At 39.8% G+C, this 567,448-nt stretch overlaps 6 protein-coding genes and 1 long non-coding RNA gene across 9 annotated transcripts; 4 read left to right on the top strand and 3 right to left on the bottom strand.

Annotated features, from left to right (window-relative positions):
- Window positions 1-27,651: 27,651 nt before the first annotated feature.
- Window positions 27,652-204,541, bottom strand: DISC1 (DISC1 scaffold protein). Of its 3 annotated transcripts, XM_067465294.1 has the most exons (13): window positions 204,417-204,536; window positions 184,892-185,029; window positions 180,495-181,489; window positions 177,302-177,371; window positions 153,381-153,528; window positions 149,829-149,958; window positions 146,855-147,090; window positions 144,636-144,690; window positions 137,393-137,495; window positions 132,436-132,624; window positions 72,068-72,128; window positions 51,507-51,777; window positions 27,652-28,122 (listed from the first exon to the last, which is right to left on the bottom strand). In XM_067465294.1, exons 2-13 carry the CDS (start codon window positions 184,893-184,895, stop codon window positions 27,955-27,957), a joined length of 2,430 nt encoding a protein of 809 aa, XP_067321395.1. In that variant the 5' UTR covers window positions 184,896-185,029; window positions 204,417-204,536; the 3' UTR covers window positions 27,652-27,954. The 3 variants fall into 3 exon arrangements, with proteins under 3 accessions (XP_067321395.1, XP_060609802.2, XP_067321400.1); XM_060753819.2 differs by lacking the exon at window positions 184,892-185,029 and having other exon boundaries at window positions 204,417-204,541; XM_067465299.1 differs by lacking the exons at window positions 27,652-28,122; window positions 72,068-72,128; window positions 184,892-185,029 and having other exon boundaries at window positions 51,636-51,777; window positions 204,417-204,541.
- A 14,521-nt stretch (window positions 204,542-219,062) lies between these two features.
- Window positions 219,063-241,032, bottom strand: TSNAX (translin associated factor X). Its single transcript, XM_060753818.2, has 6 exons — window positions 240,888-241,032; window positions 238,037-238,144; window positions 237,367-237,481; window positions 234,009-234,139; window positions 224,180-224,301; window positions 219,063-221,603 (listed from the first exon to the last, which is right to left on the bottom strand). Exons 1-6 carry the CDS (start codon window positions 240,901-240,903, stop codon window positions 221,223-221,225), a joined length of 873 nt encoding a protein of 290 aa, XP_060609801.1. The 5' UTR covers window positions 240,904-241,032; the 3' UTR covers window positions 219,063-221,222.
- Window positions 241,033-241,613: 581 nt separating this feature from the next.
- LOC137096275 (uncharacterized) lies at window positions 241,614-250,394 on the top strand. The gene is made up of 3 exons (XR_010909383.1): window positions 241,614-242,637; window positions 243,988-244,368; window positions 247,491-250,394. It is a non-coding gene; the product is annotated as an uncharacterized lncRNA (long non-coding RNA).
- Window positions 250,395-255,567: 5,173 nt separating this feature from the next.
- On the top strand, window positions 255,568-281,054 carry EGLN1 (egl-9 family hypoxia inducible factor 1). Its single transcript, XM_060753817.2, has 5 exons — window positions 255,568-256,975; window positions 272,369-272,488; window positions 273,618-273,754; window positions 275,977-276,044; window positions 278,477-281,054. Exons 1-5 carry the CDS (start codon window positions 256,049-256,051, stop codon window positions 278,539-278,541), a joined length of 1,317 nt encoding a protein of 438 aa, XP_060609800.2. The 5' UTR covers window positions 255,568-256,048; the 3' UTR covers window positions 278,542-281,054.
- Window positions 281,055-286,660: 5,606 nt separating this feature from the next.
- Window positions 286,661-295,348, bottom strand: SPRTN (SprT-like N-terminal domain). Its single transcript, XM_060753816.2, has 5 exons — window positions 295,002-295,348; window positions 293,744-293,843; window positions 291,627-291,755; window positions 290,744-291,014; window positions 286,661-288,773 (listed from the first exon to the last, which is right to left on the bottom strand). Exons 1-5 carry the CDS (start codon window positions 295,301-295,303, stop codon window positions 288,079-288,081), a joined length of 1,497 nt encoding a protein of 498 aa, XP_060609799.2. The 5' UTR covers window positions 295,304-295,348; the 3' UTR covers window positions 286,661-288,078.
- A 65-nt stretch (window positions 295,349-295,413) lies between these two features.
- On the top strand, window positions 295,414-302,299 carry EXOC8 (exocyst complex component 8). Its single transcript, XM_060753815.2, has 2 exons — window positions 295,414-297,071; window positions 299,288-302,299. Exons 1-2 carry the CDS (start codon window positions 295,512-295,514, stop codon window positions 299,894-299,896), a joined length of 2,169 nt encoding a protein of 722 aa, XP_060609798.2. The 5' UTR covers window positions 295,414-295,511; the 3' UTR covers window positions 299,897-302,299.
- Window positions 302,300-332,982: 30,683 nt separating this feature from the next.
- Window positions 332,983-351,777, top strand: RHOU (ras homolog family member U). Its single transcript, XM_067465340.1, has 3 exons — window positions 332,983-333,511; window positions 340,740-340,798; window positions 347,256-351,777. The coding sequence occupies exons 1-3, from the start codon at window positions 333,142-333,144 to the stop codon at window positions 347,709-347,711; spliced, it is 885 nt and encodes a 294-aa protein (XP_067321441.1). The 5' UTR covers window positions 332,983-333,141; the 3' UTR covers window positions 347,712-351,777.
- Window positions 351,778-567,448: the final 215,671 nt, after the last annotated feature.

Here is a 567,448-nt window from a genome sequence, read left to right on the forward strand (position 1 = left end):
GATATTTGCAGTCTGATAACTCCCAATAGCCACCACCAGATTGACAAGCAGTAGCATGCAAGCAGTAATATCCCCTTATTCCCTGCATTCATTTTCCACAATTTCAGTTATCTATCATTGTCTCTACTGGAAGTGTTTGTGGTTATCTTTTGGTTCTCCAGTATGATTATATGGGTTGTTTCATGGACATTGACTTACAACCTTCATAACAACAACAACAACAACAACAACTTTTTTTACCTTCTCTCCTTATGGCTCGATGCAGGATACAACATGGTTGAAACAGATAGACAAATACAGCACCACTAAAATGCATATATCAAAACACACACACACTTTTTATGCAATGGTCTATGAGGAAAGTTGGGAGCAGATCCATGGGACAACAGGTAAACAGGAAGGGACACATACCAGTTAGGGGAAGCACAAATACAAAGGTTCAGTACTATTCCTGTATGAGGGCCTTTGACAAGGGGATCTTACTGTACTAGGCAGCCCAACTTTTAAAGCCTTTTCTTTTTTAGGTTAATATTTCCATATTCCTTTCCTTATAAAAGTTACATTAAACCTTTGTTGTAAAAAGAAAGATGACATTTTTGAGATAAGTGCTATCTACAGCATATATTGAATTTTAATAAAATATTCTATAGTACATAGTATTCCAACTAGGTAACAACTCCTAGAACCTTCCACAAAATGTGGCCAACTCTCATGGTGTTTTGGCAAACTGCAATCCCAAAATTAGTACGTTGAAGCATTGGAGGCCTCAGCTCTTGACTTGGTCTTCTATCCAGATTCTTGCCCTTATTCTGCTCTCGCATTCAGCGCCCCTTCCCATGTTTTCCTGTTTCTAGCAGAGGACAAAGAAGAAAGAGCGGAGGTTGTGGTGCTCATACTGTTGTGAAAGAACTGCAGTGCCAGAGGTTTCCCTTGTGGTAATGTGAGTATATTTATCATTTTGAAAAAAGAGGCTGTTTCTGATGAGGATGGCAGTGGCAGGATGTACTTGCTGGATGACGGGTGAGAAATCACTGTAAGGAGAATAGAAGGATAAAATAGATGCTGATGGACACACAGATAAATAGCTGTAGACATAATAACAGAGAAGCAAAAAAATGCTTGTCAGTTGATGCCCCTCTTACACAAGGCCAAGTATAAGTTTGCACTAGGAAACATTTCCTGGAACCAATTATTTTCAGGAGCTTTCCTCTTGAGATTTGTGGCATTTTAGTTTGAAATATTTATTCTAGGATTTCATGGCATCATACCACTGTAGACTTAGAAAGGCTCTTAAGCATAAACTAATCCAGGGTGGAGTGTGGTCCATAGGCGGAATGCGCCCCCTGAATCTGACTTTTGCAGTTTCTGAATTTTCCTCCAGTCTCCCAAAGCTCCCAAAATTTATTTGTGTTTGTTATTTTCTAGTAATTTATTGGAAAATCCACCCCAACACATGAAAGTTTGCAAATAAAATCCCCCATAGCTCCCCTGGACTTGTTTTTATCCATAGTCCCTCCCAAAATGGCAACAGAAGAGTTTTTATATTTTATGTGGTTTCACCTCTGAAGAACCGTGGGTTCAGGCTCCTGGTGTGCCTAGTCTCTCAAGGATCAAATTCAGATACAAACAGAATGAAGGCACGGATCACACTCTCCTTTGGCTATTTAGTGGCTGGGGTGGATGCAGAGCAACCAAAGAGTATCTGGCTGCAGCTGAAATAAAACATCAGCTACTGCTCTCCTTAGTTAGAAGAGCAGAGTAGATCTGATGCTGAACCACTCCTTCATTATATTTACAGAAAAGTTGTCAAAGGCTTTCATGGACGGAATCACTTAGTTGCTGTGAGTTTTCCGGTCTGTATGGCCATGTTCCAGAAGCATTCTCTCCTAATATTTCATCCACGTCTATGGCAGGCATCCTCAGAGGTTGTGAGTTTCCAATAAACATCACAACCTCTGAGGATGCCTGCCATAGATGTGGGCGAAATGTCAGGAAAAAATGCTTTTGGAACATGGCCATACAGCCCGGAAAACTCACAGCAACACATGTATGGAAACCATCATAACTCCAATGTAATGAAAAATTAAAATGAGAGGATTAGGAACATGACCTGGGAGGGGGCAAAGGCAATCTATGGCAGCATCAATGCTCCCCCAAGTCCCTGATCCTACTTTCAACATGGTGGTTATACAGTGGAATGTTAAATCAGTTAATTACCTAACTGATATTAAATTGATTGTGTTCCTGTTGCGCAATGATCAGTACCTCCAACATTAAGGAACACAATGTATGCACATGAACAATGCATTAGAAGACACAAAAATGGTAAAACAATAACAGTGGAGGAATGCCATCTGTGTAGACATAATCAGGGTACAACTGTGGTTAGAATCCAACAAGTAAAAGCGACACGATTCTACTCCTAGATGTTCTGCGGAACATTGGGAGAAATAGGTAGATAGCATGATAGATAGTGATGTGATGGTCAAGCATCACTTCCTTGGCAGGAGCCCAGCAAACCTTTGACTGGATATCTCAAAGTGTTGCAGTTTCACAGCCATCTGCCTTAATTGTGGATTTGCCCTGGAGGCCACCATTCCCTTTAAATCATTCACATATAGATTTTGACCACAATAATGGATTTTCATGAAAACAATATCATTTTAATATAAGAATTCTCTATTCAACAGAGTGTTAAGTTGTACAGAGTACAAGAAAAGCAACTGAAACGGTAATAAAGAATATATATTTTTATTACTTTTGTTGTTTGGGGTGTTAGAAAAGGAAAAAAAAACTTCTGATTTAGTTAACTTCTTACAATAAAGAGAACAGTAGACAGGAAGAGACACAGAAGTTCTCAATTGCATAGATAATTTCCTTAGAAAACACTAACATTAAATAGGAACGTTATACAGGCTGAATATCTGTTATCCAAAATGCTTGAGACCAGTAGTGTTTTGGATTCTTTGAATTTTGGAAAATCTGCATTTGCATATACATACATAATGAGATACCTTACATATGGTACCAAATCTAAATGCAAAATTAATTTGATGTGTTCTCAAAGGCTTTCATGGCCAGAATCACTGGGTTGCTATGGGTCTTTTGGGCTGTATGGCCATGTTCCAGTAGCATTCTCTTCTGACATTTTGCCTGCATCTGTGGCTGGCATCATTTCATAAACACCTAACCTGGAGATAATTTTACATAGCATATTAAATAATATTGTGGGAATGAAACAAAGTTTGTATATACTAAACCATCGAAAAACAAGTGTCACCACCTCAGCCATCTGTGTCAACAATTTAAGATGTTGGCATTTTAGATAAGGGATGTTCAACCTGTATCAATCTTAACAGGCTTTCATTACTATAAATCAGTAAAGTGGTTTAATACATTTAACCCTGAAACAATAAATAGCAATACAATCAATAATATTTCCATGAGTTTAATCCTAGCCATCAGCCTAATCCCAATTTTTTAGCAACCTTGAATCAAAATACCTGTATGTCACTGTGGTTACTTAGGGAAAATTCCACAAACCTCTACTTAAGTACATAGATTTGTTTCAAGAGCTCTCTTATATTCATTAAGCCATATTCACATGGTAGCTTTCTGGATTCCCTCTCCTAGAACCTCCCAGTCTAGGCTGGAGGTTTAGCACAGCTGGTAAATCATCAGCAACTATAAGATCTATCAACCGAAAGGTTGCAAGTTCAAAGCCCCAGGTTGGCGTGAGCGGCTGATCGTCAGCCCTGCTCACTGTTTACGTAAGCAGTTTAAAAACAGCTTTAGTGGTAATCAGAGAAATTAGGTATCACTAAAAGCAGGGGATGTGTTTTACATCGCTATAAAGAAAAAGAAGATCAGAAAATGCTGGAATGAGGAAGTCCGGACAGCTCTTTGTCATAGAGGATGGAGCGACAGCACCCCCTGTGCACTCGTGCCTAACCGTCCATGGCATCGAAACAACACCTCCTTCTGCACTGTCTGTATACTGTCTATGCAAACGGCATTGAATGTTTGCCAGGTATGAGTCCCCTTTGGGGTGAGAAGGGCGGAATATAAATAAAGTGTTGTTGTTGTTGTTGTTGTTGTTGTTGTTGTTGTTATTTCATAACAGGAGTCCCCAGTAGCATGATGGGTTAAACCAGGCATTGGCAAACTTCAGCCCTTCAGGTGTTTTGGACTTCAACTCCCACCATTCCTAACAGCCTCGGGTCCCTTCCTTTTCCTTTCCCTTTCTGTTTAAGCATCTCAAGGAAAAAAGGAAAGGGCCTGAGGCTGTTAGGAATTATGAAAGTTGAAGTCCAAAACACCTGGAGACTCCATGCTTGGGTGAAAATCTTGTGTCGGCACCAAAAGTTCAGTGTTTTGATTCCAGGGAGCAGGGGTGAGCTCCTTCCTGTCAGCTCCAGTTTCTCATGAGATAAGTCTCTCACAGGATGGTAAAACATTCAGGCATCCCCTGGGCAACATCCTTGCAGATGGCCAATTATCACACATCAGAAGCATCTTGCAGTTTCTCAAATCACTCCTGACATGAAAAAAACAACCCAAAAAACCTTCATAACATGTTAGCATAGCTTTAGAGGCTTAGCCATGCTCTTGCAATCATTCCAGAATCATCATGTGCTTGTATAGCCCCGTGCCTGATAGCTGTCTCAGAGGAACAACTTTTTGGCATGTGAGGAAAGGATAGATGTCCTCTCTGTGACCATGCTTAGCCTGGAATTTTAGAAACTATAGTCTAATAATCAGGAGCTAGTTTTAAAAATAGAAACATATTTTGATAGATGTGTCCACACATCTCCTACATCAGATTTACTTTTATCTTTGGCCTCGAAAGCAAATTTGCATTCATTTATTTTTGAGCCACTATGATACTAATAACTTTGTGGATCAGATTTGTCCATTGCATGGGCAGAACAGGATGCCTGATGTTAAAAGGCTGAAGTCCTATTATGAATACACTCTAATTCGTAGCAATTTGCTTGAGGAAAATATCCATGGGGACCATCTGATATCAGCTCAGTGTGTGCCTTTTAAGCCATTTTGAGTTCAAATTTTAGGGATAAGGTAAAGACATTAACAGTCATTAATGGAAAACTACAGGTTCTATAATGGAGTTTACTACACTTGGTTTTCAATTTCCAAATTGCTCCTGGCCTGTGATTGAATTTTTCAGGTCTTCTTCACGTTTGTTTATTAGCATGCCAGCCATAGTCTACTTTTCTGAATAGGATTTAATTTCAGCAGCATACTTATTTTCTGAACTAATTTAGAAAATGTATTACAAGACCAGGCAGTTGCTGCTGTGCCATGCTCTGATTATATAATGTTTGAACAAAATTGAAACCCAAAATAGGTTTGGACAAAATTGAAACCCATCTCCAAGCTTTTTCTCATGTAAAAGCACTTGCAAACAGGCAATGATTCTTATCAAAGAAACTCAATTTCATATTATGTTGTTGTTCCATTCTGACGTAGAATGATTTTTTTTCTGAGAATTCCTCTCAGTCTAGGCTGGAGGTTTAGCCCAGTCTAGGCTGGAATACACATCTTTTAGATGACAGCATATTCTTTGTTGGGTTTCTCCACAGCTTCCAGGTCAGTCAGGTATCAAGCTAGCACCACCTAAGATGGACCTAGACATCCCTCGTTCTCAGAATATCCTTATAGAACTTTACATAGCATTGGAGCGAACATCAATAAGTGAAATTGCTGCAGAGTTAGCTTCTATAAACCAGAGTTAGCTTGATGGTTCTAAAGAATGGAGCACCTGATCAACAACATGCATGTTATTGGTACTAAGTACCATATATACTCATGTATCACTTAAAAAAACAGTGCGCTTTGCTACTCTGCTGCTGAAGACATATGCCCAGTATGAAATACATCTTACCACATTTAAACAGTGGGTGTGGCTCTTAATAAGACATGCCACATTCTCACAGGGTGTCTACACCTTACACTGCCAGAGAAACTAAACTGTTTAGTCAGTATTGCACCACCTGACATCCGCCAGGAAGTAGCAGCCAATAATGAAAGGACCAAGGCAGTGACATCTCTGGCCCATCCCGTGTTCGGATATCAGCCAGCATGCCAATGCTTTCTAACATATACAGATATACTAGCACGAACACCTCAGCAAGTACAAGTCCAAAAGTGGCAGGTGAAAACCCAAAACCTCAATCCATGACTCCTACTGGATATGAGACTCCTTCCTGGGCACACAGAAGGCTAGGCGACTTGGGAGTTGCTGAACAGACTGCACTCTGGCACCACAAGGTGCAGAGCTAATCTTAAGAGAGTCTGCAACATGTGAGTGTGGAGAAAAGCAAACTACAGACCACTTACTACAATGCAGCCTGAGCCCTGCCACATGCTCAGTGGAGGATCTCCTTACAGCAACACCAGAGGCACTCCAAGTGGCCAGCTTCTGGTCGAAGAACATTTAGTATAATGCCAAGTTTTTAATATTTGTGTTTTAAAATACGTTATAACTGTTCCCTCAATTCACTTCTGACATGATAAATAAATAAATCAAATAAATACCTTAGAAGCCTGAGTCAGTCTATCCATGAGTCAGTGTGAGTACTGTAGCTTAACTCTGTGTGTGTGTGTGTGTGTGTGTAATCCTTGTCTGAGTAGAGTGGCAAAAGGCAAGTGTGCCCTAGGAGATCTTTTTAAAAGCACCAATCCTCCATTATGGTGCCTCTTCTGATCTTTTTGAATGCCTGGGTGAGAGAATATTCAGGGGAAGTTGGTCCTCTAAGCTGGCATTGGTGTCTTGCCCTCTGTATCGGAGAGCCTTTGTCTTATCCATGGATCATATTAAAATTCATAATGTCACCCCCAAAACAAGGTCTATCTATACATGAACATATGCAGAGTAAGTTCCTAAAAAGCATTTCTGCAAGAGCAGAGCTGTAATGTTCACTTTCTGCACAACGTCCAGAATCTGCCAAGTTTAATTTATTTATTTATAATATTTATTAATTTATAATGTTAAATAAATCTGCCAACTAAGGGTTGGATTCCATTGTAGAACAGTAACTTTTCCAAATTTAACAAAACACAAATAAAATCAAGGGATGCAGAATGGAGAACGTGAAATGTAAGGAGGAATTCAGCAGCGGGCGCATAAACAGGCCTCTTAAGGAAATTCTCCTAGATACTTTGGAAGGAGAAGTGAAGAGGATGGGATATGGGCCCCTGCAAGGCTCTAAGCCAAGTTTCTCATCTCAGCCAGAACATAAATTTTGCAGAGATAAAAGTCAGTCACATTACAAGGCTTTAATTCCACCCAGAGGAATGGATGACTTCACAAACCACTTGAGCTTTGCCCTTCTAAGTGGGCATCCCAGGGTGGAACAGTAACTCTCCCACAATACCGCTTCCTGGCATCTATTCCCAATCAATGCTTTGAGGTAGAAAATTTAGTGCTAGATTTAAACTACAGCTAAGGGGGAAAGAGCAAATCTTTGTCACCTCTGTGACTCACAGAGAAACAGTTAGTACTATGGGAACATGTGTCCCATGTTTGTGAAGCCAGCTTTGACAGGATAATAAAAATAATTGATTGCAACCCTTTCCTCTGAATAAGATTAAATGTAAAGGACAAGGGATTCAAATGAATTATACACTACCATTATAAATGATCTGTTTCAACTAATGATTTAAAGAGTAAGCTGGTTTGAGAACTCTTTCAATTTTTGGATGCTTTCCACATATATTCAAAATCTAGAGCTAAATTGTGAGCTCATTAAAAATTGTATATATCCCATTAAAATGATATATAAAGAAATGTTGCGTGCAAGTGGGAATATTTCCAAGTCGGAGTGAATCAGCCACTGAGCAGCAGTCCATTTTTCAAAGTGTCTCAGCAGTGGGAGCACCTTTATGAGATCTGGCTTTTGAAAAGAATTCTGAGGCTCATCATGACAGCAATTCACACTGGTCTATTTCTCAGCATTTTTTATCATTGGGACAAGGATTAATCTGGGTTCAGGGCTCTAGCTCCATGGGAACAAAAGGGGGGATTGCCCTCAAATATGTATTCTTCCCCCTGCCATGGGATTTCCCTTCAGTCCCCAAATTTCTAGCATTGCAGAGAGTTAGGCACTGAAAAACATTCACAGCTAGACATTTTATATTTGCTGTGTTCACATTCCCCTGGCAACTCTGCCTGCTCTTTTCCTTTGGGTGCCTTTTCTGTTTCTAAGTGCTCAAGTGAAGCTTTAAATTGCTGCAATGCAAGAAATTTCAGGAATTAAAGAAAATCTCAGTTGGTGAGGTGAAATTCTCATTTGGAGGGTGCCATGTCTCATTTTGGCCTTCACATAGCAATACCCCAATTAGATTTTGGTGCAGCTTTTTTGAAATTGTTGGGCTGGTGCCATTTCAGTTTAAATTGACTGCAACAAATCTTGCTTCCTCGTGTGCTTTGGCCTTTTCACTTTAATTATGGAGGATTTACGCCCCACTCTGCCCTTGCATGCACTGTAATGCCTAGACTCTTAAAAAGAGAAGCTGTTGAGGGCTCAATTCGACTGTGCGGTAGGATTTTTTTTTATGGATGAGAATTATGAGGCTCATCCAATTTTGTTGAACTGCAACTCTACTTCCAAAAACTGATGGGGATAATTCATGCTATACCAATATATTGGTATAGTTCCAACTTAACTGCTGTGGCTGCATCCTGTGAAGGTCTGCAGTTCAGGGGAAGGTATTTAGAATTCTTAGAGAGTTCTGCTGCTTCACCAAACTACAAATGCCAAGATTCCATAGGATTCAACAACAGCAATTAACATGGAATACGACAGTGTTCCCTCACTTATTGCAGGGGTTCCATTCCAGGACCACCCACAATAAGTGAAAATCCGCAAAGTAGGGACACCATATTAATTTTAATATTTATACATTATTTTATATACTTTATATATTATTTTCTTGCCCGCGTGCTTCCTTACCCACCTCTCGGCCCATCCTAAGGGCGCCTGCTTGCCTCCCTGGCCTCCGCAGACCCCAGCAGAGCCTCCAGAGCCACGCAGGCAGCAGCAGGCCAGGGAGGCAGGCCTTCCCTGCTGCACCTCCCTGGCCTGCTGAACTTCCGGAGTCCCTGGCCTCCACTGGCCTCCAGAAGTGCAGCACTGTTTCACGGGTTTTTGAAAATATTAATATAAAATATAAAATATTTATATTTTATATTAATATTTTCAAAAACCCGTGAAACAGTGAGTCCGCTAGAAGTGAATCATGAAGTAGCAAGGAAACATTGTACTGCCATAATTGTGTTGTGCTAATGAGCTACATGATTCCCACTTCTGGTCAAAAAACTATATATATTCCCTATTCCTCAGGCTTTTATATAATAAGATCCAAAAAAATGCAAACAAAATGTGTCAAACCGTTAGTGGACAGCTGTGGCAGTGGGAGGTGACATCGGCCGAGGATCTTTCAGAGACAACAGCAGTGGCACCCTAGCTAGAACTGACTAGTACTGTGGAGAGGTGGACATGACAAACATAGAATTAACAAGCATTTTCTCCCACTTTGCAACACCTAATGAAAATAAGTGAATATCAAATAATTTGAATATCAAATTGAATTCAAAATAATTTGAATATCAAAATGAAACAAGATTAATCTCTCAAATGGCTAGGCATTCAATGAGCTACTGAGGAAGAACAGGGAACAAGGGGATGCAGCTGGACTTGAACTGACATGATATTTACTAATTGACATGTTCGGAGGTAAAAGTCCAAAGCTCCACAACATATAGGAACATGGAATGCAAGAAGCATGAAGCTAGACATAAAACACTGCGATACTTGGGGGGAATGAGCCAAAATGGACAGGAGATTCTAAGTCATGCTGGATCTACACTGCCCAATATCCTAGGATCTGATCCCAGATTATCTGCTTTGAGCTGGATTATATGAGTCTACACTGCCAGATAATCTGGGAGAATCAGATAATCTGGGATCAGATCCTGGGATGTAGGGCAGTGTAGATCTAGTCTCAGGTAATGTTATAGTATTTTTCTCAGTAAATGGAAGTCTAAGAAGAAATGGCATAAATAGTGAGGAGAGATGTAGCAATAATATTAATAGGATATAATGCAAAGTCTGACCAAATAATGATATTAATACTTAAGGGAAAACCCATCAATATAAACATAATTCATGTTTCCACTCCAACTGCTGAGATAGAAAAAGGAGAAAAGGAAAGATTCTCTGCTGGAGTCCAGGAAAGAGGTGGATCATACACCAAAACAGTATGTTTTGTTAATCAAAGACAATGGGAATGTAAAAGTAGTAAACAGAGTAGAATCAAAATTATAGGAAAATTTGGTCTTGGATGAAGAAAGGCCAAAAGTTTGTTCATCACAAACCCATTCCTTATGCAATGCAAAAAATGACTGCATATATGGACAAAAATGACTGCATATATGGACATCACCTGATGGCTAGTATAGAAATCAAATAAACAACATACTCTTAAATAGGAAATGGAGAAGCTCCATTTCTCCTTGCAAAAACTAGACCAAGATTAGGTTGTTGCACAGACAATAAACTATCAATATAAAAAATTACAGTGACGCTAATGAAGAACACTAAACCAATAATCATGTCAAAATATAACCTGAAGAACATGACTGTAAAATTTAACAATAATGGAAGAATAGATTTGAACTACTATATATATTGACTAGGCACCAGAAGAAATCTGTACTGAAGCCAGAAATATTATTAGAGAGGAATCTATAAAGACACTATCTACAGTAAAAATAATAATAAACATAAACAATTAATAGATGACAAGTGGAACTCTTCAAGCAGTTACCAACAGAAGAGAAACAAATATAAAAGGTGACAGAAATAGAGTCAGAATCCTGAATGCTGTCAACAGATATGAAAAACAAAACAATGACCCATACTCCAATCGCCAAGAAAGGGGATACCAGGGACTGCACTAACCATAGCAAGCAAAATGTTGACCAAAATTCTACCACAAGGACTTTTATCATATATGGAGTAAGAAATGCCAGAAGTCAAAATTGGTTTTAGGAAAGGAAGAGGCACCCAGGGATCACATTACAAGCATACATTAGATAGTGAAGTTCATACAATAATTTCAAAACAAAATTAACCTGTGCTTTATGGATTCTATTAAAGCTGTTGATTATGTAGATCATGAAAACATATGTATCACTGGCTTGCTGTGGGTTTTCCAGGCTATGTGGCCATGTCCCAGTGATTCCAGCCATTAAAGCCTCCGACAACACATATGTATTGCTCTGAAAGAAATGGCTTTGTCACAGCATTTGATTGTCAATGATCAGGAATGCTGGGAACCCAAGCTTCAGCCAAAGGACCAGATGTTCCTCAGTCCTCATTTAAAAACTGATTGGAGATTGGTGGGAAATAGTTGAAATGTGTAACACCCTAGCTATGTCTTTATAGCTTTTTTCAAGGCTAGGTGGTATTTTAGTCACTCCCTGCTCATTGGTCCCCTGATTTAAAGGCACTCTTTCTATACTGCAAAACAAGCAGATCACAGATAAATAAATATTGGAATGAATCATATTTTAAAATACATTCAATATTATCATTTCCATTTTTCAAAATATTATCAATGTCTAAACCTCAGAAGAATAGTACTATTATTATTGAATGCCTGTTCTTTTTTTTAAGCACATATGTAATTTACAGTATTTACACGTTTACATAATTACACTAAGCATCATCAAGCGTTTCAAGTGTTTTTTGAAAAACAAAATCATTGGTAATTACTTTAAATAATTTTGCCCTTAGAATTAACAAGCATTTTCTCCCACTTTGCAACACCTAATGAAAATAAGTGAAAAGCGATTAAGCAATGCTTTGATGTTAATTATCACAGTTATATAGAATGCCAGTGGGTATGTGCAGCCCTCATTTCATTTAGCAAAATTTGGTTATTAGCTTCAGCTTTAAATTCCTGGGTTCCTTCTCTCTCCCTTTTCTTTCTTAAATATAATTTGATAGAAGAATTGAACTTTGTTCACTTTTTAAGGATTTTTCCAGTTGGTATATATAGGGAGAACGTGGTAGCATCTTGTTAACCAGAGTGGTTTACATATGTCCTTCCTTGGGAAGAGCCTTCTGAAGAATACATAGTGTTGGTTACAACCTTTAAAACCCTTACACAGCTAAGGTCCAATCTGTCTGAAAGAAATACCAGTATCTCCTGGTATGAAACTGTTCAAGATCTTGGGAGGAAGGCTATATCTCAGTCCCACCACATTTGTTGAGGGTGTGGGTGGAAACCTTCTTGGTGGTTGCCTTTACATTGTGGAATCCCCTCCCACGGAAGATTCATTGGGTCTCTTCTTTGCTCTCTTTCGACTATAACTTCTTAATTTAGGCACACCTTTCATTTTTAAATCATGTGTCATGAATGTGTCTCCATTGTGGTATGCTGCCCTTTTGTACTCTTAGTTATGTTTTAAATGTGCTTAAATTGTTTCAACTATATGTTTAATTGAATCTTAAATACTTGTAAAGTAAGATTTTCATTGAATTGTTGGCCCCTTCCACATAGTTGAATAAAATCTCAATTATCTGCTTTGAACTGGAATATACGGAATATAAGATAACCCAGTTCAAAGCAGATATTGTGGGATGTTCTGCCTTGATATTCTGGGTTATATGGCTGTGTAGTGGGGCCCTATGTTTTAAATTGTTTTAAGGCACTTTCAGTATCCATGCTTGGAGAAAGGCAGAATGTAAATTGATAGATGAATCTTTACCTATCTGTTTGGAAGTTGAACATACTCTGAAGATACCAGATCCCATCTGATCTTAGAATCTTAGATCAGAAATTGCCAAGGAATACCAAATGCTGTGGGCTATATTTCAGAGGAAGGAATATATCCTTATGGTTTCCTTGGCAAGATATATTCAGATGGACTTCCCCTTATTTTCACCTTCCTCAGGGGCTGAGAGTATGTAACTTTCACAAGATCAGCCATGGCTTCCCATGGTTGAGCAGAAATTCAAACCCTGGTCTGACTAGTGTCTTAGTCCAATACCCAAACTATTATGTCATGCTAGCTCTAGAAGGCACATATACATACTTAGCTGTATTTGTTCCGTCTTCCCTTTTCCTAAGTTCATGATGCACTAAAGCTGGATCTGGCAATGCATGGGGTCCATATATTTTTAAACCTATGGAGTCCATATATTTTTTAATTTCTCTATTCCCAAACTGGACTCAAAACCCTGAGATTTTCATTCCCTGGAAGTGAGGTTGTGTAGGCCACTTTATCTACTTTTTAAGGGCTTTCCCAGATAGTATAGCATCCTGTTAACTAGAGTGTTTACACAAGTCCTTGCTTAGGAACAGCAAGATGACCCTCAGACCTCTGACCCCATCCTATTTTCATAAATAGGTGAAAAATTGAACTTCCTCCTTGATTTCTCCCTCAATTACAATCCTTCACCAGATTCCTTATTTAAACTGACAAGCTCTCTAAAGTAAACACATCCAGGTTCCTGTTGATTTAATTTCACATACTTTGAGCCTGCTATCTGCTCTGATAAATAATCAGAACAAAGAAAGCAATTTCCTGGGACAGTCTGAAAATGTTGATAAACCACATGTACTTTTAATTAGCTTTGAATATTTTCCTGGATGCTTACATGAGGAAAACGACCTATAAAACTATTTAAGATAGATTCTGAATTCCTCTGTTCTGAATTAATTCATCCAAGCCTACACAGTAGCACAATTGTGCGACTGCACCAAAAAAAAAAGTATGGAAAAACCTAGTCGTTTTTCCAAACTTTTAAAGATTAGTGTGCTTTCTCCTACAAACAGTGATGTCCTCCTTGCTCATGTATCCGAAGTGGTGTGACTGTACCCTCCTCGGGCATAGGAAAAGATAGTCCATATAGGACCAACTGTCCAGATAATAGCAGTAGAATGAGACATTTGTACCAGAAGCAATAGTTGGACTCCATGTTATCAAAGAATAAACTGATTTTTTTTTCAACAAGGAAACATTTTTGATTCCACAGTGGTCCGACTACAGTACAATGAGAAGAGAGCCACAAAATACAGACAGAATATCTCTATCTGTTTAGAGGGTATAAATATCCTGACAGCATCATCTGATCTTGGAATCTAAGTATGGCCAGACCTGTTTTATCACCTTTACATCAGGAATGCCAAGGAATTTTCACTTTCTAAAAAATTCATAATGTTACCTTAAGTTAACAGATGATGTGTTAGAGACCTATAGTGTGATATTCTTGACTTGCTTTGGGATACTATACATGTTGACCTGAGCAGGAGGTACCAACTTCAGGCAGCAAAACACTGTAGGCCTCTGTGGCTATTTGAGAGTCACTACTATGGCATCTAGGCAAGAAATACTTTTGCACAAGCACAGTTCTGCAGCTTGATTGGAATGGCTTCCTAAGGCACAAATATCCATATCATGTTATGTCAGTTATGGAGAAATCCAAACCAGGGAGTTCCCAAGAAGATTGTCTTGACTTTGTGGCAAATATTGCATTTTGATGCATCATTTCAAATGAATCAGGTTGCAACAAACACACAAGAGTTGGGGGGATACTTTGCTCTTGAAGGCTTTCTAGATTTGAGCCCTTAAACGGACAAGACACAATATTTGTAAGGCAAGACCTCCACTCTACAGCCCGCCCACCCACATACTTTGTTATTTATTTAGATGTTATCAGTTATGCAGAGATGGGAGGGAATCTCGTTGCCTGCTAAAGCAGTTCCTGAGATCCACTCCAGCAAATTAATCTTCTCCCCTCCACCTTCCTCTTCATTACTTGTCCAAGCTTTGCTTTCCCAGGCACCAGCTGTCACTGAGGAAGTCTGCACCAGCATCTTCTTTTGCTTCCTTAGGTGCCTGGAGTTGCACCAACATGGCCTGGAGAGTTTCCTTCACCATCTGGATCTCCCTCTGTAGAGACTGTAGATGCTTTATTAAGGAATAAATTGAAAGGTAATTGGCAGCTCCTTTCCCCTCTTCAAGTTATTTAATAAGTCATCATTGTGCTCTGCACAACAGATGGGTATCGCTAACTAATTGCAGCATCAAGTTCATGCAAATTGCTTGGATTAAATATTAATACATATTTCACACTTACTCTCCCCCCCCCCACCCCTCCTGTCTTCTTTGGGCCTGTAGGCAACAAATAGCTTTATATAGGATTTTGTCTTCAAAGGTATGAAATGAACAATGTGTGTATGTGAATATGTGACTGGCTGTTGTAAATCCCAACACTAGACACTAAGAGAATAGTGCTGTCACCTCTTGAGAGGGTATGATCTCAAATTTCATCTTGAAAGAGATAAAAATGGGGGGAAAGTGTTTTTTCATTCACTATGCCAGACCTTTAGGTCATAGATAAGACCACCCACTAACATAAGAAAAGGTCTCCTTTCTGTGTTCGCATACAGTGCAGTCACATCTATCTGGGGCCATAATAATCTTTCATACACCTCACCCTGCTCATCCCTCATCAAATGAAAAGGAGGGACTTTCCTTTTATGCACAGAATGGGAAAAGAGCTTACCTTCAGATACCAAATACATTTATGGTGGGCCCTGATGGGGTTTGATTCCACAATATCAAAGTCCATGGATGCTCAAGTCCCATTGTATACATTAGCATAATAAAAAGGCAAAATCAAGGTTTTGTTTTTTGGATCCCCTGCCCCCAATTTTAAAAAATACAATCCACCCTCCACAATAGCTGAGGCTATAGGAGCAGGATTCCTGCAAGAGGGAAAGCCGTGAGTTAAAAAAACATTATTATTTTTTTAAAAAAACTATGGGGATATCTCTCTAGGTATCTCTTGCTCTTCCAATATGACTCTATGGTCAACTTACTCTGAAATCATTTGGTCACCCAGCATGACTTCCAGTGAAAGTTGACCATAGGATACAACTAGAGGACTTGGAGATCATGGACGTGTTCACACGGGACATTTTTGCCCTGTTTTGCTGCTTTTATTTACGGCAAGGATGGGGCCGGTTGTGTGCCATTACATGACGCACAGCAGGCCCCATCCACAGCCCTACCAAAGTGGAGGGGAGGCACCAAAAGGTGCTTTCTCTGCCACTATGGGGAAGAAAGTGTAGTTTGATTAGCTCTGCATTTTCCTCCCTTTTTTGCTATATGATGGCAGAAAGGGTGGCGGGGCAACACGTAATTCTGCCTTTTCTGCCATCTGATGGGGACAGGGACAGTGTGCTAACGCACCTTGTCCCATCCCCACCGTGTGATGAAGGAGGGAGGTTGCGCGGGGCATCACAAGCAGCCCTGCACACCTTCCCTATTGCAGCATGTGCCAGATAAAACCATGTGAAGAGGTCACAAATCTCAACAAGTAACATGTGGAATGCAACTGTAGTTTCAAATTGTAGATGGTTGAATCCATGGATGCAAAATTTATGGATATGGCCAGCCAATTGTAGTTGAAGATAAATTAATTTCAATAGAATTAACCTCAAATGGGCTCCTTCCTTAGAAAACTAAATTTCTGCAGGTAAATCAATACATGCAAAATAACTCCCCTGAATCCCAGGAAATTTCACTGTGGAATGAAATGCAAAATGGACCCATAAGCTCCCCACTTAGTTCAAACTGGGAGCAGTCAAACAATCATTATTTTGTACTTCAAACATTCATGATGATGATAATAATGTGAGACTCTAATTCAAGGGAAATTAACACTCTCTTGATTTGGAACGAAATATTTTAAAAGCCACTACACACAGCGAGGGCAAAGCAAGAGAGTCACTGATGCTGTTTTCAGTTTTTATCTTTCTTCCAGCTCCACATTCATTAGGAAATGCTGCCTTACCCAAGAACAATGTCAAGATGAAAAGACATCCTTCACTTATGAAGGGGATACATTATTTTTTTTAAAAAAAAAATCCTTTTCTTGCAGGGGAAACAGTAACAATAAAGAGTCATGTGAAAGTTATGCAAATATCTTCAGTGCCAGACTGTCACACGTACCAATGTGAAAAGCCTTTTGGCAGCTTCTATTAAAGATTCCTCAAGTTTTTTCCTCCCCATCATTTGCATACATTTGCTATGATGTTTTGTTCTTTCTCTCTTTTTAGTTTAAGGGAAAGTAATGTTTGTGTGTACATTTCATAAATTATTCTCATATTTAGGCAGCAGTTTCAATTTGAAAACAAGGTGCAGAGAAAACGCTGAATGAATGTTTGTGCTAAACCCCTAAAAACACCAAAGTACAAATAACTGAACCTTCCATGACACCTCAGAGATAGCAAAATGAGTCTGGCACTGATCTGGAGATCCCCAGATGCACACAGCTGCAGTTTAATCATGACATTTGTCTGAAATCGCACATGGTGAAGAAGAGACCTTTATGCAGTCGTTGAACACGGAGTACCTCCTGAGGTCTAATTAATGTTTATATACATTCTGAGATTACATGCTACATCTCTTGGGCCCATGTTATCAGAAAAATGATTACAGGCAAGGGAAACATGGAGGGGAAAGGAGATCTGATACAAAGAAACAAAAGAAAAAAATAGTTATAACATACAGCAACATTTCACAGATGAAAACCAAAACACATAATAATCTGATCAAGGTCAAGATGGCAAAAGTGGTTAACAAGGAAGAACGCGCAAGCTAGAAAACTTGCAACGGTTTGCTTCTGCCTGCACCTAATGGAGGGGACAAGGCTCTGATCCTTCCTCTCCCGTTCCCACTGCTGAGTAAACTGAGTACTGTATGAATTTGGAACTTTTTTTAAAGTAACTATTGAAGTAACTAAGGATAAACTGGGATAGTGAGAGTGAAAAGGATGGAAATCAGGACAATTTAAAAAGTAGCTTTAAAAGCAGGACAATTAAGACTGTCCTAACAAAATGGAACAGTTGGAATGGATTGCTGGGAGTTTTCTGGGTTGTATGGCCATGTTCCAGAAGCATTCTCTATTGACGTTTTGCCCACATCTATGGCCGGCATCCTCAGAGGTTGCAAGATCTTGTGAGATCTGTTGGAAACTAGGCAAGTGAGGTTTATATATCGGTGGAATGTCCAGGGTGAGAGAAAGAACTCTTGTCTGTTTGAGGCAAGTGTGGATGTTGCAGTTGGCCACCTTGATTAGCATTGAATGGTCTTGCAGCTTCAAATCTGCAAGGCCATGGTTGCTTTATATTGTGTTATGCCGTCGTTGTTTTATTTTGCTTGTTGTTGTTTTTATTAATTTTAATGTGTTATTTTAACTATGCTGCTTGGGCTTGTCCCCATGTAAGTTGCCCTGAGTCCCTTCGGGGAGATGGAGGCAGGTTCCAAAAATAAAGTTATTATTATTAAAGCCTGGCTGGTTCCTGCCTGGGGGATTCCTTTGTTGGGAGGTGTTAGCTGACCCTTATTGATTCTTGTCTGGAATTCCCTTGGGGCTTTTTGTTTTTGTTTTTTTAGTGTTGCTCTTTATTTACTGTCCTGATTTTAGAGTTTTTTAAAAGCCCTATTTTGTTCATTTTCATGGTTTCCTTCTTTCTATTGAAATTGTCGACATGCTTGTGGATTTCTATGACTTCTCTGCATAGCTGTTAGAGTGGTTCAGTATTTCTGTGCTCTCAAATAATGTGCTGTGTTCAGGTTGGTCCATCAGGTGCTCTGCTATGGTTGACTTCTCAGGTTGAATTAGTCTGCAGTGCCTTTCATATTCCTTGATTAGTGTTTGGGCAATGCTGCATTTGGTGGTTCCTATGTAGATTTGTTCACAGCTGCATGGTATATGATAGGCTCCTGCAGAGGTGAGAGGATCCCTATTGTCCATTGCTGAATGTAGCAGTTGTTGGATTTTCTTAGTGGGTCTGTAGATAATTTGTAGGTTATGTTTCTTCACCAGCTTCCCTATGCAGTTAGTGGTTCCCTTGATAGATGGTTAGGACACTTTTCTTCTGCCTAGATCTTTATCTTTACTCTCATGGCTTGTTCTTGGTCTTCAAGCTCTTCTGGTATCTGTGGAATCTGTGGTGGAGTATTCATTGGCCTGTAGAGTCATGTTTAGGTGGTTCAGTTCACCTTGGAGGAGGTGGGGTTCACATATTCTTTTTTATTCTTCTGTCAGGGCTTCAATTGTGCTTCTTTTTGATTTGGGTGATGGTTGGAGTTTTTATGTAGGTATCTATCCATGTGTGTAGGTTTTCTGTAAACTGTGTGGCCCAATTGTTGATTGGATTTGTGGATGACTAGGACATCTAGAAATGGCAGTTTTGCTTCATTTTCTTTTCCCATGCTGAATGTTTGGGTGGATGCTGTTGAGGTGGTCCAGGAACTTGTTTAGTTCTTCTTCTCCATGGCTCCAAATGGTGGGGTCATCCACATATCTGAACCATATAGTGGGCTTTTTAGTTGCTGTTTCCAGGGCTTGTTTTTCGAAGTGTTCCAGGTAGAAATTTGCTATGACCGGGCTGAGAGGTCTCCCCATGGCTGGAATGTATGCATTCCACAGTTGGAATGTATGTAACCAATGAATTTCATGCTTAGACTTGGATCCCCATCATATCTCATTCTTCATATATATGCAAATACAAATCTTCCATTTTTAAAAAATAAAATCTAAATTCCAAAACACTTCTTTTCTGAAGCATTTTGGATAAGAAATTCTCAACCTGTATTACTGAAAGCTTCAAAATTAATCATGGCGGCTTGTTTTTAGCACAGTGTAGAAAAGGATGAAGTATGTTAGCCATGGAGATAGCCAGCTCATTTTTCTGCAACGATCTTTTTTTTAATCACAGGCAAACTAATACAGGCACTCTAGATTATCTATCAGAATCATAACTGCTAATTAAGGTCCCCAAATGGCTGTGAAATTGCAATATATAAAATCCATTTATTTCATCAGGAATGCTCTGGCTTCCCTGTCAGTAAAGTAACACCTTTCATCAACTCCACAGACACCAGCAATGTGTCACCTCTTGCCTCTGGTTCTTCCAATTAACAATTCAGATTATTTTCGTTTGCTTGCGACTTGATTATCAGAAACTGGCTCTTTTGTGGGTTTGCTCCAATATGATACCTTCTGTTCAACAAATTCATCAGATGCAGAGAGACACCTAGGTTTCACCATTATAGCACAATCCTTTACATATCTGCTTAGAAGCCAGTCCTATTGAGTTCGCTGCGTCTTAGACCTAGGTAAGTGGGTATAGGATTGAAGCTTTAATTTGGTTGTTTGATTTCCCATCCATCCGCCAAATGCAAAACCTGCTGCTTAATATTTGCTTTGAGAAGCTACAATATTAAATAAGAATCCCAAGCGGGCCTGTGTAAATATTCAGTGCTAAGCATTAGTGCTGGCTTCTGGCTTCATTTGTGTTGTGTGTTATTCGTCTCCTCCTCACAGGCTGGTTCCTTCTAGTATCTTGTGCCATCAAAAAGTATAATGAAAAACAATGGCATATGGGATTTATTTTTTCTAATAGAACTTTAATTATTAATCAGAGTCACAATGTGTGTTTAAATATTGGCAGAAATGCTTGCTTGACAGCACCAGAAAGTTAGAGCTCTCAGAAAGAACCTTTTAATGTCAGTCACTCTTTTACTTTTTCTATGGAAGACAATGGCTGGAGTCTTCAACACATTACATCAATGTAGTCATAGCTATGTTTAACATATTTTTGAAAGTCAATCCTTCTGGTCACTATGGAACTCCCTCCCTAGCAACGTTAGATCAGCCTCCTAGCTTTCAGAAGGAGAGTAAAAACCTGGCTCTAGGACCAGGCCTTCGGAGAATCAGTGCAATCATATAATATAATTGGAATATGTGCAATGACTACAAAATGGCCTCAGACTACAATTTTTAGATGGTGTGATTTTAATAGTGAAAAAATTAATATGTGTTAATTTTAATTCAAAGGATTTAAAGCTTAATGTTGTGTTTGTGTTTAAGGCAATTAATAATAGCCGTATGTAAGCCACCTTGAGTCCCTTTTGGGGTAGAGAAAGGCAGGGTATAAATAGGGTAAATAAATAAGTAAATAAAATTTTGCTATTCTCTTTTTCTTCTGGTAACTTACTTTGTCTCTATTTATGTTATCTATTATCCCTTTTTAGTTGCATTTATATCCCACCTTTGCTATGATGAGCTCAGCGCAATATACATGGCTCTCCTCCCCACATTATCCGTATAACAGATCTGTGAGACAAGTCAGCTTGAGAGAAAGAGACAGATCCAAGGTGAGTAAATGAGATGTGCAGCCCAGAAGATATTTGACCATAGATCTTCAAAGTCTTCGTTCAAAACATCAGTCAGTAAACCACACTGGTTTCACAAGACAGAGTTTTGGTATATTAAAGGCTGACTGAGAAATGAAAATACTTGGGAATAAATTTAGGTGCTCCCAGACATATTGTTTGAAAGAACAAGCAACTACTCTTGTTGCAAGCCAATTCTGACATTATTTTGGCCAGATGTTCTGCACATATAACTGTTCCTGCAAGTCATGGTGTGAACAATGTACAACTGGCAGATGGCACTTTACAGATCAGTTTCCGAGGCCTGGATGTGCTCTGAAACAGTAAACCATCATGGAAGCTGATCTCTGGAATTTTGCATTCCCTCCTTCTATGTTACACTGCACAGTTAAAGAGTTCAAGTGACAATAACATCTGAACCACTTCTAAGATTTACATAACATAAACAGATGTGGAACAGACTTTGTTTATCCATAGTAACTAACCTATACAAACCAGTGCCTCTCCTGCATTTGTTCATTTCACCAGGAACAAAGGGAAATCATGCTTAAACAAAACTATTTGGCCCATAGTTCGAAGGTGCTGTGCTTTGGCTACTCCTTGCTGAACGATGCAAATCCAATCTGTTTGGCTAAGAATGGCAGGAGCAAGAAAATGATATTATGTAATCATGATGCCTGGATGGAAACTGGCTTAAGGCCTAAATCAGCTGCTCTGCACTTCTCAAAGAATGTGTGTGTGTGTGTGTGTGTGTGTGTGTGTAATGAAATCATTTCAATCAACTGTATTGTTTCAGCACTAAAACAGTATAAATGGGGATTTCATTCTGTTGTGACCAGCTGGAGATGTTACCAATAACTACCAATTCCAGTTATAGATCAAATTTTAAAGGAGTTCGCCAGAATGCTGGGTCCTATTGAGAAGAAAGGCTTACTGACTTGAAGAGCCCCTTTAAAGTTCAGACTAAAAACTGGAGCAGATAAACTGCCCTTCTTACATGGAAGCCGGTGGTGCCAAATTCTACTAGACATAACAAGAACATGGAGCTACTGTTTCTCCCTTTCCTTTTGGACTCAGTGCATCTAATGCAGTGTTTCCCAACCTGTGGTCTGCAAGAACTAAAATATGGTCACCACTGCAACGAGAGTGACTAGAATCACAGAAACATAGAGTTGGATGAGACCGCATAGGCGATCCAGTCCAACCCCCTGCCAAGAAACAGGAAAATTGCATTCAAAGCACCCTCAACAGATGGCCATCTAGCCTCTGCTTAAAAGCCTCCAAAGAAGGAACCTCCACTAGCCTCGCAAAACCCTCTTATAGTGCCGATGCTTATTAAATATGGATTTCTGTGAGCGGACAGATGGTGACTACTGGATGGCATATGTTTTCTATCAGAAACTAGAGCTGATGTGATCTATTCAATGCACTTTTCTGAATCAGCATCCCAGATAACCAAACCTAATCTAAAGTTGACCAAAAACTGATTCGTAACCCTTTTGGTACTAATGTTGGAGAGTAGTTCCTGGTCTGGCACCACTGATCTAATGTAATGCCAATGCTTTGGGATTGTACATGATGTGACAATGTCACATCACATGCTGTGTAACAAAGTTGTTTCTGTGCTGCTGATTTATTAAAGTTTGCAGTCTACCCAAGACTTGAGTGCGATATCTTAATATTAGTAATCTTACTTATAAATTGTTTTCATTAACTGCCATCAAACACAGTAGCTTTATTAGTAATTTTGGTTTTTTGGTTTTTTACAAGAATGAAATAAAATGTTAATATCTTTTGAAGATTGATGAAAAACATGCAGGAAATTTATTTTCTGTGCCATTTAAAAATTATTCTTGGATTTTCAAAATTTAAAATAGCATTAAGGTGAAGACATTAATTATTATGTTACTTGACTTGTTACTCATGAGTAATAAATTGACATTAACAAGCAATAAATTACTCGTGGAAACAAGCCAGATACAATTTTTTAAAGTAACCTTTTTAAGCTCTGAGTATTTCAAATACGATTTGAGTAGAATTAGAATTATATTTCATTGCTCCCTTTTCTGACATTCGTCTCCATTTTCTGTTTCCCCTTCTCATCTTTTCTTTCAGAACTAGCTTTACATTTTTGTATGCATTTAATTTAAGTCCTCCCTGAGGGGGGTGGGGGGCATCAATTACTTGCCAAACAATTTTGGAAGGAAGGGATAACAGTGATTCCTTTCCCCATTTTACTTCCCATTTTCCATTTATGTAGGCCTGACAAGTAGATACATGAAGATTCAGCAAGCCTTGCTCCGGTTCCAGTTGGCTTCAGGAGTATTTTGCTGATTTCCATTTCTCCATTCAAGGGATTTCAGCTGGAACACAACCAAATGGCCATTCTGCCAAGGCTGTTTGCACTACACAGCCTCCACAGTAAAACTGCAGGGCAATATGCCATGAGAAGTAATCGCTGAATATTTTAAAGAGAAAACATGTTGCCAAGGTATGCTTCATCTGATATGGCTGCAGAAGAAAATTCGCTAGCAGCACCCTCCTCTGTATGCTTGCCTAGATGTAAGCAACACTGAATTCAATAAGACAATGACTCCTGTGTATCTGTTAATGGAAAGAGGAGAGAAAATGCAGGCTCCACACAGCCTTTCCAAGGCTATTTGTAGATCCACAAGACCCCCATCATTTTTACTTTATTCAAAATAAAGGTATGGGGGGCAATTCTGATGTGTCCTGTCCCAACTCAACTGTTTCAGATTTTAAAGAAGAAGAAGAAGAAGAAAGCAAAGTGAAAGTGACACATGGTTTATTTTCTGCTTTAAAATGTTTTCTCTTTTTAAACAATTGGACTTTGGGTAGCTGCTCACTGTCTATAAAAATTGTAATATAATATAATAATATGATATTATTGGGAAGTGGGACTTGGCCACAGTGGTCCACACTCTCGTTACATCCAGGATAGACTACTGCAATGTGCTCTATGTGGCGTTGCCTCTGAAGACTGTTCAGAAGCTTCAAATAGTCCAATGAGAGGCAGCCAGGTTAATAACTGGGGAGGCATACAGGAAGCACACAACTCCCATGTTACGTCAGCTCCACTGGTTGTCTGTTTGCTACCAGACACAATTCAAAGTGCTGGCTTTTGCCTACAAAGCCCTAAAAGATCCTAGACCAGTTTACCTGTCCAAACGCATCTCCCCTTATGAACCACCGCAAAGACTAAGATCTTCTGGGAAGGCTCTGCTCTTGGTCCCGCCACTGACACAGGCACATTTGGCAGGGATGAGAGACAGGGCCTTTTCAATGATTGCTCCCTGGCTATGGAACTCCCTTCCTGGTGAGATTAGATCACAGGATGTCTACTCCTCACACCACTAGAGAAATTATACTGTTTCACCAATATTGCACCACGTGACATCCACCAGGAAGTAGCAGCCAATAATGAAAGGACCAAGGCCCATCCCCTGTTCGGAAATCAGCCAGCACACCAACCAAAATAGTTTTCTAAGATCTACAGAGATACTCACAAAAACACCTCAGCAAGCAAGAATCCAAAAGTGGCAGGCTAAAACCTGGAACCTCAAGCCATGGCTGACACCGAATGACAGATTCCCCCCCTGGGCACACAGAAGACTGGGTGACTTGGAAGACGTTGAATAGACTGCACTCTGGCACCACGAGATGCACGGCCAACCTTAAGAAATGGGGCCACAAAGTCGAGTCCATGACATGCAAGTGTGGAGAAGAGCAAACCACAGACCACCTACTACAATGCAATCTGAGCCCTTCACAATGGAAGACCTTCTTATAGCAACACCAGAGGCACTCCAAGTGTCCAGCTACTGGTCAACAGACATTTAGTATAATGCCAAGTTTTTAAACTTGGTGTTTTTAAAATACAGTGCAACTGTACCCTTGGTTCACTTCTGAGACGATAAAAATAGATGCCTTCTGTAGTAGAGATATTATTGAAATTACAGCACAGATCAGAAAAATCCCATTGGAGGGTTTGTTTTCTTGTTCCCAAGCTTCTGTGAGCCAAAAGTGAATGTAATGTTTACATTACCAAGAATGTACCTTCGGTATCTATTCTGCATATTATCCTGTCTTAGCATGTGGCACAAATAGCAGTCAAGAGGATCAGATGTACTTTTTCATGGCACATTTAAAAAAATCTTAGACAACATCTGTTTAGTCTGACCTAATTTTGGATCAAGTCAAAGAAAAGACTCTTCTCCCTTTCTGCAAATGCTAGATAAATAGTTCACTGGCTATTCGCCAGGGAGTTGTCTGCCTATGAATATACTGTGATGATCACTTAGCACTAAATTAGATGCTTGGCAAAAAACAAACTGCTACAATAGGGACATTTTGTGGCAGCCTGTACTCATCCAACTAGTGTCCCAACTCATGTCAAAGTTACTTTTGGGGGCTGTAACTCCCAGAGTCCCCTAATGAACACAGGCAGTGACCATGACAAATGGAGTATTCCAGGGATCACAACCCCCAAAGTAATCATGCCAAGATTTGATCTATGTAGCACAGGCCTGTAGAGTATATCTGTATCTCAGGGAACATAACATATGCTGCACTAAAAACAGCCATCTTAAAGGGGAACTTTTATTTTTAAAATCTTTATTTCTTCTCTCTTTTTCTGTCTGTCTTTGCTCATAAAATGGCAACTTGGGGCATTGTTAAAACTTTGAGTCTTCAGCCTTGATGCACAATCAGAGCACAAAAAACTTCATGGGTCTCCTTATCTGTCTGTGTGTATATTATAGAAGCCTGAGTATTTGGCAGAGCTGCCTAGCAACATAGTGGAGGCAAGCTGGATCATCTAGCAGGCTGTCTGATTGCTGACTAGTCTGAAGAAACTCCTTATTTGCTTTCTAAGGATCACACAGCTGGAGAGGGGAGACTTACACTGGAGTACAATTGTGTCCTCTGTTTGCATTTCAGGAAAGCTGTGGACAGGCAGGCTGAAACAAAGAGGAGGGCTTCCCAACATACTTTTTGAATGTCCAAAAGAGTTGAATATTTGAGCTACATATTAAGTGAAGGGAAATGACTGGGTTGAGTCACTTTTTCTCTGCCTTCTAGTGAAGTTTGCCTTTGGGAAAGTCTTTTTTTAAGGATACTAAAGAAGCAATAGGACTCAGGCTTCTGCCTTGTACAACATTGTAGGGCATTACAAACTTAAGTAAATCATTTTTCTGTTTCTAAACAGTGCCCACATGTACCTGAGAAACTTACAACAAAGGTACAAATGCAGCAGCATCACACACTTGTTATTTACATTTTCTCTCAATATATTTCACTTTGTTACTATGGTTATTAGGCACTTTTAGATGGGATGCAAATAGAAGTGGTTGTAGGCAAGACAAAGTGGGATTGGAATGGTTAATTAAAGTGAATGGGACACAGAGCTCACATGTGCTTTTTTGACACCACCTCTTACAGGATGATGCAGTATTGAATTCAGGACATTGCACAATTTGCTTGGATCCGATGCTCTGCATGACGTGATCTGATCTTGTAGGACAAGTATGCTCTGGTGCATCCATAGAGAGCATACCTGTGACACCAATCTTTCTTCAAGTTCCAAGTTTTTGTTTTGTGTTTTGTGTTTGTTTTGTTTTGTTTTGTTTTTTTGCCACAGCACAAATCCTAACCTGAAATTTATTACCATGACAGCAACACTGAAAGCCCTGCTGGTGTTTTGGACTATAAATTCTACAATTTCTATATCTGCAAGATATCTATATCTGTGGTATGTAAGTCTAGTTATAAAACTTTGGCAGACCTTTCAAAAAGTTCTCATGAAAGAACTGGCTATTTCTGATTCATTTTTTCTTGAATTATTACTCTTTCACTAGTGTAGGTTTCTACAGGACAATGCCCTACTACAGGAGTGAGGAAGGTAATCTAACTCTCATAACCCTTCATAATTCGTTTTGCTGGCTAGAACATTTGGGAGCTATAGTCTACCTCACTTTTGGAAAGAAGGCAAAAATGTGGCTGTAGGGCCAGGCCTTCGGGTAATTAGGTGGAAATGACAATGACAATGTTGTTAATTGGCTTGGAAATTGTTTATGGATAAGTTAAATGGCGTACTCAATCATAGAATTTGGCTAGATAATGGCCACCAGACTGGTAATAGCTTAGTAAATTGTAAGTATATTGTTTTGATGTTTTTATGTGGTATTTATTATAATTACTAGTGATTTGCATTTTTATTATGTGGCATCAAATTATTGCCAATTGGAAGGCGCCCTGATCCCCCTTCCCCCCCCCCCCCCCGGATTGAAAAGGGCAGGGTACAAGTGTTTGAAATAAATAAATAAACAAACAAACAAACAAACATATGGAGGACTATACATTCTTTACTCATACAGTATTATACTCTCACAAATTAAGACATTTTAATGACCTTCCTAATACTTTAGATATTAACTCTCATAGGTCCCAGATAAGAGGTGCCAGAGTGAAAACTTTAAAAAAAACAACCTCTCATATATTGAATAGTTGTATAGAAGTTTTCAATCCAGCAGCCCCAGACAACACAGCCAATAATGGGTGGTTACAGGAATTGCAGTGCAAAACATCTGGAAACCAAATGTTCTACACCACAATCCTTCAACAGTATTCCCACAATGGTAGAATCAGAATTAGGTCAGTAAAAGGTATAGTATCAAACACAATGGCTCAAAAAGGATATCAACAAGACCTTCGTCACAGCTGCAGATTGTTCTCTGAAGTTGATCTTCCAGGTGTTTCAGCCTCTCACTTATTTTTTCACATTTCTCTTTAACCTCTGTGGAAAGCATATGGCAGTCCTACAAGTAGATTAAAACAAAAATAAAAACAAAGAAAATCAATACATGATTAACATAATTGAAAACCATGCAAAATTTGGACACAGTTTAAGAATATTTCATGAAGAAGCATTTTTTTGAACTACAACAGGCAGAAATTCATAGCCAACATGACAAAAAATAACTTTTCCAAGTTCTTATCATGTTGGAAGTAAAATAAACAATGCCATGATACCTTTTAATTGCATGACTGCATAAATATTTAATATAGTCAGGTATTTTAAAAATAATGTCTTACACAAGGAATCTCACAATTTACATACTGTGGGATAGACTCGTAGTTTTCTCTGAGTTTACTGCCAATATTATGTGCCTAAATTAGAAAACATGTCTGGGGAAACTACTGAAGGGTCAACAACTTCATATTGTTAAATCAGACCTGCCTTCACATTTCATATCTAATTGACTGAATGAGCCTGTGGCATTCATAAACACATTTTAAGGGTTAGCTTTCATGAATAAGGGAAACACATATCTGGACTGTTGTTGTCTGCCTTCAAGTTATTCCCAACATATGATGACATTAACATGAGGTTTCCTTGACAGGATTTGTCAAAAAACGGGTTTGCAATTGCTTCCTCTTAAATTGGGGGAGTTTGATTTGCCCAATGTCACCTAGTTGTCTTCCATAGCCAAGTGGGGATTTGAACGCTAAACCCCCTAAGACTTAGTTCAGTAGTCAGAACTACCATTGGCTCTCATGTTTGGACTAAAATGTTCCTTTTTAGACTAGACCACAATCCTAGAATTCTCATGCTAGCTGGAGGTTTACTGTAGTTATAGCTGTAGACACTCACAAGCAGAGTCCCCTTTTCAAGATCCATTCGTGTTAATTCTGAAGTAGATGGCCCATTCAATCTCTTCCAACTCTATGACTATATGATGTTAAAATGTGAAAATAATCTATAGGGATTCCTAACTCCAGCATATCTGCAAATATCCCAACATCTCTATGGAAGGTACACTGGGTCTGTCCACAGCAGATGATCTCAGAGTTTTATGGAAGAGCCCTCATAGATCATTCCTTCCTTTATGGAAGGAATGATCTAGCTACATCCAGGAAATGTCCAGGTACGAACATGCAGCCATTGGCAATTACCTGTCAGTAATGCATGCATCTTAAGCCCTAGATAAGCCATGTTTCCTGGGAGCAGGGGAATCTCAGAAGTAAGGAGTCCTTCATGAATAAAAGTCCTCAGAAGTGCATAGCCAAATTCAGATAGGCCTGGAAACCAGGCTAATGAATATTCCAGGTGATCTCTGTTGCTGGAACAAGTTTTGCATGCAGTCTACCTCCTTAAAGTTACTTTTTAGTATGGACCTGTGGATCCAAGTTAACACCTAACTCATATCATGCCTACCTTTTGCTCCCAAATGTCTGAATCTGACATTACTCTAACAATAGCTATTAGATTGTATCCACTTTCACACTAGTGTTTGGCTATAGCTTCCCCTTGAAAACCTACGAGATATTCACCAGCCACTATGACTCTTCTGATCTTGGGCTGCACCTTTCCTTCCAGATCAGAAACCAAGTTAGCAGTAGGCCTAAGCAGGGCAGACATACTATGGTAACAGAGAACCCAGTGCTGTGTCTCACCCTTAGATTTACATGGCAAAAAGTATTACTGCAATTTCAATTCCATGCTTGTCAAACAAGATTACATCAATAGTTCTGCTTGATGTCACTGTTGTCAGTTACAGCTAGTCTTACACCACATGTATTGCAGACACAAGTTAACTTGAGATTCGAGAAAAGATTTCAAGAAAAATATTAGCCCTGTAGAAAATGCAACATTAATTATAATTTGTTTCCTTGGTGCTTGGTACCTCTTGAGCTCCAAATAAGATACTTTTCTGACTAGGTCACAACATCCCTCCTTGGCTTTGGAAATCCATTTTGGGTTTGCAAATCCCTGACACTGATGCATCAGAACCTTTGAAGGCGGCATCTTGACAGACAAAGAATAACTTACCCAAGTCTAATGACAGATGGGATGCCTTTCTAAAATGCTTTGGCTGTAGCTTTTTCCCAAAATAGCTGTAACTATTGTGCTAATCTACCTCTTTACCCAGATGATACAAAGATGCCCTTGGGGGGGAGGGGGGGTATTAAAAAGTTGTTGTTGTTATTCTGACACAAAAATACAGTAGGTCACAGCAAACAAGATATATATGCTGGATTTTGTATCACAAAATCACAGGTCGAACACTTCCCAAGCGTCTAGGACTGTGTAATGTATTTTTGAATGATGCGCACAGATCCAAGTAAGGTGGTTTTTTACAGTTGACAGATCGTGATTTTGTCAATGTTTACTGTTTCCAAATGCCGGCTGAGATCTTTGGCACGGTACCCAGTGTACTGATTACCACTGGGACCACCTGTACTGGTTTATGCCACAGCCTTTGCAGTTTGATTTTGAGGTCCTCATAACGACTTTCCCTATTGTTTTTCCTCAATGTGACTGTCACCTAGTATGGCGACATCAATAATCCAAACTTTTTTCTTTTCCACTATCATGATGTCTGGATTCAAACGTCCCTCAGTATTTTTGCTTGTTCATTTTCCACTACCTTTGCAGGTTTATGATCCCACCAGTTCTTTACTACTGGCAGGTAGTACTTGTGACATAAGTTCCAATGAATCATTTGGGCCACATCGTTGTACCTCTGTTTGTAGTCTGTCTGCAACTTTCTTGCAGCAGCTGAGGATATGATCAATGGTTTCATCAGTTTCCTTGCACAGTCTGCATTTTGGGTCATCTGCTGATTTTTCAATCCTGGCTTTAATTGTGTTTGTTCTGATGGCTTGCTCCTGGGCTGCAAGAATCAGGCCTTCTGTCTCCTTCTTCAGTGTTCCATTCATGAGCCATAATCAGGTCTTCTCCTTATCAACTTTCCTTCAATGTTGTCAATTTTGCCCATGCAATGCTTTGTATTATTATTATTATTATTATTATTATTATTATTATTTGAAACACAACAAGATGAGTCCACAGCAAACAAGATCATTCTGCTGGCTGTTGTATTGGATTACACGTTGGATACTTCCCAAGTTTCTAGGACTGTGTGATGTATCGGCGAATAATGTGTGCAGATCCCAGTAAGGTGGCCTTTTGCAGATGGAAGATGGTAATTTTGTCAGCGCCGATTGTGTTTAAGTGCAGGCCAAGGTCTTTAGGCACTGCATCCAGTGTGCCGATCACCACTGGGACCACCTTTATTGGCTTGTGTCAGAGTCTTTGCAGTTTGATCTTCAAATCCTCATATAGTGTCAGCTTTTCCAGTTGTTTCTCTATTATTACCTTCCTTCCCTGGCTTTCTTCATGCTTTTATCTCTCTATGTCTTGTTCTGCTCTTCCTCCTTGTATCATTGTAAATAGACTGAATTTTCAATAATACTGTAGAAGTCCAAACAGTAAGATCAGGGTCATAATGTAATTTTCTGAGCTCAATAGTTTTGTACCATCTCTGCTTGCACTATACCTGTTTTTCATTCTACAGTTAATTCCAACTCATCCCTTTTATTTCAATTTCCTCCATACTCAAGGATCCTCCAAACAGGGTTGATGTGTCAGAAGGTTGCATTCCTGCTCTTCAGTGCAACTTTTTTATTCCAAGAGATAGCTGAACAAAAAAAGTCATTATGAAGCACTAAAATAGGAGTTTTGTACTGCGCCATTGTAACTAATGTGGAAAAAATAAAATTCAAAGAGAGAATATTTGCCCTTCAAAATATAGGTTCACCTCAGTAAACTACATTCCAGGTTTTTAAAAAAATGTAATCCAGACAGATCCAAGAAATTGCTAAAGCAACCTGCCAGAAGAACGTATGTGGTGACAGCAACAACCAGCAAAAGCTGGTAAACCCCAAGGAGCTACAGTATATCACAAGAACTTGCACTTCTGGTACTAGTTTGGAAGAATCCCAAGTGTTGAAATTTCCTTGTGCTGATTCTTAACTGTTCATTATCAGTAGCTGAAATTGTTTTAATTATTTATTACATTTGTAGGCAACAATGATTAAGAATTGGTAAAGTGGGAAGGGGATCTATTAAGAAACACACAATAGAAAGAAGGACTTTTTAAAAATATTCCGCAGGAAGCAAAAGTGAAAAAGTAAAATTGTGACCATACTGGATCCCCAAAATATCTTCTGTTGAATTTTAAAAGACTCACGTTTGACTGAATACCTCATTGCAAATCTCTACTGAAAATGATAAGTTTAGACTAGGGATCAATATAGCAAAAGCTTTTAAAACTAGAGATAGTCAGACTGAAGAGGTGAGGAAAGGCTGCAAATGTCCTTGTGCCTGCAGAAGGTGAAAGAGAACAATGAAGAACAACTCATCCATCAAGTTGTTAAATTGTTATTCAATACTCAGCAGGATCCTGCATATTTTAGGGAGAAAATAAACACCTGAACAATTTACAAGATTGGAAAGCTATTAGAAAGCACCTTTGTGACTGGCATACACAAGGAGATGGCAGCATTGTAAGCAAACTTTGTTACTTTACAGGCTTGCAAGGTGATCGGTCCTGAAATCATTTTATTTTCTTTGCTCTGAAAACACTTGATTACCATCAGAGCATCCATCTCAGAATAGCAATTTTCTTCAAGATGCTCATGATGTCATTTTTAAAAGAAATTGATAGACTTGAGAGCTGTGCTCAGTGTTTGCCACAAAATAAGAAAGGGTACTGAGCCAATCAGAGGTCCTCTTGGTCAGTCGCAAAGCTGAACAGGGCATGGGGTTACAGCCTGTGCTGGATGGGGTCACACTCCCCCTGAAGACACAGATTTACAGCTTGGGAAAGACCCTTAACTCAGCCTGGTGGCCCCTCGCCTGTGGAATTCTCTGTACAGTGACATTACATTGGCCTCCTCCCTCTTATCCTTTAGAATGAAACTCAAAACCTGGTTATGGGACAAAGCGTTCAGACAGTAGAGACTGCAATTTAGAATGAGACCCAATTTGTGTGAGTGACCTGGACTATGATTTCAAATCTGCGTGATTTAAACAAGGTTTCAGTAATTTTAAAGCATTAACTAATTGTTTTAATTGCTTTTATCATTTATTACTGTTGTTGGCATTGAATGAATGCCTGTTGTGAAGCCGCCCCCTCCAGAGTAAGAAGGATGGGATACAAATATGCAAAATCATTAATTAAATCACTCACATGACTCTATTTAAATCATGACTGAGAATTATAAAGATGTTATAGAACTGTATCTTCCAGTATTACTCAACTTTAGTGACGTTGAATAAAGGATGCCTGGAGCTGAAGTCCAACCTTCTAGAACAAGTTCTTTTAAAATTATTTGAAGTTCATAGGGAAATATTCCAACTACACCAAAGAAACAAAAACTGTGAAAACAAACATGCCCAGGTCCCAACCATCATTCTGCAATCATCAGCAAAGTAGCACAAATACAGTTCAAACAGGTGAAGGCTGGAGCAGGAGAGAAGCTTTAATGCCAAAAGCCTTAATGCCAAAGTGTTGATTTATTGAGTAGTTTAGTGGAATTTGGCAACACTTCAGTACTCTAATTAAAGGCCATTAATATATTAGATTGTAGGTCAGACTCTGACTGTGGCTGCTGAAGAGACTTACAGAGCTTTTTTTAAAAAAAACCATGTATTTGCATAAATACAATTTACTGTGAGTATTGTTCCAAATTGTTGTGAAAACCCTTCCAAATTGCACTGTTGTGAAAACTAAAGCAATTATTAAATCTTCTGCTGTCCTCAACAACATAAAAAAACACCAAACAAAACAACCATCTGCCAGCACTTAAACCTGAGACTAATATTTCTTTTTTATGTTATTTGCATAAAAGTGTACATTCAAGCTTTTCACCAATATGAGACCTAAGGCAGCTCAAAGTATTGGTTAAAACAAAATGACAACAGCAACAACAGAAACCCAGTGGATAACTAAAATATAGATTTTTTAAAAAGAATAATACAAATGAACCTTCTATTAAAACATCACAAAACTTCAAAAAGTAGTTTTAAAAGTTATAAAGCTAACAATACAGTACACCCCAATATAAAAAAAACCTTCTGCCATAGGTATGGGCTAAGAAAAGAAAAATGTCTTTGCCCCTCAGTGGATGCTGGTCCAGACACCGCCTCCAGGATCAGAGGTAAAATGCTTCTGTGTATCAGCTCTAAGCATAAAAAGCCAAAGGACCAAGTTGCCTTTATATCCTGTTGGCAGGCTTCTCTTTGGAAGAACTGACTGGCCACTGTGTGTTGGACAAGAGAGAGGCTTTTGGTCTGATCCAACATGGCTCGTCTTACATCCTATCAGTGTTCTACAGCAGTTATTCTGTCCTCCCAATTTGGCCAAATCCATTTCCCTGTGGCTACTATCCTGTCTCCTACTGGCTACTTCTTACAAAGTAGTTTTGTAAACACAATCCTTCTGTATTTGTATTTAGGAAAACAAACCCATAATCCAAATCTCTATAATGCAGAACCAGTCTAAGATGTGTGGGGCAGTGAGGTCCTCTGATTTCTTTTACACCGAGGGGGGGGGGGGGAGAGAGAAATGGTGACATTGATGCTTCTGTTCTATGTTTGATGTTTTGTCTTATGTCTTATATAAAAGGCGGTGTTTTTATTTAATTGTAGTAGTTAAGTAGTAACTTGTGTTTAGATGCTGAGTTGCTAAATTTTGTTATTATGGATGTATTGTAGTTGTATTCGGGCCTTTTATGTTTGGAATCCACTCTGAGTCCCTCAGGGGAGATAGGGTGGAATATAAATAAATTATTATTATTATTATTATTATTATTATTATTATTAGAACCACAACAAGATTAGTACATAGCAAATAAGATCACTGTGCTTGCTGTTGTATTGGATCACATGTCGGACACTTCCCAAGCATCTAGGACTGTGTGATGTATCTGTGAATAATGCGTGCAGATCCCAGTAAGGTGGCCGTTTGCAGCTGGCAGATGGTAATTTTATCAGTGCCGATTGTGTTTAAGTGCAAGCCAAGGTCTTTAGGTACTGCAACCAATGTGCCGATCATCACTGGGACCACCTTCACTGGCTTGTGCCAGAGTCTTTGCAGTTTGATCTTCAAATCCTCATATTTTGTCAGCTTTTCCAGTTGTTTCTCTTCAACCCTGCTGTCGCCTGGGATAGCAACATCGACAACCCATACTTGGTATTATATTATATTATTATTATTATTATTAGTAGTAGTAGTAGTAGTAATATTGGTATTATTATTATTATTATTATTATTATTATTATTATTATCCTGACCTCTAAGACTCCTATAGGTTCCCCAGTTGTTGTTTCAAAAAACTCCTTCTTAAAGATGGTGCTTGCTATAGTGGCACACAAGTGCTCTTCATTTCAACAGCAAGAGAATGCTTTTGTTTGTATTTTTACTGCAGAACTACTGTTTTATTCATTTATCAATTTACACTGATTTAATGAAGAATGGGTAGCTCTCATTCGCCCTCTTACAATTAATTGGGTAAACAGCTCTAATTAAAAGGTGTTTCGTTCATATTTTGGACTACCCTATGATTTATTCCCTTTTTCTGATAAATAAATGAATGCTGGGCTCCTTCAACCTTTTTTAAAGGGAGGCAGAAAATGCCTCTCAGCATCTTCTATGCCTATTAATGTCACCACTAATATTTTTATCTGACATATATATGGAAGCAGGCAAAACCCTGCCAGTGACACAGAAACTATTTTAAACACTTTCTGGTTGTAGTGCTACTCAGCAGGCAGTGAGAAATTCAGTGAGTGTGTAGCTGAAGACAGAAGAAGAATAAGATGGGAGGGAGAAACAATAGTCCCTGCCTCCAGCTCAGTATGTTAACTAGACTGCCATCCTCAAGCTGGCAGTTTGACCCAGTGCTACAAGCAACTATCTGTCGCCTGGAAGAATTTGCAGTCTTGTTTGGTTCATTAAAAAGAATGTTTTTGTACTGACAGCAGTTTAGGGAAGCTTGTTGCTGTAGGGAGCTTGATATGTCATGAGAAAGCCGAACATTGGCTTTTTATGGGGAGCCAAGCTTTCAAAAGCCTAAATTACACAAAGGATTTTCCCACAACAGTCTGAACTGCAGACAACCAGTGCTACTGGTGGCTACAGAAAGAGACTCTCTCAGCAATAGGCCTCCCCATCTTTTTTCTTCACCAACAACATACTGTAGAAACAATTCTTAACAATCTTAATCATGCTTTCAACTATTTTCAATTGATGCTAGTACGGGTCAAAATGCCAATTTGTGTGCATATTTTTAAAAAAGATTATCCATTGCCAACTTTCCTCTCTTGCGCTCAATTTTCCTTACTTGGTTTTCTATTCACAAACTTATCTTTAAAATATGATTCTAAGACACAATCATGTTAGTCTGTATCAGTACAGACTGATATAGATGGTGGCTCCTTTGAAACTGAGAGAAAAAAATATGTAGTGCAAGAAATTAAATACTTCTGTGCAGTTTTTACTTAATATTTGCATATTCTTGCCTGGTTTGGAGAAATTATCGTTCAAATAAAATGCTCAGAAATAAATAAAATGTACTTTTACACAAAATTTGTGCGTGCATGTACATGTATGCTAAAAATACTTTTGTGCAAAAATAGTTCTTTTGAGCAAAAAACATTGTTTCCAGATAGCCTCGCTTTTTGCGCAAGATTTTTTTTTCACAGAAAATCTAACGATCTTGCGTACTCATACTACACAATTTGCCTATTTGGATGAAGTGTTTTCCACAAATGCACATCCGCACACAAATAATCTGAAGAACTCATATATAGTTCTGCACAGAATAATTTACAAAAACTCAGGCTGAAAATTTCACAAAATACTCTCAATTGTGTTATTTTTCCCAACCAAGTGTTCTTAAGTTGGGAATAAATATAAACAAATAAATAATTTTTATTTATTAATACACACACACACACACACACATTTTTCAGCCCAGAAATGAATAAAGGCAAATATTGGGTTGTTGTAGGTTTTTTCAGGCTATGTGGCCATGTTCTAGAGGCATTCTCTCCTGACGTTTTGCCTGCATCTATGGCAAGCATCCTCAGAGGTAGTGAGGATGCATCTATGGCAAGCTTCCTCAGAGGTAGACCTCACAACCTCTGAGGATGCTTGCCATAGATGCAGGCAAAACGTCAGGAGAGAATGCCTCTAGAACATGGCCATATAGCCCAAAAAAACCAACCCAGTGATTCTGGCCATGAAAGCCTTCAGCAATACAAAGGCAAATATTCTTTCCATTCTTACTTTTCAGTGCAGGACTTGGAACAAGGAGGGCTACATTCAAATCCTTGCATAGAATTAAAAGTTGACCTTGGGCAATACATGCCTCTAAAGCACACTTACTCATAGGGTTCTAATAAGAAAAGGAGGAACATGTAAAAGGTCCATATACATTCCCAGTGCAGTACAAGTAACGATAACAATAAAAACAATAGGATTTGTATCTCCTAGGCATAAATCCCACCTATATCATCATTTCCATACAGACTGTCCTGTTTCCCTGTTATAGCTTACACTGCAGAAGGAAACATCCTCCCAATGGTATGGTATTTTAATGAGTAATTGCTTGCAGCAAGCCTTTTTCACGGGGCATGTGTTCACCCTATTTTAAACTTTTGCATGGTTTTATACTCTCAATAAACTATAGTTTTAATGGAATATTTAAATTGTATTCTACATTTTATTGTCAGGTTTTTGCTGATTATGCTCCGACCTTTTGTGAACCACCAAGGGTCCATCATTTGAAGAAAAGTGACATATAAATGAATAAATAAGAAAATATCCCAAATAAATACAAATACCCAAATATCCTATATACATATTTTAGCTGTAAAAATCATTTCTCATAGTATGCCTTGTGTGTAAATATACAGTGATATTCTGACCCCAAGACAAATAAAATTGGAGTTAAACCTTCCAAACGAACATTGTCTTTTTCATCATCACTGCTTCCATTACTATCCAAAAATGTAAGATTCACATCAAACACCTATCTGTTCCTGCTTTTATTCACAAAGGCTCAATTGCTTTCTGTGCAATCTTTGTGGGGAGTTTTGCAAAACATTTCTCATCTCACTTTGCAATTACATATTTTTTAAAAATGTCAATTATATATGTGAGACTTCATTCATTAGCTAAACAATGACTACTAGAATGTAGTAATTATTATTAGTAGTAGTAGTAGTAGAACACACTCCCCAGCGGAATTAGGGTGACTCCCTCACTCCTCTCCTTTAGAATAAAGGTCAAAACATGGCTCTGGGACCAAGCATTTGGCCTGCTGACTGAGCAATAACAGCAACTGACCGATGAAAATTAACCATGAATAGACATCGGACTGGAACTCTGGACTTTAATTTGGATTTGGGCTTGGCACTGTTTCAATGTTTCAATTTTTAATGTTTTATTTTTAATATTTTAATGTCTATTTGTAATCCTGTTGTTCACCTAATTGTCAATGTGTTTTGTAATATTATTTATGTTATTGTTGGCTCTAATGGCTGCCATTTCTAAGCCGCCCTGAGTCCCCCCTCGGGGGTTGAGAAGGACAGAATAGAAATGTTTGAAATAAATAAATAAATAAATAAATAAATAGTAACAGTACTATTTGAATTATTTATATTATTTATTTATCATTTATTTATTGGATTTATGTTTTCTGCCAGTATGAGACTCACTTCTCACACAAAAATGCTCTTTAATAGTGAGCACATATTTTTCCACATATCTCAACTTTAACAAGAGGTATGGATTTGCTTTTTTTTAAAAAAAAAAAAAAAACTAAAGTGCAGAATCCAGTCATCAGCATCCACATCATCTATAGATACTGGGTGAACATGCCTAGATTCCAGGTAAAAGGCAAGCTAACTAGGTAAGCCCTTCATAGTTTATTTTTATTCTATTGAGAGCTAAGGAAGTAGAAAGGTCAAAGCAAATGGAAGCCTAGACAAGATTGCTACATATGTAGATGTTATACAAATAACTAACTTAATAGCAAAGTTGTATTAGAACAGGTATTGAAAGGGCTACTCCAGACAAAGTTGAATAGGGAAACTGTGGCAGCTCATGGACCAAGTGGAGAAGTAGCTTCTCCTATTAAATATTCAAGGAGCCATTTCCTTGCTGATCTCATAAACTGCTCATAAAAGCAGGGAGCATTGCTCTCTAGAGCACACCATGAGGGGAATGATAGGGCATGCTGAGAGAGCCCATACACCCAACAATAAAAAACAATGCTGACATGCCACTCCGCTTGAGAAGTGTCTCCCTCATCCTTCCACTCTCTCACAAACCCAAACATCGCAGATCAATTCTTTTGGAGTTCTTCTCTCCATCTCCCCTTTAGATTGCTGATTGATTGGATGGCCTTAGACTTTGATCTCTGGATGGTGTGTTTTTAACCTTGAATGTATTTTAATCATGTTTATTATGTTGTAATTTTAAACTAAACCATTTTAAGTGACTATTGTACAAGGGTTGAATGAAAAGTAATGCCTCCACCTTCGTTACTTGGGTTTGGATGGGAATATTTTAATAAATCAAATGCAGAAATAATCCTTAGAATGTGCTCTTTAACTACTATGATTCATTTTTTGACATAATCACCAGACAATTGGATACATTTCTGCCAATGATGAACAAGTTTTCTGAAGCTGCCATGGAAGAAGTTGACACTCTCTTTCCGCAACCCATCGTGCACAGATCTTCCAATAGCCAAGCAATGCAATAATGTGACCCACATGTTCTTGTGAAATGCCGATTATGCTTCAAATTTCTCTCTGAGTAATACGACAATAGTCCTGAATCAATCTGTGAACCTTTTGCTTGTGAAACTCAGTGGTTGCTGTCACAGGACGTCCTACTCTTTGTTTGTCACGCAAGTCAGACGTTCCCTTCTCAACTTCTTTAAACTTACTTGCCCAACAACGCACAGTACTCACATCAACACAATCACCATAAACAGCTTGCATTCTCTGATTAATCTCCTTTGGGGTGACACCTTCTGCTGTCGAGAATTCAATGACTACACGTTGCTTAAGTCGCATTGACCGACAGTCTGCCCAGGGTTGCATGCTTCGCACTCTAACAACACAATTGTTCAATGCTAAGGCTTTCCACCAAAATTGAACTGTAGAGGAGAGTCTACTGAACAAGCCAGTACCTGCCGCATACCAGTACTGCCATCTGTTGAGGAATTATGAAGGTGAAGGCATTACTTTTCATTCAACCCTCGTATGTTTTGAGGCACTATGTAGGTGCCAATTGTAAGCCACCTTTAGTTCCCCTCGGGGCAGAGAAAGATATAAAAAAGGTAAATAAAATAAATAAAAATTGCTATAAGGCTGAGCAGTAAACCAGGAAACTGATTGTTCAAAAACCATCATCTGCCATGAACACATTCAATAATGGAAGGCAAGCAACAGGGTGCATCTACTCTGTAGGATTAATACTGTTTTGATCCCACTTTAACTGCTATTCCCACTTTAACTGCTATTCCAATGTTGTGGAATACTGGGAGTTGTAGATTTACAAAGTTTTTCACCTTTTCTGCCGACAAGTGCTGGCGCCTCACCAAACTATAAATCCCATGATTCTATAGAATTGAGTTAAAATGGTTTCAAACTGCATTATTTTTACAGTATAGAATAGATGCACCACAGTCAACTATACTTGCTGTCTTGAATGTGGAGATGAACCTATGTGAGGTTTAAAAATTAATAATGTAACGTAATATATTCAGGAGTCTACATTTACATACATCTACATACTATGGAAATACATGCTATTACCATAGTTTAGCTTTGCCTGCATACTCATTATATTACTTACTAATTAGTATCATTGTCTAGTTTTGCTAATTTTACGATCTCATTACTTTTAACAACGTTCACATTTCAAATATACCAGTGTTAATTGGGTTCTATGCTGCATAGTAATCATGCAGTCTTTCAATACACCTATTCCACAGCCATTGCGAACAATTCTGTTTTGAGATTAATCAGTTCTAAAAGTTATACATATTTTGGATGTATTTGGAAATTCACAGGACATGTGATTTTTTTGCTGTCATTTCACCTCACTTTATGCCATAACCTACATTTTGTTCTGGCTTGCAGCTAGGACAGCAATGTATATTGATCTTGGCAAAAGTCATCTAACTCTATATGAAGGTCATCTCACAGACATTGCTATCTGTGTGAAATCACACACTGGTTTCATTTGACACCAAAATAATTTTTACCTAGCAAGGTTTCCCTGTCTTCTTCAGACTCAAACATATTTTGCTTTGCAAAAAAATACAGCTTGGTTTATCAAACACAATCAGCTCATAACGCTGAGAAGCCTGTGTACTTGCTGGGTTCATTTTGCTAGGTAAATTGTGAGAGAGGAAATGCAGTTTCCCCCCACCATTCGCAAGAACGCACAATAATATTGTTATCAGCTTCGGCTGATTTTGTTCAGAGTTGTGAGTTGCCTTGGTCCCATACCAGGAGAAAGGCAACATATAAATTAAATAGATAAGATAAAATCATGAACAATGCATGTTTGCATTGTCAAATAGCTTTTTGACAAAGTCTATCCCTGAAGAGTAAACTTAAAAGAGAACAGACCTGTAATCAGATGATTTCTGGGTCCCCTGATGGTGCAATGGGTTAAAACCTTGTGGCAGCAGGATTGTTGACCAAAAGGTCGGTGGTTCGAATCCAGAGAGTGGGGTGAGCTCCCATCTGTCAGCTCCAGCTTCTCATGCAGGGACATGAGAGAAGCCTCCCACAGGATGGTAAAACATCTGGGCATCCCCTGGGCAACATCCTTGCAGATGGCCAATTCTCTCACACCAGAAGCGACTTGCAGTTTCTCAAGTCACTCCTGACATGAAAAAAAATGATTTCTGGGTTACAAAAAAAGGACAAGGGGTAGGAAATAATGGCCGTCTCATAAGGAGGAGATGATAGCATTGCTGCACCCTTTTTAATTATCATTTTAATTATTATTATTATATATGAACAACAGTTCAAGATAGAAAACACGTGGAAAATATTTCCCCAATGTGTATTGTGTATGTGTGTGACGGCCTGTTGTCAAGATGCCTGCTAACTTATGGGGACCCAATAAATTGCATGGGTTTTCCTAGATAAAGAATACCCAAAAGTTGTTTTATCAGTGCTTTCCTCTTAAATATAGTCTACAGGACTTGGTATTTCTTGGCAGTCTCCCACCCAAGTACTAACCACTTGGGTGCCTTTGCGGTATTTAGGCCCCTTCAGTGAGTATTAGCAGTGAAAAAGGAATTCCATGGTAAGAAACATTCCATTAGGAATGAGATTTTAAAAACATTTTTAAAAATTATCATATGCTTTTATTCAAATTGACAGTTTGGAATTAGACATAGTTGATAGCTCTGTCACTTCAAAGTGCAGAATTCATGCTAGGCTTTATGGGATCTATTGCTAGTCATATGAAAGCTGCCCCAGATGCTGGTCTGAACTGTCCAAATTGATTAGAACTTTTGTCTCTTTGGGGAAAGAAATAGTGGGCACTGGGACCGTCATGAGTTCGAAGCCAGCCCGCGTCGGAGTTTGCTTTCAACCATTGTGTAGCTTTCTGTCGACCTTTGCAGCCCGAAAGATAGTTGCATCTGTCAAGAAGGAAATTTAGGTACCGCTTATGCGGGGAAGCTAATTTAACTAATTTACGACACCATAAAATCTTCAGCAAGCATGCAAAGAATGAGGAAGTACTCCATCAATGTCACAAATAGACAGTGAAGCAACAGCTCCTCTGGTGGCCAGAATACCCTCATGAAGCTGGATGTTAAATATCCTCTGTATGTCTGTCTATATATGTTGTGTGTCTATGGCATTGAATGTTTGCCATGTATATGTACATTGTAATCCACCCTGAGTCCTCTGCGGGGTGAGAAGGGCTGAATATAAATACTGTAGATTAATAATAAATAAATAAACAAACATCATCATAATCACTATGCATACAGCCCACCAAAACTAACACAAACACCAGCTTCTTGGAATATTTATTTTATCATACCATATGGTTGCCATGTCTCTGAAAGGATACTATGGTATATAGCTGTAGAAATCACAGAGAAAAGACCTACCAAAATTATTAAAGAGTCACTTACAAAGAAAAATTACAATGTCTGAAGCTTCTTATTTTGAAAAAAAAATAAGTAAAGACTTCCTAGAACAAGCTAGTTCATAATGTCTTGGGTCTCATTCTATTTCAGTGTACATTTTCCACAGCAATTAAAAACCTCCTATTCTTGGAGAGAAGAGAGGGGTTCTTCATGCCCTATTACTTTATGTATGTGAGTGAGTGATCTTTGATGAGACCAGAGCATGGGAAAAAAAATATTAATCTTATGTAATACCAGTGCAGCAGGCTCAGTCTTGGTCTCAGTTGGGATTGTTCCTCCCTGTGTGGCAATTAGGCTTGAAATAAGCCTCTCGGTGGCTTCCTTTTTTTAACCTGTAGTTAGTCATAAGGATGAATTAAAGAGGACTCTAGCAGCATATGAACTGACTGAGCTATGCCTGTTTTTATGGCAATGGTTAAGACTGCAAGAAGTCTTACCTTGCTAAGAGAGAGCTCAGGAAATAAGACACTTCTGAAGAATCTTTGGACATTTGCAGAAGATGCTCACAAGAAGGTATCTATTGGAGGTGGCCTTACTCTCCCACCCTGCTTGCTTGTAACTGTCAGTTCAGTGCCTTATGTGCTTCAGTCTGACAGCATGGTTTGATCTGTGGTGAAGGTGACGTGATTGATCCCTCCTGTGAGCATCTGTGAGCATCGCAGATGGGTACTAGCCTGTTGGATGGATTTGACATGTTTGTCTTGGAGACCATATGGTGCTTCCCCTGTTACTCTACTGATCCCATGCTCCCTTGGCAACTGACAGTGGCTGATTGCTGGACACCATCCGTGAACAGTTCTCATTCTTTTCTGAAAACAGGTGTTTCCATTATTTTGGTGCTCATGGGACCGTGGTACCTACTCCCTTGTGTTTCAGCACTGTTCATGAGCTGTCTTCACAGGAGCAAGGCAGCTTTTTGCTCCTTTTCCATTTATTTCCTGATTTCACTGAACTCCTGTTATCTCAGAAACATTACTGTTAATACACCAGTAGGGGAAAAGGTGAGTTTCTATCCTGCCAGTAACCTAAAATTTGTACTCGTCACCAAGGAAGAGTTATTATGCATTAATGGTCCTGCCAGTACATGATTCCAGAAACCCCTGTGACTAGAATATAATGCATATGGATAAGTTAGAAATACAATCTAGAGCTTTGGAGCTTTGGACATGTGGTAATTTGTGTAAGAGCTATTTAGACAATAGGAAGTGTTCGTTGAAGACATATTTCAACAAGAAAATAAATAAATATAATGTTTAAATATGCCTTTCTCTGGTCCAAGAACGGATTTATAGCATACAATGGAAATTTAATGTACTATACTGATAATAATTTAACAAGACCTATAAACAACCATAGCAAATCAATATAATTTTAGATATTCTCAAGTATAGTTAAGTAATTTATCTTGATGTAGCAAGAGAAATGTATGGTACAATGGATATAAAATACCACACATATGTACTCTTCAACTTCAAATCAATGTCAATTAGCCATAGGTCAATCTTTGATCTACTGCATCTAATGTCACTCAAATTCTGTATTATTCTTAAATTAATTACCTAATAATCCAAATCATTCAACAAAATACATTTCACTTATTTAAGTAAAATATGTCTCAGTTTATGTTTTTATTCCAGACCTTTTTCAGATCTGTTTTCCTTAGCCAGTGTTGATGCTTCCGAAGCACTTATTCCAAATTAATATCAATGTCAACAAGACAGTGCTGGAATAAGCAATGATTGAACTATAGCTACAGTTTGCACAAATCTGATCTGTTTATAAAAACTTCTTATATTAAAAATAGACCTCAAATTACTCAAAAGAAGAACATCATGTGCCCAACTAAATTTCATGAGAATGCAACAAAAATGATCAAGAAATGCCAACATAAACCATTTTTACAGTATTACTATTGAGATGGGAAAGGAGAATTATCAACATACTTGGACATTCTCTGCATTTTTAAAGTGACAATTCCAACAGCAATATTGGCACCAAACTGGACTTGATGGTGATGGGAAATAACAAGGGCATGTGTTTTGCTTCAATAATTGTGGTGTCACCTGCTAACCTACCCTGACCATCTTGGTATAAAAATGAGGTTGGTGCAGTCTGGTATGTTTATATATTATTTCTTAAAGTTTAGATGATGTTACTATATTCTTCTAGTCTAAGAGGAAAACACAGGGTTCTCCAAATGGGGATAATGTACTGGGTGGCGGGAGTATTTGTTGCTGTGATTCTCAGCATTTTTCAAACATCCATGTGATGTTCTGCTGACCTGTTCTGGCAATCCTAGGTAACAGATGCAATATTTTCCACCTTGAGTGAGTTTATTTTTATTTCTACTTGACCCCAGTAGATATGCAAGATTCCAGTGAAGTTCTCCAATGACCAAGTGGGCCATGGTTATTACAGCAATGCTGGGGAAACTAAAGGTCCCCAGATGTTGTTGTGCTTCAGCTGTCAACACTCCAGACTGGAGTTGACTTGAACTGGGCTGCTGCAATCAAAGAAGGCTGTAAGTTCACCATCTTTGTTTCAAAGTGTGTACATCATGACAAGAGTCAGTATGGTATAATGGTTTGAGCAGTGTAGCAGTCTAATATAGATCCTCACTCAGTCATAGAAACCAACTGGACAACTCTTGAGTGATCCCAAGGAAAAGTTACATTCTCTCAAACTCAGAGAAAGACAAAGGCAAAAACACTTCTGAAAAATGTTTGCTAAGAAACCTTCATGATATATTTGTCATGAATTAGAAATGATTTAAAGAAAGCCTTTGACAACAAATGTAAAGACACACAACAAAAATATGATATTTGGACCTTCTGATAGAATATTCTATGAACAACAGTAATGGTTTCTTTCTCAACATTCACAGTTGGGCAACACATTGTTTACAATGTTGCATTAGCATGCTTCAGAACTCACCAGAGTTGATGGTGCAAAAAAAATTACAGCATGAATGGGCAAAGAAATAGAACAAAGACCTTGGGTCGGATATTTTCACAACTTGCTATTACTAACGTGCTTAACTTTTTGCTAATATGCTTGCTCTTCAAATGTTTATACTAGACTTAATTTTAAAAGACTTTTATTGGTTCTTGTATTTAACATACACAGCAGATATGAATCAAGAAATCTCCACCCCAAACTTCAAATACACTCTAAAATCCCTAGGGAGAACAAGTGATGAAGGTAGCATTTTTAATATAACTGTGAAATAACTGAGTGTCTGGCTTCTTGGGGCTCACAGATCACTGGACATAAGCCAAATGTCTGTTCACCAAATCCCTTTTCAATACAGGATTATGGGTGCTGAAATCATATTTAGATACTGACCTTCACTGATGCTCAATGCTGACATTTAAGAAAGCAATAAATGCTGAGTCTCAACACAATTATTTTATGTCCTATAAATATAAAATTTAATTAAACTAAAAAAGAAGAACATGGATTCCTTAAATGCTTTGCCCTTTCTACCCAGTGTAACAAGTCATTGGTCTAAGGCCTATTTTAATCTATGGGAATGCGATGTAGTCTGCTGACAAAAGCACTACAGCTAGCTAATAACCACTAAGTACTACAAGAGAGCACTACCGTTTTCTCTGCAGGGTGGAATGAAAGTCAAGTCAAAACCTTCACAGACTTCAGACTTGTTTGATCCACTTATTTTTTTCAAAGGATGAAAATGCATTTCCTACGATGAAATGAATTCTCCACTACACATCTGTCTGGAATTTCTTTGCACCTCCTTCGCTTAAGTTGTGAGATTTGTTTTTGCTAAAATACACGTTGGAGCAGTAGAAATACTGCTGTAAGAAGTAATATTAAAGGATAATCTGAAAAAAAAATCCCACAAATGATGTGAGACATACACTGGAAGAGGGCAATCAGACAATCTAAAAAAGACAATATAAGAAAATAACAAACTCTGAACAAGCAGGTGAAGATTAGGGAGACACAATGATAATACTTTTGGAAGGGCATTATTGTTTATAATTGTTATCTCAATGTTTAAATTACATAGGCAAATCTCAGCAAATGATAGGGTTTTTTTCCTGTATCTTCCACTATTTCTTATGAGATTCATATGTTTCCAATTTTCCCCATGAACCCTTGCACTTCTATAAACTTTTTATTCCTATATTCCAAGTGGGTTTATTTTTATTCCAGTACTTAAAAAAAATTGATTAGTTATTCACCAATGTGTTTCTACTGTCTGCAAGCTTTCTATTCCACTTTGGGCATCCACTCCATTGACATTACCAACAACATATCTAAAGAGGGGGATCCTTTACACAGAAGCTTTCCAAGCTGTTGTCCCTTGCAATGAATTACATCCCTCCTCTCTGTATTTCTTGTTCTGTATTCTTGGATAAACAGCCTGTTCTGTATGAGATTGCACTGAAGCAGCAAGCGCATACTTTGGAGAATTACTGGATCCATACATTTCACAGGAAGTGGACTTGGTGACGCATCATCTTCAATGTGTGCTTCAGCTATGACTTTTACTGGACAGAGATAAAATAGCTACAGTAATTCACTGATTAGACTACAGTCAGTCCTCTGTATCAATGGATTCTGTACCCATGGATTTAATCTTCCACAGCTTGAAAACACACCTCTCCGACACCCCCACCTCCCCCAAAAATATGCAAGCAGCAAACTTTGCTTTTGTTATTTTATATAATGGACTACTCCATTGTATATAATGGAACTTAAGTATCCTTGGATTTGTGGCTGGGGGCTGGAACCAAACCACAGCAGACACCAAGAGCCCTCTGTACTGTAATGCACTTTGCACGGGTTGCCTTTGAAGATGACTCAGAAACTGCAGCTAATGCAAAATGCAGTGGATAAACTGCAGACTGGAATGTCATATAGACGTTTATATTATGCCAATCTTAAAAGAATTGCACTGGCTCTCATTATGCTTCCACTCTTAATTCAAGGTATAAGGAATGCCTTTCCCTATATGTGTCTGCCAAAGGATTGAGTTCTACTTGAATGGTCTTCCACAGTGAAGTTAATACAGTGCGAAGAGGCAGCCTATCTGTTTGAGGCATCTCAGTGGAGGTATGCCCTTCCTTAATAATACTTAATAGGTTTATCATTTATTTGAGTTAGTTTTATAGCCCTACACTGATTTGACATGTTTTCATTTGCTTATATATATCTCTGAGATCTTTTTAGATAGGACAAGACACAAATAGTTACATACTTTATAGAAGCATGCTTCCATTTCAAATCTAAACATGTTCAAACCCAGCCTCAATTGTATGTTTTCTCCTTCCTCATCCTGTAGCACACTGGCTTTGTGGTTGGACATTCAGTAACTTGGGCATCCTGACAAAACCTTTGCTATAAACAAGAGGTTGGAGTGAAACACTGACCTGCAGCAGAGGGAACTGAGCTCAGAGATTCATGTCTTTTGGCACACAACACCCAAGCCAATTTCCCCCTGAGTTACACCATCAGATTCAAGGGGGAAACTCTTTCTTCCCTAATCTGGTTTTGGTGGTACACTAGGACATTCACTGGTAAATAGTGAATTTTTACATTTTACAGCTAAGTAACTAATCAACAACCCTTCACCAAATCAATAAAGAGTCCAATACAAGGGGAATACAGCAATAAAAACAAATCGGCTCCCTCTTCAACTGCCCCAAATGGCCAAAAATATGATAAGAAGTGACCCAAAACCACTTGCAGTGTGTGCCTAATTATATAGATGAGGTTTGTTCATAAGAGGTCTATAGGGAGAAACTGCCCCTAAGTTTCACACAGTTACCCATACCTAGTATAACAGTAACTAACGGTTTTTGTTATATTGGAAAAGGAGTAAAGTTACCTGCCACTGAATGATATTGTGTTCTAGTTATACTTTTATTATAACCACAATATAATTCATCTTTAATGGCTAGTTACTTCCAAACTTTGGAAGCCACTAGACCAGTTTACAGGCCTGGCATTTGTACTTACAACGATTCTGTGGAGTGGTTCATTCTTTTACACTTTCTAGTTTCTGAAATTTAGTGTAATTTGCCATCTTTCATAGATTTGTAGATATTATATCCAGAGAGAATTGCATCTCATAGATTTTCCGTTTTGCCCAAAGTTTCATGGAAAGTGTCTTTAGTAAATATTTAAAATAGCAAGAAAAGATCAACTGCATGTAATCATGGTTTATGTAATCATTTTCCCACGATCTGTTTCAGAAGTCAGTTCTGACTGCATCAAAATTGACTCACGCAGACATTTCTTGGAATGCGTTTCTTGGGACTGATGGCAGTGAGGATAAGTCAAAGCGGCCTCTCTGTATTCAGTATGCATTCAGTCAAAAAAAAAAACTGGGATACACACTGATAGAAATGGATTATTTCATGTGATGAGGTCCTAACATTTTCATCATTTTTTGCCTTTGTTATGGACAGATGTTGTTATTGTTCACAGAAAGCTTCTAGGCGAAGTGCTTTTCAAGTATTCCTTCTACAGCACTATTAGATATTTAGCCCTGTCTTTCGTGTTTGCTCTCCCCTTGCTGACTTACAGGGCCAATTTTCTGAACTTTTCTATCTGTTTGAAAGCCATTCTCCCGCAGCTGCCAACTCTGCCACTGTCATGACACAGAATGTTTCTAAGTGCCAAAAGGGATCTCGTGGAATGACTGAATGACTGGGGTTAGCATTTAGGGCTCACCCTGAGCTGGTGTAGCCTGCTAGAGGTTATTAAAATTGTTCCTATGGCAAAGAGTAAGAGTTCAGGCCATCCATGCATGCATCTAAGCAACTGGAAAGCATAAATGGGCCCTGGCCATTGACATTTTCTGCAGATTTCCTAGCTATATCATTTCAGATATACACACAAACAAATAGCTACAGAGACTGAAAATTATGCTGCTTCTAATATAGGATCATATGCATCAGAAATAATTATTTTCTCTCCAGATCCATCCTGGACTTTTAATTAGGCTTACATGCCCTTAGAACACTTGTTCCATGTTTAGGATCAAGACATCAAGCAATATTATTACTCTCTCCATCTTTCTAGGTTCAAGAGAATGGCAGGCAGAATCAAAAGCCAGAACCAACCACAAAAGATTAAAATATCCTCTGTGCGATGAACAACTTGTGCATCCAAATGCTTTGTTTGCTGAAAGGTTGAAATTAGCATTTACCATTTAATTCTGAACTACATGTATTAGACAGGTCAGATTCAAAGTATTTTTGTGACATGCCTTCCAGTAAAATCTAAATCAGTATTTAATGCACAATTAAGCACGATTAGACAATCTTGAGTTCATCTGTATTAACCCTGTATAAAATTGAATTAATCAATTTAATTTCTATGAATAAGATACAAAGGTATTAGAAACACTGGAAACCAGCTTTTGTAAAATAAATGGGATGCTTACAAAAAAATCAGATCCTTACAATTCTGCAAAATCATTAATATTGAAACAATACTGAAACAAAGATTTCGTGGATACAGAGAGGGTTTTTTTTATTAAGTCTCAGATTCACTTCATAAGCCATTCTTGTGATGATCCTTCCTAATTTGCCCCCCTCCAGATTGGCTGTGAGCTGACAATGTTCCAATGTCATAAATGAATAATACTCTAATGTACTACAAGGATATCTAAGTCAAATGCATTTCTCAACTGCAGAACTAACCATGCCTGCCAGGAAAACTATTTGTGTGTGTGTGTGTGTGTGTGTGTGTGTGTGTGTGTGTGTGTGTGTCAGGAGCAATAGTAAACGTTCTTTGACCCAATCTTACAAGAAAATCCTAAGGTTGCCACAAGTTATGAGTTGACAAGAAGGCACATAGTAACAACATCCATGCATGCATCTAAGCAACTGGAAAGCATAAATGGGCCCTGGTCATTGACATTTTCTACAGATTTCCCAGCTATGGTGTTTATGGACACCTTGTTATTTGTAACATGCATGTGAGTAATTTCTTTGTATCAATTTGTCCATGTGTGATGCAGCTGTCTTTGGCTCTTCCTCTCATCCCAATAGTAAATGTCACTCTACCAGAGCTGGTAACCTTTGAGCCCAAGGAGTACTCTTTCTGCAACAGAAAGACATCAGTGGAAAACAGAGCAAAATAAAGCAAAGCAAAACAAAAGCCTTGATACCTCTTCCAGTTCCCAGTGTCTCCTTCTATGTTTGTTTTGGATAACATGGCACTGGAGAGCACTCTGCTTGGAGTCCTTAACTGGAAAGTGTTTTGATTGTTCCTGCTTGGTACTTAAAGAAGCGACAGCAGCATCCTCCACTTCATCTGTTTGGTTCTCTTCTCCCTCAGAAACACAACCACCACTTTCTTTCAGTTGAAAGCCTTGGATCAACAGCTGACAGGCCTCTATGTCAACTTCCCACACTCTTTCAAGAAGCTGGCTCCCACAGCTGAAATCAAGCCAAAAGAAAACAAAAACACAATTTAGAGGCAAGGGTTCACATTCTCTGTAATGCTTTAGACCTCTTCCCTTGTTGTTTTTAAAACTGAAAAATAGTAGTTCTCATATAGAATTCAGGAGATCCCCCTCTAAAATAATTAATGAATTATTGCTTCCTGAACAAATTACATGGCTTTTTTTGGTTGGTTTTTTTTTTTGTTTCTTTGCAGACTCTATGTCTTGTTCATTTATCATTCTCAAGACTTATTTCTTCCTGACCACAGAATGGCCATGAGTCAATCAATGCCTTATGACTTTGGATGAGTACTCAAAATTCCACAGAATCATGGGTCAGGCCCTCCTTGTAAGAAGCTCTATATATACACATCAGTTCCTCTGTGCATGCTGCATGAACAGGTTGTTTACATGTAAGTATGGTTCTTTGAATGGCCATCTAGTGTCTCTCATGCAAATGGGTTTTTAAACCTATGCGGAGACCTCTTTGGAATGTTCTAGAGCTGAGTAGCTTGGTGGGGACCCCACTCCTTGCACATCCTAGCCCACTAAGCTACTATTCCCTCAATTTTGAAGGTTGTTGAAAAGAACACAGAGGATCTTGGAAAGATTGCATAAAAATAACCACTCAAAGAACCACAGTTATAGGTATGTGGCCTGTTCTCTTTCTTCATGGTCTTTCTGTCTTTCACAATGGGTAATTGTGAAGCTTACTAAAGGATAATGAGTCAGGTTATTGTGTAATGGAAGGAAGAACAGTCCAACCAAATACGGTATTTTCTCTCACCCTGCCCTTCAATTTCCCATGTTGCATGAATACTAAAATACTCTGCAGTCCAGGCAGCAGAGTCCTCATAAGCACCACCATAACAGACACAAAGTTGATTGGATGTGAAAGGAAGGTGTACACTGTTTGTAGAAGGCTAAAGTGCAATATATAGCCAACTTTTCAACCAGTGTTGCAGATTTTGGGTGAAATGTAGACAAAACTGTGTTCTAATTAAGATGAAATTGGGACACTAATGAAATGAAAATCAGGGCACAGCACTAATTGGTCATCATAAAAGACCAAAAAGAGTTAATCATACTTAAGAGCCACCAAGTTTCTTGCACAACATGGTGAAGTCATTGCGACCAGGAATATGACTTTCAAAATCATGAATTGCTTGCGTTTTGAAACAAGAAACTTGGAATGGTCCATCCATCAGTTGTGAGAAGATCAGTGAATGACCACAGAGATGTTGAGTGAAAGAATGGCAGATATAGGTGGGATGACACTTCATGACCTTCTTTACAATAGGATCAGAGAAGAAGGTACCAGTTAACTGATTAAATGTTTGATTAGCCACAATGACAACAATGTAAAATTTCAGCGATGAAAATGATAGGCCTTGTTCCTTAGGATTTATCAAGAAATGCAGAGCAGTGAAAGTATTTTTTCCAGAACATTCAGAACAAGAAGCACCTCTGTTTTTATGAATAAAATATGTTATTAGAATCCTTAAAAGAAACTTGCAAGACAGCTGCCAATCTAAGATTGTTTATTCTCCAAGTTGATAACCTCAACATCTGGATGTGTGGATGACATATCTGACTGTTGGCAGAGAGAATGACAGGAATCGATACATTGGCACCCCAAACAGGCAAGGAGGAAGGCATCTCCCACTGATTCTTCTGACTGCTACCTTAGAACAGAAGAGACTGCAATTCTTGTTGATTGTCAGAGCTCACAGATCAACCTGGGAAAGTACTGTTATTATTATCCCACTTTTATCTTGATTGAGACTTAAAGTGTAACTATTGAGATGAATACCCCAAATGACAGTTATCGTCGAAAACACTCAATGAAAACAGGACCACTTGTAATAGAGGGTATGAGACTGATCAAGTGAATCTGCCAAAACATTGTTTGTGCTAGCTAAGTGAACAACAATAAGATGAATACCTCTCACCAGCTTCAACAGCATCTCAACAGTCCAAAAAAGTATTGATGGCAGCTAATAATTCCAAAACATTGATGAAATGTGCCAACCTGGCCACATTGTCCAAATGTCTGATCACCGTCTCCCAAAGCAGTTATTCTACTCTCAACTCAAGAAAGGGAATTGTAATGTTGGTGGACAGTAAAAGAGATTTAAAGATGGGCTTAAAGCTAACCTTAAAAACTGGCATAGACACTGAGAACTGGGAAGCCCTGGCCCTTGAGCACTGTAGTTGGAGGTCAGCTGTGACCAGCAGTTCTATGGAATTAGAAGAGGCAAAAATGGAGGGCGAAGGGGAAAAACGTGCCAAGAGGAAGGCATTTCAAGCCAACCCTGACTGGGACCACCTTCCACCTGGAAACCAATGTCCTCACAGTGGAAGAACATGTGGGTCAAGAATAGGGCTCTTACAGCCACCTATGTATCCACCACCATGACACTACACTTGGAAGGCCATCATGCTCGGACAACGAGGGATCACTTAAGGGGGAGGGAATTAATATATTAGAATGTATTATTCACTGTTTAAACCTGGTTTGAAACATGGGTTTTCCAAATTGCTGACTGAATTTTTTGAGGGCTACATTAGTGCTGCAAAGAAATGGGTACACACTTGAGAAAATTATTGGTCTGTATTCCAGTCAGTCAGTAATTTATCCATATTGAAATGGCTGAAGATAATCCATTGTTTCTGTACTATTAGTCTAACAAAAATGCATGCAGTAGAGTATACTTTACATTTCTCTCTCTCATCTATATTTGGGGTCAGAAAGATTTCCTTTTTACAGGCCAAACTGTCCAGGTCAGCATGTTTTGATACCTATGATAAGTGTTAAGTGAATATTCAAGCATTCTTGCTTGAGTTGTCTGCTGTGAACTGAAATTCAAGATATTGGGACAGACAAAGGTTCTCCACCCACAGTCTATAGCTATTCATCCTGCTTCTACATTCCACTTTCTTTCTGTTTGGGCATGCTGTGCTCTAAATTGCACAACTCCTTCCAACTCTCTGCAATAGCTCAATACTTCCTGGTGAAGGCTCAGTTGAGTTCAGAGTAATCTGAACCACATGCGTGAATCATTAGAAAGCAGAATCCCCCCTCCCCCATTCTTTACTTCTCCTGCAACACCAGGCAGAAAATCTAGAGGATTTATCATATCATTTCTTGTGTAGTGAAGAGTAGTAAAATCAGGGGAGTTAAGGTCTAAGGAAGTTACATACAATTAGGACATGGTACCAGGGCTGTCAAAGGTGGAATCATGTCCAATTAAACATTGCAGGGGATGGGGGGGGGTGCAGCATGTGTGGACCAGCTAAATGAAACATATATTTGTTATAAATTACATAAATATATAATTATATTTTTTGTTAACATATAATATATTATAATATATAATATACAATAGAATCTCACTTATCCAACCTTCGCTCATCCAACATTCTGTACTATCCAATACAGTCTGCCTCCCACCCGGATCCACAACTCTTTCAATACATTGTGATGTTTTGGTGCTAAATTCGTAAATATAGTAATTACTATATAACGTTACCATTATGCTTTTTCTGTTGATTTGTTGTAAAACATGTTTTGGTGCTTGATTTGTAAAATCATAACATAATTTTACATTTAATAGGCTTTTCTTTAATCCCTCCTTATTATCCAACATTTTCGCTTATCCAATGTTTATGCTGGATAAGCGAGACTCTACTGTATACATTTTTGGTCGATTAGGGTCTTTAGTGGTTGATAGCTGACATAATTTTGTACGTAATTACTCTTTGCTTTGAAATTTACTTATTTTATTTTGGATGTTAGAAGCAATCAACACATAATGATACCACTGAGAAAGACAAAAATATATGGAATAATCAGGCCCCAGGGATACTATGCCAGGCCCCAATAATTTGTACCAGTTTCCTTCTTCACATTGACTCTGCTCAGTGGGTAGGTTTTGCTTTCAAATTTGCAACATAACTAAAGACAGTATCTAGAATCAGGAGGTTTCCCAGGATAGGTTGGCCTGAGAATAGAGGGATAACATTTTTCCTTGAAACTTGGGACATAGTTGTGTACATATTTTGAGAGGTTGATAAACGGCTTTTTATAATGAAGGTCTCTGTAAATCACTTTCTTTTACTCAAGTTGTACATTGTTGGTTGACATGCTTATCACATTAGTTGATGGAAGTTAATTTACAAGAACAGGTGTTTCTGAGGGGTATAAGGAGGGAGAAATTGGGAGGAGAGAAAATCATGCAGTTAATGGGCAAGTGAACTACATGTAGAAAATTCTGTCATAACATATGAAGTTAGATTTGTTGTGATATGATTGTTCATGCTCTTTCTATTATGTGATTTATGACTCAAAGAAAAATACTTCCCAAAGCATTTTTTCTCATCCAATATACATTAGACATTAAATATCTCCCTGCCACAAATAAAAAGAAAAACCCTGAAATTATTTTTGAATTACAGGTGGTGCAGAAAATGCTTTTATTGTGCTTCTTGATTAGATCTAAATTATACAATGCGCATTCATCTTTTAAAATGCTTTATTTGTCAGAACATTTAATTGGATTCTTTTATCATCTTATAAGAAGCTTTGTGATATCAATGTATATGAAGGGAGACATACATAAATGGTGGCAGAAAAGTAGGGAGTAATAGGAAAAATAGATTAACCTAGGTCATTCTTTCATATAATGAGATTAGTTTCCATAGTCAAACAATTTGCACAGTGCTATTGTTATAAATGTATTTCATAGCTACTGTACAATTAACTATTGATTTTTCAAAGTTATGTTCTAAATTGCTAGAACACACTGTATACATGGTAAAGAGAACACACACTTACTTGCCTGTGTCTTTCAGATTCAGAGTTGGGGTGAATCTATTTGAGTGGATGTGGATGACAAAGCAAAGTCCAAGCCTGCATCATGCCCAAGATCTCTTAGCCCAGTGGTTCTCAACCTTCGTAATGCTGCAACCCCTTCATACAGTTCGTCATGTTGTGGTGACCCACAACCATAAAATTATTTTCATTGCTACTTCATAATTGTAATGTTGCTCCTGTTATGAATCGTAATATTAATATCTGATATGCAGGTTTTCATTCATTGAACCAAATTTGGCACAGATGCCTGATAGGCCCAAATTTGAATACTGCTGGGATTGGGGGAGGGGGGAGAGATTTTGTCATTTGGGAGTTGTAGTTGATGGGATTTATAGTTCACCTACAATCAAACAGCATTCTGAACTCCACTAATGATGAAATTAAACAAAACTTGGCATACAGGAACTCCCATTACTAATAGAAAATACTGGAAGGATTTGATGGGCATTGAGTTTTGGAGTTGTAGTTCACCTACATCCAGAGAGCTCTGTGGACTCAAACAATCGTCAATCTGGACCAAACTTGGCATGAATGTTCAATATGGCCAAACGTGAACGTTTGGTGAAAATAGACCTTGACATTTGGGAGCTATAGTTGCTGGAATTTACAGTTCAACTGCAAAGAGCATTCCGAAGCCCACCAATGATAAAATTGAGCCAAACTTACCACACAGAAGCCCTATGGTCAGCAGATGGTCTTTGGTGACCCGTCTGACACCCCCCTTGTGACCTGCTCAGGGGTCTCGCCGAACAGCAAAAGCGCGAGGTGGGCGAGGGGGCTTTGCGTGAAGCTAGGCCTCGCACCAAGTTCCCCTCGCCCGCCTCGCTCCCTCGCCAGATGGCGAGAGTATGCGGCAGGGGAGGAGGTCCAGGCCTCGCGCAAAAGAGCCCACACCCTTGGGTGGGGCCAACAGAGGCGGCCTCACAACCCCTCCGAAATGGCCAGGCAACCCCCCTGGGGTTCGCAACCCCCAGGTTGAGAACCGCTGGCTTAGCCTCTCCATATCCCACATCACATTTCTGACCAAAACAAAGTGAATTATATCTTCTGGAAGTCGCTGGGAGTGACAATTCACCCCTTCAACTATTGAATAATAAGAAATGTATTTTTTGAAAACTAGAAATGGACTTACTGCTCTCTGTACCTCCCAAAAAGTGACAGAGGCAAAAAAAAAAAAGCTGTCCTTCAGACCTGCTACCATTACCCAAGAAACAAAGTCATAATTTTAGCAATTGTCTTCAAAATAATGTTTTGAAAATTGAAGTTTTTGAAGATTGTTTGCAATTTAGGAGGCATTCACTACATTCACACAAAACCATTTTTTGCATAGAAAATGACAGCCTAGAACAGTGGTTCTCAACCTTTCTAATGCTACAACCCCTTAACACAGTTCCTCATGTTGTGGTGACCCCCAACCAGCAAATTATTTTCATGACAACTTCACAACTGTAATTTTGCTACTGTTATGAAGCATAATGTAAATATCTGATATGCAGGACGTATTTTCATTCACTGGACCAAATTTGGTAAAAATACCCAATACACCCAAATTTGAATACTGGTGGCATTGGGTGGGGGATTGATTTTGTCACTTGGGAGTTGTAGTTGCTGGGATTTATAGTTCACCTACAATCAAAGAGATTCTGAACTCCACCAATGATGGAATTGAACCATCATTGGTGGAGTTGGTCATGGGAATTCTGGCACATAGAATTCCCATGACCAACAGAAAATACTGTAAGGGTTTGATGGGCATTGACTTTGAGTTTTGGGAGTTGTAGTTTACCTACATCCAGAGAGCACTGTGGACTCAAACAATGATGGATCTGGGCCAAATTTGGCACAAATACTCAGTATACCCAAATGTGAACACTGGTGGAGTTTGGGGAAAATAGATCTTGACATTTGTAGTTGTTGGGATTTATAGTTCACCTACAATCAAAGAGCATTTTGAACCCTACCAACAATTAAATTGGGCCAAACTTCCCACACAGAACCTCAATGACCAATAGAAAATACTGTGTTTTCTGGTGGTCTTTGGTGACCCCTCTGACACCCCCTTGTGACCCCTCCAGGGGTCCCAACCCCCAGGTTGAGAACCACTAGCCTAGAAGTTATTTTGTGTAAAATTAATATGTGATATTTTTGCACAGAAAATGTTTTGTGTTGTGTACAGATTTTGTGCAGGATAAATCCTGGACTGTGAAGATTTTCCTAAATGCAAAATTCTTTCTTTGGGGCTTTTCAACACTTGAAAAATATGTTTTTCAATCATTTTTAGATATTTTAAGATATGCTTTCCATTCATTGACTAATGTCAGGAATAATCCAGAGAAATATTTATTTGATAGGCAACACAGTGAAGAGTTGTGAAGTAAATTCTATGTTGCACTTCAGACCTGGAAACACCTATGACCACCACACCACACAAGAGTCCAGGAATATAAGGAAACAGTTTTTTGTAAAACACATAAAAACATATCAAAAAGCAGGAATAAAAAAGGAAGATTATATAACCAATTAATGTTTAGTAACAGGTGATAACCAAACAATAATCCAAATGTCTCATAAAGTTCCAGAGGTGACAAAGTCCAGGAACAGCCAGAAATCACAGGTACAGCATAAGTCAACAAGCAAGAAGGTATAACTAGTTAAAACTTGAACAGAAGTACATGAACAGGAACATAGAAAACTTCCAGGATATATTAAATCCAAAACCAAGACTTGACTTGACACCAGAAACGAGAGAACTCAGGGCTTAGCTTCTAGCTCTAACACAGCATTGCCTGAACTGCTCTTAAGGTAAACAACTTGCTGTTTTATAGACACCCATGAAATCATTATGTCTCCCATGAATTTTCTCCACAACTTTCCCATGTAATTTCTCTGAATGATGCAATCTATTTTCAGCTCTGATTTGTAAACAAAGACTTTTGTTGATCTCCATAACTACAGGTGGTTTCTCCTGGGAACCCTCCTTATCACTCAGGTTTTCACTTGATTCCTTATCAGTTGTTGCTTCTTCTGGTTCCCCTGACTGTCTTTGAGGCCCTGCACTTTCCAAGCCAGTTTCCTCACAGAGAGAACCATTATTTTCCAGACCTGAGAGCCTATCACTTTGTGGCACAGGAAAGCTCACAGTCCTCTCTAAATCATCAGCTAAACCATCAGCCTTTGACTGATCTGCAGCATTCCACTTTCTTGGATACATGAAGTGATTCTTAAGAGTCCCAGGCATTACATACATGAAGTCTCATCCTGATTTGTCTGTCTGTGACAGCATCTTCGCCCTTGACTAAATAATAAACTTACCCACCATCATCCTCAGTTTAGTAGTCCATAATAAAATTGTCACTTTTTTATTCTCAAACAGTACAAATAGGCTGAAATCTAAACATATCTAAAAATAGCAAAATTCTTTCTCTTGCCCTCAAAAGAATGAAAAAAAACACCCCTCAACTAACATCAGTATCTGCAGGGCAGAGCAGACTCCTTGGATTTTACGTGAGAGTACAGATTATGTAACTAGCCTTTATGCTCGGTAAGGGCATTTGAGAAAATAAAGGGGGAAGAGCAATTTTTCTATTGCTGAAAACCAATAATGGATGTTTGATTATGGTTATTAAAAACAACACAACACATAATACTGGGCAATAACAGTCATAAAAAGCATTTGAGCAAGAGTCAGGGATAGGAATTAGGTTTTTTTATTATTCTTTTCATCTGCCAGACATTCATTTCATCTAGGACAAAACTTTAATCACTGCCTGTCATTTTCCTATCAATGTTCAATGTCACTGTGTTACAGTTAAATTATCTCCACGGGAAACACAAAATGACAGACTGCTGTAGTTGATTGTTTTTCCTTTGATTTCTTTCTAAGGTGACAAAGATAAGCTTGCAGAGCTGACTTGTCAAAGGCAGGAAATTAACTAATTTACAAGGAACTCAGCAAGGCATCTTGTAAGATCTTACTTTCTATTTAGTTTATTTTATATAGTGTTTCTTTTTAAGGATATTGCCTAATTATATTGTATCTTATTATTGTACTGACAGCTATTCTAAACCACCCATAAATATCAAAATACAGAAAAATGGATATCCAAGGGGGGAAAAAACAGCTTGAAATGTCATCTTTCTTCAAGAGATCTCTTGTGACCAGTCGAAACAGTTCCAAAAGTCCTTTTCTAACAGCTGCAAACCATCTTACCACCTTTTACTATGCTGCTGTATCTTGGTTAAAGTACATTTAGTATTTGAACAATATAAATTCCCCTTCATACTTTAAAGCACCATAACACATTGCCTATATAGCCTCTGGAGTGACTTAAATGGGTCAGCTATCCTCACCTGACTTTATTTCTTCTTTATCTCACAAATATGCCCTCTAACCCATAATTTTTTTCTGTTGGGGAAGCAAGAATGATCATTTCTCATATAAGAAGGGGTTATGTCAACGGCTGCTCCACAGTTCTTTGGAATTTGAAATGACATTCAGGGGGAAAAACCCGACTTGGATTACACAAATGAGAATAACCCACATGCCAAAGCGTTCTCTTTCTCTGGAGGAATCAGTATTTCTTAGGAGATCAAAAAACAAAGATAAAAGAAAGCAAAGCTCAGTTCAGTAGCCTGAATAAAGCTAACCTTGGACCAATTTTGAATAATGCAGAGTTAAGTAAGAACTGGGTGGCAGTGCTCTGCTACTTCACAAACTTCAAAGGGCACTGTCAAGGGCAACGAGTCCAAAAATCTGACCCACTTCTTGCATTGATAAAAAGATCTGTACTGTTGGCAAGAATGTATAAGCAGTATAGATTTTCTAGTGCAGAGATGCTTGATGCTCTTTTTTCTTTATTTGCAGATAATCAATGATGCCAGAGCAGTAGTCGTGAAACAAAACACTGGGGAAATAAAAACCAATGTTTTTTTAATGTGAATTTTGTAGAGAGCAAAAGCTGCCAAAGAGCAAGAAAACTGCAAGAGCCGTGGAGAAGTAGCAACATCTATTTGATTCCTTTGGAAATAAGAGCCATCAAGACTCATATGTGAAAAGCTTTGTAGATACTTTGACTGTCAACTAAGTCATCCACTCCAGTATTCTGCATACCAGATGTCAAAATATGGGACTAAGAGTCCTGCTGGCATGGGATGAGAGTTTAAACATGCCAATCTGAACCTACTGATTGAGATCCTCTTCATCACCAGTGGAGTGGGGAGAATGGATCATCTGCTACTGAATAATCTAAAATGCCTGGGACTTTGGAACAATGAAAAATGGGTGTCTGTACCTAGAAAGACTATAATAACACTACAATATTCTTTTTTAACTCCCTCACCAGATTTTGGGCTGGTAAAACATTTCTAGATCTAATATAGCTCATGGCTGGTGTTCAGCTAAACTCCGTCCCATATATTGCTGTCCATATTTTCAGGGAGCTAGGAACTCTAGATGTAATCCCTTACCCTTTATTTTTTTTCAAATATTTTATTGGTTTTCTTAAAATACATCAATGCATCAATACCTTCGATTCTCTTACATTCCATCCTCAATTTGTTACAACAACCATAAATGTATATATATCTTACATACTTTTTCCCACCTCTGTGCCCCCCGACCCCTTCTACACTACCATATAATCCAGATTATCAAAGCAGATAAACCACATTATTTGCTTTGAACTGGATTATATGAGTCTACACTGACATAAAATCCAGTTCAGAGCTGATCATCTGGATTTTATATGGCAGAGTAAAAGGACTGAAGTTGAAAATGAGTTCAGTTTATGTTCCTCTCCTAATGAAAACACACTTCAAGATAACACCAGAGTACAACTGTGTCCTCCTTCACAGGTTCTAACCTAAAATACAGTGGTCAGAGAAAGATTTTGGAAATAGCAAATATGTTCCTCAAGTGAAGTATCCTACAGGGAAATATTTGTGGTTTGGGATATACTGACTTAAAGGGAGGGAACAACCTTTAGCTCAGTGAATCTCAACCTGTGGGTCCCAGGTGTTTTGGTGTACAACTCCCAGAAATCCCAGCCAGTTTACCAGCTGTCAGGATTTTTGGGAGTTGAAGGCCAAAATATCAAGGGACTCACAGGTTGAGAACCACTGAGCTAGATGATGTTGTGAATCTTCCTAATAGTTTTGCCTGAGGTCCCTTCTACACTGCCATACAAAATCCAGATTATCTTATTTGAACTGGATTATATGGCAGTGTAGATTTATATAATCCAGTTCAAAGCAAGTAATGTGGAATATCTGATTTTATAATCTGGATTATATGGCAGTGTAGAAGGGGTCTAAGTCTCTCCATGGGGTTTCCTCAAAAAGAAACTGCTGAACTTTTTGAAGCTAAAGTTAAAAGCGTTTTATAGGCAGTCCCCAAGTTACAAACATCCAACTTACATCTAACTCCTAGTTACAAACATGTACGGGACAACAGGAAGTGAGAGGAAATTCACCCCTAGGAAGGAAACTTCTCTCCTGAAAGAGTTATCATGGGGAAAAATGTCTCTACTGAAGCTTGATCACCAAGACTTGTTTCCAGGACAACCCAAAATTTTCAAAATCCAACTATCACAGTGACAGAAGGTGAAGTGAAATCTTCTGAACAGGGACACATGCAGCAAAACAAACATAACAGGGGTATTAACCCTTATCTATGCTATCCAAAACTTTTAAAAAGTTGACTGGAGTTGTACCTGGTCTGATTTATTTACAACTTCAGCTTAAGAACAAACCTGCAGTACCTATCTTGTTCATAACCCAATTTTTTCGTGTCAGGAGCAACCTGAGAAACTAAAAGTCACTTCTAGTCTGAGAGAATTGGCTGTCTACAAGGATGTTGCCCAGGGATGCCCGAATATTTTGATGTTTTACCATCCTTGTGGGAGGATTCTCTTGTGTACCTGCATGGGGAGCTGGAGCTGACAGAGGGAGTTTATCTATGCTCTCCATGGATTCAAACCTTTGACTTGTCGGTATTCAGTCCTGCTGGCACAAGGGTTTAACCCATTGCGCCACTGGGGGCTCTTTCATAACCCGATATTTGCCTATAATTAATTAAAAGAGAATGGCTTAAAACAGTGTACTGCAAGGATTGTGGTCAAGAAATTTGTGTTGAAGAAGAGCTACAGCAGAGCGGGAAGCTCTGAAGAAAGGACTTGGCAAAAAAAAAAAAAACATTGGAGAGTCCTGGTTTAGTGAAATTTATTCAAGACTAATTAAATTACAAGTGCTTCTTAAATCCCTAGCAATACAAGGAACTACCATATGCTGATGTACTTCAACTGACAATCCAGCCCACTACTGTCAACTTTGATGGAGTTCTCTGGGGGCTGAGGCAGATGTCCTTCTCCAGCTCTGCTACCTTGGATTCATTAACAGCAGATGCCAGGCATCCAATCCAAGGTCACATATGTTCAAACAGCCCAGCCATTTAACCAGGGCCCTTTAATCATACAAAGATATGCCAGACTGAGTGGACAAGATGCTCTGCCATCAAAATTAGTGCTTATTTAGTAAATCTGAATGTATGCCCTCTGGAAAAGAGGGAAACAACTATTATGCTTTGCAAAGTATGCATCCAGGCACTGGCTTGTTCCAAGACTGAAACATTAGGTTATTCAGTGCAGAACTGACAAGTGCTCCAGCTAAATTAAATACAGATAAAACTGAATAAAAAAATAATGAAGACAAATAGTGAGGAAATCAGTTAAAGGAGGGAGTATTCATATTCATTTGCAAAGCTAAAGGGTACTGCATTATTGTCACCCTCCAACAGGAAAGCTGCCATTTCTCACAGTGCTATAGCACATACCCATTTATGGACCCAATGCCTGCATTTAAAAATAGAATACTGAGGTAAGGCTCTTTTCCGAATTGTCAATAGCTATCATCCTTCAAAGTATGTCACTCCCCCTAAAAATTGCATGATTTTTATCTGGGAATTAAAAAAAGCAACTGAATACCCACCCCTTGCTTTTTGCTTTTTCTAATGAATAGATGCAGTATTATAATCTCGTTGAGATGTGGGCTACGGCATAATCACATTTTACATTTCTTCAGCTCAAAAAACAGGATATTTATTTTGACTGACACAAATAAAAAGTAGTTTGAAGCCTGAGGCAACTGTGATAAGGGATTTAGAACCAAGCACCATGTGGCTCATGAGATACAAGAGAATGCTGCTACAGCAGATCAAGTGGATACTGATCTGTTTTGTCTGATGCTCTCAATTCTAATAATCTGCTTTCTGTTTTCCAGTTAGGAAAGACGGAGAAGCAACCATTATGACTACATTGTTTCTTCACTATTGGTTCTGACCAGCTTTAAGATGTGGGGAGAGGAACTATTTTAAAATAAAGGAGATGTCTGTTTCTTCTTTATTATTTAGTAATATTTACTTATTTATATTTATCATGTCAGAAGCAGTAGAGATATTTTATATTTAAAAAGACTCAAACAAAGTTAAAAAGTTGGCATTATGCTAGATTTCCTTTGACCAGAAGCTGGCCACTTGGAATGCCTCTGGTGTGGCTGTGAAAATGTCCTCAATTGTGCATGTGGTAGGGCTCAGCAGCATTGTAGTAGGTGGTCTGTAGTTTACTCTTCTCCACACCCACATGTTGTGAATTCCACTTTGTAGCCCCATTTCTTAAGGTTGGCTCTGCATCTCATGGTGCCATATCGTAGTCTGTTTGACACCTTACAAGTCGCCCAGTCTTCTGTGTGCCTATCTGGTATCAGCCCCTGTTTTAGGTTCTGGATTTTAGCCTGCCAGTTTTGGACTCTCACTTGCTGAGATGTTCCTGCAAGTATCTCTGTAGATCTTAGGAAGCTATTTCTTGATTTAAGGCATTGGCATGCTGTCTGATAACGGAACAGGGGATGAGCTGGAGATGTCAATGCCTTGGTCCTTTCATTACTGGTGGCTACTTCCCAACAGATGTCAGGTGGTGCAATACCGGCTAAACAGTATAGTTTCCCCAATGGTGTAGGGCGTAGGCATCCTGGGATAATGCAGCATGTCTCATTAAGAGCCACATCCACTGTTTTAACATGGTGAGATGTATGCCACACTGGGTATGTGTATTCAACTTTAGTAATAATAACATTATTGTTAATTCTTATTAAGAGTTTTCATTAATTGACTTTGAGTTGACTTATGCTTTCAAGTCAATTCCAACTTATACTGGCTCTTTTCTAGCGTTATCTTATTAAGATTTCTTCAGTGGAGGTTTCCATGCCTTCCACTGACACAAAGGATGCATCTATACTCTAGTATTAATGCAGCTGGAATCCACTTTAATTATTATGGTTGAAGGGCATAGAATCATGGGAGTTGCAGTTTTACTAGGATTATTCACATGTGAACTTTATGAGCTAATTCCAATCTTTATCCTTCTGAGAACAGACAAAAGAATAGAATTTGTGAGTCACAAATAACTTGCTTTTAATTAGACCAAGGATTCACAAACTTTTTCAGCTGTAGAGCTGTAGAGAATGTTTCTGGTGGAGCCTCAATAAATGGTGTGTGTGTGTGTGTGTGTGTGTGTGTGTGTGTTGTTCATTCATTCCGAAGTTTCTGACTCTTTGTGACCTCTTGGACCAGCCGACGCCAGAGCTCCCTGTCGGCCGTCACCACCCCCAGCTCCTTCAAGGTCAATCCAGTCACTTCAAGGATGCCATCCATCCATCTTGCCCTTGGTCGGCCCCTCTTCCTTTTTCTTTCCATTTTCCCCAGCATCAATGTCTTCTTTAAGATTTCATTTTTTCTCATGATGTGGCCAAAGTACTTCATCTTTGCCTCTACTATCCTTCCCTCCAATGAGCAGTCGGGGTTTATTTCCTGAAGTATGGACTGGTTGGATCTTCTCGTGGTCCAAGGCACTCTCAGAACTTTCCTCCAACACCACAATTCAAAAGCATCTACCTTCCTTCGCTCAGCCTTCCCTATGGTCCAGCTCTCACATCCGTAGGTGACTTTGGGGAATACCATTGCTTTAACTATGCGGATCTTTGTTGCCAGTGTGATGTCTCTACTCTTCACTATTTTATAGAGATCGGTCATTGCTATATAAAGATATCTGTGTGTGTGTGTGTATCAGACATGGACAAACTTTTGGAGAACAATTTTAACCAACGCAAACTTAACAGCATTTCAGTAGAATACCCCAGGGGTCAACCATTCCAACCCCCTTCTGCCATGCAGGAAAAGCACAATCAAAGCACCCCCAACAGATTGCCATTCAGACTTTGCATTAGTAGTAGTAGTAGTAGTTGTTGTTGTTGTTGTTATAATAGGAGCAATCCCAGAGGCCATTCAATCCAGCCCCCTTCTGCCATGCAGGAAAGCACAATCAGAGCACCCCCAACAAATGGCCATCCAGCTTTTGTAGTAGTAATTAGTATAAGAATAATAGGAGCAACCCCAGGGGCCATCCTTCCAACTTTTGGAGAACAATTTTAACCAACGCAAACTTAACAGCATTTCAGTGGAATACCACAGAGGTCAACCATTCCAACCCCCTTCTGTCATGTAGGAAAAGTACAATCAAAGCACCCCTCAGAAGTGGGAGGGAAATGGGTTTTTGGAAGCAAACAAAGCAAGAGCAAAAGGCTAAATCTGCCTGGCTGTCATTCTAGGAACTTTACATACAAAGTGTGGAAAGGAGAGGAGCAAGATGATGATTTTCTTTTAACAATGGGGAAAGACTGGTAACAAAAGATTTTTCAAAGCTGAATTTTGGTGAAATGTTTTTCTTGATTCCCAATTTGACGAGAGCTATGCCACTAAATCAAACAATTCTTAATATATAATAGATATGGCATCCATGTATGTTTCAGTATTAAGAGTTATTCAGACTTTAAAACATGGCACCAAGAGCAACATAATTCTTGATAATCAAGTCCAACAGAATTAGGGACTCTACCCCATTATTTGTTTCATGTCATTGCAGAAAGCCCTTCTAAAAAAAAACCTGCTGCCAAAAAGCTAGCCTTAGAGTGGATTCAGACACAGTGTAAGCATTTCAGGTAGTTTAACAACTCTTGAGATATGTATCTGCTTCATGCATTTATACTTTAACCTTCAGAAAAATCTTTCAGGAGGCAGTTTCCAGCAAATATAAAGGCAATGTACCAAAAACAAAGCAAGTAAGAAAGTAACACTGCAAACAGTTTTAAAACACCACGTACTAAAATTTCAACAATGACATCTCCAGCAGTTTGTAATATTCATCGTTAGATGACATGGAAAACCTCAATTCTACTTTCTCTACAGACATCTTGCCAATCAAATAATTCCTAGGTCAAACTGAATGTGTACTGTTACTCAGCAAAATTACCATTGTCCCATTTTAATGAAACATCAGAAAAACACAAGCACCTTCTAATGATATGTAAGTGATGGGGGCACTGATGCAAGCATACTGTGAATAGTTATTAAAGTGCCCAGTCTTCATTGAAGAATGCCAGTGTGAAGACTACTGAAAACATTAATATTCAAACACATTTTCAAGGTGAACTTCACTTCCCTTCCAGCCACTGCAGTTCTTCTCCCGTCTCATAGTAAAAGAAAGAGCTTAGAAAAAATCCTTGCTGAAATGACTACCACAAATCTCCCAGCTGATATGATTGGTTGCCCTGCTGGCAGAGAGATTCTGGGAACTGTAGTACAAAAGAGTAACTCTTCCTCATTCTGATACACTCCAAGATATGCAATATCAGCCATGCAGAAAGCACCAGCCATGTTTCCTTCAATTGCCCTTGATCAACAGTAACATTTAGCATACAAACGCAGAGATATTTTAGCAGACTCAAAGATGTCTGAGCAATTATCCATTTACTGTTAAAGATATGTGTTTTGTGACCGAGTCTAGACCCTTCCAAACAAAAACTCTGGCACCCAAGGAATAATTTTAAAATGTAAATACTTTAGAAATCCTGTTATAAAGCAACACAATCCTAAGTGATAAGCCTTTCTAAGAGGCAACCAAAGCCTTGAGGGAAGCAACAGAGCCCTTCAAAGCTGGAAGATTAACGTTAATCTTGGCAGCAGCTCAAAAAAGACTGTCAAATTAAACAACAGCATTGTTTTCTCGCTTTCTGTTTACTGGCTGAAATGTAAAGATGAGACATCTCCAAAGCTCTTCAGAACTGAAGGGAGAATTGCCTAATGACTTTATACAAACAATGGCCCATAGAATATTTTGCTGAAAGGTGATAAATGTCAAAACCAGTAAGGAGTATGAGTATCATCATCATCATCACCACCACCACCACCACCACCACTACTACCACCTCTCTCTAAGAATCAAGAGTGGGGAACAACATATCATTTATTTATTTGTTTGTTTATTTCAAATATTTGTAGCCTGTCCTTCTCAACCCCCGGCGGGGGGGGGGGGGGGGGACAGAGACAACTCAGGGCAGCTTCCAGCCAGCAACAATTTGCATACATTTCAAAACATTAAGTCAATTAAATTAAAAACAAATTAAATATAGAATACACTACATAACTTCAGTTAAAAACACATTTCACTACAGAGGTCATTTCTAACCAGAGTTGCTGATGTCTTCACACCTGGCCCTGGTGAGTCCTTGAAGCTATGTGGTGCAGACCCAAAATTAATAACAACATCATCCCTGGCCTTGTCTTACTCAACTGCTGAGTATGCCTGCCTCATCTAGCATAAATCTGCCCACGCAAAACAGGTGAATATAGCACTGAATGAGACATGTAGAATAATCACAGGATGTCTTAAACCTACACCTGTTGATAGACTCTATAAGCTAGCTGGCATTGCTCCCCCCCCCCCCCCCGCCCCAATGTGCAATGGGAAGTTGCTTCCAATTGCAAGAGAAATAAGATTGAGCACTGTGAAAGCCACCCACTGTATGACTATCAGCCTCCTCCCAGTAGACTTAAATCAAGGAAAAGTTTCGTGAGAACCATCACTCCTCTAAATGTTCCTCCAGCAACAGCAAGAATATCTCTGTGGGCAACAAAATCCTCCAGGGACAAACCAAGAATGGGCAACTTGGAAGTCCCTGAACAGACTCAGAAGTGGACTTGGCAGATCAAAAGACAACCTGGCAAAATGGAACTACCTAGAAGAATCCTCCACCTTGTGTGATTGTGGAGCAAAACAAACACTCAGCATCTTAATGCTTGCTCTATCCATGATGCCCTGCCTCATGGATAGAGGAAGAACTGTTTAAAGCTACAGACAATGCAGTAGCTGTTGCTGTTGTATGTCAGCCTGTGATTGTGTCTGATGATCAGGTTGCTTTGGATGATGGGAATGAGAATGATGTTCATGTTCAAGCTGATGTTTGCCTACGAAATAAAGTATCTAGTTTCATGGAATTCTTTGGACTATTTCTCTTTGGACTATTTGTTCCTGTTTCTTTTTAATCAATTGGATTAGCCTTTACTGTGGATTACTTTTTATTGCTTTGGCTTTTGTTATCCTCAATAAACTGCTTGCTATTTTAACCCATCTGTGTCGTGTTTAGCCAAAGGTGAGTACTCCTGCTCTGGAGTACAACAGTTGCCTGTTTTTGGTCTAAAACTATTTAGCTGCTTGTGATCCCTTCATTTGATCATTTTTAAACTTATTTATTTATGCAATACTTTTTAAAACAAAGTAAAAAATAAATAAATGGGGATAACAATTTGAGAAACTACTTGGGACTTTTTAACAGGTTTTTCTCGTCACCTCTACTGTTGTGCCTTGAATAAGTTGACCCTTCCACCAGGAACTGAGGGGACAGTCTGGTCTTGGATACAGTTGGCCTATCAGGAGATACAACCTGGATGACCCCTTCTTCCTTTAGCAATGTTCTGGCCCTGAGGGCTCCTTATACTAGAAACCTACATATTTTAGAAACCAGCTATTTCAAAACTGATAGTGCTCTCAAAGCATTAACAACAGTACCAGCTGTCTTGGGCATTCCCTAAATGCCTATCACTAGGAATAGGCTGCAAAGTTGCAGCAGCAGAAAGGCTAAATAGGTAGTCCAGGATCATGATTCGAGTCAGAGATTTTCTTCTCATGCAGCAATTGAATAAGGTGCCTCATTTCCTGCCCAGCAGTCCAGAATGTTGCTTGAGATTGCTTTAACGCTATTTCCAATTGCCTCCAGCAAATTTCTGGGCAATACATAGATAGATATGAGGAAATACGTTTCTATAAATACACCCAGACATGATCTAATATAATAGCCACATATTTTTCCCACATAGTACTAGAGATTGCAGTGTGAAGCCAGCCCTCTTAAATTTCTGTGGGTGAGAGAATGTGAGATGTGTCTTAAATATATTGAATTATAATTCTGTTTTGTTCTGTTCAGCTTCTGTAAATAAAGTGCTGTTCTTTGTGTTATGTGTTTTTCATTATTGTTGGGTGCCCTCGGGTCCTTTCAGACTTAATGCAACTCTAAGGTGAATCTATCACGAGGTTACCTAGATCTAGGAGTGTGGGGCCCATCTACACTGCTATATAATGCACTACAAAATTTATATAATGCAGTTTAACTGCATCAAACTACAATATATAGAATTATACAATCATAGACTCATAGAATCACAGAGTTGTAAGAGACCTCATGGGCCATACAGTCCAACCCCTGTCAAGAAGCAGGAAAATCACTTTCAAAGAAAGTTTAACTGCATTATATGAGTCTACAGTAAACATATAATGCAGTTCCAAACTGCATTATATGGCAGTATAGATGGGGCCTGTGTGACTCACTCAAGGCCAATTGGTGGGTTTCCATAGCCAAGTGGGAAACTGAACCCTGGTCTACAGGGTCGTAGCACACATTCAAACCACTATACCATGCTTTTGGTCTTCACTATATATAAAAATGCTATATATAAAGATTGCATTCAGGTATGGCATCTGTGGCGGCAGTAGAGAAGAGAGAGTTGGTGTCCAGTGGGAATATTACTTGTATAATTTCCTACAGAGGATGCTTGAAGGCATCTCATAGGTCTCTACGGTTGGCAGCCACGTGGCAGAATAGGAGGAGAGGACTGCAGTGAGGTTTGAGGAAATTCTCACTATTGGTGGCAGTTGATGTCCAGTGGGTTTAGGGAGAATCTCACAACTGGTAGAAAAGTAATGGGGTGGCACTCACCCACACATTAGCTTACTTAATTTCAGGACAATTTGTAAAAATGCAATTTTGTTTTTATCATATTTAAAAACAGCATTTATTTAAAAAAATCGTGAAGCATGTTATCCCAAAACTCCCTATTAGATCCAAACGATTAATAAAAGTAATAAAAATAAATAGCAAAGTATAACTAAGTTCAAAGAATCTCATACACAGCAGCACACTTAACATTACATATTCCCTAAATATTTTTGAAATTGTGTTTTGCCTTTACCTTTGTAATTTTGCTTCCAGAATTTCCATATATTTGACAGCATTCTCCTTTAATGCCTTCTCTGTAAGACAAAAACCAAAGATCTTTTTCACTAAGAAATAACACTGGAGAAGAGAGTAAGAGAGATCTAACAGAAATTACTTTTGAAGAAAGGTTTTTTTGAATAATAGGAAATCAAACTTTTCTTGTGTTTTCTCCCTTTGGGATTTGAGATTTGAAGTTAAACAAAATTATATAATTTAAGAAAGTTATGCTTCTAACAACACTGTTCAATATTGCAGGAGAAATAGAGAAGTAAGTAGGGAAGGCATCCCTTTGGTTAGAAAAATAGAGAACATAAGTCAAGATCTTTAGATTTAAGCACCTGTGCAACAGGCAGAAAGGCGTGAAAAGGACAGGCTATGGGTCTGTTAAAACTAATTTTTTGAAAGAGCTTGCTCACTACAGAATGGCTTCAAGTTGCACGTTATCACCTACAAAGCCCTAAACGGTTCAGGACCTGCCTATCTTTGCGACCACATTTTCCCCTACGAACCTGAGCCAGGGAGGCCCTTCTCTCGCTCCCATGGTTGGTGGGGATGAGGGAGAGGGCTTCCTCGGTGGTGGCCCCCAAGCTCTGTAACTCTCTCCCCAGGGAGATTAAACTGGTACCCACCCTGTCCACTTTTCACTAGGACCTTAAAACGTGGATGTTCCACTGTGCCTATGATTAAACCATCAGAAAATTCCCCCCCCCCCAACTATAATATACGATCAGCTTCTGTACTTTATCACTGTCTCCTGCCCTATAGATCTGCCGTTCTAAATGACATTGCCCTTCTAGCCTTACTTTATTATCGACTCTTGCACTTTTCCACCAGCCCATCTTGAAACTATATTGCACAAGCTCCTACCCTCTGAGTTCAGTATATATTACTGTTCAGGCTATTGGTTGTTTTATGATGTTGTTTTATTTTATTGTATTGTGTTTTTAATCTATGTCTGTTCGGGCTTGTCCCCATGTAAGCCACCCCGAGTCCCTTCGGGGAGATGGAGGCAGGGTACAAAAATAAAGTTGTTGTTGTTGTTGTTGTTGTTGTTAAAAGGTGACCTATTCTGGTATTAAGAAAAGGGGAGTGCATGTTGGGTAGGCAATGTTATAGCCAATTAGAGATATTTTCTGTGTCTTTGATAACATTTAATTGGAGACTTGGATGAGCATAGCTTCTTTTTAAAATATCCAAAAATGTTACTATTCTAGCACAAAAACACTTTGTTCCCCTTCCACCCAGAACAGAAAATGGAAATACTCTTAATTTAAACCAGCAACCCATGCTTCCTGGAAAAAATATGGAAGATTAATATTGCAATTTATCCTGAATTAAAAAGAACAGCCTTTAGGAAGAGGCAGTTTTGTGCTGGGAACTGGTCTGGACATTCTGTGAAAAAAGGGAATGTCATCTGGGTGTTTAATATAAACTTGAGAATGTTAGCAAGATTTCCTCCATCTGTTTCCCCCTTCAATCTGTGTGAGTTTAGCACAATCTTTAACAGAACTAAAATACTCCAGATAGTCAATTAATTTAGATAATGTCCTTTAGCAAACAGGCATTGATTTGTTGTTGCAGGATTGCTATAGACATTTCAGCTCAACTACACACATACAACCAAACATTTGTAAGTGTTTTTCAGTGACTGAAGTATGGCAAAACAAAATTAAAAATATTTGTAAAATTTACTGAAGAAACAGAACTTTTAGTTGTTGCTTTTTACAGGGATCTGAAATCAGGAAAACAACCCCTTCTATTAACACTGATTAGCTAACCTTGCATGGTGAATGACCTTTGCTGGTCTATGTGCAATCCACTACAAAACCTTTGCAAATCAACCATTTTCTGTTGCAAGTTCCCTGGTATTACTATGGCTGCCTAAGCAATTATCCCATACTGGACAAGTAAGTGTTTTTCAGTGTCTGAATTTCTGAAACAGATGCTACACTTTGCAGGCTGATTCTCACGTAGGGTGCATATGTACTTTAGAATTAATTTATTCTGACACTACTTCACTTGGTATGGCTCAATGCTATGGTAATATGGGAGCTGCGGTTTTCTAAGATCATTAGCCTTCACTGTGACATAGTGCTGATGCCTCACCAAACTACAAATCCCAGAATTCCACAGCACTGAGACATAACAGCTAAAGTGGCGTCAAACTGCATTCATTCTACAGTATAAATGCACCTAGAGGATGCTTGCAGGATGCACAGTGAGAATTGATATTTCCTTGCAACACAGTAATACACACTGGAACCTAAAATATGCGCATTCTTACACAAGTAAGTTCCTCCTACATGAATCCTTTAGCCATGTCAAAGGTGTAAATAAAGTATGTAAGGTAGGCTATTTCCATGGCCATTGACACATGTACAGAAAGGCTCAGATCACACATTCAAGCTCCTACAGAAAGTGTAGGTCCCAAATCCAAAACTGACTCTTATGCACTGCTTACAGATTGCTATTATATGGGGGCCATGTATAACCTGTCCTCCATTCTTTTCAATCAGTAGCTTTTTTCTTCTACGGTTTCTCACAGCACTGTGAATCAACAGGGCAAGAGTATAATCACAGCCTTGAACCACATGCCATTGCTCCATAGAAGTAAAAAACCAATTTGTCAGGCTATACTTATGTGTCACTTGCAAAAGCTTTCACTTAAACATGTGATACGTTCTTTGATAATGGGTAGCTTTAATGTTTCCGCCTTTATTGCTCTTCAACCTGATCCCATCATTATATGGCCTTGGAACATGACACATTCCAACTCAATCGTCTCTCTCATCCTAATATAAAATATCGATATTAATAATTAGATGGGATGGGAGCGGATCCGTTTCGCACTTATTTTGTTTCCAACTAATGCCACAATGTATTATGTTACATGAACAATATACCCTAGTTCCAGTTTCTCTTGCTGTGTTGGCTATATTTTAATTGGATATTATCTGATACAGTATTTCTTACTTTTCACAATTGTGTTCTGTTCCCTACATCCAATTTTCCAATGCCCTTGAAGCACAGAGATTAATAAATCAGCAATCTTCAATGACAAAAAGTAAGGGATAAGAGATTACCACTAGCCAAAAGTAGGTCAGCTATAAAATGTCTGGAAAACAGGGGTAAGATACTCATGTATTATCTTCATCACACATTTTAACTAAAAAGCTAAGGGCATCACATGATTCTTTTTACTCATAGGGAATATGAGTTCCTGCCTTTGATTTCCAATATATCCAAGTAGACATTCTCATTTAAAACTCTATTAAATTTCTAATAACTGGATTCCTGGATCTCTCTCATCTTCAGGCTATGTACTCACAAACTTCTTGCCAAAATCTCTTGAAACCAGGCAAGAAAGAATCCCATAAAGGTGGCAGGAGTTGAGCTATAGAGAATTGTAAAATTGCATTCTGTAAACATGACAAAAAGCTTATTTTCAAATGCAAGCAATACCTCTATTATTTCTGTCCTCGGTCTCCCCAGGACTCAACTATTTTTGGTAGAGAAGGAACATTTTGAAATAATGTATATTTGATGCCATCCAAAAGAGATCCCACCCTCTTCCATGACATCATAATATCTGTTTGCTTTTGTTTTCTCCCTTCCTTGCATTTGCTTTTCGTTCCTATATGAGGCAAAGCCTGGCATCAGAGGCCACAGAGAGATAATATTATGAGACAGAAGGTCAACTAATAAATTTGCTAAATATAGGTTGCTTACCTGTAAACGTAGTTTCCCAAGTGGTCACCTGCGAATTTACACATATGGTATAATCCGGCGCTCGCGCCGGCAGCAACGGAAGGTTCACGAGACTATTTTGACCGTTGGAGCAGCCCCTCCCGCCCCTCTCCCCTCTATAAATAGCCCTCAAGAGGGGCTGCGGCCAGTTCTTCCGTCGCTAAATAGCTATATAGAAGAGCTGGGCATGACGGCTAAATGTAGAGGGGAGGATGGGCGGGTTGTGTAAATTCGCAGGTGACCACTTGGGAAACTACGTTTACAGGTAAGCAACCTATATTTTCCCCACGTGGTCACTGCGATTTACACATATGGTAGACTAGCGAGCTGCTAACCTTGGACGGAGGGCGTCATGCCACAGCTGAAAAAAGCACCGCCCTGCCAAAGGCTGCATCTGCCTTCGACGTCACGTCCAACTTGTAATGCTTCACAAAGGTAGTCGGTCTAGACCAGGTGGCTGCTCTGCAAATTATTTCAAGTGGAACACCACGAAGAAACGCCGTCGAGGTAGCTACTGCTCTTGTGGAGTGTGCTTTAACCTGTAGGGGTAAGTCTTTCCCACACATCTGATATGCAAGTCTTATAGTAGAAACAATCCAAGCTGCAAACCTCTGCGAGGATACAGGAAAACCCATTGAATCCTCCCTATATTTCAGGAATAACCTCGTGGATTTCCGGTAGGCCTTAGTTCTATCAATATAATATACTAAAGCTCGACGTACATCTAACAAATGTAACTTCCTCTCTAAGGAAGTGGTTGGATTCTGGAAAAAGGCTGGTAATATAATTTCTTGCGACGTATGGAATTTACTCGTCGCTTTTGGAAGGAAGGATATATCAGTTCTAAGAACTACTTTGTCCTTATGAATCCTCATGTAAGGTTCGTCACACCTCAGAGCACACAATTCCCCAGCTCTACGGGCTGAGGTAATAGCAACTAAAAATGCTGTTTTCCAAGATAAGTATGCTATGTCCACCGTTGCTAACGGTTCAAATGGAGGCTTAGATAAAGCCGTAAGCACTAGATCTAAACTCCAAGATGGGGCAATTGGCGCTACCGGAGGTTTAAGATTTTTCAAACCTTTCATAAACAAGGACACCATTGGGTCACTAAAACACGATGGCATACCCACTTTCCGTCTAAACCAAGAGAGGGCTGCCAAATAACATTTTAACGAGGACCAGGATAAACCCAAATCTACTAAATGTGCCAAGAAGTCTAATATTAGTGAAGTTGGCGCTTCCAAGGGATCTACCCCTTTATCCAGCACAAATTTCGAGAACCTAGACCATTTGTAAATATAGGATCTTTTTGTTGATTGTCTCTGGGCAGCTTCTATAATAAGCCTGACAGGACTGGAAATATGCGCCATGCCGTTAATCTCAGCTTCTGGACATCCGGGTATAGAACCCGCTCGTCCCGCTCCGTCAGCAAGTCCTCCCTCTGAGGCAACGGCTTGAATATTCTTTTGGACATTTCCAGAGCTAGGGAAAACCATGGCTGTCTCGGCCACCATGGGGTAACTAGTATCCCCTGTGCCCGGTCCTGAAGTAGCTTCGACACTACCCGATGAATGAGAGGAAATGGGGGAAACGCATACACACTCCGTTCTCCCCAATGCAAAAGAAACGCGTCGCCTAGACAATTGGTCATCGAATTTCTGTAGTCCCGGGCGCAAAACAGTCGACACTGAGTGTTCTGTGCCGAGGCAAAAAGATCTATCTCTGGTTCTCCCCAGGCCTGAAAAAGTAGGGCTGCAACTTGTCTGTTCAAAGTCCACTCGTGGTGAGTGAGAGGATTCCTGCTCAAGAAATCCGCTAGTACATTTTGCTCTCCTGGTAGATGTATTGCCATGAGGAAAATGCCCTTGTTTATGCACCAATTCCACAGTCTGAGTGTTATTTCTAGTAATCCTCTTGAGTGAGTTCCTCCCTGCTTGTTTATATAATACATTACTGTTGTGTTGTCCGTCACCAATTGGACCACCTGATTTTTTAGGATCGGTTCGAATGACTTCAGTGCCTTCTCTACTGCTAGTAACTCTAACAGGTTTATATGATATGTCGTCTCTACAGACGTCCATGACCCTTGGGCTGTCAATCCGTCTACATGCGCTCCCCAACCCATAAGAGAGGAGTCCGTTGTTAGAATTTTGGAAGGCCTGGGCTGATGAAAGGGAAGGCCAGTACAGACATTGTGGCGTTCCGCCCACCACAACAGGTGTTTGCGTTGTTGCAAAGGCAAAGACAGGCGCATATTGGAACTGTGTAACAACGGGTCGAAGACCGACAGGAACCAAGACTGTAGGGGTCTGAACTGCAGTCTCGCATGAGGAGTCACCGCAGTTGTTGACGCCATGTGACCTAATAGTACTTGTATCTCTCTGGCCCTTACGACGTCTCTTCTTGACGCCTGTAGTACAAGGTCCTGCAACTTCTTGAAGCGCTCCTCGGGCAGGTACGCCTTTTGATTCTCCGAATCCAAAAGTGCTCCAATGAACTGCATCCTTCTTGAAGGGATGAGATTGGACTTTTCCCAGTTCACTATTAGACCTAGGGACTGGAGAAGAAATAAAGTTTTGTCGATATGCGTTAATAATAGTTGTCTTGAATGTGCTACAAGCAACCAATCATCAATATACGGATACACCGTTATACCAGCTGTGCGGAGGTAAGCCGCCACTGTGGACATACATTTAGTAAAGACCCTTGGTGCTGTCGCTAAACCAAATGGCAAAACGTTGAAATGGAAGGCCTGATTTCCGACCATAAAGGCTAGGAATCTACGATGGTGTAAATGAATGGAAACGTGGAAATAAGCGTCTTTCAAATCTATCGATGCAAACCAAACATTTTTATTTAACAATGGAAGAATAGTTTTAAGTGAAACCATGCGAAATTTCTTAGTAATTATGAATTTGTTTACCCCTCGTAAATCTAGTATAGGCCGTAGGCCACCTCCTTTTTTAGAAATCAAAAAGTATCTCGAGAAAAAACATTGTCCATATGATGATGGTGGTATCGGACATATTGCTCCCTTAGAGAGCAATATCTTAATCTCATCTAAAAGTACAGGAGAAGGAGATGTGGTTCTAACATGTCCCACTGGTGGCAAACTATCGAACTCAATCAAATAACCATTTTTAACAATTTGAAGTACCCATGTGTCAGTAGTAATACTTGACCATGCATCATAAAAAGGAGCCAAACGTGCTCCAAAAAAAGGTAACTCCGAATTAACACTGTTTAAATTTCTATAAACATGAAGAGTACAATTTTGTAATGAATTGGGAGAAACTGGATCAGGCAAGTTAGATGTTCCATCGCCTGTAGAGGAAATGTCAAAAACGCTGTTTGTTCCCTCCTGGGCGACTGGGTTTACCCTGATACGGCTGAAACCTATTCCTCGGCCCATAAGACTGCTTTCGTGGGAGGTATGACTTGTTATTTTGAGGCGCACGTTGACGTTGTTGGCCTCCATAAAAATTACCAGCACTTCTTCTGAAATACGAAGGAGATGTTTGCCATCGAGGTTTTTGCTGGGAATATCCCTGTCGAGGAAAACCATAAATCTGCATGGTTTTTTTCATCTCCTGATTATGCTTCAGCTTTTCATCTGTCGTGGGATGAAAAAGGCCTTCCACGTGCAAAGGTAAGTGCTCGGCGAGAGAGCGACCTTCTTCTGATAGTGCTGATGCACGAAGCCATGCATGTCGTCTTATCGATGTTGCATTGCTGAAGATCTTTCCTGCTGTTTCTGCCATATGCTTAGCAAAGTCTTTTTGGAACTTTGCTAGCAGTATAGCCTCAGTGTAAAATGCCCTTGGTAAGCGTTGTTCGTTTTCAGGGATATAATCCATATATGGATGCACTTTATTCCAAAGGAAAGTCTGGTATGCGCTCATATACGTGGCGTAATGAGCCATCCTAGTAAAGAGTCCAGCAGCCATGTGGGCCTTCTTTCCCATAGCATCCAATTTCTTTCCTTCTTTGTCTGAAGGAGTAGGGTTTAATTTTTTGCCTTTTTGCCCATGTGCAACCTCAGCTATGACAGTATTTGGTACAGGAGGTCTTGCTATCCAATTCGCAGAGGACATATCAATCCTATAAAGATTATCCACTCTCCTTGGAATTGCAGGGGTCAAAGAAGGAGAGCCTTCAATTGTCTTAGCTAGTTTCAGCAAATAGGGCAGTGCTGGAAGAGCGGTTGAGATAATAGATTCCTGTTGTTCTGCAGGAAACATAGGGTCTTCCACAGACTCTGGCTGTTTAGGAGTTGGAAGGTCAAGCGCACGGATCATTCTAGTTATTAATGATGCAAACTTAGAGTAGTCTTCATTATTAGGATCCTGCTCTGCTTCTCTATAATTCTCTTGAGCAATCATTTCCTCATCAGATGTTTGGGATTCATCTATGAGTGGTATCTCAGTGTGCAGGACTGGTGATAACTGGTCCTGTGAATCTATTGGTTCATGGACTTGAGTATGTGTTCTCTTCCTTTTTTCTGAACGCGTTTTCTTTCCCTGTACAGAGTCGCTATTGGGTGCATTACTGGTATTGGTACTGGTAGAGGGCCATTGCATAGGCATTGGCGCCCCATAGTAAAACATCTGTCCATTTGGGGCCATTTGCCAGAAACCTCCTTGGTTCATAAATGGGAGGGGGGGTGGGCATTGCCCTCCTTGGTTCATGCCTCCTTGAGTCATAAATATAGGAGGGAATTGGCCTTGTCCTCCTTGGGCCATACCTCCTTGGTTCATGTATTGAAAAGGAGGAGGTTGGCATTGTACTCCTTGATTCATGCCTCCATAAGGCATAAAAGGAAGAGGTTGGTATTGGTTCCCTTGACTAGTGCCTCCCTGGCGCTGGCTATCTTGACTTTTAGAAGGAGACGGAGGCAAACGCTGATGATCCTGCCTTCTCGACATATGAGAAGCGCTCCTTTTGCTCCCTTGAGCTTTCCCTTCCCCGCTTCGCTTCCTCAAAGGGGAGGAGTTAGGGGTGGAGTCCGAGGCGGAGCTTGCGAGCCTCGACGCCGAGCGGCTTCGACGCCGGCGTCCTCCTCCCTCCGCCATCTTTCTTGAAGGCGCTCGATCCCGAGCGCGTCCTGGGCTCCCTTCTAAGAGCCCTACTGGTGAGGAAGGCGCTCCCGATACCGACCCCACGGTATCGTGAACTAGGAGTGGTGGAGATACTGAGGCTTCTGCAGAATCCTCCATAACTGCCAGATTTCTGGAGGACACCTCCGCAGGTAAATGAGGAGCCGACCCTTCAGCTTTAGACATAGTTTCTTCATTGCTAGCCGAAGACGCCATTTTATTTGGCGTTTGGCTCTGCAAGCCATTATCTCCCTCCTTAGAGGGGTTTTGCGGCTTGATTTTCTTTAGAGTATTTTGAGCCGCTTCACCTCTCTCTGAGGGCTTAATTGGCTTTATCTTCTTAATTTTGATTACTTTCTTTTTAACAAGTAGTGGGTTCTCAGGTGTTTCCTCCATTACATTTGGAGGAAGAAGAGCTTGCTCGTAAAGCGCCGCCTTTAAACGTAGTTCCCTATTTTTTCTAGTTTGCGGCGTGAAAGCTTTACAAATCTCACATGCCTGGGAGAGATGTTCCTCTCCCAGGCAAACAAGACAATTAATATGTGCATCGTTATCCGGATATTTATTCGGACACGATACACATTTCTTGAAGGAAGTAGTCATTATTAAAGTTTAACGTCTCTTCCCTTTTCCGTTACTGCTTTTTAGCGCGGATTTAAAGAACTGGCCGCAGCCCCTCTTGAGGGCTATTTATAGAGGGGAGAGGGGCGGGAGGGGCTGCTCCAACGGTCAAAATAGTCTCGTGAACCTTCCGTTGCTGCCGGCGCGAGCGCCGGATTATACCATATGTGTAAATCGCAGTGACCACGTGGGGAAAACAAAAATATACATTTATGCATGAAAAGGATTCCTTTAGCAGTGACTTTCATCATGTCTGTTTTTTTAAAACAGTAATGAAAAACTGAGAGCATAGGGAAGAAAGACAAACAACTAGCATCTTACGGGGCAAAATCCCTTGTATTTTATCCGCATCTTATCATTAATTCCATAAAATATAAGACCTACTGAAAGTAAAATGCCCAAACTCCATCAATCAAATATAGAGTCAGAGACAAAATTAGGCTTGTTTAACTTACTAAGACCAATTGCAGTCCTAAGCAGAGGTGAAATGAATGTCATGATCATAATGTGACCCACTGGGATTTCTATTTAATCGTAACTTTGTTTCTGACATAATATGTTAGTGCAGAGAAGATCAGTGAAGATCATCATCTTTACTGCACGACAGCTTGAAGAAAAATGCAGGGAACAAAATCAACCTCTGTGCATGACATTCAGGCTCTCTGGACCATCCTCCAAAAAATTGGGTGACCTGACAAATTTGTGAACATCCTGTGATTCCTCCAAGATGACATGGCAACAGTCTTGGACAGCAATGGCTCCCAAAGTGACCCATTTAAGGTGGAATCAGGTGTCAAACAGGGATATGTTATTGTCCCAACCTTATTTCCATAATCATCGCTATGATACTACTTCATCTTGTTATAAGAAGCTTCCCACCGGAGTGGAAATCATCTATCTGACAGATGGCAAGCTGTTTAACTTCTACGTCCCGCCTCGGAGTTTAAGATCTTCTGGGGAGGCACTGCTCTCAGGCCCACCTCTCACAAGTGAGATTGGTGGGGATGAGGAGCAGGGCCTTCTCGGTGGTGGCCCCTCACCTGTGGAACTCACTCTCCGGGGAAATTAGGTCATCGACATCCCTCCTCTCCTTTAGAAGGAAATTAAAAACCTGGATTTGGGACCAGGCCTTCGGGTAATCTGGCGGATAGATAAGGCACAAGCGACAACCAGAATTGTTGGATTGAACAATGTGGAAATTGAATTTACGGACTCTGAGATGATAAACGTTGAGCACTAGATTGTTTTTAGGGACTGTGATATATAATGGATTGTTTTAATTGTTTTAATTGTCTACTTACTGTTTATATGTTTTATTTTTTATTTTCTACCTTGTTGTTGTGCCGGCATCAAATTGTGCCTTTTTGTAAGCCGCCCTGAGTCCCCCCTCGGGGGTTGAGGAGGGTGGGGTAGAAGTGCGAGAAATAAATAAATAAATAAAATTAACTTCAGCAGACTGAAAGCCAAAACCGAGGTTACAACAATATCTGTTATAGAACATCTGTTATAGAACTCAAATATGCTGATGATAACAATCTGTGCGCATTCAGAATAAGACCTACAAGCCACTCTAAACATCTTTGCAGAAGCACATGAGAAGCTTGTCCTGTCATTGAACACCGAGAAAACCAAAGTGCTCTTCCAGCAGTCGCCAACCAACCCATCTGCAATGCCAGAAATACAGCTTAATAGTGTAACATTAAATGTTGACCATTTCCGCTACCTTGGCAGCCACCTCACCACAAAAGTCAATATTGACACTGAAATACAACGCCACCTGTGATTCACTGTGTCTAAAGCCTTTGCAATGTCAATGAATGCCATGTACAGAGTTGATTTTGTTCCCTGCATTTTTCTTGAAGCTGTCGTGCAGTGAAGATCATAATCTTCACTATAGATGTGTATACTGTAATCCGCTCTAAGTCCCCTCAGGGAGATAGAGCAAAATATAAATAAATTGCATTATTATTATTATTATTATTATTACTATTATTAATTGCTGGGTTAGATAAAATGAAATAAATGATAAAGAAATTTCCAGATGATGATAGTCATCCTCAGTGTTTATCTCCTTTCTTCTTATGGAGTTTAGATTTGAACTACAAACAGAGAGAGATGTCCAGAAAGATCAAGGCAATTTCAATACTACTAGACCCGGCACAGTCTGGCTTTAGGCCGGGACATGGTACCGAGACAGCCTTGGTCGCCTTAGTGGATGATCTGCGCCGGGAGCTCGACAGGGGGAGTGTGTCCCTGTTGGTGCTGCTGGACCTCTCAGCGGCCTTCGATACCGTCGACCACGGTATCCTTCTGGGACGCCTCGCAAGGATGGGTCTTGGAGGTACTGTTTTGCAGTGGCTCCGGTCATTCCTAGAGGGTCGATCTCAGAAGGTGTTGTTGGGGGACACCTGTTCAACCCCACAACCATTGTCTTGTGGGGTTCCTCAGGGCTCAATATTGTCTCCCATGTTGTTTAACATCTACATGAAGCTGCTGGGGGAGATCATCCGGAGTTTCGGGGTACGGTGTCATCTGTACGCGGATGATGTCCAACTCTGTCACTCCTTTCCACCTGCTACTAAGGAGGCTGTCCAGGTCCTGAACCGGTGCTTGGCCGCTGTGATGGTCTGGATGAGGGCGAACAAATTGAAATTGAATCCAGACAAGACAGAGGTACTCCTGGTCAGTCGCAAGGCCGAACAAGGCATAGGGTTACAGCCTGTGTTGGATGGGGCTGCACTCCCCCTGAAGACGCAGGTTCGCAGCTTGGGTGTGACCCTGGACTCATCGCTGAGCCTGGAACCCCAGGTTTTGGCGGTGACCAGGGGAGCATTTGCACAGCTAAAGCTTGTGCGCCAGGTGCGCCCGTACCTTGAGAAGTCTGACTTGGCCACGGTAGTCCACGCTCTGGTTACATCCCGTTTAGACTACTGCAATGCTCTCTACATGGGGTTGCCTTTGAAGACAGCTCGGAAACTCCAACTAGTCCAACGCTTGGCAGCCATGATTTTAACAGGAGCGGAGCGCAGGGAGCATACAACCCCCCTGTTGCGCCAACTCCACTGGCTACCGATCTGCTACTGGGCTGAATTCAAAGTGCTGGCGTTGGCCTTTAAAGCCCTAAATGGTTCGGGCCCAAGCTACCTATCCGACCGCATCTCTGCCTATGAACCCACCAGGACTTTGAGATCTTCCGGGGAGACCCTGCTCTCGATCCCGCCTGCTTCTCAAGCTCGGCTGGCGGGGACGAGAGATAGGGCCTTCTCGGTGGTGGCTCCTCGGCTGTGGAACGCCCTTCCTACAGACATTAGACTAGCACCATCTCTAATGGTATTCCGCAAAAAAGTGAAGACCTGGCTGTTTGAGCAGGCGTTCCAATAATTAGTGCAATGATTGGTTAATGAACATTGGAATGGAACAATGGATGACGAATCTGGAACATGTTTTTGATGATGAGACGACAGTGAATGGGTATTGTAGTAACTGTTTATTAATTGTGTAATGTGTTAGGTTGTTAACTGTTTCTATACTGTAGCACTGAATTTTTGCTGTTCGTATTTGTTGTGAACTGCTGTGAGTCGCCTTCGGGCTGAGCACAGCGGTATATAAGTAAGGTAAATAAATAAATAAATAAATACTGCAGACAAAAGCCAAGACAAACAAATACTTATTCAGGAATTACCAATCAGAGGGGAAAAAACAAGAAAACCTAACATTGCATAGGGAAATCCAAGGCAGACAAATACTCAAACAATCAGGAATACATCAAAATTAATCAATCAAGCAGAAAATATTGGATTCTTTCACCAGTCAACAGTTCTACAATAATAGTAAGACAAGAACAGATATTGTCTTGAAGTTCCCTTTCAAGATGAGCAAAACTTTAACTACCTAATAATAAAATGACTATAAGACAAACAAGATGATTAGATGTGTGTGTGAGAAATACATGCCAAGGAACATCATTTTTTAAAGCATGTAAATGCTCGCACTGCAAAAAACACACTCCACTCACTGTAACACTGTGGCTTGTCTGTTTACTGATCACAATTGGAATATACAATGTTGTATGTAAACAATGTCCACCTCAGGATTTTCCCAGATTTTGAAGCACCTTACCTGTCTACTAAGTACCATTTTGGCTTAAATCCAGGACTACACCATTATATTTGAATGAGTGCATAACAGTCTGTCTGGTAAACATATCACAGTTAGAAACATCCCCCACAGACATTCACTCAAATGAAAAAGTCAACTGGCAAAATCAATTGCCAAGTTCACTTTTCTCCCTTGATATTAGAATACTACTGTTCAGTGGGCTGGTGGCACTTGCTTATTCATTTGGGGAAGGTTCCAAACACTCAAAGGCTGCTTTTCATCCCAGAGAACAACACGCAATTTTGTGCAGCAACATCACTCATCCAGAAGATCTTAATTCATTACTGAACCATGTCAGGATGATGACACCACCAAGAAATATGTGAAGGAAACTGATCTGTCCCTGCTTCTGAAATCCTAACTGTTCAGGCAGACATTGAGGAACATGAGAACAATTGATGCACACAAGAAACTGAAAAAGGCAAGGCTGTCACTGTCAGCTGACAAAAGAAACTGACACATACTTGTCCTTGCCCAAGGACAGAAAATGGTGAGAAAAACACTGTGCCTTGGAGTTATTTTAAATAAGGAACAAGTAGCTGAAATTTGCAAAATTTGCAAAAAGGTACATCTCTAAAAAGCCATAAGGAAAATAGCATTAAAGTCTGCTAATTACTCAATGCTGGGAGGGGAAAATTAAGGTAATAGCAAAGCAGAGCTGAATTTATGATGTGGCAGAAGAAGCCCAGCACCACTGAGATGGCCAACGAGGGGATCATTTTAGCTTCAGAGCAGCTTCAATGGGGAGACAGCTGGGGAAAATTCAAATCTAAAATTTGTAACCCAGGAATTGTGAAACCCTACAAACAGCATGGTGAGCTATCATTTCTAGGCAACAATGGCCTGGGGAGGCTAATGTATGCCGCAAAAATGTGGCTTGCAAGACAGTAAATAATGAAGTCTGGCATGCCTTGCTAATGGTCTGGGGATATTATTTTTTTTTACAATGCTCAACCCAAGATTACTTACAAACATTCCAAACTGTTGCGGCCCAATGGTATTCAACTTTCAGAGACTGGTCTATGGGTTGTGTCTTGGGGATTTGCAACATGCCCTAAAATTGTGCTATTTGGTTTATTGGGGAATAGGAGGCAGAGTAGACACTGGTCCCCTATTTGTGACCAGTGGCAAAATTGATGTTGGGATGTCCATGAGAGCACAGCTGACCAGTTTCCAGTATTAACATCATTCTCCCTTACATAAGACAGTGACAATGGATATTGGATGAGATTAAGCACATCTGGATTTTCTTGTGCTTTTCTGAATCAATCTGTATTTAATAGGAACTCAGCACAGAACCTGTCCTTAGAAACAAGAATGAACATGGACCTGAATCTTAGGGAGGTGGCAAGGGAAGTCTTGGGTGTGTGTGTGTGTATGTGTATGTGTATGTGTGTGTGTGTATATATATATGTGTGTGTGTGTGTGTGTGTGTGTGTGTGTGTGTATGTATGTATGTGTATGTATATATATATATATATATATATATATATATATATATTTCTCTGGATACCTTTGGTCTCCTTTATTTATATGAGCTAAAATATCTGAGTGGCTGGGTCACCTTTCTGGCACATATGCAGGAAGAAGGGTGCAAATAATATTTAGGTTTAAAGAAATAATAAAAGAAGCAATCTATTATTTTTAAAAATCTCTATTTGCATTGTAATAAACAATTTCAATACTAGCTAAAATCATTTTTGAAAAACACCACAGTAGCTCTTATATGGTAATACCCAAGAGCTGAAGAAATTTAAGAAAGAAAAAAGGAATTGGAAAATGAAATCTTGCCCTTAACATGGTGTCAAGGACAGATACTGTACGCAGTAAAATTACTTGCTATAATGAATCCTCACCACAAGTTAGCACACTATTTTGTTCCTTCTGCACAAAAGATAGGTACCTCCAACATTTCTTAAACTGTTGATCTTAGTAAAGGAACTCAACTGTAAGGACAGATATTTGTGTTTCTCTTTTCCTACACAGGGCTTTAACATCTTTTTTTTTGTTTGAAGTAATGCTTCACTTTATCATTTAAATTTCTTTATAACTATTTGAAGTGTGCTTCTTAGGAAAACTTTAACTCTGTTAACCTTTAACTATCAGAGTATTCACATTCTGTATTCTTTCTTGAATTTGGTCCTTTGATTTGGGATACTATAAATTCATGCCTAAATCAAAAGGAAATATCTTTTTTTCTGGTTTAATCAACAATAGATTTATGTATATTGTGCTAGGAATCTGTTATGCTTTTACCAATATAACAACACAGCAATACAAAGGAGGAAAGTATCAGGAACAATGATAGGAATATTCAGAGTGCAGGCAGTCTCCAAGTTATGAACGGGAATTTGCATATAATTCGGAACACGTACATTTTTTAAGTTGAATCCCAGCCACACACACATACACACACACATACATGTGTGTGTGTCTGTATGTGTTTAAGCTTTGGATAGCATAGGGAAGGGTATAACATCTCTGTGATATTTCTGACTTTCTGTCCCTGTGATCATTGGACTTTGAAAAAAATGGACTTGTGGAAACAAAGATTGTTGATAAAGTTTCAGTGGAGACCCCTTTTCCCTGTGATAACTCTTTCAGAAGTTGATTTCCCTTTCTAGGGATAGATTTCTCCCACTTCCTGTTATCTCATTCCCATTCTTAACTATGAACTGTATGTAAGTCGGATGTTTGTAACTCGGGGACTGCCTGTATTTAGTTAGATTAGTGTATTTAGTTAATCATTAAGAAGGTAGAAAATCTAACTCAATTATATTTATGTTGGAAGTTAAAGAAACCAGGGAAATGAACTATGACATTTATGTAACATGACAATGATATTATACTGTATTATCATTTCATTTAATTTAAAATCATAAATAAAACAGAATCAAGCTGGGAAATGCCTCCATTGGTGTTTATTTCCTCAACTATTTATATCCATGCTCTGATCTTGAGAAAGGAGGAAATACATTCTTCCCATATATTACGCAAGTGTTTCATTCGGTGGTTTTTTGCATAATACAATTTTCAGTGACATTTGGAGAGTTCATTGGCTGGGTCTACCCTCAGCTGATATGCCGCTTAAATCTGAAAGTTGTATTAATCAAAATACTCTATCCAGGGGGAGAGTAGCTGAAGACTCCAAGTTGGGGTTGCAAGGTATCTGTGCTGAGCTCCTGAAAGCAGCTCCCTCTCCAGGTACCAAATCCAGCAGAAAGCCTAGCTATCTCAGCCAAGAAAGCAGGTTGTCTCCTTCCTCTGATAGCTGAGCACCTGTCACTTATTTCCTCTAAGAAAGGATTTTGTTTCCTTCCTTTGCCAAGAGAAGTGCAGCTGGACTTCTGTTGCTTCTCTCTGCCAAGAATGAAGTTTGTCTCTGCTGAGAGAGGTGTATGACTCTGCATTGCGGATTTGGCACCCAAAGAAATACCTGCTTTTTGGGATCTCAGCATAGACATCTTGGTCCGTCCCTGGACTCGCCTTATAGCTGCATGAATTTTTGAAAATGTCATTCCTGTCCAGGCTAATCCTAATCTATCATTATTTTTTGCTTCTGCTTTCTCTATTCTTTATACCCTCATGGCTTTGGCTTTCCCCTTCCTTTAGCTTACTCATTCCCACGTAATCTCAAGAAAACATGCCAGGGAGCACTTAAAGATGCCTACTCTTGGGACTGATGAGGAAGTTCAATGCAGTCTCCAGCATAAAGTCACCAGAATCACCTGGATGCAAAGCTCACCACCCCTTCCAAGATGCCCTTACCACTTGTTGGCTCAAAATCCTTTAATCTTTACATTAATTATGTTTAAATGAATTAATCAATCACATTGCAATCATGACAAATATAAACAAATATTACTATCATCATTCACATCTATAGTGATCTTAATCTTGTAACCAAACATGGTAATATTCCAAACCCAACAAATGCAAAGATCATCGTTCTCTAGACCTCACTCCTTATTGGTTTAAAAATTTTAAGCTTTAAATTAACCAATCAATTATATAGTAATAATGAAAAATAAAAAACAAACATTACTAAAAGTATTTGCCTTTGAGGTATTTTGAATCTTGTAACATAATTTTGTAACTTCCCAATTTACGAAAAGCAAGGAGCTTTCAAAGGTCCATGAAAACTAGATGAAGAACCAGCTGGAAAATGTGAAATGTGTTGGCTTTTTAGCATGGTCCCTTGTTTAACCAATTAAGAACAAAACTTAACTAATAATTTAATTCTGGAATTGAGTTAACTCTGAATTGCTAAACTAAATTAAACAATTACATTTAAAATAAATGTAATTAACTTGCCCCTTGTCATTAACAAACCATTGACTTAATTGATTTTAATTTGTAAGTTCCTATTATTGATTGTGAAACATTATGGTAAGCATTACTTTAGAGGGATGGAAATGAGAAGAAACAAACAACAACAAGTCCTAAGTTTTCTGCACATTTCTGTTCCCGTATTCCTTTCTTAGATAGTTAGGCGGAATAAGCTGAAATCTTTTTAAGTTGAGCTTTTTGTTTAATTATACTAATTATTTGGAAAAAAATAGAGGCAAACTCATTTTCAGGTAAATTTAAAAAGAAAGTATATAGTTTTATTTGGACCAAGGAGATCAAAATTCATTAATTAATTAGGGATAAACCATTGTTAAGTTCATATCATATGAAAGATTTCCTTACTTATAGCATTAGAATTCTCAGTAATGAATAATGAATCGATATTCCCAAATTAGCGGACAAGAAAATCTTATGAATTGATAGCCTGTACCAAAACCTATTATCCCATTCTGTTTAGATGAGTCCTTCCATTTTATTTATTTATTTATTTATTTATTTGTATCAACTTACAAACTAAAAGAAATACATCTACAATATTTATTTATCATGTCAGAAGTGAACCAAGGGTACAGTTGTAATGCATTTAAAAACACAAACAAAGTTTTAAAATTTTGGCATTATACTAAATGTCCTTTGACCAGTAGCTGGCCACTTGGAGTGCCTCTGGTGTTGCTATAAGAAGGTCCTCCATTGTGCCTATGGCAGGGTTCAGGTTGCATAGTGGTAGGTGATCTGTGGTTTGCTATTCACCACACTTGCATGTCATGGCCTCCTCTTTGTAGCCCCATTTCCTAGGATTGGCTCTGCATCTCATGGTCCCAGAGGCGTTCCTGTCAGTATCTCTGTAGATCTTAGGAAGCAGTTTCTTGATTTAAGACATTGGCATGCTGGCTGATATCCCAACAGACTGGAGATGCCAATGCCTTAGTCCTTTCATTATTGACGGCTATTTTCTGACAGATATCAGGTGGTGCAATACTGGCTAAACAGTATGACTTCTCCAGTGGTGTAGGGCATAGACATCCTGTGATGCAACATGCCTCATTAAGAGCCACATCCACTGTTTTAACATGGTGAGATGTATTCCACATTAGACATGCGTATTCAGCAGCAGAGTAGCAAAACGCAAGGGCAGATGTCTTCACTGTATTGTGAATGGTGTGGTTTTTAACAGTTGATGTAATGTTTAAATGTTTTAATTTATGGTTTTAATTTAAATGTCTATTTTAATTGTTTGTTGTTTTGTGGCATTGAATTGTTGACTATATGTAAAGCCACCTTGAGTCCCTTCGGGATGAGAAGGGTGGGGAACAAATATAGTAAATAAATTAAATAAATATCTGGTTGTGATCCCCAGGTTGTGTCAGTCAGCTTTCATGTGATATTATTTCTAGCATCCACTTTTTGTTTGATAGGCAAGCAGTGCTTCTTGTAAGTCGAAGCATGGTCCAGGGTAACTCCTGGGTATTTTGGTGTGGTGCAATGCTCTAGTGGGATTCCTTCCCAGGGAGTCCTCAGAGATGTTTGTCTGTTCTTAAGATGAAAAGTACATGTCTGCATTTTAGATGGATTAGGAATCAGCTGGTTTTCCCTGTAACAGGCAGAAGGAGCACCTAAAGCTTCGGAGAGCTTCTGTTCAATCATTTCAAAACTCCCTGCTTGAGTGGTGATGGCATGATCATAGATATAATAATGCCATCATTACATCTACAATAATCATTTGGTATTATAAACTAGCAATCTATAGTAGAGTTTTGCTTATCCAACCTTCACTCATCCAACATTCTGTATTATCCAATGCAGTCAGGCTCCCAGGCGGACACAGCTGTTTCAATACATTGCAATGTTTTGGTTGCTAAATTTGTAAATACAGTACTTACTACATAACGTTACCGTGTATTGAACTACTTTTTCTGTCGATTTGTTGCAAAGGGCCTGAGGCTATTCGGATTTGTGGAAGTTGGAGTCCAAAACACCTGGATGGAAGGCCAAGGTTTGTCCATTCATAGGTAATTTATATTCCATTGTAAATAACTTTAGACTACATATATTTTATATCTAAAAATATAAAAACAGGTTCTTGATGTTCCCACATGCCTCAGTGGTCACGTTGTAGTGTTTGATATGTAAAGTTAAATACTGTATATAACATATATTCACTGTCTTAATAAAATGAAAATATTATTTTCCAAAAACATCTCAAATAAGTGCATTCTGAGTAGTGTTACTTTCTGTTAAGTGCTTAGAAATAGCGATGAATCCACAAACATCCCAAAGGATCTGTTAAATGACTATTCCATAATATAGATTTTGTGTCATTGTGGAAAGAAAACTGAGTAAATAAGAAAATGACAAGTTTAATACTCCTTATGCCGAAAATAATCAAAGAAATGCTATCAAAATTTTATTTTTAACACAGTAACTGACACTTTTAATCCTAATTTGTGCACATTGAAAATTACTTTAGAAAATTGATCTACATACTCTATTTTTTACACTACGCTATTAAGATAAAATACTCATCGAACATCCAGGAGTATTCAAGTGCGTAGTGCATAGAACTATAATCTCAATACTACCTCTCACCAAGGTAACTACTAGAAAGGTTTGGAGAAATACCTAAAGAAAACTCCCAAATAAGGATGCCGGTGAAATAAACTCAGATGAAGGGTTGAGATGAAAAACCAAACAATCATGAACAGAAACACAGGCCGACAGAATGATGAAAGGAAAAAGGAACCTTTTGAAAATGACTAATTCAGGTTGTAGTCCTCTAATTTCATTGTGTAAAGTTATTTTTGGTGCTTTTTATTTTATTTTTAAAATACTCACTCACTTTTGCCTTAGTCACCAGCAAGAACTGCTATCATTTTAATATTCTGATTTCTTACTTCATTTTTGAGTGAGCCTGTCTAGAATCTGGATATGCACCTTGAAAATTTGTCAAACAAGCCTGGAAATAAGTATCTTTAAAAAATAATTTACCAGTGTTGATTCATAGCCGACAGATGTGCTCCGTTTAACAAAATCCTATTACACTCAATCAACCTCCAAAGGCCCATCTACACCACCATATAATACAGTTTCAGACAGCATTATATGGCCAGTATATACTTATATAATGCCCAAACCTCTGTCTGATTAGAAGGATAGGAATTTTTTTAGCAGTATTAACATTGGGAGGATGGTGGAAGATGGCTGGAGAAACACATTTGATGTTTGCTTGCAGCAACATGTCTGTAGCAAACAATGGAATAAAGCTTGAGCCAAATCTATTGTCACTGTGTGTGTCTACCTACAACAGGCAGACTAAACAGCAACCACCTTCAAAATTCCTTATGAGCATGTATGAATAGCAAAAAAATGAGAAAGGGGGAAACCCTATTAAAACTCTCCGTATCGATGTTTGGTGTTTTGTCTTATGTGCGATATAACAGGCTGTGTTTAAAATTAAATTTTATTGTTAAGTCATTTACTTCTTGGGAGGACAGGAATGACCAATCTCGATAAAATAGTGAAGAGTAGAGATATCACACTGGCAATGAAGATCTGCATAGTTAAGCAATAGTATTCCCCGTAGTAACCTATGGATGTGAGAGCTGGACCTTAAAGAAGGTTGAGTGAAGGAAGATAGATGCTTTTGAACTGTGGTGTTGGAGGAAAATTCTGAGAGTGCCTTGGACCGCAAGAAGATCAAACCAGTCCATACTCCAGAAAATAAAGCCTGACTGCTCATTTCAGGGAAGGATTTTAGAGGCAAAGATGAAGTACTTTGGCCACATAATGAGAAGACAGGAAAGCTTAGAGAAGACAATGATGTTGGGGGAAATGGAAGAAAAAAGGAAGAGGGGCCGACCAAGGGCAAGATGGATGGATGGTATCCTTGAAGTGACTGGCTTGACTCTGAAGGAGCTGGGGGTGGTGATGGCCAACAGGGAGCTCTGGCATGGGCTGGTCCATGAGGTCACGAAGAGTCTGAAGTGACTGAACGAGTAAACAACAACAAGTCGTAATTTGTGTTTTTATGTTGGGTTGCTAAATTTCGTTACTATGGATGTATTGTTGTTGTATTTGGGCATTGCATGTTTGCCTTTTATGTCTGGAATCCGCCCTGAGTTCCTCCGGGGAAATAGGGTAGAATATAAATAATGTTTTATTTTATTATTATCTCTAATTTTCATGATATTTCTACCTCTGGTAACTATCTCAGTATTTCTTGAACAAGCATTCCCATCAAGTTCATAAAGCTTCAAAAACATAATTGGTTTGCAAGTAAAGTGGCTTGATTGCCAGAAACCTTGGTTCGACAGCCTACTTTTCATTTTGCATTATAGAATTACATTTGCTTGTAATTCAGGAAACAATCATAAAATTAATGGGTTCCCATTTTGACTCTTTCAGGACAAATGTACAGGCACTCAGCAAGCCATTTACCCGAAGGGCAGCCTGGAACCAAATTAATGTTCTTCATTGGCAGCTCTATATTGTGTAAACTGTTTTGAAATTCAAGAGCAATTCAAAAAATTGCTTGCTGTATAACATGAAGGCCAAATGTTCAAAGATTTGTTTAAAAAAACAAATAAACCAAAAATTCCATTAGGTTGGAGCATGCCTGTTAGAATTCTATAATCATTGAATTGGAAGAGACATTATGGAAACTGGAGTTATGCAACCGTAATGATCACAAATGGGTTGATAATTACTGGAAAACCCTGCTTTTCAATGAAAGAGGAGATAACAGGTCCAGAAAGCTTGGATGGTACAATCACAAATAGTCATTTAATGATACTTTCTTTGTGTTTTTAAGTACATTACAATGGTATCCACGGTTTGCTTCTGACATGATAAATAAATAAATTTAATGATACTTAAAATTAACTATCATAACTTGCCATATAATAATGTAATATTTTAGAATGATTCCTGGGTTTTCTTGTTTTCTTCTTTGAGACCTCTTAAAATTAAAAACAAAACCAAGCAGCAGCCATAGCTATGGAATTTCATCTAGGTTTTCACTGCTGGTTTGCCAAAGAGGGAGCTGAACGCAATCAAAGAAATACTGAATGGCTCCCAATTTAGTAGGAAAGGTGGAGTATAAAAACATAAATGGAAATGATTATAGTAATAGTACTGTTGACTGGTCCATGAGGTCCATGTTGGCTGGTCCATGAGGTCACGAAGAGTCGGAGACGACTGAACGAATGAACAACAACAACTGTTGACTGGGGAACATATATGAGCATACTGTTACTAACTGATAAGCCAGAGTTACTATGCATCCCTATCTTACTGTGACATCCAAAAGAGATTACACTGTTTTCTTGTGCTATACACAAAAGAGCAAATTAAAGTGCAGTCTTGGACCAGTTTATTGCCTTCAGAATGAGCTATGTGTTGGCCTTTTCCCTAATTGATGTTTCCATTCTACTGTTATATTTCTAGTTTAATCCATAACTGGATTAAATGTAATCCATGACTGTAGTTTACTCTCTTTCTCTCCCCCCACCCCCTCTCTCTATATATATAACACACACACACAATTCACTTATGGACCTCATGTTACACACAGCTATCCCATTTGAAATGTATGCATTTTTCTATCCTAATTTGTGAATTACACCTATGAAGATCTTAATATATTCAAACGTCTTAATGTGTCTAGTCCCCAACGAGCTGTTCGAATACGTAACTTATATTTCAGGAGCTAATATCAGGGAATGTTTTACAACCATTTTCACTGTAACATTTCACATTTGATTTATGCCAATGAAAAATAGTTATGGAGAAATTACTCTATAACTAGCACATTTGTATCCAGTTAAATTGGCAGCTATATTTTGTATGGACATATATTTTATATGTCCTCATTCCTAAAAGATTATATACATTAAACACAAGTTAAGCCTGTAAGGGTTTAATCTATGTTGATCTGATGTTCCTTATGGGATTTGCTCTGCTATATTGTTTAATTATTCTTCTCCTTTGCTCATCAGCTATATTGAATAGCAGTAATAATGAACTCAAATCATTGTACAAACCCCAACAGTAACTATTCATCGTTTGTTAATAGGACATTATATTTACATTAGAATTTCTGTTCAACGCACAGAGTATAAATTAGTTCAGAGGGTTACGACTACAAATGTGAAACTTGAACCTCAGGTCAATTAGCAGCTAGGACAAAAGAACTGAATGGAAATGTATATATACAGCAATTAAAGTAGAACATTTTATGTTTAAAATTGTCCTGTCATATTGTCATAGACAATGGGTCTGGTCAATGAGAGGCTCAGCAGCAAAGATTCATTTTTATAGGGGGGAAAAACAGGAATAAAACTTTATCTGAGAGCCAGGTGCTTAGAAAGATGGATTACCTTTCCCATGTAGTATTGAAGCTCATTGGGAGACCAAGGGCCAGTCACTATTTTCAGACTTATCTACTTACATAATTGTTGGCCCAAGACAAATTATAATTTTTAAGGTTCAATACAATCCTTAAGAGTTCCTTGTACACACAACGCACAAATTTCTTGTCTGTTATAAACATCATAAAGGTTCATTGGGCATTAGATCTTTCTGTTTCCTTTGTTTAACCTCCTAATATTTCTCGCTGCCAGATTTCTATTTGAAGATATTAAAAAAAGGCATTTGGTTTGATACTGCAGGTTATAAACAGAACTATTGGCACCCATTTGTGATGTCACAACCTCCAACGTTTCAAAGGTGAAAACAACACATGTCAACAAACTACATCAGAGAGGGTTCAAGATGGCAAAATTTATTCATGAAGGAGAACACATAAGCAAGGCGGGACTGGAGAAGTTTGCTTTTGTCTGAACCAAATGCAGTGGTTCCCAACCTTGTTTTTTTTTACCAGGGACCACTTAACCAGGGACCACTCGACCAGGGACCACTCCAACATTAGTGCGAAAAGGGTTATGAATCAGTTTTTGGCCAACTTTAGATTCGGTTTGGTTATTTGGGTTGCTGATTCAGAAAATTGCATTGGATAGACCACATCATCTCTAGTTTCTGATACAGAACATATGCCATCCAGTAGTCGCCATATGCTTGCCCACAGAAAACCATATTTAATAATCTAGAGCTGATGTTGTCTATTGCAATGCAATTTTCTGAATCAGCACCCCAAATAGCCCCAGGAACAGACCTAAAAATGAAGAAACCAAGGCGCCCTTTCTTCCAGGTGCCACAGGTGGCACAGTTCCGCTCAGGGGGAAGGAGGGGGAGGTGAAGCAGCAGTCAGGAGACTTGTTGTCACACCTTTCATGGGTAGTCAGCCTCTCCTCTCCCAACTTCCCTGTTGCCTCAGCACTATAAGAGGGTTTCGAGAGATCAGTCGCTCTCATTGCAATGGTGTAGTAAGGGTGAGGCTGCGGACCATATTTTAGTTCTTGGTGATCACTGGTGGTCCATGGAACCACTGACATAATAGGAAGGGGAAGAGTCCAATTTTCATCTCTCTCCCCTGCTAATTGATTGTAAACTCCATTTGCAGCAACAGAAGTAAGATGAGAACAAAGTGGAAAAAATAGAGAAACAGAACATTTTAAAAGCAGGTAAAGAGATTAGGTGATAGGGGACTTTGCCTTCCAAATCATGGAGGCTGGAGCATATGTTGGGATCTATGCCATAAACAAAATAATGCTTTAATCCTTCCTCCTTCTTGTGCACAGAGATTTCTAGAACTGATAGCTTTTGAGACAACAATGAACCACTGAACAATGATGTCGTAACTGATAATGTAAAATCCATATCGTTCACACCTGAAACACCTGGAAATTTTGATTATATGCAACACAAATCTTATGTTAGCTTCCCATGCTTGTTCTATCATCAGGGTTACTAATATTAGCTGTGGAAATCCCATATGATCAGATAAACACAAGCAAAGTTGATAATTAGTTGATTACACAGAATTATGAAGACTACAAACACTCCAGGAAGGATGTGTCAGAACGTATGGTAGTTAAGGATATTGCTTTAATTTATTTGTCACTTTCTTTCACATTTCCCTTCTACTTCTCACTTCTTTTTTCTTTTGTCACCACTGACACTTCCTATTACCTTTCTCACCAATTTTCACACCTATTGTGCAATGAATAATAAAATGAAAAGCAAAAGCCACAGTAATGATGTTTAAATGCAATCACTTTTTATGCAACCAATGTGTGCCACAATATAATAATAATAATGATGTTGAGCTCCCCAGTTCCCCACAAAGTATTCTTCACTTCACTGCAGATAGCCTGTCATTACACTCAGTGTTTTTTGGCCATATATCACCACGGGTTACTGCTTTCTTCAAATAATGTTTGGATCTGCCCTTCACAATTATAATTTAACGAAGCATATTTTTCTGCTTGAAACATGCACATTTAAGCTCTTGTTCTTGTATTGCCATTAGGGCAATACACATTATGGCCTTAAGCAGAATAATGTATATTGCTATTTCACACATTCGCTATAGCAGAGAAGATGTAGTGAGGCAATTATCTTTTCAAGTACAAGTTACACCAAATCATAAATAAAATGAATTCAAAGTAAAAATAAAAGACAGAGAACTCGAGTGAAGTGAGGAAAGCTCTACTGTACGTTTCAAGTTAATAAACAAGATTTAACACTGCTTCTCTCAGAACAACATAGATGTGTTTTGTGTAGCCAACATCAATAGCTTTTATAAATGAATCTGGAGAAAAATCATCCTTGCCTAATCATGTGCTATATTTTAATTAGATGTATAACAAGAAAGCTGAAAGAAAGAAAATTTTAAGTTGTTAAACACACCTTTCTGTGTATGAGTCAGAAATTAAACAGGAATAATTTGGTTTTTTTTAAAAAAAGAACACTAGTTAAATCAAATGTGAGATTTTTTTTTCTTGTATACAAAAATTTTTAACAGTCAGGTAAAGGTTTCCCCTAGATATTAAGTCTAGTTGAGTGCAAGTGGTGCTCATCTCCATTTCTAAGCCAAAGCCAGCGTTGTCCATAGATACCTCCAAGTTCATGTGGCCAGCATGATTGCATGGAGCGCCACTACCTTCCCACTGTAGGTCTACCTATTGGCATGTTTGGAATTGCTAGGCTGGCAGAAGCTCACCCCATCCTGCGAATTCAAACCACCGACCTTCCAGTCAGCAAGTTCTGCAGCTTAGCGGTTTAAACTGCTGATCCATCAGTAAGTATGGGAAAATGCTGCAGAAAACCTTAAGGAAGGTGCAGGTGCTGGAGGACAATTATACGGAGGACAAGATATTGAGGGGGGGAAATTTGTAACACCCATCTTAATATTACTGCTAGTGAACATTACTGCTAGAAAACAAGTGATGTTAGTAGGAACTGAATTGCCTTCAAGCACCAGACTGTCTCATTTTGAGCAATACACTCAAAAGTACTCTCATGATCTCATCATAATACAGCACCTTTGGAACAGATTTAAACAGTTCGGGGCCCACCTATCTCCGTGACCACATCTCCCTCTATGAACCGGTGTGTACCCTAAGATCGACTGGTGAGGCCCTCTTCTCACTCCCACCACCGTCACATGCTCGGTTGGTGAGGACGAGGGAGAGAGCCTTCTTGATGGTAACCCCCCATCTCTGGAATGACCTCTCCAGGGAGCTTAGACAGGCCCCATCACTTTCCTTGTTTCGCAAAAACTGGTGGTTTCATCAGGCCTTTGAGAATGACTAGTTACTAGCCCCAGTTCCCAGACCTTTAGCCTGATTTCGGTCATGCTCTTTATTTTTCCCTGTCCCCATCATTCTCAGAGTACTTGTCCTGCCCAGTACCTCTCATAGTCCATTAATTAGGCCCAGAGAAGGTTGCCTTTGGCCCCACTATGGTCACTGCTAGGATCGACTTTTCCTTTCCCTCCATCTTCCTAGCCCAATATTGTTTGGCAGTATCCTGGGCATTGCCCCCTTAGATGGTTTAGACCAATTTTGACTAACTCGACCCTTAGTAATTCATTCCAGATTATGGAACAGTGTTTGAACTTGGTTTTATTCTGTATTTGCTTTGTGTTCATAATTTTGTTTTTTATTTGAATACTCTGTATATTCTTTTATGTCTCTGCATGTATGGAAATGCTCCTGAGTCCCCTAGGGGAGATAGGGTGGTATATAAATAAAGTATTATTATTATTATTATTATTATTATTATTATTATTATATTGCAGATCCTCATTAGAAATTAAGTACTTATTAATTATATTAGAAAAATGCAATACAGCTGCTTTTATAGGTTTCACATTTTATAAATCAAAAATTGAGAGAAATCATAAGATTTGCATTTCCATGTGGAAATTTATATACCTCCCAGGACTACCAATGGAATAGAATCCATTTTGCCATTGAAAACTACATTTGGGAGGCTTCTAAAACATTATGGAGAAATGGGGTGGGGTTGGGATACTCAAGACCCATAGGGATTTTTAAAATATGTGCATGATTAAAAGTGCCTATATTTTAATATGTTGTACAAATATATTAAAACAACATAAAAACAAAATCGCCACAAAATATACCTATTATAATAATATGTCTCTTTTGGAAGGAAATGCAAACAAGTATGGTCTTGAATACCCAAGCAAGTGCAAAATTGCTCACAAACCTGTATAGGAGAAGTGGATGAGAATATTAATTGGAAACAAAGAGATTCAGCAAGAACACAACAGATAGAATTTCACATCCCTAGAAGGAAGAAGCAAGTGAACAAACAAAACACCAGCAATAGAATTAGAACAAGGATTTTATCCCCTTTTCAAAATTCATTTTATCCAATATGTTTCTTTTCTACTGACATTTTTATTAAAAGGCACAGACTCTACTGACTGACTAGGCCATGATTTTTATCTTAACCAAGGAACAAGTTGTGGAATTATTTCACAGTTAATATACATTAGCAGTCAACAATTAACAGACACTCAGTAAAATTTAATACCTTCACTAACGTTAGAAATGTTTCTGACAACAGGACTTTGACAGTAAAGCCTTCTCTGCCATCCACTCTTATTATGAAAATCTCTCCCCTTGGAAGCTCAAGCGGTACCAACACTCATTTCTCTCTAGTAACACATAAGTAATGATAGGGTATTCCTCTCCTTTAATACAATTACAAAGAGGAAAGCAGAAAGATCTGTTCTCTTTATAACTGCATATTGTTAACATTGGGAATTGTAGTCAGTGCTAAACTATGCTAAATATGAACAATAATCTAGCTGTAATTGCCAATCAACCGTCGTGCTGGAGAAAAATTCTGAGAGTGCCTTGGACCGCAAGAAGATCAAACCAGTCCATACTCCAGGAAATAATGTCTGACTGCTCACTGGAAGGAAGGATATATTAGAGGCAAAGATGAAGTACTTTGGCCACATAATGAAAAGACAGGAAAGCTTGGAGAAGACAACGATGCTGAGGAAAATGGAAGAAAAAAGGAAGAGGGGCCGACCAAGAGCAAGATGGGTGGATGGGATCCTTTAAGTGAATGGCTTGGCCTTGAAGGAGTCTGGGGTGGCCATGGCTGACAGGGAGCTCTGGCTGGGATGGTCCATGAGGTCACAAAGTGTCAGAAGCGACTGAACAAATGAACAACAACAATTGCAAATCATGTACTTAAAAATGGAAGTAAGTACTACCAGTAACTTGTGAACATGCAGAAAGAAAAGGATAATTTACAAAGCCCCAATTTTGGCATGCAATGCTATAGTTTTCTATACTATGTGGTCTATATATACTTTGTAATCTAGGAATTAATGTAGTCCATATCCTGGAACTCAATTCTTCTGTATCTGTACAGCAGTTTGCTGGACTTTTTACATGGACATGTGTCCCTGTTTCTTTTATCTTGGAAGGGAAGTCCTAAAAATCAGAGTTGAGCACTGCCAGCAAAGCTATCCATCTTTATTAAATCTTAGGATGAATCCAGATGGTAGGTTTTGGATGGGAGAGATACACATCTATCATCTATTGTGGGCACAAAACTTTAAAGTTCTAAAGTAGTGTGTGAAAACATATGGTATCAATAAGATTATTGTCATGCTATATGTCTTACTTTACTCCAAAGGAAATTTGCTTCAGCAAACGCAACACAAAGACATGTGCTATAGATATTTTCTTAAATAAATATTTTCATCCAATGGATAGCCTATCCCATTGTTTCTCACTAAGTCAGAGATATTTTCTATAAGGAAAAGAAGAGTCATAAATAAATCTAAGGAGGAATTTAGGGAGTGGGATGATTTAACAGCTTGTATTTTATAGCTCTTTGCAGCCATTCTGGGTGGTTTGAAACCCATGTGAAGTTTTAATCCCCACAAAAGGGAATAATTAAAATATCTAATTCTCTTCTTGTTCCACTTGACTTAAGACAATATCACAAATAAAAGAATTGGAACTCTCTAAAACAACACATAGAATTCACTATAAAAGATGAAAACATTGGGTGCAAAAGGCTGAAACCAGTCCAAATGTGGTGATTACATAATAAAGAAAGGAAAAGAGAATTCATTTCAAGAAGTATGTTCTTCCCCCAGACATTACAAACTTGCTGAAGGCTGGAGAAAAAAAATATTAAGGAGGGTTGAATATAGATGAGAAGACTCAGCACATTGGAATAATGACCATAACTCAGTCCAAACTCCTTTTTTTTTCATCAAAAAGGAAACACATTTCCACTTTGTACAGGATAGCAACTTTAAGACTTAAAATCTCACAATAGGTTTCAGGCAGTGCCTCTAAAGATTGAGTTTGGGTTTGTTTCCCATTTGGTTAATTCCATTACACAGTACAATTATTTAGGATACAGAAGTTTTGCCTCTTTGTTGTGACTAAGGATGCATTCATCCAGTCCTTGTGAAGGAACTTAAAATTATCCATTATAACATTACCTCTGCCTCCCTGATTTCATTTTCTGTCTAATGATCTTCTTGAGCATTTCGATCAAACTGTGTGCCTGGTTACTGCAGAAGCAATGCTACCAAATATTTCTCAAAATTTACCATGATTTACTAAAGGTGAGGGGGAGACAGAGATGCTGAAATTGCTACATACAGCACATAGCCTAATAGGATGAGTCACTGGGCAACAAAGAAAAATTGCCAAGAGAACTACAATGGAGACATAAAAATGCTGAGCATAGCATCCACAGGAAATACAGGATAATCCATGAGTGAGAGAGAGAGGGAGTGAAGGAGAAAAATGAAAATGTCAGAAACTGCAGCTCAGTAGAAAGACATCAGTAAATCAACACAATACACATCCAAACATCTGTTTGTTCCAAAAATAAAAATATGTAAAATATTTCCCACTTTGAATTTTCAGCCAATCTTTTTTTCTGCTTCGTCACAATACTGTCAAATATGAGACTTAACATCTCTGCAATACAAGTAACATCTTTAATAGGGAATGAAATTCAGTGCAGGTGTTCGTATTCAAAATAATCTGGCAGGAACTCATTCTAGGTGACTCACATAGATGGCTTTGCAAGATGTACTATATTATATATTCAGATGCATTTTGGTATGTTTTCATTTCATATAGTTTCCCAAATACCATGTGCAATAAACTAGACTGAAAAATAATAGCCTGCTCAAAACAACTACTGAGAACTATAACTCAAAAACAATAATATGCTGCTCCCCATATATGTAATGGTTTTTGTTCTCTTATTACATTGGTATTCTGTTTATTTCCTAGTGTTGCGGGGGTATCCCCGATTTCCAGGATTCCAAGAGATCAGTGAAGAAGGAAGAGACAGAGACAGCTTTTGCAAGTTCACAGAATTTAATGCTTACCCCGGGTAAGGGCGCCCCAGCTTCTCAAAATGGCTGATGTGGCACAGAGCACTACCCCAAAAGCATCCAGTATTTATAGGCAGAATTTCCTAGTTCGCACATGCGCATAACTCTCTTGACATTTACACAATCTAATCAATATCAGTTTGTCCTCGAGGAATCGCGGCCAAGAACACTTGTTGGCAAGATACTATAATTTCCACTGCTCCCCTTTCATCAGCTGACCAGCCACGTTCCTAGATGAATTACGTAATCTTTAGAATGAATCATAACTTCATATATATCTCTTTATACATATGTCTTCATATATCTTCATATATGTATCTTTAACTTATTCAAAGCAAGCATTTCCCTTATTAATTCTTCTGTAATTACTTTCACATTATTTTCCTATATTCTTACTTATGTAGGATTATTCATAGGACTGAATTACCTGCTATTTACATCAGATGGAGGATAGATGGCGCTGTTGTACCATATCTTCAGATGTTCGTTTTGGATCAATAATTATTGATTTACTTTTAGAGCCAATTCTCTGACCTTCCGCATTTAGCACATAGCCGTCCTTCTATTTGTTTACTTAAGATATGGCTTCTCCTGCCTTGTCCCAGTCCTGTTCCATCTGTTAGTTTCCCTTCCACCAGAATTCTACCCCCGAACCTTAAGAAAGCCTTTAAGGTAAGACTTCCTCATTAATTTCATTAGTTTCTAATTACTTTTCTTCCTAATGACTGCCACACTAGATCCAAATATTATTTATGATTTACATAAGTAAACAATTCAAAAATAATGATGATTTAAACATATATATCAAAATGTAAGGAAACTCCATATATTTTATTCCATGAAGTGGTTTCCATGGTGTCAACTGTAAGTGCAAAAGCTGGGGACCAATGAACCCCTTTGGCCCTATTCCATGTCTTCTGGGAGTCCTGTTTAAGTTCACAAAGTACCCTCTGGCTTAGACCACACATTGCTGCCAAATAAAGTTCACATCTTTGCAACTCAGATGGAACCATTTCAGTCCCTTCTCCTTATAAAGTGTTCCCAAACCACTATTCCACATTCTACACATTGTTGTACTCAGATGCAAATTTAAACTGTGAATTCCCTTAGTAGTTGTTTCCATACGTGTATTCAGAGGAGTGCATTTCAGGCCCTGCCCCTATAAGGCAAGGATGTGCACTGTTGAGAGTTGCCACTTCACTGTGCCATACTGTTGTTCTGTGAGAGATGTGAGTTATGTTGGAGAATGTAAAAATCAGTTGGTAAGTGTGTTAGCTGAAAAATGCAAAGCATGAAGCTGATTGGTTAGGCCATGCCCAGAGGCTAGCTGAGCCTGGGAGTTTTGGAAACAGTTGCATGTTTAAGTTTTCTGTGCAGGAGCTTGCCAAGACAGTTTTATATTTTTGCTTCTTGGCTGCTGGAAGAAGATCCTTCACATGGACACCTAAGGAGCATTTGAATCTCTCTCAAAGGACATTGTGTGAGTCAAAGCAACTGTTCTCATGACTATATATATATATATATGTTGCTCTGCATAACAAGGAGCAAATCCTTATTTTTGTAGTGACCATCTGCATGGCATATCCTTTCTCTAACAAGACAGTGTGTGGATTGGTAAAGACATGAGCTACGCGTGATTTTCATTCCGCCACAAGTTATACTGTTTGATGAAAGCAACATTTTGCTTGTGTGAATATGTATCTTCCTAGAAATAACATAGGGAATTTTAAATTGAAATATTATTAAATTAGGGTTTGAAACTTAAAAGTCCAACATGGTATCCAAATAGTAAATAATATTTCATAATACCATAATACAAATATGAAGTTATCATTCATAAAACAGATGTACAACACCACTAACACATAATGATTTTTAACCAAGATTTTTGTTCGAATTCTGCAGCTCATGAATGTCATTGTTCTCACCTGCTTAGAGTGTTGGTATCTTTTTGTGTCTCGGCAAAAGAAAAGGAATAGCATTAACTCAGTTGGACTGGATACATTTTGCATTTTCGGGTACAAAGTTCAATCTCTGGTCTCTCAGGCTACCCTAGAAATATTTATTTATTGTTTCAGGAGCAAACCTGATATGATAAATAAATATTAGAATGATGAAGTTTAAACCTTTCCTCTGCCCACTGAGATATGAAGACGGCACAGATGGGAGTTCTTTCAGGTTGGTATTTCTTTGCTGCTGTAAGCAGAAAGGAGAATGCAATCTGTAACAGGGCTACTGTTAGGATGAATATAATAAAACACCTTCTTGCTCCCACAGATCCTCAACTAGATTGCTGTTTCCTAACTGTAGTGGAGGAGACTACAGGGAGGGGAACAAACTAGCAAATCACACAAATGTCTCTATCTTGCCTTATTTGAGAAGCTTCCAGGGCCCTTCCGCACAGCCCTATATCCCAGAATATCAAGGCAGAAAATCCCACATCATCTGAGTATGGACTCTGATAACTCAATTCAAACCAGATATTGTGGGATTTTCTGCCTTGATATTCTGGGATATAGGGCTGTGTGGAAGAGTCCCCAGTCATCCCTGGATCTGCCATGAACAGAAGGGGATAGGCTTGCACCATTTGGCTGAACCTCGATCCATTTCTGCTGGTTAGATTCTGGTAGACCCCCATATGCATTTTCACACACCTCCAGAAAATGGGCGAGTAGCTGGATAGCTGTTTTTGGCCCGCAGCCAGAAAATGCGGCTAGATGCTGCTCACTGGCTGCAATGGGGAACTTATGAGGCTCCCCTCTCCGTTCCTAGGATCCTTTCTTTTCTTTTTTTTTCATTCAAGGGAGCCTGAGTTTCAGCAACAGGGTTAAGGAAGCAGACACAGGTTGAGTAAAACACATCACGGCATTCTTTTATTCTGATTGGTCCAACAAGTAGGACTCACAGGGAAACCCCATGCAAGCAGGGAGCCCCGTGATACCAAATAGGGGAGGAGGAGCCCTGATCAACTGTCACATGCTCCCATAATGGATGAAAAAACATGACAGCTGGGCCCTTGCCATTATGGCCATTTGACCAAGCCAAACAAGCTGGATTGGCCAAAGGGAACTAACCACTTTGAATCCGTGGACAAGCCTAGAGGGGGACATTCAATTCACAGGGAAATTCTGGTTTGAAATAGTTGTGGGGAAAATGTCACTCCATGTGGTTAATGTAATCCCCTAATGACCCAACACACACACACCTGTTCTAATACATAATGAGACAAACGGAAGATTAGTGGTGGGCTAATGTATCCCTAAAAAGAAGACTGAAACAAGGTAATTCAAATTAAACAGCTACCTGCAGTCACAGACAGTGACATCTACCCATGCTACATTCTCAGCCAAATCAATGCTATATATACTTTCAAAAATATGTGTTGGAAGGAATAATTTCTTACGAATAACAATGCATTGGAGGTGCTTTTAGAGGAAAGGGCTAAAGCAAGTAATGTATAATGGTAAAAGGGGGAAATTGGTTTTTAAACATTTTAGAAAGAGATTTTAGTGGATATATAAAACATTACACTCCTATCTCACACCCCACCCCCCCCCACAAAGAAAAAGTTATTTCAGAACAGCATAGTCATAACTTTTAATTTACATATGGCCCTAAATCTCAGTGTCTAGAATACAGACTATACCTGACGATAATTGCTTAGTTTTCACAAGACTAAGGGTTGGGCACTCCTTAAATTTCTTGCAATAAATATATGTCGTGAACCCTTTCACAAGAGAAAGTTAATTACGTTTCAAATTCCAGAGGTCTCTGCAAATAGTTTCAGGACTTTAATCTCATCTTTGACAGGACAGCAATAACAAAAGAGAATTTCTCCTAAGAACCTGAAAGAAGAAAAGAACAGCCAGTAAAAGTAGACAATCATAGGGAAAGTCTTTGTGTCTTTTTAGATTGTGAATGTTAATCTGCATTTCATTAGTGGATTTTAACTTTTATTTTAACTCTGTGTATCTTGTTGTATTGTTGGTGTTAACGGCCGACAGGGAGCTCTGGCGTAGGCTGGTCCATGAGGTCACGAAGAGTCGGAGACGACTGAACGAATGAACAAATCTTGTTGTATGTTTTAATGGTGTTTTATCTCTTGTTTTAATGATGTTGTATCCTGCCTCCAGCCACAGGGGGAGGCAGCTAATAAATTCATCATCATCATCATCATCATCATCATCATCTTTAACTTTACTGAGCCTACTGATTATTAACTTTATTAAGAAAATTCCAGGAATATCAGCTTATTTATGGAAAGGAGGGTATGTACTGCATTATCAGGTAGAAAACACACAGGAAAAAAATTAGCACTCTTGGCAGTTAGCTTTTGCTATGAACACATCTTTTGTGTGTATTTGGTAATTTTAAGAAAGTGCTCTTTGGCTTTAAAAAAAAAAAAAGAATCCAGATCTAGTTGACTGCAAATTGTTCTGCAAGCCTTTATGGATTCTAGCTCTCAACTGATTCTGCTCTTCCTCAATTGCAATCTACTGAATTTTTCTTCCGTATTGTCAACGTTGGAGACATTTTTATTTCTTGTGAGAGGAGAATAATTGCTTTACCAAATCAAGCCAGAGGCTTATATATCTTCAACAAGACCTGTATTCTTGTATCTGTAAGGAAAACATTACGGAAGATCTTTGTATATTGAGGACATAGGGTTGGTGTGTCACAATTGTTCAGTCCATGACCCTAAACCCTTAAGGTTTAAGCTTCTTTGAGGCCTATTTTGAGGTCAAACTCAGAACTAATTAGAAGAGCATGGCCTTCGAGTGCAGGAGGAAACTTCCAATTATTAAGTTTGGCTGCTTGTGAAATATCTATCATGTTTTAACAAATTGGATATTGCAAAATTGTTTGCACACCTGTGTGCACATGAGGAAAGCTAGAGAAGAGATCTATCCATACTAAGTACTGCTAAAATAAAACTAAGTGGTTTCAAGGTTAAACTGTCTCTAGAAGTCAAGATGATGAGTCTTCAATTGTCATACTTTACAGCCATATCATGAGAAGACATGGCAAAGCAGAAAGCAGTAGGAAAAGAGGAAGATTGCATTCCAGATGGATGAACTCAATCAAGGAAGCCACAGCCCTGAACCTGCAAAACTTGAGCAATGCTTTTGTGCATAGGGAAACTTGGAGCTTTCTCGTTCATATGACCACCATAAGTTGGTGTCAGCAACACTGTATGAACACACCAAGCACAAAGTAGCTGCACACAATAAAATCCTGCAGAAACTTATTGGCAGCGCATGGGGTGCTGACCCAAAATGAATAAGAACATCAGCCCTGGCCTTGTCTTATTCAACTGCTGAGTATGACTGCCCTGTTTGGCACAAGTCTGTCCATGTGAAGCAGGTGAATATAGCATTGAACAAAACATGTAGAATAATCGCAGGATGTTGCAAATTTACACCTGTTGATAAGCTCTATAAACTAGCTGGCATTGCCACCCCCACCCCACCCCACACCCCAGATGAGCAGTAGGAAGTTGCTGCTAACTGTGAGAGAAATAAGGTTGAACACTGTGAAAACCACTCACTGCATAGCTATCAGCCTCATCCCAATAGACTTAAATCAAGGGAAAGCTTCATGAGAACCACCACTCCTCTTAATGTTCCCACAGCAACAGCAAGAGTATCCCTCTGGGCAGCTAAGCCAGGAAATCCCAAATTGATAGTTCCAGAGGCAAACCAAGAATGGGCAACGTGGAAGTCCCTGAACAGACTCAGAAACGGAGTGAGCAGATGAAAAAACAACCTGGCAAAAAAATGAGAAAATTCCTCCATCTTGCGTGACTGTGGATCAGAACAAACTACTCTGCATCTGTATGCCTGCCCACAATGCCCTGCCTCATGCACAGAGGATGAACTGTTTAAAGCTATAGTCAATGGGGTCAGTTTTGCCCGTTTTTGACCTGAAATTATTTAGCTGCTTGTGCTCCCTCTATTTTATCAGTTTTATACTTATTTCTGCAATACTTTTGACATGAAATAATAAAAAAAACAACAGTATCTACCAAGAGAAATATTCATTAGAATCTGACTAGATTTTTTCCAAAAACCTTGAAACTTTGGCTCAACACAGGGGCGGCTCAATCCATTACGCAAAGTAAGCATTTGCAGTATAGTTGATTTTGCCCAGGGGCGTTCTTGAGGCGCTCTTGGGGGAAAATAGACCTTGACATATGCGAGTTGTAGTTACTGGGATGTATAGTTCACCTACAATCAAAGAGCATTCTGAACTCCACCAATGATGGAATTGAACCAAATATGGCACACAGAACTCCCACGACAAACAGAAAATATATATCAGTGATTGCTTTGGGGGAGAGGGGCGGGGCACCAAAATACTGTTTGCTTACAGTGGAAATTCACCACCTCTGGCTGAACACTATAATTTTTTGTTATGTATGGCATATGTTAACTCTGCATTATTGAAATAAATAGTTCAGCAGGGGATAAAGTTCTACTATTTTAATAGAGGGTAATTTTTATTTTATTTTTCTCCACTTTGTTTATAATTTCATAAGACTTCCTCAGAGAAATGCAGAAACATTACTGCAGACCTCACAACCTCTAAGGATGCCTGCCATAGATGCAGGCGAAAAGTCAGGAGAGAATGCTTCTAGAACATGGCCATATAGCCTGAAAAACCTACAACAACCCAGTTTATAGGAGGTTTGCAAATGAAAGTTTTTTTTTTTTAAAAAAAGAGCACCTTAAGATCACTTCAAAATATCTATTGAAACTCTAGTATTAGGAGGGGTCATTCATTTATCAACAGATTCCTCTACTTCATTTTCTGTTGGTGGCAGAGAGCTCTTTCTCTCATGAATCGAAGTCGACAAAGAATAATATAAGAATCAGATTGACCTTGGCTTGCAAGACAAGACTGTAATACATAACAGGGAATCAATGACCAGCCTTTGCAGAGCTCTGATACAGTAAAATCAATATATAGTGGATTTGGAACTATATGAAAGAATGGCTCTGCAATCAGGACTGATATGACACTTTTTTCATAGTAATAAACAAAATGAAGAGTCATACTGTGAGGACAAATAGATGTATAATTCAACACATTATTCAATTTTTTCAAAAACAAATTGTAGTATTGATTCTTACAGACAACAATACTTCACCTAAAACATATTTCATGTCATCAGTCTCTGACTTGGTTGGTTGGTGGGGGGGGGGGGGGGGAATGAAACAGTGTGCAAGGTTGTGAGCTAAATGCTCCAAGTGTAGAACTGTCTTCAGTTCAGCGACTAGATGACCACACAGATCAGGGAGATAGAATCTAAATTAATTCCAACAGCATTATTTTTTCTCTTTGGGCTGACATGACGCCTGGAACAATTTGAATGAATTTTAAATTGAAGTAATGCCAGGACAAAACTTTCCTCAATGTCCTTATGGGGAGATTTCCGGACATTATTGAAATTTTTAATATTGTCATTCTTCTCCCTTTTATGTTTAATCGTAATGCTATGGAACAGATTATAGGAGTAAACATGAGGATAACATAAGTATGTCTGGACTTGCTGATTACAGATACTACATTTCACACATAACAAGTTACAGCTGGTGAGAGAATTGAAGAAAATTGATAAACCATACAATGTGGTCTAAAAGTATCACAAGTGTACATTTCAAACATGCACATACATATCATATCATGTGCCTACATATCATATATCAAAGATATTATTGAAATCTAAAGAGTCATTTGAAGTTTTTTTTAATTGCCCATCTTTAGAGTTGAGTTATTATCATAATGTGCATACATCTCAAGTGAACAAATGTATATGCATACACATATATACACATATGTCATATGGTGAGTCCTGTCCTTGCTCCATTACAAGCAGCACACTGATTGCGATGGTGGCATTTTTTCTAGCCCAATGACTCATGCGCTTTTTAAGAGGAATTGTCACTGGATCACCCATGGCTATCTGTATGTACAGTCTATGTTTTACAATTGAGCTGTGTGGTGTTTTGCTGCCATATATATAAAAATATAGTCTTTAACAGTGATTTCCATCTCAGGGTCTTTCCAAACAGGCCCTATATCCCAGGATATGATCCCAGCTTTTCTGTTTATCCCAGATTATCTAGCAGTGCGGACTCATATAATCCAGTTTAAAGCAGGAAAACCTGGGATCAGATCCTGGGATATAGGGCCTGTCTGGAAGGGCCTACAGTGAAGCAGTGAATTAAATCAGGTTTTAATCTGATATCCAAATGCTGTAACGATTTTGTGTCCAGTTCACACTAAAGCCCACAACTGATTCACCCATTGACAATTATCATTAATTGAATACTAATAGAGGCATGAATTGTAACTTTTCAATTTTCATTTGTTTCGCAAGCACAATTTAACGTTGAGGACCCATACATACTAGACAACTATAGCACTATTATTCCGCTTTAACTGTCATGACTTTTCCTAGGGAAGCCTAGGGTTGTACTTTTGTGAAGCACTAGAGCTCTTTGGCTAAAATTTCAGAATGCTCCTTCCTCTACTCCCAATCTCAGGATTCCTCGAGGTAGAACTGTGACAGTCAAAGTGGAATGTTAGTGTTGTAATTCTATATAATTCACTATCATGGGCCCGAGAAGCAAAGTACAGACAATTAGTAGAATCCATTTACGTTGGGAATGTGATTTCCTATATTGGATTGTTCACAAGTTTAAAGATTCTTGTATGCATGACATTGAAGTAGTTATTTTGGGAAGCTGGTATTAAAAGGGCAAAATCATATCATGACTGTGCTGTGGTGAATACCATTGGGAGACTTAGGTCAATGTTGAAACCAGAACTACACTTGCTCTGAATTGCAGCCCAAGCTGATTTTGCTCATATAATTTCCACGGCAGATTTAAAGTGATAGAACAGGAGTTGTTTCACTATTTTGATAATACAGCCTTGAAGTTATAGATGAATCTGTGGCTAGTCATTACCATTCACTGTTACAAAATGAAGCCGTTCAAATGTATTCTTGTGCATTTGAACAGTGTATTAAGAAAGATGAAATATACATTTAGAAAACATAGGTGATACTGTAGTTGCCTATAACAAGTGACCTATTTAAGTATTTTATCTATGTATGTTCAGAATTTCTCTTCTTCCTTCCTCCTTAACTCCTTCCCAAGAAATGCAGGGATCCTCTGTCTTTAAGCTTCATATAGAAGACAGAGCATCACATCATGTCAGGTAGGAATAGGGAAAAAGACACCTCCTAATGTATTATCCTCTAAATCAATGCTTCCTAACCTGTGGTCCGTGGACCACCAGTGATCCTCAAGAACTAAAATATGGTCCACTGTCTCGCTGTTACTAGATCATTGCAACAAGAGTGATTGGTCTCATGAACTCCTCTTATAGTGCTGAGGCAACGGGGATGTCGGGAGGGAAGAGGCTGACTACCCACAAAAGGCATGACGACAAGCCTCCTGACTGCTGCTTCTCCTCCTTGTCCCTCCCCTTGAGTGGAACCATTCCATGTGGTGCCTGGAAGCAGGGGCACCTTCGTGTTACTTTTAGGCTTGTTTCTGGGGCTATTTGGGGTGCTGATTCAGAAAATTGCATTGGAGAGACCACATCAGCTCTAGATTATTTTCTGTGGGTGACCAGATGGCAACTACTGATGGCATACGTTATACTGGAAACTAGAGCTATGTGATCTATCGAATGCACTTTTCTAAATCAGCACCCAGATAACCAAACTGAATCTAAATTTGACCAAAAACTGAATCATAACCCTTTTGGTACTAATGTTGGAGAGTAGTCCCTGGTCAAAGTGGTCCCTGCTCAAAGGTAAGGAACCACTGCTCTATGTATCTGTTAAAAGGCCCATGGGATCTTTGGGTTCTTTGTATTTGTCTTTCTCCCACTCTTCTTTTAATTTGAATTATCTAAAAACAATACCAGCAAAACCAAAACTGTGGTAGAGACCCCGACATAATTCTCCCTTCCCTTTGGTTGGGCCATAATCCTCACCTGAGATACACCACAGTGGCATATTTCTCCTAACTGACCCAGCTTCACATCATTCAAGTCAGCACAATAAGATTATGCATCAACTTTTTTGAATTGCTAGATGCTTCCTTACCTTCACTATCTCAGATTTTTAACACTTCACTGGTTCCTGAAATGTCATTCAATTATAAAATCCTGATTTAAAATGGCCAACTTCTCCCTGAAATTATGAAACCCTTATGCATGGATTTGCCGAGAGGCAGCCTATGAATTTCAAAGATTAAACATAATATTTAATATTTAAATGCATAGGAAGTTATCATTTCGATTCTTATTCATTACTGTTCATATGGAAGTCTAACAGCATGGCAAAGACGGAATCAACACAGAAATACAATGTCATCTGTAACAGAAGATGATTGTTCTGAAAGCAGACCTTAAAAGGGAGAAATGGTTTTACTATCAAAGAGGAATGTAACTGTGAAGATGTATCTGTTATTTCTCTTCCTCCATCCCACCTCTCCCCCATGTTCTGCAAGAATCAAAGCTAGCTATGTGAACTTAATAAATGAGCTGCTACTTTGAAGTTTCGTATGATAAGCTCACATCTAACCTACTAATAAGTTGGCATCTATAGTGCTACAACAGTGCCCTCTGCTGTAAGAAGCATAGCAATGGCATTTCTCTCTTCTGCTCAGAAAACCCATTATTACCTTAATTATGGATTCATTACTACCTTCCAGCAAGGTCATGCAGTGTGCTTCCAGAGTCCAGAAAGGTTATGAATGAGATGAAAGCAATACAGTTCAAAACTGTCTACAAACCTTTGAAAATGCAAATCCTAATATTTTTCGCTTTTTGGAACAAAAGAAATAAATGTACGTATATACTATTCCACATTATGCTGTACTGAAAGCCAATTAATAAAAGTTAAAACAGCAGGAAAATCACTGATCATTGCCAGGCTGCAATTAATAAATTATTACTTCAAAAACATTTATGCCAAAACATATTAGCAAAAGGGGGGAAATGCATGAATTTTGTGGAATGATATCACACTTTAAATTTGTCATTGACTTGCATGAATTTCAAGTCATCAGCATGGTTATCATTATCCATAATTGCTGTTGTTAAAATATTTATATCATCCCCATTTGAATATCCTTAATGTTCAAATATAGAAACCTACAAATATTCCCAATTTTCAACTCAGAGCAGGTTCTTCTCTTCCATTGCTAGAAACAGTTTCTGACCCATATAATTAAATAAAAATGCTTTGAACAATATGCTATTTAGATTATTTTCTTTTTACTAACCATCCCATTTATAATCAGCCAAAAACATATTTTAAAATATACCTTCCAAAATATAATACAATAATTACTTTATTATTAGGCAACAAAAGTAAAGCAAAAAAAGATATTATTATATATTTAGTATTAAAAAGGCATTGCATCAGCATTAAAATTAACCACAACTGGGTTAAAATTAAATAGGAAGAATGAGATCATGGTTTTTCTTATATGTCATTACTGTAACCTATAGCTTTAACCATATAGCACCCCAAGTTGCTGAACACAGTCACACCAAAGAAGCAACAAACATTTTCATAGACCAATATCTGTAAAATAAAAGATCAGATATAACTAATCAGGGACCATCAGCTTCCGCACTAGCAAAAGAAAAGAAACAGCGACAACAGGAAAGAAAGAGCAGGGGCAATGGATGGAAGACCAATCTGAAAGCAGGGATTGAAAGAGGCATGGATCCCCATCCCGACTGCATCTGAATGAGGGACTGAGAGCTCGGTTGCTGTGGGTTTTCCAGATCTGAGGATGCCCGCCATAGATGCAGGCAAAACATCAGGAGCGAATGCTTCTGGAACATGGCCATACAGCCTGGAAAACCCACAGCAACCCAGTGATTCTGGCCATGACAGCATTTGACAACAGATTGAGCTCTTTGCTATTTGTCAGAAAACCTGCAACTATTAGTAGATCCCACACTTCACAGATAGAAGGGAAGGCTGTAGACTTTAAGCAGCTTCTTTTTCTTCTGTAGAGGTGTTCTTTTGGGAAAACTTGTTATCTTCTCTATTTTGGTTCCACAAACATACATAGGCTATCACTCATGGCCAAGTATGATTGTCTTCCAAGCATAGAGTCTTGGGGTGGGCCCACAAATGACTGCAGAGACCGATTCTGGATCTGCATGGTCTTTCATAATAAGGACATAGATTTCTAGATGGAAAACATTTCCAACAAGGGTTTGCTTGATGCGCCTTCTTCATGTCACATTTCTCCCTTTCACTCTCTATTCATGCCTCTTCAAAATCTACAGCACTGGCCTCAAAGCAAACATACCATTTACAGCAGTTTGGAAAATTTTCACAGCAACAATACCCATCAGAGAAATAAATTAGACATGTTGTAGCCACTTATTCCACAGCAGTCATTAAAACCATGACGAGAAATTACAAAGAAAGCACCAAGCAAAACCTTTTCATGTTAAATTCACCTTCCATTTCAGATTGTTATCATTAATAGCAGTTAGTTAGTGGGGGTCTAAATCAGGCATGGGCAAACTTCAGCCCCCCCCCCAGGTGTTTTGGACTCCAACTCCCACAATTCCTAACAGCCTACTGGCTGTTGGGAATTATGGGAGTTGAAGTCCAAAACACCTGGAGGGCCGAAGTGTGCCCATGCCTGATCTAAATGTTCCAAAATGCTTGATTCCTAACCATTTAATATTTCTACAGTTTCTAAAAATTACCTGAAGGTACTTTCTTTTTGATGTTTCCTCATTCCTCAAAATCAAGAGAGAGTATGGGAGAGATACGTAAGATAATAGTCTGTCCCAGGGTGAAGGGATTATTCAAGGGACGTCTCTCAGGGTGCCTCATCTCTGAAGACTCTCAAGTCCTTTATCAAAACATAGGAATTGTATAAATACGCTACATGGATCTGACTACCTTCCCTTCCACTTCTGTTCATTCCTGGAAAAAAATACTGTAGCTGCTCTCAGGTAACAGGCTGTTACATGAGCAGATTCAAACATAAGTGTGTTTCCAAAGCAGTTAAGATTACCATACTTTTTAAAAACACATAAAAGGGTATTGTTTGAAAAGCATATAAACTTAACTAAACACAGAAGATCAACTCCAGGTTTTTACATGAAGGTCTTAAAACAACCGTGAAACCATACACGAGGTTTATATTCCAGAGTATAAACTGGTGACTGGTATCCCAATTAGAGATGCTCTACAGAAAAAGAAGTCACTAATGCAATGCATTCAAATACCCTGAAGCAACAATCCAGCACCCAGAAACACATTTTTAATTCCACTGACTTCAAAAGGAACAGGAACACATCACTGGGTGGAAAACTTGCAACCCCACAATGCAATCCATTAAGTTCTCTTGCAACCATGAGAAGGAACAGTCTGATAGTACTGCAGATCGTATGTGCCAAATTTTGAAAACACAATGTTGTCGAAGAAGATTCGAGAAGCAGCCAAATCCTTAGAAGAGAAAATTGGCAGAGAAAAAAAGACACACTGTGCCTTGACTTAGAAAAGGTGTGAAGACTCTTTGTACATGACTACTTTTAATGCTCTAAGCGAGGGGTTTTTTTTTTACTGTGAGTTGTGTTCATCAAAAATGTTTCTTGCATCTTAAGGTACAAAAGCAGTTGAGTTATGAAGAAAGAAGGTGGGGGAAAACCATACCAATAATGGAAATTAACCTAGAAAGTTGGAATAGAAAAAACATAAAGGGAAAGGAGGTATTCCTTTTGAAACTCCATTTGAAAATAATGGAAGAAGCAGGAATCAAAGAAGAGATCCTAGGGTGTTTGCAGATAGAAGCTTATCCTCCAAAACCAAAGCCTGAACAGTGCCTCATTTCCTCTCATGGTGGGTTGGTGCTTAGAACCACCACACCTATTTGTAGCAGAAGTGTTTGTCACAGGAACAAATAAAAATTAAGAAGTTAACTTTCATTTAGACAAGGCATTGGTTTAGCTGAATCAGACCCTTATGCCCCAGTTTGTAGAAATACTACAGGCTTCCAGACAGAATACTTTCCCTACCCTTCCTAGAGTTGATGACAACTGAACTGGGAGCTTTTGCCTGTAAAGCATGTGCTCTACAGCCAAACTATAGTCCTTGATTGTTTGCATTGATTGTTTGCCTATCTGTGTTTGTTGTAATCTGCTCTGAGTCCCCTTGGGGAGATAGAGTGGAATATAAATAAAGTGTTATTGTATTATTATTATTATTATTATTATTATTATTATTAAAAATCAACTTTTCAGACTATCTCACTTGCATGTCATGGGAGATCCAAAAGAACAATTTCTTATATTCCAAGTGGACAGAAAATGGGAATTTAGCCCCATCTACACTGAAATATAATGCATTATGTGAGCCTACAATGGCCAAATAATGCTGTTTCAAACTGCATTATATGGCTGTGTAGTTGGTGCCTTTGGGGTATAATCTTAACATTCACTTTTCTAGTTAACACAATGGGTTAACCAGACTCTGAAACTCCCTTCTTCCCAGAGAAGCCAAAATGGCCCTGCTGTCCTTCCTGCATCAGTTTAAGACCTTTTCATTCAGGCAGGCTTTTAAAGAAGGAGGTTCTGTGAGACCATTAGTATTTAATCTTATTTTAATGTTTGTATATTTTAGGTTTTAAATTATATCACATTGGTTTTACCGTAAGCTGCTTTGAGTCTCTTTTATAGAGAAAGAAAGTGGAGTATAAATAAACTATTGTTATCATCATCATCATCATCATCATCATTCCAAGACTCCTGAAGATCTCACATGTTTTATGTCATTGGTTTTGCTATATCAGACTAAAACAATTAACTCCTTCCCTTGACATTAACATAATGAAGTGTATTCAAAGGCAAGACAAATATTATCAGTGAGAAATAACTGCGCACTTGTGAACAACTTTTAATTGTTTTTGTAACTTCCCTGTTTTGGAGTCTACCTAATGTATCTTGAACTAGGATTCTGTTAATTGCCAGGTAGGATTCCTTCTACCACTCCATCAAGCAGCAGACAAAAGAAATACCATTAAATGTAGAGAGATCATCTCCGTTCAGATAAGGAAACATTCTTACACTTACATTCCAGAGTGAGACAAGTGCTATTCTTTGATCCCAGAAGGCTTTGTAGTGAGACTTTTACAGGATTTTGTTCACTACAAACCACTTCTTCCTATTCCTCTACACTCCTCTTTCTCAGCCTCTTCTTTTATCTCCTAGAGAGGTTTGGCACCTAAGAAACTGATTTTACTACTCTTTTATTTTTAGGGAGTGTCAAATTGGTGTGTTACTGATCTGTGTGGCCAACAAATGTTCATTCATTATTGCATTCCAATTCTACTTCTGCAGCGGCTTATGAAACACATGAACATTGCCACTTAAACCCAAGTTTGTAAATGTTCACTAATACAAACACACATTTTAAAAATAGGCTTTAAATCAGAACAGAGCTTTAAAGCAACATTTTAAGATTATTTTTGGAACCTAAAATTCATCAGAAAATGATACAAAGTCTACACTCTGTTCTGGGAAGAACAGATTAGCCACATCGTATTAGAATTAATAGAAAATTGAGATGTTTAAGAAATCCAATTTAATGCTGGTGGCTATGTCAGACTGATCAGGAGCACATTCTTAAATTAATACATTCCTCATATTATGTCCAGCCCTGGATAGCTATCATCAGCATGACAAGACTATTTAGGCTTTCTCAAGCAAACAATTAATTCAGGAGGGCAGCAAAATATAGTTACTTTAGGTACTTCCAACTCTTCTAGCTTTTTGCTATGTATATAGCTTTGTTGAAGGACAACATAAGCTCAACAATGTATGGACACTTTACTGTTACTTATGAAATATCAGTAATTGCTCACAGGAAACATTTCCATAAAAAGGTAATTAATATACATTTTAGCTGCACACATGGTTACACTTTGTTGGGTTGCAATCTAAATCTAACCATCAGGTAGTAATAATCCAATTATATATTTTTAATGTGTGCCTTTCCATAGCAGAAACCTAAAGCACACATACGATATAGTTCAAATGGCTAGTTTCAAGTTTTACAGATCAGCAGGGAAAACCAGACCTTGGATACAAAAGAGCCCGTCTCTACCAGTTGAGGATAACAAATTCATTCATTCATTTGTTTAATGTATTGTCGAAAGCTTTCATGGCTGGAATCACAGGGTTGTTGTAGGTTTTTCGGGCTGTATGGCCAAGTTCTAGAAGCATTCTCTCCTGATGTTTCGCCTGCATCTATGGCAGACATCCTCAGAGGTTGTGAGGTCTGTTGGAAACTAGGAAAATTGAGTTTATATATCTGTGGAAAGTCCAGGGTGGGAGAAAGAACTCTTGTCTGTTGGAGCTAGGTGTTTATGTCTCAATTCGCCACCTTGATTAGCATTTGATGGCCTGACAGTAGAGTTCTTTCTCCCACCCTGGACTTTCCAGAGATATATAAACCCAATTTTCCTAGTTTCCAACAGACCTCACAACCTCTGAGGATGCTTGTTATAGATGCAGGCGAAATGTCAGGAAAGAATGCTTTTAGAACGTGGACATACAGCCTGAAAAACCTACAAGAACCCTATTTGTTTATTTGTTTCCTTGCCCGTCCTCCCAAAACTGTGCACCAAATTAAATTACCTCTTGGTTACAAAAGTTTTTTACAAGAATAAAAATTACTCTCAAAAAATACTCTCAAAAAGTGTGACCACTTACTTTACTACAACTATGTAATAAGATTTAAAGAGAGAGAGAGAGAGAGAGAGAGAGAGAAATTGTGTGCAAAATTTCATGATTTTTCTGCATTGGAATAACTGTACACTGGATTGTACCAAAATAAATTATTATAATCACAGCAGAAACTTTTTCCTGTTCACAACTCTGTGAAACAAAAACATGTCATTCATTTAATGCAGACAGGCCTCCTTAGATTGTGCCCAGTGGGCTGTGTGTATTTAACTTAATGTGTTAGTTGTGTCATGTATCTTTAAATCGTTCACAAATATCACCGGTTCTTTTCTCCATGACACACACAGCTCAGAGGACAGGCGTGTTTGGAAAGCCACATCTTTTATATTAATACTGCAACCTTTTATACAGAGCAGTTGGAAATATGAGAAGGAAACTCATTAACATGTTAATGATGTGTCAAATTTAAAATTCCTGCCCTGATTATTATGTGATTAAATCTTTATTCCTGACTTCTGCTTCTATCTATCAGAGTAGCAGTAAGGCATCAAGAAGATAAAAACAGAAAGATCAGCACACACACTCCTGGGTAGATGGTGAGGGATAATTCCTTTCCTTAAAAAAAAAAATAATCTGGAATGTTTCCTCAATATCTAAAATGAATTGTTATATCATTATAGTGCTGATATTGCTGGTCTATAATTCACAACAGCCTAGACCAGCCTTGACAATGTTGAGAAATGCTGGAAGTTACAATTCAGCATCTAATTAAAAGAATAATTTGCACCCATTTAAAAAAAAGGTTCCAGATAAGTTACATTTTCTACTCTGATTTGCTCCCCACAATGCTGTGAAAGTATAACAGAGCCTAAATCTGCAAAGACCCACCACTTTTCTACCTCCTACAGTGCCTCCTAGAAGTATCCGGTGTCATGTAGAAATCACCAGAAATATAGTATGATCTCTAACATTCCTAGAGAGCGCAATGAGAGTAAATGGCAAATGCTAGGTACCACAGGAAATTATTCTTGTATATTTGATCTTTGGAGGAAAAAAACCCCGGGATACTTTTTTTCTCTCTCTCCTTATAACATGTTAGGCTTTCTCTCTCTCCTTATGATGCATGTTAGGCTTAGAGAGTGACTCACTATACATTTTTGTTAACTAATAATCCCAGGACTAAATACGACTTTGAACTCAGTTATTCCCCATTTAAGTTAACATTCAGTTCTAATCCTGGTTCTACATATAGTACTTGGTATGTGGTTTGTTCCAGGATATACAATGAATACCAAAATAAATGGCTGCTCAAGTACTGTTACATGCAATGTCATAGTAAAATGGTATCCCTTATATAAATTGGCAAAATCAAGGTTTGCCTTTTAGAACTTGACGGGAGGGGAGAATATTTCCGAATTGTGGCTGGTTGAATCCATAGATGCAGAGGGGCAGCAGTACTTTAGTACACGGATGAAGCATGCCCTCCAGATATTTTGTCAGAGCACTGACAATAAGCCCTAGCAAACACATCCAATGGTAAGAGATTGCAGGCAGTCCCTGAGTTACAAACATCTGACTTACAAACAACTCATAGTTACAAACAGGGGTGAGACAACAGGAAGTGAGAGAAATTTACCTCTAGGATGGGAAATTCACTCCTGAAAGAATTATCATGGGGAAAAGGTGGCTCCACTGAAGCTTTATCACCAATCCTTGTTTCCACAACAAGTCAGATTTTTCAAAATCCAATTCTCACATAAAGTGCAGATAAACTTTTTGAACAAGGACACAGGCAGCAAAACAAACACCATAGTGGTGTTAACCCTTCCCTATGCTATCCAAGGCTTTTATATATATCTATATAGATATGATCTTCAAGATTTGTTGGACTGCAATCCCATAAAGACAGCCACCAAGTTATGAACAATATAGGTTCTGTAGGTTTGTCCTTAAGTTAAATGTGTAAGTTGGAACGGGTACATTTTCAAATTGTTCATAACTTGGGGAACTGCCTTTATGGGACTGCAGTCCAACAAATCTGGAAGGTCATATCACCACTCTCTATTTTTAGTAATCTACTGAAGTCTACAAATTACAAGTGTAGACATTATTTACCGTAAGTCCTTTTGTTTAGTGCTTTTAAGGGAACTGGTGAATAGGCTGTGAAAATGACACAAAATGCAAAACTTTATTTTAAAAAACTTTTGTAGAAATTAAGATGCACTACATAATATGTACTCTGCTGTCTACCACATATGGAAAGTTTGATCTTACTGCTGAAATATTGTGTAAGTTTTTACTACTTTGGAGATTGTTTGATCCATGTGAATCTATTAAAGCACTGATGAGCACATGGTAGAAGACAGACTGATATGTGATGAAGAGTGTGGTTGTCACTGTTGTATGCCTTCAAGACATTTGTAATTTATTATATCCTCAAGGTGGAGATATCATGGGATGGGTTTTGGAAAGTTTTTTTTCAGATGAGGTTTGATTTTGCCTTCCTCCTGAGGCTGAGTGTGACTTACCCAAGGTCACCCATAGAGTTTTTGTGGCTGAGAAGGGATTCAAACCCTCATCTTTAGTGCTTAAGCCATTACATTACACTGACTTGCACAGTATAGTAAAAAGTAAATGTAAAGGCAAAGGTAAAGGTTTCCCCCTGACATTAAGTCTAGTCATGTCTGACTCTGGGGGGTGGTGCTCATCTCCATTTCTAAGCTGAAGAACTGGCATTGTCCGTAGACACCTCTAAGGACATGTGGTCAGCATGACTGCATGGCACAGTACTATACCACAATTACTTCTAGTGTGGAATTAAGACCAAATATTCAAGGAGAGTGGGGCATAGATGTACATAATATGAAACATGTAAAATTCTCCTGAAGTCTGGTAATGGAAACACAAAATCTCTCAAAATCTGGTGAATGGATCAAGTTTTAGAGTCATGCAATTCCTGCTTTTTTCAACCTAATAATTACAGTTCTAATGATATAATTAGACACTAAAACCCTTAAAATTATGGTCTTTTTGTATAATATCTCTAATGCTAATATTTATTGCCATATGCCCAATCTGTAAAGTAAACATCTTTAGTTTATTTCAGTACACATTTATCTCAGTTTTTTGTTTTATTTATTCAAGAAAGCTGTAAAGTGTACTAACATCAAAATGACGTAACACAGAGTGAAGACTGGGCTTGCTGGCATCTTACATAACAAGAGAAAGCTGCATATCTTCCAGTGTACAGGTATAACGTGTAATCCTATGAATTGGTTACCTGGACCTGAGTGGAAGGGACACATTTTCTTCTTGTTAGAACTAGCTATAAAGTGTTGTCATTTAAGCTGTGACTCAAATGTGCCTTGGCTCAGAAGGCCCTCCTTCCATCCCAACTGTCACTTTTCTTCTCTCTACCTGGCCTCAGGGTAGACAGAAGAAAATGCAGACTTAGCTGCACAATGCCTAGATACAGAAGCAGATGAAAACACACACACACCTTCCATCACAACTGCCCTTGCTCTGGACTCAGAGGTAAAGAAGAGTCAATTGTGCCTGTGCCCAGAAGCAAATAAAACTGTCACTACCCTGACCTCAAGATGTTTCAGCAAGTGCTTCGTAATGACTAGTCCCTAGTTATAAATGCCCCATCCCTAGGTTGCCAGATAGTCCTCTGTTCTCTGCGCTTCATCAAATTCCCTGGCCTTATGATACATGGTTTTGCACTATCCCATTCCTGGCCCTTTTTCTATCATGATCACACCCATTCTAGTATATCTGATTATTGGGCTTTGTTGAGCATTGTTTTCATAGAGCTGAATGCTGCTGTTTTATACTCTTGCCTTTTATTTAACTGTGTTTTTATCTGGAATGTTATAATTCATTATATTTTTATCTTAACTGTATTTTATTTTATTTTATTTTATTTTATTTTATTGCTTTTGTGTTTTGTGGACATTCTGTCCCATATGTAAGCTGCCCGAGTCCCTTCAGGGAAATGGTGGCGGGGTATAAGAATGACATTATTATTATTATTATTATTATTATTATTATTATTATTATTATTATGCAGCTTCATTATGCCTCAGCCCACAAACAGATGAAAAACCTTCCATCCATCCAAATTGTCACTGCCCTAACTCAGAGAAAGAGAAGAATAGTTTTATTTTTTTACGTATAAAGTGCCATGTATAGTAATGCTGCAATACAGAATAATAAGATTAAGGATTACAGTAACAAGAGCAACAAAATATATACTGGTGCTAAAGTCCTGTTAATTCTTTTGAAGAATTCTTCCCTTAGTTATCCATTCAGATCAATCCGAGCTCATTACAAATAGCAAGAGCTTGGGAAGGTGTCAATTACTAATTCCTGTCTTGCTGCATTGTTTTTTAATCTGATAGGTTTAATAAATGAACTTATTAAATGAAAACATTGAATATCCAAAATAGGGGTAAATGGGAACTTTTTCTTGTTTGGTTCAGCCTTGATTTTTCTTACCCCTGTTGTAATGGATCCTTTACTTTGCATCCTTAAAGACAACAAAAGTCGAGGATTTAGGAACAAGAACATAAAATATTTCTTTAAAAAGTAAGATTTCATTGTGTTTCTTTTCCTATTCTAATATATTTGATAAAAATGATTTTCAGAATTCTCTCATACTAGAATCAAGTAAAGTGAAATGCATCCACTGAAACGAAAAGCCTCACGGCTGTTGGAAATTGATTTCTTCTCGTCTCACATTTTGACCTATCAATGTCCTGAGACCTCAATGAAACAGTTAAATGAAATGCAGAGTACTGTCCAGTGCAAATGTCATCTGATTAAGTGGAGTTTCTCCAAAAGACCAAAAGGCAAAGGACTACGTCAACCATGTTTGTGTCCCTATGTTGAGTAACCAAATGCAAGATTCATCTTTCAGGTTTTTGCAATATTTTCTTACAATAATTGCAGGGAAACAGAACTTAGAGGAGAATTCAAGGATACCCAGATCTGAAAATTTAAAATAATCACAATGATTTGTAAAATATCAGTGGTCACATGCAAGTGCATTAAATTCAAATATCCAAAATATATCTAACCTTAACAAATACCAACAGTAAGGAAACTTCAGCAATCAAATATCCCATCTCCTCTGAGTTTTTTAAAAAAATTCACCCAAGTTCATCTCAACTAAGAAAACATGCAGAGATCTAAATAAGCCACAGGCAAATCCGTTGCAAGAATTTGAAAGAGGGTGTGTTCAAATGCTATCACATTTAATTGGCCTTCATAATCAGCATAATTATTTGATGAGTTGTAGAGATTTTATCACTGTCTCAATCTGTTGAAAGTCAATTTTTCTGGCCAGGCCACAGTTTATCAGTGAGATTTTAATCAGTAATCAAGATTTAGGAGCCACAACTTTTTCCATTCAAACACTGTTTAGACCAGAGCTTTAAAAGTTACTTTCTGGGAGTAGAAAGCTTCCAATTTCCAGTTTAGTGTCTGAATCAAACCTAGACCATCAAACAATCCTAAATCATTCAGACTCGAAATCAGACCTTGATTTTATTCAAATGCTATGTTTTTGAAACACTACTGAATAAGTTTCCGGAAATGACAAAATAAATATTCTTTAATTAACTATTTTTTCAATGTTTGAATAAATGTTTATTTGAAAGCAAATCTGACAGCAGTGTCCACACCTTTATGCAGAACATACTGGTATATTTCATCACAGGTTATATTTAATTTGATTGACTGATTTCATTTGTATGCCATCTTCCTCCAGGGTAGGACCGAAGGTGGCTTCTGAGATAATCAAAAATGTTTACAATAAAATTTCAAAACAATTAAAATTACCACATAAAACAATTGGTATATTGGGTTGTTGTAGGTTTTCGGGTTGTATGGCCAGGTTCTAGAAGCATTCTCTCCTGACATTTCGCCTGCATCTATGGCAAGCATCCTCAGAGGTTGTGAGGTACTTCACAACCTCTGAGGATGCTTGCCACAGATGCAGGTGAAACATCAGGAGGGAATGCTTCTAGAACATGGCCATACAACCCAAAAAAACTGCAACAACCCAGTGTTTCTGGCCATGAAAGCCTTTGACAATAAATTGGTATATTCTCCTGAGGGCAAAAATTACTTTCAGTCATAATTTACTCATGGGGGGGGGGGGGTTAGAAAATAAAGTTACATGCAGTCCCCGAGTTACAAACATCCAACTCAGAAATGAAATATAGTCATGAATGGAGGTGAGACAACAGAAAGTGAGAAAAATCTAGCCTCAGGAAGGGAAATTAACTTCTGAAAGAGTTATTATGGAGAAAAGATGCTCCAATGTAGCTTTCTCGCCAATCCTTGTTTCCACAAGCCAATTTTTTCTAAATCCAATGATCACAGGGAATTTTCTGAACAAGGGCACAGACAGCAAAACAAACATCACAGGGTGTTAACCCTTCCCTATGCTACCCCAAGATAGAGAGGGAGAAGGAGGGAAAGGGAGAGGGAGAGAAAGCAAGAGAGATACACTTAAAATGTACCTGTTCCAACTTACATACAAATCCATCTTAAGAACAAGCTTACAGAACCTATCTTGTTCATAACTTGGGGACTACCTGTATTTGTTTACCGAAAGGCTTGATCGCTGTTGTCATCCCTTCAGAAGGAGGCTTTCTAGGGCTGCTTTACTTTTAGAGAACTGCATATTACACAAACAGTGGATAAAGTTAAACCTGCCGCTGATTTATTGCTTGAACAGTATAGATCATGGTTACATTTTTAACTTATTCATTGGTAACTGTTCATTGTCACTTTCACCTTTAAACAGCAACTGAAAGTCTTCCAACTTGTTCGTAACCTGGGTTCTGCCTGTACATTCTAAACATTCTAGTAACCTTCTTAAGGATATAGTTAATATCTCTAAAGCAGGAGGACTTCCATTCAAATTTCATCATAAAATCATTTGTATTAGGCAAGCCAAAATTACTATATAATCTATCAATTATTCAGAAGAGAATAATTCCACATAGGAAAAAAAACACAGTCCTATAATATGGGATTATTTCATAGATTAAAGATTACTTAAATGAATCACTCTGAGCAGTGAGTAACTGAGAAACAATATACGTATGACAACTGGTGCACCAGCTGCGCCCATACCTTGGGAAGTCTGGCTTGGCCATGGTGGTCCACACTCTGATTACATACCATATAGACTACTGCAGTGTGCTCTACGTGGGGTTGCCTTTGAAAACTGTTTGGAAGCTCCAACTGGTCCAGAAAGTAGCAGCCAGGTTGCTCACTGGAGTAGCGCTCAGGGAGCATACAACTCCCTTGTTGCATCAGCTCCACTGGCTGCCAGTCTGCTACCGAGCACAATTCGGAGTGCTGGCTTTAGCCTATAAAGCTCTAAACGGTTCCGGCCCAGGATACTTTCTGAACGTATCTTCCCCTACGAACCAGCCTTCAGGAAGAGAGTCAAAACCTGGCAATGGGAGCAGGCTTTCAAAAATTAGGGCAATGCAGTATTCGAAATATAGAACAATGTGCAATTTGACCCAGAAATGGCTTTAGACCTTGAACTCTGGATGGCATATTTTTAACTTTGAATGTATTTAATCATGTCTAATATGTTGTAATTTTAAATTATTTTTAGGTGAATTTGTTGCTTTGAGGCACTGTGTATGTGCCATTGTAAGCTGCCTTGAGTCCCTCTGCTGGGGTAGAGAAAGGCGGTGCATTAAAAAAAAAATTACAGTTCTTATATTCCGCCCTTCTCACCCCGCAGGGGACTCAGGGCGGATTACAGTAAACACATATATGGCAAACATTCAATGCCAGTTTGACAAATAACATTTAACAGACAAATACATTTAACAGACAAATACACCGAGGCTATTTAACTTCTTTTTTTTTTTCTGGCCGCCAGGGGAGTTGCTGCTTTTCATCGTCCATCAACGACACCTATGAAGTTCTTCCGCATTCCACATTCCCCGGAGTCTTTTTTCTTTATGGCCTCATAAATTAGTTAAATTTAGCCTCCCACACAAGGTGGTACCTTATTTTCCTACTTGACAGATGCAACTGTCTTTCGGGTTGCAAAGGTCGACAATGGGCTACACAATGGCTGGACACCCACTCCAGCCCGGGCTGGCTTCGAACTCATGACCTTTTGGTCAGAGTGATCTTAATGCAGCTGACACTCAGCCAGCTGCGCCACAATCCCGGTGGCAAATAAATAAATAAATACATTCTTAACCACGCAAGCCAATGAATAGCCACAAATGATTAACATCACAACCGCACATTGATGTGAAGGAAACCCCAATCAACACAACAAAGAAATATAAATTATACCATTCATTTATATTTTTGGCAAAATTGTTTTTTAAAAAATATTACAAATTATACAAATGAAAAAACAGAAACAAGATAAAAGTTACAATATTGCAAATGACTTCATTTTAAAGTAAATCCTCATATGACCCCAAAAGTTCATTTTCAATTAAATTCAATCCAGCCACCATATGCTTGATATGATCATACATAAACAAGAGTTTAAAGAGAAACGTGCTGAAGATGACAGAGGAAATAAAAGGAGGAGGAGGAAATCACACATTTTAATTATTTATACTGCTAGAAGCAAGATGTGCTCTACTGAGCATTATTATACAGGAGAACATACTTTCTGCAGTTCTTTGAGAATCAAAGAAATTTAAGGTTCATCTTAAATCCTCCCACAGAAAATAACAGATATTGTGGTGTGTTCCGTAAATTGTTTATATCATAAGCAATGAAAGATGAAGGAATGGCAATAAAAGCCATTTTGGATATGATCCAAATTGGCATCTACAGAACCAATTACATCTGATGCATGTTTTTCTCTCAGAAAATGGACCCCTGAAACAAGGTTATAAATTCCTATGAATTCAAAAACCACTTTGGAAATATAATGCTACAGCAATTACAGGGGAAACCTGTACTCATGTGCACTTGTGCTTCCACTGGAAAAAAAAAACCCTTCTTGCCAAATCCCCAAATGGTATTTTTTTAACTTGAGAGCGATTCATGAGCCATTCTAAGGTTCAGTTGGAGGTAAACTTCTGGAAAATAAATAGAACAGATCTATGGAGAATACAATCTTGAAAATTACACACACACACACACACACACACATATTCCTTCCACAAAGAAAAGGAAAAAGTTGTTTTCTTTCAAGAGTGCTGTTGAAAGAGTGGCTCTAGTTTCTGCATCTTTACTTTTTTCATCCACATTCAGGCATGCTAAAGTACGTTGGAAACAGAGAACATTTTAGTTACTCTATTTCCATTTAATTTCATATACTGAAAGAACATTGGTGTTTCTGTATGTGTGTGTATACATGCCTCTAAAGGTAAAGGTTTCCCCTGACATTAAGTCTAGTCGTGTCTGACTCTAGGGGATGGTATTCCTCTTCATTTCTAAGCTGAAGAGACACCTCCAAGGTCATGTGGCCAGCATGATTGACTGGAGTGCTGATACCTTCCCGTCAAGAAGGTACCTATTGATCTACTCCCATTTGCATGTTTTCGAACTGCTGGGTTGCAAGGAGCTTGGCCTAACAGTGGGAGCTCATCCTGTTCCTTAGATTCGAACTGCCAACCTTTTGGTCAGCAAGTCCAGCAACTCAGTGGTTTAACCTACTGTGCCACCAGGGGGCCCTACGTGCCTCTACTTACATATTTATATGTAGACAAAGAACATAGGAGGAAACTGTGTACACTTGCTGGCCAAAGGGCCAGGCATTTCCCATCTTTCTACTGGATGGAAACATAGAATCCTAGAGTTGGAAGAGATCCCAAGAGCCATTAAGTCCAACCCCTTGTCATGCAGGAAAACACAACCAAAGCACCCCTGACAGATGGCCATCCAAGCCTCTGTTAAAAACCTCCAGAGAAGAAACCTCACCACACTTTGAGGCAGTGAGTTCCACCGTTGAACAGCTCTTATTATTCAGGAAGTTCTTCCAATGTTTAGGTGGAATTTTTTTCCCCGCAATATGAATCCATTGCTCTATATCCTAGTCTCCAGAAGAGCAGAAAATAAGCTTGCCTCTTGTGACATCCTTCCAAGTATTTAAACAATGTTATCATGTCTCTTCTTAGTGTTCTTTTTCTCCAAGCTAAACATACCAAGCTCTCTCAGCTTTTCATCATCTTTTTAAATGTATTATTAATGTTGAAATGTTAGGTTTTGACCTAAGACAGTTGCATGGGGCATAGCCTAGGTGTTTTTCATCCATTAAACCTTAAATCATTTTGGTTGCTCTTCTCTGGACAAGTTCCAGTTTGTCAATATCTTTCTTGAATTAGCATCCATTCTTCAAAGAAAACCATCCCTTCTCTATTCAACCTACCATCTAAAACAGTGGTTCTCAACCTGTGGGTCCCAAGGGGTTTTGGCCTTCAACTCCCAGAAATCACAGCCAGTTAGGATTTCTGGAAGTTGAAGGCTAAAACATTTGGGGACCCACAAGTTGAGAACCACTGATCTAAAAGGTTGAAGGGACTTGAAAAATATGAACCAGTTCTTTCTTTGAAAGGAAATCCATGGTTCCATCACATTTAGCAGCACCAGTGACATAAGCAAGCTATATTTTGAGAAGTCAAAGATTGATTCAAATGATGTCAGGTTGAAACTTTCTGGAAATATCAATTGGTTTCTTTGGACTTGGTTATTTAACAAGTCATATAGTTTAAATCCTGGGTGGTGATCTCTGGTCCTCCAAATGTTTTTGGCCTGACTACCCCAGCCAGCATAACCGGTACTAACGGATTATAGAAGTTACATTCCACAGTCATTTGGAGGGCTATAGTTTACCACCATGAGTTTTAAAAGAGAAAGGAGCCATAACAGTACCATTTCTTCTGCTCACCAGAACATGAGATGGTTTCATACAAATTAAACAAATAAGCCCAAAGCACACAAAACTTTACTAAATAGGGTTTTTATCCTGATTCCCTTTACCTCCACTTTTATCCTTTGATTCTCTTTACTTCCACCTGTAAAAGACTGATTTCCTTACCTTTTTCAATCACATTCCAGAGGCCTATTCTAGTATGGAAGTCTTGATAACGTCCTAGACAAAGCATTCTGTAGCCAAAAGTTCCTCTAACCCAAGTTAAAAAAATATACAAAGGATTTTCTACTGCATACCTCAACCTGTGATTACAGATTATAAGAAATCTCCTAAACACATTTCCAGGACAGTTCTGTTTCCTAAACTGATTAAATACACCTTAATCTTTCATGTAAATAAAGACTTAGTGCTTTCAAAACATTACATTTGCTGTGGATTACATTCTTACACAATCTGCTCAGAGAACTAGAGCCCAACTCTGCCAAAAGTTCCTTGTTTTGCTTGCTATCATTGAAGGCATATTATACATTATATGGATTAAAGTTTGTGAAATCGAATGTAAATATTCTTATATTATGCAAGAGCTCTGATTTTGTAGAACACTTGCAGTGTCAGACAGCAGGCTTCATCAAAGGGGACTCTAAGACAATGAGCCAAAGGGGATAAAGCATGCTAGATCATCAATGTATACAAAGCTAGGGAAAATGCCACTCAAGTATGGCAAAACTAGGGCTGACAGCACGTTCAATATAGTATGCATCAGAGGGTCTGCCAGAATTGCCCATCAAATAACTAGTTTTATATGCCATATAAATTAAATGGCTGCTCATCAAAACAGACAAAATACTGCATGGCACATATCACAGAAAATGCCAGCCTTCTATCACAACAACAGCTGACAAATGGCTTACCAAAGGTGGACTCCTGATGCTCCACTTCTTCCTTCACTCTCCTGTAACCTTCTTTCATTCTATCTAATTTGTGGACATTTTTGGCACTCAGGGTCAACCATTCTTTGAGAAGTTCCTCCAGCCGTTCTCTTTCAGCTGTTAATGATTTAATCTCTTCTGTAAGTTCTTTAGCAATACAGAAATTACCTCCTGTGGAATCATGAAAAGAAGAGAAGAAGAAAACACTGAATCTGCAAAAGGAGATTACTACAATTAAATAACTTAGCATTAGTAATAACCCGAGCGATGAAAATGAAGAAAAGTTCATTACAAGATGTAGACCCATATAATCAACTCTTTGTAACACAGTTTACATTTTAAATTGAGCCGCCCTTATCTGAAATTCCAAAATCTAAACTACTCCAAAATTCAAATTGTCCACATGGGTGGCTGCCTGAGACAGTGACACTTCTGCTTTCTGAGGGTTCAATATACACATTTTTTTCCATGCACAACATTATTTAAAATATTGTGTATACAATTAGGCTATGTATTTAAGGCATTGATGAAACATTTTTCAAGTTTGTCTGAAAATTTCCATATACACATCAAAAAACAAGAAAAATATATTATTTTCCTCTAGGCTCCAAAAAGGCAACATATTCAAATCACTCCAAGTCTAGTTGAAGTCATAATATGTCTGAACCTTGCAATAGACATCCCTCTATACCAATCCTTAAAAAAAAAACTTATCTGCCAGAAGGTAGGTAATGGCACAGTTTGGTAGCAGAAGACAACCACTTCCAGGCTTTATCATTCATCATTCACTTGAATTGACATTCCCAGACATTTCTGGCAAAGAGTGACAGTTTTCTAGAAGTCAGGTTGGCATTATACCCTCAATGCTCTTATAATTCAGCAATAATTTAGGTGGAAAAGATATTCTAATGGAACATTAGGAAAAACTCCCTGATGGTAAGAGCTGTCGAACAGAAGAATATCCTACCTTAGAGAGTGGCAGGGCCTCCTTTTCTGGAGATTTTTAACCAGAGTATGGATGGCCTTCTGTCGGGAGTACTTTTATCATATTTTCTTGCATCGTGGAATGGGGTTGGACTGGATGGAGCTTTGCAGGTCACTCCTAAAACAGTAGTTCTCAACCTCTGGGTCTCTAGGTGTTTTGGTCTACAACTCCCAGAAATCCCAGCCAGTTTACCAGCTGTTAGGATTTCTGGGAGTTCAAGGCTAAAACATCTGGGGACCCACAGGTTGAGAACCAGGCCTGTAGCGAGGGGGTGGTTTTAGGGGTTCAACCCCCCCCCCCGAAATGTTTCAGATTTTTTACAAAAAAACCTGGTTTACTCACGAATTTTAACTGGTTAACCCAATCCCTATGCTAAGTCTATGAGATGCAAAAAAATTAAGTTTCCCTCCAGAACTGTAAGCACTATCTCAAGCAAATATTGACAATTTATTCACACTGTCATTACTTGCAGCAATAGCCGATGTAGTGAAGCAACCAAGTTGTGTGTGTGTGTGTTGAATGCTCTCATTAAGGAGGTCAGACTTGGTGGAGGTGGTTGACAGGGGCGGAGCTGTGGGCTATTGAAGGTTGCTCTGCCTCTTTGCTTCAGCGTTAGCTAGGAGGCAGGTTTCAACCCCCCCCCCCCGAAATTTTCAAAAACCCCCCTGAAATTTTTACCCCCTCTCCCCCGCCGAAATTGTCAACCCTCCCCGAAATTTTTTTCTGGCTACGGCCCTGTTGAGAACCACTGTCCTAAAGTGTCCTATCCAACCTCCATGACTGCTGCCTTAGAAAACTATGCCTTGAGTTTCCCAAAACCAAAAAAAAAAAAATTGCACAGCAAACCTGAGTATTTCACCTTACCAGATAAGGTTCTTTCGCCATTCAGAAATTAAAGTTCTCTTAATGAGATTCTGAAGCCTAATATTTATCATTCGCTTAAAAGTTAGGAAGAAGATACAACCTTGTCTATTAAATTTTTATGCTTTCCAAATGATTAGAAATTCCCAGAGGGAAGGTTAATATCAAAATGTGAAACTTTGATGAAATAAGCACCATCTCACAGTTAATAATGCATAAGCATTTTTGCTTCTAATATATGCCTATGAGGCAAATCTGCTCTATGTGTCTTTTTTCCTTTCCTTGCAGAGGAAATGTGCCTTCAAGCCCAATACAAAACATCAAGAACTCATCATGGGAGCGGCACACTACTCTATAAAGTGCCAACTATGAACTCCTGACCTCAATCATGGTAACTAAAATTGGCACTTCGTAATGCCACATGAAGGTTGTTTCTCAACATACATATAAATCTGCCTTTGTTAAACCTCACAAGGTAATCATAGTGTCCTGAAGTTTTTTAAAGAAATAGACAAAGATTATTGTTTTTGATGGCTGAAAATAAATTCTTTATGGAAAACATCTAGTTAATAAACTTTAATTGCTTCAAGTCTTTACTTCCATGACAGATTTATGTTTTTAAAAAACTCCACATTATTCATTTCATGACTTTCTTGTTTCAACATCCCCACCCTGTATCACTTGTTAGATCTTGCTAGGTAAGTTCCTTTCCCAAATAAAATCATTTCCACAAAAACTGAGGATGTCAAAGAAATGATCCGCAAATTATTTTCTGAAGAGACATTATAATTTAGGGGAGGGATAGCAGCACATTCCTGTCTTATCACTCCTTTGGTCTTTGTATGAGAATGGATAATAACTATAAGCATTCCTTATCTATTTCAGTTAAGTATCTATACAAGAGATGTACTGTTGTAGAACAACCATAGTGTTATAGTAGCTTGAGCATTGGACTATGACTCTGGAGATCAGTGAATCCCTGCTCAACCATGAAAAACCATTGGGTGACCTGACACAATTCAACCTGGTCAGCCACAGGGAAGGTAATTCCCTTCTGAACAAATCTTGCAAGAAAAATGATAGAGTCATGAGTTACTTCCGATCTTCTAAGTCAGAAGTAACTTGAAAGCACAGAACACCAATGAATCTGCACAAAAGATGGTTTCACTCCACTGTTCTTCATACTTTAAGAAACAATTCTCCATTTGCCTATCAGAGATTGTTGACCAAAACAGACAGTCACTAAATTTATCTGAACATTATACGGGTTCATCTCTAAGAATAATGGCATCATTTACCATGAATATCTTTATTTAGAGGCATTTACACCCAGGCCCTTGATCATGTAATTTTCTTTTTTCATGTTAGAAGCGATTTGAGAAATTGCAAGTTGCTTCTGGTGTGAGAGAATTGGCTGTCTACAAGGACATTACCCAAGGGATGCCCGGATGTTTACCATCCTATGGGAGGCTTCTCTCATGTCCCCGCATGAGAAGCTGGAGCCGACAGACGGGAGCTCACCCCGCTCCCCGGATTCAAACTGCTGACCTTTTGGTCATCAGTCCTGCCAGCACAAGGGCTGAACTCATTGTGCCACCAGGGGCTTAATGTAATAAAAACAATCCTGTCCACATCCAAAAAATTCTGTTACAACAGGGGTCTATGTTTGCATAGAACCATTTTGCTACTAAAGACTATACATTGTTCCCTCGCTACTTCGCGGTTTGCTTTTCACTGACTCGCTGTTTCGCGGGTTTTTGCCTCTCAGTTTATGAATGGTTGCCATTGCCCAGAACGGCATTCTAATCCCGCCTCCTGGCAATGATGGAGTGTGGAAGGAGGTTTCACCCTCCCCCTCAGGAGAGAAGAAGCCAATCATGTGAGATTGCAAAGTAAAGCAGAGATAGCTAACAAAAATAGGTGTGCGGTGCCTTTAAATCTCTCCGTGCTTCTGCCTCATCCTCGGAACTCGATATACATATATGGCGTCCCTTCTTCGAGGATGTTCACTTTTCACAAGTGGTCCTGGAACGTAAGTGAGGGAGCACTGTACAATAATCTGGGACCAAGGTGTATCAGCAATATGCTACCAAATTAACCTATTCTATTAGAATGCATGCAGAGTGTAGACACATAGCAGCAAAAAGAAGGCATTGCCTCGCCCAAAAATAAGAATCCCCGCATGAAATTTTCTTGTCATCAATACATTGTATAGCACTGTAGAGTGAGACACTGAAGATTGTTCACATGAAGAATTTTAATATTTATGTTCTCATTGTCTTTGTCTCACCCTTTTTTCTGAATGCCTAAACTCCTGATGCAATCTTCCAGTACTGTATTGCTTTTGTTTTAATGCTTGCTCTTACATGTGGCTTGTTATGGAAGAAAGGATTGGCGACAAAGCTACAGGAAATACACATTCTCCCAATGTTAACTCTTCCAGGAGTGAATTTCTCTTCTAGGGATGGATTTCTCTCACTACCCATTGTCTCATCCCATTCTTAACTATTAGTCTTTTGTAAGTCAAATATTTGTAATTTGGGGACTGCCTATCTGTGTGTTGCTTATGCAACCTGTCCTCATAAAATGTGGGATTTTAGGATAGCAAGACTGTTAAAAAGAGCAATACATGAATACTAAGAGGGGAGAAGTAAGTGGTGAGACTGTAGGTGGAGAGAGGTTGTAGGTGAAGGTAATACCCATCTAGCCAGCCGGATTTTCTGAATCAAACCTGGAGATCAATGGGTTGATAGATGTCGCAGCTAGATCCTCTTTATGTCTTAGCCTTTGGCTAAGATCAAGCGTATGTTATGTTTTGGAATAAAGCATTCAGCTCTTTTGCTGCCAACAATAAACATGAGCTGCTTATTGATCTGAATAAGTAAAAGCTGCCAACACTTGTATTCCACTGAGAAGTGCCATTTACACCAGATACAAGTTAATTCTCATATATCTTAGCATTCATCTGTTTATGGGGAACATGCTAATTCTAAGATGAAAAATTCACTTGATTGCTTTACCCATTTAGTTTAGGATAAAAAAAAAACCACAATCATGAAATCATATTGCATCTCCCTATTCCATAAAAAATACCTGATACAGCAAGCATTTTGGCTTCAAGGAGAACTGGTAGTTGAGTCTCGATATCGCTCATTTTGCTTCTAAAAGTGCTACAGAGCTTCTGACTGGTACATACCTAGATTGAAGCAGACAGCCATGATTTATAATTCATTCGTGTAAAACTATAAGGAAATATAAAAGGCACTTCAAATTGTCTTGGTGTACAGACATGACACATCATTACACAATGAGACAACAAAGGGTAATAAAATGTGATGCTTGATGTTGCTGCAAAATATTTGTCCCTCAATCCATAGAAATAACAACTTTGTTAGAAATTGCCTAAATAGGGAAAATAAAACAATCGCAACAGAGGAACAGATAATGCAGGACTACATTTCAGGCAAAAGGCCAAAGCTATGAAAAAGATTTCCAATGTCAGAACATAGTAAATATCTTGTTGACAGTTAGTAACTAATAAAGATCAAAATATAAGAAAATCATTGTTTCATGATAGAATTGATTCAGATTAACAACCTAGACGTAGCTGCCAAATGGAACTAAAATAGCATACTACTGCAAAACATGTTAGGCAGAGCTAGGAACTCAATACATACGATATGTCCATTTCATTTTCTCCTACAGTCATTTTAAAATGATACATTCAGAAACAAAATTGCCATCTATACTAAAGAATTTGGCAAATCTGTTAGTTTTCCTTTCTACCTCAGGCTGCATCTCTACACTGTAGAATTAATGACGTTTGACCATGGGTCACTTCTATGGAATCAGTGTTGTTACAAGGTCTTTAGTCTACTCTGCCAAAGAGTGCTGATTTTGCCATTTTATATAAGAGACATAATTTTACTATACCATTTTAACTAATGGGACTTGACCATCCAAGGATTTTGGAACCCTTAGATGGTCAAGCATTCTTTGACTGTTTCCTTTAAAACAGTGGTTCCCAACCTTTTTTTGACCAGGGACCACTTGACCAAGGGCCACTCTCCAACATTAGTACCAGAGGGTTATAAATCAATGTTGGTCAACTTTAGATTTGGTTTGGTTATTTGAGGTGCTGATTCAGAAAACTGCATTAGATAGACCACATCAGTTCTAGTTTCCGATACAGAACATATGCCACCCAGTAGTTGCCATCTGCTCACCCACCAAAATCTAGAGCTGATGTGGTAGTAGAAATCAGCCTCTCCCCTTCCAACATTCCCATTGCCTCAGCACTATAAGAGGGTTTCACAAAGCCAGTTGTTCTCATTACTGCATGGTTTCAAGGCAACAGTGTAGTAATGGTGAGGCTGCAGACCCTTTTTTTGTTCTTGTGGACCATTGGTGGTCTGTGGACCACAGGTTGGGAACCACCATTGTACCTCAGCAGGAGTTCACTTTGCTCACAGTATTTATCAAGAAACCGAAAGTGGCAGGCTAAAACCCAGAACTTCAACCAATGGCTAATACCAAATGAGAGACTCCCTCCTGGGCACATAGAAAGCCGGGCGACTTGGAAGGCACTGAACAGACTGTGCTCTGGCACCACGAGATGCAGAGCCAACCTTAAGAAATGGGGCTACAAAGTGGAATCCACGACATGCGAGTGTGGAGAAGAGCAAACCACAGACCACCTGTTACAATGCAGTCGGAGCCCTGTCACATGCACAATGGAGGACCTTCTTGCAGCAACACCAGAGGCACTCCAAGTGGCCACTACTGGTCAAAGGACACTTAATACAATACCAAGTCTGCAAACTTTGTATTTTGTTTGTTTGTTTGTCTTTAATGCAATCCACCTGTTTTGGTTCGCTCCTGACACGATAAATAGTAATCAAGAAACCAAACATAGCAATAAACAGTTTATTGATAAAAACACATATTAAAGGAGCCAAAAGCACCTTAAGCAAATGGAAAGGTAAAAATCCAAGAGTTAATCAATGAAGCAAGTCCCAAAGGCAATAAGTAAATCCAGAAAACAATGGTTAAAACTTGAACATGAACCCAGGAAACAAGGAGCAAAACATGAGCATGAATCCAAAGATAAATCCATAAAGCAAGGAGACAGGAGTTCCTCGCTCCAGTAGCGACATTGCTTATCTAAAATCCTAACAGCTCTCTCACTAATTTAAGGACTGCAAAACATGAACACATTCCTTTGACCTTGAGAGGCCTGCTTTTGCATCTCTTTCTCGTGGATTTTCCCGCACCTGAATCTCTGACCCCTCAGAAGCAGCCTGGTATCTCTGTCTAAGGCAGCTGCTCTTTCAGATGAGCTAATGTTGTCCTCCTCTCCCTTCCTGTTGGATTCCAAAACAGTTCCACTTTCACACTCTGTCTCAGCAACAGCATATTGCTCCGAAACCCCCTCGGCTCCCTCATCTACAGAACCATTTTGCTCTAAAACCCCTTCTGTTTGCTTACCTACAGAACTATCAGGCTCTGAGCCCCCAAAACTTTCATCTTCTGGCTGAACCACAACAACTACTGGTTTAAAATATCAGTCCTAGCCATGAAGAAAACCAACAGCTCCTTTGAAAAGCAATGTCTGGATGGTGTCTTTATAGATCTATAGCACTGGAACACTCTGGTAGATTAAACCTTCCAGGGGGACCCTTGGAAATTGATCTTCATTTTGAAAAGAATCTGGGAAAGATAAAGGAAGATCAGTTTTTATGAGCAGTTCCAGGGTGTGCCCTGGAGGCCATCTAAAAGAGAGGAGCTGTTCTAGTAAGACATCTAAAAGAGGTGTGCTGATATTAACAAATAATAATAACTAACACAATAATTTGAAATGTCAACAACCTGCCCAGTGGCTGTACAGTCTTTTGCTGAATGAATATTCTAAATTGTTTCCTGTCCCTCTCTCCTTATAAGGCACCACAAATCTCCTGCATATGTTCCAAACATCATGGAACAAAAGCATCTCAGTTATTGCAAGCGTTTGTTGGCTGCCTACTTGTTCTTAGAGATTATTATAATCTAATATGATAGCAAAGGCCTGGAGCAGTAAGACTGTTGTCTACAGAAATTACTAAATTAGCAAAATAAACATCATGTAAAATATACTAAAGAGCACTCATGTGCAGCTGCTAAAAGTCAGAACTCATGAAATTCTTTGATATTGCCACTGCTACTGCTACTATTATTACTAGATTTTATTTTACATTGTTGTTGTTTTTGACAGAGAAAGGGATAAAAGAGTCTATAAAAGCCCTATAGCAATTTGCATCCCACAACCTCAGAAAAAGAAAGAGAAAGATACTCATGACTAAAAGGAAGGTTCCTTCTTTTAGGTTGGAATTAAACATGAATCTCAAGGAGGGGTGTGTGTGAAAATTACTACAGGAATACCAATTAGATTTGCAGGAGAAGAAAAACATTGCAAATAAACAAAGCTATGGAGAAAAAAATACTTGCGGTCAATAAATTATGAGAAGTAAAACAAATATATTAAAAACATGGAACATATATAGGCCAAATTTTTATGTTAAACCAAATTGGTAGAGTTCCAGATGACTGAAATAATCCATTCGAATTTTAAAACACACAATAATCTATCTTCTTCTCTACTGCAGCTATCAAAAATAGCGAGAGTTCGAGGGAATCCATCTCCAAAAAAAATCAGACTAGTATATGATGGCTTGATTTAGATGGAAATTAATTATATAGTGCTCTTGGATCAAGGCATTGACATCTCCGACCCATCCTCTGTTTGGATATCAGCCAACATGCCAGTGCCTTAAATCAAAAAATAGCTTTCTAAGATCTACAGAAACACCTCAGCAAGCAAGAATCCAAAAGTGGCATGTTAAAACCCGGAACCTCTGAGATCAGATGAGAAACTCCCTCTTGAGCACACAAAAGACTGGGCAACTTGGAAGGCACTGAATTGATTGTGCTCTGATACCAAGAGATGAAGAGCCAATCTTAAGAAATGGGGCTACAAAGTGGAGTCCACGACATGCGAGTAAGGAGAAAAGCAAACCACTGCATTGTAGTAAGACCACTTACTACAATGCAGTCTGAGCCCTGCCACATACACAATGGAGGATCTCCTTACAGTGACACTAGAGGCACTCAAAGTGGCCAGCTTCTGGTCAAAGGAGATTTAGTAAAATGCCACGTTTTCAACTTTGTTTGTGGTTTTTTAGAAATACATTATAACTGTATTCTCAATTCACTTCTGACACGATAAATAAAATAAATAAATCTAGTGCTCTTAAAAATATAAATACCAAAACAGGTCATTTCTGAACACTAAATCCATAATAAAATTTCAAATGAAAATTTCCATTTTCTTATTCTTTTATGCAAATCCATGCTTCAAGATATTATTAACTATACAGCTAGACCTTGTCCTCTGACTGCCTTGTGATAGCATTTGTTATTGAATTATTTTCAGTTTCTTGGTTTTATTTTCAACTTTTTTGTTGAGAAGGTCTCTACCTACATGTCCCAATGATTGTTCTATATCCGCTACAAGGAAATAAAATGTGCATGACTAAGTTTAAGAAAGTTAATGTACTGTGCTATTCCTCTTGAAATCTCAAGTAATATACATTTTCCTTTAAAAAGAGATATACTGAACTCTGGTATAATACAGTTACATAAATGTTATAGCCCCTTGGGCTGCAGCCTGTGTCATTTTGGAAAGGAACACATCCATTTGGAAGGACTGAGAGGTTTAAACTCCCCATTCCTGCCTGTTGCAACCTAATGATTTCATGGGAATGAGAGACAGGGATGGATTCTCTACTGTCCTTCAACAATCTGCACTAAGTCTCTATTTTGCTAATAATTCAGAAGCAAAAGAAGTGTAGTTTTACATTACTGACAAGCTGGACTGTGGAAAGTAAGGTGCTTCAAGATTTGTATGCATTGAAGCAATGCACAAAGCACTGAAGCAATGCTCCTCCGCCATCAACTCTGCTGGACTGGCTACATTGTCTGAATGCCTGATCACCGTCTCCCAAAGCAGTTACGCTACTCCGAACTCAAGAATGGGAAATGGAATTTTGGTGGACAGGAAAAGAGATTTAAAGATGGGATTAAAGCCAATCTCAAAAACTGTGGCATAGACACAGAGAACTGGGAAGCCCTGGCCCCTGAGCACTCTAACTGGAGGTCAGCTGTGACCAGCAGTGCTGCAGAATTCAAAAAGGCACGAATGAAGGGAGAAAAGGTGAAACGTGCCAAGAGGAAGGTGCATCAAGCCATCCCTGACCGGGACCACCTTCCACCTGGAAACTGATGTCCTCACTGTGGAATAACATGCAGATCAAAAATAGGGTTCCCCAGCCACCTATGAACCCATTGCCAAGACACCATATCTGGAAGACCATCAACCCTGAGCTACGAGGGATCACCTAAGTAAGTTAGCAAGGTCATCAAAGTCTCTATGTGGCTTCAGACCTGTATGTTGTTCACATTTGATCTGGAGAAGGATGAGCAAACTGCAGCCTATGGGTTACTTGTGGACCTTGAGGCCATTCTGGGGACATTGAAAGACCACTGATTCCTCAAAAGGTTTTGCATGTGTGCACACATACACAGAGCTCTTGATTTTTATGGACTTTTTAATCTCTCTAAGTTCTGAAAACCACACCACTCTCCCACGATGTATACCTTTTCAGCCACATCCAAAACAGCTGAAAATTGGTCCAACACAAAGATGAATGTGATATGACGTCATTTCTAACTAAGATGGTATTGATTACTGACACTGAGCTGAAAAGAACCAAACTTAGTGCTCAAAGCCAACCTTAAAACTGTGGCATAGACGCCGGATTTGGAAACATTCAGGTCTTATTTACTCTGGCCAGTATCAAACTTTGCCTTGATTTGGACCCACAATCTAAGAGCTGTCTTTTTAAATATAAAAAGATACTAAGCAGACTGCTCTTCATTCTAGACTTTAACCAAAATTTTCTTTTTATTTATTATTTATTTATATCTGGTATTTCTACCCCGTCACTTCTCTACCTCCGAGGGGGGACTCAGGATGCCGATACACTTTTTTTTTAAATTGCTGTTCCAATTGTCTTTCTGAGTATGTGAATTACTCATCATTTCATATTTAAATAAAAAACTTTCTTGTTTTCTAAAGTTTTAGAATTTTAATTTAATCTGATTTCATAAGTGTGTGTTTGTGTGTGTGTTTATTGATTATATTGATTATATGTATCTGTTAGCTTGTATTGTGTTTGTTTATGTATTTGTATAGTTGGTTTTACAATTTTTCAATTGTATTGCATAGGTTTTGTATTGTATTTATGTGTGTGGGATGTACTAATGAAGAATTAATACCATTATATACATATATGGGAATGAAAGACTAACACATATTGCACATATTCGGGCAGAGCCAGCAGTCTTTTTTTATTCTGTTCTCTGAAGTATTATGCACATTGATTGCACCATATAATAAAATCATCATCTTCATTGTCATCTGGAAAAAAATGTTTGTCATGTCAGGAGTGACCTGAGAAACTGCAATGTGCGTGTGAGAGAATTGGCCGTCTGCAAGGACGTTGCCCAGGGGACGCCCGGATGACTTGATGTTTTTATCATCCCTGTGGGAGGCTTCTCTCATGTCTCCGCATGAGGAGCTGGAGCTGATAGAGGGAGCTCATCCGCCTCTCCCCAGATTCGAACCTGCGACCTGTCGGTCTTCAGTCCTGCCAGCACAGGGGTTTAACCCACTGCGCCACCGGGGGCTCCGATCATCTGGATTAATACAGTGTAATATCCATGTTCCCATAATCACAGAATACTACTGTATTTCTTAGGGAGCCCCTGGTAGCACAATGGGTTAAACCCTTGTGCCGGCGGAACAGCTGACTTAAAGGTCGGCAGTTCAAATACAGAGAATGGGGTGAGCTCCCATCTGTCAGCTCCAGCTTTCCATGTGGGGACATAAGAGAAGCCTCCCACAGGATGGTAAAACATATGGGCATCCCCTGGGCAATGTCCTTGCAGACAGCCGGTTCTCTCACACCAGAAGTGACTTGCATTTTCTCAAGACGGTCCTGACATGAAAAAAACACTGCATTTCTTCAGTTCTAATATGCACTTTTTGCCTATATGAACATGTCTAAAATGGGTGCAGTTTACAATTAATGGAGTCTTACAACTTAATTAATACGGGCATAATAAACAACAAGATATCTACCGGCCATTCACAAGAAAGTTTCCTTACAGTGATACAACAAATATCTCACTGTTGCTTTCAATATATAGCAAGAAAAGTAAGTAATTAAGGCACACTTACTTTGGCAGCAATATCTTTAACAGACATATTGAGCAATGCTTCTTTTTCTTGAAGCCTAAAAAGATTAAAGTAATATTTAAACATTTGCATGATCTGATCAGCAAAGTCTGTGAAGCAACACAGAAACCAAAATAGATCTTCACAGAATCTCAGAAACATAATGTTGGAAGAAACCGTTTAAGCTTTAAAAACCCAAATGGGTGGAGGCTCACTTCCTTCAAGAAGGATGTGTGTTCATTCTGGAGTTTAAAAACTCCTTCAGTCATTATAATGATTGCTTTACTCTTTTTAGTGATATTGGTAGCTACCCTGACTCCTATTTTAATAGAAAGGCACAATAAAATACAAAAGAAGAAAGGAAATGAAAAGACACCTCTGCAAATCATGGGACTATTCATTTCCATCCCTCTCACCAGACTTGTTCTTGGAAGAAGGGGGCAACAGAAACTGTAGCATCCCATTTCAATTTAAAATGGCAGGGAAAGAAGCTTTATTGACCAGGGAATGGTCATTGAAGAAGGATATGAGAAACAACAAACAAACTTGGAGATGAAGAAACAGCTACGTCCCTATGCTACAGTAGGAGAATGCCATTATGGAGAAAACTATCTTCCAACTTAACAGCATTTTGAGTTAAGATCCATTGCTTGGCCTGGTTTCGCTTTGACATATGAGCAGCTTTTTAGTTAAGCGCTAGTGCCAGAGGGGCCGATAGCACCAGAGGGAGGGCTAGCACAAGAGTAGAGGGCTTTAGGGCTTCGAGGGAGCAGCCTCCGTGCTTCACGTCTCTGTGCTTCGGGCTCTTGGGAGATAGTTGTCCATTTTGCTCCTGTCCACTTTGAGGAACTTTGGGTTAGTTGATTTTGTGTGGTTTTTGTTCCTGGTATGTTTAGCTTCATGAAGAGACAAAAGGGGAGAAAAAGAGAGAAAGAGAGGGGGGAAGTTGATTTTTCTTTTTTTACTGTTCCATGCGAATGTGCAGGTTTTGCCTTGCTGTTACACTGGCCAAAACATATTTTGTTGCCTTGAATGTGTTTCTTTGCCACAACTTTGTGCTTCTACCATTTTAAAGTTTATCTTTCTATTTTTATAGTTCCATGTGAATGTGCATTTATACATTGTTTGCTATTTATAAAGTACATTTTCTTATTTTAAAACACATAACAAAAATGGGTGAGGGGAGGCTCGGAGGGCGGAATGAATTAATAGCATTTCAATGGGAAGATCTGCTTTGAAATAAGAGCAATTCAGTCACAGAATGAATTAAACTCTTAACTCTAGGTATTACTGTAAAGCAGTGGTTCTCAACCCGGGGTCCCCAGATGTTTTTGGCCTACAACTCCCAGAAATCCCAGCCAGTTTACCAGCTGTTAGGATTTCTGGGAGTTGAAGGCCAAAAACATCTGGGGACCCCAGGCTGAGAACTATTGCTGTAAAGCAAAAGCTGGACAATGACAAGAATCTGCCATCTGTCCAATAGTTCCCAACCTGTGTGTTCCCAGGTGTTTTGGCTACAACTCCCAGAAATCCCAGCCAGTTTACCAGCTGTTAGGATTTCTGGGAGTTGAAGGCCAAAACATCTGGGGACCCACAGGTTGAGAACCACTGCACTAGAAGAATTGCAAGCAGAACATAGGCCAGGGGTAAATAACGATGGCAGAGGGATTATATTTCTGTTGTTTCAGAAACTCCAAAACATGACAGCATAAAATTGCTTCCAAACACTTTCCAGAAGTGTTATTTGAAAAACTATGACCTTCAAAACAGATCTAATCAAACTGGTTACAAAAAGGAGAAATACAATACTCCAGGGGATTCTATCTGTCGAAGCTTAGATCAATGTAAGACTCTATTAAATTCTGTTAAAAGTTTGATTTTCTTGCCCTTCAAACAAAGTCAGCACAATAGAAATCAATCAACCGATCAATAATTCCTCAGCACTCTTACAGGTTATATTCTTGAGTCTTTCCACATGTTTTTAACAAGCAGATAACCAGGTGCTGACTACTATGAAACTAAAGCAAAGATCTGACAGAACAATGATGGGACTTTACTGTCTTAGCTAAATCAGCCAGGCAACACCCAAACCAAAGTGCATTTGAGGTGCTATAGCTTAGGGCTGGATGTTTGCTGTGCTTTTCCATAATAAATAAATTGGAAACGAAGCAAATTAATCAGAGTTTATTATATATTTCAAACTGCCATCCAGTAATAAGTACCTTTTTATAGATTCTGGAAAATCCAAGCTATGTGGAATTTTACATGATGCCTTTGAAATATCAGCCAAGTCTTTACATATTGCTTGTAGTTCTCTTGGGGACACCCAGCTGAGCAAGGCAGACAGCTCACAATCCTGTGCCTGGAGGAAGTGATCTTGCAAGTGAATTTCTCTCCTTAATTGTTGGTCTTTAGCTTCTAGCAGAACCAGTCTTCCTCTAAGAACTTCAATTTCCTTCTGCCAAAGTGGAGCAGAATGTATTGTTTAAACATGATTTTAAAAAACAGAAAACAATGACTGATACAAAACTACCAAGATCCAGAGAAATATCTGCTTTGAACTGGATTATCTGTCCACAGTGCCATATAATCCAGTTCAATATGGATTTTATACAGCTGTGTGGAAGGGGCCTGAGAAAATTGGGGGGAGGGGTGGACGGATTGATGGCAACAGTGAGAGAGATGGCTTATCACAGGGGTCCTCAAACTAAGGCCCATGGGTCAGATGCAGCCCTCCAAGGTCATTTACCTGGCCCCTGCCCTAAACTTTAGATTTAGGTTTGCCCTAAGTCTGAAATTACTTGAAGGCGCACAACAACAATCCTAATTAACTTGACTATTTCATCATCCAAAAGTAGGCCCACACTTCCCATTGAAAGATGGGTAAGTTTATGTTGGTGAAAATTGTTCTTCATTTAAAATATTGTTTTGTCTTTATTTATTTATTTTTATGGTTTTTTGTTTTTTTGTGTGTTTTTTTCTTTTTTTTTCCAAACTATAGTTCACCCCCCAAAAGTCTGAGGAATTGTGAACCGGCCACCCACTTAAAAAGTTTGAGGACTTCTGGCTTTTCACCTTGAACTTCCTTATTCCAAATGCCTCGCTGCTAAGATAGATCAGGTCAGAGCCATAACCTCTGCCCTAGAAATGAAGCATTCTCTTCTTGGCACTGCTGTTACTACCACCACTGTGTGCAGTTAAGCATGGGGAAAGTGGAACTGGCAACATTATCATCTCTTCTAACTGTGTAGTAGCCCACAAATTTCTGAACATTTGCCAAAGATGAATTGCTAATTTAGACAAACATTTTTCTGAAATAACTGATTCAAGGAATTCCATTTGCAGTGGTGTTGCCTCAAAGATGTGTTAATTGTTGTACAGTTCCTCCTGCCTTAAAATTCAGTAGCGAGAGAACAGAGTGCCCAAAGGGATAACAAAGGTAATCAGGACAACATACGGTTTGATAGTTTGAGTATAAAATCAGGCTTGTCATACAAAAATGTGTTCTTTGTATTATCAATTTAGGAACACTATTAGAAATTCAGTAGTTTCAGTTAACAAAGGATACATCTCCAAACTGTGCTGTATTCATTAAAGAAAGAATGAGAGGCAAAGAAAAAAGTGATTGCATGTCACTTTTTTCATATCAAACTCTAATGCAATTGAAAAGCACAATTTAAATGTGCTTTTCATTTCCACTGTAAAATAATTTTACAGCAATTACATTTCAGCTGTGGAAAAAATCCAACAGTTTGAACCTTTAGGAGGGGGCAGGGATGGGGAATCTTCAATCCTCCATATGTTTTGAGCTTTGCGTGCTACTGTCCCTCATCATTAGACACAGTGGATAGCTATTGAGAGTTTCAGGAAGTATTGGAAGTTAAGAGGCAGTGTACCACAACTTCTTATTCCTATTTTAGATAGGAATTCAGCTTCATATCCTGGTTAATGGTAAACTCTGGTTATTGTTAATCAAGGTAAAGGCTGACCCCATTGGTTCAATAATGATTAAGGGGGTAATCATTATCTTTCCCCTAATGGCAAAGGCAGCCATTGGCCTTTTGAATCCATTCTATGGAACACTGGGAATTCATGTTAGAAATGAGAAAGAGTACATAATTCCCAATCCTTTATCCATGGCAGAGCAACAGAGCACAATACATCTACACTGGCCCATGGACAGTCTGTTTTGGTGATTTCATGCAGCTTGGTTATCTTTCATCAAAAACTAAATAAAAACAATTTAATTTCCAATCAAAAACATGTATCTTAAAAAAAAACATTTACTGCAACATTAACTACACCATGAATCAATGCTTGCAGTTTACTTTTAGAAATTATTATTGACAATGTACTTGAAGGAAAAATAACTGAAGTTGTTAAATCCTTAGTAAACATAGTGCTGGCAACACTGACAATAAACACTATGTGTGTTGGACATTTACATAATGAACTTGCAAGAACTTTTTAAAAAATCTTTGCCTATTTCTGTTTGAATTTAGAAAATAAAACAATCAACTTTTGCCAGCCCAGAGATCAAATATGAAAAATAGTCAGGAAAAGTAACACTTTGTTCACAGAAACCTAAACCTTTAATCCTTTCATCTCTGTCCTGAGATCGACATAACTCCTGTGTGGTCTCTATTAATTTTATAGGGTATCAGTTGATCTACAGTCAAAAGTCTAATTATTATATAGCAGTAAATCCTCTGGACTCAACCAAACATTTGTTTACCTCAACGTAAGTGTCTACAGCAGCGAGACTTACAATTGCAAGGAATTGGAAGATAGTAGCCAGTCTTACACTGGAAGCATGGTAAGGGGAGGTATGGAACGTCATCTTAAATTAGAAACTATAAATGGAAATCAGGTTGTTCAGGGGAGGAAATTAAAAGATAAGAATTTGATTCATATTGGTCAGATTTCATCAAATATATTTTAGAGAGTGATAAGGGAAAACAATACAACCTTGTCGGTCAGGAATTTGTTAATGGTTGACTCTTAAATTTATGCCAAAGGAAATTATACTTGTTCAGGCCTTGGTGGTAGGGTTCTGTGTTGGTAAAATGTTCATTGTTTTGTGTTCTGTTTACACTGTAAGCTGTTAGTGTGTGTGTGTGTGTGTGTGTGTGTACACACACACACACATAAGTGTCTACACAACATTATTGCCCATTGATGTATTATGTTTCCTACCTGTATCCTCTCCTTTTCTTCAAGCAACTGATCTCGTTTTGTGACTGAAGCCAATGTTTTTTCATGGTAAGGAAGATTTAAAACCTTCTGTTGATTTTGCAGGAAAAGCTGGTTTTCTTCTTCCCTACACCTTTCAAAAACACCAAACAATGTTTACATTGAAATTTTGTTACCTTAACAAAGTATTTCCTAAGCATTTCCTTGTACTCATACAGTCTTCGCCACCTAAACATATTTGTTACTGTAGCTGGAGGAAAATCAATAAAAATAACTTATAACTATTGAGAATTAGAGTCCCTTTCCACAGTGTCTGTGCTTATCCACCTCTCTGCATGCAATGTAACATAGCAGAATGCTATAATGGAAGGCATGGAAGGTTAGTTTGCCTTGCAATAAAGACCCTTGAAACAGTAAGTGTGCAAAGCTTCTACTCTGGTGGCTCAGTTGAAATCTGTGGTTCTTATGAGTTGGGGATTGATATATGTGCTGCACACTGAAGCGTACTCACCTTTTTAATGGAAAAACAGCCACCTTGCCAATATTTAAGAATACAGGAGAAAACATGCTGGATTAGAATTAAAGCCCAGCCACTCTGGCATTTCCCATGGCACTCTCCTTCTTTTGTTCAGAAGCTAAAGACAAATTCATTATAATGTGTGTGCTGCATGTTAACAAGGCTAACACAGGGTCTATCAGAAAATACAGGGCAGCTAATGATTTCCCCCCATGTTTGCCTTAGCATACAACACACACATTGTGATGAGATTTTTTTTTTCAGGTATAGACAAGCCTCAATAGTGATTGTGTTGTTGTTGCTGTTGCTTTAGTTCTTATGTAGAGCCCAAATGTTTGAGGGGGATTTAAAAGATTTGGCAGTGGTTTCAGGAAGTACAAAGATCCATCAAGGTCACTTTCAGTCTGTGGGCCACAATTATCCCATTCCTGATTTAATACATAGAGCATCTTGTAGAGCAGGCCTGCAAACCTACAATCAATACTCCAGTTGTTTTGGACTTCAGCTCCCAGAATTCCTGGACATTGGAACATCTGGCTACAGTTTCTGGGACTTGAAGATCCAAATACCTGACAGGAGGGGGCAAAGACCTGTTCTAGATGATGGTATGTCATTTGCACCTGGGTTTCTTTAATTTCTCTTATAATAAAGCTAGAATTAATTCCAGTTATTGTATCAAAGTTCAGTCTTATGCCTACCAAAGTCACTTATGAAAGCCATATGGAACTTGACTGGTTTGGGAAAAAAGCCTTGAAATCACAGTTTCCAAGAATATGAATGCTTGCCAGACAGAGAATATGAAAATGTGAAGAATCAAGCAGGGACATGGGCAAAATTGTTATTCCTTTCCTTTCTTGTTGAAACTATTAATCTTACTAAATGAGCATGGAAAAACTCTAGCTGTCATGCAGAGCTGGAAGGCAAGGGAATCAAACACATACACACAGAGAAAAAAATCCAGTTTAGTTTTTTTTTCCATCTCAAGAGTGACTTGAGAAACTGCAAGTTGCTTCTGGTGTGAGAGAATTGGCTGCAAAGACCTTGTTTTACCATCCTGTGGGATGCTTCTCTCATCCAGTCTAGTGATATACATTGTATTCATTTCACATAGGGCCCGTCCAGACAGTACCTTTATTGCGGTACCTACCACAATAATGGAGGGGCTGTCCAGACAACATTCTGGACAGCCACAAATTAATTCGCCACAAATCAGGAAAACCCTGGTTTGTGGCAAATTAATTAGATGGTGGATTTATTCCACGGCTTCTTGGAAGGCGCAGGATAAACCCACTATTTCTGGTGCCTGAACTACAGTCTGAGCAGCTCTCCCAGCACATAGAAATGACGTGCCGGGGGGGGGGGAGAAAAATCGCTCACCACCACCCCCACCCCCCCGGCTCTCCTGGCACTTCATTTCTACATGCCGGGAGAGCTGCTCAAAGCCTGTAATGGAGGCCGGGTAAGTTTTCATAACTTTTCAAAGGGGTCTGGGGGCTTCGGGGGAGGGGAGTAAGTTCTCCTGAGCTAGTCCAAGGAGAACATCTGGACACCCATCCCATCTGGGATGGGTGTTGACAGGCTCCCAGGAAGATCCACATTTTAAAAATGCAAATGATCCTGGGATAAAGGGCTGTCTGCAACCATCCAAAGTAGAAAATCATTAAGAAGGCACAGCAAAGAAAGAAAGAAAAATCTTGAGAGATTTGTCTATGGTTAAGGCAATTGTATTTGGCGCCCCCAAATATGCTAACCAGTTACAGGATAGGACAATTGGGCAATGGCAAGGCAAGATGGATGCCCTGGAAATGGAGCACAAGTAACATTTTCTAGTCTGTGGCAGTTGGAACCATGTGGGTTTCCCGCATCCACCCTGCCCTACCATTGCCTGATTGGCCAGGCAGCCAGACCTTTACAACATTGCCATGGAAGCCAGATACTCTTGAACTTCCCCTCCACTGTTGAATAAGTCCAGTAGTAGCCAGAGTCCTCCCACATTTTCTTTTCACCATCAAATCTCAGATTATGGTGGAGCAGCAGCTATTTGAGAAAAACTAGGGCTGTATATTGTAACTAGCCTAATTTCCTCAAAGGCTAAAGTGGAGGCAGCCAAGAAAAAGGTTTTGGGATTCTTTCCTATTTTGTATTTCAGGAAAAAGGAGAGTCGGGCTGTATCTTTATTGCCAAATTGCAATTGGCGGCTAAGAGGATAAGCAACCAGCTTGAGCTGGCACAAAAAGCTAAGGGTCTATAGGACTCTGGTTCTTCAGTTATAAGTAGTGCACTTGGCGCAGAAGCAGCTAAAGGAATCATAGAGTTTTCCTGTCGAGTTGCCTATAGTGCCGATCAAACATAGCCACGACTTTTCTGGTTTCTCTACCAACAAACTAGAGAAAGAATCCAGATTTTAGTTTTTTTTTATTTGTGTCTCTGGTTTGTTCTAAGTGAAACAACCCAGAATAGGAACTGCATTGGTGTTTAGCCAACACACTGAGCAAACTATAGATTGTATTGTCGAAGGCTTTCATGGCTGGAATCACTCAGTTCTTGTGGGTTTTTTCGGGCTATATGGCCATGTTCTAGAGGCATTTCTCCTGACGTTTCGCCTGCATCTATGGCAAGCATCCTCAGAGGACCTCACCTCTGAGGATGCTTGCCATAGATGCAGGTGAAACGTCAGGAGAAATGCCTCTAGAACATGGCCATATAGCCCGAAAAAACCCACAAGAACTGAGAAACTATAGATTGTTGTATTTCAAGGCCTCTATTCCAAGCAAAAACCAACCCAAAACTCATAAAGGACATGGCAGGATTCCCAAGGGCCTTTGGGTTGCTCTGTTATCTAAACCAGCTCTGCAGCCTCCATTAAGGCTATCTGAACTACAGGGTTTCTAGTTCACAGTTCAACCTATTAACCATCCATTGCATTACACTCATCCCTTGATTTATTGGGAAGGTGGTAACAATGTAAGGCAGGGTGTCTTGATTTCAGTTCGGTTACATTCCACACCCATAAATTCAGCAGTTTCCAACACACTTACCTAGGAACATCTCCATTCAATGTTAATTGAACTTGTGTTTTGAATCTGTCCATAAAGCTGCTAATTGAAGGATGTCGAGAAGGAAGCTGAAATTTTAATGAACATTTCTCTTTTTGCAACTCTTCAATTTTTCTTCTAAATTTATCAGCTATAGGGGAAAAAAGGAGAAACCCATTATTAAATAATCCAATGATGTACTTTGTCTAGAAATAAAGTTTTATTTTCAAATATTTTAGTTGATTGTTGAATGTAACCCAAAATGCATCAAAGTGAAGCTATTTAATCCTGAAAATATATGTATAAAATATATAAAATATATAAAATATATGTATAAAACCAACAGCTAGCTGTTCTTTGAAACTCTTGTTTACTGAAAGCTGCAATACTAATTTTGAAACATGGGATGTAACAAGAAGTCTTATTTTCACAGATTTCAATAAACAAACCTATGGCCAAATTAGACATGTCATTAAAGATGTAAGTGGCTCTTCCCAACAGGGGAGGCGGTAGCCAGGACCAGAAGTTAATTGTGGAGTAATACAGATCTTGAAAAACTAACTCTTTTCTGGGCTATGAATCCCCCAGATCTTGGGAGTTGTTCTTGTTGTGTGTCTTCAAGTCATTTGTGACTTTGAGCAGCTCTAAAGCAAAGCTAATGTAGGGTTTTCCAGGGCTTAGAGTGTGTGACCCAACCTAAGCCTCTAGTCTCCAGAGTCATAGCCAATGCTCAAACCCCTTCACAGATTACACTGAATAATAATTATTTTTTGCGGCTCTTGAACATAGCCTTAACACTTTGCCTCTGCCATAGTTGTGATCACAAGCAATAAAACCCACAACTGCTATGTGTTTGAGAAAGGAAAGCTGCCAGTAACACTCAAGCAAACCTCCATCCTGTCTCCCACCACTCAAAAAAATATATATACAGGCAGCCCTCCACCTTTGTGGGACTAAGGGACACAGGCCCCTTGAAAATGAAAAACCATGTATAAAGACATTGCATTGTTTTTATCTGAGAGAACACCTCTCTGGGAATTTCTAGGACTTCCAGCATGACTGCATGGTCAACTACCACTGGAAGCTTACTACAAAATTGTAGTGGAGGATCCAGAGATTCCTAGAGAGATGTTCTCTACAGAAATCTCTAGGTCAGTGGTTCTCAACTTGTGGGTCCCCAGATAGTTTGGCCTTCAGCTCCCAGAAATCCTAACAGCTGGTAAACTGGCAGGGATTTCTAGGAGTTGCAGGCCAAAACACCTGGGGACCCTCAGGTTGAGAACCACTGCTCTAGGTCCTCAAGCATGACCAAAAGAAATTAACCATACTCAAAAATTTAGAAATTGCTGCTATGTTAACCAAATCCATGAATAATCAAATCCACAACATGAAAACTATAAATGTGGAGGGACAACTGTAACAGTAATGTTAACCTAATCTGTTCTAAAGAGTGACACAAGGACAAGGACTACCTTTAACTTCCCTTTTGTCTCGTAAAGATCCAAATGAGCGCGAGGGGATTTAATTTACACAATCTGCCCCTCCAGATCTCATTGATATTGTTTTGCCCGGTGGATTCCCAAACCCTAGGGCCAGCGCTGGTAATGTGAGACTCTTATTCCATCAAACAAAGATTGTGTAGCAATCACTAACTTTATAATTTCCCCTTGGCAGCTCTCACTCTGGCTGAAAACCCCATGGCTTTTAATAATGCAGTTTGTGGCTGTAGTAGAAAGTTTTAAGAGTTTGGTAGTTTGTACAACTGAACTCAACTATTCCATCAATTTGTCCTCTATAGTTATATCTCATGTGATCTGTTCTCTCTCCCCCGATCCTCTTCTAACTATGTCATCTCACTCAACTCTAAATTTCCCCTTTGAATACTTAGTATTCAAGCCTTTATCTCTTAGAGTAAATTAACATTGAGAACTTAGATAAAAAAGCACACTTGAAAATGATATTCATGTTCTATTTCATAAAGAAAGTGCCTATTTTTCTTAGTAACTGACACTTGAAAAAAGTTAGTGCCCTTTTTGTTCTTTTATGGAAGCTTTGTAATTTCATAGAGTGCATTTTAATATATTCCTTTCAAACAAAAGTAAAACTAGTTTCTCTTTTACTTTTCCCAGCAACAAAAGACCCTCCAATTCTTTTATCATTTATAACCACTATAACTCTCCTTTTTTCATTTCGATAATATGCTTATCAGCTCAGCTTTGCAGCTATGCTTGGAACAATTGTTACATTCTTTGGGGAAAATCTGGCCAGGTGCTTAAGGGAAAAAGAAAAGCCATCTGAACTACAGCTGATCTGAATAGAGAGGCATGGATTCAGACAGCACTTTCATCAGAAGCAAGAAGTGACCCTAATTTTGAGAAGGGCACTGCAAAGGAAGAAAAAAAAATCCATCCAAAATGAGAGGACCGAAATTGAGAAAGCATGAGTGATTCTTTTGAAAAGCCGATATACAGCTGTGAGGACTAGCAAATTTGATGCATCAGGACAACAGCCTTAGTTTAATCATCTCAGCTTTTAGAGAGCGTTCAGGCCTGATTTGTTCTAGGATCCCTTTTTTTTTTAGCCATGTCTCATGGTATCTGCAGAACTTTTCTCAAGCACTTACACAAAACCCAGCTCCTTCTTCCTCTCCACATCACAACACCTTTGTGTTTCTCTTATGGGGCCATTTTGAAGATCTCTGGATTGGTCAGAAGTGAAGTCAGCCTTTCACATTCTCTGAGGCAAGGGATGCAGGGCCCTCTTGAAAGGGGAAAATCTCAAATAAAGATCATTTGGCAAAAATATGATAGCTGGGACCCAATGCTGGTTGCGCGACACGAGTCACAATTACACTAGCGCAGCAAGAGACGCTGGTGTGTGTTATAAACTTAACTATTGGTAACTGCCATTTTTTTTACCATTCTTACTTTCACTCAAACTTAACTTAATTACATGTGGATGAAGCATGCTATAAACTTAATGCTGTCTTGCACACATCTTCGCTTCTCTAATTCTGACCCGTGTTTCGCAGCCAGCATTGGGTACCAGCTATCACACTTTTGTGGATCATTTTTTTTTTACCTGAGTGAACACCTCTCTAGGAATCATTAGGTGCTCCAACATATCCTATGGTCAACCTGTGGTGTAAGTTGAGCATAGGGTTCTGCTAGAAGACCTAAATATTCCTAGAGAGACCATATTAAGTGAATCCGCAAATGATCAAATCTGCAAATGTCAATCCCGCAATTGTGGAGGGCTGGACTTCAAACTACTTTATACTACTCCAGAATAACATAGGGTCAATCTGGATTGGAACTACTGCTGCTATAAATCAGAATGAATTTGGTCAATTCCTTTTTTTATTCAGTGCTCAGCTGAATCGTTTGTGCTGTCCTAGGACCAATATCTTTCCCCCATGAATTAGGAAAGCATTAACAGGGAAGACTTATATATGCCTGTTCTCATCCAATTGCCCTGAGCAGTTGAAGCACCACTTCTTTTTAAAAAAATTAAAAATGGTTATGTGTGTCCTACATGTTACCTAGTTTAGTCAAAGGAAAAATGTTGTAATGAGACATCTGCTTCAGCTGTATTGTCGTTACAGTTTGAGGGAGGCATGCTAAAGCTGATCCACAGTACAATAAACTCTCTCTACAAAGTCCTTGCAAACCTAGTTTAACAAGGAAACAGTCGGAAATATAAAACATAGCGTTGAATCTTCCACTCTCTTCAAAATGGAAAGACTGCCAAAGAGGATGAAGCAATTTAACTCTCACAATCATGGCACCACTGAACATAGCTAGTCTTCCTACCTGTCTTACTTCAGATACTAACAGTGCATCCATAGAGTAAGAAGGCTAAACCCATAAGAGAGAAAGTTGTGTCTAAGGTATCCCCGCTTTTAAAAATCAAACCCAGCACCTTCTATCATGTATGTAAACAAAGTGTGGGAGGCATGCAGGCCTTCAGAGTGTGTTGAGCTGCAACCCCCATAGCCAATAGTGAGACATGTTGGAAATTTCAGTCCAACCATTTTTGTAGGACATGATTCCTACCTTTGATATAAATCACTTGAGCATCCACAGATTTTGCCAGCGAATATGAGTAATTTGTTGTGCATGATTCACAACTTATGACTCTGGATAGAACATACATGCCTGCGTTAGCCTGATGACCTACACTGTGTCAAACGACAACTCTCACTATTATTATTATTATTATTATTATTATTATTATTATTATTTTCTTACCCACCTCTCCTCATGGTGCAAGGCACGTTACAGAATAATTAAAACACATAAACACTGCAAAAACACCACAAATACACATATTAAAACATAACTCTGTAAAACCTACATATTAAAATACACAAAACAGAAACTAAACAAAGGACACACATTTAAAATTCATGCTTAAAGACAGTCTGGATAGGCCTGCCGGAAGAGATAGGTCTTTACATGATTTTTAGCTGTCAGAGTTCTTTGGGCAAGACATTTCACAGTCTTGGGGCAGCCGATGATAAGATCCTCTGGGTAGTGGTTGTCAGTCAGATTCCGGCTGGTTGGAGCAAATGCCCCTCAGAGGACCTCATGTTTGAGGAGGTATAACCATTATAACCAAACTACGTGGCATGTTTTGTCTCAACACATCTGGTGGGCACTAAGTTAAGGAAGGCTGGGACAAGACACTGTCAAATATATTGTGAGAAGCTGGTGTTCAATTAAAAAGAGAACTGCTAATTAAAATAAAACGTCTTGAAATAGCAGATTGAACAGCCATTTCTGTGCTATCATTTCATTCCCTTGTAGTGACTGCTACATGGAAAGCTTGCCAAGTTAGTGCTGCAGGGTCCACATTTCAACACATATATGCTTTCAAACAATAAGCTTCTGTCAGGTTAGCATTCCATCAAATCTGTCAATTGCATCTTGTTTTTCGTGCTACAGGACAAGATGACACATCGTGTAAAGGTCAAGTGGAAAAATGTCCCTTCCACTACATCATCATCCTCAGTTGATAAAGGTCATTCCGCCCAGTAGTTGTTGCTACAAAGAACAAAAAGCCTACATGATGAGGAAAGTCCTCAGTACCTTTTGTCTCACCCAAATGTTTGTTCAGGACCCGGTCAATACTTCCACTTCTTTTTCAAATAGATAATGACATCACTACATTAGAATAGCAGTAACTGCATCTAAGGAGTGTAACACTTCAACAAGCCCAATTTATACAATGCCAAAGGTTATGTCTATTTAATGATATCACACATACAAACTCAGACTTATTTCTAGAGACTAAGCGGACAATCTAATCCCAAGACATGATAATATTCACACAGAGTTCTGAGTAAGTACATGAGTGAACAACATAGAGACCGGGGTCACTAACTCAGTAATTTCTGCATGTGCCACAAAGACTAATGTCTGATAAAGTATAGCAGTAGGGGGTGTTTAATTTCCTTTCAACAACAGACCTTTCTTTTCCAGCGAGATGATAGAAAATTGATTTCAACCAGAAATGACATTTGTGGTGCTGTAATGTTTCTAATCTGATCCAAGTAAGATTTACACTTATTATAATTCAGTCATTATTTAATACCTTTAATCTTGATTGTGCAAGATTTTAATTATACAATATATGTTTTAGTGCATTCTCTTGTCTTTTTGTAAGCTGTTTTGAGTCTGGGAGAAAGATGGGATACAAATACAGTGACTGACAGACGACTAGCACATTTATATTCATTTATTTCATATCCTTCCCTTTTCTTCAACCAGAACTCAAAGTAGCCTGCAAAACTGAAACAGCACTTTAAAAAGCTACAGATATACCAAAAATAATAACAAAAACACCATTAAAGGATGTAGTCTTGAGATATGTGTAGCCTCAAGGACATTATTACAACCTCCAAGAACCTCCAAGCCTTCAGATACTCTGCCCCCATCCTATGGAAAAAATAATTTGTCATCTTAGAAGCTCCCAAGTAGCTCCTGATTTTGCCCTGGCTGGAAGGATCTAGGGAATTTTAAAACCAAAAGTGAAATACCTGTCTTCTCTAATGTGAACATGCATATTTTAAAAACTAGGCGCACAATTCACATCTGGTCCCTAGAAGATAAAACCAACACGCACCTTTATACAAGAGTTTACCATCTCTGTCTTACAAAATTGCAAAGATTATAGATTCAGTTCTGATGCTAGAGAAAGGTACGGCTTGTTGAAAAGTTTGGGCTTGCTCAATTCCTTTTCCTCTTTTCTTCTTCTTTTTTACATGTGAAGGAAACCCAGTGTTTTCCTTTTGCAATTTAGAATAAAGCATAGCTTCCCATTTTGCCTAAATATATGAAAATCCAGTTAACTGCTGTATAATAAAAGGCAGGATCACATTTTGGTTTGAGATCTAATTTTATTAACTGAAGCCAATCACAGTTTCCCATACATACAACATTCAAAGAACTATACATTGTTCTGCCCAACAAAAGGGAGCATTGTATGTCCTCCTCTTGAATGAAGAGGAAAGTGCAAGGAAGCGTGCACACCTGAGGCTCACTATGATAGACTCTTGGGGTAAGAAACCTCAGTTTCAGAATGGCTTCAAACTACAGGAAAGGCTATGGCTATGGGATTGAATAACATAGAATCATAGAGTTGGAAGAGACCCCATGGGTCATCTAGTCCAACCCCCTGCCAAGAAGCAGGAAAATTGCATTCAAAACAGACCTGAGAGATGGCCATCCAGCCTCTGTTTAAAAGCCTCCAAAGAAGGAGCCTCCACCACACTCCGGAGCAGAGAGTTCCTCTGCTGAACAGGTCTCACAGTCAGGAAGTTCTTCCTAATGTTCAGGTGGAATCTCCTTTCCTGTAGTTCAAAGCCATTGCTCTGCATCCTAGTCTCTCCTCCCTATGACTTGGCCTCACATATTTATACATGGCCATCATGTCTCCTTTCAGCCTTCTCTTCTTCAGGCTAAACATTCCCAGCTCTTTAAGATGATCCTCATAGGGCTTGGTCTCCAAACCCTTGATCATTTTAGTCATCCTCCTCTGGACACATTCCAGCTTGTCCACATGCGTATGATTAGGATGAAAACATTGATTCTAGGCATTTACTGCTCCTTTTAACTACTGCACCAAATGGAAAAATGTCCTTTATTTTTACAGTGTCATAGTAAGTAGCCGTGAATCTGTTTTGCTCAGAAAGTTTGTATTAGATTACTACACACTCAGACATAGCAATATGAACTTAATATGATTCAAATCCATGGCAGATATCTCAGGCCCCATCCATTTAACTGCATCAACCTGCATCATATGGCAGTATAGACACATATAAACCAGTTTAATGCAGTTATATGGCACTGTAGATAGGGTCTCATCTGACTGTAACAGGGGGGACTAGAAAAACACTGCAGTTAAATTTGGCAGTAGACTTTAAATTATGGTTGCAAATACAAACTGTCTAGAAAGAAGAGCAAGAATGCAATCCTCAGAATCCTCCAGTCAACCAGTGTGGTTGCTGGCCAATGAAACTCCAAAGAATATGTCCCAGGATCAAGTCCCTCAGAAATGACTAATTAAATTACAACAGATCTTCATTTCCCAATCCTAATCTCACTATTCTGTAAAATATGTTATTTCTTTCCACAATACATGAAATGCTATGGGTCTACATGCTTGTGGTCCTGTTCACATCAGATCTCCCAAACGATAGGAAGAAATTGCCTGCTACCTCAGGACCACTTGTTATGGGCTTTATAAGGGAAAAAAGAGCCACAAATCTGAACTGATGCCTGTGAAGAGAACACTTCACAGGCATCAGTCCAGGATAGCTATTAGTTGTTTATTACTCTGACAACTCTGTTTATCACCAGATCTAGTCAATTAAGCGCCCAAAGGTTCTCATTCATGACAATACAGATGTCAGCCTAGAAACTATTAAAAGTAGCTGTCATTTGCTGTCTTCTCCGACAGCCCTGTGGATTGATTCACTTGATTTGGCAGAAGGAAAGCACTGTATCATCATTGCATTTCTATCGGCAAGATTAAAACATTTTTTCTGCCTCTACTTTATAGGTGAAAATGGAATTTTCATAAGAAACACTCAATTTTTAGGAAGTTTTATTATTGCATTTGTAAACATTTCCCTAGCAATATGGTAGTGGGAGAGGAGGGAGTTATATTAGGAGTATCACCTTTACAGAAAACTACTATTTCTTATTCTAGCTTCATATTCTTATGACATAATTAAATAAAATACTTCTTCAAATAAAGAAAATTTCCCCTGAGGCAGCATTTTCCAATTTAGATATTCCAAGCTGGCAACTATAATACCTAATTAAACATTTCACTGTAACATTTCATAGTTGCTGAGAACAAAAGATTCCCAGTGAATGCAACAGTATTTCAGGTGCCCATGCCTGTTAAGATCTAGAAATCCAAATTGACAAGGGCATTTTATATACCCTTTTCAAAAAGAGAATGGCATGTGTGTACATATTACAGACACAAAAATGAATGGTAGGTTTGTTTAAAAGTGCCATTGGAAACCATTCAGGAGATATTTGTGGAAATTAAAAACTACAGTTGTTATTGTTGTTGTTGCTAAAAGCCTATCAAAATGTAAGATCTGCCACAATTCAATACATGCCAATGTGTATAGTATTTGGACAAGCATGTAAAAATAAACAAAGAAGTGTACAAGTGTTTGCACAAGGACAGTATCAAAACATCTTAGTCTCGAAAGAATTGAAGTGTCATTCCAAATCAGATTACAGGTAAATCTAATTCAGTATTCTGCCTAAAGCAGCAGCCATGTGTTCTGAATGTTCAATACCTCACAAGACAAGGAAGAGAAACAAGGACAGCTATTGAACTGCACTGTTCATGGGCTATTCCACATAATAGAAGTTGGGGACTTCATTGTATTCCCCCTTTTGGAGATGGTATCCTAAATTACATACTATGAATACAACAATTCACATCACTTGATCAACCAAATCTTGGCAAATCTAGGCTTGACAAATCCAAGGCAGAGTTAAAATTGCTGGAAGAAACATTAATCACCTTATACATGTGGATGATACCACGTTGATGACTGAAAGTGAGGAGGAGCTGAGGAACCTTATAACCAAGGTGAAAGAAAAAAGTGCAAAAACTGGGTTGCAGTTAAACATCAAAAAACCAAGTTGATGGCAACCAGACTGATTAATAACTGGTAAATAAAGGGAGAAAATGTAGAGACAGTGACAGACTTCGTATTTCTAGGTATGAAGATTACTGCAGATGCAAACTGAAGCCAGAAAATCAGAAGACGTTTAATTCTTGGGAGGACAGCAACAGCCAATCTCAATAAAATAGTGAAGAGTAGAGACATCACAGCGGCAATGAAGATCCGCATAGTTAAAGCAAAGGTATTCCCCATAGTAACCTATGGATGTGAGAGCTGGACAATAAGGAAGGCTGAGCAAAGGAAGATAGACGCTTTTGAATGGTGGTGTTGGAGGAAAATTCTGAGAGTGCCTTGGACTGCAAGAAGATCCATACTTCAGGAAATAATGCCCGACTGCTCATTGGAGGGAAGGATATTAGAGGCCAAGATGAAGTATTTTGGCCACATCATGAGAAGACAGGAAAGCTTAGAGAAGACAATGATGCTGGGGAAAATGGAAGGAAAAAGGAAAAGGGGCCGACCAAGGGCAAGATGGATGAATGGTATACTTGAAGTGACTGGCTTGACTTTGAAAGAGCTGGCGGTGGCGATGTCCAACATGGAACTCTAGTGTGAACTGGTCCATGAGGTCACGAAGAGTTGGAAACAACTGAATGAATAAACAACAAAGGTCAACCAAAAGATAAAAAGGACACCACACTGCTTTTTGAAGCCCACTGGCTTTTTATCAAGTCAAATAATGGGAAAAGTGAGTGAAAAGATCACAAAATCACATTTTGTGATGTTTGCTTAAGATGGTGTCTAAGCACCAAAGGAGGATAGAACAGAATAACTTTATTGTCATTGTACATCATACAACAAAATTAAATGACATCCCCTACAAAACAAAACACTATTGCACAGCCCCTAATACTACATCAGTGTGAAACCATAGAGTTCAATATAGTTATTTATAATTTAAGCCAATGCTGACACCCATCTGATACCAGCTTCAGGAAACACATCAAATACATCTGGAGCCAATACTGCCTGCATGATTCCAATCAATGATACAGACAGAAGCAATATTCCTTCTCAGCCAAGCAAGGACTGGAAACAAAAAGCTGAAAACTAGTGAATCTGCCCTGGCTTGGATTTTAATAATGTTAAAGCTACATTCTCTCAGCCTCAAGGGAAGACAAAGACAAAATGTCCTCTGAACAAATCTTGCAAAGAAAACTCCAGGATAGAATCAACCTTGGGTCACTGTAGGGCAGGAATCTCTGGAAGGTACACAGCAACAATAGACAAAAACAGTACCATCTACAATGTTTTAAATACATAGAGGAATGTGTCAGAGACATATCAGTGTTATTATTAGATGAAGGGTTTTCCAGTGGAATTATACAAATCCCCCAAGATTCTTTGAAAGAAAGGAAAAGTGATTAGACCTTAAATTTCCAAGATTTGATTCTAACAATGCATAAGTGACAGACTCAATTTTTGCCTGTCAGTATTCCTCACTACATCGGCTCCTTAAGTCTTTATCTTTACACCAGAGTGCTTCAAGTAATCCTTTCTTTACCTTGTAAAAGAATGTAATCCAAATCTTCATTCATTACCCCTTTGAGTAACAATTTACAAAGTTCATTTATTTTCATTCATATAAAAACAAAGGCCCTGCTCTGCAAAGTGAGGCCCTCTCATTAAAACTGAGGGATGGTGGAGAGGTTAGTTCAAACATCAGTCCAAATGCAAATTATAGTATAAACACATTAATGTGAATTCTAGAAGAAAAGGTGAGGAAAAGAATGAGATTCTTGTAAAACTGACAGTAAATTTATAGGTAAATGTACATATTTTGGCAAAAAATATATAGATGAGCTTGAAGTCCTTATACAGGAAGGCATGATGGAGACCTGGCAAGATGGATCCCATAACTGGAATATTACAATTTTAAAAGAAAAAATATATGTGATAGGAGCAAGATACATTCAAGGCAAGAGTACTGCCAAAGTGGAAAATAAAGTGATGGGATTATGATGTTGGCAGGACTGGAGACAGGGAGGAGGAATGAGAGTGGAGCAAGTAGTTGGATTGGCTACTGGTTGCTAAAATCAGCTTCAGGCAGAAGAGCTTCAAAATCTGACCAAGCACTTCTTCTCACATATCTGATTTTGGCGGTGACAACGGTATTTTTGTACTTTAGCCACAGAACCCAATGGCTCCCATCACACCCCGGAGAACTATTCCTGGGGCAGCTCTGTAGATGAAGTATTGCTGTCACCAAAAAAAATTGGTGGCGGTGGACAATGGTATGCTCCCTGTCTTTCCATAAGGAAAGATGGGCTGAGCCATTAAAAACAGGAAGCATGTTTTCAGCAGCTCAGCCCATCTTTCCTCACATATATGGGGAATGGACTGTAAATAAACAAGGGAGGAATAAAAATGCATTGACATCAGAATGAACATAACAAAATAAAGTTAACAGAATTAAGATAGTTTTATTTTTAAAAATGCATATTAAAAGTCTGATTAAATAGCATCTCCATATTCACATAAGGTAAGCTTCAAACACTAAAGTTATAATTTTCTTGGGGAAAGGAACTGCATAATGTATTACTGTACAAAGTTGTTGTTTATTCATCCAGTCGCTTCCAACCCCTTGTGACCTCATGGACCAGTCCATGCCAGAGCTCCCTGACGGCCGCGGCCACCTCCGCTCCTTCAAGGTCAAACCAGCCACTTCAAGGATACTATCCATCCATCTCGCCCTTGGTCGGCCCTTCTTCCCTTTTCCTTCCATTTTCCCTAGCATCATTATCTTCTCCAAGCTTTCCAGTCTTCTTAATATGTGGCCAAAGTGCTTCATTTTTGCCTCTAATATTCTTCCCTCCAGTGAGCAGTCAGGCATTATTTCCTGGAGTATGGACTGGTTTGATCTTCTTGCAGTCCAAGGCACTCTCAAAATATTCCTCCAGCACCATAGTTTAAAAGCTATGCAAAGTTACCTGTAGCTACAAAAGCCTCTAAGTGTTTCTATTAGGAATCAAGTTAGAATGCTTCTTTCATATTCTCTTTCCCAGTTCAAACCACTGCTATCCTCAACAGCAGAAATGTCTTCCCTTGAAGCCGGCCTACATACACATATGTATTTCCAGGGAAAAAGTGTCTCTGCCTGTTGACTAGTCAAAATTAAGTCAAAGCATCTAATGCAACTTTGCAATAGCTTCCTGTAGGTCATGTCATGTCTAGCCATTCTGTAACAATCAATACAATATATCTAAAAGATAGCTTCTCTTTGTATCAACCTGTCGCTATATTTTCAATTTCAGGGAATGCTTTTCTGAAAGTACCCTTGGGTCCATTATATGAGAACAAAGGAGAGTTCTTTCTGTTATGAAACAAAGCCATATATAGAATAGCTTTCAGGGTGGGTATATTTAGTTTGAAAACATAGCAAAGTGAAATTATAGCCATTTTCAAATACCCAAAGAGCTATCATGTCCTGTGTTTTAACCCAATAAGCTGTGGTGGTGTAATGGGTTAAACCCTTGTGCCGGCAGTACTGCTGACCTGAAGTTTGGTTGCTGACCTGAAGGTTGCCAGTTCAAATCCGCAAGACGGGGTGAGCTCCCATATATCCGCTCTAGCTTGGAGGGACATGCCAAAAAATAACTATTAACAGGTTCCTATCCAAAACTTTGGAACCTATATTTCACAAGTAGTACATGCAACAATATCACATCTTTCCAAACAATGAAAAACAGCTTCAGGAGACTGTGATTTTGTGAGGAATGGAGGAGCACTAAATTATTTCCCTGCCAGTTGATTTTCTAATCAAAATATCCCCAAAACCTAGCCTTGCTTGCCCCATCTTGAGTTCCAGATGCATGTTTCCCAGCAGGAAGAAGGCAACATACAAGAGGAATTCAGAACAGAAAAACAAACAGTGGGAAAATAATTCAACAAACCTCCATATTCCTGGGACTCCAGGAGGGGAAAGCAACTTGGGGGAGCAATTTTGAACAGAGGAAATCAGCTAGCACGGAAGTGATTAAATACTTCTTTCTCACCTCCCCTTTTGTCTCTGCTCAAAAATCACAGCATCTGGTCCCAGGTGATTTTTGTTTCAAAACCACAGGGGCTTCATCATGCATATTTGCTTGAATAGGCAAATTAGAGAGCTCTAAATAAAGGTTTGTTAGATGGAGAAAGAAATAATTAAGAGAACTGTGTATGCCTTCAAGGTTTTTAAGGGGTTTTTTTGCATTCAGTTAATTTCTCAAGTTAATAGCTTTGTTCAAGGAGAAGTATTCTTGGCCAAAGGTTTCATGAATCTTGTTTAAGACAGATCAAATTCCATTACAAGAAAGAGCTTCAGATTCTGCAAAATCTGCTAAATATTTTCTGTAATAGTTGAAAAAAATGCATCAGACACTTGGAAAAGTCAATAAAGAAACAAAGGATCAAGCAATATTCATCAGACCACCTGCCTTCTTTTGGAATTAATAAGTTATATATTTTAATAAATTATTTATTTTACAATGTGGTCTTTATAAGTATATGTTCTTTATAATTGAGTTCATAAATATTAACTGGATCAGCAGACAATAGAAAATCTTAATTTTAATGAATTATCCTGGAAGCTATAGATGATCCATCTTTGAAGCATATGATCAAAAGGGACTAACTTAAAGAAATCTGAAAAACAGAAATGATTTCCCCAAAACCTTGCATCAGAGACGCTGAAATATTTTTATTTAAATATGTTTTATCTATTTCCCACGTTTCTAGCAGCACAGTAGTCAAGGTGGCTATGAGATGAAATGGTCGTATATCTGAAGCAGCGATGGAGTAAAGGTAGAGATACTACACAATGTTGGAGCTATGCAAGAAAAGCAAAACTGGGGTAGCATTCATCGCTTCAGCTTAAGATGTTGTTTTGTTTCATTGCTTCTTGGGGGCACTTTGAGTTTTTTTCAATCCTGTTTCATTGGATAATTTTGATTTGTAAAGTTACAATGTCCACCTCTATCTATTATCTTCTCATGTAAAATGGGTGGGTGAATTTTCAATGAAATTGGATAATACATATGAGATCACTTGCATCAAAACATAAACTATGTAAAATACACAACCTTATCTGGGGAGGGGCTTTGGAGGGGTACCTCAATTTTCATTAGATTTTCACCAAATTTGGAAAGTAATGTGGTCTGAATTAAACTAAAATATACAAATCAAACTTACTGCCTGTTAGTAACCACATCACATGTAAACTGAATGGATTTTGACAACATTTGGAGAAAATGTTTGGGATGGTTCAACCTAACATATAGGCTATAGGATTCATTTAGGATGTCCTGGAAGCAAATACTAATTTTCATTCAGACACTGTTCAAGGGTTTGATGGTTATTTGGGAGAATTATGTTGTCTTAAGGTCAACTGATTATGATTCCCAACCTGACAAAGATTTGAGCACCCAAAAGGTGACATTCATCTTGCAGAGTAAATAAAACTTAACAATAATTAATGATAGTCATTTCTCTCAAGCAATGCAGCAGCCTAGATGTAGAAATAAACAATTTTGGGCTATAATTCCTACATGTTTGATATAGTCTTTGCTTTCTACTATACATCCTTTCACATCCACATATTGCAAGAAACCATAATATAAAGGGAAGGATATTAGAGACAAAGATGAATTACTTTGGCCACATAATGAGAAGACAGGAAATCTTGGAGAAGATAATGACACTGGGGAAAATGGAAAGAAAAAGGAAGAGGGGCAAACCAAGGGCAAGATGGATGGATGTTATCCTTGAAGTGACTGACTTGACTTTGAAGGGACTGGGGGTGGTCACAGCTGACAGGGAGCTCTGGCGTGGGTTGGTCCATGAGGTCAGGAAGAGTCGGAAGCGACTGAACGAATAAACAACAAAAATAATTTTAAAGCAGCACTTAGTATGTTTGTGACTTCCAAAAATCCTCCAAAAATTGTATAGAAACTTTCAAGTTGTCACAAAAATAGAAACTATGCTTTCCAACTATTTCTCAAACATAGCCTACTTAAATAATAAAGGGGGAATGGAATCTTAGCAGTGAGTTTCACCTGAGAGCTGTCAAAATCTGTCATGAATAATGAGCCATGACAACACTCCAATATCCTTGGACAAGAGAAGATTTCACCCTTCTATGCGGTAAATTTTTTTATCACTTTCCCATATCATTTCGACCTGCTACAGAAACATATGGTAATGTGGCCATCAAGAGGATATAGTGAGTAAATACAAATGAGATGTTTCATTACATTTCATCATACTATCTATAAATTGGATAATACATCCTAACACCTAATATATGATACATTTAAAATTAAAGTAAGCAGCAGAAAAAATTCTTCTAATATGAACTTGACCATGTATGCCACAGGGTAAAAACGTTTGCATCTTTAAAATGTCTGATATGCAGAAAAATATGTGTCACATTCACATTATGCAAAACCTGGGAAAAGATTTGGAGTGGTTGTGCAAATTAGCTATAATGACATCCTGAACATGTGATGTTTGTTTTGCTGTCTGTACCCCTGTTCAGAAGATTTCACCTCACTTTATGTCCCTGTGATAACTGGACTGTGAACATTTTGGCTTGTTGTGGAAACAAAGATTAAAATTAAACAAGCTTCAGTGGAGACACCTTTTCCCCATGATAACTCTTCCAAGAGTGAATTTCCCTTCCAAAGGGTTAATTTCTCTCACTTCCTGTGATCGCACCCCTATTCCTAACTATGAATCTTTTGTAAGTTGGATGTTTGTAACTCCGGGACTAACTGAGCTAAACTGGAAATCTCAGGATTCCATGGGATGTTGCCATAGCAATTAAAGTGGAATCATAGTGCTATAATTGCATAGCATGAATGCGCTCCTGGATTGAAGTTATTTCATGACCAATTAATATATATCACAGCAACACAAGCCTGGACAATCTTTATCAACATTTTTAGCCTGGAAGAAGATAGCTATATAGATATATTTTGTAGATAGATAGATAGATAGATAGATAGATAGATAGATACGTAGATAGATACGTAGATAGACAGATAAAACTCTACTGTTACACAGGAACATGTAAACTCACTGGATGACCTTGGGCAAGTCACATTCTCTCTCTCATATTCTTTCTCTCTCTCTCTCTCTCTCTCTCTCTCTATATATATATATATATATATATATATATATATATATATGGCAGTGAAAATTCTGGAGCACTGCTGTTTTTTTTAGGCACTGACAAAATCTATGTTTTCCCAACTTATCAGAGATAACAGGTTACTCTAACAACTGAAAAAATTGCCTAGCATGGTTGTATACCACAAGAGGAGATTGTACTCTAAAGGGTTTTTGGCTCTTCTCTGAAAGGTCATGCTTTTCTAAAAAGTTATGATCTCCAAAAGGTGTTTTTCCAAGAGGTTATGAATGTAATTCCCACCCCACCCCCACCCCCAAAAAAAGTTGGAGAAGCAATCCTTTGAGATTGTTGGAAATTGTGAGAGATAGTGGTGGAACTGTCAAGCAGAGTAATCTATTGATAAGACAGAAGCTACATAAGAACCAGCTCTCCCCCCCCCCCCCGCACATGCATGTACACACACACACACACACATGGTCTAACAGAGAAAAGAAATTGTATTCTTGGCAAAACATAACATTACTTAAGATATTTGTCTATAACAGCTAATAAGTAATCTTCATGTTGGCAAGCTTCCTCTTTGCTTGATTTTGCTACATTCACTTTCTTCCTGCATTATTCTAACCAGTAGCCATTTTCCTCATCACTCTTTCTTTAAGGACCTCATCATAAAGCCGTGGTGAAGCATCCTACTTTGCCAGGCTTCTGGGGAGGAAAGAAGGAGCAGCGGGGTGAACCTGTCACTCTGCATGCAGCTCCCTCTTGGCAACACTTTCTCTATCACAGGAGTCCTCAAACTAAGACCCGAGGGCCGAATATGGCCCTCCAAGGTCATTTACCCAGCCCTCACTCAGAATCAACCTAAGCCTGAAATGACTTGAAAGCACCACCAACAACAACAACAAACATCTTATCTCATCAGCCAAAAGCAGGCCCACACTTCCCATTGAAATACTAATAAGTTTATATTTGTTAAAATCGTTCTTCATTTTAGTTATTGTATTGTTTTTAAGTGGGGTTGTTTGTGTTTTTTTTTTATTTTGTTTTTTTTTTTTTTGCACTACAAATAATATACGTGCAGTGTGCATAGGAATTCATTCATGTTTTTTTTCAAATTATAATCTGGCCCTCCAACAGTTTGAGGGGTTGTGACCTGGCCCTCTGTTTAAAAAGTTTGAGGACCCCTGCTCTATCACATAGGGAAAGTGTTGCCATTACGGGAAGGCCCCGTGCTGGCTCCATTGGATGTAGCACAACACAGGAAGCCTCCTGTTTTGCCAGGGAAGTGTCCAACAATGATTTCACTATGGTTAGGGGGCAATGGCCTATGCTGGAAGTCACACAATGTTGTGTGATGTCTGGCGTTGGCCCCTGTCCCCCAGATTGGGTGAAAGCGCTCTAGGGATGAGGCTGTTAAACACATTTCTGCAATAGCAAAAGAGCTTGCCAACAAGGTAGATGTTTTTGTGGCAGTAGGATATATTGCTCCCTGTCATATTCAAATAGAGGAAGCCTTTGTAGATTTTTGCAATGCAATGCATTCCAGAACTTTGGCCAAACAGAATCAATATCAGTCCATAGTTCAATCAATACATAGTAGTAGTACAAATCTAGCTAGGCTGCCGAAAAAGCTTTCCTAAGCAGGATATGTCATAATATCATTCTTATATAGCTCAAGCAATTGATGTCACCAAACAAATCTGCCCCATGGTGCACATAAATTTATCAGAAGTTTATCTACATTTCTGAGGAGCTAGCCCAAAACACATCAGTTACAATTAATTAATTAATCATTCATCACCTTGCGTTCATATTTCCAGTATATGTTAGTAATAGCAAATGGTCAGAATATAAATATCTGGGGTGTTGTGTGGTTTCTGGGCTGTATGGCCATGTTCTAGCCGCCTTTTCACCTGACATTTCGCCTGCATCTGTGGCTGGCATCTTCAGAGGATCTCTATTTACTTTGCCAAGTGTAATAGAGACAAGAATGGGAGCGAGGGAGAAAAGAAATTAAACACATTACCTTTGCTACAGAATAAATTTGCTAGATATGCCATCATAAACCCAAGAATAAATATAACCTTGCCTAGAGGGAAATATCACCTCAGATCCATAATAATGAAAGAGTACCTTTATTTGTCCAGGGAAATAGATATGATGCCACTGAGATCCCCATCTACTAATTAGAACAGTGGATGCGGGTCCATCAAAATACCTGTTTTTATGAATCAGAAATTCTAAGCATACTATCTACTATCTCACATACATATGATTCTGCAAAAACCTTTCTTAGAAAGGTAAATGATTGTTCAGCCTCTTCAAACACAAATACAAGCATCTTTAGCAGTCAGGCAATAACGAAAGGGTTTTGCTGGTGTCAGTCTTGTTAACGCCATTTTAATTGTTCAATTTTAATTCGTTCATCTTCCTTGCTCAAGAAAGTCATACTAAGATAAGTGACCTTGTACCTTTGGGAGACAATGAATGTGTGCATTCTGATTAGAGAAGTATCCAAATGCAAGAAAGTTCAATATTCAATCTGACGGGATTATCTGGGGAATGGAGACCAGATAACTGGGGGGAAAGAGAGTTTGACTACCTGATGTACATCACATACAAGAAATTAGCACCTATATCTAGGCAAGAATTACTCTCCATAATATCACTAAAATAAATAGAGCTTAACTTAAGGCACCATAAATCCTAACTATTCAATTCTTGTAGAAATTACTTCTCATACAGAGAATAAAAAAGAACTCAGGCTTATTATTAAGAGGAGCTCTGGAATCATTTCAAAAATGACATTGGATTCATCAGACTGATAGAGTAATAATAATTATAGCAAAACAACTAATTATCCTAATTCAGGAAATCATAAAATATTCCACTAATACATTCATCTTTTCATTCGGCATGAACCTCATTCCCTAACCAAATATTGAAACAGCAGTCTCTAGTTTCTGTAATTAATTACACTAAGGCAGCAATCATGTCCACTCAAACCTAGGAGTAAATTTCATTTAACTCCGTGGAACTCACTTTTGAATAGATAAATTTCTCTATAAATTAGCAGAATGCTCTTGCATAATATACTTACATAACCCATTGATCAAACAGAACCTTTTTTTGCTAATTACATGCTGTCAGGTATTTTGCTGAAAGTGTGGCAAGGACAAGGACAACACAACAGGTCTGATCGCATTGCCTTACTTATGTCACTAGGCACATCCACAAGACAGATGATGATGGGCTTCCAAACACACAAATTGTTTATCTGCAAATGTGAACATTTTGTGTTACAAGTAACAAATTCCTCTAAAATGTTTTCCTCTGGGAGGTTATGAGACATAGCAGTATTACTTTTGCAAAATAACTGCCAGTAACAATGTAATTTTAGTGCAACAAGTAACGTCTACACATTATACCTAAAATCTTGCTCTCTGAGGATTTTGCCTGTGTGTATTTGGGTGTATGTGCATGTGTGTGTGTGTGTGTGTGTGTGTGTGTGTGTGTGTGTTTAAGCAACATGCCAGTAATATGTTATTAATGCAATCCTCTTCAAATGTCAAGTTATGGAAATGAGCAAAAAATGGAGGTTTAAAATACATACAGACACACTCTTCAAAGGCAACATTCCAAGCTCTGGAGTCTTTATAAAATCTATATAATTCTAAATAAATGAAAAGGGTGAAATTGTTTCAATCCACGATGGAGCAAGTCTCCAAAAATGCAAGTCATCTATCAGATAAGCCTGTGCTCTGAAAGGTCAGCCACTGAATTTGTTCCTGAGATTGGAAACATCTTTATTGGCCTATAGTTAGCTTATGTTTCCTCTGGGAACACATTTTGGGACCAAGTATCAATATAACCACATTAGTGTCAACTACATCTTGCTTCCTTCAGCTGTGGCTAAGCATAGGACCACTTCACCCTAAGCATAAGAGAAGCCTTGCACAGGGTGACAACATATCCGGGTATCCCCTGGGCATCATCTCTGCAGACAGCCAATTTCCTCACATCAAAAGAGACTTGCAGTTATCTCAAGTTGCTTCTGACACAATAAAAAAAATCTAGACAGGGTAATAATTCAGAAAAATTGATTGAGGTTTTTCATAAGGAGAAAGGTGGAGGGACAGAACACATAAACTCTGCCAGATAGTTACAAGCTGCCTGTTCCCCATGCCCAGTCTATGGTCTGTCCTTCAGCATTTCATAGCATGGAAGACATCCTACTCCATAAAAGCCCCTCCTTTAACAGAGCCACATACTATTCCATCCACAGTTGTAAGCACAAAGGGAGATGAAGAAACTAAATAGAATAACTTAATTAGATGCATACACATTATGTCTTACATGTAAGATGTTACACAACAGACCAAGTGCTTCAGGGCAGATCTAGACAGCCCCTTTATTGTGGAAACTTCCGCAATAGAAAGGGGGCTGTCCAGACAATGTTCTGGACAATCTCAAATTAATTCACCACAAACCAAGAAAATCCTGGTTTGTGGCAAATTAATTTGATAGTCGGTTTATTCCGGACCTTCTTAGAAGGCACGGAATAAAACTACTACTTCTGGTGTCTGGACTGCAGTCCAGACACCATTCCTAGATCGGCAGCCAGATTACTAACTGGAGCAAGTTACAGGGAGCAGTCAATCCCCCTGTTTAAACAGCTCCACTGGTTGCCAACAAGTCTCCAGTCCCAATTCAAGGTGCAGGTGATTACCTACAAAGCCCTAAACGGTTCGAGACCTGCCTATGTTCGCAATCGCATCTTCCCCTATGAGTCAACATGAGCCCCAAGATCATCTGGGGAGGCCCTCCTCTCACTTCCACCCCCGTCTCAGGCACGGTTGGTGGGGACAAGGGAGAGGGCCTTCTCAGTGGTGCCCCCCCCCCCCTGGCTCTGGAACGCTCTTCCTAAAGAGATCAGACTGTCACCTACCCTGTCCTCCTTCCGCAAGAAAGCATGTGTGCCATTGTGCCTTCGATTAGGCAATTCCAAAGAATTGGCCCTTTAATACGCTTTAGCATGGCCCTCCGCTCTACAATCCAGACATTATAAAGCCCAAGGACATTACTCACCCATTACTGCCACTGAATTTTGCACTTGTTGTTGTTGTTGTTGTTGTTGTTATTATTATTATTATTATTTTCCGAGCTAAATTTGCCCGGAAAACTGTGGTAATCCCAACCCTCTCCCCAAAAGCCCCAAACCCCCTCTTTTAAAAATAAAAGTACTTACCAGTGTCTATTGGAGAGCTGCCGCAGCTCTCCTGGCAAGTAAAAATGTCACGCTAGGAGAAAGGAGGGAGAGGGGGATAGAGTCAATTTTGGGGAGGGGGATAGAGTATCCAGGTGTTCTCTCAGGCCAGTCCCAGAAGAACATCTAGATGCCCATCCCAAAAAGTGTGTGTTTTCGGGGGGGGGGCGGTGGACAGGGCCCCCTGAACATTTTTCAAACATGGATACTCCTGAGATAAAGCCCTGTCTGGAAGGGCCCTCAGCCATATGCAGTGGAATCATGTAATAACATCAGGGCTGGTGCTTTGCAAGGAACATTAGTAAAGAAAAAACAGGATGTTCATTCTCTATTGTATAATATACTCACCTAGGCTCATAATGATGGTGAGCGCTTTTATGTCTCTCCATTTAAAGGCCTTCCTAAATATGCTTCAATTTGTTCCCTTTGTTGTTGAGAGACCTGCTAGTTCCATTTCCTCCCTGACCCAACACATGACCTGTTCTTCACACCTACTGTCTTTAAAGTTAAGTAGGTATTTTACAAAGAAGTCAGGAAACAAGTAGTCTTTCCATACTTCACCTAGTTTAGAAACTTAACTTCCCACCAGGTGTAATTTTTCTATTTTCACCTAAACTACAAAGTAGTTTCTGCAAAGAGAACTGAAACTGATATGACAGCAAAGGGAAAGGAAGGTCAGGATTTTAATTCTTCTTGCTGTTTTTAGCTTTCAACATCATAAGCTTTCCCTTGAGATGAACACTGTGGGTTTCATAAAAGTTCTTGGGAAGACTGTTCATATGACAAAAAATAATAAAAAGCAGTCCCACAAACTTGTCTTAGAGATGGGAAGTGAGACCGAGAAGTAGGTCACACAGTAAAAAGTTAGGATGAAATAACTGGGGAATGTGAGTTTATTTAGATGTTTGATTATAACTCCCATCAACTTTTGCCAGCATAGCCAATGGCAGAGAATGAAGGCATCCACTAACATTGAAAGGATCACATTTCCGCCACTGAATTAAATTTTTTATATGAGATCTTGAAACGTAACAGCAGAACATGAACATACTTATCACTCTTGAAGACCCAGATGAAAGTGCAAAGAGAGATCTGGAAATTGCATAGTTTCCACTAAAACTGACATGTTTAATAGGTATACAGTTGAAGTGATCTTTAGAAACAGGACAGGCTCCTTAGCACAAGGATCAACAGAACAGATGAATGAGTAAAGATGCTAGAGAAAGCACAGCACGAGAATGACTTCAGACAAGCCTTTGGCCCTGCACTGTGTGGCATTGCAGTTTGAGCATTGGACTGTGACTCTGGAGACTAGAGTTTGAATGTATACTTGGCTATGAAAACACACTGGGTAACCTTGGGCATGGCACACACTCTCAGCCACAGAGGACAGCAAATGCAAACCCCCTTTGAACAAATCTTGTCAAGAAACTACATGATAGGTTCAACTTAGAGTCATCCTAAATTGGAAATTACTTGAAATACACAACAAAAATAAAACCACATTTTATTCCTGTCTTAGAGTAATATCCCAGTTTCACCCACAAGGATACAATGAAAAATCTGGGAAGCAAAAGAAAGGATGGGAAATCTATTTTTTTTAACTTCCCACCCTTCGGCTGTCTGAATGATGTGTTTTGATGAAAGATCCTGATGAGAAACTAGTCAAAATCCATGTTATCCCCAGTGTGTGCCCTTAAAGATCTGCAAATGAACAGATTTCAGATTAGCACTGCTTTCACAAATCCCTTAATCCTGTATCAGACTTTAGTTCTGATTGCAACTTTACATAGTGACTGCAAAAAGAAGAGAAAAGAAAAGCTTGCCTTTTGCTGCATTGCTTATCTAATTTACTTAATGGAGATTGGTTGTTCCCAAACCATGTAGGGGTCAACTATATGTTATATACATGTAGTTCCAAAGCTACTTTAAAATAAAGAACAGCCGTTTCAGAAGAGCAGAATCTAGAGTACAGAAGTGACAAGCAAAAGAAGGATAAATCTCCTCTCTCCAAATGGATTTTCTTCCATTAAAAAAGGAAAAGGTCAAGGCTCCACTCCATATTTGCATGTCATGTGTGATTAGCCTTATGTAGCAAGGCATAACATGGTTTTTCCAAATATTATTATTTTTCTTTTGGATTCAAATGGCTCAGCAAGGGAGGCCTCAGAAAAGCCATTCCCACTCTCTCTGTAATCTACCTCATAAGATTTCGAAGAGGTGAAAGTTTATTATACTCTCACCCTGAGACCCCATGTAGAGGCACAAGTGGTAACTGAGAGTTATAGGAGCAAGCAAAAATACTTCTGTAGTGAAAAAAGACTCACCTTTCTCATAATCATCCTCAGCTACTGCTTTCTCCTGAAGTGTTTGGAGTTTTCTTATTGAGGATTTTACCTGCATTGATTAAAAGAATTATGTGCATCTATCTGTAGTTTTGAATATTTACAATATATTTTTTCATATATGCGAATATGTCAATTTCAACATGCTTTACTCAGGCTATTCATGTCATTGACAATGCTTGAGTGACAAAGTTATGTGTGACAAAGTATAATCATATGAAAATGTGAAATCATCAAGACAACGCAACCTTTTTCTTCTGAGTTTTTCATTCATCAACCAATCAAAATGCTGAATAGCAAAGGTATGATTAGGGAAGGCGTATGGACAAAACTACAAAGAAAGGCATGAGGAAAAGTCTACCATAGGGTCAGGAATAGGCATGCAGAAAGTGTGACCTGCAGTCTATATGCAGCTCCTGGGAACTCCACTTGTGCTTCCTCCACTAAGTTTTCAAAATCAACCAAAATCCTCAGACTCCCCTGCAAATTATTTATTGCCAAAACACTGTGAAAAAGCTCAACACAAAATATAGCTTTTGGGCTCTGCTGCAAGAGGGACCCTGGCGTCTGAGTGTTGCCATCCAGCTTTGCTGCCAGCTCAGCCCTGGGCTTACCCACAAGGAGACCTGCAGCCACACCCTCATTCCAGCCAGCTGACCCAGCAGCCTCCAAGGAGAGAACATAAAAGGTCTGACCTAGAGGCCTGGAAGAGCTTTGTTGGGCTCTGCTGCAAAAAGGGACCCTGGGGCCTAAGCATTGCCATCCAGCTTTGCTGCCAGCTCAGCCCTGGGCTTACCCATGAGAAGACCTGCAGTCACACCCTCATTCCAGCCAGCTGACCCAGCAGGGAGAGAACATGGCCCCTGCAACCTTGCTGCGCTGCTACTTTAATGGCCGTGCCACCCATTACCCGGCTGCCGGAACACCTGTGAGGGGGGGAGCCTCCATGGCCACGCTGTCCATCATTTCGACATTGGAACACCTGTGCGGGTGCTCGTTTTCGGGGTTCCCTTGCCTCTCCTGTTGCTTCTGACCACTTATTCCATCAGCCCACCTTGGCTGGGATTGAATGTTTACTTTTAAGCTTTTTTTGTATTTATATTTGAATTATTATGTCATGTTTATTATTGTATGCTTGAATAGATATGTTAATTGTTTAAATTGATATGTTATGTTTATTATTATATGTGTAATGCGGCATTGTATGCCATGGATTGTAAGCCGCCCTGAGTCCCCCACTGGGGTGAGAATCATAGAATCATAGAATCATAGAATCAAAGAGTTGGAAGAGACCTCATGGGCCATCCAGTCCAACCCCCTGCCAAGAAGCAGGAATATTGCATTCAAATCACCCCTGTCAAATGGCCATCCAGCCTCTGCTTAAAAGCTTCCAAAGAAGGAGCCTCCACCACACTCCGGGGCAGAGAGTTCCACTGCTGAACGGCTCTCACAGTCAGGAAGTTCTTCCTAATGTTCAGATGGAATCTCCTCTCTTGTAGTTTGAAGCCATTGTTCCGCATCCTAGTCTCCAAGGAAGCAGAAAACAAGCTTGCTCCCTCCTCCCTGTGGCTTCCTCTCACATATTTATACATGGCTATCATATCTCCTCTCAGCCTTCTCTTCTTCAGGCTAAACATGCCCAGTTCCCTAAGCCGCTCCTCATAGGGCTTGTTCTCCAGACCCTTGATCATTTTAGTCGCCCTCCTCTGGACACATTCCAGCTTGTCAATATCTCTCTTGAATTGTGGTGCCCAGAATTGGACACAATATTCCAGATGTGGTCTAACCAAAGCAGAATAGAGGGGTAGCATTACTTCCTTAGATCTAGACACTATGCTCCTATTGATGCATGCCAAAATCCCATTGGCTTTTTTTGCCGCCACATCACATTGTTGGCTCATGTTTAACTTGTTGTCCACGAGGACTCCAAGATCTTTTTCACACGTACTGCTCTCGAGCCAGGCGTCCCCCATTCTGTATCTTTGCATTTCATTTTTTCTGCCAAAGTGGAGTATCTTGCATTTGTCACTGTTGAACTTCATTTTGTTAGTTTTGGCCCATCTCTCTAATCTGTCAAGATCGTTTTGAATTCTGCTCCTGTCCTCTGGACTATTGGCTATCCCTCCCAATTTGGTGTCGTCTGCAAACTTGATGATCATGCCTTCTAGCCCTTCATCTAAGTCATTAATAAAGATGTTGAACAGGACCAGGCCCAGGACGGAACCCTGCGGCACTCCGCTCGTCACTTCTTTCCAAGATGAAGAGGAAGCATTAGTGAGCACTCTCTGGGTATAAATGTAGAATAATAATAATAATGATGATGATGATGATGGTTGGTTGGATCCCCTTGGCTCCCACTACTGCTGAATACACACCAAAAGGTACCCAAATACAGGACCTCGTCACATCAAAATCCTAATCTGTGGGGCAGCAGGAGAAACCATTGCCCCACATCCCGCATCACCTGCATTGCCCCTTACCTCATCCCATGGGGATAAACATTGCAGCCCAGCTTCCTCCTGTTCTTCTCTATGGAACATGGAAAGCCTCCTGTGTTCCCAGGGAAGTGTCTAAAACATGCTGCCAGGGCACTTCCTCTATGCAGCCCACCAGTAATTGCCTTTTGTTGTGTGATAGCATCCAGCTGGCTCCGTGGAGGAAGCATCCTGGCAGCGTGCTAGGACGTGAAATTCTCTCCATGTGATGAGGTGGACAGTGGCATTTCAGACACTACTGAGAACCACAGTGATGTGATAGCACTTTCATATACTATGGCAGTGGCAATCTGGTTGACGGCAGGGTAGAACAACCTTTGGTCCATTTTCGATTGCTCCACTTGACCTGGAGTCCATGTTCTAGTTGCAGAAAGGGAGTGCTAACAACAGAAAACTAGATCTTAAATCCAATTGCTCATTCCACATAATCAACAGAACCTTGGTACAGCAACTTTTCTGTAAGTTTCATAGGTTCAATGGGCATGCTCTTGTTGGGATAAACAACTGGATTCAGGCTGAATCTGAGATGGCTAAGGAAGTAATAGTGAGTAGCTATTTATTAGTTACAAAGAGAAATGCCATAAAATGTGCTACCACAATTATTTATTATCGTGCCCTACAATCAATGAGTTGATTCATTACATTTAACAACATAAAATAGTTCTGAAGAAAGCACCAACCTTTAATATATTACGGTTGCCCACTAAGCACTCTTGCAGCACTGGTTCATATTTCTTCATTAGAGCATCCCAGCAATGATCACTTCCAGTGTTACTACTTTCATAGCCTGAGGTCACAGAAGAACCAGCAGATGCTTCACCCAAGGAATCGGTAGAACAGCAAAATCCCACATTTGCATGCAAAAGCGAGGGGCTCTCACAATTCTGCAATGTATTCTCTGCAGTCTCTTCCAGACCCTTGTAGTTTTCACCACACATATTATTTGACAAAGTGCTCCGTTCTTTTTCTGGAGTTTTTTTACCCTTTTCAAGAACATGCAAATTAACATGTTCAGCTTTTTCTGCTCCACATGTTTGTTGAACCTCTTTAGATTCACCACAGTGTGATGGGTATCCAATGCCATTTGTTTCAGAAGACAAGTTTAATAATGACAGTTGTATGAAGCTAAAATTTGAATTAAAATGATCTCGAGAACTGGAAGAGTTACAGATGATGTCCTTGTTTTCAGAAGCCTTGTAATGGTCCACTTCTTTATGACCTAATGCATGCATTATTTCTTGCTCTTGTAATCCACCATGATGAGTCACCTCTAGCAAATTGGTTTGCTGTACACATGAGCTGTATGAAGGGAAGGTGTCTCCTTGACAAATAGCAAATGCAGGGCAAACAGATATGGTTTGCTTATTAGTCTGTTGAACTTCAAGGTCAGCTACTATATTTCTAGACACTCCTGTTGCCACACTAAGGGAAACTGGGACCCTATTCATGCATTCATTGCAATGGAACAATCTCAACTCTGTGTTGCATTGCCCCTGCTGAGAGCAGTTCTTAGGACTTCTGCAGTGTTTTCTGTCTTGATGTTGAAGTTCCTTCAGGCTCAATGGCTCACAGTCACAAGAAGGCTGGAGTTCTGCCTGTGTTTCTGTTCTTGTGTGTCCCTCTAGCCTCTTTGCCACCTTCTTTTTCTTGAAAGAGCCAACAGGCATTGAACAATCTAAAATACAGAAAGACAACATGATCACAAAAAGATTTTACACAAGAAGAGAGCAGCCTGTGGAACAAATGAGTGACTCTTGAGTAACAGACTCCTGTTGAAAAGCAGAAACAAAGGGCCCTTCTATACTACATTGGGCCCCTTTCGCACAGCTGAATAAAATCCCACATTATCTGCTTTGAACTGGAATATAGGGCAGTATGGAATCAGATAACCCAGGTCAAAGCAGATATTGTGGGATTTTCTGCCTTGATATTCTGGGTTATATGACTGTGTGGAAGGACCCATGTATTTGCTTTGAATTGGATTATCTGATTCTGCACTGTCATATAATCAACTTCAAAGCAGATAATCTGATTTTATACAACCATGTAGAAGGGACCTAAGGCCCCTTCTACACTGCCAGATACTCCAGATTATCAAAGCGAAAAATCCACATTATCTCATTTAAACTGGATTATCTTAGTCTACACTGCCATATAATCCAGTTCAACGCAGATAATGTGGATTTCATAAACTGTGTAGAAGGGCCCTAAGTTAATAGCTATTGGAACAAGTTCATAAGGCCCATGTACTGTCCTGTTGCATTCAACAAAAACTTTATGTGTGTTCCCCTGATGGACTGCACCATATCATGGATTCTTCTACCTTTCCTTTCTGTTTACACTTTATTTATCAAGTGTAAATGGATTTGAATATATGCATATTAAAACTTTTTTTTCTTTAAGCAAAAGCTGGAATTTAAATAGAACACAGTAGCTACCAAACAGTTCGGTTTGAGTTTTGTGCTAAGATCAGCGAGACCAGGGATTGAATCTCCATAAAGCCACAGAATTTGCCTGAGTGATCTTGAGCAAGTCAGATTCCTTGACCTTCAAAAGGAGGCAAAGGCAAACAACTTATTCACAAATCTTGCCAAGAAAACCCTGTGATAAAGGTGCCTTGGGACTGCCATAACTCAAAAATGTCTTGAAGGCACACAATAACAACAAATCTAGCTAGCAGACAAAGAACCATATCATTTTTCAATAGGCTGTCTTATGCTGATGGCATTTTTTTCTGGCAAGAAACAGCAGAAGCTGTTATGGAAGTTATATATCTGAAATCTTTATTGAAAGTACATATTTAAAAAGGCATTCAGAACAATCAGTATAATGCACTTTAGAATCATAAGTCTCAGGATTATCAACGTTATCTCTTCCCTTGTACAGGATTTGTATCAGCACAACAGGAGGTGCATAAGCTTCATCAAAAACTGTCTGAGACTAAGTCAATTTCCAAACATCCAGGGACCTTAAAATAAAATATATATTTGAACATGTACAGCATACTATGCTGAGGTCACTGTTGGTATTTAAGATGTTAATTTCCTGATTGCGTGGAAACCAAAACACCCAGCAGAACTTTACATATAATGGTTTTATCTTTGTTCAATAACTAGGTTTAAAAGGTGTGTCTTCCTGTCCTGACTTCCCGGACAAGTCATGAACTGAAAGAAATTTGGCTTCAAAGAATCAGGTAAGAAGACCAATGAATTAAGTTGGTAATTTATAAACAGTTTGCGTCTGAGATAAGCACTTTGTTTCTGAATTAATATAGGAAGTTACACTTCCCGCAATGGACAATAGTTTTTGCTTTCAGAGGATTACATGCTCTCAAGTGAGCCAATCCCATGTGTTTTTGCATGCATCATGGATTCAAAATAGCTCCTGAAGAAGAAGTCATCCAGAGTATTTGTTCAGAAATTAGGTTATTCCACTGTGTCTCTGCATAGGAAAAGGTTTGAATGTCTGCCACAGAAAACAGATCATAGAATCATAGAGTTGAAAGAGACCACATGGGCCATTCAGTCCAACCTCCTACACTACAGAAAAAGACAATCAAAGCACTCCTGACAGATGGCCATCCAGCCTCTGTTTAAAAGCCTTCAAAGAAGGAGCTTCCACCACACTTCAATGCAGTAAGTTCCAGTATTAATCAGCTCTCACAATCAGGATGTTTTTTCGAGGTGGAATCTCCTTTCCTGTAATTTGAACCCATTGCTCCAAGTCCTAGTCTCCAGGACAGAAGAAAACAAGCTTGCACCCTCTTCCTTATAAGGAACGGAGATGAGGAATTGGTGCTGAATAATTTCCCAGCTCCGGTAGAGATGAAATACAAAAAAAGGAATAGAATCATACAGAGGAGAAGCAAGCAGCTTTCTCCTCTGTGAGTTGATACTCTGGTTTCCATTTTATTTTCCATGACACACTATGGACTGTCTAATAGTGCACTGGTATGCTCCAGCACAGGTCTCATCTATACTGACAATGTAATGCTGTTCAAAGCTAGCTTCAAACTGTGATGGTCAGGCAACAAATTTCCACAAAATTGTGTATAAGAAAGCTCTTAATGTGCATCAGCGCTCTGTGGTTTGTGTAATCACCATACAGGCCTCAAACTGGTTCCAGGATTTCCAACACATCTACATAGTGAAATCACTTTCTTCAGTATCGATGTGAAACTGCATTGAATTGTAGATGGGGCCACAGAGAGATAAAATAAGGTTGCGGACAACAGCAATTCCACAAAGGGGCAGCAACCAAAGCCACATAAAATACCAACTTGCGTTGGGCTCAAGGCCATCTACATCAGTCTAAAATAAATTCTATGTGAATAGTTATCTGAGTAGAGAAGCAGGTGCTTAACATATGAAGAGGTCCTGGATTTCATCACATCCCTAGCTACAACTTCTCTGATGAAAGGAAAGGAGAAAGAGTAATGGGTACCCCCGCCCCCAAAAAAATCCCCTGTAACCTTGTAAAGCCTCCTTCACTTCACCTGTGCACACTCCCCATGTTCAGTGGAATTGTTGTTATTTATTTTCCTATCCCTGCTCAATTTACCTTCACACGTTCTAACACTCTACTAACAAGGCCATGATTATGATAGCAGACCTCTATCCTTGTTTGGCACTGCAGTGGTGAACTGCTTTCTTGCTCATCACTCCAGTGCTCCACTCCCTCTGCCCCACATTGTTTATGCTGTTTCAAGAATTCTGGATATATGAACTTCAACCCGCCTGAAAACAACCTGCCTTTTGGCTCATCCACCTCAATCTCTCAATGTGTCATCCCAGGATTCTAGACAATTGCTTTGCCAACCATTCTGAGCTCATTCTGAGCATGGACTTTACCCCTATCTGACCACTATCCAGGGCCAAAAAGAAGTGGGCCTCAAAACCCATTCAAACTGCCAAATATCATTTGTTCAGACAACCCCAGTGCCTTCACAAAACTCTAAGGACTATCCCACGGGAAGGAGTAATGGGGGGGGGGGAGTAAGGGAAAGCATCCCTAAGAGTGGGGACCTACTCTGGCAAAATCTGTCTTTTGGGATGGCCAATCATCCCACAACATTTACCCATCTTCTTCCAGCTGTTGTCCACTTCCCACCACTTTCTTCAACCAGGAGTCGGGGAACACCCAAGTCCTGAAAATGGACTCCTCTCTCTGTCTTCGCACGTTGGTAAGACAGATTTCCACAGGCAGCCACTACAATCTGTTTTGCCAGCATACAAAGAAAAGAAAATGAGGAAAATTAGAGTGGGATAAGATCCTTAATCTGCTATTACTTCTATTTGCCCCTCTCCTCCACGACTCCAACGAAAGCTATGCCCCCTATGTAAGTCCTGTTCTAACTGCTGGTTTATCACTACAGCCTTGCTTACTTCTAGCCAGTTGGAGTAAACAGAGAACAGATGACAAACAGATGCTATCGTCTTCTTTCTCTTTCCTCCAACTGTGACTGTGACAGCAATGTAATTGTCTATGTCCTTGGGCTTCGTGTTGTTTCTAAAAAAAGAATATACAACTTTGCAAAGTCTTCCCTGAGTCTCAACTATTATATACCAGACAAGAAGTTTAGACTTCCTAAATGCAAGCTTTTCCTGTCATAAGAAGCCATTACAAGGTATGCAGTAGAAATCATTAACTGGTAGAGAGGATGTTCCCCCTTAAGGCAAAGAAAAGGTTGAATTTAGAGTTTTTTCTTCTTCAAATATATTTTGGCAAGCAGTATCCAACAAAACATCCAACATTCTGAGTGCACTGAACTTCGCCAAATAAAAACACAGAATAAAGTGAGTAATTTTATTCATTTTTCAAATCCATATGCCCTTTGGTGACAGCTCAGTAAATAGGCAATGGAGTAATACCTGTTCGATTAAAATAAGACAAGATAGAAATTAAAACAATGCTTTTCTGAATGGCTGTGAAATATAAGATGCTACTGTTTTGTGACAGACTGAAAAATCCTTTGCTCCTGTTGTTTAGGTTACCTCAAACCATGTCCTTATGGCTTACTTGCAGTAATGAAGTGCACATTCAGACTGCGATGACACTGGACACTTCTGAAAACAAGAGGAATACCAGCTGGCAAGTGGCTTCCTGTTATTCATATTACTCTAACTAGCAAAAAGATTCTTCTCATAGGTTTCCTATTCCCAGCAGATACCATCTGCTGTAATTAGCTATGGCTTATGCAAGCCAATTAAACAGTTTTTTGTGTTATCATTTTAAGTGGTGAGCTCATTTTGTTTTGCTGAACCCTCAATACCTAAAGAGACTGAAGTTTCAAGATGCAATTTCAAGAGATGCAGAGGGGGTGTGTTTGACTTTGAGAGGTATTAATCAATAATGATTTTTTTTTCTCTATACATTTCTCTGTTGCTAATGTCGGTGTTAAACACAAGCACAACACTTTGATTTCAAAAACTCTAGAATCTGAGACAGGACTGCCAGAAGTCTTCTTGGAGACAATAGCCCTCCTATATTTGTTGGTTTGTATAACATCCAGTGTAGGAAATAAACTGAAAGTGGCAAAAGTATGATAGCTGGGACCCTACACTGGTTGGGGTCAGAATTCATGAAGGGAAGACGTGCGCGAGACAGCACAGTGAGTGAGAGACGAAGCTGCAAGGGAGGGAGGAGGAGCGGGTCTACGGCTCACACATCCTGTCCTCCCGGAGCCCCGGCTCCTCCACTGTTAGAAAGCAGCCAGGGAAAGCAGAAGAAGAGGGGAAGGGGGAGGGGAATCTGGTTCCTGCCACTCTGTTCGCACTAGGGCCTTGTAAAAACCTTTCCAGGCTGCTAGCACACTTTCCACCCTTCAAAGAACGCAGCCCCAGCAGCTGGGAGCAGTCCAAGTGACTTCCCTTCATTTATTCTGACGCGCATTGAGCAGCTAGCGTAGGGTGTGCAGAGTCCCAGCTATCATACTTTTGCCCTGAAAGCAATATAGCAAGAGACATGAGTCTACTCAATGTTTGGATGGTACATCACTTTAAAATACTAGGGATGTTGTATTTGGATACCAAGTAGAATTCATCCATACACATGTGTCTTAAGGTTTCTCCTTAAGTGTATTCTAAGGTTTCTCCTTAAATGCACCATAATTGTTGGGATGGAATCGATGGAACACTAATTTCTTTTGAGGCTTTTAAGCAGAGGTTGGATGGCCATCTGTCAGGGGTTCCTTGAATGTGATTTCCCTGCTTCTTTGCAAGAGGGTTAGACTGGATGGCCCACGAGGTCTCTTCCAACTCTATGACTCTAATTGTTGTACCTTTAAAAAAAATCTATGCTAGCATAAGACCTATATGAGAAAGGGATGTCCTTTATTCTGGACCCCTGTAAAATAGGTTGACCAACCATCCTCTAGCATCGTCCATTTTATATACTAGAATCCAAATTTCCTTTATAATTTAGAAAGCAAAAGAGCAAGATCAAAATCTCTTAAAATTAAGACATAAGTATTTTGCTTTGAATAAATAACAAAGAACTCATGGTTTGTTCATTTTAAAATATTTTGACTACCTGGAAGATCCACACTGTTATCAATGCAGGTAGTCCATGCACCAATGCAGTTCACACATACTCTGTGCATGATGGTCAGTTTGGCCCCTAATGGTCTTGTGTGGATGAGCTTCTTTGAACCAAGCTGGGTTGGTTATTGAAATGAAGATACACAATCTACCTTTGGGGCCATCCTTTACTAGCTTGTCGGATTTTCCCAGAGCTTACTCTCCACTAACATAGCCTTTAAAGACACAAACCCACTTCTGAAGCATGGCGAGATGGTAGGATAGGCCATTGTGGAAAATGGTCTTAAATACATAAACAAAGTTATAATATTGTCCTGCCTTCCATCCACCACAATCAGTAGCAAAATATCTATCTCCTGATGATCTGTTCTATATACATCAGTTAGGGAAGAAGCTGAGCAGGGAAGCTTTAGTAGCTGGGAGGAATTAAAGCAAGGATTTCAAGTTATGGGCTGAAATATCTTCCTCCAGAGTAATATGTCATGGGTAAGAAACAGTTCAGTTAAAATCAACACTGTACAATTCCTATTAATAGACAGCCTTTTGTATTCTTTTTTAAATATAATGTATATTTCTCTGAGGTGACGTACGTCCCATTTTTGGGAAAAAGACTGAATTTAAATACAATAAATTAACAGTTTGAAGTAGATACAATTTGTGGCTACAACATACATTTCCAAGCACAATTGCAATTGTCCCTCTAATTTTCTCACAGCATTATTTATCCTCCAAAAAGAAACTTATGAGCCCAAAGAATATTCTTACCTGAAAAATCAGATAAGAATATGCAATAATAATAATACTTGATTTATAACCCGCCACCATCTCCCATCAGGCTCACAAACTAGCACACAAATATGCCATACATAAAATGCATAATACATAAAATAAAATAAATCAACATGAAAACAATAATAACATTACATAAACCAGATATATAAATTGTATAAAACCTCTATTTAAAGTATAATATAGTAAGTTAAACGATCCATATAATAATATAGCAGCCCAGGTGAATGCACATAGAATGTAAATATAAAGTGTGCTAGTATGTCTGTACCAGAAGCTCCAACTTTATTTTCTTTCTATTAAGTGTTTGCATGCATTCCAAAGTTTCAGGGATTCAGCAAAAAGGTGGCTTCCTTTGGTTTGCAGTCATGGGGCAAGCCACCTGTCTATCATTGTTAAGTTTGGATCCGCCCCTTCTCCCAGGGAGATAGGAAGGGAAGAGGGGGCCATTTTTAGTTAGTCTTAGTGAGGAAAGCTAAGTTAAAGGACATGGACAAGCTTCACCTGCAGAAAAGCTTAATTTCCGAAGACATTCCGGAGGGAAATTCCCAAAGCTCTGGCTGGGAGCTTGCAGCCTCTCAGCCTTACAGCATCTGAGGGAAACAGCCCTAAAGTCTTAAAGAAATTCAGGAGGGAAAACAGCTTTACAGACCCAAAGAACTCTAGCTGGAGAATCTGCAAGCTTTGTCTGGTAGGTTTACTCAGTACCAAGATGCAGTTTGGAATCGGTAGTAGATCCCACACCAACAAAACTTAGATAACAGACAGCCTGGGAGAGGTTAAAAAAGGGTTTTCCTCTCAAAGCATAAGAACAATTAATGAAGACAGTTGCCTGTCCCTTGTGGACAAGATTAAGGAAGCCACCAGTTGATTTAAAGCCTTGAAGCATTTGTTTGACTCATTGAAGATTTGAGAAATATCTGTTTAATTTGTTCAATAATAAAGGACTTTGTTTAACCTTTCAAGCCATCTAAAGACCATTTTTTCAGGAAAATCCTTGAGGGCCTCTTTTGTGGCGCCTTGGCTTCCCGCTGGGCACAAGGTGCACGTCCTATTTCAAAAGACAATTATTACAGGTCCAGTGCGTGACAGAACAAAAGTGCTAAGTGATTGGCAGTCAGTTACTGTCTAGACATTAACTACTGGGGGGAAAAAAAGTTTTTAACTCGTTCCTAAAGTGTTGTAGTGTAAAGGCTTGTCTAAATTCCCCAGGGAAGGCATTCCAGAGCTGGGGGGCCACCTCCGAGAATGCTCTCTCCCTCGTCCTCATCAACTGCACTAGAGATTGAGGCAGGACCAAGAAGAGGGCCTCCTGACAGATCTTAGAGCCTGCACCAGTTCATTGGGGGAGATGCAGTCACAAAGATGGGCTGGACCCAAACTATGCATTGGCAAACTGAATATGCAAACTGAGTATGCAATGGGAAACTGATTGTTCCTCATAAACAGAAGAACAAAAATTGGCAGGGAGGAAAGGAGCTGTGTGTTTGTGCATAGCCACTCAGAAGCTCTGGTCCTTTCCCAGAAGAGCGAAAAGTTATAAAGTATACATGCAATAAAAATACATAAAAATCATACAGTCAAAAGTTGCAGGTGCTCCTTTCAGTGACTGGGTCCATTCTATTTCCCCTTTAATGCACAGAAAGTGTGTTTCAGCTCCTGCTTTAATATCGTCAGGACCCCAAAAGCCCTGTCAATATTACAATGTTGACAACATCTTTAGCCAGTTCACTGTTTCCACGTCCTGGATTCACCCCATTCAAAACAAGCTAAATACTGGGCCCTCATTGTTTTGTGTTTCAATCATTTTCTGGGCAGCAATAGTATTCCTGACTCTGTTGTGTTCTGGTTTGATTACTTGGCTCTGATTCTTGGTGTGAATCCTGGCTCTCAGCTCCACCTTGACAGCTGCCTGTGTTTTGCCTTCAGATTTCATATTTGTGCATGGCCTCCTACATTTAGAAGATCAACCATAAGACATATTTTACATCACATTGCTGTGTGTGTGCGTGCACGTGTAAGTGTATGCCATCCTGCTAGTAAAAACAAAGAAAGTTATTCCAACCTTTACATAGCCAGAGCTCAGTAATTTAAACTCTGTGCCAATAACAGCCCTAGTCAGAAAAGTGGATGACCTATAAAATGTGGGTGTCTAATGTATTTCAAAGATAGTTTTATTAAGCTAATTCAAATTTCAGATTATATATATGCCTGAATAAAAAAATTTGTTGCGACACAAAATGGACTTTTAGCAATATTAAAAGAATCTTTTTGATGCCTTGTAATGGCATGTATGTTTGCCCCATCTAAGGGCTATTTAATAAGACCCATATTCTTATTCTATCTGTTGAATGATAAATCTTTGGCCTTGGCCCTATCCCCCTGTTCCTGTCAAGGCACCTGCTGAGAGCTTCAGTCTAAGACTCATCAGGCAGATAAAGGGCAGCATGACGGCTCACTGACAGCAGCCAATTTAAGAAGCAAGCACAGTTTGAGTATTCCAGCTCAACTATTTGAATTTTTAATTTCACCAAGGGAATACATTGCAAATTAAGTGTCTGACACACAGTCCATTTGGAAGGATGATTGCATTTACTGAAATAGAAAGTAATTTGCTCACAGCACCTCAGTAAAGATTGCACTTAATGAGAATAAAACAAACACAGCCATCACTGTTGATGAAAGCCTGAAAGTCAGAAAGGTCCAAAGTCCATGGAGTAAAAATCCAAATATTGATACTCTTGCTATGATGGATCACTAGCAATTCAAAACATGGCACCCAGGTTTTTAAGAGTATTCATTTCATATTCAGGACTGCTCCATAAGAATCAGAACGAAAGAAATGAAGGAAGGTAAGGGGGCCAGGGGAGATACAAATGTTATAACCAATTTATTCCAATACATTAATTACGCTTCTTTTTACACATATTGCATGATACATAGAAGAAGAAATATGTGATAGTTTTCCCCACGAAAACAGTCTGACTCCTCCAGTCCCATATGAACTGGCTATTATTAAAGAGAAATCAGTGACATGACATCAAGCTTTGTGGGAAAATGTCTTCTTTTAGTTAAAAGATCTCAAGATTTATTTTCAGCTAAAGATTTAGTTTTCAACTAAAGACTAATTTTATCTGAAACATAGATCACCACACAGATCTTTCAACTCAAAAAAGACATTTGTTGAAAGATTTCCTAAAAGGGTCTCAAAAAGATTTTGAGATACAGAAACAGTTGGCTTGGTACCACTTTCATATTACCGTATTTACGCGATTCTAATGCACACCTTTTTTTACCTAAATAGCCCTGCCAAAATCGGGGTGGGCATTAAAATCACGTAATATGCCCCTCTGCTTGCCAAGGCCAGCTGTCTTGAGGGGGAGGCTCCAACAAGACAGGGCATAGGAGGCTGTCGAGGATGCCTTCACTAGTGCTGCCGCTGCTGGCACCTCCTCCTATTCCTCCGCTTCGGGGCCTGGGGTTGGCAAGGGAGCTCGCCCTGACAATGCAGCAACCCAGGCAAGAAGGAAGATGCAAAGGCGGCCACTCACCCCAGGTCCCAGGAGCCGCCATTGCCTCTTCCTCCTAGGCTCCTGGAGCCACTTGCTTTGTGCCAGCTCACCGCATTTCTGGCCACTTTGCTGGCCTTCTGCAAGCCCCAGAAACCAAGGAGGCTGCTGCTCTTCCTCCTCCTCGTGCCTTCACCTCTTCGTCTTTGGCTCCTGGGACTTGCAGCAAGCAACCAGCAAAGGCACCTGCGGCACAAGTGGGGCTTTCAGCATAAGTGGGGCCTTCGGCACGACTGGGACTTGAAGCGCAAGCAGCGTCTTTGGCACAAGCAGAGCCTTTGACATGACCAGGGCTTGCGACACAAGCAGGGCCTTTGGCAAGAGTGGGGCCAGCGAAGAGCATGCCAAGCAGCAAGTGGACAGCAAAGGTGCCAAAGCGGAGGAGGTGACAGTGGCAAAGACAGCGAAGGCAGCCTCCAACTCCCTGGCTTGCTGGGGCCACTGCAGAGCTCCTTTCCTTTTTCTCTTTCTCCCTTCCACCTTTCCTTTCTTTTGCCTTTCTTCTCTGTCCCTCTCTCTGCCTATTTTTCCAAGGCTCCTTTCTTCCCTTCCTTCTTGCACATTCTTTCTATTCTCTTTCCAATGTGCATTACATTCACCAGCAAATCCTTTTTTGTTGTTGTTGTTTCAGGGTCTTGAAAATTGAGGTGCACATTGGATTCGATGGCACACTAAATTTGAGTAAATACAGTGTTCTATAAATCTGTTTCTAGTAAGCCTAGGCTGTCAATCACATTTATCTCTGAAATATTCTATATGGTTAGGAAACATTCCATTATAGGCATGTAATGATACTAGTCATCTTCTCTGGCAATCCAGAACAGCTTTGAAGTCATGCTTCCAAAATAACATGCTTCCAGAATAACATAGCAGTTCAATTTTATTTATTTAAGAAACGTGCAATCTGCTTTTCAATCAAACTGATCCTCGGGAAAGTAGAACAGTAATGAAAAAACACAATCACAATGAGAAACAGCAAAATTGAAATGGCAACACAGACAGCGAAATTCTTTTCCAGGCTAATTGGTTGCTTTAAAAAATCCTTGATTGCATGTTTAAGTGGACTAATTTATTTGAATGACTGGATCTTAGATCAAAAAAAGCTATACAGGCAGAAGTCAACCACTGAGAAGAACTTGCCTTCAACAGACAGAACTGACTTATAAAAATCTTGAAAACATTTTTCTTGTTCTATATTAGGAATTTTTCATCTTAGCTCAATATGTGATAATTATTTCTAATAGTCAGCCCAATCCAGTGGATGAAGTAATGAATCTCAATCCAATTCCTTGCTCAACTGGGCCTTGTGACATTATTATAATCTCCTACACAGATGAGTATGTGAAAGACAAGAATGACACTTATTCATAGTATGATATAGTTATCTCCTTTCACTATATATACATATTTGGAAGCCATGCATCAAAACAGAAACTGATATAATATTCTCACATGGTTATATGAATAGATCCCACCCCCCCCCACCCCCGAAGTGGCCCTAGGTAATTTTCAATGGTAAGCAAACAGTATTTTGCGCCCCCCCCCCCCCCAACCACTCACTGATATATGTCTTCTGTTCGTTGTGGGAGTTTTGTGTGCCATATTTGGTTCAATTCTATCATTGGTGGAGTTCAGAATGCTCTTTGATTGTAGGTGAACTATACATCCCTGTAACTACAACTCGCATATATCAAGGTCTATTTCCCCCCAAGAGCGCCTCAAGAGCACCCCTGGGCAAAATCAACTATACTGAAAATGCTTACTTTGCGTAATGGGTTGAGCCGCCCCTGCCCCCCCCCCCCCCCTTATACTAAGGAAATAAATATTTTTCTGTGGGAAATGATAATAATGTAGGTCGGCACTGAAGCATAAGAATAATAGTGCTGTAAGAGTGAGAGGTGCCCCCCCTGGCCAATGCATGCTCTGGAATGATGAGAACTCTAGTCCATCTGAAGGCTAGATGGTCATCTGTTAGGAGTGCTTTGACTGTATGTTTCTGCATGAATAATAGAATAATAGAGTTGGAAGAGTCCACACGGGCCATCTATTCCAACTCCTTGTCATGCAAGAAAAATACAAAGTACTCCCCACAGATAGCCATTCATCCTCTGTTTAAAAGCCTCCATGGAAGGAGTTTCCACCACACTTTGAGGCAGAGAGTTCCACTGTTCAACAGCTCTTATGGTCAGGAAATTCTTCCTAATGTTCAGATGGAATCTCCTTTCTTGTAATTGAAACCCATTGCTCCGTTGAGGGTGCTTCCACACATAGATAAGACCCACACCAAAATGGGTGAAAGTCATGAAGCCACTCTGAAGCTCCCCATTAGGGTCCCCAAACTTAACGGAGAGACTTGTGCTGCTGGCAGGCCTGCTGGTAAGTTAGGGGATCCAAATGAGGGGCTGGAGAGAAGGAGGGTGGACGCAGTTCCAGTAGTCAGTCCCCACAAGCCCAGCACCTCAATAAACCCGGAGCTTTCAGTAAGGCCCAGAATTGTTGAGGTATTTAATCAATGTGGAGTAAACCATCGTTTGGACGCCTCCAGTAAAAGCAAGACAGATCCCGTGTTTTGGGCCTGTCTGGAAGGGCTCTGAGTCCTAGTTTCCAGGGCAGCAAAAAACAAGGCTGCTCCCTCTTCTTTATGACAGCCTTTCAAATATTTAAACATGGCTATGTTGCTTCTCAACCTTCTCTTCTGCAAGATAAACATACTCAGTTCTTTAAAACACTCCTCATAGGGCATGGTCTCGAGACATGAGAAAAACATGGCAGAGGGTTGGAATAGATGACTCTTGGGATCTCTTTCAACTCTATGATTCGATGAAGGGCAAAGTGCCTAAATCTTATTACAGATCCCACAATGGGATTTATATCAATGGATGCTTTACCATCATCATCATCATAGGCAATCCCTTGTGGCCAAGTATGATTGCGATGCTTTACCATTCAGCAATTGATTCAGTTGTCTTACTCTAGTTGGGACCTGCAATTGGCATTGGTATCCATCTTAGTTAATGAGACAGAACAAATTAGAGGTTTTAATATTGCCATTTGATTTGCAATTGATTCTTCCTTATTAACAACTTCCTGAAAGCTGACTTGGGGCCCTTCTACACTGACCATTTAATGCAATTTCAAACTGGTATTGAAGGAAGTGGTTTCATTGTGCAGATGATTACATTGGAAATCCTTGACCTAGTTTGAGGCCTGCATCAAGGGCTTTCTTTCAGGTGCTTTTGTTTTATGGCCACCGCAGTTGGAAGTGAGCTTTGAACTTTCTTAAATGTTCATTATACATGAGGCCTAAGATATTAATTTTTGGATGACATTTAATATGCCTCCTTAATCTTGTCAGCTGTTGTAGTTTTATGATTTACTATTTTTAATGTGTCAATATTTAATGGTTTAATTTTAGATATTATGGTTTATTTGAGATAGCAATCATCATTCAAATTCTAGGTTTGGTTTCTGCTACCAAGAGGAAACATTGGGGATAAAGAGTTAAAAATAAACAAAAAAACATAGCCTTACTTTATGTTTTTTCTGCTTGGTGAACAAACATTTCTAAGTGGTATTTCAGTGGTGCAAACGCATTCATGTTACAATATTATGGGCACTTGGTAGTGGTGGTAATGTTGTTATTGTTGTGTTGTGTGCCTTCAAGTCATGTCTGACTTATAATAAGCCTAAGGCACGTCATCGTGGAGTTTACTTGGCAAGATCTGTTCAGAGGGGGACTGCCTTTGCCTTCCTCTAAAGGTGGCAGATTGTGGCTTGCCCAAAGTTACCCAGTGAGTTTCCTTAAGCAAGTGGGACTTTAAGCCTTGGTCTTCAGAATCATCGTTCAGTACAGGCCACTACACTGTGTTGGCTCTTTTATAGTCAGCCACTTATTTAAACAAGATTCTTCAGCCATGCAATATTTTGCTACTAAACTATCCACAGAAACAAAGCACAATTGCATTTATTGGGTAAGATAGTAGATATCGTGGTAGATATTTAATGAAGTGCCTGAAAAACATCCTGGGGCTTCTTCTACAGAAAAGACAAAGAAATCTATTGAAAGAGGTTTCCTATTCCGGTAGAACAGTGTAGGCTTTATCTTGAAATTGAAAGCCTTTTGACTCTTTGGGGAACTATGAATGGAACTGAAAAGGGAACACCCGAAGGAGTTTGAAATGGGTTGCAAAGACTCCACTATTTAAAGAATTCTTCCTTTGGCAAGCACAGCTCACATGACTACACAAACAGGAAGAAGTGTAACATTCTAGCAGTTTCTTGATGTGTTTTGAAAATATGAGCTAAGATTTGTTCTAACTGCCTTCTTGGATAGGAATTTCATTATGCTTTTCCCCTCTCCTCTGCACTCAGATACTGCATAAACCTCCAAGCTGCCTTAAAAAAGAATAACTGCAGGGTTAGAATGCCCTCTGTAGGACTGAAGCAAGGCAACTCACAAAGATGGCAAATTTCTGCAGATGAAGCACATGCTGCTGCTCCTATTGTTATTATTATTATTCCCATCAATCGTCTTTATTTATGCCCCAACCTTTTTAGCAAGACTAGGACTCAAGATTGGTTTCAGATTAAAATTATTCCAATATAGTTAAAAGCGAGAGAGAGAGAGAGAGAGAGGTTTTCCCTTTGACATTAAGTCTAGTTGTGTCTGACTGAAAAGCCAGCGTTGTCCGTAGACAGCGACACCTCCAAAGTCATGCGGTCAGCATGACTACATGGAGCACCGTTACCTTTCCGCGTGCCAGAGCAGTACCTATTGATCTACTCACATTTGGAAGTTGTTGAACTGCTAAGTTGTCAGAAGATATATATATACACACACATACGTATACACGCACACACACTATTACGAATATATATATATATATATATAGAGAGAGAGAGAGAGAGAGAGAGAGAGAAAATTAAAGTTAAAGTTCATAAGCTTGTCATAATTTGACAAGTGATTAAAAGGCATACACACATGCACATGAATTATTTTAAAGTGTGTACTTATCAGTTTAAGTGAATGATGTAATTCCTTTTATTATTTATAATAGCTCATATATATATATACACACACACATATACACACACACTATTACGAATATATATATATATATACATATATGAGAGCTATTATGAATAATAAAAGGAATTACATCATTCACTTAAACTGATACGTACACACTTTAAAATAATTCATGTGTGTGTGTGCCTTTTAATCACTTGTCATATTATGACAAGCTTATGAACTTTAACTTTAATTTTCTAGGCAACATTCAAAGATGACTTTACCAGTATACACCTGCCTCAGATGAGCCCTTATTCACTCTCTGAATAAAAAAGACTTTTCCGGCTAAAGTAAGAGCGTCAAGGAAGGAGCCATTCCAGCCTCCTTAGGGATGGAGTTCTAGAGCCTAGGGGCTGCCATTGAGAAGGCCCTCTCTTGGGTAGCCACCAACTCACCCAGGACTGAAGGAGCAACCTCTCCTGGAGATTTTTGGGTCTGAGGAGGCATGTACAGAATCTGTTGGATAATCAGCTAAATAATAATAATAATAATAACAACAACAACAACAACAACAACAACTTTATTTATATTTCATTCTATCTCCCCGAAGGGACTCAGGACAGATTCCAAACATAGAAGGCAAACATCCAATGCCCGAAAACAACAACAATGCATCCATATTAACAAAATGTAAACAACCCAACATATAAACATGAATTATGACTTAACAAATAAAATTAAATAAAGAAACACAGCCTGTTATAACAGACATAAGACAAAACATCAATAATTTCCCAGTTCCTTGGGACAAATCGATTAATCATTGTTCAAGATATCTATTGAGCTGGTGGTGTGAGCAGGGCACGGATATGGATGGCAATTATAAATCAGAGGTATAATGGTAGAATTACCAACTACTGTTCCTCCTCCTCGTAAGCTAGTGAGCAAAGGTATGTCTTCAACTTTTTCTTGAAAGCAGGGAGGGAAGGGGCCATCTTTAACTCCTTAGGAAGGGAGTTCCAGAGGTCGGGGGCAGCCATGGAAAAGGCCCTTTCTCTCGTTCCCACCAGCCATGCTTGGGACAGGGGTGGGACTGAGAGGAGGACCTCCTCCGATGACCGTAGTGGTTCTCAATGTTGGTACTTCAGATATTTTGCTTCCGGGCCCAATTTAAAGTGCAGGTTATTACCTATAAAGCTCTGCATGGTTCAGGTCCTGCATTTCCCCTTATGAATCAGTTCAGGCTGGGGAGGCCCTCCTCTCCCCCATCGCAAGCAAGTCTGGTGAGGACAGGGGAGAGGGCCTTCTCAGTAGTGCCCCCCCCCCCGACTCTGGAACGCCCTCCCCAGGGAGATTACACAAGCAACCACCCTTACGGCATTTAATAGGGATTTGAAGATATAGCTGTTTCAACAATTATTAGCCAACACTGTAATTGTGGGCAAGACCCCTGTTTACATGGAGACACCTGACTCGAGTAATAAGCCCCTTTTAATTCATAGGAACGGCAGTGTTTTAACTAATGTTTATAATTTTTATTGTTAATGCCGTTTACTTGTATTTTAGCTTATCTTCTTTGCTTTTATATTGCTTGATGTGTTATTATTTGTCTATTCTATTCTACATATGTTACTGTATTTATGTTCTGAGCCGCCCAAGTCTCTTGGGGAGATGGGGCAGGGTATAAATAAAGATGATGATGATGATGATGATGATGATGATGATGATAAAGATTATTATTATTATGGACTTCAACTCCCAGAAATCCTGGATACCTCTGAAAAATCTTATGTATTATCACAACTTTCAGAACTTCTGACCTTCTTCCATTTCTCAGATCAATGAATTTAAGCGGAATAGTTACATAATAAAACCTGTTTTTAACTATTGAAATGTCATCTGTTGCCTTGGCACTATAAGAGAGTTTCACGAGACCAGTCGCTCTTGTTGCCATGTGGTTTCGAGGCAACAGTGTAGTAATAATTAGGCCATGGACCATATTTTCGTTCAGTGGGAGCCACTGCTTTAGTTCAATGTTGGGGTCACCAAAATTTGGAAACAGTAAAATGTTTCTGAATGCTACTCATTTACACAAATCTTTTAGCAATGACATAGACTTCTAGAATTGTTACAACAGGATTTGTGTCAATGTTGAAACCTTAACATTTGACTATAAAAGCAACAGTAACCAATTCCGTTCTGATGTGATCACACACAGTCTTTCTGTATCACAGAATTCACACAATGACATATCTATGTAATTTGGTGTGTGAATTTCAAACATCTAAATTATCACACAAAGTAGTCGGATTATAGTAGTTGTTCTAAGCAGGCAACTTTGAGCAAGAGCTAATTACAATTGACCCTCGCATTAGCATGTTTCACTTTTGCGGATTCGTTTATTTATGAATTTGCTCTCTGGGAATCTCTAGGTCCTGCAGTATATGCAAGAGGACCATTCCTAGGGATAATATATCTTTAAGTATCTGTAGGTTCCTCCAGTGCAATTCTATAGTTAACTTCTAACATAAGTTGACCATAAAGTCACACTGAAGGACCTAGAGATTCTTAGAGAGGTCTTTACTCAGGTAAAATGTGGAGGTTTTTTTTAATGTTGCAGTTCTTCCATTTTCACAGGAGTCTTAACTCCAGTGAATGTGGAGGGACATGTTAATTTTATAATACCTTCAAACAACCCAACAACTAAATTCCTCTGACAACCAATCTATTTTAGAAATAGGAACACCAAAACCTAATTGACATATACAGAACATTTTCAGTAAAATCTACTTGAGTTTGGTGAGATTACACTCTCTTATGACATGAGCTTGCAGTTTTGGACATATACCACATATACTCAAGTATAAGCCAAGTTTTTCAGCCCTTTTTTAGGCTGAAAAAAGCCCCCTTGGATTTATACTTGAGTAAAGGTTATGTATTATTTTACTCTGTTGTTGTTATTGTTGTTGTTATTGTTGTTGTTATTGTTGTTGTTACATTTATTATTTTACTCTATTTATTATTATTATATTTGCATTATTTTACTCTTATTAATATTACATCTATTATGTTACTCTATTATTATTACATTTAATATTTCACTCTATTTATTTTACTCTTAAATGACAGTTTTATGTAAATATTAAAAAACGTTTAACCTACTGATGCTTCACTTAATGTAATTTTATTGGTATCTATTTTTATTTTGAAATTTACCAGTAACTGCTTACCATTTCCCACCCTCAGCTTATACTCGAGTCGATATGTTTCCCAGTTTTTTGTGGTAAAATTAGGTGCCTTGTCTTATATTTGGGTTGGCTTATACTCTAGTTTATATGATACTTTACCATTTCTAATATACCCTATCAACAGATGATTTTGTACATTGATTTTATGGCTTTGGAAATAATACCAAGAGAATTGGCCTGCTATATTTTAAGCAAATATCTGGACTAGCTACATTTTTTTTTTAAAAAAAGGGACAACCCAAAGAACAATCCAAACTACTCTGTCTTTCTTGATGATCTCAAGAAAGGAATATGTCAAGGTCAGCAGAGTCTGTTTTTGCAAGATTCAAATACATATTCAAAGTTTTGTACACTTTATCAGTCAAATATTTTTGCAACTCAAGAGTGGAGTCAAATAGGGTTATATCCTTTTCTAGTTTTTCAGTTCACCTCTTTTTCTGGGTTCTATAATCATAACTTTGATCACTTGGATAAGGACAAAGCAGCAAGACCCTATTTGCATCCCCCAGCCAGATGTGATGTAGAAATTCAGACACTTCCTTCTCTTTTCTGAACAAACATCCCTATTCGCTATTTTGAAGAATGAGGAAATAGTCTTGGCAGACAGGATACCCATCCCCCTTCCCATATGCCAGTCCTAAATCCGTTCTAAATCACCTCTTTCCCAAAACAGAAATTAGCTTTAAAAGGAAAACACAGGGGTGCCGTAATACTGTACTTTTTCCTATGTCCTTGTATGACAGCTTTGAGGGGCCTTGTTGCTGACGCCAACTTATGGCAAGTCTATCACAGGGTTTGATTGGAAAGTTTCAGTTAGAAGGGTTTTCCCATAACTTTCTCTAAGACTGAAGGAATATGATTTGCTCAAGGGCAGCCATTAGATTTCCACAGCTGATCTCCAAGAGTCCTAGAGTGCAAACTTGGGCCCTCCAGGTGCTTTGGACTTCAACTCCCACAATTCCTAACAGCCTCAGGCCCCTTCCTTTTCCCCCTCAGCCACTTAAGGACCTGAGGCTGTTAGGAATTGTGGGAGTTGAAGTCCAAAATACCTGGAGAGCCAAAGTTTGTCCATGACTGATCTAAATTAATGCAGTTTGACACCACCTTAACTGCCATGGCTCATTGCTATGGAATCATGAGAGTTGCCATTTAGTGGGGCACCAGCCCCCTTTGACAGAAACAGCTAAAGATGTTGTAAAACTATAACTTCCATGAGTCCATAGCATTGAGCCATGGCAGTTCAAGTGACATCAAGCTACACTAACTCTGCAGTGTAGATGCAACCATAATCAAGCACTCAGACTGCAATCCCACACTTATGAATATTCTGCTGAATGACACTAGAAATGCTTCTACACTGTAGAATAAATGAACTGACATGTGAGTGTTGCTTAACCTGTAGTAATGAATGAGGATTGTGATCTAGATTCCACTATTAGGCCCAACTATTATAAACCTATTGAATCACTGGTGTTAACTAAGGGCAATTCCACACAGCCATATAACCCAGAATATCAAGGCAGAATAACCCACAATATCTGCTTTGAACTGGAATATCTGAGTCCACACTGCCATATAGCCCAGTCAGAGGCGGCCCTAGGTAATTTTCAATGGTAAGCAAACAGTATTTTGGTGCCCCCCCCCCCAACCATTGATATATATTTTCTGTTTGTCGTGGGAGTTCTGTGTGCCATATTTGGTTCAATTCCATCATTGGTGGAGTTCAGAATGCTCTTTGATTGTAGGTGAGCTATACATCCCAGTAACTACACTTGCCGCACTTGCTCCCTTGCCTGGCCCGCTTTGGGTCCGGAGGCGTGCCTGAAGACCCCGGCGTGTGCACCAAAAGTCACCTCTTCTCCTGACTTTCTCCTCAGCCATTGGGACCGAGAGAGAGAAAGAGAGAGAGAGAGAGAGAGAGGTGGAGATGCCCACCTTTCCTGAAGGTAGGCACAAAAACAAAGGAGGGAGCGGAGGTAGGAGATACCTCCAGCTGGAGGGGCTCTCTCTCTCTCTCTCTTGGTCCCAATGGCTGAAGAGAAAGTCAGGAGAAGAGGTGACTTTTGGTGCGCACGCTGGGGTCTTCAGACACGCCTCCGGACCCGAAGCGGGCCAGGCGCGACGGCTCCGCCCCTTGGACCACCCGTGGATTGGGGAGAGGAGAGGAGGCAGGTGAAGCGCCGGGGGATCGGGAAAGGGAGCCGGTCATGGGGAAGGGATCGAGTGCGGAGAATGATTGAGCGCTGGCTCTGCTCGTGCACCCGGTGGCCAGGTGGAGCAGGAACGAGAGGGGCTAGGCGAGGTTCAAGGGCCCAGCCCCTTTGGGAAGAGGATCGCCCAGCAGCGAGGCAAGAAAGCCGAGGCTCCCCCCGGACTGCTAGGGCTGTTGTGAGCTGAGGGGGCACTCTTCAAGTGGCAGTCGAGGGGCATTTACAGAGGTGCCTCTGTGCCCCTGGCAAAAAAAAGTGTTCTGTGACCGCTTACTTTGCGTAGTGGACGGGCCGCCCCTGAGCCCAGTTCAAAACAGATAATGTGGGATGGAAGGGAGCCATAGAGTGTTTGCATTATTTCTGCTCAAACTGGGACTAGCAGCTGAATGTAGACCAATACAGACACTTCCCAAGTTGCAAACAACATGGGTTCTGTAGATTTGTTCTTAAGTTGAATTTGCATGTAAATCAAAACAGGTACATTTGTAAGTGTAGCTCCAACCAAAAATATATATGGGTTGCTCTGAGGTTTCCTGGCTGTATGTCTATGTTCCATAAGCATTGTCTCCTGATGTTTTGTCCACATCTATGGCATGGCATCCTCAGAGGTTGTGAGATCTGTTGGAAATAGGCAAGTGAGGTTTATACATCTGTGGAATGTCCAGGGTGGGAGAAAGAACTCTTGTCTGTTTGAGGCAAGTGTGAATATTGCAATAGACCACGTTTGTTAGCACTGAATGGACTTGCTGCTTCAAAGCCAGGCTGCTTCCTGCCTGGGGGAATGCTTTGTTGGGAGGTGTTAGCTGATCCTGATTGTTTCATGTCTTGTTTTCATGTCATTCAAGATAGAATGCTTCTGGAACATGGCCATACACCTCGGAAAAATCACAGCAACCCAGTGGTTCCAGCCATGAAAGTCTTCAACAAAACAAATATATATACGTGTTAGCTCTGGATGGCATAGGGAAGGGTGAACACTCTGTGTTGTTAGTTTTGCTGTCTGTACCCATTCAGAAGATTTCACCTCACATTCTGTCCCTGTGATAACTGAACTGTGAACATTTTGGCTTGTTGTGGAACCAAGGATTGGTGATAAAGCTTCAGTGGAGACCCCTTTCCCCCATGATAACTCTTCCAGGAGTGAATTTCCCTTCCAAAGGGTAGGTTTCTCTCACTTCCTGTGGTCACACCCCTATTCTTAACTATGAGTCTTTTGTAAGTTGGATGTTTGTAACTCAGGGACTATCTGAGCTAAATTAGAAATCTCAGGATTCCATGGGATGTTGCCATGGCAATAAAGTGGAATCATAGTGCTATAATTGCATAGCATGAATGTGCCCCCAGATTGAAGTTATTCCATGACCGATGAATATCTATCACAGCAACACAAGCCTGGATAGCCTTTATCAACATTTTTAGCCTAGAAGAGTATAGATATACAGATATAGTCTGTAAATACAATTAAAACTGCAGTATATGGTCAGTGTAGATACTGGCTAGATGTATGCTGCCATATAATGCAATTTAACTGCATTGATCTGGATTTTAGGGCAGTGTAGAATCTAGTCCAATGCTGTCAAATTCCAGTGAAGATCCAGCCTCACATAATGTAGTAAAATTGCACCATATGAATTATACTGACCATATAATGCAATTTCAAACTGCATTATATCACAATGTTGAATTATGCATGGGCAAACTTGGGCCTTTTGGACTTCAACTCCCACCAATCCTAACAGGAAAGGACCTGAGGCTGTTAGGAATGGTGGAAGTCCAAAAGCCCTGGAGGGAGGGCCCAAGTTTGCCCATGCCTGTTGTGACAGCAGGGACCTCTATGGGACATCTTCTGGGCCCTTGGGTGTGTCTACGCTGTAGAATTAATGCAGTTCAACAGCAGTTGAACTGCTCTGGGATGCCGACGTTATAGTTTTACAAGGCCTTGAGCCTTCTTGGCCACAGAGCGCTTCATCAAACCACGACTCCCATGAGTTCATAGCAGTGAGTTGAAAATGTTGGGAGTGGAGATGCCTATTCCCGCTCCCGGCCAGGAGGGGGCGCGCGAGAGGAAGGAGGCTTCCCGGGGTGGCGGCGAAACCCCTACCAGAAGGGCTCGTGCTTCCCCGGGCAAAGGAGAGGCGGCGCGCGGCCGTCCCGGGGAAACTCCTTTGTTTGCTGCCTGTTGGCCATCGCCACTCCCACCCGCTTCTGCTCCCTCCCGAGAAGCCCCCACTCCTCACCGGGGTCTCGCTCCGTGCCGCCCGAAGCCGAGGGGTCGCCGCTGCTCCACATCCTCGGGTGGCTGCTTCCCCTCCCCTCCTTCCCCGCCCCCAGACCGTCGGAAGGACCCAAAGGCCGCCCCGTTTGGCTTGGGAAAGAGGCGGGAGGGACGCCTCTTCTCTCCATCCCTCCCTCCCTCGGGCCTCCCAGGCGCTTCCCTCCCTTGTATCCGCACTAGAGAATTAATGCGCTTCGGCCCCGCTTGAACCGGCATGGCTCAGGGCTGTTGGAATGTTGGCAGTTCACTTTCACAGGGTCTTTCTTCAGCCATCGCGGTCAAAGAGCGCTGGGGCCTTGCGCCAAATTGCATCGCCCAGGATGCCATAGCATTTGGCCAGCTAAAGGACCTCATCGCACTAGAGAATGAATCCACTTTAAATCTGGTTGCTGCCTCTTGCAGAATTCTGGGTTTTGTAATTTAGGGAGGAGCCTTTAACAGCATCACTAAACTACAAACCCCAGAATTCTGCAAGAGGAGGCAGCAACCAAATTCATTCTCTAGTGTGATGAAGTACAAAGTGATGCCAAGCTGCATCAATTCTGTTACAATGAATGAGAAACTCCCTCCTGGGCACACACAAGTGTGGAAGGGCTGGAGGCACTGAACAGGCTGCGCTCTAGTAACAGGGGATTCTTACTTCAGATTCTTACTCAGACGGTCTCTCTTTATGTGCCTTCAAGTCACCTGCTAACTTACAGAGACAATGAAGGAATACTCAGAAGGTTTTCCCCAGTCCGTTACTTACAAATATTGTGTGCAGCACCTGGTATCTGGCACAACCTGGGGATCACAACTAGACAGTGAAGACATCTGCCCTTGCGCTTTGCTATGCTGCTGAATATCTATGCCCAATGTGGAACTCATCTCGCCATGCTAAAACAGTGGGTGTGGCTCTTAATGAGACATGCCGCATTATTACAGGGTGTCTACACCATACACCACTGCAGAAATTATAGTGTTTCCCTGCATCCATCGGGAAGTAGTGGCCATTAATGAAAGGACCAAGGCATTGACATTTCCGGCCCATGTTCTGTCCAGATATCAGCAAGCATGCCAACGTCTTAAATCAAGAAACAGCTTCCTAAGATCTACAAAGATACTCGCAGGAACACCCCAGCAAGGAAGAATCCAAAAGTGGCAGGCAAAAACACAGAAATGTGCCACCACACAAATCTCTGTTGTGACTGCCTTCCATCTGGAAATCTATGTCAACGTGAAACACCACGTGGATGAAGAATAGGTCTTCACCATCATTTATGGGAGACAGTAATACTCGGCCACAAGCAGGCCCGTAGCCAGGATTTCGTTTCGGGGGGAGGGTGATTTTTGGGGGGGGGGGTTCGGGGGGGCTGAGTTTCGGGGGGGGGCTGAGTCTGAGTGAAAGAGGGTCTAACCTAGCAAACCTTTTGTATCATTACCCCAATACCCCCATGCATATGGGATATATTGAGAATGGTGATCAGATCATGATATGAATAAACAACAGTTTAAATAATGCACCAGTAAGGCCTTTTCGCGAACCACCATGAGAATTTCGGGGGGGGGGGGGCTGAAGCCCCTCAAGCCCCCCCCCCCCCCAGCTACATGCCTGGCCACAAGTGATCACTCTTATACCATATGCACAACAGACCTACAAGCACGACTCTGCTTAGCTGATGTCAGCTAGATATGACTATTATGCAAAACCATTCTGTATAAGGAGTGCAATTTTCTTTGTGGATGCAGCAAGTTTTTATGTCACCAGGATTCCTGGATCCTGCAAGATTTTAATCCCCATTGTACAATGATGGTTATAATTAGCGTTATGGGAAATTTCTGGGGACATGCTCAACCACACTTATTATTAAGTGCTACTCCCTAGGAATTAAGTCTTTATACTGAGAGTATGTAACAGAGTTTTATGCTTGGCAAAACAATCAAGACTGTTTTCCTCTTAGGCTGCCTTGTATTCACTATAACAGGCTTAACCGGAAGTTCTCTCACACACGTACATCACTTGATTCTCTATTGTTTGGAGACTCAAGTGGGAAAACATGCATGTATCAATGAGTTCTCAAAGCACCCAAAGGGCACTTCTGTCTTTACAGAAGGAGAGGATTGTTATTTGGAAGAGAAGTAAATATGTTCAAATTGACTTCTTAGAAGAAGAAAAAAACCAAGTCCTTAATCTGACTCATTGACTTCAGGGAATGCTATCAGACCTGTGAAAACCATTTCTATGTATGTTGCAAAAGCTGGATAGTAAAGAAATCTGATAGGAAGATATTCTACTCATTTGAAATGTGGTGCTTGAGAAGAGTTTGGATACTGTGGATTGCTATAAAAAGCAATAAATGGGTCCTAGAGCAAATCAAGTCTGAACTCTCCCTAGAAGCCAACATGGCTAAACCGAGATGTTGGCCATATTTTGAGAAGACATGACTCACTAGAAAAGGCAATTGTGCTTGGTGAGGTAGAAGGCAGCAGGAAAAGAGGAGGACTACAATTCCAGATGGGTGGGCTCAATCAAGGAAGCCATGACTCTGAGTCTGCAAGATCTGAGCAGGGTAACTTGGAGGTTCATCGTTCATGGGGTTTGATGGCAGTTAACAACAATAATATCGATTCCAAAAGAGCCACTGTCATGAAGTGGTTCAACTCTCAAGCTAGATCTCCAGGGGACCCCTTACCCATGGAAAAATACAGGCACACTTGGACAAGTTGAACTCTTTCCATCATGAGCACTAAGGCAAATCTTGCAAAGAAAACAATATAGCATAATTGTCATAAGATGGGAGTTGATTTGAAGACAGTTACTTAAAAACCTCAACACATACTGCATTTTCCAATAATACTTTAAGCTTCACCTTATTTCATCCATTCTGGAGCCATAATGGCTTTATCTTACTAAACGGTTAATAGTCCTAAAATGCTAGGTGACATCAGCATTGTGTCTGTTTAATACAGTCATAATCCTACATAGTCTATACATGTAGAAAGCATAGTTATTGTAACTGAGTGGTTGCCTCTCTCTCTCTCTCTCTCTCTCTCTTGCTTTGCAAGTATTGCCTTTTTGTTATTTGTTTATTGTATTGTTTGTAATGTAGAATGCATAGTTATTGTAACTGAAATTAAATGCAGTGGTTGCCTCTCAAAAATTAATGAACAAAAAGAAAACACTCAGTGATGCCTGAATGTCATGACATCATAGAACTTGTCCCAACTCTTTTAAAGACAAGCATGCCATCAGGAACAACAACATCTTCTCTATCAGAAGCTATTATTATTATTCCCCTCTTTATCTCCCCAAAGGGGATGCAAAGTGGCTTGACATAAAAGCATTAGTATACAATTTAAAATATAAAAAAATGTGAGCATTAAAGTAGAATTAAACACATATGCCACTAAAAAAATTCATAGTTAAAAACATCAAAAAAACCACAGCATCCCCTTACTAGATCTTAAAGACTTTTATCTTTAAAAGCCTGCAGGAATAAAAAGGTTTTAGCTTGCCACCGGAAGGACAGCAGGCAAGGGGCCATTCTGGCTTCCCTGGGTAGAGAGGTCCAGAGTCGAGGGGAAGGAAGGCCCTCTCTCTTGTTCCCACCAACTGAGCTTGAGATGAAGGTGGGACCGAGAGAAGAGCCTCTCCTGAAGATCTCAGTGCCCGAGCAGATTCGTACAAGGAGATGTGGTCAGCCAAATAGCATGGACCTGACCGTCTAGGGCAGTGGTTCCTAACCTGTGGTATGTGGACCACCAGTTGCAATAAAAATAGTCCATGTTTCCTAAAGTCAGAAAAAAGATATCGATCCAAATATGCAACTTGCATTTTGACTTCTTAAGGTGAAGGTTAAGTCTAGTCGTGTCTGACTCTGGGGGGTGGTGCTCATCTTTACTTCTAAGTCGAAGAGCCGATGTTTTCTGTAGACACCTTCAAGGTCATGTGGCCGGCATGACTGCATGGAGCACCATTACCTTCCCACAGAAGCGGTACCTATTAATCCACTTACATTTGCATGCTTCTGAACTGCTTTGTTGGCAAAAGCTGGGAGCTCACCCCGCTCCCCAGATTCGAACCACCAACCTTTCAGTCAGCAAGTTCAGCAGCTCAGTGGTTTAACCCACTGTGCCACCAGGGGGTCCTACTTATTAGACTTCTGTAAATTTATTTTCTGTCTTTTTTGGGGTTGCTTGAGTCATATACTCAAAGTGACATAGTAGCATATCTTCCATTGGAAGTTCATCCTGGTTACAGTGAGCCAAAACGACCTTGGATCAGGTAGTTGTTCGCTCACCAGTTCTCCTTTGTCAATCCACGTACACACACACCGCCAGTAGAGTACTTTCACTAGGAATGTATAGAAACCTAGATTACTTCCAGCATAAAATTATGAATTATTGGGTTTGCAGCATCACTGCCCTGTAGTGGATAAATCTCTACTTAGAACTGCTTTGGAAGCCAAACTGTCTGCTCACACGAGATCAGTAACAGTAAGGATTACTTTAAACTTAATTTTTATAAAGTTGCTTTGAGAAGAGAGGTTCATCAACTATTGAACTACAGACTTAAATGTCCTGCAGATATTCATGAGATGTAACTACTGCACCATTCTCTGTCGAGAAATTGCTCCTGATGGCCAATGAGCCATGGCGGACACAGTTTCTGTGGCTGTGCATAAAATTTCCTGAGTAACACTGAATAGAAACAAGAAGCAGAGGCAATAAAATATATTGTCCACAAGATGTCAGCATTGAACTGCATCAAGTACTAATGCATCCTGTTTCAGCTGCAAAGTTAACTGGGGAAAAATGTTTAGAAAGTAAATTTCTTGAAGCTACCCCTCCACCCTTGAGACTACCGGAGCAGGTTCATACTTAGGTTTCCCTCCCCTCCATGCCACAAAGGAATTCTTCAAGCACTATTTTATCTACATTTTTTTCTAAACAACAGTTTTGTCGGAAAATGTTTTTTTCTATTGGCCTTGAAGCATTTTTTTTAATGACCATTTGTCAGCTATCGATACCATAAACTAAAATTTAAAACACTATATGTAGTATAATACTGTATTTATTTATTTATTTATTTACGATGTTTCTATCCTGCCTTTCTTGAACCTGAAGGTGACTCAAGACGGCTTAAAACCAGGCATGCCTAACAATATAAATGCCTAACAATATAAAACCAATGCCTTCATTGTTAGTCTCATTGTCCATAAATCATCATCTGAGCCATTCCAATGTTCATTTTTGTCTGATACTGTGTTTGACTGTTGCATTAGATTCCAAAGGCTTGTTCAAATAGCAATAGTTTCACTTTTTTTCTGGAAGGTCAAGAGGGAGGGGGCTGATCGAATATCCCTGGTGAGGGCATTCCAAAACCAAGGGGCCATCACTGAGAAGGCCCTGTCTCTCGTTCCCGCCAGTCGTACCTGCAAAGAAGATGGGACCAAGAGCAGGGCCTCCCCTCCCCTATGAAACTCTTAGATGTTTCATAGGGAGAGATACGTTCGAACAGGTAAGCTTGGCCAGAACCGTTTAGAGCTTTATAGGCTAAAGCTTATAAACACAACCAAAAGTTCCTACTATAGAACACAACCACAAGTTACTACTATAGAACACAACCATACGTTACTACTATAGAACACAACCGGAGCGTCATACAGGGAACATGCCACCCCTCTGCTATGTCAGCTCCACTGGCTGCCGATCCAGTTCCGAGCATAATTAAAAGTGCTGGTTTTGACCTATAAAACCCTATACGGCTCCGGCCCAGCGTATCTGTCCGAACGTATCTCCTTCTATGTCCCACCTCGGAGCTTAAGATCTTCTGGGGAGGCCCTGCTCTCGACCCCACCTTTGTCACAAGTGAGGCTGGTGGGGACGAGGGACAGGGCCTTCTCAGTGGTGGCCCCTCACCTCTGGAATTCACTCCCCGAGGAAATTAGGTCATCGACATCCCTCCTTTCCTTTAGAAGGAAGTTGAAAACATGGATATGGGACCAGGCCTTTGGGTAATCTGGCAGACTGACAAGGTAATGACGACCAAAGTTTGGAAAGGATTATGATAATGCTGAATGGACTTACAGATTTTTAGAACTCGGTGAACGTTAACCACTAGATTGGCTTTTCTTTTAGTTGTTATTGTATTAATTGATTGTTTTTAACTACTTGTGATTATTGCTGCTATGTATTTTACTTGTTGAATTGTTGGCATCGAATTGTGCCGGTTGTAAGCCGCCCTGAGTCCCGCCTAGGGGGTTGAGAAGGGCGGGGTAGAAGTACTCGAAATAAATAATTAATAAGCCACAAGTTACTACTTTTCTTGTTCTTCAAATCCTCAGAGTTTTTTCCTTTGGAATGGCAAGTGAGCACTTTCTGCAAATTTGGGAAGAAGATGTCATAGTATATAGATTGTTTGGAGACTTTTGGTGCTCATAATGTCAAGCAGGACCTGAGATCCAGGGAAGACCAGCCTAGACTGCAAACCATTTTGCCTGAAGGGAGAAAATTAGGTCAGATGAACACATTTATGAAAGGATGTTTCTTTGTATCTATGCCCTCGTTGTTAAGAATGTCTGAATGTTCCTGAAAATAATCAGATGAGTCTAATATACCAAATGAATGGAGGGAAAGTAGAAATAAAGAGAACTAAAGAATTGGGCCAGTTAAGGGGATTAAAAGGTAAGAAGAAAAGGAAAGATCAGGGCTTTTGGCAGGGTAGATGAGAAATGGGGTTTGCACAATTTTTCCTTCTTTACGGTGTACAAAGGAGAGATAGAGGGCAGGAGTAAAATTATAGACCAGAATTTTGAAATTCATTGAAGGCACTGAACATAACTTTAGATGGCAATTTAACATGGTCATAACAATTATATACCTGTATTGTCAAAGGCTTTCATGGCCGGAATCACTGGGTTGTTGTACGTTTTCCGGGCTATATGGCCATGTTCTAGAGGCATTTTCTCCTGAGGTTTCGCCTGCATCTATGGCAAGCATCCTCAGAGCTAGTGAGGTCTGTTGGAAGTAGGAAAAAGGGTTTATATATCTGTGGAAAGACCAGGGTGGGACCAGGAAAGACCAGGGTGCTTCTTGGCAGGGGGTTGGACTGGATGGCCCATGAGGTCTCTTCCAACTCTTTGATTCTATGATTCTATGAAAGGACTTTTGTCTGCTGGAGCAAGGTGTGAATGTTTCAACTGACCACCTTGATTAGCATTTAATGGCTTGGAAGTGCCTGGGGGGATCTTTATTTGAGAGGTGATTTGATGTGCCTGATTGTTTACTCTCTGTTGTTTTGCTGTTGTAATTTTTGAGTTTTTTAATATTGGTAGCCAGATTTTGTTCCAAATGCAGCGCCCAAACACGAATCAAGGAACATGAAAGGCACTGCAGACTACTTCAACCAGAGAAGTCAGCCATAGCAGAGCACCTGATGAACCAGCCTGGACACAGCATATTATTTGAGAACACAGAAATGCTGGACCACTCTCACAACCACCATGTCAGACTACACAGAGAAGCCATTGAAATTCACAAGCATGTGGACAATTTCAACAGAAAGGAAGAAACCATGAAAAATGAACAAAATCTGGCTACCAGTATTAAAAAAACCAAAAAATTACAATAGCAAAACAACAGAGAGTAAACAATCAGGCACATCAAATCACCTCTCAAAGAAAGAGCCCCCAGGCACTTCCAAGCCATTAAATGCTAATCAAGGTGGTCAGTTGAAACATTCACACCTAGCTCCAGCAGACAAAAGTCCGTTGTCCCACCCTGGTCTTTCCACAGATATATAAACCCATTTTCCTACTTCCAACAGACCTCACTACCTCTGAGGATGCTTGCCATAGATGCAGGCGAAACGTCAGGAGAAAATGCCTCTAGAACATGGCCATATAGCCTGGAAAACCTACAACAACCCAATTATATACCTCTCTCCAACATGCATGTACTTGTGTTAAAGATTTAGCTTTGTTGTTCTTATGTGTCTTCAAGTTGTTTCTGACTTAAAGCCATCCTGAGGTGAACCTTTTGTGTGTTTTATACCTAATGTATTTTATTTTGTGCTGCCATTGGCATTCCCTCATGTCCAAGTATGATTGCCTTCCAAGTGTAGGATCTTGGCGGTGAGTCCGTAGGTGACTGTAGAGACCTATTCTTGATCCACATGTTCTTTCACTGTGAGGACATCATTTTCCAGATGGCAGTCCCAGTCAGGGTTGGCTTCACATGCCTTCCTCTTGACACATTTCTCCCTTTTGCCCTCCATTCGTGCCTCTTCAAATTCCACAGTACTGTTGGTAACAGCTGGCCTCCAGATAGAACGCTCTAGGACCAGGGCTTTCCAATTCTCGGTGTCTACATTATTTAAGGTTAGTTTTAAGCCCATCTTTAAATATATTTTCCTGACCACCATTCCATTATTGATTCTTGAGTTGCGAGTACAGTAACTTCTTCGGGAGACGGTGATTGGGCATTCAGTCAATGTGACCAGTTCAGCGCAAGTTGATGGTGAAGGATCATCGCTTCAATACTGGTGATCTTTGCTTCTTTCCAGAATGCTGACATTTGTTCGCCTGTCTTCCCAAAAGATTAACAGGATTTTTCAGAAGCAATGCTGATGGAATTGTTCCAGAAGTTAAGTGTGACATCTGTAGACAGTCCACATATTGCAGGCATATAACAGGGTTGGGAGGACAATAGCTTTCTAAACAAGCATCTTGGTCTACCAACGAATGTCCCAATCCCCAATCTCTCTGCTTCATTCGAAAAAATGCTGCATTCTCGGAGTTCAGACGGTGTTGTATTTCAATGTCAATGTCGACTTTCGAGGAGAGGTGGCTGTCAAGGTAGCAGAAATGGTCATCATTTTCTAGTGTTACACTATTAAGCTGTATTTTTGGCATTACAGAAGAATTGGCTGGTGCCTGCTGAAAGAGCACTTTGGTTTTCTTGATGTTCAGTAAGAGGCCAAGCTTTTTGTATTCTTCTGCAAAGGTGTTTAGAGTGGCTTGTAGATGATTTCTGTGCTCTATCCTGCTACTAAAGCGAGGTAAGAAATTGGAAGAAACAATAATCAATGTATTCTTCCCCTTTCCCACTCTTGATCTATGTTTTTCATCTTATAAGTTAGGGGTGAGCAAGCCCATTTTCCTTCCCCATTTTCTTCCCTTTGCTGAAGGGCCACAGCACCACCTGAAACCCACACTGAAAACCATTTATTTCATTAAAACTTTCTAAATAAACAAATCTGTAGAGCTTTGATTTAAAGAAGAATCACACATGGAGTCTTCTAAGAGGGGAGAAGGGGGTAAAAGAGGACTTGGAACAATTTCTTCTTCTTCTTCTTCTTCTTCTTCTTCTTCTTCTTCTTCTTCTTCTTCTTCTAGTATTAGAAGTAATTATTTGTGGAGGCAGGGCCTGCACATTGTCCACTGTTAATATAGGCAACTACTATAGTTGCATAAACTCCGAACAAACAATATCGTCAATAATGAGTTACTAGCCTAGAGCCCTTGCTAGAGTAGACTAGTGTGTTGACTTGTCAATAGTTTAAAGACTGAAATATATGATCTTTCACAATGTGAAATTCTTATTCAAGAACTACCAAACTGGCACTATGAACAATCAATTTGCTAGTACAATTTTCAGGCTCAATATATATATATATATATGAATACATTTATAGCTCACAGGTCTTTTGTACTCTCTTCTAAGAATTTTCTTCGTTAAAAAGTTACATCTAGAGGAAGAAGTCTTTATTGGATTACAATTCATAATATTCCTCGCTACTAGCTATGCTAGATTTAGGAAAAGGGTATAATCTATCCATACGTATCATTTTAAAATAATTTACAAACAAACAACCCTGCAATTATTTTTCATGAACTGTGCAAAATTCCAGTTTTAAAGCAATGCCCAAAACTGTGGCATATACTGAAGGGAATTTTAGCAAGTTAGTACTAAAAAAAAACAATGCAAGGCTTGTTATATCTTACTGATATTGTGTGTATTGAATGTAAACTTGGAAGGGAAATTGACACGGGAGATCATGTGTGAGTTTGCAATGAATGCTGAAATGTGTTTGCAAACAAATTTATGGGGTGATGCATTCATTTCTGAAATATTTGCAGATGCTATAAGCCATTAAGGTCTTTTAAAAAGTAAAAGGATAAGCCATTTATTATAGCCACCCAAAAACATGTTTTGTAAGTTTTCAGAATGTTGTCTTACATTTCACAGGCTTCCCACAGTTAAGTGATTAAATGTTGTGATAGAGACAAAGGTAACCGGAAGAGTATCTGCATGAAACGAGGACATAAAAGAAAACATTGCTAATTAGTAGAAGTGGCTGAAGATCTTGCTTAAGATTGAAGTACAATGAGAGTCACAGAAAACATTGCTTAACTTTTATGAACTCATTGATATTGATATATTGTTCTGCTAAACTTACAACATGAGTTTGCAAACTTCAATACATTGTTTATAAGATCACAGCACTGCAAGATAGCATAAGGAGTGGCTTGCATCCTTTCAAAAATAATTTGCTTGTTGGTGTTTTCCAAAATCATCTGTCTTTTCTACTAGTGAAACCTTGCACTGGGCTGGCCGGAAAAGGTCTAGGTTTCATTTCCACATGAAGATTAGAAGGGATTGTCTCCTTTGTCTGACGGTATCAAGAGGGTAAGGTGAGTGGGTGTTATTTGACTACTTCCAAGGCTGTGTTTGAACAAAGCACAAGTCTAGACTAAATTGGCCCACTTGGATACTAAAAAGGGAAAGGGTCCTAAGCAGTCTGAAGTAAATCAAGCAGCTCTAGTAACTTTAGAATCATAGCCTTAGAAGGGAATTTTCCAGGATTTGCCAAGAAGCAGCCTGGTCAAACCTGAACTCATCTAATAATTTAAAGAATCCACTTTATGGGTATCAAGACAGCAGCTACTTCTCATATACTACTGATAAAATAATTAGCACTCGAAGACTTATACAAATCCCATTTATGCAAGCTCAGCACGGATTTGCGATGTTGTTTATTCAGTCACTGCCGACTCTTTGTGACCTCATGGACCAGCCCATGCCAGAGCTTCATCAGCCGTGGCCACCTCCAGCTCCTTCATGGGTGGGTCAGTCACTTCAAGGATATCATCCATCTTGCCCTTGATCAGCCCCTCTTCCCTTTTCCTTCCATTTCCCCCAGCATCATTATTTTCTCCAAGTTTTCCTGTCTTCTCATGATGTGGCTAAAATACTTCATCCCTCCAGTGAGCAGGTGGCATTATTTCCTGGAGTATGGACTGGTTGGATCTTCTTGCGGTCCAAGACACTCTCAGAATTTTCCTCCAACACCCCAGTTCAAAAGCGTCTATCTTCCTTCACTCAGCCTTCCTTATGGTCCAGCTCTTGCATCCATAGGTTACTATGGGGAATACCATTGCTTTAACTATGCGGACCTTCGTTGCCAGTGTGATGTCTCTACTCTTCACTATTTTATCGAGATTGGTCATTGCTCTTTTCATTGCTTCCCTTTGGGATAAAATTTGCTGAATTTAAGTCACAAAATAATAAATAATAGGTTTTGGAGACATGTGAAATATAAGGACTGAAAGAGAAAGCAGAGCTTTTGGAGTACTGGAAAATGTATGTGTATTATTGAGAGCCTCATGAAAGCAAATACTTACTGGTTTGATGGTAATAAGCTCATAGCAGGTGCCATTATGGCTCATGCAATCAGCAGATTGATATAATGTGGTGGAAAGCAGTCAGAAACCAAGATCTAACTGAACTTAGTTTTTGTCTTTAGAGCAGGCACCTTCTTAAACTGCAGCCTCCAGGTGTTTGAGCCTCTAACTCCCAGAATTCCTGACCACTTGACAAGCTGACTAGGGCTTCTGGAGGCCCAAACAGTTGGAGGGCCGCAGTTTGAGGATGCCAGTCTTAAAAGCCAATTGGAAGAAGATTACATTATATCCAGAGGAGGAGATCAGTTATTGACATATAGTTTTCTTTTTCTCATAGGACCACATAGCACAGATGACAGACTGGGGAGAGTATATAATAACCCAAGAAGAGGCAGAAGTCAGGTTGCACTGTGTGGAGGCTGTTAATAACAGCTGCACTGTTCTGAGCTGGTAAACTGCCCGGACACGATGACAGATATTGCTGGTAAGAGAAACGAAGCTATGCCAAATAGATGTGTTTCCCATTCCAGCTGTAACAAATGCTAATAGGTTCAGCAATGTCCAAGAATATTAACCCCTTAGGTGCCTATGTGTTTACAAATGTCTGCTTAGAAATGTTTGAGAACGAGAAAATAATGTTGGGAGCATAAGCTTTCATAGACTGGGTCCGTATCTGCATTCTTGCATCTTATGCTACCAACTTTCTTATCTCAATTGGTCTCTAAGATGCTGCAAAATCTCTAATGTGATGAAAGCAGAGTATCCAAACATTGTCATGTCTCTCAGTGTCCAGACATTGTAAGTCTCAGTTTCTTCATATCTATAATTGCCTATAATAAATAGTCAAAAAATAAACAGAGGGCATGGACATTCTCCCTTAAAAATATACTAAGATCCCAATACTTAAATATGCTTGAGTGTTGATATCAACCCTGCCTGTCTGGATTTAATAATCACCACAAACTGGGAAACCAAAAGGTGATAAGGGGAAAACAGATAGGCTGATAAATGGAAGTCCCTCAATCCAGAGATGGGATGAGGAACCACATCCATTTCTACATATGTGAATCATGAATCTAGGAAAAACTGAGCAATAACAATAATATCCCAGTTAATTCTTTTCAATTTTGTGTTTATAAAAATCAGAATATCTTCCAAGGAAAAAAGCAGACCTTGATTATAATTGCTGTGAAGTTGCTACTCTGTTTTCCTCTCCTGGTTATAGCTTTTATTGTTCTCATACCAAAGGAAAATTTTACCATATGTAAGTGGTAAGGATGCAATATAAACATCAATTTGTCTTATTATACCTACTTATAGCGCATCTAAACTAAGAGATCTTTTTCACTCCACATTAATTTCATTTACTCAAAAGAAAGTTACTTCCAGTATACAGAACTTTATGGCAACAAATGATATTAGCGTTCAAATTAGCTTTTGCAAAACATCTGTTTTAACAATATTTTGGTTTTGGCCCAATATCAAGCATATGACTGACTCAACAAATAGGGTACAAAATTGGCATCCTGCCCTTGATTGTTTTAGGATAAATGTCACTTTCCCAAATATCCCCAGCAGTCATGCAAATGCAGTTAACTTTTTGCAACCTGATTTCCTTAAAAGGAAGAGCTGAACTACATGAAACATTGACAGTTCATGAGAATAACACACAACACAATGGTGAGGGGATTGTACAGTTTTTCTGTAAAATTCTACCCCATTCCTTGGAAAAGCTTAATTTACTAGACATTATAGCTATTTTAAATACCAGTATATGAAGGGATATCTCACTTTCTGCTATTTAGAATCTAGAACAAATAAGTTTTTCAAATATACTCTTGTTTAAATTGGCTGTAAGCCACTTTGAATCCTGTGCAAAGAAAAAGACAACATATAAATTAATTAGATTGGTTGACAAATAGAAACCACCAAATCAAACCAAATCAACTGACTGAAATTACAATAAGAGATTCCACCTAAACATCTGGAAGAATCATAGAATCATAGTTGGAAGGGATCTCGTGGGCCATCCAGTCCAACTCCCTGCCAAGGGGGAAAGTCGCATTCAAAGCACCCCTGACAGATGACCATCCAGAACTGCTAAAATAAATCTTTCAATGTCCAAGTCTGCATCCCTGTATTTTGATGAAGTGTATTACTTTCCCCAAGTAGTTGGCCACTCTACAAATGAAATCAAAATTTAAATGTATTTCAGAGGGGGGAAATTGAATTATTATTGTGATCACAACTGATAGTAACTTACTAAACATTAACATGTGTTAAAATTAATGTACCATAAAGGTAAGAAAGCTCGATCCAAAACCAGGAACAATGTTCACTGTACTATTGTAACCAATATATTTAGGAAAGAATTTATAAGTAATCATACATATTGTCTCTATTATCTCCAAACAGAGCAAAGTATTACAACTGGATGTTTTGATTACTGTAATCATTAATCACTAGCTGAATTTTTCAATATCTTCCACAAATAGACACCTAACCATTAAACTCTGTCTTGACAATTGTTTTGTGTCTTTTAAAAAAATCACACCAGGTTTGAAACCAACATCTTATCGTTATCAGACTGGATACAAGAGGTTTTTCCCCCTCTTACAGCCACTTTAAAGAGATGCCTTTTGGATGATAGAACACTGTATTGGTGTATTTCCCAAGAACAAGCAAACAGCAAATAAAATGGCTTTCATTATTTTGGTAAACTTTGATGAAGCCATTTGTCTTCAGAACTACTTTGAGATTGGGACCTTTCAGCTCAACTTAATGCATCCCTGAAATGTTTTATTTGTTCTGTAATAAATGGACCATGTTGCAAGATGACAGATCATTTTTATTAAAGCCTTGAAATGTAAGAATGTGCAAGGTGTTCCATCCTCTCCTCATCTGAAATGAATGGCAAAGAACTATCATTATTGACAAGAAAGTTCTTTTAAATATTTTATTGTATAAAACCATAGAAACATTCATTACATTCAGTAAAAGGAGTGGGACCGGATGTATCCTTTATTTTTTTTACTACATGGGAAAACTTGTGATGATTACCAAATACAAAACATTGTTGGATTCATTAAATCATACACTTGAAATTCCATCATGCTATGGTAACAATGTAAAGATTTGCAACATAGAAGCAAGGAGGGTGTGGGGAGGCATCAGTACTCTTGTGGGTAATAAACAGCCTGTTTGTACAATATATATTATATCGAATACTTTCAACCATTATTTCCTTTACAATACAATGATTTGAATCCCAACAGGCCCTTCCATTTGGACAAGGAGGAAGTGATACCTTCGGCAGACCACCCTCCACATTTCTTAGGATTCTGTACAACTTAGAACGGTTTGGGAAAACACAGGAGGAAAGAGAAAACATGAATTTAACTATTTTTTCATAAACAGGAAGTTAGGATCCAGGCCAATGTAAATAATCAAGAAAGGAAATTTTAAAAAAACATTAATTTGGAAAAATATTCTCTGAACATAAATTATACACATACTGTCAAGTTCTATTTCCTTTTGTCTTCCGAACAGATTTCTGATTATTTTCTCTCTAACATGCTAGTCCAATTTGCTTTAGTTCAATCTCACTGTAAGGCCTACAGATTTCTTTTTTTCCTACATTATAAAATTATATTGAAAAATAATATGAATAATAAAGGAGTGTGTGTGTAAAAAAACACTGCTTAAAAATATAGCTGGATTCCCATCATTCCAACGCCGTTTACTAGGAATCCCTTCTGTTATACACAAAGTTATACACAAATACAGTCCTTGACCCATAATGATCTCTGTGTCATATTATTTTCCAGTGGAAAATAAACTAGGGAGAACCTAAGATAGCAAACTTCATGAACTGTCACTGATCACACTAAGACTACCCTTAGTTGTACTTTGCCTGCCTGTATTCTCCTCAATGAGGAAGACTGAAGGCAAACAAAGCAGTGTTGATTTAAGGTGCTGGTTACAGAAACACTCCTACAGTAAGCAACTGCACAGTTTCACCGTTGCCAATCTTTCTGCAGCACCTAAGCCCCAAACCCTAAGCCCCAAACCCTAATATGGGGAGGTTTCCAATGCATACATTATTGGTTTTTCCAATTGGGAGGATGATAGGTACATAGGGAAGGCATGTTATCAAAATAATAATAATAATAATAACAAGATTTCTCTTCCATCACCCACATCACTCACCTTCCCAATTTGTTGGGCCAATAGTGCCCAAATCCCCAATATTCTTTCTACTCTTTGGTCAAAGTTTAGAAATATATCCCTTATTGGTAATATGTCCACTGCACATCCTCCCAAAAAAAGGGAGACACAAATATGCAGTCAGTTACTTCTCCAGAGCACTTTCACTGCAATTCCCTTCAAGCCAGTGTGCAGTAAATCCGACTACACATAGCATGGGCCAAATGATGTCCCATAGTTTCAACTGGCTCACTATTCCCAATTTAAAACTTCGTCTCACTACAAAATGCAGTTGCTGTTAGAAATACATCTCTGCAACTGTACAGTGTTCCCATCTATAGAACTGAAACTACACATTGTGCATCGTAGTTTTATTCACAAGTAAGATAATTTGTTTCTGCTGAAAAATATAAGAAGGCTAAATTTTAACAGGCTTTCCAGGTTTGTACTGGACTCAGTTTCCTGAATATAAACCAACTAAGCAACAGAGAGTAGTACTTAGACAAAATGTTCTACTAGGAGTATTAAAGGCCTCAAAGAAATATTCACATACTTTGTTATCATTTCCAAAGTCAATTTTCCTCTTGACTCAACAGGCTTCTGCAATTCCATACAATATGGAGACTCTAACCACCACAACCCATCACAGATATAGACTGTCCAGGTAATAAAGCACAAAGAAACATAGATAATAAAATATCATAATGGTGAACAGGTTGTGTACTATTGGTGACCCGAACAAGTTAAAATAGATAACAGTACTAAACTAAAAGTGACCCTAAAACATCACTGGGTCTGCCAGAAACCTAAAACTTTTCTAATGAACAGATCCCACAAATGAGAATACTTCATTCTGATTCTAAAGTCTGTTTTGGGCCATGAACTTTCCATACATTTTAGGAAAGCCCATCTTCTTGGTCAATTATCTCTGCTTTGGTGGAGAAAACATCCGCTAGCATATGCTTCGGTATTTCAGATCCTCTGACTTTCAGTGTGTAGCAAGCATTCTCCACTTTAGCTAGACTCTGTTTCAATGTATAAAGTTTTTTTGAAACTTCATAGGGACCAGTATTGCCTATGTAGGAAAAACCATCATAAATCTGACGGAGAAACTGGCTTAACTCAAATGGGGTGTCGATGTCACCATTACCAACACTACTGATGCACATCCGCATCAGCTCTCCAGTAAGATCCGCCACTCCCAGCAGGTAATCCACAGGAGTGACCTTCAGATTCCAAGTGTGGTCATCTTGCTTACTGTTACAATCACAAGATGGCTGTCAACAAAACAGAAAACAGATTAAAACACTGCAACTTGTCAGACAGTTCAGACAGAAACAAAATGATCTTGCATGTATGACTAAGTCTGACATGTTTGACTAGGTTCCAATATTTCTGTGTAGGCAAATATTAATTCCTAATTCAATATTTATATTTTAATATGATTTCCAACCTTTTTTCCCCTAGAAGTCTCCTAAGCCTTCAACATTTGCATGCATGCCTTCATCTTCTATATTTTTGGAGGGTAAGGAGTGTCATGAAATCACAGTTCCTCAGCTTGAGACTTTATTATACTAAGCCATAAATATCTGAAGTATGTCTCTACAAAGTAGCTGAATATAAAAATGTAAATGATGAGATTCTTGTTTAAGTCTTCTCTATGCGTCATCTGTAACAGTGAGATGGCTGTGCTGCTTGCTCTGCTAAGTGTCCCTTGTCAACGGCTTAAATGAGATAAACTTTAATACTAATAGTCAGTAACACACAAGCCCTCTGAAAACACCAGCAATTTCAAACCTCAAGGGCCAAGACGACATCAATTGCTTATCTTATACCTATGACTCAAGTGAACCTATCCTGAGACATCAGGCAGGAGCTTCCTCAAACTCTGTTTTTTTAAAATGCAAATTCTTTAATCTAAAGACTATAATCCATTTGTCTTAATCATAGGTAAAATATGCGAAGGACTTGCAAGAGTGGCTGGAATTTCCTTTGTAAATATGAAACTTGAACGACTTTTCATGTATATCTTTTTATAGTATTTCAAGAAGATAATAGTAACTGAAAAGCACTGATAAACTGTAAAGACCTTCCTGTGACAGCAACTTACTGGATCACACCTAAATCCCATGCAGCCTGGCTTCCTGTTTTTCTCAGTGACCAAAGGAGCCCCGGGTGGTGCAGTGGGTTAAACTCTTGTGCTGGCAGGACTGAAGACTGACAGGTCAGAGGTTCGAATCTGGGGAGTGTGTGGATGAGCTCCCTCTGTCAGCTCCAGCTCCCCATGAAAGGACATGAGAGAAGCCTCCCACAAGGATGGTAAAATATCAAAACATCCGGGTGTCCCCTGGGCAATGTCCTTGCAGACAGACAATTCTCTCACACCAGAAGCAACTAGCAGATTCTCAAGTTGCTCCTGACACACACATACACATAAAATGAAATGCTTCTGAGAAGCTTGACAAAACACATGAAGCCAACTCTCAGCAGCTAGTATTCCGAAAGCATGCTAGACGTAAAGATGTCCTGGCTTATTGGGAGGGATAGCCAATACTCCAGAGAACAGGAGCAGAATTCAAAATGATCTTAACGTATTAGCGAGATGGGCCAAAACTAACAAAATGAAGTTCAACAGTGACAAATGCAAGATACTCCACTTAGGCAGAAAAAATGAAATGCAAAGATACAGAATGAGGGATGCCTGGCTCGAGAGCAGTACGTGTGAAAAAGATCTTGGAGTCCTCGTGGACAACAAGTTAAACATGAGCCAACAATGTGATGCGGCGACAAAAAAAGCCAATGGGATTTTGGCCTGCATCAATAGGAGCATAGTGTCTAGATCTAGGGAAGTCATGCCACCCCTCTATTATGCTTTGGTTAGACCACACCTGGAATATTGTGTCCAATCCTGGCACCACAACTGAAGTCCAATTCTGGCAATATTGTGTCCAATTCTGGCACCACAATACTGACAAGCTGGAATGTGTCCAGAGGAGGGCAACTAAAATGATCAAGGGTCTGGAGAACAAGCCCTATGAAGAGCGGCTTAAAGAGCTGGGCATGTTTAGCCTGAAGAAGAGAAGGCTTAGAGGAGACATAATAGCCATGTATAAATATGTGAGAAGAAGTCATAGGGAGGAGGGAGCAAGCTTGTTTTCTGCTGCCCTGGAGACCAGGACACAGAGCAATAGCTTCAAACTACAAAAAAGGAGATTCCATCTGAACATTAGGAAGAATTTCCTGACTGTGAGAGCCGTTCAGCAGTGGAACTCTCTGCCCCGGAGTGTGATGGAGGCTCCTTCTTTGGAAGCTTTTAAACAGAGGCTGAATGGCTATCTGTCAGGGGTGCTTTGAATGCAATTTTCCTGTTTCTTGGCAGGGGGTTGGACTGGATGGCCCATGAGGTCTCTTCCAACTATGATTCTATCACTACCCTTCAAACTGATCCCTTTTTAAAGCCAGCCATGCCCAGTGTTCCCATGAAAGAGACAGGTCATAACTGGTTTAAAAACCAAATTATGTTCCTAACTGTCCACATAAACATTCTTTCCACAGAGCAGACAACAGCAAATTGAGTAGTTTTACATTTGAGCCAAAAGGAAAGAAAGGTGATTGGAGGGAAAAACTGACAACATACAAAAGATTCTACATGGCAAGAAAAAACCACTATAGTTATTTCAGGAAGTTACAGCAGGCCTGTATAGAGAAGCTACAATAAGGTCTAGAAATCATCCTTTCATCAAAAACAGAGAGGAACTGGGGTCAACAACAAAAGTTACACAACAGAATATTCTTTCCATTAAACACAAAGTGATTGGACTATAGGTCATTAACACATCAAATATTTCAGTACCTTTGTTTCTTCCTCTTTATCTTCTGTAAATATCAGCTGCTTATTGATCTCCTCTATGCTAACTAATGACCGTGTTTTGATAAAATACTGGAATGAAACTGCTTCCACATATTCCTGAAGACCTGGTTTGGGAAAAGAATAAATCAAATAGTATTTCACTCTTGTCCTTTACAATAGAAATCAAAATGATACATGTAATATTTAGTGGAAACTAGACATATTCAACTCTTGAGCCAAAAATGGAAACGGACAGATCAACAATTTATAAACTAAAGATTACTAGTACTTCATTGTCTCTTAGAGATGCTGAAATGCTACCTTCCCTAAACCACATCCAATCTAAGGAAATTGTAGATGAATACACTAATTAAGCCGAGAAAGAGTTCTCTGGGGCAGAAGACAGAACACAGCATCATGCTACCTATGCAGGCATTCCTATCAAGAAATTATCACACTCTAAAGAGTATTATCCATGTTACTTGTTAAAGACATGTTCTAAATGGCTGACTCCTGTTGGTTCACCAGCAGCTTGAAAGTACTGTTTTATTGATTAATTAATTTAATTACTTACTTACTTAATTAAAAGCCTTTTATTTCTCTACCAGACTACTCTAATAAGCTCTATTTGGGCCTGTTTTTAAAAAATGTTTAGAGCCCAAAGCTGTAAAATTAGGTAAGCAGACTGCTGTCTACATGCTTTAGAGACTATAGCTCACCAATAATAAACCAATTTCAATTATTTCAATTTGTTTCCAAGTTCAGTTTCAAGCTGGAGGTGGTTTATAAAGCTTGAGTCTGAGAGCAAGGTATCTCAAAAACCACCTATTTCACTATGAGCCTGTTTCTAATTTGGGATCTTCAGTATCATGAGCCCAAAGCCATTCAGGAGCTTATCTGTGTTTTGTCCTTTTACTGCATTGAGTATTTGCTCTCTTGCTCTTCCCTCTAGCATCATGGATCATGGCCTTAAAACACAACAGATCCTATCTTCTTCACTTCCAGATGATTTTATTAGGACATTTCCATTTTTATTAGGCAGGAAGAAGCTCCAAAAATACTTTAATAAAAATACAGGGTGAGGCAGCATAACTTCCTTTTTTAAAATGCGCGCCATTCAGTCATTTGAAGACATAGCGGAGCGCTAGTGGTCTCGTTTGAGAGGCGGGAGTATAAAGTTTTGTCCTGATACAGTTCAGTAGCCATCATGCGTTGGAACCGTGAGGAGCGTGCTTTTGAGTGGACTTGGAGTGGCCGGCCCTCTCTCCAGATTTGGCCCCTTGTGATTTTTTTCTATGGGGTTTTTGAAATCCCATGTTTATGTGAACCGCCCAAGGACCCTACAAGATTTGAAGACCAACATTCAGGAAGAAATTGCCAACACCTGGCAAGAGTCATGACAAACGCCAGAAATCGGTTTACTCGGTGTATGGAGAATGGGGAACGTCACCTACCTAACTTGATATTCAAAACTACGTAAAACAAAACTTTAGGTATGCGCCTACATTATAAAAAAAAATCTGATTCATACAATGGGTTTTATTAAGTTTTGAAAAAGGAAGTTATGCTGCCTCACCCTGTATAAACTACTGATGTAAAACTGTTTAACAGACTAATCACTACCATTAATATGTTCTAAAAGTATAAGTAGAAAAATATAATTAAAAATACCTTCCACCAGCTGACACTGCCTTGGACTATTTATATTTTAACTAGACACTGAACAACCAACTTGAAAACTTAATATATACATATTTGGTGAGAACAGGTTGCACTGCATAAGGAAACAAGCATGGTTCTGTTCCCTCATATTACTTCCCCCACCTATGTGAATGACAAGAAAGGGATATGTGGAAGGATATGCTTGGTAGAATATGCAATATTGCTTGACTCCATGGGTTTTTAACAAGTGATCACAAGCAGTTTCAGTTAAATATGGACTGCCTAAAGGGAACACACAATGTCCTTTTGTAACACATCTACTGGCTGTCAGTCTGTTTCCAGAGACAATTAAAATGGCTCTAGTCCAGGTTATGTGACTTGACAATATGATTTAGGATACTGCTTCTTACAATCTATAAAAACGAAGTTTGTGCATAACACGTCACTTATTTTGACTCAGTTATGCTGGTTGTTAGTTGTAGTTATTGTAGTCATCATCTTCATCATCTCACCTTTACCCCAATCTGGAATTCTAGATTGACGCAACTAAATAATTCATAGCATACAAGAGTTAAAATATTATTAAAATATAAATACAATCAAAATAGTTAAGAGAATTACTCTTTCAAAAGAAATGAAAGAATACTGCACATTTAGAGATCCTTTCATTGTAAGCAATGGGCTTAGTTTCAAATGCCTGTTGAAACAAGAAGACTGCCATTGGTCTGCCGAAGGACTGCAAGGAGGGCTCAGGTCCAAACTCTCTCAGAAAGGAGCTCTAGAGCTTGGGAGTGTCGGCACCCTATGTAGCTGTGAGCAGAGTTGGGCTGAAAGAAGAGTCTTCTCAAAAGATTTTCAAACAGATTCATATGAGAGAATACTATCCATCACAAAATCTGGACTAGAGTGGTATAAGGTTTATGCTTAGCTATCCTGATTTTGTCTGCAAACAGATTAATAGCCAGTGGACATGTTAAAATAGGATCCTTTTAGACACACAATATGAGTAGTCTGAGGTATTCTCAGCTGGCTGATGGCAGTTTTGGCTATACTTTCACTGAATATGTTTTAGGATATTTTAATGGTAGGGACTGAACTATTAAACTATTTTCAGCAGTCATTCATACTGTTTAAAAGTACAGGGTTAGTCAAAATGCATAGGCCAATAAGCCATTCAGTTGAATGGCTTATTGGCCTATGCATTTTGACTAACCCTGTACTTTGGGAGTATCTTCCTAACAACAACAGAGATGTTCTAGTAAACTAAAATGTGAGGTGAGGAATATTTGATATTTCCTAATAAAAATAAAACTGTCTAGTAGGTGAAGAAGGTATGATCTATGAGATAATCATCCAGAAACCAAAGAGGAAAAAGCATTAGTACTATCAAAAGAGTGCAGAACATAGATAAGCTACTGTACAGCTTTAGTCTCTTTATGACACAAAAGATTCCAACATGTGGCTCCTATGTGAAGAACTCTGGCCACCAACATTTGGTTTATTCAATTTCCTTACATAAGCTGACTTTCATTTTCCTGATACATTTCAATTAAGTATTCAAAGTATGGCTGTGTATTCGGCTTGCTTTCCTCATCCTCTGAATACGTTTACCTTCTAAATGTAATTGGTTAATTTGCTAAGTAGCATTTTACTGTAATTTTAGAAGAAGATGGTTTGCCATGGTGGTTGCAACCCATATCAACATCAGAGGGAATTGGCCCCAGCCCACATGCAGGGTATTAACTGATTAAATAAAAATTGGTTTTTCTGACTAAAATGCAACAATTCTAGTCTCACTAACAACCACTAAAACCATGTTTTCCTCGTTAAAATCAAATATGTTTGGCATGTAATACGTGCATTCTAGAGGTCCTCGACAAAAAAAGCAGCTTAAAATGACATTTAAAATGACCCAAGACCTTGACATAAGGTGTTTTTAATAAGCAGGTAAAAGGATGTTTAAATATATTTTATTGTATCTTAATGGAAGGACATCCGTTGCTTTCAGTAAATAATCCCTAAGGTGAAAAAAACCCATCCCATTTCACTATTCCGTCCAACAATACCTTCCTCCTTCTCCTCTCAGTTTTGGGCTGTTTCCAAGAAAATGATTACTTAAGAATCATGCTGCCAGTAAAAGAATAGTTTATAAGGCTGCTTTTTGTGTACTTTGTTTTCCCTGACTGAACACTGGAAATCTCAATTAAAAATCCATGATTGCTTGTGCTGGCACTTCCTCAGATTTTTAGACAGTCTGAAAGGCAAAATGGTGACATTTTGCTTTAGAATCCTTGAGAGCCTCCAGTCAAAGAATTTAATAAATGTTATAATTGCCAACAAGTTGTTTACTCCAATCCATATGAAGATGGTTTTACCGTATTGTCAAGATTTAATAGTGCATGTCTATTAGAGTCCACTGGATTCCATCATTTGACAAAGAACTTGAAAAAGATAAATAAACCCAATTTTCCCAGTTTCCAACAAACCTCACATCCTCTGAGGATGCTTGCCACAGATTCAGGTGAAACATCAGGAGAGAATGCTTCTAGAACATGGACATACAGCCCAAAAAACCTACAACAACCCAACTGGAAAAAGACTTCCCTTCCACAATCCCATCCCAGTGCATCCTAAAAATCTTCTCTGAAAGTCTGAAACACTCTCTGAAGAATGCTTTCAGTATCAGAGACAGATATAGCAGAAGGAAAAACAAATTCCAATCCTTCTGGCATTGACTAATGTAATATACCATTGCATCTTGGCCAACATGCACATTATAAAACATACAAAATTGTAGCATTATTAACACTTATAAACAAGTATTCATTTTAGACAAAGACGATGGGAAGCTTTCAATAAAAATGCTCAGAAGTATAGTTTCTGAGCAACCTGTTATTATAACAGGGAAAGTACTCATTAGTGAACACACCACATGAAGACATCGCCACAAGATACTGGCCTGTCCATTCTTGAAAAGGTGCAGGAATTAAGTATCTATAATTATTTTTATGGAGATAGTTTTGTTGCTGAACTTCTTAATATTTCACTTTTCTTGCTAAATTAAATATTTCCTTTCAATAAGTGAATGCAGCACAGAAACTGTGGTGCCAGATGTGGAAAATTTGGATTCGAAGTACTACTAAATTCAGAGTGCTTACTATGTAGGCAAATTGAATAGCATCAGAAGACTATTGTTATCTTGGCATGGCTGTAAGCTTAGCAGTTCGAAAATACGCAAGTATGAGTAGATCAATAGGTACCGCTTCTGCGGGAAGGGAATGGTGCTCCATTCAGTTATGCCAGCCACATGACCTTGGAGGTGTCTAAAGACAATGCTGGCTCTTCGGCTTACAAATGGAGATGAGCACCCCCCCCCCCCCCGAGTTGTCTTAATGTTAGGGGAAACCTTTATCTTTACTTCTCTTTTTTTAATTAGGACAAAGCATTGCTTGTTCAAAAAAGACCTGCCTTTTCTTCCAAAACTTCCACTTGATTTGCTGAAAAATATAAATACTAAAAGAGGAAGAATGCAAAAATGATCCGTCCAGACACTCTAATACAATAAGTCTGGCTTTAAATTATCTCAATCTTACCAAATACACTAAGATTAAATAAATGTGTAGCTACTAATTCAATAGGCAATTTGAAGGCACATACTTTAGTGTGCTTCCCCCAATGATATGTTTCACAACAATACAAATGCAAATCATGTTTTTATTCCTTTATTCGTGTAGGGGTTATCAGTTAAACTGAGTTGCTCTTAAACAGGCATTGAATCCAGTCAAATGCTGCCTATTTTAATTGGTTCATTTTTGTTGGCTTTATTAATCTGTTGTTTTTACAACTTCTGTTTTCTTCGTTTGATTGTATTGCTCTGAGGATGAAAGAAAAATAAATCTGACAAATCACAACCCCCCTATATTTTTGTAAAAATAGACTAATTAAATCTATCCACCTTTGGAAGAATAAAAAACTCAATAGGATTAGAAGATGGGTGTGTAAAAGTAACCCAAAATGCTATGACTATGGGCAAAATCCAACATTAAAATGAACTGGACCCAAAACTTAATTCTAACAATCACATTCAATGAATTTGGATTGAGAGTGGATTAAGATATAAGAGTATGTTGACATATCTAGACGTTTCACAGAAATTTAAACAACTTGTACCATAAGAAAAACCTCAACACAGTCCTGAAAAAAATGGTTCCAATAAAAAAATCAAATACGGTGATCTAATTATATAATATTGTCCCCATACTGTTGACTTGTTACTTTATTCTCTCAATCATGCAGCAGCCATAGTCACTTTGCCGTTTACTGTATTTTCATTTATTTCAATATTCACTGACATTTAAAATGAAGTATCCCTTTAAAATGGTCAAGTAAGGGACCTTACATAAAGCTAGTCTAAAATTCTGCCAAGTGTAACTTTTTCAACTTCATCCCCCACAAAGTCCTTCATAGCATCAAACACATGGTTGGGATGGGGCTCCCAGCCCTGTGGAGCTAGTTCTGAATATACACAAAAAACTACAGTGAGATGAGAGAAATATGGCCCCAGCACACTCCACATATCTTCTAGTTTTGGTCTGAGTATTCTAAGTGTATAGTTGGTTTGACTCCTATAGTATATAAACCAAATGGGTTGTACTAACCAAGTATTTCACTATTCAGCTCTTCAGAATGGTAGCTATGAAGATTATTTTTCAAAGGGATGAAGCCAAAAACGCTCAGAATTCCAGGTAATCTGAGTTATGTCAGGCTAGAATTTACCAAGTCTCTAAAGTTCGTCTCTAAAGTAATGAAGAAGAAAACTGCTCAATTATCTAGAACAGGGGTCCTCAAACTTTTTAAGCAGAGAGATGGCTCACAGCCCCTCAGACTGTTTGGGGCTGGACTAAAGTGTGAAAAAAACATGAACAAATTCCTATGCACACTGCATATATCTTATTTGTAGCAAAAAAAAATGAAAGAACAATGCAATATTTAAAATGAAGAACAATTTTAACAATCAAAAACTTACCAGTATTTCAATGGGAAGTGTGGGCCTGTTTTTGGCTGATGAGATAGTCAAGGTAATTAGGGTTGTTGTTATTGTGTGCCTTCAAGTCGTTTCAGACTGAGGGCAACCCTAAGTTTAGTTTAGAGTAGGGGCTAGGTAAATGATCTTGGAGGGCCACATCCAGCCCACAAGCCTTAGTTTGGAGATCCCTGGGCTAGAAAAAATTATTTATTATTATTTATTTACATCATTTCTATCCTGCCCATTTCAGCCTGAAGGCGACTCAAAGCAGAGAGTTCTTAGGTATGAGAGTAAATAACTTCAAATAATTGATGCAGGAAGCCTGAAGAGTGATGAAATTACTCTCTTCAGTAGTCTTATCAGGAAACTGCATTTCCACGTTTGGTGTTGTATCTCTATTATTATCTCTACTCTTCAAAAAAGCGCATAGATGAACTTAATTTATTCTTTAGCTACATCCTGTTCCTGTGTTATTCAGCTGCCTTAGCTTGTTATGGTCTTGTGAACCGGGTTATTTCCCAGTGAGTCTTCTTTGTGTCATCTTACCAGTTTATTCTGGGCTACAAGTGCTCTATACCTATTGTTTTGAAAACCTGTATACAATACATGTTTATTGTTATTTTGAAGTTTTTACAGAAATTAGTAAGATTAGAAGCCTACAAGTCACAGATTGTTTGATCTCAGGCTTCCATGCCTTCATAACACATGCTTTGTCCTGGTTTACTTTTCTCCCTTCAGACTCTTACATCAAACTATCTCCTTCCTCACATCCTAGAGCATTTTCCATTTAATTCACTTTTACAGTCTACAGTCTGCTCCTCAACCCACTATTCATTGCTCAGCTTCTCTGTTGACAAGGAGGCAATATTTCTGGTTCATGCCTTGATTGACTTGCCTAGACAAAGATCATCCTTTCTATCTAATGCACAGGTCAAAACTTGCAACACAGAGTGTTTGCGTGCCTTGTATGACCCCTTTCATTCACCTCTGTTCTACCTACACAACCTCTGAACTTTTAAAAGCTTCAGGAAATGCAGATGTTCAGTAACCATAGTTTTCCCAGGAATTGGGTGTTCCACAAAGCATAAAGCATCTAAAATTACTTAATTGCGCATATCCTGAGCATAATCACATCCCAGTTGCAAAATGAAAATAATCATACTGACCTGACTGAAGGTTAGGATTGCTGTAAAACTTCTGAGCTGATGCAGGGTAAGTATTTTACATGTTTGAACAATATTGAAAATGCTAATTACCAGCAGTAATAATAATATACAATACAACCAATCAGAATCACATAATGCTTCTCCGGGAAACCTTTCATCTAAGAAAGGAAATGCCTTGCTTTCAAAGATGAATGTGAAGACCCATTGTCTCTGAACATGTACAGAAGGTTTCCTGCCTTTCTCATAAAGTGTTTTTTTTTTCCTTTTTCAGAAGTCAGTTAGTTGGGCATCAGAGCGGAGAGGACCCAGGAGATAGGTTCCCACCACAACTGGACCTTACTACACATTGCATCTGCCACTCCCCAGTCACCACACTGAGAGCAGTAATTTCTGTCCCAGTTGCTTTCCCAATGAGAATGAACCCTTGTTCTTTTGATAAGTGATCAGAACTCTCCCCTTCCCAACAAGGAAGTCAAATGGGCGGGGAAACTTTGGCATGGAAGGGACATCCCATGGGTGGTTGACAAACCAGGCTTTAGCTGTATTAGGCCTTTGAATAGCTTTTCCTTTCTTCTGCTCAAGGGAATATGTCTTTTAGATAATATAAATTAAGACACTGATTCTATTTCAACTTCAAAAGTAGTAGCAAAGAACAATATTCTGAACAACGTGCAGAAGAAGTTCTGTGGTGCTGCTTTTTAATAGTTATTTCAGTATCTCTTTGTTTGGTTATTTAATCATCCCTTGGGACAATCTGTACTGTTAAGCAACATGCAGAAAACAGGCATAATTTTTGTTATTGTTCAATTATTAGTACTATACTCAGCATTTGAGTCCAAGCAAGTATCCTTCAGGGAAATGTTCTGCGTGCCATTAGCGCTATTCTTAATGAGAGAATGCTTGAAATTTCTTTAGTGCTCTGCCAGAATTGTCTTATCTTTGAGTCAAAAGAACAACGGCTTGGAGTAACCCCAAAAAAAGCATGTCACAGCTACAGATGGCAAACACAACTCCCAAGAATTGTACTTACAGCACTTCTATTTATAGGCATACAGTTGTTGCACTAAACACTTGCACATCCCCAGCAGGTTTGTTTGTTTGTTTTTAATAAAGGACCAACTACTGTAACTCCATAAAAGAAAAGGCTGTTTCCATGGAAGAGTGGTTTGGTGTCCTTGAACTGTTTTAAAGAGAAGTGGAGGAGAAATATTTCATGCTGGCCAGTGAACAATATCTTTTAGGAAGTCTGAGATTACTTACTACTACTTTGAAACACAAATCTTGGGTTTTTTAAAAACTGAGTAAAACAATTATTCCTACATTACATTAAGAATACCTTAAATATGTGGTTGGGTTTTTTGTTTTTGTTTTTTTTTACATATGGACAGCTAAAGAAATTTGTTTAACAACAACAAAATTTTATTATAGTCACTGACCAGCACAAAGCAGGGCACAAGCCCTCTGGGAGGAGGAAATAGCTCCCCAGTGAAGCAGCTATTAAAAAACAGATTACAAAACAGTTTAAAAACATAGGTTAATGCAGCAGGTGTGGAACCAAAGGGGGGGGGGGGGGAGACTGATCGGAAGTGTCAAAGCACAGTGTGGGGGGGGGGGGACAAAAGAAATTAACATGTTACTTATGAGGCACACATAGTGCACTTCATATTATAATATGCAGTGTGGTGTAGTGGTTTGAGTGATAGATTGGGGCTCTGAAGATCAGGGTTCAAATCCCTAATCAGGAAACCCACCTTGGACAAGTCACACTCACTCAGTCTAAGAGAAAGGCAATGGTAAAACCTTCCTGGACATGTCTCACCTTATCTTGGGGTCACTGTAAGTCATAAAGGACTTGAAGGCACACATATAAAACTTACTGTAGAATTAATGAGAATCAAAGACCAATGAACACATCACAAAATGTTGAAATAAATCAGACCATATTAAATATTTTGAACTACTTTTTCTAAATACAGACCTGGGGAGATGGCTCTGTGGTACTGATACATATCTTCTCCCAGCAATTCTTGTGCTACTTGTTTTATCTTCTGTCTCACAGTATCTAATTTGGCCTCAGATTCTGTAAGTATTTCTTCTACATTTGGAGTACTACAATGACGGAATACAAAGAAAATTACACTGGAATCATCAAAGCAGCAAGGTTAGTATAGAAATTGTGAATAATCCATTCTGCGTCCAAACACTTATTTAAAAAAAAAAACACAACAAACCTGATTGTACCAGTCATGAAAATTAATTCTTCTGAAATATTTAAATCCCAAAGGACTATTTGATATAGAATCAACTCTCCCTAAAGAAGTGGGCAACCTAGGGAACATGCTGACAGTCAATGCAGATTACCTATCCCTTTGCACATTTCAGCTAACATTTATTAACTAAGAGATGTTTATGCATATGACCTTGAAACAAAAGAATGGTTCTTGTGTTGAAGTATGTACTCATCCAGAATTAAAAGTTTATAATCTATAATTCCTAGTTCTGCATTAAGGATCATTGCCAAAATGTGATGAGGAAGGAAAGCAAAGCATTCTCTGTCTCCAAAATTCAGAAGTAACTGAGATACTCTCTCATCTAGAATGGCACAACGCACAAACAAGATAGCAATTTCAACAGATATGAAGGAACACCAGTGCTTTTCAAAGAATTTTGTCAGGCTGGGAAACCTCAAAACATTCCCAAAAGGAAAGGGCAGACTCAGTGGTTTATAAAGCAAGTCTTCTTAGAGGCCACAATGACTAAAGTGAGCTGACATGTTTTGGACACATCATAAGATACATGACATTATTGCTCAGGAATGGGCAAACTTCGTCCCTCCAGGTGTTTTGGACTTAAACTCCCACAATTTCTAACAGCCTACCGGATGTTAGAAATTCTGGGAGTTGTAGTCCAAAACACCTGGAGGACTGAAGTTTGCCCGTGCCTGTTATAGCTGGACTAATTCAGTAAAGGAGTTTGAAAAACCTTAGCAGGTAATTAGGAACAATGTGTCTTGGAGGACTCACATTCCTGAGATGACTATAAGTCAAGGCACCAACAATATGTCAGGAAACAACAATAGGGTGCATATTAAATATAATATAAAGTTCTTCCTTATAGAAGGTTTTTTTCTGGAAAAATTCCAGAAACTAGATACATAAATCTTCTGTTGGCAAAAATAAAGAAGGAAATGAGGAAAATAGGAAGAATGGGGAGGGGGAGTGTTGTGACAACTTAAATTGCCGATTAAGCTTCTATGGGTTAAAACCAAGGTTGGCAAATGCAACAAAGCAAACTAGAATCTACACCTCAAAATATGCTGTAAGCAATACATTATTATTTTGTAGTTGAGCCTAAACCTTAAGGCATGAGGGTTTCCAAGCAATTTGACATAGATATTAAAGAGGCAAGTTATAAAAGAAGAACTGTACTGTATTTCTTCAACTGTAAGATGCACCCAAATTTTAGTATCACCAACAAAAATACAAAATATATACCTGTGATTTTAAGACGTACCCCATTCATAGAGGTGTTCATATAGGGTAAAAGGTGTGTCTTGGAATTGAAGAAATACAGTAATAGTTTTTTAAAAAAAACCCAGCAAAAGGTCAGCTAATGTGTTGTTTTGTGAGAAGAGGGGTTCATGTCCTAGAACACAGCTCTATTATTAAAATACAAGGAGGAAAATGTGGAGAGAATATGGTAAAATCTCACAGATTTTCACACAAGCTTTCAGTTGTTTAGATTTTTCAGCATTATCATCTGGGCAGCTACATGAGCAGCTGCAATTCTGAGAGTATCAATGTAGCAACTGAACTGGTTGTCATTTATATTATAATCACCACATTGTGTAACAGTGCTTGCAAGCTAGAGTACACTACTGTTAACTGTGTCAGCAACCACAGCTGCTATTACTACTCACAGCAGAAATCTGACAGGAAACAGGATGGTAGGAAGCAAAAAGGAAAATACTTTATGCAAAGCCTAATATTTTGACAGGATGCCATTAACCAGTTATCCAACTTGCACAATCTTGTGCATTTTTCTTTGAAAGGTCCAAGGGGGCACTCTACAATTATTCTCATCTCTTCACATCACAGCGAACCACAATCGAAAGAATAAGAAAGCAAGAACCACAAAACATTTGGAAAGATCATATTCCCATACTGTGCTATCTATCAATATGTGAGCTTTTTTATTTTTCCCCCTTCCTTGGTACTTCCTTTACAATGAATTTCTGAATAGTGGAGGCTCCTGGCTCACTATCTCACCACCTGGATGCTTCAAGTTTTGTGGCAAGATTTCTGTCATCCAAATGAGTTTCCCTAAAGTTATGTGTGTTTTTTTAAAGAGATGCTTCCTGACTTGCCAGGAGGGGCCTTTGCTATCTGGGGGCATATTGGATCACCTGCACCATGTTGGGCATGGTGCCAAACTAGGTTTTGCCTTCTCAGAAGATCATGCATTTTTGCATGGGTTCTGGGAATAGTGGGAAATGCCAGTCAATAGAATCAAAGCTATGGACTGGTTGGCAGGACCACGGCCAAAGTTTTCACTCAGGGGCACTGCATGTGTATTTAAGTAAGCTTCTTGGCACTGCAGTCTCAGTCTATTCAGGAGATCAATCCTACCCACGATCTATATTTCTCTGTATTTATCTTAGTCATATGCAATTGTCACAACTTTTATCTTAGGTGACTGCCCATGGTGTTCAGATCCAGGAAGATGTTTGGAAAGTTGGTAGGTCCAACGAACAGTGGAAAGAGTCCCTTTATGGAAATGTGGTAGTGCAGACAACGGGAACCAACACTCAGGTGGTCAGACGTTCACTTCACCACACCCAAGTGACAGAGAAAGCCAAAGGTGATATCTGTCCATGTGGATTTCCCCCAGTTGCTATTCTTGGTTTTGGACATACACAGTAGGCAAATGTGCAAATGCGTGGATCTGGTCCCATGAAAATGCCAATCTATCTTGTAGCTGAAATCAATAAAGTTGTGGTTTTATTTTAATCACCAATGTGTACTGGTGGCTTGTCTTTGTCAGCAAAGCAAGTATTGTTGTTTTGCTGGTTTAAAAATAACAATTAAAAGGCATATTACAAATGCAGAAACAAAAAAAATGCAAAGCTATCATTAGGCAATACAGTTCCTGAACATTTTAATAGTTGCACAAGAGTGAAAAATATACTTTCATCATCTGTGCACAACTAGGATTTTTTTTCTTAGCCTCGAACCAATTTTATGCCAAGAATTAAAGAAAAGGGTAACACTATCTAGCACTGCATATGGTCACCCTAGACATATATAACACAATTATGAAAATTCCTGATCACCCACCTAGTAATCCTGTGCAATAAGAATATGGTCCTTTTACTTTCAATAGTTATGTCACGACTAAGTTTCACAAGCCTTTCATATTTGTCATGTCTTGTATCAAGCTCCACCTGAAATGCTAAAGGGAACAGAATGCAGACAAGCACAGTTGCTTGATAATACATGAAAAAATAACATTCATGGAGTCAATCCTCCCCCCCCCCAAAAAAACCCCAAGCCAGAGATTTTTAATAGAATATTTAAAATACTTGGGATTTATATAAAACTATTCTTCCATCAAGTGTGCAAAGCCAAATTTGATTTGTTCTTTACAGACAAGAAGGCTGCTGAATCCTAATTCTTGTCTTTAACAAAACACTCTAATTTGTATCTTCAGTTCTCTGGCTCATTAATTTCAGAAACTTAAGTAAACAATGAGAGTCAGGGCCAAATGCATATGAATTGTTTCTTCCCTCAGTGCAGTTTCTTTATTATAAGAGTGGCACATGCAACCCTAGTGTGAATCTGGTAATAAAGGGAGATAGTTTCAAGTCAAGTCTACAATTGGACAATATGTTTTAGTTTCCCCAGGTATGGAAATGTCCACAGCCCATGCAGTTCTATACATTACAGGAGAACTTGTGAGAAGTCTGCATATAAGAATCTACCCTCAGGCCTTTCAATAGTTACTTACATTTAAAGGCCATGATTACAGCCGAAGAATAATTAAGGTTATCTTTTTCTTCTCTTCGATGTCCATGAGGGAAATTGTCGTGCTTCCTTTTTCTAAAGCCACCTGTTCCTATAAAGATGAAGAAATCTTATGAAAATGAAGAATCCACAAATGTTGACAGACAATTGTGCTCTCCACCAATCCTGCCTCTGACTTTAAGGCAAGATCTGACTATTGATATTACAGTACACTGAATTTTAGAGCCACTCTCTACAACTCTTATGATTTAATATAATAGTCTCAGGAACTGAAGACGTTGTGACCTCTTTCACCAGTTTCCACTATTTTTGACCACACTAAATTACTGCCTTTAAATTATGCATTTTAAATTATGTACTGGTTGGTTAAATGAACTGATCTTAAACCAAGGCTGTCAGGATTGCTTTGATTGGGTGTTCCTGCACATCAGAGTTGAACTGAATGGCCCTTGTGGGCTCTTCCAACTATATGATTCCATGTTCTTTTAAACTGATGTTTTTAATCGTTTTATGTATTGTGTTTTTGGTCATTGTGTATGTTGCATTTCAGTATGTTGTTTATTTATCTACTTTATTTTTATCCTGTTTCTCTCCTGATACAGGGATTCGAGGCAGCTAACAGCAAACATGACACAATGCAATAAAAATTAAAAACAAAGCAAATGCATGTAAATATGAACCAAATGAGCTTGAGAGCGTGGTGGGACACAGAGAAGACCCCCCTCCCAGAAGACTGTAGCATGATCTGGTTTAGAGGCAAGGCATGACATGACTCTATGGCTCCAAGCAGATGATGGTGAAGCTCATTTTTGCAACCTGAAGACTGCTTGGGTTCGAGAAAAATTTCTGCTCATCCAACATGTCATACAATTAGAAAACATGCTTGCCAGTGATAAACATGCATATTTGTGGCAAACTCTTAAAGCTTCTAGTTCTTACTATTTCAAATATTTTACCATTATACATTACTAACTATTGCATCATGATCATTTCAGGAACTAAAAAAGCTTACATTGGTACTTTTCCCCTGTTTCCATGAAATGTTTAATTCAGATTTAGATTAGGTCTAACAATGTTCATAGTTAACTATAATTGTGAGTAACTGGTTTGAGCACTATCAAGCCAGTTGTTCTTTACGCAGATATAGAAAGAGTCAGAACCATCTGTTCTGTTTGGCAAAGAATACATGGAGAAGCTTTCAACTTGGATATTCATTGGTGTTCCTGAACTAGAAAAAGTAACTAGTCCAAAGCTGAGATGCTAAGCATGTCACATCACAGTGGACATTAAACTTTATTCAAATGCATGTTTAGGTTCACAAAGGGCATGGACAGGACTAACAACACATTTTATCACAACGTCCAATAAAGACCAACAATGACCACCATGAAATTACAACAGCAAAGGGTGTACTGTATTGGGGGGGGGGGGGGTGACACTGTCTTCTTCTCAGGTACAACTATAACAAGTCTAGTGTTGTGAAAATATAGCAGAAATAAATTGTAGCTGGATGAATCACATGATAAACAACAAATAAGAAACATCCACCAGTGTTGTAAAAAATGTGTCATGAAAAAAGACCATGCACCAGACTACTTTTTTAAAAAAGAAAACCCTATAAAACAAACATGGGGCTGCTGTAAGTCAACAACAGACTTGAAGGCGTATAGTAGTTGTTGTTCTGTGCCTTCATTTCCAACATGGTAACTCTAAGGCAACCTAACCATGAGGTTTTATGAGGCTGAGAGGGCGTGACTTGCATTAGACCACTCAGCAGACTTTCATGGCCAAGCAGAAGTTTGAACCTTGGTCTCAAGTTGTGGTCCAGCACTCACAACACTCCATCATACATACGCACAGAGATGCATCTACACTTTAGAATGTATGCGGTATGGCGCCACTTGAACTGCCCTGACTCAATGACAGGGAATCATTGGAGCTGTAGTTTGACAAGGTCTTTCGCCTTCTCTGAATGGTGTCTCAGCAAGTCCCATAGCAATGAACCAGGGCAGTTCAAGTACTGTCAAATTGCATTAATTCTGGTGTAGATGCACCCACAATACTTAAAGATGAAGGCCTTCCCTAGCATCTACACCAGTGCTTCTCAACTTGTGTGTCTCCAGGCATTTTGACCTACAACTCCTAGAAATTCCAGCCAGTTTACCAGTTGTTAGGATTTCTGGGGGTTGAAAGCCAAAACATCTGGGGACCCACAGGTTGAGAACTACTAATCCACACTTTAGAATGCATGCGGTTTGGCGCCACTTTAACTGACCTGACTCAATGACATGGGAGCTGTAGTTTGACAAGGTCTTTAGCCTTCTCTGGCTGGTGCCTCAACAAGTTCCATATCAATGAAACTGGGCAGTTGAAGTACTGTCAAACTGTAGATGCACCCACGATGTTTAAAGGTGCAGGGCCTTCCCTAGCTTTCGATGTGGCAGCCCAACTGGGAGATACTATATGACAATGGTTCTCAACCTGTGGGTCCCCAGGTGTTTTGGCCTACAACTCCCAGAAATCCCAGCCAGTTTACCAGCTATTGGGATTTCTGGGAGTTGAAGGTCAAAACATCTGGGGACCCACAGGTTGAGAACCACTGCTATATGAAAGCCCAGAAGGTGTTGTTATTAAAGGCCCGGCTTCTCCCCTCTCCCCAAAACAACGCAATTTAGGGCCCAAAAGGGGGAAGGGTCAGCAGCTGAAGGCAAAGCAGAGGGAAAACATGAAAAACCAATGGCCGAGGTGAGGTGGGAAGGCGGCGAGAGAGACCACTGAAGTCCCGAGACGTTCTCCCCCAATTCCCTTCCCCCAGCCCCGCTTCCTGCAGCCACCTTCTTTGCCGCTCATGGCGCCCGCCAGCTTCACAATCCGGAAGGAGGAGGAGGAGGAGGAGAAAGCAAGGGAAGCCCCGCCCCTTAGGAGTGCCGCGCGCCCCACAATCCCCGCGCGCCAACCCCACTTCCTCAGCTCCAGCCCGGTAGCCACGCTTGTGAGGACCTCTCCTCCTTTCGCAACCCTCCCCCCTTTAGGTGTCTACTCCAAATTCCTGAAAGTAGTGTTTCATTTTGAAAAGCTGTATATTTCACTTTCCCTCCGAGCTTCACGCCGATTCACGACACAGCAGACAGTTGATTTTCTTATCAGCTACTTTCTAGACATGTTTAGGGGTAAATGCAATAATCATCCTTCGAAACAGGCATTTAATAGTGAGCTATATATAACTTGCAAAAGCAAGCCTCCAAAGAAGGGCATTGTGGGAAATGTAGTATTTAAAGATACTACTGTCTGATCAGCAGAAAACCAGGAGGCTAAGTTTGAGCCATTTCCAGGATGAGATGGAGCAAACATAGGGAATAGGTGGTGTTTTTTGGTTTTTTTAAACGCACTGGGGTTATTTATGCTACTCTAGGCCAGAGTGAAGAGAGAGGGGCCAGAAGACAGTTCCACCTTGTCTCCTGTGCTATGCTAATAATATAATGTAGTGTAATATAATATAATATATTGTATATACATATAATATTTGTTATAATATAATACAATATAATACTATGATATAATTATATATATTTATATTACATGTAATATTACTTATAATATTACAATATAATGGTATAGTACGATATAATAATATATAATACTGATATTGTACTCTGCTAATAATATAATATATTGTATGTATATTCCATCTTTGGAAGCTTTTAAATAGAGGCTGGATGGCCATCCGTCAGGGGTGCTTTGAATGTGATTTCCCTGCTTCTTGGCAGGGGGTTGGACTAGATGGCCCATGAGGTCTCTTCCAACTCTATGATTCTATATATTTTGTAAGCCGCTCTGAGACCCCTTCGGGGTGAGAAGGGCAGCATATGAATGTCATAAATAAATAACTATAACATGCATTTAACAAAAGGTTTGTGTAAATTTATAAACACAGAGAAAGGACACAAAAATGCACCCTTTATTTTAATTCATCTATCCCTTATTCCAAGCTATGAAAAGAAGGAAACATCTGAATTAAGTTTTGAAAAACACATTTTCATTCATCCTAGAAAAATGCTGTTGCTTTTACATTGTTACAGCTTCATCTCTTCATCCATCAACATTATTATTATTATTATTATTTCTTTAAAAAGAGATACAAAGCAACTAACAATAAAAGCAATACATGTGCAGGTACAGCTGTACCAGGAGCTCCAACTTTGTTTTCTTTGCATTGAATGTTTGTTGTAGTTCTAAGTTTCAGGGACTCTGCAGGGACTCTGCAGATAGGTGGCTTCTTTTGGCTGCAATCATAGAGCAAGCCACCTGTCAATTATAGTTAGGTTCGCTGGTCCTGCCCCCTTTGGGTTTTGGAGGGAATAGGAGCCAATTTGGGTTCAGTCCACACAGAGAAGCCTTTCGTGCGGGACATAATACCAAGAGCTCCTGTAGAAAGCTTCGTCTTCTACAGCTTGGCCGGGGTTATACAGCCCACAGCTTGGCCGAGGATTATACAGCCTTACAGCTCCTTTGCTGAGGGACTTCAGTCAGCCATCACTGAAACCTGAACTCCTTTTCCCCTGGAAGTCTACAAAGCTCTGCTTGGTAAGGGTCTCTCGCGGAAGCCAGAAGCAGTTGGTACCGGGTGTAGGGGCTCCACGCCAACAGAGGCAAAGACAGACTGCCCAGATTAGAAGTTAAGCATTAGTTAAAATACCAGTCATGAAGATAGTGCCTGTTCCCTGTGGACAAGATTGAGAGCCAATAGACTATTAAGAAAGCCTTAAAGTACCTGTTTGTTTTCAATAATAAATAACTTTGTTGAATCTTTAAGCAATCTAAAGACTCTGTTTTAAGGAAATCCAAGGGCCTTTAATCTGAGGCATCCCCGGCATCCCGTTGGTCACACAGAATTTATGTCCTGTCTACAGTCTTATGCACAGGCAGCACAATACAGTATGTATCGCCATGAAAGCCTTCGACAACACAATGCAGTATATAATGTAAAACCTAAAGAATAAAAACATTGAAATAGAATTAAACAGAAATAGTGTATTAAAAATGCAGTTAAAATTCTTCAGTTTATACAATTCTTAGGATTCTATAGCAATGAACCATGGCAGTTAAAATGGTGCCAAACTCCCATAATTCTGCAGTGTAGACACATCCTTAATGAAATATATATATTTCTAGCCACTAATTCCTTAAAATAGTCCTAAAATAGAAACAGCGCTTAGCAAACAAGGATAGATTCCTATTCATACAACAAACAGGTTTCGGTAAACGTTTTTTATTCAAAACAAACAATCCAATCTCTTTATGTGTGTATCAGTGTGTGGATATATATACATACATAGTTTGTGCCACAATGGCTCCTAAATCCCATGATGGATTTGGACCAAATCTGGCACACATGCCCTTCATTGCCCAACTTAAATACACACTGCTTTGGGGCTCACAGCAAAAGAAAAGAGAAAGGAACAAAGCCGATTGGCTGTGGCTAGGTGAAGTGACCCTCTATCATGTGGCTGGGAAATAAAGGGAGTGAAGCAGATTGGCTGCTGGTAAGTCACATGGAAAGAAATGACAACACAAAAGTATGAGAAGAACAGAGGAAGAGGGAAGAAATAAAAAAGGAGGGAGGGAAGGAAGGAAGGAAATATGAGGGAAATAGAGGAAGGAAGGAAGGAAGGAAGGAAGGAAGGAAGGAAGGAAGGAAGGAAAGGCAAGAAAGGCCAGGAGAAGGCAAGATATACCTTCTCAGAACCAGAGAAGGGGGAATGTAGGTGGGCATCAGTCCTCTGACATCTGGGTAACTCTAGGTAACTATTTTTGTCATAGGCAGGCACATGCAGTTATGACGCGACTAGCAAGTAAAATCCCATTCTTTCCCAGCTCAATCTGTACTGCAACCACACTTCTGCTACCTGACAAATAACATCTGTGTTTCCGCAGACTCCCACTATCTTCCCTGAGCTGAAGCTGCTGAAGATATTCTCTACTAGATGGAGGAAAGGGAGGCTGAATACGCACAAAAAGGCAGTTCAAAAACAAGCTTCTTCATCAACATTTTGTCAACTTAAGTGTGTGTGCACCTCTACCAAGATCAGCTCATTTCTAACCTATCTGGATGTCTTTTCAGTGATAGGCAATTGCCTTTTTATTGTTCACTGTGTTTTATAACTGTTACTCATAGTAATCCTATGCTACCAATGGTTGAGCTGCGTATACTTCTAAAATGGCTTTTTTATGCTGTTATTATGTGGAGTGTTGTTTTACTATTTTCAGATTTCCCGGAAGTACTAAATGTTGAAGAACAGAACATAAAGCTACAAGGTAAATAATTAAAACAATAAAGCAGTCACAGCTGAGTTATGTGAACTCTGGGAGTACAAGTAATATCGTTCCACCCGGTTAACATCAGTTTACTTTAGTTGTTTATTAACATATTTATATCCTCCCCTCTGTCATGGGATTTCAGTGTGGCATACAAATACAATCAACTTAAAGAACCTAGAGCCATTTACATTTTAAAACAATATAATTTTAAAACACATTAAATAATTTACACAGATTATACAGCTCAAAAGTCTGGAGCCATTTAAAACCATGCATATGTACATGTTGGGGGAAAAAGAGTTAGGATTTACTAAAAAGGTATGTTTTAACTTGTAATGGAATGAAACCAAAGTCATGAAAATAATGAGGGTAGGTTCCTACATCACAAAAAATAACTGTATTTCAATGTGTTTCAGCAAACTTTTTATCCAAACAAATAACATGCACACATTAAATGAAATTATCAGGTTGAGTAAACTTTGCAGAATTAAGCAAAAACAGTTTAATTTTCTGAGATCGCTTGAAAGCTTCTTCTAAAGTGTATCTGGGGATTATTTGTTGTCTTTTATCAGCTTCTGTTTCTTATTTGCTTTCCATACATGATCAGTACAGAATTCTAGAGGCAGCTATTGTCTGTTTTGCAGGCACACACAGCTATAGTAGCATCAGAGTGTAATACCATTCTTTCCCAGCTCAAAATGTATTAGGTTCGCAGCCTGGGAGTGATCCTGGACTCATCGCTGAGCCTGGAACCCCAGGTTTCAGCGGTGGTCAGGGGAGCTTTTGCACAATTAAAACTTGTGCACCAGCTGCGCCCGTACCTTGGGAAGTCTGACTTGGCCATGGTGGTGTACGCTTTGGTTACATCCTGGCTATGGCGATTGGCTTTCGACGAGTGAGTCAATATTCTGTGATATGGAAGGATGACGACGAATGACGAACAACGATTTTATTGTGACGACTGACCATTGAAATTATTTGATTGCATTTTGCTATTTTAATGTTTTAGCTTAATATGTAATATGATGTTTTAATGACTGTTTGTGATATTACTGTTGGAAACCGACCCGAGTCTCTCGATAGAGGTGAGATTTGCTAAATAAATAAATAAATAAATAGTTTACTGCAGACACAATAAGATCTGTGTTTCTCAACTTCACCTTCACAAGCCTCCCAGTGCTAATGCTGCTCAAACACATCCAGCTAGACATGAGGATGAAAAGGAGTAAAGTGAGCATTAAAGGTCATTGTAAAAAGAAGGTTCATTGCCAAGAGACTTTGTTAATTCAGGTATCCTTGAAATAACATCAGAAGAGGTATTATTTCAAGCATTATGATCCCAGGCCATTTAGGGCTTCAGGTCAGCCCCCTCCCTCCTGACTTTCAGAAAGAAAGTAAAAACTTGGCTCTGAGACCAAGTTTTTGGCCAACAGTGCAGTGCAATAGGTTAAGTGGAATTATGTGCAATAACGACCAGAATGGCCTTTGACTCTGTCACCAGATTGCGTGATTTTAATTATCTAACATGGTTCTTTCATCTCCCATCTTGCAAAATCTGTCCAGTTGGATAGTATGTTTAATGGTTCTGAGAGCTACAGAAGCATCAACAAGGCAGCTCTCTGGCTTTTATGTTTAGTAGATCATTAGCCAGGGCAATGAAGACTGTTTCAGGATCACACCCTGGAAATATATTTTGAAAGAACTGGGTTGGGGAGGTCATTGATCTCGGAGTTAAGTCTTGTGAACTAGAGGGGAAAATGAACTGATATAGTAATACTTAAAGCATTATACGAGTTAAGTTAGCACCATTAACTACAAAAAAAGGCATGTTAGTGGCAGGAGGATTCTGGAAACTATAATCCAAAAAGTCAAACACACGATTAGCCACCTTGAGTCCCTATAAGGGGAGAAAGGTGGGATAAAAATAAAGTAAACAAGTAAATAAAGAGCAGCTGGAGGAGCCACAATGCCCAAGGTTGTTTTTATGCAGTCATTTGTCTTTATCAATCCACATCGATACACCAGTTTTAGCAGTTTTAATCTCAAGCAAGAGCAGAGCTTTTGTTGATCTTTTAAAGTAATGTGTTTAAACTGTCCATTTAAGATCAAACCATCTCAAAAACTGCATAAAAAATATTATGTACCTTGAAGTCAGCTTCACCTTATGCTGATCTAAAAAAATACAAGACCACCAAGAAATGTTATTACCAAACTTGTCAGTGTCTTTTAAAGTAAGGACTGTGCAAGGAAATAGTTGCAGGTGAAGGGACAAAATGAGGGTGTTTCCCCACTAAATAAGAAGTCTGCACCCTCAATGAAAATTTTCTTCAGTCTCCAAATTTCTAGACATTTACTCACTCAGACCTCCAGCTGAGCATTTAGAAACATAGTTTAGGTAGTAAAAGAAACAGGACAGGCAAAGTGAGTAAGGAAATGTGAGCACAGCAAATTTAAGAGTTCTGGTTCTGAAGAAGTTTTACTGTCTCACTCTCTGCAATGCTGGAAGTTTGAGAATTGAAAGAACATTTAACTGAGAGGCAGAATTCACCCGCCCTTGAAGCTATATTGTGGATTATGAAGCCATGCACAATACGGTTTGTAGCTTTCCTACTGCCTCCAACTTTCCTCAGCTGCTTCAGTGAGTCATAGCTTCTTGTTTGTTGAAAGTAGGATAGCTTCAGTTTAGTCATTCTGGTTTCAAGTGAGAGTTTTAAAAGAGGTTTGATTTTTGTTGTTTTGTGCTTTCAGACTGTTTTTATGGTGACCCTTTCACGGGAGCTGAGTGTCATCCAGCAGGTTTCCATGGCTGAGTGGGAATTAAAACACTCAAGCTACTTACCCATACTGGCTATTTTGATTTTTCTAGGACCCATTTATTTCTCTATGGGGCAGCCCATGGTGTCTGTAAAATTCTTGTCTAGCATCATGTTTCAAATTGAGTCACACACCCCCCCCCCCCCATGAGCTTTCATATCCATTAAATTAAAAATACCATGGTACAATAGTCCTGATAGTGGTATTAATTCATGTATCTTTATTGTTAAAACTTTACACTTGAATGTCTTATTTGTTTGGCTGTTTATTAATTAAAACATTTCCATCTTTCTTTCTATCTAAAGATCACATCACATTGTGGCCAAGATGGCAAAGGATATAAAGAAGGAAGAATGCACAGACTTATTTGCTTTTGCCTACATCTACAAGGAAGAGCAAATGTCCACACTCTCCCCTGGTTTTATCTTCACTTTGTGGAGTGAAAACTACTTCTGCATTTTGAACTCTGTTTCCAGCAAATGAAGTAAGCTGAAGACAAAAGGGGAAAGTAGGGGAATAACCTAAAAACAATGGGAAAGAAAAACGAAATGGAGTATTAATTGCAAGAGCATTTACCCAATCGAACAGTTGAAATGTATTAAGCACTAGAAACAGGGTTAAAAGAAATCTGATTTTTAAATGCCAGTTAAAATATATATTCAAACCATGCCCAAGTATGAATCTGTGTAAAACATAGGCTTTTTGTAAACCACCATGCTTCTACATGGTGCCAAAATGAGAACAACATAGGAATTAGTTGAGACTCTGTGGATCTTATCTACAGCCATCTTTCTGCATGTGTAGGTTTCACTATTGCAGATTGGATTATTCACTGATTTGATTAATATGTTCTCTCTAGGGAGCTCTAATTCCTCTAGCATTACTCTATGGCCAAGCTCCACCAGAGGTTTATCATAGAGTTGTACTGGAGGATTCAGAGATAAATTTAGGAGAGGACAAAGAAACATAAAGGAGTTTCAGATAATCCCAGTCTCCCTATGCACATAATGACCTTCAGAATTGCTGAACTAGCAGATGAGTACATACAAATTCCTTTCTTGCCCCCCTCACTGCCCCCATGGAGTGGGAGAATACATTTATTCTTTCTTTGCAACAATTCTTTCAACTGGGGAAAAGGAAACATTCTCACAGCAACAGTTGTTACAGAAGGAAAGGAAAGTCTGAGAGGAGCAGCTTAATGATTAAATAAATCTATGCCAAAAAAAATCCCCTTCACTTAGAACAGAGTTTGGCATTCTAATGCTGTTTTCACCAGATGAGCCATCAACATGTTCTTATGCTGAATCATGATGATGCAACTATATTAAGTAAACAACACAATGCACAGCGAGAAGGTCATGTTATAATTACTTTGTGGCTCTTTGGGAAAGAGTTTACTGTGGAAGAGAGTTCTTTTCAGCTTTTGAGAATTGCTATCATTTTGTAATGCAAAATTTCAAAAATGAAGGTTATTTTTAGAGGTTTTTGTACCATAGGCCCACAATATTAGCTGGGTTTTGATTCTAGGCACACCCCTGCAGTGGATGCCTAAATCCATGGAGGCCCAAGTCCCATTTTGTACAGTAGTGTAGTAGAATAGCGTCCTTATATAAAATGGCAAAATCAAGGTTTACTTTTGGGAATTTTAAAAAAATGCAAGGCTATGCAAGTTTGAATCAATGGGTACAGAAACTGTGGATACAGAGGGTTGATTGTAATGTAGTATATAAAGGGATGCAAAATACATGTATATCCAGTCAAACTAGTCCTTTCTCAGATGAAAAGAATAGGGGAGAGGGAATTTGCATATAACATAATTAATAGTAATGGGGGACAGATGACTGTTCTTTGCAGTTGTGGTTTTGCCACCACTCATGCCAGAAATGGTTGTTGCTGATGTAATAATCCTTCACTGAACATTAATACAGAATGTAAGATAAGGTATCAGTTGATATGAATATCATAGATGTCTGTTGTGCCCTCATAACAAAAAGAACAATTATCTTCCATTACTATTTTCAAGGGCTTCTTCTGCCAATACATTTATAAGAACACTATAAATGTTTTATAAGAATCCTATGTTTTCCTCCCTGAAAATTAATAATGTGCATTCATGTCACCTATCAACTTATCGCACAGCCATTAATTTGCTAGTTTTCTTAGGCAAGGAATACCCAGATGTGTTTTTGCCAGTCTCTTCCTCTGAAATATAGCCTACAGCAACTAATATTAACTGGCAGCATCCCATCCAAGCACTAACTAGAGCTAACGTTGCTTAGCTTTCAAGCTTAGACTGGATCTGGTGTCTTTAGGATATTTAGGACCTATGGATCACAAAATTAGACAGGATCTAGCGTCTTTAGGATATTTAGAAACTATGGATGCTGAGCTGAGTATACTATCAACTGTACCTTCTCGGCAAGCTCATTTCAAGAATATATATATATATATAGTGTGTTTTTATTTTCATTCCTTCTCTGGAGAAAAACTAGGAGAAAGTATTTTTTATTATTTATAGCATTATTTAAAAACTATGATAATGTTGTGGGCAAATAACATTTCTCATACAGTGCAGCAGTCCTGACATAAATTCATGCACAATCAAACAAGATTTGTTGTGAGGAAAACAGATGGCAGCAAACTTTGTAGAAAATCCCCTAAAATGTTTTGAAACAAATCTTCCTGTCTTTCTTCATCAACGGCTGGTGACTTGTCTGAGTCAGAGACAGTGGGCAAAATCATGTACAGCTGTTTCACCATCAGTATCAAGACCCAGTTAGGAAACCTCCCAAAAATTAAATTACATACCTTTGAACTTTTCACAAGGGTACCGATATTGGCCAAGCAGAAAAATAAAACAAAATATAAAATTCACAAGCAGTGACACCTTTATTAGGTCAATTTCAAAGTATAAAACACATCATGCAGGGTTTCAAAGCTACACGGGCATTTTCATCAGAGAAAGATGTCAAAATATTTGAGTTATAGGACTACACTCTGTCTCCAATATTATTATTTTGGGATTAAGATGGTATCAAGGGATTTCAGTGCAGGCAGAGGCTAGCCGCCATCTTGATTATGTGAAAGGACAGGGAAAAGACAGGTAATAAGTATTCAACTCCATTAGCAACAGAAAGGTAACTTCTTTTGAGCTCCACTGTCCCATGTGCATATAACTACTTCTGATCTGAATAAAGTATTTCTCCCAAGTTCCGATTGTGATGAATGCTGAATAGTCTCAAAGTCCTATTGAAGCAAACAGAACTGCTCTCTTCTCCGTGCAGGCATTATATGATGGTGTTGGCTGCAGGAGCAAAATACTTTCCCCTACGGGACTCGATGTCAACCATCTACACTGCCATATAATGCTGTTTGAAACTGCATTATATGGGCAGTGTAAAGTCATATACTGTGTCAAAGCAATATATAGTGTTACTACATCCTAAGGATAGGCACTACTTTGTACTGCTCTGTAAACCTCATCTATATTAAGCCATTAAATCTGCAACACAAAGCAAACTCTAATTTAAGAAGGGGTCACAGCCTTAAAGCTAATTTCACAGTGTGAGCTATATAATCAAAGAGCTTGTGAAAGAATCTTGTCTCACTGAAAAACCTGGGGTTTTTTTCTCTTTACACATTCTTTATAAGACACATTTTCCTCCAAAGTAGATCAATTTGGCCAAACAAAGTGGTGATAACAGTAGACCAAAAGGATTTTCCCATGGTCCTCTTTCCCTCCTCCCCCTACTTTCCAGCACATTGACCTTAAAATAGCACTGCCACACTATCCTTGACCTCCAGCTCAGTCCCTTAAAGCCAGGAGAAACAGCTGGGATAACCCCGTAATAGATTAGTCTGCAAGGAAAAAAAAAGAGCCCAACATTTCTAAAAGAATTAAAGAGCAGCAGTTAAGAACACACACACACACAGGCTATGTGTTTTGTGTGCAGAAAGATTGATAGAGGGCATGGGGAATTAATTAATCTAAGAAGCTCAGGGGTTTGATCTTGAGCCAGTCATGGAACTGAAAGAGGCCTCCTAAGCCATCGAGTCCTGCCCTCTGCTCAAAGCAGGACCTGCAGCTAAAATGTCCTCAGGAAGTAGTTAGCCAGCTTTTTTTTTCTTTTTTTTTTAGGAGACAGCTCTTGCATTACCTCAAAATTGCAATCATGGCACTCCTCAGTCTTCTCTTCACCAAAGCTAAACATGCCCAGCTTTTTCCTCATCTGTTTTATACTCCACATGTTTTATCATCATACTTGCTGTTCCCTGAACCTGCTACTTCTCTGTATCTTTCTTAAAATGAAATGCCCAGAAATGAATGCAGAGGAGGACCGATCAATGCATGGGTGACACAAGCCCTTGAGATGCTACTCACTCAGAAGTAGATTTTAGTAAATTCAGAGGCACCAACTTCCCTAAGTGTCCACAAAGTTCTACAATATAGTTGTGAGTGCACATTTGTGACATATTGCATGCCATTTATAAATAGCTGCAGTTCTCCAATACAATTCTAGGGTAGACCAGGACCAGAAAGCATGTTATTACACAATGCTGAGGTAATACATGCGGTTTCAGGCAATCATGGTCTAGCAGGGATCCTTTCCCCTGCTGATATGGAGGTCTTACTGTAAGGTGTGTGTGTATGTAATGTCATGTGTCCATTTAATGACAAGGACTGAAAAGCTGCATCATGAGGAAAACTACTTTAGCATGTAATAAATTCTTTCTACTTGAGAAATTATAACATGGGTGGTATAAAAATAAAGTCTTTACTGATAATCATTTCCAATGCTTACTTAAAATAGGTTTAAAAATCAAACATCTATTGATACCAAATCGGCTTTACGAAACAGGCTGGTCTTTCTTTTTATGAAGTATAGCATAAGCATCCTCTGCAGAGTCCACTGTAAACACTGCACAACAGATTTGTGTAAACGGCTATAAAGCTGTCACTAGGTTACTGTCAGATTTATGACCCCAACATAGATTTTTTTTGTGTGTGTCACGAGCAACTTGAGAAAACAAGGAAACTGTACCTCAGTTAGGATACTGAATGTTCTCTAATATGAAGGATCCCATACCACCTCTTTCATGCAATTATGGTCCTCAATGACCCTTAGAAGATAGAAACCTGCATCAGACCACTTTGGAACTGGTTTGATTTTGTTGCCCACCTAGACTCAGTCTGCTCCCCTGTGCAGCAGTGTAGTCTATGCCTAATTCCATGGCAAAGGTGCATCCATAGTGCCGTGTGGGATACATCGCACCATGTTAAAACAGTGGCTATGGCTCTTAATGAGACATGCCAAGTTATCACAGGAGGTCTCTGCCCCACACCACTGGAGAAATTATGCAATTTAGCTGGGTTTTTTGTGGGTTTTTTTCGTGTTAGGAGCAGCTTGAGAAACTGCAAGCCACTTCTGGTGTGGGAGAATTAGCCGTCTGAAAGGACGTTGCCCAGGGGACGCCCAGATGTTTTGATGTTTTACCATCCTTGTGGGAGGCTTCTCTCATGTCCCTGCATGGGGAGCCAGAGCTAACAGAGTGGTCATCCGTGCTCTCCCCTGTCAGTCTTCAGTCCCGGCACAAGGGTTTAAGCCATTGCATCACCGGGGGATACTTTTAGTTAGTATTGCACTAACTGGCATCCGTCAGGAAGTAGCAGCCAACAATGAAAGAACCGAGGCAGTGACATCTCTGGCCCATCATCTGTTTGGATATCAGCCAGCATGGCAACAGCTTAAATCAAGAAACAGCTTCCTAAGATTGAGAGAGGTACTTGCAGGAACACCTCAGCAAGCAAGAACGCAAAAGTGGCAGGTTAAAACCCACCACCTTAATCAGTAACTGAGACCGGACAGGAGACTCCCTCCTGGGCACAAAGAAGATTGGGTGACCTGAACAGGCTACACTCTGGCATCATGAGATGCAGAGCTAACCTTAAGAAATGGGGCTGCAAAGTGGAGTCCACAACATGCAAGTGTGGAGGAGAACAAACCACTGACCACCTGCTGCAATGCTACAAAGCAACATGAAGCCCTGCCATAAGCACAATGGAGGACCTTCTCAAAGCGACACCAGAGGCACTCCAAGTGGCCAGCTTCTGAACAAAGGAAATTTAGAAGAATGCCAAGTTTTTTTTAAAAAAGTGTGTTTTTTAAAATGCATTTTAACATATTATGATTATGCTTTTGGCTTTGTGCAGTTTTTATATTGCTAAATATTTTAATTGTATTTTATAATTGTTTTAATTGTATTTATAATTGTTGAGGCATCGAATTGTTGCCGACTGTGAACCGCCTTGAGTTGCCTCCGGGCCGAGAAAGGTGGTATATAAGTCTGATAAATAAATAAATCAATCTATATAAATAAAAATGTAATGTTCATTTGTGGGATTAACATTACTCAAAAACCACTGGATGAATTGACACCAAATTTGAACACAATACACCTATCAGGCCAATGAGTGATCATCACTCATAAAAACACTGAAAAACACAACAGAAGGGACTTAGAAAGCCAAAAAGAAAAAGAAAAAAAAGATGCTACAGTGCATGCACAAAAACGACTCCCCCGGCAAAAAAAAACACAATAGAATATCCACACTATCTTCCAGACTACAGCTCCCAGCATCCCCTAGACCAGGCCCTTTAGGAGAGGGGGATGATCCAAATGCACTGCTTCCAAGCTGCAAGCTTTCTTCTCCTTGGATTTGAGAGCATCCGAATCCCTGGATACTTCCAGTTTCCTATTCCTGGACTGCAAATTCCCAGCAGTCCTCCAGATAGATAGGTAGATTGATCAGGAGGAATACTGGGAGTTGCAGTCCAAGAATAGGCAAAGAAGGGGAAAAAAGGGAAAGGAAAGAAAAAGGGGGGAAGGAAGGGATGAGGAAGAGAAGGAAGGAAGGAGAAAAGGAAAGACTGAAACGGAGGGAAGGAGAGAGAGGAAGAGAGGAAGGAGAGGCTGGCCATAGCAATGCGTAGTGGGTACAGTTTGTAATAAATAAACTGTGCCCTCAACTGCAGGAAATCAGGAGACGCTTACTTCTTAGGAAGAGAGCAATAACCAATCTTGATAAAATAGTGAAGAGTAGAGACATCACACTGGCAACAAAGATCTGCATAATTAAAGCAATGGTATTCCCCATAGTCCCCTACGGATGTGAAAGCTGGACTATAGGGAAGGCTGAGCGAAGGAAGATAGATGCTTTTGAACTGTGGTGCTGGAGGAAAGTTCTGAGAGTGCCCTGGACTGCGAGAAGATCCAACCAGTCCATACTTCAGGAAATAAAGCCCGACTGCTCATTGGAGGGAAGGATAGTAGAGGCCAAGATGAAGTATTTTAGCCACATCATGAGAAGACAGGAAAGCTTAGAGAAGACAATGATGCTGGGGAAAATGGAAGGAAAAAGGAAGAGGGGCTGACCAAAGGCAACAGGCCCGTAGCGGGGGGGGGGGGGGGGGGGGGCTTGAGGGGCTTACCCCCCCCCCCCCGAAATTCTCAGGGTGGTCTGCGAGAAGGCCTTACTGGTACATTATTTAAACTGTTATGTTTACTCATATCATGATCTGATCACCATGATATGAGTAAACATATGCATGGGGATATTGGGACAATGATACAAAAGGTTTGCTAAGGTAGATCCTGAGCCCCCCCCCCCCCCCCAATCAAAATCTTGGCTACGGCCTGAAAGGCAAGGTGGATGGATGGTATCCTTGAAGTGACTGGCTTGACTCTGAAGGAGCTGGGGGTGGTGACAACCTACAGGGAGCTGTAGGTCACGAAGAGTTGGAAGCGACTGAACGAATGAACAACCCTCAACTCGCTTCTGACATTACCGCAGAATGAATACATTTTGGCCTTCCTTTAACTGCCCTGCGGCTCAATGCTGTGGACTCCAGGAGGGTGGAGTTTGGCGAGGTTTAGGGGACTCCTGAGCTGGAGTCCTGGCCATTGCCCGTACGTTGGGCAGAGCAGGCTGAAGACCTGGTGAAAGCACAGCTCCCAAACCGCACCGCTTATACAACCCAGGGGACCCCTCTGCAACAAAAACCCCCTGAAAACAATGGGCCACGTGGGTAGGTAGTGTTGTGCCAGTGCCTTCTCTGAAGGCGGCATCTCTGAAGGCGCCGCTCGCGCTGTGACGAGACAAAGCGGTGTCCCTCCTCTTTCCCCCCTCCCTCCCTCCCTCCCTCTCCTAAAGGCAGGCACCGCGTGCGTCGAGCAACGGCCATTCCGATCCCTGATCCCGACCCCGCCCACCTTCGGGCGCAGAGAGGCCTCGCGCAAACACCCTCCTTCCTGGCTTCCGTGAAGGTGCGGGGACGCGCATGCGCATGCGCAGAGCCCTCCCCTCGCGTAGGAGGGAAGGAAGGCGTGCTGACTGGAAGTGGCGTACGTGCAGCGCGGAGCTGGAGAGTGGCGGCGCAAGCTCCGCCCCCTCGGCGCGCGAGAGGAGAGCGAGAGGAGGGACGGTGGCTCGCGCCGGCCACGAAGGAGGCGGAGGACGTCGACGGAGCGACCAGAGGAGGCTTGAGGGGAGGAGAAGGAAGGAAGGGAAGGAGGGAGAGAGAGAGAGTGAAGGAGGCCTCTCGGCGGGAGATGAGGCGCTCCCCTCCCTTCCTCCGGCCATGATGAAGCGGTGGCGGTGGCGGCGGCAGGAGGACTGAGGCGCGGGCGAGGAGGCCGCGCTGACGGAGCGCCGCTTGGGGGGTGTGGGAAGAGCACGACGGCCATGATGATGAAGTGAGCCCGCCGCTCGGCGCTTGGCCTTCCGGAGGAGGAGGAGGAGGAGGAGGAGGAGGAGAAGGCCGCCGCGGAGGAGGAAGCCGAGGCGTGGGGCGCGCGCGGCAGCATGGCCAATGACAGCGGTGGGAGTGGCGGCCAAGGCGGCGGCGGGGGAAGCTGCAGCAACGGCAACAACGGCCACGGGCCCAACAGCTGCACCGCCAGCAGCAGCAGTAGTACCAGCGAGCGGGACCGGCAGTACTGCGAGCTGTGCGGGAAGATGGAGAACCTGCTGCGGTGCGGGCGGTGCCGCAGCTCCTTCTACTGCAGCAAGGAGCACCAGCGCCAGGACTGGAAGAAGCACAAGCTCATCTGCCGGGGAGGAGGAGGAGGAGGGGAGGCGCCGCCGCACGGGCACACCAACAGCCGCCCCCACGCCGCCGAGGAGGCCAAGAAGGCAGCCAAGCCTCCTCCGCCTCCCCTTCCCCCTCCTCTTCCTCCCCCAAACGGCGAAGGGGACGCTGCGGCCACCAACAACCACGTTGCCAAAGCGGCGCCTGAGGAAGAGGAAGAGGAGAAAGAGGACAAGGAGGAGGAGGTGGCGGCCGCAGCAGCAGCAGCAGCAGCGGCTCCCCCGCCGGCCCGGGAGGCGGGCCTCCTCTACCGGGACAAGTCCAACTTGACGGGCGAGGCGTCGCTGCGGCGCAACGGGCAGATGAAGTCGCAGGTGCCCCAGCGGCTGGCGCTGGAGTACATCGTGCCCTGCATGAACAAGCACGGCATCTGCGTGGTGGACGAGTTCCTGGGGCCCGAGCTGGGCGGGCGCATCGAGCAGGAGGTGCGCGCCTTGCACCACACGGGCCGCTTCACCGACGGGCAGCTGGTCAGCCAGAAGAGCGACTCCTCCCGGGACATCCGCGGAGACAAGATCACCTGGGTGGAAGGCAAGGAGCCCGGCTGCAAGGCCATCGGGAAGCTCATGAACAGCATGGACGATCTCATCCGGCACTGCAATGGCAAACTGGGCAACTACAAGATCAATGGCAGGACGAAAGTGAGTCGCCCTCCCTCTCTCCCCTATTTAGATATTTGTCTCACCAGAAGCTAACCAATGGTACAGTAATAATAATAATAATAATAATAATAAATGGGTTGTTGTAGGTTTTTTCGAGCTATATGGCCATGTTCTAGAGGCATTCTCACTTGACGTTTTGCCTGCATCTATGGCAAGCATCCTCAAGATGCTTGCCATAGATGCAGGCAAAGGTCAGGAGAGAATGCCTCTAGAACATGGCCATATAGCCCAAAAAAACCTACAACAACCCAGTGATTCCGGCCATGAAAGCCTTCGACAAGACATTAATAATAATAAACTTTATTTATACCCCTCCACCATCTCCCCAGAGAGGACTCAAGGTGGCTAACATGAGGCCAAGCCCAGTACAGCAAAGTGAAATACAACAATTAATAACATCAAATAAGATGCAAACAATAACAAGTATACAGTAAGCAAGCACAACTTAAAATGATGGAAAAATAAAAACAGAGTGGGAAGTTGTCATATATTTAAAAAAACGCAAAGTTTAATAAACTTGGCATTATGCTCAATGCCCTTTGACCGGAATCTGGCCACTTGGAGTGCCTCTGGTGTTGCTCTTAGAAGGTCCTCCATTGAGCATATGGCAGGGTTCAGGCTGCATTGTAATAGGTGGTCTGTGGTTTGCTCTCCTCCGCACTTACATGTTGTAGCCCTATTTCTTAAGGTTGCTTCTGTATCTCGTGGTCCCAGAGCAAAGTCTGTTCAGCGCCTTCCAAGCCGGCCAGTCTTCTGTGTGCGGGGGTGGGGTGGGGGGGGTGGGAGTCTCTCATTTGGTATCAGCCACTGATTGAGGTTCTGGGTTTTAGCCTGCCACTTTCGGACTCTCACTTGCTGAGGTGTTCCAGTGAGTATCTCTGTAGATCAGTGGTTCTCAACCTGCAATCTCCAGATGTTTGTGGACTACAACTCCCAGAAATCCCAGCCAGTTTACCAGCTGTTGGGATTTCTGGGAGTTGTAGTCCACAAACATCTGGAGATTGCAGGTTGAGAACCACTGCTGTAGATCTTAGAAAACTATTTCTTGATTTAAGGCGTTGGCGTGCCGGCTGATATTTGAACAAGGGATGGGCTGAAGATGCCACTGCTTTGGTCCTTTCATTATTGGATGCTACTTCCTGGCGGACGTCAGGTGGTGCAATACCAGCTAAACCAGTGGTTCTCAACCAGTGGGTCCCCAGATGTTTTGGCTTTTAACTCTCAGATATCCTCACAGCTAGTAAACCAGCTGGGATTTCTGGGAGTTGTGGGCCAAAACACTTGGGGACCCACAGGTTGAGAACCACTGGGCTAAACAGTATAATTTCTTCACCACTGTCCTCAAAGGCAGTGGTTCTCAACCTGTGGGTCCCCAGGTGTTTTGGCCTACAACTCTCAGAAATCCCAGCTGGTTTACCAGCTGTTAGGATTTCTAGGAGTGGAAGGCTAAAGCATCTGGGGACCACAGGTTGAGAACCACTGCCCTAAGGGCACCTTTTCATGCAGAGCCGGCAGGGATGCTCTCGGGCTTTATTGACCTCTTGGTATGATCACTCCTCCTCCTCCCATCATTCCACCAGACATGGGCAAACTTGGGCCCTCCAAGTGTTTTGGACTTCAACTCCATCAGTTCTTAACTGATCCCTGGGTATAATCATTCCTCCTGGGATGCTGTGAATTTTCCCGGGATGTACGGCCATGTCCCAGGAAGCGTTTTCTCCTGATGTTTCGCCCACATCTAAAATGAGGACAGTAAATAAAAGAGCAACACTCAAAAAGCAGGGGGATTCCAGACAAGAGTCAATCAGGGCCAGCTAACACCTCCCAACAAAGGATTCCCCCATGCAACAACCAGGCAAGCTTTGAAGCTGCAAGGCCATTCAGTGCTAATCAAGGTGGCCAATTGCAGACAGTTCTTTCTCCTAGCCTGGACATTCCACAGATATATATGTTTGGAAGTGTTGGCAGGCTCTAATAAATTATTGCTCTTCATTAGAGTTTTTTAAAACTGGTAGGCAGATTTTGTTCATTTTCATGGTTTCCTGTTCAAATTGTCCACATGTTCCTCCTCATATCCTTCTACTCCCTCTAAACCAGGCACAGACAAAACTTGGACCCTTCAGGGGTTTTGGTCTTCAACTCCCACTATTCCTAACAGCCTCAGGCCCTTTCCTTTTTGGACTTCAGCCACCTAAGCTGAAGTCCAAAACTCCTGGAAGGCCCAAGCTTTCCCATGCTTGCTCTAAACCATTTACTTCCAGGTATTACTTTTCAGAGCAATATTTGCAAAAGATGGGTACTTTGGAAAATGGGTGGAGGGGGGAATTCTCAAATTATTTCATGGGAACTTAATACATACTTGAATTGAACAAGCCTTGCTTCCCAATAAATAGGCAGTGAGGCTCCTCCGAAAGCGATCAAGCAAATACATTGTATTGTCGAAGGCTTTCATGGCCGGAATCACTGGGTTGTTGTAGGTTTTTTCAGACTATATGGCCATAGTCTAGAGGCATTCTCTCCTGACGTTTCGCCTGCATCTGTGGCAAGCATCCTCAAGCGTCAGGAGAGAATGCCTCTAGACCATGGCCATATAGTCCGAAAAAACCTACAACAACCAAGCAAATACGCTGTTGTTTAATGGTCTGCAAGGGCAGGAGGGTGCGCATATGCTTGTGGCAATCAATGATCTCTCTCCGTTGATTTCCTCCTGCAGCTGATCAATGTAATGATTGGGCTACAGAGGCAGTGATTGTAGTGATTGGAAGGAAGCTCTCGGAAATTAACATTTTGCTTTGGAATCAAATCAAAAAAGTCATAGTGGGTGTGGTCACAGAAATAGTAAAGTGGGATTATTCTTCATGATGAGTAGTCTTCCCACTTGTTAGTCTCATTCTCAGCTATTGGATATAGTTATGCTGAAATCTTTTTTGGGGGGGGGGAGTTTACGAATTCTGTCTGAAACTATCAGTTGCGCTAATTACGGTTGTTTTGATGTCATTTCCTGGTTTTTCTTTTTCAAAATACTGAAAGAATTGAGCATCTATAAACATCAGAAGCCAACAACAACAACAACAACAACTTCATTTGTATAGCAGTCCACCCTCTCCCCGAAGGGACTTGGGGCAGCTTACATGGGGACCAAGCCCAGCATACAAACAAAATTTACCAGCTAAAACACGGTTAAAACATAATAACATATACCACAAACAATTTAATAAAATCAATGAAGAAGTATAAAAACATCGCGAAAGTGTATAAAACCAACCTCAATAACCAGTAACCAGGAATATGGTGGGCATGACAATAATCAAGGGACATATTTCATAGAAAAGATGTTATGCCATACCTCTTTGTTTTAAGGTGCTGAATGTATCAACACAAATGAATTAGGATTGTGGGATTTCCGGTGGTTTGCTTCATGTAAAAATTTGAAGCTCAAAAATGTTCTTGGAGGGTATAGTGTCTGTTACTCTACCTATGTATACTGTTTTGTGCTGTGTGTGTGTGTTTGTAATATAAAATTCACACCTTTAGGAGCTGTGCTAACTATCACATCAGTAGCATTTGGTGCCAGGAGTATAACAATTCTATATATTAATTTAACACTACCGCTTCATGAGGACATCAGTGCACGGTACCTTCTCAGTACCTGTTGTTTCATGCCCTTTATGTTAATGTTTCATGCCCTTTATGTTAATGTAATATAACATTATTGACAGAAGATACTGACCATACAGCAGAAAAAAGATCTGAATTTGAGGGACTGTTGTGACATCAGAAGTAAAGTTGTTCCTGTCCCACGCTTCTACAGATCTTGGAGCCAGGGAGAGGATTGATTATCATTGTACTTATCCATACATTTTTGTTCATGTTCTGTCAGACACCTCTTGAAATTGGTAGGCAGGTTTATTACTGTTTTAGAATATGTTACACAGTTGTTCTTAAAGCTAGTATACCAAAAACAGGTATACAGCCAAATCAAGCAGCTAAAATATTTAAACACTTGCTTTATTAGATAGTTTAATATGCTGAAAGTTAGAATAAAAATATATAGAACATTAATTCTAGTTATTTTTCTATGTGTATTCTTCATCTTCCTAGAGTCTCTTATCAGGCTTATGGTATTGTCAGCCCCTGGATTTTGAAATTCTTGGTGGAAGAAGCTGATTGGATGTGCCTTGGGGACAGGAATGGAAACAGGTCTCCCGCTAGCCCTCGTGTTTTATATATATATATTCACAGTGAGCAAAGAAGGGGCTGTAAAACCTTAATAAATCAGCTTGCAGTGGTCCTCAACCTGGGGTCCCCAGATATTTTTGGCCTACAACTCCCAGAAATCCCAGTCAGTTTACCAGCTGTTAGGATTTCTGGGAGTTGAAGGCCAAAAACATCTGGGGTCCCCAGGTTGAGAACCACTGGCTTAGGGTTTTGTCTGTTTGTAGGTGATGTTATGAATTGGTAGATTTCTTTATTTAATCATGCGTCACAGTTCTGTCTTGTATCCCAGAGCAAGAGTTTGACCACTTAGAACCATTTTTCAATGTTCCACTGAATCTTCGCAATATTCTCCACATCATTATATCATAAAGCTAGCCACAAGCCAAAATGAATTCTTGGACCACAGTAGTTGTTTATAGGAACTCTGCTTCCTCTCTGGATAACTTAATATCCAGAAGCTCTTACAGGTTATAAGTTGAATGGCTGTTACATGGAGCAACACTGAAGAAAGATTCTGGTAATGCTATCCCAGTTGGCCTAGTAGTTTTTCCTGAATTATATACACTCTTGAATGCCTTGAGGTTATCTATGCTTATAGCATTGTGTATGTTGTTCTGAGAACTGATACATCAAGACTTTGATTCCATATATATATTATTGGAGTTACAAAAAAATCCGTCCTCTATTTGCTGTATGAAAGAGCATTCAGTGTTTGTATTGAGAACTACTGTTTATAGGTAACTGTACCTAATTTACCTTATATTTACTTTTCTAAAGTCTAGTGCACCATCTGAAAGTTCTAGTTTTCTTAATATAAGAACTGTGTAGGTTTCTTTTCCCTGTTTCCTACCTGTTAGAAATCGTGTGATTTTCCTCAACTGGACTCACTACTTATAAGATTTCTGTATTGAATTTCTGACAGGTAGAGTTTAGCATCCAGACAGATTTCTATTTTGTGAATAAAATGGTCATTTGGTGAGTGGGTTAGCTAATCAAAATTAACAGAGTATACTCTTTCTAGAAGACAGTTCCAGTTGGATTTTATATCTTCAAAAAATGATGGATCAGCCATTGCATGCATCATCTCAGTTATGCATACAATCTAAATACAGTCGTAGGTACAATCTGAAATGAGTAGAGTACTCCAAAGAGCCTAATTTGAATGCCTACTGTCTCTTCCCACATTCCCATTTTAAGATTGACTTCAATATGAGCCAGTTCTTTTCATCCCTGACTTTAGTATTGTTTAAGATCTTGCCTCAGCAGATTTCTGAAAAACTAAAAAGCTTGCAGAGTATGATACTTCATTTGTTCTAATAAAAGCATTGCTCTAAAATGTATTTCAGAATGTCCCCTTGTAATCCCGTGTCTTCTCAATGATTCAGTTACCCTTTTTGGGTGAACTTCAACATTTGCATACTTATGGTAATATAATTGCCTGTTGTGCTGTCATCTTTCTGGTCACTAAGAGTTGCAGCATCAGAATAATTTTCAGTACCTCAGTGTTTTTGTGCATGTATTAGTTCTGTCCAGTTCATTACTTCACACCAACACATTCAACAGCTTCAACTAATTTCAGAAATTCTCTGGAAAAATGGCTTCAGGATTCTCTGGCAGAATGGTATGTCTCAGAGCATCTACACTGTAGAATTAATGCAGTTTGACACCACTTTAGCTGCCTCGGCTCAATGCTAATGGGAATAGTAGTTTTACAAGGACTTTAGCCTTCTCTGCCAAACAGGTTTGGTGCCTCAAACTACAGCTCCCATGATTCTATACCATTGAGCCATGGAAATTAAAATGATGTAAGACTGAATTAATGTTACAGTGTAAGTGTAGATGTAGGGAAAGAGGGTAGCAGGAGCAATAAAGACAGGAAAGAGTAAGGAAGTGGATTTGACTACATTTGTATCTTCCATCTACCACTGGCTTCAGTCCTACCTACTGCTGGTATATTGGTTTCTTAACAGATTTGCACAGATAGATGGTCCTCAGCAGAACAAAGTTTTCTCACCGCTACTTTGAAGTATCTCCAAGATCCTAGTCTGTTCTTTGTGCTGATTTTCAAAATTGTGCCTGTATTGTAGCTACTGTTTGTTTACTGATACTGCTTCTTCTTGTAGTTTTTTTCTCTCCTGCTGATGGCTCAGAGAACTTCTGTTTGGCTTTTTCTCTACATTTCCTTAGGTACCTCTGTGTAGTGCACATATATATGTTCTAGGTTTTTCTGAAACTCAGACCCTATTACTCTTGTTTGTTTTTTGTTATTGTCGAAGTGGAGAGTGTGTTTATTTAAGCAAACAAAAAAAAAGTCTTGTGCCAACTTTAAGACAAACAGATTTAATATTAAACTTGTAAAGTTCCCCAGAACCTTAGTGATTGTTTTCATTCTTTTGTGTTGCTTCTGTGCTTGTAGTCAGCTTAGAAGGTTAGGTTTTAATTGTCAAATAGCCTCTTCCCATTTGAAAGTACTTCCTCTTCTTTCTTCACAAAATTGATGTGGCTTTTCTGGGTTTTTTTGTTTGTTTGTTTGTTTTTTAGTATCATTTTTTCTGTTTTGCTCAGTTCTCATACTTCACCAAAGTTTGTCTTTTCAATGTAACTAGTAATCACCCACGCACAATACTTCCTAATCTAGATTATATTTATCATTTGGCTAAACATTAGTGTGAGAGTATCCTTTATCAACTTGACTGAAAGTATTGTGTATACTTATGCACATGTCACTATCATGTCTAAGCCGAGGGCAAGTTTTGGAGCCAAAATTATAGATTTTGCTTTGTCCTTGAGTAAATCAAGGATTAAATATAGAGGCATGTAAAAAACTGATCTTTTCTCCTTTTTAAACTCATAGAGGGAATATATGTAGGAAGAGCTAAAGAAAAGGAGAGGATCTGTTTATTTGAACAGCTCTAGTGATGTGTGTGTAAATTATATTGCTGATCTTAAAATGTCTACAAATACAGATATATAAAGGAAGATTGATGAGGACAAAGAATAAGAATGTAACCTGAATGAATAAAAAGGAGGGAGAGCATCAAGGAAATCAACCTGCTTCAATTAGGGAAGGTAATGGGAAGAGGCAAGAAGCTCCTGCACCACACCAGTACCACTACCTTGGCCAAACTAGAAGGGGGTGGGATGGGAAATGGCAGCCCTCCCTCAAATCATTAGTGACATGAGGGTCTTGCAGTAGGCCCTCTGTTAAAAAATGGCCATTGTGGTCTCTCTGCAGAACTTATACAGAAAGCCCTAACTAAAAATGGTTCCATTGCTCCATTCCCCCTCAAGTGCCCAAAATGACTCACCTGAACTCCTCTCAGAATGAAAAAAGATGTTGGAAAAGTAGGGGGACCTGCTTTCATTTCTCGAATTTGAGCGAGGGAAAGGTAGTGGGATGGGAACTTCTTATCCTTGTCTCTTGTCACTGTCTTTGCATTGGGTTCCTATTCTTGCATTGATCTGTGGAAAGCCAACTCACAATTTTGGAGCCATTGCTTGTGGGTCTAAGTAGGGATAAAAAGTTGTTTTTAATATATGAAGAGTAGATGATTACTTATTGGCCTCTTTTTTGTTAAAAGGGACTTTCCTAAACTAATGTAGTAGTGTACCTCTGTGGAATAGCCTCTTTTTGATAACAACCAGAAATGGAACCTAAGGAGTGTTGCTGTGTTAAGAATTAAGCATGTTGACAGAGAAAACTCTAGGGAAGCCTTAGTATTTCTTGTTCCCTCATACTTAGCTTTAATTTTAAAAAATCAGAAATTCAAAGCAAATGAACTGGGGAGTGAGCATAATATAAAGAAAATGATCATTGCATGCTCTCAATTATATTTGTGTCATCTAAAATACCTTTTGTTCTTATTTAAACTCCTAAAACTTTGTTCACCTTTCTTAACTTTAGAGATCAGTAATGTATGCATATGTGTTGTTTGAACAGGATAGTATTTAACCATTGTGATTATACTTGAGAAGTTTTACCTTCTATCAGGTATGCAAGCTTCTTGTTGCCATTCCTTAGTGATGCTCATTTTCAAATGTATACTTGAGATCTAACCCAGCTGAACATACATCAATAAATAAAGGGCAGGATCGAGTCTAGATATAAAGATGACTTGTGACTTTGAAGTTTTGTTTAAATATTAAAACATGCTTTTGAGGCAAGTAAGTTGAAAATAGCCAAGTTGGGAGAAAATACATTTTTTTAAAAATTGTCCTCATTTAGAAAGTGATCTGTTGTTGCCTACTTCAGTCTTTACAGCATTTGCAACTCATGGCTGGAAAGAGACTATTTGAGTTTTGGGATTTTTGTTATAACTGTATTGCATTTAATTTTTGGAGATTGCAGTGTGTTGAAAATATGTTCTCCTTTTGGAAAACAGCTTTTGCATATTGGATTTCTGGTGGCTACATATAATGCTTTTTGAAGGAGTAAATGAAAGAGAGGAAGTGATCTTTTTCCCCTCTGCTGGATAGGATTTAGAACATTCTCCATCTTCCAATACTAATATTTCTAGGAGAGATTACTTAGTACTTGTTTGATTTTGTAAACTGTTAGAAAAGTGGTCTGTCCTCTTAGAAAATAAGCATGTTAATAGGTAGAAGCCACAAGGATATTTTGGTAAGAGGGTCATACATAGATTTTTACCAATGTTCTGGTTTTTATTTATTAATACTACACATTCCAATGTCCACATTATTATCACAGTATGACAGGGAGCAATGTACATTATTGAGAGATAAACTGTGAAATATAGAAAAAAGAACAAAGAAAAATAGAGTACTTAAAGTGAATAGTTGCCAGTTTAGTATACTTAGTCGTCTCTGGTATAAATAAATAAATAAATAAATAAATAAATAAATAAATCTGCACAGGCACTTACATCACTTTCCAGAGAACTTTGGTGGCTTAAGTGAAGAGCAAGGTGAAGGATTTCACCAAGATATAAAAACAATGGAAACCAGGTACCAAAGAGGATAGAATGCACACACGATGGCATACTGTTGTTGGAATCTTATGCGGGATTGTCCTGGCAGATCCCATTCTTGAAAGTCTTACAAAATAAGCTTATTGTATAGGTTCTTGTGGGTTTTTTCGGGCTATAGAGCAATGTTCTAGAGGCATTTCTCCTGACGTTTCGCCTGCATCTATGGCAAGCATCCTCAGAGGTTGAGAAGGTCTTATTGTATGTTGAATGACGGGAATGTTTGTATTATAAATCTGTGCTCTTGGTATCATTAAAGTCAATATTTATGTGTGACACTTTTCTTTTAATTTTTAATGTTTTATTTCATTTTTATGGGCAAGCAGGGGGAAGACATATGGCATATGTTTTATATCTCAAAACATGAACTGATAATGGGAAAACTGGTGCCATTTGAATCAGCAGGTCAAATATACCCAGAAACAGTCTAACGTGTGTTGGCCAGTACAGGGGTTCTCCAACTTTTTCAGCCGCAGAGTCCTTTTTGAAGTAAAAGTTTCTCATGGAGCCCCAAGAAATGAGTATATATTATACTATATTATATTATATTATATTATTATATTATATTATATTATATTATATTATGCAAGAAAAGCACAATCAAAGCACCCCAACAAATGGCTATCCAGCCCTTGTAGTAATAATTATAATAATAATAATAACAACAACAACAATAGCAGAAATCCCAGAGGCCATCCAGTTCAACTCCCTTTGCCAAAAAGCACAATCAAAGCACCCCTTGAGCTGGTGGGAGGGAAATAGGGTATTGAAAGCAAGGAAGGTGTGGGGGAAAGCCTTTTGGGGGTGGGGGTAGCACACTTTGAGAACCCTTGGGCAAGTGTAATACATCTTAGATAATAAAGTAAATAAACAAAAGAAAGTTACCTACCTTTATAAGAAGAATCGGTAATGCTGACTCGAATGTATGAGTGTAAGCCATATTGAGTCAGAGAGAGGACCTTCTCAGACAAATGGTAATAAAATGTAATTAAAATCATCACATTAGAATGATAGGTTTTAAACCGTTTAAAACTTACAGAAATAGTTTTAATCTGCCTGTGTGAGTCTCCTATGAACCAGGATGAATAGTGTCATTAAAGATGTCCTAGAAACTCAGAAACAAAATAATTTTTATTCCTTGATCTGTTTTTTTCCTACTTAACTCTTTTGTCACATTGTACACATTTAAGTACATTTTGTTTGTTAACATTGATGGAAAATTTTGAAAACCACATTTCAGTTTATCAGGTGGTCACATCAAGCTTTTAATTTTCTGTTCCTGGGAATAATTATCATAACATTGTTCTGTGGTAAATAAAAAACCAAACAAACAAACTTCAAGAGTTCTGAATCTTTCACCCCAGTTCAAGTACTAAGATGTTATTCCCTTAGGCAGTGGTTCTCAACCTGTGGGTCCCCAGATGTTTTGGCCTTCAACTCCCAGAAATCTTAAAAGCTGGTAAACTGGCTGGGATTTCTGGGAGTTGTAGGCCAAAAAGATCTGGGTACCCACAGGTTGAGAACCACTGCCTTAGAGCGAAGGCTTCTCCGGGGTATACTTTTGAATTAGGAACTTTCCTTAGTTATATATATATATATATATATATGTAATATAAATATATTGTATATATTTGGAGAACTTGTGAAATAGATAGATATAGAATGATGTGCAATAACCATAGGAACGGCCTGGATGATGCTTGTGGATCACGGGATTAATTGTGAATGTATTGTTGTAAATATTTTGATTGTTTTAATGTATTTTTATTCTCTTTTAAATGTTCATTTTAATTGTACATTGTTTTAAGACATCGAATAGTTGCCTATGTTTAAAGCCACCTTGAGTTCCCTCCAGGGTTGAGAAATGCAAGGTAGAAATGTCATAAATAAATGAATATTATAAATCCGTGTGAAACTAAGTACAATACAATATAAATACAATAAATAAACATAATATTTATTTTGGCTCTGCTAATTTGATTTTGTAATCTTCTTTGAGCGAGTACTTTGCTTGGTCAGTTTTTGACAGGAAAAGAAGCTTTGTAGGGTTTCTCTACCCGAGGAAGGAAATCTCTTTATTTTGACATAAAGGGGATGTGGTATTAGCTGTGAATTATGAAGGAAGTGGAATACTTTTGTATTTATAGTATTCATGCAATTATGCAAGGAATTAGCATTTCTGAAAGTCTTCACATAAATGTATTTCCCATATTTTTAAACCAACAAATATTTGGACACAGGGAACATGTAGCCATTATTACTTGCTTCAGACATAATGATCAACACTAGTTTGTTATGACTGGAATGAGTAGTGGGATCAGATTCTCCCAAGCCAGTAATATTTGACAGTTCTGGAGCTTATGCCTTTATTTAAATTCAGCAAACTACTTCATCTACTTCGTAACTATTATAGTTAATATTAATCAACATTTGGCACTTTGATAATGATATTACCTGAAAGTAGAAGCTTTTAATTTATTCTACCTTGGTCTGTTGCTTTTCCAGAATTTGACAGATGTAATTGATTACAGAAATTGGTACTGTTCCATTATCCAGGCGGAGGCCACCAGGGGACACTAGAGAGAGAAGTATAGTCAATTTTAGGGGAGGGGTTAAGAAGTAAAACCCTTTCCCCCTGTTTTACTGTTATTCCCTCTACTCACGTCCCCATTGTGGAAACAACCCTCGTTTATGAAATGGGAAGTTGGGAATGGGAAAAACCAACAAAAATAGGGAACATTGTTTTCCTCCTTCAACTCCCCTCCCACAAAATGCACCCTGGTGACCTCCACCCGGGTAATGGAAAGTACCCAGAAATTACTGCAATGTCATGATTACTTTCCCCTTACGATATGCTAATGCAGATAATGCAACATCAGCTCTAGATTTTGATACAGAACATATGCCATCCAGTAGTCGCAGTCTGCTCACCCACAGAAAACCATATTTAAAAATCTAGAGCTGATATGGTCTATCTAATGCAATTTTCTTAATAAGCACCCCAAATAACCCCAAGAACAGGCCTAAAAACGAAGACACCAAGAAAAGATTTTTTTTGGTTGGGCAGTTTTATTATTTGTGGACTTTGTTAACTCTTAAGGGGGGGGGGGGGCTGAGGTTGAATTTTTTTTTACAAAAAGTGGAGCGTGAGACCCAAGAAATTGTCCCTAATGGTTTCAACAACAATATTTACTTTGGGGGACTAAATAAGGCTGCTTTCCCAATTCTGGGGTTTGGCAATGGGAGCCAGTAGTAATAATAATAACTTTGGGGGATAAAACAGGGTCTTACGGAGGGCTGCTTTCCCTTTAAAACTGATGTGTGGCAATGGGAGCTAATAATAGTAGTAGTAGTAGTAGTAGTAATAATAATAATAATAGTTACTTTGGGTTACTAAACATAATTATAGTAGCAGTGACATGATAACAATAACAAATGTGTAATTTGTACTGTATATGTAGGAACTGATACTTCTATTACACTATGTAATAATTTTTTTTGTTCCTGAGTTATAAATGTCATTTCCTAATTGATTCTATCATATAAACATTGAAAAGTTTATTAAACTGCAAAAAACTTTGTGCGGATCATCCTGCAACACATTTTGCTATAGTTTTTTAATTAGTATCTCATAGAGTCTCAACAAATGACAACTACAAAAACAAAGTTTCTGGAGTATAACAACCACTCTCAAAATAAGTGCTGCACAATTAAACAGGAAATAACACTTTCAAACTAGAAATAAGATTTTTCTTCAATTTTTGTTACATGATGTTATTTATGTGACTGTTTTATGCTGAGTCATTATGACATCTTGCTAGATAAATGTCATGAATATTTTCATACATCTTGTGTTAGTTGTCTGTTGCTGTCTTATATTTTGTAGATGTAGTAACATACGGCTACATTGTTTTTATTCTGTTTGTTGTTTTATCCACTTTGCCCATACTGTTTTCTTAAAATTATATACAGGGCAAAAATAGTATTGGATATTTTGTATATTTTAGTTTATATTTACCATTCATAATGGCATAATGAATGGTAATACTTTCAAATAACAAGTTCCCAGAAACATTTGACTGGCCTACATAGCATGTTACAAGAGGTTATACTGTCAGAATCTTTTCCCTCACATTCATATTTTCCAAATTTCTACTTAATATCCATTTAAAAAACTTTTTAAAAAACCCTCTGAGAAGTGCAGAACAAGTTAAATTGAATGCAACATATGGAACCTCTCATGGTGTTCTTTCCATCATTATTTTTATGACTGTAGCTGAAAGAAAGGATAAAAAGAATCTTATTGTTTGTAAAAAAAATACTTGTATTCATTCACTGACATACTTATAATTGTCCCTTTATAGCTTCTTGCAATTATAAGTGGTGCTTCTTGCTGTATAGTTGACTAAAATGACTATTTGAAGTTCTCTATTTTTTCCCTAAAATAGTTTAGAGTATGAAAATTCAATCTTTGGAATGCCATTTGTTCCATTCAGTTATTGCAAATAATTATATATGTGTCACTTAGAGGGTTTTTTAAAAATTAGAGTGAAAAGTAGTACGGTTAGAAAAAAAAATGTACTGTATATACTCTAGTATAAGCCTAGTTTTTCAGCCCTCGGCTTACTCTCAGGTAAGGGTCTTTGCGGGAAGACGTAGGGCTGAAAGAAGGGCTTCTTTTAGCCCCATACTTTCTTGCCAGGACTCTCATCTCTCCGCACAGCAACCCAGCTCTCCTCCTCTATCACGCTGTGTGCACCTTCCTCTCCTCCTTTTTCATGCAGGGCACGCCTTCCTCTCCTCTTTCGGTGCAGTGCACGCCTTCCTCTCTTAGTGCCAGTCTTTCCCACTGTTCCTTATTCATTTACACACAGCATTTTCCCCAAAATAAACTATGGTGATTGGAAGGATATATAAGCACATTTAGAAGGTTTAGGAAGGTTAGAATAATGATTTAACCAGAGTTGGTCACTCTTACCTCAAATTACAGTTCTATGTAAATATCCAAAAACATTTAGCCTACTGATGCCTCAATTAATATAATTTTATTGGTCTCTGTTTCTATTTTGAAATTTACCAGTAGCTGCTGCATTTCCCACCCTCGGCTTATACTTGAGTCAATACGTTTTCCCAGTTTTTTGTAGTCAAATTAGGTGTCTCAGCTTGTATTCAAGTCAGCTTATATTTGAGTATATACGGGTAATATATGTTCAATGTAGAGATGTCAAATTTCCCACAATGTTGAAGTTGTGGAGGGGATCAATTTTAATGGGGTTTTTTCCCCCTGAGGTGACTGTGGAATGCATTTTCCAAAATAAAATGTGATGTTGGCATTGATTGAACATTGTGACCTGTAAGGATTCTTTTTTTTTTTTACTTTTGTCGGTTTGTTAAGAGTGGATAAAACAATAAAGAAATAAAAAATAGATGAAACCACCGGCATTAACAAATTTGTGCAAATTATTTCTTCTCCATAGTGTGAATGGGCTATAAGGCATTTATTCCTATAAAAAGAAAGAGGGGATACTAGACCAGTAATTGTGGTGATTATAGCTCTTCCTTTTTGTTAGTTTTAGGACAATTTTCCAAGACTAAACATATGAATAACTTGTCTTTATTGATCATTATAAGAAACTTCTGTAATCTATTCCCCCCTCCCCATTTTTCCTTTCCCTCCCTGGGAAGTAGAGATATGGGTGGGAGCTTTTCTTCTGTTCCTTCATTTTTTAAAGTTAATGTGATTTTTAGTCTCATGTCTAATATCTTACTGAAAAATACTCATGAAAATAAAATGTGTTTCATTTGTGCAACAGATCCATACACATTTGAAGATCCATTTCTTTTCACATGTTCTCCCTGAATTATAGTTGTAGGTTCATGAATTTAAATATAATGTTGATGTTGTTGATATTGTTTTTATCATTGATCTTTTCCACTCAAGATCCAATAGTCTGTTGAGTGAAGTACTTATATAAGTGGAACTGAAAGGAGTCCCTTGCTCCCTTGACACCCTCATGTCCCGTCACCAATTCCTCCAGATAACGGAGTGATCCTCCAAAACCAGCAGTTATTTCTCTTGACTTTTCTTGTTTTGGGGATTTTAAAAACTTCCTTTCAGAAATGGAAGGAAAAGTTATTTTCTATTCATGTGTTGATCTTTTGATTGCAGGCAATGGTGGCTTGTTATCCAGGCAATGGGACAGGATATGTGCGTCATGTCGATAACCCAAATGGAGATGGAAGATGTGTCACATGTATATATTACCTTAATAAGGATTGGGATGCCAAGGTAATTCACTGTTTCAAAGAGGGCTTTGCATGCTTGATCAGCCAATAATTTTTGAAATCATTCCAGTAAATCTATGCATATTCACTTAGAATAATACAACTTCCCCATACTCCCTGATGTGACTCTTGAGAGCACATGGTAAACCATAGAAAGGGCTTGCAGCCAACTTTTGGGGTCAACGGCATCTCATTTAGTTACAGTACAGAAATATTTGCTCAACTGGGAGAGATAATTGACTCTTTTCCCCATTACTGATCTTTTCAGTACTTCACTGCTGTAAACCTTCCCAATGAGAGAAATTGCCCCTAAACTTATATATCTTATGAGTCCAAAGGATTTCTCCTTCTTCATCAAGGTTGCAGTTTTGCTCAGTCCCTGTTGTCCAATCTGAGATGCTGGCTAGAGCCTTGGATCTGGGTTCCCCTGCTATTGATTTTATTTTTGGTATTCGTTCATGGTTCTTTTTTATGAATAATTTTTATTGAAGAAGTAAAATAGTCATTTTTAACAATATTTAAAAACGGGGAAAATGAGTAGGTATATTAACAATCTAGGTAAGAAAAGGAAAAAAAGAAAGAAAAAAAGAGAGAAATTGGTAGGGTATTCATTCATGGTTCTGAGTGGCCATACTGGCATCATTTCTAACATCCTCCTTCTTAGACCCTTCTCCTATCCAATGGCATGGTGTTTTTAAAACATTGCTGCTATTGTCCTGCTGTAGGTAGTGTACCACTTTTGCTTGTTTCAGGACATGATATTGCCAGTTTTCTTTCGGAATCCCTTGAAATCCACTGAATTGGTATGACATCGATTTAGATGTGTGAAGGATTATTACATTCAGTATGTTTAGAAGAAAGAGTTTTTAGACCTGGAAAGGGTTTTACCTATAGAATGGAATCCCTCAGAAATGGGTACTCAACTGTTCCCAATACATTTCAGAGTGGGTTACCACTACCATTTGCCTGTATTGTGGCCAAGGAACCACTGCTTCCTTCAGTCAAGAGTTTTTCCCCCAATAAGGTTTTCTCCATATTCCACAGCTGGACATTTGTAGTTGTTTTTAGTTCTGATAATTCCTTGAAATTGTTGATAGCAGTTGTGAATGTGAAGCACTGTTCTTTTTTTAAAGATAAGTGGAGGTATTCTTCGAATATTCCCAGAAGGCAAAGCCCAGTTTGCTGACATTGAACCTAAATTTGATAGACTGTTGTTTTTCTGGTCTGACCGCCGCAACCCTCATGAAGTGCAGCCTGCATTTGCTACAAGGTAAAATTAATGAATGTTTGCATACTAACTTGTATGCTCACAAAATGGGTGGGAATTGAAACCCTGCCAATACAGTTTTGTTTTTTCTTTCAAACATTGTTTCCTCTCTTTATAGTCAGTCTTGTGATTGTCTTGCTTATTCAGGATATGTAACGTATGCTTCTCTAGTCTTGAAACAGGAGGTTAAACTTGGAATAATTACCATCATTCTGCATTAGCATAAGTTACAAACTAGTGGAAGTCAATAATTTGTCATAATTCAAGAATGTATTAAAATGATGAAAAAAGTAGATTTCTGTGTAGTTGCAAGGTGTTTTCTTCTTCAAGGCATATTGAACCCCAATACACTTAGTGGTTCAGGAGAAAAACATTTAAATTGAATTTATAAAGTCAGTGAATATGAAGGAATTAATCATGGAGGCCAGTTTCTGAATATGGAAATGTTGACATACATTTTGTTCTTTGATTTTGTAATACAGTATTTAAGAAAAGGGGGATAAAAACAATTGAATTAATCAATGTACAGATAACTCTTATTGGTTAACTGGTCTACTCAGATTTGAGACTTAGCCACTTTATATATTTATTATTGTTAGACATGTTCAGTTTTCTGAGAAACGGGTGCCCATTGCTGATGAACAGTAGTGTCATTTGCTTTGCAGATGGCATGCAAAATCTTACTAGTAAGTGGAAAATGTAATAAAAATGTGACATTTACTCAATGTAGCCTTCCAGTTGGACTCCCCTTATTCATCTTATTTTTGCTGGAGCCCCTGGTAGTGCAATGGTTAAACCCTTGTGCTGGCAGGACTGCTGACCGATAGGTCAGCGGTTCAAATCTGGAGAGAGCGGGTTGAGCTCCCTCTGTCAGCTCCAGCTCCCCATGCGGGGACATGAGATAAGCCTCCCACAAGGATGGCAAAACATCAAACATCCAGGCGTCCCCTGGGCAACATCCTTGCAGGACCGCCAATTCTCTCACACCAGAAAAGACTTGCAGTTTTTCAAGTCGCTCCTGACACACACAAAAATCTTTTTTTTTTGTTAAGGCTCTGGTCAGCCTTGTCTATAATGATATTCAAGTGTTTCCCAATTAGTTAAAATCATAAGAGAAATTTTCATTCCCCACTTTATTGAGTCCATTTTTCCTCATTCAACAGATAAAGTGCTACTCCTGTGGGAGTCTGCATGTTCATGATGGATCTGGTAAACCAACCCATCTTAAATTTGCAAATATTTTTACATGAAATCATGCATACCCCACACGTGTATATGACATCATGCATACCCCACACATGCATGCACCATCACCACCATCAAATCATAGATCATATATGTCCCACAAAGAGATCAGAACATCCAGGGGCACATCCCCATGGACTTGAAGCACAGATAGTTCTAGATCCTCCATGTATTTTGGACTTCAACTCCCACAATTCTTAATAGCCGGTAAGTTAGCTGGTATTTCTGAGAGTTCAAGTCCAAAACACTTGGAGGGTTGAAGTTTGCCCATGCCTGTTCTAGATCCTAATGATTGCCACAAGAGGTGGAACATATAGATTCATACATTTTCTATGATATTGCTTGTTTCAACATTCCAGTTTTGGCCAGTACCAGATCTGTGATTTTTTTAATTCAGGTATATAGTCGACAAAAAATACATTTGTGTTTTTATAGTGGCTTGTTGGAGGAAAATCTCATCAAAATAATGCATATCAATTATGCCCCTTTTAAATTTATGAGATCTGACTTGCCTACATTGTCCTATGAGAACCATTTTGTAATTTTCCCCTCAATACTTTTAAACTTTTGGAAATCTGTCCATGGGCCTAATAAAGATGGTTGATTTCTGATATATTATGAACCAAAGGGACTCATTCTGTATATTACTTAGAGGGGGAAATTGTAACAAGTTATTATTTTTCTTTTGAAATGTCTTTCCTGATAATCCTCCACACTGTTGAGATATGAGCTATCAGCCTGTCCAGCTAGAAATACTATTTTTCAAAAAGAAAAATATTGTGGTCTTGAAAGTCCTGTGGAAGATCTCTACAGAAGCCATGATGTCCATTACCACCATATTAAGAGGAGGCAGCAGCACAAAAAGTGAGAAGGGGAGTTAGACATAATCCTTTGTCAAATGTCACTAGAAAGATATTTCAGAGTGTGTTGAAATTTATTTAAAAATGTGTTACTGATTTGTTTCATTCATTCTTTTAAAGGTACGCAATAACAGTGTGGTATTTTGATGCAGATGAACGAGCCCGCGCAAAAGTAAAATACTTAACAGGTAATTTGTTTTTCTGCATTCACATTTTTATTCACCTCCTTATTAAAAAAAATCTCTATTTTGCATTTTTCAGAATATTAACATACAGCAATATCTGCTGAGTACCATGCTCATTACAGAGACAATTAATAACTGAGCTTCTGTGTTTAGAAGTTAAATATAGACAACTTTAATGTCATTTTATTTCATCCCAATGGCTCAGCATCTTTCTAACATCCCTTATTACTAAAATCTAGTTGAATCAGACCACTGTAGATTATGTTGAAAATTCTGATTAATTGGACTTTATACTTGGGATTTGGCACAAATGGATTACTCAATAAATATACTGAAATGCCCTAATTTATTTGTCATTAAAATTGAATCATGTCAACCAAGAAAAAGAGTGTAAGAGAGGCATTGACAAATGGACCAGTGCAAGGATAGAACAGATTCTATGGATGGTAGGACATACTGCATCTGACAGGGTTTCACTGCATCCTCCACATCACTATATTGAGCCCTCAGTATCCATGGAGGATTGGTTTCAGAACCTGCCACAGATATCATAAAGCAAGGATCCTCAAGTCCCTGTTTTGGCAGCAGCATAGGTGTGGACGAGCCCCATATGAACAGCATGAGTCCACTGTACACAATAACAGAATTAGTCACCAAAACCCACATCTCCTATGTCCTTCATGGGCAGCTTCCAAATCCAAATACTGTGGAGGTTGTACCATAATTTGATAGCTGTTCCCAAGATGTACACTGCTTCCTTGTTTGCCATGTGTGGAAATACAGTGGCAGCTCCAACAGCTTTCTGTAATAGGGGAGAGTGGCATAGAAATAGAAGTTAAATATTACCATTCATTAAAGAACACTGCACTTGGCAATATACTTTAAACCAATGTTTATCCACTCCAGTTCCATGGAGCCCCCCTCCATGGCAGAGTGCCTCCTTTCTTCTTCATAAGGAAAATTATAAATACTGTTTTTGTAGTGTGTAGAAATTTAGCAGTGGTAGCAGCAGAAACCCCATACATTGCCCACTTACTATAATTCTCTCTTAATTATGGCATTCACTTTTTCCCATTCAAACTAAAACTAAAGGTAACTATGTTAGCCAAAAGAAAAAAAATGAGAGCAGTAACTCAACTAAAAGCTCACAGAGTATTATGCAAACTTTCACATTCTGCAGAACCGTTACTCAAACAAGATGTTAAAGTCCAGCGGCATGAGGAATTGAGCCTTAAGATAAGGAGACTTATCCAGTTGCAATTTTAATATGAAAAGTGGGAAGAGCCTTTAGTTGTTCAGATTAGGCTGTGCAATGAACTGAGATAAGTTTGTGTACCTGAAACTCTCCAAAGGGGTTTTCAGAAGGAGAAAAGGGGTGCAACTGGTTTCTTTATTAATAAAGCATTATGGGGAACTGAAAACCTTGCCAAACATTTTGTGACTTTTCAGTTGGATCATGAAATGGTATCACTCTGAATACTAATGGTGATACCAATTGCTGTATATACTCATGTATGACTCAGTGGCAAGTTTTGGGGCCAAAATTGAGAACCTTTATATGACTAAATCAAGTTCATATTACAGAAACCCCTCTTCCTCTCTCCACCACAGTGGGGAAGTGCCAAAGCACTCACATTTATCCATACACAAAATAACTCAGGTTTTGGGGGTTGGTTTTTTTGTCAATTTTTAAAAAGTTATTAACAAACATATATATGGTAAGGCTTTTGAAAATTATTAATTTAATTTATTTATTTATTGTATTTATATACCTCCTTTCTCACCCCTGGGGGGACTCAAGGCGGTTTACAACATACTAATGGCAAAAATTCAATGCCAAAATACAGTACACAAAGAATTCATAATAACTAATTACTACATATAACTGTGAACTTAAAATCAATTAAAACCATTAAACATAAGACAATAACATAAGACAAAAGTTACAACATTGTTTGGGCAATTATCTAGGTTGAAAAATAAAAATCAGAGTTAACCAATCTTGGGGCATTGCAAATTATAGAAATGGGGGAAATTAACCAAGGTAATATCCTTCCCATTCAGCCAACAGAAAAACCTCAGGTGTATTAAAGTTTTCCATTGGTAAAGGGGACCTTTCTATCCATGAGGCTTTTGCTGGATGCAGCCCATTGATATTCCTTATTTAATGTATGTTTTCTGTTGCAACAGTTAAGGTGGTACTGACTGTTTTAGAAGATACCACATTTCATCCTTGGGCATCTAAAATGGCTTTACATTCTTGAAGGTATTGAGGTGTTTTGTTAATTCCTAGAATATCTGTGTGTTTAATCTAAATTGAAAGTGACTTCATTATTTTATATATGTTGTATCTGATTTATATGTTGTATCTGATTTAGATGTTTCTAGAACATACATTAGTATAATAATCTCTTCTTAATTTTCTCTTTTTTCAGGTGAAAAGGGTGTGAGGGTTGAACTCAACAAACCTTCTGATTCAAATGGGAAAGACCTTTTATAAAGCCTTTGATCTACCAATTCCTTGGCTCTTCTCCTCCTGCCCCCAAACAGTCCTTGGCGCTGTCTGTAACTTTTGAATGTGAATATTAAGATAAAGGAAAATCAACGCCAAATCAACACTTGGAATAAACCAATCAATAAATAATAAGTTTCAGTGTTGCATCAAATGGATTTTGTAACTGCTGAAGCGTTGTACTACATGATTGTGACTCCAGTCCTGTGACTGCTTATTTGAAGATAAGCATTGAGAAGAAACAGCTTACACATGAAGTGCCCTACATAGTTTTCTATTGATATTTTGCCATTCAGTCATCCGGCTCAATGTTGTTCATCTCCCTCTTCTTCTTCTTTTTTTAAAAGAAAAATGGTAACATTTGAATTTTATTTTTTTGTATAAACCAAGTTCAACTGATCAAAATTGAGCAAAACAAATATTATTCTCCGGAATACCATTTATCTATTTTTGTAAATTTGCTGTTCACACTGTTATCTTACCATGTAAAATCTAATTTAAATAAGAGTTGCCAGTAACTGATGATCACTTTGTCTTTTCACTTAAAATCCCAAAAGGAGCACTTTAATTACCATCTGAACCCAACTGTTTTTGTTTTCATATCTTACACTAATTTGAACATTTTTTAAAAGATTGCTGCTGTATTGTGTTCTTTGAAACTTTTAAAAAACTGAAACAGATGCCTATCTTGCTGTCAATTACTTTGTTAAATTTGTGGTTTTATATGTTGAATGCAGAAAGCAAGTATTCTGTATACTGTCTCATTTGGGTTTTCTAAGTGACTGGCTTGCACTAAGTGAACTTGACGCTATCTGTACTGTCCTTGGTGTTGAAAACTGTGGGTACAATCCATTGGGAATTTCATCTGTGAAAGCCACTTGATAGAAGTAAAAATCATTCAAAAACACAGCTGTGCTTTTTTGCAGCTCTTGCTTTTAATAGGGCTTGTGCAGATGGATTATCAAGTGGAATATGCCCATAAGTACCATCAAACCCCTCTAACCAATACAAGGGCTTTTCTAGGCTTTTAGATGTACCAACAAATACCCTTTCTACTACCTTGATGGGAGACCTCTGTTTTGACTCTTTTAAAAAAAGCTTATTACCTGCCACTGTAGGGCAATGCAACTTAAAATCAGAGATGACATTTCTCTCAGAGCAGTAGTATTCCTTCTCATTTACAGTTGAGCCACTTGATCTTACATAGTGTCAAGGCTGTATTCAGTGCATTAATACTGAAGTGCATCACTACGGCCTTAATAATATAAAGGTTGTCGTACTGCTGAGAAAGTTTAACATTGGCTTCTGATCAATGTGGAGATGTTTTTAGACACAGGAAAACAATTACTCACTTTAAGGTGGTGAAGCAATAACGTTCCCTCAACAAGATATTTTGAAATGTTTGTTTGGGAAGGGATGGCTGTGTGCTCAAGAATAACCCCTGAAGGGAAGTTTTCATTCTACCAGCCTTAGAAACATGAGCCTCCCTACACAATATTTCATCACCTGCCCCTTGATTCCCTCAATTCAATCAGAACAATGTGAGTGTACAGAAATATTTCTGTATGTACAACCTGGAACATTTTTAGCATCTGTATAGTTTGTATTCTTATTAGAGACCTTTTCTATGGAAAGTTCAGTAATTTTTATTAAAAAAAAAACCTTACTATTCATGTAAAACATGAAGAAGGAGTGTATTTAGTGACAACTGACCGAAGAGGGAAATTCAGTATTGTGATAGCATAATTGGGGAACTTGTGACAAGATTTCTGGGTTTGTTTTTTTTGTCCCTTCCCTCTCCCCTACAAAAACAAGCTGTCAAAACTTTTTAACAGTTTTTCTCTTCATCCTGGTAAATCAGAAGAAAACATCTCTATTGTAAGTGCCTCTACAAGCCTGACCAAGGAGTGTAAATCTTCTTTTCTGTCTGGTCTGCAGTGCAATGCACTGTTTTAGGCCTAAAGAACACCATTTCTGACTCTTAACTGCTTTTGTATTTTGTTTAATATGTTAGAAATGCACAACATACGCCTTTACATTTTTGTTTGTCCCTCTGTTCAAAGTATTGATGTCTTACATTTGTGCTTGCTGGGGAGATTTAAACATGTTTAAATCTCTCAGTTTGTTATTTTCAAAAGATCGCCGAATTGGGTCTTATAACAACTGTTTAGAAAACCATTCATGTCAGTTTAGTCTCTAGCCTTGGGCATCACCAAGCATTAACCTACCAGTTGCAGACTGTTTTTAAACTGTCTTATGGCCTGTATGTGTGTTTAGTCCTGGTTAAAGATAAAGCTTCATAATACTATCTTTATTTCATGACATTAGCCAGCTGTAAAACACAAGACTTTTATCTAGCAGGCAAAAAAAAAACAGGATTCATTTGCAGATTTCCTATGAAGTCATGTAACTTTTGAAAAACAGTGTTCATTACTGAAAGAGCTCTCAAGTTGCTTGTAAAGCTAATCTAATTAAAAGATGTATAAAGGTTCTTGAAACAATGTGGTGTTTATTTGAAATTATTTAACATTTTAAAAGTTTACACTACAGTACTACTTAATAATCTGATTGTGTGTATGTGTGTTCAGCGGTCAGTGATGTTGCAACTTGCAGTCGAGGGTCTTCTGCTAGCTTCATTTGTAAATCCTCTTTTTTAATTATCTAGCTGTGATTAGCTATTAAAGAAAATGAGTGAGGGTAAGGGGTGGCCTGTGGAGAAGATGACTGCTAGTAATTTCACCCCCTGCTTTCATGCCTATGCTGTTGTCTCTGTTCACCACTGATACTTTATATCCTTCCTGTGTCATCCTTGAAGTAGCTTTGAATAATAGTAGCTTTGAACATCCCATGTGCTCAGTTTGAACTTTCCTTTCTTTCTCCTTTTGCATTGCTTTCTTATCCTTTACTCTTCTAATCTCTTTCAATCTCCAAACTCTCACCCATTTCCCTCCTCATCTCTCATCTTCAGTCCATCCTTCATTTTCTCCTTCTTCAGCTACTTCCTATAATGCAGAGCTTTCCAACAATTTTATGTTGGCTACACACTTTTTAGACATGCATCATTTTGCAACATCATAACTCAGTTTTACTAGCAAACGGGGGTTAAACGAAACCCTTTGTAATGACAATCTTTTATATTTTCTAAAATACATAATTTATTGCTTATTTGACATCGACACTGGTTTCTCATTATGGTCACACTCCACATCTACACACGAAGATGTTGTGACATGTTACACCACTAGATAGTGTACTTCAGACATCCTATTCCTACAAAATCTTAGGGTGACAGGGGAGGCAATGGAGGGGGAAAGAAAAAGACAACATAGTATACAATAATGTTATCCCTCATATTTTTATTGGGGTGGGAATCATAAAAATTATGTTGACTTTGTTGAGGGTAAGGTGTTTGACATTCTGATACTGTGTAAGGTTTTGCTGTTTTCAGAAGACTGAAACCAGTATATTGGTTCTGAGCCTGCTTTATGTGTGTATGTGCTTGCAAGTGTCATGTTGACTCATGATAACCCCAAGAATTTCTTAGAGGTTGGATGTGAAGGCCTTTTTGCCAATTCCTTCACCATGTGGTATGAATTTGTGGTCCCCCATCCAAGTACTCACCAGAACTGATCCTGCTTAGCCTCCAAACTCAGAAGGGAGCTGGGTGCCTTTATGGTATTCGGTTTTGGTTTTGCAGAAAACAGGTAACATGCATACATTGATTCCTAGCTCTGCTCCCTGTCTTAAATTGCTGCATACATTTTAGCTGAACTTTTAAGCGTTACTGTTTTAAATACAGTAATTTTCAAATGTGTGAAATAATCTGATTCTTTGGACACTCGTTCAACTTCCCTTTAGCCAGTCCTGTTATTTTAAAAAGATTTCCTGTTTTCAAATTGAATGCGACTGTATTGAACTTCCTTGGCAATTTTCCACCTCTGTACTGAATTTGACCATGCTATAGTCACTGTTCCCATTTGATCTGTGAATATAATATAACTTGCCCAGTGTTTTTGCTTTTGACTGTCTATTTGTTGAGAGTAGTAGTAGTATGGTCCTAGTATCAAATTGCTTTTTGAGACCTAATAGAGTCATCTCAGTCTGTGGAAAAGTGCAACTTATGTGTATATTTTTAATTAAAAGCTATGCAAAGCATTGAGCCCCCAGTGGCGCAATGGATTAAACCCTTGTGCCAACAGGATTGCTGACCGAAAGGTCAGCGGCTCGAATCCGTGGAGAGCAGGTTGAGCTCCCTCTGTCAGCTCCAGCTACCCATGCGAGGACATGAAAGAAGCCTCTCACAAGGATCTTTAAAAAAATCAAACATCTAGGTGTCCCCTGGCCAACCTCCTTGCAGACGGCTAATTCTCTCATGCCAGAAGCAATTTGCAGTTGCTCCTGACATGAAAAAATACTACCTCCAATACATCCTTTCTTGTACTTTCTGTGATGATTGTTAAATATTTCCATTCCATAGCAGGTTTCTGCTATGGTCACAACATTAGTGTTATTAATTAGCACTTTTAACACCTTTATCCTTGAATCCAGGAAGCATGTTCAGTGTTGGTCATGCTGCAAAGTAAAATATGCAGGAAGAGTGAAACCAAATACCTGGGAATCAAGACACAAGGGCACTTAAAAATCAGTGAGGCTTCTACCTCTACCAATGGTAAAACTCTGTTTTAGGCTATAATTGGCTGTTTTACTTATACATCACCTAATGTTTTTTTCCAAATGTAGCAGTACAGAGGCTCCTTGACAAATTCAATGCTCTCTACCTAAGAAGAGCCTTTGACTTGACAAAACAAAAGGGACATCCTGGATCTAGTGAGGAATTGCTTTGCTGCTGCAAAGCGAGTTAAACTTTCTGCCCTTTGTCTCGGTTGCCACATGGTCAAAATGATGGGAGTGGCCTCTACTGGCATGAGACAACCCAACAACAAAAACGATGTCTAAGACAAAATGTAGGCCTGTGGCTGTAACCCCATCACTTATTTAATCTATAAGATCTCTTAGCATCTTTTACCTGAAGAAGCCAGTAGAGCTTTGAAAGTGTCATGTGTGTTGTACATGTATTTGGGATTTTATCTTATCCTACTTGTAAATCAGAGGATCCTGTTTTTCCAATAACTCTGAGGCTTTGAGATGTTCCTCAGGTATAGAAGATTGCATCATTGTTGGGGAAAAACATCACCTGACAAACTTCTCTCTGCCTTTTAGCTATTAGAGATAAAATGATTACAACAATAGCACACTCTGTCCTTTTCTTGTGATGTTTCCATGCAAATCACTTGCCTTGGGGGGAATAATCATGTAAGCTTCCACATTCTTCAGTAGCAGAATCCTCATGGATAAAACTACTTCCTCGTTCGCCCATTTCCCCCAAAGGATAGTGCTCAGGTTCACACCTGCACCAGCCTGGTCTGGAATATTCCCAACATGTGTTTCCTTGTTTGTTTCATATCCTGTCCTTTATGTTTGGATTCCCCAAACACAGAAAGAGCAAGCCAGACAATGGGTAATATGCAGGCACTTGTTTTGAAGATGTCGCTTTTCTATGGACTCGGGAATTTTGTAGGCTTCAGAAAGTATGTGCTAGGACATCTGATCTGCAAATTAAAGACAACATGCTATGACACAGGTTTAGCCCTCCTTTAGATCTTCCCACAGCCACCTTGTGTTTGATATGTGATGTTTCTGTCCAAGTTAACTCCTCACAAAACGTGGCTATAGGAAATCCCATGTTTTTTTAAGCTGACATGAAAAAAATTGTCTCTGACAGAAGTGCACAAACTTTGCCTGGATGGAGCACCACCTAGTGTTTGCTTTTAGAAAATAGAACTACTGAAAAAAGTGTTGGGTGTTCGGACTTTAATAAACAGCAACTCTAAAAACATAGGTATGTATGATGTGTCCCAGATCTTATCTGACTGCAGCTGTGCCAATGCTAACACATTCTGGGAATTATGGTCTAACTACATGCGAACTGCTACATGATTCCCATTCCTAATTTATGGTCTGTGGTATAGAAATCTAAAATCTCAACTTTTTGTTGACCTCAGTGCCTTTCATAAAATATGTGTATAATGCATTTGCCTTTCATGTATTCACATGAACTGCTACTTTGGGGGCGAGGGGGACCAAGGTATTGTATTTTAAAGAAAATGATATTCACATTTGAATTTCTTAATTTTGGTTCAGTTTATTCTATTGAATCATAGCAATTATTATGGTTCAACAAAATAAATTTTGGTTGCTATCCTATTAGTGAATTAAAATAACATAAGTTCAGCTTATGTCACTGCAACTAGTTTTTAGTCATTGCACAGGTTAGGATATTGTTCCAACCACAGAACAACCAAAATCCTCATCCCCCAAACTTTTGTCAGATAGTGAGGGGTGGGGTGAATGACATAGCTTAATTCCATTCATCACTTCATGCTCTGAAAAGAAAATTGCCAGGTTGGAGGGCTGTACTGCTTAAAATGTGTTTTGGAGGCTATAATCCCGATACCTAGTTACTGCATATTTTCCTGATACATCATCTCAGCTGTAGTTTTGAACACAGAACCAGCATTTTTGCATCCTCCATATTAACCCCACAAAAAGCTAAATGTCATGAGCTTGCTCTATAAGACAATCACACATTTCCCCAACTGCCTGAAAATCCTGACCATTCTAAGGTTTGATAGGAAGATGAGTTTGTGCAACTAAATTCTAGGGACAAGATATCAGAATGAGTTGGAAAAGATCTTGGAAGTTATTTTCAGACTAATGGTTTCTTTAGAGCAGGATGCAGCTACAACATTCATGATAAATTGGTACCTCATATTTCCAATGAAGCCCACCATACTTGACTCATGTTCCACTATGAAACAGCAGCAGAAATGCCTCCTGTGTTCAAATGATTCCTGACAATCTCCTTTCATTAGTTCTAATCTCAGAGCAATAAAGATATTTGTGCCATCTTTTACATATTATTCCTTCATGTTGAAAAATTCCTGCCGTTATACACCAAGCACTTGTCCACTCCATCCCAACGCTCTTTTGATAGTGGGAATTGAACTGAGTTTACCTTACTATTCTACAAATATATAACTGCCATTAAACCATGAAATTTTTGCCACCATATCTGCACATACTTTTCAATGTATGCCTCATAAGCCAACAATTATCCGTGTTCTGCAACTGTTAAGAGGTGCTGCAGAGGGGCTCCAAACAGAGCATAACAGATTTGAAACTAGATTTTTATACATTTCCTTCAAATATAGATTGCTTTGTCACCCGTCTCCCAACCTCATTTGGCTGGACACACTTAAAGATTATCATATATTGATATTACTTTTACAAGTTGGACTAAATTCAGGACTGTGAAAAAAAGCTATCTGTTTGAGTCTTTCATATCAGAGAAAATGAGGCTAGAATGTTTACTGTTACTTCAAGAATTTCAGATGCAATGTTATCTCTGAAAGCCAGAAACAACTTGCAGTCTTGCAAGAAGTGGATGATTGGCCATGGTGGTCAAGGTAGGCCATTCTAGACAAGCCTTTGGTTTGGTACCATACAGCTCTTCTTTTGTCTGCTTGGGAAATATTTCTAAGTGACAAGAACTGAGTTCTCAAGAGTTCAACAAGAGAGATTAACCAGCTCTGGGTATCTGAGGGATGCTTGGGCAGCTATTTTTCTTTTTCTACTCTGGCAGATGAGAAGCATGGACAGCCCAGAAAACATCAACTGTCCCCAGTTTGCTGCTGGTTTCCTCAGTACGTAAGTACAATCAGCTTCTCCAAGTAGTAGCAGCAAGTAGACTGGTAAAATCACTACTGAATGAAGAACAGGACTGTTATCTCTACTGCTTTTTTCTTGCCATTAGTGGACAACTTGGGGAACTCCAGTTGGCAGCTAGACCTTTTCACAGTACATGTGCTCTGGCAATTACTTGATCACAAGGATCCCTGATATGATACTTGCCTTTTACTTTATCACATGGTAGAACAGTGAGATATATAATCAAAGGGAATGTGCAAGACTACTTGTTTGATGATGAATGTATTTCCAGAATCCACCTAAAAATAACATACTTAAAATTATTGAAACAACAGAAAAATAAGCACTCAATATGAAATTTATTTAAATTATATTGACTGTTCCAGTGTATCCAGAACAGGTAAATTTATTTTGAACATTTACTTTTGTGAAACAGATCTTTCTGTACTTAAGATCTTGTTTCTAAAAAGTCATTACATGCCAGAATTATCAATAGGCTACCGGTTTAAACACAAACTTGCATCTCTAGAAGAAATAAGTATGACTCCTTATATAAATAAATTAGGCTTCCTCCAAAGGCACTTTATCAGGCAGAGTGAGATGGCTTACCATTTGTATGTATGTGTGTATCAACTGAAAGATATCTAGTTAATTAGAAGGTAATGTCAATGGAAAAAATTTTGAAAGTCTGACAACATTGTACCAACTTCTTAACAAAAATGGGAAATCCTATACTAACATTTTCATCACAGACATAGACACAATATTCATGAACTCTACAAGGTCAGAATGTTAGATATATCGAACTAAGATAAGGACAAAAATGGCTATTTCAGAACAATGGCAAACTTAAGTAAAAAGTTTATGTGATTTAGATTTGGTTCTCATGAAGAATTAGGCTATTTTTTTTTCTTTGAGATGGAACAACTCTAAGTTGTTCCATCTCAAAGAAATTTTAACATTGTCATGTGATTAGACTAGTATAAATGTACAAAAATACTCTGGAAACATGTAAAACATTTAACTTGAAAGAATCTTCCTAACATTTCAAGACAGTGGAATGGGCCAATGAACAGTTTTACGGTCTTGTTTACATGGTTGCCAGAAGTATTTTAAAGCTTTGCAAAAACCTTTTGTCAGGATGCAGTTTATTATAAGGAATTCTACTGCTTCCAAATGAACAGCTTGATTCACATGTAAGTAAAATCAGCTGTATTTAAATTTACCCTTATTTTTATCCCATAAATAGCAATCCTCTTAAGCCATCTTGAATGCACACAGTATTGCTTTGCAAAAGAGCCACATCAACTTAAAACTCAGCCTTCAAAAGCAAACGTGCAAAGACACAGCATTCACTTTCTTGTGTCTTTCTAAAAAAACCATGTTAATTTTAAATCATACTTTCTTTAATGAATATACACATTTTTCATGGCTATAGAAATGTGTTCAGAGTTCACTGTATCACTGACATAAAGGTGCAGAGAAAGGCTACTTATTCAAGTTGGAGAAACCTGAGACCTTGAGGTACTGTTGGAAAGAATTTCCATTATCCCTAATCAACACAGCCAAACATGAAGGAAAATGGGATCTGTAATCCACATGTACATAGTTCCTGCCTTATACTTCACACACAAAGTGAGATCATAAACAACATTGGTTCACCCAACAAAATATAAAACCAAAATGTGCAATAAAACAGATGGCTAAACCATGAGGAAGCAGCATTCTTCTGAGTTTAGCTGTGTGAGATCTGAAATCTCAGAGGCAGTTGTCTAAATGTTCATTAATTTTTGTTTCCAAAACCTCAGATTGGCAGACAGGGCAGCAAACCTTTCTCTTTTGATCACTGACAGAAGGCGTCACACTTTTTATGTCTGCTGGTTCAGCCTCGCTTTTCACCAAAGGCTTTTTCTTTATAAAATAGTTTTCAAAGGCAGTTGTGTCTTCCATTCTTGCCCTTTTTGATGTTCCACCATTTTGTGGGCTGTCATTTCTATGGGATGTAATGTAAGATTTAGGTGTTGAAGTAGATGGTTGAAAAATACTTTTTTCTGGTGTTTCCTTTGACAGTAGCTCTGATGTATCATTTGTAAAGCTTGAATTAGATCTTCTTTCAGTTAACTGGATATTTTTAATTGGGGATCCATTAACATTCCTGTAAACTTTTTTGTTAGCAACTGAAACTTTAGGAAGCACGAGTCTAGAAGCAAAATTATTTTTGTCTCCAATGGAAGAAAATGAAGGGGAAACATTGGTAAAGGAAAAGTTATCTTCGTTTTTAGGATTTAGTCTAGACAAATCAGATGGTGAATGATACCGTGACCTCTTGTTGTTGCTGGGACTTGTGGCTTTCTTTGATGATGTCATATCAGTTTTCCCTCCAAGGACATATCCTTTTCCACTAAAAGGAATTATGCTTTGTGTGTTCATTCCATTAGTTGTTCCTGTAAAAACTTAAGAAAAAAAATACTTTTATAATGCTGCAATCTGTTAAAAAGAGTTAATTATGTATCCATGTTATCCCATTAATAATTTCATAAACTTAATTTTAAAAATGCAGTTGTTAACTTGACAAACAATATTGAAAATGCCATGTGTGAACTAACTTTTATGCTAGCTAGGTTCACATAGTTATGTTCAACATCACATATCCCTTCAATGCATGACAGTATTCACAAACACCTGTGACAAGTAGTTAAAGACAAACAGCATCTGGAACAGATATATTAAAGTGTGAACTCTTGAAACCTGAGCTATACGGCTTGGGTTATTTGAGAACTGTATCTCTGTGAACCTGTCACACATCTACGATCACCAGGGGAGGGTCTTTTCTCTGTCCCACCATCTGCTCAAGCACATTTGGTGGGAAGAAGGGAGAATGCCTTTTTTGGTGGCTGCTCCCAGACTGTGGAATTTCCTCCCAAGAGAGATCAGGATGGTCCCATACCTGCTGGCCTTCCATAGACAGGTCAAGACTATTCTGTGTCAGCAGGCATTGGGAAGAGAATGACAAACACACTGTTGGGGAGGTTGTGTGTGGGATTTGCGGGGAGGGGGGGGTGAGATCTGAAATGCAATTGTAATTGTATGAGCATTTTATTGTATTTTAACTTGTATCCATGACATAAATATTTAACTGTTTTTAACTGTTTTTTTACTTTTGTATTTGTTATGTTTTTTAATTGATTGGGTCATGTCATGTTATTGTAAGCTACTTTGAGTCTCCAGGGGCAAAAAAGCAGGGTAAGAATAACGTTAATAAATAAATAAATAAATAAATAAATAAGTACTGTTTGTAAACTCCCGGTATATTCAGCAGGAGTTTGGATATAATCAATGGGAATATGCAGAGCTGGACTGCAATTCAACTGGCTGATTCATCAGCCATATAATAAATATTTTTGATGGTGAGAATTTCATTCATGTTATGACACCATTTTAAAATATGCCACTAACCTCATTTGATTTCTGAATTTTAAAAAATGTATGGCACTGCAGTAATGACACTACAGAAGAATGCTTTCAATTAATAAATCAGGCAGATCCACAAATGACATGCCAACTTTCTACTGAGGTTGGTGTACCAATTGAGATCATATTAATTGGGTTAAGATAACAGAAAAGCAGAACTCCAGACATTCTGGCTTGGATCTTAAGTACAGTTTGGGAAAGAAAGTATAAACAAGAAGGCTTTCCCATCGGTATATTCCTCCTAGCACCATACCCTGCCCAAACAGCCCCTAAAATACAGGAAAGGATTTTCTTTGGATACATTTTGTAAGATCCACTTCAAAAAGATCAGTCAAATCAACAACATTATCAATCAAGATATTTGCTTTTAGATATAATTATCTATATTTGGAATATATGTGTGAATATGTGTACAAATGTGCACATGTATAACATTTGTCAGTATTATTGGAATAATGGTCAATGCTGAGAAAAAAACCCTTTAACAATTAATATTATTATTATTACTATCATCATCATATTTCTTTATATACTGCCTTTCTTCCCATGAGGACTCAAGGCGGCTAACTTCTATCCACACTAAACAGCTTAAAAAGAGCTATACAAAAGTTTAAAAAAACACTTAAAGAATAACAGCGTGGCACAGCTTTGTAGTATAGTATCTAATGTGAACACTTGCTGCCAGAACCATGAAACTTCCCTTTCTTTCCCACATGCATCCCTATTTGAATATAATATTCAAACTTTATTTACTTGTTTTGCGGAGTCTGGTAATTTAGTTCAAATGCTCACAGTGCAGAGCCTATTTGGATACTAAGAATTTCTGTTTAGTAAATACAATCAAATAAGCATACTACATTGAGTCACACTATTTTGAGAACTCAGAAAGTATTCAATTCAGATTTTCCAGGGGAAAAAATCACTGACAAAGATAGAAACAAGACTCAAATACCTTTGCCTTTGGCTGGGACTTCTGCTTGACTGACTGACAGACTGTTCTTTTCTTTGTCTTTCTTTGAGTAGTTCTCTGGTTCCTTGATCTTTATAAATGTGCCTCCACAAGTCTGTTGATGCTCAGACCACCAGTAGTCATTTGCAGATGGTGCTCTGTTCATTGCACGCTTCACATAGCCAAAATATGGTGTTCTTTTTTGACAAGGGCCATTGCAGCGCCACCAGTGCTGGCGATAGAAATCCACCTCATTGTGAAAATTATGATAGACCTATGATTAACCCAAATGAAGAAAAAGGCATCTGCTGTAGAAATTAGCAAAATTATGTGCTAACAAAAGAGTTCATACTGTTAATGTGCTTGCATAACAATTGGATCATGCATATACAGTTATCATGGGGGAAATTATGTGCTGTTGTGATCATGTCCTGTTGTCAGCTTACCATGGGCAATGACTTGAACACTATGTGAACACAATCCTGGATTAGACAAGTCTCAGGCCTGATTCAATATGGTTGTTTTTGCACCCTGGACACCAAAGTTACACAGGAAGACAAGGCTCTATCAAATTAATGGTTCCATGGGAGAATTGGTCCAAAATATATATCATTTGTGTATTCATTCTGGTCATAATACTTAAAAGTTGCAATCTAATAGTAAGCTTCATACAGTTAAATGACAAACTGTATAGTGTTAATATAAACAGTATAGTGTTGTTCTGTGCCTTCAAGTCACTTCAGAATTAGGATGATCCTAAATCTAAAGTTTAGGGCGGGGTCCAGGTAAATTACATTGGAGGGCTGCATCCAGCCTGCGGACCTTAGTTTGGGAACTAATCTGTTGTACTTCAAGCATTGAGAAGTGCCTTACAAATAATGTTTACCGTAATATTTGTGCCAGTTAAGCGATTTATCCGATCCATGTGTTTGCAGAACTCCGGGCCATGAGAATCGTGATCTTTGTCATTATAAGTGACAAACAACAGAGCATGAATCATTTCATGTAAAAGAGTCTGAAATTTTTAAAAAATCATTGGATTAGTTGAAATGTTTATTTCTTAAGCAATAAGAAATAGTTATCTACAATTGGCTTAAAACAGAGATGGGCTGCACCAGTTTAAAATAAACACTTAAAATGTTTCCTTCCATTTTTCTCATTCTCTGGCATTGTTCGTTGTAATCAATATGGCCTTTAACTAAAATCAAAATGCTACAGCTGGCAAACGAGGAGAGGAACAAAGAAGGAGGCAGGAGCTCAAAATCACTCCCAGCTTTATAAGAAGTCAGATTTGTTAGTCTGACCTGAGAATTTGTTTGACCTGACACACAAGTCCATAAATGAGGTGGGCAAGAGTGAACACATGTCTGACTGTGACAACTGTGTGATCTACTACAGTTGGGTGAGAGATACTTCCTCTCTTTAGACTTTTTCTACACACTGGGATTGTATTACTTTAAAGGGCTTCTTAATTTTTGTCAGATCAGAAATGTTATTCTATGATTTTCCTGAAGCTAAAATGTGAGGGAATTTATTTATTTATTTATTTAAGACATTTATATGCCACCCTTCTCACCCCGAAGGGGACTTAGAGTGGCTTACAAGACATATATATATATATACAATATATTATTAGCATAGTACAATATCAGTATTATATATTACTATATTGTACTATACCATTATATTGTAATATTACTAGTAACATCACATGTAATATAAAATATATAATTATATCATATTGTTAGTAGTATTATTATATTGTATTACATTATAATATTATAAATATTATATGTATATACAATATAGTACACTACATTATATTATATTATTAGCATAGCACAGGAAACAAGGTAAAACTGTCTTCTGGCCCCCTCTCTCTTCACTCTGGCCCAGAGCAGCAATTGGTGCTGGGGGAGTGGTCCCTAACTGATGACAAATGCAGGAGACAAGATGGAACTGTCCCCCCCCCCCCTTCACTCTGGCCCAGAGCAGCAGTTGGTGCTGGGAGGAGGGGTCCCCAACTGATGACATGAGGGCTTATTGTTAATATTTTTGTTGTTTTTGAATACAACAAATTACATCAAAACAAAAAAATTCCACCGTGAGCATTTCATTTTGTAATGCTTCTCCTTCTGTAAGTTTCAAAGGTAAAAGATCTGAGAAGCATATTTCTTTGAAATCAAAGTTAAAATATTTTCAATATGCTACATGCATCACACCCACCTTACTTTTTGACAGCTGCTCAAATCACTGGATCCTCTCATTTTAGAGCAATGGTTCCCAACTTTTAGTCTGACAGGTGCTTCAGACTTCAGTTCTTATAATTCCAAACAGCTGGTAAGCTGGCTAAGATTTCTGGAAGTTGAAGTCCAAAACACCTGGAGGACCAAAGGTTGGAAATCACTGTTCTAGAGGATCAAAAATCACTTACAAAATACAGAGTACTACCTTGAGTACAGCTATGCCTCTAAACATCTAAGAACACCAAAAACATTAAAAGCAAAATACACTTTTCAGTCACAAATGCAGTCACGTTATCTAGCAGAGGGAGGGCAAATTTCATAGAATCACAGCCTTCTTAGTAACTGGTGGGAAGGAGTGAGAGAGCTGAACAACAACTCCATACAGATGACATCTGACCCCAAAACTCCAGATGATCTCTCCCAGTGGCTTCATGTAAATGTTAAACAACATAGGGGGGAATACTGATCCCTAGGGGACCCCACAAGTCAATGGTTGTGAAGTAAAGCAGTTGTCCCCCATCAACACCTTTTGGGAACGACCCTCAAGGAACAAAGATAAATGATCTGTTTGTTCTTATGTTGAGGCCGAACAAACTCATATCAAATAGGACATCAAACATAAATGCTCATGTGAGGAGCTAGATAACTATTCATTCAAGGGCCTTCTGGACATATTTGAATGTTCAGGCATGCTAGCTACAATAAATTTACTACAGTTTGTTTGATGTTTCTCTACAAAGACAACCATCAACAGTACCTCTACAAGATCCTTTCTCGGTCGCAGCTTTAGAAGGGGCTCACTAAGTCGAATGGAGCACATTCCACCACGGCCTTCATAGCAGCAAACTCCTGCACATCTAGAAAATAATAAATCACAAACAACAAACATTTGCTTTCAACTGCAACTTGGCTGTTCTGTATTCATAATGCATTAGGGTTCTTACCTTGTTTGAAATAGAAGGTTGGACGATTGTTCTCCTTGGGGGTAAATAATCAGGACTTTTCTCTTTTACAGTAATTTGTTAGAAAATTTAAGATTGTGATTAGTGCCTATTTTTTTCAACACGTTTATTGATCAACAAGGGGAAGCTGTAGCCAAATATTAGTGTGAAAGTGGATACAATCTAATAAGTGTTGTTAGAGTAATGTCAGGTTCAGACATTGGGGAGCAAAAGGTAGGCATGATATAAGAGTTAGGTGTTAACTTGGATCCATAAGTCAATACTAAAAAGTAACTTTAAGGAGATAGACTCCATGTAAAACTTATTCCAGCAACAGAAATCACCTAGGATATTAAACAGCCTGGTTTCCAGGCCTATCTGAATTCGGCTACCCACTCCTGAGGTCTTTTATTCACAAAGGTTTCCTTACTTCTGAGATTCCTCTGCTCCCAAGAAAGATGACTCTTCTAGGGCTTAAGATGCATGTATCACTGACAGTAATTGCCAATGGCTGCATGTTCTTACTTGGACATTTCCTGCATGTAGCTAGATCATTCCTTCCATAAAAGATTGCTCCAGGCACTGCCAGGCAATCAAATGCTAATCAAGGTGGTCAGCTGAAACATTCACACCTAGCTCCAGCAGACAAGAGTCCTTTGTCTCACCCTGGTCATTCCACAGATATATAAACCCTTTTTCCTAGTTCCAACAGACCTCACTACCTCTGAGGATGCTTGCCATCGATGCAGGCGAAACGTCAGGAGAAATGCCTCTAGAACATATAGCCCGAAAAAACCTACAACATCCAGCTAGTATGAGAATTCTGGGATTGTGGTTTAATCTGAAAAGGAACATTTTAGTCCAGACTTGAGAGCCAAGGGTAGTTCTGACTACTGAACTATGCCTTGGGGAGGTGGTTGGACTGGATGGCCCACGAGGTCTCTTCCAACTCTATGATTCTATTGAAAGTTTCCCCACGCCTGGGCTAAGCCAACCCCTTAAAAGAGGTAAGGACACAGCCATAAATCCGAATAAGAAAATGTGTGGGGCACAACGTGTCCCATGAAACCGTACAGCGTCATGCGGGGGCTCCACTTCACCTCCACGGCCTCCAGGGCCCCCCAAAAGAGGCTCTGGTTGAACTGCAGGAAGAGGCCTCGCACGTCCGGGCTGGGATCCAGCAGCTCCCAGCTCTCGTCCACCAGCGACAGCGGCCGTGCCGGCGAGGTGAAGGCTGGGCCGGCCTTGAGGGAGGCCCGTGCGCGGCCGCCCTCCTCCGCGTTCCACTCCTCTTGGAGCCGCAGCGCCAGCAAGAAGTCGCCGTCCATTGGAGCACAGCCTTTCGTTGAGCCCTCCGCCTTCAAATCCCGGCGCATGCGCCGTAAAGCCGAGGGTTTGTTGTCTTCCTGCCTCGGAGAGAGTCGCGCGCCTCGCGTCACTGCGGCGCGGCGCCTTGACGTTTTTTACGCAGCGGCGCACGTAAGCGGCCTTCCGGTCAGAGGCGGCCCCTGCTTCCGGCGCAGCGACGCCTTGCTTCCTCTCCCTCCTCGGCGAAGGCTGGTCTCTGGCGGCTCCGGCTCGGCCATGGCGCTGTCTCTGGGTGAGGTGGCTCCGGGCGGCGGCGGCGGAGGAGGAGCGGGAGGGAGCCGCTTGAGGCGGCAGCTGGAGTCCGGGAGCTACGCGGCCGAGGAGTACGTGAAGCAGCTCTCGCAGCAGTCGGACGGCGACCGGGACTTGCAGGAGCACCGCCAGCGCATCCAGGCCCTGAGCGAGGAGACGGCGCAGAGCCTGAAGCGCAACGTCTACCAGAACTACCGGCAGTTCATCGAGACGGCGCGCGAGATCAGCTACCTGGAGAGCGAGATGTACCAGCTCAGCCACATCCTCACCGAGCAGAAGGGCATCCTGGAGGCCGTCACCCAGGCGTTGCTGCTCCTCCAGGCCGACCGCGACGACAGAGCCGCCGGGGCTGCCTCCTCGGACCCGCACGCCAACCCCTTCCTGCCCCTCTCCGCCAAGGAGGCGGCAGCCAGCGAGGAGGGCCGCCAGCGCACCCTGACCACCCTCCTGGAGAAGGTGGAGGGCTGCCGCGACCTGCTTCCGGAGAGCCCCGGCAAGTACCTGGTATACAACGGGGACCTGGTGGAGTACGACGCCGACCACATGGTCCAGATTCAGAAGGTGCACGCCTTCCTGATGAACGACTGCCTGCTGGTGGCGGCCTGGCTGCCCAACCGCCGGGGCACTTACCGTTACGACGCCCTCTACCCACTGGACGGCCTGGCCGTCGTCAATGTCAAGGATAACCCGCCCATGAAGGACATGTTCAAGCTGCTCATGTTCCCCGAGAGCCGCATCTTCCAGGCCGAGAACGCTAAGATCAAGAAAGAGTGGCTGGAGGTGCTGGAGGAGACCAAGAGGAGCCGCGTGCTGAGCGAGAAGCGGAGGCTGGAACAGGAGGTGCCGGCAGCCCGTGCGCCTCCCCCAGCCCCTCCAGAGGCTACCAACCCCTTCGATGAGGATGAGGAGGAAAGTGGGGAAGGGGGGACCCCAGAGGAAGAAGTGGTGGATCTCTCCCTGGAGTGGATTCAGGAGTTGCCTGAAGACTTGGATGTCTGCATCGCTCAGAGAGACTTCGAAGGGGCGGTTGACTTGCTGGATAAGCTGAATGAGTATCTAGGGGATAAGCCCTTGACACAACCAGTCAGGGAGTTACGAGCAAAAGTGGATGAGAGAATCAGGCAGCTCACCGACGTGCTTGTGTTTGAGCTTTCTCCAGATAGGTCACTTCGAGGTGGGCCCAGAGCAACCCGTCGTGCTGTTTCTCAGCTCATCCGGTTGGGCCAGTCAACCAAGGCGTGCGAACTTTTCCTGCGGAACAGGGAAGCGGCCGTTCACACAGCCATCCGACAGTTGCGCATTGAAGGTGCCACTCTGCTGTACATTCACAAGCTGTGCCATGTCTTCTTCACCAGCCTGCTAGAGACCGCAAAGGAGTTTGAGACGGACTTTGCTGGCAACAGTGGGTGCTATTCGGCTTTTGTTGTCTGGGCTCGATCAGCAATGAGGATGTTTGTGGATGCGTTTAGCAAGCAGGTGTTTGACAGTAAGGAGAGCTTATCTACTGCTGCTGAGTGTGTAAAGGTAAGGGCCCAAAGTGATGAGATGGAAAAAAAACTGTGTTACCCTTAATTACATATCCTCTAGATCACAGCTTCATAAAACTTTGGGTCCCAACCTCAAGCGGGGTTCCCTTTGCTCAATGTTGGAGTCCAGAAACATTTGTCAGCAGTAAACGTTTTCTGAATGTCAGCTAGTGGGTGTTTTGACATTTGCACAAATCTGTTGTGCAGTGTTCACAGTAATTCTACAGAAGATGCTTCAGGTATAGTTCATAAAAAGGAAAATCAGCCTGTTTAGCAAGCCTCACAAGTGCTGATTTCTTCTCACATCTATTGATGCCTATTCTATATATTTGTGTACCCACAAAAAATTCTTAGGTCAAAAGGCGTCATGAGTGGAAACGTTTTCCAAATAGTGTCCTTGAATTTAGAAGCAACATGGAAGCAAAGTATTGAGTCATCTAGCCCAGCTTCCTGAGACAGGATATTATTTTTGTAGGCAGTTATTTATGATGGCCGTGGCTTTGTGTGGTTCACTCATCCCAATGCTCAGCATTACTCCAGTCATTTTTCCTGTTTTGCTTTCTTATGTTTTCTAAAGATCTATTGCTGTTTTTCACAGCAGGATAATACCTGTTTTTCTTGCCTTCCTAACACTAAAGAACCCCGCCCTTTTATCATTTAGTAGATGAGGGAGGACAAGTTATGTACAAACTCCCTCTGTAGCTTGGCTTTATCCCAAATGGTTTGTTCACATACAGAAGTGAGGGTGTGGCTTGCCTGCCGAAGAAAGGCAGTATGTACTGAAAAACGTAGCAGAGAATATAGGGACTAAACTTGCAAGTGGTTGCAATAGTCAGGACAACCTAGCACTTTGAGCACTTAGTTTAATCGCATCTGGAAATTATTGGATGGGTAGAATTATATCCCAACACCACTCCTTTCTCTTCAATTCTTAGCACTGTGGAGTGTGTTAAAGATTGTCTTTTTCTTATGGCTGGAATGGTGGCAGAAATAGAAATAAATGCAGAGTCATGTACTGCTTTCTGCTTTCATGGCAGGTTTCTATTTACAAACTAATGTTAAAGATTTATGGACCTGACATGGCTCAAATTAATGTTGACTGTGCTATTTTGAAATTGATGCAGAAAGCATGTTGAAATTGACATGAGACCTATCACTTTAGGTAAATTTAGTCACAATTATTTTGTTCTATTCTTGTTAAGGGAATTAGGCACAATTCAAGTTTGTTGAAGACCGGCATAGTTCTCTAAGGTGGGGGTGGGGGTTAATCTCTCCTTGAATCTCTATTTTGAGAGAAAGCAGAATAAAAATGAAGCAGAATAAAGCAGAATAAAATGAATAAAATTTTGGGTTAAACCGAGAGAGAAGCTACATATGTTGGCTTCCTTCTAGTGAAATGAAATTCTCCATTTGGGTATTTCCTAGGAGTAATTACTACATATTCTAAGAATATGTCATGAAATCCAAGACCCAAATAAACTATTCTTAAAGGATAACTATCAAATGGTCTTTTAAAAAGCTCTGAGAAGTATATATCATAATATTTTAATGAACCAGAGAGGGAGAGCAATTCTTTATTCAGTCAGGTATTTCCAAAGTTATCAAAGCTCTTCAGTAAATCTTACAAAGTACTAACTGAATACACATGTATGCGTCTAAACATTTTATTGAAAAATATACCCAAACAAACTTGGGTCAGGGTAAGTACTGTGCCATAACTCCTATATAAAAAAGGATCCTTCATCTTCAATGAGTAGGGTGGCAAAAAAGAGAGCTTAGTTTGTACTGCAAGAATTGAAAGAGAACCGCTTCTGACCTTTTTGCATGCCTTGTTGGGGAAGAAGCTGACCCTCTGAAGCAGTAATGGTCCTTTCCTTTCTCCATATAATGACCCTCAACTTATCCAGTGGTCATACCATATCCAGTAGTCATATCAAAATCCATAATCTTGACTCTGAAGTGTGTCCACATGAATATACAGTATATGGTAGTTTCTTTTTAAATATACCTTGATATAATGTGTATTTTCCTGCTGCTTGTAGTAGGAGAATCATATACAGGGTTAGTCAAAATGCATAGGCCAATAAGCCATTCAATTAAATGGCTTATTGGCCTATGCATTTTGACTAACCCTGTACTTTTAGGGCATTGAGAGATCTGTTGTGCAACTAGTGTGAAGGTGTGGAAAAACTAGCATTGTGCCTTTTTTTGTAGGTGGCAAAAGAACACTGCAAGCAACTCAGTGAGATTGGCCTGGACCTGACTTTCATCATTCACACCCTATTAGTGAAAGATATCAAAGGTGCTTTGCAAAGCTACAAAGACATCATCATTGAGGCCACAAAGCACCGCAACTCTGAAGAGATGTGGAGGAAAATGAACCTAATGACACCAGAAGCTTTAGGGAAGCTTCGAGAAGAAATGAGGAGCTGTGGAGTCACCAATTTTGACCAGTACACTGGTGATGATTGCTGGGTGAACCTAAGCTACACAGTTGTGGCTTTCACCAAACAGACCATGGCTTTCTTGGAGGAGGCTCTCAAACTCTACTTCCCAGAGTTGCACATGGTTCTGTTGGAAAGTTTGTTGGAGATCATCTTTGTGGCTGTCCAGCATGTTGATTACAGTTTACGCTGTGAACAAGACCCTGAAAAGAAGACATTCATTAGACAGAATGCCTCTTTTCTTTATGAAACTGTTCTTCCTGTGGTGGAAAAGCGGTTTGAAGAAGGAGTTGGAAAGCCAGCTAAGCAGCTGCATGATCTGAGGAATGCTTCAAGACTAATGCGTGTGAATCCTGAAAGTACTACTTCTGTGGTGTGAACTGCAGTGCCTCAGTCCTTTTCATATTAAACTTTGTATATACATGTATACACATAACTTTTTTCAAACCCCCTCCCAATAGTAGCCAAATCTGATAATGTTCTCTTTAGCAGATAATGTATTGAAAAGAAATGGGAAAGCAAAGAAAAGGAAAACTTAAAAGAAACAATATAGTTGGAAATCCACATTCCCTCCAAAGATCTGGTTGTGCCATTTTAGGTCACATGAGATGGTTTGGTCTGGAACCTAACAAGTTAATCAAACATGGTTGTGCTAATTAGAATATGACCAAGAATAACTACTAATGAATATTCATTGGTTGTGTAGGTGTATAAATGATAGGATACACCTTGTAATTTTATTATATGGCGCTTCAGAAGAAGCCTGTTTGGGAAAGAAAATGCATCCTTGCATTATCTCACTCAAAGAACTTGAGGGGGAAATGGTGAAAATTTTACCACATACTGTATTTCAAGAAGGGTTATCTTCCAGTTCCCATTAAAACCAAAACTATGAATCTCGTTGACAGTGTACACCACAATTCTTGGCAAAAGTAAATATTAATTGCAAAGGGCTAAAGCCAAATATATATCTGATTGATTGGTAGCAGATGATAATTGAATACGAATGTTATGGCTGAGACAGTTATCCAGTGCTTGGATTTTCATGTAGTTTTGCCAGGGTCTTTGCCATCCTGTAACCAAATCTGTTTATTTAATCTTTAAAAATACTGCATTCTTAATTAGTTTTGTTGGATACCCCAGAGAAACAGTGCAGTTCTCTGGTACATATGCTTGTGTATATGGTACAAAATTCCCTTATGCCATACATGACACCACTGCTGATAACTGTAAACCATGATCAGGTTGATTATTTGTTCATATAGCCCAGTGATTCCCAACTTTTGGGCCTCCAAGTGTTTTCAACTTCAATTCCCAGAAATCCCAGCCAGCTTACCAACTGTTAGGAACTGTGGGAGCTGAAGTCCAAAACACCTGGAGGACCAAATGTTGGGAACCACTGATATAGCATGTAGGAATGATGGGATGAAAACATCATTGAGATAGTATTTATTTTTACTTGTTTTCAGTTCAACCTAACACAGGGAGATTTCATGATAAAGAAAAACTATTCATTTGCAATTGATTGTCACAGGGTGAAATAGGTGACTAACCATGTAAACGGAGCAATAAATGTTTAGTTTATTGCAAGTGGAAATAGGGATGAACCCATTTATGAAATGAGGAAGTAAAAGTGTATAAGGATGTTTCACCATAGCAGTCTTGCCTATAGGTCTGTATGCAGTGGTGTTCTGTATAAAGCGGGTAAGTAGTGGGGTTTTTCTTTTCTGTGTGATTCTGTCCAAGTCTAATGGTACAGCATCCCTCAGGACAATGCTGTTCAGATGTTTTTAGTATATTGCTCTCATCACTTCTGAGTCAGTTGGAAGATAACAATAGTCGGAACGTAATTTATCTGGACGGCAGAAAGTTGGGAAAAGCTTATCTCTTTATGGTGATCTGTATTCAACCAGGCTTAATGGCACAATGGTATATATGTTCCAATTGGCCAGTCGTGAATAAAGTGTGAAATGCGGTGTCTGGGTAACATGGTGAAACTGTTAAGGCTGTAATTCACTATTGTTCCCTTTAGATCTACACAGTGGGGATATTGTGCCTTTGGTGGGAAGAATGTACCATTATTGAAACTATTAGAAAGTTTCCCTAGAGAGAAGAGATGACCATAAAGGTTTGGATCTAAGAGTTGCTTGGTTTAATGCATAATATGAGGTAATTCACTGCCTAGTCTTGTATTGTTGATAGCAGCTGGGTGACAAAAATACTTATCCAAGTATGGTTCAGGCATGCCGACATTTCTTAGGCTTTTGTTTAAAAAATGATGGTATATAACATGTAGACAATATTCACTGTGGAATGCCACGGTGGCACATGGGCACTTACACCAAAGAAGATGAGATAAAAATGTATCAGGAAAAAGTGATACAGAAGTCGTTTTTCTGTCTCTACAAATTGTGTTTTTTTTTAATACAGTACACTTCATATTGTAATTTTAGGAGATCCAAGAAACTTCCCCTTCAGTACACATGTTGTAATTTGCGAATCCAAGAAACTGCCATTTCATTAACAGATAAGACTGTCATCTGATGACCAATACATATCTAACGATGATTCTGATTATCTTTGTTTTATTGAACAGTTATGAATAATCTTGATATTTAATAATTTATTGTTATGTTTATTATGCCACACCCAAAGTATATGGAGATCAAATTCTTTATGAAAAAGACCAGTGATATATACTTAAACTTGCCCGTCGGCCTGCAATTGTATGTTAACACAAATAATTGGATTGAAATAAATATGCCCTGAGAATCTTTTGAAATAGTTTTCTTGTGCCTATTTGAAACACAGTATCTTGTGTAAAAGGAAAAGCATAAGCCTCAAAAGTTTTTAAAAATTAAAACTGTAACCATCATCTTTTTATTCCCTGTCCTTTTCCCTAGAATCGGGACTGAATGTGACATCAATTAAATTTTTGCCAAAAGAGTCTTGCAGCATGAAGCCCTAAGGGTCACTGTGACACTCAACAAAATTACTGAAATTGATAGTGGGGAGGAGCATAGCTCAGGTTTTCAAAGTAGTGCTTTGTACGGGTTTGGTCATTGCTGTAATAGTCCAAAGTACAGAAATATGTGTGTGCATATTTTGATGCAATATTTGATAAGGCACAGAATAATCTAAGACTACATTAATTTCAAGTTAAATTTCCTGTAGTAATGGTGAAAAACTAGCAAAGCCCTCTACTAGTGGCTTTTTAGATGCTCTATCCCATATTTGCTTACTGAAGCTGATAGGAAGGAGAGTCCAGCAACTTAGATGCTACTGTCTATCAATATAATAAAACAATGCTGACGTTCTGTACGTTGAGAATGACTCCTTCCTTCATGGAGATTGTGCACGCAGGAATACATGGAGAAGGGAAACAAGGATAAGAGGTATGGAGAACTAAGCATGAGAAGTTGAAGGAGCTGGACACATTCTGCTCGATATAGAGAGAATTGAGGGAGGGCATGATTAATACTTCAAGAGCTGCCACAGAGGGGAGCAGCCAGGCCTGTTCTCTGTTGCCTTAGTGGGAAGGCTATGCTTAATGGTTCCAAGTTACAGGTACAAATTGGCTAGAGTGATACTTGAGTCTTCTTCGAATGCCTTCAAAACTAGGCAGCCCCCTGTTTGAGATTATTTAGAGAGCCTGCACTGAGCAGAGGGTTGGACTCCATGGTCTACAAGGTTCCTCTATGACAGTGGTTCTCAACCTGTGGGTCCCCAGATGTTTTGGTCCTCAATTCTCAGAAATCCTAACAGCTGGTAAAATGTCTGCGATTTATGGGAGTTGTAGGCCAAAACACCTGGGGACCCATAGGTTGAGAACCACTGCTCTATGATTTTGTCACTCTCATGGTTTATAAGCTTTCACTGAGGAACTAAATTAAACATAAGTTGTTTTTCACTGCCTATACTAAGCCTCTAAGCCCAAAGGTTCAGTATCTCTTAAATATTAAATGCTGGATGTAAACAATGCAGCAACTGCACCTTTGTTTCCTGTGTACTGAACTTCCATGGAATGGGTTGGAGCCAGAATGTTCAGCTAGGTATTGTTCCACTGGACTTACTCTGAGCCGTGCCACACTAAAATGAAATGGGAAGTAGCCCAAGTACTTTCCAGTCAATTTTCACGTACTTACGGGGTTTTCTTGGGAGAATATATTCAGAAGGGTTGACCATTGCCTGAGACTGAGAATATGTGATTTGCCCAAGATCATCCAGTGGGTTTTCGTGGTGCATCTTATTTGTGACTACCCCATGAATGGGAGACCTTCAAGATCCCTGATTACTAACAACCCTGCCCAGCTTTTGCAAAATCAGGGCCATTGCTTCCTTAACTATGGGCCCTTCCACACAGCCCTATATCCCAGAATATCAAGGCAGAAAATCCCACAATATCTTCTTTGAATTGGATTATCTGAGTCCACACTCAGGTAATGTGGGATTTTCTGCCTTGATATTTTGTGATATAGGGATGTGTGAATCAATCCATTGTAGTGCCGTCTTCCTCTTTCCCTTCTGCTTTCCACTTTCCTCAGCATGATTACATATTATTGTATATTTTCCATTGAGTCATGGCTCAAAATGTTTCTGAGGCACAGAAGTCCTCACATTCTTAGAAATCAGTGGTTGGACAGGAAATATGTGAGCTAAAGTAAGGGAGGCAAGATTGGAAGAAGGGGAATAAACCTCATACAGTACCAGCATGATTCAAAGAGGCAAAGACCTTCATTATTGCAATTGTCAAATAATAATTGGGACAGCTGTATTTTATGTGCATTTTATGTCTTCCTTGTTACTCTTATTAATTGTGTTTATGTTTCTTATTGAAGCTTGAAATGACACATTAACTGCTTATAGCAGTAGTGCTAGCACCTCCAGCTGAATGAAATTAGCTTTGCCTATCATTTTCATGCTCATCACTTATCCATTTATTTGATTAGCATAATTGCTTAGAAAAATGGTTAATTGGAATGAGACATGTATTTGCTTTCTCTTCCAAGGAGAAGATGATTTCTTGATATTTTATGGCAGGGCATTAATTCTAATATTTCTAATAGCTCTTTAAAACAAGTGGGTTTTTTATTTTGGGGTGAGAAATGGAAATGAAACCCTGCAGATTGAAAATATATATATTTCTGAATTTTCCTTATTTTCTTCATGGAGGAACACAAAGGTTCATTATACCAAGCAGCTCATTCCCTGCTCCCCAAACCAATACAGATAATGGGAATATTTCATAATTGGATGGACTCAATCAAGGAAGTCAAAGACCTGAGTATGAGGGACTGAAATGAACTTTTGATGATAGGATGACTTGAGGGTTGTCTCAGTTTCTCCGATTCACTCTATTAGTACAACACCTACTCCAAATAAGCTGGATTCCAATTGTATTGATAGCCATGTATTTTGAAACCTGAATTTGAACATTTTTCCTTTCTTCCCAACATGCATAAACCCTTAAAGTTTTCCACTCTATTGGATACCTCCCCTATCCAATGCTTTTCCCCCTTTGGTGCCCTAGTAGTATGAGTCTACACTGCTATATAATGCAGGTCAACACTGCATTATATGGCAGTGTAACCCATTGTGAGTGATCATGAGTAAGGGAGAGAAATTTAACCCCCCCCCCCCCCCCCACACACACACATGCTAACAAGTAGAGTAAGATCTCAGATCTTAGGAAATGGGAAATTCAGATTTTAGGAAATTCTGATAACCATTTCCCCCAAAACTGCAAAGTAAAGGTTTTTTAAAAAAGTATACTAATGCCTAAGAAGCTCTTTCATTATTAAACTTGTTGTATGCTGTATTTTTCCATGTAATTAGTATTTTCTTCCACCTGTTTGGACAGCCTCCTGGTCTGTCATTGATAGGGTCACCATAAATTGAACTTGACTTGATGGCAGTTAACAATGACAAAAAGAAAGAACAGAAATAGCTTCATAGGCCACTACACATATTAATATAAAATCGCTTGCTCCTGTAACTGAAGAAATTGGCTCTTGGTAAGCAGATTTATCACTCTCCCACATCAACGCACATTTGAACATTATAAGATTTGAAAGACCCATATCACTAAATCCATGGCTTTGAAAATTTAGGAGAAGGGTCAAGATTCTATTGCATTCCATCCCATCCCCTCAACCATGTAAATAATATGCTTTGTACCCGATTTACAATGGTTATCCGGAAAGTAAGGTTACAAGATTTTAAAATACAAAGAATGAATATCTTTTAATAAAACTTACATGGATTGTGGTATAGGTATTACTTTATTTTTTCACATAATCACCATTCAATTCAATACATTTTGTCATCTGTCAGACGAGTTTTTGATGCCTATGTCATAGAAGTTTCCCTCCACCCTTTTCAGCCAGTTCGTCACTTCAATTTTCATCTTGTCAGAAAAGTGCGTTCCACCAAGGTGTTCCTTCAATTTAGTGAACAGATGATAGTTACTGGGTGTGAGATTGGGGCTGTGACGGGGTTGGTGGCTTAAAACATCCCAACCAAATGAAATCAACAACTCTCGTGTTGCATGAGCGGTGTGGGACATGCATTGTCCTGAAGGAGAGAAATTCCCGCCATCAGCATCCCAGGATGTTTGTTTTGGATGGCTCTATGAAGTTTCTTCATGGTCTCACAATATATTCCATACCCATTTTGTCACATGCTGTCTTGACATTACGTTCTCTCCATAGACTGTAATTATTTCACAATGAATCGCAGCGGCATTCATGCCCTTAGCATTTAGGTAGCGTATCACAACACAAATTTTGCTTTTGGAGGGAAATGGAATGAGGACGCTCATCTCTAACTTTCACCACAACGCCAGTCAATGCTCGTTTGCTTCCACTGGCTTCCTGCTATACAGTAAATTATTATAATATTTATTTATTTGATCAGTCATATGACCATTTCAAAATAAAACACGAGTAAAAAACAAGGCAACAAGGTGATAAGTCAGACTCTTTATTTTCCTGGTTCTTCTTTCAGGAAATCTGCTCTTTTCTTAATAGCTTTCAGAATAAAAAGGCTTACTCTGATTATGCTGGATCTTTCCTGCCCTTGCAAGAGGGATGTCAGAATATCATTTCTGTTGGGGGACCTGCAGTTGGATAATATTGGATGTAAATATCTGTCTCGCAGTTCGGTGTATGCTGGACAGTCAATTAAGAAATGTTCAATGTCTTCCACTGTTTGTTCTCCCCAGACGCAGAATCTCTCACTTCTTGGGATGTTACAGTAACGCCCGGTTTGCACCATAGTACCGAGTTGTTCAAACCTAGCCCTAGTATATATTCTTCTTAAGGGTAGAGGAAGTGGAATAGTTAGGTAGTGCTCTAAATGAATATTCCTTTTGTGGGAAGCTAAAAACCTTGTGGCTGAAGACCTACCTATGCTCTCTAGGTCCAGCTGTGCATAGACATCCCTAATGCGCCGCTTGAGCACTTGCCCTGCCCCCGGACCCAGAACACCCAGAAATTGCAAAGGCAGACCGAATCCAGCCAGCTCAACCTGCTATACAGTAGTGATGCCAACTTCCCCCGTGAAAATTCCCCGCAAGAGCTACATGCTTTGTAACCTTACTTTCCGGATTCTCTCCTGATGTTTCACCCACATCTATGGCAGGCATCCTTAGAGGTATGGCCTCTGAGGGTGCCTGCAATGTCAGGAGAGAATGATTCTGGAACATGGCCATACAGCCTGGAAAACTCACAGCAACCCAATTATTTGGACACCATAATGGAGATGATGCTGAAAGAGATGCAGTAGTACAATCTGCACAGCAGGTGGCAGCATTGTCTGTTATAAATGAATTTGTCTGGCAATTACGGTCTAGCCTCATCAGTAACTAACTGAAAACTAAGAGTCTTGGAGTGTAGGTCATTCCCATATATTGCATCAAGAAAATACAGTATGATCCTCGTATCTGCAGATATTTCATAACCCCCTAGATACTTGAGACTGGACGATAGCAAACTATATTTTGGGTTACTGTGATTTTTTTTTTTTTTAGTGGATTTATTTTTTTTTATTTTTTTTTAAATAATTTTTTATTGTTTTATCACATTTATTACATACTATTACATTTTGTACATCAACCTCTTTAACATGTTGTTTTGTTGTTTTGCTCTGACATTTCCACCCCTTTTCTCTTTTTTTTCCCCCCTTTTTCACCACAGTGCTCCCCTCCACCCGTCTCAAGCCACCATTCTTACATTTCATCTGTCCAGAATTTCATTTCTTCTTGTGACGGTAATTTTCCTTCCTTATTTTTTAATCCATTTACCACAAATCTTCCCCATACAGCATCAAAATCGCTTTGTTTCCATATACCTTTTTTAACCTTTAATATACATGTCAATTTATCATTTATTGCTATTTTCCATGCTTCTTTATACCACTCCTCTATTTGTATATTCATTTCTTTTTTCCAATTCCTTGCTATAAGCAGTCTTGCTATAGTTAGTAAGTTTGTTATCGCTTCTTTATCCTCCTTTTTCAATTGCTTATCTTTATATATTGATAGTAAGGCTATACTAGGGCATTTATCTAATTCTATATTCATTATAGTTTCTATTTCTCTAAATACTTTCTCCCAAAAATTATTTACATATTTACATTGCCACCACATGTGTATATATGTTCCTGGTTCTTGACACCCTCTCCAACAATTTGTTGAGTTATTTTTATTCATGTATGCTATTCTTACCGGTGTCAAGTACCACTTCCATATTAACTTGTAATAGTTTTCTTTAACTCGTATCGATAAATTTTTTAAATGTCTTTGTCCCCATAATTGTTGCCACTCTATTTCACTTATTTTTATCCCTAAATCCTCCTCCCAAATCTCTTTAAGGGTGTACTTTTTTATTTTTTCATCTTTCATTTCAATTAGTATCTTATAAATTTTGCTAATTATACCTCTCAAGTTTTCGTGTTCTTCTACAGTCCTTCCCTTCTGTATTATTTGTTCGAATTGATTGAGTTGGCTTCCACTTCTATTAATTTTTTTTCCAGTTTATTAACCATTGTTCTAATTGTATACAATGAAACCATGACAATTTTATTTCTTTAAACTCTTCCAACATCATTTCCCTCTTCATTTCCACCTTCATCCAATCCCCTATCCTATCTAAGTTTATTTCCCTTACCTTTTTATCCATTACTTTTTAAAAAAAATTTGGGAACTTCTTTTCCATCACTATTGGGGTTATGATTGATCCCTCCTTTATCAACCTCCCCTTATATTTATTCCATACTTTCAGTATGTTGCTCAACATTGGGTTTCTAATTTCCCTCATTTCTTTTCTAGTAAACTGTTTAAAAAATATATTCCAAGTTTCATCTTCCACTTTTCCTGAATCATTACTAAGCCAATCTATTCCCTCTTTTTTGACCATTCCTTCTATAACCAAACTTAATCTACTTGCTTCATAATATTTTTTTATATTAGGTAACGCCAGTCCACCCTCCTTTTGCGATCTGTACCATAATTGTTTATTTAGTCTGTTTCTTTTACTTCCATTACAGTACTTATTAATCATTTGTTGCCATCTAGTTAGTTCTTCTTCTGTAATTTGAAGTGGTAGCATCCTAAATATAAAATTTATTTTTGGAAGTATTTTCATTTTTACTAATGCTATTCTTCCAAACCAGGATAAGCGTATACCTTCGTACTCTATTAACTTTTTCTGGACTTCTTTCCTTAATGTTACTACATTTACTTCCTCTATCTCTTTTAAATCCTTAGTTATTATTACTCCCAAGTATTTTAGTTTGTTCTTAATTCTTATTCCCCTTTTGCTCTGTTCTATAAAATCTTTTTCTTCTTCTCTTGTATAATTAAGTAGCATCATTTCTGACTTGTTCCAATTAACTTGTAAACCTGTTGCTTTCCCAAATGTCTCCAAATGTTCTTTTATTCTATCCATTTTCTCCATTATATTTTCTATAAATAACAATGTATCGTCAGCGAATAAACTCACCTTCTGTTTCTCCTTTTTTCCCAACCCTTCTAAATTTTTATCATTCCTTATATTATTAGCAAACAGTTCTATCACCATGGCAAATAGTATCGGAGACAAAGGGCACCCTTGTCTGGTTCCTCTAGTCACTTTTATTTCGTTTGTCACTCCGTCATTTATAGTTACCACTGCTGAGTTCCTTGAGTAAAATTGTTTTAGTACTCCTTTTATTCTATTTCCCATTCCAAATTTATTCAATATTTCCCTTAATGTCTCCCATTCCACACAATCGAACGCTTTAAAAATATCTAATGATAATATCCCTGCTTTTTCTTTCCCCTCTTTAGCCCAATGAATTTTATTTAATGCTCTCCCTATCAAATTTGACATTTGTCTTCCTTTTATAAACCCGCACTGATCTTCTTTTATGTACTTATACATACATTTATTCATTCTATTGGCTATTATCGCGGACAATATCTTTGCATCCTGATTAATTAATGATATGGGCCTATATGACCCTGGGTCTGTTAAGTCTTTATCAGGTTTAGGTATTAATATTATTAATGATTTCCTCCATGATTCGGGTATTTTATCTCCCTTCATTATTCCATTGTACAATTCTAATAATTTTGGGGTTAAAACTTCTCTAAAGCTTTTATAATATTCTGTACCTAGACATTCTGTACCTAGACAGTATGATCCTCGTATCTGCAGATATTTCATAACCCCCTAGATACTTGAGACTGGACGATAGCAAACTATATTTTGGGTTACTGTGAGTTTTCCAGGTTGTATGGCCATGTTCTGGAGCAGGCAATTGATAATACAATGTCATTGTGCCTGCCAATCAAAACATCCATATTCTTTGTTTCTTACAAGTATCTCCCCTCCCTGTTTTTGCAATTCTGGGCAAAGATTAAACACTGGATAGTTATCAAGCCCTTGCTCCACTTAACTGCATGGCTAATGGATTTCATTCTGGTTGGGAGAGTTTTGTTTGTTTAGAGCAGAGTTTTCTAAACTGTGTGTTGTGACACATTAGTATGTGGGCTGTGTAGGTTTGTTGTGTGAACATAAGAAACTTCTGAGTCTATATTAAATAAGTAATACATCATATATGTTTAAAAATATAAATGAACGTTTTTCATGGAATATGTTGTGTCCCCATACATTTTGCTACTATAATTGATACATGTATTACTTATAAGGAGTTGGTTGCAACATTCCTGCTTCTTGGCAGGGGGTTGGACTGGATGGCCCATGAGGTCTCTTCCAACTCTTTGATTCCTTGATTCTATGGTTCAATCTCCAGTTTGTTAGTAAAATTGAATTACTGTGTTGCAAAATTATGCACGGCTAAAAGTGTGTCGCAAATACAAAATTATAGAATCATAGAGTTGGGAAAGACCTCATGGGCTATCCAGTCCAATCCCCTACCAAGAATCAGGAAAATCGCATTCAAAGCACCCTTGACAGATGGCCATCCAGACTCTCTTTAAAAGCCTCCAAAGAAGAAGCCTCCACCACACTCCAGGGCAGAGAGTTCCACTGCTGAACAGCTCTCACAGTCAGGAAGTTCTTCCTAATGTTCAGGTGGAATCTCCTTTCCTGTAGTTTGAAGCCATTGTTCTGCATCCTAGTCTCCAGGGCAGCAAAAAACAAGCCTGCTCCCTCTTCTCTATGACCTCCCCTCACATATTTATACATGGCCAAAAGATTTGGAAGCTCCTATTTTGAGTATTTGTATCCTGATCATTGGCTATAAAGGCTTTCAGAATGTCTTAGAATGAAACTTGGGCATTTTAGAGGTAGAAGGGACCGTGATGGCCTGCCATGCAAGAATACACAATTAAAGTACTCCTGAAAGGCTTACAAATCACAAATTGGACAGTTCTATGCCCTTAGTCCAAAAAGTCAAGACATACAAGGAAAAGAGGATGGCAGAGGGTAGAAGGGATTATATCCACCTGACTGTTTCTTTCTCTCCATAGCAATGGAAGTTGGACTGGAAGGAGGGCCTTTCACCAACGGAACAAAGCCTGGATGCTTTTCTCTCAAAGTTTATACACATTGTTGACCTGAAATAACAGAAGACCAATGTAATGGCAACTATTTGCTGCCACCTGGCATCTTTGGATGCTTGTTTGCTGGACTTGGCTCTTTTGGAGTCAAAGACAACTTTATAGATCCCACATTAAGAATGAAAATGGATACGGGTAATTTTTTCTGAGGTTTGGTTGTTGTTGATTATGAAAGCATTAGCTCATTCTTTTGGGGAAAAAAATTAAATGCAGCACAACCCCTGTACCCATGGGATTGTTATCTTCAGTTTCATGTATCCATACAAAATATATGCTCTGTAGACATTTTACATGGTTTTTAAAATCTTTTCATGTATTTGGGAAGTTAACGTGGGGTGAAACATATTATAATTCTGCTGTCTGGACAGAGCATATGTTATATAATATAATATTTTTTAAAATAACAAAAACAAAATGAGCATTTGGGCCATATAGAAGCCCTTATAACTGGCTCCCTAACTGCAAAATGCTTTTGAAAAGTAAGATGGGAGAATGGAGGTTTCCACCCCCTGCCAGACTAGGTGTCGATGCCAGAACTCTTTGATGCCATTTCAATGAGACCCAGCCCTCAGCAACACTGGGAGAAGAACATGACCTTTGGAAAACCTATCTTGAGATATATTGAAAGTTAAACTGGAAGAAATGAGAGCAGAATATTTGACCATTGTTACAATTACCTTTTGTTTTGCTTTTTTCACATTACATAGTAATGTGAGATACTCCTGGGGCTTAACCACATATCTGCTGAAACAGAGAAAGAGAAATGCATCCCTTCCAACATTTCATAAATGAAAACTGGGACATACTTGTTTGCGCTACATCAGAGTGCAATTAAAAGTGTGTGGTCAGGCAACCAGAAGACAAAAGGAAGAACACTCAAAAATACTATGTTGAGTAAAAAAATATGTTGGAATTTATGTATTTGGTTTAGAAGGGACACGATTCTGCACCTTCCTCTCTCCCTCGCTGACATAATTGAGTGTGAACTATGTTTGCACTTTGAATTCAGCTTGCAGCAACTGAAGTAAGCTGAGGACAAAGAAGGGACAGACACAGAGAAACTGGCTCCCTAACTGCTTTTGAAAAGTAAGACGACAATTATTTTCCCCAAAAGAACTAGTATCTAGATGAGAGGACTCAAAGTTTCTACAAACAGATGTGTTATTGATGTATAATCACACTAATTAAAATTCATTAAGAAGACACAGATGTTGGAAAATGTACATTTGAAATGATATCCCCTCAATCCTAGCAATTGGCTGGAATATTTCAGAGCATTGTAGTCCAAAAAATAGTTCTTCCAAGCAATTTACACTGTCAGAATTTTGGAATGTAGGTGCATGCATTTATGTATTATTGATCTGTATACATATTACACTATTAGTTATAGAATGCAAATGATGATAATCGTACATTGAAACCACTCCACAATTAAAGATTTGCTTATCTCTGGGCACAGCTCTCCTTTTCTGTATGGGAGCAATCTGAGAGCAAATGCATAGTCTTGAAAATACATGTGTTGTAGATCAATCATCAGAGGCTGATAGTTTAACTGGTTTAACTGATGATTCAGAGAGAATTGTGAGCTTTCCTGTGGCACAAAGTGAAGGGCCCTCAAGTCTGAGAAATGATGGTTCTCTCTGTGAGAAAACTGGCTCGGAAAGTGCAGGGCGTCAAGGGCAGGCAGGGGAGCTAGAAGCAGCGACAGCAGATAAGGAATTGAGTGAAGACCTGAGTGACAAGAAGGATTCCCATGGAAGCCCACATGCAGCCACTGAGATCAACAAAAGTCTTTGTTTACAAATCAGAGCCATAAATAAATTTTAAAATTTATTTATCAAATCTGAGGGTACAGTTGTATTTAAAAACACAAACAAAGTTTTAAAACTTGGCCAAAAAAGATTGCAATGGGCAGAGAGATTACATGGGAAAGTTGTGGAAAAAGTTAACCGGAAATTGAATGATTTTATGGGTGTCTATTAAACAACAAGTTGTTTACTTTAAGGTCAGTTCAGGCAACACTGAGTGTGAGAAGCCTGAGATAATATGTTTAATGTCGGCAGGAACCGCCCCTTGTAACATCACTCTTGTAATCCATTTCCTGTTAGTTAAAAATAGGTGACCAAAGGATGTCACTTTTGGGAATCTGGGATGGTCTACCTCAGACACTGGAAAACTTCGGCCCTCCAGGTGTTTTGGACTTCCACAATTCCTAACAGCCTACCGGCTATAAATTACACTATAAATTATACTCAAGGACATAACTGGGGCAAACTGATTTGAGAAGCAAGGGTATTAGGGTGAGAGAGAGCAAATGAGAAGCCACAGAGGTCTTCTTATCATCCTTAAAGCCAAGGGTTTGCTTTCCCCCAGAGTCTCATTTCCTAGAAAATCAGGCTAGAGGGAGGGGTAATTATCGCAGCTGCATTCTGAAGCACTTTAATGGTCCATATTTTCAGTGCTGGCAATAAACCAAGGACTATTCATGAGAGGTTAGCACCACAGAGTAAAAATGATGCAAACAATAATTGGGGCATTTTGAAGCACTTTTATGGAGCATTTCAAGCAGTTATCTTATGTGAAAATATTGATGTGGTAAAAACTAGATAGAGAAAACATTACAGTTGAGAATTTGTGCTTGAATTTCTGCTGAATATTCATGTTTGCCTTCTGCTGCAATTGGATTAGTATTCACAGAAGCTTGCAATGAGTTTTCTTTCGAACTTTTTCACTGCTTTTCCAATAGCATTTCCACAAAGAACAGAGCTGTGTTCTTGGAGAAGTAAATTCAAGAGGATAGAAATCCAGGATAATTGTGTTGATGGTAAGTAAAAGCCTAAAGCCCACACTGTGCAGGACCTTCGTTAGGCCGACCTCAAGTTTCTGAGCATGCTTTTGAAACCAAACACATTTTTATCAGTCAAAGATATTTCCAGAAAGTATGCAGGAAAAAGGAAGGAGGAAATGAGGATGTCACATAGTCTCTGATGGTTTGAAAGCAAGTCTGTGGGCTATCAAAGGATAATCTGGGTCCTCAGCGGAAAAGGAAGGCGATTAAAGGTAGAGCAATGACATTTGCTGATCCATTTGGGAATAAAAAAGGACCCCCCCCCCTTGAAACCACAAGTCTGTTTCTTGACAATTATGTTAATTGCTGCTATTTATATCAGTGTTTCTCAAAGACATCGCACAGACACATCCTGACCGGACCAGCAGTTAAAACCTAGTTCATCATTGGTGATAACGGGGCAGCAACTTTCATCTCACAGAAGGGAAACAGAAAAATAAAATGAACTCCAAAATCCACAAACAAGAAAAACATAGTGGCCTACCACTATGCAATTGGATTACTCTGCCAAATAGAAAAGCTGGGCTTAATTCCCAGGTGGTCTCCTATTCAACCATGGATTAATCCCAAACATGATTAGCTGGAGCAAGATGCAGCAAACATGAATAGTTGTAGCAAGATAGCTTCTGTATCATATGCCTTCCAAATCAGTTCCAATCAATATGTAGCTCACATTTTAGACAAGCAGCACTAAAGAAATGTCTTTAATTTGAGATGAATCTGCTTCAATGTAATTCATTGTGTGTTCTTGTATCGCAGGAGGTGAGACTGGATGGCCCTTGTGGTCTCTTCCAACTCTTTCATGATTCTCTGAAATGTTCAAATTAATAGTGTGCAATACATTTAGAAGAATGGGAAGAAATGTGGAATAGGAAACTAAAATATACCTACTTATTTGACCTAAAGGAGAAGAGGCTCAAGAGGACGCATAGGTGGTATATAACACTGCATAAATTGGGAAAGGAAAAACACAAAAAACATAAATACAAAATGCTGGAAATGTGGTAAGCAAGAAGAGACCTTTTACCACATGCGTAAGGAGGCAAAATATTACTGGACAAAAATACACAACAAAATACAGAAAATATTGAATATAAAAATGCAGATGAAGCTGGAAACACACCTATAGGGCACAACAGAAGGAAAATTAGAAGAGATTACAAAAAAAACTTATGAATTACATGACAACAGCAGCGAGGATCATATATGCCAAAGTATGAAGACAGAAGGAAACCCTCACTATAGACCAATGGTGGATTAAAGTATGGGAGATCAAAAACATGGACAGATTTAATAGCAAAACAACAAGAAAGAGCACAGAAGGAAACGGACTGGAGTTTAAATACAGAAATACATGAAGGAGGAGAAAAAGAAAAGAAAATGAAACAGATAAGAAGGAAAAGAGAAAGGATGATATGTTTATACACAATTAGGCCAAGGGGAAAGCAGGTGAAGTGATTACACGAAGAAAGAAGGGAAAGAAATAAACCACACCGAAGAAGACTGGAAGTTTAAATGTTTGTTTGTTTGTTGGTCCTTTTTTTCTTTTCTTTTTTCTCTTTTCCCACTTTCCCTTTATATATCCCTTACACCTATATCCCATTTTTTTCTTTTTCTTTCCCCTTTTTTGTTCTTTTTTAGGTGCCAAAATTTTAATCGATGTACACTGAAACAGTAATAAAGATTATTAAAAAATATTAGTGTGCAAATGTACACTGCACAGAAGCCAATGTCCAGAATGTGAATGTTAAGGGGCTATTGTGAATATCTAAAAGTACACATCAGCAAATACAAATTTTCATGTGTCTATTGATTGCCTATAATATAATCTAGTATTTTATTGGTACTTATCGAGAGCTTGGAAATATTACTGATTGGAGCTACAAGTTCCAGAATCTCTCAGCCAATGTGGATGTGCTGTCGCACGCTGGGCCTGAAATAATGTCTGTTTACAGGGCGTGCCTTCTGTATGCCCAACGGGACACCGGGGTGCCTCAGCTGAAGGGCCCCTTAGATTTCCCAACACAAAGTTCTATTGAGTCTCAAAATAAATTCAACAAAGTTCTTTATTTGGGCTTCAATCTTCAAACAAATGAATTAAATTCTTTATAACCTTGGAAAACCCGGTAGTTTTCTCAATCTGCTATCAAGGGCAGGCAACTAGTGGTAAACTGTTCCTTTCTTCTTTAGGGAAATCTTCTGACCCCTCCCTGGGCAATCTTTCTTTACCTTGCTGGTGTAATGCCGCTACTCCCGGCTCCAAGCTACTTTATGGATAGCCCGAGTGGTCCCTTACCAGACAAGGCTGCTGTAGATCTGCCAAGCTGAAAGGTGTCCTTTAGATTACTTCACGAAGGCTGTAGGAACTGTCCTGTTGCCCCAGCAAAGGCTGGCTGTATTCCCCCAGCAAAAGCTGTGTGACTATCCCTTTACTCCCCCAGCAGAGCTGTGGAAATTCCTTTACTCCCCCAGCAGAGTTGTGAGTAGTGAAGCCTTTGTGCAGGTGGGATAGAGAAACCCACACGTCCTGCTGTTAGGCTTCAAACAGTGAGACTGAACAAAAGTCCTCCTTTGCCTCCAAAACCCTGGGGAAAGGGGCAGTTCTAAAGACTCTAACGATGATTGCCAGGTTGCTGGCCCTATGACTGCAACTTGGGGAAGCTACCTGATTGCAAAAAGCATGGCTTAAATAAATTCATTCAAACTAGCAGTGCAAGAAAAAGAGGTTCAAATCTCCTGGCACTGCCGTGCCAGCACAGTGGCCCCTAGGATTCTAAGAGTTGTGGTCCCAAAAGGAATATTTTTCAGGTTCTTTGATAACCTGAAAGCAAAATGAACATCAAATCTAACCTCAAAAAGGGTAAAATATTTAGTTGGGAGGTATATTTTCTAGTTTTCGAACTTACTGGAAGAGAAGTGAAGGTCTACTTGCAATTGCACTATCCTCCCCTCCCAATAATTTCATACCTATTACTATCTCCTACAAAGCCATATTTTTTAAAACTCTTGACTTTGGCATCTGCTGTATGCATAGTATGATTTTAAAAAATGCCATGTGAGAATCTGAATAGGCATATCAATTGCTACATGGAAGTGGCTCATATATTGGGGTTTTTGGGGGGTGGGGTGGGGGTTATGTGTGAAGTTAATCTAATCTAATAAACTAGCAATCTAATGAAGAATAAAAGGATTTAGAAGTGTTTTTCTGTTGCTGTTGTACCAGTTAAAATAAAGTAGGCTTCCACATTAGAGGGAGGTAGCTACAACTGGGAATATGTGATCATATTTCTTAGTGCAAAGGACTCCTTTAGAAAAGAATGGCAGGATTACAGAAGGTTAACAGGAACTTGGGTTGGAATTCATATATGAGAAGTTAATCAGGCTGGTATGTGTTACATCATAGGTAAGAGATATGGCCAATCTGCTTTTCTCGTTATTTGCTTTGACCTTTGGTCCCTGGGGTTCTGCATCCACCAATATGCAATACGTGTTCAGATATGCTTGCCATTTTCAGCAGCAGCACACTATGCTGAACTGAAATAAATTATTTCATGAAACCATACCTTTAAACAGCATTTTATTGCTTTTACCAAAGTTGATCCTCATCTATATAATTCTCTAACACATAGGTTAGAGCTTGGAAAAGTTGCTGTCTCAGACTACATGTTTTATAATTTCCTAGTGTGCAGACATGCAAAGGAATTAGTTGTATATGCTATGCAAAATGCGGGTGATTCTAATAGCCTATGTACATAGAAACCCCTGCTGTATAAATATGTGTTTGTATTAACTTCTATAGATCTTACATTATATGTTAATTGGCATAAAATGAATTTATAATATGCATTTAGTTGATACTTTTAATGTGCTTGGATAGTTTAGTTGTTTACAATTATGCATCCAAATATACACACACAACTGGATGATGCCAGATTTTCATTGTTAAGACTCTTGACATACAGCTAGTTTGGAGAGTTTACATTACAGAATTGAACTGCTGGAGATAGCACTTGAAACAAAGAATTGATTCCAAATGTTGTGTCTACTAAACTCATGAAATCAGAAATATTCATCTCTTCTGCTAGGTCACACCATGGCTGAAAGGAAATGGTTACACTGACCAAGAGCTATGGAGAAAAATCTCACAATTTATGACCCAAACATACTTTGTTCCTTAATGTCTGTGAACAAATATCGCTAATTATTCCTTAGATGTAGAATATGGAAACTTTTTTATTTATTTCGTGTAAAAACATTACATAAATAGGTATAAAACTTATAAAATAGAGAAAGCACAAGGGGTTAAAATTTTTTAGACTAAATATGGGCAACAGCGTCCACATTGTCTGTAGTTTTAAACAATTCTTTCTCTGTGCATGAGGCAGGGCATTGTGGACAAGCATACAGATGCAGAGATGTTTGTTCTGCGCCAGTCACACAAGGTGGGGGATTCTTCTCTGTAGAGTCATTTTGCCAGGTTGTCTCTTGATCTGTCAACTCCACTTCTGAGTCTGTTTGGAAACTTCCAAGTTGACCATTCTTGGTTTACCCTTGGAGGCAGGCCATCATGGGGGGCATCCATTTGGGATTTCCTGGCTTAGTTGCCCAGAGGGATACTCTTGCTGTTGCTGGGGGAACATTAAGAGGAGTGGTGGTTCTCATGAAGCTTTCCCTTGATTTGAGTCTACTGGGAGGAGGCTGATAGCCATGCAGTGGGAGGCTTTCACAGTGTTCAACCTTATTTCTCTCACAGTTAGCAGCAACTTCCCGTCACACATCAAGGGGGCAATGCCAGCTAGTATCAACAGGTGTGGGTTTGAGACATCCTGTGGTTATTCTACATGTTTCGTTCAGTGCTATATTCACCTGCTTCACATGGACAGATTTCTGCTAAACAGGGCAGACATACTCAGTGGTTGAGTAAGACAATGTCAGGACTGATGTTCTTATTCATTTTGGATCTGCACCCCATGCACTGCCAATAAGTGTGGAAAATGAGCACTGACAAAAAAAATCTGAACTCTGGATGGAGGGGCTCTCCTTCCTTTTTCTGCACTAACCGGACTGTTGAGACTAACCTTGTATTAAATACATAACAAACAGATAAGAGTTATTTTATGTATTGTTGAAGGCTTTCATGGCTGGAATCACTGGGTTGCTGTAAGTTTTGGGGCTGTATGGCCATGTTCCAGAAGCATTCTTTCCTGATGTTTCGCCTGCATCTATGACAGGCATCCTCAAAGGTTGTGAGGTTTGACCTCAGAACCTCTGAGGATGCCTGCCATAGATGCAGGCGAAACATCAGGAGAGAATGCTTCTGGAACATGGCCATATACAGCCTCAAATCCTTACAGCAACCCAAGAGTTATTTTAATGTTCAAATTCAAGCAAATGTATACAGCTCCAATTTAAAACCATCATGGCATCAAATTAGGTTCTTCTTCTTCATAGATGCTTACTTGTATAGAAAAATGCAAATGATCTAACCTTGCGCATACACAATATTACTTAAATTAATACATAGGATTTATTAATTAAAGAGCACATGACAAATAGGATATTATTAGAACCTTTATAAGAATGAATCGAAGATCTGTGCTAATATACACATCTTACTGTTGAGGCATAAAATCCAGTTTCAAATCACCTTAAACAGCAGGGTGAACAAGCCAAAGAGGCCCCAGATTTGAGAAGTGGGTAAACCACTGCTTGATGAATGGAGAAAGACATTCTTTAATGTTAAGTGTTTCCCCACTTCCTTTGCCTCTTGCTAGTACTTCTAGCGATTGGGAGTAAAGAAGGAAAATAATTCATTCTGTATTATCAAATTCTTGCCTTCTCCTATGAGTGAATATGATAAACTTGGAAATAACAACAATGGGCCATTTCATGTCTTGATAAAATAATTTCCTTGTGCTATCATTTAACTTAGGAGTAGTGTTTGACTAACGTACAAGAGTAAGATAACATGAATGCCTTTCCAAATAACGTACCAGGTCAGATCTAGGTTTCATTCATGCCAGCTGTAATATGATACATGCTTCAAACGGGAGTATATTAAATGAGGCGGTTTTGGGGGTTTCTTTCTTTCTTGAAAATTCTGAAGTGGGTGAGAGACAAAGAGTGTTTTGTGTAAATGTATGAAAATGAATGCCATATCATGAGAGTTTACTTCATACTCCTAACAATGAAATCAAATTATTTCTCCTGGAGAATATAAAAGAGGAATGAGACGTGAAAAGACCAGGTCAAACAAGAAATATTTTTCATAAATCAAGCACCTTTCTATTCTGATGGAAGAAATGTTACGAGTAACCAGGAATAGTTACAAAGTCCATAAACTATAACTAGTTAAAGCAATATTTATTTATTTATTTATTTATTTATTTATTTATTTACGACATTTCTACCCCACCTTTCTCAACCCCGGAGGAGAATCAAGGCGACTTTACACATAGGCAGCTATTCGATGGCGTTAAAAACATTTTAAAATATAATTATAAAATTCATCAAAACATTTAAAAACACTTAAACTAATATTGTCAAACCACTCTATCCTTAATCATAATCCAGGGCCGTTTCAATAGTCCTTGCACATAATTCTATATCTGTCTATTGCACAAGTTCTCCAAAGACCTCTTAGTTTTATTTCAATTGTATTTAGGAGCCCCTAATATAGTTAAATGAAAAATAAACAAAAGGTAATAGGACATATTTTAAAAACTTGCATCTGAGAAGAATTCAAAGACTTAGTCTGGACCTTATAACTGAGAGAAACAAATTGGTAGCATAGCTTTTTTAGATTAGCCTATGAAATTGGCTTCAGATCCATTGCTTTAAAAAGCAAAACATCTACCAGTTTACATTCACAAACACCTACCAACTTCCACCTTGCAACAGCAATTGGCTTCTAAATGAAAACTCTGCCAGTTTCTCCTCATCACCATCTACTAATTTCTGTCAGGTCTACTGGAACCCACTGTCTTAGATCTATTCCAGAGGTTTTTGCTTCTCTCTTGGACTGGTATCCCTGAATCCCATGTTTCTCAACCTTATTGGAAATGGATATGATACCAGAGTGCTCCTGATAATGATAAAAGATTTTTTCCTTAATTCTCCCTTTTTCTGGGGGTTGATGCTCATCTCCATTTCAAAGCCAAAGAGTCAGTGTCGTCCACATACACCTCCAAGGCCATGTGGCCAGCATGACTGCCTGGAGTGTCATTATGAATAAGGTCTACCTCTTCATATTTGTCATTCAAATAATTGTCGTTCAAATATAGTTGTCACACCATATTTGCTGTTTCGACTTGTATGGATTTAATTATTCAAGGATTTAATTAAATATGTTTTCTCTACAAATATCTCAGCCCTCCAGTGTGACTATATGGTCAACCTCTTCCTGTCATGCTCGAGGACCATAAGATTTCTAAACAACTCTGTAGAAATTTATAAATCCTCCCATGCAGTTCAGTGGAAGTTGAGTTTAGAATAGTGTCGGAAGACCTAGAAATTCCTGGAGAGATATTATCTCAGGTTTAAAAAAATAACAATGTCTGTATTCATGGTTTTTCACTTTAATGCATGTCCTGGGTCCCTATGCCCAGTGAATGTTGAGGGCTGACTGTATTCAGGAATCCTCACAAAATATTCTGCAGATCTTACACATCAGTAGCCCTTTAGCAATACTGGGGTGTCTTGTCACTGACAATTTCACTTTTATTTGCCCTTATAGTACAAACTGTTATGCTAACACTGGGGGAGGGAGACTACACAACAACTAGCTTGATCATCTGGATCAACAAAAAACTACTGTGTTTAGTCCCATGCACCGCAATCCAACACAGCCATGAAAAAGTTCTCGCAATCCACCCTGAAGACACAAAAACTATTCAAATATTTATACTTCTTATACCAAAGCCAAAGTACAGTACAGAGTTTAAAACAAAAACCACACAAGGCAGACAATCTGCCATGGATTCGTTGTTTTGCTTCCACAATTTTTAAAATTCTACTTTAAATAGTTGTTGTCATAATCTATTTATTTCCAGGGTCAAATCTCCTTTTATGTATTGCTAATATTCATCTACTACAGTGGGTTTATTCTCCCATATGATAATGTGTTACAACACATTAATGAGGGACAGATGCAGGTCGCAACTGCTGAACACAATGCAATATATAAAGTGTGTCATTAGAACCATTTCCTAGCATTGGCATCACAAATCCCAGCATGTGTTCTCAGAACTGAAAAATTATCTGTGATTATTATAAAGCATCTACAACAGCCACAGGACTTATGGGAAATTGTCATTGGTACAAGTATGTATGTATATACAGTAGAGTCTTGCTTATCCAACATAAACAGGCTGGCAGATTTTGGAGAAGCAAAATGTTTGATAATAAGTAGGAATTAAGAAAACGCCTATTAGACATCAAATTACGTTATCAGTTTACAAATTGAGCATCAAAACATCATGTTTTATAACAAATCAACAGAAAAAGCAGTCCAATACATGGTAACATTATGTAGTAATTACTGTATTTATGAATTTAGTATCAAAACATCGCAATGTATTGAAATAGTGAGATTCGGACTACGTTAAATAATACAGAATGTTGGATGAGTGAAGGCTGGATAAGTGAGACTCTACTGTATGTGTTTCCAAGTTGCCTGTCAACCTGTGAGGACCCCATGAGCTTAACAGGGCTTTCTTAGGCAACAAATAGGAGCCACGGTGGTGCAATGAGTTAAACCCTTGTGCCAGCTGAACTGCTGACCTGAAGGTTGGCGGTTCGAATCCAAGAGACAGGGTCAGTTCCAGCTTCCCATGCAGGGACATGAGAGAAGCCTCCCACAGGATGGGAACACATTTGGGCGTCCCCTAGGCAACGTCTCTGCAGATGGCCAATTCTCTCAGACCAGAAATAATTTGCAGTTTCTCAAGTCATTTCTGACACGATAAAAAAGGCAAGAAATTCTCAGAGGATGTTTTGTCAATTCCTTCCTCTGAAATATTGCTTACAGCACCTGGCATTTATTGGCAGTTCCCCATCTAAGTACCAACAAGGGATGACTTTGCTTATCTTCCAAGACCAGACAGGATCTGGTGCCTTCAGCACGGTAGGGAGCAGAACTACAATCTTGCTCCAACTCTATTTTATATAAGAGTTACTATTTTTCTGTGTCCTTGTACATAATGTGACCCCAGCATCCATGGATTCTGGCTTTCATGGGGCTCCTGAACCCCCGTGCCAAGGGTCCACTATAATATTTGTTTTATTCTAGTTCCTTTTTTGTAATTTTCTCTGAAACTTCTAATATGATGTTGTTGATCTTCCTTGCATTTCTTCTTTTTACTGCTCTCCTCATTATACCATTCTTTGGGTCAGATTTATTTCCTTTCCCTATACACATTGGTTGTGTTATTGCTCACTCTTGTTTCATGATGCACTTTCTTTTTGCTCTGTCTTTTTTATGCACTGTCGTCTTTGTGGGAAGGGCAGCTATCAAACCCCTTCGGTTTGATTGTCAACACTGCCAGTCTAATAAGAAGACCTTGTTTTTTCCTACTTGTCTTTTTAAAAAATGGTCTGATTGCCTTCATTCTGTTCAAACTAAGTTTTTCCAACAGGACTCTCATTTCCCTATGCTTCCTGTACCATTGGCATAGATCACAAACTTTATAATCTTGCTTGTAATTATCAACTCTTTTTTTCTTTCTTGTTGTTCTTTGTCCTTTCTCGTATGAATCCCACAGCCTCGTATCAGGTGTCTGATTTCATCTATCTGAATAAAAAACCTTGGTAACTCTGTTTCTTCTTTACTTGTCATAATTATAGGTGAAGTTGACCTTTCTCTTTTTCATCTCTTTGTCTCCGCCTCCCTTACTCCACTGGTCCTCGCTTACTCCTTATCAGTCTTCTAGATCTCTTCTGGATTTAATGTATTGTCAAAGGCTTTCATGGCTGGAATCACTGGGTTGTTGTGAGTTTTCCAGTCTATATGGCCATTTTCCAAAAGCATTCTCTCTTGACGTTTCGCCTGCATCTATGGCAGGCATCCTCAGAGGTTGTGAGGTCTGTTGGAAACTAGGAAAATGGGGTTTAGCTATCTGTGGAATGTCCACGGTGGGAGAAAGAACTCTTGTCTGTTTGAGGTAGGTGTCAATGTTGCAATTAGCCAGCTTGATTAGAATATAATGGCCTAGCAGTTTCAAGTCTGGCTTCTTACTGCCTGGGGGAATCCTTTGTTGAGAGGTGGCTAGCTGGCCCAACTCACAACAACCCAGTATCTTCTGGATTGTTCTGTTTCTCTTCCCCTTTGATTTCATATTATCACATCCTCAATTATTCTATTCTAAACACATGTCTTCAATTTTCTTTTGATTGGATCTCCATTTTTGATGTTTCATCACTGGATTTTGATTTATTTCGGATTTCGTTGTTCTGCTAGTGCTTGTTTTTGCTTCTGCTTCAGTGGGCTTTATTTCTTCCCTCTCATTCTTCTTTCCTTGTTCTTCATAACTTTGGACTCTTTTACACTACATAAATATAGTGCTACCACTCTGCTTTGACTGTCATAGTTGCAGTTTAAGGAGAGAGAGCCCTTTGGAGTCATCAGCCAGACCAAACTATAAATCCCGGGATTACATAGGATGTAGCCATAGCAGTGATAATCACAGTATTCTAATTCTGTAGTGTGAAAAAACTCCTTTGTCTTTTTTTTTGTCCTTGTGCCTCCTCTACATTATCCTGATATTTGTCATTTCATATTTTTTCAACCTCACCCTCACCCTGCTTTTTTCAGATTTGCTGTTGTTGCCAAATAAATTATTTAGGATTCCCTTTTTAATTTATTTAATTTATACCATGCCTTCTTCCCTAAACAGGACCTAAGGCATCCTATTTATTGCTTTGTTTTGTATCTCCAGTTCCCAAGTTATTTGTCAGTTCCTTGCATCTTCTTTCTTTCATTCTGCAGTTCTTGCTGTCTGCCCTGGGAGACTCGGTTTGCAAATGATTTACCACTTTTGGGCTGTAGATGAGGACTTTTTCTTACCCTTGTAGTTGCTGCTGCCGACTGGGTATGCATTTCATGGAAATGTTTCCTAATTTGGGCTGCTATTTTTTTGTAAACCTGGCTACTGTTTAGGCTACTTTTAAAAATTGCTGCTGGTGATTAATTGTTAATTAAAGGTTTTAACTGTTTAGTCAGTTTTATTCTTTTCTTCCTGAATTGTAACCTGGGTGGAGGGCAGTACAGGGGTAGAAGTTGTGGGATAAAAACATTTTTGATTTATAAACAAATATATAAAGAGTCAAAAAGGATCTGAAACACTTCAAAAAAGTTAAATTATCATTACAATTAACATTCAGATTATACAATATACCTTTCATGATATTAGATCCTTAATTTATGGAGTTAATAGTTAATTTTTTGTCCTCCTTTTCTTTGCTTCCTAGCATTATTAAACAACATTCACATTTGATGCAATCTGTCACCGCTTCACATTCTCCTAGATCAAACATTATTTTTAAAGTCATCATTGCAGTTGTTGTCATCATACAATCAATCATTTTATTACTATTTTCATATTAATTTATTTAAACCCAGCTCTTTCTCTAACCATTCAGCACAATTGCCAGTTTGGTGTCTATTTTTTACTTTTTGTGTTCACTTTGAATGTTTCAGGTTTTCATAGACAAATTCTTTTTTTTGTTACACTTTCACCACTTTTTTTTCTTCCTCCTGGTCATTTCTCTTTTTCCTCCCCCCATTCTGTCTGGATGTCCTGGGCTTCAGTTCAGTCTTGTCTGCATAGGCTCACTCCATCTGTTAGCCCCAACTTTGGAGATTCACACCTCACAAGCACAATGTTAGATCTTGGCCTCTAACTTAGTGGGATTTATATTAAGTGCTAACATATCAAGTTTTTTTTTTTGTTTTTGTTTTTTGCTCTTTGGCTTAGAAATGGAGATGAGCACCAACCCCCAGAGTTGGACATGACTGGACTTAATGTCAGGGGAAAACCTTTACCCTACCTTTACCTCAATGGTGTAAAATACAACAATAGACTGAAACCATTCAAAATAAACAAAACAGATAATTCGACAATAAAGCAGATCACATGAAAACAATAATAATAAATTAGTAAAAGGTAAAGGTTTCCCCTGGCATTAAGTCCAGTCGTGTCCTACTCTGTGGGGTGGTGCTCATCTCCATTTCTAAGCCGAAGAGCCGTCGTTGTCCGTAGACACCTCCAAGGTTATGCGGATGGCATGTCTGCATTGAGTGCCGTTATCTTTCTGCAAAAGAGGTACCTATTGATCTACTCACGCTTACATGTTTTCGAACTGCTAGGTTGGCAGAAGCTGGGACTAACAGTGGGAGCTCACCCCATTCCCTGGATTTAAACTGCCAACCTTTCGGTCAGCAAGTTCAGCAGCTCAACAGTTTAAACCGCTGCACCACCGGGGGGGGGGGGCTATAAATAATAAATTACTAGATATTAATAAACAATTAGCATATGGACATAATATATTTATGAAAGCCCATTGAAAGCAATAGGACAGAGCCAACCTTAACAGCAGATTCATTGAAATTAAGAGTAAAATTATGATTTGCCATGAAGTCTGGCGATAACCTAATGGGTTAAATAGTCATAACTGTTGGGAGTATGGCCATTCAACTTTAAAATTAAAGTAATGCACCATAGTATAAAGAAACCCTGATGGAATATTCTAATCTAAGCTTTTGGAAAGAGCACAAGCAGACATCTTTCAATCAACTTAATCCCGCCCTCCTCCCACTGCTCAAGCTTAAAACATAGGTAAAGTATGGGTGGACTAGAGTAATAATAACTGCCCTCTTTAGCTCCATCTGAGATTTGCAAATTAGGAAGGGTTATTTAAAATTTTTCAGAATTAATTGCCATGGCAATTAAGGTGGAATCATACTGCTGTGTAGTGTTTAAGGGTCGGTCCTTGCGTTACTATCAGGAAAAGCTGTAAGGTAAAATATGCTGGTAAGTATGCTTTTAGCCTTTGGGCTGAAAGAGATTCCCCATCCTTGCTGTACAGGCTAAACTTTGTATGCATGGCAACATGCCTTTCTGTTAATAATAAACAAATATTGTATTTGCATTAGGTACTGAAATGCCTATGTTTTCCCAAGCTTCCAGACAGCAGATATGAAGTTGCCATGGCTTTGGCCCTTTTGTTTATAAACCACTTGTCATAAATATCTCCCACGTTTGGAAAGCACAATTGGCCAATATAGGTGACACAATTCAGGTTCAGCTGATAGCAAGCCCTAGTCTCCCAATAGTTTCCAGAAATAGCAAGAAAAAAAATAGGAATGAATATACAACCACAGTGGTCTTCCCTTCCTCTTCCCTGCCCCCCAACCTCATTTTTAGCAGTGTCTTTCACTGCTCTGAAGCACACTGTTCCATATATATTTGTCTCATTAATACTGATAAATGGGATAAGAAACTTGGTTTCCCTCTGTGAAACAGGCTGAGCGGTGATACGATTAGACAGCTTTACAGCTAACCCTTGAGGAATGGGGGTGGGGAGGAGAAAAGATGAGGCAGGAATGGCCGGGAAAGTGGAAGCACATTTTGCACAGGGTCACTGGGACGGATGGGGGGAGAGCGGAGAGATCACTCTCATTGTAATGGTCTTTATGCTAGAATATCTCAGTTCCCTATAACACAACAAAGGTCCCTTGCTCATAACTACAGTGGCTTTACTTCTTTCACAGTGGCTGAGATTCTGCACTGGGAAATGGATGTTGGGCAGGTAGCTACGTAATGCCAAAGGTATCCATCAGGATCTCTGGTGCCTTTGGGAGATTTCATGGTTGCAGCACATAAAGCTTCAAGTTTTTATTACCATTATTGAGTTGTAGGTTTTTCGGACTGTATGGTCATGTTCCAGAAGCATTCTCTCCTGACATTTCGCCTGCATCTATGCCAGACATCATCAGAGCTTGTGAGGTTTGTTGGAAACTAGGAAAATTGGGTTTATATATCTGTGGAAGGTCTAGGGTGGGAGAAAGAACTCTTGTCTGTTGGAGGTAGGTGTGAATGTTTCAATTGGCCATCTTGATTAGCATTTGATGGCCTGACAGTTTTTAGGTGTGACCTTCGACAATACATTATCATTATTATCATCTCTAGCTATATTCCACATTTTCTCCAAGACTGCGACATTTTCAGTGATTCCCCAAAGCTCTCAAACATGAAAATGGGTGTACGTGGGATATATTGCTTACAAAGTTGGTTTGGGAAGGATTGTGATAACTGTGTAGCTGAGAAAGCATTCCACTAAAAATGTGAATTAGGATAATAGAGGTTGGACTTTCATGATTGCATTCAGTAATGAGAACTGGCATCCCATGAGTGGAATAAAAAGGTAAAATTTTCCCATGACATTAAGTCTAGTTGTGTCCGACTCTGGGTGGTGATGCCCACGTCCATTTCTAATCCGAAGAGCTGGTGTTGTCCGTAGACACTTCCTAGGTCATGTGGTCAGCATGACTGCATGGAGCACTGTTACCTTCCCACAGAAGTGGTACCTATTGATCTACTCACATTTGCATGTTTTCGAACTGCTAGGTTGACAGAAGCTGGGGCTAACACCGGGAGCTCACCCCACTCCCCAGACTGGAACTGCCAACCTCTTGATCAGCAAGTTCAGCAGTATAACCTGCTAGGAATAGACAGTTATAAATTATGCCAATGTATGTTTATTTGTGATCACTGCATTCAGGCCCGTAGCCAGGATTTCGTTTCGGGGGGGCTGAGTTTCGGGGGGGGGGGCTGAGTCTGAGTGAAAGAGGGTCTAGCCTAGCAAACCTTTTGTATCATTACCCCAATACCCCCATGCATATGGGATATATTGAGTATGGTGATCAGATCATGATATGAATAAACATAACAGTTTAAATAATGCACCAGTAAGGCCTTTTCGTGAACCACCATGAGAATTTCGGGGGGGGGGGGGGCTGAAGCCCCTCAAGCTGGATCCTGGATTTACCATGGGAATTGTCTACATCCCAAAAAAAAACCTGTACCTGCTTCTATTCCGGTGCTCTATGAACATACAACCTATAGCTGTTGTAGCAATGAAAATGCTTCTTTGGGGCTTTCTTGCTCTACAATTGCCAACAAAAAGTGTGTAGATCAGCAGCCTTCCCTGACAAGCAAATCCCTAGCAGATTCCTGTTTGCAAAATTTCTTGTTCTTAGATCCGATAAAGGTGCCCAGTCATGAGATAAAGGATGAATACTCACCTGAATACAAGGCACAGCTGGAGACAGTACTTAAATAAAGTGACATTCATCCTTGATCTCATGACTGGGCATCTTTATTGGATCTAGGAACAAGAAATTTTGCAAACAGGAATCTGCTAGGGATTTGCTTGTCAGGGCAAACTTAATCCGGACAACACAGAGGTGCTCTGGTCAGTCAAAAGGTAGGTCTGGGAATTGGGACTCAGCTTTTGTTTGATGGATTTACACTCACCCCGATGAAGACGCAACTCCAGAAATACAATGTTTAACTTGGAAGACCAGGTTTCTGTAGTGGTCAGGAATTTTTTTGCATATTTAAAACTTGTGCATCAACTGTGCCAGTTTCTTGAGATGTTGGCTCTGGCCACAGAGGAACATGACTTAGTTACATCAAATCTGGATCGCAAACGAAGCACCTGGCAGGGTTGACTTTGAAGAGTGTTTGGAAACTTCAGCTGGTCAGAGCTGCCACTGTTAGATTATCAAGACTATATTATGTTCCTGTTGCGACAGTTCCCCTGACTGCCAAGTGGTTTCCGGGCACAATTCAAAGTGCTGGTTGTGACCTTTAAAGCCCGACATGGCTCGGATCCAGGCTATTTGGTTGATCACATCTCCCTGTGTAAACTTGCCCAGGCCTTGAGATCCTTAGGAAAGGCTCCTCTCGGGTTCAACCTCCATCGCAGGCTCTGCTGCCTCCCCCCCCCCCCCCCAAACGACTTGAGAAACTGCAAGTTGTTTCTGGTGTGAGAAAATTGGCTGTCTGCAAATATTTACCAAGGGACGCTGAGATGTTTTACCATCCTGTGGGAGGCTTTTCTCATATTTCCACATGATAAGTTGGAGCTGACAGACGGGAGCTCACCCTGCTCTCCGGATTTGAATCACCAACCTTTTGGTCAGCAGTCCTGCCGGCACAAGGGTTTAACCCATTGCGCCACCTGGGCTCGGCTAGGCTGGTGGGAATGAAAGGGAGGACTGCCCCTCATCCCAGGGAAGCCAGAATGCCCCCTCCCTGCTGCCTTTTTGACAGGCAGGCTAAAACCTTTTCATTCAGGCTGGCTTTTAAAAAAGGAAGTTTTCAAAAGACCAAGCCAGGGGGTGCTGTAGCTGAAGAGTTTTAAAGAGCTTGTTACTTTATTTAGTTGTATTTTAACCATAGTGAACAATGAAAAACACACAAAACAATTTAATCAAGGGGAAACTTACAAAAATAAACATTAAAACAGAATCAGACTATTTACATTTCTTTTAAATATTTATTATATGTTTTAAACTGTATTGTTTTATTAAAAATTATGAGTTGCTTTCAAGTCCCAATATTGGGATAAAATAAGTTATAACGAATTGTTTCTTAAAGGTTTGATTTTTTTCAAATTGCACTCTATTCTTTTATTTAGAGGTTTGTATTTTTTTAATACTGTCAATAGTTTAATTCTGTTTTAATGTTCACTTTTCTTAAACATATTACTCGTATTGTCCTTTTAAATTGTAAGCCACTTTGAATTCCAAAACAGGATACATGGATAGCAATATAGTGCTTTGATTAATGGGTACAGATGCCTGCCTGGGGATTGGACGGCCCTTGTGGCCTTTTCCAACTATGATACTAGAAGTAATAATGAAGATTATTAATATTTAGCCTTAATTATTAACAATCTATTCTTCTTGGTTGCTAATCAGTAAAGTTTCTTCCAGGGTTGATTAATGTCCTCTAAGGCCCAATCCACTTATATTGCAACAAACTGCATTGTGTTGTCGAAGGCTTTCATGGTTGAAATCAATTAGTTATTTCGGGCTAAATGTGAGTGGTAAAAAATTATTCATTGTCCAGTTTATGTCTGTGTTGGAAGGCTTTCATTACTGGAATCACGGGGTTGAGGTGAGTTTTTTGGGCTATATGGCCATGTTACAGAAGCATTCTCTCCTGACATTTGGCCCACATCTATGGCAGGCATCCTCAGAGGTTGTGAGGTCTGTTGGAAACTAGACAAGTGGGCTTTATATATCTGTGGAATGTCCAGGGTGGGAAAAAGAACTCTTGTCTGCTTCAGGTAATAATAATAATAATAATAATAAACAACTTTATTTATACCCTGCCACCATCTTCCCAAATGGGACTCGGGGCGGCTTATATGACGCCAAGCCCAAAAATAATACAGCAAGATTAGACACAAAACAACAGAAAAATTACATCACAACAAAATACATAAAATAAAACAAGTAAATAAACAGTGCAAAGTAACATAATAAAAATAAAAACACAAAGGGCGGGCCAAATGCATGAGATAAAATGTTAAAACCCTGGGTGAGATAGGAGTAAAAAGTGTATTTGTAAGGGAAGAAAGTGTGCAAATGTTGCAATTGGCCACCTTGATTAGCATTTAATGGCCTCGTAGCTTCAAAGCCTGGCTGGTTGCTGCCAATCAGGACAGTAAATAAAGAGCAACAATAAAAAACGGGAATTCCAGGCAAGAATCAATCAGGGCCAGCTAACACTTCCCAACAAAGGATTCCCCCAAGCAGCAACCAGCCAGGCTTTGAAGCTGCAAGGTAATTAAATGCTAATCTAGGGGGCTAATTGCAACATTCCCACTTGCCTCAAGCAGACAAGAGTTCTTTCTCCCACCCTGGACATTCCACAGATATAGAAACCTCACTTGACTAATTTCCAACAGACCTCACAAGCTCTGAGGATGCCTGCCATAGATGTGGGTGAAACGTCAGGAGAGAATGCTTCTGGGACATGGCCAAACTGCATTGTTGTTTTTCCATTCTCCTTCCCCCTTTCTTTTCCTTCTCTAGAACACGGCTCTACAGCCCGAAAAAACCCACAAGAACCTAGTGATTCCAGCCATGAAAGCCTTCGACAATGCATTGCTGTAGTTTTACAAAGCCTTTAGCCTCCTCTGCCAAAGAGTGGTGGAGAACTCAGCAAACTACAAATCCCAGGATTCCGTAGGAGAGTCGAAGTGGTATCATACCGCTTTCATCCTTCCGCGTAGAAACCAGTCGACTCTCTTACCAAATGGTTTGAAGTTCCCGAGCACGTTGCCTGCAGGAAAGGCTTGGCAGCCGCCTAAAGAACGCCTGCCCGCCAGCCAATAGAAACGACCATCAGCGTTCGAAAGGGAAGCGGGCCGACCAATGGCCGTCAACGGGGAGGAGCCAGGGCCGCTGTGTCCGGCTGGCGGAGGAGCGCCCCCTGCCGGCAGGCCACGCCCCCTTCCGCCCCGCCTCCTCGGCTCTCATTATGTCATTCGGCGGCAGAGCGCTTCGGCGGCCCTAAGAGGAGCAGCAGGAGGAGCAGGAGCAGAAGCCGGGCAAGCAGGCAGGAGAGCGGCTTTCCCGCTGCGGTTCCTGGTGGCTCGCTTCCCGCGCCTCCCGTGGTCCCGCGGGCTCGCCGAGGGGATGCCGCCGCAGCAGCAGGAAGGAGAAGCCGGCTACATCAGCAAGCCGCTCCCCGGCGGAGGAGGAGGAGGAGGAGGAGGAGGAGGAGGAGGCGGCGGCGGCGGAGGAGGAGGAGGAGAGGTGCCGCCGGTGCCCCCGCGCAGGGTCCGCAGCAGCCGGGCGGCGGCGGCGCTGGGGGCGGCCTTGGGCAGCCGGTGCCGGGCTCCTGGCGCGGGGGGCGGGCCCGGCGGGGGAGGCGCGGAGCCCCGGAGGAGCCTCAAGTGCGTGCTGGTGGGCGACGGGGCCGTGGGCAAGACCAGCCTGGTGGTCAGCTACACCACCAACGGGTACCCCACCGAGTACATCCCCACCGCCTTCGACAATTTCTCAGGTGAGCACGCCTCCTCCTCCTCCTCCTCCCCCGCCTGCCTTCGCCTTCCCCTTCTCTCTTCTTCCCTTTCTCCTTTCCCTTTTCCTTCTCTTCTTTTCCTTTCTCCTTTCCCCTTCTTTTCCTTTCCTTCTCCTTCTCTCTTTTCTCGTCTTTTTTTCCTCCTTTCCCTACTTATCCGCTTTCTTCCCCTTTTCCTCCTCCTTTCTTTTCTCTTCATTTTTCCTTCTCCTTTTCCTCCTCTCTTTCCTTCGTTTTCTCTTTCTCCTTTTCGTTTCTCCGTCCTCGTTTCTTCTCCTTCCGTCCTTTCGCTTCTCTCTCCTCCTTTCCCTTCTTCTCTTTCTTCTTCCCCCTTTCCTCCTTTGTTGTACCTTCCTTTTTTCTTCTGCTTCTTCCTTTCCTCCTCCTCTCTTTCCTTCTTCTCGTCTTTCTCCTTTTCCATTCTCCTTCCCCCTTTTTTTCCTTCCCCACTTTCTCCTCTTTTTCTTCCTCTCCCTTCTTCTCCTCGCTCTTCTTTCCCTTTTCCTCCTCCTCCCCCTTCCTCCTTTCTTTTCTCTTCCCTTTCCTCTTTCTCCCTTCCCCCCTCTTCTCCTACTTCCCATTTTAACCCTCCTTCCCCCTTTCCTCCTCCTTTCTTTTCTTCTCTTCCTTTTCCCTTCTCCTGCTTCTCCCTTTCCTCCTCATCTCTTCCCTTCTTCTCCTCTTTCTTCCCCTTCCTTCCTTTTTCCTTCTTCTGCTTCTCCCTTTCCTCTCTTCTCTTCTTTCTCCTTTTCCTTTCTCCTGCTCTCCCTTCTTCTCTTTCTTCTTCCCCTTTTCCTCCACCTTCCTCCTCCTATGCCTCCTCTTCATTTATTTTTTCTTCCCTTTTCCTCCTCCTTCCCTCTTTTCTCCTCTTACTCCTACTTTTCTCTTCCTTTTTCCTTCTACTTCTCCCTTTCCCTCTCCTCTGTTCCCTCCTCCTTTTTCTTTTCCTTTCTCCTTCCCCTTTTCTCTCTCTCTTTTTTCTCATCCTTTCCCGACTTCTCCCCTTTCTTCCCCATCTCCTCCTCCTTCTTCCTTTCTTTTCTCTTTCTCTCCCCCCCCCCCCCCCCTTTCTGGCTTCCTCTTCTCTTCTTCCTCTTTCTTTTCCTCTGCCTCGTGGCGACCCCCAAGTAGAGTTGGAGGTCGGCAGCCATGCGCTTTCTCTCTCCCTCCAAACCCCATCCCTTCTTTTGTGCTTCTAGGAGGGGACAGAGAGCCCCCTTCCTCTCTCCGAGCAATCCCTCCTAGACCCCAATTGTGGTCTGACTTTGGGTGCACCTGCACTAGAACCATAGAGTTGGAGGAGACCTTGTGGGCCATTCAGTCCAGCCCCCCAGCCAAGAAGCAGGAAAATTGCTATGTTTCAAGACATAGGGGATCTTGGGAGTTGTAGTTTGACAATATCTGTGGCTGCCTTGGGCTTTTGCTTGCAACCCCTTTCCAAAGGGGGCGGTGCCCCTTGGTTTTAGTTCTGCAGTGGGGAGACAATTGCTTGGCTCGAATGGAGCTTTCCCCCTTTTGTATTATTTGGTTGTATTCCTCACTGAGGGTGGGAAGACTGGGAGAAGGGAAAGTGGGCATGGCGCTAAATAAAGACCTTGTAAAACAGGCATGGGCAAACTTTGTCCCTCCCTCCAGGTGTTTTGGACTCCAACTCCCACCATTCCTAACAGCCTCAGGCCCCTTCCTTTCCCCCCTCAGCCGCTTAAGCAGCTGAGGGAGAAAAGGGGCCTGAGGCTGTTAGGAATGGTGAGAGTTGGAGTCCAAAACACCTGGAGGGAGGGACAAAGTTTGCCCAGGCATGATATAGGATGAATCCTATGCAACATGCACGGCAGTGTTTAGATTGGGATTTGTTTATTTTATGCAAAATTAGCATATTTATCCATTGAAATATCCAAAATAGGTTCAAATCAGAGAGTAAGTGCCAATGTTGCAATTGTATGCATGTTGCTTCTTCCACCGTATAGACTACTGTAACGCACTCTACGTGGGGTTGCCTTTGAAGATGGCCTAGAAGCCTCAATTAGTCCAACCGGACGGCATCCAGATTTCTAACTGGAGCGGCGTTCAGGGAGCATTCAACTCCTCTGTTAGGCCAGCGCCACTGGCTGCCAGGTTGTTACCAAACACAATTCAGAGTGCTGGTCTTGGCCTATAAAGCCCTAAATAGTACTGGTCCAACTTACCTGTCCGAACGCATCTCCTCTTATGAGCCAGCAAGAGCTTTAAGATCTGCTGTGGAGGCCCTGCTCTCAGTCCGACCCCCTTGATTAGTGGAGATGAGAGACAGGGCCTTCTCCATGGTGGCCCCTGGTCAAGGAAATCCCTCCCCAATGACATCCGGTAGACTCCTATCTCTTCTGGTTTTCAGGAAAAAAAAGTTAAGACATGGCTTTGTACACAAGCGTTTGAAGAATAAATCATTACAGTTTTGACACAGTCTGAATAAGGATTATGAGCAGGGTTTACGGATGAATAAATTATGCACTTCATAAGTTTTAATTTTGTTATTCTATGTATTTTTATCGCTTAACTGTTTGGTTTTATTTGTTTATTTACCTTATTTATACCCACCTTATTTATTTGTTTACTTATTTACATTATTTATACCCACCTTATTTGTTTGTTTATTTATTTACCTTATTTATACCCACCTTATTTCATTTGTTTGTTTGTTTACCTTATTTATACCCGCCTTTCTCTACCCTGAGAGGGAACTCAAGGTGGCTTACAAATGGCACTTACACAGTGCCTCAAAACATACAAAATGCACCTAAAATGTTTTGGATTAAAATTGCAACACAATAAACACGATTAAAATATATTCAAGGTTAAAACATGCCAACCAGAGTTCAAGGTCTAAAACCATTCCATGATCAATTGCACATAATTCCACATTACTGCACTGCCCTATTATTTAAAGCCTGCTCCCAGAGCCAGGTTTTGACTCTCCTCCTGAAGGCTAATAGGAAGGGGGCTGACTGATGTCGCTACGGAGGGAATTCCACAACTGAGGGGCCACCACTGAGGAGGCCCTGTCTCTTGCCCCCACCAGATGCGCTTGTGAGGAAGATGGGATTGAAAACAGACCCTCCCTAGACAATCTTTGGTCTCCGAGCTGGTTCATAGAGGAAGATATGTTTGGACAGGTAGCCTGGGCTGGAACCATTTTGGACTTTATAGGCTAAAGCCAGTTTTACGTCTTACGTTTTAAGTGGCATTGAATTTTGCCAGAGTTGTAGGCCACCTTGAGCCCCCCTGCAGTGGTGAGAAAGGCAGGGTATAAATAAAGTAAAGTAAACAAATAAATAAATTTTTGGAACATTCACCCTTATTGTCATTATATTTTCCCAGCTTGAAAAGAATATCTCCCGGATCTTTAAACAGTGGTGAGATCAGCATATGGCTTGTGTATTACTACTCTTGAAGCCTATCAGTGGCAGATGTTTGATGTTTGTAGTGTAACTTTCAGAGGCATTTCTTAAAGGTCACGGGCATGTAGCAGGTTGGATTTGTCCCAAGATCAGAGGCCCGATCTTGAGAGCGCCGTGCCCTTGGATCATGCTAGTCCTTATTTTCCCCAGAACGTCACACTTTCCTCTCATCTTGGAAAATCCTCTTGGCTTGTCTTATAATCCTTATCCCTTTAGTTGGGTTTAGAAGGGTGAAAACTTAAGCCCCATTCCCAGCCTTGCCTTGCCTTGCCCCCTTCCCCCACCATCCTCTCTGTGTGTGTATGTCTCTCGCTCTCCATTTTTGTAAACAGAAAACAAGTGTGGATGGATGAATGGATGGCTTTCTATTCTTTGCCTCATCAATGGTTGTAATTAAATCACCCCTGTCAGTCTCCCCACATTTTTCTAATGAGATTGATAAGTGAGAAGCTGCTGGATCATTATCATTTCTGTTATCTTTGCTTTTGGGCAATCAGGATTTCAGTTTTACTTCCCTTTTTGCAGAAAAGATGGGTTCATATGGCTGAAGGATGGTTGGTAAGCATTTAAAGCCCCATGCCTGGAATTAAAGTAAAGTTTTCCCTTGACATTAAGTCTAGTTGTGTCTGACTCTGGGGCATGGTGCTCATCTCTATTTCTAAGCTGAAGAGCCGGCGTTGTCCATAGACACGTCCAAGGTCATGTGGCCGGCATGACTGCATGAAGTGCTGTGACCTTCCAACAGAAGCGGTGCCTATTGATCTACTCACATTTGCAAGTTTTTGAACTGCTAGGTTGGTAAAAGCTGGGGCCAACAGCAGGAGCTCACCCTGCTCCCTGGATTCGAACCGCCAACCTTTTGGTCAGCAAGTTCAGCAGCTCAGTGGTTTAACCCACTGTGCCAGCATTATTAGGCCTCACTACCTCTGAGGATGCTTGCCATAGATGCAGGCGAAACGTCAGGAGAGAATGCCTCTAGAACATGGCCATATAGCCCGAAAAAATCTACAACAACCCATTATTAGGCACATTCATATCAGAAAATTGCATTGAAAGTATCACATTAGCTCTAGTTTCTTAGGCTCCTTCCACACAGCTGAATAATATCACACATTTTCTGCTTTGAACTGGAACATATGGCAGTGTGGACTCAGATAACTCAGTTCAAAGCATATATTGTGGGATGTATTGTTTCATGGCCGGAATTACTGGGTTGTGAGTTTTCTGGGGCTGTATGGCCATGTTCTCGAAGCATTCTCTCCTGACGTTTCACCTGCATCTAAGGCAGGCACCTTCAGAGGTTGATCTCACAACCTCTGAGGATGCCTTCCATAGATTCAGATCTCACTACAACCTAGGTATTGTGGGATTTTCTTCCTTGATGTTCTGTGTTATATGGCTGTGTGGAAGAGCCCTTAAGTATAATTATCATGGTTTTCTATGAGTGAGCAGATGCGACTGATAGGTGGCATGTGTTCTGCATCTCAAAAACTATTGATAGGCAAAAACTGGTGTCATTTTTGGATTCAGCAGGTCAAACATATTCCAAAACAAGTCTGAACATTTGTGGCACCAAAATGTATGTTGGCCAATAAGTATGCTTGTGTGTGTGTGTGTGGCTTTCCATATATTCAGGTATCCCTGAGGCATTAAAGAAAATACCTAGTTGAGCTGAGGAGAGGCAGATGCAGGGGCTTGTTCTTTGTTGTAATGTCAAATGAGGCCCACTTTGAGCAACAGGGTCTTTAATCCTTGAGTCACCCGAGGTGGTCTTTGTTGTCCTTGTGTATTTTGAGGTCATTTCCACATCATGTCACTCTAAAGTGAATCCCAGGAGCTGTAGGGTATATTTCAGAGGAAGGGACTGGCAAAAACCACCTCTGAGTATTCCTCGCCTAAGAAAACCCTGTGAAATTCACAGGCCACTATAAATCATCAAGTGACATGAACCTTTTAATGCAGTTTGCTTGACAACATTTGTTCACAGGGCTTTTGCCATTGCCCTCCTCTGAGGCTTCTCCACTGCCATATAAAATCATATAGACTCATATAATCCAGTTCAAAGCAGATAATATGGATTATTTGATTTGATAATCTGGATTATATGGCAGTGTAGAAGGGGCCCGAGAGTGTGACTTTCTCAGGGTTTCTGTGGCCAAGTTGGGGATCTCCAGAGTTCTCGAATGCATCCACACAGCAGGTTGTAGTTTTACAAGGTCTTTAATCTTCAGTGCTAAATAGTGCTGGTCCCTTACCAAACCATAGCTCCCATAATCCCACAGCATTGAGCCGTGGCATTTAAAATGGTATCAAACTGCATTAGTTCTGCAGTGTAGATGCATCCTCGGGCGCCCTCGTGGGGACCAGGGTGAGCTTCTGCTATTAGGCTTGGCCTCATGTAAGCTGTTCCAAATCCCCATTAGGGAGATAGTGACAGGATATAAATAAAGTTGATTGTTGTTGTTGTTATTATTATTATTATTATTATTATTAGGCCCAGCTCCTGCCAACCTAGCAATTCGAAAACATGCAAGTATGAGTAGATCAATAGATGCTGCTTCTGCAGGAAGGTAACAGCACTCCATGCAGTCATGCTGACCACATGACCTTGGAGGTTTCTATGGACAACGCTGGCTCTTTGACTTAGAAATGAAGATGGGCACAACCCTCCAGAGTTGGGCGCAACTACACTTGATGCCAGGGGAAACCTTTACCTTTACTTAGATGTATCCCCAGTCCAATACTGAAACCGCTATACAACATTGGCTCTGAGGTGGTCTCCCTCTCCCTTAAACTGCCTTCTATCCTTGTGATATGCAGCCTAATCAGATCCGTGCAGTTTTTGGAAGTAAGTTTCATAGAGCTCAGTGGGAATTTAGTCCTTAGTGTACATACTTTGAGGAACTTAGAGGTGTTCAAAGCTTTGTGATTAGCATTAGATGCCTGGTTTCACAGAACAGCTCTTGAGACTGTATTTGTTTTTCCCAGGGCAGGTTATGGCTGCCTGTTAAACTGCAAGGGGGTCTGCTTTATAGTCAAATGTTGCTGATTTTAAATCGCTGGAGGGAAGCAAAGATTTCCTGCACCGTTGCAAATTGAAGCAACAAAGCTAGGGAAGCTGGGCATTCACAGCCCTACCAGAAAAAAAATAAGCCAAATCCAGAAAAGGAAAAGTGAACCAAACCAAGCCTCAAAATGTGCCTTTAAACAATGGAAAGAGCTTAACAACAGACTTGTTGGCACCAAGTAGTTTTGCCTGCGATTACCCATCGTGCTTGGGTTTTTTTAAAATCCCTGAAATGATAAATTCTCTAGTCTGAATTGAAAAGGAGAGAGAGGAAAAGAAGAGGAGCTTCCCTAGGGAGAGCATGTAAATATTTGCATTGTCTTCTGTGTGATTTAAAACAAGGAGAGGTTGCAGGGTTCCCTTTGTGCCAGGGCTTTGAAAACACAAACGTGACAAGAAAATCAATCTTGGAGCAGGTTGGGGCAGTGGGGAGGGAAACCCAGCTTGGGTGGATGGGACGGCTCTCCTGTTGTGCCTCTTTTTGAAATTTGCTACTCAGTAGTTGGGGTAAAATGAATTAAGAAAAAGCCCCAAAGGGACTATGGAAGGGATTGTGAGCAGGCCCTGCAATGGAAGAGGAAGAGACTGACTTTAAGCTTTGGGCTGTTAAATCAGAGTTGGTTCAAAAGTAAATGGGAAAAGACACAATGCTTCATGAATGGCTAAAGTTTTGACTTGTCTTCCCCTTTCTTTCCTTCCAATTCAGCTGTTGTGTCCGTAGATGGCCGACCAGTGAGGCTCCAGCTCTGTGACACAGCCGGCCAGGTCAGTAATACCACTTGATGAATTTAAACGTTTCCACTTCTCATTTAAATTAATGTCTCTCCGAGGTAGGTGGGTGGAGCTGTGCTAGAAAGTAATGTCTGAAGTCCTTTGGAGAAGACTTTCAGACTTCCCTAAGACTTCTCAGGTCTCTGTCAAGAGATGTCCTGTGATGTTTGGCTTTGTCAGCTCAGCTTTCTTCCTGTTGCTCCTTTCAGTTTTCTGACAGGCATTGAGCCTGCTCATTTTTCCAAAAGGAGTCCCAAGTGGCGCAATGGGTTAAACCCTTGTGCTGGCTGAATTGCTGACCGAAAGATCATCATCATCATCATCACCACTTTATTTCTTAATTAGTCGCTCACCACCAAAGTGCTCCAAGCGACTTACAATTTAAAATAGCTTATACACAATATAAAACATTCAATATAAAAACATTCAACATAAAAAACATTCAGCAGTGACTATGGCAAAATTTGATCCGATTACTTAAATGCACAACCAAACAGCCAAGTCTTGAGCGCCTTTACAAAAGGTCAGCAGTTTGATTCCAGGGATTTGGGTGAGGTCCTGTCTTTCAGCTCCAGCTTCTCATGCAGGGACATGAGAGAAGCATCCCACAGGATGGTAAATTATCCAGGTGTCTCCTGGGCAATGTCCCTGCAGACAGCCAATTCTCTCACACCAGAAGCGACTTGCAGTTTCTCAAGTTGCTCCTGACACGAAAACAAAAATATTGTTATTTATTTATTTACAGTATTTATATTCCACCCTTCTCACCCCACTGGGGACTCAGGGTGGATTAAAATGCACATATAAATGGAAAACATTGAATGCCAATTAGACATACAACGTGTATATATAGACAGACGCAGAGGCAATTTAACATTCCAGCTTTTTCCGGCTTCATGGGGGTATTCTCGATTCCGGCCACAAGGGTAACTGCCACTTCACCATCCATTTGCGACACCGGGTCCTTTGATGGAGTACTTCCTCATTCTTCTACATGCTGCAGGAAGGTTTTACGGCATTGTAAATTAGTTAAATTAGCCTCCCCGCATAAAGCGGTACCTAAGTTTCCTACTTGACAGATGCAACTGTCTTTTGGGCTGCAGAGGTCGACAGTAAACTAGTCTAATGGTCGGAAGTTCACTTTGACCCAGGCTGGCTTTGAACTCATGACTTCTCAGTCAGTAGTGATTTTATGCAGCTGAATCCCAGCTAACTGCGCCACAACCCGGTCCTGGAACTAAAGGCTTCTGGAATTATACCTGAGCTTTCAGTGTTCTTTCCTGGGCCAGTTCCCAAAGTGGTATGAGAAACTTAGGATGCAGCAGGAAACCTTCCTGTAGCTCTGCGCCCATATTTGCTGTAAACAGTTGTTTCAAGATCACCTTGCATATACTAGGAAAGGCTTCTGTGTGGTCATCTCAATCACCCCAGAGGCAAGGGTAGGAGCAATGCAGCAGCAGCAGTTCCTTTGTCACCAGAGTAATGCAAGTATATTAGCCACACCATGCAAATTTAGCAGACGGTCTCCTCACTTTCTTAGGGCTCTGAACTTTGTGATGACTGTAGTGACAGCACATTTGGTTGCAATGCAGTTGTGATACAGTCTACACCAGGCATGGGTAAACTTTGGCCCTCCAGGTGTTTTGGACTTCAACTCCCACAATTCCTAACAGCCGGTAGGCTGTTAGGAATTGTGGGAGTTGAAGTCCAAAACACCTGGAGGGCCAAATTTTGCCCGTGTCTTGTGTACACTCTACTAGAGTCTTGCAATTTCACCTGTATGAGTCACCTCTTGCCTCATTGACACAAAAAAATGTCCACTTTTTAGTGGCATGACATCATCAATCGTAGTATCGATTGTTCTCTTTGGCAGTGGGGTTGTGTGCTCTTTAACTGGGCAAATATTTGCAATGCCAGCCCTTGCAGAAGAAGCACACAGCTGCAGTGTGGTGGTACAGCTTGCTCTGGTTCTCGCCCTGCCTTCTTGGCCCAGGGTCAGGGCTCTTTGGCTCTTGCTTGCTTCCGGAGGGGCTTAAGGTTGTAAAGCAAGTGAGCTAATGAACCCTGCTTTCCCTGACTCTTGTTTTTTTTCCCCTAAACCTCTGCTTCCCTTTGCGAGTGCCCCTGAAAAGAAATGTATTCAAGTGGAAAGGGGGCCTGGGAGTGATTCCTTGAACTGTGTGTGCCATAGAGCTGCTTATTCAGGAGCTTTCAAATCAAGATCTCAAACCCCTTGCCCGAAATTAACATGCAAGTGCTAGTTTGGCAACAAGGGACATTTCAGATTGTGCTTTCTCCTTGCAGTTGTTAATTTGAGACCTTCTGAGGAACATGCTGAATTTTAATTAAAGTGCCACCACAGCAGAACTAAATCTTGTTTTGTTTGGCTTTTTGTTTTGAGGCAGTGACTGCTGTGTTTTGATTCTCCTGTCAGCATGAAAGCAAGGTGTTAATCTTTGCCTCCATTTTCTTTCCTCACCTGCAGTTCTTGGGAAATCGCTCATGGTCTTTAAGGGCGCTGTGTTGCAAATTTCCTTTTTTGTTGTTAGATAGCCTTCTTTCCTGGAATAGTAGGTTGAATCCACAAACAAGGAGGTGGGGTATTGATCTGCAGAAAGAGTTATCAGTGACAAGGTTGAGTCAGGGAGAGGCAGGACAGGGGGCAGGGGACATAAAATGTCCTTTATTCATGGCGATCAAAGAAGTCTGAAGTGTAACTCATTCATAGAGTTGGAGTTGGAAGGAGCAGCCGGTGATGCAGTGGGTTAAACCCTTGTGCTGGCAGGACTGAAGACAGACAGGTCGGAGGTTCGAATCCTGGGAGAGTGCGGATGAGCTTCCTCCGACAGCTCCAGCTCCCCATAGTGGGACATGAGAGAAGCCTCCCACAAGGATGGTAATGCCCTGCTCTGACCAATTCCCTGCAAAATGTCCTCAGAAGCACTTTAATTACCCGCTGGGTTGCTCTCCCTGCCTTATCCTTTAAAACCCTCCTGCTTAGATACATCCTACCTCTGCTCATGCCCAGTGTTTATTTTAAAATTTTAATCTATTACATCTGGCCCGACCTTAAGGTTTTTAATTTTTTTTTGTGTTACTGTTTATATGGGAGTTATATTAATTGTATTGTTTTATTTGCTTACTGCTTTGTTGTTTTACTGATGTGTTGTTGGGTTTGGCCTCATGTAAGCCGCCCCGAGTCCCGAGGGAGATGGTGGCAGGGTATAAATAAAGTATTATTATTATTATTATTATTATAGAACATCAAAACATCCGGACATCCCCTGGGCAACGTCCTTGCAGAGGGCCCATTCTCTCACACCACAAGCGACTTGCAGTTTCTCAAGTCGCTCCTGACACAAATTAGATAGATAGATAGATAGATAGATAGATAGATAGATGTGGCAATAATAAATATGAATCTAAAACTGCAAACTCAACTGGACTGTATTAATCTGGTTTCTTCCAACACAACCGGGCACATCAGCACTGTAGAATTAGTGCAGTTTGACATCACTGTAATTACCACGGCACAATTCCATAGAATCATGGGAATTGTAGTTTTACAGCAGCATTTCTTAACCTGGGGATCGGGACCCCTGAAAGGGTTGCAAGGAGATGTCAGAAGGGTCACCAAAGACCATCAGAAAACATTTTCTGTTTGTCATGGGGGTTCTGTGTAGGAAGTTTGGCCCAATTCTATCATTGGTGGGGTTCAGAATGCTCTTTGATTGTAGGTGAACTATAAATCCCAGCAACAATAACTCCCAAATGTCAAGGTCTATTTTCCCCAAACTCCATGAGTGTTCACATTTGGGCATATTGAATATTTGTGCCAGCTCCAACATTGTTTGAGTCCACAGTGCTCTCTGGATGTAGGTGAACTGCAACTCCAAAACTCAAGGTCAATGCCCACCAAACCCTTCCAGTATTTTCTGTTGATCAAGGAAGTTCTGTGTGCCAAGTTTGCTTCAATTCCATCATTGGTGGAGTTCAGAATACTCTTTGATTGTAGGTGATCTTTAAATCCCAGCAACTACAACTCTCAAATAACAAAATCAATCCCACCAGTATTAAAATGTGACTGTATTTGTTATTTGTGCCAAATTTGGTTTAGTGAATGAAAATGCATCCTGCATATCAGATGTTTACATTCCGATTCATAACAATAGCAAAATTACAGTTATGAAGTAGCAATGAAAAATAATTTTCGGTTGGGGGTCACCACAACTTGAGGAACTCTATTAAGATGTTGTGGCATTAGGAAGGTTGAGAATAACTGCTTTAGAATCATGGGAGTTGTCGTTTTACAAGATATTTGGCCTTCTTTGCCAAAGAGGACTGATGCCTCATCAAACTACAAATCCTGGGATTCCATAGCATTTAATCATGGCAGGTAAAATGGTGTCAAACTGCATTAATTCCACAGTATAGCTGCGCCCACAAGTAATTATGTATCTTTGCTTTATGCTAGATTTTTTTGCTTTACTTCCTATAAGAAGGTTTGTCTAGATTTAGTATAAAATCTCCACTGATGCTGTTGATCATGCAAAAGTGTGACCTTTTTGCACCCACAAAGTCAACAAGCCACATTGATAAACAAGTCTTGAGCTGCCTTGGCTAGAGTGAAGGAGGTCAAAAGGTGCTCTCGGCCTCTGCCCCGTCCCCTTTGAAAACAGGCCATTCATTCACCAGTCTCTCACAAATCAGCGCAGTGGAATCACAGTGCAAGGACTCCAGGTCATGAGCAGATTTTCAAAGAGCAGAAAATAAACAAATGTTCCAGGCCACAGAGTGACATTGGGTATCTCCCAAAATTAAGATACAATGTAGAGGAGGTCTAGACCAGCATTCCCTACTTGACAACAGTGCTTTAGGGAAATTAAGGCTTGTAAATTCTTTTTTTTTTTCAGGGAATATGGCATCACTTGCCATCTCTCTTCTACTCTCCTGTTTCCTCTCAGGCAGTGGTTCTTAACCTGTGGGTCCCCAGGTGTTTTGGCTTACAACTCCCAGAAATCCCAGCCAGTTTACCAACTGTTAGAATTTCTGGGAGCTGAAGGTCAAAACATCTGGGGACCCACAGGTTGAGAAACACTGGCCTATGATATTTTTATTTGTGTATTCTGAAGTATTTGGAAATGGCTTTACCTGTTCTTGCAAAAAAAAAAAAAAAACCTTGGTAGATAGATAAAGAAAAAAAGCTAGAAATACTTAAGGATCAACATAGCCACCTCACCTTTGGACTGTCTCAGGAGTATTGCTATAGAGACTGTCCTAGCAAAGGCTTGCACTCCATGGATCCCAACACTAGTGCTTAGTTTCCAATTTTCCAACCCCAAATCTGCAGAATGTGTACCTCTCACGTTATCAAAATACTTTGGTTTTATTTCTATTATTCTTTTGTTCTTCTTGACTACAGCCCCAACTATCTGTCCTGGGATCCAAAACATGCTTAATACATCAGCCCTCTGTATCCATGTATCTATGGATTTCATATCTATGGATTCTGCATCCACGTTTGAAAATACCCCTCCCCCAAAAAATCAAAAAGCACATTTTGATTTTGCCATTTTATATAAAGGGTACCATTTTACTGTGCCATTGAAAATAATGGGATTTGAGCATCCAGATATTTTGGTATGTGTCCCTATATGTGTGTGTCCTGAAACAAAACCCTTGTAGTTATCGGGGACCCAATCGGTTTAATCAATGAATTATTTCCATCAAAGTATCAGGCTAAATTATTCATTCGCCAGTTTATGTCTCAGTGTTGGAAACAGACTCTCCTGGATTCTGTGCAATTCATCCTGCATGTTCCTTAGTTCTTTACATATTTATATTACCTTTTCTAAGTTTGCTTATCACATGTAGACTACACCAGCATACTCCTGCTTCCTCTCCAGTATCATTAATGAAAATACTAACTCAAATTCGACCCAATACTAATATTTGAGGATTGCCTTTGTGCAAGTTACAATGTAAAAAAGCCATTTTCTTGAGCCAGTTCCTGTTTGTGCACACCACCTAATGCTGCATTCCCTGCCTGCATTCCAGTATTCCTTCTGTATGGCTAAGCTGTATGCACAGCAGAATCATGCTGGCTGGTCCTTCTGGGATTGTGCCAATCACGCAGGAAGTGGGTCTCATGCTTGGCACATCATGATTCCTCTTTCCTTTGCAAAGCTTGCCTGTCAGGGTGGGAAGTTCAATTTAGGGGTTGTTTAGGAATAGCTATGTGTATCAGCTTGCTGCCTCAAAAATAAATCTGATATATTTTGCTATCCAGTCCTTTGCGGGAAGCAAGAGACCATGAGTTAACATGATAATTCCTTCAAATTTGACGAGCTGGACGGTTTATCCCATGTTCTGCATTGTGGAGCATTGATGGCGCTCTTGTTGCTGAGCAAACTGTCTCTCTGAATTCATGTTGCTTTTTCCTTTTGTGCAGGATGAATTTGACAAACTCCGGCCACTCTGCTACACCAACACAGACATCTTTTTGCTGTGCTTCAGCGTTGTGAGTCCTTCCTCTTTCCAGAATGTGAGTGAAAAGTGGGTGCCTGAAATCCGCCGCCACTGCCCCAAAGCACCGATTATTCTCGTGGGGACTCAGTCGGACCTCCGGGAGGATGTTAAAGTCCTCATTGAGCTGGACAAATGCAAAGAGAAGCCTGTGGCAGAGGAGGCTGCTAGGCTCTGTGCTGAGGAAATAAAAGCCACCTCTTACATTGAGTGCTCCGCTCTGACTCAGAAAAACCTCAAAGAAGTCTTTGACGCAGCCATTGTTGCCGGCATTCAGTATTCGGATAGCCAGCAACAGCCAAAGAAATCTAAAAGCAGGACTCCGGACAAAATGAAAAACCTTTCCAAATCTTGGTGGAAAAAGTACTGCTGTTTTGTATAGTGGATTTTGCAGAGGCCTCAAAAGGAAAATAATTTCTGAAAAGATGGCAGTCTGATACCAAGAGCTACATTAGCTCAATATCTGTATTCCAGAGTGCAAAGACGATACCCTACAACTATATCTGCTGCTAAAGCCAACGGTTTATGTGGAGGTTGGGGCAAAAAAACCAACAACAACCCAAAACAACCCTGTTCTGTTTGTCAGGCTGAGGAGTTTCACTGCTTGAATCAGAGTTGCCTCTTGTCAAGAATGACTAGTTCGCTTTCTTGTGACGTTCAAAGCTATATTAAAAGCAAAGGCTGTTTGTAGAAGAAGGAGCTAGAAAAATGCCTCTGTTAAGGAAGCTGTATGGATACAATGGAGGACTCTGGAGGAATGGAGCTCTGCAGGTGGATTTTAGTTATCGTGTGCCTCATGGGACTTGGTTTGCAAGCCAGCTTTACCCCACATGGTCTTTGAAAATGATTTGGCGCATTCCAGAAACATCTGTAGTATTGGTGAATTAGCAGAATCTGCACACAAAGTCAACGTACAACTATTAGGGTGATGTGCCTCCTTAGTGCGCAGTTTAGGGATGTTTTAGTCCAGTGAGCTGCTTACATAACTGTATCTTTATGGATCCCTGACTGACTGATCCCTCTTGTATGACATGAAGTGCATGCCTGATGACTTTGCAGAAAATAAAATGATATTTTGAATAGCAACGGGGCTGCTGTACAATTTATAGAGATTCCACAGCAGTTCACTTTTTAATACGTTTATAAAGGATATTATTTTCTACTTCTTAAAAGAAGGCTCCAGATCGCTGAGTAATACCAGCCTCCTTACCACTTGGTGCTGATCTGCCTTCGCCAGTAGTCAAGGATGATGATACTTGTAATCCAAAACATTTGGCATGTACCAGATTGTAGAAGCTGGTCCATGTCGTCATGATTATTTTCCATCTAATTACATTAGCTTTCTTTCCATAGTCAAGGGCCACACAGTTATGCATCTCAATGGGTTATTCCAATACTTGTCAGTACACAGTAGGCCAGTGGTTCTCAACTTGAGGGTCTCCAGATGTTTGGGCCTTCAACTCCCAGGAATCCTGTTTGTTCTTTATTTGTTCAGTCACTTCTGACTCTTCATGACCTCATGGACCAGCCCATGCCAGAGCCCCCTGTCGACCGTCACCACCCCAAGCTCCTTCAGAGTCAACCAGTCACATCAAGGATACCATCCATCCATCTTGCCCTTGGTCGGCCCCTCTTCCTTTTTCCTTCCATTTTCCCTATTCCATTTTCCCCAGGAATCCTAACAGCTGGTAAGCTGGCTGGAATTTCTGGGAGTTGTAGGCCAAAATTCCTGGGGAACCACAAGTTGAGAAGCACTGCAGTAGGCACTCTACTTTTGCAAGAATTGGGGGCAGGAAAGTGTTAAAACTTTTTTTAAAAAAATCCACTATTTTGTCTAGAACCAGGTATCTAAGAATCTGGTTCTATTGAAGTTGGTTCTATTGAAGTTGACCATAGAGTCGCAGTGGAGGACTTAAAGATTCCTAGTGAGAACATACTAATCAACCCTGCAGAAGTTGAATGAGGTGTTGGCAAACTTGGGCCCTCCAGGTGTTTTGGACTCCAACTCCCACCATTCCTAACAGCCTCAGGACCCTTCCTTTTCCCCCTCAGCCGCTTAAGCTGAGGGGGAAAAGGAAGGGTCCTGAGGCTGTTAGGAATGGTGGGAGTTGGAGTCCAAAACACCTGGAGGGCCCAAGTTTGCCCCTGCCTTAGTTAAACCCACAAAAGTGGAGGGCTGATTGCAAGTCAAAATGGAATTTATAAGGCTCGTCAGTCATAAACATTAAAGCAGGAGTGGATGAGAATGTTTATTTCAATTAGTTTTTTAATTAGAATTTCAACATTTCAATGCCTTAGAAAGTGGAACTGACAGGTTTTCCTCAACTGAAGCCTAAATCCAGTTGCTGGTCTCAACTGTAAGAAAATTATGGAATCTGTGATATTTGCATACCCATTGACTTCTCATTCAGCAGCTGATTGGGTGACTCTACTCCAGTTGAGACCAACAATTGGATTTAAGCCTAAGAATTCCACCCACCGAAGGTGATGGAAATTTCTTGCACGCCAATATGTATGGCATTGCAGTATTTAATTACATGGCCATGTCAGTTGGCCCAGATTCATAATATACTGGAAGGCTTTTCTACCAATTCTCACATAGCAATTAAAATGTTTAAAAAGTGATGGAAATTGCAGCCTGCCAGGGGTTGTAGCTGCTTAGACTATAAGCTTTGTTCAAGTTTGTATGGTTTTCCATGTCACCTTGGACAAAATGAACAGTGGTTGGACGTGCTGGATATATTTTAGTGACTTAAATCCTTTTTCACACCACTCGAAGAAAACAAATGACAGCAAAACGGTTTCCTTTTGTGATAGATTAAACTGGGGAAGAGTCTGACATGTTGCAGAATGTTATCTATCCCAATACCTGTCCGTATGAATCCCTGTTCTAATTACAGTAATGCAGATTCTGAATTATAAGACAAGGACACATGTAGGCGAAGCAGACTTTTTTTGAATCCTGACATCATCGGTGTGAATGCAAGAGCTTTAGGTTAATGTCTCCTTTTTTTCTTTTGTATATCATCTTTTGTATAAAGTCCCTTTGACTTTAAAGTGGCCTTTGGAATTGTTCAGTGATTGTCTTATGTTGCAACTTGGTCGTGGGTTCAGAGGTAATAGGGAATCAATGGTTTCTTGTTGGCTTTATGAGCAAGCCATGGGAAACCTTGGTCAGACTGGCTCTCCCTCTGTTTCTTCCTTTTTCCCCTTTTATGAGAAAGAGAAAGGAAACATCTGGTTTCACTTTAAAACTAACCACAGTTCCTTGTGGTGTCAGAATTCAGGGAGGAGTAAAAAGGTAAAGGTTTCCCGTGACATTAAATCTAGTCGAGTCCGACCCTGGTGGGTGGTGCTTATCTCCATTCCTAAGCTGAAGAGCCAGCATTGTCTGTAGACACCTCCAAGGTCATGTGGCCAGCATGACTGCATGGAGCGCTGTTACCTTCCCGCAAAAGCGGTACCTATTGATATACTCAAGCTTGCATGTTTTCAAATTGCTAGGTTGGCAGAAACTACGCCTAACTGGGAGCTCACCCCACTTCCTGGATTCGAAGCGTCAACTTTTCGGTCAGCAAGTTCAGCAGCTCAGTGGTTTGACCCATTGCGCCACCACAGGGCCCCTCAGGGAGGAGTATTTTGTTTAAACTCTAGTTAAGACAAAACTAAAGTGAAACCATTGTGGCTTGTTAGTCTTGACTATAGGAGCCCCCGGTGGCACAACGGGTTAGACCCTTGTGCCAGAAGGACTAACGACTGACAGGTCAGAGGTTCGAATCCGGGGAGCATGCAAATGGGCTCCCTCTGTCAGCTCCAGCTCCCCATGCTGGAATGTGAGAGAAATCTCCCACAAGGATGGTAAAACATCAAAAATATCTGGGGATCCCCTCGGCAACATCATTGCAGACAGCCAGTTCTCTCATACTAGAAGCGACTTGCAGTTTCTCAAGTTGCTCCAGACACACACACACACAAAGTCTTAACTATGCAATCAATTTGTTTGCAGTTTTTGACTGCACAGAGGCCCTAGCCCCAATTAATGTGGAGGGTTGATTGTAGTTTACTTTAAAGAGACCATAGTTCTTTGAGTTTAAACATCACAGGGAAAATGTTCATTCAGCATTGAAAGTGAATGTTAGCAGTTTGTACTCAACTATGTCCAAAAGCAGAAGGTGAGAACAGATGTGAGTTCAAGGCTTCCAATGGATCTTTCATGTAGCAGAGAACCTGGATCAATTTTGGATGGGAATATGTCCTAAAATGTATTGATGACTCTTCATTTTCCTTTTAGGCCTGTCAGGATGTGTTCCATGTTTTTAATGTAGCTTTACATCGACTCATCTCCCCTCCTGCCCAAATAAAATAGAATTGTTAAATTTTTATCTTTAATGCATACAGAAAATGTATCATTTAAAAATAAATTGAATAATAAAAAATCATAATTCACAGTGGTATGCAGTTTCTTTCAGGTGGAAATTGTGAGAGATGTATATTTAATTTGTATGAATTGAACTCTTTATGCATTATGTTAAGGTATCCCCTCTTCATAAACATGTTCAAAACATACATAGATTACAAAAATATAGTAAGGATAAGATACAATAATGTGGGAAATTCAAAGGTAAGCAAGAAAGTGCTGATATATTGATTTATTTTCCTTCCTGGTATTTCCTAGCAAATATTAGATATTAGGGAGCTCAACCTGTTCAAATTCAGGGAAAGCAGATTGAGCTCCCTCTGTCAGCTCCAGCTCCCCATGCGGGGATATGAGAGAAGCCTCCCACAAGGATTGTAAAACATCAAACATCCAGGTGTCCCCTGGGCAACATCCTTGCAGACTGCCAATTCTCTCACACCAGAAGCTACTTGTAGTTTCTCAAGTAGCTCCTGACACGGAAAAAAAAAAAGATATGTGTTAACATGTTTATGTGTTATTCCTTCTATCAGTGGCGATCATGTTAATGGAGCCTCAACCAACAGGAATGCTTTCCTTTTCTAGTGTAACTACCCTGTTCTGCATAGCATGGAGGATCATATTCATAAAATTCAGGAAGGTCACAAATGGCTAACTTGCCATTTCAACTTTTAGTTAAATGGCAGAGAACTCAGGTTATATTGTTTACTAAACTTCATAGAACCCTCCAGCCATCTTATCCAATGGTCTTGATGGGATTATGGGAGTTGTAGTCTCCTCCAAATTTCTAGTGGCTCTGAGAGATCATGTTTCTTTGAAATACTATCCTTCTATGCTGTTTTCCCATTATAAACACAGGCCCATTTATCTCACTCTATTTGGTCTATTGGTCTACATACAGAGAAGAACTGTTATCTGAAAACTCACTTTTCATTGGGAGTCTAACCAAGACTTTCGCCATGAGCAAATACCATTGACAACAAAAGTTTTGTAAAAAGTAGTGCTAGAATTTTCTCTCACAAATACTGTACTTTATTGTGACCAAATGAAGTATTTTCCTAATAGGTAGAATCACCAGCGTAGTAGGGAAGATGGATAATAATAATAATAATAATACTTATTTATATCCCACAACATCTCCCAAAAGGGACTCGGGGCAACTTACAAGGCACACAAAGTGCAGTATATAACAAACAGTACATAAGCATAAAATAATATCACATAAAAATGATAAAATCAACCACTATCAACACATAAAATAAAATAACAAAATTTAAAAATACGGAGCGTCTGTAATTAAAACAAGCTGCTATCATTTCACAACTAACGTGCCAGAGTGTCAACCTCATATGGGTCCATTTCAGCCTATTCAAAGCCTTTGCTAAAATAAGCCATGGCCTGATCTAGCTGAAGAAAATCTTGAGGTATACCTACAGTTTGGAATGCCTGACACTTAGGAGTAATGCCTGTTGAAAGCTTCAGATCTTCCTTACTGAAATCATATGACTCTTGACTCAATACAAATATTTTGGCAACTTGCAGTGTCACAGTCTGGAAAATCAGTTTCCCATTGCACCACAATTGTATGTACATGCACTTGGCTCCATTTGGTCCCCAATAAATGCATTATGGATAGAATTTAACATCTGTTTTTTTGCCCTGAATTCTTTATAAAGTGCTTTGGCATTACCTCCATTTGTACAGACATTGATTTGAATGCAAAGTTAGCAGTTCCCCTACTCCCATATTCTATAAAATGGGAATAAAAGATGGTGACTTCAAACCAGTTACTAATTTTAACTAGAATAGAGTCATTGATTCCATAGGATTTATAGAAATGATTTATCATGTAGCGACGTGTATTCCAAGGATCTGCTCTAGATGGGACTAGCAATTGAATCCAGAATAGACAATGCAGTAGAGTCTTGTTTATCCAACATAAACGGGCTGGCAGAACATTGGATAAGCGAAAATGTTGGATAATGAGGGATTAAGGAAAAGCCTATTAAATGTCAAATTATGTTATGATTTTACAAATTAAGCATCAAAACATCATGTTCAATACATGGTAACGTTATATAGCAATTACTGTATTTACAAATTTCGCACCAAAACATTGCAATGTATTGAAACAGCTGTAGATCCGGGTGGAAGGCAAACTGCGTTGGATAACACAGAATGTTGGATGAGCAAAGGTAAGTTAAGAGAGACTCTACTGTATTCTAAATCTAAAATCGTATAAAAGCACAGTTCTTGCTGGAATTTGAACCTTTCCTATCCTGCAATCAACTCACAAAAGCACAAAGACAAGACTTTAAGTCCATTATTTTGCTTCCTAAGATTTGTAAAACCATGTTTGAATTGTAGTCTGTCAACAATTTTTTTTGGGTAAAGAAAAATGTGATAAAACTTGAGAATGTAATCAGATGTCAACAAATGAAATTATTTGACAGCAATGTGGATTTCCTTCTACAGCAGGTATGGGCAAACTTTGGCTGTCCGGGTGTTTTGGACTCCAACCCCCACAATTCCTAACAGTTTGTAGGCTATTAGGAATTGTGGGATAACACTTTAGTCCACAATGCAAATAACACTTTTAGTCCGCAATGCAAATTGTAGCCTGTACTTTAAAATGGAAGCTTTCTGTGTGGATTAGATAAGCTATTTTTCTTCCCCAAGATAAATCCTGGGGGTTTTTTCTGCTTGGTCTACCTGTTTTACCAATCGCTCTTCTCCCCATGGACTCCCCCCCCCCCAAAGTCTGGAGATCTCTGCTTACGTAACCCTCTGCCAGCATGAGGCCACTTGCATGGCCTGAGGGGTGCATTTCCAACGCTGCTGTCAGCTTCATTGTTGGTGCCTAAATTGCACACTGTGTTTCCTTCTCAAAACCTTAAAATAGTTCTATACAGATTACATGGCCGGTTCTAGTGCTTTGTGGAATGGAAAAGGCTGCACTTTCATCGCAATCTAAGTCTGGCAAACTCTCCTTTAAAATAGTCCTCTTCTGTCTGAATCTTGGCATGGACAATTAATTTACGTATCTGGCATAACCTTGGAAAGATGGATGTCTAAAATCTTAACTCAGCCTTAAACTCAAAATGTTAGCCTTGAGCAAATCCTGCTTTTTAAATTTCAGTTTCCCATTCATAAAACAAGAATGTGAAAAACCTTTATGGAGATCATTGAGAGAACATTGTACTTACATCAGGTTGGGCACACACTGGACAAGCAGGTCAAAGTACATTTATTTATAATGCATATGTTATGTAAAATACCTGCCTATAAAATATGGGTGGAGGAGACTTGGTGGCTTTCCAGAAGTTGTTCATTTACAATTCTCATCAGACCTCACCGTTGGCAACAATGTCTACAGCTGATGAAAACTGGACTCTAGAAACATCTGGAGGGCCAGATGTTGTCTATAGGTATTTGTGATTCCTGTCAGGGACATAAAGCTCAAGACCCCATTTACAAGGAAAACGATTCTGAGACTGCAAAGATAAAGAAATTTATGTGGGGCTGTTACCCTTCCTTTCTATGCTGTTGCCTTTTTCTTTGCCTGCCTGCCATAGCATAAGCCCTACAATGTGGGAGAGAGAATATAAAATGAGAAGACATCGCCCAGACTCATAGAAGTTGGCTCCATCCAATTTTGGACAATTCCTGTCTCAAGAAAGACTTCATCAATGTACTAACAGAAAGAAGACATGGTTAAATTTATTTTAAACCAAAGTGATTTATTTAAGTTGGAATTACAGCACAATTCATTCCTCAGAATTAATTAATTATCTGTTACTACTTACCCGGTGGTGCAGTGGGTTAAAATGCTGAGCTTCTGAACTTGCTAACTGAAAGGTTGCAGGTTCGAATCTGTGGTGTGGCGTGAGCTCCTGCTGTTCACCCCAGTTTCTGCCAACCTAGCAGTTTGAAAACATGCAAATGTGAGTAGATCAATAAGTACCATTCTGGCAGGAAGGTAACAGCACTCCATGCAGTCCTGCCAGCCACATGACCTTGGAGGTGTCCACGGACAACTATGGTGCTTCAGTTTAGAAATTGAGATGAGCACCAACCCCCAGAGTCGGACACAACTAGTCAGGGGAAAACCTTTACCTTTACTAATTAAATGATCCATCATGGTAAAGAAGTTTGAAAGAAAAAGAGTAAGGATTGAAAAATAACCAGGACACTAGTCTAACTATACAGTAATTTTAGGGGGGTTAATGTGGTTTAGAACCTTTGGAGATGAGCACTCTGGAAAACATTCTTCCCTCATTTCTAAAAACTTAAGATCTGTAATACAGAAAAAGACACTTCACATCTATAAAGTTCTCAAGAGTTCAGAAAGTTGTTAAAACACTTGAAATATATGTAAAATAATTATTTTTTAAAATCCTTTATGACCATAATTTTAGTCAACTTTGTCCTGTATTCTACTAAACATTTTTGTCTCAGAGACACGTCTGTCCAAACATGTAATTATATTAAAAGCCACATTTATCAAAACAGGTAAACTTTCACATGAGGAACATGAACATGAAGAAGAACTTCCTGACTGTGAGAGCTGTTCAGCAGTGGAACTCTCTGCCCCGGAGTGTGGTGGAGGCTCCTTCTTTTTAAACAGAGGCTAGATGGCCATCTGTCAGGGGTGCTTTGAATGCAATATTACCACTTCTTGGCAGGGGGTTGGACTGGATGGCCCATGAGGTCTCTTCCAACTCTATGATTCTATGATTCTATAGGTGTAATGAACCTGCAGGTGGCACAGTGGGTTAAACCACTGAGCTGTTGAACTTGCTGACCAAAAGGTTGGCAGTTCGAATCCGGGGAGCAGGATGAGGTCCCACTGTTAGACCCAACTTCTGCCAATCTGGCAGTTCGAAAACATGCAAATGTGAGTAGATCAATATGTATCCCTTCTGTGGGAAGGTACGGTGTTCCATGTAGTCATGTCGGCCACATGACCTTGGAGGCGTCTACAGACAACGCCGGCTATTGGCTTAGAAATGGAGATGAGCACCAATCCTCAGAGTCGGACATGACTAGACTTAATGTCAGAGCAAATCTTTACCTTTACCCATATTCAGATCTGTTTAATTTGAGCTAACCTGAAGATATGCAATGAAACACATAATTGAATGTGTTTAATACATTCATGTTTAAAGCAATGTTTTCTTTCACACTCATTCCCTCTTCCCCAGATCTCCATGAGAAGAGGCTGGGGCAGAGGCTGTGAATGAGGTTCCCAGAATTGCCTGTATGATTATTAATGGGATCAGGATGAGCCATGTAGTCCAAGCAACATAATGCTTCCAATCTTTTGAGATGGAAATGGATAGGGACTTTCATTGGATGAGCTTTGGTTTACTTTTGTTAAATTCCAAGTCTCTAACTTGGAGAGATCCAAAACTCCAACCATCACCCAAGTCAAAAAAGAAGCACAATTAAAGCCCTGGCTGACCATGCAAAAAGAATCTGCGAACCCCACCTCCTCCAAGGCGAACTGAACTACCTAAACTGGGCTTCACAGGCCAATGGATACTCCACCACAAACATCAGAAGAGCTGCAAGACCAAGAACAAGCCATGAGAGACAAAGATCCACCCAGAGGAAAAGTGTTCTTGCCATACAACCACTGACCGCATAGGGAAGATGAGGAAACACAGGCAAAACGTCAGGAGAGAATGCTTCTAGAACATGGCCATACAGCCTGAAAAACCTACAACTCAGAGATCCAATTTGACTTCAACTTTAAAAGGCCCGTTCTTTTTTATGCTTTTTTAAAAAAATGTGGTGGAAAGTTAAGACGTCTGAAAGGCATGCTGTTTAGCTTGGCACCTTGTCCAAAGAAAATATGGATAGGGACATGTTTGAAGTGTCAGCAGTTTTAATTTCCGGCAGGTACCCGCTGCAGAGGAATTACATCAGATACAGCATACATCTTTAAGGAAGCAGGGTTCAACTTAATTCATACATGTAATCTGAGACCGATAAATCTTTGAAATGTAATCAGGACTTGCTTTGTTTCTTATAGGACGTTGTGCTGACCGGACAGGAAGCCCCAATTCCTATTTGCTTCTGAGCATTCTACAAATTCTGCTTCTATCCTGAAGCTAAGGATATAATTTTAACTCCATCCTCACCCTCCAAATCATTTTGCAAAAAGCGCAGCTAAAACAAAATGTATGTGTTTCAGACTCTGGAAGCTGTCCCTGTGCCCATCTGGACATTACCACGTATGGCTTAGTCTCTCCGCCGTCTTGCAGTAACTTTGCACATGTGCATGGTGGTGTGATCAAAAGGTCTTTTCAACCACCCTGTCTGAAATATTGGGTGACGTGGGAGCTGAGGCTGATAAGAAGGCATTGAAGTAGTCCATTGTAAATAAGCGTTCTCGGGAACACTAAAGCCTTTGTCATTTTCTGATGGATGAACATTCCTGAAGTGGAATTTTATATTAAAACCACGTTCTTTAAGCGTAGCTAGCAAGGAGGGAAAGGCATGCCAAAGGTTTGATTCATGGTAGTATTGTCTCACCACACAGCGACTTGTGGCTTGCAACTTCAAAATGGAAATTGAGTGAGGACTTTTTCTTGTAAAAGAAACTAACATAAACCAAGCTGCATGATTCCTTCTTTGAAAAGGCTGCCATTTTATAAGATTAATATACAGTAGAGTCTTGCTTATCCAACCTTTGCTCATCCAGCATCCTGTATTATCCAATGCAATCTGCCTCCCACCTGGATCCACTACATGTTTCAATATATTGCGATATTTTGGTGCTAAATTCGTAAATACAGTAGTCACTACATAACATTACCATGTATTAAACTGCTTTTTCTGTCCATTTGTTATGAAAAAAAATGATGTTTTGGTGCTTAATTTGTAAAATTATAACATAATCTAAAGCTTAATAGGCTTAATCCCTCCTTATTATCCAACATTTTCACTTATCCAACATTTGGCCCATTTATGTTGGATATGTTGGATAAGCGAGACTCTACTGTACTCCCAAACTGACAATTGGTGAATTTGGTAGGTTATGATCAAAACAGCTCTAAAGTTAAATTCTTGCCCTTCCCCGGTAATGGATAAGTTTTCTTTCACATACAAAATTTGTAAATTTTGAGGAAAGATTATAAACTAACTCTCTCTCTCTCTCTCTCACTCTCACCGATTCATAGTACTGTAGTTCTTTGATTCTAAGATACTGTTAATTGTAAGATGTACAATAATTTCAGAACTATAAGCAGAATATATTCCACAATTCTAAGATCACCCGTTTTTAAGAAATGTTTATACGGGGGAAATGTGTAACTTACAATTGAAGAAATATCGTATACGTTCAATGTTGGTGTTACAGCAGGGCTGCTAGGTGAACCTATACTCCAAGCTGGTTCTTCAGTGAACTCCTACCTTCACTACCTGCAAAAGTCACTCCGTGGAAAAGATATCTTGGCAAAGTGTCATGGAGGGACCTCTCCTCCATTTCTTTTCTTATTCTGCATTCAAAAACATTGGCTGGAGTTCACTATTGTGGCTATGAATAGTCTAGAGTTCCAGAATCTGGAATTAACAAACAACACCTACTTCAAGCAACAGCAGTCTGTTCTCCAATCAGTTGGGTTGCAGAAGATTGACATCCCCACCTCTTTCTGCCAGCGACTGTTGCATCATGATCAGCAAAGGTGCAGACCCCTGTTGCTTGCAGCAACTGCTGTCCAGAAAACCCAGAAGCTGGGCCTAACAGCGGGAACTCACCCTGCTCCCCGGATTCGAACTCCAACCTTTTGGTCAGCAAGTTCAGCAGCTCGGTGGTTTAACCCACTGTGCCACCTGCAGATTAATTACACCCATGTGAACGTTTACCTGTTTTGACAAATGTGGCTTTTAATATAATTGCATGTTTGGACAGACGTGTCTCTGAGACAAAAATGTTTAGTAGAACACAGGACAATGTTGACTGAAATTATGGTAATAAAGGAATTTTAAAAATATTTATTTTACATATATTTCAAGTGTTTCAACTTCGTAACAAACATCATAGTATTAGTTGGGGCGTGGTATAGTTGAGTCAGAACATAGCACTGAAATACCAAGATTTCTTGCCACACTTCTTGACCTTGTCCATCAAGTTCACCCTAAATCTGGTTGCAATGTTCATTGTAGCAGCAAGAAAATGGGTTTGCCAGAAACATATTGTAATGCAAAATATTTAGCTGTGGTTTGCTTTTAAGTGAGCAGTTACGAGCCATTAACTTTACAGAATACCTGCATTTAGTGGTGATTAAAATAAACTGGCTTGCTAAGTAATGAAGAACAGGTTTCTCTATGATACAGAGGAAAGACAGTTCTGATAAAATATTAGATGGTGATTTTATGTTGTTTGTAGATGTGCTGTCCCCCCCCCCCTTTTCATGCATTTCATATTTGTCCAGCCAAATTTCAACTGTCCTTTGTGTTTGTTTCATATGAATGTCATCCAAATAAATAATGTGTACCAATACTTTGTAAAGGTGTACACCTGCACACATAGTTACATGTATGTGCAGAAAAAGGAGACAGACTAATCACTGCTAGGTTACTATTACTGTTCTCTACTACATTAGCCAGAATCCCTCAGCTAGCATGGGCCATGCCCTAGGTTCTTAGTTCAACATAGCTACCAGAATTCTTGGACATTATGTCCTATGGCCTCTGGTGGCACAGTGGGTTAAACCACTGAGCTACTGAACTTGCTGACCAAAATATTGGAGGTTCAAATCAGGGGATTGGGGTGAGCTCCAACTGATAGGCCCAGCTTCTGCCAACCTAGCAGTTTGAAAACATGCAAATGTGAGTAGATCAATAGGTACAGCTTTTACAGGAAGGTACTAGTGCTCCATGCAGTGATGCTGGCCACATGACTTGGGAGGTGCCTATACACAACGCCAGCTCTTCCACTTAGAAATGGAGATGTGCACCATCCTCTGAGTCAGACACAACTAGATTTAATGTCAGGGGAAACCTTTACCTTTTATTATGTGCCATGGAAAATGTTATGATAAGATCAATGTTTTCCACTCCAGATTTTTGTTTTGCTCTTCTAGGGAAAAATACAGAAGTGAGGGAGATTTTTTTTCCCAGGTAGGAGAAGAATGACTGTCAAATGAGAGGAAAAGAAACAGCCACTTATTGCAACAGAACAGAACCTGCTTCTTTTTCCTTGGCACTCATGTACAAAAAAATTGAAAAGCATACAAAACAAATGACATGGGAAATGCCTTTTAGAAACAGAGTGAATTGGCAGCTCTGATCACCTCCATTTTCAGGAACATTGTTGGATTTTACAAGTGAAAGAAAATCGGAGTGAGTACTTCCTAACCCTTCTCTATTCAGCACTGATTTATTTTTCTCATTACATTACATAAGCACTATAAATCAGCAGCTGTGACAGCTACATTAAGTAGTTTTTTGAAAAAAGCCCCCAACCTATCATATCACACTATTATTTGTTTCTTGGTCTATAGAAGTGAAATGCCTGGGTAATGAGAAGCGGAAACTGTTATTATATCTCTACCCTGAAGCCTTCCCATATTCTGCCTATATTGCAATGGACTAATTAAAATTTGTCTGCTTGGTTTGCAAGAGAACATTGTCAAGAAACCAGACAGCTGAAAAATCAGATTAAAGGCAGTTCTGTTTGTCCTACACCTCTTTGATTAATACAGTCCCTTTTATCACGCTGTTGTTTGATTGACTTCTTGGTGCTGTTTAGCCCTGATATCCCTCTGCTTGCACAATGAAATTCTGCCGCATCCTCTTTGCAAAGAATAAGAGTCTCACAGATGTGCAGACAGGAACACAGCAGAAAAGGATAAATGTCTTCAATTCATCATTAATAAGCTAAATTTGAATGGAATTATATTTCTATTAGAAATGGAAAGATTTCACTAACTTATGCTTTTGTGTGTGTCAGGAGCAACTTGAGAAACTGCAAGTCGCTTCTGGTGTGAGAGAACTGGCTGTCTGCAAAGACGTTGCCCTGGAGACACCCAGATGTTTTGATGTTTTACCATCCTTGTGGGAGGCTTCTCTCATGTCCCCGCATGGGGAGCTAAAGCTGACAGAGGGAGCTCATCTGTGCTCTCCTCGGATTCGAACCTCCAACCTGTCAGTCTTCATTCCTGCCGGCACAAGTGTTTTACCCATTGCTCCACCACGGGATCCATTACACTTATGCTAAATTGCCATTTGAATTTAAGTTTAATCTGCATATTAAAATCTTACCAAAACACAACTGAAAAAATATAATCCATTATATTTACACCCCCCCCCCCACACACACACACACGCACACACACACACGCACATACAAACACACAACTTTTCCGTTTTGGTGTTGGGAGAAAGGAAACAGCTACATGAATGTTGGAAAACCCATTTTTTCACCTGCCTAACAAAAAATAAAGCACAACCCCTCTCTCTTCTTTTTCTCCCTCCCTTAAAATCTCATCTCTTAAAAACTTCATTTTTCTGAATGTATGTAGTCTTAAATTAAAACTTGTGCACCAGTTGCGCCCATACCTTGGGAAGTCTGATCTGGCCACAGTGGTCCACGCCCATGTTACATCCCGAATAGACTACTGCAACGCACTCTTCCTCCCGTCTTCAGATAACACCAGAAGACAATTCATGGCTCGGAGAGCTAATGGCAAAGCGCTCTGGCTTAAAGAAATGGGGCATTACCATCAGGAGGGTAGTTGTGGACCCACAGATACGCCCCTTGTTTGCTTCCGGGGTTCCTTTTCGCCATGCTCCATCAGGTCCCCGTGTGAACTCCACAATTAGCTCTCCGGTTAGGGCCTCCCCCTCCCCCCCTCCCGGTTCATACCATTTTGAGACCCCATCTGCCCCAGTCGCCCCCACTCAACCAGCCACACTCCTTCGCTCGAGAACACTTCCCTTATTCAGCCCACTCAGCTCCCTTGATGTTTCATTATCTACCTCATCATCAGAAACACCCCTACCTAACGCCCAAGGGAGATTATTCCCCAGCCCGACTTCTTCCTCTGAGAGCTGACTAGTTACAGATCCTGGCCATGTAGGGGGTGGGAGGGTCCCAGAGGAAGGGGGTGCCATTCAAGTCGTGTGGGGGAGGAGAATAGCGGGCCACCAACATCCCAGGGAGAAGCGCAACAGAGTTCTTGCGACCCTGGAGAAGGTAGGTAGTGGTAGGCTCCATGGCAGCCCCCTTGGTCTTAAGGTCCTGCTGATTAATGCCAGATCCGTTAATGGGAAGACCGCGGCCATCGAGGACTTGATCCTGGATGAGAGGGCGGATCTGGCATGCATCACCGAGACCTGGCTGGACGAGCTGGGGGGAGTAAATCTCACTCAGTTGTGTCCACCAGGTTTCGGAGTGCATCAGCAGGCCAGACAAGGGGGGCGGGGAGGAGGGGTCGCAGTAGTCTTTCGGCAATCCATCGCCGCGATCAGATGCGCTGTTCCGCAGGCTTCTGGGTTTGAGTGTGTCCACTTGAAAGTGGGGAGCCGTGACAGTGTGGGGTTCCTGCTGGTGTACCGCCCACCCCGCGACCCAGTAGTTTCCCTGTCTGAGCTAGCGGAGGTGGTCTCTAATTCGGCCTTGGTCTCCCAGCGCCTGGTGGTGCTGGGAGACTTTAACATCCACGCCGAGACCACCCTATCTGGGGCAGCTCAGGACTTTATGGCCACCATGACGACCATAGGACTGTCACAAATAATATCTGGCCCCACTCATCAAGCTGGACACACTCTTGACCTTGTTTTTGTGGCGGACAACGAAATGATCAGAGTGGAAGATCAAAACATCCTTCCAGTGTCATGGTCTGACCATCATCTGATCACATTTAGACTTACTGCGACCCTAAACCTCCGCAGGGGTGGAGGACAAATTAAGATGGTCCGCCCTAGGAGACTGATGGATCCGGACGGATTCCTGAGGAATCTTAGGGTTCTTCCTGCCTTGGAGCCTGGCGATTCTATCGACGCCTTGGTAACTCTCTATAATGGGGAGATGGCCAGGGCGTTAGATACGATCGCACCTGAACGCCCCATCTCGTTGCGTCGTGACAGGCCATCTCCTTGGTTCACCGAGGAGCTGGCTGTGATGAAGCATACGAGAAGGGGGCTAGAGCGCAAATGGAGGAAATCTCGAGATGTGTCTGATCGAACACGGGCTAGAGCCTCTCTTAAGGCATACTCCGTGGCTATACGGGTGGCCAGGAAATCATTCACGACCACTCGTATAGCATCTGCAGCAAATAGATCATCGGAGCTGTTTCGGGTCGTGGGAGAACTCCTCCACCCACCTGCGGTGGAGGAGGTCCCTGACGACCCCACAGCTCGGTGTCGCGATTTCGCACACCATTTTGCAGATAAAGTCGCCCAGATACGTCTCGAGCTCGACTCCAATTCCATCGCAGTGCCAGGAGAGGTGACGGAGGCACCTGCTTGTCCAATTTGGTGGGATTCTTTTAGGCTTGTTCTTCCTGAAACCGTGGAGGAGATTCTTGGGGCTGTGAGAGCGACCACCTCATCTCTAGACCCATGCCCATCTTGGCTCATTAAATCAGCCAGAGGGGGGTTGCTTGACTGGTTTGTACTGATTATCAATGCATCGTTGGAGCAAGGAATTTTTCCATCTAATTTGAAGCAGGCCGTGGTTCGCCCACTTATCAAAAAAGCTTCCCTTGACTCCACGGTGCTGAATAACTACAGGCCGATCTCCAACCTCCCCTTTTTGGGTAAGGTGCTGGAGAGGGTGGTCGCCTCTCAGCTCCAGGGTTTCCTAGACGATACCAACTACCTAGATCAGTCACAGTCTGGTTTCAGGCCTGGTCATGGCACCGAGACAGCCTTGGTCGCCTTGGTGGATGACCTCCGCAGAGAGCTGGACAGGGGGAGTGTGACTCTGCTGGTTCTCTTGGACATCTCAGCGGCTTTCGATACCATCGATCATGGTATCCTTCTGGGTCGTCTCTCCGGGATGGGCCTTGGGGGCACGGTTCTGTCATGGCTCCAGTCCTTCCTGGAGGGACGAACTCAGATGGTGAAGCTGGGAGACGCCTGCTCTGACCCCTGGCCTTTGTCCTGTGGGGTCCCGCAAGGCTCTATTTTGTCGCCCATGCTTTTTAACATCTACATGAAACCGCTGGGAGAGGTCATCCGGAGTTTTGGAGTTGGGTGCCATCTCTACGCGGATGACACACAACTCTACTACTCCTTTCCACCTAATTCCAAGGAGGCTTCTCAAGTGCTAGACGAGTGCCTGGCCGCTGTGTCGATCTGGATGAGGAAGAACAAGCTGAAGATCAATCCCGACAAGACAGAGGTCCTCCTGGTCGATCGTAAACCGGATCGGGGTATAGGGTGGTCACCTGTGTTGGACGGGGTTACACTCCCCCTGAAGCCACAGGTCCGCAGTTTGGGTGTCCTCCTGGATTCTTCGCTTACACTTGAGGCTCAGGTGTCGGCGGTATCCGGGAGGGCCTTTGCGCAACTGAGACTTGTGCGCCAACTGCGACCATACCTCGTGAAGGCTGATCTGGCCGGGGTGGTCCATGCCTTGGTCACCTCTAGAATGGACTACTGCAATGCGCTCTACATGGGGCTGCCCTTGAAGACGGCTCGGAAACTTCAGTTGGTCCAGCGGGCAGCAGCCAGGATGCTAACCGGGGCTCATTATCAAGAGAGGTCTACCCCTCTGTTTAAGGAGCTCCACTGGCTGCCATTTATTTTCCGAGCCCAATTCAAGGTGCAGGTGCTTACCTACAAAGCCCTAAACGGTTTGGGACCACCCTACCTGCGTGACCGCATCTCCATCTACGAACCCACACGCTCGCTCCGGTCATCTGGGGAGGCCCTGCTCGTGATCCCACCCACATCGCAAGCGCGCTTGGTGGGGACACGGGACAGGGCCTTCTCTGTGGCGGCCCCCCGACTTTGGAACGCCCTTCCAAGAGATCTCCGACAGGCCCCTACTCTAGCTGTTTTCAGAAGGAAATTAAAAACTTGGCTGTTCCGTTGTGCCTTCTCTGACTAGGAATCCCCACCCCAAGTCCTAGTAGCACCTTAGCATAACTAATCGTCGCAGCACACCGCACTTTTAATCCTACGTGCCTCCTGCCACTCAGCACTTTTAACCCTGTACCCCATTGCGCCGGCCGAACCAGTTTTTAACAATGTCTTGATGTACTGCCATTGTCGTTATTTTGCTTACTGTTTTGATTTGCTTTGCTATTGTTGTGTTATGTTTTCTATTGTATTGTGTTTTGAGGCTTCGGCCTGTGTAAACCGCATCGAGTCCTCCGGGAGATGCTAGCGGGGTACAAATAAAGTTAATAATAATAATAATAATAATAATAATACGTGGGGTTGCCCTTGAAGACTGTTCGGAAACTTCAACTGGTCCAGCGAGTGGCAGCCAGATTGCTTACCAGAGCGACATACAGGGAGCACACCACCCCCCTGTTGTGCCAGCTCCACTTGCTGCCGGTTCAGTTCCAAGCACAATTCAAGGTGCTGGTTTTGACCTACAAAACCCTGTACGGTTCCGGTCCAGTGTATCTGTCCGAACATATCTCCCTTTACGTCCCACCCCGGAGTTTCAGATCATCTGGGGAGGCCCTGCTCTCGACCCCACCACTGTCACAAGTGAGGCTGGTGGGGACGAGGAGCAGGGCTTTCTCAGTGGTGGCCCCTCACCTGTGGAACTCACTCCCGGGGGAAATTAGGGCATCATCATCCCTCCTCTCCTTCAGGAGGAAGGTAAAGACGTGGTTGTGGGACCAGGCCTTTGGGCAATCTGACAACTAGATAAGATAATCAGGCGAGTATGACCAGGACTGACAATGTGGAATTGAAAGTGGAACTATGAGATAGCGAACGCTAGCCGTTATGAGGAGGAATTGGGTTTGTATTGGTTTTATTGATTTTATTGGTTTTTATACTTGCAATGTAGGAATTGTTGTCTAACTGTGAATTGATGCTATTTCTGTTTTTTACTGTTATGTGATGCGGGCATCGAATTGTGCCTTTGCTTTTGTAAGCCACCCTGCGTCCCCTTCGGGGTGAGAAGGGCGGGGTAGAAGAAACCGAAATAAATAAACAAATAAATAATGTGGATTCTAGTAATTCATCTTGAAATGATCTCAAATCATGAAGCAATATATATTATTTGGATCTTGAACCTGAAATATTAGAATTATTCAACACTGGGTGTTTAACAAAATGGATAATCCAGTTTTGGAAAATCAAAAGGAACTAGGATGGGAAAGAGCAAATTGGTTGACTATTTAGTAGTTGCTTTCATCTGTTAATCAAACAATTAATAACTTTTGAAATCAAGTTAATGAAGAAATGCCAATCTAACTCAAATGTCAATCCCCTCAAATCACTCCAGTAGGTTCAGTTGGTCATAGGGGTTCTGTGTACTGAGTTTGGTCCAGATCCTTCATCAGTGGTGGTCACAGTATCTCTGGATGTAAATGAACTTCAACTACCAGAAATGAAGGTCAATTTCCCCCAAACCCCTCCAGTATTTTCAGATGGTCATGGTGGTTCTGTGTGCCAAATGTGGTCCAGGTCCATTGTCACTAGGAATCACAGACTTGATGCAGGGTGAACTACAACTTCCATCATGTAGAGTCAATCCCCCAAACTCCTCCAGTATGTTTAGTTGCAGATTAGTTCTGCTCTGTTGTGCAGACAGAGTTGAAAAAAGTAGGAAAGGGTTAAGGGAGAGGCAGTTGGTGGGATCATGCAAATTTCACACCAATGGAAAGAGTAAGAAACACTGGGATATCTGTGATGGAGGGAACACATAAAATCTAGGATGAAATTGTCCACAAATGATAGCATTCCTTGGGTGGTGGGCAGTATGGTGTTTGGGGAGGACATTGGCAGAGGTTGGGCTACATGTTCACTTTGTTTTTTCTGTAACCTGAAATGTCATTGGAGGGAGGGCTTTGATGGCTCCTCAGCACTGTGGGTTAAAGCTGTTTGTGGAAGTGGGCACCCCAGCCACACACACACATTTTCACTTTTATTATGTGGATAGATTGAAAGTGACACTTTGTCCGAATTGTCTGGCTTGCATGCTGTCTGCCTGTATTTCTTGCTTGGCCTAACCTTTCCATAATGATGGTCCTGGTAACATGTTGTCTCTTCCTCCTTTGCAGAATGAATCACATCTGCACACATGTTCATTCCTTACCTATATGCAGCAATCAGCTGGGGTGATGTTAACAAAATATACATCTGTGGTTTTTTTGTTGAGAATGATTAACACTAGGAAGAGAGGGCCCAGAGGTGACAGGGTTGATAAGAAGGCACCAAATGCTTACGTCGTGGAGGAAGGGCATGATCTTTATGCTCTAATTGAGACAGAATTCTGCCCTGTTTCAAAGGACTTTGAAGTACCTTCCGGATTATCTTCTCCAGAAGATAACAGATGACAAAGAGAGGAAAGGGCGGCTCTTTCTCTAAACGGTTACGCATTTATCTAGCTTGCTTAACTGTAGCTGCCAGACAGAAATGAGACCCAGATGTGTGACCCACAAAGGAGGCACAAGGAAATGTTAGACAGAGAAGAAAAGTGAAGTAATACAACATAACATCATGTATCCAGACCTCCTGGGTCTGCATCTTCCTGTGTGCAAGGTACGTATATATGCCTGCTGTTTGTATCATTGAGTTAAGTATACCAGACTTCCCGAAACTGCAGTTGAAAAGCTTCCCTCACAATGTGGGAGATGCAAGAAGTTTAAATGCTGTCTTCAGGCTTTTTACTCTGGGGAGCATGTCAACTTCCTATGTCTCTTCAGGTTTTACAGGCAGATATGTAGATAGTGGATGGACCCGTACTGCAAAATTATAGCGTATTGATACCACATTAACTGCCATGGCTTCCTGAGCCACAATTCTGGGATTTGCAGTTTTGAGAGATATTTGCCTTTTTATGTCAGAAAGTGCCACAACATACAAATCTCAGGATTCCATAGGATGGAGCAATGAGAGTTAAAGTAGTATCAAATTGCTATAATTCTGCAGTGTGTATGGTCTGATGGACAGGTTTTACTTAAATCCAAACCAAAACTAGCAGCTTTGAACATTTGACTATGACTTTGGAGACCAGGGTTGGATTCCCCACTTAGCCATGGAAACCCAACTTGGGCGAAGGTCAATCCCATTGGCTTTAGGGTTGCCAGAAGCTATTAATGAAGATACACAACATTTCCATTAAAACAATTCTATATCTTTAGATCAATCATTTGCTGCTGCCATTGCCTCTGGGATTACTTTCTCAGGTTGGATCTACACTGTCATATAATGCAGTTTCAGAATGCAGACTGACTGCATTGAACTGAATAATATGGCAGTGAAGACTCATAATCCCGTTCAATGCAATTAATCTGCATTCTGAAACTACACTATATGGCAGTGTAGATCCAACCTCAGTCTTGTTTAAGAGAAGTAAACGAATAGTACATTTGTTCATACACATCCTGTTTAACAAGGTGAGCATTAAATTGGTGCATTTTAAGTTCAGCTATCACATTGGTTCATACTTTACACACACTGGAATGAGATATATATATCTCCTTCTTCTTGGCTTTTTCATCTCATTTTCTGCCTTCTAGCTGCAAATGTCTGTCCATGTCAGCCCCATAATTCCGTAGGGTTTTCCTGGGCAAGGAATGCTTGGAGGTGGTTTTGTCAGTCCCTTTCCCCTGAAATACAGCCAACAGCACCTGATATTCACATATAGAATGTGAATTTCAAAAAGGTAGATACTCAGTACAGTACTAAAAGGGAGAAAGACTGTCTGCAAGATTGCTGTGACTTTCATTTCAGTGTGTATTTTAATTTCTCCATTAGAAGCTGCAACCTGATATTTCTTTCTCCTGCCTGCACCACCCCCAACCAATCCTTCTAGCTAGCTACAGCTGATAAAGATTACTTGGTGCTGGGTCAGTCTTGGCCATATGTAGCCTCATTAGCTAAGTAAAAGGCTCATTTATTAGCCATTCGGTAATTGCACAGGGATTGCTGGGGGTCACTCAGCAAGTAGCCAGTTGGATAACAAAAGCCCTGATGTCATTTATGCTTTGCTTCCTCTTCTAAACTATCAGTGGGGGATGCTCACTTAGGCAGTCAAACAAGCTGCGATGAAATTGTCTGAAGGCACTTTGCCTGTGGTTTGCTATTATCTGTTCCCTGGCCGAAAATTGAGCTTCCTGACTGCTCTCCAAGAATTGACACAGAGGTAAAAGACTTGCCGTACATGGTTTTCAGGGGGTATTTGCACTTCCCAAAGGGGCTCAGCAAATTATTCTACACAGAAATACACTTGGTTTCCAAATCTTTGATAATTTTGGTTGCCTATCTCTGGACATGTTGTTTTTATTCATTCAGTTGTTTCTGACTCTTTGTGACCTCATGGACCAACCCACGCCAGAGCTCCCTGTCGGCTGTGGCCACTCCCAGCTCCTTCAAAGCCAAGCCAGTCACTTTAAGGTTACCATCCATCCATCTTGCCTTGGTCAGCCCCTCTTCCTTTTTTCTTCCATTTTCCCCAGGACATGTTCTACCCTGTCAATATCCTCCTTGAATTGCAGTGCCCAGTGTTATTCCAGATGTGGTCTGACCAAGGCAGAATCAAGTGAAACTTTGACTTCCCTTGAAGGGCGCTTCCAGAATATACTTAAACCCACTTTCAAGCAGGTTTAAGAAACCCTCTTCAAAGCTGGTTTAACCCCCCTCCCCCCACAAATGGGCTTTCTCCATGCCACACCAAAAACATTCGGGATGGCATCAAACTACCCCCAAAAAACTTTAAAACAAAGGAAAACTTATCAGGATCACCAGTAGGCCTCTCTGCAGACCTCCTGGAACGTACCAAGGATGCACCAGGAGGCAGGGTGGGTGGAGGTTGAGTGGCCCAATGCCATCCTGAAAAGCCCATTTTTGGCGGGGGATATGGGGCCTTAAACCAGCTCCGAAGTGGGTTTAAGTATACTATGGAAGGACCCTAAATCTGTCTGCTTCTCTCTTGAGAAGTTGAATTCAGTCATTTGTGTCCTTTCTCAGGACAGAGTAACATAAAACATGCTTACTCTATCTTTCATACAACATCTATCCAAATATTTAAATATTACTATAATATCACCTCTTCGTGATCTTATTCAACAACTGAAACAAAGGCTCCTTCTATACTGACATTATAATACATCAATGATAATCAAATGGGAAGCAGTTGGGAGAAACCGGTTTCACTGTGCAAGTGATATGTTTGCCATGCCTGGAACCAGTTTGAGGCCAGGAAGGTGATTACATTGAGAGATGCATATCAATGCACCAAAGGTATACAGGTGAACAAAGGGTGGAAGTGACAAGGTGGATCAGTTATCCCCCTGCTGCCCAGGCATGCTCTTGGGACACTTTTTGGCAACCCCTGTTTTGGAGTATATAATGCAATCAGCAAGGGTGGGTGTCTGCCTACAATGCACTCCACATTTTGCAGTACTGATTTCACCCTGAATCTGGGATACATTGGCATCTGCTGCAGCACATTATTTGGCTGAACTTGGACTTTCCTGCAACTTTAAAATATGCATCATATACCCTTAAATGCCTGCTAAAACATACATTACAATGTGCATTTTTGGCTACCACTGTTTCAAGTCATTATAATTTCAGTGTAGGTGAGGCCATAGTTCCTAAACCATTCATCGTGATATCTATTTAAATAAAGGCATATTTCATTTAACAAAGCCACTTATGATAATATTTTTGAATCATGGAATTATTATTTTATAGTGATTATTTTAAAAACCTTTAAGCACAATAATGTGTTCAAATTTTTTGCAAAACTGGGTATGCCAGTTGTATTCCCCTGCTTTTGGGAGGGAAGCCTTTGAAAAATTCAGCATGCAAACTGCTTTTAAACTGAGGGAAGCTGATGTTGAACCTAACGGACTATTTTGGAAACTTGGATTTAATTCTCTGTTCAGCTCTGTGTTATGCAAGTGCCTCCCAATGATCATTAGTGAAGATGACAAACATCTGCCACATCCAGATCTTATTCTTGATCTCTCCCAAGGGAGAAAACGTGCTGCCCTTGTACTGAGATGTAGAGAAACACTTCATCTCAAAATAATCAGGACATGCTTCATACTGAAGCTTTATTGCTGATTTAATTTAAATATGGTCTGAAGATAATATTTTGATAATCAAATGGTACTTCTTGAAAATGGGACAATTAAGCCAATTCATTACCATTTGCTGCATCATGGATTCAGCATGGCAAACAAACCGTAATGTGTTGATTGAGTCAGCATAATGTTATCCTCACTGATATCATAGAATCACAGAGCTTGGAGGAATCCCCATGAACCATCCTGTCTTATCCAATTCTACCATGCATCAAATCACTCTTGATGGATAGTCACCGAGAGTCTCTGTAAAAATATTTAGCGAAGGGAATTCCAGAACATGAGCTATCATAGTTGGCCCTCCAAATTTAAGGCCTTAATTTTCGCAAATTTGATATTCACAGATTTGATTAATATGGTACTTAGAATCATCTGAGTCTTCCAGTCAAATGCATCTTATATTCATTCATACAACTTTGTTAATTGAGATATACCCTGATCTATTACAGTTGCTAGTTTTTTCTCTCTACATAGTAAATTGTTTCTAAAAAGCTTCTGGTGGTGCAGCACTGATAAAGGAAAAATATACATTTTGGAAGCAATAGTAATTGAGTTCATGAATCTCCTTATCCTTTATTAAATACTAGCTTATGTATCCAGTGTTGTCTAGTATGCATTTTCTAATGCTAATGCTATTCATTAGAACTATGCATTGTTAGCTTTGTGCTTTTATGAATGGTCCCATTGGAAAAATATATAGCTGTATAATAAGACTTTTATAAAATTGTATATGTGATGGGTTGAAATTCCCATCAACCTGAGAACTGGCCAGCTGCAAATCTTATCAGGCCCAGATCTGGCTCACTGGAACTTCTATCAGCTCCAGATCTGTCCAGCTGCAAATCTCATCAGCCCCAGATCTAGCTGTATTGGAACTGGCAATGATGTGGTTCTCCAGATGTGTCTGGACTTCAGCTTGCATCATTGTCTATCACTCCCCCCCCCCCCCCCCAAAAAAAAAAGAGAAATCCATGACAGTATTTTAAGTTCAGTCATAAAAGGTACATGCACTAAATTTGGTTGAGATCCATTCTGGGTAGGATTCATAAAACTCTCCAGATGTAGCTAGACTCTAAATCATATCATACTCCATAAGACCTCCCCTCGCAAATCCTGCCAGTATTTTAAGTTGGACCATAAAGGGTATATGTGCCAAATTTGGTCCAGATATATTGTGGGTGACATGCTCACAGCACTCCAGATGCGGCTGGCCTATAACTTCCATCATCCTTTAGCAACCCTCCCCCAAACCCTGCCAGTATTTTAAGTTAGGTTATGATGGGTATGTGCACTGAGTTAGGTTATGATGGGTATGTGCACTGAGAGAAATCCATGACAGTATTTTAAGTTCAGTCATAAAAGGTACATGCACTAAATTTGGTTGAGATCCATTCTGGGTAGGATTCATAAAACTCTCCAGATGTAGCTAGATCAAGATCCATCAAGCCATGTAGGAGCCTTTGTGGTTCAAATCAATTGACCAACTAACCAACATATATACTTTGATTGATGGGGGAGGGGGCTCCTCTAATGAGGAGATGCTGGTGTAAGATGCCTATACATTCACTCTGTGATTTAATTTTTATACTCAATGGAGAAATGTGGACTCTTTTTTCTCTCTCTCCCAGTACGCTTCATGCAATCTGCAGAAGTGATGGTACCAATTAGGACTCTTTTGAACTTTGCACTGGGAAAAAGAGCTCTTATTTTTGACCCCAGGTTATCTTAGCTGAGAGAGCTGGGTCTAGTTAATCTAATTTTCCAGGAGTGATACATTCTCACACAAGGTCATCCTATAGATTTCATGTATAGCAGAGCTTCCAACTTTTTACAAAGGCATTGAATGTCCTATAAAAGAGAAAGAAGGGTGAGTAGAGTTACATTTTTGGACTGTGGCTCCCAGAACTCTCCAGCATGGGTTCCGGAGCATCCTCGATTTTGGTGGTTACTTGTAGGATATTGGGGTCTGTTGTCCAAAAGAACTGATTTTTTTCAAAGCACCGAGAAGGATATAAAATCATTTGAAAACATGCAAAATTTGGTTCATTGACTTAGGGTTCATTGACTTCTTGTCTCTGATTTCTTAAAGAAATTACTGAAGTTACATTGGATATAATGCACTGATGCACTATAACTCTATTAAAAACAAACATCACAATTATAGGAAGGAGGAACGGATACTTTATAGTTCTGAAATGTTTCAGAATTGTTGTGAAGTCTTGGCTCTGCCTTTTCCTCTCCTCTCCTTCAGTTCCCTCTGTTCATAGGTTTTCCCAATAGTGCAGATACCCTCCTTTGTATTAGTTTTGGGTGGAGCTTAACATCCCCCCAGAGGCCAGCCTTAGTTGGTCTATTCCATTTCCCTGTATAGAGCTCTCTTGCTGGACTCCTCCTTTTTCTACAGTCACTAGAGGCTTGGGGCATTGTCTGGTATTCTAGGTCCTAGCAATTCAAAAACAGGCATCCTTAACTCCTGCATTCAACAGTATTTTTATACTAGCCGTTCAAAGGACAACAGAAGCTTATGACCAGCTTCTGCTTCACAAGAAAGAAGACTGAGACAGTATATAACCATCGATTTGCACCAGAGCCAGAAGACTTCAGAGAGATGACTGCAGCCAACAAAGTCTCCTTTTGTAATGTATTAAGTTACCTTATGATAGTCCCGCGTGGAGTCAACCCTTTATTCCTCTTGTTTGTAGTAAACTCATTTTGGTTATCTTTTCACCTTGCCTAAAGTGCCTCTGTCTGCTAAGGGTCTTAATCTTAACAGAAGGTATACAGATAGCCTCCAAGTAAAACCAGACACCATAGTTTTCCAAAGGCTCGGGCGTGCCATCACAATTGTTGAGAAGGAAACCTTGATTGAAAGTAAGCTGTGTTTTGGTGAATTAGGAAAGATTCTTCTTTCCATGGCTCCTGGCAGTACAAATAATTTTCAGTCAAATTAAGAAAAATATATTAAGAATAGCACATCAAATAATAGCAGCCGACAATACAAATATGTTTGATCATGTCCATCAGCTGGATATTACTGTCTTATTTGGCCTGAAGCTCTCACTGATAGAAAACAATTATTTTACATGCCATAAAGAAAAATTACACTCGGTTCTTTATAGCTTGCAGTTGTCATTATTATCATCATTTATTTATATACTGCCATTAAATGTATATTGCACTTTGCAGTCAAACAACCAAAAAGTACTGGGTCTGCCAAAGGCTTACAATCTAAAATATATGTGTATGTGCATACACACACAGAAGGAAAGAGGGATACACATCGCAAAATGATACAATTGCAAAACAAATCATTCAGATAAAATGCAACCATGATAAAAGCAGCATATAATACTGGGAAGCTCACTGACCAATACATGTCATCAAAATATATAAGACAACAAAACAGCATTGAACAAGAATCCCTAAACATTTGTAAAAATAAATGTTACAACTGAGATTTAAAAGCAACAAGGGAAGGAGAAGTCTGCAAATGCTCAGAGTAGCCGTTCCCAAGCATATTGGAGAGCAAGTGAGAAAGGCTGAAGTTGAGCGAAGGAAGAAGAAGCCCTAGTGAAAAACCTAGATTTCCTAGAATGCAGATCTTTAGAAGGCTGGTGAAAAGAGGAAAAAGTTTCAAAGACAAGGGGAGTTAGGTTGTGTCGTTTTTCACAGGACTTCATCAGACAGCCGCTAGGCTCCGTTTCCATGCACTGTGGAAATAGAGCACCACGGAGGCCATAACATGGTGTAAGGGCACTTTTGGGTTGTGGACCAAATCCCAAACAACAGAAAGCTGTTTGGAAAGAAGAGGAAAGGTGCAGTAAGCACGTGGTATGGCTGGCCATTCCAGAAGATGGGAAAAGACAGGAGGGAACAGGATAAGCCTTCCCTCCACTCCCCCTCCCCCCGCTCCATCTGATGAGGTCCCTTATTATAGCCTCAATTTGCTATAATAAATTAAAGGTATAAGACAGTTGATTTCTTGTTAAATTCTTTCCCATGTATTTCATTTTGATCTCTTTGAAGAAGCTTATCATTTCCCCATTTTTTGCCTGTATCACCTTTCTGAAATAGTTTAGGCTGGGAGATTTTGGCCTCCATTTTGTAGTTCTTCTCCTTTCCAAGAGTGATTCCATTGTAGAATTAATGTATCTTGATACCACTTTAACTGTCATGGCTCAATACAATGAGATCATGGGAATTGTAGTTTTACAAGCTCTTCTCTATCAAAGAGTACTGCTGCTTCACCAAACAACAAATCCAGGATTCCATAGCACTGGTTCGTGGCAAGTGATGGCAACCTGCATTAGAGTGTAGATGCACCCATGTTTCAAGAGCACAGAGTCTTTCACCATGAGATGTCATAGAACATTTAGCATCTCTAAGTAAACCTACCTCTTATATTTCTTTACAACAAAGACTAAGTCTGCTTTATTTCTCTGCTAAATCTTGTACGTGGGAGCTACTGGTGGTGTAAAACTGGTTGTTGCTCATCCTCTGCTTTTTAAAAGTATGTTACTTATGAGATGCATTACTATTTATCATTGAACATTGTATTAGTTTAATTCCATAGTGGAGGAACAAACTTATTTTTAATTCAGGATAACATTTACCATTTTGGGTAACTTGGGGATTTGACAGCATAAAATAAGATAAAACCTTTTAAAAATAGAAAATTATATTGATATATAGGAATAAAATACCCTTCCTCAACTTGGTGGCTTCTGGATGTGGCCAATGCTTGGGGTTGATGGCTTGAGGTCACTAGTGGTGCAATGGGTTAAACCCTTCTGTCAGCAGGACTGAAGACCAACAGGTTGGAGGTTCGAATCCAGGGAGAGTGCAGATGAGCTCCCTCTGTCAGCTCAAGCTACTCGTGCAGGTACATGAGAGAAGCCTCCCACAAGGATGGTAAAACATCAAAACATCCGGATGTCCCCTGGACAGCATCCTCGCAGACAGCCAATTCTCTCAAACCAGAAGTGACTTGCAGTTTCTCAAGTCACTCCTGACACACACACACACAAAACTAGTTTAGAATTAATAATATTCAGAGTCTGCAAATAGGATTATGTGCATATTTTAAGAGGGGCTGCTATACAAATGAGTGATGATGGTGGTTCCAAATCCTGTTCCAAAAAGAGCCTTGTTTCTAAGTGGAAACCATGAGTCAATATAATCATTATAGATGAGAGGGAAATTAGCCTGTTGGGCACACTACCTCAATTAATTTTTAAAAAGTCTTTAATTAGAACCTAGGATATTCACTTGAACTGGGATCAATTCAAATGCCCTTTCCATCAAAGGACTACCCACTGAATGTCTGTTCTCTCACAATCTCACAGTTAGCTTTGTTGGTAGTGCAAATGTATGCATCTTTACTCTTTCTACAGTTTTGTCCAAAATATTTTTAAAGTTGTTAATTTTTCTGACAGCTGTAACTTGCAATGACAAGCCTTCAGGCTGCATGAAATTCAAAAATTGCTTCTTTCCCTGCCCCCTCATTCCTCCTGTGCCAATTTACAGAGTCAAATTCATGGCTAGGCCACAGAGAGCCTTTTGGAAACCGGACACCTCCTTTGAATATTACACAGGAAGCTCAAGAAGAGCAATAATGAGACATTTTGCTTCATTTCTTTACTCTTGACCGCATTTTTGAAGTATGTAACAGCGAATATCCTGCTCAAAAGAAGTTTTGTGCTACAGATCGGACAATGATATGAAAACTATCTCAAGTTTCAGAACTTTTGTTCTGAAAATCTAATAAGCTGACCCTAAATTATGGCTTTTTCTGTATCATATTATTATCATCGTATTTTGATACTGTTTTAACTGCCGTGCCTCAATTCTGGGAAATCCTGGGATGTTTAGTTTCACGAAGTATAAAGAACGCTGTGTCGGAGAACTGCAGTATCTCACCAAGCTGCAAATCCCAGGATTTCTAGAATGAAACGATAGTGGTTAAAATGTTATTGGAGTGCTACCGCGTAGTGCGTTTCATGGTTTTTTTGTGGTCTCAGACATCCTTACAATAGTCTTATATGAGAGACCACTATTATTTTGACATATTGCAGATGGGCAATCCTAGTATAGGTCACAACTTAGTGTTAAGAAAACATTTCATGGTTTACATACTTGTGGATGTTGTGAGCCTCCAAGGCATTTCTACATTAAAGTTAACTCTATAATAGTGTTTCTAGAGTGTGAGGGTGTCCAAGATCCTCTGGTTGGTTTTCATGGATGAGTAGAGAATCAAACGTTGGTTCAATAGCTACGTAACCATGTGTTCTTGTTGTTGCTCTTGTGCATTCAAGCCATTTCTGACTTGTGGCAGCCCCAAATATTATTTTTCTTTGGAAAGATTTGTTCACAGGGGGTTTGCCATTGCAGTCCTCTGAAGCTGAGAGAGTGCTCAAGGGAACCCAATGGGTTTTGACAGCTGAGTAGGATTCAAATTCTGCTTTGCATAATCATAACCCAACTCTCAAATCACTACATCAGGGTGATTTTCTGCCATCTGTTGTTGTGTGCCTTCAAGTCATTTCCAACTCATGGCAACCCTAATGCAGACCTGTCATGAATTTTTCTTGGCAAGATTAGATTTGAGTATTTTCCATTGCTTTTTTTTTTGAAACTGAGAAAGTATGACTTGCCCGAAGTCAGCCAGTGGGTTTACATGGCTGAGAAGGATCAAACCCTGGTTGAGCTGTTGAACTTGCTAATCGAAAGGTCGCAGGTTCGAATCCAGGGAGTGGGGTGAGCTCCCGCTGTTAGCCCCAGCTTCTGCCAACCTAGCAGTTCAAAAACTGCTTCAGCGGAAAGGTAACTGGCCACATGACTGTGGAGGTGTCTATGGACAACGGCAACTCTTCACCTTAGAAATGGAGATGAGCACACACCCCCCCCCCCCCGAGTTGGACAGTTAATGTCAAGGGGAAACCTTTACCTTTAGTGTAACATTGCAACTATTGCACCATACTGGCCACTGTTGCTATTTTTTTTAAAGTCTTTTTAAAATGAAGAAATATTTGTATGTATGTTGTATTTCAAGAATTCAACATAAGAACCATAATACTTTTCTTGTTAGCACCTTTTGATTGGGAAGGTACTTAATGAAAGGAAGGACAAATTTTCACATTGTCTTGGACCAGCCCTTCTTACAAATGCAGGGACATGAGGTGTGAAAATCCCGGGGCACTGAAACTGTGTCAAAACTCCCAAGAGGCGAATGAATGACGCAGATAATAGTGGCTCCAATGACTCATCCGACCTGAAGGGGCAGGGAGCTGTTTTCTCCTCACGAAGTCACTGCTTTTACACAAATAGCTCTTGACATAGGCTACGTGCAGTTTGGCCAAGCCAGGCCCAGTGGCGGTCTTAATTCGGAAAGCCCCAGGTCTCCAATTACAAGCCTTGGGGAAAGAATTGGAAAGGAGGGCTGATAAGGCCATAGCTCACTATGTCCAAGGTGAATGGCCATCAGAGAAACAAAAGCGGGAGAGAGCTGCAAGTAAAACTCCAAAGGATCATTCACTTTTAAATAGGGGGAAGCACTTGACTCTTAAATACAGCTTGGAAACCTTCCTTTTGTGCTCTACAATTCCCAATATTCTGGCAATTTGGAGTCTGGAAGAATATTTTTACCAAGCACAGCTACTGCACATTCTCCCCAACTGCTTTTCCATGTCCCGAGAACAAGTACAAGCCTAGTGAAGGCTATGACTTAAATCCTTTACCAGGCATGTTTATGTTATATTAACAATTCCTACTGCTGTATTGTCGAATTAACAATTCCTACTGCTGCCCCTGGGCAGAGAAGTGGCAAAGATAGATAGCTATCCCTAACCTCTGGCATATAAGGTTTCCTTCTCAGCATTGCTCACAGATCGGAGTCTGCAAAAGAGCAGACACATATACTTGATCACAGGATTATTCATAATGCTTCTACAATGGAGAATTTATGCAGTTTGACATCACTTTAATTGGCATGGCTCAATATTATGGAATCATAGGAGTTTTACAAGGTCTTTAGCCTACTCTGCCAAGGAGTGCTGGTGCCCCACTAAACTACAAATCTCAGTGTCAAACAGCATTACTTCAATTGTGTAGATGTCCCCTCAATCATGGACTTATAAAGGAACTGTAGTATAGAAAATGAAATGCTAGCACTGAGCTCTGCTTACAAATCTCTTTTTCTCTTGTAAGCAACCTTCTCTCTTGTAAGCAACCTTGTTACATCCCGAATAGATTACTGCAACGCACTCTACGTGAGGTTGCTTTTGAAGACTGTTCAGAAACTTCAAGTAGTCCAACAGGCGGCAGCCAGATTAATCACCGGAGCGTCATACAGGGAGCACACCACTCCTCTGCTACATCAGCTCCACTGGCTGCCGATCCAGTTCCGAGCACAATTCAAAGTGCTGGTTTTGACCTTTAAAACCCTCTACGGCTCCGGCTCAGTGTACTTGTCTGAACGTATCTCCTTCTATGTCCCACCAAGATCTTCTGGGGAGGCCCTGCTCTCTGCCCCACCTTTATCAGAAGTGAGGCTGGTGGGGACGAGAGACAGGGCCTTCTCAGTGGTGGGCCATCGCCTGTGGAATTCACTCCCCGGGGAAATTAGGTTGTCAACATCCCTCCTCTCCTTCAGGAAAAAGCTGAAGACATGGATATGGGACCAGGCATTTGGGTAGTCTGGCAGGGTAACAAGGTAATGATGACTAGAGTTGGAAAGGACTATGGCAATGCTAAACGGATTGACGGATTTTAGAACACGATGAACGCGGGCTTTAGAGCAGTTTTAGTTGATATTGTATTGTGTTATATTGTACTGTATTAATTGTCTGTTTTTAACCTACTGTGTTATTGTTATTGCATTTTATTGTAATTGTGGGCATCGAATTGTGCCGGATGTAAGCCGCCTTGGGTCCCCTCTAGGGGGTGAGAAAGGCGGGGTAGAAATGACTGAAATAAATAAATAATAAATTCTGCTACTCCAAGTATATCTACATCAGTGGTTCCCAACCTGTTTTGATCAGGGACCAGTTGACCAGAGACCACTCTCCAACATTAGTACCAAAAGGGTTACGAATCGGTTTTTGGTCAACTTTAGATACAGTTTGGTTATTTGGAGCACTGATTCAGAAAATTGCATTGGATATATCACATCAGCTCTAGTTTCTGATAGAGAATGTATATCATCCAGTAGCTGTCATCTACTAACCCATAGAAAACAATATTTAATAATCTAAAGCTGATGTGGTAATAGTAATCTTTCGTGGGGAGTCAGCTTCTCCTCTCCCGATATCCCTGTTGCCTCGGCACTATAGGAGGGTTTCACAAGACCAGCCGTTCTTGTTGCCGCATTGTTTTGAGACAACGGTGTAATAATAGTGAGGCTTCAGACCATATTTTCATTCTTGAGGACCACTGGTCGTCCAAGGACCACAGGTTGGGAACCACTGATCTACTTTCTCCATGATGCATGGAAATTCTTCATATATGTCACATTTGCGTACCAATCCAAATTAAATACTTTAAAATGGATACTTTATCTTGAACATGCACCATGATTATTCCGTTTTTGTTGCCACACATATTTCTGCATAAGAGTTCTGTATCACCAAAAACCCACATCTAGCTGTTCTGGTGTGGTTTTTGTAATGCAGGACAATCACATTTGCAAAGACTCACACTTTCTGATATGGGAAGGGATGGCTGATTAACTTTTGTGAGGTCAAGCACACCACAGTTGGGAAGCTATTCACTCCAGATTAAGCACCACAGCAGAACCCCAGTTTTTCTATCTTTAATTAGATTAATCTACAAACAGACCTTTGTGCCTGCTCTGTGACATATACAGAGCCATTCTCTGTGAAAAACAAACACAGTTGCTTTTATTTGGCTAAAGCATTTACACACATTACCATACAATCAGGGAAAACAACACCCAAAGCCTTCCACAAAGGGACAGTTGTACTTCTTAGATGAAAGGCTGCCGGGAAGACACATGGCTATTGTGGGTTTAATACATTTCTTTAGGACATGAAATGCCAGTAAAATTTAATACTCTGTTCAAATGTTGACAGATGTTGCTGAGATACTCTCACAAAAAGGAGACACCATAGAGGTCCTCTAATGGGGCACAAAGATAAGCTTAATAGGAATGTAGAAAAGAAATCTTGGACTATAACTGTCAGAATCTTTCATCCAACATAGCTGGTGAGTGAAGGATTATGGGAGTTGTGTTGTAAAAATGGCTTTACCCAGCTTTGCACCTTTTGCCACTTCAGCAGGATGTAGAATAATACAACTTGCCAGATATTGTTGTATACCCAGCATCTCTCATCATTTACTATCCTGGCAAGGTCTGATGGATATCCCATACTGATCAAATCTGGATGACCAGATGTTCTCCACCTCTGTGTTGTCCTATAAAAATAATACAGGCTAAGTATTCCTTGTCTGGAATTCCAGAATCTGAAATACTTCAAAATCTTCCACATGGGTGGCTGGGATAGTAACACCTTTGCTTTCTGATAATTCAATGTACACAAACTTTGATGGATTGTCACCTTGTTGTGGCGAGGGGGTTTATGTGTTCCTCTGAACCTGCAGGTGTAACCACTGGAGTCATGCACTCGGGGGGGGGGGGGGCAGGGGAGGTTCCAGACCGAACACAATCTGAATTCTGAAGACCTCAACAGCAGATCAGGTGGAAGATAACATGGTACATGCTACAACAGCTGTGGAGGCAGAAGAAGGCTGCGACAGTTGAGAAGTCACCATCGTCATGTTAATCATGCCACTGGTTGGGATCCTCACTCTGTGAAAACTGTGTTGATCTGCTGTGTACTGACCACCACACATTAAAAAAACTCACACACAGGCATCTTCCAAGAATTTGGAAGACCCTCATACTCTGACAATGAGGTATTGGCTAAGAAGAAAAAAACACAAACTTTGTTTCATGCACAAAATTATTACCAATACTATGCATTAAAGTTCCTTAAGGCTATGTGTTTAAGGCATACATGGCACATAAATGAATTTCATGTTTAGGTTTGGATCTCATCTGCAAGATATTTCAACTTGTTCATACAGGCAAATAAAGATATTCCAAAACCAACATTATATACAATTTTCTAGCAGAATGTTGTTTAAATTACAGCTATTCCATAATGCATCCTCTTCTAGCCACCCTGAGTCCCCATGAGAAGATGGGGCAGGATATAAAGATTTATTATATTATTATATATTATTATTAGGAGCCCTGATGTTGTTAGATTACAACTACCAGCATCCCTTGCCATTAGCCATGCTAGTAGGAATGATGGGAGTTATAGTTCACTATCTGTGAGCACTTCTTTAGAGTACCACGGAATTGACAGAGAGGCAGACACAAAGAGATGTTGCCATTTTGAAGTTATTACTGCACGGAGGTACCCATAATATCTGGAGTAGACAAATGTATTTGCAAGTTTTCAGGGAGATTCTAATTTGATTAACATTGGCTCATGGTTATGCTTACAAGCTGTAAAGTTTGGGTTTTTTTTTTAAAAAAAGAAGGAGCTGGCACAAGGCTGACCTATAAATCATAATTCTTGACTGAGCTCACACTCTTTGGGTGGCCTCCATCCACCCACTAAACTTTCTCATATTGTAGTTTTACCATTTATTGTGGGGCCACAGCCAGCTCCACATGTTACAATATGCTGAGATCTATAAATACGTTTTGAGACTCTCAGACAAAAATTGTTATGGAATAATCATTTTGAGACTAGCCCTATCTGAAGACCGTTTCTGCACTGCTCGCCAAAATTAAATTAATTCCTTGTTATTGTTCTTATAATTCCTCCCACATGTTGAAGGATTTGTAAAATGCAGCCATTCAAACTGTATTTGAATCTGGCTTTGGTCCCACAAAGGAGTGGTATTTGCACAGCTGACTTCTTAGCTCATTCAAAACAATCAAAACTGTATTTAAAATATTCTGTGGCATTACTTCTGCTTTATAGTGATCGTGGCGTCTTTTCCAGCAATCACCCGGCAGAAATGTTTTGCAATTAAAAAAAAACCAGATGCGCTCTCTAAATTGAGAGAAATAGCTACCCTACCTCAGAAAAAGAGAGTGTCTGCAACTCAAATGCTTGCATAGTCTCAGGCCAAAAAAAGTTGGCTCAAATGTAGTAGCATTATAATAAAAATATTATATCATATTAGGAGTGTGTGCATTCAGTCTAGTGCCTTAAATCTTGAGTTGTCTAAGGGGTCCATGGCCACAAGAGGTATTTATTTACACGGAAGTTCATGGTGAAGTAAAGGTTGAGAATCACTGTCTTAAGTGTAAGGTGATAGGAACAAGGAACTGTGTACTATAGAGTCTTAGTTAACCAGAACCTATGGACAAATGCCAGATAAATGTAGTTTTTGGTTGCTTGAGTTACTATTAAAATGGGCCTAACTACCTTTTTCTGGCATATAAGACTACTTTTTTACTCAGGAAAATCTACTCAAAAGTGGGGGGTTGTCTTATATGCCGGGTGTTGTCTTATGGTGGAGGGAGTGCAAAAAAGGCTGCATCCCCGCCATATGTTGTTGGCACATGAAAGCAGCAAGGGTGGCACTGTACAAGTATGGTAGAAGAAAACCCATTCACCAGGATTCATGGAAAGAAGTGACTTAACACGGCCCCGATGACGAGGTGAGGGGGCGCCTCACCAGGAAGGTGTAAGTGAAGGGTGAAGCAAGCTGCAGGTGTCTGGGATGCCCGGGATATGGAAAAAAGAGATGGAGTGGCTCTGGGCCCAGAAAAGCATGCCTCTTTCACCCATCTGGCCTGCCCTTGTATCCTATTACTGTACCTCCTTCTCTGCCTCTCAGATCTCACTCCTGAGGACTCCAGTGAAGCAGCTCAGGTGCGCATATGTGATATCTGAGAGGCAGAAAAGGAGGAATGGTAATAGGAAAATGACCATATTGAAATCAAATCCGATGTTTTTTAAATTTTTATTTGGTGTGCATTGGAAGAGGAGTAGTCTTATATGGCGAGTATATCCCAAACTCTATATTTTAACTGAAAAATTTGGGGGTAGTCTTGTACGCCGGAAAATACGATAATATTATGCCACATACTATACCATACCATAAACTCTGTATTGACTTGATACTAATACTGAAATACAGCAATTAAAAGTAAATAAAGATAAATTGATGTAACACTGTTTTACTGTATTATAAAAATAGATTTGTGAATGCCGTATTATGTCTTTGATTTTTTTTGCTGGTTGCTTAAAAGTTCTGGTTTCTTGAATTCTGGTTAGCTGAGTGTCTATAAGATAGGCATATGGGTTACCAATATGTATGTTGGCTGTATTCTAGCCTGAAGAGCTAGCGAGGTTTAGTCATTTGAGCATAGGACCACAACTCTGGAGACCAAGGCTCGGTTGCTCACTAGACAGTGGAAACCCACTGAATGACCTTAGATGAGTCACATACTCTCAGCTCCAGAAAACCCAGTGATAGGTTTGCTTTAGAGCCACCACAACAGCATATTTTAACCAAAGTAAAATATTTCTGCTGAACACATTATTATTCTAGATTAAGCATAGATACAAATTGATGTAATGATTAGACTCTCAGATGACTAGTGACTCAGATTACAAAAATATCAACTTATCCATGAAGTTCACAGTGGACTGTGGGCCAATTCTCTTGGACTCAATAAGTGGTGTATGAGTTTGTGTGTTAGGGACAATGATAGCTGAATATGGTTAATAAAAGTCTGCTGAAAGATGCATATTCTGCAAGGTTGTTGATTATGCATCTTGCCTCTTATCACAATATGCACATTCTCCAAGGATAACCGAGATTATGCATTGTGCCTGCATAAATGTACATAGTTTTGCCAAAACAGGCACATTCCCCAGGGCCTGCTGGAAGGTATCTATATTGACTGGGAGATATACCCAATTGCGTCTGCATATATACCTTTCCCCACATAGTCTGGTGAACTTGTACAGTGGCCGGTTGCTAGGTGTATTTGCTGTTCCACTCACAGCGTTACCCCAACATGTATGATTGATTTCTGTGGGAGAGATTTAAGCTGATGCTTCATTTCTTGTCTATCGAAATCGCTGGGGCTTTGGCCTGAGCTGGCTCATTAATCTTATCGATGCATGCTGATATGTCAAGTTATATAGGATTTCTTTTTTATTCCATTCCTTTCTGTGGCTTTGCCGTGGCCCTGAGATTGCATTCTGTGCCATTTCCTACATCTTCTCCTGGCAAAAAGCACCTGGCAGTTGTTCAAGAAGAAAGTTACTGCGGTCTCAAGAACTATTGTTCTGTTCATCATTGTAATAAATCCTTGTGGCCAGTTAACATATTGACCAATGCAGCTCAGCAGAGGAGAAAACGTTGAGGCAATTAATCTGAAATGACATTCTCTAAATGAGTAATTCCTGCTTGTTTCTTCAGCATGAATACATCATTAGGAAATGAACATGTTGCAACACAGTGCCTTCTTTTCCCTTTTCTTTTGTTGTTTTGTTCAGAGTCACAGCTGGCAAAACGGGACCTCCGCTTGGAGAGCTTGGCGGGGCAAACAAATAGAATTCCATCAAAGAGGGGCCCGCTTTTACTTTTTTAGTGAATTATATTTGTGGGCCACTGGGTTTCACTCCTAGATCAATGACCAGCTGGAGCATCTCCTACCTCAAGGGACAATTTCTAATTGGGATAGGAGGCCCAGGGCTACAATGGAAAATAGAAATGGCAGAAGCAAAAAGACTTTCTGTAGGATCAATACTTTAGGTAAAACTGTAGCACCATTTAAAACTGTGGAAGAGTTCTCCCTCTCTCACATTATTTATCTCTCATTCTTTCTCGCTCTCACATACAAACGCAAACACACTTGTTCACAGTTTTTAAAATATGACCCAGAAATTATTTTTGCTTCCATTCTCAGAGTCCCACAACCACTATGGCCAACATGCTGACTGGGAAATTCTGTAAGCTGCAATCCAAAGAAGTCACTTCCCCAAATTCTTGGCTTCCAGGAAAGCAGATCAGCACTTCCAAACTTCCACAATCATTCTAGTACTGCTGACATTCTTATACAAAGTATTTGGAACACAGATATCTATAACTAAGATACACAAAGTATTATGTTGTTGTTGACTGCTGTCAGGTCTACTTCAATGTATGGCAACCCCATAAATAAGACATCTTGAAGTCCCTCTGTCATCAACAGCCCTGTTCAGGTCTTGCAGATGCAAGTCTTTCCTTGGCTTCCTTGATGAAGTATCCTGGGATGTAGACTTCCTCTTTTTTACAGCAGCAGGTTAAATCACTGAGCTGCTGAACTTGCTGACTAAAAGGTTAGTGATTCGAATCTGGGGAGCAGGGTCAGCGCCTGCTGTTAGCCCCAGCTTCTGCCAACCTAGCAGTTCAAAAACATGAAAATGTGAGTAGATCAATAGGTACAGCTTCTGCGGGAAGGCAATAGTGCTCCATGCAGTCATGCTGGCCACATGACCTATGAGGTGTTTATGGACAACTCTGGTTCTTTGGCTTAGAAATGGAGATAAGCACCATCCCCCAGAGTTGGACACAATGATACTTAATGTCAGGTGAAACCTTTACCTTTACCTACCTGTCCAAGTAGAGGTGCAGTGGCACAATGGGTTAAATTCTTGTGCCAGCTAAACTGAAGGTTAGCAGTTTGAATCCGCGAGACAGACAGGGTGAGCTCCTGTCTGTCAGCCCCAGTTTCCCATGCAGGGACATGAGAGAAGCCTCCCACAGGATGGTAACACATCGGGGTGTCTCTAGATGGCCAATTCTCTCACCAGAAGCGACTTGCAGTATGTTCTCAATTTCTTCTGATGCGATCAAAAAAACTTGTCCAAGCATCACTCTCTGTATTTATCTGAAACCCATTTTAGCATGAATTTGCATGAATTATAATCTATTTCTGTCCTGGCACAGAGTATAATCTTACTTGTCAAAGTGTTTGTTCTTTCACAGCACTCTGTTTATGGTCTAATTTGCAATTTCTGCAACTAATTCATTTTGATCCCAGCCGAACCTGAACCTTTTAAGATTATATTCCATGCATTTGAGAAGTGGATGAAAATTCACAAAAGACTGTGTTAATAAAAAGGTGGTCAGATGCCAAAAGCACTCTTTATTTCTTGTTTGGCACACACAAACACAGGTACCTTTTGAAACTATTTCAGAGAGTCCATCTACATTGTAGAACTAATGCATCACTTAACATCACTTTTACTGCCATGGCTCAATGCTATGGGATCCTGGGAGTTGTAGTTTGGTGAGAGACCCTCACTATTTGGCATAGAAGACGAAAGACCTTGTAAAAGTACAATTCCTTGGATTCCTTAGCATTGAGTCATGGCAGTTTAAGTGCCAAACTAGATTAATTCTATATTGGAGATGCATCCTTGTAGCTTCCTATTGCTCCAATCTTGGTGTGATCTTTGCAGGAGACCTGCTGGGTGGGAGGGAGGTAAACATATCTAACTTATTCCAAATTATAAATAACAGTGAGGATTAACACGTGTGCAGGGTTTTACAACTTTTGACCTCAGGTTTATTTAAGAGGGGAAACCACACACACTGTGTGTATCAGCTGTATCAGAATAACTCATAGATAGGAAAGGGGAGTTCTGGAAAGCAAATAACACCGCTTAATTGGACATCACTTTTACAACACCCAATTAAACAATAAATAGTTTAGGTCACAGTAGGGTGACCCACACATAGAACATTATGTAAATTTGGGTGTGCAACCAAAGGTCTCTTGCAACGTGGCAATAAACTACAGTGCTCATGAGGTAAGGCACTAATATACCTTTCCTCTGGTAAACAGTAATTGTCTCCCAAGGACCTAAATCCTGTTGTAACTCTCAATTAGAGAAGATCAGCTGAATCAATGACATCAGTATCTTATCAACTCTTACCAAGGGATTCAATGAGTTCTCTTCGTTTAGGATCAACAACTGATTCCCTCCCAAATGATAATTTCACTGTACAATTAAAGCACAGATGTTTTGTCATTGTTATTGAAAAATGATGTCCCATCCTCCCTTAGCAAATCCTGAACATCACCTTTGAAGTTTGTGTAATTTCTATAGTCATCATGTGGGATGAAGAGCAGGCACAGTGTGAAGTCTTGGCATTGCCTTTTCCTCTCCTCTGCTTTAGTTCCCTCTGTTTATAGGCCTTCCGAATAGTGTAGACACCTTCCCTTGTATTAGTTTTTGGGTGGAGCTTAAAATGCCCCCAGAGGCCAGTCTTAGTTGGTTTATTCCATTTCCCTGTATAGAGCTCTTGCTGGACTCCTCCTTTTTTCTCCTACAGAGATTGTCTGGTATCCTAGGCCCAAGCAATCAAAACAGGCATTCTTAGCACCTGCTGCATTTAGCAGTATTATTATACCAACAGTCCAAAGGACAACAGAAGCTTTTGGCCAGTCTAAGCTTCACAGGAGGGAAGATTAAGACAGTTTGCAAGCAACAATTTATAATCCATCGCTTTGCATCAGTGACAGAAGATTTCAGAAAGATGACTGTAACCAGCAAAATCTCCTTTTGTAGTGTATTGTTTTAAGTTACCTTATGATAGTTCTGATTGAGTTGATGCTTTATTCATTTTGTTTCAGTAAACTCATTTGGTTATCTTTTTACCTTGGCTTGGGCATACCATCACACACAGTTTGAGATTTTGCTTGATTCTTTGATGGTGTCATTACTTTTGCTTGATTTGGTGTTGTACTTATGTGTTTTTATCGTATTTTTAAAATGAGGAGTAGCAACAGGTTCTCAAACTTTTAAAGCTGCAGAACCCTTTTTGAAGAAGAAACTTGGACACAGGGACCACATTACCAATGGCAGATGGGTGGAGAACTAACGGAAAAAAATGAACAAATTCCTATGTACACTACACATATATTATTTTGATTGTAGTGCAGAAAGAAAGAGCAATACAATATTTGAATTGAAGAACAATTTTAACCAACATAAACTTAACAGTGTTTCAGTGGAAGACCCCAGGGGCCATCCAGTCCAACCCCCTTTATTCTGTCATGCCGGAAAACTCAGTCAAAACACCCTCAACGGCTGGCCATCTAGCATTTACAATAATGATAATGAGAATGAGAATAATAATAATAGGAGCAACCCCAGTTCAACCTTTTTCTGCCATGAAGTAAAAGCACAAATCAAAGCACCCCCAACAGATGGCTACCCAGCTTTTGCAATAATAATAATAATAATAATAATAATAATAATAATAATAAATATAATAAACAAACGCATGTATGCATAAATGCATAAATAAATTATTTTTTCTAATACAATGAATTCTTACTAATTCTGTTTAAAGTACTGGTATGCAAACTATAGAAAAGGAAACACGACATAGGTATGTCATATTAGATTGCCATTTGCTTTGAAGGTTTTTGAAAAGGCAAATATTGGTATTTATATCTTTCATAGATTTTAAAAATGATTTTAATTGTTTTAACTATTTTTCATATTCTTGTGGGTTTTTTCGGGCTATAGAGCCATGTTCTAGAGGCATTTCTCCTGACGTTTCGCCTGCATCTATGGCAAGCATCCTCAGAGGTTGAGAAGGTCTGTTGGAAGTAGGAAAAATGGGTTTATATATCTGTGGAATGGCTGGGGTGGGGCAAGGAGCTCTTCCCTGCTGCAGTTAGGTGTGAATGTTTAGCTGATCACCTTCATTAGCATTTGAAGGCCTGCCTGAGTCTGGGAAAATCTGTTGCTGGGAGGTGTTAATCTGTGCCTGGTTTTTTCCTCTCTGTTGTTTAGCTGTTATAATTTTAGAGTTTTTTTAATACTGGTAGCCAGATTTTGTTCATTTTCATGGTCTCTTCCTTTCTGTTGAAATTGTCCACATGCTTGTGGATTTCAATGGCTTCTCTGTGTAGTCTGACATGGTGGTTGTTGGTGTGGTCCAGCATTTCTGTGTTCTCAAATAATATGAACAAGCCACGAGAGTAAAGATGAAGATCCACCCAGAGGAAAAGTGTTCCTGCCATACATCAAGGGAACCACTGATCGCATAGGGAAGCTGATGAGGAAACACAACATACAAACAATCTACAAACCCACCAAGAAAATCCAACAAATGCTACATTCAGCAAAGGACAAGAGGGATCCTCTCACCTCTGCAGGAGTCTACCGTATACCATGCAGCTGTGGACAAGTCTACATAGGGACCACCAAACGCAGCGCCCAGACACGCATCAAGGAACATGAAAGGCACTGCAGACTACTTCAACCAGAGAAGTCAGCCATACCAGAGCACCTGATGAACCAGCCTGGACACAGCATATTATTTGAGAACACAGAAATGCTGGACCACACCAACAACCACCATGTCAGACTACACAGAGAAGCCATTGAAATCCACAAGCATGTGGACAATTTCAACAGAAAGGAAGAGACCATGAAAATGAACAAAATCTGGCTACCAGTATTAAAAAACTCTAAAATTATAACAGCTAAACAACAGAGAGGAAAAAACCAGGCACAGATTAACACCTCCCAGCAACAGATTTTCCCAGACTCAGGCAGGCCTTCAAATGCTAATGAAGGTGATCAGCTAAACATTCACACCTAACTGCAGCAGGGAAGAGCTCCTTGCCCCACCCCAGCCATTCCACAGATATATAAACCCATTTTTCCTACTTCCAACAGACCTTCTCAACCTCTGAGGATGCTTGCCATAGATGCAGGCGAAACGTCAGGAGAAATGCCTCTAGAACATGGCTCTATAGCCCGAAAAAACCCAGAAGAACCTAGTGATTCCAGCCATGAAAGCCTTCGACAATACATATTTTTCATATTTATGTGCTTAATTTTATTTTAATGTTTGTATGTTTTTGGTTTTCCATTGTATATTTTTAAACATTCTTAGCCACTTTGACTCACTTTTAAGAAAGAAAAAACAAACAAATAAAATAAATACAAATAAATACCTAAGTTTCCAGGGAGGTGGCACCTTAAAGACGAATAAATTTGATTTGGTGTAAGCTATTGAGACTGAAGCTTGCTTCATGAAATATATTGATTTTTTTCTCAGTTGGCGAATTATTACACACATGAGCATTTGGGAAAGATGTAATTAGTGAAGTGAGAGGGAACGGAAATGTAAAAAAATTCAAACAGTTATTATAATAGATTAATAGTATCACAGATCTCTTAGCACTCATAAGGTAACTTGCATGTGTGTTGTAATAAAAAGTTGAAGGAGACCAAACACAATAAATCAGATTGTATTCTTGTTATAATAAAATATTTGCACAATAGCCATGATGGAGATCATGCAATTACTCCTGTTTATTCATACTTTAATCTGTAATCAATGGATAATCATTTTCACTGTGAACTGCCCTGAGTCCCCTTCAGGGTTGAGAAATACCACAAATAAATAAATAAATAAATAGCAGAAGGCAATATACAGTGCTGTAGACTTTAGTACTCTCTCTAATCTTACCAGACTGTCAAACTAGATCTGTGTGGACTTCAGAAATACAGAGATAATAATTATGGGAGAGTATATAAGATTTGATCTTTGCACAAACAGAAAGATGATTATAGTACAGATAGTTTATAGAGCAAGACATTCAAACAAAAGGCCTCAGGCCTCTTAGCTAGCCTGAGGCCTTTTGTTTTGGCAGTGATAATGTTCATTTCTGAAATTTCTAGGACATATCAAAGAAATATCTGTAGATGGAATAACTGTTTGTTTGACTATTCTGTAGGTGTTTGAAGATCAGCAACTTGTTGCAGTTACACAGTTTGTCTTTTGTTTTGTGGTACAATGGGTTAAACCCGTGTGCTGGCAGGACTGAAAACCGAGAGGTCGGAGGTTCAAATCCGGGGAGAGTGTGGATGAGCTCCCTTTGTTAGTTCCAGCTCCCCATGCGGGGATATGAGAGAAGCCTCCCACAAGGATGGTAAAACATCAAAACATCTGGGTGTCCCCTGGGTAATATCCTTGCAGACGGTCAATTCTCTCACACCAGAAGTGACTTGCAGTTTCACAAGTCGCTCCTATTCAGGTCCTATGAATATCTATGCCAAATTAATCCCATGGAATTCAACTTGGCTGCAACTTGGCTGCTAGTTCTCCATTTCCATTGATTCTGCATTCACCAATTCATCCAACCACAGCTTAAGAAATTCCAAAATAAATAAAGCCCTAAACCTTTGTTATGATATTGTATATCAGTGATGTCTTTTTTACTATGCTTCTGTATATAAAGGAACTTGAGCATCCATAGTTTCTGGTACTAGGGGGGATCCTGAAAGCAGTAGATATAAAGGGACCACTGTAGTTATTTATATAGGAGTAAATACCACTGATGATGGTATGATGAGAAGACAGGATAGCTTGGAGAAGGTAATGATGCTGGATGAAGGGGAGGTTTCTTCTGAGTCAGGGGCAAACACAGATCAGCAGCACGAGCAGTCTGGCACTGAGCAATCCACCTCTGCAGAGCAGCAGCAGCAGCACTAAGGAGATAGGGATACAGCGTCAGAACAGGATCAGGGACTTTAGGAAGCAAATCAGGAAAGAACTAAGTATTCCAGTTAGGTGGCAATTAAGAACTGATGCCATTCAACCAAGAAGATCTAGTCAGTTGGCTGAGATCACTTGGGAAAGGGGCATAAGTAGCTGGAGCCTGGATCAGTTGGGTGCTGGAAGTGATGTTGGTAAAATTATTACAGCCTGAATTTCTGCTGGTGAATCTTTTGGCTTGTAGCCTTGCTGTTGGTTACATTACTTGGTTTTGAACATTTTGGAAAAGACTTTGGACTATTCTTGTGTCCCACTTTTTGGCTGACTGCTGTGGATGACCTCAGACTGCTATGATACAGCATGCTGTATAGAAGTAATTTGGTGGACAGGACTCTGACACTACCCTGCTTTCTCAGATGTAGGTACAAGACCTTCTCTTACTCCCAGCATTGAAACAAGTCATCTGCCTATTCAGTCAGACTTTATATGTAGGCTGGGAAAGTAACACTGCCCTCTTTCCCATACAGGCAGCAACATGTCTTATGGTGACTTTGAAGGAGACTCAGTTTATTTTATTTATTTATTTCTTGCATTTATTAACCGCCGCTCTCAGCCCTAGGGCGACTCGTGGCGGTGTACAATACAAAAAAGACACTTTACAAAGCAATCAGGACAACAAACTAACATCACTAATACACAACATTTAAATTACACTAAAAATCCGCTGCGTCATATTATGGAATCATAATCAATCTCGTAGTCGTAAATTCATTCCGGTTGTCATTTCCAGTAACATAGCACTCAGTTGAAAGCCTGCTCGAAGAGCCACGTCTTCAGGCCCTTACAAAAGGCCATGAGGGAGGGCGCCTGTCTGATGTCAGCAGGGAGGGAGTTCCACAGCCGGGGGGCCACCACCGAGAAGGCCCTCTCTCTCGTCCCCGCCAGACGTGCCTGTGAGGCAGGCGGGATTGAGAGAAGGGCCTCCCCAGATGATCTCAAGGTCCTCGTGGGCTCGTAGGCCGAGATGCGGTCCGTAAGGTATTTTGGGCCGGAACCGTTTAGGGCTTTGTAGGATAACACCAGCACCTTAAATTGGGCCCGGTAGCAAATCGGCAGCCAGTGGAGCTGGAACAACAGTTCTTATAGCTGCTGAAAATATTTTGTGTGTCTTTACCAAAGACACACAAATTACCAAAGTCAGTAATTTTCTGACTTATGGTGACCTTAAAGTGAACCTATCATGGACTTTTCTTGGTAGGATGTATTCAGAAGGGCTTTGCTATCATCTTTCTATAAGGCAGTGGTTCTCAGCCTGTGGGTCCCCAGGTGTTTTGGCCTACAAGTCCCAGAAATCCCAACCAGTTTGCCAGCTGTTAGGATTTCTGGGAGTTGAAGACCAAAACTTCTGGGGACCCACAGGTTGAGAACCACTGCTCTAAGGCTTAGAGAGTGTGATTTGTTAAAGGCCACTCAACAGGTTTCTATGGCTGAGCAGGGTCTCCAGAGTCTTGATCTAACACACAAACCTCTGCATCATGCCATCTTCCACCAAACATATGCTCTTCATTTATTTCAAACCTTACTCTGTTCAAACTGCAATCTCAGGTCAAGCGGCAGTGTTTGAAAACTGAAGCTGAGAAGGAAAACACTTGTGAAATTATACAATTATGAGCTACTTAGATAAACTAACTGCATTGAGAAGGTTTAAGTATTCTCTAAACTTTTACTGTGTTTGGGGTCAAAATGATTGCAGAACTCAAAGAAGCAGTCTTGTTTGTTTGTTGTATGTCCTTTGTGTATACTTTGTGTGCTTCACTTCTGTCTCTGGAAAACCCTTCCTGCATCCTCCCCCAAAGTGTGTCAGGAAGTAGCCTGACAGCTGCTTCTTGAGTGGATGCAGGTGTGCATCTACAACATGCAGGCATTAGAAAAGAACAATTACTACATCACTACAGTATTACGACAAAACTCAACCCCTACCCTCACCTTCATGCCCAATAAAGGGTAAACACAGAAATATTTTTCACTATATGATAAAGCTTCTCTGCACAGTGCCATCCAAATGGTACACAACAGACCAGCATCTTAACTGGTGGCATATTTCCAAGCAATGACAGTTCTAGGAATTCCTTGGTTGGTTCTTTGTTAGGGGTTTTTTCTACCTTCTCTATCTTGGGCTAGACCTGAAGATATCATGGCTAGCCCAAGATATCTTCATGCTGTAGTACTGAACTAGAAAGTATAAACATGTTCTCCTCAAAGCTGACCAGGTTATGTTTGACATGGAACAGATCCTCCCACAGTTGGGTCTCTCTGTGTTCCTGGCGGTGTAGATCCATTAAGAACTAATTAAATAGCAGGCCAAATTATAGCAAGTGAATTCTGGTGCCTTTTGGCTCTAGGACCATTCTTTTAAGACAACCACAATGAAAAAGTGACACAACGAAAAGGTGACACCAGGATAAAGTCAACATTTGTTTTTCCTTGGGGCCTCTCACTGTGCTAGATCTTGGGAGAATCCTGGGGGCTTAGTAACTGATTTCCATCACGCTGTAACAGAATAATTGTCACTGTTATTGGTTGACAGGGTTTGGACTCAACAGAGAAGTACATGAGCAGCTACACTTCAAAGGCTGGCCTGTAAAGGTCTCTTGCCTACAGCCAGTTAACAGTGGAAATGGGATGTCAAAAGCAAAAGCAGAGAGCTTGATGTTGCTCCAAAACTACAACACAATGTCCTCTGGTGTCATGGCTGGCAGCAACCCTAGAATATAGATATTTGATATTCTTTGTTAATGGATGGCTAGAATGCTTAATCATTACACTGCTGTCAAGATTGTTGATATCACCATGAAGCTCTGATAATTCCGATGGTCCTTGGGTATGCCATATCTCTCCTTGTAGAATCCTTTGATACACTATTATAATGTTTGCCCTTTTTTCCAGGGCCATGCAATAATGGCATGGGAAGGAAACAAATATCTGAGTCACTAGTGTGGTCCATCAGCTAAAAAAGCTAATGCAATAATAAGCTGTATCAATAGTAGTATAGTGTCCAGATCGAGGGATGTCATAATCCCATTCTATTCCGCAATAGTCACACCCTACCTAGAATACTGTTTCTATTACTGGGCACTATAATTCAAGAAACACATTGAGAAGTTAGAATGTGTCTACAGGAGCATAGCCAAAATACTATTGAATGTTTATGAGTGGTGTGTTAAAAATTGCTTTATGTCTTGTATAAAAGGCTGCTGTACAAAAATGAGACACTATATGATAATCACAACTGCTCTCTTGGACTCAGAGCTATCTCAACAAACATGCTGACTGTCTTGCATAAAACAGCTCTATTATGACCTCATGAGATGAAGCCCTTCCCACAACACACATCAACTACTGGCTAGGCACCATGGTGAAAGAGGAGAAGAAGTGGCATATGCCGGAGCGGCGGCAACACGGGACCCCCATGGAAAATGTATGGCTTTCAGCACCAGGGACTAGGATCCAAATCATCAAATGAAGTGAATTCATAACTGTGAAAATCTATGACAAAATAATCTGCAAAACATTGTCTTGAGCTATGCTTAAGGTGCCCTTTGAATTCATTATTTTCTGGTTCGACATCTGGAGATTACTTATACATCTAGCCTGCAAGAATCTGACTAGCGACCGTCAGAATTTAAAACCCATTTGAAGATCTATGTCTTCTAGCAGGCCTAGCCAGTCAGTTTCAATCATGAATTTTAAACCCATGTCTTGTGCCCACTATATTTTAATCATTGTTCTGTGTATTCTAATATATGTATTTTGTAGAAATACATTTTATATGTGTAGTTTATATAATGATTGTGTTTTTAGCTATGTTGTAATCCACCTCAAGCCGTGAGGAGAAGTGGGTAAGAAATAAATTTATTATATTATTGTTATTATTATTTATTATTATTGTTGTTATTGTTATTATTATTATTATTATTATTATTATTATTATTATTATTATTCTGTCTTGTCTGCTGATTACCTAACAGGTTTCTGAATGTCAATGCTAACCCACATACTCACTTTAAATGTTTAGCTTGCAATGTAGGACAACATTCTTTATATTCACATGAACACAGGCATGTAGCCGGGGGGGGGGGGGGGGGGGGGGGGGGGGCTTGAGGGGCTTCAGCCCCCCCCCCCCCCAATTCTCATGGTGGTTCGCGAAAAGGCCTTACTGGTGCATTATTTAAACTGTTATGTTTATTCATATCATGATCTGATCACCCTACTCAATATATCCCATATGCATGGGGGTATTGGGGTAATGATACAAAAGGTTTGCTAGGGTAGACCCTCTTTCACTCAGACTCAGCCCCCCCCCGAAACTCAGCCCCCCCCGAACCCCCCCCCCCCATGAAAAAAACTAACCCCCCCCCCCCAAATCGAAATCCTGGCTACGGGCCTGCATGAACACATATGAGCTCACTTTGAATCAGGACCATTGTGCACACGTAGGGGAAATTGTAAATCCTTCCTGGCCAGATTTGATTTCAAAAATTAATCCCATCTCATGAGAAGGGTTTAAATACAAGAACAATGGAAACTCTCCCCCATCCTTTTTGGAGGAGTGGGAAATCTTGAAATTAAACCCCCTGCAGGAGGTAGAAAGTTTAATTCTTTCCCCAAAAGAAAATAGTAATGTACACATTTATTTCAGTGTTAAAAACAGAATTAAAGAAATGGACCCTAAACAACACAATGCGAAAACAGACATGTTTTTTGTTCCTCTATAATAGTCTTAGGGAGACTTACTGAAATATATATCTATATTGGGAACACTTTCTTGTTTGTAAAGCTTGGTTTTGTGAGTTATATAAAATCGTGGAGTTCGTCCATTGCTGCATTTCCTTCTTGTGGTTTCCCCTTTAATTTAAATACATTTCTGCTTTTTAGAAGTCTGTAACACCCTTCTGCCTCCACCTACATTTTAAAGATTTAGTATAGGGTGTAGTTTAGCCTTTCTATCCCATTTTCTGTCTCTGGCCTTCCTCTATCTGCCCTTCCTTGTGTGTTATGAACTGTGATGCTAATGCTCTTTTCTTTTGGCAACCGTAGGGATATAATCCAGTCGACATCAAAACCCTGCCAATTTCTGCAGGGAGCCCACTGGGAATTGTAAAAGCAATGACGTATGTGATTGCACATATGTCTGTGCGCATCAAACTGAAATCAGCTGTCGGGTGTCTTTCTTTCTCAGATTAATAATACACAGGGCATGGCTTCTAAGGCCATTCATATATGTTTGCATCACCATTGATAAACACACTCAAGCCAGAGACGACAGAAAAGACAGGAAGCTCAGCAGGGATACTTTTGCCTGCAAAGCAACTTGTGAAAACAACTGAGCAAGTCCCTGATCTCCTTCCAGATGTTCTTTTTAACAGCACACTTGTTTACATTTTCCCCAACGCTGGAAACTGTGACAGATTATTTTTGTTGCAGGGCCTTTGCAACATTTTGTAGGTGGTCTCGTAAAGGGAAGGAGGTATTTAACCTTGGCCCACCACCTTCTCCTTTGCCCCAACTGTTTATGTAGTGTCGCTTGGTACCAGTTGTTTCAGATACCAGGGATAGGCCAGAAGACAGCACTGCTGACAAAGCTGCAGGTCAGCTGTGGCTGGGCTCTGTAGCCTTGCAATTTGTGCTGAGGTAAGCAAGAGGAAAACAGGACCCTGAACATAAATCTACACAGGCGGTCAATGTATACATAGAAGTGAATGTATATATGAGAGGTATGCATGAGAAGTATGGGATAAAGGTCTTATCAGCATCCATTTGGGTGGTCGGTCACTGCACTCCTAAGTGGCAAGAAGATACACAAAACCCTAATAAGAAATCCAAGAAGATACTTTTGGTTGTTTATCCATTTATTTTGGGGATTATAAGATATATGTTGTGATTGCCTCAAGCGTACAGACACTGGTGGATGCAGAGAGTCTCATCATGTGAGAACCAGCCTTCAATGGTGTATGCTTGAAAATGCAAGTGGGGTGCATCTACACTGTAGAATTAATATAGTTTGATACTATTTTAACTGACATGGCTGAGTGTTACAGAATCATAGGTCTTTGGCTTTCTCTGCCAAAAGTGCCAGTGCCTCAACAAACTGCAATTCCCGTGATTCCATAACAGTAAGCCATGGTAGTTAAAGTGCTGACAAATTGTATTCATATGGTAAATCTCTCCTAATAATAATCATTATTTATTTATTTATTTATTTATTTATATTCCACCCTATCTCCCCGGCGGGACTTGGGGCTGATTCCAAACATAAAAGGCAAACATTCAATGCCTGAACACAACAACAATACAACCATAGTAATGAAATTTGGCAACCCAACATATAAAAACAAATTATGATTTAACAACTAAAATTAAATAAAAAACATAGCCTGTTATATCAGACATAAGACAAAACATCCAACAGAAGCATCCATTTCCCAGTTCATTGAGGGCAAATTGATTGCTTCTAGGGTCCTTCTATACTGACCAATAATGCAGGTTATCAAAGAAGAAAATCCATATTATCTGATTTAAACTGGATTATCTTAGAATCTCTTCACATGACCCATGCAGAGCATGCTGTTTTACTGGCAGTCACATGTGAAAGGGAAGACTCATGGGGTGCCTCATGATGCCCCATGTGCCCGCCCTCCTTCCCCATCACAAGGTGGGGATGGAACAGGGCAGGTTGGCACCCTGTTCCCACCAGAAAGGGTGGCAACACATATCATATGGGGAAATGGGGAGGAAAGTATGGGTATCTCCATCTGAGGAATGTGGACGAGGTCTGCCAAATGTCGTCTGATGGCACTCTGCAAGTCCCAGCCAAAAGTGCCAAATGGGGCTATTTTGCCCCATGTGAAGAGGTCCTTAGTCTACACTGCCACAAAATCCAGTTCAAAGCAGATAATGTGGATTTTATGCAGCTGTGTAGAAGGGGCTCAAGAGTCTTCTTGGCAGAATTTATTCAAAAGAGTTTTGCCCTGCGTTCCTCTTAGCACTTCTCAATGCTACCGACTTTACCCAGGTTTCCATGACTAAGCAGAAATCAGAACATTGCTCTCAGAGTCCTAGGCCCCTTCCACGCTGTCCCTATATTTCAAGATCTGATCCCAGATTATCTGATTATCCCAAATTATCTGGCAGTTGAGAAACATATAATCCAGTTTAAAGCAGATAATCTGCAACCAGATCCTGGGATACAGGGCAGTGTAGAAGGGCCCCTAGAGACACAGCCACAGAATTTAGTAGTGTTGCAAAGTCTAAAAATCAATCTAGGCAGACCACCCCCCTCCCCCTTTAGCATCTTCCACTACAGATGGTGGGTTCATTCTACTTATCAGTGGATTGAGATGTGACTGTGCAATGTTTTTTACATTGTGGGAATGGCAGCCTGTATCTTTACTATTTCACCTCTGAGAAAGACACATTGTATGCTAACTTAGAATCATAGAATAATATAACATGGGCCATCTAGTCCAACCCCATGCCATGCAGGGAAAGCAGGTCAGCTATGGCTTCAACATGATGCTTATTTCACTGTTTTGATTATTGTAGTACAGTTGGCCCTCGTGCCAAAAGATCAGGAGTCCCTGGTGGCGCAGTGGGTTAAACCCCTGTGCCAGCAGAACTGAAGACTGACAGGTCGCAGGTTCAAATCCGGGGAGAGGTGGATGAGCTCCCTCTATCAACTCCAGCTCCTCATGCGGGGACGTGAGAGAAGCCTCCCACAAGGATGATATAAACATCAAATCATCCGGGGGTCCCCTGAGCAACGTCCTTGCAGACGGCCAATTCTCTCACACCAGAAGCAACTTGCAGTTTCTCAAGTAGCTCCTGACACGACAAAAAAGCAAACCTTAATTAATTTTATATAAGCACAGTTTTACTATATTTTGAGCATGCATTTAGACATCTACCAGGGTCCTGGAACCAAACCCCAGTGGATAACAAAGCTCATGCATATAGTTTGAACTGACTAGTTGAATAGAATATTTTATTAGTTGAATAGTGTGAGATTGCAGCTTTGAAACACTGTCACATATTTTAAAAGTTGATTTGATTTTTGAATTTGATATGGTTTATTGTTTAGGTTAATTATTGTGTTGAGGATTATTCTGTCATTGTTAGCCGCCTTAACTTTTCTTTTAGGAGGAGAAGCAATGTACAAATATTAATTGGAATGGAATGAAGTTATAAGTAAACAAAGATGAGTGGAGAAAAAACTCACATCTTCTGAATTTCTGAAGAGTTAAGTGCTGGGGTTATTCCAGAGGGATACCTTCTACTGTCAGTGCTCAAGGCATTGAAGCATTTGTTTTAAAAAAAAATTCTTAATGGACTTTTAGTAAGAAAAAGATGGAAGCAGCAGCGAGGAAATGCTTAAAATAGTGAGACACTGAAAATTGTTCATTTTCAGTAGTAGTTTTTCAGTAGTGGTTCTCAATCTTCCTAATGCCGTGACCCCTTAATCCAGTTCCTCATGTTGTGGTGACTCCCAACCATAAAATTATTTTCATTGCTACTTCATAACTGTAATTTTGCTACTGTTATTAATTGCAATGCAAATATCTGATATGCAGGATGCATTTTCATTCATTGGACCAAATTTGGCACAAATGCCCGATATACCCCAATTTGAATATTGGTGGGTTTGGGGAGGGGGGTTGATTTTGTTATTTGGGAGTTGTAGTTGCTGGGATTTATAGTTCACCTACAATCAAAGAGCATTCTGGACTCCACCAATGATGGAATTGAACCAACCTTGGCACACAGAACTCCCATGACCAACAGAAAATACTGGAAGGGTTTAGTGGGTGTTGACTTTGAGTTTTGGAGTTGGAGTTCACCTACATTCAGAAAGCACTCGATGATGGATCTGGACCAAACTTGGCACAAATACTCAATATGTCCAAATGTGAACACTGGTGGAGTTTGGGAGTTGTAGTTGCTGGGATTTATAGTTCACCTACAATCAAAGAGCATTCTGAACCACACCAAAGATAGAATTGGACCAAATATAGAACCCCCATGACCAACAGAAAATACTATGTTTTCTGATGGCCCTTGGTGACCCCTCTGACACCCCCCTCACAATCCCCAGGTTGAGAAACGCTGATCTGAAGCAACATTTTATTTGCTGCACTCACATCCTGGTTAGTCTATTTGCCTGCCCCTCTCCCTTGGATTTCTAAAGTCTGTGTCCAAATGCTCAACTGAACTTTTCAGTTAGTAGAATGCTAGATATTTGGGGGCTGAAGGAAATTTTCATGGAAGGTAACAATATTCTTACTTGAAGGGACAAAGACTCATTTCCAGTTTTCAGTAGCTACATCCCTGGAACTCATACACTGAGGTTGTTGTTGTGTCCCTTAAAGTAACTTCTGACTTGTTGTGACCATATTATGGCAGTTTCTACAACTGGGGGTGTGACTCATCCAAGATCACCCCAATGGGTTTCCATAGCTGAGCAAAAAATTGAATCGAGATCACACAACCAATTCCCCCCCTCTCTCTGCTTAGCCTGGTTAGTACTTGGAAAGGTTTGTGTGTGTGTGTGTCAAGAGTGATGCGAGAAACTGCAAGTCACTTCTGGTGTGAGAAAATTGGCCATTTGCAAGGATGTTGTCCAGGGGATGCCCAAATGTTTTTACCATCCTTGTGGGAGGTTTCTCTCATGCCTCTGCATGGGGAGCTGGAGCTAACAGAGGGAGCTCATCTGCGCTGTCCCTGGATTCGAACCTCCGACCTCTCGGTCTTCAGTCCTGCTGGCACAAGGGTTGAACCCATTGCACCACCGGGGACTTCTTGGAAAGGTGACTGCCAAGGAATGCCTGGTGCTCATGGCTATATTTCAAGAGGAAGAGCTTGGTAAACCACATCTGAGGACTTTCTGCCTAAAAGAAAACAAACTAAGAAAAACATATTTTGTTTTAAAACAGTTAAAGTAGAAATTCACCTATACAAAAAAAGACCGTTCTGTCCAACTAATTAATCATCAATTGCCTAGTTACCTCTTTTTAAAAAGGGTGTTAACCTACTGGTGAAAGGAGAACTCGAGCAAAGGCAACCCTAGACTTAAAGAAAAAGAATTATTCAAAGAGGTTGAAGCTGGTTCTCTTTTTCCCCCAACCAGTCAAGCTCTTTTCATTTAAAGGGTTAAGTCCTTTTTTTCTTGCTATGCTGACGAGCAAGATAGGGCAAGCTGATGTTCCTTGAGTGATCTGTCTAGACATCAGGAGGAAATTTGTGGGAAAAGAAGTAGGGGAGAGTTGAGTATTGGCCTAATGAGATGCCATCATTTTCAAACAAAGCAAGATAATTCAGATCCCAATGGAAAAGCCTGTTAGTGTGAAAAGGGTTTCTGTTGAATTAAGCTATGGGGGGAAACCTGTTTTGTTTTCACTTAACATCCCTCCCCCCAAAAGCTAGACCTTGTTCCCCTGCCACTGAAATTTGAGAGGTAAAGCTTTTTTTCTGGCATAAGCAATAGGTGATGGGGAGATTGCACCCAGCAGTTTTCATTCTTGTATTAAAACTGTAGAACCCGGTCAGTTTTGTTAATGATGCTGTGCATCTTCTCTGGGTTTTAGTGAGAACTTTAAAAGAGCTACACAAAGTTCCCAAATACATTGCAATAGGCTCTATGGATAACTCCTTTGAAGTTTATCCAAAACCCAGAGTGGATTCAGCATTGCCACAAGACATAGAAGCCACTAGCTTCCACTGATCAAAAAGCAGAAGGATATGGCAACAACTCTAGTACAGTTGCAGGGATATTTTCTGTCATAACCTAGCTCTTTCCAGAAGTCAGCTGACTGGCTCTAATTATTTCGAAGCCCAACATGAATGGTCATTGGTTTCCCTGGTCCTTAACAGCCTTCAGAGACAAGTCTGGTCTCTATCTGATGGGGATGAGGACTGCAGTGTCCTCATAATTGCTGTGATATGGAGCTGACTCTTTTATACGTCCATAGTTATTGCAACTAACTTAACTGCAAGAATCAGTTTTAGAAAGCACTAGAGCTCTTTAGAAGAGAATTTCTAATTCTTGAAAAAAATAATCGAAAAAAGCAAGAAATTGGAACCTTCCTGGAAATGGGAGGAAAGCACATAGAGAGGTCGTTAGGTGAAGGAAACAAGGAAGATATGTTAACTAAATATTGTCTTTTTGAAGCTCCAAAATGCTTTAGCAAAATTCTAGTTTTCACCAAAGGAATAAAACACTGCTAAAAGTCAGCACTTCATAAAAATGACATCATCCCCTCTTCCACTTCAGTGGTTTCAAGACTGCAAATATCTACCAAGATCAAAAGGAACATGGGGCTTCTTCCAGGTAGATCTTCTGAGCTGGCAATGTAATTTTTTTAATTGTTTCAGAAGTGAATTGAGAATACTGCAAGTCACTTCTGGAGTGAGAATCTGCTGTCTACAGAGACGTTGCCCAGGGGATGTCCGGATGTGTTACCATCTTGTAGGAGGTTTCTCTCAAATCCCCGCATGGGAAGCTGGGGCTGACAGACAGGCGCTCACCCCATCTCACGGATTCAAACCGCTGTGACTACTCCCAGCATTCACCTTTGTACTGTGGTAGATCTCGCTATGATCGTTTCAGTGATGGTGGATTCAGGGATGAGACATTGGAGAAATTTGGTTTGTGCAGGAATAGGGCCAGACACTTCTCTGATCGCCACCATTGTGGACTTATGCTCGCACACATCATGAGCAGAACTGTTCCATTAAGCTTGTGCTATGGCACATAGCCTACAAGTACAGTTGCCTGGGAGGGGGACATGTGAACTGTTTCTAACTGGTTCTTATTACCAAACTGATATTTAAAGTACATCAGTGCTTAATGCCTGTTTCAATAAGAGGAGAAAAGCATTTTTGGAAGGTTTCTCCCCCTCCCCCCAAAATAAAGAAATAAATGAATGGGAGATTTGGACACACTTTAGCAATATATCTTCCTGGATGACTAGCCCAAATGTTTCATTTGGCATTCTTTTCTTTTGGATTGCTTTCATGGTGGTCTGAAGGACTCCTATCAGGGACCTGGGAGCTACCTTCATTAATATAACCAGCATGGTTTTGACTTACATTTGCCTGTAGCTTACTGAAGCCGATTTGCCAAACCACAGGTAATAAATCAAAAGGCAATTTTCATTAGAACGTGTAGGTCTTCTGGTGTATTGTTTTCCAGGGGGCTTTCTTGGCTTGGAATAATTTGAGGAGAGGAGAGCTTCTGGCTAAAATGGAAATGAGGGAGGAACATGATCCAGAGGTGTTCAAACCCTCCAGTGATCCAATGGATTTGCTTAGAGACATTTAGATTTCATCTCTTTTTGTTCTGTCTGGCTGGAAGTTTCAATAAACATCAAGTGATTTGTTTCAGCTAAGAGCTCTCCATTAATCTTCTGCAATAAACTTCCTTCAGAAACAGCTGGCTGCGTCCCAGGCTACCAAACCCAAAAATTCTTCATTAAGGAATACATTTAGAGTTGTATATCAAATCCTCCTTTTTTCTTTTTTCTTTTTTGAAAAGTATTATTTTATAAACCCTTGTTTTAAAATTGTGCTTTTAGATTTCAAAACAAGCATCCTCTGGGTTTGAAAGGAGGGGGGCTAGCTGTAGAAAGAAACCAGGCATCTTGGGGTGCCATCAGCTCAGGAATAAAAATAACAGTGAATGTTGCCAACTGAAGATATATGTCAGAGTTCAATTATTTGAGCATAAGCCCAACTGAATTAAATGGAGCCTGCAAGTAAACTTGTGGAGGATCACGCCCGTTTGGGTTGGTACTTCCTTCAGTGGAATGAAGGTTGTATCCTATACAAGACTTTCTACAAGGGCTTCATTTAATCTATTTCAATGACATTGACTCATCCAGAGCTACTGATGGCATATAAACCACATATTCTCTATTAATATGTACAAATGAAAAATGCATTGGGCAATGCCATCTTAATCAACTCACTAAGATTTTCAGGGACAATGGAACTAAATCCAGCTGTTGGTCTCATTTATTATAGATCAGCTGAATTGTAGTTAGATTTGGCCAACTCTAAGTCCCACATAGAGTTGGGACTTAGAGTTGGCCAAATCTACATAGGTTATGTATCCATCAGTGTAATTTAGTTTATTGTCAAAGGCTTTCATGGCTAGAATCACTGGGTTGCTGTGTGTTTTCCGGGCTGAATGGCCATGTTCCAGAAGCATTCTCTCCTGACATTTCGCCTGCATCTATGGCAGGCATCCTCAAAGGTTGTGAGGTTTATGAGGACCTCACAACCTCTGAGGATGCCTGCCATTAATGCAGGTGAAACATTAGGAGAATATGCTTCTGAAACATGGCCATACAACCCAGAAAACACACAACAAGCCAGTGTGTAATTTAGAATTCCAGCCAGATTTAAATGGAATAGGAATTTAGTGTTAAAGAAATGAAACTATGTATTATTTACCCCATTTATATCCCAGCCTTCTCACCCGGAAGGGTACTTGGGGCAGCCCACTGCAAAGGCACAATTTGATGCCTTTAAGTAATTTACATTACTTAAAATCACATAGTCCAAAAGCATATTCCAGGAGCCATTCCAATTGTCATTGTTCATTATTGCCCTGAGAAATCATTGTTGTACTGAGAATCATTTTGCACATGCTTGGTCCCACAACCAGGATTTAAATTTCTTCCTGAAGATCAAGAGAGAGGGAGTTGATCTAGTTTCCCTGAGGAGGGAGTTCGATAGCCAAGGGGCCACCACCCCACCAGTCACGCCTGCGAGGGGGGTGGGATCGAGAGCAGGGCCTCACCGAAAGATCTTAACCTCCAAGATGGTTCATAGGGGGAGATAAGTTCGAACAGGTAAGCTGAACCGGAACTGTTTAGGGCTTTATAGGCTAAAGCTAGCACTTTGAATTGTGCTCGGTAGCAGAATTCTACCTATCCAATCATTAGTATCAAAAAGATGCAACATAACTTCATGTGCCTGATGTTATGCATTGGATGTTCCATGGCATCTCACCAAAGAATAGTGATATTGGCAACCAAATGTGCATTGTCCATGGATGTACAATATGAATCTATGTGTAACATTGCACTCAATTTAGAATGCACAACAATATGCAATGATGCCATATGCCTAACTTGTAATTGCCAACTGATTATGGATGCTATGCTAAAGCCAAAGAAGTACAACCACAAGAATAAGGGAGCTTATATCAATGTCCAAGACCAACAGAGTCTCGGCCAGTTTTTGGAAGGATTGGTTTTTTAAAATGTGTTCTAACAAAGTTAATTCATTACAGAACTACAGCAAAGCTCTTGTAACTGTAGAACCACATTTGTGGTTTTATTTATCCATGCCTTGAAAAAAAAATAGTTTTTCTAGGAATCTGTTAGGTCATCTAGGTGATTCTATAGTATGATTCTCTCAGAAAATACCATATAGTTGCATTGAAGAACTTATTAAACTCCTTGAGATGATACTCTTCTACACATATCTACGTTCTCCAATGCATCCTGAGACCAGAAGTCATCTAATTTAAAGGCATTCAGTCGCATCTTCAGTTTCAGGTAAAGGCAGTCTAGTTCAGAACATATTTCCCACAGATATGAGGGTTTCACTGTGTTTTAGTTCACTGAACATAATATTGAATGTTACATTAACTTAGTATGGTAGAATACCATAGGATAATAACAATAACTAGAGGTTTTCTATTCCTGTTCACCAGGTAAACACTTGAAACATCCACAGAATAAGGGCTTCTCCTTTGGCTGGTAACTGACAATGTGATTCACATTAAAAGTGGTAACAGAATTGATTAAGTTAATCAATTGCATTGTATTGACAGCCATTTGCATTAATGATGTATTGCCAGTTTTTGGTGGATGATCTTTTTTTTCCCCTGAGGAGCTACACAAATGGTAGTGAAGAGGAGGAGAGACTGGATGTGGCTCACACATTTTTCATTGCTTAGCATTGCTTTTAAAAGTTTAAACAAGACCAGACCTGGCATACATCTTGATGTACTCTTCTCAGAGGCAAAATTAAGTAAAACAAATGTCTCACTTGTCTACAAAGAACATAGTTTTCAGTTTAACTATTCAAATGCAAAATAAAAAGCAAACATGATTAGCTAGTACCTTCAATGTTGAACATTTTCATTATTGTATTAAAAGTGGTAATCTGACCACTGCATAATGCTGAAGGATCTAGAGAAGTGGTTCTTAACCTGTAGGCCACGGACCACAAGTGGCCTGCGAGGACAAAAGTCTGGTCTGCGAGCCTCCCTCCTCTTTATTTTATTTTATTTTGTATTATTTCTGCTTCTTTCAGGCTGCCTGCCACTCCTTCCCTGTAGCTGACCATGACATATGTTCTGTATCAGAAACTAGAGCTGATGTGGTCTATCCAATACAATTTTCTGAATCAGCCCCCGCAAATAACCAAAGCAAATATAAAATTGACCAAAAACTGATTTGTAACCCTTTTGGTACTAATGTTGGAGCGTGGTCCATGGTCAAAGCGGTTTCTGATTACGTAGTCCCTGGTTGAGTGGTCCCTGGTCAAGTAGCCCCTGGTCCAAAAAAAAAAAAGGTTGGGATGGGAACCACTGATCTAGAGATTCAAAGACTCATGTTTTCTTGCAGGTGGGGCAGATAATTTGTGGTTTCTCCATTTCTGCAGGGGTTCCGTGTCCCTAACCCCAGCAAATGTGGTGCTCTGATTGTGATGAATGCTTCTGTGGGATCTCTCTCCTTCCCTCTCTTCCTCTCTCCCCCTCTCTCTCCCAAATTAGCTGAGTGGTATTGGATGGGTATTGCCAAATGAGGTTTTTTTTTGTCGTGTCAGGAGCGACTTGAGAAACTGCAAGTCGCTCCTGGTGTGAGAGAATTGGCCGTTTGCAAGGACGTTGCCCAGGGGACGCCTGGATGATTTGATGTTTTTATCATCCTTGTGGGAGGCTTCTCTCATGTCCCCGCATGAGGAGCTGGAGCTGATAGAGGGAGCTCATCCGCCTCTCCCCGGATTCGAACCTGCGACCTGTCGATCTTCAGTCCTGCCGGCACAGGGGTTTAACCCACTGCACCACCAGGAGCTCCGCCAAATTAGTATTAACACTACAGAAGGGGGCAATTCTGGCAAGATTATGAAGCTGCAATAGAAGAGAGGAGTTTTGATTGCATAGCACTTTTGTAAATAGTATAGTTTTAACAAGAGAGACTGATGCGATAATTTAACAGAAGCCATGTCTCTGGATTTGCAAGACCGGAGCAGAGCTATTGGGATAGAGTGACTTGGAGGTTTCTCTTTCATGGAGTCACCATAGGCTGAGGTTGACTTGACAGCCAGCAACTAACAACAATGACAACAAACCTCTGCTGGTTATGCAAATATTCATCTTTTCAGTCCATGTGATGTTGGTGGAGTTTTTTTTTTTAACCATCTCTTAATACTTAAATGCTGTAATTTCAATTCGTTGGTACTCAGAGTTGTAGTTTTGTGCAACAGATTTCTGAAATCCAAACAGAGCTAATGGCATAAGAAAGAAGAAGCACTGTTGACCTTTTATTTGGCAGAACTGCTGGGGAAAGGGGGAGGCAGGCTAGAGGTGACCAGAAAGCAACTGAGCAGCTGAGGACATAGCCTTGAGGCCTCTCTTCTGCTGCAGTACAAGCTCAGCTGGAGGGGTAGTTACTGGAAGACAGGCTAAATGGGGACACTAACACCCCCCCCCCCATAAATTTTTTTGCTTCCCTCCCAAAATTTTGGGCATTACAGACAATGAGACATTGAAAATAGTTCACACCAAGAACTCGTGCATTTCTTGTGTTCACATACATTTTCTTGTACCTTTCCCCTTTGTTTTGCATGCCTAAATTGTGAGTCTAAATATGTGGTTCTCTACCTGTGGGCTGCAGACCACTAGTAGGCCGCAGGGATGAAAATCTGGTCCATGAGCCTCCTTCCTCTTTATTTATTTATTTATTTATTTATATTATTTATTTTATTTCCACTCCTTTCACACCGCCTGCCATTCCTTCCCTGTCATTGACCAGCCCTACCCCTTTGGATAGACCACATAAGCTCTAGTTTATTAAATATAGTTTTCTATGGGTGAGCAGATGGCAACTACTGGATGACATATGTTCTGTATCAGAAACTAGAGCTGATGTGGTCTATCCAATGCAGTTTTTTGAATCAGCACCCCAAATAACAAAACCAAATCTAAAATTGACCAAAAACTTATTCATAAGCCTTTTGGAATTAATGTTGGAGAGTGGTCCCTGATCAATAAAAGGTTGGGAATCACTGATCTATATGCGCTACTGAAGGTTTAAGTTAATGCAATGCTACAAATATGTGGGCTGAAGACAGTTCATTCGGGAAGGGTGGGATTCTTATTCAGGGACGATGTTTTCATCCACCTTCCATCCATAGCTATACCTATGAGTTTAGCATAAGCCAAGAAATATATAATGGCTGAGAAAGGCAGACTCTTTTATGCCTTAGAAATGTTTCAGAGATTTATAAAATAGATTTAGATGTTTAATTCTCCTGAGATACTTCCATAGACTCTCTGGAGGCAACCCCACATAAAGATTTATTTCAAAAAAAATGAAATTTTGATGTTTCCAGGCATATTCTAACCTTTAAAAATTCCCATGGACCTCTCATGACATACAGCATCTTTGTGGAACCTAACTATAGGAGCCAGATTCTAGGGCTTGTATCACAATATTGAAACTTATCCAAGTTGTGAATGGAATTTCCATCAACACATTTCCAAGAACCACACAACCAACATGACAAACCAGGAAGGATTTGACTCTGGAGTCTAAAGAGATGCATTTTATTTCTAATGCAATATTATATAGTCAGAGCCTGGCCCAGCAAAACTGTGTGCTATTTCATCCCCTGAGCCAGGAAAATTGCAGTTTAAAAGGAATTTATTATGTAATGTAACTCATTGCTCAGCCTTTTCCTCCTGTCTAGATGATTTAATACACTTACTATTAACTATATTTCATTTAACAATTTTAAAGTACATTTTAGTAATTTTATATTTCTAATTACATTGCTTAGTTCATTTAGTTCTTTAAAAAAAAGAAAAGAAGAAGACTTAAAATAAGACAGTGACCAAAAATGAGGCGGGCGGTGGGGGAAATCCCTTCAAAATGCCTCGAGGAATTTTAATGCAAGAAGAGTATGGTAATGAGAAAACATACTCTATATAAATAAAAATGTAATGTTCGTTTGTGGGATTAGCATAACTCAAAAACCTCTGGGCGAATTGACACCAAATTTAGACACAATATGCCTATCAGGCCAATGAGTGACCATCACTCATAAAAACACTGAAAAACACAGCAGAAAAGACTTAAAAACACATGGTCAAAACTTTATAGATATATATACACACACACACACACACATAAATATATACACACACATATACACACAAAACACATATACACAGACTGGGCCTCAGCAACACGTGGCAGGGAATGGCTAGTGAACAAATATTACTCATTATATGGAGGAAAATAACAGTGTTGCCAATTGTTGCAAAATTTGCAAAAGAAATAGCAACAGTAAGTTCTCCAAACTCTGGTGAAGACACATTTCTTTTTGCCTATCCAGAATCAGACTAAAGAATCCTAGTACTTTGAGATGTCCATTTCAGTTGTTATGAAATAAACACGTGAGGAAGGAAAACATGTCAGCCCACCCATTCCTCATGCATTTCTGTCATTCTTCTTACTTTCTGGAGTCCCTCTTCTATGTGTTGAAGCTTACCATGCCATGCAGAAAACTGGTTTATCTTATATCTGCAAAAAATATCAATTTATTGTCAAGTCTTCATTTACCACAGGTAATTGTTAGTAAACTCTTTGTCCTCCATCAGCTTCCTGAGCCAGAGCCTGATGTACAGTTGGCCTGCCATATTCATGGGCACTGTATCCATGGATTCCACCATCTATAGCTTGAAAATCCACCCCACCCCCCAAAAAAAAACCCTCCAAAAAAGCAAATCTTGTTTTTGCCATTTTGATATACCATTGTATATAATAGGACTTGAACACCTACAGATTTTGGTATTCACGGGAGTCCTGGAACCAAACCTCAATGTATACCAAGAGTCCACAATGTTTAAGGGTTTTGTGTTGGTTTTGTTCTCAAGTCTTTAAAAAAGTTTTTTTTAGGTTGTTGTGAGTTTTCATGTGAGGTTTATATATCTGTGGAATGTCCAGGGTAGGAGAAAGAACTCTTGTCTGCTCGAGGCAAGTGTGAATGTTGCAATTGGCCACCTTGATCAGCATTTATTGGCCTAGCGGTTCCAAGGTCTGGCTTCTTACTGCCTATATTTTAAAAATGTTGAAATCGTAACAGTAAATAAAGAACAACACTCAAAAACAGGGGAATTCCAGACAAGAAACCGTCAGGGCCAGCTAATCACCTCCCAACAAAGGATTCCCCCAGGCAGTAAGAAGCCAGACCTTGAAACTGCTAGGCCACTAAATGCTAATCAAGGTGGCCAATTGAAACATTCATACCTACCTCAAACAGACAAGAGTTCTTTCTCCCACCCTAGACATTCCACAGATATAAACCCCGTTTTCCTAGTTCTGATGTTTCCATGGATGCCTGCCATAGATGCAGGTGAAATGTCAGGAGAGAATGCTTCAGGAACATGGCCATACAACCTGGAAAACCCACCACAACCCAGTGATTCTGGCCAATACATTGTGTCACATTAAACTGAAACAAAAAAGCAAGGGGAATGTGCTTGTCAAAGCCTGAGTACCAGCGTGAGCCTAAAATGTGATTCCCATCAAATAGTTCTGAAAATGTTATTGTGCTTCCTCTCCTCTCACACATATATGCAGCCTTAAATAAAGCAGGAGCAATTTGAAATATACTCTTCCCAACCAAACCCTTACTGAATGTAAACAAAAGATTAAACCGAAAAGGTCCAGATGTGCATGGTATCAATTGCTGGATTACTTTTTTTTTGCTGAAACGGAAACTTTATACATTTAAAATAAGCCACATCACTGAGAAAAACAAACCAAGATCTGAGGGTTTTTTTTTAAAATGAGGAAAGGAATAACATAAACAAAGAAAGCAGTCACCCATTGATATAATAAGGCACTATTCTATAGCAGGGTTGGGTTGACTTCAGTCTTATGTGGTTTATTTTAACAGGATAATTACCAAATAAAGTGCAGACATGTAGACCACAATATGAAACAAAATTCAAATTCCTATGTAACCTGGTTGAAAAAGTAATTTGTGGTTGAAATATTTGCTTATAATTTTCAGTTAATGAAAACTCTCCTCTCAGAGGGTGAGAGAAGGAAGAACTCATATGGGAACCAAACCATTCATTTGAAGCTACAAGGCCATTAAATGCTAACCAAGGTGGCCAATTGCAACATTCACACTTGCCTCAAGCAGACAAGAGTTTTTTTCTCTCACCCCGGACATTCCATAGATATATAAACCCCACTTGCCTAGTTTCCAACAGACCTCTCAACCTCTGAGGATGCCTGCCATAGAAATGTGGGTGAAATGTCAGGAGAGAATGCTTCTGGAACACGGCCTATAGCCTGGAAAACTCACAACAACCCATTCATTTAAAGATAAAATGGCTTCTGTGAGAGTTATAGTTTAGTGAGGCACCAACACTATTTGTCAGAGAAAGATAAAAGGTAGAAAAATTACAATTTCCATGATTCTATAGCATTGATCCATGGTAATTAAAACAGTGTCAAACTGCCCTGATTTTAAAGTGGATGTGCATGCCTAGAAAGAAAATGTCCCATTTCTTGGGATACATTACTTAAAGTTGAATAAGTGCTGGTTAGGTCATGTGGGAATTCCCCCTTCATCCTGATAACCTTTTTTTAAAACATAGGTGATCTGAATGTGTGCAAAACAATTCCTACAGTAGATAATAAACATGAAAAAGGCCATGTTGTCTACCCTGATGAGTAGGAGTGCTGTCTGGCTCCAAAACATCTGTGTGTTCTTATTGCGCAGGGAAGTCTCTAATCCAATCCAGAAAGTGATTTCTTTTTCAGAATGGAGGCCTTCTGTCTCCTCCCCTCTTGCCTCTTTCTCTGTCATCTTGGTTGCAAGGCTCAGTTTCCTACCAGATGCAAACAATTAGCTGTGTAAGCCAGGGGTCCATCCAGGGGTGAGGTGGAAAGAATAAAGCAGAGCTGTCACTCTGGTGCTCGTGACATGGAAAGGCTGGGGGAATGATGAATCACAAGCTATGGGGCTGGAGGCTGGCTCTCTTTTGGGTTGCTGGCCACAATAAGCAGATAGATGGAGACACAATGAAGCCACAAATAGAAGAAGCGCACGTCCTAAGTACAACAAGCAGCAACTGCTGTGCAATTAATGGCATTTCTAGCTGTCAAAGTAGCCTGAGCCCTGCTTCACATTTCCATTGGAAGAGGTGCTAGGGGATAGGTATTGGATAGAGCAAGTCAGGAAAGGTCCCACTAAGAGCTCGGCAACACGGATAATGAGAAACATCAAGGATAGTGCTGGAAACAGGGAGAGATTTCCTTCAGGAAAGGGAATTCTTGCTCAAACAAGGAGACCCAAAGAAACACAGCTGTGGACAGAGGGAATGAAGTTGACATTCATGTCAAAAGAAGGAAAGTAAGGAAGGAAAAAAAGAAAGAAAATGTGTTGTCGACTTGCTTAGTTTCCAACAGACCTCACAAGCTCTGAGGATGCCTGCCATAGATGTAGGTGAAATGTCAGGAGAGAATGCTTCTGGAACATGGCCATACAGCCTGGAAAACTAATAACAACCCAGTGATTCTGGCTATGAAAGCCTTTGACAATATATTCAGAGAAAATTAATTGGGACAGTCCTTGTCAGATCGGACAGGTGATGTTGGACTGCAAATCCTATCAACCTTACCTAGCAGAGACAATGGCAAGAAACATCTGAAGGTGCCTGTTCTTAAATTAGGCAGAAAGAGGTGGTCACCTCAGCCCACAGATACTATGGGAGAAAACTGTGGTTTAAATAGTCTGCCTTGTGTTCCTTGCGTAGTATGCTGTCTTCAGATATGGTGGAAGATACTGTATCCTGTCAATTTGAAAGAGGAAGACTTGCAATCTTGGGTTTTGTTTTGCTTTTTATTTCAGGAAACAAAATGTCTTTCTTGGAGTGATCCCTGATAGCATCATCTTACGTGTGACCATGAGATCATTTATCAGTGACTAGACTGGGATTGTCACTATGTTCTTCAGCAGCTACACACCTCTATAGCGCAGACTCTTGATCCTCTAGTTGAAAACATTGCCTTTTTGGGGACCACAATCCCCAAGCATCTGCATCATTGATTGTATTTGAAGGAGTTTAGGGAGCTGTAGCTCCAGAAGGTGATCTTGCCCTGGATTTTGCTGCCACTGTGATGCCCATTATTATCAAGGATGGAAGGGCTTGCTCTTCCATTGTTGTCTTTCTTCCTGCCATCACCAATTACACAGTTGTTTCTTAAGCTGAGAATGCAGTTTTCAGTGCTAAGATGAAGATTTATTTATCATATAAGGAGCAAACCAAACAGTTGTATTGTATTTAAAAACACACAAAGTTTGAAAACTTGGCATTCTATTAAATGTCTTTTGACCAGTAGCTGACCACTTGAAGTGCCTCTGGTGTTGCTATAAGAAGGTCCTCCATTGTGCATGTGACAGGGCTCCGACTGCATTGCAAAAGGTGGTCTGTGGTTTGCTCTTCTCCACAGTCGCATGTCGTGGACTCCACTTTGTAGCCCCATTTCTTAAGGTTGGCTCTGTATCTCGTGGTGCCAGAGCACAGTCTGTTCAGCGCCTCCTCCCAAGTCGCCCAGTTTTCTGTGTGCCCAGGAGGGAGTCTCTCATTTGGTATCAGCCATTAATTGAGGTTCTGGGTTTGAACCTGCCACTTTTGGACTTTTGTTTGCTGAGGTGTTCCAGCAAGTGTCTCTGTAGATCTTAGAAAACTATTTTTTTTATTTAAGTCATTGGCGTGTTGGCTGATGAAGATGGAGACTATGGATTGGAGCAGAGGCCACTTTCAGAGGAGATATTCCTATGCAAAGAAACAAGCTACATCTTGGATCTTTGAGGGAGCATTCAATATGTGGCAAGCATATTTATGAGCCATGCATAGATACATAATTCAAAACCACATTTCTTTTCTCTTATCAGAACACCTCGCCTAACAATGAGTCCTGGGAATTTTTTGAAACTAATGAGTTCTTGGCTGATGTGAGCAAAGCACACCTGTTTATGAAATAGTAACATTCAACTCTACTTCTCATGTTACTTATAAAAGAGATGAACACCAGCTTGGGAGTTATATCTTTCTCCAGGAAAGAGTATCACAAACCTGAACAATAATGTCTTCTTGCAGTGACTGCATTTCTGTACTTGCTTGGGATAGCTGCTTGTGATCATCAAGAACTCCACGATAGTATAGAAGATGTAACCTCAAACTATAGTATGACACAGCTGGACCATGATTCCCATCACACAAATATAATGTTGTTGTAATATAATGTAGAATTTTTACTTCCTCACTTTTATTTGTTTCCTTAACCCAGGTATTAGAATTGTGTGACTCTACAGATTGGGTTGTGCAATAATAGCCAATGATGAGGAATGATCGGGCCTGCATTCCAACAACATTTTATAAAAGCTTTCATAATTACCATCGCTGACTTAATGCAAAAGGGAAAAAAACTCTTTTTAGCTTAAGGAAAGAAATTACATTTGGAGTTAAACCTCCCAAATGGGGCTTATAAAACTGAGCTCCCAAAGCTCTACCCTGATCTCAGCTTCAGGCACTTTGCCAAGACTTGTCCTCAGAACAAGAACTTTGTTTATGAAAGGGCTATTATGCCTCAAGAGTCTTCCTTGCAGATGGATACTTTGATGAGTAGTGACAACTCTTGCTTGTGCGTTCAACTCTAGGGGCTTTGGTGATGAACCTACTGCGTCTTCTAACTCAGTCTTCAAGGGCTACCATCTGTTGGGAATGGGATGCTCTCACTCTTCTAGGAATTCATAGTGTCTAGATCCAGGGAAGTCATGCTACCCCTCTATTCCGCCTTGGTTAGACCACACCTGGAGTACTGTGTCCACCACAATTGAAGAGAGATATTGACAAACTGGAATGTGTCCAGAGGAGGACAACTAAAATTATCAAGGGTCTGAAGAACAAGCCCTATGAGGAGTGGCTTAATGAGCTGGGCATGTTTAGCCTGCAGAAGAGAAGGCTGAGAGGAGACATGATAGCCATGTATAAATATGTGAGAGAAAGTCATAGGGAGGAGGGAGCAAGCTTGTTTTCTGCTGCTCTGGAGACTAGGACATGGAGCAATGGCTTCAAACTACAGGAAAAGAGATTCCACCTGAACATTAGGAAGAACTTCCTGACTGTGAGAGCTGTTCAGCAGTGGAACTCTCTGCCCTGGAGTGTGGTGGAGGCTCCTTCTTTGGAGGCTTTTAAACAGAGGCTGGATGGCCATATGTCGAGGGTGCTTTGAATGTGATTTTCCTGCTTCTTGGCATGGGGTTGGACTGGATGGCCCATGAGATCTCTTCCAACTCTATGATTCTATGATTCTATATATATATGTATATGTGTGAGTATCACCCCTGACAATGTGTTAACATTAAAAACAGCTGTAAATATTTTAATAAATACATAAGAATAAATAAACTCTTTACTGCTGATTATGTAGTAAGCCCACTTCTTTTCCTTTCTCACCAGTTTTTTTTAATGATCTCGACTCAGATTTCACTTGTTTTACCCTTTACCCACTCAACCTGTAACAGGGAACCTCAACAATTACATTGGAAAATCAAAGATAGTTAGACACAACACTAATCACATTATTTTCCTGAAGGCCACAAAAACAATGTGTGGCACAGATACTAAAGAGCTCAGTTTATTAGCTGCTCTGTGAATTGTTACTGGACTTGAATACCTTTGTATTCAGTGATATCTGAGGAGTGCCTAACTAACACTGCCATAAACCTGAAGGGAAAATCACACTCACAGGTTCTGTCTCATTCAGTTAACATAATATACTATTCCCCACTACTGTTCAAATTAGCACAGTGACTACAAAAACTAATTATTTCTTCGTTTGCTTCTCCTTGCTATTAATATTTAGAACATTCATTTTGTCAGTATAGAAATTTGGAAACTGCCCAAGGCTGACTTTGGGCTTTGTCCATATTTTGCCATGTGTGAATATAAAGTTGTGATTTGCCTTGGCATTGCTTATAAAATGTCATTATTGAGATGTATATTGCTAATTGCAACAAATACTGCAGTTTGCCCAACAGTTCTTACCAGCCTGTATTCTGCAGAGATCCCACTGTGTTGAGGAAAAAGGCAGGAATTCAAGAGATCTATAGGTGGTATGAGATATTTATTGAACATTTTTTCTAAGTGGTTGAAGCACTTTGGAGTGTTTGCTTTCGTTAGCTCCGAAGGCAGAAAAAGGATAATCTGATTAGCCAATATTTCATATGGGTGAAAGGAGGGATGTCTGAAGCTGGAAGATAAGGGAATGCTTTACCTAAGGAAAGACTAGCTAATGAGCTAAGAATTAAGCTTAGACATGAAGCAGTGGGTTGCAGCTCACCACTTGTGTTCTTAACTACTTTGTTACCTTTCCAACAACCTCTCATGCATGTACTAGGTGGGAATAACTTAGACAAGGCATGAGCAAATGCTAAGGCTATTTCTAATACAGTAGAGTCTTGCTTATCCAACATAAACGGGCCAGCAGAACGTTGTATAAGTGAAAATCATAGAATCATAGAATCAAAGAGTTGGAAGAGACCTCATGGGCCATCCAGGCCAACCCCCTGCCAAGAAGCAGGAATATTGCATTCAAATCACCCCTGACAGATGGCCATCCAGCCTCTGTTTAAAAGCTTCCAAAGAAGGAATGTTGGATAATAAGGCGGGATTATGGAAAAGCCTATTCAACATCAAATTACATTATGATTTTACAAATTAAGCATCAAAACATCATGTTTTACAACAAACTGACAGAAAAAGCAGTTCAATACACAGTAACATTATGTAATAATTACCGTATTTATGAATTTAGCACCAAAATATTGCAATGTATTGAAACAGCTATGGATAATACAGAATGTTGGATGAATGAAGGTTGGATAAGCAAGACTCTACTGTAATTCTAATAGTCCAAGGCTGTTTCTGCACTCCCACTATATGGTGGTGGAGAGCGGAGGGTAGAAGGTTCAGTGAATTGTTATTCCTGCTTCTTGGCAGGGGGTTGGACTGGATGGCCCATGAGGTCTCTTCCAACTCTTTGATTCTATGATTCTAGGATTCTATGATTCTGGATGCTTTCTATACTAGAAATTCCCCACTTAGATAGGCCACAACTCCAAAATAATGTTTAACATGGAAAAACACTTCCTTTATGTTTTGTTTTGTTTTGTTTTGTGTTGTGTTGTGTTGTCTGTCTGGCCACGGAACCTACTAAAAATGCCCATGAATTGGAAGCTTGAGAGATCACAATCTTTCACAAGGGAATAATTTAAAACACACACCAATTGGACTTAATAGCAGCTTTCCCCCACATGCACGCATATTGGAGGGCAGCCAGCTAATTTAAAAGATACAAACCAGGCAATATGGCACTCAAAGCTGTCCATCTCTACAAGAGATGGAAATGACCATTGGTTTTGGAAGAGATTAGCTGTGAAGAAGCTACTGTCCTCTAGTGTCTAACAAATGAGGTGGTAGCTCCTCTTTACGCAATGGTAGGACTAACACTATTCAGGAGCAGCCAGTGGATTCATTATTGCTGTGTGTGTGGGATCCTCTCTGCATTACACCACTAATCTTCTGCACTTACTCCAAATTGAACAGTGTCTGCTGATGTTCCAAACTAGTTTAGCAACAGGAGAACTCCCATTCAACTTGAGGGAACTTTGGGAGAAATGGCAATGAGTCGCCCTTGGGGGCTGAGAATTGCGGTATATAAGCGCAGTAAATAAATAAAAGTCCAGAGTTTGTCTCTGTTTGCCCATGTTAACTGATCCAACAACCTTTCCTGGGAGTGACAGAGAGGCACACAGAGAGACAAACTCACATCCAATATTCAGTCGACCAACTTGTGAAACTCTCTTATAGTGCCAAGGCTTATTAAATATGGTTTTCTGTGGGCGAGCAGATGGCGACTACTGTATGGCATATGTTCTGTATCAGAAACTAGAACTGATGTGGTCTAGCCAATGCAATTTTTTGAATTAGCACCCCAAATACCCAAACCGAATCTAAAGTTGACCAAAAATTGACTCGCAACCCTTTTGGTACGAATGTTGGAGTGTGTTCCCTGGTCAAGTGGTCCTTGGTCAAGTGTGTTACAGTAAGTTGTAGTAGGACCAAGTATGTGTGTGTTGAAGAAAAACCTTATGATAATTATTATGTGCAGCTGGTAATGAAGGTCAACCAGCAATCTTGGACAACACCCAATAGGGTATAACTGTATGGGTTTTTAGAATACAGTTCTGGAGAGTGTTTTCTCTGAGGAGATCTATGCTCAAAAGCTCTGTTCTGAGGAGCAGGTTGGAGAGAAGCCATTATGCTGCTCTAAAGAGGCTATGGTGGAATCGCTGTTTGCTCAAGGTTTATGTTATACTTAAGATTTATGTCATTTAACTTAAGATGAAGATGCCTTATTTTGTGTAATTTACAAAGTTTCTTGCACTGATTGTTTTTTGTATGCAACATTGCAAGTTTGTATTTAATGTATTGTCGAAGGCTTTCATGGCTGGAATCACTGGGTTCTTGTGGGTTTTTTCGGGCTATAGGGCCATGTTCTAGAGGCATTTCTCCTGACGTTTCGCCTGCATCTATGGCAAGCATCCTCAGAGGTAGTGAGGTTTGTTGGAAATAGGACAATGGGTTTATATATCTGTGGAATGGCTGGGGTGGGGCAAAGAGCTCTTTTCTGCTAGAGCTAGGTGTGAATGTTTCAACTGACCACCTTCATTAGCATTTGAAGGCCTGCCTGAGCCTGGGAAAATCTTGTGTTGAGAGGTGTTAAGATGTACCTGGTTATTTCCTCTCTGCTGTTTTGCTGTTGTAATTTTAGAGTTTTTTAATACTGATAGCCAGATTTTGTTCGTTTTCATGGTCTCTTCCTTTCTGTTTAAATTGTCCACATGCTTGTGGATTTCAATGGCTTCTCTGTGTGGTCTGACATGGTGGTTGTTGGTGTGGTCCAGCATTTCTGTGTTCTCAAATAATATGCTGTGTCCAGGCTGGTTCATCAGGTGCTCTGCTATGGCTGACTTCTCTGGTTGAAGTAGTCTGCAGTGCCTTTCATGTTCCTTGATTCGTGTTTGGGCGCTGCGTTTGGTGGTCCCTATGTAGACTTGTCCACAGCTGCATGGTATACGGAGTCTCCCCGGAAGATCTCAAAGTTCTGGTGGGTTCATAGGCAGAGAAGCGGTTAGATAGGTAGCTTGAGGCGAAACGTCAGAAGAAATGCCTCTAGAACATGGCCCTATAGCCCGAAAAAACCCACAAGAACCTATTTGTATTTAATCTCTGCTATTAAGAGAAAAGATTTTTTTTTGTTCATTTCTACTCTTGTCTGTGTGTCTTGTACATGGGACGTGGCTAAGATCCGCTTGCTGCGCATCAAAGTGGTCCTTGGTAAAAAAAAAAAGTTGCAAACCACTGCTCCAGTGTGATGATGTCCCCAGTGTAGTTTGGTGAGACACTAGCCCACTCTGGCTAATAATTTACTATTACTATATTAGAACTATATGAATAAATTATATATTCTGCAAAACTCCAAATCCCAAAATTCCACTGGAAAGAAGCATGACTAATACTTTATATTGTAAAATATATCAGAGAATGTGGCTGTCATTCACAGTCGATGTTACTGGGCTACAAGGAGCTGCTTCATATATATTCATGCGGTTCATACATTATGGGATATTTAGAAAAGCTGGGGGATCTGTTCTGCATTGAGACTATAGACTAATTTGCATTTCTACCAGTTGGTTTCTTCATTAAACATTCCCTTCTTTATCCCTCATTCCCAAATACTATGAAGAAATAGAAGAGGGGGGAGACTTCCTGGGAGGAGAACACAAAAGAGGAGGCATTTGCATTGAAGCCCCCAACTGAGATCGCAATTAAAGGCCTGCTATAGAGGAAAGTGCTCCAGCGGGCTGCCACTGACTGTGGGCTTGGTTTATGACAGCAGCAGCTGACACACAATGCTTCAGTTCATTCTCTGACAGCTCTTTGTTAATAGTAGCCAATGTACTGCGTCTGGTTTCATCCTCCATGCCCAATGTTTTACCACCATCCCAATCTGCCCCATTTCCAATCATAACGTTGGCTAAGGTTGAGTTGTTTTAAGAGGTTTCAATTTTGTCATGTTTATGCTGTTATTTGGAACAGGGCTTTCCTTTGGCTATTCCTGTAATATTCATCCCAGCAGTTTGTCACAAATTGGAATTGCCAAATATTAAAGCTGTCTGGTACTGCATTGTGGCTTTTGACAATTCAGGAAATTGTCTGTTATACTAGCGATAAAATGAGTTATAATATCTCCATGGGAAAAATGTTAACAGCTGGACAAAATCGACATGGACTTCTTGTTTGTTTCTAGGTCAAATACAACCTATCCCAGGAAGTTCAAAGTCCCATTGTCCACAGCCCTGTCACAAGGAGGAGGGGAGCAGCTACCATGGCCACAGATATTGGCTGTCACAAAGTGGGAAAATAATTAGTAATTTAGCTTTACTGTGGGACAGAGGGAGAAGGACCTGCAATATTTTCTTCCTCAGGCTTGAAAGTATCTTAATTGGCATAGACAATTGATTACTATATTTTCTATTGAGATTCACACACACACACACTAACTTGGTCCCATTTGCTACACAATTATAGTCCTTTGTTCCCCTTTATTTGATATGTCTCTGTGCTATTGGATCATGAGTTTGGGTAAAGGAATAGCTCTCTCTAGCTAACTGTATAGTCCAGGGTTCCCTAAGGTGTTGTTGTGACAGTTAAAGTGCTATATATAGTGCTTTAATTGTGTAGTATGAATGTGCCCCTTGACTTTAGGAGTGGGGAATACTGTTAGCTATTTTCCCTATGAAGTCCTGGGTCTCCCATGGCTTGTGAGAACACAGAAAAAGACAAGAAACCAAATACATCACAAAGCCTGGAATAAAGATCTTGCAAGCATCAGGTTATTGACCACAAAGCATTTTCTCACTGAATTACCTGTTTCAGCAAATCCATTCATATAAACTGTCAGTTCAAGGCTTTTATACTCACCCTTCTATATCTGAAGGGCACCAGGATCAAGATCTGGAAGCAATGTTGTTGTTGTTGTGGTTGTGGTTGATGATAATGATGTTGTTGTTGTTGTTGTTGTTGTTGCATTTATTTATACCCTGCTTTATCTCTCCCACAGGAGACTCAAAGCAGCTGAACATAAAAACATCAGCATACAATTTTAAATATACAAATATGCAAACATCAACACATGATTAAATATAAACAGTATTTTAAAATCCCCGGTTGAAAACCATTAAAACATGTTCAAAGTTAAAAACCACAGCACCTCCTGAATTGACCTTCAAAACCTTCTTCTTTAAAATCCTGTCTGAATAAAATGGTTTTTATGTCCATAGCCAGACAGTGAATTGGGCCCAGACTGCATGTTATAGTTAGGCACAAAAATGCTAATAATAATAATAATAATAATAATAATAATAATAATAATAATGGTGATCCCAGTGGTGATTGGCACACTGGGTACAGTGCCTAAAAACTTTGCCCTGCACTTAAACATAATCAGCGCTGGCAAAATTACCATCTGTCAGCTGCAAAAGGCTACCCTACTGGGATCTGCATGCATTATTCACTAATACATCACAGTCCTAGACACTTGGGAAGTGTCCGACGTGTGATCAAATACAAAAGCCAACAAAGTGATCTTGTTTGCTGTGTATTAATCTTGTATGTATCAAATAATAATAACTTTATTTTTGTACCCCGTCTTCATCTCCCCAAAGGGACTCGGGGTGGCTTACATGGGGCCAAGCCTTGAACAACACAGTTGTTTCTGGACCACTTGTACAGCAGGGACAGTATTGCAGCTTCCGAACACCATGGGGGAGCATGCTTACAAACAAAAACTTTGCTAGACCTTACTTTCAGGGGAGGCCTTATATTTACAGCTCAGCAAAACAACAGGGCTGGCATATGCCATCTTACTGACCTATTCAACAGGTGCCTGCTTACTGTCCAGCTCCCATACATTGTGATCTGCTGGTTTATGGCCAGGTATTACTTCTTCATGTCTTTCTTTCTTTGTGCCATCACTACAATGGCGATCTGACACTTATATATAACTTGGGCAGGTAGTTGTGCTTATTGACTGGGGAAGCTAAACAGCATATATATAGCATCCCCAGAGGTTGTGAGGTCTGGGGATGCCTGCCATAGATGCAGGTGAAATGTCAGGAGACATTTCACCTGCATGAACATGGCCATACTGCCATATATATAGTCAAAGACTTTCATGGCCAGAATCTCTGGCTTGTTGTGTGATTTCCAGGCAGTATGGCCATGTTCAAGAAGCATTCTCTCCTGATATTTCACCTGCATCTATGGCATCTATGGCAGGCCTCCAAGGTCATGTGGCTGGCGTGACTGCATGGTGCGTCATTATCTTCCCACAGAAGCACTACTTATTGATCCACTTATATTTGCATGTTTTTGAACTGCTAGGTTGGCAGAAGCTGGGGCTAACACCTGGAGCTCACCCTGCTCCCTGGATTCGAACCACCAACCTTTCGGTCAGCAAGCTCAGCAGCTCAGCGGTTTAACCTGATGGACCACCAATGAGCTCAACTTCTGGGGTACGTTTGTGGAATGGGTGACTTCTCCTTGCTGCTTCTCATCCCAAAATTTTATTGCACAAGGACCCTTATTTGTGGAAACTAGTTACTTATGGCAGAAAACGTGTTTGTACACAAGGCCAAGTTCTTATATTAGACCTATAGCCACTATGTTGTTGCTGCACTCTGTCCCCCAGCCAACACCCTTACCCAAAATTCACCTTAAGAACCAAGCTGTCATACCAAGTGATATTGGTGAGTAGGAAGGATATTGTGTGTCGCCAATTAAAATGTAGTTTGTGTTACTTCTGAAACTTTTAGAATTATTCGTAGCCTGTTAATATTGTCTTGTTATTCATAAGATTTGCCAGTGTAATCAGTAGCACTCAGAAATGTGACATGGATATGATTAGTTATTTATTTTTATTTGTTCCATCATCATGATTGTTGTCATTCATATCCTTGTTAAATAAATTTTAAATTACAAATGTCCAAACCTTCCAAGTAGGATATGTATTTCATAGTCATGGATTTGAAATCAGTGGATGTGCTTATCACTTAATAAATAAATAAATAAATAAATAAATTATTGTGGGACTTTTGAATCCAGACTGACAATGTTTTGGAGCACAATATGCTAAACATCACGATTGTGGAAAAGAAAAAAGTTTAGATTATCGATGTCGCCATACTGGGTGACAGTCACATGGAGGAAAAACAACAGGAAAAACTCAGCCGTTATCAGGACCACAAAATCAAACTGCAAAGGCTCTGGCATAAACCAGTACAGGTGGTCCCAGTGGTCATCGGCACACTAGGTGCCATGCCAAAAAGATCTCAGCCTGCATTTGGAAACAATAAACATTGACAAAATCACAATCTGTCAACTGGAAAAGGCCACCTTACTTGGATCTGCATGCATCATTTGAAAATACATCAGACAGTCCTAAACGCTTGGGAAGTGTTCGACTTGTGATTTTGTGATACGAAATTCAGCATATATATCTCGCTTGCTGTGATATACTGTGCTTTTGTGTCAGTAAAATAATAAATGTAGATCTGATAAGCAACCATTCCCTGGCTAAATCTGCTTGTGGTAGAAAAATGACAGGAATAACACCTTTTCAATCTACATTTTCATGTGGCAATTCACCTCCCAGCAAAAAGTCATAACACCTGCTCGGCCTGTTTCTTCCATCCAATTTCCTTTAAATTATTCAAGTATATCAACTTTGATGCCTATAGGCCATGATGATGAGATCACTGCAAGATTGTAAAGAGGGGCAGCAGCGCTGTCACTTATAATGAAAGAAGGCAAATTACATATTTATGAGCAGGTTAATAAGTGTTCCTACAAGACCTTTGATGTCACTTCTCCAATTTCTGAAATTAAAATTCCAGCCTTTATTTGGTCATTTCAAGAGGACCTGCTTTTGTTTGCATTGCCAAAACTATGTCATATAAGCATATGCTCTATATGTGAGAAATGAGAATGAAGACAGCCAGTGTTGAAGATAGGAGGCTACGGTTTGATTACAGAGGCATTATAAGGGCAGAGTGGGAGGGTCTGCCTCACTGAACAGATGAGTGATACTGAGGTGATATTAGTTTGTGAAGGCCCCCTTAAAGTGAAAACTGCATCTTCACAAGGGGAAAATGAGAGTTTGTACTATAGCTGGAAATGTAAGTTGGTCATAGTCTGTGGAAAAGAAATTGCAAGCAATCTAAGGTGGTAAGTGATAATAAAGAGGTTGTTCTGCTGAGATTTGGCATTGTTGCCTTTTGCTCTGGGAACTTCACTGACTCCTTTTCAAAACCCACCCAAGATGGTGATACTCAGTAGCACACAACAGGAGAAAACCACCAAGAGTACAGATTGCTAGACTTTTCTTCAGAGGCTGGTACAAGGAGAGTTTGCAAAAATAACATAAATCACCATAGGAAGATCCAAAGTCTAGTCCAGTTTTCCCGGCCTTGGAGAAAACAGGTACATCATACTGTAGAACAGTATTTCTCAACCTGGGAGTTGGGACCCCTGGGGGTGGGGGTCGCCAGAGGCCACCAGAGGGGTTGCCAAATACCATCAGAAAACACAGTCTTTTCTGTTGGTCATGGGGGTTCTGTGTGGGAAGTTTAGCCCAATTCTATCATTGGTGGGGTTCAGAATGCTCTTTAATTGTAGGCAAACTATACATCCCAGCAACTACAACTCCCAAATGTCAAGATCTATTTTCCCCAGACTCCACAAGTGTTCACATTTGGGCATATTGAGGATTCGTGCCAAGTTTGGTCCAGATCCATCATTGTTTGAGTCCACAGTGCTCTCTGGATTTAGGGGAACTACAACTCCAAAACTCAAGGTCAATGCCTACCAAACCTTTGTGTTGCCAACATACAATGTTTGGAAAGCTCTGCTCTAGTGGTCTGCCAGACTACAAACCCCAGGATTCTATCAGATGAAATCAGATCAGTTAACATAGAATGATAATGCTGTAACTGTGTAGTGAGAACTGGCCCTTTATCTCCAGCTTCCATTACTTCTTTGGCTTGTGCTACTAAAAATCTCAGCACATGCGTCGTGAGCACATACCAAAAATGTTTGTTGATATCTTCATATTCTAGCTGCAGAAATTATAATTGCTATGCTCTTTTTATATTCTTACTACAGAAATTATAATTGCTATGCTCTTTTTAAAGAAGGATCTAATGGGATCCAAAGGAAGGTATCTTTGAAGCACTAACCTATTTTCTGGAGGTCCTTCTCTAACAAGCTGCAGTCTCCTAATCCTTTTCTTCTTTCTCCTGTATGTTTAGAGAAAGGTTACTTCTATTTTAAACCATTTTGCACTTGGAAATACAACCATTTAGTACAGTCTTTTCTTTGATAATCCAGTAGTAAACCCTAGTAATCCAGTGAATCCAATAAAAAGAACTGGAAGCCAAGCTTTCTTTTACTCAGGTTAATTCCCCCTGCCTCCTTCACAAGCCTTTGGATATTTTACCTTCACTTTTGGAAGTAAAAATAAGCCCAGAACATGCTCAAAACACTAGGTACCGGTGTGTGTAGGAGAATAAGTTTTAGATGCAACCCTTTCCCATGTCTGTCTTCTCCTTTCACTGCAGATGTTTAACTTGCAATTGATAGGGGGTGATAAAGAGATGCGTTTGGACAGGTAAGCTGGACTGGAACCATTTAGGGTTTTATAGGCTAAAGCCAGCACTTTGAATTGTGCTTGGTAGCAGACTGGCAGCCAGTGGGGCTGAAGTAACAGGAGGGTTGTATACTCCCTGTACGTTACTCCGGTGAGCAACCCTACTGCAAAATTTACATCTAATTAAGCTCTGAAAACAATATTTACCAGATCATACCTTTTGGTGGTTCTTGATATATTCAGCCCATTTTAGGCCTGCAAATAAGTAACTGTATCCTGTGAAGTAAGAAAAAGTGTCCACTTGACATGCCAAGCAATTCTATCCCTTTGCACATAGAAATTATAGCACCCAATCTTAATGCCAAACACGAATTTGGGAGGCTCTGCTTAGGTAGAGACTGGCCAGACCCAAAAAGAGGATGTGGACCACCTGGCGAGACAGCAAGCACCAAAAAAGATTTTTCCCTAAATTTTCACAAAATAAAGTTTCACCAAGTTGAAGGAAAGCCATCGAGGTTTTATCTCATTCCAGCTGAAATGGATGACGACTGCAGTTTTCTGCCCGGGGAACCGACATACTGGCTGGGCAGGGAAATACAACATTTATAGAACTGTCACATTCAAATCTCCCGCGCCCGCCTCCTGATCTTCATTTGTTTGCCAATATGCATTTGTAGAATGCCTGAATCAGGTTAAAATACAAATCCCATCTTTCAATGATATTAAAGCATTCTACAAATGCATATTGGCAAACAAATGAAGATGAAGTCATCTTTATCCCAAATGGTTGGGACCAGAAGCATTGTAGATTTTGACCCCCCCCCCCCCTTTCAGATTTTGCAATACAGTACTTGTGTTTGCACATGTATAATTGGGGAGACTGTGAACTAATAAGTTCCTGCCACCCTTCTTCCTGCCTAGCAGCCACTTCACAATTGGCAGTGTGCTGGGCAGGATATGCAGCATGACTGGAGAAGAAGGAAGAGAAGGAAAAGAAAATGGCAGCAGTTAGAGGATGAGGAGGCAGAGACACTGGGGACAGCAGGAGTGCAGGGGAAGCAGGCAGATGGAAGGAGGGGAAGCAGAACTTGACCCTACTCCTCCTCATGTCTCCTGGTTGAGAACTTTCATTGAATGAGTGGCCAGTGGAGAGGAGCCCCAGGCTGTCTGACCTTACCACAGTGGACACAGGCCATCCCCCAGGAGGAGGCATAGAGTTGGAGGTTAATTATCTTGGTGCTTCAATGATGGTGGCAGTTATGACAATGCGGAGTCCTCCTTCTCAGTCTCCCCAATGATCTCCAAATTTTCTGGAGATTGTGGCAGGGGTTCCCACAAGAATGAGGAAAGTTGGAGAGGTCTGGTTCCACTCCCCCTCCTTTGTAGCTCACTGGCCTCACTTTACTTTCACCTCCTTTTGGTGGTGGAAAGGGGTGTGTGCCACCCTTACTAGTCTGAGTATAATGCAGATGAGAGGAGAGGGAGCAGCGGCAAAAGGATTTTGGTCATTTTTAGGGTTCTGGATAAGGGATCCTGTAACAACTGATGGGCCATGTGGTTTCCACATCTGACTGTGGTCCTTCAATGTTTCTAAGCAAAATAGAAAACTCTCTTTTCAACAGCCTATTTGGTGGGAATGACACATGACTTCCAAGTGCATATTTACTGAATATAAGATGTTTGTGTGGTGCTTGTTAGGGTGAATAACAGATAAGGAGTGAATAAAGAGAACTTATAGAAAAACAAAAAAATGGGTGACCCTCATCAAATCAGAGCAGTGTAAAGAATTACGTAATGCTCGGCAGCTGGCAGCCTTAATGGGTGGGAGGGAAGGATGGAGCCCCCTTTACTCAGAGAACAGGGGCCTTGTGTTACAGGAAGCTCAGCACTGTCACTAATCCTGCTTGCGCCTTTCACATCATGAAACCGTACATGATTTCAGGACAATTTGCCACAGTTGGAACCATGGTGAGGAAAGCTATAGTGCAGCTGGCAGCTCAAGGGAAGCTGAACGAAGGGAGAGACCAGGGGGATGGGGAGGATTTCTTCAGTTTGTCTCCTTAAAGCTATTCAGGCTTTCTTGGAAAAGCACTACTTTGTTAAATTAGAAAAACACCATCAAGGGTTGCACTTCCTTCCCTATCAAGGGAGAAGTTTAAATGAATGAACAAATGAATGCAGTGGTTTGCAAGGTTTATACTTCCACTGGAGAAATGAAATTCTGCTAGAAAACTAAAGAGAGAACTATTGTATAAGAGATATATACAGGGGGGAATTATGCACACGTGAGACTTCCTAAAAGTTCAGGTATATATTACAAACAACTAAAAGTTGGAAAGGTAGGGACAAAAACTTGGATTGGATTAAAGTGCTTGTGGAAAGGAGAGGGGACAGACACAAGTGTAGCTTTGCTGAGAATTGTCTCTGATTACTGGTCCATCTAGATTCAGTATTGTTCTGATCTGAGGAGAATGTACAGATTCAAGGGGATGTGGGTCTCGTAGGTTGCTTCTGCCTTGCTCTTAAAGAAATACAACAGCAGGAGTTATAAATTTGCCTTCAGGCTGAGAAAGGTGGTATATAAATATAGTAAATAAATAAATAAATAAATTCCTGGAATGCAAAGGTATCAGATTCAATCTCATTTTGGAGGCTAAGCAGGATCAGCCAAGATTACCTGTCCGAACATATCTCCTGCTATTAACCATTACGAAGCTTAAGATCATCAGGAGAGGCCCTGCTCTCGATCCCACCACTCTCACAAACGCGGTTGGTGGGGACGAGAGACAGGGCCTTCTCGGCAGTGGCCCCCCGTCTATGGAACTCTCTTACTAAGGATATCAGGTTGGCTACCTCCCTCCTTTCCTTTAGAAGACAACTGAAGACCTGGCTCTAGGGCCAGGCGTTCAATTAGAGGCCAACGGCAATAGGAAAAGGAAATTTGGATTTTGCGATACGGATTCTCCCAGCTCGGCTTAGTTTTACTGGCACGTTAATCTATTAATTTATTGTTAAATTTTACAGATGATGTAGCATAATGTTTTTAAATGATTTTATTGTAAATTGTATTTTTTATAGTAATTATGCTGTTAGCATCCTCTGATGCTCATGTGAGGCCACGCTGAGTCCCCCTTGTGGGGAGAAGGGCGGGATATAAATATATGAAATAAAATAATAAATAAATTATCATTTGTATTGGATAACACCAGTGAATATTAGGTACTCTAGGCTATATTTCATAGAGGAGGAACTGATAAAACCACCTCTAAGGTGTTTCTTATGTAAGAAAACCATACGAAAGTCATGGGCGTCACCATAATCTCAACAGGTGACTTTGAAGGCACATAAACTCATTTTTAATAATCCTAGAAAAACCATTTAATAATAAGGGCAAAAAGAAAAACCACTCAAGTATAGGGACGTCTACAAAAATATAATGCTAAATCAAACCAAAAGTCTGCTGAGTTTAGAATTTGGTTCCCACAGTAGTGAAAAATCTATGGGAAGCCCACAAACACAATATAGAATCATAGAATTGGAATAGACCTTGTGGGCCATCCAGTCCAAACCTCTGCCAAGAAGTGGGAAAATCACATTTAAAACACCCCAAACTACACTTTCCTCCCTGTCGTGGAGGAGAAAGAGGAATGTGAGTGGGGACTGCTGGGCGTCATGTGATGGCGCACGGCAGGCCACGTCCTTGCTGCAATAATGCCCCATGTTAAGATTTCGTAGATGTTTGTCTGTATAAGATTCTTTTCATTCGGTGCCTTTTAGAAGGAAAGGTTGACCAAATCCATGAAATGCAAAGTTCCTGTTTCCAACTTCTATAGACAAGGACCACTGACAAGTGTTGTTATGGCCACACTCAATGCAATTGTCTTTTTCTGTATAACTATGAATATTACAGGGTCTTCCTCAGTGTGTGCATAAAATAAGTACAATCTAGCCAAACCTAAGAGATATCTAGCTGCATTTGATTTCAGACGGCCTGTGTTTAAAGAACAGGTTGCCCCAGGGAAAGCCACGTACCACAGTGATTGAGTCAAGAGCATTCAGCGGTGACCGAGCATAAGAGAAAAGGCATAATAGCCGAGCAGCATAAATTGTAACAATCTGAAGGCTAAAGCAGTAATAAGGGTGACTATGCACACAGCATTAATGATTCATTAAAACCAGCCCACCATACCCCAAGCAAAATATCCTTTTCATGAAAGCAAATACCTACTTCCAAATCAGCATGAGAAGCCCTCCTTTCGCCACAATATGAATGAAGTCATGTTTTATTCATGCCAAATGAAGATTTAATTGTCCTCTTCGTATCTTTTCCCTGTGCAAGCCATAGCTATTACAATTATCTGGCATTGCCATTTAGTGCTTTGATCTCTCAAGAAGGGTTTCTTTTTCCCTGAAGTACTCTTATTTGGTTTTGGCCAACTGAGTTGCTTTGTTGTATCTTTGAATAAGAACGTATTGGTTAACTGATCTCTGTTGTTAAAGACTCGTCTATAGCAATGTGTATCTGAGTTTAAATTTCAACAGTAGTTATACTACTACTACCACTCCTACTCCTACTCCTACTGCTGTACATCAGACTAGTTGCTTTGGCAAAATAATGCTCCAAGTCAAGAGCATTATCAATGATCCCTTGAGCATCACTCAAACATTTTGGCAGTGTTTGAAAAATCTGCTTTAAAAAATACAACTCTAATATTTCCCCAGCCAACATGCTGGCTGGAGGGTTCTGGTTTTTGTAGTCCCCAAAGTTATTTCCACCATGTTCTTCCTATAAGAACTTTAATAGATGTTTGACAGAGACCAATATGGAAGGCTCCACCCTCATATTTAGTGACCCCTCTTTTTTTGCACTAATGGAAAGCAGTTCTACTTTCAAGGCACCCAGTTTTCACCCTTAGAAAAATTTCTAAAAATTCAGTGGTGGTGAAAGCAAGGTCTAATATGCCACAACTGAATAAGACAGACACTTTTGCAGAAAGATTGGCTTTCATTTTATTGGCTTTAATTTTCTTATGTGAAGTTGGTCATGCTTTAAATAGATTTTTTCTGAACTTATCACAAATGTAGGATCCAGCCACTTGACTCCAAATGAATCTTTAGTTGAACTAAGAAAAAACATGTTGTTTTCAAAGTTGTATTGTTTGTAAAGTTCCTTTTCGAAGGATTTGCAGACACCATATTTCATACTCTTGTAGTTCTCAAAAAAAATGTCCATGAATAATCCTGCAAGGGTCACATCCTTTTGGGAAGAGAGAGCATTGTGTCTCTGTGGTGATGCAACCAAGCACCCAGATGTGAGAGTCAGACTAGATTGTATAGAAGTAGTGATTATCCAAATGTAAACATGACATCTATGCACAGAACTCAGAAGCCACGAGTTACAAGAAACATCATTCCTTGTACTGATACTTTTTTTAAAAAATGAGGCTATTCATTTATCATATATAAAAAATAATGTATTGAATAGAAACAGTTAGGTTTTGAATTTAAAAAGTGACACTTTCTAATTACTTTAATTGTCATCGCTGAGCCTGGAACCCCAGGTTTCGGCGGCGACCAGGGGAGCATTTGCACAGCTAAAGCTTGTGCGCCAGCTGCGCCCGTACCTTGGGAAGTCTGACTTGGCCACGGTAGTCCACGCTCTGGTTACATCCCGTTTAGACTACTGCAACGCTCTCTACGTGGGGTTGCCTTTAAAGACAGCTCGGAAGCTCCAACTAGTCCAACGCTCGGCAGCCATGATTTTAACAGGAGCGGAGCGCAGGGAGCATACAACCCCCCTGTTGCGCCAACTCCACTGGCTACCGATTTGCTACCGGGCTCAATTCAAAATGCTGGCGTTGGCCTTTAAAGCCCTAAACGGTTCCGGCCCAAGCTACCTATCCGACCGCATCTCTGCCTATGAACCCACCAGGACTTTGAGATCTTCCGGGGAGGCCCTGCTCTCGATCCCGCCTGCTTCTCAAGCATGGCTGGCGGGGACGAGAGATAGGGCCTTCTCGGTGGTGGCTCCTCGGCTGTGGAACGCCCTTCCTACAGACATTAGACTAGCACCATATCTAATTCCGCAAAAAAGTGAAGACCTGGCTGTTTGAGCAGGCGTTCGAATAATTAGTGCAATGATTGGTTAATGAACACTGGAATGGAACAATGGATGACAAATCTGGAACATGTTTTTGATGACGAGATGACAGTGAATGGGTATTGTAGTAACTGTTTATTAATTGTGTAATGTGTTAGGTTGTTAACTGTTTTTATACTATAGCACTGAATTTTTGCTGTTTGTATTTGTTGTGAACCACTGTGAGTCGCCTTCGGGCTGAGAACAGCAGTATATAAGTAAGGTAAATAAATAAATAAAATACTTTGTAAAATTACCTCTAAAAGGCATTTTTGGCATTTTTGAAAGACTGAATTCTGATTAAGTTCAGCAAATGGGTCCATTACTGCGGGAACCATGAGTTTATTCGTGGTTTAAGGTTGATTGTCTTCAAATGCTCAGAAGTGCATGGCAGGTCCACAATATCTCTGTCGGATATAGAGCTCAGCTTCAGAAGAGCTCTCGCAGATCAGCCCTGTGACGGTGCGAGTGGTGCCATCTATGTGTAGAACTGTTAGTTGCAAGATTTAAACTGTGGTATCATGCTTAATCCTGCCTTTTTACCCTGCTTATGTATAGTTGGATTGATTGGTTATTTATAGCTGTCAATCAATGTTGTTTGCACGAGTTGAATTACTTTTTCAGCTCAATTGTTTGGCCCCACCTCTTCCTGGAGGAGGGGAGTGCTTCCCTTTTTCATTCTGCCATCAGAGTTTCTATCAGATGGACGTGAGTAAGAGACTTGGCTCTAATAGCCCCTGATTAAATTACCTCTCAGCACCAATTCTGAGGGTTTTTTTACCTTTGAGACTTGTGCTTCATGTTCAGACCAACCTGAACGACATTGGAAGTCTCAAGCACCTTCCAACTGGTTCTTTTGGCACCAGAGGAAGATCCTGAGTCTTCAAACATAGGTCATTTGAACTGGGGTTGTGGATTGCTCCAGCATTCACAGCCATTGAGGAAAGAGGAAACTTGGAAAAGCTTCTCAGCTTCAAACTCCTTGGACCCATGACTAACTGAGACTGTAACGTATATTTTCCTTCACCCCTCTGAAGTTTCCAGCTCATTGCTTTAAAGAAATAACTCTTTGTGACCAATAAAACTTATTTTGAGTTATCTACAGTGTTTTGGGTCTTTGACTAAAGGAGGGCAAGAAGCAATCCCCTGGGGAAAAATGTCACATCCATGCCTCTTTCACTAAGAGCTATAGCCCCCAGGCGTGACGGCACAAGCCCAACTTTGTGAGAAGCAATAAAACTGAGAGCACCTTCTTTGTCTACACAGTAACAAATGCACTAGTTACAGTATTCCTAATTCTGACTGGAGTTTTAAAATAGTATGTTATTCTCTTCTACATTTTAAAATTACATTTTAAGTTATCACCATGCTGTTTTTTTTCCCCCAGTTTGGTCATGGAGTAGCCTCACAAGTACTTTTTCGAAGTGTGATGGGAGCCACCAGGCTCCATGGCTGAACTAAAAAAAAAAACCTGTTGCCACCGCCGAAGTCAAGCCAGTATGAAGAGGTCCACAGAGTTTATTTATTTATTTACTCTATTTGTATCCTGTCTTTCTCTACCCCAAAGGAGACTCAAAGCAGTTTTACATATGGCAACTATTCAATGCCTTTGGACAACAAACAGTTAAAATACACTTAAGTTAAACAATCAAAATTAAAATTGCCCTGGAGGAGCTAGCAAATTCTGAGAAAGGTATCGTCTCTAGACATTTTGAGGCAATTCCATAGTAACTTCTGTGGCAGAATGTAAAATAAACCAGGTGTAGTTCATGTTTGATCAGCCCACACACTGCTTGCCAGAGAAAGAAAATATGCTATGCAGGTGAACAGTAAAGAACAAGTAGTTTACTCTTCTTAGTTCAGAAACACATATATACAATACGATCAGTTGCATCAACTCATTTAATGTCCTTTTAGAGAGATTTAAAATGGTATTTCTTTGTCCATATGAGAGACCTTCTTTCAGCAGCCAAGAAGTAAATCAGTCTCTCTCTCTCTTTCTGCACCTGCATAGCTTGAGCATGAACAAAAATGTAACAGTATCTAAAAGTTCTAGGCTCAGTCATCATCCCAGGCATTGCCCAACCAATCAGCTTCATGCATCTTTTTTTGCAGTTGACACACACACACACTCTCTCTCACTGATTCCTTTCATGCTCCAACAACTTCCAGGAAAATCATACTATAGGATCACCTGGAGGACCCAGTAAATTCCTAGAGGGGACATATTTTTTCTGAGGCACAGAGGTGAAACCACTGGTATCAGTCCCACAGGTACCAGAGAGGGAGGGCTGTACTTCTTGGTTATCTTGGAGCTCAGTACATTTGTTTTATGAAGAATCTCAATGGCCCGAGGTTTAGGGAATTTTAATAATGTTTATTGTAATTTATTAATCTGTTTTTGAAATGTATTATGTGCTATTTGTTTTCCATGGTTTATGATGTTTTGTTGAAGTTTTATGCTATTTTTTTTTGCTATTTTAGCCACGTTTGCTGCTTTGAGTCCCAACCACGGGAGAAAAGTGGGATAAAAGTAAGTAAGTAAGTAAGTAATAACAACAATGGACTTTTAAAACCATAAAAAATAGAGGGACCAATTTGTTTTTAAATGTCATTTTCTGACCTTCAAGACTCATTTTCAAAATTACAGGGCTCTTTTTCACTACAGGCATACATTGCTAATATGGTGGATTGGGTTTCAGGCCATTGCCATAAAATGAACATTGCCTTAGAGCAAATCACAGCTTATAAAAGTGTGTGTGTGTGTATCTCCTTAAAACATGTCTATACTATTTATTGAGTGCACAATACTCCTAGACCTAATAAATGATACAAAAGTAAAATAATGAATACAAACATTGCCAGAATATGGCATTAAGACAAACATTGCAAAAATGCTGTAAACAGACTCAGCCTGGGTTTAAAAACAAAGCCAGGGTAACAAAATGGCACTAGACTATATAAATGAAAAGTGCCTTATCAGTAAACCACTTAGAAGCAATGTGCCTTTAAAGTGAAGATGGCCTATATTACTTTCTGATTTCCCAAGCTCTCTTAGTCTGAAAAGGTAGTGGCACTAGTCTTCAAAAGTTATCCGTGCTCCTTTAAGCATCTTCTAGCCGTTTGTGCTCATTAAAGTAGCATTGATAGCAACTGAACAGCATAAAAGAACAAGGAAAAGGTCATCTTTTCAGTTTGCATGGTCATAAACTCATGCCTTAGTTTGTCTCTTTACGAACCTTTATTGAGCTTGGTTGGAACATACCAATTTATTCCCGGCAATAGTTAATGTGCAAATAATGGCTATTCTTGCATAGTGTTTTTCAAGCTTTGAGGATTTAATAGCCATTTACTGCTGATCTCTGCCTTGCGACGCTAATAGTCTACTTAAAAATATTGTTCTTGCAAACATTCCCAGCTTTTGCCTTCAGCGAGGTTCCACCCAGTTGCTGTATCAGATGGAAGAAACGGTGTTTTCATTGCAAGGCAGCACAGTTGTGTCTCTGGTATTTAGTGATGATAAATCCTGGGTGGTCTTTCGGTTCCCCACAAGTAAGAGCTTTGTTTTGATCCACACTTCCTTTTTAAAATTCAGAATGACTAGTAGGTGATGGATAGGATACAATGAAGAGGAAAGCTGTGAAGGAGGCCAGGAGTCAGGGCTCCTGCACCATTAATACAAAACAGAGAATTTTGACAGGCATTGTTTCTCTCACCTACAAGACACTGCGATTTCATCAACAGCTCTTTTACACAGCATGGGGAAGTTTTGCCTGCTAAAGGAGCTCTGTTGTCCATTAAAACTGTTAGTTTCCCACTACCGAACATCCTCCTTTGCAGAAAGCAAGCAAGAATATCTTTCTACAGTGTAATAGTTTTCCTGTACAATTCCTCAATATCTCCGTTCAGCATAACACTGGCAGAAGATAATGGGAAATATAGTTCAATACATATGGGGGAATGTTGGTTTCAGATTAACATGGAGATGACTATATCGGCAAAGGAAAGATAGCTTTGGCTCTCTAATCCTTACGTAGATTTTCATTTTATGTAAATGTAAAAACAGCAATATATGAAGAAATAGAGAAAATAAAGGGCACCATCCCTACTGGGGATGTATTGCTCAGCCTGTTTTCAAAGAATATAAGGAGCTGTCATGCGACAGCAATACCATCAACTCATCTAGCTCTGTATCATCTGCGGTGATTTGTAACAGCAGATCAGGATTTTTATTCTATTAAAGGGTGAAAAGGGCCAAGTTTGCAGCTTTTTTCCTGAAACCTGCACCTTTCCCAGTTTACCCCAACATGCAAGAATGAATAATTTCAGCAACTTCCAATACATACATAAAATTTTTCTGTGTATTTTTGAGAAGCAGTCATGCTTATGCATGGGGGGAAATCAATGCAAACAGATTAACGAAGACCACAAAAAGATAACTAAAAAGATGTCTTCCTCAAGAGATCCCTAAATGGTTCTGGTCCAGCTTACCTGTCCGAAAGCATCTCCCTTTATGAGCTAGTCAGAGCATTAAGATCAGCTGGGGAGGTCCTGCTCTCAGTCCCGCCACTGTCACAGGTGTGATTGGTGGGGATGAGAGACAGGGCCTTCTCGATGGTGGCCCCTCAGCTATGGAACTCTTTCCCCAACGAGGTTAGGTCAGTCCCCTCCCTCTTGGTGTTTAGAAAACAACTAAAAACTTGGTTATGCAAACAAGCATTTGGTGAGTGACAACAATAATATAGCAGATGGATGACAACCTCAAGATCAGTGCAAACTTGTGCGCCAGTTGCGCCCGTACCTTGGGAAGTCTGACTTGGCCACGGTAGTCCACGCTCTGTTTACATCCCGGATTGATTACTGCAATGCGCTCTACGTGGGGTTGCCCTTGAAGACTGCCCGGAAGCTTCAGATGGTCCAGCGCTCGGCAGCCAGGTTGCTAACGGGAGCGGCACTCAGGGAGCATACCACTCCTCTGTTGAGCCAGCTCCACTGGCTGCCAATTCGCTACCGAGCACAATTCGAGGTGCTGGCTTTAGCCTATAAAGCCCTAAACGGTTCTGGCCCCACTTACCTCTCCGAACGCATCTCCACCTATGAACCTGCATTTTGAGGGCATATTGCTGAGAGTTTTCCTTATTCTGGGAAGGCACACTGGAACAACCACATTTTCACGCTCCTCCTAAAGACTGCCAGAGTTGGGGCATGTCTGATGTCCTTGGAAGTGAGTTCCAGAGAAAGCCCTCTCCCTCGTCCCCACCAATCACCCCTGCGAAGGAGGTGGGAGTGCAAGCAGAGCCTCTCCAGATGATCTTTTCTGCTTTGCACAACGTAATCCACCTGCCTGCCTGCTTACCTTAGTAACAGTAGCCACACATTTTCCATATAAGGTAATGGCCTGTATCTGCCACCTATTATAACCATTTCAGTTATCTGTTGGTGTAACATGACAAAAAACAAAACTTATGGAAAGGTACAAAAGCTAGAAGCTACTTCCACTTAGACAGACGGAGGTATTACTGAAATATCAGTACCGAAAGCCCCCGGTGGCGCAGTGTGTTAAACCCCTGTTCTGGCAGGACTGAAGACCGACAGGTCGCAGGTTCGAATCTGGGGAGAGGCGGATGAGCTCCCTCTATCAGCTCCAGCTCCTCATGCGGGGACATGAGAGAAGCCTCCCACAAGGATGATAAAAACATCAAATCATCCAGGCGTCCCCTGGGCAACGTCCTTGCAGACGGCCAATTCTCTCACACCAGGAGTAACTCCTGACACGACAAAAAAAAAAAGTATCGAAATATCAGTCCTGTGTCTCTGCCTTTAGCTCAGCAGAGTGTTTTGAATGTTGAAACACTTGTGAATGTTAAGTAGCATTTTCACACCCCCTACTTTTTCACAAAGTCAATAAAAAGGTATGTGAATAATGGGTATCTCATAGAGACTAACCCTCTGATAGATGCAGTGAACTCCAAGAAGCAGCTTGGGAAATTTGTAGCCAGATGTTTTTTATCCGATTGAGATTTGCATCAGACTGTAAACCTGAGTTCCCATGAAAGTTAATACAAGAGAAGATTCGGTACTAGTTAGCTCAGTGCTTAATATATCCACAAATAGAGAGAAACCTGGTGCCATTCACTCATCAGGAACACAGGGGTGTTCTGCTCATTTCTTCTTTTTCAATCAACACAGATGTAATCTGTGAGTTTTTTTTGTTGTCGCCTGTATTTTATTGAGTATTGTATGCTTGACAAAGATGAGAGCTTTAAGATTAAGAGTTTCCGCTTGGCTTCTTTCCCAGTCTGGTGATGATACTGAGTGTCTGCCTCAAAGAAAACAACTTTAGAGACCATAAAAAATAAATCATACCCTGGTAATGAGCAAATGTTGCTGATTTAGATTTAGTGGAGTATTACACATGAGGAGAGCAACAGATGGATTACGTCCAACAAGTGACCTTTGGGGTCTTCCGTTGATTTTTTTCTGGTTTAAACTGTTTCACAACATTCAATGTTTTCTTTTCATTTCCACCCTCTTTGTGAACACTCGGTTTCTCTCATGCCATTAAAAAAACCACACCAAAGAAACGGCAAGGCAAGGCATCAGGGGATCATGAAAGAGATATGAGAAGTCTCTCATGCATGCAGATCACTTCATTTAACTTCCAAGTCATTTGGAAGAGGCAATCAAACAAACCCCTTCAACAGGCAATGTTAGAAAAGAAGGACACTTTCCAATGGGAATTGCAGAACTGTGTCACCTCCCAATCCCCCAACTCTCCAACACAGCATTTAAGTGAGAGAAATAGCATGAGCTAATTGTCCTAGATGCATGTCACATTTTTCATATTGCTAGAAGATAGGACAGAGGCGAGGCTTAGAAATGGTTTAAAATGTAAGCTGTTTTGATCATTTATGATCATGAAATATCCCTTAGACTCCCTTTATGAAAATGTGGAACAGAAAAGTCCTGTTCATACAGGTCTCCTAGGCCACATCTACACTGCTTTATAGTACAGTTTGAACTCCATTATGTGATCATTGTAGGCCCATATAACATAGTTTAACCACACTGAATCACATTATATGATCATATAATGCAGTTTCAAACTTCCTTATTTGGCAGTATAGATGGGAACTTTCTTGAAAGAAATGGTAGTTTTTGCACTTGTGATTGCTGCTCTCATCCCTAAGGAGAGGACAATGTAGATGAAGCCAAATATGTATGTTGAGAAACAGTGCTATCATGCAGCTGATCCACTGGCTGCGGTTGTACAGCGGGTCAGACCACTAGCTGCAGGAAATCTGCTGACTGGAAGGTTGACAGTACAAAGCTACGAGTTGGGGCAAGCTCCTGACTGTCAGCTCTAGCTTCTGCCAACCTAGCAGTTCAAAAGCATGCAATGGAAGTAGATTAATAGGTACTGCCTCGGCGGGAAGGTAAAAAGCCACCCCATGCAGATATGCAGACATGTCGGCAACATAATCGAAGATGTCTATGGACAACAGGCTCCTTGGCATGGAAAAATAGAACAAGAGCAGCACCCTACGGCCGGAGATGAGCATCACTTCCAGATGCCGGAGATGGAAAAAAGGGGAAAAGCTTTTACCTTTGTCTGTGTTGAATGTCATTGTTCATTGTGTGTAAAAGGCTTGGAGTCCCTTGGGAGAGATAAAGCAGAATATAAAAAATGTTTTTTATTTTATTATTATCATCATCATCTCTGGTTGGAGGTTATACTCTTCTCTAAACATCCCTATCAACCCTGACTTTTAAAAACTAACTAAACATGTACAAGTACAAACACATCATACACTATACAATTGCCTGTTAAAGAAATATCTCTCTAGGGCAGTGTTTCTCAACCTGGGGGTAGGGACCCCTGGGGGGGTCACGAGGGGGTGTCAGAGGGGTCACCAAAGACCATCAGAAAACACAGTATTTTCTGTTAGTCATGGAGGTTCTGTATGGGAAGTTTGGCCATTCTATCATTGGTGGGTTTCAGAATGCTCTTTGATCGTAGATGAACTATAAATCCCAACAACTACAAGTCCCAAGTGTCAAGGTCTATTTTCTCTAAACTCTACCAGTGTTCACATTTGGGCATATTGAGTATTCATGCCAAGTTTGGTCTAGAGCCATCATTGTTTGAGTCCATAATGATCTCTGGATGTAGGTGAACTACAACTCCAAAACTAAATGCCAATGCCCACCAAATAATTCCAGTATTTTCTGTTACTCATGGGAGTTCTATGTGCCAAGTTTGGTTCATATCCACCATTGGTGGAGTTCAGAATGCTCTTTTATTGTAGGTGAACTATAAATCCCAGCAATTATGACTCCCAAATGACAAAATAAATCCCCCCACCCAATTCCACCAGCATTCAGATTTGGGCGTATTGGGTATTTGTGCCAAATTTGGTCCAGTGAATTAAAATACATCCAACATATCATATATTTAATTACAATTCATAACAGTAGCAAAATTACAGTTATGAAGTAGCAACAAAATAATGTTATGATTGGGGGTCACCACAACATGAGGAACTGTATTAAGGGGTCGCGGCATTAGGAAGGTTGAGAACCCCTGCTCTAGGGGTTCTCACCCAGCCAGCATGACAACTGATTCTAGCTTTTCCATGATCTGACATTTGCAAATGAAATGTCCATCCTCTGCCAAAAAGTGATATTTTAGGTTTGTTTTAGCATCAGCAAGCCTTAAATTAGAGTTCTTTTTTATCCTCTCCATACAGCATAGATGTATGTGGATGATCTACATCCATAGCCTGAAGTGAGAGTAAGCTAGTAACACCCACTTGATTTACTTGCAAACAGTTATTCATTGTATTAACACGGCACCTCATTGCTGTTGTTAAAATGATGTGTCAGAATGATGGATGTGCAGCACCTGATTTGATTTTTGAAGCCTTCTATACTCCGGATCACATCTGTGTCATATTGATGGAGGGATAAGGAATAAGGCATTATTGAGTCCTCAGGGCAATTCTTTTATAGTCTTGCATTAAACTTGACTTCTGCCAGCCTAAAACCAATATGTCATTTATTATATTTGAACCAATGCCTGTTGCATAATTCAGCCCTCCAAGCTGTCACCTCTGCTGGCCCAGCACTTGAGAGTCTAAGCTCAACATATTGAAATGTATGAATTGACTAGAACAAATATGCAATAAATATGCATATGCTTTAACTTTGTTCCTAGGTTACATACAACTAGGGTCATTTTAAAATTAGGATGGAGGTTGTGAAAGGGAAATATGGAGAAGGCAGGAGAGAATAAAGCAGAGTGAAGAAAAATAATATCTGCCCGCAAATATTTTTATAGGCTTTTCTCCCATTTTGGGGAGACAGAAGTTTGCTTTTGCTCTACATATTGATTGATATGGAAGAGACCCCCATAACAGAATATTATTCTATTCTCTCATTCTGCAGGTTTATAGGTTTTATCTAAATCCAGTTACAAGTCTGGGCTAGGAAGGCACATTGAACAAATAAGCGTTGTTTTGCTGGTCTGGAACTGATTCAATTAATCCACTTTAATTTGACCAGCATCTGGATTTAAGCCACTATTCTTTTTTTATTTCAAGGGAAATAAAAGCCCCCTTTTATTTCAAGGCAGCTTTTGATATTATGTGACAGGAGAAACAAGATTAATTCAAACTTAAAGAATTTGTAAAATCACCAAACCCAATGTACTTACTGTGTAATTATGATTCTATTTTTCTTTTCCTCCCTCTGTTCACTGACCTTATTTTTCCTCATGGGATAAAACACACCTCCATTTGAGTTTATAAGAGATATGGTTCAAGGAAGGCCCAATAACTCAATTTCCTAAGCATATCAGAACTCTATGAATGCTGGAAATCTGTGGTCAAGTGTAATAATGTTTTTTGAAACTGGGGATATGAAAGCAAATTTGCCTTGGCAACTGGGAAAGTTAACATTGGTGTGTGTGTGTGTGTGTGTGTGTGTTTCTGTTTACAAACTTAGAAAAATACCTTTTTTCACTATAGCTCATACTAACCCATTTACCTGGGGAATCTGGGGGTTTGTAATCCAAAATAACCTATCCAAACTCTAGTTTGCTAGAAATTCTATATCCATCCATATTCAATATTCTCTACCTATAAAGAATTGGCAGGGTTGGCCCCATTAATCCTCTGTCATCCTGCTTTTTCAGCTGCTTTTAAAATGTCCCAATTTCTCCCTTCACCTCCTACTTCCCCCCTTTGTCCCCAGATTACTTCCATTGCTGCAAACTGCAGTAGTTTTATACTCAACTCTGTATGTCAGTAACCCAGGCTTGCTTTTCAAACTTGACTCAGGAAAGAGTAGACTGCTACAGTTTCTTCTGGCTTGTGATTTCTTCCCGACTAATACCTTTTGCCATCTTTACTACACGTTATGTGGCCTTATATGTCCTAGTTTTCAGCTAGAAACTAGCATGTGAAGGTATGCTTATTCAGTTCACATGTACTGTTTATATGGGAAATTGAGAGAGAACTGAGGACAATCCATTGGTACATGTACACAATTTTCTGCGACACCTGCACACGGACAGTCTCCTATAATCAAATATGAATTTTAATTTTTAAACTGTATTTTGGCTTATACTCTCTAGTTCAGGCATTCCTAACAGCCACAATTCCTAACCTTTGGCTGTTAGGAATTGTGGGAGTTGAAGTTTGTCCATGCCTGCTGTAGTTGATACTTGGGGTGATTTGGACCCTGGGCTTTTTTCCTCTACTAATCATAAGTTTAAGTGGCCCTGTTAGACTGGCTGTGGTGTGTTGGGCCACACACAATTCCTCTCCTGATTTGGACAACCCATTCCTTTTGTATGCTCCAACCATCCCAGTTTGGCAGGGACAGTCCCAGTTAATCTGCTGCTGTCCACCTTTTCCAATTGATTCTGAAATAACCTAGTAGTGGGACAGAGCAGGAATACAGTCTTGCTCTTCGTAGTAGAATCAGGCAAAAGCAAATTGTGGAAGCCTCTCCTGGCTTCAGCTTCTTCATTAGTAATTCTTGCTGTCTTAACCACACTGATGTTGGTGGCCACACATATCCTCATTTTTGTCTGTGACGGGTTGTCAACATGTCCATCTTCGTCCATGCCACACACACGTTTACTGTTACTCATACTCATTCATTCAATTAGTTGATCTTTTTGAGTGTCAGGGACATCTTTGCCAAGGTATGTCGGGTTCCTGCTATTCTCCCTTTCCTCGCAGAGCCCTTCGCTTTGGAGAATCCTTCTCTTTTCTGTTGTTGTTTTTCATAGACAAGACTGTTTGTAAGACAATAGGCAGGGGAGAATGATTATTCACCCTAAAGTAATTGGCAGTGTTCTGCCAAGGGCCTGGGAGAGAGCAAAGGTCATTCTTTCCTCCTGCACATTTTAGACTTTTGATGACTTTCTGCCCAGCCATGCTTCAGAAAGGAGTAACTTTGGTGTTGTTTCCCACAGATCTTGGTAATGCAATATCTTCTCAGGAGAGAACTCCCTTATTTGGTAGTCATTTTAAGACCCAGAGCCTAAAAAAAACCAAAATAGTAAAGTGATATATTTTATTGACTCCAACATATACTTCTTTCAAAAAAGTAAAAACATGTCTTTTTCATAGAAGAGGGTTTTTTTTTCATTTTAAAAATGGCTTGACTTCATATAGTAAATAGTGACAAAAGCTGATGCTACTATTTATCATATAAAGTCAAGCAATTTTTAAAATGAAAAGAAGATATGCCAGAATGATGTAGTGGTTTGAGTACTGGACTAAGGACTATGAAAGACCCACTGCCCACTGGGTGACCTTAGGCGAGCCACAGTCTCTCAGCTGCAGAGCAAGACAAAGGTAAACCTCTTCTTAACAAATCTTGCCAAGAAAACCCTGTATTAGGTCACCATAAGTTGGATGTTTTTTCGTGTCAGGAGCGATTTGAGAAACTGCAAGTAGCTTCTGGTGTGAGAGAATTGGCCATCTGCAAGGATGTTGACCAGGGGACACCAGGATATTTGATTTTTTACCATACTTGTGGGGGCTTCCCTCATGTCCCCACATGGGGAGCTGGAGCTGACAGAGGGAACTCAACCTGCTCTCCCAGAGTCAAACTGCTGACCTGTTGGTCAGGAGTCCTGTCGGCACAAAGGTTTAACCCATTGTGCCACCGGGGTCTCTTAAGTTGGAAATGACTTGAAGATACATAGTAATAAAACATCACCTTTCTATGGCGTTTTGGAAAATGATTGTTGCAGAGGATACTTTGAATACCTAAAAAGTCTATTCCTGATTATGTGGAAGGGGAAAATTAAGGAACAACTGGATCAATTTTTGGAGACACCTATGTATATATGTATCTGAAGATTTGGTCTGAAAATTGATATAACATAATAACTTAATTTTTATACCCCGCCACCATCTCCCCTAGGGGACTCGATAATAAATAATATCTTGTTCTTAATTTATTTATATTGTGGTACTGCCCTTCAGCCAAAAAGGCTCCCAGCATGGCTTACAAATTTGTCAATTTTGACAATTCTTGATACTCTAGTTTATCTAAGTAAGACAAGACACACAAGGAAAAGGAGAAAGCTGTAGAATAGGAGAGCAAGTCCAGCAAATACAGTAGAATTTTGCTTATACCACTGTTCCGTCTCCCAGGAGACTGGTTTATATTGCTTTTTTGGTTGCTTAAATTGGCTGCCCCTTGCCTTTCTCTTGAAAGCTGCTGCAGCCTTGCAGGGCCTGGAGTTTGCAGCCAAAGGCGGGGGGAAAGCAGTGATTGGCCTAGGAAGCAGCTCTTAGAGCCCGCCCTTCCTCCTGGGGAGACTTTCCATTTTAGAATCTCCCTGCCCTATTCAGTTCTAAAGAAGCAATTGGATGTGCTGGAGGCCAAGAAAAGGTAGCTCTGAAAAAACCACCGCAAAAACAATTGAGTTATAGTTAGGTAAGCCTAATTGAGGACAATTGAGAATTGAGATAAGTATAATTGAGATATCATCGTTAAGAATTGAGAGAAGTTAAATTGAGTCATAGATAGAATAGAATTGAGTCATAGATAGAATAGAATAGAGTTTTATAGAGTTTATAGGGAGATAGGCTGCATTGCATTTCTCCAAGGCTAGTCTGGAGCCTAGATATTTAGGGAAAGATTGGTTCTTTCTATAGATAAGGGCTCTGGATTAGGGTGAGGGATTCCTGGACCCTTTGCCTCTTGGAGAAGGCTGACTCAGCAACTGGTGGAGAAGGAATATCTGTTTGATTTTATCTATTGACTGTTTGATTGCAACTTTGAAAGAACTGTACCAAGTCTGCAAGACTTTGAAATAAATATTCTTTATTGACGTTCAGAACTTGCAATAGATTCAATTGCTGATTATCTCAATTTTCTCCAGAAAGCCCCAGCGGTTTACCCAGACATAGGGACAGCACATCATAGTTTGTTTTTTATAAAGCATCTGGGTGTAACGGCACAACCACCTTAGCTCCTCCAACGTTCTGTATTATCCAACACTGATCTGCTCCTGTTTCAATACATTGTGCTAAAATCGTAAATACAGTAATTACTACACAACATTACTGTGTACTGAACTGCTTTTTCTGTCTATTTGTTCTAAAACATGTTTTGTTGCTTAATTTGTAAAATCAAAATGTAATTTGATGTTTAATAGGCTTTTCCTTAATCCTTCCTTATTATCCAGTATTTTCACTTATTCAACTTTCTGTTGGCCCGTTTATGTTGGATAAGTGAGACTCTACTATACTGTCTTTTCTCCTCTCTTTCTGAGGCCAAGACAGTGGCAGCTAGGCTGGAGGGTGGGGGGTCTTTCCTAACCTTGATAGAACTATGGCTACCTTAATTTCTCTCATTTATATCCTGCCTTCCTAATTTCTAAAAAAAAATGATCAAGGTAGTTTCAAAATTAAATTTATAACCAACAGATTGCTTAAAATCTGAGTCCTAAGAGCAGGATAGAAATAAAGTAAAGTAAAGTAAATAAATAAGTTAAAGTGCAACACTAGCAGCAATAGCATCTGGAGGAGGAGATGGTGCTGGTGCATAATGCTCCCCTTATGGAATGCTGTGCTCCTCCTCCACCTTGGCAGCTGTTAAGTCCTGCAAAGGGCTCCTTCTGCTTACCAGTGAGGAGGAGACAAGGACAGGGAAGGAAAGGAAAAACAATTTGGGTGATGACTAACTAGTAGGCCTCAGTTGGGAGAGGGGAAGAAGCAAGGCTATGCTTGCAGATGACATGCAACTCCTTGGAACCCAGAGCAACCACATCATCATCTCCTGAATTGCCTTCACTCTCCTTCCCTTCTTTTCCTACAGTAAGCAGCAGCAAAGGCAGCATGGCATCCACATTTGGTGGGATATGAGAAGCAAAAATGAAGTACTTTGACCACATAATTAAACCCCGTTTAAGGAGCTCGACTGGCTGCCGTTCCTTTTTTCGGTCCCAATTCAAGGTTCTTACCTACAAAGCCCTGAACGGTTTGGGACCCGCCTACCTGCGTGACTGCATTTCCGTGTACGAACCCACACAATCTCTTAGATCACCTGGAGAGGCCCTGCTCACGCTCCCACCTCCTTCGCAGGCGCGATTGGTGGGGACGAGGGAGAGGGCCTTCTCGGTGGTGGCCCCTCAACAGTGGAATTCGCTCCCTAAGGACATCAGACATGCCCCAACGCTGGCAGTCTTTAGGAGGAGCCTGAAAATGTGGTTGTTCCAGTGTGCCTTCCCAGAATAAGGAAAACTCTTAGTAGTATGTCCTCAAACGTACTTTAATATTGATTTAGGATTGTCTGCACGCCCTTATCTTTCTTTAAAAAACCCTATCCTAGTTTATCCTACCTTGTTCATGCCCAGCATTTTAAATTTTAATTATTACATTTGTCCTGGCCATAGGTTTTCAAATGCTGTATGTTATTGTTATTGTTTATTGCTTATTGTGTATTTGTTTGTTTTTGAATTTTATTTTAACTGTTTTGTATTATTTGTTATCGCTTTTGTTTATTCCTGTGCTGTGGGCTTGGCCTCATGTAAGCTGCACCGAGTCCCTTGGGGAGATGGTAGCGGGATACAAATAAAGATTATTATTATTATTATTATTATTATTATTATTATTATTATGAGAAGACAGGAAAGCTTGGAGAAGATAATGATGGTGGGGAAAATGGGAGGAAAAAGGAAGAGGGGATGACCAAGGACAAGATGGAGGGATGTTATCCTTGAAGTGACTGGCTTGACCTTGAAGGAGCTGGGGATGGCGAGCTCTGACGTGGGCTGGTCCATGAGGTCACGAAGAGTCGGAAGCGACTGAATGAATAAACAGCAATAACAGTCCCAATTAGTCCTCTGCCACCCTGCTTTTTTAAATATCCCAGTTTCTCTATCCTCTTCACTTCAGTGGTTTGCTTTAGCTTGACTAGTCTAATCCCTCCTCACACCAGCAGACTTCTCTCCTTATTCCAACCACTTCAAGAGTACAAAGAGGTTTTCTATTAGTCCTTTAATGAAGTGATTCTTCTAGGTCTGCCTTTAACTTTGCCTCCAAAGGAGACTTGAACTGCATACAGTTTAAAGAAATTACTGAATGCCCGATTTTACTTACCGGTACCTGAAATCCATTAATCTGAAAAAATACAGGCAATCCCAAAGTTGCAAACATCTGACTTCCATGTGATTCCTAATTACAAACAGGGCTGACACAAAGAAGTGAGAGGAAATCTATCCCCAAGAAGGGGAATTCGCTCCAGTAAGAGTTATCATGGAAAAAAGTGTCTCAATTGAAACATTCTCATCAATTTCTGTTTCCACAAGCAAAATCCAATTGCCACAGGGACAGAAAGTTAGGTGAAACCTTCTGAATAGGGACACAGAAAGCAAAACAAATGTTACAGGGGTGTTAACCCTTCCCTATACTATCCAAAATGGGGAAAAATGGCTGGAGTTACAGTTAAAATGTATGGTTACAGACAAATTCAATTTAAGAATAAACCTACAGAATCTATCTTGTTTGTGACTGGGGACTGCCTGTAAGACCAGTTATCTATGCCAAATTTTAGGTAACTACTAGGTCTCATGCTTAAACCTATGCTGGAGGCAAGCACACACATATTTTCTTTTGCTATTATAGCTGAATTATGATGGCTAGTGGCGTCCTCCTTCAAGAAGAAAGGAGAGAGATTCACCCTCCTCTCCTTGTTTCTCTGCTACTGTTGTTAATTTCCTCGGTTCTTAATGTACTTATAAAATGATCACAGGCTTTACCCATCAATCATTTAACAGAATTCCAAATATTAAAGAAAAGTTAAACATTGGTAGTGCAAGAAAGAAATGACAAAGAGTACAGAAAATATCATGTGTTTATTAAATTTAATAACTACTACTGCAGAACAAAAATCCATCAAAGCTTCATTTACATTGCTCAAAGCATCTCCATAAAAATCCTGAAAGGGACATTATCATCCCCATATTAGATGGTGAACTAAAGCTGAGAAAATTGTGCTTGCCAAAGACTCCATGGTGAATTTAATCCTGAAGAAGGATACATACTGGAAATACTTTTAGTTGTCATTTTTATCTAGAACAGGAATGAAGAATTTGTGGATTGGGTTTGCGTGAGTTTTCCGGACTGTATGGGCATGTTTCAGAAACATTCTCTCCAGACATTTCACCCACATCAATAGATGTGGGCAAAATGTCAGGAGAGAATGCTTCTGAAACATGACCATACAGTCTGGAAAACTCACAGAAACCCAGTGATTCTTGCCATAAAAGCCTTAGACAACAATTTGAAGATTATTTTTAAAAGGCAGCCATTGCTAAAATGATGTGTCTCCATAACCATTTGTCCCCCAAACCATTTTGTTGTATCAAGATGTATTGATACCAATCTGGGTTTATGTTATCCCACAGTTGCCCCAAGGTTTGCCTAGTGCAAAGCCTTTTATGCTCATTGTTCCAAGCACTTCCTCCTTCAGTGTGGTTTTCCAGCCTGAAGCCAAAAAGGTTGAGGGGGAGAACATGCCAGTTTCTCCAGACTTATAACTACAAATGATTATATACTTCTGTTGGCAAAAGAAAAAATTGTTCCAAGCAGGGCCATAGCCAGAAAATTTTTGGGAGGGGTTGAAATTTTCGGGGGGGAGGGGTTGAAAATTTTGCAGGGGTGGGGGGTTGAAACCTGCCTCCTAGCTCACGCTGAAGCAAAGAGCACAGCAGGGGGCAGAGCAGCCTTCCATAGCCTGCAGCTCCACCCCTGTCAACCATCTCCACCAAGTCTGGCCTCCTTAATGAGGACATTCAACACCCCCCCCCCCCAACTTGGTTGCTTCACTACATCGGCTATTGCTGCAAGTAATGACAGTGTGAATAAATTTTCAATATTTGCCTGAGATAGTGCTTGCAGTTCTGGAGGGACTCTTAATTTTTTGCATCTCATAGACTTAGCATGGGGATTTGGTTAACCAGTTAAAATTCATGAACAAACCAGGTTTTTTTTAAAATCTGAAACATTTCGGAGGGGGGGGGGTTAAACCCCTAAACACCCCCCCCCCCTCGCTACAGGCCTGGTTCCAAGCATTTAATACCTTATTGAATAAACTTGCAGACATTGACCACTGAGCCTTTTATCTTTATTATTATTTATTATTTTTATTTTTACAATTTACTTCTGTGTTCTGTTATATTGATGTATTGTATTGCTGGGCTTCGCCTCATGTAAGCTGCCCCGAGTCCCTTTGGGGAGATGGTGGCAGGGTATAAATTAAGTATTATTATTATATTTCTCTTTGTGTCACATTCCCACTTGATTTGGATTCCAAAAGGGAGAAAAAACAATATGGTTTTCAAGGGTATGGGAGTTTCACTTAGAATAGGCGGCCAGACCTTTGAAGAGTTAACTATGGGACTACAACTCTCAGAATCCCCAGCCAGTATTGATGATAACCTGGCTGACTGAGAGTCTGTGTGTAGTACTCCAAAGAAAAAAGTAACTGTCCAAGCTCTGTCAGCTTCTCCAGACTGCTTCTCAATTACAATAATTGTGAAAGCTGATACTTTTTTCCATCTTAAGAACAAGAGATTTGTATTTGTGCTTATGTTTGTAGAAAATTTCAACAATAAATAAATAAATACTTAAATAAATAAAATGCAAGGATCAATTTAAGTGTGTGTGTGTCTGTGCGTGACTGCATAGAAGGCAGGATGTGCACTGACTGGAAATTGAATTTAATGTGAAATGCCAGCAAGGCCATTTTTCTTTTTGTGCGTGTGTGCTTTGAAACAAATTTGTCCTTTAAATGCTTTTATCTTACACACAAAAGCTAATCACCACTCCAGATTAAAATGCAATTTATAAAGCACATTCGAGGATCTGAAAGAAACCAGAAAGGATGTCCTTTCAACTGTAATTGCATCTTATTTAGATAAGAAAAGGACAAACTTCACATGGCCTTTTGTGACCCAAATGCCGCTTCACTTTTTGTATCTGATGAAGTAGCCTAGCCTATGATGCATATTTACGATATGCTACCAACTAGCTTAAGCTTGGGTGCATCTACACTGTAGAATTAATGCAGTTTGGCATGATTTTAATTGCTGTGGTTCAGTACTATGGAATTCCGAGAGTGGTAGCACCAACACTCTTCCCTGCCAAACAGTGTTGATGTTTCACCAAAATATAACTCAGAAGATTCCATAGTACTGGTGTCTACATTAATTCTGAGTCTCAAAGGTGCTAAACGAGCCCTTTGCCTTTATAGCAAGTATAATTTTAACCATTTTTTTAGATTGGTTTGTTAGTATATTGTTTCGTTTAACTGGCTCCATACTGCGCACTTTGACGCCACTTCAACTGTCATGGTTCAATGTTATAGAACCCTGGGATTTGTCATTTGAAGACCGCAACAGCTAGTTTTAGAGGAAACACCTGTGCTAACTGAGTGGTCCTTGCTCAGACACCTTTGATAAACTTTTGCCCTTCTTCCCACTTTGAAGAGGCCACCCATTGCAAAATCACCTTTGGGAAGATAATGCCACAATGCGTTTTCCTAAGAATTCATCCCACAAGGAGGGAAAAATGGGTGGAATCATCTTGCATGGCTAGTTCGTTTTATTGATTAGCCCATTGGCCATATCAAAACACTTGACAAACACACTTGCCACACACTAATACAGTATACAACCCACATTATAACCAAAGTTAAAATAAAAATGCTGTCTTGTATGGCATTTCATGGGGTCCTGTCTTTAAAGAAAATGGAGAATTTTCTCACCCACATCACACAGGACCACCTCTTCCCCTTTTTAGCTCAGTCATTTCAAATATGTGGTTGTTTATTCATTCATTCACTTCCGACTCTTTGTGACCTCATGGACCAGCCCACGCCAGAACTCCCTGTCGGCTGTGGCCACCCCCAGTTCCTTCAAAGTCAAGCCAGTCACTTCAAAGATAACATCCATCCATCTTGCCTTTGGTCGGCCCCTCTTCCTTTTTCCTTCCATTTTCCCCAGCATCACTGTTTTCTCCATTTCAAGTATACCAGATCCTTTTTGAGGCACCATTTTCCATGGGATCATTCCTCTTAAACCCACACATTAACCAAAACAGGCACACTTTTAAAAACACTTCTTGCAATGGGACCCACACCATCTTTAAACCACTAATGGAAACAGAAGGAGTATTAACAGACCTCCCACATGAACGCCCACACTGAAACATTGCAAAGTAATCAGACCAATCTACAACTTCTCATCACAAGGAGAAATACCTGTTTTTAAGCTTTTTTATGCACAGGGAGAGGAATGGAGTCAATTTCTGCCCACCTTTGAAATCTTCCCATTTCTACATGCTGCGGAGACGGAGTCCCACAAACAATCACCGGAAGTAGTTCTGCATTGTTTGATGGGCTCTGTGGAAGTCTGTCTTTGGTGTGTAGAAATGGAGGAAACCTTCCATATGACACAATGCTTTCAGTACAGTTTCCAATCCTCTGTATTCCTTCTGTCCCCTGTGGGAAAATTATATTTGGGGGGGGGGGGCGGGGGGAAAGCCCCTTCTGCTACAAAACCATTAATAGTGTAGGAACCCACTCCAGTTTTCAATCTAGTAACTATAGGTAACCTTAGATTTCCCTGTAGGTTATGGAACCAGATGTAGAACATTAGCTATGCTTTAAGGAAGAATGGGTGCTGAATTTTCCCAACTACCCTCTTGATCTTGTAATGTAACATCATTATGCAACATTATTTCCTTCTTTCCATTAAGTCATTGGTTGCCACTTGCTAACTGAGAGAAATATTCAGCATGAAAATACTGGCTTGTTGTTGTTGTTGTTATGTGCTGTCTCATGGTGACCCTGAGACAACCTATCACAAGGTTTTCTTGGCAAGATTTGTTCAGAGGAGGTTTGCCTTTGCCTTCCTCTACTCAGCACCTAAAATACAGGATTTCCTGAGTTAAAACGGGGGTGGTTGGCTACATGCTGCTAGTGCTAAATGTGTGCTGATTCGCTGCAGCAAATAAAAAACCCAGGGTTAAAACATCCCCTTTCATCCTGATTCCGGACAGAAAATGCACATATTCACATCACTGTATATCCCTGCACTCACAAAAAACATGTGATTTCATTCCCTCTCCCCTGTGGAGACTGCTCCAGCACATGTCCGCTTTTAAAAAGCATGAAACAGCTGATCAGTTGATTGGGCTGTGAAACGGACACACCGCTGGTTTAAAGGAAGCACAAATGGAGAGCAATTAGAACTCTCTGAACTCTTTATTTTAATATTAAACAGAGCTTGAATAAACAATTGGGGGAAGGAAGAAATCTGGTGGAAGTTTTTTTAAAAAAAATCCCTCCATTATGTGCTGAACCTCATAGGTGCACATGCGAATCTGCTTGTATTTCTATTGAGATATTTGCATGTGCGCATATTTGGTTCAGCGCATAATGGAGTGATTTTTTAAAAAACAACCCTCTGCCCTCCATCTTCTTCCAATACAGAGGAAGACTGTGAGGATGGTGGTGGAAGAAACCATGGAGCCTACAGATCTGTGTAGGGACATGTTCTCAGGTGCCAGGATTTGTTGTCTTCCATTTATACCCTGCATTTTCATGCTGTCTGGAAGCACCCTGAGAGAGTGTGATTTGTTATCCAGAATCCCAGTCCAATGCTTAAGCTACTACACCATACTCGTTCAACAGGACATCAAGACATAGGATTATTTACACAAGTGGTTCTCAACCTCCTAATGCCATGACCCCTTAATGTTGTGGTGGCCCCCAGCCATAAATGTATTTTTATTGCAACTTCATAACTGTAGTTTTGCTAATGTTATGAATCATAATGTAAATATCTGATATGCAGGATGTATTTTCATTCACTGCACCAACTTTGGCACAAATACCCAGTATGCCCAAATTTGAATAGTGGTGGGGCTGGAGGTGGGATTGATTTTGTCATTTGGGAGTTGAAGTTGCTGGGATTTATAGTTAGCCCACATCAAAGAACATTCTGAATGCCATCAATGATGGAGTTGAACCAATCTTGGCACACAAACTCCCATAACCAACAGAAAATACTGGAAGGGTTTGGTGGGCATTGACCTTGAGTTTTGTAGTTGTAGTTCACCTACATCCAGAGAGCACTGTGGACTCAAACAATGATGGATCTGGACCAAACTTGGCACGGATATTCAATATGCCCAAATGTAAACACTGGTGGAGTTTGGGAAAATAGATCTTGACAATTGGGACTTGTAGTTGTTGGAGTTTATAGTTCACCTACAAACAAAGAGCATTCTGAACCCCACCAATGATAGAATTGGGACAAACTTCCCACAGAGAACTCCCATGACCAACAGAAATTACTGTTTTCTGATGGTCTTTGGCAACCCCTCTGACACCCCCTTGCAATCCCGCCAGGAGTCCTGACTTATAAGTTGAGAAATAGCAAATGGGGGGTGGGGGGAGAGAGACTTCAGTCCCTTGTTTCTTAGTTGCTTTTCAATGAATTTGATTTCCACTCATTTTTAACACTCTCCCCCAAATAACCAATCAATCCTTTGACTTAGACATTATTGAAATATACTATAAACAAAATTATTTACAAAGCATTTTAAAGGCCTCCCACTATTTATGTGCATGAAACCCATGCAGATCATTTAGCCTTTCCAGACTTCAGCAGGTGTAGCTCTAAGAAAACATTATCTCAGCAGGGTCAGCTCATTTTAAATATGAAATCTGTTACAACAAGCAGCTGCTTGTAGTGGAGAAATTATTGTTGCCTACCTAGAAAATTGCTTCCACATATAAATAATACAATGATATGCTGTTTTTTTTCCATTTAGAGAGAAGCTGCACTATCAAAACTGGCATGAATGAAAATCTTTCTATTTATTGCTCAAGACTCATAAAACCTGCTTAGCAAACTGTTTTGACCTATAAAGCACAGATTTCGCATTTCCAAGGAATGTACATCCTTGAAAGCTAGCAGGAAGGCAATTGTATTGGTCTAGTCCTCAAAGAAGATGTCAAAGAAGATGTCATCTTACCCCATCCTGTAATTGATGCTTCTAGTGTGACACTTAAAACTACCCAAAAGCATCAGTAAAAATCTCCCTTTGGGGGTTCTTACATTTTCTCACTGCCAGCTGCAGTAGAGAGGATACAGAGAGAAGGTAGTTTAGATGGTCGTTAAGCTGTCACCTCCCCTGAGAAGCTTTGATACTCTAACAAAGCACTTTCTTATGTCACCATTTTACCATTTCTTTGTTTCTCAAGGGGCAGGATCTCTCTCCTTCGGCAAGAAAAGAAGCTGTGATTTGGAAGATGGCAGTAGAGCGCACAACACTTAGCGCAATCCCATTTTCACCAGTGCATTAATAAGACACAAAAATATTCGACACTTGACATCAAATCTTTTTTCCTATTGATATTTCTCTGAAAATATTAGGAATCCCTTTAACGGAGATCAGGTTCCCAACAACTCTTCTGCATGTATAACGGATAATCTGATTTATAGTAATGTTTTTGAAAACTGAAGATCCCTCCCCCCCAAAAAAACCCCAACCCCAATGTGATTTTAAGCTGCACCAATAGGAGTATAGTGTCTTGTAGTACTGTGTGATCGATGAAAAAAAAAGTTTCAAAACTCATTCAAAATTAGGGGGCTTTCATTTCTAAAGTGTTTCTAAAGTGGAATTTAAGATCTTCTGGGGAAGCCCTGCTCTTGGTCTGTCTTCACAGGTTTGGTTGGCAGGAATGAGAGACAGGGCCTTCTCAGCGGTGGCCCCTCAGCTGTGGAATGCCCTCCCTAGGGACATTAGATCAGCCCCCACCCTCTTAATATTTCATTAAAAAGTCAAAACCTGGCTTTTTGAGCAGGCTTTCTCAAATGCAGTGTAGCAGACAAATCCTGATCTCAGAACGACTGGACAATGCAATTGGAGAATAATTTTGGTAATGAGACGCGGAGGATTTATGTTTTTATCAGTTTTATTACTTATTGATTTTTATTTATGTTTTTATATTATTGTGGGCATCAAATTGTGCTGTTTTGTAAACTGCCCTGAGTCGCTCTCGGGCTGAGAATGGCGGTATAGAAATATAGTAAATAAATAAATAAATAAATAAATTTTTGTTACTCTGACGAGAGTAACAAAATTTCATTATTTTTTCATTATAGTAATTGCGCAATGAGGAAACTTCAGGGGAAATGTGAGTAGATAAATAGGAACCACTTTTAGTGGGGAGGTAATAAAGTCACCCTTAAGGACATCAATTGGAGAAAAGCTCCTTGGCATGGAAGACAGAGTGACAGTAACCTCCCCTTGGGCCGGTCAAGCAAAGCCTCCAAGATGCCAGAAATAAGATGGGAAAAACTGCCAACTGCCTTTACCTCTGTTGTGTTGTCTGTCCTCATTAATTGTATAATCGGCATTGAATGTTTACCGTATGTATGTTCTGTATGTTGCTCTGACTCCCCTTCGGGGTGAGAAGGGCGGGACATAAATACTGTAAATAAATAATAAATAATAAAAGTTTGTTGTGGCAACAGAGCTCTTTGACAGGGAAGAGTAAATATCCCACAAACTACAGATCCTAGATTCGCATAGCATTGAGCCATGACAAGTAATGCAGTGTTAAACTGCTATAAATTTGCAATGTGGCTACAGAAAGGAAGTTTGGAACAGACTCAGGAGGGCTATTCGGTTATACTCTGTTTAGGTACAGAGAAATTTTATTTTGCTCTGTTTATTTTTCTCTTTATTATCCACCAGTCCAAGGAACTGTAGTCTCTTTGCTTTGTTATATTTTGTTTTAATTCTCACACCAAAACTGTGTGGTAAATGAGGCTGAAGAAGAGGTTTGCTCAAAGCCCCTGAGGGGCAAATGAGGCAAAGCCGTTATATTTCCTTTTATTACAGAGCTAAGTAGTGCCACAGTCATCAGTCCGGAAGTGGGAGAAAAGGGTGCTAAGAGCAGCATTCCCTGAGTTTATGGCTTTTGTTATAGAATAAGCAAGTCGCAAGCTAGTTTCCTTATTTATGGAGACATAAGGAAAGGGCAATATTATTCCCAATTGGTCAATAAAAATAGATTTCTTTATTCATTTCACAATGTTTGCATGTTTGAGAGTATCTAATATTGTATTATTTAGAATATGTAAAGTTCTTGCATTTATTTATTATTTATTTATTACAGTCGCTTATACCCTGCCCTTCTCACCCCGAGGGGGACTCAGGGCGGCATGTTATTAACAACATACTTTTCTTAGGAGACTTTAATTTTAATGGCTGCAAACCATGTTGTGGCAGAATTTTCTTTCTTTCTTATATGTCAAAAGATTAGATAAATAAAACAATTCATTAAGGAGGCATAAATTATCAGATGAGAATCATCAACTGACATCATTTCCTTTTTCCTGTACTACATGGTCGTGAAAAGGCTATTTCTTGTGATATTGCTGACACATGCTTACTCAACATAGTCTCATTAAATTTAATGCTAAATGAATAAATAATGATGAAACACTTAAGGTGTTAATGATGCATTAATTATTACTGAGCTGTGGTGGGATAACTATGGAACAGCACATGACATCCACGTGAATTCCTAATGACATTCTTTATAACTTGGGTAATTACAGTGAATATTAAATTAAGTACATCACAATGGGGGTTGTTAGCTTTAATTATCTAAGTACATAAAATACTTCATTCTTGATATTGTTAATATATAGGTTCACCAAAAAAATAACAAGGGAGCCATAATACATTATGAATTGTTCAGTTCCAACCTCTTGCACTTCGTGTTATGTGATCATGATGGCCATTTGTTCTGTTTTAATTATGTGTAGATAATCAAGAAAATTGATACAGAACTTTGTCACATCAGCCTGTTGTCCCTCAATGATCACATTGTTGAACGAAATAGAAACATGCCAGTATTGAAATAACCACTATCAGACTTTTCTGTAACTGTGATGCACAGTCCCATCATCAGTCTTCTGCTCCAGCTCCCTAACCCCACCGGTCCATGTCCAACCCCAATCCATGCACACCTTTCAATTTTTAAAAAGTATTTTGAAATTACAGTAAAATCATAAAAAAGAGAAGAATAAAAATAAAGGGAAAGATCACAGGAGCACATTTGCCCAGCTTTGGATGGTGTGCTAGCTGCACCCTTTTTGGGGAAATACCAGATCTGGCCACAGTGAATATGACAGATGACCTCAACATACGTGGCATATTTTGGTGGCAACTCCAGTTGTGCCGAACTATATCCATACGAATTCACTGTTTACAGTGTTCTAACAGGGTTAGAAGGCATGATCATCAAGTTTGCAGATGACACCAAATTGGGAGGGATAGCCAATACTCCAGAAGACAGGAGCAGAATGCAAGATACTCCACTTAGGCAGAAAAAAACAAAATGCAAAGATACAGAATGGGGGGGGGGGCGCCTAGCTCGACAGCAGTATGTGTGAAAAAGAGACCTCGTGGACAACAAGTTAAACATGAGCCAACAATGTTACGTAGTGTCTAAAAAATCCAATGGGATTTTGGCCTGCATAAACAGAAGTATAGTGTCTAGATCCAGAGAAGTCATGCTATCCCTCTATTCTGCCTTGGTCAGACCACACCTGGAATCACACTGTGTCCAATTCTGGACACCACAATTGAAGGAAGAAGTTGACAAGCTGGAATGTGTCCAAAGGAGGGTGACTAAAATGATCAAGGGTCTGGAGGGACTTAAAGAGCTGAGCATGTTTAGCCTTCAGAAGAGAAGGTTGAGAGGAGACATGATGAGGGCCATGTATATGTGAGGGGAAGTCATAGGGAGGGAGGAGCAAGCTTGTTTTCTGCTGCCCTAGAGACTAGGACGCAGTAGAACAATGGCTTCAAACTATAGGAAAGGAGATTCCACTTGAACATTAGGAAGAACTTCCTGACTGTGAGAGCTGTTCAGCAGTGGAACTCTCTGCCCCGGAGTTTAGTGGAGGCTCCTTCTCGGGAGTCTTTTAAGCAGAGGCTGGATGGCCATCTGTCAGGGCTGCTTGGAATGTGATTTTCCTGCTTCTTGTAGGAGGTTGGACTGGATGGCCCACAAGGTCTCTTCCAACTCTATGATTCTATGATTCTATTCTCTAAGCTTGAAGAAAAGTATTTTTAAGACATTAGGGAGAGTTAATTGAAGCATCATTCTCTTGCAGAAACACCTGTGCAATATCAAGAGTGCAGATAAAGATGACTACGCCATGTACTGTTATATAAATAAAATGGCAAGCTATGCTCTCTGTGTGAAAAATGATACTCTTGTGTGTAAAATAGGGGGTGGGATATAGTATTGCATGATAGGGAAGTATAATGTTTAGTCCAGTGTTTAATTAATACCTTCAGTTAAGGACCACTAAGACTGATATGTCAAGAAACATACCCCAAGGGAATGACAATAACAGATGCTTACCTGTTCCATTGTATTTGTTCACTACTGAACAATACAGTCAACAGATTGCATCCAGCTAGTGATACTGTGAAGTATGACTAAACATTGGAATGCTTGATTGACTTCTTTGAGGCATTTTTTTCCAATACATTGTTATCTTGGCTTAATGTTCTGTGTTTCGGAAGGTGACCTTAGGAATGTTGTTATTCTAGATGAAATAACAAAATAGCATATTCTCTTCCTCTGTTTAATGTAAGACTCAACCAGCTGTTCTTTTCCATTTCTGAAAACTCTTGGGATTACCTGCATATTGCTTGGCATTAGGCCTATTGTCATTCCATGTCCTCTGCTTTGCTAAAGCAGCAAAGCAAAGCGTGAAGATGGCACATGAATGCACTATCTACCTCTGAACACAATGTATTTCCTTGCAAAATGATATAATAAATAGATGCTTAGTTATCTGGTAAATAAATAACCTTGTCCGCAAGCTTGGGAAAATTATTTTGAACTATAGCTCTCAGAATCACCCATGTTGATTGTGATGTTCTTGGAATTGTAGTCCAAAAAGTGACATTTCCAATCTCTGTCAGTTCTCGTCTTTATGGATTTCTTTTATAACCCTTATGGCAAAATTCTTTTTATTTGGAGTTGTTGTGAGTTTTCCGTCTGTATGGCCATGTTCCAGAAGCATTCTCTCCTGATGTTTTGCCTACATCTATGGCAAGCACCCTCAGAGGTTGTGAGGTCTGTTGGAAACTAGGAAAATGAAGTTTATATATCTGTGGAATGTCCAGGGTGGGAGAAAGAACTCTTGTCTGTTGGAGGTAGGTGTGAATGCTGCAATTGGCCACCTTGGTTAGCATATAATGGCCTAGCAGTTTCAAGGTCTGGCTTCCTACTGCCTGGGGGAAGCCTTTGTTGGGAGGTGATTAGCTGGTGGCCAAGGTGGCCAATTGCAGCATTCATACCTACCTCAAACAGACAAGAGTTCTTTCTCCCACTCTGGACATTCCACAGATATATAAATCCAATTTTCCTAGTTCGCAACTGAGGATGCCTGCCATAGATGTGGGTGAAACATCAGGAGAGAATACTTCTGGAACGTGGCAATACAGCCCAGAAAAATCACAACAGCCTAGTGATTCTGGCCATGAAAACCTTTGACGATACCTTTTTATTTCATTTTTTTAAATCACCTTTTCATCTCCTGCTATGACTTCTCCAGCGCCTTTCTCTGTCTCCTCTTCTCTGTTATCCTTCTCTATAAAGTGACTTGATTTTGGTTTTGCTCCCTCGATATTTTGCTCCTACATTCTCTAACCTTTAACAGGGGGCTTACTCATAATGAGACTGAAGTGTGTCAGCTGGCCTTGCGAATGCATTTCAGAAATTGCCTTGAGTACACCGTTTCCAGTCTAAAGCAATCCAAGGTGAGATGACAGGCTGTTTTATGAAGAAATGACCTACAGCCCTTAGAAGGATCAAATCCACTTTATTTTCTGTCCAACTCCACAGCTAAATCCACAGCATCACAGCTGACATCCATGAAATTCTTATGATGAAGACCCAGCTTCATAAATATTAATAGATATAAAGCTTTAAAGGTCTTTGATTGTATTTTCCTACTTTTCCCACTGCAATTCAGTTCTTAGAGAAACAAAGCATAACTCATCAGAGATGGCCCTGTGATTGGACAGGGCAAAGTGACACACAGAAGATTTTGAGAGTGCCACTAAATGATAGAACCACTAAATAGCAACAAAATATGGATTATTTAGCATATTCTATGTCTACTACAATTGCAGTAACAGGCTGAATACCCCTTGTCCAGAATTCCAAAATCTGAAATTCTGCACAATTGCCCACATGGGTGGCAGAGGCACTTTCATATAAGACTCTGCCATATAAAATTATCTGCTTTGAACTGGATTATATGGCAGTGTACACTCATATAATCCAATTCAAAGCAAATAATGTGGATTACCTTTTTGATAATCTGGATTATATGGCAGTGTAGAAGGGGCTAGAGATAGCAACACTTCTGGTTCCATGGGGTACTCAACCTGAGTTGTTTTTATTCATTTTTATTTAATTTATCTGGAGATGTAGATTGGTTGGATTGCCCTGGATCACTCTTAACTAGAGTCTTTTCACATTGGCTAGGCAAAATGTCAGTGCTGGATTTAAATACAAAGATGATCAAACAACTTTGTTTACACCAGAAATCTAGTAGCATCCTGAAGACAAATCATTTTATTGTGGTATTGTAAGATTTCATGGATCACGTGAAATATTATTGTTCTCATTTCACAAGTATGCATCTATATCATTGCATCACAAAAGAAAAATAAATAAATAGGAGGAAGGAACCACCATTATGGAACATAAAAAGGGCACTGCACAGTGAAAGGGCCTTTTCAATCTATATGGTATGTTGCAGAGCCCACTTCAATCTATGCACTTTCATATCAATATCGTTGTATGTAGGCTGAAGGAAGAAACTACCACCACCTTGTCCTAAAAAAAATAAATCCTGTATCACAGTTATGAATGTGTAATTGGGAATTATACACTTCTGACTGATCCATATTCATAGATGCTATTTAGTGACCATGACAAAAAAAAATCTCCACTTACTAGGCATCAGCTGCTGCGATCAACAGGGCTCTGTTTCCTGTCACTTGAGAAGCAGCTGGTTACTATTCCCACTCATTTCTCCTGCCTGTTGCAATGGGGATCATCTATGTGGGGTGGAAATGGTAGCCATCTGCCTCCTAAGCAATAGGGTAATAGACTCCCATTGGCTGCAGCAGCTGATGTCTGGTAAATGGGAATGGAGGACAGGTGGCACTGGAATTCCCTGTGTAGCATCATGGCTGTGTTGCTTGCACATGTGTAAGGACCATACAGGATTCTACCCTAACATGAAACAGAGAAAAAAATATGTTGTCATTGACCGATGATGCACCCTCTCGGGGTCCTCCTATAATTGCTTGCCAGAAGGCACCATGTGACTGGGAATGCACTGCAGATGTCATTTCCCAATGCCTCAACCTTCAGTGGCTTTAAAGCACATTGGTCAAGGCACTGCCAGTCTGCAAAGGGATGGTTCAGGTGTTCTGGACTATAACTATCCAGCGGTTATGATAATGGAAGTGGAGTTTATGATGTGGTAACTGCTGGAAAGGCTGCAAAAGTGGTGTTTTCCCCCAGAAATAGGGTTTATGTGGACTAGTAAGCCCCACACAGCTTGGAAATCCTAAAAAAGGGGGTAACCAAACAAAAGGGGGTACCACAGGGTAACCAGACCAGATTATTCTTGCCCTTAACACCATTTATCCTGACGTAAGTGATGCCTTCACCTGTTTCAAATGGTAACAGCCTGTCCTCCCAGCCGAGCTGACCTCACTTTAAACATCAGGCACATTCCTGAAATTCATTTCCGAATCCATATTATAATCTGGTATATGGTGTGTGTATTTATATTTTGTACAATTCATTGTTTTATTTGGCCAATGTACATGGAACTGTTCATTATATATGAACAAGTTAATTAAGTATTAGCTTTCTTCTAATGGTTTTATGGAAATTGCTAGCCACCCTAGGTATCTCAGAGAAGAGACTGGGTATCAATCAAATTAACAGCAACAACTGCCTTTGGAAATCAAGCTATTCTCTAAAGAGTCATAATCATGAATGTTTTTATTCTTGTGAATTAAATTAAATTCCTCTGAGAAAAATAGCTGGCATAAGTGCGATTTATTGGTCTATTATTGCAACATGCTGCTGTCAAGACTCAAAGAGCTTTTGCATAGACGTAATCTCAGGATTTATATAAAAAGGACTAAGTAATACACACTTAGGGCCCTTCCAGACAGCCCTTATATCCCAGGATCCGATCCCAGTTTTTCTGCTTTAAACTGGATTATACGAGTCTGCAGTGCCAGATAATGTGGGATAAACAGAATATCTGGGATCAGATCCTTGGATATAAGGCCTGTCTGGAAGGGCCTTAACTTGAATGAAATGTTGTTCTGTTCTGGATCTGGATGTAGTTTCAAGCTTCCCCAACTGGTGAGCGTTTTTGGTAGTAGATGATGCAGCAGATGATACCTGGCAGAGAGTTATTCCAGCCCTTTCACTAAAGGACTCCATTATCCTCCCACTTTTTTATTGTGCTGGAAGCAACTTGAGAAACTTCAAGGGTTTCTGGTGTGAGAAAATTGGCCATCTGCAGAGACGTTGCCCAGGGGACGCCTGGATGTGTTACCGTCCTGAGGGAGGCTCCTCTCATGTCCCCGCATGAGAAGCTGGAGCTGACAGACGGGAGTTCACCCTGTCTTGCAGATTTGAGCTGCCGACCTTCAGGTCAGCAGTTCAGCCGGCACAAGGTTTTAACTCATTGTGCATTGCACAAATCCAAATTCAAATGCAGAACTGCGACCTTAAACAACTACTGTGATTCGATTTTATTTCTACACCAGACTATTCCCTGCTGGCAATTTACTTCTTCATACCTAGCTATATGGGACCCCTGAAATGGGATATATTTCTCACAGGGCAAGATATATAGAATCACAGAATTTTAGAGTTGGAAGAGATCACAAAAGCTACTTTGTGAGGTAGTGACCACAAAAGAGGTCACTACTTTGACCTCTTGCCATGCAACAATACACAACTATAGCCCTCCTGAAAGATGTTTACCCAATCTTCATTTAAAGATCTCCAAAGAAGAAAAATCCACCACCCCAGAAGGCAGTTTGTTCCACTATTAAATAGATCTTACAATATATAAGTTCTTTTAATGATTAGGAGGAATTTGGGGGGGGGGGGGGTCAGGAGGTTGGGATTTGAATCCACTGGACTCCCAAGTTCAATAGTACAGACAGAAGCAAACAGAGAAATCAAGGTGTGAGCATGATCCTACCCCCACAATAACTTTGTGAACTGTGTTAGCAGGAAAGTAACAGATCCATTCTCAGCCTTCATATCTTTTCCCAGCCTCACACATCCAAGCTAATGCAGAATGTATCCAAGAAGATCATGTTATGTGTCACTGAATGGTTGTTAATATCTGACCATGATGCTAAGAAGGATTCCAAAACACATCTGTCTGCAAACTTGGTGAGAAGTCATCTTCTGACCTCCTGATGCACCTGGAAAATGGGCTTTTAAGCTCTAGGGCTGGCTGAGAGTGGAATAGTAATCAGAAACAATATGAGATGGTCTCTTACTTGCCTATGATTCTGGCACATCTTGTGATATAGTAATTGGCAAACCATTAAAATGGAAAAATTGCTGCATGTATCACATGGTCAATACATCATTCACCTTTTCTAGGTGCTTAATGTGGTCAGTCCTCATGTTGGCTTTATTTGGCACACAGAAGTGGTTGAGTGAAAAAGAGCAAAGGGCATACGCTACGCAAGCACATTTGTACTCACACAAAAGTAATTACAAAATGGTTGTCTCTGTGTCACTTTACTGCATGTCTTGTACTAATAAACATTGCTGCATCTTTGGAAGGAGCCTTCCCATTTGTCAGATGTGAGTGGAGACATTTGGCTCTTGCTTCTTCGCTTCTGTGAAACAAGCAAAAATAAAAATTGCTTAATAGATTAATGGATGTCTGCATCATGCGATAGCTATGTTGGTTTGGCTCAGCTGTGTTTGTACGCAGTCCTTTACAACAGTCAGATCTTGAGAGTATTCTGGGAAGTCTACAGAGCTCATCATGTCATCTTTTTAAACACAAACATCAACAGAATCAATCTCAAATCTTTTGAGGTCAATGGGAGTTTTTCAATAGAATTTGGAGACTGGCCCACAACATGCTGCAAGCCGTGTGTTCTGACTCACATGTATTTTACAGAACGTTGTCCAAAGATAAAGATTAGGGCACATGAGCATGCTATGAGGCCAAACTTTCCGTCCATAAAATCAGAGTGATCTGGTAGTGATTTGGATGAAACACTGTAGCTTGGGGACACGTTCAGCCAGGGTTCTAAATGGACTTGCTATTAGTATAAAGGGGAGACAATGTTATTTAGTGATTTTAGCCTTAGACTGTAACTCTGGAGACCAGGGACTGGACCCCCCCCCCCCCCGCCCCCCAGCCATCAAACCTCACTGGGAGACCTTAGGTATGTTATTGAGGAAAACCCCACCTCCAACCCCACCCCTAATAAAAAGAAAACATTGTTCGATCTCCATGGAAATTGTAGTTTCCCAAGGATGGAGGACCAGATGAACTGGAGGTGGCTTCCATCCCCACGACCTCCCTCGTGCCTCCACAAGACCAGCAGCAGCCCTCAGTCCATAGCCTCTAAGCCCCCACACATGGACACACACCCCCAGCTCAGCTGTTCAGCCTGAGCTGGTCTGTATGAGCAAATCTTTGAGACTTCTCTGGAGACTGCCCATCTTACCCTCTCCCAGCCAAGATGCTAGCCGAACAACTAAAATGTATCCAAAGCATTTCCAAACCCCAGTATCTATTTTTCCTTTATTAATTTTCTTTTCTTCTTATGCAAACATGCAGATGTATGCATGAGCAGAGGGGATAAAAGATAAACAAATAAGGCAAATGACCTTTTCTGACTTGTGCTCAGTAATGGCAAGACCCTTTCTCTTCATCCCCTCTCACCTCTCTATGAACCTATACCAAAGACCCATGAATTCCAGGAACCTCTCTTGTGCAATTCCAGATACCATTCCCAGGGACCTCTCTACCCCCAAGACCACCTCTGCCAGCCCATTGGAAGCCACAGAGCTTCCCTGCCCAGCTTGGAGGAGATTCCCAGCTATGTCATCACTGCCTCCTCCATTCATGGTGTGCACTGGCTAATACCCACCTCCTGACCAATCAGAGGCCTGGGGGACATTGACTGGCTTCTTGGTGCCGACCAATCAGGGGAAAGGGGGAGGGGAGTTTCAAAATATAGTAATGTTAATGCAGGAGAATTTTTGTGTATAAAAATGTCTGCTTATGATTATGTTTTTACCCTTGTTTCTTTTGAGCATCTGGGCTGTACAAGTGTCCCTTTGGTGCAAATTGGGTAAAGTCCCTGTTGTTTACCTTCAAGCTAGTGAGATTCCTAGCTCCTGATTCCTAATTTGGGACATCTGTGGTTAGTGAAGCTTACCAAGAGTCCCTTGGCTATCCACGGGACTTAGAAAAACTCCAAATTTCCAGCATCAGGAAAGTCACACTCTCTGCTTCAGAAGGAGGTAAAGGCAAACCCTCCTCTAAACAGCTGTTGCCAAGAAACTCCTGTGATAGTTTCACCTTGGGGTCACCATTAGGGAAAGTTATGAAGGTGCACAGGAATAAAGGGTGGGGTATAATTAATAACATAAATATATACAATCCTCAAAGCCTACACAGTCCCAAGTTGGCAAATATTTTATCCAGGGACCTGACATGGGCTCTTCTTACTTCCTGAAGCGGCCAATCTCATGCCTCAGAAGGATTTAGACTCTTTCTTCTGGCTCTATGTTTATGTTCTTCTTAAGGTAAAGGTAAAGCTTTTCCCCTGACATTAAGCCCAGTTGTGTCTGACTCTGGAGTGTGGTGCTCATCTCCATTTCTAAGCCGAAGAGTCGACGTTGTCCGTAGATGCCTCCAAGGTCATGTGGCTAACATGACTGCATGGAGCGCCGTTACCTTCCTGCCGGAGCAGTACCTATTGATCTACTCACATTTGCAAGTTTTCAAACTGCTAGGTTGGCAGAACCTGGGGCTGACAGCAGAAGTTCATGCTGCTCCCTGGATTTGAACCTGTGGCCTTTCAGTCAAAAAGCTCTGCAGCTCAGCGGCTTAACCCACTGCGCCACCGGGGGTTCCCTGGTGTTCTGCTTACTAATGTCCAAAATCCTAGAAAGCACATTACTTTGAAACCATAGATAGACAAGCCTTAGTTGTACTGGGGACATGTGGCCTATGACCACTTTCTATGTGCAAGGGGAGCAATCAGGGGCTCCCAAAGAGACCATAAATCCACTTTGGGGTTTATTCCAAAATTTAAAGGTGTTCTCAGTAATGCAGAGCCCAAGCCTTACATTATTCTCAGAACCTTGGACAGTTCTTTTGAAATCCAGATAGAAACCCAAGCATATTCCTCACACCCATGAGATGGACGCCTCCAGTAAGCCCTACAAGTGCCATTGAGGTTTATAATCTTGGAGCATTGCTGGTGGGAAGGTTTTCATCTTCCTCAGCCTTTAGTGATAGAGAATTCATAAGGAAAAGCAGCAGTCTAGAAGAGGGAGTCACTGGCATGTAAAGAGATGTGAAAGTCTCTCCCACATGCCAAAATATGCAGACAAGACAAGAGGTTTAAACCTTTCCAGCCTGCACTCTGAGATGGACATGAGAAAAAGTATTTGCACACATATACATGTGTTTATGTATGTACATATATACAGATCCTGGCCTGCCATACAGCACCAAGTGAAGCCCTTAGTATTATTGTGTGCCTCCACGATAGCTAATACTCCAGAAGACAGGAGCAGAATTTAAAATGATCTTAACAGATCATTTTGAATTCTGAATGGGGGAAAAGAGAGATGGGCCACAACTAACAAAATGAAGTTCAACAGGGACAAATGCAAGATACAAGTAATGAACAGATATCTATGAGTATACAAAGAAACAAAGTATGTATACATGCAAATGCAAGATGCTCCTCTTAGGCAGAAAACACGAAATGCAAAGTTACAGAATGGGGGATGCCTAGCTCGATAGCAGTTTTCTGCTGTCCTGGAGACTGGGAAACGGAACAATGGCTTCAAACTACAGGAAAGGAGATTCCACCTGAACACTAGGAAGAACTTCCTGACTATAAGAGCAGTTCAGCTGTGGAACTCTCTGTCCTGGAGTGTGGTGGAGGCTCCTTCTTTGGAGGCTTTTAAGCAGAGGCTGGATGGCCATCTGTCGGGAGGCTTTGAATGTGATTTTCCAGCTTCTTGGTAGGGGGTTAGACTGGATGGCCCATGAGGTTTCTTCCAACTCTATGATTCCAACTTATGGTGACTCTAAGGTGAACCTATTATCAGGTTTTCTGCGGCTTAGAGTATGTGACTTACCCAAGGTTACCCAATGGATTTTCATGGTTGAGGAAGACTTCGAATCCCATTCTCCAGAGTTGTAATCAAGTGCTCAAACCACTACACTGCACTCACCCTTCAAAAAGGTTGCCACCACAATCTTATTGAGGCAAAACTTGATTATCCTTTCTAAGGATTTCTCACTGTCTGAGGAAGGCCAAGCAAACACTGCTTTCGTATCTTGCCTGTCTTTTGTGTTCTCAAATTGACTGTAGACTACACCCAGGGCCTGTAAAAGTTGTTCCTTAATTTGGGATAAGAGAAATTCAACACCTGAATAGTCAAATATGAAGAGTCAATTTTCAGCTGGGAGAATTTAGTTCAGTATTATGTTTAGTCAGTGCACATTTAATATTCTAATGATTGTGGGTACTAGCTTTCCTGTACTCTTTTCTCTGGAAGAAACTGATATGGCAAAATGTGCTCCGAACTTTTCATTGAATGGGGGAAAGCAGAACAAAACATCACCAACCCGGCAGCCTCTTTAATCTCATCCCCTTCCTTCTGTAGGTACTTTTCTGCCTTTGTGCCTTTGAAGATGTTTGACACATCGAACACATTTTAAAGCAATCCATGTCCTCTCTTATTTCTCTGTTATTAAAATGGATAATCCTGATTCAGGAGAGAGACATTGTGAAGAAAAAAAAGAGTGCATTCAAGCAAAATCATCTGGAAATGAATGATAATTACGCTTTGTGGCATTTTTCCTGTAGGTCTAGGGGAGATAATGAAGGGTTATGAGAGAAAATTAGCCTTTTCATTCCCCCCAAACAGTGAATTACAGTCTAATAGGCCTCCTGTCTGGCAATTAAGGTAGTTGGAGAACAGAAACCAGGAGGTGCATCAAGGCAACAAAATGAGTAACTTTGGGGAAGTTGATGTTCAAATACATTACAGGTTTAAATATACACATTCTGAAATACGGAGTGCCTGCCAGAAAACAAGCAGAGACTATTTATCTATTTATCTATCATTTAATTTAGCTCGATCTCTCTGATCTATTATTTTAATCTATCATCTAATTTCTCACATCTCTATCCATTTAATTATCTATATCTATTTCTATTTTCTGTCTCTCTGCCTCTATCTATCTATCTATCTATCTAGCTAGCTAGCTAGTTATCCATCTATCTAATGACCCCCCCCCCCCCAAAATCTCTCTCTGCCTCCCACTCTTCTATCTTTAGGGAAACAACACTTGATAGTGTGTTGGCACCCTAGTCATAGGTTATGATGTTGTAAGTCCATCTTGCAACTTTGCTATTCATTATTTTGGCCAATCTGTAAACCGGAATTATTTGCCAATTACACAATGACCAAAAGCTCTCCCCGCAACCTGACCAACTCAGCCATATTGATTGTTAGAAAGCAGGAGGATCAGTACTTATACATCCAACTATTTTCCTTTAATTGGATATGTTTCAATAAGGGACTTCCTGCAGGGACTTCCCAGGGATCCTGGATCCCCCTAACAGTGTCTATTGTAAACATGTCTAGTTAAATTAAAATAGTTGGGTGGATGGCTGAAGATCCTGCCCACCTCTGACAATCTGAAAATTACTTTGTTGTAAAGGCTGTATGGTTTACAAAGTGGATTTGGGGGAGGGGGGTTGCATTAAGAGATAGAACCATAGAGATGGAGTTAAGTAAGATATGCATGCCTCTGATGCAGAATCTACTACCATAGAAACAACAAGGTTTTACAAAATCCAAGTAAAAACTGTTGGAGCAAGCAAAGAATCAGTGAGTGTGTGTATCAACTGTATAATAAGATGCATTAAGTTGATTGTTCTGGCAATGTCCAGGGAGATGACTGAGTCTGGGACTTTTGGATACAGTTACATTTTTGTTCAAGTTTGAGCTATGCAGGCTCATAGAGAGAAGAGCGAACCAGAGAGAGACAAAGTTTGGAGTGTGCTCTTGCTTCATGAACTGCTGAAGGAGTTTATCCACATGGACAAAGAAAGACCATTTTAAATCACTTATAAAAGGACATTATGTGAGTTGATATAACTGATCACATTGTACATGTGTTGTTCTGAACTGCAAAGAATAAACTACTTGTTCTTTACCATTTACCTGCGTGGCATATTTTCTTTCTCTGGCAAGGCAGTGTGTGAGCTGATCAAACGTGAACTACACATGGTTTATTTTACATTATGCCACAAAAACAAATCCAAAAATGAAATAAAACAAGCTAAGCCATTACTGTTGTTACTGAAATATCTTTATTCCATTCACCAGAACTGAGAAAGTTTCTTTTAAGAAGAATAACTAGAATGGCATGCAGAAGCACTTCCTATCACAGGCACCACTGGTGCTTAGTTATGACAGTTACATTCATTATTCTTCAAAGTTATTTTCTCTGCTATGTAAATATGATAACTTACTTGAGATACATCTTTCTTTGAGCTTTCCTATGTTATTATTTTTTAACAGCTGTGGGCAAGAATTCAGGATGTTGCAAAGGGATGTTTTCCCAGATTGCAAAGGAGAGTGGTCCAAAACCTCCCAAATAGCAGCTAGAAAACTGCTATCGCTATTTCTGTGTGGTGGTCAGGAAGGGGTGTGGGACAAATACCCTAAAGGCACTTGATCCAATCTGATTCTGGAAGCTAGATGATGGGGATGAGGTTTATTTGAGCTCAGGGGGCAGGACAGGGATTTAGATGGACAAGGAAGAACTAACTATTGGAAACATACTAATTTCCTTCTCTTGGGAGCCCAGAGCAGCCACATTTTCAACATCTGGATTGCCTCCCTGCTCTTTGCCTTACCCATAAGCAGAAAAGCAGAGGCTTCTCCCAGGACTTGATACTATTGGAGGGGAAGTTTTGGACACCTCCATTCTTGAGATCCACCCAAAAAGGCACACACAAAAGATAAGCTACACTTGAGAAAACATATGCCACTAACAATACATTGTCCAAGATTTCACAACTGCTTTAAAGTCCCACACACATAATCAGGGGGTAGGGGGCTGTTTAGATAGCAATTTTTAAATCCTAGGAATTCATTAAAAAAGAAATGGCATTTACTGTGGGAAACGTTCTGAAGATTTTGGCTAGATATAGAATCATAGAATCATAGAGTTGGAAGAGACCTTGTGCGCCATCCAGTCCAACCCCCTGCCAAGTGGCAGGAAAATGCCATTCAGAACACCCCTATCTCCAGTGTAACCTTGCAAAATCTTCCTTAGAGCACTGGATTCCTACAATTTCACAAAAATAACAGCCCAGGCAAACCCTTGGTCCTTCAGAGACTGTTGAGTTCCAATTCCCATTGGCTGTACCTAATTTGTCCAATGGTGAAATATGTTTGGAGCAGAAATTCATCTACATTTGGAAGAGTAAGGATCCACAGACTTGATTTAAACTGACTCCCTTCCCCTGTGGTGCCCCACGCTTAACTTCTTCCAGCTAGCCTTTTATTCCTGCTGTATGCCTGTTTTTCATAGTGCTTCCTTCCCTTTTTGTTCCCGTAAAGAAAACACCTCAAGCCATTAATCTCTAGCTTTGAATCTTACAGGATGCTTCTGGGTAATCAAAATATTCTAACCCCCCTAAATTCCCCTTATCTGTCATGACAGGACTATCTTCAAAGAATTTCAGAAAGCCAGTTAATCACAACATGACCTTCCCAGGCTTTAATGTGTGCAGGTCCTTATGTTTAATCAGCCCCTGCTTTCTCAGATATTCTTGCATCTGGAATCACAATTAATAATATTTTATAGAAATGCAACGAATAATCGACATTACATATCAGTAGACAGATGGATAGATGGATAGATTGATATATGTATAGATAATTTTATCATATATGACTGTATTTGACATATTATTATAGTTATACTGTTATTTGGGAGCAAGATTAAAACAAAATGATCCACATATTTTTTTTAATCCTTCCAGTCATTTCACACATGATCTTTTCTGGTGTGACTAACGCATGCAGAAAGAGCCAAAGAAAGCAAACTTTGGTGATTGCTTGCACTGGACTTCTTCAACGTAACCTGTTTTTGTTTCAGTTTGCCTGAAATTCATCAGGCTATGTCCCTGCCAAAAGACTAGCAGTGCCTCCAAACTTCATCCAGTACTCTCAAACAGCAAAAATATTAAGAGAAATTTGTTGCTATGCCTCCCATTGATGAAAGTCAACAGGAGTAAAAAAAAAACAAACCCAACCTTATGTGTCTTACAGATGAGAGTCACCAGAAAGCATAAAACTTTGGATTTTGGAACTGAGATTTAGGTTTGGCCCCGGAGTTTAAAGTGGGTACCCTCTGAATGTGTCCAAGGTGTATCATTTTCCGATCCACCTACTCAGACTCTAAAGTAATAATAATAATAAATGTCATAATCACCACAATGTAGATTCTATTATTTTTCTTTCATAGAGAACTACAACATTCCTATGGACAACTCATTCACACAACCAATAAGTGAATATGTAATGTATAACAAGTCTGAACAGTCATCAAATACACATGATGAACACAATCACTTGGAAATTGATAGGTTGGTTTAAATAAATAAATAAACTTTATTTATAACCCGCCCTATCTCCCCAAGGGGACTCAGGGTGGTTTCCAAACATTCAATGCCATAAAACAATAGAAATAAACAAACCAGAATCAAACAATAAACAAAACATGTCAACACAAACATTTGATAGCCAATCCAAAAGTTAATAAATTAAATAGACATAATAAATCTAAGTCACTCCCATGAACAACATAAAAAATATCTAATCAATTAAATGCATTAAAATTATTAAATAATTTTCTATAGCTAGGACAGTTTTTCCCAATATGACAGTTTCTAAACATGTTAAATTACCAATGTCCCTTGGAAAATATGAATTGACTAGGTTGCTGTGAGTTTTCCAGGCTGTACGGACATGTATGGTGTATGGTGCATAACAGAGACCTGGCTGGATGAGGCTGGAGGAATCAATTTTACCCACCTTTGCCCGCCAGATGACTCTGTGCAGCACCAGCCAACATCCTGAAGGTGGGGAGGTGGGGTCACAGTGGTCTATAGGGATTCCATCTCCTGACCAGGTACCCCATCCTGCAGTCTACCACATTTGATTGTTCACATTAGGGTAGGTGACCTGGACAGAAAAAGGATTCTGGTAGTGTACCAACCATCCCACTGCACTTCAGTCTCCTACCTGAGTTAGCCAGGGTGATCTCGGGCCCAGCGTTGGAGTCCCAAAGGCTTATAGTTCTGGGGGATTTCAACATTCATGCAGAGACTACCTTGTCAGGAGTGACTCAGGACTTCATGGCTTCCATGACAACAATGGGGCTGTCCCAACTAGTATCTGGCCCTACTCACAGAGCTGGACACACATTAGACTTGGTTTTCTCCCAGGGATGGGAGGAAGGTGGTGGTGTAGAGGAGCTGACCATTGCCCTGTTGCCATGAACTGACCATCACCTGATGTCAACCCTTGAATATTTTGTCATTGCACTAAGGATGAAATATATGGAATTATATGGAAACTGCACTGAGTCCCCTAGGAGAAATGGAGCAGTATATAAATAAAGATTTATTTATTTATTTATTTATTTATTTATTTATTTATTTATTTATTTGCGATATTTGTATACTACTCTTCTCAACCCTGAAGGGGACTCAGGGTGGTTCACAGTGTTGGCAACAATTCAATACCATCAATAAAAAACAGTATAAAACATCAAAATTGACTCTACCCTGATAAAACATTGCATATTATTAAACACAGCACATAAAATCACATATCACACAAAAACATAGCCATTGTCTGTAGACAGTCTTGGGCCATTGCACTTTCAACTTTAACTTTAACTTTAAATATTCCTATGATGGGCCAAACACTTGGTTCCACAGCCAGGTCTTTAGGTGTCTCCTAAAGGTCAGGAGGGAGGGGGCCGACCTGTTCTCATTGGGAGGAAATTCCACAGCTGTGGGGCCACCACCGAGAAGGTCCTGTTCCTCATCCCCACCAGCCACACCTGTGAGGCCAGTGGGGTCGAGAGCAGGACCTCCCCAGAAGATCTTAATCTACGAACTAGTTTATAGAATAAGTGTGACCATTTTTCCCCACTGTAAGAAGTAATGAATATTATTTCAGACTTTGATTCGGCTACATGATAATGTTTTAAATGTATTTTAATCTAATGTTTTATCTTTTGTATAATGTTGTATGTAATGTGTTGTATGTTTTCAGCATCAAATTGCTGATGTTGTAAGCCGCCCTGAGTCCCCCTTTGGGGGCTGAGAAGGATGGGGTAGAAATGTTGGAAATAATAACTAACTAACTAACTAAATAAATAAATAAATATTTTCTCCAAGTATTGTAAATGATGGGGAAAACATTTTCTGTGGAGAAAAGCACATGGGGGGAGGGTGTGTGTGTTAGCTTTCTGCCCATATACACCCCACATGTTTTTGTTTGCAGAATAATCTTTCTGCGACACTTCAGGTTGTTGAATATCAGTACAAAATTATATGAAAATCTAGTCTACTCTTCTTCTCAGTGGTGTTGTTCAACTATCAGAAAAGTTGTTATTTGACTAAAACAATAAGAATATGTTTTTCCATCATAATTATAACATCTTTGGAGAGATTCTCCAGTTACAGTTAAAACAGAGGACTTGGCAGGAAAAAATGGGGCAGTACCCAATGTACAAGAGCACAGATCCCCTCATTTTGAAAAGTCCATGTACAGATCCACATCATAAATGATGTCTAGAAATACCATTAATAAATATGAATTGTTGTGGATCAATACCTGTTGAAATACCTGTTTATAGTATTTTCTCCATTGCTACAGTGAATACAAGTCTAAATCCAATTGCTCTTTCCAATTACAATACACTCATAGAATCAACATGATTCCCTATGTGCCAGTTCATCATGCAGCAATTTATTCAATGGCTCTGTTCCAGTTGGGATTAGCAATTGGATTTAGGCCATGGAAATTAGATATCACCGATTGCTCAACTAGATGTTACATATTCTTGCTTACTACATTTCAACAAGACTGGGGAAGTCCCAGTTCACCAGAAATGTTTCGGCACATTTTAACTATTAGCTGAAGGAACAAATATGCAGTTTTTGACCCAGATTCAAGTGTTAATTAACCCTCCCTGTAATAATTTTACATCTATAACTTGTCTGCTTCAGTTTCCTACTCAAGGAAAAGCTGACCTTGATGTAAGCACTTAATTTTTAACTGCAGCAAGGAAGTTCATGTAAAACATTTATGAATTCTGGATAAATGGAATGTAAATATAGGCTCTCTGTTTGGTTCATGTTTATGCATTATGTTAAGAGTGGATTTAGCATGAATTTCTACAGAGGAAAGTTGCATTGTCAATATTAATACTGAACCTGCTTTTAAAGATGCATAATTTAAGTGTATTACTCTGATTGCTGATAAAAGGAAAGGAAAGGGTTTGGCAAATCTATTAAATTGTATTTGTAGAAGAAAATGACCACTGTTCTAATGCGGTCTACAAGGAGTAACTTTATCCATATTTACTGTAGTTAGATAGCAGAGTCATTACGGAGTCCTCTTATTGAAGCATAAAAATGCATTTCAGGTCACTGTCATAAGTGCTCAGTGCACATTATGAATTACCAATGTGCACTGCCACTCCATAGCTGGTGTCCTAATATGCATCAAGCTCTATCAGTGCACATCTACAGTTTCTAATGATTGTCCAGATGAGCATCAGGGGCCCCTGAACTGAACCAGTGGCTGTTGCACTTTGCTCTGGATAAGTAATCACTAGGTCCCCAACATGCCAATATCATGGCAGCCCAATGCAAAGCTTCTGAAATCTATATTTTGCAAATTCACCCTAAATACTTGAGTAAAAGCACAATTTTTCTGCCCTTTTTTAGGCTGAAAAATCCCCCTTGGCTTATACTCGAATCAAGGTTATTTATTATTTTACTCTATTACTACTACTACTACTACTACTACTATTAAATTTATTAAATTTATTCTATTATTATTATTATTACATTTACATTATTTTACTCTATCATTATTGAGTTTATTATTATTTATTGTTTTACACTATTATTATAATTAATACATAAAAACTGGGAAAACATATTGACTCAAGTATAAGCTGAGGGTGGGAAATACAGCAGCTACTGGTAAATTTCAAAATAAAAATACATACCAATAAAATGACATTAATTGAAGCATCCGTAGGTTAAATGTTTTTGAATATTTACACAAAACTGTAATTTAAGATAAGACTGCCCAACTCTGATAAAATCATTATTCTAACCTTCATTAATGTAAATTTGTTTACGTATCCTTCCAATAATCACCATAGTTTATTTGAACTATACATTTTGGGGAAAATGCTGTGTGTATATGAATAAGGGAAAATGGGAAAGACTGGTGGGAAGGGGGTGGGAAAAATGGACTGGAAATGTGAAAAGGTAGGAATGGGAAGGGGTGGTTGTAAAAATAGGAAAATGAGGTGAAAAAGGGGTAGCTGGAAAAGTAGGACAGATTGAGGTGGGAAGGGGGCACAGTGAGAGGAGAGGAAGGTGTGCAAGAGAGGCAGACAAGAAGGTGTGCAGCCTCTCCTCCTCTCTTGGCACAGCAGGTTGCAAGCCAGCTGAGTTGCTGTGCAGAGAGGTGAGGGTCCTGGCCGGAGGGCATGAGGCTGAAAGAAGGACTTCTTTCAGCCCCACACCTTCCCGCCAGGACCCTCACTTGAGTATAAGCTGAGGGGGCTTTTTCAGCCTAAAAAGGGGGTTGAAAAACTAGGCTTATACTTGAGTATGTAAGTATTTTATTTCTGGAAATAAGTGTAACATTTGTTTTAAGAAATTGCATGAAGCCAAATAGCAGAAGTTTGCTGCCAGAACTTAGTTGATGTATAGGAAAGTGCTTTGGAACAACAGGGAAGATAATTTGGATACAAGTTTGAAAGTATAATTCATAATTTAAGTAAAGCAAATGGCTGTAAAGATTGGTGCCAATTACTAAATTATTGGGAATTCTAAAGATAATATGTTTGTATTTCTTGTGTTTTGTGTATTCATTAAAGTGCTTGATGACGCCAACCATAGAAGCTGATGATGCTGATGGTGTCCCTTTGCCCTGGGCATGGTCCAAAAAAGAAGGATGTTGTGCTTTGACTGTAGCCCTTTAAGACAGGAAGAAAATATGGAAAGATTATCAGAAATCTTGCAGGTGAAGTGAAGAAAGTGAAAGCTTGGCTGTGACATACAGCACACCTTTATTTCTTCCATATATTCATTCAAAACAAAGGAACAGCTCAAGATCCACTTTGTTAAAGCTGCCGGAAGGGAAGAAAAATGAAGAAACAGTGAGGAGAAAGGAAAAGCTGCAGGCTACTACTTCCTGGCTCTCCTGTGGCTAACTGTTCAGGGACAGGAAAGGAGTGTGTTTCTCATCACCTATCAAATTAAAAAAAAAAAAGACTGTGAGGAGGAGTGATTGGGATGGTTTTGCTTTGTATGTGGAATCCTAGAAGGCACCAGTTTTAGCACAGTGAGTCATAAAACAGCTCAAATCCCAGTGTTTACCTTATTGAAATAGTAACTTTCTTTACATGCTTTGGGCAAGTGGAAGGACTACGTTCTAACTGTCAAGAAGTTCCTTCTTCCTGGGAGGGTGTTGAGCCTTACACCTGTAGCTATTTCATCCAATTGCCCACTGGACCTGGTTGCTCACTTCAACTAAAAACTGTAGAAAAAGGAGGAGGAAGAGAAAGAAGAGGAAGGCTGTCTAAGCTTAATATAAGCATGCTTGGTCTCTGCTCTTTGCCTTCTGTGGCCTTTGTGTAAGACTTAAAACATTTCAGGAAATCCCAGTTGAGGTATTCCCAGATTAGAATTTCTAAACGCATTTTGGGTGCCCATCTTTTTACTCATGTATTATGTACCTATACAAACACATAGAGTACAATACTTGGGGCAGTTTAAACAGTCCAGACTCAGAATTAGTTAGGTAACATGGAGAGTATGAAATGACACTGAATGAAACAACGAAGACCTCTGACTTTCTTCCGTGGGGATATCCCAATCTTCAGTAGCTGCCCTGGCCAAGGCTTCATCTAAACTGACCATTTAGGTTGGTGTGGGGTCGGAACAGTCTATGTACAACCTCAGAATGAATGTTGGCTGATCTGTTTTACCCCGGGAAAAGTCACTGAGCGCAGATGTAACTGGGTTAAAATAATTTGGGGGAAGTCCAAATTCTTCAACAGATCTGAGCTTTCTGCTGAGTTATGGCAGTTCGGACACCTACAACCAGTTCCAATGAGGAACCATCTGCAGGTGTCCCAAGGGCATAGGATAGCCGTTCCCTCCCACCCCCTCCTCATGTGTCACTACTAGCTCTAGCAGTGACAACATGACCTACTTGGTGCTTGGAGGTCCCCCTTCCTCCTCTAGTGTCTCATGACTTGTGAAGAAGGCTGGGAGGAGGGAAACAGGGCTTTCCTCTTGGTTAGCAAGTTCAGCAGCTCAGTGGTTTAACCCACTGTGCCACCAAGGGGCCCGTGCAATCTCTCCTAGCTTGTGTGAATTCCTTATTTATAATTTTTCAATATTGACTGCCAAATATTGTTTTGCCACAGTTGTTCTGGTTTTCTCTATGCAATGTTCAACAGTCAATGTACTGGAGGATCTAGATTACACAATACTATCTCTTCACCTCTTTAACGTCTATCATCCAGTAAATATAAACATTTTATGAATTAAATTGCTTCCATGGATGCTGATATACACTGTGCTAATTGCAAAGATACAGAATGGGGGACTCCTGGCTCGACAGCAGTACATGTGAGAAAGATCTTGGAATCCTTGTGGACAACAAGTTAAACATGAGCCAACAATGTGATGCTGCAGCTAAAAAAGCCAATGGGATTTTGGCCTGCATCAACAGGAGTATAGTGTCTAGATCCAGGGAAGTCATGCTACCCCTCTCTTCTGCCTTGGTCAGACCACACGTGGAATATGAGGAGACATGATAGCCATGTATAAATATGTGAGAGGAATTCATAGGGAGGAGGGAGCAAGCTTATTTTCTGCTGCCCTGAAGACTACGATATGGAGCAATGGCTTCAAACTACAGCAAAGGAGATTCCACCTAAACATTAGGAACAACTTTCTGATATATTAATGTTCACTCTGGTTCTTTTGACATAGTATTGTAGAATGTATATGATGCATATAGCATGGCAACACCTCCCCAAACCACAGCTGTTCAGCAGTGGAACTCTCTACCCCGAAGTGTGGTGGAGGCTCCCTCTATGGAGGCTTTTAAACAGAGGCTGGATGACCACCTTTGGGGGTGCTTTGAATGCAGTTGTCCTGCTTCTTGTCAGGGGGTTGAACTGGATGGCCCATGAGGTTTCTTCCAACTCTATGATTCTATGAATTCAAGTGGGAAGTAAACAGTGTAGTAAAGTCTGATAACTTTTTGATGCTAAGACTTAATAAACAAAAGAGCTAGTTTCGAGAACAGCTACTGAGCTTGAATACTTGCACACCAATGTTCTTAGTTACGATTGTAACCAAAGGCCAGTGGTTTGGGGAGCTGTTGCCATGCTATATGCATCATATACATTCTACAGTACTGCGTCAAAAGAATCAGAGTGAACATTAATGTATTCTTATAAACCTTATAAATGGCTTAGATCATCACATGCCTGCTTTCTTTTAGAATTGCCATCTTTCAACCTGTTCTATTCCCTTTTACCTTCAAAGTTGTGGTGTTAGGTGAAGGGTGATGTGTTTATACAGAAATGTGTTGGGGGAAAGAATAATGTAAATTTGCATATTTAATAATGACTCCCTTTAATCACATTTGGATGTATTAAGCTTTCTCTGTGACATCTTTTCATGAGCTTTCATAAGATTTAATCTAAACTGTGATTCCTTCCAACGTTTTACTGCTGGCTGTAGAATAATAAACACAAGGCTAATACTTGCTTCTCAAGAATTTGTGCGGATATTTCATTTAATAAAGGCTGGCGTTCAGTTTTAAAGCCAGTGCGGTAAGCTACTTCTTTGGTTTATCTAACTAAGCTTGCTTTTGGCAGTCTTTCATTCATTATAAATTATCTAATTATCTCTAATTGAAATTAATTGCACAATATCCATATAAAGTTGAGTAATTGCCTATGCATCCTTCTCCTCCTCTGTATTCTCAGAGGCATCCCTAATCTCAAACTCCAAGGGTATTGCCACGCATTAGGAAATCATTTCACTCTGACCACATGTTGGATAAAATGGAAAATGCAATATTAGGGATGTGAAGAATCTCCCCACCCCAGCCTTAAAAAAGGTGGCTAGGTCAGGGATGAAGACCTTGCTGCTGATGTCTACAATGTGCAGACAGTGTGAAAATTGTATTCCTGTATCTTTAATTATTATTTAATGGCTGGCTAGAAGAAAGAATTTCAGCAAGTGTTCTTTGTTACCTGTTTGCATGACAAGAGTAATTAAGGAACCATTAAAGGGCCTTTTTCTATTTTCCACCCTATCCACCATCCATGGATGAGTAGAACCTGGGCAAAGTGGCAACTTCACATTTTAACTCAAAAAGCTCAACCTCAAGCCTATAGTACAGTGGTTCTCAACCTATGGGTCCCCAGATGTTTTGGCCTTCAACTCGCAAAAATCCTAACAGCTGGAAAACTGGATGGGATTTCTGGGAGTTGTAGTTCAAAACACCTGGGGATCCACAGGTTGAGAACCACTGCTAAACTACATGGTTGATGGTGTCAAAAGCCACTTAAGAAAGTCAGAAATGTCAACAGAGGCACACCTTCCCATGTCTTTCCTGAAGTTTTCATGGCAGCTTTCTTGTAAAAATTATGCCTGGAAGCCTCTTGAAATAGGAATTCAATCAAGAACATTTCAATTTAGTCAAATGTGGTTTCAAAGACATTGAAGCTGGTTTGTAACACCTCCTTCAGAGAGAATTTCTTTGCTTATCATAGTTAATGTTATTAAAACTACATGTAATGAAAATGTAGCTCAACATAACTGCAGTGTAGTTAAGATAGCCATATATGTATTATCAAGAAAAATGCATAATCTTTAATAATACTGATTTCCACCTATAAATTCATATTGAAGATGCAAATTAGGAAATACAATAATTTAAATGGAAATGCAAGGCATCTGGTCCAAATATTTATTTATTTATTTATTTATTTATTTAAAGCATTTATATTCCAGCCTTCTCACCCCAAAGAGGACTCAGGGCAACATATAAGCGGGAAATATTCAATGCCGGGACATAAATAGACTATACACATACATAAACATTAAAAATCACTAAAAATCATTAAAATCATTTATCTCAACATTAAAATCCACTGTTTAAACTGTCTCAGTCATCAAATAGAAAGACTGTGATTAAGTTAACAGGCAAATTCAAGGCATCCATTGCTTTCTCATATTATTGTCATGTATGCTTAAACTGGGGGCCCCTGGTGCTGCAGCAGGTTAAACCACTGAGCTACTGAACTTGCTGACCAAAAGGTTGGCAATTCGAATCTAGGGAGCAGGGTGAGCTCTCGCAGTTAGCCCCAGCTTCTACCAACCTAGAAGTTTGAAAACATGCCTACATGAATAGATCATTAGGTACCACTTCTACAGAAAGGTAATGGCGCTCCATGCAGTCATGCTAGCCACATGACCTTGGAGTTGTCTACGGATATGCCGGCTCTTCGGCTTAGAAATGGAGATGACCACCATCGCCCAGAGTCAGACACAATTAGACTGAATGTCAGGGGAAACCTTTACCTAAGCCTTCTGCTTAAACTGGTCTTGGACTTGACTTCCTTTGGCATAGAGGAAGCCTTCCAATAGAGGAGTGTCCTTTGCAAAAGAGCATATATGACCAATCTATGTGAAATGTTAAAAAGTGTTTAAAGCCAACAGCAGTCTCGGAGACAGAAGAGACATATTGTAGAATTAATATAATTTAACATCACTTCAACTACTGTCGCTTAATACTATTGAATCATTGGAGCTGTAGTTATACAAGGTCTTTAATCTTCTCTGTCAAAGAGTGCTGGTGCCTCACCAAACTACAACTCCTAGCATTCCATAGCATCAAGCCATAACAGTTAAAGTGGTGCCAAACTGCATTAATTCTACAGTACAGATGCACCTACAGATTCATTAAACAGGCCCACAAATTGCATGTTTCAGTTTCCAGGAACTGAATGTTACCTCTGCTCTGGTTGGATGATTCTTCTGTTGGAATGCTAGAGGTGGGGAGCTCACATCTTAGAGGCAGGGGATAAATTCAGACCAGAAGCCAGACTCCAAGTAGAGTCCGCATCATCACCCATTTTCTGATTTACCCTTTCCATGCCAGATGTTGTTCTACTTGCCCAGAGATGAAAGTAGGGAAAGGAACTATGAATTACTGCTGCTCTTCCTTTTTTTAACCTGCTTTGAAGCAAATTGGAGAGTTCTGTTATTGTCTGCTCATTGCATCTGTTTTAAGAATTGCACTTTAAAAAATATGAACTTTCCACACACAACCTAGGTTCATGGTTAAATGGACCTGATTTGTTATCTATTTGGGATTACCCTTTACTCTGATAGATAACAAGGTTTTGGGAGAAAAAAACAGGGATTTGAATGTTCATGGAAGAGGAGCAGAGCAAAGCAGAGAGCTTGGCAGCTCTGGAGTATGCTTGTCTCAGGTTTCTTTTTCATTTCTAATGGCTCACATACACCCCTCTCAAAATCTGTCTCTGATTTTCAGGGCACGACCTTGATTTCACATCAAACATTATCCTCAACCTGCTCTTGTCTGGCCAGATTACGGATGTTTAAAGCTGATCTTTCATTAAAACTTTGGGGTTTTATTGTTTTTCTAAAGTAAGAACCACCTGAAACACAAAAACCTGGTGTTCCTCTTTTCCAAAAACGTCCAGATTCGGATTCTTTGTCTCTGACTTAATTATCAGGCAGCTGCAAGGTATCATAGTTATACATATAGCAAATTTCACTTAAGGATGTGGTTTATATGTGTCTATAATAATAATAAATAATAATAAACTTTATTTCTATACCGCCCTATCTCCCTGAGGGGACTCGGGGCAGTTTACAACAGAAAATTTGGCAAACATTCAATGCCAGCATAACAGAATGAGCAGATCAAATCATAAACAATAAAATAAACAACATCTGGTGTACTTATAGAACAACTCAAAAATAACAGACTTAGAAATTTAAATATAATACTCAAACATTTAGGACATGTTATACCAAATTAATATCTCTTCAGATCTATCCTCTTTGTCAAAAAGCTAGAAACTATTTAAGCTTTTTGCAAAACTAGCATATGACCAAAGCAGGAGTTTGCCACAGTTTATTTAATCCATCCATCAAGTAGAGCTCTGACGAGACCTTCTAAATCTGTTTACAGCTTCATTGAGGCAAAGTCTTGCTGCTGCTGATTTTTAAGTTCCTTGTCAGAACAGAGGTTAACATTAAGTGGGGTTGATTTCAAGAAATAACATACTTTTGTCCGTCCATAAATACTCTGAGTGATAGGGAACATAATGGTAATCCAGTCCCTCCTTGAACAGTGCAATGAGCAATGGCAACTAGATGGTGCTGGTTTCAGTTCTGCGTTCCACAACTGAAATAGCCACTGATTAGCTGGTGGATACTGGGGAATATATCATGCTGACACCTTCCAACTTGGACTACCCTTTTCTATCCTATCAGACCACCTGTGCAACTTCACTGAAAGACCTTCATGCTCCTCTAGGATTAAATATTATCTAGGCCAGAATGTATTTATTTATTTATTTACAGTATTTATATACCACTTTTCTCACCCCTGGGGGGGAGGGGGGGACTCAAAGTGGTTTACACAAAAATAACGGCAAAATTAAATGCCATACATACATAAACCAAAATTCAAATCAACAACATATAACTAGGCATATAATCTATATGTCAGTATATAGTTCTGGTCCTTTAGAAAACTGTATAGATGAACAAATATCAAAGAAAAATACTTCTTTGTTATTATGTGCCTCAAAGTCATTTCCAACTTATGGAAGTCCTAAGGCGAAGCTATTGTTGGATTTTCTTGGGATGTAAATGTGTGATTCTTTCAAGATTGGGTTGTTGTGAGTTTTTTGGGCTATATGGCCATGTTCCATGAGGTCACAAAGAGTCAGAAGCGACTGAATGAATAAACAACAACGGGGCTGTCTGTGCAGTGGAAGAGGTTTCTAGATAATTATTTGAAACCCTGTGCCTTGTCCTTCCACGTGGTAAGATTTTCATTCATGGTGTGTTTGTGGTTGCAGAAGCATAGAGATTTCAACTGGGTTCCTTACCCAGTCGGACCACCAACTCAGCCTCAATTTATTGCAGCATAAGAATGATGAAACTGGAGCAAATTTTCATTTCTATGTGTGGGCCCCCTCCCCACCTCCAGATGCCCCCTCTTCTCCTTTCCTCTCCAGATCTTTACATGCTGTTGTAGCCCCCTGCAAATTGCATACGTCTGACATCCCCAGCTCCTTTGAAAGTTCTCCAAGGCACCACTGCAAGTAGCCCATTTGTTTCACACTGAATTTAAAGAGTGAAAGTTTTACCAGCTGGAAATCCCTGAACCAAAGCTGTTCTTTCCATGAAGAACTAACAAATAGATTGGATCCAGACTATGACCGCTTGAAACTTTTGTGTTAATACATCACACTCATTTCATTGAGAGGGTGGTAGAAGAAGGATGTATTGAACTTCAGTAGCTTAAGAGAGAGATGTAAAAGTGGGGAAACACAAGCTTTTAATATTATTATCTTAAGTCCTCAGCTGTACTTTTCACTCAGCTGCAACATTCCAGGCTGTTCCATATTTCCCCAGTGCTTGTCTGCAGTGTTTTCTGATCAAGGCCATAGCTTTCCAGTGGAGGATGTGCTCTGCATACAAAAAGCCTGAAGTTCAATTCCTGGCATTTCCAAATAGAACTGAAAATCTGAGCTAGGTAGACTAATGGTCTGACTCATTAAGACGCAGCTTTCTATATAGAAACCTTGTGCATGTTTCGACATCCTCTGGAAATGTATATATTTTCCACTCAGTACTCAAATCATGATTGTGTGCATTATTGAAACAGAAAATTGTCAGCCAATTTTTCAGTTGCATGCAATTGTTCTGACCCAGATTCCATTTGGCTTTGTGTTTTGTTTCAGAAGGAAAATAAAAATTTGATTTTTCTTAATTGAAAAAGTTTTGAAATTGAAGTCTCACCTTTTCATAATCATATGCCTTTCTTAAAAGAGCACTTGGTCTGATCCCTCATTATGAGTTTTTAAACCATTATTTCTTTACAGAAAGACTAAAAAAGACAGGCAAGATCCAATTGCATACGTCTGACACCCCCAGCTCCTTTGAAAGTTCTCCAAGGCACCGCTTCAAGTAGACCATTTGTTTCACTCTGAAATCAGATGCCTTTTGTTTTGAGTCCATTTTCATTCCAGGAGGGACCGTCTCGTTTCATGCTATCTGAATGAACAGAATGAAACGGAAACATAAATCAAATGGATGGGGACAAATTTCAGACCCATGACTAGTAGATGGGGCTTGTACATGGGGCCTAAGATGCTTGGAATGTCAGCTCCTAGAAATCTTGACATTGACTCTGCAGTCTTAGAATAGAAGTCCAAAACACACCTAAGTTTGAGAAGCACTGATTTAGTGAATAGCAGGCGAATGGTGGATAAGTGCAAAATGAGGCAAACGATGGAGTGTTCCCTCCGTCTTTGCCCTAGCAAGCAAGCAAGTCATGCTGCCGAGGCGTTCTGAACTTTTGGTACTAGTGACAGCCTCTGAATTCCCCATGAAATGCAGATTGTATCTTGCCAGTGTTTATTTGAGTCAACAACAGATTTAGCTCAATCCATTATTTATAGGCAACTGCAACTAATTAATATTTTTCACACTGCACAAAGCCCCAGCTTCCCCATTACACAGGCAAACAATAAACAAGGAGGTGTTTAGCACATTCGACATAATCTGCAAAGAAACCACTTTATTGTATTTAAGGATTAGACACACCCGCTGCCCGTGGCTTGGTTGGCAGCCCAGCAATATCAATGGCTTGCCAAAAACCCCTGAGATGATCAGGGATCTTATTAGAGAAGCCAGTTCCAGGCAGATAAACTCATCAGAGGGCTGCTGCTGGTGGAGATCCCCGTAGAATGACATCTGAACAGGGAAGAAAGGGAAACAAAATTACATATTCATCAGATATGTTGAAAACTAAAAATCCACCTATTTGCATAATCGGCACATTCCACCTACCCCCAGAACCCCTCAAATCGAATTTGGAGTCAAGCATAAACCCTTATGGCCTTGAGCAATCCTAGCTTGAGGCAGGGGTGACATTGGTTTAACTCGGCATCTGCTTCTACTTTGTAGCTGCTCCATCTAACAACATAACCTAGTCCAATGGTCCAGAAAAAGAGATAATACAGTAATTATATGGAAAATAAAGAATTAAAGCAAGGGGAAGTGCTGTTGATCAGTGGCAAATGCAAATGCTGCCATATGCTTAAGGGACTTGTCAACACTATATTTTTTGTACCATATTTCAGCATGCTATGGGAATGGGACCATATATCAGTCATCTCACATTTAAACCATGGTTTACCCTATAGTGTAAGTTCAGGTCATCCCGTAAATGACCTACAAGTTAAATGCAGCAGTCACAAGAACATGGTCCACACAAGTTTCCAACATGGGATAACTACACATTGTAGAAATAGCTTTCAGGTTTCTACATATAACACCCAGTTCACAGCAACCTTTCCCCACACTGTCTCATATTTGTTTGTTTGTTTTGGAAAGAGCAGAACCTTTTCAATGTAGTGAACTAGCAGAATGAGGAATATCAAGAACTGTTTGTACTGAAACAATCAAAGCTTGGAAAAGTTGTGGTTTTTTGGACACACACAAACACCCAGCTTGTCACAGTGCTGAGGGATTCTAGGAGTTATTGGAAATAGAAACCTTCTCCAAGCCTCCTATACTAGTTATTTGTTATGTATATAATTGTGATTGCTTATTGGTATACAATTTTCCCTTAACTCTATATTGTGGGAGAGACTACAGACCATGTGAACAGATCTGGGACTATTCAGACTGAAACTCTATTTTAGAAGTCAGTGTATTGTTAGCAGTCAGTTTGCTTCAAGAAAGTTATATATTAGTCTGTATGCTACAGAGAAAAGACTGAAAGCCTAAGAAACAGACTGTTTAATATTTCAACTAATAAGCAATTGTACCTTTCAACTAATAAGCAATTGTACCTGTATGCTGAATACATGAAGTAAACCAACTATATTACTTTTAATGAGGACTATGGATGGATGGCATCCTTGAAGTGACTGGATTGAACTTGAAGAAGCTGGGGGTGGTGACAGCCAACAGGGAGCTCTGGCGTGGGCTGGTCCATGAGGTCAAAAAAAGTTGGAAACGACTGAATGAATGAACAACAAACAAAACTTATTTTTGGTCTTTTGAGAGCATGATTTTAAACCAATATATTTTATGGGAGAGTAGATGTTTTTTGGGCAACTGAAGTAACACTTCTGAAGATCTGCTATATATTTTATGCATTGGCATAATCTTTTCTCCTCAGAGTTTATTTGTTGTGTCAGGGCAACCAGTCAATTGTATTACATTTCTAACAAAACAAAACAAACAGATAAAACACAAAATTTGCAAGTTTGGTAGTTGATTAAATGTCCTTTGACCAGTATCTGGCCACTTGGAGTGCTTCTGGTGTTGCTGCAAGAAGGTCCTCCATTGTGCATGTGGCAGGGCTCAGGGTGCATTGCAGCAGGTGGTCAGTGGTTTGCTCTTCTCCACACTCGCATGTCGTGGATTCCACTTTGTGGCCCCATTTCTTGAGCTTGGCTCTGCATCTCGTGGTGCCAGAGCGTAGTCTGTTCAGCGCCTTCCAAGTCGCCCAGTCTTCTGTGTGCCCAGGGGAGAGTCTCTCATTTGATATCAGCCATTGGTTGAGGTTCTGGGTTTGAGCCTGCCACTTTTGGACTCTCGCTAAGGTGTTCCAGCGAGTGTCTCTGTAGATCTTAGAAAACTATTTCTAGATTTAAGTCGTTGACGTGCTGGCTGATACCCAAACAGGGGATGAGCTGGAGATGTCTCTGCCTTGGTCCTCAGAGTGATAACCAGGTATATCAGTCTAGCAACTGAGAAGTCTAATTTGTCTTGCATGAATACTAGTGGATCTTTACCACTAAGGAGAAGATTCACTCAAACAAGTATTTAACTCTTCTCAGGAAGATCATACTTTACAAAAGGGTTATGATTGTTCCAAATGCCATGAATGCCAATTAATAATAATTTTAAAAAACTTTATTTATACCCTGTTACCATCTCCCCAAGGGGATTCGGGGCGCCTTACATGAGACCAGGCCCAGCAATTACAACAAGACAAATATACAACAAAAATACATCAATAAAATAAATGAAAATAATAATCCAAAAAAGTAAACACACAATACAATATAAAATCACAATAATAGAAACACAACGGGCAGAGCCATTTGCAAGAATTGAAAGGTTTAAAAACTCTAGGTGAGATGAGCAGTGTAATGTATCTGGAATCTCCAAAAGGGTCACACTTCCAAAAGGCTTTGGAAATCCTGGTTTTCCAAAAGGTTATGATCTCTAAAAAGTCATGCTTTTTCCAAAAGATTATGGATGCTTTTTCCAAAAGGAGTTGTAGTCAAAAGGGTTATTTTCCTAAGCTGTGAGTCATATAATGTACCTTGCATAACCTATTACACTTATTCTGTGTAAAATTTGTTACCCCTCCCCCCTAAAAACAGCATTTTTTCTTCAGGAGACATTAATTTCTGCAAATAAGCGTGCTTTTCTGCACATAAAATATTGTTTCCTGTGCAAAGAATGCAGTAGTTGGAACATATTCTACACACAATATGAATGTGGTTGTTTTTGTGTGTGCAGAAAACAGAAAATAGACTTATTAAGCATTATTGTTGTTTTATTTTCTGTGCAGAAAAAGTTGTTTTCAGCAGAAAGAAAATGTGTAAATGATGCACCCAATAAATCTTGAACAGTGAAGCTTCTCCTTGTCAGGGTTTTTTAACATTTGAGAAATGTGTTTTGACTACTTTCCAAATATTATTTCCACCCCCAACCCTGAAAGAGTCTGTTTTGTAAATTTTGGTCTGTGTGTGTGTGTCATTTCCGAGATCAGTGTTCTGACATCATTTTGGGCAGAGGTTGCTTGCCTCCTTGGATTTCTGTCTCTAGCAACTCATTCATACACTCTTGGCTGGTGAATTCAAATGCTGCCCTTGGTGCCATCATGGTGACAGCTCACTCTTGACTCATAGAGTTGTTTTGTGTGAAAAGGAATTGATAACCATTACTTCCTTAGTGCCTTGAATTTATTTGAAAAGAAACACGCTGATTTGGGAAACCAATGCTCTTCCTCAAACAGGGGTGATCTTTGTCTAAACAACACCAGGGCTGATTATACACAGACCATGCCAATTGAAACAGACCTGGCTTTGAACTGGCCCATGTCCCAGCTGTTATGCTCTGCAGCAGCCAATCTGCCCTGGAAGCAATCAACAGGTCTGGTGTTTTGTTTCAGATTCCGTTTCCTCGATAGTCTTCCTCTCATTTTCTGTTTCCACTCACATGAAACAGTGTATGCAATACATTGGACCCATGCTGGGAATATAAGGCTATGCATTCGTGTCCAGATTTAAATCCTGAGCCAAAAATGAAATATTGGCCATCATCATTTTTAGCCTGATCCATGAAAGCTCAGTAGATTTTAATTCCTGACTCCACTAGAGGAAAAAATGTTGATTTCTAGCATTTCAAAGGCTTTTTGGATTTATCAGAGCTCAAGGCATAAACAGTTCTTCATTTCTTCAGGGTACATAATATTTCTGGAATTTAGTCAAATAACAGTACAAAAAGTCCTCCAGGAGACAAAACATTCTTGTCCGGGAACAGGTGTATGAGGGCAATAACATAGTCTCCATTTCTACATCCCTATAATAACTCAGAGCATTTTCCAAACTGGCAGGATGCAACACTAGATGTGTTTACCTGAGAGTAAATCCCACTGAATTCCATTGAATTTGGTTCTACATATATAGCCTTGCTCTTTTGGAATGATTTTGAACTGCTAAGCACTTCAACTTTCCTTCCAAATTTGACGTAAAACCCACAGAAAGTCCAGACACTTACTGGTACTTGAGAATCAAAACCTATTTGAACTTGACCCATCAGTTAATTCTGTTAGCTGGAACTTGTTTATCCTGTATAATGGAGAAGACGAGGGTACATCTATACTGTAGAATTACTGCAGTTTGTGATCACTTTTAACTGTCATGGCTCATGGGATTTGTAATTTTCCCAGATCTTTAGCTTTGACTGCAAAATAGTGCTGGTGCCTCACCAGACAATAGCTCTAAAGTCCATAGCAGTGAGCCTTATGACAGTTAAAATTGTGTCAAACTGCATTACTTATAGTGGAGATGCATCCTAAGAGGGACTCATTCCCATACACTTCACGTGTATTGCTCATGAACCAAAGAACCTATAAAGATTAATTTCTCAGTATGTCTTGCTGAGGGGCTAAATACCTAAGGGCACCATTGCAGAATATCTTAGCAAGTGAATATTGCACGACAAGCTTGAAAATAATGTTGTTTCTGTCAAAATAAACACACACAGGATTTGAGTGAAAAAAGGCTGCATCAGCAATCCATAATCAAGTGAATGCACTGCTGATTGTGTGTTTTTAAATGATCAATGGACAGAGAGGGAAGCATTTCAGAATTACAACCTTCAGTAATAACTAAACAATTACTGAAATGAAAAAAATGAGTTTTAAAGGCTTAATAGTAAATCTTTCAAACAAACGTACAATGGTTACTTGCCACTTTTTTTTTTTACAAGGATATACAAGTGAACATTTGTAAACCTAGGAAAGGATATTTTCATAAGGGCAGGGACAGCATCCTGTGCCTTTATTTTTGTTGCGTAACAGAAGTGGGCAGCTTTGATGGGTCCAAGGACAAATCCTGCCACCTCCTAGATTAGTGTTTCTCAACCTTCCTAATGCCGCAACCTCTTAATATAGTTCTTCATGTTGTGGTAACTCCTAACCATAAAATTATTTTTGTTGCTACTCCGTAACTGGTCACATTGGTCACCTCTAGATTGGACTACTGAAATGCACTCTACGTGGGGCTGCCCTTGAAGACGGCTCAGAAGCTCCAACTGGTCCAACGATCAGCAGCCAGGATGCTAACTGGGGCCCCTTACAGAGAGAGGTCAAACCTCCTGTTCAAGGAGCTCCACTGGCTGCCGTTTATATTCCGAGCCCAATTTAAGGTGCAGGTGCTTACCTACAAAGCCCTGAATGGTTTGGGACCAGCCTACCTGCGTGACCGCATTTCCATCTACGAACCCACACGTTCACTTCGGTCATCTGGAGAGGCCCTGCTTGTGATCCTACCTACATCGCAAGCACGCTTGGTGGGGACGCGGGACAGGGCCTTTTCCGTGGTGGCCCCCCGTCTCTGGAACACCCTCCCCAAAGACCTTAGACAGGCCCCTTCACTGGCAGTTTTCAGAAAGAACCTGAAGACCTGGCTTTTCCGATGCGCCTTCCCAGAGTAGGAAATCTCCACTACCAAGTCCCATAAGCACTTTACCAGAACCAATGACTGCTGCACATCGCACATCGCATTTGCCCTAGAAGCCTCATATACACCTCCTGTCACATCAGAATTTTTAATTCTTGTACCCATTACTCTGGCCCGGCCCAGTTTTATTGTGTTTTTAGTGTACTACTTTTTGCCTGTTGTTATTTTGCTTATTTTGTTTTAATTGTTTGATTTGCTTAGATTGTATTGTTGTGTTGTTGTTGAGGACTCGGCCTGTGTAAGCCGCATCGAATCCTTCGGGAGATGCTAGCGGGGTACAAATAAAGTTTAATAATAATAATAATAATAATAATAATAACTGTTAATTTTGTTAGTGTTATGAATTATAATGTAAATATCTGATATGCAGGATGTATTATCATTCACTGGACCAAATTTGGCACAAATACCCGATGCGCCCAAATTTGAATACTGGTGGGATTGGGGGGGGGGGGTATTGATTTTGTCATTTGGGAGTTGTAGCTGGAATTTATAGTTAATCTACAAGCAAAGAGCATTCTGAACTCCACCAATGATGGAACTGAACCAAACTTGGCACACAGAACTCCCATGACCAACAGAAAATACTGGAAGGGTTTGGTGGGCATTCACTTTAAGTTTTGGAGTTGTAGTTCACCTACCTCCAGAGAGCACTGTGGACTCAAACAATGATGGATCTGGATCAAATTTGGCACAAATACTCAATATACCCAAATGTGAACACTGGTGGAGTTTGGAGAAAATAGACCTTGGCATTTGGGAGTTGTAGTTGCAGGGATTTATAGTTAACCTACTCTCAAAGAGCACTCTGAACCCATCCCACCAAACTTGGCACACTACCTACATGGCCAACATTGTTTACGGGTGGGGTTGGGGTGTGTATGCTGTTTTTGAATTCAGGGAGTTGTAGTTAACCAACACCAAAATGGAAGAGAAGGTCAGCCAGAGAGATCTTCAGCCTTCTCTGTCAAAAAAAGTTCCTAAAACCATCAGAAATATGTGTTTTCTGATGGTGTTTGGTGACCCCTCTTAAACTCCCCTGGTGATAACCCCCCCCCCCCACAGGGGCCCCGATCCCCAGGTTGAGAAACACTGTCCTAGATCCACCAATAGATGCCTCTGTTCCCAAAAATGACTGCAAACTTGACTGAAAATGTATTTTTTCAGTCTGTAAAAAAAGAGATGGAGTGTTCTCTTTGTATATAAGTATACAAAATAAGTACAGTATAAAATCCAAACATTTACTGATAACAAACCAGCATTTGCAAGGCTTACTAAACAGGCTGATTTCCCTTTTTATGAAGTACAGCTCAACCATCTTCTGCAGAGTCCACAGTAAACACTGCACAACAAATTCACCTAAATGTCTATAGCAGTCAGAAACCTTTTACTGCTGCCAAATTTTTAAGGACCCCAACATTGAGTTAAGGGGACCCCATTTAGGGATGGGACCCACAGTTTAAGAAGCAGTGCTTTGGGATAGTGCATCAAATAATTGCTGCACACATCCCAAAATAGCATTATGTCATTGGTTGCAGGCTCAGGTCTACACAAAGCTGCCAATCTCTGGTCATATAGGAGACTGGAAAAAATAGGTGTTTCCAAACAGAATGATGTCAATATTCTCTATACTCTCTGCATGTGAATTCCTATTAGAAGTATGCATTTGTCTTCAGAAGCCATAGCCAGAAATCTGTACTTTCATGTTTGCAACAGATTAATGGCCAGTCTTTCAATATTATTCATTTTTCTCCTCCTTTTAAAAATGCATGTGTTTTTTTCCCTTTGCAGTTGAGAAAGAATAAGCTTCACCAAGACAATCAAATATAGAGATTCAGTTTTTTAAAGCATATCTGCAAAATATGAATTTACATAGAAATTCACCTATACTGACTTCAGCTTTTACACAGGTATCATCACAGGTTAATCAATGTCACTCATGGTGAATGATAATGACTTCATTTTCTCCCCATTGGAATAGTCCAAGCATTTATTTTCAGAACTTCAAAGATAGTCGAGATTGTCTTTGAGCCTTGTGGTATGAGATTACTTGATAAAATGATAAAGAAAATAGTAGTTATTAAGAGGAAGTGATATTTGGAATGCGTTGGGTAGATCTCCAAAAGGAAAAATACTTCAATTGGACCAAAGTGTATCAGCTCCAGTTAATACGACCAATGATAGGAGATGCACTTCAGCAGTATCTGAAGGGTAGAGTCCCCGGTAGCACAGTGGGTTAAAGCACTGAGCTGCTGAACTTTCGAGTTCGAATCTGAGGAGCGGTGTGAGCTCCCGCTGCAAACCCCAGCTTCTGCCAACCTATCCTTTCCCTCCTTGCTCCCTCCTCCCCTTTTCCAGATAGTAGAAGTCCCATTGCTATGCCTATATATAGGTAGTTTTCAACTCTTAAACATTTGAAAACATACATAAGAAGCACAATGGGGCAAGAAAGTGTATTGACACAGTTTTCAAGTGTTTCCAACAGACATTGTGGTATTCTTTTGTAACTATAAATTACCAATTAACAGTCAGTTTCAGTTATTTTAAGACTTGAAACTTCGTAACTAAAATAGAAAATCGATTTAATTAAGTCTATATAAAAATATAGAATTATTTTGGGTTATAGAACTACTTGTCATGATTCACTAAAAAATGTTTCAAATCCCCCCCCCCCCATTTTTTTTCTGGCTATGGCCCTGCTGAAGGGCCATATATTCCTACCTCTGATTTGATTAATAAATATAAATAAAATATGGCAATAGCAGCAGACTAAAAAAACCATACAATGCTATTAGGATATCAAATATCAAAACAATTAAACAAACACTGAGGCATCTATTTAAAAAACAACAACTCCAAAGCAGATTTATTCACACCAGTAAAAGCCGAAAGCCCAACATCTAAAAGGGTTCCTTGGAATAGAACGTCCATCAAGGGGACCTGATCCAACAATTACAAAAACTTGGTATAGATGTCAATCTTACCGTTAGGAAGTTTGAAAACATTACAATCTAGAAACAGCCATTTGTTTAAAAATAGGTGTTTTGTCCGGACGGGCAACCAGTATTGGCTCTGGGACATCTAGAGGAGGAAAAAAACCAAACACCACTTCTTATCCTTGTGTTTATGCCTTTTGCAAAAGTAGGACAAACCAAAAATAATAACCTACAATCCAGTTGTGTTTTTGAATAAATTTCTCTAAGCTTTGATAAGCATTCTAGGATTTTCAAAAAATCAGATATTTTCTGGTGTGGTGGGGTAGGATATTTATTTAATTCAACTTTATTATTTTTAAAATTCATCTCTCACTTTTCTCCCAGTGCAGGTTTCAAAATTTCTAGGATACTGATGTGTATGTTTTGTAGCTCTGTACTGACACCCTCATTTTGAAGAAATAAATAAAATACTTTCATTGAAATCTCAATCCCAGAATTACAAGTAGTAGAGAGGGCTCAACTCATTAACCTTTTGAATGGGAGAATGGACACCAAATAACAATTATTTTTAAAAGCCCCATTGTCAGATGTAGTTAGGAATAATTACTTTGTCCAAACCTTTTATCATTCACAGTAACTACTTCATCTCAATTTTAACACTATAGCCATGATTATAATGTCTTCACCAACCTGCTTTACTGGACATCAGCTATATAGAGAGATGTTAATGATCAGAGCATGGGTTGAATGGCACTTTAGCCAGATTTCTGGACAGAAGAAGTGACTTATTGAAATTAAGTGTAAGATGACTCTGGATTCTGGCCAAGAATTCCTTCCTATACAGATACCATGGTTTTAACAAATATTTCCCTCCCACACTCCTTTCATAAACCTTATCCCTGCCAATCACCATAAATATAAATGGTCATCCAAATAATTATATCTTGTTTAAATATACATCATTAACCTTCAATAATATTTTCCCAAAATCTCTCTTGATCAGAGAATGTTTAAGTCCAATGTTACCTTGAGTAATATACAAAATAAATGGTTTTGAAATAACCTCAAATGTATCTTGGCAATGAACTGTTTCCTATTTAACCATTTTTGTATTGAGAAATTGTCCGACGTTTTCCTTCTTTTTGCTATTTCTGGTCTCGTAACACTTAACATTAATGCTATGACCCTTATTTGGCAGACAGGAAATCTTGGTGGACAGGAAAAGTGATTTAAAGATGGGCTTAAACCTAATTTTAAAAAATGTGGCATAGACACTGAGAACTGGGAAGTCCTGGCCCTTGGGTGCTCTATCTGGAAATCAGTTGTGACCAGCAGTGCTGCAGAATTCAAAGACCCATGAATGGAGAGTGAAAGGGAGAAACATGCCAAGAGGAAGGCACGTCAAGCCAACCCTGACTGGGACCACCTTCCACCTGGAAACTGATGTCCTCACTGCAGGAAAATATGCGGATCAAGAATAGGGCTCCACAGCCACCTATGGACCCACTACCAAGACACAACACTTGGAGGACCATCATCCTCAGATTAACAGGGATTTCCTAAGAAGAAGAGAAGACCCTTATTTCGCAAATTTCCATTTTTGCTTTGAACTATACAAATTAATAATCATGCTCTCTCTCTGAAGGGGATTTTTTGGCCCAATATTTGACTTATCCATCTTAATCTCTCCTTCCAGATGTAATTGGAAAAGGTGATTACACTTTTCATCCTATGACTTTAAAATTAGTTATGGATCCCTGCACTGGAACTGAACTAGGCAATACTATGTTTTTCTTCTGACACTATGATTATAAGTGATCAATAAGGCTTATACTAAAGCAAGCTTATCCTGGATCCAGAGAAGTAAAGCACTGAAAGATTTTTGTCTTACATTGCATTGGTTTGTTTAAGCTAGAATAGACTTAATTGTTGTATGGTGGGTCAACATATAATATAAATATACTGAATTCAGTCGGTCTGCTCTAGTCAGAATTAAAAGAGAATTGAAGCCTTTATCTGTTGAATGCATTATGGAAACCAAATAACAATATCTAAACAGGTTAAATTGGGGCCGGGCTTAGTACAGCAGGCTAAACTGCTGTACTGCAGAAAAATCCTGCCCATCAAAAGGGTCGGGGTGAGCACCCCCCATTAGCCCCAGCTAACCTGCCCACCAAGCAGGTTGAAAGCAGAAATTATAGTTGATAAATAGGTACCGCTTTTAGCAGGGAGGTAATAAAGGCGCCCTTAAGGACGTCAATCGGAGGAAAGCTCCTTGGCATGGAAGATGTAGCAACAGCAACCCGCATGGCCAGAGTCGAGCACAGCCTCCAAGCTGCCGAAAATAAGATGGGAAAAACTGCCTTGACCTCTGTTGTGTTGTCGTTCCTTGTTAATTGTACAATCGGTATTGAATGTTTGCCATATGTGTGTTCTGTAAGCCGCTCTGAGTCCCCTTCAGGGTGAGAACAGCAGGGTATAAATACTGTAAATAAATAAACAAATTAGAAAATTTATTTAGTTGCATGAAATGCTCTTTCAGCTCAAGAATTTCCCCACCTTTTAAACTTTTATTTTAAATATTTAATTTCTGTGTTAGAAAAATAATCTTTTCAGAAAGAATCTTAGAAATAGAAAGGTAAGAAACAATATGTGACTACATTATTTCAGTTTACAGTTGTACCATTACAGAATTCACTATTAATTTGAATTTGAATGTAATCCATTAAAGATTATCAGAATGTAGTCAATCTTTATAAGTAGAGAAACTCACCTTAATATAATTATTGATAGTAACAAAAGTAGAACTATTCAGTCCATGGGAACTTGGTTAGTCAACCCCCCCCCCCCCCCCCCGGTCAGTGCCACTGATTCAATAGGCCTACTCTAGTCAGGACTAAATATTGAATTTATGCCACTGTTTTAAAGTTGTTTCTCATATAATAGAATTCAGAGAATGTTCTTGAGAGAAAATTCATTATAGTGCTATCTGGCAGAATTCTATAAAATTTAAATTAGACAGAGCTATTAATTACTGCAAAGGAAATTACACTGTATTTCTCCCATTACAATAATGTATTGTTAGGATTTTTAAAAAAGAAATGGGAGAAGTTATTGCAAACATACCAAATAACTTTTCTTTACTGGAAATAGCTTATAAAAGAGAATGGAAAGATCCTCTTCAAGATATAAACTTGTTCGTGTAAGCCAGAATTAATTTTCACTTCAATTAATGAATTTGGGTTGAATAAGAAGACAGATAACTGTGTAATAATTTCAAATGAAAATGGCCTCTGTGTTTCATATGAGTAGGAAATGCTCAGTGCTATAACAGAAATACTCAAAGTTTTCCTACTGTAGACTTAAACGCTGTATTTTTTTCAGTCTCCTTTACTTTCTGGCTTTCCCCCCCCCCCCCCCCCCTAGGTTCCATTTTTTTTCAAATATATTTCCTTTCTTCTCTTTCTTTCCTGTTATATATTACCATAATTGAAATTCATGCAAACAACTAATATTATATGTTGTTATTTCTGTTAGCAGAGCCAAATTGCAAAGATGTATCTGCTCATTGTTCAAAGGGAAACAAACTATAGCTGAGGATTAACTTGGCTTTCCAGGATAAGCATTTATGAATGAAGAGGGGTGCAATGATGAACCATTCCCTCCCAACTGCTTTCCATTTAACTTGGCTTTCTATATGGTTAAAGGCCTCTGTAGCTTGGATTTTGCTTCCAGACTTCACACCTTGAAACAATTGACTGTCTTCCTGATCTTGGCTCTTCATATAAGTTGAAGCATCATTCAGTTTTGAACAGTTGTCTTACCATTTATTACTAGAAGACCAATAACAGGGGGAAAGAAGGTTTCCATATGAGAAAGCTTATGGACAGAAGAGCCTTCGTTTATACGCAAGAGACTTCATATTGACTTTTGGAAAAAGAAAATTTCCACTTCAAAATCATTGCTAGGCCTCTTTGTAAACCCACTTGGTGAATGGGTTACTGTCTTCATAAGCACCAGAAGTGGCTATACCTTCAAGCAAAATGAGGCAAATGAATGACAGATGTTGAGATGATGAGATCAAAGGGCCATTTTGTCTTTTGAAGGCCGGAGTTGGGTGTGCCACAAGATGTGGCATACAGTCCCTAAACTAATCTGCTGCCCACAGGAAGGTGAGATGTTTAATTACTAGAGGTAAAAGAAGATGGCAATCCAGTCAACTTTCATAAGTAAAACAGAGAGAGGGCACCATCTCATCCATTGTTTAAGAGAATAATGTGTCCTGAGCAGGCCTTGAAAAAATATTTATGATGTCCCATCTACACAAGTATTAAAATCCAGCTTGATTTTAGTGCTTGAAGCCAGCTTGAGGTCAAGGCATCAAACACACACACACACCCCAATGCAAGCTCCAAAGCGAATCCAGCCAGAAACAGCATGATAAAAAAAACTTACCAGAAATCTCAAATCAAGCCATAAAATCTACTGAATTCCCCCTGTATATAAAAATGCACAGGAAGAAGCCAAATGCCAAATTAGGGGCACTCATAAAAAGGAAGGAGTAAGAAAGCAGTCAGAGTAAAAATGCAGCTGTATAGCTCAGTTGGAGAGGAAAGAAATGCCTCCCTCCCCCAATGAAAACATAGCATTCTCATGGGAATGCTTGATTTTACTGCCGTGCATAGCAGTGAGGCAAGTATTGCTGGGAAATTGTCTTTGCAAGGATGTAAAAAAAGATCCTGGGTTTTGCTGAAGGCAATTACTCTGGAGCATAATGTGGATTAACAATCTAGTGGATTTGTGGTGGACTTTCTTGCATCTTCCAGCTGGTTCATGTGGTGCCTATATAGGCACTCTGGAGCAAATCGGATCTTTATATTCCACTTTCTGATCTGGATTAATTACCTGTGTAGAAGCAGCCTACACTTCCCTACTTTCCATTCATTGTCCTTCCTTATATTCAGAAACACAACTGGGCTCTTTTGAACACTCTTCAATGTGACAAGCAACATCTGCTGGAACTCTTGCTTCTATGTAATCATTAAACATTTGGGAGCCCTCTCCAGTTTTCATTCTGGCAATCCCGTTCAAGGAACAACTTGGAAATACCACTTTTTTCTCTTAGAGGTTGTCCATAATGCCATAAAAGGTACATTTATATTTCACACTTCACAAAATCCCAAGAATAGGCAACAATATTATAATAACCCTAGTCCCTCAAAAGTGAAACATCTCCTGTACTAGAGATCCAATAATATCTGTTGATCACTCATACATGCCCAGGTAGACAAATATTTTGATGACTGACCTGATGTTTCATTAAAAACACTACCAGTCACACTTCTTGTTGGAAGTAGCCCAATCTCACACAATTACCAATTGGTCCTTTGCTAGTGAGGCAACTGCTTTAGTTGACTGAAGAGATAAAATAGCAGCACCCAAAACATTCCTTATGATTGTGTAGTAAAGAATCCATTTCCATTGATAGTGTTGAAGTAAAATTCGACTGTCGGTCCAATAAGTTTCTGTGTGTGGCTTGAAGGTGGTTCCCGATGTATCTTTTGTTTCAAGTAGCAAGCTCTCTTGAGCCAGCCTTAGTCCTAGTACATACTGTTCAACATTTTGCAGGTGAAAATAAGGCCACATGTGGCCAAGCAAAATCAGAACGTGATCAAGATGGTAAAAGTTATCAATGAGGAAGAACACATAAGCTAAGAGAGGCAGTAGCAGCTTGCTTTGACCAGAGTCTACAGCAATGGTTCTCAACCTGTGGGTCCCCAGCCAGTTTACCAACTGCTAGGATTTCTGGAGTTGAAGGCCAAAACATCTGGGGACCCACAGGTTGAGAACCACTGGTCTACAGGGAAGAGCAGAATTGCAGCTCCTCCTCTCTCACCTCCTGCTTTTGGCTTCTGAATTCAGTTTGTAGTAACTGAAGTAAAACAACTTGGAGGAGGAGAGAGAAACAGATGTTTTAAAGGCAGATGAAGAAGTGGAATGATAGAGAATTTATTGTGACTGTATCTACCAAACTGAGATATGACTTTTTTTTGTAGTGGTAATAGTCTGAAAAAGGTAAACTCAAGGACATGAAAGTCTCAAACCATTGAGCCCCATAATGTTATAGGAAGCCAAAGCAAACACCAGACCTCCAGCCACAGAGAATCATTGCTAGCATATTCTGCATTACCTGAAATTTGTAGGACATCTTCATCTGTCACATGTTTCTTTTATGACTACAAGGTATACATGTCACATATTGCATTTATATTATTTTATGGCTCTATGGAAAACTTTGAGGGGGGGGAGTAAGAGGTGAACATGATGAAATACGGAACACTTAAACACTTCAAACTATTTCAGAAGTTTTTATTTATTATTCCTTGGAAAATTAGAGTGTTGATAAGGGCAGATAGGTTCAGCCCAGAAAATACATATGGAGCAGAGGCAGAGAAGAAGGTGCTGTAGAAATGCACGTAGCTGCGAAAAGAGCAACAGTTCATGGCAGGCTGTTTCATGTTCATTTTTTCTAAATACCTTAAAGGTCTGGCAGAGGCCAGGCTGTTTAGTTACCTTCTGTCAACTAGATTATTGCACCCCAGGAGTAGAGAAAACGAATGTACTCTGTGGTCAGAGAATCCAATGCCGAGTATGGAAACAACTGTGTAAGCCATAGTCGCAAAAGAAGGTTTAAAAAAGCCACTTGCATTAATGAAGCAAGTACATATTACAGTATTTATTTCTTTGTTTTATATCATGCCTGTCCATCAAACACAGGTCTTTAAGACTTTTGCAATGAAAGAAGAACAAATATGATTAAAACACAAGAGCTGCACAGTGAAGTGGTTTGAGTATTGGTTGGACTATGACTCTCGATACCAGGGTTTGAATCCCTGCTCAGCCATGAAATCTCACAAGGTGACCATACACAAGTCAGCACCAGAAAACTCTGTGCAAGCCTTAAGGTAGCAAGTCAGAATTGACAACAATTATGCTGTAAAACATCTTACACTAATCCAGATGTGAGGGTAGCAATTTGAACAATCCTTCCAGATGGCCTAAAAGATAACTTGATATTATCATCCTTAGAAATGGAAATGGAGGCTGGGAAATTGTAGTTAGCCTGTGACCACCCACTGAGTTCTTGGTGGTGGCAATGTTGTATGTACATTCTTGCAAAGCCTGGGAATGTTACCCTTTTGGACTACAACTTTCAGAATTTCCCAGTCAGCATGGCCACTTGTCATATTAACAGGGAAATTCTTGAACTTTTCTAAATTGTGCTCTTCATTTGATGCTCCCGATGTTCCTGTCAAGCCATTTACACACAGCTATAAATATTTAAATGGCACAACGTAAAAGGGAAGTATCCTATGTACATTTGTTTGCAATGAATAGGAGATGCATTGTTATCTCCTTATTTCAATGGGGCGTTGCTGCTTGAACTTATTTTCCAGGTGGAGCGTGTCTCCAAAATGTTTCTTTACTTTTACAGAACAGGAAAACATTTTTTTAATATTTAAGTCTCTTTTTTCCTTGAACAAAATATCTGTCAAAACTCTGCAGCGATGAATCACATATTTTGCTTTAACTGATAAGAAAATTAAGTGCTCACAATCTGTCATGCCAACAGTGAAGGATTTATGGAGCTGTTAAGTATTTTTCCCTCTACGTTGAATCTCTTGGGTTAAAAATAAATAAAGGCACCAATGGCAGAGTACTTTGGATATATATATTCTGTCAATGCCTCTAGGCTAGAGGTCAAAGGACCAGGAAGAACTAGGTGTATAATGTGGAGCCATCATCTACACATCCCATTCTGTGAGTGCCACCCTATTGCTCTTCATGAACACACATTGTGTGCCTTCGAATCACCTATCCATTTATGAAAATGTCAGTAGAGCCCTTCCTCCACTGCATGGTCTCCTGAAAATGCTGTAATATCACAGATCATGCTTTCGGTTTATCGCATTGTCTCATAGTTAAACCTTCCTGGCCTGTGCTTTTACTCCTTTAGTCATACCTCTACCCCATTTCCCTTTTTTCTTTTACTGGAAGAATGGGGATTTCTTCGTCGCAGGCATGACTTGAGTCGCTTCTGGTGTGAGAGAATTGGCTGTCTGCAAGGCCATTGCCCCAGGGGACACCTGGATTTTTTTTTATGTTTTACCATCCTTGCGAGAGGCTTCTCTCATGTCCCCGCATGGGGAGCTGGAGCTGACAGAGGGAGCTCAACCTACTCTCTGCAGATTCAAACCTCTAACCTATTGGTCAGCAATCCTGCCAGTCCAAGGGTTTAACCCATTGCCCCACCAGGGGCTAGGAAGAATAGAATAACTTCACAATTTGAATAGATTCCATGAGAGCCTGCCATTTCATGTGTTTATCTCTGTGCAGTTGCATAATTATGATCTCCCAGTTTCCTTTACACATTTCAATGACCACATCCATGTACCCACCTTGTACCACCAATCATCATCACTAGTGATTCAAGTAGATGGAAACTGCAAACCCCAGTCTTATAAAAATCAGACTCTGAGCCCCCGGTGGCGCAGTGGGTTAAAGCACTAAGCTGCTGAGCTTGTTGATCGAAAGGTCGCAGGTTCGATTCCGGGGAGCGGCGTGAGCTTCCGCTGTCAGCCCTAGCTTCTGCCAACCTAGCACTTCGAAAACATGCAAATGTGAGTAGATCAATAGGTACCGCTCCGGCGGGAAGGTAACGGCGCTCCATGCAGTCATGCCGGCCACATGACCTTGGAGGTGTCTACGGACAACGCTGGCTCTTCAGCTCAGAAATGGAGATGAGCACCACACCCCAGAGTCAGACATGACTGGACTTAATGTCAGGGGACTACCTTTACCTTTTACTGTGTGGGGGAGGGTGCTTATCATTACCAAACACAGTTGGAGAGTTCCAATTGGTGATACTAATATTTTTTTCCCATTTGAACCCAGAACCGACAAGTCAACTCTGTAAGCATGTGCATGAATGTAGTTGAATATAAGTCCAATTTAATTCCATCATAACCCACTTTATGGTCATTGCTAAGACAGAATTTTATTCCAACCATACAAATCACCCCCCCCCCCCCATTTTTACCTATTCTGGGCTGCAGATGGACTATTGGAGACTTCCCCAGCTTTTTCCCTAACTGGATGCACTGTGAAAGGCATCCACTCAGACACGTAGCAATCCTTGGGAGGTCCCTGACAGCAAAGTTATTGCTGTGCATCCAACTGCAGAAAAATAGTTGAATTTATCTTTATTCTCCACCAAAATGAAAATAGCCCACATGGAGGAGACACTGCAGAAACAGGTAGGTTTGAATGGGTTACATTAAAACATGTGTCATAGCTACATATTCAACTTTGCTAATAGAAAGAGGTCAGTCAGCAGAACCTTTGGAGTCTGACCACTTTATCCATCTTGCTGCTAAACAGAACACTAAAACAATGGTGAACTCCTTGATATAATGAAGGCCCTGAGTTCATGCAAGCCTTAGTGATCTCCTGACATTGACTCTAATTGCATTAATAGAAGGAAGGCCATGGACCTGTCATGAGTCACTAATTGCAAGCTTTATTTCTTCTGTTTCCTCAAACTTTCATGGATGTCAAGATTTTCTCAGGAGCTGTCAGTTCATTTTACCTTCTGCTAGTTTCCCCACTTAACTTTGAGGTAACAGGTGGGAGCCTCATAAATCCCTTACTTAGTCTTTGCATGACTGGAAAGACTGGGTCTAGATTTAGTGTGTGGATTATTTTCAGACAAGAAGCATGTGAGAAGAAGCAGGTTGTCTATCTCTTGTTAACAGGAACTATGTCAGCCATAGGAAGTATACAGTATCCAATGTACAGCTATTGGAGACATAGGGCCTGCATTGACCAAGCCACTAGCCTTTGGTGCTGGGCTCTATCAGAGTTTGGGAAAGATACACACACACACACTCTTATAATTCTTGGAATCCTTGAGCTGACATTTTTGGGATTATAATATTTTTCTACTTCTGACCTCTTTCTGCCTGAGAAATTTTATGTGACCCAGATATATAAAATAGGTATTAAAAAATCTTACATTTACTGATAGAAAGTCAGCATTTGAAAGGCTTGATAAACAGGACGATTTTCCTTTTTGTGGAGTAGCGCTAAAGCATTTTGTGCATGTGGCTGCTAAAAGATTCGTGTAACTGTGTAGTGAATAGAAACCTTTTACTGTTGCCACATATTTCATTATCCCATTTAGGGGGACCCCATTTAGGATCAGGACCCACAGTTTAAGAAGCTGTGTTTCAAAGAACCTGATCAATTTGACAATAGCTAATGCTTCCCCCATGATCTGTAATATTCGCTGAACTCTGTTATTCGTGCTATGCTGGAAATGTTACAACTGCAATATTACGTGCTCAGGGACGACAAACAGAAGTTATGGTTGCATACAGTGCCAGTCCCTGAGAACATCCTCTTAAATCCTCGGTCCCACCCAACACGAATGCAAAACCATAACTTTCCCAAGCTCTCGCTGCCACTTTGAAGAACAAAATCTGCCTTGCAGGTGGTCTGGAAACCTCTATCTTTATTTTCCATGATGCCCCCAAGCATTCCTGCCTTAAGAGCTCTGTGAGAAATGTAAACCATAGAAATTCATTAAAGCACTATCTGCTGCTACTGGCTCCATAGTAAGACTGCCAATAGAATGTGGCCCTGCACATTAGCAAGCTTCCTTCCTTCCTTCCTTTCTTCCTTCCTTCCTTTATTTATTTCCTATATTTATACCCTGCCTTCTCATCCCTGAGGGGGGACTCAGGGCGGCCTCACAAAAACACCATACAGTGTCATTATAATAAAACAATCAACAATATATTAAAATATTAAAACAATAATTAAAACAATTGATTAACACACACCTATTAAAATCAGAGTCTAAATTTCTTCCTTCCTAATAATAATAATAATAATAATAATTATTATTATTATTATTATTAACGCACCTCTCCTCACTGCTTGAGACAGGTCACAGCACAATCAAAAACACACAAATACAATAAAAATTCTCCAAACATGCATATTAAAGTGCAGTTTCATAAAATATATACATCCCCTCCCCCTCCCCCTCCCCTCCTGCTGCAGGATAAGAGAGTGCGTCCCCACCAAACTCCAAATCCCAGGATTCTGTCAGATGGAGCTCTGGCTGCTAAGTAGTTATTGAGAATGAGTACATTTCTGTGATCTGATGTTATCTGGGTCATGGCCTGATCCGCTTCCAATCAGACTCAACCCAGTCCAGAGTTTACTATCTCTGATTCAGGAATCCTGATAAAACATTCTTCCCTTTAACCTCTATTGCGAAATCTGAATGGCCGTACTTTCTCTGTTTACTTATACATCTGGATGAAATCTGGAGGTGTGATAGAGAAAATTAAGTCACCCAAACTGCAGACAGGTAGCTTGAAAGCAGTTTTAAGAAGTGTTATTGAACAAGTGGATGGAGAGACCTGTTTCTATGTGTTATGAGTGTTCCCTTTTAACAAACAAGGCTGAATGTATATTTCTTGACTGATATGATGTGCAAAAAAAACCCTCAATAAAATTAATTTCTCAATAAACAACAGGAGCTCAGAATAATGAAGGGAGCGCCCTTTGAAAGATTTAAAACATGACTATCATGTCAACTTAACCTTCTCTTCTCAAAGCTAACATACCCAGCTCCCTAAGTCTCTCCTCATAGGGCTTGGCTTCCAGACCTTTACCATTTTGGTGAACCTCCTTAGAAAAGTTCCAGCTTGTCAACATACTTCTTGAATTGTGGTGCCTAGGGCTGGACACAACAATACAATTGTTGAGGTGTTGGAAGGTTGGAGTTTGCTGTGGTTGGAGTTCTGAAAGGTTTGTGGCTTAAGGAGACTGAAGGTTAGAGTGTCAAGAAGAATTGGACTACAAAACCAGCCTGCTGCAAGTAAGAAGTCTCCAGTTATTTGAAAGTACCAGGAAAAGAAGGCTGGAGAAGTATTCCAATCTTCAGCCACTGTAAATAGACTCTGTATATATGTTTTTGTATAAAGTGTATTGCAAAGACAAAGGTGTGAGTTTGCTCCTTGGTCGGAGGGGGAAAGCTTCCGCAACTGTTTGTGAACACACACTAATTGTCATTGCGATTAAACATTCAATGCCAGTTATACAATGACAAGACAGACAACAGAGAGAGGTATATTTAGGTTTTTTCTCATCATTTGACATCTTTTGGATGCTGTGCTCAGTTCCGGCCACAGTGGGGTGCTGTCAATCCACCTCCTTGCTGAAGAGCTTTCTTTGTTCATAAACTTTCTTTAGAAGTGCCATGCCTAAAATACCTTCCCGCTTAATGTGGTTCCTAGTCATCTACTCACATTGCTGTCTTCGATCCACTAGGTGGGTGGGGTAGCTGGGCTGAAAGTCAGGAGCTCACCCTGACCCAGTTTGAACTGTCAACCTTTTGGTTGGTAAGATTTACTGCAACTACAACTGGGGATTAACTTGCCGTGCTAAAGCCGGCCCTTGTATTTTTAACAAAGAAGACAAAACATGCTTCCTTTCTTGCTCAACTGAACTCTGTCAGATTGCTTGTTGCCACCTTCATTTTCATGGTTAATATTCTGCTTGTGAGGTACAGTGTTTATTGCTGCTCACCATTGCAGTTTTTTTTACTACAATGATGTAACTGTTACTATTAAACCATCATAGGTTTACCAAAGGATTCCTTCCTCCAAAAACCTTCCTCATCACACTTTTTGAACTGATATCTTTGGTTTCTCCCTTTCTCACCCCCCTCCCCAACTAGTCCTGCAATCCAATAATCCAGATGCGATCATAAATAGACTCCTCAAGACCACAAACCTCTATCCTGTGATACATATCATGAGGCAACAAACTTCAATAACTAAAATGGGAGGTGTTAGCCCTTGTTATGTTGCAATTGTAATGGAAATTAGTTATGTTTTGGCTACTGCAAAACAGAATTAATGACAAGTAACTCTTGTTGCAACTAGTGACTTCCAGGGCTCTGGAATAAATTCAGCTATCTACAAGGTACACCAATCTGACTCTTTAGGAATATCCACAATAGGAAAACATGAGAAGGAAAAGTGAAGTTTCCAGGACAGATTGTAGGGTGCAATCAATGTAACCTAGAATACAACTTTGTCCTTCGCATTGTCATTTTTGCAGCTGAGCAAACAGCACAGATATTGCAGCTGCAGTGCAAAAAATTAGTCATAGCATTGACACTGCAGTATGTTTATGCACCTCAGTTCCAGATAAGCAATTGCCTAACTTGGTACTTGCCCAAAACTATACAAGGAGCTATTTTGATTGTTTCTTTCTCAAGTTAGTGGGAATCTGTATGAACAGAGGATCTGGCTTACATGTTCCAAACTCATAATGACAACATAGTGGAAATAATTTAATCAGAATGACCTGGGAGATACTCTGGATTTCTGTATAGACTGAGCTAGCATGGTGGTCTGTTGGACAATGCATTAAGCTTAAGATAGTTCCTCACAAATGAGTCTTCAATGAGCATTCATATTTCCAAGTCTGTGATACAAATATCAAGAATTTGGCTCCATATATTGCAACAGGCCTTACGACAGTTTGATAGATTTTTGATTTCAGGTGATCGGGCATCTTGTCACAGAGTACACTTGTACACATTTCAACCAAGCCCTGTTAACCTGTGTGGTGACTTTGTCTAAAAGGTTGCCATCTGAAGTTATCATTGATCCAAGATACTTGAAGGTGTTAACTTTTGGGAGATCCACCCCATCCATCTGGATGGCACCAGTCTCCTCCTCGTTGGTCATCAGGTACTCCATCTTTTTGACACTGAGGCAAAGATCAAATTGCACCAACTGATCACACCATGATTGCACTTGACATTCAATTTCTTCCTTGTCCTCAGAAGCAAGCATTACAATATCAGCATACAGCAAATTACTTAATGAAAGAGTAACCAAAATCTCATTATAGTTACCATACGGACACCTTACTATATTTTAGAAAAACTTTAGAAATGATTCACCATCGCCCCCACCCCCCAATTTAATACTAGTATGCAAAATGCAAAAAAAGAGATATATTTATTAAAAATATGTTAAATACAAATTTTAAATAACATTTAAGTTTATTTTTATTATTATTATTTTTAAATATTTGAAATAGTTTTTAAAATACACAAAAACCGCATTGAGTCGCCGAATCAGGCTGAAAAATGCGGTATAGAAATAAAGCAAATAAATAAATAAATACATAAGATATAGTGTGCAGCACACCCCATTAAAAGTGTATCACAGGAAATAGATCACAAAAGAGTTTCACAGCCCTGGCCTCACACTAGTGTTCAATTGTGGCTGGACTTACTATTATTCATACTGCTGTTGTTAACGCTTGTTGCTAGCAAAGTTATTGAAGTTTGTTTCTTGAGCTGCAGCCTTGCAAAGTCATCTGTTGATGCAGAGCTTAATTGGGCCAATTCACACAGAGCTTTTTTCGGCACACATGTGAGTACTTTCAAGCTGTGGTCCCATTAGAAAAGTGAAGTTTGTTGTGGGGAAGTTGCGGGCTTTGAAATCACTTTGTTCTCCCTAACCTCAGAAACACCAAGACTTCTTTGTCACCCTGGAGCGGACTGGTTTGATTTACAATGATTTAATTGGTTCACTCAACACATGTGAGTTCTACATGGGTCACCCAGGTTTATGAGCACACTGTTGGTTTATAGGTACCCTTTGCTAATGCAAGGCTGGTACATGAATTCTCCTGGCTAAATAATGCCTTGCTTCCTACCTAATGACATCTGTTTGTTATTTCTAAGCGGTAACTCGGCTTCCTTTGATTATTCCCAAATGGTTTCCTCCTTTCTGCCTGCTAATAAATGGTGCTGCTAGTATTTATTATTACGTTTTCCCCCTTCCCCTCTGGAACATTTTAATGCCATTACTGAATCTTTGATTTAGCCATCTTGTGCTTTAGGATTTGTAATATACTAGCATGAATGCCTTCTATTCAAAGTGTATTTCAGTCTTGAGACAAAGACAATCGGGGGGGGGGGGGGGGGAGAGAGAGATAATGAATTATCTCCCTCAGCATGGTTCTCTCCCCTCTTAATGTCCACTCCTAAAATAAACAAAACTGTTGTAGGAGATAGTTAAAGGGAAGGGAGGTCTTTCAGCATCCATCTCTATCCAGGGCAAGAAATCATACAGAAACTCGTGACACTCTTGGGAGGTCGGCAGGCATGCTGCATCCATGTATGGAAGATAACACTCTTGTATTTTAGGCTGCTGACCATCCACACAAGTTGGTAGATGTTGAAAATCTGATCATAAATTGCTAATTACAAGAGATGTATCTCACATACCATGGAGCTCTGATACACCTCAATCTGAATAATAATTATTAGGCTGTAAGACTTGACTTTTAAAAGTTAGGTAAAGGTAAAGATTTTCCCCTGACATTAAGTCCAGTCGCGTCTGACTCTGAGGGTTGGTGTTCATCTCCATTTCTAAGCAGAAGAGCCGGCGTTGTCCGTAGACACCTCCAAGGTCATATGGCTACAAGCATGACTGCATGGAGCGCCATTACCATCCTGGCGGAGTGGTACCTATTGATCTTCTCACATTTGCATGTTTTGAAACTGCTAGGTTGGCAGAAGCTGGGGCTAACAGTGGGAGCTCACGGACCTCACCGGATTTGAACCTGTGACTTTTTGGTTAGGAAGTTCAGCAGCTCAGCGCTTTAACCCACTGTGCCACTGGGGGCTCCATTTTAAAAGTTATATTCTATTATTTTAACTACGGTAAACGTATACACACTTTCCTGGTATCTGTAAAACTGAACCTTTAGAGGAAGGAAGAAAAGAAAAAAAGGGTAATTGCGCTGATGAAAATTAAATTAAATTAAGTTGTGGCAGTTTTTCCAAAACAGATATTTCAAGTATACAAATTATCTTTTGCACCCCTTTGCAAACCCAAACCAATACAAAGTATTCTTTCCTCCTTTTTATCAGTGGTTGTATCTCTGCAGGACTTTATATGCAGCAGCTATTTGTTTATGGATCTACCTTAGTTGATTAGCTAAATGGCTTGTATACCAACGTAAAATCCCATCTCAGTGACATATCGATGCAAGACCTGCTGCTTCATCAAAGTTGTGCTCTCAATAATTGGTGCGTTTCCCAAAAAGGAGATCTTGTTTCCACACAACCAAGATTTTGATTGATACAGTGTTTCATAAATACCTGATGTATTTTGTTCCACACCAACCCCATTTTTCTATCTGTATATTCTCAATTTTCAAGATGCACAACTTTAAATTGCGATTGCATATTTTGTATCCAATGGCACAAAATATGCAATTTTGTGCATATATGCATATTTTGTATCCAATGCCACACTTTTTGGTGGCAACTTGAATAGTTGCATAGTAATCTGGTGAGAGTCTTCTGAGAAATGTTATTCTTTCTGTCAACCAGGAAAGAGTTGACATCGAGATTTTGGAAACTTAGGGAAGTGAACCAGAGCTGAACTGTGAATGCCACAAAAACATGACATCCACATTCTTCTAAGGCCCACTTCACTAACATACTGGGAAGCATCTAACAGCAGTTCAATGGGCAACCAATTTTGTTCTCCTGTTACTTTATGACTGAAATAACGGACAAACATTGTTGCATTTGCTGCTGTAGGATTGTCAGTTTGCTGAAGCATTTCCTTGCGTATCAGAGGGAATTGCAACAGGTATTGCTTGTGTTTCAACCAGGTTAAAAAAAAATAACACTTCTATGAACGGCCTGTATACATGAGGAAATATAACCTGTGGTTTTCAAAATAAATAGTGTTCCCAGGGTCATGAAATAATCCACATTAATAAGAGAGAAGTACACCTGCATAGCTGAGATGCTTAAAGCCATGGGGGTATAGGTGGGGAGTCATAACACCTTAATTCTTGCAAATCTGGCCCTGTCATCTTCTCTGCAAGACACACTATCTAGAAGGAGCACCTGGATTTTCACTAATGCAACCAGCCGATTTCCACTTGAAAGCTCTCAGCCATAGGACAATAGTGATGGAGGCTTCCTCCTGCAGTGATCTCAAAGTGTCACTTGAAATGACATATGCAGGTTCCCAGTCAGGAGCCTAATTGAGGGGTTTCTCGCCTAGAGGCAAATACACTGCCCACTGAGCTATAGTAGGCACCAAAAAGGCAATTTGAATTTGGTAGACTTTATGCTTCTCGCTTTCTTACAAGCTGGCCCCACAGGGGTCTTCTTATGCAGCAAGCAACTTGCTGAGCAACAGCCATTGTAGTAGCATACAATTCCAGATTCAAATTTGATCCTTTCGCATCAAACGTTTAGCCTGAGAATGCCATGTGTTTAATTGATCTTTTCAGAGCATCTTTTTTTCCTTCCAGAGCAAACCAGCTTATCAATAACTAACATAATCACATAATTGGCTGCAACATCCCAGTGAAGATGTTGCAAACTTCTTTCCCTTGCCAATCATTCTGTTTTCTTTCATGGCAGCCCTCAACTTTTCAGCCCAAAGCAACTGTCAAAATTAGTATGAGTGACAGTGAAATCATCATAGATGATATATTAACTCCATGTTCTTTTCAATTCTTGTATCAATCAAACTCTTTACTAAAGAGCATGTGCATTTCTTGCCAAGAAAACCCTATGAAATTCATGGGGTCACCATAAGCTGTCTTGAATATACACACAGAGAGGCCTTTTTAATGGCTGTCACAGAAATATTGAACATATCCCATGTACCATGACTATAACATTCCAGCTATGATGTTCCAAACCTCTTTCCCTTGCCAAATGTTCTGTTTTCTTTCATGGTACCCTTAGACTACTGAGCCCTGAGCAACTCTTAGAGCAGGAGCATGACCAAAAATGAAATCATAATAGATGACAGAAGCCTCCAAAAAATTGGTGATAAGATATGAGCAAAATCCGTTCTACAAAGTCACAACATCCAGCAGCTCCTAGGTGTGGGCCAAAATAAATCAAACCTACACAGTCATGTCTTGTGTAAATGTTACAGACAAGGCAGTCAATCTTGATAACAGAGTTCTCTGGATTCATGAGATCTGTCAAAACTAGCAATGCCTCTTAAGCATCTCCACAACTTTTAACCCCAATTTTATTCCAAATTCAGGATTGCAAACTTAGACACCATCTTTCCAAACTCTCATTGGTGGTAAATTGGAAGGATAGGATAAAAAAAAATCCAGAGGAGAAAAGGCATCTTATTATATGGTTGTTTGTAAGATAATCCTTCTTTTGCATGGTGCTTCCTGTCTGTATCCAATTTGCGTGACTCAAGGCAGCTTACAAATTGACAGCAATTCGATGTCATAACAATCCACAATATACAATTAAAACATTTAAAACAACATTATAAAATCCATACAAAAACCATTAAAAACATAATAACCAATGTTTTCCTGTTAATCTCCTCTATAGACATCAGCATAAAATAAACGTAACATCTTTACCACTTTGGCCCACCAACACCTCAAACTAAAGACCACCCAAACCAGAGGATGGACTGCTGTTTTTTTGTTTTTGTTTTTTTGGACAAACACGTTCCATCTGGTTCTAACAAGGAAATTATAGACAAAGAAGTCTGTGGCAATCACTTGCCAAAATGGCTGCGTTCCCATCCTTCACTTCCAAAAATTTAGCACACCCCTATTAAAAGGGTAAGTGTTAAACTCCTCAGCAACAGTGCAGCTGTGTGATTTCTAACTCATTTGTGGTCTTGTATGACCACTGCCCTTTAATGTCCATCACTATTTTCAAGCTGTTTGACATGCAGGATAAAAACAGTGAATATTAAATTCACTTTCATCATTCCCTCCACCTCTCCCCATACATCTGCCCAGCCCCAGGGAAAAGGGTCAGTGGCTCAGAAACTTGGTGTGGAACCCATTAGCCCAATGGCTCACATTATGGCTGTTTAAACGACTTAATAATCTGATTGCCATGCCTCCTTGTTATTTTTTTTGAAGCATGTATACAAATTAATTCCCCCTAAGGAGATCAAAACCAGGAAACATTTAAATGAGACTTCCTGCCCAGTGTGAAATAGAAATCCTTTTCATCCATGGCAAAGTGAGTGAGCCAGACAATGGTGTATTGAAGCAGCTTATGCAATAAAGTTGTGTTTGATCAAAGCAGATTTTCGGTTTTAATTAAGATAACAAGGTACCTGGATTAAGGCAACTGGCATCCCACTGACAAACTGCTCAAAGAAACACCAACATTTCTCCATTAATTGAACACCCAGAGACCATATGTCAATATTGCTACTAAGTCAGGAAATAGAAATGTGTATAAAGCAGCTGAGACTAATAAATGTTCTTTTCCTTTCCAGTGACTGAGAGCCTCATAAAAATGACCACCAGTGGTACATCAGCTGTGATATTGCTTCTTTTGAAGTGTGTCCAATGCCAGGTGCATGGCAATTCCCAGCCACATCCAGTTCACATGCGGAGTCACATATAGGATGCCATGGCTGCATTCTGTGGAACCCTGGGATTTATAGTTTGTTGAAACACTGGAGCTCTCTGGCTGAGCAATCTAAATGCTGATTGCCCAGAATTCTCAGGATTCCATAGGATTCCACAGTTAATCCATCATCATCTTGACCACACTCTGATGTTGTTTGTCCACTCGTGTCCTGGCTTTCAGCTGTGAAGTTTTGAGCAATAAGTACCTATACTACAAAGATATAGCAATTTGAAAGCACTTGGACCATCATGACTCCAAACTGTTGATCTGGATCTCTCTCCCCAGGGAGATTAGGCTGGCACCCACCCTGTCCACTTTTCATAAAGATCTAAAAACATGGTTGTTCCACTGTGCCTTTGATTAGACAGTTCCTCAGATAATCTGGTCCCCAACTATGACTCAAGATTTAGTCTTCACACTTTACTACTATCCTCTGCCCACAGATATAGTGTTCTACTTCATATTGCCCTTCTACTCCTAATTCTGACATCCGGCTTTTGCACCTTATCCATCAGCTCTGCACTTGCGACTGATTGTACCTGCCCGCCCTCCCAGGTTACTGGTTGTTTGCTCGATGGTTGTTTTTATACTGTGTCATGATGTTATTTGTTTTATATTGTTTTATGATGTTTTATATTGGTTTATGATGGAGCTCTGCCGTGGGCTGGTCCATGAGGTCGTGAAAAGTCGGAAGCGACTGAATGAATAAACAATAATAATGATGTTATTTTATGAATTTTACTGTGCTATCTTTTAAATTATGTTGATTGGGCTTGTCCCCATGTAAGCCACCCCAAGTCCTTTTGGGGAGATGGAGGCAGGATACAAAAATAAAGTTGTTGTTGTTGTTATTATTTGAAACACAACAAGATGAGTCCATAGCAAACAAGATCACTCTGCTGGCTGTCGTATTGGATCACATGTCGGACACTTCCCAAGTGTCTAGGACTGTGTGATTGTATTGGTGAATAATGCATGCAGATCCCAATCTGCAGCTGGCAGATGATAATTTTGTCAGTGCTGATTGTGTTTAAGTGCAGGCCAAGGTCTTTAGACACTGCGCCTATTATTATTATTATTATTATTATTATTATTATTATTATTAACGTGTTAATTGAAAATAAAAAACATATAACACCAAAATTTATAGAAGCAAGAAATAAATGGTCAAGAAGCAGAAAAAGTATACGAGAGATTGAGACGGGGGGGGGGGAATGCGAACATTTTTATGACTTTGAGCAATGTGGTTTGCGTGTTTTGAAGGAGATTTTGTGCATGATTGTGGTAAGCCTGGAACAAATAAGGCAATGATCAGTAGAGGCCCTAGTGTGTACTGTAACTCATTACCATTCTGGGAGGAAAAAGGCCAGAGATGATATCAAACATCAGCCCTCTGTTCCACAAGAGAAAGCCTACCGATAGGAGAGACTTTGCCAACTATGAGTCATTCATCGCTAGATCCAGGTTTCTCAACAAAACGATTCTGTGTGTTTGCAGAGATACAGACTGGCTATAAACAGTGCCTTCTTTCAGTCACAGGTTTCTTGGAATGACTGTAATACGATTGAGTGTGCAACACCATACACCAACAACAGGAGAAATACAGAGCTCCTCAAAACCTATATTCATATTCTGTCCCAACTTTGTAAAATGTATGAATTAATACTCTCCTGACTATTTCTGCCCTGCGATCTTATGATATAGGGCAGGAAATACATGGATAATAAATAAATCAGAAGATTTACTGCCTTCTGATTCATATAAATATAAGCCCAAAAGAAAACAGAGAGGCCATCCCACCCTCCCAAATCCAAGTGGAGGGGTTCCTCTGCTCAGTCAGGCATATTTCCCTATAAATCTTACCTGCTATTCCTGCCTTTGGTTTCTGATTAGTAATTGTCTCCAAAACTAAACATACTGAAATGCTCCCATTGCCCTCCCTCAGTACTAAAGGACAAATATTCTTTTCTGGTTGGAGAGAGACATGGTGCTCTATCTCAATCTCTGAACAGAGATGAATTTGGGATCAGATGATGCCAGAAGGATATCAAGATGCAGCCCTGGCCTTTGGCATCACATGGATCATTGGACTGATCCCAGTGCACAATCTGGTACCCGGACAAAACAATCTATTACCCGGGCAAAACAGAGACTAGGACTAACAGATTTGGAGACAAGGTCTGGTGGATCTTGGTCAGTGAGGAGCACAACCTACCAGTCTGAGGTTGGTGGTTTGGGGAAAGGATTAGCATGAGTGAACTTTTTATTTATTTCATATACTAGGTAAGAATCTATTTGCAAAATACAATATAATTCTCATATCCTTGGAGGATATGTTCCCAGACTTCATCTGGACACATGAAACTACAGATAATAGTGAACTCTATTGAAATGGAGGGCCAAGAACACCATAGGGCTATGCAGGAGAACCTAGAAAATGTCAAGAGAGGATATATTTTGTTGGATACAAAACATGTGCATTCTCATCAATATAGGAATCATGTTGTAATTCAGAAATGTTGTAATTCAGAAATCTCAAAAAATAACTTGAGATTTAAATATATGAAAATGAGAGAAAGAAAAGAATCAAATGAATCTGAGAACTTAAAAAGGTAAAGGTAGTCCCCTGACAATAAGTCCAGTCATACCCAGCTGCGCAGATCAGTTTCTAAAAATGAAAGAATAGGAAAAAGTCTGGGAGTTTTACATTGGTCTGGATGATCCCTTAGAAACCTGTCTCTTTCCCTGAACTTCTAGAGAATCGCTTAAGAAAAACAGGAAGAAATATGATACAAAACTTGAAGCCTAATAAATGTATATATGTGCCTGGGAGAAGACATAATTGTGAACTAAATGTCTGTTTTACATCAGACTATGAGTGATCAAAGAAGTTTTGCTCTCTGTGTAATAAGTAAGCTGCAATTTTGACATTTCATTTTCTGGCTCAAGTGAAGTATTTGATTTTTTTCTTACATCTTCTCTGCTCTTAGAAATGCTCTAAAATTTGTGATTATTGGCTCATCTCCTAAATAAGGAAGGAAGGGAAGGTGGAAAGATGGGGAACAAGGCAATTTTGTCCACAATGTGAGGTTTAGTTAGCACTGGTCATGATGAGAGGTTATATGAGGGGTACAAAACTCTATGCCAACTTTACTCAACACAATAATCTATATATGTACTAGGATACAAACCCAAAATCCTCCATCAGCACAGGCAACCAATATTTTCTTGGGATGGTGGGATTAACAGTCTAATATATCTGTGAGGACTTGCTCTTTCCATGTTTGGAGTTTGCCAATTATTACCCTTGTTGGAACTGACACATAAAATGCCTCGTTTTTAAAGCATTTTTAAATCTAATATATATTTTCTAGATAGTTCAACTGCAGGTGATACTATCCACAAAAACTAGTCCTAGGTTTCCAGATATGAACTCCGCTTGTTCTGGTGTTAAAATTGTTCTTCTTCCAGCACATAATGTACTTCACTGTAGGATATGGTGTGAAATCTGCACATCTCTGTGTATTTTTTTCAACTGCATATACTCCAAACATGGTGGAAAATTATGCAGTGAAAATCTGTGTATCACATGTGTTATGCTTTTTCCACACTGTCTCCAATAGGATCTGGAAAACATATTGATGGTGAACATCTGCTTTCCTGGCTATAGAGCCGATCTCTTTGGCCCACACTGCAGATCATTCCTATGCAAACTCCTACTGAACGCCAACTTTCTGTTCCTTACTCACATCAGCATGACTCATGAGCTCACTTGTAACGAGCAATCATTCATCATGGTGGTGACTATGAACAACATCCAAGTACATCTTGTTGCTTTGTTGGTTGAAGTAAAATCTATTTCAGAAGCATTTTTGGCAAATTTCACATGGGCAGCTGGTTCTAGCCACATCTTCCACTCCCACATACATATATATCAGTATCAATTCATTTGAATAGCCAATTAGTTTGAAGCATGTCTTTATCGCACCTAGGTCGAGCAACAGATGAAAGGTCCTTCCTCCATCCCAATGGCTACTGCCTTGGTTATAATAAATAATAATAACTTTATTTTTGTATCCCACCACTATCTCCCCAAAGGGACTCAGGCAGCTTACATGGTGTTTGTTGTTGTTTATTCGTTCAGTCGCTTCCGACTCTTCATGACCTCATGGACCAGCCCACGCCAGAGCTCCCTATCAGTCTTGTTGCCATAATCTTGGGAATTTTTTTATGTTTAAGTGCAACCCAGCTTTTGCACTTTCTCCTTTCACCTTGATTAGAAGGCTCCTCAGCTCCTCCTTGCTTTAGGCCATCAAAGTGGCATCATCTACATATCTAAGGTTGTTAATGTTTCTTCCAGCAATTTTAATCCCAGCCTTGCATTCGTCAAGCCCCGCACATCGCATGATGTGTTCTGCATACAAGTTGAATAGGTTGGGTGAGAGCATACAACCCTGCCGTACGCCTTTCCCAATCTTGAACCAGTCTGTTGTTCTATGGTCAGTTCTTACTGTTGCTACTTGGTCATTATACAGATTCCTCAGGAGATAGACATGGGGTCTAAGCCCAATCAAACAGAGTTAAAATATACAAAATAAAATACATATACAAACAACATAACACATAATTAAAAACATAATTCATCATACAGCAACTTGGAGGAAGAGAAGCAAAGGAAGGCTCTATTACATCATAGCTCGGTCCATAAGCAAAGGAAAGGCTTTTCCTCCATCCCAACTGCCACTGCCCTGGTCTTAAAGTGACAGAATAAGAGACAATATCTGATGGACCCAATCTTCTCACACAGTGCATCCCTTTTTCCTTTTGTGTAATCCTTAATTAGATAGTAAGCCTGAGGGCAGAAAACTGTTTTATTGTTCTCTTACTTGTAAAGCCTCCTGCAGAGAGATGGTGCTATATAAATAAAAGAGGAAGCAAAAACAGCAGCAACAGAGAGGCACATATAGCAGTAGGAGAACAATATATCTGTTACTGGGAGAGAGGAGGTACCAATGATTTGAAGTTATTGATAGCAACTCTTCGGTAGAGAGATATCAACAGTTATTTTTAATGTACTGATTATTTTTCCACTAACCACAGCCTTAGAGACCTTGCCTTCCAGAGGGAGATTTAACTACACCTTTATTCTTAGCATTTAAGCAGTTTTCACAAACAATAAAACCGTTTTCTGCCCTCAGGCCTTCCTGTTCACAGATTTTTCAGCCTTGGAGTGACATATTACTCCTCCTCCTAGTTCAGCCATGAGATGTTTAGAACCAGTGTGCAGTTTGTCCAGCTACAGAAAAATAGCTAAACATTTTCTTTCTTGATTAACCATTGCTTATTGTGATGTCTTAACCCATATAAACTATGATTCACATTAACTATGATTTGTTGAGAAGGGCAACTTTTAACCATCAGCTTTAAAGGTGGCTTTTTTCAACAAACCACAACTGAGGTTAGCTGAGATTAGGACAACACACTGATCTGCAGTTAATCTAAAACAGAAGTGAAAAGTTATGATCTCCTCCTTGTACTGAATGATGCAAGAATAAAGAGGTGAAAGGTGAGTAGAAAACTGCCTCCTGCCATGTCTGATCTTTATAACACCAAGTCATGTCTTAGCATATGCTCCCAGCATGACATTGGCATGAGAAGTGCTGACAGATTTTGCAACCCACATTTCGCAGCTTGGCTCTGCCCATTACCAATGTAATACATAGCAAAAAGTATGCATATGAATTAATGAGGAAGGAAAATAAGCTTAAAACAGCACATGAAGTTGGAAAAATATTGTAGTAGACAAGCAAGTTCTAGTTTCCTGATCAATTGTAACATGATCTATTGAAGGAAGTGAGATAAAAATAGTTTTATCAAATTGTTGAGTGATTCATCTCTGCTAAAACTGCTGGTTTGGGTGGCCTGGTGGGTCTAGCTTCTCAGAAGGCCAAATCAGACATAGATGGTTAGAAGACAAAAGCAGAGATTTATTCTCAATGGCCAGATAGGATGTCAGCGGAGAACTCCAAAGTACTGGCATACCATAATTACAAATGCAGAGCATTTTTATTTAATTTGATAGTTTTTGAGAAACTTGTGCCAGCTCCTGATTGGTCCAGAAACTATCTGCCTAGGATCTGCATTCTGAGTGGCTCAGGACTCCATAGGACGTAATTGCTGGTTGGCTTTTGTGTGGTGAAAAAATTAATAAACTGTCACTGGATTATTTTGAAGTTAGTCTACGTACTGTTCTGCCTCTGAGAGGGGTGCAATCAGAAAAGAATGCAGTGTGGCAATGGGAATTGAGTCCATGATGGGCTTAATGGGTTGGCTCTGGTTAACAAAATAGGGTTAATCTTAATACATGACAATGTGCTCTCAGACATTGCTTACTCAATAGACCTCTACCCAGGGAGTTGATGCAGAGGCTTGGGAAAAGGGAACATTCCCAGACTAGCCCAAATCATATCAAGCTAGATAGATAAAGGAAACCCAAAAGTCTCTAACTCAGATTTATTGTATGTCCCTCTCCCATTCTTTCTAATTCATTGTGTGGAGATTATGGTGTTTTTCTCTGAGTGAAGCAAGGCAGAAGTGAGTTCACATTCTGGGGAATTTCCAAGGAATTTCATAGAAAGGTTACTTTTGGGGGTGATTAAAAATGACCATGTGGCTGGCTATGTTTTCCAGTGGAGCCACAGATAATAATTCATAATTCAGGGTCTGATTTCTTGATATCAATATGATGAACGAGATAGTAACTGCTTTATCTTCAAGGCATTAATCTGAGACAGGATATTGCTTTGATCCCTTTAGCTCTGTTAGAGATAATATATGATAGACAGGCAGGTAGACAGAGAGACAGACAAACAGACAGATGTTATAGCAGTATTTCAAATTGTACACTGTATTGCCAGCTTCAGTTATTCCCATTACATTTGATAATTGCAAGCATTAAACATCTGGTGGGAAAACCGAATTCAATGTATTTTATCCCATTTCCAGGAAAGACGCTGTGCAGAAGATTTCTTAATCCGCCAGGCTCTAGATAAAGAGTTGTGGGGAGCATTAAAAGGGAAGGACCTTCTCTTAGATCTTGCAAAGCCAGACCATGGGAAAGTTAAATTATGATCCTTTTTTCTTCTTGCATATGTGCGTCTGCTTGCAATGAAAGTCTGAAAAGTAAGGTTTTTGATTTCAAGTTTTCATCCATCCATATGTGAAGGTTTGCTTGTCAATGAAAAGCAAGCCTGCATGGTCCCACCACTGTCCCTCTTTCCCACATTCAAAATATAGAGATTTTCCTTTGATATAACCATGTTGTCTGAGGGAGACTGGGAGCAGTAGTCCAGAAAAGGAACTTTTCTAACCTCTAGCCAAAAGAAGCAAAGCTTCTTTTTATATACACAGCTTTCTAAATCTCTCAGTCAGGATATATGCAGGAGAATCACTGTGTAACACTAAACTGGTATTGGGTAGGAAATCCATGATCCCATTAAATATGCAAGGATAGCACCCTGAGGAAGATAAAACAGACTTTTTTTTTCAAAATCAAGCTGAAGTTATTCTAGACTGTAGGAACTATTTTTTAGTAATCTCAAAGCACATTTTCTTTGGTAATTCCTCATGGCAACCAAGCTGCTGATGTAAGAAAATACAACAATAATTTTAATTACATGATCTTTTTTCCATGACCGGTTTCTCTTACTGCCATTTCTGCCTCTGTGGGGTTGCTGTTCCTTTTTCTTTCTTTCTTTTTTTTAAAGGATATCCACCCTTATAAAAGGGAATATATCTTAGTTTTCACAAAACATACAGTTAGTTTGTCAAATGCCAACATTTCTTTAAAGAAAATGTCTGGAGAAAGATTACCTCTTCTGCCCATTACCCACTCTTCATTTTTCCCATTCTCTTCTTTAAAAGCAGAACTAGAAGCTATCATCTTGTTTCTGCCTCTTTGAAGAGAGATTTGCTACCACCTGTCTAAAGTAATTGCATGTTTTTAGTGGTTTTTCACAATAAATTACAGGCCACACAGATTTGTGTGAATGGAGTATACACTGCACTACATTCCCAATTTACACAGCACCTTCGAAAATGCAAGACAAAGTCTTCCTAGTCCAAAATACAACTGGGATTTGGTGCCAGTTTATGTAATCTGAAAAAAGAAAGTTTTCCTGAACCTGTTGTGCTGCTGATGAGGAATTGTGTATTTGATATGGGAAAACCTTTGTGTAAAAGAAAGAGAGGGCAAGGGAGAGAGAGAGAAAGTATTTCTGGAGTCACAAGCAAAGCCATGTCTCTTACACCTAGACCAGTGTTTCTCAACCTGGGGGTCAGGACCCCTGGGGGGGTTGTGAGGGAGTATCAGAGGGGTCGCCAGTGATCATCAGAAAACACAGTATTTTCTGTTGGTCATGGGAGTTCTGTGTGGGAAGTTTAGCCCAATTATATTGTTGGTGGGGTTCAGAATGCTCTTTGATTATAGATGAACTATAAATCCCAGCAACTACAACTCTCAAATGACAAAATCAATCCCCCCTCCAAACCCAACAGCATTCAAACGTAGGCGTATCAGGTATTTGTGTCCTCCAGTGAATGAAAATACATCCTGCATACTGGATATTTACATTACATTACAATTCATAACAGTAGCAAAATTACAGTTATGAAGTAGCAACAAAAATAATTTTATGTTTGGGGGTCACCACAACATGAGGAACTGTATTAAGGGGTCAAGGCATTAGGAAGGTTGAAAAACACTGTCCTAGACTTTTAAAATATGAGTCCAGGATTTTTGTTATTGTTGTTAGAATTTTTTTAAAAAATCCAGAAACCTTTGTGCCGTCAGACATTGATCAATCAAAGAATATAAATTTGTGGTGATAGAAATGACCCCTCAATTCTTAGTAAGATGGCCTTGTCAGAATATCTTTTTATTATCTCTGGTGTTTACAGAGTTGAATGAACCTATAGAGATTTATCTGGGTGTGTTTTTAATGGACTTCACATGCTAATAAAGCCATATCAACACTCCCACAAAGCATTTGTTTATTTACTCTATTTATACCCCGCCTTTCTCTACCCCAGGGGGGACTCAAGGCAGCTTACATAGAGGCAATTATTGACTCCAAATGAACACTGGACGAAGTGCCATCTTACATCCTGAGATATCATACTCTCTATTGAGTACCAAATGAACTAATCCAAGCAATATGGAGGGGTGATAACTGAGAGTTGCTAATGAACTGTGGGAAATGAAAGATTACAGAGCTTTTATTTATCCAACAATAATTTGTTTTGTTATTTAATTTGGTTTGTTATCTTGTTTTTCCCCATTTGGGACCCAAAGAAGCTTACAGTGATCATTAAACTAAAAGAGCCAAAACAATATGTAATGATTCATTCAAAAACATCAACAGTTTTAAAATACATTAAATCCTGCTCCACATGAAGAACCAGCAAGCCCACTTCAAACTTGAAGGGCAGTTTAAATAAAGGGCTTGCCCTCCTCACTCACACACACACACATACACAAATATAGATTTCAAAGGACAAATTGTATGGGTATAAGAGAAGGTAAAATGAGAGAAAGATTCAGAATAAAAGTAAAGAAATTACAATTTGATCATATGCTTTCCTAGAACATTGTAATTCCAGAGCCGACAGTGTCGACGTGCAGTAAGCAGCAGTCCTCTCTTATATTTTCTTACACAGAACAGCTGTTTATTTCATTATACACCTAACTTTGGCAAGAAGAAACTGATGACTTTTCACTGTGCCCTTCATAGGAAAATTGTTGAGCACAATTTATTACTGCTAACTTAAAACCCACCCAAAATCACTAAGGGTAGGTGGATGGTTTTTTCTAAGAATGCTGCACTAAAAATATTATGAAACAGTAGCCTAAATATTATTAAATTAAATATTTTGGGGAGGGGTTCTCCACAAAAGGAAGTAACTAGCATAGCTTCCCATTCATATATTTGGCTAATATGCATTACTTTTATGGTCTGCAAAAGCTGGATCATACAAAGGTCATAGGGAAGGCGATTCACTGCTCAGAGGAGAGAAACAAATAATTTTGCAGTACACTCTGTTTTGCCATCCCCTCCCCCCACCCCAATTCCCTTTCTGCTAGTTAAGAATATGAATGAATATCTGTTTGTTTGTTTTTGTTCTTGTGTTTTTGTACTTGTTATGTACAAGTACAACAAATCATTGGCAACCCTATCATGGGAGGCGGAGAGTGAGTGACTTGCTCAAGGTCACCCAATGGGTTTCCATGGACAAGCAGGGAATCGAACCCCAGTCTCCAGAGTAATTATCCATCACTCAGATCACTACACACAGTGGCTCTCAAAAATGCAGATACTAATCGATATTGATATCAATATGTCAAAGTGTGTTTGTTTGTTTGTTGTTTGGTTGATTGATTTATACCACAAAAGCTCCAACATGACATGACAGAACTGAGCCAAAATTCACACACATATCCTTCATTTTGCATACCAAAATAAACTTATTTGGCAGTTTTTGGAGGAGCATAAAGTGCTACCAATGTAATTATGTGGAGATCTCAAACCACAACAGCTAGTAATAGTATAACAAAGTTCTCCTGGTATTCCTCTAGTCCAGTGTTTCTCAAACTGTGCTCCTCCAGATGTTTGGGACTTCGGCTCCCACAATTCCTAGCAGCTAGTAAACTGGCTTAGATTTCTGGGAGCTGAAGTCCAAAACATCTAGAGGAGCACAATCAATCAGTGTTCAGTGTGGTATGGGATCGACACTTTATTTAATACCATCATGTAGCCATTGCAGAATCTAGGGAAATATATCCCACAAAGAAGTACTCCACAATTTGTCTGATGCTGAGTTCCATTTGCTGATTTGATTTAGACATTTTGGAGGAATGGGTGAGAATTTGGTTGTTACATGACTACTGTGGGGTATGGTTAAACCTTCTACAGTTTGTACAAGAGTAACAATCTTTCTCAAAATGGTGCTTGGGAAGGATGAAGTTAGGTTGGTCATTAGCCATGATTGTTTGGCCAGTATCCTGCCTAGCCATTCATTGATGCAGAGAAGAGTAATTCTAAATAATGCAGTTAAGGTGCCTGTTTATCAAGGAGAGATAATTGAAGACAATACAGCCCCCCTACATCCATAGAGAATACACAACAAGATTCTCCATAGATACCTGAAGCTATGGATAATAGCAAATCCTATATGTTGACAATACTTGAACCAGACACATACTATAGAATGGAACTGGAGCAGCACTTCTAAGTGGAAATGTGGGTAAGTCTCTCCCTCCTCTGCTCCCCAACAGTGAGAAATGCATTTGCTAGGACAACTTTGTCTGCAACCTGTGTAATGACTTGGTTTTGTCGCTGTACAATAATCTGTAGGACTCTCAAGAGTGTTCCTGTGAACATATTTTATAGAACGGCTCTGAAATTGTGAAAGCTTTCTTGTCCTATACAGGAGAAGAATGTGTCTTGTGTTATAATTAATCAAGCTAGCTTTGTAATTATAATTACTCCCTGCCCTGAAAGTGTTGTCATCATTTAATGATTCCCTCAAGCTATTAAGGTCCCTGGATGACTGCAATTAACAATTTAGATTAGCATTTGCTGTACTTATTTACTTGTTTGTCTTTTTAAAGCATACTATGCCAGTTCATTTTAAGATACACTGCTAGACACACTTTGCGTAAGAGAAGCAAATCCTTGATGTGAAATATTACTCTACATTTCATCAGACTGTAGACATAATTAACTAATTCATTCTCACTCCCCGATTGCACAGCCATTAGCATTTGTTTATTTAATATTCTAGTATTTATAAATGTGTGTAGCCAACCATGCTGTTAAGTACAACACAATGGATGACCTTTAAATAAAACAATAGCAATGGACAGGCTAATGGTACACATGACTCCAGCGACTGCCAAGGAAATTCCAGAATCTCATAAAGGATTTCAGAAGCTACACTGTTAGCTCCAGAAAAGGAATGAAAATGGGAATTTATGTTCCAGTTCTGTTGCATCCCCTTTCAGGATTGTCCACATTTGTATTATACTATATGGCATTTATCAGTACAAAAAATGAACATCTGTCTAGAAATCCATTTCTATTCTCACCTTCTGGTCTCTGTCTGGCTACTTATCTGGTGTCTGGATCTCCAGCATCACCACCAACAACAGAGAACATGAGAGAGAATGACAGTTAAACGCATGCCCTACTCGTAGTCTTCCAATAGACCCTGGCTAGTCCTGGTGAATAATATATTGGACTAGATTGGCCTTTGGTCTGATTCAAAGGGGTACTTTATTTTCTTATATGTCCTACAAGTAACCGAAACAGAATTTTGAAGAAACCCCAAAAGCCATCCAGCCAAATCCCCTGTCGTACAGAAGCACACAGTGAAAGAACTCCTGACAATTTTTAAATTTATTCTATTTATATTATTTGTATCCAGCTTTCTCTCTATGTGTCAAGAAGACTGAAAGCTGCTAACAATTAAATTTGTGCAATGGCTATCCAGCCTCACTTTTAAATCCTTCAGAAAAGGAGACTCTGCCACACTCCAAGTCAATGTATTTCACTGTCGATTGGCTCTTACCATCAGAAAGTTCTTCATGTTTATATCTTTAGAGATGTCCTTTTGATGTCAGTTTGAATCCATTGCTGTTTGTCCCAGTTTATTCTCTTGCTTCTTCAATATGACTTTCTTGCTCTTTCAATATGGCTTCAAATATTTAAACATAGTTATTATATTCCTTCTCAGTTTTCTCTTCTTCAGGCTAAATATAAGTAAAGGTTAAGATTTCCCCTCCATATTAAGTCTAGTTGTGTCTGGCTCTGCTGGGTCATGTTCATCTCCATTTCTAAGACAAAGAGTTGATGTTGTCCGTAGACACCTCCTAGGTCATGTGGTCAGCATGACTGCATGGAGTGCCATTACCTTACTGCAGAAGCAGTACCTATTGATCTATTCACATTTGCATGTTTTTGAACTGCTAGGTTGGCAAGAACTGGAGCAAGTTCAGTAGCTCAGCAGTTTAATCCTCTGTGTCACCAGGCTCAATATACTCAGTGCCAAAGCCAGTTTGGTTTACAAACCTTGTATCATTTTACTTTTTTCTGGACATAATCTAGCTGATCAACTTCTTTCTTGAATAGTGGTGCTCAGAACTGGACATAGTTTTCCAGGTGAACTCAGAAAAAAGCAAAATAGAGTGGAACAGAAGACGTTTGGTCTACAGAGTCTTTTCACAAATCATGGAAGAATCTGAGGAACACAACACAAGTGTCAAGACAGTGGTGCAATCATATCACTTAGCATCGTTTTTAAGAGTTTAAAAATGAGGATCTGAGTTTGGCTGGGTTTATTTAACAGATTTTACTACCATGGAAAGCTACGGTAGTTATTATTTCACTTAGTATCTTTCATACACTGTAATCACTGGTATGCTTATGAGCTGTCTTTTACCTCTTTTCATACTAGTTCGCACTTATACAAACCTGAAAAAGCTCATTAGTTCCCATTCAGCTGATAAGAAGTAGAGTGTTGCAGCCTCTCCTGGCTTGTGGCAACTATAAAAAGCAAAATAGAAAAAAGGAGAAAGCAGATTAGCTGCCATCGCATATAAATAAAAGATAGATCTATAATGGAAATTGGAAGAAAAGTGAACACTATTCAAAGAAAAAAAAAGTAATCCTGGAATGCATTTTAGAAGAAGCTTACATGCAGTCCCTAGGATATTCAAAACATTTTGGTTTTTTATGCAAGGTTTCCTGACTGGGTTGCTCTATCTCATATAATAATTTGGAATAAAAAAGTTTCCTGAAACATTGTGAAGTAAAGGTAAAGATTTTCCCCTGACATTAAGTCCAGTCGTGTCCAACTCTGCGGGTTGGTGCTCATCTCCATTTCTAAGCCAAAGAGCCGGCGTTGTCCATAGATACCTCCAAGGTCATGTGGCCGGCATGACTACATGGAGCACCATTACCTTCCTGCAGAAGCAGTACTTATTGATCTACTCACATTTGCATGTTTTCAAACTGCTAGGTTGGCAGAAGCTGGGGCTGACAGCAGAAGCTCACACCGCTCCCCTGATTCAAACTTTTGCAACTTTTTGGTCAGCAAGCTCAGTAGCTCAGTGGTTTAACCCACTGCACCACTGAGGGTTCCATGAAACATGGTGAACTTCTGTTCTTTTCTCTGGTGTAGGAATCTTTCTTTACATTTTAATTTTACTTCTGGAACCAAGGCTTCTGACAAAGAAGAAAAATCAAAGAGTACATTTACTTCACTAACTGAAGTATATCTATCTTTGCAATCATGGGCAGTGGGAAATAGCAGGTCAAATTTGAAATGGAAAGCTCAATCTCATCTTTCTTGGCTTGTAGTCTGAAGCCTCTTATCTGCTCTGATTCTGCATGTCTGAACAAGTTCGGTCTTAAGCTTACGAATCACTTGGTGTAAACTTAACAGCAGGAACTGGAAAGGGTTCAGGAAATATCATGCTGAGATGTAAGGCCTCCTGGATTCCAATCAACCTCTCACCCAGGAGAAAGGCCCATGGTTAAAGGCCAGCTCCTAATTATAACAACAGATTTGGAGTCATTCTCGATCATGTCAAGTTTCCTAGCAAAGACTAAAAGGCATGAAAGGGCTTGTACCATCTTGTCCTTCACTTTAACATTGCTGCCATGTAATGCTCCAATTTATATCACATAAAGGCATAGTTCAAGTAAAACATCTGGCTGTCAGACATCATAAACTGACTCTGCTAATATCACATATGTCTTCATTTAACTTCAAAAGTTAAATAAATACAAAACTTCCTGCCACTACTTTTATTAAATACTCTGGTTAACTGGGAGAACACCAACTACCACCAGACTATATTTATATAGGCTATATTTTGGAAGAAGAATCTGGGAAATCCACCTGTGAACATTCCTTGTCTAAGACAACCCTATGAAATTCATGAGATCACCGTAAGTCAATAGACAACTTGAAGGTACACACATACATACACACATATTATATATTAACATCTAAGGTAATATACAGTCAGAGATGTATCAGAATTTCATAGAAATGAAAAATTAAATCATATATGGTGCTTTGGGTGTCAAGACAGGAAAGTGGTATAGAAGAAGAAGAAGAAGAAGAAGAAGAAGAAGAAGAAGAAGAAGAAGAAGAAGAAGTAAAGGGGTTATTACCTTTGTGTTATGTGTTATCCTGAAATATTCACAGTTGTAACCTTTATGTGCAATTCCACCTCTGAGTATTCCTTGCCTGAGAAAATCCTATAGAATTCATATGATCACCATAAGTTAACAGGGAACCTATGTGTATGGGCACATAAGCACACCCACTTTCCCTTTGCTTTGATGTCATAGTGTATATAGACAGACTTTCTCAAGACACAATAAGAGCCACCCTATGACCAAATTTTTTTAAAACTTTTGTATTGCAGATACAAAACAAAAGATGCGATATCCTGGCAAATTTGTTAATACTTTTGTTGGATTAATAAAATAGTGTTCACTCAAAATACTAGAGTGAAACAAATAATTATGTTTGATAGGCAGGATCAAGAGATAATAACAGATAGCACATTCTTGAGGACATCACACCTTTTCAATATGAAAGAATAATTAAGAGCAGCTAGAGGACAGCTGCTTTTCATAATTGGCAACAGAAAACCACATTCAAATGAAATCATAACATGTCAGATTTGTTGATGAATTTTGATTAGCCAGTTTCTTTTTTCTGCCCCTGAAATGCCTTCATATTCAATAATAACACATACATACCATAATCTTTAAAAATAATGTGTAATACTTAAACATAATTTATTAATCATAGGTATGTTTTTCTTGGGGAAAGGAAGATTAGAAGACAGCCAATCTTCAAATATATGAATGACTGCTATGTAGAAAATGGAGTGGTCTTTCCCCCTGCTGTTCCAGAGACTACAACACAAATCAATAAATTCAAATTTTGAGATTCTACCTAAACTTTAAGCAATGCTTCTTCACTATCAGAGGTATTGGACAGACTGCCTTTGAGAATAGTGAAGGTCTTTCAACAGAGGTCTGATGACCAGCTACTAGGGCTGGGCGGTTTCGTTCGTTAATTTCGTAATTCGTTATTAATTCGTTATTTTTTTTTGATAACGAAGCGATATTGAACCATTCAGGAGCAACCAAAAAACGAAACGAATTTTCCCAATTCGTTTCGTAATTGTTTCGAAATTGTTTCGTTATTATTTCGTTATTATTTCCGTATGTCTGGTGCAAGTTTTATAGTCGTTGTTTGTTTTATCAGTGATAAAAAAAAATTATCACACCAACAGTCAACAACGGAGGGAGAGGGAAGCTTCAGAAGTTCCCCCTGTCCCATTTGGAGGGTTTTTTAGCGTATTGCGCAATCGCGTCCGCCATTAACGAATCGATTCATTATTGTTTCAAAATTGTTTTGTAATTTCCGAAATTTCGTAAATATCGAACTTTTTAAAAGAAAAATTTCGGAATTCTTTTAAATAACAAAATGCAAAAACCCCCTAAAAACGAATCGAGTTTAGAAACAAATTTTTCCGTGGTTGGACAGCCCTACCAGCTACTGGTCTCTAAACAAACTACATGGCAGGGACTGTGCCAGATGGCTTCTGTGGATCATTCCAACTGTAAAATTCTATGATGATATGAATGATTCCTTCATTTTAGAGAAAGATGCAAATGTATTTGTTGTCAGTCACTCACAGAACTTCTAGGCAGTATATAGAAGTAGAGAAAAGGGGTGCATCTGTAGAATTAATGTAGTTTGGCACCACTTTAACTGCCATGGCTCAGTGCTATGAAATCACAGGAGTTGTAGGTTCACAAGTCTGTAGCCTTCCCTGCCAAAGAGTGCTGGTGCCTCACCAAACTACAAATCCCAGTACTCCATAGCATTGAGTCAAAGCAGTTAATGCAATGCCAAACTGCATTATATCTGCAGTGTAGATCCACCCAGGAAAAAGCAGCAGCAGCTCCACACACTGTGTTGCCAAACATTCATCAAGAGAAATCAATGACCTAAATCTTTTGGAAGAAATCCCCTGAAGGAATTTCTTGAAACCACATTTGCACTTTGAACTCAGTTTGTGGTCATTAAAGTAAGTTGAAGACAAAAGGGGGGAATGGGAAAAAGAGAAGTTGGACACTCTAAAAGCATGCAATGACAGAGGATTATTTGGGAAATTGGGACAATTGAAAGTTATGTTGTAGTATCATTCCCAACAGTAAATTTGGTGTGGCAATGGCTTTACAAAAGCATCTAAGGAAAGATTCTTCACAAGGAGCCATCAAAACAAGGAGCCATTTAAAGAAGTACAATTTTTTTTCTGTTGAAATAGCTGAAGCTGATGCAAGATGGATAGGTCAAGTTCTGTGACCTCTGACATGCAACAGCTTAGGATAGGTAATTATAAATTACTCCTTCTAACATCAAAACTTTTGGAATCTGAGATTAACAAGGAAAGGATCTCAACAATATTCACATGACCTTTGTGAGACCCCTCGGTGCACCTTCATGCTGAAGGTAGGTGTTGTCATCTACATGTTCATGTCTTTTATCAGACAGAAGGAGCCTTGTATGATTAGTTTCCTTTGAGCGTGGTGTTTCATCAATGCATCTTATTGGCAAGAACAAATCATTTTACCGTATTTCTCCTCACTAGGAAGGGGTTGATGAGAACTGCACGGTTTTTGAATTTGTTTTTAGTTGAGGTTTCACTTTGGGTAAAAAATGCACCTTATGCACAGAAAATAAATTTCCTACACAAAAGTTCCATACAGAGATTTTTTCTTCATAAAAAAAGCATTATGAAGTAGAAAAACAAATTTCTGCACTAAAAACTTCACAGAAATTCCAGTTTTTGTGCAAGTCCTAACCTGTCTGTTTTGCACAGAATAAATCCCAACTTGTCCAACTAAGATTCACCTTGCCAGTTTTTCCTAAAGCTTGAGATTTGTGTTTTTAATTATATCCTAATATTTTTTTTTATCCTTGTTGATATGACTATGTCAATACTAGAAAATTACATCCATATTTTACTCATTGTGCCCAGTTGGAAATATGTATGTGTAATGAACCACAGTATAGTATGTTCTAATACAGGTCAGAAACTGTGCAGCTTCTCTACTTCAGGAGGATAATCAAAAGGGAGCTGTAATGGCAGTGTGGTACAGTGGTTTGACTGATGGACTATCACTTTGTGAGACCAAGGTTTAAATCCCCACTCATCCATAAAGACTTTCTAGGTGGCCTTAAGAAATTCATGTTCAGCCTCGGAGAAAGATACAGCAAACTTACTCTGAACAAAACGTGCCAAAGAAAACCCATGAGAATGTCATCTTGAGGTCAAGATGTCTCCATAAGTTGGAAATGGCATGAAGACACATGACAACAATGACCTTTAGTACAATCGAAACAGTGGAATTTAAGATTATGAAAGTAAAAGGGTATTTACTTTCATGTTTCTGCTATCTTGAAAGCCTTCCTTTCGATTTTTAAAAAATTCTCCTGGAGGCAAAGACTGAAACCACTGGCAAGTAGCTTGGACATTTAATAACAGAGCAAAACAAATGGAAATAATATTAGAAAGGAAGTCTGTTTGTATGCCACCATATGGAGCTTCGAAAAAGGGTTATGTCATAACTTCAAAGGAATTGACAGAAATTGAATTCTGAATTACATCTAAGCTCTTTTGCCATTTTAAGTCCAATATTGATTGCTAGATGAAGGGATTAACTGTTCCTGTTCAAAAAAAATTCATCTTTTCTTTTTTCCTTCATGGTATTTCACAAACAGTACTGAGAACCTCTCAGGGCATACCTCAGAAAACATCTTACCCCACATGAACCCGCTTAATCGGTTTGTTCAGTAAAGGAATCAACTGAGCTTTAAAGTGATGAATCAAGAGCACTGATGTGAAGGACATACTTCGAGGAGACTCTTTTGGTTTTGTCTTCTTACTATAATTATGAATATGAAAAAAATCCAAGGTGCACTTCCTTTCTGCTAATATCAGCAGTCTTTGTTTACATTCGCTTGAGCCATATACTTCCTTCAATATCTCAGAAATACACAACACGAAAGAACAATGGGTAGACCAGCCTTGAGATGTCATGGGGTTGACGTTTTCTCTAGAATTTATGCCATTGTTTTTGCATGGAGGTTATATGAGAAAACAGGTTCCCCTCTTTAATAAAATGGAAGCAATTGCTATGGAAACAGCAAAAAGACCTGTCTCTGTTCTCAGTTAATAAATCCACAGAATTCTACATGGGCCAGAAAAACAATCTTTTTGACTGTCAAAAAAAGGAAGAGGGGAAACTAATCCAGCAATATGGGAATGAAAACATTCATTTGCAGCAGCTGCCATGTGTACAGTCCAGATTACAGGCGGTCAAGCATGAAGGAGACACAATGTAGGATTTGGGTTGTTTGGTACCCTGGGACATGTCCCCTTCCCCAGAAGTGCCAGTTTAGAAAGGTCTGGTTCTAGAGATGCAGGCAAACTGACAGGAAATCTGAAAATATAGGAAACGATTGAACACCAAAGTCAGAATCATCCATGCAGTAGCATTTCCAATTTTTGTATATGATGGTAAGAGCCAGACACTGCAGAAAGCTGACATGACGAAAATCAACTCATTTGAAATGTGATGCAATAGGATAAATTATAAATGGATCCTACAGCAAATAGGGGCTGATCTCCTACTAGAAGCTTAAATGAAGTGAAAGTGTGCTTTGGACATATTGTGAGAAGAAATTGCTTATTAGAAAAGATGGTATTGCTCAGCAAAGTGGAGGGCAGTTGAAAAAGAGGATTATTATATTACTGATGAATTCAGTCCACCGAGAAAAAACATCCCTGAGTTTGCAAGAACTGATCAGGCTTGTTGATTATCAGAGCTCATGGAGGTCTATCATTGTAAAGTGAAGCAGGCTTGACAACAAATAACAGCAACAACAATGGAGGGGATTAAATAGTCTGACCTATCTGTGGCATGCCTAGCAAGACATGCCTATACTTGCCCTAAGCATATTTATAAGTAAACACAAGAGCAGACTTTTCATGAGGGAAAGTGAATTAGGTTCCTGAGGCAGCAAGGATGAGGACAAGAATTTGGAGAGCAGAGCTTACTGTGTACCCCCCCCCCCCAAGTTAGCCTGCTGCATTCAAATGCAGTGGAGGATGATGCCCTATCATCAATTTTGAAGGAAGATTCATCTGCTGGTTTGCTTCTGTAGTTGGAGTAAAGTGAGAGTTGGTTCTTTGCTTCAGGCAGCAAAATGCATTTGCATTGGTCCTGGGCAGGCAAAACAGAAAAGGAGCAGCAAAGTGGGCAGGGAAGGCAGATCTGTTAGGACGTAGGAAGATCAACGTTGGCACATCAATTTGTTTGTAACTACTACATAACATGAAGAAATCTGGAAGAACAACTTTTCTCATTCAATCTCTGCCTCTTGAATAATTATTTGCCAATGTGTATTTAAAAGCAGGATCTTAATTTTATATTTTGGAACCCAAGTAACAGTCCAGATTGCCTTCTTTCAAGTTCCCCAGTCCTTGATCATTTGATCTCCACACTTTCCATCGGCTCCTTTTTAGGAATTGTTGAACTTATTGAGCCTGAACTCAGCTATAACTTTTATTTCTGCCACATTATTTTATGATGATGTTTATGTTATGTTTTTATTATTTTATTTTATGATTTTAACTGTGTCTTGTCTTATTTGTAATGTATCGGGCTTGTCCCTTTGTAAGCCTTTCCTGAGTTCCCTTGGGGAGATAGTAGCGGGGTGTAAAAATAAAGTTGCTGTTGTTGTTGTTGTCTGACCCTGTTGCCTGATGCTAAGATCAGTGCATTTAAGTAAGAACCCATTCACACATGCATTTATAGCACTATGATTCCACTTTTACTGTCATGTTTCTATTGTACAGAATCCTTAGATTGGCAGTTTAGGAAATTTCTTCTCAGCTAGAGAGCTCCTCTGGTACCTTACTAATCTACAAATCTCAGAATGCTCCAAATCTCAAGATGCAGGTGGGAGCTAACAGCACCTTAAAATAGCTTCTGGTGGGAATATAATCTGTGAAAGAGAAAGATGATATAATCATAGTGATTGATATTTGTTGATCTAATTAGAAAGCAGAGTCAAACAAAGCCAATGTAAACTGGAAAACCATCTTTTAAAACAATGTAATAAAATATGGGACATAATTTCTGTGGTGTCAGAATCTGGTCACTTTTTTGTATACAACAATGAAAGCATTGTTGAAAAACCTGTAATGCTATAAATGGTAGGGAAACGGCCCTTCCTCCCTGCTCATCCCTCTAGCTGCAAAGAAACCATAGTAACAGGGAGGAGAAATGGATGGATGGCAGCAACAGAATAAGCTTTCAGTCACCTGACAGCTTTATATCAACAAAGCTATTTTTTTTACTACAATATGAAAACCCCTTTGTAATCTCTCACTTACAGTTTTTGTTCAGCAAATCAAAAAAGCATGCTCCAAAATTCAAAGACCTTCATTTAACCCACGCTGAAGAAGATTTCAGAATGTAGGTATACAAACCAGCATTGTAATTGACACTATGATTTGTTTTTCCTCATTGAATGTAAAGAAGAGAGCAGGCACTAATCTAAATGACTTTTCATGGGGTTCTCATATGCTTAATAGATGTACATGCAAAAATTCGTCCAGTGCAGCTTTTTCCAATGCATATATGCAGTGACCGCAGAGCTGTGCCTGTTATTTTTATATAAATAAACATACCTCTTGGAAAAAAAACTTTTCCTCCAAAGAATTTCAATTTTTACTCCATTGTATTTGTGGGGGAAAGCATGTGGTGTTTTATCTGTAATAGTAAAGGTCCAGGAGAGCCAGTATAGTGCAATGGTTTAAATTTTGGACTATGACTCTCTAAAGTAGAGTTCAAATCCCTGCTCAGCCATGGAAACCATGGAAGGCAAAGGCAAACCCTTGAGCATGTCACACACTCTCAGCCTCAGAAGAAGGCAAAGGCAAACCTGTTCTGAATAAAGTTGCCATAAGTTGGAATGACTTGAAGATGCACAATACCTCAGGAGCTCAGAGAGAATGTATCACTGGGTCAGGAAAAACAGAAGGTGTTCTTGTCATGTCACTCATAGTTTGGGATGGATATTAAAAGGGAAACTCCTCATCTATTTGGAGAAGTAACTCAGGCTCCTTCCACGCAGCTGAATACAATCCCACATTTTCTGCTTATATATGGCAGTGTGGACTCAGATAACCCAGTTCAAAGCAAATATTGTGGGATTTTCTGCCTTGATATTTTGGGTTATATGGCTGTGCGGAAGGGCTCACAGAGAAAACAATAGACTACAGAGACAAAAAGTTTTTAATATGGTTACATAATTGCAAATATAAAGAGACCGGAAATGGTTACAAAAGACTTATATTTTTAAACATGGTTTTACTGGTGACATTCCTTTCATTGCAACCAATTTCTTCTTCTTTCTAAACCCTCTCTTGCTGCAGATATGATTCTGTAGGAACAGAAAATATGCTACAGTGACTGAACACATTGATACTGATGCAAAAGAAGACAGAAAGGAGAGGCCTTGTCCTGTGGAGGGCAATAAAAGAAACCTTTCCTTTGTATAGCTATGGCATATGGATCATTGGACCTTCTTGTCATGAGTAGAATTTGAAACTTTGCACCATTCTGTAGCTCTTCTAGCTACAAAAGGAGTTAGCATGTGCAACACTTTTTTTGGTTTGCTTCTGACAAATGATTCACCTGATCCCTGTCGCCTTTCTCCTTATAAGCTGACTGTTGCCTTATGAACCTGCACCACAGTTAAATGATGCTAGCAAAGCGCGTTTGTGAGCCCTCACTTCAATTTCGGAACAGATTTGTATGGCTGAATATGAAAAGCATTTGGAGAGATAACATGGCATCCCTCCCTAATGAAAACCAACTGGACTGGCAGTTGTGTCTTGCTTCACAACAAATAATGGGCCAGTGTTATGTAGTAACACCAGAGGCAGCAAATTGCTCTGCCTTCCAACAGAATAATGTGTCCATTGCCTTGCTTTGCCTAATAGCTAAGTGAATTATTATGAGGCTTAGACATCCATTACGTTTCAGCCCAACGTCTATCTTTGGTCCATGTGGACAGTCAAATGGGAGGGAATTATCCTATCTCTTTGTGCAAAATCTATACCACTATAAGGCATGTCTTGTTGCTCTTCATGATACAGTGCAGTATTTCCCAAATTCTGTAATTCCAGGTGTTTCAGACTTCACAGAATCCTTAATCATTGGCCAAGGCAGCTGAGGCTTCTGGGAGTTGGTCCAAAACACCTGGAGGACTGGAGTCTAGGAATCTCTGCTATAAAGGGTACCTAGATTTTAAACTGAAAATAGACTTACAGCCATTTGGAAAAAAAACAAAACAAACCAGCAGATATGTTCATAGCATTACAGGGCTATTTAGTACATCAAGAAAGATCTGTTAGCATCCCAAGTTAAGACAGAGGCTCTCTCTGTTGACATGGGACTCAGCAAGTGCAAAACAGCCCTCCAGTCATGTACTGAAACCTGCTAGATGCCTTATAATTCCTTTTACAGACCTGGACGGTTGCAACAAAGGTGTTTAATGGGACATATGATGAATTTTAAAATAATTTGGTGGGCACAGAAGAGTACCTAATTGTGGATTCCCCTTTCCAGGGATTGCTGGAGGTTCCACAGGGATCAGGGTGCCGGTGTTAAACCATCTTATTCTCTTAGAGATTCAAACCCGAGTGCTGCTCAAATACATTAAAACGCAGGCGGGGTCAATATTAAAGGCAAAGGGGACGTGCAAGTAGTTGCAAACTGAACATTCCTGTGGCTTATCTTTTCATAGCTCCAAAAACTTAGTGCTTTTCTCCCAGGAAGGTCCTGTTCTAGCCCTGGAGCCTGGCTGGAGAAAAGGCAATGTAGATAATGGACTGTGGGAGAGATGAGCTTTGCACAACAACCCTGCCCACACACCGGTTTTTCTCTTCAAACTCAAGCTTTAATCATAGGGTTTCCAGTTCTTAGGGTCTGGTTCCTCCTCAGGAGGAAAGGCAGGAACCTTGGAGCTAGAGCTCATTCTTGGAAATGGGTGTATAGTATACATATTTTCCTCCTTTGCTAAACTTCATATTTTTATTTGGATGGCATATACTATGAAACTGTGTCTGCTGTACAGTATCCCCTCACTATTTCACAGTTCGCTTTTCACAGACTCGCTGATCGCAGGTTTTTGCCTCCCAGTTTATAGATGGTTGCTGTTGCCCAGAGCGGCATTTTAATCCCGCTTCCTAGCAATGATGGAGTGTGGAAGGAGGTCTCCCCCTCCCCCTGGGCAGAGAGGCAGCCAATCAAGAGATATTGCAAAGCAAATCAGAGATAGCTACCCAAAAAAAGGTGAGCAGTGCCTTCAAATCTCTCCTCGCTTCTGCCTCACCCTCGGAACTCGATATACATATATAGCATATATAGCATCCCTACTTTGCGGATTTTCACTTTTTGCGTGTGGTCCTGGAACATAACACCCGCTATAAGTGAGGAAACACTGTATTGTGTTGAATGATATTGGTAGGGACTGCCACCTGTATCATTGCAACAGGTCATCACTCGGTCTCATATTAGGATCATGAATTCTCAGGGTCTGGAATCATCTTGATATGGCAACTCTATTAAGTTGGCCACTGTGTGATTAGAATACTGGACTTTGATTTAATATAGTGTGACTTGTACACCTTTGGCTGCAATCCACTTTATCCATGCTTGTAGGAGTTCCAGGTTTAAAGAAAGGGGCCTGACACTGTTATGCATAATTTGAGCTTCAGCTTTAAAGCATCCAACATGTCAATGTTTTGTTTCCCAAGGCAGCATTGTAACAGTATACCAGGGAAGATTAGAGAGAGGAGACAAGGGAGTGAAAGAGACATAGCTCCGGCTACGCCGCCATCTTTTCTCCCTCTTCCCTTAACAGTATACAACTGCGAACATGAGGTATAATCCATCAAAGTATTTACCCGCAGCACTCTGTGGGTAACCTATATTGCTTGCAGTGGTATCTCCAGCCATATAGGACTACCAAGAGACAAAGGACAAGCAAGCCTTTCGCGTTTCTGCTTGTGAAAAAAAGATTACAGCAATGCTCATCCTTTGCTCTTGACTGGGAACCTACCAAAAACAACAAATGGTAAGATAGAAAGAGAAAATGGAGAGAAGGTAATTGTCCTTTTTTCTTTCTTTCTTTTTTTTTTTTTTTTTTTTTTTTTGCTCCTTAAAGCAAGTGTAATGTAATGTAGTGCCTTTGTGATACTTCACAGTAAAGCAGGCACCAGATTAACAGTACAGGCCAAAAAGCACACTTCTATGACTTTTGGCATTGCAAATGCTAAAATTATGTGTTAGATTTCTTTAAAATGAGTTATTTCGTGTAATGGATAATCTAGTGCAGAGTTTCAGGTCGCATAATCCCACATCCTTTCACAAGGGATTTATAAATCAGCTGTTTTTACTATTATCACAAGGGGACACACCAGCTATATATCAAGTGTTGAAGCCTCACTGACCACAGTGGTCAGCAAAGGATGTGATGGCTCTCTTGACAGCCACCTGTTTTTTTCACAGGTAATTTGCGGTTAAATGTTTCGGGTAAGGTGTCACTTTTAATTCAGAGCTGTGCTTAGAATGAGAGTTTACCCTGAGGTCATAGCAGAGGCCCATGGCAGAAGAGTGGAAAAATCATACTGACACTGCAGCTGCTAGAACCAGAAAAGAGCACATGGATAAACAAAAGGATACATTCAGAACCTCATTCTTACACGCTATGCACATTATAACACTGGGCTAGCATCATGAGTACAACCGTTCTGAACTGAGTGTTTTCATTCTTTGCCAATTACATTACTACACAGTCTGATAATTTAAACCAGGGTTTGGTGGCACATGAGTCTGATACAGAAAGGTTGAGCAATCACTGCGGTCCTTATGGGACCCTGGAGAGCTACACCATCCTCAGTAATTTCCTATGCTTTCCCAAATTGTATGGAGGATAAGTTGTTTGCCCCAAATAAAATCCCTAGCCTCTGTTGCTGCGCACACCATATTTCCAGTTGGTTTCAACCTGTGTTTCAACTTTTTAAAGGTGAACACAAAACTCAAATCAAAAAGTGAGCAGAATTTCTCCTATGATCCTGTTTTGGAAAAAGGTCAGTGTAACTGACAGAAATGCTTCTACAAATCTCTTTCCTTAAACCAAAGATAGGATCTGAGTAAGAGAAGGCCCCTCAATTCTATATTAAAACATCATGATGTTTCATAAGACCACACTATACAATTATAGAGTTGTGGTTCCAGTTTAACTGCAAAGGCAGCATCCTATAAAATCCAGGGAGGAGTTATAGACTGTGTTTTATAGGAAGGCGCTGGCAAAACATCCTCTGGGTATTCCTTGCCTAAAAAAAAGAATTTTAAATTCATGGATGTGCTGTAAGTTGACAAGTGATTTGAAGGCGCCCACACACATTTAGAATTCCCAGTTTGAAAACTATAGTACTGTTGCAAACTACAAAACTCAGGATTCCATGAAATGTTATTACTTCTCAGCAGGCATGTAGCCAGGGGAGGGGGGCTTGAGGGGCTTCAGCCCCCCCCCCCCGAAATTCTCATGGTGGTCCCCGAGAAGGCCTTACTGGTACATTATTTAAACTGTTATGTTTATTCATATCATGATCTGATCACCATGCTCAATATATCCCATATGCATGGGGGTATTGGGGTAACAATACAAAAGGTTTGCTAGGGTAGACCCTCTTCCACTCAGACTCAGCCCCCCCCCCCCCCGAATCAAACTCAGCTCCCCCCAAATCAAAATCCTGGTTAGGGGCCTGCTTCTCAATGTTTTACCTATGACTACTTTTGTTCAAACTATCAATTTGTAAATAAATGCAAACATATTGCAGAATGTCAAGCAATAAACTTCCAGTGACCGCCTTCCAAAAGAAATCCAATCTGATTGATGCTGATAAAATTCACTGTTCAGGTAAGTGGGGTGGATATAGCAATACATTACCACTTTTGTTCATAGAAGTTGCTTCTGCAAATTCTGGAGTTTGGGAAATTGTAAAACTTATATCAGATTTATTTTTTTCGGTATCCTTGATTGTTCTTCAGTTCTAACATATGGCTTGACCCCAAGTCCTAGTATCTAGTGCTTTACCATTAGTTATGACTTATTATTTGTGCAGAATACTGACTTTCAGCTCCCCTGAGACAGCTGCCCAACTATGGTCTAACCCTGTTATAGGTGGAAGTTAGCCTCATTGTAGACTGAAAAATCCTGCAGCAAGAGACATAGCAAGGGCACCTCCATATCAGCCTTTGGATCTAGTTCTCCTTCAGTATGTAGAGCACAAATTTCTTGATGCTGCATGGTATAGGCCATATGTGGCTCAATGAGTCATTTTATCTGAATCTCATGGGGCTCTATCATATTTTACTCTCTTTTTGGGGGGTTTTCTTTTTTGGCCTATTTTCAAAATAATTGTGAATAGTGCTACACAAAATTATACAAATATTCAAAACATCTTCCACTAGTAACACATATTTACAACATTTCTCCTCTTTCTCCCTCCCCTCCGATATTACAATTGTTTGATCATGATGATAATCTTGTTTAATTCCTTATATTTATCTTTCCCCTTTATTCTGTAAATTAAGCCTTTCTATTTTGCCTCCCATTACTTTCTGATTTGGCCCATCCTGTAGTACGATTCATTTTGCTAATGTAGTCTTGTAAGAGGTAGTCTGCTAAATATTTATACCATGTTTTTGTGTCCCATTTCTTTTGGTCCATCCAGCCTAAAATGGCTGAGGCTTTAATTGCATCCAACATGTAATTTATTAATCCCTCCCATTCTTTATATCCCTCTTTGCCTTCAATTTTCTGGAGGAAAAAATGTGTCTTGTTCCAATCTATTTTTATCCCAATAGTTCCTCCATTTCCTTCTTATGGAAAAGTAAGGAAATCTCAGAAACTGATCTTGATAAAATAATAAAGTAGAGAAGGAGAAAGGAATCTTGGAATACATATACAAAATAATCATGAAAAAACTATACTATACTATACACACACACCTCTTGAAAGAAATCTGGAAGGAGGAATTAAGTTGCAGCGAGAGAGAAATAGACAATTAGATGAATTCAATTAATAAAATAAAACATTTAAAGATAAAGGAAATGCAATGGAAAATCCATACAAAATTATAGAGAACTCCTGTGCAATTAGCTCACATAACCAAAACCTCCCCAAAACAATGTTGGCACAACTGCGGGAAAACTGGAACAGACACTCACATGTGGTGGGATTATGAAAAAATACAAAAGTTCAATTCAAAATTAATTACCACATTTTATTCAAAGTGTGGTTAATCATTGTGTTCAGTTTGTGTTAAATTTTGAAGGCAAGCTGGTTGCATGTATGTCATCCTAAATGAATAGAGATCAGCATCCCTCTGTTTTTGTGGCGAAATGTTACACAAAACAATAAGAACCTGTCCAACTGCTAACAGCCACACAAGCTGATTAACCAGCCAGAACTGGAATAAGCCGAGGCTTGGCACCAGAACCATGTCCTAAAAAAAGTATGTTAAACTTGAAAAAAAATATATCCTTGCACTTCATTCATTCTCTTCGTTGTTCATATTTTGGTTTCAGATATGTTGGTTACTATTTTTAAATGTCTCTAATGAGGAGGGAAGGATTAAAAACACACCATTTTGGTTTGTGAACACAAATACACAAGTTCAAAGGAATGGAAACAAAGGCGCAAGAGAATTTGCTCTAGAGGTAAGCTAAGGAATTTGGAGAACTTATTTCTGGGAAAATTGCAAGGGGCTTCCAGGAAAATGTTCTATTTAATAAATGAGAAAGGAAAAGCAGGTAATTTGGTCATTTAAATGTACCAAATATCTGAAATGGTTCCAGGACTTTGAAGGGGAAATTAAATGAGGAAAATTAATCCTCTTGCCAGCTTTTGTAACCAGTATTTAGTAACCGAGAAAGAAAAGCAAAGGTAATTAAAAGCACATAGAACTGAACATCATAAATATAGACAGGGTCAAGGTGTGTCATCTTCATAATGCTTCTGCTCTTCTTGCTTGGATTTCCTGATATTTCTTGCTTTGGAAAAAGAATCTGTTTGGCTCCATTGTCACTTTTTACTTAGCAGTGCTATATTGCCTAAATCTGCATTTGTTTCTTCAGAAGGAATAAAACTTTCTCCCAACTGAATCAAGCAATGCTTCCTATGGGGCAAGTCATGTCAAAGTTTAGGAAGGGGCCAGCATTAATGCCTCTGTCAGTTTGCATCACTGTTTGTATATTGCACTGAGTATTTGAAATTTAAATCATAGAGTTGGAAAACACCATAAGGATCATCTAGTCCAACCCCCTTTCATGCAGAAACCCACAATTATTTCAGTTTCTTTGGGGAATAAGATCCTGTCATCTCCAGTTATTCTCAATACTTCTCAAGCAGGGAAGGAGGAACTGGTTGCCATTTTGATCATTCTGAATGAAATATTAATGTCCTCCTTGTCCCAAATGCGTGCCAACTCCTGGGGGCCAGCTGCCTCTTTTCACCAATCCCATCTGTCCAAGTGGCATTTTGATTCCCAAACAGAGGTTCAAACTCTCCCCCATAGTTCAAGATCAGCTGTTCTTTCTACACCTTACAATAAACATTTGCCTCCCAGGTCTCAAGAGAAGGCAAGTGCTGCTTACATGCACACACAGCCTGACAATGAAGGTAATCTCTGAAAAACCTTAAACTCTTTGCTAATAATAAGACCCAGAAATAACTCCCTTAGAAGGAGGAAACATTCTGTATTTGTAAAAATTGTTTTGACTGACAAACATGGAACACAAATGGACTCATCAGCAATCAGCACAGCACCAAATCCCTAAAGAAAACATCTACACCTCCAGAATATATAAGATCTTAGCTGAACAACCTCTCTCTTTTTTTTTCTTTCCAAAATGTTCCCCTCTCTCCACTTCACAGCTAAGGAGGCACCTTCCCTGTTAGTTCATTTGGATTCTCAAGATGTGTGAGATGTCCATATCACTGTCATCGTGTTAACCATGCCACTGGATGGGACCTCACAGCTGATAAGATTGTGCGTTTATCAGCTGTGCCCCGACCTCCACACATTAAAAAAACTAATGCACAGAAGTCCTCCAAGAAAAAAAACCCAAACCAACAAAGGTCCCATGGCAACCAGTGAGTGGTGATGAGGGCAGAACTATGAAATCTGGAAGGCCCTAGTCACAGACTGGCACATGGGTAGTGGATATAGATTCAGTTGTTCCAAGGCAGTTGAGTTGTTCGGCAGCTGTATCCACGACTGAGCAGCCCTTTTTATGATCCACTCTGCTCACCCCATGTGGGGAAGGGGCTAGAAAAGGTGCCCTAAACATAGTACTGATGTCCTCACTGCAGTAGAACACGTGGATCAAACATAGGACTCCACAGCCACCTACGGACCCATTGCCAAGAAGACCATCACCTTGGAGAACCATCAACTTTGAGCTACAAGGGATCACCTAAGTAAGTAAGTAAGATATATTTTAAAAACACACATCTTGCGGCTAGACATATTTTTAAAATTTGTTTTACCTAGTAGCTGGCCACTTGGAGTGCCTCTGGTGTTACTATAAGAAGGTCCTCCATTGTAGCAGGGCTCAGGTTGCATTGCAACAGGTGGTCTGTGATTTGCTCTTCTCCACACTCACATGTTGTGCATTCCACTTTGTAGCCCCATTTCCTAAGGTTGGCTCTGCATCTCGTAGTGCCAATGCGCAGTCTGATCAGCGGCTTCCAAATCACCCAGTTTTACCCAATGAGCAACACTCTTAACAAAATTACAGGTATTACTGCACTTGCAATATATTTGCAGGGTTGTTCATGAGATGGTTAGGATCCCACTATACTGCTGAAGATCAACTTTCTTATCCTGCTAAAACTGTCAGATATTTTCCCCTGTTACAGAGAACATTGGCTAATTACTATTAAATGTTGATCCCTTGTAGCTCAGAAGTGCCTAAAGTAAGTGGGGGTACCCCTCTGGCAAAAAAAACATTTTTGTGATTTTTCTTCCTGATTTCTAAAATATGTGAGGTTCCATTGGGTGGAAAGAGGGTCAGCCAAAGATATTATGTTGCTTTTTGTTGTTTTCAATGCAAGATATTTGTAGTGTAGAATATTAGCCAAGATAAGATAGTAAACCCTAGGATTGCCTCTACTCCTCCTTGGCAAAGAAAATGCAATAGTAATTGATTAAATTACATTCTGCTTCACTTTTATAAAATTCCAGATCTGCTTCCCAAGACAGGCACTTCACCCTGCCCAATGAAGTAATGGTTCAAGCTCTAGCTGTGAAATAATACGTGCAACAAAAACTGGATGATGACACAGCTAGGAATCAATGAAGGCTGTCTGAAAAGTTGGTCCTGCAGTCATGTGCCGTAGCAGCCAACTTTTTAGGCAGACTATGCTGATTCTTATATACATATCCTGAAGGTAATTTTATACATCATATTTCTAATTTTGTGCTTGATACAAAATCTATGTACATTAAATCATTAGAAAGCTATCTCAGGATGAATCTACACTGCCATATAAAATCCAGGATATCTGTTTTGAACTGGTTATATGGCAGTGTAGACTCATATAATCCAGTTCAAAGCAGATAATATGTATTATCTGATTTGATAATCTATAGATTCGAGAGTGCGGATGAGCTCCTGGCAGCTCCAGCTCCCCATGCAGGGGCATGAGAGAAGCCTCCCAAAAGGATGGTAAAACATCAAAACATCCGAGCATCCCCTGGGCAATGTCCTTGCAGACAGCCAATTCTCTCACACCAGACGTGACTTGCAGTTTCTCAAGTCACTCCTGACATGGAAAAAAATCTGGATTATTTGGCAATGTAGATCCAGTCCCAGATTATCTGCTTTGAATTGGATTATATGAGTCTCCACTGCCATATAATCCAATTAAAAACAGATAAATTGGATGTTATATGGCAATGTAGATGGGGGCTCAGCCACACACGTGAACAATTTTGGATTTTGAAGTTTTTTTTGTTTTTGTTTTTTGAATTCTGGATAAGGATGGCCAGCATGTATGCTGATATGGTATAAGGGTTGTATGCTGTTCCAGATGTTTTTGGACTCCATCAGCCCTAGTTAGAACAGCCATCAGTGAAGAATGCTAGGAACTGCTATCCAACAAGGCATGAAAGACACATGATTCTCTCTCCAGTCCTATATGAATATTCTTTAATGGAAAACATTTTTGCCCCTGTGCTGTTAAATACGCAAGCTCTTTTTTCTTCTAATTTTCTTTTTTAAATGTTCTCTCTCAACTTCAGAACTTGCACTTGTGGGGTCATTGCCTGTACTTAACAGGGAATGAGTGCCTGCCCCATCTGTCCCTCCCCATGCCCACCCCTTTTCTCCCACACACAGCCTTGTGCACTGAAGTCATCGCAAAGCAGAGCTTCCCACCGCCTGACACCGGCAAACACATTGCAGTGTTTCAGAGAACAGGCTGATTGAAAAAGAATGTTTGAATTCAGCAAAGGGAGTGGGGAAAATACCAAGCTTTTTCCCCCCTGCTCTCCCTTTTTCCCTGTTGGAAATCTTAATTGTCTTTGAATGGTTTCACAAAGCACAAAGTTGTTGTGGAGCATATGCAGCAAAGGTTTTTGGAGCGATTGATTTTATCTCTCAACTGATCTTTAGCGGAGCTCTCAGAATAATTGCTACTACAGTCATTCATCCACATTTGCAGTTTTGATTTACAGATTTGATTATCCACATATTTGATTAAAATGTTATCTCTAGGGAATGTTAGACCCTTCTGTGTGACTGACTCCATGGTCAACTTCCTTCAGTCATGATGGAGGGCCTAGAGTCTAGACATTTCCAGAGAAACCATCTCTCTAGAAATCTGTAAGTCCTCCAATGCATAGATATTGACATTGAGTTTGCTGGAAAACCTAGAAATCCCTAAAGAAGGGTTCTCACAATTTTTTAAAAAAACAGCAATTTCTTTATTTGCTGTTTTTCACTTCCAGGAAAGTGAAAAACAGAAAATAAAGAAATTGCTGAGTCCTGTGTCCCTAAAAATTGCTGAGTCCTGTGCCCCTAGCCTCAGCAAAAAAAGGAAAACAATGAAAGATGGAACAGAGAAAAAGAGAATTGCAATGAGAAGGATCCATTATCCTTGTTTTAAAAACTACTAATGACTCTGACTAAAACTAAAAGGCTAGGCCACACTCTCAAATTGTTTCAGCTGGAACAGTCCCAAAAGATCTTCTCTTGATCCACTTATCAAATTATTTTTCAAATGTCCCTTTTTCCCTTTCCTATTTCTTCTGTCTTCTCTGCTTACTTCAGTGGCTAGGAGCCCCCAGTGGCGCAGTGGGTTAAACCCTTGTGCCGGCAGGACTGAAGACCGACAGGTCGCAGGTTCGAATCCGGGAAGAGGCGGATGAGCTCCCTCTATCAGCTCCAGCTCTTCATGCGGGGACATGAGAGAAGCCTCCCACAAGGATGATAAAAACATCAAATCATCCAGGCGTCCCCTGGGCAACGTCCTTGCAGACTGCCAATTCTCTCACACCAGAAGCGACTTGCTCCTGACACGACAAAAAGAAAAACCTTTAATGGCTGGAAACCGAGTTCAAAGTGCAATACACTCAGTTATTAGCAGCCATGCAGTCATGCCGGCCACATGACCTTGGAGGTGTCTACAGACAATGCTAGCTCTTTGACTTGGATACCACTCTGGCGGGAAGGTAATGGTGCTACATGCAGTCATGCTAGTTGCCACATGACCTTGGAGGTGTCTATGCACAACGCTGGTTCTTTGACTTAGAAACGGAGATGAGCACTAATCCCCAGAGTCGGACATGACTGGACTTAATGTCAGGGGAAAACCTTTACCTTTACTATCAGCAGAGGAGAAAGGAGAAGAAGGGTGCAATCAATTTTGCCCATCCCAGTAGACTTAGGCAAAAGCAAGCTGCTGTGTTTTCTCTAGCTTGTATGGTCTTCTTCCTTAGTAACATTTATCAACATCATCATACTTTGAGTTTGTTTGGGGGTATATCTAGGATGGCTACAGTTGTCTCCTCCTTCTATCGACGCTTACTCATGCTGAGGGAACTGGGCATGTTTAGCCTGAAGAAGAGAAGGCTGAGAGGAGATATGATAGCCATGTATAAATATGTGAGAGGAAGCCACAGGGAGGAGGGAGCAAGCTTGTTCTCTGCTTCCTTGGAGACTAGGACGCGGAACAATGGCTTCAAACTACAAGAGAGGAGATTCCATCTGAACATTAGGAAGAACTTCCTGACTGTGAGAGCCGTTCAGCAGTGGAACTCTCTGCCCCGGAGTGTGGTGGAGGCTCCTTCTTTGGAAGCTTTTAAGCAGAGGCTGGATGGCCATCTGTCAGGGGTGATTTGAATGCAATATTCCTGCTTCTTGGCAGGGGGTTGGACTGGATGGCCCATGAGGTCTCTTCCAACTCTTTGATTCTATGATTCTATGAATGAAACTTGCTTCTGAGAAGGCATGCCATGGATTGCACTGAATGCACAACTCAATTCACAGAGCACACAACACCATGGAAAAATCACAACGAGACAGCTTCTTTTCATAATAGAGATGTGGCAGAACCATTTCATTGGATGAGATCTACATTTCTGCAGTCTGGAATACTTCAGAAACCAGACAGGTGTGGTGCAAGCAGTAACTCCAAAAAACATTTTATCCTGTCCTGAAAAAATAATGAATAACGTGCAAATTCAATAAACACAAAAATTACACTATGTAACACGATTTTTGTTCCTGGCTTATAAACGTCATTTCTTAATTAGCTCTATTCTTTTTTTAAAAAAACCATGGGAAAGGGTTATTAAACTGCAAAAACTTTGTTTTTCTGGGACATCCTGCAGCACATTTTGCTGAAGTTTTTCAATGAACATTTCACTGAGTCTCAACCAATTCTACACATTTTGTGACAGCCACAAAAATGAAATTTCTGGCAAATAACACTACTTTCAAAGTTTTGGGGGGTTTTGTGTGTGTATGTCAGGAGCAAATTGAGAAACTGCAAGTCACTTCTGGTGTAAGAGAATTGGCCATCTGCAAGGATGTTGCTCAGGGGATGCCCGGATGTTTTGATATTTTATCATCCTGGAAGGCTTCTCTCATGTCCCTGCATGGGGAGCTGGAGCTGACAGAGGGAGCTCAGCTGTGCTCTCCCCATATTCGAAACTCAGATCTATTGGTCTCCAGTCCTGCCTGTACACGGGTTTAACCCATTGCGCCACCGGGGGCTCCTACTTTATTATTACTTTCAAAGTATGTACTACACAAACAGGAAAAAACACTTTCACACCAGAAACAGAATTTTTCCCCCAAATGTTGTTGTTACATAGTGTTATTGGTTACATTACAGGTTTGTAACACTGTTCCATAAACCAGACAAGGATTGTAAATAGTTTTTCTGTGGTAAACCACCATATAATCACTGTGTCTCATTTACTATAATGTCACTAATTCTCCAAGCAGGTCACACAATCTTTCCACATATAGTTTACACGTGGCATGGTATTATTATCTTTCTGATTCAATAATATTTCCCCATTTCCAGACTCTGATCTCTTTAGTGGCAGCAAGTAATAGCCAGAGGTATAATCAGAGCTATGATAACAATTGCAGTTTTATCTTTGTGAGCATCTGTGCAGGTGAGAGGAGGACAACTCATTCAGTCCCGGTCCAGACTGGTGTGGCACGGGGAGCAGTGGGATCTGATTCTGTTGCAGGTGGCAGGAGCGGCTAAACTCACTCTTGGCATTCTTCTCACTTCCAAACACATTAATGCAAGGTCAGGGGCAGCAACCCCCCTCCCACAGACACACACACCCTTTTTGTAATAGCAAAATGCCTTTCACAAGCTCTGTATACTAACCTATTTTGGTTACGATTTGCAACACCTCTCATTCCCATCTGGGAGGCAAGCAAGGTGAGTGGAATATGTACTAAGGTTGTCCTTTCAGGTAAACCTTAATCCGTTTTGTGTCCTGGAGACAGGAGAGGTGCTGAGCTGCAGGCAGGTGTGAGCTTTAAGGAGGCTTCTTACCTGTTTCTACTCTAGAGGAGAGGTGCTTGGCTGCAGGCACACACACAAGTTTTCTGGGCCTGCATGCCACACTTGCACTCTCCAAGGCAAGGAGGCAAGTTTTTCTGACTTTCAGGGGGGGGGGGGGGGGGATCGGCCAGGCAGGCACACACACTTCCTGCACACCACACACGTACTCTCCAAAGCACGGTGGCAAGTTCTTCTGACTTTCTTACAGAGGGGAGAGGAGGCGCTCAGCCAGGCAGGCACACACACTTCCTGCATGCCATACACACACTCTCCAAAGCAAGGAGGCAAGCACCATGTGCTCACGAAAAGCAGGCAAGGAGCCGGGATTTGGCTCCTGCTTGCTTTCATGTCCAGCTAATTTTCGTACTGGGGGCTCCCTCCTCTTTACAAGCTCTCAAAGGTGCCGTAGGTGCTGCAGGAAACTGTATCCATGCATAGCCCTAATATGAACAAAATATGCATTGCACATTCTGTGAATTACAAAAATATGAATAACATTACTTGTAAATATACAAGATTCCTTGACCCTGGACATTTTCTTGTCTGACAAGAAAATGACAAATGGCTCCTCTCAGGTCCACCTACAACAGCAGACCAAGCTTGTAGCTGATTTTTTTTATCTCAGCACCAGCAATGGACCAGCATCCTTCAGATTATGTGAAGACAATATGTTAGAACTGATCTATGATTCCATGTTAATTACTATGGCTGCATTTTATGAAATCTTGGAATGGATAATTTGGTGAAGCTTGAGAGCAGGGCTCCTCAACTATTTACCCAAATATTTATTGGGTAAATATTTATTTACCCAATAAATATTTACACAAAATACGTATACAAATCAATCATTTACTGATAGCAAACCAGCATTTGTAAAGCTTGCTAAACAGGCTGACATTTCTTCTTATGGAGTACAGCTGAAGCATCTTCTGCAGAGTCCACTGATAACACTGCACAACAGGTTTATGTAACAGCTACTAGATGACTTTCAGAATTTTTTTTACTGTTTCCAATTTTTTGAGACCCTAACATTGAGCTGAGGGGACCCCATTTGGGGTTGGGACCTACAGTTTAAGAAACAGTGCTTTAGAGGAATGGTTTTCCACCTTTCATTTTGAGACAGTCCAGGAGAAATCTGTGGTGAACCTATGGCTACTTCCTGGGTTTTGAAGGGTGATAAGACAGGTGAAAGGTGAGAACAATCTTTTTGTGGCCATTTCAACTGCTCACTGGAGGGAAGGATATTAGAGGCAAAGATGAAGTACTTTGGCCACATACTGAGAAAAGACAAGAAAGCTTGGAGAAGATAATGATGCTGGGAAAAATGGAAAGAAAAAGGAAGAGGGGCCGACCAAGGACAAGATGGATGGATAGTATCCTTGAAGTGACTGCCTTGATCTTGAAGGAGCTGGTGATGGCAATGGTGGACAGGGAGCTCTGGCATGGGCTGGTCCATGAGGTCATGAAGAGTTGGAAGTGACTGACTGAATGAATAAACAACAACAACAACACCAAATCAAACAACTGCTGTCCAGTATAGACCAAAAGATCTCCTTATGGCCTTCAATATCATATGGTCCACAGGATACCTCCCTGAGCTCAGAACAAAATCTATCTGCCTTAGTGAGCTACTAAAATGGACCAAGTTAATAATTAATCATTTATAATTTAAGTTCTATCCAACCTAATTTTTGTCTATGGTGACCAAAGAAAGAGAAAATTTAAAAACGTAAGCTGCTTGTTTCCCTTCCTTTTATGGGTATTCTTGTTGGACTTTGCCACCTAGTGGCAAGAAGATAGATTCCCTTTCTGAGAAAATGTTTCTTGCTCCACTGCCTTAAACACACCTTTTCATCTGCAGAATTCTTCATCTGGCACAGGTGGTGTGTAGCTATGGACAGGGGGTGAGGACATTGATTTGCCCCTATATGATTGATCCAATCTTGTGAAATTTTCTCACAATCCCAACATTTTCAGTACTACAGGGAGTAAAGTGGTCGAAAAAGTTCACATTTCCAACTTGTTTTTGCAGTGTTCACATTTCCCTGTTAACTCTGCTTTTCTATTTTCTCATGTCTAAATTGTATTTTTAAGTCATTGCAGTCCTAAAAATTGAGGACTGAATTACAATGTTGTGGGGCCAGCAGAACTCTTATTTTAGAGGGGTTTTCTCCATTTTGGAGGAAAGATAGAGTAAAAAGAAAAGAAAAAAGAAAAAAAGAAAAGAAAGAAATAATCATCCCTCTTGCTAATAATAATAATAATAATAATAATAATAATAATAATAATAATAATAACAACTTTAATTATATACATCTCTATCTCCACTAGGGGACTCAGGGTGGTTTCCATGTAATAAAACAAAACAAACAGAGCATAGAATCATAGAATCATAGAGTTGGAAGAGACCTCAAGGGCTATACATTCCAACCTCCTGCCAAGAAGCAGAAATATTGCATTCAAAGCACCCCTGACAGATGGCCATCCAGCCTCTGTTTAAAAGCTTCCAAAGAAGGAGCCTCCACCACACTCCTGGGCAGAGAGTTCCACTGCTGAACGGCTCTCACAGTCAGGAAGTTCTTCCTAATGTTCAGATGGAATCTCCTTTCTTGTAGTTTGAAGCCATTGTTCCACATCCTAGTCTCCAGAGCAGCAGAAAACAAGTTTGTTCCCTCCTCCCTGTGACTTCCTTTCACATATTTATACATGGCTATCATGTCTCCTCTCAGCCTTCTCTTCTTCAGGCTAAACATGCCCAGCTCTTTAAGCCGCTCCTCATAGGGCTTGTTCTCCTGACCACTGATCATTTTAGTCGCCCTCCTCTGGACACTTTCCAGCTTGTCAATATCTCTCTTCAATTGTGGCACCCAGAACTGGACACAATATTCCAGGTGTGGTCTGACCAAGGCAGAATAGAGGGGTAGCATTACTTCCCTGGACACTATACTCCTGTTGATGCAGGCCAAAATCCCATTGACTTTTTTTGCCACCACATCACATTGTTGGCTCATGTTTGACTTGTTGTCCACAAGGATCCCAAGATCTTTTTCACACGTACTGCAAGCAAAACATAAGCATAAATTATCAAAAGAACACATATACATTAAAAATCAATCTTACCCTATTCTTTAATGCAGAATTACTGTTCTGGCCATTATACTCCTATTCTGGTACAGATCTCCCTACTATTAATTTGGCAGCCCTTCTGTAGCTGTAGCTGCTCTCAGAAGTCTGGAAGTGACTATAGTAAAATTCTAGTCCATGCAAGGCCTGTCTCCCTAACCTTTAAAGATGCTCTACATTTATCTGAGACACAAAGACCCCTTTTCCTACATCAGAAGGCAAGCTGTGTGACATGCATGTGGCTGGCTAGTTTGCTTTATAGTCTCCTTTCTTTAAACTTTAGAAAACAGAAGTACTAAGAAGACATGAAGCAAAGTGACATTTTCACTTATTGCCATTTATTGTGAACCTAATACATTAAAGGCACCAGATCCCTTCTGATTGTAGAACTAAGGCCCCTTTTACATTGTCATATAAAATCCTGATTATCTGCTTTGAACTGGATTATATTGCAGTATAAACTCATATGATCCAGTTCAAAGCAGATAAACCACACCATCTGCTTTGATAATTTGTATTATATGGCAGTGTCAAAGGGGCCTAAGAAACTTTATGAAATTCCTGGGGCCAGAACCAGCCAACAGGCAATTTGAAAGCACAGACATGCATAACAATCTGTTATAGAGGTCAGAAAGCTGTGTGAGTGCTACTAAATTCCAGTTCATAGAGTTGTGGTCATTGTTCCAAGTATACAAGGGTTAAATAGACTTTGTAGGGATGCCGAGCTCTAGATATACTTAAATAAATAGATTTGTCTACCTGAAAGAAATGTTTGACCAGATTCCTGCTGATTCACTTTGACAACATAAAAAGAGGAATTTCTGAGGGAAAGGGCCATAGGCGAGGAAAGTGAGGCAATGAAAAATATTTTATGTGTGCAGGCCTACATTCCTGCATGTATGGCATTGGTGTGTTATCTATTAATCCACCAGAACTTCCAAAGGAGATATTCAACACATAATTTAAAACATTAAATGAAATAAGATAAGATGTGTATGATTTCTTTATTAATAAATAAATAATTAATGTATTTATACATTACTTTGCCTCTCTTGCAGGAGACTCAAAGCAGCTTAACATAAAAACATCAGCATACAATTCAAAATATACAATATTAAAATATTAAAACAGCATTAAACATTCATATTAAATCCATAAAAAACATGTATAAACAAACTGAAAGTACTCCTTAAAATAATTCAAAACAAGACAGTTAAAACAGAGAGAGAAATCACTGTATACAACGCAGAACAGCAGAGCCTTGCCTGCCTGCTGGAAGAACCACAGAATCAGAGGGAGCTGAACTTCCTTCAGCAGGAGTTCTGCTACTGAAAAGTTCACCCAAACAGGCTGCTCAAAGCCAGTAGATTTTGTCTGGTGTTCCATGTCATTGCTTCACAATGCTGGAAAATCTAACATACTGTGACAACAAGAATTCAGTCTTTAGGGCACTGGCGGAGTCTGAGCTACACTGATGTACTGACACAGAATGTCTGCTAAAGGCATGCACTTTCCGCTTTGACTTTCAGTGACAGAAACTGAAGAAATGAGGTCCTTGCTCAGATCAACGTGATGGTTGGTTCAACTGATGGCTTGAGCTATCAACATATGTGGAAGATGGATGCCATCAGGACCGTATAAATCAGTGGGTCTCAAATTTTGGTCTTTCCAAAGTCCATGCCTGCATGGCCAATGGTAAAGGAATCTAGGAGATAATGTGCAAAACATCTGGGGGCTCAAAGAAAGACAACAACTGGTATAAACCATTGAGGGGGAAATTATGCTGGAAATTGTAAATGTCCGCACACCACATGATAACATATCATCAGGGATTTAAACATCATTTCTAAGGGCTTGGGGATCAGACACTAGCCACTTGGATCTAAACCTTTACAAAGTTAGAACAATTCCATATATTTAATTGCAATTGCCATTATATCTCACCATTAGCTATGTTGGTGAAGACTGCTGGGACTAACAGCACAACAATCTCTGGAGGATGGAAAGACTCCAACCATTGTTTAGACTCATTTACATAGGGAACTTAACATAATTATAACTACCCTACATCCCTTTCTAAAGATCCTTCCAGATAGCCCCTATACCCCAGGATCTGATCCCAGGTTTTCTGCTTTAAACTAGATTATATGAGTCTGCACTGTCAGATAATCTGGGATAAACAGAAAATCTGGGATCAGATCCAGAAGGGCCCTAAGAGCCTGTAATAAGTCTAGCTAGGGATGTAGCTATGAGAATGTTAAAAAAAATCTATCTTAATGCATTCTGTCAATAAGTGAATTGTAGTTAAGTAGCAAAAATGTGCTTCCACTTGCAAGGTATTTTGTAAATAATACATCTTTTTTCACCTGTACTCTATTTATAGTCAATACACAAAGTGAAATATACTGTATTTCTTTGACTCTAAGCCACATTTTTTCTCCATATAAACACCTCTTAAAACAGGTGCTTTGAATTGTGGGCGGTTTTTTAAAAAAAATCATATATTTTAATATTTTAATAAATCTCCTGAAATTAGTGTACATGTTACAATCAATTATGACTTAGAAGAAATCAGTAACACATTGTTAGTTGTTGCTTGCCTGCTTGATAGATCAAAGTATATTGGCACACTTGGAACAATCCATTAACTTAAGCTCTGTTTACAAATATAGAAAACTGACTGATGAAAGAATGAGAATTGTAACTACAGCACAAAAAAGAGCCAATATAAAATGGTTTCTATTATCCAGCCTAAATCAACACAATGTTTTATTCTAGTTTAAAATACAGTGAATCCAATTCCATGTTTCTCCATCTGTCTCCCTTTCCTGGGTGCTTTTTTGTTGTTGTTGTAAGTTGTTATCAAGTCAACTTTGACTTATGGTGACCTCATGAATAAAAGATCTCCAGATCCTCCCTGCCATCATTAGCTATCAAGCTCAGACTGTGGCGTCCTTGACTAAATCAAATCCTTTTGTGATGAACGCTTCCTCTTTCCACACTATTTTCCACCTTACAAAGCATTATTGTTTTCTAATGAATCTTATGTTCACATTATATGTCTCAAGTATGATAGTTTCAATTTAGTCATTTTACCTTGATTTGCTCTTCAACCTTTTTACTAACCAGATAGTAGTGAATTGCCTGTCCTATCCAAGTTTTGTGCATGTAATCAACTGTATAATGTTGGGTGCATTTACACTATGGAATTGTTGCAGCTTGACACCACTTTAACTGCTGAGCTAGAGTTTTACAAGGTCTTTAGCTGCCTCTGCCAAAAAGTGCTGGTGCCTCACCAGCCTACATCTCCCATGAGTCCATAGCATTAAGCCATGGTAGTAAAGTGTCAAACTGCATTAATTCAACAGTATAGATCAGGGGTCCTCAAACTATGGCCCAGGGGCCAGATGCGGCCCTCCAAGGTCATCTACCCGGTCCTCACCCAGGGTCAACCTCAGTCTAAAACTACTTGAAAGCGCACAACAACACAACAACAATCCTATCTTATCAGCCAAAAGCAGGCCCACACTTGCCATGGAAATACTAATAAGTTTATATTTGTTAAAATTGTTCTTCATTTTAATTATTGTATTGTTTTAAAGTGTGGGGTTGTTTTTTTTTGCACTACAAATAAGATATGTGCAGTGTGCATAGGAATTCAAATTATGTTCTTTTTTCAAATTATAATCCGGCCCACCAACAGTTTGAGGGACTGTGACCTGGCCCTCTGTTTAAAAAGTTTGAGGACCCTTGGTATAGATGCATCTTCTGTCTTAGGTCGCTTTTGATAATCTGCACCCCCCACCCCCAAAAAAGGATCCTTGGTATTCAATTTGTGATTTGTTTATAATAGCTAATTTCTGGTCAGCCATTCTTTATCCCTTAAATATGGAAACATTCCATTGAATTTCAAGGTTCTCCCCTCCCATCCAGCTATTAACTTTCTGTCAGCTTTTCCACTACTAATTCTTTCAAAAGAAAATTGGAAACATCCAGTAATCTTAATGAGGCTTGAGCTTTCCAATTTCTTGTAATTTTACATTACTAGTTCATTACATATATATCAATATACATATATGCTAAAATTATAGAAACTGCACAATCTACGGTACTCTTAAAATATTTAATGAGGAGAAAGTATCAAAGAGGCTGGATCTATTCTGGCAAATAATGCACTTTAACTGCATTGAACTGCATTATATGAGTCTACACTGCCATATGTACCAGTTCAATGCAGTTAAACTGCATTCTGAAACTGCATTATAGGGCAGTGTAGATCCAGCCTGAGTTCTACAAGAGTGGTTTGGTTACAATAATAGATAAATGTATTTACTATGAACTGGGATGAAAATACAGAGAGCTTTTGATGTTATATTATCCAACTGATTTTTCTATGTTTCGTGTTGTGTAGTTTCAAGGACCTTATCATAAAGACCCATGGATTCGCCCCACATTTATGGGCTCCCAGCAAGGGGGCGGGGCATGGAAAAGATGCTGCTCCGTGCCCCGCATCGCCTGCTTACATTCTCCCTCGTTCCATAGATGGAAGTGTTACGGCCAGCTTCCCCATTGAAGGGAAGGCAACACGGGAAGGTTCCTGTGTTGCTGCAGCAATGGCAGCTGCTGCTTCACCTCCCTTTTTGGCACAGAGCCCAGCTAGAAGTCTCTTTATGTCATGTGAAGTGCTCCGTGCCATAAAGGGAGGTGAAGCAGCATATAATGGGCAAACCAACCTTTCTGATGAGGTTGTATGTCATTTCTGAATTATGACAACCTTAAGAGGAGGCCTATTGCAGGGTTTTCTGTGACAGAGAGTTTGTGACCCATTGGGGTCTCATGGACAAGTGGTGGCTCAAACCCTAGTCTCCAGTGACATATTCAAATCACTAAGCCAAAGCCACAGTGACTCTCCTTTCCATGTAGAACATTGCAAATCTAAATTTCTGTATATAGTAATAACAATTTTGTATACAATTCAAAGTGCTGGTCTTAACCTTTAAAGCCCTAAATGGTTCTGGCCCAGACTACCTGTCCGAACGTATCTCCTGGTACGAACCATCACAAAACTTAAGATCATCTGGAGAGGCCCTGCTCTCGACCCTACCGACATCGCAAACATGATTGGTGGGGGCGAGGGACAGGACCTTCTCATCAGTGGCCCACCACCTATGGAATGCTCTCCCCAGAGACATCAGAATGGCCACCTCCCTCCTGTCTTTTAGAAGAAAAATCAAGACCTGGCTTTGGGACCAAGCGTTCAATTAGTGAGCAGCAAGTAAAAGAAGGTTTTAACACTTATGGCAATAATTTGACCCAGACTGGATTTTAGACTCTGATTTTTAACAGGCTTGTGTTAATCAATTGTTTTAATTATTGGTTTAATATTTTTAATATTTTAATGTGTTGTTGATTGTTTTATTATGATGACACCGTATTATGTTTGTGAGGCCGCCCTGAGAAGGGCAAGGTATAAATATAGGAAATAAGTAAATAAATAAATTATAGGGATAGAATCATAGAATCATAGAATCAAAGAGTTGGAAGAGACCTCATGGGCCATCCAGTCCAACCCCCTGCCAAGAAGCAGGAATATTGCACTCAAATCACCCCTGACAGATGGCCATCCAGCCTCTGCTTAAAAGCCTCCAAAGAAGGAGCCTCCACCACACTCCGGGGCAGAGAGTTCCACTGCTGAACGGCTCTCACAGTCAGGAAGTTCTTCCTCATGTTCAGATGGAATCTCCTCTCTTGTAGTTTGAAACCATTGTTCCGCGTCCTAGTCTCCAGGGAAGCAGAAAACAAGCTTCCTCCCTCCTCCCTGTGGCTTCCCTGTGGATGGGCAAATAGATCCATCAGTTTTTCTTTCTCATCCATTTGATCTTTGCAGGGTGTGTGTGTATATACATATATATATTCTGATCATAACCTGAACTGAAACAAAATGAAGGAAATGACCAAATCTTTCACTTTCTACCAGATTTGAATTTTACAAAGTTCCCACATTGTGATCAAAAGTCAACTGAAATAAACTGGTCACTCTTCCATTTGCATGAGCAGGTATTACTGACTGCTTCCAGAGGAAGAAAGCTGGGCCTGAGAAACCCATGACGTGAGCTGCATAACAAATGTTTCTTGCACAATGGAAACTGCTGACGTAACAGCAGAGAAAACAGCACTTAGCAGGGCTTGATTTGCTACTCTTGATGTGGCAGTCTGGAAAAGAGCTGATAAAAATGCAGTTATCAGACAATGAACTGTAACTAGCCACTCCTATCTATGGTATAGACCTGAAAACCGGGGACCGTGTAATAGTTTCACAGCCCAAGATAAAAGTGCCTGTATGTACATTCTACAAACAGCAAATCGGGGTAGTAAATGTTAAGGAAATCCAATGATTACATCATCTCAATCTCCCACATTTTAGTGTATCTTCACCTTATAGCAAACTAGCACATCAAGACAAACTGTAGCCCAGCCTGTTCTGATTGTATTGGTTCTCTTTGAACTAAAACACAATAGCAAAATCGCATAATAGGAATGTGAATGTGATCCCACTATCTGTACCATCTCAATACTATCTCTACCCACTTAGTTAATTTTAAACTATGCATTTTAAATTAGTATTTTAATAAATTTGTTTAATCAAATCTTATGTTTTTAATATATGTGGTTTTAACATTTTATGTTTTTATATATGTATCGCTGTACATCGGTTTGCTTTTGTACCAAGTTCAGAAACTCTAATTAGTTCAAAACATAGCAGCCAGATTGATTACAGGAACATCCAGGAGTAAGTCTATCATACCTATACTAAAACCACTCCATTGGTTGCCAATTAGTTTCCAGGCAAAGTACAAAGTATTGTACATCATTTGTGCCTAGGTCACCTACAGGATCTCCATCTCCCATATATTCCATCCCTTAGGACACTCAAGTCCTTTGCGGGTAGCCACTCCAATTTTCATTGCCTGCTCCAAGACTGTGGAATGACTTGTCAGAAGAGCTTTGATATCTAAACAAGACCAATCTCTTCTGACAGTCGATCTCTATCCAGTCGATTTTAAATTATACAAATTACATTTTATCAGTATCGGTGTTTTACACTTTGATCCAGGGGTCCTCAAACTTTTTAAACAGAGGGCCAGGTCACAATCCCTCAAACTGTTGGAGGGCCGGATTATAATGTGAAAAAAAACATAAATGAATACCTATGCACACTGCACATATCTTATTTGTAGTGCAAAAAAAACTTTAAAACAATACAATAAATAAAGAACAATTTTAACAGATATAAGCTTATTAGTATTTCAATGGGAAGTGTGGGCCTGCTTTTGGCTGAAGAGATAGGATTGTTGTCAACTAACAACCTCTGAGGATGCTTGCCATAGATCAGTGGTTCTCAACCTTCCTAATTCCGCGACCCCTTAATACAGTTACTCATGTTATGATGACCCCCAACCATAAAATTATTTTTGTTGCTACTTCAGAACTGTAATTCTGCTCCTGTTATGAATTGTAATGTAAATATCTTAAATACAGAATGTATTTCATTCACTGGACCAATTTGGCACAAATATCTGATATGCCGACATTTAAATGATGATGGGGTTGGGGGAGGGTTGATTTTGTCATTTAGGAGATGGGATTTATAGTTCACCTACAATCAAAGAGCATTCTGAACTCCATTAATGATGGAATTGAACTAAACTTGGCACACAGAACTCCCACATCCAACAGAAAATACTGGAAGGGTTTGGTGGGCATTGACCTTGAGTTTTGGAGTTGTAGTTCACCTACATCCAGAGAGCACTGTGGACTCAAACAATGATGGATCTGGACCAAACTTGGCACAAATACTCAATATGCTCAATTGTGAGCACAGGTAGAGTTTAGGGAAAATAGACATTTACATTTGGGAGTTGTAGTTACTGGGATGTATAGTTCACCAACAATCAAAGAGCATTCTGAACCCCACCAATGATAGAACTGGGCCAAACTTCCCACACAGAACGCCCATGACCCACGCCGCCCGCCCTCTCCCCAGGCCGGGCCTGCCTCCTCCCAGCTTCAGGATGGGGTCTCGCCTCCTCCTGAAGCCGGGAGAAGGTGGGGGAGGCGGCAGGTGGCGCAGCTTTGGACCCGCGCCGCCTGCTGCCTCCCCAGGCCTGCCCCACCTTCCCCCGGCTTCAGGATAGGGTTTCCCCTTGTCCTGAAGCCGGGAGAAGGCGGGGGAGGCAGCATGCGGGGCGGCTTTGGGCCTGCGCCGCCTGCCTTCTCCCCAGGCCAGCCCCGCCTTCTCCCGGCTTCAGGACGGGGTCTCCCCACTGGGGGCGTGGCCTTCAGGAAGAGCTGGGAGTGGCCACTCCCACCTCCTCCCTTTGCCATCCATCGCCCTTTGCAGTCACACAGAGAAGGGAAACTGCAAGATTACTTTTAAAATCTTGCAGTTTCCCTTCTCTGTGTGACTGCAAAGGGCAATGGATGGCAGGCAGGGGAATGAGGTGGCCGTGGCTACGCCCAGCTCTTCTTTACAGCCACTGGGGGCATGGCCTTCAGGAAGAGCTGGGCGTGGCCACGCCCACCTCACCCTTCCGCATTGCCGCTTGTCACCAGGGGGGTCAGGGAAACTGCGAGATTGTAAACCTTGACCAGACATACGAAAATAATTCCGAAAAATGGTTAAATTGTTTTAATTCGTTATTACTCCTCACACTATTCCAGCATGGCTCGAAATTGTTTTAAAAATCATTTAAATACGAATTCATTCCGATTTTAGAAACTTCCGAACCAGATCAACCAAGCCTACTATTTATATACCCAGAACCACATGCCTTTGCTGTTTGCACAATGATCCATGTTAACATTTATTTTTTTTTAAAAAAATTGTAACAGCGATCATCAAAATAAGACAGCATTCTTCATGACCACAGGAGCGAAAGAAAGAATTGAGATTTCCAGCCACACATCAGATTTGGCTGCATCCATACTGGTTCCAACATGTATGTGCTGGGTGCAAGGTTAATGTTCAGGCAGGCAGGAACTTAGCAGGTCTAATGGGATGCCACTTCATCATCTCTTTCACTGATGCTGTTCCCCACTGGCCACAGAGTTCTGTGTGAGTGCCTGACTACTGCCTGCCATGTCTGAGGATATCAGAAGAGGTGCCCCGCTGACCAGTGGTGATAATGATAATTATTACTATTATTATTTATTTATTTATTTATTTATTTATTTATTTATTTATTTTTAACCCACCCTCTCTCCCCAAAGGGATTCAGGGTAACTTCCAAAAACCAAGAATAGCAAACATTCAATGCTATATACAATTATAAACATAAAACATTTATAGAAACAGTGAAAACAAATTAAATGACTTTGGCGGGAAAGCATAAATCAATCAGTTAGGTGTCATAAATACTGCGATTGAACAGTTCAAATCTTTATAAAAATATAGCTCTTCAATAGATTAAATGCTCATTGTTGACTTCGTCCATCAAGATAGAAACAATGATATTATTCATCCTCTCCATAAGCTAATGAACAGAATTAGGTTTTTAATTGGTTTCTTAAAATAGAGGAATGAGGAGGTTGTTCTAATTTCTTTTGGGAGGGAGTTCCAGAGGGAAGGAGAGAGGGTTCCTCTCTCATTCCCACGAGCTGTATTCGTTTGAGACGGGGGTGGGACCGAGAGGAGGCCCCCCTTCGATGATTGCAGAGTCTGAACAGGTTTGTAAACAGAGATGATGATGATGATGATGATGATGATGATGATGATGATGAACCTTTATTTATACCCCGCTACCATCTCCCGAAGGACTCGATGCGGCTTACAAGAGATGCGGGTGGTCAAATAGAGAAGAAGATCAATAGATAGAAGGGTAAAGGTAGTAGTCTCCATGAATAGCAAATCAGACCAAATCAAATCAGAACTTCATGACCATAAAGCTATTCAGCAGTGGAACTCACTACTTCAAAGGGTGATAGAGTCTCCTTCTTTGGAATCTTTTAAACAGAGGCTGGATGGTCATCTGTTAGGGATGCTTTGATTGTGTGTGGCAGTGAATTGGACTGGAAGACCCTTGTGGTCTCTTCCAACTCTACGATGCTATGAAATTTGATCTGTTGACCAGACTACTGCAAAGCCCCAGGATACCGCAGATGTTTCTTACAAGCTTCAGAGTGTCCCCCAGCTTGGCCTAAACTGGGGCAAAGTCAGTTTAAAACCATAAAACGCAGGAGATTTACCGGACATGCCCATGCACCATAGAGACAGTCAGTGGTGAATTCCAGGTGAGTCCATGTCATTCTGTTAATCTAGACAATCCCTTGTGTAAGCTATCCATAAAGAATCAAATTTTTGGGGACTTATTTTAAATGGACATCCTGACAAGCATTTTTCTCTCACAGTGTGTGTTGTCATATGCCAGCCACTAAAGAAACTGCCATCTTCCCTTGCTTCTTTGTGTGTGAAAGAAAGATTGTCATTCTGTTTCCAGGTCTAGATAGAATTCTCATAATCTCAAAGGTATTTGTTTTTTATCTAATTTATTTTTATCCTGCCTTTCTCCTGATGTAGAGCCTGAAGCACAAAGCCCAAGGGCCTCAGTTCAATATTACATCCCATACCTCAAGGGGCACCATGATTGTGAAGCAGACCGTGAAGATCTGATCATGCAGACCAGGGTGTGTCACTGGAAATTTGCAGGCCATCTGTTCTGGCCACTGGATGCCAAGAAGGAATACACAGTAAAACCTACTCAAATTGCAATTCTGCCCGCTTTCTGTTTTACAGGCTAAAT

This window comes from Anolis sagrei, chromosome 1 (assembly GCF_037176765.1).
Source record: "Anolis sagrei isolate rAnoSag1 chromosome 1, rAnoSag1.mat, whole genome shotgun sequence".
NCBI classification, from domain to species: Eukaryota; Metazoa; Chordata; class Lepidosauria; order Squamata; family Dactyloidae; genus Anolis; species Anolis sagrei.

Coding starts and splice junctions, on each gene's coding strand:
- DISC1 (XM_060753819.2), bottom strand. CDS start 204,468: ATGTGGAGCAGCGGCGACCCCTCGGCTTCGGGCGGCACGGAGCGAGAC. Junction 72,129..132,435: donor GCATCAGGAGTCCACCTTTG/GTAAGCCATTTG, acceptor TTTGTCTTACAG/AGAAGGCATTAAAGGAGAAT. Junction 51,778..72,067: donor CTGGAAGCAAAATTACAAAG/GTAAAGGCAAAA, acceptor GCTTGATTTCAG/CTGTGGGAGCCAGCTTCTTG.
- TSNAX (XM_060753818.2), bottom strand. Junction 224,302..234,008: donor CCACAGAGCCATCTCCCCAG/GTCTGTATTTAG, acceptor TTCCCAAACCAG/GTCTTCAGGAATATGTGGAA. Junction 221,604..224,179: donor ATAAAGAGGAAGAAACAAAG/GTACTGAAATAT, acceptor TTTTGTTGACAG/CCATCTTGTGATTGTAACAG.
- EGLN1 (XM_060753817.2), top strand. CDS start 256,049: ATGGCCAATGACAGCGGTGGGAGTGGCGGCCAAGGCGGCGGCGGGGGA. Junction 273,755..275,976: donor CAGCCTGCATTTGCTACAAG/GTAAAATTAATG, acceptor ATTCTTTTAAAG/GTACGCAATAACAGTGTGGT. Junction 276,045..278,476: donor AAAAGTAAAATACTTAACAG/GTAATTTGTTTT, acceptor CTCTTTTTTCAG/GTGAAAAGGGTGTGAGGGTT.
- SPRTN (XM_060753816.2), bottom strand. CDS start 295,303: ATGCGCCGGGATTTGAAGGCGGAGGGCTCAACGAAAGGCTGTGCTCCA. Junction 291,756..293,743: donor CGAGAAAGGATCTTGTAGAG/GTACTGTTGATG, acceptor TAAAAATTTCAG/ACTCTTTTACATGAAATGAT. Junction 288,774..290,743: donor AGTCCCAGCCAAAGGCAAAG/GTATTTGAGTCT, acceptor TTTTTTCTTAAG/TTTTTACAGGAACAACTAAT.
- EXOC8 (XM_060753815.2), top strand. CDS start 295,512: ATGGCGCTGTCTCTGGGTGAGGTGGCTCCGGGCGGCGGCGGCGGAGGA. Junction 297,072..299,287: donor CTGCTGCTGAGTGTGTAAAG/GTAAGGGCCCAA, acceptor CTTTTTTTGTAG/GTGGCAAAAGAACACTGCAA.
- RHOU (XM_067465340.1), top strand. CDS start 333,142: ATGCCGCCGCAGCAGCAGGAAGGAGAAGCCGGCTACATCAGCAAGCCG. Junction 333,512..340,739: donor CGCCTTCGACAATTTCTCAG/GTGAGCACGCCT, acceptor CTTCCAATTCAG/CTGTTGTGTCCGTAGATGGC. Junction 340,799..347,255: donor TCTGTGACACAGCCGGCCAG/GTCAGTAATACC, acceptor CCTTTTGTGCAG/GATGAATTTGACAAACTCCG.